General features: G+C 41.4%; 8 protein-coding genes and 5 long non-coding RNA genes across 35 annotated transcripts; 9 read left to right on the top strand and 4 right to left on the bottom strand.

Annotated features, from left to right (window-relative positions):
* The first annotated feature begins 54,085 nt into the window (after nucleotides 1-54,085).
* Nucleotides 54,086-56,432, top strand: LOC113033294 (uncharacterized). The gene is made up of 3 exons (XM_026186966.1): nucleotides 54,086-54,115; nucleotides 55,124-55,242; nucleotides 55,325-56,432. The coding sequence occupies exon 3, from the start codon at nucleotides 55,332-55,334 to the stop codon at nucleotides 56,430-56,432; it is 1,101 nt and encodes a 366-aa protein (XP_026042751.1). The 5' UTR covers nucleotides 54,086-54,115; nucleotides 55,124-55,242; nucleotides 55,325-55,331.
* A 6-nt stretch (nucleotides 56,433-56,438) lies between these two features.
* On the top strand, nucleotides 56,439-61,940 carry LOC113034231 (uncharacterized). Its single transcript, XM_026188632.1, has 5 exons — nucleotides 56,439-57,988; nucleotides 58,081-59,082; nucleotides 60,455-60,613; nucleotides 61,056-61,151; nucleotides 61,230-61,940. Exons 1-5 carry the CDS (start codon nucleotides 57,986-57,988, stop codon nucleotides 61,548-61,550), a joined length of 1,581 nt encoding a protein of 526 aa, XP_026044417.1. The 5' UTR covers nucleotides 56,439-57,985; the 3' UTR covers nucleotides 61,551-61,940.
* A 9,628-nt stretch (nucleotides 61,941-71,568) lies between these two features.
* Nucleotides 71,569-73,679, top strand: LOC113033293 (piggyBac transposable element-derived protein 4-like). Its single transcript, XM_026186965.1, has 3 exons — nucleotides 71,569-72,010; nucleotides 72,493-72,854; nucleotides 72,960-73,679. Exons 1-3 carry the CDS (start codon nucleotides 71,569-71,571, stop codon nucleotides 73,677-73,679), a joined length of 1,524 nt encoding a protein of 507 aa, XP_026042750.1.
* Nucleotides 73,680-90,669: 16,990 nt separating this feature from the next.
* LOC113034376 (uncharacterized) lies at nucleotides 90,670-93,647 on the top strand. Of its 5 annotated transcripts, none has more exons than XR_003274170.1 (5): nucleotides 90,670-90,754; nucleotides 91,113-91,427; nucleotides 91,521-91,810; nucleotides 92,153-92,467; nucleotides 92,561-93,647. It is a non-coding gene; the product is annotated as an uncharacterized LOC113034376 (long non-coding RNA). The 5 variants fall into 5 exon arrangements; XR_003274173.1 differs by lacking the exon at nucleotides 90,670-90,754 and having other exon boundaries at nucleotides 90,761-91,427; nucleotides 92,153-92,218; nucleotides 92,317-92,467; XR_003274171.1 differs by lacking the exon at nucleotides 90,670-90,754 and having other exon boundaries at nucleotides 90,761-91,427; nucleotides 92,561-92,850; nucleotides 93,175-93,647.
* A 4,866-nt stretch (nucleotides 93,648-98,513) lies between these two features.
* On the top strand, nucleotides 98,514-100,846 carry LOC113033904 (uncharacterized). Of its 2 annotated transcripts, XR_003274096.1 has the most exons (4): nucleotides 98,514-98,735; nucleotides 99,135-99,254; nucleotides 99,539-99,597; nucleotides 99,777-100,846. It is a non-coding gene; the product is annotated as an uncharacterized LOC113033904 (long non-coding RNA). The 2 variants fall into 2 exon arrangements; XR_003274095.1 differs by having other exon boundaries at nucleotides 98,514-99,254.
* Nucleotides 100,847-101,374: 528 nt separating this feature from the next.
* On the bottom strand, nucleotides 101,375-120,939 carry tango2 (transport and golgi organization 2 homolog (Drosophila)). Of its 5 annotated transcripts, XM_026187726.1 has the most exons (10): nucleotides 120,650-120,734; nucleotides 119,596-119,710; nucleotides 118,968-119,090; nucleotides 111,942-112,030; nucleotides 110,119-110,238; nucleotides 109,863-109,980; nucleotides 104,005-104,072; nucleotides 103,667-103,820; nucleotides 102,662-102,766; nucleotides 101,375-102,305 (listed from the first exon to the last, which is right to left on the bottom strand). In XM_026187726.1, exons 3-10 carry the CDS (start codon nucleotides 119,021-119,023, stop codon nucleotides 102,185-102,187), a joined length of 831 nt encoding a protein of 276 aa, XP_026043511.1. In that variant the 5' UTR covers nucleotides 119,024-119,090; nucleotides 119,596-119,710; nucleotides 120,650-120,734; the 3' UTR covers nucleotides 101,375-102,184. The 5 variants fall into 5 exon arrangements, with proteins under 5 accessions (XP_026043511.1, XP_026043508.1, XP_026043513.1 ...); XM_026187723.1 differs by lacking the exons at nucleotides 119,596-119,710; nucleotides 120,650-120,734 and adding an exon at nucleotides 120,742-120,939; XM_026187728.1 differs by lacking the exons at nucleotides 119,596-119,710; nucleotides 120,650-120,734 and adding an exon at nucleotides 120,742-120,939 and having other exon boundaries at nucleotides 103,667-103,817.
* Nucleotides 120,940-121,553: 614 nt separating this feature from the next.
* On the top strand, nucleotides 121,554-383,181 carry arvcfb (ARVCF delta catenin family member b). 12 transcript variants are annotated; one of them, XM_026186581.1, is made up of 23 exons: nucleotides 121,554-121,958; nucleotides 176,454-176,538; nucleotides 225,446-225,541; nucleotides 235,439-235,530; nucleotides 236,546-236,765; nucleotides 288,191-288,349; nucleotides 289,090-289,110; nucleotides 297,656-298,296; nucleotides 310,655-311,160; nucleotides 322,251-322,434; nucleotides 337,623-337,740; nucleotides 337,890-338,061; nucleotides 339,222-339,239; nucleotides 340,945-341,016; nucleotides 366,224-366,351; nucleotides 368,636-368,786; nucleotides 370,816-371,008; nucleotides 371,876-371,987; nucleotides 372,371-372,458; nucleotides 374,698-374,751; nucleotides 376,380-376,471; nucleotides 378,959-379,071; nucleotides 382,153-383,181. In XM_026186581.1, exons 5-22 carry the CDS (start codon nucleotides 236,574-236,576, stop codon nucleotides 379,058-379,060), a joined length of 3,003 nt encoding a protein of 1,000 aa, XP_026042366.1. In that variant the 5' UTR covers nucleotides 121,554-121,958; nucleotides 176,454-176,538; nucleotides 225,446-225,541; nucleotides 235,439-235,530; nucleotides 236,546-236,573; the 3' UTR covers nucleotides 379,061-379,071; nucleotides 382,153-383,181. The 12 variants fall into 12 exon arrangements, with proteins under 12 accessions (XP_026042366.1, XP_026042369.1, XP_026042374.1 ...); XM_026186582.1 differs by lacking the exon at nucleotides 121,554-121,958 and adding an exon at nucleotides 162,942-162,988; XM_026186583.1 differs by lacking the exon at nucleotides 121,554-121,958 and adding an exon at nucleotides 163,024-163,059.
* Nucleotides 383,182-388,295: 5,114 nt separating this feature from the next.
* Nucleotides 388,296-409,527, top strand: txnrd2.2 (thioredoxin reductase 2, tandem duplicate 2). Its single transcript, XM_026187617.1, has 17 exons — nucleotides 388,296-388,425; nucleotides 390,022-390,087; nucleotides 390,170-390,226; nucleotides 390,327-390,471; nucleotides 390,825-390,899; nucleotides 391,619-391,697; nucleotides 392,471-392,533; nucleotides 392,664-392,734; nucleotides 396,347-396,366; nucleotides 396,509-396,600; nucleotides 396,696-396,870; nucleotides 401,226-401,362; nucleotides 404,764-404,859; nucleotides 405,411-405,503; nucleotides 406,711-406,782; nucleotides 406,864-406,961; nucleotides 407,163-409,527. The coding sequence occupies exons 1-17, from the start codon at nucleotides 388,350-388,352 to the stop codon at nucleotides 407,284-407,286; spliced, it is 1,539 nt and encodes a 512-aa protein (XP_026043402.1). The 5' UTR covers nucleotides 388,296-388,349; the 3' UTR covers nucleotides 407,287-409,527.
* An 11,808-nt stretch (nucleotides 409,528-421,335) lies between these two features.
* gnb1l (guanine nucleotide binding protein (G protein), beta polypeptide 1-like) lies at nucleotides 421,336-447,398 on the top strand. Of its 2 annotated transcripts, XM_026187082.1 has the most exons (8): nucleotides 421,336-421,425; nucleotides 424,679-424,824; nucleotides 427,364-427,535; nucleotides 427,703-427,828; nucleotides 428,014-428,176; nucleotides 431,784-431,876; nucleotides 440,872-441,087; nucleotides 446,679-447,398. In XM_026187082.1, the coding sequence occupies exons 3-8, from the start codon at nucleotides 427,426-427,428 to the stop codon at nucleotides 446,955-446,957; spliced, it is 987 nt and encodes a 328-aa protein (XP_026042867.1). In that variant the 5' UTR covers nucleotides 421,336-421,425; nucleotides 424,679-424,824; nucleotides 427,364-427,425; the 3' UTR covers nucleotides 446,958-447,398. The 2 variants fall into 2 exon arrangements, with proteins under 2 accessions (XP_026042867.1, XP_026042866.1); XM_026187081.1 differs by lacking the exon at nucleotides 424,679-424,824.
* On the bottom strand, nucleotides 430,381-440,858 carry LOC113033358 (uncharacterized). Its single transcript, XR_003274017.1, has 3 exons — nucleotides 439,102-440,858; nucleotides 438,883-439,001; nucleotides 430,381-431,325 (listed from the first exon to the last, which is right to left on the bottom strand). It is a non-coding gene; the product is annotated as an uncharacterized LOC113033358 (long non-coding RNA).
* Nucleotides 441,100-451,360, bottom strand: LOC113033357 (uncharacterized). The gene is made up of 3 exons (XR_003274016.1): nucleotides 450,748-451,360; nucleotides 449,227-449,416; nucleotides 441,100-443,242 (listed from the first exon to the last, which is right to left on the bottom strand). It is a non-coding gene; the product is annotated as an uncharacterized LOC113033357 (long non-coding RNA).
* An 897-nt stretch (nucleotides 451,361-452,257) lies between these two features.
* On the bottom strand, nucleotides 452,258-462,190 carry tbx1 (T-box transcription factor 1). 2 transcript variants are annotated; one of them, XM_026187079.1, is made up of 8 exons: nucleotides 461,588-462,190; nucleotides 459,977-460,367; nucleotides 457,790-457,891; nucleotides 457,229-457,400; nucleotides 455,957-456,112; nucleotides 454,800-454,867; nucleotides 454,108-454,208; nucleotides 452,258-453,325 (listed from the first exon to the last, which is right to left on the bottom strand). In XM_026187079.1, exons 1-8 carry the CDS (start codon nucleotides 461,769-461,771, stop codon nucleotides 452,943-452,945), a joined length of 1,557 nt encoding a protein of 518 aa, XP_026042864.1. In that variant the 5' UTR covers nucleotides 461,772-462,190; the 3' UTR covers nucleotides 452,258-452,942. The 2 variants fall into 2 exon arrangements, with proteins under 2 accessions (XP_026042864.1, XP_026042865.1); XM_026187080.1 differs by having other exon boundaries at nucleotides 459,977-460,316.
* Nucleotides 460,374-528,654, top strand: LOC113033359 (uncharacterized). The gene is made up of 3 exons (XR_003274018.1): nucleotides 460,374-461,027; nucleotides 528,211-528,331; nucleotides 528,592-528,654. It is a non-coding gene; the product is annotated as an uncharacterized LOC113033359 (long non-coding RNA).
* Nucleotides 528,655-576,716: the final 48,062 nt, after the last annotated feature.

Raw genomic sequence — 576,716 nt, 5'->3', positions numbered from 1 at the left:
ACACCTCACCCAGGAGGCATCCTTGTCAGATGCCCGAACCACCTGTGCCAACACAAACACTGATTCAAAAATAGATTCACGACATTAAGACTGGGAATAGGATTTAGTGTGCATTTTCCTGAATCTCTATGATAGTCATGTTAGTCATGGCTAGCAACGATCATGAAAAGCAAACCTGTTTGCATTATGGGAATTTCCCCCTCACCATGTGTACATGGTTGGCAGGAGGTACTGATGTGTAAACATTTGTGTCCAAATGACTGATGCAGTAACAAATGGAGTCCAGCTCTGAATCAACAGCTGAGCCAATCATGAATACCTTTAACTGGTAAACATGCTGTCTGCAGGGCCTCCCAAAGCACACCATCAAAAAGCTCTCCCAATCAACAGTTCACTGACACTGACACCTCTTGTGTATCCAGGTGTACTTTCCATACACCATTTGCTTCCACACTCAAATGAGACAATCAATTTCTCATCCATTTGTGTTTTATAAGTCTCATAAAATCTGGCCACTGTCAACTAGGTGTGGAATATTTAAGAGTTCATTTCCTCAAGCTGCTAGTGTACTGAGGCTAAGGAACAGTTGAAAGCCAGGAGGGACCAGTTTTGTAGAAAGGTCAGGTATCAGCTGCTCTGACCACACCAAATGCCAGCAAGACAATCTGATAATTTGCGACCCCAGGGTGAGGAGAAAATCAAAAGAAGCTAAATGCAGGATCTATTAAAGACCCAGAGCAAAATGTCAGACAAATATATGCCAGGGTGAAGTTAGATATCAGTCAGTGATCAGTGTCAGCATTCAGAAAGCACACACTTGTTCTATGGCAGCAGACTGCTGGGATACTTTTACTGTAATCTCTGTAATGCACCAACAAGCTATTTACTTAGCTGACAAAAAATAAAGATCAGCGATTTTATATTTTTATTTTAAAATTCCACGATACATTGAGGCACTTAATTTGACTGAGGTGATAAAAATATGCTTCGGAGAATTTTCATTGTTAAGCAATATGGAATGTTTAGAAAACAGACTGCTGATTAAAATTCAAGAAAACTAATGTTATCTGTTCATCTCGGTGTCACATAGTTCATGATGACAGAATGTGAGATATTCTTGTTTTTTTTTGGGAAACCAATTAAAACATGAGCTGAGAGGAATCACAGGCGAATAAATCATTTGAAAAATCCCATTAGAACAGACACAGAGGCCTCAGCTGTGTTTTTAAAAGCCAAAAGGGTCAAAGGGAAAAAAAATTAATAGGCTTCATAGGCAGCAATAAATAGACTGGGGGAAAGGTGGCTCTGATGGGAAATGAGTTTTAATAAAATGCACTCTGTTTTCTTCACAGTGGGGTAGACAGAATACAGAATATGGCAGTATCATCGACTCTCTTGGCTGGCAGGTACACAGCCTCGCTGAAACAATCTGCTCTGAGGCAAAGCACTAAAACAACCCAACCTTGCCACAAATGTGGCTTCCCTTGCTCTAGGTCGGATGATCCAATCACAAATATGAATAACCTCAGCACAAAAAGCAATTACCCTGCAGCCTAGACAAAGGGGCCAAGGCAGTGACACCACCAGGGCCAGAGTTGCAGCACCAGGCTGTCGCTGTCTGTGCTGCTGTACAATTTAATACTTTTTGCATTGCTATTTAATCACACAGAAACAGAGGCTTTTTTTCCCTGGCATTCCCAATGATTCAAATAATAATCCACAATATTTTTCATAAAAATATCTGTTTTTATTGCCCCCTCTAGCCAAATGTCCATTTCATGAAAGCTTTTACAGTTGGTACTGTAATCACCTGCTGTCAGAAATGCCTTCCCTGGGAAAATATGTAGTTGCACAAAGATGGGGTTTATCCAGAATAAACATGGCTGAACAGACCGCCATGTGTTTAACCAAGCTACAAAGTGACAGATGGGAAATACAGTGGAACAGCAATACAGCGGTGCTAGCAGCTCAGTGAAACTTCACTCAGGCACAGTTGTGAAAAATCAGAGAAATGTTAATATAATCGAGAACTGACAACATCCACTGTCTGGAATTGAGTTTTGAGTGGATGGGGAGCTAAGTAAAGTAAAATACCTTGATTAGAACATTACAGCACTGCAAACCACTATTTCAGCTATGAAGGGAGCTACTGTAGCAAAACTGTAGCAGAAGCCTCTTGATAGGCGTTAGCTGCTGTTTTTTTTATAAACACCGTGAAGTTTCCGTTTTACTTTCACTATCTTATCATCATTTGGAAGTGAGTGCATGATGGTATGTGTCCTATCCATGACTCTTAACTGATCGATCAGGGACGATGCTAACATTTCTTGCACATTAGTGTAAGAAAAAGTGTTGTTGCTTATTACAGTTAGGACATCTTAATCAATTCTTTAATTAGTTTAGGAACTATAATAAAATGTTGCCCTTTGCCTTGAGGCAGAAGTAAATAATTATTCCAGCTCCATTCACCTGTTTTCCCAGAAGTGCAACCAACTTTAGCCAATAGCTAAATGGGCAGGGATAGCTCAGTAGGTAAAGTGGTCGCCCCATGATCGGAAGGTCGGCGGTTCGAATCCACTTAACGGCTACCCTGAGGTACCCCTGAGCAAGGTACCGTCCCTACACACTGCTCCCCGGGCGCCTGCTTAGTGGGCTGCCCACTGCTTCACTGAGTGAATGGGTCAAATGCAGAGAAAAACAAGTAATTTCCCCATGGGGATCAATAAAGTATCCATTATTATTATTATTATTATTAATCAGAAACTGGCTGTAAAAGTTGGCTCTTAATAGGAAATGACGCAGCTCTCCTAGATCCTTGACTGTATTGCCCTATGATTATAGTGATAATGCAAAGACATTGCAGCTAACAGGTTCTGGGTTCACCTTCTTTAGGATGTTTGTTTGCCTAAACCAAACAAAACAGTTTAAGCAAAATTTTAAAAAAATGTTCTCAGAGAAGACTTGCAGTCCAGCATCCTGTTTAAAGGTGGGTGATAATGGATAAGAGGACATTTCGTCAAGAACACACAAGACTCTCAGCTTAGTACTTAGTTGCCAGTGAACTCACTGTTTTTGCTTGTAATAAAATCCGGTGAACATGTGACTGTGACTGGATCTTACAACAGAGTATTAGGGCCACATTAAGAAAAAAATGTTGTCCGTTTTGAGATTAAAGTGAAAATGTTGAGATTAAACTCAGAATAGTATTTTGAGAATACAGTCGAAATGTGCAGATTACGATTGTGAAACAACTGTCACGACTCCTAAACCCTCTACAAAATTTCTTGTGGAGATGAGACAGTGAATCAAATTGATCAGCTGTCCTATTATGTATGGTGATACAATATCCATCCTCTTTATTGCACGAGGGTGAAACCATCAGTATCCTTGCATTTGTCCACTGCCAGCCAACTCTTAAGTTTATGTGTTTTTCCTTCTGACCAGATGTAGTTTTCTACACAATCTTTTCAACATCCTTATACTTAGTACTGTACTCACTATTACTGTACTTACTGTGTTTATGTGCTAAAAGAAACATAATTTCCTTGTAACTAAAATAGATTCTGAAGTACAATTTCACTAACTCATCTACACAAGCCATTTGGTAAAATAGAATTTTGACTTTAATGTTGAATCTTTGACTTTATTCTCAAAATGATCAATAATATTTTTCCTAATGAGCTTCTGAGAGAGAGAGACATTTATTTTAATGAATTCAGATATAATTATTGCAGATACAATATTAGGTACAGCAACATGTTAATATATATGTATTATATATATTTTAGTATTTCAGGTAATCAAGCTAAAGTGTATTGGGATTTCCATACAGCTACATATCTTTATAAAGAATATCTGTGGGGGAAAAATTATTTTGGGTTTTTTTGTGTGTGTAAACGAAAATATACAATTTCAGTGTGCCATGGTCCAAATATTTTAGCCACATATGGCCCACAGGCCTCTATCTGCATGTACAGCTCTGGAGGATTAGAATACTTGAAGAACATTTCACAGTATCCATCCAGTACTTCTTGAGTTATTTCACTCTGAATTTGAAATGTCAGCCCAATGAATGGCACCCAAGGAAATGTCAAAGTCACTTAGATTTACCTTCTGGACCATACACACCTGTGCGTAATACATTCAAAAGTAGTTAAGATATTTCACTCTAGAGTCACAGTGGTGGACTAAACCAGACTTTGACAAAAGCAAGAGAAAATCCTTCACTATTTCAAGTTTACTGTGGGTAAAAAAATGAAGCGACCATGCACAGTCCTGAAAAATATTTTCCACTGTTCCAAGGAAATACATGACATATTAGTGACATTTCATCCATCCAACTATTTTGTCTAAATATAACACCCCAAATGCAAATCAGGAAGCTGAGTTTATAATCACAGAGCACTTGAGTGTGACCATTTGGTGGGTGTGCTTGGCCACAGAAGGAAAGTCAATGTAAAACCTTTCCAGTAAAAGTGAATGTAAATCTTAGACTTAATTAAAAGGAGCTCAATTTACTGCTCTTATCTTAGGTAATCATGTTAACCAATAGGGGTGCTAAAAACTCATTAGGGGTATGGATTTTAATTAGTACCCTTGCAGATGTAACATAAAATACCCCTCCTCAAGCAGGAATCCTTTACTAATGGGAATATCCAGGATGTGTGGGTTTGTGGAAAGATAAATATTTGCTATTCTTTCTATGTCAGTCGGTGCTTTCCTTTTGGACATTATGTTCTAAGCTGTAAATTAAGTATATTGTTACCCCTTAAAATACTGCAATTTGGAAGAAAGAATTTTAAATAAAGTGTAAATAAAGTTCATCATTAATAAATGCTTGCTAGTTTTTAGTATCTTCTTACTTTAGTTAAATTTAACTATCTGAAATTTGTCCTGTATGAGTACTGGCAGTACCACTAGCAGTTTTCCTGAGGTACACATTAAGGTTGATATGAAACGGTCAGGCAGAAATCAGGTGAAAATGCAGCTGGTAGAGTGAAGTGCAGGTGATAGTATCCATAAAGTCTTCCAGGAGTAAACAGCCATCTATCCAATACTGTGCTTCAGGTGTGTGTACACAACCATGAACAGCAATAATCGATTGTTCGAGCTGTTGCGGACAGCATAAAATCCAAATGATACAAATAAAACCAAGTGGGGTTGGCTGGAATCCGGCCTGTAGTGGCAGGATGAGGAGGAGGAAACATTTTGCTGCAGGCCTGCACTGCACGGTGCAAATGCACGAAAGAAGGGAAGTAAACTATCAAGGGCTTGACACTTTCGAGATGAGATCCTGTAGATGAAAATATGGCATAAGAAAACTGACAAAAATCAAATGAAACAAAGTTTGTGCCGGCCTTATTTGCATACTTTTTCTATTTTTAGTTCTTTGATCATTTCAGGAATGCTGCAGAATTTTTAGCATAAAGGCTCTCCCCAGTGTGCAGGCGCTTCCCATACTCCACTGTACACAGAAAGAGGGTTCCTGAGCTGGGTTTCTAAGCTTTCACGCCTATTCACAAAGGACCAGTGTAACATAGTGAGCTTTTGAACAATAATGAACCACCCTTTCATTATTAATCTATGTGCTGATAGCGAAACTCACTGAAATCTCCAGTGTCCTTGTGTAAATTCAGGGGTAAAAGGCAAGTTAAATGGAGCATAGTTCAAATTAATTCCACAAGAAATCTAAAATTCTTAAGGCAATATGAATATTTCTGGATCATAAAACCAGTGTTAATAATGGGTAATGTGTTTTAAAACATCTACTTATTAATATATCAGACAACTTGCTCATAGTTCCTCCTAACTTAAATTTGTGATGCTAAACAGCAATAACATTTGAAAAATTGAGAACTAATTTGTATACTTTAAGTAATAATTACATTAACATAGAAATATAGAGTTTTAGTCTTTATTAGTTTTATTAAAAGATAAACAAAAATAAACAAGATTTGGGATGTCTGTGTGAGTCAGCTGTCTTCACTATGTGTTGTGTTTTTATTATAATACCTATTAAGACTTTCCTAAATATTTCCCCTGAAAAATACCCTCCATTTATCAATAATAATTAAGAAAACTAGAACTAATACTTAAACAAATGCAAACTGTTTAAAATACTGAGTTCAAAATGAAGTGAGCAAACCTACTGCAGCAAAGAACATGCCTCATTCACCCAAGGACCTTTTCCCAAATCTAAATGCTTGCTATTTAACATTCACAGATATTTACACTGTAATGTATGAACCAGGAGCAATTTTTTATTTTTATTTAAAATAAAAAACACACACACACACACACACACACACACACACACACACACACACACACACATACATATATATATATATATATATATATATATATATATATATACATATATATATATATATATATATATATATATATATATATATATATATATATATATATATATATATTAGGGGTGCAACGATACACAAAAATGTTCATGCCTTTTTAAATATATATTTTAACTCAACAGTACAGTTTTTAAATTTAATGTTGCTGAAACAACAAACTAATAAAAAAATAAATTATCTGATCGAGAAATCACTCATCTTTGGAAAAGAGAGTTTATTACAGAGGAATGGTTCTTTCCAAAATAAAAGCTATACAATACGCTTCTTCTGGGCTATATTCTCAGCAACATATTAAACATATCAGGTCCCCATAAGGAGAATCATGTGCTAACAGCTGTCTAAATGACCCGGGTAAAGTTTGCAGCATGCGTGCTTGTTGCTTTTGTCTGCTTCCACTTGTCTTTGCACTAGGATGATGTCGGAGTAAATGTGCAGTCATATTCATTGTGTTCCCACTAGTGCTGTCAGTGTTAATCTCGTTGAAATGACGTTAACGCCACAACACGGCAAATCTCCGTTAATGAGCTACCGCGGATTGCCCCGTGCGTGGGGCTGGACGGCGTCAACACATTAACAAGCTAAAGTACTAGTTCCCACTAAAGTAATTGAGCATTGCGGGGCATATCCGACATACTGTTTTACTTTTGTCCATGACGCGCTTACCTTCAGGGACATACTTCACATGAAAACCAAAATAGTTCCAAACGCCAGATCTGAATTAGGGTGGGGGAGATTCAATTTGCCATGTTGCAACGAGCTTAGCTTCTGTCTCGCTAGCTTGCGCTGCGCTCAGTGGATCTGCGCTCGACAGTGCAGCCTAGGCGGATAAGTCAAACGCAGATCCATTGAGCTGTCAACACAGACACCATCATCAGAAGAAAAGTTGATAAAATAAATTAAAAATTTTGTGAGTATTGTTGCACCCCTAATATATATATATTGTATAGATAGATAGATAGATAGATAGATAGATAGATAGATAGATAGATAGATGTGGGACATGGATTGGTTTGAGATTATGAAGTGGGGGTGTGCCTGAAGCCGTCTGAGAACCACTGGGTTAAGAACAAACCCATCAGAAAATCCTCTGCTGCCACCACAGCCTGGAATTTTGGATTTGGATTCTGGATTTTGACAGGTTGTATGCATAAATTACAAGTACTGTGTGATCTTAAAATTTTGAACTTCTAATACATATGTACATTCATTTGTGAATATTTCAATTGTGATAATAAAAATGTATATATAAAATATATATCTAGTTATATATATATATATATATAAAACACCCAGCACGCCCCTACGGGCGGTTTATCCTTCAAGCTCGGGTCCTCTACCTGACACCTGGGAGCTTGAGGGTCCTGTGCAGTATCTTAGCTGTTCCCAGGACTGCGCTCTTCTGGACAGAGATCTCCAATGTTGTTCCCGGGATTTGCTGGAGCCACTCGCCTAGCTTGGGAGTCACTGCACCTAGTGCTCCGATTACCACTGGGACCACAGTCACCTTCACGCTCCACATCTTCTCGAGCTCTTCTCTGAGCCCTTGGTATTTCTCCAGCTTCTCGTGTTCCTTCTTCCTGATGTTGCTGTCATTCGGAACCGCTACATCGATCACTACGGCCGTCTTCTTCTGTTTGTCTACCACCACTATGTCCGGTTAGTTAGCCACCACCATTTTGTCCGTCTGTATCTGGAAGTCCCACAGGATCTTAGCTCGGTCATTCTCCATCACCCTTGGGGACATCTCCCATTTTGACCCCGGGACATCAAGGTTATACTCGGCACAGATGTTCCTGTACACTATGCCAGCCACTTGGTTATGGCGTTCCATGTATGTCTTGCCTGCTAGCATCTTGCACCCTGCTGTTATGTGCTGGATTGTCTCTGGAGTATCTTTACACAGCCTGCACCTGGGGTCTTGCCTGGTGTGATAGACCCCAGCCTCAATGGATCTTGTGCTTAGTGCTTGTTCCTGTGCTGCCATGATTAGTGCTTCCGTGCTGTATTTCAGTCCAGCTTTGTCCAGCCACTGGTGGGATTTCTGGATATCAGCCACCTTCTCTATCAGGGGCCTGTCCTTCCATGATGGTTCCTCGTCTGCTGCCTGAGGTATTCACTGAGCACTCGGTCGTTGGGGCCATCTTCCCAATGTATTCTTGAATGTTCCTTGTCTCATCCTGGACTGTGGTGCTTATACTCACCAGTCCTCGGCCCCCTTCTTACCATTCTTACCATTCAGCTGACTCCAAGGCCTCTGGTAGAGGACCTGAGCTTGAAGGATTGACCTCCCACAGGGGCAAGTGGGGAATTTAAAAAAAAAAAAAATATATATATATATATATATATATATATATATATATATAGCCCTCAAATTGCTGTGTTAAGTACTTTTTAAAAACAAAAAATAGCCATGTGGCATGCTTGCAATTGTCTCATTCCACTCCAGTGGACCTCTGGAAAACACACTAAAATATATACATTTCACCCTTTACCCTTCATGGGATTCTCCTCCTCCTCTTATCCTACCCAGAAAAAAGATCAATCAAATTGAAGTTAAAAAGGCGATTTTGCCAGACCTCTGAACAACAATGAGATTTGGCTGAAAAGTGAAAGGTTGAGAAGATGTAAAGAACAGAGGCATCGTTTTACTTGTTGAAGACTGAATGCTGAAAATATTTTTTTATTGATTAGAAATGTAAAATAAGCTATCCTAAATGTCCTCTCTAAATTTGTTTAAAAAAATTAAAAGGCTGTCACTGCTATCCATTATTTAAGCACTCCTCTAAATAAGTATCAGTATCTTCTAACAAACAGAGACCAATTACTGAAAATCCTTACATCTCACCGCCACGAACTCCACTAAGAGCGATCCCTGCAGACCTGCATTTGAACTTAGACCATTTTTGCTGAGAACTGCCATAGCACACACTGCACCACTGTGCCCAATAATATAGGACCAATGAGGCAAATGTAAACCACTAAACAGTCTGGTCTATTAATTCATGGGGTTGCTGTGATTCAGCAGGTAGAGCCCCACTAAACAGGATGTCAGATAGGCGTGCAGATCATGTCTATATTGGGTCCACTGGTCCATCACCAATTCTGGAAATCTAAACGATGCCCAAATTAGGGCCACAATTTGGACGTCCAAAAATGATCCAACTTGGACGCCAATATGACATTCAACATTTGACCTTTGGACTGGGTAATGGACGTCTATGAGAGGTGCAGGAAATTTACATGATTAATAAATGTAATATTTTTTAATTACAAATATCAACATTGGTAATATCAACATGATAAATATGATTACAGATTATTTATAAACAAACACGATGTATTATGTGTTAGCCTACTGATTTATTCAGTGCATGTGGGGTTTTTGTTGTTATGTTACATTTTCCTGTTTTTCTTAAACTGTTTTTTCCATTTCAACTAATCAAATTATTTGTCCAATCCAGATTAAAACTGTCATTTATTATAATGAATATTAAAAACATTGAAATCCATGTTAAAATATAAAATATTAATGGTTAAAGTATTTAGAAAAATTTGGAATTCCTTTTTAAATTAGTGCAATGTGCTTAAGAAGTTAAATTTTTTACAAGTATCCTACTTTATTGTGAAGAGCTATGTAAGAAAAAGTGAATGTGGTTGTGATTGGTAGCAGGACTGAGACAAGTTGCGTATGAGAAGTTTGTGCAAGTGTGTGTGTATGAACTGGACTATCTGCTCGACAGTCTTTGTTGATGCACACATTTTGCAAACTGCCTGTGGGACACGTCTGCTCCATATCCACCATGACACTGTAGAGTCAAGAGCATGTGCCATCTTGGAGATGTCTGCTGATTCCTCCACACATAAGTGTTTTTATACAAAAACCATATGCTCCCTGTGGAAACATGGCACTACAGAGTCTATGGGAGCATAATAAAAACAACGTCTAAAATAAGTCAAAGTTTGACATTGAAAGACATACACAACAACCATATTTGGACTATAAAGAGCTTGTACACGGAGGTCCTACAGACCTCAACATTAGACATTTCATAGACATTGAAAAAAAGACGTCGCCCGGTGTTACAAAACAAACCCTTCCGTGGACTGCACGTCCAAAAATGACTTATAAAAGACGTCACTCCAAAGTCACTTTACACAGTGGGGCAGGCTACAGTTGTAACTAGAAAGCTGGTAGTTCATTCCCTGGCTGCACCAGTCTCCATGCTAAAGTGTCCTTGAGCAGGATTAGGGTTGCCAACTCCCTGAAAAATAAATAAGGGACACCTCGTGGCCAGGGCCGGGCGACCCAGTTGTCTTCACCCTTCCCAGTGTGGTGAATTTTCTAGCTCTTTTTTTGTGTGTGAAATTATTTTTTTTAACCCTTTGACTTGAATTTGATTTAAGTAGATGTGTATTCTTTGTGATATGAACACATGTGAAACAAATGATCATTTAGCCATTTATTTTTAGCTCAAAATGACAACATTAACACAGTAAAACAGGTCTCTTTCTTAAACAGAAGCCTGTCATGCTTAACTTTTGAGAATATAAGTAAATCTTTCTTTAAAAGAACTCTGTCCTGCTTAACTTAAAATAATAGAAAACAATAGAAAGAAAAATATTCTTGTAACAGTGCACATTTAGTGCATTTAGTACAATTGGCTTCAGCTGAGGTATTATTTCAGCTTTTCTAATGCTAATCAGCTGCTCCCGTTTGAAAACCCGCTTGTTCCCATGATTACGCATCTTAACTCATCATCATTATTCATCTATGTATTACTTTTATGTATTAGTCATCTATTTGTTGTAATCATCTATCCTTGCAGTCGTTTATTACACAAAATAAATTATATTATCACACTTCTGGCCACATAGCGCTGATATTCACTGCACATGCCCATATTAACTTTTTCCAGCCAGGTGTTTTCCTTTTCCCATTCTTCCCTTTCTCTGAGGGGGAACAAACATTGCTGCTCTAACGCTGGGCTCACACTGTGCGGTTTTAGGCCCATTTTGAGCCGATTTTTGAGTGATCGGACCGATTTTGGCCTTCATCGTGCGTCGTGTAGTATACGTGGGGTAACGAGAAGTGATTAACACCTCACGACCAGCTCCCGATCATCAATCGCTCGTGAGCCGCTCACACTGCTCGCGCGCAAACACGTAAACGCCGTGAAAAAGACGGAGCAGCACGGCTGTGCAGCGTGTGATCTGGACACAAGCGATGGAGGCACAACTTGTAGAACTTTGAAAAGCTCATCCGAGCCTTTTCGATGTGGCCTCACAAAATTATCACGACCACAACAACCGTGAAAATAGTTGGATCTACACATCGCTGCTAAATCACAGCTGCCTGATCATGTTTTTCATTAGCAATTTAGCAAAGTTGATGGTGGTGGTGTGTCTGTGTGAGTGAGAGACAGAGAGAGCGAGCGACAGATTTTCTGTTATAACCTTAATTTTATGGACGCACAGTGTGAGCACTCAGGTCGCATCAGAGCATCGGGCGGTATAGTGTGAGACCTGCATCGTGACCTACCAACTTCTAACCCCTGCGAGTCAATCGTGCAGTTTGAGCAGGAGCTGAATAACGCGACTGAAAAAATCGCACAGTGTCTGCCCAGCTTTAGGTGTACTGTCGTCCGAGACTTGCACCGCAGTGACGGCGTTTGTTCCCCTGTTGGCCATGCTTCTTGTTGTGGTCATCTGTTGTCTTCCGGTATTTTCTCCGTAAGCGACCTTTCCTCGACCAATGAGATAAGCGATAATCTGACTTGTCATACTCGAATTGTCATAAGTGTGCTGTCAGCGCATTGGTCACAAAGCAGGAGAGGGGCTGGGAATTATGTTTTCAAACAAAGCGTTAATTCCATTAACATTTATAGACTACTTTTGATTCTCACTGTATTACGGGACAAAGTGCGTCCCTTATTAGCTCAATACGGGACGTGTACTTTTGTTTCTAAATACGGGACGATTCCGTATTTTAAGGGACGGTTGGCAACCCTAAGCAGGATACACCTCATTCATTGGAGTGTGAATGTTATAAAGAAAGCAATTAGACATAGAAAAAAGTGCCTGTGTGAATGATTAAATGAGGCACAGTAAGCAATACTATTTGCCCGATAATCCTATTAAAAATTATTGAAAAGGCACTAAGAGCACAAACATGCCAAAAGGCTCCAGCTCTGAGACTTTAATTAGCCTAGGTGAGGCCTAGCAGACAGAATCAATTGCCTGGACATCTGTCTATCAAAGTGCCATTACCAAAGCGTAGTATTCAGCTGAATTTAAAAACAAAATGCTTGAAAGGAGAAAACTATCCGAAGAGTGCAAAACCATATTTTGCACCAAGTTTAAAACATGTTTTTAATGCTGTGAAGTCTATGAGCACTGACTTGATCTGCAGCCTGCCTTGATTTGCAGTGGAAGTTTAAGGACCTGAAGCTTTTGGCAGATTTTTAGTTCAGTTAGCTCAATTTTCAGGTCGCTACTTTATATTTGTGTCAATATAAAGTTGTCAGTAAGCACAGGCAACAACTTATAATGCTAACTGTAACGGTGGACCCAAGAAATACCAGCCGGAGCGACTTTGACAATGCAGAACTTTTTATTAAACTCGGGGTTGTACGTGGACACATATACTCCGCGCTCTCTTTCTCTGCTGTCACCTCCGTCTCCGTCTGTCACTGCCAACATATAAAGAGACACAATCACTGTCAGATCCCAGCACACCTGTTCACCCCGCCCCTGCGCCGCCCCGGGAGCTCACTGCGTCACGCCTCCTCTGCAGCTGGCCAAGGACCACACCCACGCCACACTAACTATAAAATTACATTTTCCTGGATGGCCTACAATTCCACAATACACAAAGTGTCTCTATTGTTTTTGTGAGTCCTCACTTCTATCATCAACACATGATAAAGAGTCTCTGAAAGCTTTTGTTAAACATGGTTTTTCGAGCTGGGCTAAAGCACTTGAACAATTCAGATCACATCAAATGGGTTTGATGAATGGAGGGAAAACAGATGCAGACTCCAATCCGATGCAGTTTTTAAACTTGGATGCTAAAGATATACCAGAGTTCCAATCGTGGCTGGTTTATGAGGAGAGTAAGTGGCTATCTCATGATATCATCGACAAGATGACTGAAATGAAGGCCCATGATGTGCTGAGAATGCTAAGCTAAGAAATAAAGTCTGCTGAGGTTTTCTTTTTGATTCTGGATCAGACAGCTGATATATCAAAGAACAGATACAATACCTGTTTACTTACATTTTGTGACTGAGCCAGAAGAGTATGTAGCAGCTGGAGTCTAGAGCACACTATATGCATTAATTAATATTATGATTTTAGTTGAGCATGATGTTGCTGAGAATATTTTCACCCGTCGCAACTTCATGTCAGTTATATGCAGAGATGGGCAGTAACGCGTTACAAGTAACGCATTACTCTAATCCGATTACTTTTTTCAAGTAACGAGTAAAGTAAGGGATTACTATTGCAAAAAAGGTCATTCGATTACTGTTACTTTCCCGTAAGCACGCTGCGTTACTGCGTTACTAAAACCGTGATTTTTTTGCGAGAGTGTCTCATGACAATGACGTAAGCGAGTGCGACATTCGTGGCAACAGCTGTGTGCAGATTAACAATGGATAACATATCGAGTGCGGGAGAGCATATGACTGTGCAGCGTTTAAAGCGTGGAAGTACTGACCTTACTTTGAGTTTGATTCCATAAAAAGCGACAAAAACATTAGTGTCCACTGTACAGTGCGTGGGAAGAAAACTTCTTTTTACAACAAAAAACCTCCCTAAACTTCCGCAAAAGCACCAACAGTACGCTGCCACGGAATGGGAAATTCACAGAGAAACTCGTGGATTCTTCCACTGACCGCTGCAGCACCACCTATTTTATTTTATGTGCTGGAATTGTGCAGAAAATAGGTTTAAATGTTAAACAAATTTCTTCCAGTCAGAGAATGTTGCATATAATTTAATGTTTGCTTGATGCATAAAGTTAAAAGATTAAAACTAATAAAACAAATTTTAAAAAGAGACTTTTCCATTTGATTACATTTTATATGATGAATTGTGCAGAAAAAGTAGAATTGGGCTGAAAGATCTATTGCTTTATTACCTATTCAGGTTGTAAATCATGTTTTTAAAAAGTAACTAATTACTTTTGAAAATAAGTAATCAGTAATTAGTTATTGATTACTTTTTTCAAGTAACATGACCAGCACTGGTTATATGTGATATGATGACGCTCATCACAAATTCACCAAAGCAACCTTCCTGCTTCCACAAATTTCAATGCAAAGACACATCCTCTCTCAGACCTTTGTGCCCAATGTAATTGACAGCAGCATAGTTAGAAGCCATTGCTTCCAACTATAGCATGCTACTAGAATTCCTGGTTTACCTATCTGACCAACACATTCAGCACATGACCTGAATTTGGAGAGCCCAATTATGCCAAGACTAAAGGTTCCACACAGACCAGAAGACAGGTTTGCCACCTGCCAGATTTCAAAGCAATGTACTGACCGATTCCTGAGCTGCAGATTTAGACCGTCTGCATTTAAATGCATTGGACATGGTAGAGATGTAGAAGATTTTGCGACTGGAAAGATCAATTGAAAAAATTTGAAATGCATATGAACAGAATCATATGATATGTGTTCAGGTTCAGCAAAATAAAAAAAGAATTTGCAAAGCTACCTTTCAAAATCGAGCGGACTTTCTCAAAGATGATCTGATAGCGCATTTGAGAACTCTGCTGCCAGAGATCTGGACTTGCCCTGACTGTCCCTGTAACATCATCAGTTAAAAAAAGATCATTTACTGCCATGTGGTGACTGAGAAAATATCTAAAGTCCCCAATGGGGTGAGCAATACTGAATCATGTGCTTCAACAAACTGTCACAAGGATGATTCTCGAAATCAGAACCTAGTGGTAAGGAAGTATCTACAGGAGTAGATGAATTCAAGTGCACAGCTGCAAGGAGAGACACTTTCCCACAAAAGGAGTAGATTAACAACAAAAACTTTAATAGCTTATTTAGCTGTGTGGCGCTTTGTGTTGATTGACTAAATCTACTGTGCGGGCCTGTATGTTATCTTTGTCTATGTAACTATGTCATTGTAACTTCTTTTCTCTGTTCATAAGGCCTGTAGCAGCATCTCACATCAGGGTTGGTGATAACAGATTTGTGTTGCTCTTCACACTTGAAATTATTTATGTTGGCCTTTTTAGTAAATAATCTGTTGGCATTTGTTAGTACTTACACATTACGTGGTGTTTCATCAGTAAGCTATTCGTGTTCGATAATATCTGTTGGCTTGTGGACATGATTGGATTTGTCCAGTGGGCGGCGGTGGGAGTGGGGGTATGAATCAAGCACCCACCAGCAGAAACTTAAATCAGCATGTATCACTGTGAGTTTATACAGTGGGGCAAAAAAGTATTTAGTCAGCCACCGATTGTGCAAGTTCCCCCACTTAAAATCATGACAGAGGTCAGTAATTTGCACCAGAGGTACACTTCAACTGTGAGAGACAGAATGTGAAAAAAAAATCCATGAATTCACATGGTAGGATTTGTAAAGAATTTATTCGTAAATTAGGGTGGAAAATAAGTATTTGGTCACCTCAAACAAGGAAAATCTCTAGCTCTCACAGACCTGTAACGTCTTCTGTAAGAAGCTTTTCTGTCCCCCACTCGTTACCTGTATGAATGGCACCTGTTTGAACTCATCATCTGTATAAAAGACACCTGTCCACAGCCTCAAACAGTCAGACTCCAAACTCCGCCATGGCCAAGACCAAAGAGCTTTCGAAGGACACCAGGAAAAGTATTGTAGACCTGCACCAGACTGGGAAGAGTGAATCTACAATAGGCAAGCAGCTTGGTGTGAAAAAATCAACTGTGGGAGCAATCATCAGAAAATGGAAGACATACAAGACCACTGATAATCTCCCTCGATCTGGGGCTCCACGCAAGATCTCATCCCGTGGGGTCAAAATGATCATGAGAACGGTGAGCAAAGATCCCAGAACCACACGGGGGGACCTGGTGAATGACCTGCAGAGAGCTGGGACCAAAGTAACAAAGGTCACCATCAGTAACACACTACAACGGCAGGGAATCAAATCCCGCAGTGCCAGACGTGTTCCGCTGCTGAAGCCAGTGCATGTCCAGGCCCGTCTGAAGTTTGCCAGAGAGCACATGGATGATACAGCAGAGGATTGGGAGAATGTCATGTGGTCAGATGAAACCAAAGTAGAACTTTTTGGTATAAACTCAACTCGTCGTGTTTGGAGGAAGAAGAATACTGAGTTGCATCCCAAGAACACCATACCTACTGTGAAGCATGGGGGTGGAAACATCATGCTATGGGGCTGTTTTTCTGCCAAGGGGACAGGACGACTGATCCGTGTTAAGGACAGAATGAATGGGGCCATGTATCGTGAGATTTTGAGCCAAAACCTCCTTCCATCAGTGAGAACTTTGAAGATGAAACGAGGCTGGGTCTTCCAACATGACAATGATCCAAAACACACCGCCCGGGCAACAAAGGAGTGGCTCCGTAAGAAGCATTTGAAAGTCCTGGAGTGGCCTAGCCAGTCTCCAGACCTCAACCCCATAGAAAATCTGTGGCGGGAGTTGAAAGTCCGTGTTGCTCGGCGACAGCCCCAAAACATCACTGCTCTCGAGAAGATCTGCATGGAGGAATGGGCCAAAATACCAGCTACTGTGTGTGCAAACCTGGTAAAGACCTATAGTAAACGTTTGACCTCTGTTATTGCCAACAAAGGTTATGTTACAAAGTATTGAGTTGTATTTTTGTTATTGACCAAATACTTATTTTCCACCCTAATTTACGAATAAATTCTTTACAAATCCTACCATGTGGATTCATGGATTTTTTTTTCACATTCTGTCTCTCACAGTTGAAGTGTACCTCTGGTGCAAATTACTGACCTCTGTCATCATTTTAGGTGGGGGAACTTGCACAATCGGTGGCTGACTAAATACTTTTTTGCCCCACTGTACATATATATATATACATACACACACACACATATATATATATGTTTTGTTTTGGTTGCTAAAGCATATAGTTAGGGCTGAATCAGGTGGCCCTGATAACCCTTAGTTATGCTGGAATAGGAAAAATTTCTTCTTCAGTCACCTTTCTCAATCACTATGAGTTTCTACACCTATCTGCAGTGAATCATACTTGTTATTAATCTCTGGCTCTCTTCCACAGCATGTCTTTTATCCTGTCTTCCTCCCCTCATCCCAGCCGGTCCCAGGAGATGGCCGCCCCTCCCTGAGCCTGGCTCTGCTGGAGGTTCCTTCCTGTTAAAAGGGAGTTTTTCCTTCCCACTGTTGCCAAGTCCTAGCTCATAGGGAGTTGTGTGATTGTTGGGGTCTCTTTCTAATATATAGGATTGTTACATTGCAATATAAAGTGCTTTGAAGCATTTGTTGTCGTGAACTGGTGCTATATAAATATAATTGCTCAAACTGCCACAGATCCATCCATGTGAGAATGTTAATCTCTGGCTCTCTACCCCAGCATTCCATTAGCCTGGCTCTTCTGGAGGTGTCTTCCTGTTAAAAGGGAGTTTTTAGACTGTCAGTCCTTTAGTAATACACAACACAAATGCTACAAAATATTGTTAATTAATCCAAACACATAACACTAGAAATCCAAGTCTCAAAAGCCTTCTTGAAGTTCAAAAACATCCAAGTGTTTTTACTAGAATTCTAAAATCTAAGAGTATTTCTCATCTAAACATCTAAAATAAATGAAGCATTTAAGGCAGCGTGTTGAATGATTTTACTTTCAAGCCAGCTGATTAGACACATTTTTAATATTAACAAATATATGTGATTGTTGAGCTCAAATCTTTGACTACTCTCAAGATCGAAGAGAAAAGCAAAATTTCTGTTGCTGAAGGTTGAAAGAAATTGTCACTTCAAAGAAAAATTATGTCAACATGTCATTATAGGCTGACACTACTCATGGAAGAAAAGAAGCTGTCTCATATATATATATATAATAAACACCCAGCACGCCCCTGCGGGCGGTTTATCCTTCAAGCTCGGGTCCTCTATCAGAGGCCTGGGAGCTTGAGGGTCCTGCGCAGTATCTTAGCTGTTCCCAGGACTGCGCTCTTCTGGACAGAGATCTCCGATGTTGTTCCCGGGATCTGCTGGAGCCACTCGCCTAGCTTGGGAGTCACCGCACCTAGTGCTCCGATTACCACGGGGACCACCGTTACCTTCACCCTCCACATCCTCTCAAGCTCTTCTCTGAGCCCTTGGTATTTCTCCAGCTTCTCGTGTTCCTTCTTCCTGATATTGCTGTCATTCGGAACCGCTACATCGATCACTACGGCCATCTTCTTCTGTTTGTCTACCACTACTATGTCCGGTTGGTTAGCCACCACCATTTTGTCCGTCTGTATCTGGAAGTCCCACAGGATCTTAGCTCGGTCATTCTCCACCACCCTTGGGGGCATCTCCCATTTTGACCCCGGGACTTCCAGGTTATACTCGGCACAGATGTTTCTGTACACTATGCCGGCCACTTGGTTATGGCGTTCCATGTATGCCTTGCCTGCTAGCATCTTGCACCCTGCTGTTATGTGCTGTCTTTCAGTCCAGCTTTGTCCAGCCACTGGTAGGATTTCTGGATATCAGCCACCTTCTCTATCTGCCGGTGGTACGTACCGTGCACGGGCCTGTCCTTCCATGCTGGTTCCTCATCTCCCTCCTCTTTCTTGGGTTTCTGCTGCCTGAGGTATTCACTGAGCACTCGGTCAGTTGGGGCCATCTTCCCAATGTATTCTTGGATGTTCGTTGTCTCATCCTGGACTGTGGTGCTGACACTCACCAGTCCCCAGCCCCCTTCCTTCCGCTTAGCGTACAGCCTCAGGGTGCTGGACTTGGGGTGAAACCCTCCATGCATGGTAAGGAGCTTTCCTGTCTTTATGTCAGTGGCTTCTATCTCCTCCTTTGGCCAGCCTATTACCCCAGCAGGGTACCTGATCACGGGCAGGGCGTACGTGTTGATGGCCCGGATCTTGTTCTTACCGTTCAGCTGACTCCTCAGGACTTGCATGACCCTCTGCAGGTACTTGGTGGTTGCAGCTTTTCTAGCAGCCTCTTCATGGTTCCCATTCGCCTGCGGGATCCCCAGGTACTTGTAACTGTCCTCTATGTCTGCAATGTTGCCTTCTGGTAGTTCAATCCCCTCAGTTCTGACTACCTTCCCTCTCTTTGTTACCATCTGACTACACTTCTCCAGTCTGAACGACATTCCAATGTCATTGCTGTATAGCCTGGTAGTGTGGATCAGTGAATCGATGTCTCGTTCACTCTTGGCATACAGCTTGATGTCATCCATGTACAGGAGGTGGCTGACAACTGCTCCGTTCCGTAGTCGGTATCCGTAGCCAGTCTTGTTAATGATCTCACTGAGGGGGTTCAGGCCTATGCAGAACAGCAGTGGGGACAGAGCATCTCCTTGGTAGATCCCGCACTTGATGGTGACTTGTGCGATGGGCTTGGAGTTGGCCTCTAGTGTTGTACGCCACATCCCCATTGAGTTCCTGATGAAGGCTCTTAGGGTCCCATTGATCTTGTACAATTCTAGGCATTCCAGTATCCAGCTGTGGGGCGTTGAGTCATAGGCCTTCTTGTAATCAATCCAGGCAGTGCACAGGTTGGTCAGTCTGGTCTTGCAGTCTCGGCTGACTGTTCTGTCTACCAGTAGCTGGTGTTTTGCTACTTCCTTTCTGTGTCCCGCTCATGTATTGACCCCTGTGCCTGTTCATCTTAGCCGATAGGATGCCTTAGAGGAGCTTCCATGTAGTACTGAGGCAGGTTATTGGTCGGCAGTTGGAGGGGACCGGTCCCTTCTTGGGGTCCTTGGGGATCAGGACCGTCCGACCTTCGGTTAGTTATTCCAGATGTCCCTCGTTAACTAGCAGCTGGTTCATTTGTGCTGCCAGACGCTCGTGGAGTGCAGTCAGCTTCTTTAGCCAGTAGGCGTGAACCATGTCGGGCCCTGGTGCTGTCCAACTCTTCATACTGGAGACCCTTTCTTGGATATCTGCCACTGTGATGGTTACTGGACCCTGTTCAGGGAGGTTGCTATGGTCTGCCCTCAGATCCACTAGCCACTGAGCCGTTATGGGTTGCGTCCTTCTCAATCAATCAATCAATCAAAGCTTTATTCGTCACATGCAGGTTGCCCTGCAGTGAAATGGGACCCCCCCCCCCGACCTTACACATATAGCACAAACATTACATGGGGATACAGGTCGGAGATTGGTAGAATCAGAGAAAAACATTGAAATGTACATACAGTGGGGAAGTACAAGAGGAAAAAAGAGACCCCTACTCATGCTGTGCTTCCATGGTAGGACAGCGTGAGAACAGGAAACAAAAAAACTCCTTTGCACAAAAAAGCACATAAATGTCCACAGCACAACATTGTGAAGACATGACAAGCCACAGGGGTGGGTGGGGGGTGAGGAGTAATCCGAAGAAACACAGCAGCCACCCTGCACAGCGCTATCATTCCAGCGCGGCACACAGACCCGCCGTGTTCCCTCGTCGGAAACAAGCATCGAAGGCGTTGGAAAGGGAGGGGGGATGAGTGAGTGCCTATCAGTGTGTGCGTGTCCATAGTTCAGCGGAGACAGTGTCCTTCGCTCTATCAGGCTAAGTAAACAGTCTGCCAGCCAACCCAGGTGGCCTTCATGGGACGGGAAGAATAGTCATCACACAGTCGTTATCAGGGAGTTGTTTTGGTGGGCTCCAGCCTTGGGCCTAGCAGCTGGAGCCGTGGTGTCCAAACCCTTCTCCCATATGCTCGTTGTTTTCGTCTCTTGCCCACCGATGCCTTCTTGTTCCAGTACCCACTTTTCGTCAGGGTGCCCTGGTTCCTCAACACCTGACGCGGACCTTGTTGATCCGGGCGACGTCCGAGCCGGCATGCCTTCATATTTATCTGTCTCGCTTAGCATAGGGGGTCTAGCCTTAGGACCCTTACTAGATACAGATGCCCCAGGCAGGAATCAAACTCGCGATCTTCTGTTCCAAAGGCGTGTAGTCTAACCACTACGCTATCCAGCTGCTATAATAGATAGATAGATAGATAGATAGATAGATAGATAGATAGATAGATAGATAGATAGATAGATAGATAGATAGATAGATTATATTACTAGTTAAATAGCACTAAACTGGCTAACAGTCAAAACACCTACTGTGACTTTCTAGGGGGACTTTCCAAAGAGTGAAGTGTACTGTGTATGGAGGACCACAAGAGCCATGCGCATAGAAATAAAGATTTCTGTGCTTAAATAATGAATTGTAGAATAAATTATGCATTTGTAAATTTATTTTTGAATTCCAATTTAATAAACTGCATTTCAAAATCCATTTCCCTTTCCTATTCGCTCCGGGATTAGCTGCTGGATTAGCTGCTGGATTAGCTCTTCGATTAACAACTTCCTTGCGGCTATTCAAATTAGCCACACCGTGGGATGTAAGGGGCTCTCTGATTGGTTGGATAGACACATGCTTGGATTTTTCTAACTCATAGCTTTGCCCTGTTAAGAAGCGTGTGTGCTTGTACACAAAAATTACAAATAGAGCAGGGCGATATGACCAAAAATATTTATCACGATATACATTTGAAAATTTGCGATAACGATATAACTGACGATATAATTGACACTAGACAAAATACTTTACAACTCCACAACTTTATTAGAGCAAAAAACCCCATCAATGTATTTTCACTTAAACAAGCAGCTGTTTTTTTATGTGCATTAAAGTTATATAAAAATGTAACAGTGCAAATTCCTTGTTGACAGTTTAACCAAAAGGCATTTCCAGTGGAAATTGGCCGACATATCTTCAGCATAACCATGTATAATATCCACAAAACTTAAAAAGAGGTTATACACACACAATACGATAATATTATGTTGAAGCACAGTACGTATCACTCCGCGAGGCGCCTGCCTAATATAGCCGTAATGCACCACTTCCTGCCATAAAGGACATCTACAGGAAGCGGTGTCTGAAAAGGGCTGGGAAAATCATCAAAGACCCCAGTCACCCATCACATGGACTCTTCACCCTCCTGCCCTCTGGGAGGCGCTACAGGAGCCTCCGGACTAAGACCACCAGGTACCGGAACAGCTTATTCCCCACAGCTGTCAGACTCCTGAACTCTGCCTCCTGACATCTGACCCACATTAAACTCATGGACTAAACATACACACACCCACAACCACCTACACACACACACACAATGGACAACTGTACCCTCAAACACACAATAATAACATGGACTGAACCACCACTCACAACCACTAGCACTTTATATAGCCTCTGTAGAAATTATATACATATCTCACTTATCTTAAGTGCACTACTGTATAGTTCTGTGTAAATAATCATTCTGTACATACGATAATTTTTAATCCTACAACTGTTTATAACTTGCATAGTTCACATTTCTGTATAACTGCATATCTCAGATTTCTGTATAGCTTTTTTTATTTCATATTTATATCCTGTTCATAGCCTGCACGTAGCTTGTACTCACTACAGCCTGTACGTACTTATAGTTATAGAATATTCATAACATACTTCATACCGTGTACATTATAACATACCATAATAGACCCATTTCTGTAATATGCTTACATATCTATATTATTGCTAATATATATTGTAATATATCTATATCATGGCTAAAGCACTTCTGGATGGATGCAAACTGCATTTCGTTGCCCTGTACCTGTGACATGTGCAATGACAATAAAGTTGAATTTTATTCTATTCTATTCTATTCTAAACACAACCAGAATTCATACATAAGGCACACGGGATTATAAGGGGCACTGTCGATTTTCAGAAAAATCAAAGGATTGATTTTAAGTGTGCCGTATTTTCCAAACAACATGGTAATAATGACGCCCCACTAGCATGCTCTACCAAAAATAATGCTTTGCTGTGTGTCTGACGGACGAAAGCTAAACCAGTTCCACACCACTGAAGTTGCAGCATTTTTACAAACCAATTCTGGTTCATCTGTTTCATTTAACGATCCACTTTCGGTCTTCTCATTCTGCGTCGCCGCCATGTGCGTATGTAAACATAGGCACTGCGCATGCGCGTTTTACCCATATTCTATCGGGATATTTCATTTTCCTATCGTTGCCCAAAATTACACCGGTATTACCGTGAACGGTATGATATAGCCCAGCCCTATTTACAAATGCATAATTTATTCTACAGTTCATTATTTAAGCACAGAAATCTTTATTTCGATGTGCGTGGCTCTTGTGGTCCTCCATAACTGGGAGGGTCCATGTATAAATTGTGCACACTTCAGGCTTCCAGTTCTAATCATATAAGGCAACAATTACTGTAAGACAACATTAAGAATCAAATAACTTTTTTGGCAGGGAAATTATCATGGCACACAGTCATTTGTGAAATGCATGTTGAGTAATTCTTGGTAACCAGGCACCAAAACGGTCTGTGGACAGCTCTGAGAGGCTGCTGCTGCTTTCAAGACCAATAAAGATGGAATGTAGGTTGAATAAAATAAACCACAGATGCTCCAGCTGTGTCTGTTTTTTACAACTAGTTTTTTTTTCTAGTTGTAAAAAACTTTGGCTGTTATTTCTGGACTTTCAGCATGGCTGGGGCTCAAACACCTCATTCACACTCAGCCACAGGGGATCAGGTGAAGTAAAGATAATATGTTACTCAAGGCTAACAGATATTTTGCTCCACAAAGTTTGGAAAAATAAATCCCAAAGCTACACTTTACAGCTTTATATTCTTGACAAACAAAACCTGTTTACCGGATTCTACAACTTCCTGAGAAAAGCTAAGTAGTCTTACTGCATCCATAGGAGTTAATAAGATGAGAAGCCGCAAGGTGCTGCTAATCAAATGCTCTTAATTAATTAAAATTCAATTCAATTTATCCAAAATTAAACTGTGCAATGCTCAGAGAAACTGTAAAACAAAAAACAAAAAAACAAAAAAAAAAACTTGAGACCCACAGCTTGGAGTCTATAGACCTCAGTTAACATGTTAGAAACAATTTAAAAAAGACTGAATGAGTATGGTTTGTTTGGATGTGTTGCCAAGTAACAGCCTGGTGTTAGTGGTAGCAGTTCAATTCAATTTTTTTATGGCATCAAATCAAATGCCTCACGGTGTTTTATACTGTAAGAAAGCTGTCTATAATACAGAAAACCTGAACAATCAAACAACCGTATGAGCAAGGGTTTGGTGACAGTGTGAAGGAATAACGCCTTTGTAACAGGAAGAAACCTCTGGCACTCAGGGAGAGGCTGATCTGCAGTTGGGGGTGAAGAGGAGAGACAGGACCAAACCCTCCTGTCTCCCCCTCCCCTAGGCCCAGGCTGCATGGGAAGTCCCCAGCAGCCTAGGCCTAGTTCTGTTAACTAAGGGAGGGTTCAGGATCACCTCATCCAGCCCTAACTATATACTTTATCAAAGAGGAAAGTTTTAAGCCTAATTTTAAAAGTAAAGACAGTGCCTGCCTGATGTGTCATTTGGCTTCATGGATAGATAAGCTGTAAGATGGGTTTCATCTGCATAGCAATAACAATTTAAAAAAGGCTTTCTGATGATACTGCCTAAAGGAAGCATATATAATGTAAATAGAATTGGTCCAAGCAGAGAACCTTGTGGAACTGCATAATTCACCGGTGTGTGAAGAAGACTCCCCATTTACATGTTCAAACTGGAGTCTGTTAGATTTATATGATTCAAACCACTGCAGTGCAGTAGAATCTCTGTAGTAAAACTCTGAGGTTTGGGTCCACTCTCAGAGGCCCTATGAAGATCTTTTGTGACCTTCACCAGTGCTATTTCTGTATTGTAATGAATTCTGAATCCTAACTGGAACTTTTCAAATGAACCATTTCTCTGCAGTTGATCAATTAGCAGTTATAAATCTTTTTGAATGAAGTTTTTAAATAAAAGAAAGGTCAGAGATTGGCTAATAATTATCTAAGACAGCTGGGTCAAGTGACAACTTTTAAATATTTGTTTAAATACTTCCAACTTAAAGGCCATGGGCCCATTAATAGAGACAGACTTATCATATAAGACTGATGCATTAACCGATGGTGGAAATTCCTTGAGCAGAAATAAAGTTTAATAGACATGATTTGGAGTTAGTAAATATTGAACTCAGAAAGATCAGTTGAGGAGTCTCAATAAACATCTGTAATATTGAACGTTTCTGTGATATGTCTGTGGAATGGTTATGATTTTTTTTCTCTACCAGTTAAAATTTTGTTTGTGAAGAAAAGCACAAATTCATTACTTGTTAAAGTTAGAAACAATCAGGTCAGAGAGAACTTGGGGACGATGAAACACTGTGTTTTGCAGCCACAGTATCTAGACACCTTACAGTCGACATTGAACTCCTTTGAATTCTAAAATATTCTAGAGTTAAATGGCTAAGAGCTAGTGATTAGGTCATACGACAGGACAATGATCCCAGCAAGTCTACAACAGATAAAAAAGACAAAAATCAAGGTGTTGCAATAGTCCAGTCAAAAACCTCAACCCCATTGAAATGTTGTGGTGGGACCTTAAGAGATCTCTGAGTGAATGAAGACCTGCAAACCATAACCTCCTAGGACCTGGCGTCCACATATGTGGACATCACATTTTGGGTTGTCTAGACCACAATACTAAATTTTACTCTACAAGGGCATGGTATCCTCTTCTCAGGAACTACATCAAAAAGTAATTTTGATGTAGTTCAAAATTACTTTGAAAAGATAATTCTTTTTTTTTTTTTTACATTAATCAGGTCCCAATCACCCAAATAGCAAAGAGAAATTAAAAATGCATGCCATGAAAGAGTTCAGGTCTTAGAAGGTTAATGAAGTCAAGCAACCTTGTAAAGAAGAGTGGGTCAAAATTCCTCCATAATGCTGTGGGAGTCACATAAAACACCACTACGTCAAGCTTCTAACAGTGATTCTGTAAGCTATAAAATTATGAGGTGTAGTTATTTTTTTACAGGAATGCATAGATTCCAGTGAATAATACTATAATACACATAAATGGTAAATATGGTAAATGGCCTGCATTTGTATAGCGCTTTACTCAGTCCCATTCACACACAGGTGATGGCAAGCTACATTGTAGCCACAGCTGCCCTGGGGTGCACTGACAATCAATAAAAACTAACAAACAAACAAAAATAAAAGCTGAAATAAAAAGAACCAGGCACGGATTTTATTTTAGTAATAAAATTTTAAGTTATCAAAAAAAGATTCCAGCTACTTTGAATACTGGATTACTTTACCAACTGTATAAGTTGTTCACTCATAGAGAGGGATTTACCTCGACGTAGGATGACCATATTTAGACTTCCAAAAAAGAGGACATTTGGCCCAGTCATGAACTTTAATAATACTGTTTGTTTAAAGAAAATGTTAACATATTCAAACGATGCCTTTTCTGTGCAGTTAATGAATGAGGATGGTTGGTCACCCTACCTCAACGTGAATAATAGATTTGAACTTTATTCCAAAGTGCAATAACTTTTCATTTCTTTTCATTGTTTCCTCTCCTCTTACATCACTGAATAGCATAGTGTTATAGCATACTTGTTTTTTTTTCTCTTGCTTTGTCCATTATGAAAAGTAACGATGAGGCAACACCATCTAATGCCCAGCTCTGACCTTAAAACTGGATTATAAGGTTAAGGCCAAGACTTTGAGACCAAATCAAACTTATGTTATATTTACTTGTAACCCTAAATTTAACAGCATTTAAAGACACAAGCTTTTAATGGTGTAAAGGAGAAATAAAACTGCAGTTTAGCAGTTCACCAAGAAAGGGTGCCGAGTTGATCCAACAAGTTTAGTGTAAGTTATGAAGCTGCTGAGATATGATCTTTCTTCTTATTTGTGGTGTCACCATCCATAAACTTGTGTAAAAATCTAAATCTGTCTGGTAACTTTCATGAGACTTGGACTGTAGATTCGACCATGGCCTGCAATGACTTTGCCAAATTCTTCACTGAAAAAATCCAAAAAATTAGACAAGCAATTGGTACATCAACAGCAGATCCAGGATATGTACTGTGTCCACCAAAAAACTGTTTAAACACCATGAAACAGTTTCAACCTATTAACAGCAAAGACCTGGAGGACATCTTAGGTCAACTGAACTCCTCCTCCTGCTGTTTAGACAAGTTTTTTCAAAAAGGTCTCAAAGACTTTAGAGTCAGACCTGTTACAGATCGTCAACTTTTCTTTATTATCAGGTGTGTTTCCAGAATCACTAAAAACTGCTGTAATCAAACCTATACTGAAAAAGGACAATCTTGACAAGACACAAATGAATAACTACAGGCCGATCTCAAATCTCCCGTTTTTAAGTAAGATCATTGAAAAAGCAGTTTCTCAACAGCTCAGTTACTTATTAAAACAGAATAATTGCTACGATGCCTTCCAGTCAGGTTTTAGACAGAACCACAGCACTGAAACCGCTCTGACCAAAGTGTTTAATGACATATGTCTGAATACAGACAGTGGAAAAATGTCAGTCCTAGTTTTACTGGATCTCAGTGCAGCACTTGATACAGTTGACCACAACATATTACTCAAACGACTGGAGAACTGGGCAGGTCTTTCAGGAACTGTACTAAACTGGTTCAAAACATACGTAGAAAACAGGAAATACTTTGTATCAATAGGTAACTTCACATCTGAGCAGACAAGTATCACATGTGGAGTTCCCCAAGGTTCCATCTTGGGACCCCTTCTGTTTAACATCTACATGCTCCCACTGGCACAGATTATAAACAACAACAAAATAAACTATCACAGCTATGCAGATGACACACAAATATATATCACAATGTCACCAGGAGACCGAGGCCCTGTACAGGCTCTTGGTAAATGCATTGAGGAAATCAATGACTGGTTGTGCCACAATTTTCTCCAGCTAAACAAAAACAAAACTGAGGTAATAGTCTTTGGCGCCAAAGAAACACGATTACAGGTCACCAGAGAACTTCAATCTATACATCTAAAAACCACAAACCAGGCGAGAAATTTGGGTGTAGTGATGGATGCAGACCTAAACTTAGAAAAACACATTAAGACAATAACAAAGTCAGCTTACTATCACCTCAAGAATATATCAAGGATAAAAGATCTGATGTCTCAACAGGACCTGGAAAAACTAGTCCATGCATTCATCTTTAGTAGGCTTGATTACTGTAACAGCATCTTTACAGGTCTACCTAAAAAATCAGTCAGACAACTACAGCTCATTCAGAACTCTGCTGCTCGAGTCCTCACTAAGACCAAAAAAGTGGACCACATCAGTCCAGCTCTGAGGTCTTTACACTGGCTGCCTGTCCGTCAGAGGATAGACTTTAAAGTTCTGATGCTGGCCTATAAAGCTCTGAATGGTTTAGGACCAAAATACATCAATGACCTCCTGACCCAGTATGAACCATCCAGATCCCTCAGGTCATCTGGATCCGGTCTTTTATCAGTTCCCAGAGTCAGAACCAGACACGGAGAAGCTGCATTCAGCTTTTATGCTCCTTATATCTGGAACAAACTCCCAGAAAGCCTCAGATCAGCTGAAACACTCAGTTTATTTAAATCCAGGTTGAAGACTCACCTGTTCTCAGCTGCATTTGAATAAAGCACCAAATCCACACTTTAAGCTTAAATTTCAAAACTTACATTTAACTACTGATTTTATCTACTGTTCTGATTTTATCTGTTTTGATTTTATATACTGTTGTTTGTTTGTTTGTTTGTTTGTTAATTAGTTAGTTAGTTTATTTGCTTGTTTTAATCAATTTTAAATCATGCTTTTTATTTGTTCTTGTTTCTAATGTCTCTGTAAAGCACTTTGAATCGCCTTGTTGTTGAATTGTGCTATACAAATAAACTTGCCTTGCCTTGTAGATCACTTGTTCCAATATTTGTGACTGTTTTAAAGCTTTTAGTAAATTTTAATTAATTAGGTTGACGTGACAAGTTGATATGGCTGACCCTCAGAACCTCTCACAATAGTGACTAAAGAATTTCTGTGCCCAAATTACAAACTGAGACAGTAAGTATAATTAGGGGCTTTATTTACAAATATATATAAAATGTTTAATTGAAGCACTGTGAGAAACATGAGAGACAGGAATGGAGGACAGGTACAGTAACAATGAGGTGACCCATTTTACCACCATTTTGTACTACTATGCAAGGCAAGTACAAGATGAGTGGTTTCACCCAAAGATGGAGACAAAGGCTACCCACAATCCACCTGGAGAGGAAAAATACAGAGAAACACCCCAGCCTGCTCAGACTTTCTCTTCTTCCTATTTACTGAATATCGTCCCAGCCTCAAAATTCATCTTTTGTGTATCCTGCTGTGCTCTTTTATCTTGTTTGTTGATATCAGTATCTGTTGTTTTACAGCTTTGATAGCTGGTTAACATTATTTTTTGTGTTCATGTCGGATATTTTTGAAAACAAAGTTATCTGCTTTAAAAAAATTACACATGGGTATGTGGACATGACCTTACTGAGAAACTTACATTATTGGCTAACAACTTGCCAATCGACAGTCATTAGCCAATGAGGATAACCTGAATATTCTTCTTTTCTAACTCTTAGAATGACAATAATTGAGAAAATAGACAAAATATTTTAAAACAAGTAACTAAGACTATAAACTCATCATCATGGGCCTTTCTACAGAACTGCAACTCTTTTTAACAACACAGGTTACAGACTTGTGTTTTCAGATCTGGCAGCTGTGTCAGATTTTACGCTGTCTATGATTGTGACATCACTCTAGCATACTGGTTATCATGTCTGAACAAACTTGTTGTAGGTAGCAGTGCTGTCATCATTAAAGCAAATGTGTGACAGACGAAAGAATATTCTGAAATTCATGACCATTTTTCATAGATTCAAACAGTGAGCTGAAATCATTTGAGGTGAAACATCTCTTCAGTTTGAAACAAATGCAAAATAGAGGTGTCTTCACAAAGGATTTTATGATAATGCTAGGCACTCAAAGCCTAAAATTACCATAAAAATGTTGGGCAGAAATATAGGAACAACTGGCTGGTTATCACAAAGCCAAGCAGAAAAAACATTTAACTGATGAAAAGTTTTCTTGTGAAAAGCTAAATCACTTTACAGTTGGTTAGAAAAAGTTCAGAAATAGAAATGTCTTTACATACAGTGGGGCAAAAAAGTATTTAGTCAGCCACCGATTGTGCAAGTTCCCCCACCTAAAATGATGACAGAGGTCAGTAATTTGCACCAGAGGTACACTTCAACTGTGAGAGACAGAATGTGAAAAAAAAATCCATGAATCCACATGGTAGGATTTGTAAAGAATTTATTCGTAAATCAGGGTGGAAAATAAGTATTTGGTCAATAACAAAAATACAACTCAATACTTTGTAACATAACCTTTGTTGGCAATAACAGAGGTCAAACGTTTACTATAGGTCTTTACCAGGTTTGCACACACAGTAGCTGGTATTTTGGCCCATTCCTCCATGCAGATCTTCTCGAGAGCAGTGATGTTTTGGGGCTGTCGCCGAGCAACACGGACTTTCAACTCCCGCCACAGATTTTCTATGGGGTTGAGGTCTGGAGACTGGCTAGGCCACTCCAGGACTTTCAAATGCTTCTTACGGAGCCACTCCTTTGTTGCCCGGGCGGTGTGTTTTGGATCATTGTCATGTTGGAAGACCCAGCCTCGTTTCATCTTCAAAGTTCTCACTGATGGAAGGAGGTTTTGGCTCAAAATCTCACGATACATGGCCCCATTCATTCTGTCCTTAACACGGATCAGTCGTCCTGTCCCCTTGGCAGAAAAACAGCCCCATAGCATGATGTTTCCACCCCCATGCTTCACAGTAGGTATGGTGTTCTTGGGATGCAACTCAGTATTCTTCTTCCTCCAAACACGACGAGTTGAGTTTATACCAAAAAGTTCTACTTTGGTTTCATCTGACCACATGACATTCTCCCAATCCTCTGCTGTATCATCCATGTGCTCTCTGGCAAACTTCAGACGGGCCTGGACATGCACTGGCTTCAGCAGCGGAACACGTCTGGCACTGCGGGATTTGATTCCCTGCCGTTGTAGTGTGTTACTGATGGTGACCTTTGTTACTTTGGTCCCAGCTCTCTGCAGGTCATTCACCAGGTCCCCCCGTGTGGTTCTGGGATCTTTGCTCACCGTTCTCATGATCATTTTGACCCCACGGGATGAGATCTTGCGTGGAGCCCCAGATCGAGGGAGATTATCAGTGGTCTTGTATGTCTTCCATTTTCTGATGATTGCTCCCACAGTTGATTTTTTCACACCAAGCTGCTTGCCTATTGTAGATTCACTCTTCCCAGTCTGGTGCAGGTCTACAATACTTTTCCTGGTGTCCTTCGAAAGCTCTTTGGTCTTGGCCATGGCGGAGTTTGGAGTCTGACTGTTTGAGGCTGTGGACAGGTGTCTTTTATACAGATGATGAGTTCAAACAGGTGCCATTCATACAGGTAACGAGTGGGGGACAGAAAAGCTTCTTACAGAAGACGTTACAGGTCTGTGAGAGCCAGAGATTTTCCTTGTTTGAGGTGACCAAATACTTATTTTCCACCCTAATTTACGAATAAATTCTTTACAAATGTGAATTCATGGATTTTTTTTCACATTCTGTCTCTCACAGTTGAAGTGTACCTCTGGTGCAAATTACTGACCTCTGTCATCATTTTAAGTGGGGGAACTTGCACAATCGGTGGCTGACTAAATACTTTTTTGCCCCACTGTATATGTATGTATGTATATACAGTATCTCAGTTATTTCACACATTTTAAGACAAATATCACAAAGCACTTCACAACACAACAAAACAAAACAAAAACAAAAGTGTAAAAAGATGAGTTTTGAGAGCTGTTTTGATGCTTTGTTTCTAGCTTTCTTAGAGCTGACATGGGTGCTTTGTTTATTTTGGGGTGCCGCTCATTTGACAGCCAGCAGTGGAGGAATACTCAAATAAAATCTCATGCACCTCACGTCTGAGTGTCACTACTAAACTGATGAACTGTGAAGCACACAACACAAAAATGGCTGCTTCATGATTACACTCATTTTAAAATCTGCAGGTTATATTATTGTGGCGGGGCGTGGCCTGCGGTGCCGTGCAGAGGAGGCGGACGCACCTGCACGGAATCCGCAATCACGCCCCGCCGAATTAAATATTGTACTGGGTCCTGTGGCTGTATTGTTGTGATAGTGTTGAGCGGGCAGCGGGAGAGCTGCAGCTCTGTGAGTATTGTGGACAGCAACCGTCAAAGCTTTAATAAAAAGCATCAAAATGCCACTGGGTCTGCCGTGTATGTTTACAATTATTTTAGCATTTAGCATTAGCTGGAGTTAGCCTGGCAGTGATCCAGGCAGACTGCAAGAGTAAATCTAAACTGTCCAGGATGTGAAGAAAATGTTACCTGCTGATTTAGTCGATGTTCTCTGACAGTATTCAACAATGAAACCTTATTCAGGTTGTGTGAAGGAGTTTATTCTCCATGGCTAAGAGTGTAGGTATTATATTACTAACATCTGCAGCAACTTGATCCTCCTTGCTGATCAACAGCTCCAGGGTAAATTAAGAAGAGAAGTAAAGTGTTTTACTTATTTGTTTCAGTGCATTCCCTCCAGCTCTGTATTCTTGCATGCAGCAAGCTGTGCTGAAGGAAAAAAACTCTTCCACTTCAAACAAAGCTCCAGTTACCACTTTAAATGTTCACTGCCTTATTTTATATTATGGTAGATTCCTATACCTTCATTCAAGGTGATAAAGGCTTTTAAGTTGCAATATAGAATCCATCTAATTCCGAGAGATAAGAAAAGTGTTAAAATTCAACAGAACACCACTAGTCAAATATTTTTTTAAAAAAAATCTTGTTCAGACAACTATTAGTCAACAGGTTCATATCTAATGGGTATGGGGACACATGGATGCATGGTCAACATTTCTGATGCTTATCCAACTAGACAAAACAGGCTCAGCATCAATTCCAGTATCATAGTTGGTGTTCATCAGTCCTTATTCCTTTCTCATGGAAAGAAACTGAGAATATGCCATATGCCAAGCCAACCACCAACCACACCCCGTTACACACCCCCACTGCCCGACTTAGGCTGGGGAGCCATCCGGCCTAGCCTAACCCCCCACCTCGCACGAGCGAGAGAGGTGCGACCCTTGCCTATGGACCACTTTGAAGTTGAATTAAAAGGCTGGAGGGTCAGATACCACTGTGTGATCTGGGTGTGGGCATCCTTCGTGCGGTAGGATGCAGCAGTGCAGCAGGGCGTGATCCGAACAGAGGGTGACAGGGCGGCCCAGGAGGTAACAATGAAGGGTGTCAACTGCCCACCGGATGGCCAGGCACTGCTTTTCCACAGTGCTGTAACTGGCCACCCATGCTCCGTCCAGGTGTCGCTTTGGATGATGACATCATCCAGGTAGCCAGCAGCATAAGCAGTGTGTGGATGCAGTACCCAGTCCATAAGGTGCTGGAAAGTGGCAGGGTCTCTGAACAAGCCGAATGGAAATGTGACGAATTGGTACAAACCCTACGGAGTGAAGAAAGATGTATTTTTTCCTCGACTCTGCAGACAAGGGAATCTGCCAGTAGCCCTTGGTTAAATCCAGCATCGTAAAAAGCGAGCAGTGTCTAACCTGTCCAGGAGCTCGTCAACCAAGCAAGAGCAAGAGATAAGCATCAAACTGTAACACCTCATTCATCTTGCGATAGTCCACACAGAACCGTACAGACCCATCTTTCTTCGCTACAAGAACTATGGGGTTACATCAAGCACTGTGCAACTCTTTTATTACTCCTAGCTTTAGCATTTCCACAAATTCCTTTTGCACGATCTGCTCAGGTAACTTGTAGGGCCATAAACACACAGTTTCAAATTGATGCTCCATGAGATTCATACGGCTGGGCAGGGGGAGAGCACATCCGCAAACCACTGTTGCAATGTGACAGCATCCACTCTCTGGTCCTGTGTAAGATGGTTATCACAATGGTGGGAGGTGGGAATTAGTGATGTGCGGATCGATCCTGAAATATCGATTCCTCTGATACCAATCATTTATGTTCTAGAATCGATTCTCACATTAAAATATCAATATTTTAGTAATTTAGAGTAAATTTGTAGTTTATCATTAACAGGAACACAGTGGAAAGAAACTATAACATTCGGATTGTCTACATTCAAAGGAACTACTTCCTCTTCCGCCTTTCATAGTCATGTGCGAAATATGGCTGTATAAATGTCTCGCAGCCGCTAGTGTGCACTCACAACAATGGCTGAGCGTAATTGTGCGAACGTATTTTACCTCCACAAACAGCTGAGACGTTGTTTGCGATACATGTGGCAAAAAAAGTGAGGTGTTGTGGCCATACTTGCCAACCTTGAGACCTCAGAATTATGGAGACATTCAAAAGGGCTGTTGGGGGGGGGCGAGGTTAAATACATTTTACAGGGTTTATTTATCGGATAAAATACGTTAAATGTCACCGTTATTATTGGCCGGCCTGGAAACAGCGGGGGTGTCCAAATTCAGAGGCTGCACCTGAGGACCCGGCCTTTGCGGTCTAAAGAAAGCCGGGTAGTACGTCACGAGCTCCCTCGGTGGAATGAAACTCTGCCGTCTGCTCCTTCCTATCTAAATTATAACCGGGCGCTGACGTAAACTCTCGACCATCTCACACTTCTGTTTAATCAGTTTTCTGTTTGACATTTATTCAGCTGTGTGAAAACCTCAGAGGAACCCTCCCGAGGGATTAATAAAGTTAAATTTAATTTAATCTAATCTAATAACTTTAATCTCAGCCAAACCGATTTACTCACAAACAAATAAAACACTGAAAAAGCCAAACAATAACATTTTTAAGTTATCAAACTGACTTATATATCATGTTTAACCCGAGTAGTGAAAGACCGCGGGGGTTTGAAGACGATGTGTCGGTCGGCTCAGATATTTGAAGTTTACACGGCTACATTCTCACCTGAAAATATGGTAAAAGTTTTTTTGCGACCCAGAAAGAGAAATAAGAGTAATATTAAAACTAAGCAGCTGCCGTCATTGTTGGAAACTGGAATTGGCTGGGCTGCGCTATGAATTCTGCGATATGGTTTTTCAATTTTGTTGGTCCAGGTTGGTCCATTTCTGACATTCAAGAACAAAACAAAAACAAATCAGCGACCAATATAGCCATCTTTCTTTGCAAGGACACTCAAAAGCCTGCCATCCATGGATTCTGTCAGTGTTTTGATCTGTTCACCATCAACATTGCGTGCAGCAGCAACCACAGCCTCCCAGACACTGTTCAGAGAGGTGTACTGTTTTCCCTCCTTGTAAATCTCACATTTGATGATGGACCACATGTTCTCAATGGGTTTCAGATCAGGTGAACAAGGTGGCCATGTCATTAGTTTTTCTTCTTTTATACCCTTTCTTGCCAGCCACGCTGTGGAGTACTTGGACGCGTGTGATGGAGCATTGTCCTGCATGAAAATCATGTTTTTCTTGAAGGATGCAGACTTCTTCCTGTACCACTGCTTGGAGAAGGTGTCTTCCAGAAACTGGCAGTAGGACTGGGAGTTGAGCTTGACTCCATCCTCAACCCGAAAAGGCCCCACAAGCTCATCTTTGATGATACCAGCCCAAACCAGTACTCCACCTCCACCTTGCTGGCGTCTGAGTCGGACTGGAGCTCTCTGCCCTTTACCAATCCAGCCACGGGCCCATCCATCTGGCCCATCAAGACTCACTCTCATTTCATCAGTCCATAAAACCTTAGAAAAACCAGTCTTGAGATATTTCTTGGCCCAGTCTTGACGTTTCAGCTTGTGTGTCTTGTTCAGTGGTGGTCGTCTTTCAGCCTTTCTTACCTTGGCCATGTCTCTGAGTATTGCACACCTTGTGCTTTTGGGCACTCCAGTGATGTTGCAGCTCTGAAATATGGCCAAACTGGTGGCAAGTGGCATCTTGGCAGCTGCACGCTTGACTTTTCTCAGTTCATGGGCAGTTATTTTGCGCCTTGGTTTTTCCACACACTTCTTGCGACCCTGTTGACTATTTTGAATGAAACGCTTGATTGTTCGATGATTACGCTTCAGAAGCTTTGCAATTTTGAGACTGCTGCATCCCTCTGCAAGATATCTCACTATTTTTGACTTTTCTGATCCTGTCAAGTCCTTCTTTTGACCCATTTTGCCAAAGGAAAGGAAGTTGCCTAATAATTATGCACACCTGATATAGGGTGTTGATGTCATTAGACCACACCCCTTCTCATTACAGAGATGCACATCACCTAATATGCTTAATTGGTAGTAGGCTTTCGAGCCTATACAGCTTGGAGTAAGACAACATGCATGAAGAGGATGATGTGGACAAAATACTAATTTGCCTAATAATTCTGCACTCCCTGTAATAATAGGGGAATGAACAATGAGATCATCAGAGTTAGATGGGTGATTACCATAGGTGTGTTATGCCAGAGGCGGGGACCCAAGATGAGTCCCGCCCACGAGCACAGACAACAACAAACAAACACAGATAGAGGTGAGAAAGAAAACTAAGACAGAGAGACAGGTAGACACAAAACCTGTGGGAAAACTGAGGGACCATGATAGTCTCTTTCTTATATAAGCCACTCATGTCCCAAATTATGTAACATTGGTAATTAGCAAGCTATTTTTAATGTTACACAAAACAGATTTTGCAAAAAATATTTATAATAACAAGAAGCACTCAGAGAGTGAGAACCTCCACCAAGGTAGCTTATTCTCTAGGCAGTATTTTATTTTTAAGGGAGTCATATCGTATTTTGCATATAAACATTATGTAGGCGTAGATAATGGATAATAGGTATTTATCTGTAAATAACTGGACATGAATAACTTGACCTCATTATGTAATATTACACTGCATTCTCTTTCTTGCTCAACAATTCTTCATTTAAAGATACTGTATAACACATTTTGGGGTGAACATGAAAGAACGGAAGATGTAAAATGTAAACGTGAGATCAGAGGTCAAATGTGACATGATGCCAACTATAATGTGATATTTAGAATCCCCATATACCAGTAACATTTTCTTGATGTTGCCTTTGCAAACAAAGGCAGTAGATCAATAGATAGACTTTGAGATTGATATGTTGACCTTAAAGAAGGTCAACAGTTTGAAGGAGAGGTCAGAGATCAAATGTGACATGATATTTTGAAACCTTCATATAGTTTTTTCCATGTGTCGAGAATGCGCACCATGCTTCTAAGATTCATAGTTTCTAAGTAATAAGGGTTTTTTGTCATTTTTTGAACAATGAATCATTAAATTGATTTTGAGGACTTGTACTATTAACATCACCCCACTCCACACCTCTACACAGTTTAATCAGATTTCAAGCAAATCTTTTAGAGCTACTATGCTTAAAAATAGCCAGAATGGCACACACAAGTTAAACATGAATGAAAATTACACAATCTTCAGGTGATGAGTACGTTCAGAAATTTGAATCTGCCTTTAAATGCATAAAAGTAAATAATTTTCATTCATTTATAAATTATCAACATAGTTGACTTGCTGTATAACATGTCATTGCATTAAATGGAAAGCAAAGTAAATGAAAACTTCAGGTCTGAGGCATAAACTTCTGAATAAACTGATTTCAATAATGTCAGCATGGTGAAACTGACATCTATGCTGAACATTGCCATAAATCATTCTGTAGTAATTCACAAAATAAATGAATAAATATAAAATATTGATTTAAAATGTGCAATGGCTAAAACACCACTTTATGTACTGTGAAGCCTGCAGTTACAAAGGAGAGCAATAAGTTAAGAACAGACATGTCATTACCGACTGAATACGCATGTAATTGGGCTTTTCTTATATATTCACATCCTGCAAATCTTGAATGGTGCTATTTACTCTTACTTATGTTTACAAGTGTCACTTGCGTTTGTGTTTAAGTTCGAAAGCTGTTGATCTTAGACAAGAACTTATGTTTTAATATATGAAAGGAGTACATAGAAAAGAGTCATGTTTTATGTATGTTATCTAAGAACATTCAATAAAAACATGTGCAATGACAAGTAGCTACATAAAGTAGAAAATCTTTGCAGCATGTAAAATACTATATTAAATCCAAACCATGCATACCAGTGGTGAGTACAAATATTTACTAAAACAAAACAGCTCTATATCCGCCATTATAGAAATTCATCTCATGTAAACAACAACGTGGCAGCACAGTGGCACGGTGGTTAGCACTGCTGCTGCACAGCAAGAAGGTCCTGAGTTCAATTCCACCATGAGGCCGGGGTCTTTCTGTGTGGAGTTTGCGTGGGTTCCCTCCAGGTACTCCGGCTTCCTCCCACAGTCCAAAGACATGCAGCTAGTGGGGATAGGTTAATTGGTTAATCCAAATTACCCATAGGTGTGAATGCGGGATTGAATGTGAGTGCGAATAGTTGTTTGTCCCTGTGTTTTAGCCCTGCGACAGACTGGCAACCTGTCCAGGGTGTACCCTGCCTCTCGCCCTATGACAGCTGGGATAGGCTCCAGTGCGACCCTGAAAAGGATAAGCGGAAGCGGATGGCTGGAAAACAGCTCTAATTTTTTAAAAGGACTTACAAAGCTACATTCACTGTTGGGAAGGGCAATGAGAAAGTCCCCACATGTGGAAAGGCTGCAGTAACGCAAAAGGTTGTAACATGACAGTAACTATGTATGGGGGAGGAAGAACTGTGAAATTATTATAAAATGTGATTCATAAAAACGTTTCATTAATACAGGACTTGACATTTTACATCAAACATAGCATAAAGAATACAATTTCTGGTTTCTATTTTGCTGCACTAAAAGTTTAGTCTAAAGCCATCATCACCCCACTGGATCTGCTATTTAAGAGACAAAGGACAATATTTTTTTGAAAATATATAATTTCTGAAAGGGGTAAAATGAAGCTGGTTTTCTATGCTTTATGTGTAGATGATGAACAGTGCCTCCACAAATAGACAAAACAGAGGTAGCCATTACAATGTTAAGCAGACCTCCACTGGAATCAGTGGGTGATAATTTTGGTGGAATGCACAGGAGCATGTTTGTAGCCGTTAAAAACCTCTCCCCTTAGGTTCTCTTAGGCTACGTCCATACCTACATCGGTATTTTTGAAAACACAGCTTTTTCTATGCGTTTGGGCCCTTCGTCCACGTGTTAACTGTGTTTTGGATCACCGTAAACGAATAAACTTCTGCCAGGGTGAAAACTTTCAAAAACTAGTTTTTGCATTTACTTTTGGATGAGGAAAATAGAGATTCAGTCACGCAACGTCAAAGGTGTGCGCCTGTTTTGACGTCATGCTGGGCGCCACATTATTGTTTACATGTGATTAATTTCTATAATGGTGAATATAGACAAAATACTGTTGCTGTTACTTGTACTATCTGCAACTTTTACACACTTACATATACACATGCAGTTACTGTACCTCCATTTAGAAAAACAGAGGCGTCAGAGTGAGTTTTGGACATGGCTTCAACACATGAGCTCTCACAACCCAAATCCTGACGCCAACGTCGATTTTGAATAAATAAAATTTTTTACAAATTGCATTTCGTCCATTCCTAAGTTGTGAGTCTACACCAGCCGTATTTCACAGCGTTGCGACTTATGAATCACTCAGACTAATGTAAAATGTTCAGTTTATTTCTTTACTGAATAAACTCTGGCCAAGGGAGCCAGTGAGACAAAATCCAAAATACTGTCTTTAGTTATTAACATGTGAAATGATGAAGACACTTGAAAAGTGCTGCCTTTCCAGAAAAACACAAAAACTTTTCAGAAGTACTTAAGGTTTGGTCAATATTTCTACATGGTTAGGATTTGGCATGTCCTTGAAAGCGTTTGACTTTGTTTTTTGTGTCTACACAGCAAATCCAGCATGTCCAAATTAACACTGTCGGATTTGATTTCAACACTATTAAAGTGTCTATATGGGTCCACACCAGAGAGTGTTAATTTAACTCTTTTTGGAGAGTTGGTACGTTAACTCTGATTTAGTGTTAAACACCAAATCTGTCTGGAGTTGATCATTTAACACTTGGTGTTAAGAGTTTATATATTAACTCTCAAAGAGTATTTTAGTTTAACTACGTAAGAGTTATCTTCTAATTCATTCTAAAAAGCAGGAATTTTACTGTTCTGAACTTCTAGAAATTTCTTTTGGAAATAAACATTTACTAAAAAGATGCAATGGTTTTTGAAAAACATTTATTCTGAACTGTGCACCACAATTTCAAAACATTTTCTGAAAGATGTAACAGTATACATGTTCTCACTTTCATTAGAATTTTGTTTATCAAAAGGTCTGACATGGTAAACGCAAATAACAGCATTCTCATCACTTATTTCTTCAATACAATATGCATGTCCTTCATTCATCCCTTTGTGGAACTTCAACGCACTTCTGCTCTCCCCCATATTCCATCTTCACAAGCATATCCTGTGCGGAGATTGAATAAAAATTAGTTGACACTAATTAATGGCACAAATAATCCAGTAATCGGTTTCAGGCTTCAAGTAGCACCATTATACCAACATTTCACATTCTAGACATTGTTTTAGGTGTATTTGACCAAAAGTTTGACTGAAAATTCACATGCAAGCTTTTTTTCAAGGCTGTGGTATTTGCCCGCAAACAATACCTTTCAGCTAGCTAAAACAGAATGTTATGCTATCACCGAGCAACATGGCTAATGCCTTTCACACAGCTTTGTCTCAACTCCAAAGAGCCACAGAAGTAAAAGCTCATAATAATAATTGAAACAATCTTTGAAAGAATGACTTACCAAGCATGGCAAACAACTCAAATATGTAGAGCAAAATGTTCTGAAACGGCTTCACTTCACTTCGATTGGAGCCGTGCTGGGGGCGGAGTCTGTGAATTTACTCTATTGGTGTCATAGCCCCTGTAGGAGTTCAGAGTTAAGAGGTCAAGAGTTAATGTTTCCATTGTAACACCTCCAGATTTGACAGAGAAACACTCATTTTTAACACTCGATTTTAACTACTATCATTTTACACCTCAGAGTTACATTAAAAGAATGTGACTCTGCTTAGAGTAAAATTAACTCTACTTTTGCAAGAAGACTATTAACACCAAAACATTTAACACTTTTGAATTTGCTGTGTACATGTGGACGGAAATATTCTTTTAAAACTGCACATGAGGACGGAATTTGTTTTTAAACTGAAACAGAAAATCTGTGTTTTCAAAAATACCCGTGTACGTGTGGAGTAAACTGATAAAAGGATGTTGGAATAAATGAAGCATTAGAGATAGGATAGCAGTTTGGTCATTTTGAAGTGGTTCAGCATAGAGTTACTTCTTCTATGATTTAAAAGAAGCCAGTTAAGGTGTTTCAGTTCTCTAATACCTCCTGGGAGCCCCCCAGTAGTGATGTTCGATTCGTGAACGAATCGTTCAATACTCGAGAATCACTTTACTGACTCGTGAATCATGATTCACAAGCCCAACTGACTCACTGACTCATCCCTGTTGCTGTTAGCAAACTAATTCCATTAGTAGAAATATATCTAGCTTATAATTAAAATTGTGGGGGGGAAAACAACAGCCAGTTTCGTAACAAAAGCATTTCTACTCTGAACTGGAAGAAAAAACCCTGAGTAGAAGCTCACATCAAGAAAATAGCTCCTCGGTTCAGAGTAGCATCACGCTGCTAACATGCTAACAACACATTTGAGCTACTCACCCCCTTGCTTCCTGTGCTGAATCGTAAGCATAAGCGAATCACTCAGGACTCGCTCACCCCCTCCCTCCTGTGCTGAATCATAGAGCGAACGAATCACTCACTCACTCACTAACCCCCTCCCTCCTGTGCTGAATCAAAGAACGAACGAATCACTCAGGACTCACTAACCCCCTCCCTCCTGTGCTGAATCATAGAGCGAACAAACCAATCACTCACTCGCTCACCCCCTCCCTCCTGTGCTGAATCATAGAGCGAGCGAATGAATCACTCACTCACCCCCTCCCTCCTGGCTCACAGCTTCTTCTTCTTGGTTGGCAACCAATGTTAAGGCGCATTACCGCCCCCTGGCTCACAGCGCAGTGGACATTTAGATGAGAAAATATATATTTGACACACTTAAGGAAAATACTAATAAAATACAAATAAACAAAATAAATGTTTATTAAGCAATTTTGATAGGAAATTGCTTAATTTTAGAAATGTTTTTGCTCTTTTTTCTCTATAAAATAGTTCTTGTTGTTTTTTGTTTGTTTTTTTAATCATTCATCTTAGCAGTGGGATTTACATGAAAAGGGAAACAAATTAAGTTTGAGTGAAAATGTAAAATTTTTGCACTCTCTGGTCAACTGACTCAGTGAATCAAATGACTCAAAAAACCCGATTCACTTTGGTGAGTGACTCATTAACACTCGATTCAGTAAAAAGAATCAAATTTACCATCACTACCCCCAGCATTCTGTACTGTACAGGAGACACGGAACGGAGGAGACTGATTGACAATGGTTTACAGCCAATTGGGACGCAGAAAACAATGCGCTGTTTAAAGAAATTTAAAAAAAAAAAACAGCATGCAAAATTGCACACAAAAAAATCTGCAAAACAGCGAGGCCGCAAAAGGTGAACCGCGTTAGGGACCACTGTACATCAAAGAAATATGTTGTAAACCATTAATTACAAGGCAGTGCTCAATAAAAAAATAAATTTATAAGCATTTACAAGGGATAGGGTCATGCTTTATAACCCTCAGTAAAGAAAAGAAATATGTATCTGTATTGTCTATTGCATTGTGATGTGAACTGCATGTATCATACTTTTGAGTTGATAGTTTATATCTGTATACAATATGCGACAATTACAATTACATGTTTGTTTGTTTTATTGTACAGATTTGCAAATATGTTATATGAGATTTTGCAAAAGAAGTGCTTGTACTAACTGAGCTAACCACTAGCTAGTTATATTCATCCATTTCCCCATACATGTCTGTTTTGATTGTTTAAGTTAGCACTGCTCTTAGATTACCTTAGCTTTGAACTCCATATTTTTTTCATATATTTTTATTCTTCATCTCTGCTATATTAGTTTTGGTTGATTCACATGATTTACAGTTACAAATAATCCTTATTTATCTTAATACTCTGTGAGAAACTCTCTCCCTTTGTTGTCAAGACAAACAAGACTTCTTCTAATTGATTAGCCCTCACAATGGTTTACAAAGCTAAGATCACCATATTAGGAATGTCCCTTGTAAATGATGTAATAAAGAACCCAGAATAGAAAAAAAGCTGCCTGAAACTGACCATTTAAGAAGAGTGAGAAGCATCACACAGATTACATGCAGATATGCTGATTCTTTTATTAAAACAGTGGCCATGTTCAGTCAGTTAAGCATTCATCACTGTAACAGCATATACTGTAAATGAATATGGTTAAGTGTTTTAGGTCCCTTTTAGCAATATCTCATACAAAACTAATAACAATAATTTTTCTCTTGTCTTCAGTTGCTAGATTACAACACCAATACCACTGCTGTAAATTACTAAGTAGCTGTCAATGCAGACTTTTACAGGCATTTAAGAATAATTTTGTTTTACCAGCATAGGCCTGTTTAATCAATTTTCCCATTACTGTTTTTATCTAATCAATTTTTAGCTCATGGCTCAGACCTCTCCCATCTTTCCTTTTAATCTTATATAACCATTTCCTGACAATATGCATTAAATTATGAATGTGATGCTTTTTAAAATTGCTATTAATATCGGATAGACGAAATTCCACACTTAATACAGTAGGTCCCTTCCAAGATGTCAAGATGTCTGTGCCTGTTTTACCTGTTCACAGACAGGGTTGATGATTGTTGGTACACCAAACAGAAAACCTTTAGCTTAATCATGAAGACTGCTCTTCTTCAAACTTCAAATTCAAAACTTACCGTCCTTGGGTCCCTCATATACATCTGCCCAGTCTGAAGTAGATAAAATAAATTATTTATAACAAAAGCAAAGAAAACACACACACACACACACACACACACACACAGTGAGAGAGGGAGAGAAAGTCTTTCATTTATTAGATAGATGTTTTAATACTGAACTGGACATAATGGGATTTAATGTATCTTTTATTGGTTTATTTTTATTCTTCAGTCCTTGCTCACTGCATCATAAGTAAGCCTATTAAACAGAGCCTTTGAATATTGTTCCTTGTTCAAATATAGTAGGTATTACTTGTTTTAACAATTTATTGTGGTCTCTCTAAAGTATGAACTTGCTAGTCCTGTAAAAGAACTTTAATTCTTTGCAACATCTGCTTATTTGCACTCATCTATATATGTTTCCTTTGCGGGTGTGCCAGAGTCATTCTGACTTATAAAGCCAACATCATCATGTAACAATGTTGCAGAGGCACCTTGGGAGCAAGGTTGTTTGGCACATTGAGCTCCAGTCCGTCCATGGCAGCATAGCTTTCATCTCTGCGTGGGAATTGGTAATCACGAGGTGGCAGACCATTGAACACAGATTGCCACATCAGATAGGATTACAGATAGCATCGGTTTGATTGATATGTTTGTGTTCGGGGCTGATGGATGCTGATGTGACAGAAAGGGTATGATGACTTCTTCTCCAAGAGGCAAACAGTCAAAATATATATTACTTTGAAATGCACTAATAGGCCTTGCTTCACATATGACTCTGAAATAGCAGTGGTAAATTCACCATATTTTTTCAATTAGCTTGGCTCTATTAGGAAGCTCTATTGTTTTGGCCTGGGTTTGTTTTTATTGAGACTATATAAAAGCTTCAGCATTAGTGTTCTTCTGCCACCACAAGTGACCCTATTTGGACAAGAGTTGGTCTGCCAGGTTACAAACTTAGATATTACAAAATATGGACATTGCTTCTGGGAGGGATGGGAACTGATAAGGATTCAGCTATTCTGATTCAATTATCTATATCACTTATCAATTCAATCCCTTATAATTTCTCATGGATTCTGATTGGGTTCTCACTGGCTCCACCTTGAGAGTCACCATAATCGTGACCTTTCAAAATTTTATGCTAAAATAACTGCATGCTGTGTGGTCAAATGTTTGGGGATATTTCCCCTCTTTGCTGTGATCAGTGTTGAGGTCGTTACTCAAAAAAGTAGTGTATTACACATATTATACAGAACACTTTTCATAAAAGTAATGCACCATTCTACTTAATTAATTGCAAGTGAAAGTAATTTGTTACACTACTTGTTAGATTACTTTTGCTTTTCTCCATAAAATGACCTAAAGTATTTTGTCTCATTACTACCATTTAACAATATAACCCCATAGGCTACAGTCCCACACATCAACACAAATCCCTATTCTAATGAGGACACAATTATGATCTTTCTCATTCACTCTGCTCTAACACTACTCTGGGTTCTTGGCCAGCTTAGCATTAAATTGCTGTCTGCACAAGTGCTTGCAAAGAGCCGAAGTTGGGTTAGCAGTATAATGCAGTTGTTTCTGTCCTGCAGTTTGCAGTTTGACTCTGTGTTTTATGCTGTCTATGGTTATCAGCTAACACTAGCAAACTTAGCAAGGTTCGTCAATTGCATCCATAAACTATTGAACTGCAAAACATAGGCACAGTTACTGCCTTTTATTGCTAACAGAATAATTAAATGCTAGAATTCCTCACAGCTGTATTAGATCGTAAACGTCTTTATTACACAAAAAGCCATGTTAATTGGGGTGGCTGCAGCTCTGGAGGTAGAGCAGGTCAGAATGTCTGGTGGTTCAGACAATTTGCATGCCAAATATTCTTGGGCAAGATACTAACCCCAAGTTGCTTTCCAATGCATCCACTTGAGTGTGCATGTTAGTTAGAAAGCATTTGAGAGCATAGAAGAAAGTGCTTGTGTGAATGGTGATGTTTATTTATTTTATCAACTTTCCTTCTGACGATGCTGTCTGTGTTGAGCGCTCAGTGGATCTGTGCTCGACAGTGCAGCCTAGGCGGAGTAGTCAAATGCAGATTCACTGAGCGCAGGGCAAGCTAGCGAGACAGAAGTTCTCCTTACAACATGGCAAATTGAACCTCCCCCACCCTAATTCAGATCTGGCGTTTGGAACTATTTTGGTTTTCATGTGACGTATGACGGTAAGCGCGTCATGGACAAAAGTAAAACAGTATGTCGGATGTGCCACGCAATGCTCAATTACATTGGTGGGAACTTGTGCGTTAGCGCAGTTTGCTCGTTAACGTGTTGGCCGTCCAGCCCCACGCACGGGGCGAGCCGCGGTAGCTCGTTAACGGATATTTGCTGTGTTGTGACGTTAACGTCATTTCAACGAGATTAACGCTGACAGCACTAGTGGGAACACAACGAATATGACTGCACATTTACTCCGACATCATCCTAGTGCAAAGACAAGTGGAAGCAGACAAAAACAACAAGCACGCATGCTACAAACTTTACCCGAGTTATTTAGACAGCCGTTAGCACATGATTCTCCTTATGGGGACCTGATATGTTTAATATGCTGCTGAGAATATAGCCCAGAAGAAGCGTATAGTATAGCTTTTATTTTGGAAAGAGCCATTTCTCTGTAATAAAGTCTCTTTTCCAAAGATGAGTGATTTCTCGATCAGATAGATTTATTTTTTATTACTTTGTTGTTTCAGCAACATTAAATTTAAAAACTGTACTTTTGAGTTAAAATATATTTTTATAATTTTAATAAATGACAAATTAAAAAGGCATGAACATTTTTTTTTGTATCGAAAAAATATCGAACCGTGACACCAAAGTATCGAACCGAACCATGAATTTTGTGTATCGTTGCACCCCTACTATATAAGTGTCACGGTACTGGGTCGTGTGACCCAGTGTTTGAGTTTCATGTATTTTTTGTATTCATTTTCAATCTAGTTAAATTCTAGGTTGCTGTTCAGACCTTATTTCTTAGTTATTTCTGTCATCTCTGCCTGTACTCAGTCTCCCTGGTTCCTGCGTCTACGTTTCATGTCTATGCGGTTAAGTTCATGTCATGTTTTATCTCCATGTCTATGTCTCCGTGTTTCCTGTTTTATTTTGTAAGAGTCTGGTGTTCTTTGTTCATTGTAGTTAGTGTTACTCTCCCCTGTATTGTCATTATGTTTCATTCGAGTCAGCTATGTTCTCATGTGTCTCCATTTCCCCATATCACCTCATGTGTGTATTTAAGTCCTCAGTCTTCCTTTGTTCGTTGTCGTGTCGTCTGTGTACTTCCCCTCTGTTCAAGTTAAGTGTTTTTCAGGATTCTGTGCAGTTCATGTTTGCCATTTGGTTTATGTTGTTTTTCATGCAGCCGTACGATGAGGTACCGTGCAGGTCATGTTCATGTCTGTTTCGTCACGCCATTTGGTTCACAGTTTCCATGCATCTGCACAGCATTCTGTTCACAGTGATCATAGTTATTCCTTTCAGTCAGGTTAGTGTTTTTCCAGTTTAGGTTTTTGGTTAGTTGCAGTCTCTGCCCCTGTTATGTTTTGTCTACTCCCTTCTGCATCAGCCCAAATAAAGGCTCGCTTTCAGTTTAAGTTCACTCCCGTCTCCTCGCCTGTGTTCGCTCCTGGGTCCACCACACACACTCTCCACACGGTCTGCCCCCGCTGGCCGTGACATATAAGAATCAGTCAGTCCCTTTAATTGTTAGGTTACTCTATTAAAACTGTTCTGAAAGGCACCAATGGCACAAACAAAGTGACCAGGTCAAGTGAATGAAATTAGTAAAGGTAAGAACTAGTAGACCCATGAAAACAGGGATGATATTACAGATGAACAGATGTGTCATTAAAACTTTACCCAATGTAGATATTAAGGAGTGACATGAGAGTCAATGCCACCAGAGAAACTGCAGTTTCCTCTATTTACATATTGACTTTATTTTCCTCAGAGGTTGTCACTGCCATAAAATGTTGAGTTATTGGATGCACAGATGACAGAAAGGGATTTTACCACATTTCTGTACATTATGGGAAAAAAGCCAGGCTGTCAGATATAAAATTTTAATAATACATATTAATCCACAGAAAGCATCAACTTCACTCTGCTCATTCCATCATATTGCATGCTCTGTGTTGCTTGGAGCAGGGACACTTGCCTAATGGAGAGCAATGTCAACATGAAGCAGCATTCAAAGAACCTTGCTGTGCAGTAAATGTTCTTGTGGAAGATGTTGTGACAGGGGAAATAGGGGAAAGTATAAACTAGCAAACATCAGCCTTTTCTGACATCTTCAGGAAGGCTGCACAGCCCACTGACTCCTTAACTATGACAAACCATATCCGAAACTGCAAGTATTTCTGCTTTCGTGCCACATGTGATGTGTTGTTTAAATAATACACAAGAACACAAAATACGCAAGAAATAAAAAACTTTATCTACGTGTAAGTTTAATTTTGCTTTTATATTTTTTTCAAAGTTTGACACAGTTCCAAGTTCCATATTGTTAATTATATTATATTCTGCTTACTTTTGCTCCCCTCCTTTTTGCAGTGTCCCTTATATGTCAAGAGTAAATAAAATGATACTGAGCTATTTACAGGTTGAAAGATGGAAAGTATTATAATGAGCACATGAGCTGGGCTATCATATCCTATGTAAATTTAGAAACAGAGATTTTCTGATCTCCTTTTACACTCAGCTTTTGTTTAAGTGGTAAATGTTGATGCAATGTAAAAACACATTGCATCAACGCCGTCAAGCATTGTGGTGCACTTTCTACTTGCACCTTCTTCATTGTGTATCTGTTTACACAGACAGTACAAAAACAACAAACAAACATTGATTAGTGTGCTTGGACATAATTTCTGGTGCACTCAGTATGTGAGGCCTCCCATATGGAAAAGATATATATAAATCGTATAAAGTTTGTATCTGTCTTGTGTGAAACTTGTATGAAAAGCATATAAGTGTGAAAACAGATATAAGATCCCTTGAAAAATTATATAATGAAACTTGTATGTTTTGGATACTTACTAAAACAATGTATGAAAGTAATGCGAAAGTGGCCACTTTCATGAGTAAATCATGTAAGCCTTATATGATTTACTCATGAAAGTGGCCACTTTCATGAGTAATCACATATAAGTTTTTACTATTTCTTTTCCATATGGGCTGTCACACTGGGGCAGGGACCAGTCAGCAACAACTTGGTAACTTTTACTTGCTAGAGAAAAATGTGCATCTGCCGACCAGCTGGGCAGTGGTTGCTGGCTGTTGCCAGTTGAAATTGGTCAGAAAGAGGGTTCTTCTTCAAAAAACTTCTCATGGCTGCTTTTGTCACTAGCAGACAAACAGAAGCTCATCGTTTGCATGGATGCAAACCATTTACTCTCCGAGCTGTACTGAGACTTAAAATTTCGAAAGCAAAACAAAAACTGAGAAAGTCTCAGTTTCTGGCTTTTAATTTAAAAGTGAATGGCCTCCATTTGCATTGCACTTTATAAACTTGCACTTGACAAGTGTCTGCAGACAAGTCAGCATCTTTCATGGAAATTTCTGCAACCTGCTAGCAACCAGTTACAAGGAGGTTTCAAGTGCAGCACCATTTACCTTTTTACAGTCTATTTCACTCTCCTAACTGCCTCTTGTCACATGTATAGAAATCCTTCTGTAGCGAGCGGTGTCAGCAGGGTGTCGATGACAAGTCTCTAGGTCTGCTTGAATTTTTCTTTACCAGTCATAGTGTTTATGTATGAAAAGGAGATTTACAAAAAACATTTCAGTGTAATTGTGCTTGAATTTGCAGGGGTACTATTTGTTTGTTTGTGTGTGCATTTGGCTCAACAACATCCTGCTCTAGTGGCTAAATATGCTACTCCATTAAGCATTCAGTTTGGTTCACTGCATATATAGAGAACAATTTCATAGATCACTATATGAGTTGCCATGCTGCAGTGACAGATAAAATCATATCAAGTCATTAGATAATAGTACTTTATAGGTGATCTGGCAGCTTGAGTAAAATCAGACAAATATCTGATAAATTTTGAAATCCTTTGAAGTTATGTTTCCTGTAAAAACACAAACAAACTGGAAGGTGCTAGGAGATACACCTGAAAAATGAATGCAATGTAATCCACGTCATATTAAATAATCATGTTAATTGAGAAGAGTCCATCTGTTACTAAACGTTATGCACATCTCAGTTACCATAGTGACTGTACACTAAAATGCCTACAGCTGTAGCCTAAAAGTGGTGAGAATATATAACTTGAAAAAACAACATAGACGTTGTCCCCTTTTATACAATGGCCCTGTTATAATGACATTAAGACGACCCATCATCCTGTGGTCTTTGTTTGTTTACTGTATAACAACATTGATTATCATTACTATCAAAGACGTTAGGTCAAGAAATGATTCCTCTTATCTGGGCAGTGGGTCAAGCTCCTAAATGAGCCTCTAAAGACACGTTTACAGTGTGTAGAGAAACATGTTTGGTCACCAGATTTTTTTGCTCACAGTTTGCAAAGGTAAAATTAAACATGGGTATGCGATCTGATCACATAATTGGAATCAAATTTTCAGAAAATACAAATCTTTAATCCACACAGTGGAAGCAAACAAGTTCAGCAAAGTGCAGGCACAAAGATGCATACCTATGTCTCTCCACCTTTTGTTTCTCGAACTGTAGAAGTCTCTTGATGAGAGGTAAGGTCACAAACTTAAAGAAGTCCAGCTGCTTTCTTTTCGAGCTCTTAAGCTCTTACTACCATGACCTGGAAGACTGAGAACCTACACAGACATGGCAAAGATTGAACACAAGAAAAAACTAAAGTCTTTTTAACCCTTTAAGACCTACCATAGAACCAAGTCCGCCAGAGCTTATATCATATTTTAGCCATGTTAATTGGGGTGGCTGCAGCTCTGGAGGTAGAGCAGGTCAGATTGTCTGGTGGTTCAGACTGTGGAGCCATTTTTGGGAGCATTTCAAGTTGCTATACATCAATACAACCATTATAGCCCAGATTTTAATAATATGTATTCATTAAGTGCATAGTAATTACATAAATTGCAAAAAAGTGCAATAAACTACAAAAAAATTGAAAATCGTTTTTGCTTTTTTAACATATATTTCTAGTTAGAGAAATTTAAGAGGCTTATCCCTCAAAACTGTAAATACAAAAAAGTTGCACAAAATAGTTTCCCACCACAGGAAATTTATTTTGAGTGTCTTCATAGTTTTATTTTTGAAATACACCAATTTTTATACACTGCAGGAAAAACGAAAATAAATATTATACTGCAAATTTGCAAAAAAGCAGCATATGCATCAAAATAAACTATTTCCAGCAGTGCAATATGAGTCCTAAGCATCCCAGAAACGACACAGAAAGTCATAAAGTCAAAGATAACTTTTAAAAAGACGAGTATAGGCCCTGAGGCCCTGATAGTAAAAAAGACTACATTTCCGCGAAAATGACGTCACTTCCGGTTTCGGGCAGGTAATGGCGGAAATGCAAAAGTTCGCGCTGACGTCTATTCCAACGTAGGAAGTGTTATGACCAGCTGATTGGATCGGCAAAGCGTGTTTCTGGAATATTATGTTTTTGTTCCTGCAAGCGCTTTTTATGCAGTTTTTGCAAAGCTTTATGTGGAAGGAAACCGTGACCTAGGACAAGCTGATGGCATAAGATGTAAGTACAACTCCTCCGGTTTCATATGCAAAAAAAATTTTTGCGCTAGCTTACGTGGTTGCAGTGCTACCGGGATTTAAAAATAGTTACGCAAAACAGAGCGTGCCCGCTCCGATCGGCTGTAAAGGGTTAAGACTTTTTTTCAGGAACACTTAACAAAGAACACTTTTTTTTTTTTTTGCCTGTCCTATTTGGTACTTTAGCCGTCAGAATTGTTGTCTGAAGACCAACAAGGATAACCAATGGATTTACTTTGCCAAATGGATCATCACGGCCGTATTGGTCCATTTGATCAACCTTTGTTGTTATTATTTATTTTATTTTCTGTTGTTACAGGCGGGACAGACATGACTGAGGGATACGGGAGGGGGGAAAGAAAGATGAAGGAAAAGAAAAACAGAAGGAAGAGGGACAGAGAGAAAGGGCACTTAAAAAGTGAAAGAAGAAATAAAATCTCCTGGATCACCTGTTGAGAGAAAAAGAAGAGAAAACAAGCAAAAAAAAACAAAACAGAGCAACATATTAAACACAACACCATCACGTTAGTCTAGCTAAGTGTAAACAGCAGTAAATACTAAATATTGAATGTTGTTGTGAAGCACGTAGGACCGACAGCGCACAATGTGCTTGGAAATAGCAGCCAATAAAGGTGTAGTTTATGTCAATGAACAGTGAACACCCGTGTGCACACCTGTGTGGATCAGCACGCTTGTATTCAAAAGGTTTCCCCACACTGTAAAAAATCAAACTTGCAGTTGTTGAGCTTACAGTCATTTCTTTCACAATTCAACAATAAAAGTTCAGTTGGCCCATAAACTCAAATACATTAAGGGTTTCAACTAATCATTTAACGTTTTGGAGCAAAAGTTGGTCTCAGATGAAATTTATTGCTGGCAAAATGAATGAATTCAAGTTTTACATGAGTTGAAGCTGTTGGCGCCTTTCTGTGCCTGAGTACGCATGCGCATCTCATATTTTTGGATGCTACGGGGTCTACTTTGCGCTTTTGCAAGGACTGAAAGCCACCTGCCCGTCTGCCTTAATGAGAACGTGAGGCTAGGAGCTGGATAGATCGTTCATCTCAAGTTTCTAAAGGCAAGTAATGTTTCTTTTATTATATCAGACAGTATATGTTTGAACAGTCTCAATTTGTCTGTTAGAAATATCACAACTGAAGTTCTTCGTATTTTTCCGAAACTTAGCATAGCATTACTTTCTTGGCTAAGAAGCCTTGTGGCTTATGGGTATGTGTTTACTATATCATTTAAGATTCCATGTCACAAACTACGTGCCATGTCACAAAACAATGAAAATCCGACAAACTTCGCTACTAAAGAGGCGCGCTCATATCTGACAAGCCTCCGCGACACCCCCTATGCGTATTTCATGAAGTGCAGTCTGTGGCCGCCATACCACCGAACGAAACAAAATAGGCTGGCTCACTCATGACCAACGGCAGCAACCCCCCACCGCTATTTAAATAAAATAAAATAAAGTTCGGGGGCGCCTGCTGCCATGTCGTTTAATTTGTTCGAATCACATCTAGCCAATAAAATGTGTGCTTTAGTTTCTGTGTGAACGGGGTGGTGGAGTCCTCATGGCCAGCGAGCTCCACTAAATGAACTAAATGAAATATGAGATGTGACAATATAGTTTATATCGATATAGTCTACATTATCATTATACTCGTGGAGCCGCAAGTTTGCCTCTCTTTCGTCCACTTTTGTCTCTACGCTGTGTTACTCCGCCTCTCTCCTTCACTGAACACAACTCCCCCTCCCCCATCGCTTCACCTGCAGGCAACGACAAGATGGACACGGCAGCTATCAAAGAGGAGCTGGTCGGTAAAAAGAAAACATTTGAAGATTACTATTTTAGTGCTGTCAGCGTAAAGTTAATGCCATAACTGCATTAACGGGGCAAATCTCCGTTAACTAGTTACCGCGGATCACCCCGTGGCTGGGGCTGGGTGGCGTTAGTGAGCTAACCGGGCTAACGCGTTGACGCACGGCCTAAAATCCTTTCATCTCAAAAATCGACAGTCTGCCTTATGTATGAATTCTGGTTGTGCTTACTGACCTCGAACCAATTTTATGTGGTACACAGCTTAAAAAAATATGTCAAATGTTTTGGTACGACTTTGGTAAGCTATGAAGCTGCACTGCTTGATGGATTGTTGGAGCATTACGGCTACCGAGGAGCCTCGCAGAGTGATACGTACTGTGCTTCAACGTAATATTACCATATTATGCGTGTAAGGACCATAAATGGCGCCTGTAAGAGACACGGTTACAAAGAGGATTTCAAACTCCAGGCTGTCAGTTGCGCAGTAGAACTTGGAAACAGAGCAGCTGCAAAATCTGTCTTTGTTATTATGCTCAGCATCTTTTATTTTACATTTTGACTGCACAATTGTGAGCTTTTTGTTATGCACAAAACAACATTGTTTTGGTTTATTTATGGAGCACCATTAATAAATGCGCTGATAATTTAAACAGATGCTTCAGGAGTTTTATCCCACTCATACTCTCAATCCAATGTTTGTCATTCTAAGTTGTAAAACCAATCACACAAAATTATCCTTGGCTTACATAATACATCCCAGTATACTGTTGGTGCATTCCATGTAGAATACAATTTGTTAATAATAAATTAAATAAATTAAACATTTGATGTAATGTATGTTTTGTAAATTATTTGTTTTACTGTGTTTCACATGGCATTTTACAAGGCAGAATCAGCTCACTTTAGTGAGCCAAAAAAATTAGGACAGGAGAAAAAAATTCTTAAGTAATGTCAGGAAGCTGGTATTTTATTTTAAAACTAATTGCTATTTTTATTTATTTAGAGAATTAAAAGCCAACTCCAGACCACTGCTTGTCCTGATTTATGAGGGACTGATGAGGAGTTGGTAAGGAGAGGAATCAGAACAGGAGTGCCTGCCCCCCGCCCCAAACACATTATCAGGTAATGTAACTTTGGTAATTTGAGATTAATTCAGGTTTCTTTTGAATTGTTGACACTGTCCTCTCCTCTCTTCTCATTATAGCTTTTGTATGCAGTGCCAGTTCTGCTCTTTTGTCTGTTCAAGCCAAGAAGTACTCTTAAGACATCACCAGCTACGACATAGAAGAGGATTTCATTTGCCCTGTGTTTACAGTGACTGCGTCTGTTCGTTCAGGACACGAGGGGCATTGAAGTCTCACCTCAGCAGATCACACAACAGGGCTAAGAAAAGGCAGGAGATCTCAACATTTTTTTGTGATTTTTGTGAATTTAAGGAAAACTGCTCACAGCATACATTTATTTCACATATTTTAAGGCACTTAAAAAAAAATCAGACTGTATCCTGTCCTTTCCAAAAATGTGACTATGCTACCAACAATTTAACAACCTTTACGTCACACACAAGCAGAAAGCACAAAAACTCAAAAGATATAAAAAACTGTATTAGACTGATTTCTCATGCAAATGCATGTCCTAGTGAAAGTAGCTCCCCTGATAAATCCTTAAATACCTCTCAGGAGCCAGAGACATTACCAAGTGGTTCAGGTGTAGCATCAAGTGATAAAGAGGACAATGAGTTTGTAGATTACCAATGTCTTGAACATAAAATAGCTAGACTTTTTCTATGCATGCAAACATTGTTACATGTTTCTAAAAGTGCTTTGCAGAGAATTATTGAGGAAATTAGTGACATTTTAAAATTTTCTCAGGTTCATTCATTTCAAAGAATCAAACAGGTGCTTGCTGAACAGAACATTGAGGCAGATGATGATGTAATTAAAAATATAAATGATGCACTTTTCAAAACCAACCCATTAATTATCTCAACAGAACCAAAAGGTGCATTATCTACTGATTACAAGAGAAATATTTATTTCAAGAATAATTTTCATGTAATTGAGCCTACAGAGTACATCTACAAAGCGAGAACTAGAAATACATTTGTTTATGTCTCAGTAAACCAGGTCTTGGAGAACTTATTGAAAGAGAAAAGTTTCTTTGAAAAGTTAGCATTTGATAAAGAAATTAGTGAAGGTTACAGATCATTTAGAGATGGGCAGTATTTCAAAAACAACAAGCTTTTAGGATTGCAAGATACTTGCATTAGTTTAGCTTTGTATATTGACGACTTTGAAATATGCAACCCTTAAGGAACATCTCGAAAAATTCATAAAATAACTGCTGTCTATTGGGTTGTACTCAACTTATCTGCAAGGTTTCGTTCTACATTACACTCAATACAGCTTGCTCTTCTTGGTAAAAGTGTAGACGTTAAACAGTTTGGGTATGATGCTTTTCTTTATCCACTCATTGAGGATTTAAAATGTCTTGAAAGCACAGGGGTGTATGTTGAATCTTTAAATAGTTTTTTAAAGGGAACTGTATTTTGTGTCTGTGCAGATAACCTTGGGGCTCACAGCCTTGCAGGCTTTTTGGAGTCCTTTAATGTCGACAAATTTTGTCGATTTTGTAGTATTGATAAACATCAGATTGCAGCTCTTGATCCTACAGAATTTCCATTAAGAACTGTGGAACAGCATAACATTTTTCTAGAAGAGCTTGAGGATGGTCAAAGACAAAGTGTGTGTGGTGTCAAAGGTTCCTGTGCCTTAAGTGCGTTGTCCTATTTTCATCCAGTCACTGGATTTCCTCCAGATATATTACATGATTTCTTTGAAGGTGTTGTCCCTGTGGAATTGTGTTTGTGTCTTCAAGATTTAATCAGAAAGGGTTTTATTACATTTGAAGGATTAAACAAACGTATAAAATCATTTCCATATAAATTCTCTGATAATCTCAACAAGCCACAACAAATTACAAAAGCCAGTTTTGGAACAGGAAGAGTGAGTGGCAATGGACATGAAAACTGGACACTTTTGCGTTTGCTGCCTTTTATCATTGGGACCCGTATACCAGAACATGAGCCATCATGGGAAGTATTGATGGACCTTAAGGAGCTTGTTGAAATTGTTGTCTCGACAACTCTATCAGAAGAAATATTGTCATACTTGGACACCAAAATATTGGATCATCGACGATTACTGATAGAGACTTTTCCTGATTTTAATTTGAAGCCAAAACACCACTATATTGAACATTATAGTCATCTTGTGCGTTGTTTTGGTCCCTTAGTTGATTTGTGGACTATTCGATTTGAATCTAAGCACAACTTTTTCAAGAAAACTGTGCATGATGTCCAATGTTTTAAGAATATACTACTAACACTTTCTTCAAAGCATCAACAAATGATGGCATACTTGTTAGATGGTCACAGTCTTTTTAAACCAAGTCTGCATGTTGATAATATTGACACAGTTGACATCTGTTTCTTGAATGAAAATCTTCAGAAGTGCTTGAAACTGAAATATCCACAGGTAAAAGCTGTGTCATTTGCTAAATGTGTTTATCTGTATGGGACCCAGTATGTTAAAGGCATGATCATTTCATCAGGACAACTGAGTGGACTACCTGAATTCTACAAGATACTGAACATTTTGGTAGACTCTGGGAAAGTGTCATTTGTTGCTACAAAGCTCTCCTCTTGGTTTATGGAACACTACAGATCATATCGGCTTGACAGCAGCTACAAAGATCTGGAAATACTTGACCCAGAAGATTTGAATGATTACCACCCTTTAGCTGAATACTGCGTAGATGGACAACTGATGGTGACACCTGTTACGTGCCTCCTGCATTGAAAGTGATGGTATGTATTATTCATAAATAGTTTTCAGTTGATTACTTTGAATTTGTCAATTATTTAGAATTGCGCCCTTTTTTTTTGGTTTGTCTTCACAGGCCCTGTTACTGCGAGTCCACGTCAGTCCAAAACTTATCAGAAAAATCCAACTGTCCACTGTTCCAGAATCTGTGAAGCAGCTTCAAGATGAACTACAAGCAAAGCTTGGACTTGAAGGTGACTTTGCAATACAATATGAAGACCCAGATTTTGGGAACGCACTTTGCAACCTGATGGATATTAAGGAGCTACCTGCTGGACGGGCAGTGTTGCACCTCATTTGGGAGGAAAATGCATCAGCCTCGCCACCACAGACTCCATCTGATCATAGCGCTATCTCATCTATTGATACAGCCAGTGTGAGTTCAGCATCTTCTTTCAGCCCATCCTCATCCACAAAGACCTACATGCGTAGCACTTCACAGTGGCCAAATCCATTTCCTATCCCAACCTTTTCCTATGATGTAGCGTTAAAACTTCGCAAGGGCAATGAGGTATATGAGAAAGCAGGGGCAAATTTAAGTGTAACAAGAGACATCAAGATGGAAATTCTAGACAAGTTGGCACAAGAAATGTTTGCAATCAAAGCGTACCCTGACAAGAATGAAATAACATCTGTTGCACAGGAGCTAGTTTCCAAACATCCCTGCCTCAAAGAGCCTGGCAATGGCACAGGATATGATGGTTGGGCAACAAGCATTAAGTTCAAGCTTGGCAACTACCGTTCCAAGCTAAGTAAAGCTGGATGTAGTGAAGTTGCAGTCAATCGAAAAAGAAGAGGGGAAGAAGATGACAGTGGCTCAAATAGATTTTCCTTAAAGAAACCAAAGCGAGGTGAAGTCAACTTTATCCCTGATGGCCCAGAAAACTACAATGATGAGTCTCTTGAAAATGAAAGATGCATTTTGGAAGATGAAATGAAGAAGAGGGATAAGAACATGGCACTCATCACCCAAAAGATGGACATCACATTCTCTCTCAGGAGGAAAGAAGTTGTGGAGATGCAGCCCTTGGTCAAGGAAATGCAGCTCAGATGGCCAGCTCTCTTCTTGAAAGAACAGGTAAGATAATCTCTTAAATATTTAAAGGAAAACTTCCGTTTTTTTTTTTCTTCTTCCCTTTTCCCCCAGTGTGGTCTTATTTCTAAAATGGAAAACGTTCATTTATTCACCCAGAAAAATTTCAAGGCATTTGGAGTTGTTAGAAAGAAATTTTAATCCCAATGTTACGAGTCAGTCGTTTTGCAAGAGAGAGCTGAGCCAAGGTTATGGGGAAAGGATTCATTGAGACAACTAAGAAATGCCTGAATTAAGCCAAAAACCACTCTGGAGGGTTTTTAATCTAAGGAAATAACATTAAAATGTGTTTAAAAGCTCCAAAAAGTTGATTTTACATGATATAGGACCTTTAAAAGCATCTGTTTGTATCACTCCAATATCTTGTAGAAAAGGTTGAAGGCTCGCGATGAGCTAACAATGCTAGTGGTAAAATATAAAAAAAATACTTGGCTCTAAAAATATGAAGCTAATTTTGGTATTACCAACAACTATTGAAGTGAAATCTATTTACTTGTCAACTTGCTGTGTATAATAACGGATTGCTTTTATTTCGCTCTTCTCTGGGCACCCAAAGCGCTTTACAATTCCACTACTCACTCACTCTCACATTCACACATCGGTGCAGGGAAACCACAGTTGTAGCCACAGCTGCCCTGGGGTAGACTGACAGAAGTGACGCTGCCATATCGCGCCTCTGGCCAACACCAGTAAGCGGTAGGGTAAAGGGTCTTGCCCAAGGACACAACGACCAGGACAGAGAGAGCTGGGGATAGAACCAGCATCCTTCCGGTTACAGATGAGCTTCCCAACCCCCTGAACCACGGTCGCCGCAATGACGTGTCTTCACTGGGCATCTAGAATCTTTTGGTGCTGACCCTTAGCAGGCAACAGCCATGAAACTCACAGAACAGGATTGAGAAAGTCACTTACGTGTTATGAAAGTATACAAATTTGACCACAGGATGTTATTCTTACTTCATTCCTACATAACTATAAAATTAATGGAATTTTTTCAATGAATTTAAAATACAATTTATTGATTTATTTCTTTTCTGCAATTAATCCTGTAACAATTGAAACCATTATTTTGTCTTATCAACATTTGATTAGGTATTCTATAGACTTACTGTAAGATCTGCCGATCAGATTTTTCTTGGGGTTTTTTTTTTTTGTTTTTTTTAATACGTCAGTTATAATTTGTACCACCACTACCACTAAAGGAAAAAAAAAAAATCCAATCAAGGCCTGACCAATAGATCAACCGAGACTAAATGTTTTAAATTAAGCTCTTTTAACCAAATTTGAAAACAATGTGATTTTTATATAATGTACCTTTAAAAGTTTTCTTCTATATTTTTTTTTTGTTGCTTTGTAGATTTGTGCGGAATTCTCACGCATTACCACCAAGGATCTCATGGGGACCTTCTTGACTGCCCTCGACACTTACTCACTTCGGCTGATTAAGCTGTATCGAATTAGAAAAGCTGCTTTCCGCAATGACATGGATTCCCTGTTGCAGAAGTTTGATGAACAGGTAATATATAAAAATGTATTTGTGTCTGGTTTATGAGGAACCTGAAGTTCCCACTGTAACGAAAGATACTTTATTAAATATTTACTAAATTGATGTAAAAATTGTTAGTTTTCAAAAAGTGTGTCCTGAATGGGATTATAAGCTAACAAGCAGCGCTGTGTTTGGCAGATTGCAGGTCATGACAGACAGTTCAACTCTCATCCCACTCATGGCACTTTTTGTTATAAATGTTGTAATAAGTGTGCTACATTTGTTGCACATCAAAATTACTTAAAAAATAAATAAAAAAAACTGACAAAAACATGACCAATTACCTGTAATAACTCATTTCAACATCTTATTTCTTAAGGCTGTATTTTGAGCAACAACACTTAATGTGTTTTAAAAACAAAATGGTAGGTTTATAAATGAGACTGAGTCTTATTTGATTTCCTTGTTTTAGGTCTCAAACATAGTCCAGCATCGACGAACCATCAGTTTGGAAGGGTTACCGATATTTGTTCGCGACGACGAGACCAAACTCTTCTTAACATGTCTGGTGAGTATGCAAATCTACTCAATCTTCAGTTTTGGTTTTCAGAGACTTATATGTACTGTTGTTTTTTATTTTGCATAGGATACAGATCCAGTTGAGAGGGCAACCCGAGGTGTTACGGTGGGCATCCTCACTGTTCTGGAGGACTACGTGGGACCCAACTCGCAGTCCACAGTGGTCAACACTGCCATTGTTTTGGAAGAGGACATTATTCTTGATGATCTGCCAGACCTTCCCACTGCCTTTGCCTACTTGTTTGGCCTACTTTATGGGCTCAACATGGAGTTTCCCAAAGAACTCAAGTACACATTTGAAGCTGTGCAACACATTTTTATGGAGTTGACATCTACCTGTTCCCAGAGGATAAGAAGCTTCAAAACCAAGCTCTTAACCAAAGTCTAACCTATTTGACAACATGTTCAACTCAAATACAACTTGTGTAAAACAGAATGGCAATTTGTTTTGATTTACAGTTTTTGGGTTTCGTGGCAAGTTGCTCTGAAAAAAGTTCATTTCTGTCTTTAAGAAAACTGTAAGGTGCAGAAAGTTCTGAATCAATGTCTTCTGTTCTAACTTTACTTAATGTGGCTTGCATGACTGATTGCAGATTTCATGTATAACATGTTATTATAAAATGTTGAAAGGTTTTATTCTAACTTGAGCTGTTTTAAACAATTTTTATAATCTGGTTTTAGGTACATTTGTACTAGTTTTATAACAAATGTGGCGCGATACTGAACTTCACAGGAAATTGGAGTGTTGATTACTATTAAAAGACAAGTGGTGGAAAAATTTGTTTGAAAGTTGTTTGCTGTATGGAAACCAGATAGAAGTTGTTCACATCCTGCCATCTGATGTTTTGAATCCGTTTGTTAGTGACTATCTATCAAGATAGGTTTGATATTCTGTCTGACAACACCACCTTTAAAATTGGATGAGTAACATTTGTTACAAAAATGTGACTTTTTTTGTGTTTTTGGAAGGACTTTATTTGTGGCTGAATGTTGTCAGTATGTTAAAAATGGCTGATCTCAAAAGTCAACATTGTCAGTGGTGCAGTTGTGTTTGAACACAAAGTTATTTGAAAATCAACTGTGTAAACATTCATTGGTACAACAGGGAGCACCTCATGAAAACTATGAAAGATACTTTTTCTAAACTTTAGGAAATTGATTGGCAAAACAAAAAAAAATATGTTGTGTAAACTTTAGGAAATACGTTGCCGAAACTAAAACTAATACCTTGTGTAAACTTTAGGAAATACGTTGCCGAAACTAAAACTAATACCTTGTGTAAACTTTAGGAAATACGTTGCCGAAACTAAAACTAATACCTTGTGTAAACTTTAGGAAATACGTTGCCGAAACTAAAACTAATACCTTGTGTAAACTTTAGGAAATACGTTGCCGAAACTAAAACTAATACCTTGTGTAAACTTTAGGAAATACGTTGCAAAAACAATAAAATATGAGTTGAGAAAAAGGACAATTATTAATTTTGTCAACACAAAAACATTAGCTAAAGCAACTTATCTCCTAAACTTGAAATTATAAGTTATCCATCAGAACCTAAAAACGTAAATGCAGTCGGTTGCCTTGAGTTTTTAAGTTTTAGCAACGTTTTTTTTTTTACAGTGCATGTAATGGTCTGCTAGAGGATGTAGAGAGCCATAGCCCTGTCCCCCAGGGCATGAAGCAGGCATGGAGGAGATCCAGGCTCCAGACATCCAGAGGCCCCAGAGTGCGAGAGCCCAGGGAGGACCATTGGAGGGGCATCCGTGCCACCCTCCTGGGAAGAGCTGAGGAGAGCCCCAGATGAGGGCTCACCTCAGTAGCCATGGAGCAGAAGCCTGAGGGGGCTGCAGTGGCGTGCTGCCGGCAGACTGTGCCAGAGTGAACCGAGCACCAGGCCCAGAGGCCGGAGGGCCCCCTTTGCCCCGGAAGGGGCCTGACCGAGCAACGGGCACCAGGCCCCGCCAAGTAGTCACCGGGAGTGAGCTGGTAGATACCTGAGCGCCCAGCCCCGGACACCAAGAACTACCAACACACCGACCCCTGAGGGCATCAGTTACCGGCAGGGAGTGTGGTGAGGGGAGATAGACCTTTGGAGGGCCTGGGAGTTCCCAGAGAGGTGGAGTGTAAGACCCGACCTGACATATAGACACAGACAAACAGGCACACACAGACACAAACAAGCATTCCCACTCTCATGCACACATATACAAATACTCAGCACTCACCCAACATAAGGATAGACATACATGGACATGTGCACACAATCACACTCCCCAAACATACTCTATACCCCGGGTCCAGGTACCCTCGCCCCTAGAGGGGGATACGGCACCTAGACCCAGGAGATGTTACCCTTTCCCCCGGGGTGGAGGCAAGCAGACCGCCCCAGGCTCCGCAGCAGCAGGGAGGCCCCGCATCCCATATCCCAATCGGACGACCAACACCTCCTCCCAGCCCCCCTGCCCCGATGGCCAGCAAAGAACAGGGATGTGTGAAGACCCCAAACCTCCCTCCTCTCGCTCATGTGTAGTGTTGCTGCGTGTTGTTCTAAGGTGCATTTAAAGCATGGGAGAGCATGGTGCTGCTGCCAGAGAGCAGCAGGTGTTAGCACGGCCCCTCCCAAGAACCCTCAATGTCTACATGGATTTAAAATTATTTTTTTTTTGTGTCCCGTTTGGATCTTTAGCCATCAGAATTGTTGTCTTAAGGCCAAGAAAGATGCCAAGCGGATTTATTTTACCAAGTGGATCATCATGGCCTTGCCATATTGGTCTATTTGATTGACCTTTATTTTAATTATGTATTTATTTTATTTTCGGTTGCTACAAACGGGACAGACATGACTGGGGGATAGGACAGGGAGAAAGAATGAAAGAAAGAGAGGGAGAGAAAGAAAACCAGAGGGGAGAAGAAACGGTGAGAAAGGGGGAATATTTATGATGCGCAACATGGGAAATTCATAGACCTTTCACTGCTACCCTTGACCTGCTCAAAGGCTTAGCCATTCCTTCCACTGCACTGACAGGGCAGTGCTGTATTTCATGAAGCACAGCAGAATATTGTAAAAGCCATTTCAGGATTATTCCTATTGATAGAGTCATAAACAACCCAATATTTCAGAGGTTGAATAAACCACCTAAAATGTCTTTCCTCATAGTTACAGTGCAAGAAATTAAAATTCATCTCCTTCAATTCTGTTTTCCAAAGCACATTTTCAACACTACAATAACATGACATCCCAGATAGAACACAAATGCAGCCTTATGCTGTGTGACCACTGCTGCTGAGTAATGAAAAGCACAGGAACCAGACGTCCTTCATGTCTTGTCTCCTGCCATCTTATTTCATGGGGTATTTCATCCAGTTTGCTGGAGAGCATGCTAAAGGTTTGCAGCCAGCCTTTTGCTCCTAACAATAGAGTCTGTTACAAGTTAGCACCAGCACAAGGTAGACTCTCTGTAGAGAATGAAAGAAGAGAAAACTATTCTATCCCATCAAGTTTACAGGGACCTTTTATAAACAGACATCCAGGAAAACAGCTGCTGCAGCAGTCCATGGTGTAGCTCTCGACTGGTCCTGCACTCTTTCACCAAGTCCCCATGTGGCTCCTGTGACACGTCATGCAAATCCAAATGGATGTCCCCGACTTTATAGGGGAAAATTAATTAGAATTTTCTGCATTTTGAGCAGCCTGTGCAACAACACCACATGGCACCATATGGTAGAAACGCAGAGCCAAAGGAGCGGTTGGGAAATGTTAACACAGTCATATTTGAGTGGACAAGTTTTACTAAAGCATTCAAACTGCTGGAAATCATTTAGAGAAAGCAGGGTCTTACAACCAGTGTAACACAAGAAAATACAATAAAAGCTTTCAAGGAAATTTTTTTCGAAAGTAGGTCCATAAAATATTCGAAACCCAGAGCTTTACGATATCTTTATTCCCTCATGTCAGACCAGGACTCAGCTCCAGATAAAATAGCATGTAGCCTACTCATTTCATTTTACAAAGAAATGGAAGGTGACAAGCTTTTCCAATTGCCCAGCCTTTCACAAATGATTATACATTTCTTTCTGGAATTTAAAAGTGTGAAAAACACCAGGTAATTTGCATATCATGTAGCTTTCACCTTCTACTCCAAAGTACTTGTGTGAAGCTGACTGCTGCACCCAAATTTAACAGAAAATTGATAATGGCTCTGCAGCATATTATCAGAATCTCTAAGAGTGATGTGCACAAAAAAGCAATCTGTTTGATGAGCATTTTGAATTCAATTTCAAGCAACAAGGTTCAAAGCAGCCTCCCTTGATTTGACAATGGTACTGTAGCTCACTGCTTCCCAGCTAAATGGCGGTGGGTAGACACATGCAATTACCCAACATAAAACACTCCTGACTCCCTCCTAATTATAAACCCTTGTGAATAATCACAGCGCACTGCAATTAATGGAGCAACTCTTCAGCAGAACACTGGAGAGAGCTACAGCTTACGCTGACAACATATTTTAATTTCGTAGATTTCATTAGGCCTATCCCTTTTTAAAATTAGACTTATGAAATGTGGCCGACCTTCAGTGGCAGGGCCTGATTGCAAATCATTCCTCCTATAACATATGAAAAATGCTGTGAACATTATGTACATCTGTTTTAACCAAGTCCATAAACCTCGAAAACTCACACGACTGCATCAAGATAGTAAGTTTTGTTTTGTATAAGACAATGCTGATGTTGTCATACTTCGCAAGACTTGATTGGTTGCCATTGTTGAAGCATTCACATATTTGATTATATCTTCCTAATGTAACCCTCCCGTTTATCTGGGCCATGGATTGGCACTTGGAGCACCCTAGTTTGTGACACTCTGAGGCTGGTTATGTGTCTTGGTATTGGGTTGATACTAGCAGTACAGGAGCAGTAATTTGTTTATATCCTCCAAGTTCACCGTGAAGCCACCTGAATTGTTTTAAATTAATTATTTATTTAGTAATGAAAATATAATGCAGACATGCACCATGAACAAGTCACATATATTTTATTTATCACCTATAACACATTCAAACAACAGAATCTGACCCTAAGTGCTTCATTGACAGGCACGTGTACATTCCAGGTCTATATAAAACCCAGTTTGAATATAAACATATCAGTATTGGTTTTGGCAGTAGTGGTCCTGTATTTACTTGGGGTCAGATCAATACCAATAACTGCAGTATTGGACAGAACTAGTGTTAATCATGACATTAAGAAAGCATAACCCTTAAATTCAAACATAAATTCATGTTTATCTATTGAGAAATCTCCAATTGATTAATACTAATAGTAATTGAAACTTAGTATTAGTCCAGGTCACACCTAGCCATTGTGTTCACAGAGATATCATCAATACATTAGATTCTGCTAACTGAGACATAGGAAAGAAACATCAGATATACACAACTAGTAAAGAGCACAAGACTCTAAAGAAAGGAAAGCTATCTTGTAGAAGTCTTAGTGGGTGAGTAGTTGTTCTGAAAGCATTTCTCAGTTGGAGAAACAAGGAAAGGTGCTGGGGGTTGCTAAGACATACATGCATTTCAAAGTGGATGATGGAGAAAAAAAAGTCCTATTTACTGAGATCTGTTGTTTCCTGAGATAACAGAAAGATGCACAAAGGGAGACAAATAGTAGAGAGTATGATCGTGCAGTGAATCAAAGCCACAGTGATACTTGGTAGTGGAAAAATCTTGCTTATTTTTGCTAATCCCAGTGCTGGGGACAAAGACCAAATTGACAACAAACCCACCAAGGACAGGTAGCAGTCTATTCTTCAGAGACATGCTCATTTGGGAGTACTGACCATCATGTACTGTCCACAGAGATTTGATCGTAACCCTACCTAAATATTAGCAATCTGTATCTTCATCTGCGTAAATTCCTTCCTTTGTGGTTCTCTGAATAGTGTCTCAATCTGCGTCATCTCTGTGTGTCTATATTGGGTCAAATAGTTCATTTGGTTCAGGAAAGTTCCTGACTGAGTAAAGTAGCCCAGCGGTATCTGCATGGCAGCCAAAAGCTAGCAAAATTCTATAAATATAAATATTAAAGGATGGCAGCACGGTGGCACGGTGGTTAGCACTGTTGCCGCACAGCAAGAAGGTCCTGAGTTCAATTCCAACATCAGGCCGGGGTCTTTCTGTGTGGAGTTTGCATGTTCTCCCCGTGTTTGTGTGGGTTCCCTCCGGGTACTCCGGCTTCCTCCCACCGCCCAAAGACATGCAGCTTGTGGGGATAGGTTAATTGGATAATCCAAATTGTCACTAGGTGTGAATGTGCGAATGAATGTGAGTGCGAATGGTTGTCTGTCCCTGTGTGTTGGCCCTGCGACAGACTGGCGACCTGTCCAGGGTGTACCCCGCCTCTCGCCCTATGACAGCTGGGATAGGCTCCAGCGCCCCCCGCGACCCTGAAAAGGATAAGCGGAAGCGAATGGATGGATGGATGGGATAAATATTAAAGGATTGTATTATATCATAGAGCTTCCTTTTTTCTACCTTTAGCATACACCATCCTTTATAAGAGGAAGCTCATAATTCATAGAAATTCACTATCCAATGATTCAGTAAAATTGTTAGCAAAACTTGCTTTTATGTTTTGAATGGTCAACAAAAGGTTGTTAAACCCAAAGAAGAACTGTGAATGTCAGACTCTTCAAAAAAAAAAAAAGTGCACTTTCTCATGCACATTTATATAAGCTCTCTAAATAAATGAGCTATATGATCAAACTGATCAAAGTGGAATTAAGGTTAGCTATGGTTCAGTTTGCAATAATAATGTCTGCTGTAGTAAGGCAAATGGGTAAGTGAGGGATGGAGGAAATTTATATATATATTTTTTTTTATCTGTAAAGAAAAATTTGCATTAAATTAAAAATCATATTAATAGAATTATGGTCTCACATCTTTAAAACCAAGTGTATATATTCACTCTTATCGTCAAGTACAGCGTTCAAATGAACAGCATGCTTTGGTTACTTGAACTCTTAATGAGGAAAGGCTGAAAAAATCCTGCACATCTTCATTTCTGTACACTGGAACTAAATTTATAGCACTGTGCAACTGAAAATGTCACTTAACCTGTTCATCTGTCCTTCAGCTCCTCTATTATCTTCCTCCACTGTCTTATCTCTTTAATAAATGCTTTACAAAGCGCAGCATATGAAAAATGTACATTTATTATTTTAGGCACTAAGAAAGGATTTAGATGGGTTTTAAATTACCAGGATAAGACTTAAAGATTTGTTTTAGATATAAATCAGGTTCTACTCAACTAATTCAAACCTTTCAACATTATATAAAATTGATTCAAAACTTGAAATCTTGCCATCCGATATTCAAGTATAAATGATGAATGAATGCATCAATTCTGCACTGGCATCTCATGATATCTTTCACACCACAGGTCTCTTATCAATTTTTCAGGACTGGCACCATCAGATCCAAGTGGCAATAAAAACTTTTGTGACAGTATTGGATCAAAGTTTGGAGATTGTAAGGCTTCTCACATGGGACTCTGTCCCTTGAGCCACGATGGAGGGACTGATAAGAACCTGACTTCTGGCAGCTCAATGCAAAATGTATTAACGTAGTGTGTCATTACCTAATATTGAGCTCAGATTGTCCTGCAACTGGAGAGTTACAGAGAAGGAAATTGGGTCATAGTTGATGTTTTATGGCACCGTATATTCACCCTCTGTGGTGGCCTTGGACCGATGGGAGTTGGGAGGGGCGGGGCAATCAAAATCAGGGACTACCTAAGAAGTAGAACGTGATCATTTCTACAGAATCACCAAGAACTGCAAGTTAACCTGCACGAGTATGAACAAAATCCATAAGAGAAGACGGATTCTTGCTTGCTGCATGAATATCTGACGTGGCCACGATCAGTCATCTGGCACAAACAACTCCAAATGCCACACACAATGGACATGGCTTTGAGGCTCAAGAAGTTAAAGAACTATTTTTTTTCTTTTATAAACTAAAGGTCTCTGGAATTTCTTTACAAATTGTTTACATGTGTCAACATGTGTTTGATCAAAATGCTATTTGTGTCCTTGAGAATTTAAAAAGAAGTGAAAAGCATTGCTTTTCAAACCTCACTTATAAATTGTATTTTAAATCCTTCATTACTCACATGTGTGTTTGCTTTCCAGCATCTTTAGCTTGTTTATTACAAAATATTGTTATTGCTGTTAAATATTGAGTTATACTAAATGTTAAAATAGTCACTGACAATATCATTGCAGGATTAATGCAAAGAAAAAAATAGTATTAATAGGATTCATTATACATAGGTCATGAGTCAAAACACAAAATGTAATAGTTGTTAACCAAAGCTTTTAATCTTTGAGCATATCTGAGTCTGGACCAAAGAAATGGACACTGTTATTGCTATAGTAGTGTTAGCTAAAACAATTACTATCATACTAAAACAACAACACCAAAAGAAAGGGTTTTCCATGTCATGACATATAGGAAAATAATATGTTCTTTAGCAGGTCCTAAAATTTGGCATAAAACAGCAATGAACAGCAGCCCATTACACCGTGTCAGGAGTGCATTAACCCTGATGCACCCGCCAGGGGGAGAGCGGCGGGGTCGGGGGATACGGGTCCCCCGCGGAGGGAGGGAGGAGGTTGGGGTCGCGAGATCCCCCCCGATGGGATGGGGATGGGATGGGGATGGGATGGGATGGCGGGGTCGGGGGATACGGGTCCCCCGCGGAGGGAGGGAGGAGGTTGGGGTCGCGAGATCCCCCCCGATGGGATGGGGATGGGATGGGATGGCGGGGTCGGGGGATACGGGTCCCCCGCGGAGGGAGGGAGGAGGTTGGGGTCGCGAGATCCCCCCCGAGAGGATGGGATGGGGATGGGATGGGATGGGATGGGATGGGAGGGCGGGCTCGGGGGGGGTGCGGGTCCCCCGCCGAGGGAGGGAGGGAGGGAGGAGGTTGGGGTCGCGAGATCCCCCACCCCCCCGAGGGGATGGGATAGGGATGGGATGGGATTGGAGAGAGAGAGAGAGAGAGAGAGAGAGAGAGAGAGAGAGAGAGAGAGAGAGAGAGAGAGATATAAAGTCTTGTAAAAAGGTGGTTGAGAAACACCCCGGCGAAAGCAGAAGAAGACGAAGAAGAAGAAGAAGAAGATAATGTCACGCACTAGACCGTGGGAGCCAAAGAGCACTAAGGTCGGTACAGGCGGATCGCAATCGCCAGCGGTGTCCTCCTCCTCCTCCTCCTCCTCCTCCCGCTCACCATCACCGTCGCCATCGCCATCGCATTTGGCGTACGCTGCGTGGTCGGCTCCGGTGGCTCCGTTGTTGCGACCGGCCACGTTTCGCTATCGAGGGCTAGGGGTCGAGGAAGACCAAGAGCAGCGGCAGCAGCGGCAGCAGCGGCAGCAGCGGCAGCAGCAGCAGCAGCAGCAGCAGCAGCAGCTACAGGAGAACTTGGAGGAGGACGAGAGCAAGGAAGAGGAGCAAGAGGCCGAGGGGGACGACAACGACGACCCGACGGCCCGAACGCTCGCAGACGAGGAGGAGGAGGAGAGCCACTCGGAGGATCAGGAGGACGAAAACGATGGGGTGGGTAGTTGCGAGGAAGACGATCGCGGTTACGAAATGGCGTCGCAACTCTGCCAGGACGGCGGCTCGCAAGGCGAGTCGAACCGCCGAGAGGGAGAGGAAGAAGAAGCAGGCGCCGACCCACCGGGGCGGGGGACTCGGGAGATTTGGCAAGAGGACGACGCCGGCCGCGCTGCAGGTGGCGTTCATGATCCTGGGCGCGATCGCGGCCGCGGCGCTGTCGGTGAAACTCGCGACGCTGATGTAGCCGACGATTACGACTACGACGATGACGAAGAAGACAAAGACTATGAAGAAGAAGAAGAAGAGGAAGAAGAAGAAGAAGAAGAAGAAGAAGACGTCCTCGCCGATGATGATGATGATGAAGAAGAAGAAAAAGAAGAAGACAAAGACTATGAAGAAGAAGAAGAAGACATCCTCGCCAATGATGATGAAGAAGAAGACAAAGACAATGAAGAAGAAGAAGAAGAAGAAGAAAAAGAAGACATCCTCGCCAATGATGATGAAGAAGAAGAAGAAGAAAAAGAAGAAGAAGAAGAAGACAAAGACAAAGACTATGAAGAAGAAAAAGAAGACATCCTCGCCAATGATGATGAAGAAGAAGAAGAAGACGTCCTCGCTGATGATTATAACGATGACGATGAAGAAGACAAAGACTATGAAGAAGAAGAAGAAGAAGAAGAAGAAGAAGAATTAGAATTAGAAGAAGAAGACGACGACCTCGACCCGCCGGGACGAGGCCCCACCGAAGAGGCCGTGGCGGCGGCGCGAGACGAGGCCTCCGCGTTCATGGCCTACTTCCCGCCGGAGATAGAGGACTCGGTGATCGCCATGACCAACCTGGAAGCGGGCAGGCGCAGGCCCGCCATCGACGGATGGAAGCCCAGGGGCCGCGTCGAGTTCCGAGCCTACCTGGGGCTGCTCGTGCTCGCCGGCGTGTACAGGTCCCGGGGAGAGGCCTGCGAGAGCCTGTGGGACGCCGAGAGCGGCAGGTCCGTGTTCAGAGCCACGATGCCGCTCAAGACCTTTCGAGCCTACTCGAGCGCGCTGCGCTTCGACGACAGGGAGACCAGAAGGGCCGGGCGAGGCGAAGGCGAGGGCGAGGGCGATAGCTGCTACGACAAACTGGCCCCCATCAGAGCCGTGTGGGACGAGTGGTGCGCGAGGTTGCCCGCCATGTACCGCCCGGGACCGGAGGTCACCGTCGACGAGAGACTGGTGCCGTTCAGAGGTACGTACGTACGTACTATGTGGTGTGTGTGTGTGTGTGTGTGTGTGTGTGTGTGTGTGTGTGTGTGTGTGACTGGGGGAAGAGAGGAGGAATAGGAGCGGGAATGACGAAAACGGGCTAGCTCGCTGCTCTGTTGCATACTCGTGTTGGGTTCCGCGTTTGTGCTGCTTTCGCATGACTCTTTATGTCTATGAAGCTATGAAGTCTATGACTCTTTATGTCTTTATGTCTATGAAGCTATGAAGTCTATGACTCTTTATGTCTTTGTATCATCTATGAAGCGCCTTGAGGCGACTTTTGTTGTGATTTGGCGCTATATAAATAAAATTGAATTGAATTGAATTGAATGTCTTCTCCTTGCGTTTCTGCCCCAATCTCCCCCCACACTTTCCCACATCTCTCTCTCTCTCTCTCTCTCTCTCTCTCTCTCTCTCTCTCTCTCTCTCTCTCTCTCTCTCTCTCCCTCTCCATCCATCCATCAGGACGGTGTCCGTTCAGACAGTACATGCCCAGCAAGCCGGCCAGGTACGGGATCAAGATATGGGTGGCGTGCGACGCGCGTTCCAGCTACGCGTGGAAGATGCAAGTCTACACCGGCAAGCCCGACAAGCGCGGCCCTCCCGAAAAGCACCTGGCCACTCGAGTGGTCGTGGACCTCACCGAGGGACTGACTCCGGGACGCAACGTCACGTGCGACAACTTTTTCACCTCGCGCGAGCTCGCCGATAGGCTCTATCGCGAGAGAGGCCACACCGTGCTGGGCACTCTGCGGTCGAACAGACCCGAGATCCCCAGAGAGCTGCGCTGCGTCAAGGGCAGGGCCGTGGGCTCCGTCGAATCCGTGGTACTCGGCGGCTCCGCGGGACGAGGGGGAGGAAGAGGAGGACGAGAAGGAGGAGGAGGAGGAGGAGGGCCCGACACGATCATCCTCTCCTACGTGGCCAAGAAGAACAAGAACGTGCTGCTCCTCACCACAGCTCCTCGTTATTACCACCATCGCTCCGGCCCCGAGCCCCGGCCTAGCCGCCGCATCAGCAACAGCAGCAGCAGCAACAGCAGCGGCGGCGGCAGCAGCAACAGAAGCGGCGGCAGCAGCAACAGAAGCGGCGCGAAACCGCCCTTGGTGCTGCATTACAACCGCACCAAGGGAGGAGTGGACAACCTGGACAAGGTCGTGAGCACGTACAGCTGCAGGAGAAAGACCCGCAGGTGGCCCGTGGCCCTTTTCCACAACATGGTCGACGTGGCGGCCTACAACGCGTTCGTGCTGTGGAGGGAAATTCACCCCGACTGGATGCCGGGCAAGCTCAACAGACGACGGCTCTTCCTCGAGCGACTGGGCAAAGCGCTCGCGCGCCCCATGCTCGAAGCCAGGGCGGCTTTAGCGCGAGGACCGGGAGGAGGAGGAGGAGGAGGAGGCAGAGTCGCGGCCCGAGGCGCTACCGCCGAGGCAGCCTCTAACAACAACGCTACGCCACGCGACTCCTCTCCGGTCAAGAGGCGCAGGTGCCGCGTGTGTCCCAGGAGCAAAGACGTCAAGACCAAGATCCTGTGCCGCGAGTGCCGAGCGCACGTGTGTACAAACTGCGCCGTCGCGTACTGTCCCAACTGCGCCGCTTCTTCTTCTTCTTCCCGCGACGCAGCTCCCCGGACGCCACCGACGCCGTGATAACACAAGCGCCCCAACGGTGGTCCCCTAGCGACCCACCCCCACCCCAACCCACCCTATCGTCATCATCATCATCATCATCATCATCATCATCATCATCATCACACAATATATGCCCCCGGGGGGTCCTAGTGACCCCAAACCTATCATCATCATCATCATCATCATCATCACATATGCCCCCCCCGGGGGGGTCCTAGTGACCCCAAACCTATCATCATCATCATCACATATGCCCCCCCCGGGGGGGTCCTAGTGACCCCAAACCTATCATCATCATCATCATCATCATCATCATCATCATCATCATCATCACATATGCCCGAGGGGGTCGCTAGGACCCCCACCCTAATCATCATAAAACACACATATCCCCCCCCCCAGGGGGTTACCAAGACCCCCCATCGCCACCACTACCATCATCAGGATCATCATCATCATCATCACACACACACACACACACACACACACACACACACACACACACACACACACTCATCATCATCATCATCATCATCACACACACACACACACCTCGGGGGGTCACCACGATCCACGCCCCGAGAACAGGCGGGTGCACAAGGGTTAAGCGGAAACAAGCGCCTCGACGCCAAAGCTTTCCTCACGCTGTAAAAAAATATACAGCCACAGGGGGGCTTTTTAAAAATGCACCCCCCTGTCGCACACGGCCCTAAAGGCATTCCCACGCGAGCCCCGCCTTTCCTTCCAGGCAGAGATCCTCCTAGTTGAAACAACTGCGTTTTCGCGCAGGCTCTATGGCGCGCGGCCAGCAGAGGCCGCCTTTTTTCCGTCTCCGGGTATGTTGATATGGTGCACCGCCGGCAGAGGCCGCCCTTACATCCTAGGGTATGTTGAATGTACACACTAACACAACGTACACAGAAGAAGGGACTAATGCAAGTGTGTATCAGCAACGCCACGGAATGACAAATATAACATCTTACCATGTTTCCTATGTACTACGATTGCCGCTTTGTACATTGTGCCACAATAAACATGAATCACAAGAAACTTTCTATGTCATATATTGGCCATTGCTTCGCAGATAACACTTCTCTCGGTGACAGAGGCCCGCCAGATCCACTTCGTACTACTTCTGTTTGATTTGTAATATAAATAAATTACTTTAGACGTATTTGATTTCAATGTTTTTATTGTTATATTGGTTTATATTGGTTACACATTGATTATACATTGGTTACACATTTGGTTACACATTTGGTTACACTGGGTTTAAGGGCGCCAGGTGTGCTTCTTGTAGATAGCTTCAGTGTTAAACAGAGTGTGTCCGGTTTCAGCTGTGTACCAGACGGAAACTTCAATTTCCATACGAACATCAGTAATGTCGACGGCTAGTGTACTCATAAGACGATCGCATTCATCGTTGATGTCCACGGTAAGTCCAGTTGCGGGGCCATTGATGGAATGTAGATCACTCCAATCCCCTAGGACAGATCTGATGCGGTATTTATAAGTGACATCCTTGCCGTCGATTAAACGCTCGTGAGATCGGGCTTCGAAAACACAAGTTCCAATTTCACAGCTGACGGTGGGGGCATCAGTTACAATTGCACAAGAAGGCTTGAACACGCCGCTGTATTTCACTCCTTCGCAGTCTATCTCAACATTGTACTTTTGAAAACTTTGAAAAACGTATGTTGAGCCATCATCGTCCTTGTAAGGGCATTTCTCCTTGTCGACAAATCACAGAATGAGCCTCTGAAGAGCCGTGTGTTCACATGTCACGGGTAACCCATACTCACATATTTAGTATGGTTAATACCATCTGTTAATACGATCTGTCAATGAGATATATTCGTAAGGTAATTATTGTCATTTTAGTGGTTTGTACTACATACACAGTCGGAGGTCAGTGACCGTGTGCAACATAGACACCAGGATTGTGCACTGTCTACTAGCGTGACAATGAACGCAGATGTGATCGATCGATTGTGTTCATGTGTGTGGAAACACAAACAATCTGTGGTTATTTCCAAGTGTTTATTTCAAACAGTTATACAGTATATTGTACACCGTGCATTGACAGGAGCATGCTTTACTTTCATTTAGTAGCACAAGCAAAATGTTAGTAACTTTTGTTGCAAAAGCATGATATCTTGTTGATACAAATCAAATGGTATCACGCCTGTATAGACTGCTTTAGTATTACCCTAAACTACAGCTCTGTCATCTGCCTAAAACCTTGGGTGGTTTGATATTGACGTTTTCATAGTTGCACATTAGATGGAGATTGTGCCCTTGTCCGCTTCTGCGTAGTTGAACAGCACCGCAACGTGACACTGTGTAGTACCCAGAAGGTCTCCGGTGGAAAATTCCGCCGTGCACTCCAGACCTTGCTGTGTAGACTTCATCGTACACCGACGGACTTCAGTCCCGCATGTGACCTTCAGTCTCGAAAGAGTGTCCTGTGTGGGTGGAAAGCATCGATACACACAGTGGATTCCACTACGGGCATCCCTGTGACATTGGAAACGTACAGGGTGTGTACAGGCCGCAGACCGAGATAGAACCCTGCTCCACTCGCTCCATAGTATGCCTGTGGTGTTCTGTTGCTGTCGGACGCGTGCTCTAATGGTGTAGTTTGAGGTCACAAGGTCTTGAATGTGAGCTACACAAAGCTTGCCATTCTCACATTGGACGGTATTCACCCCACTCGGCTCATCGGCACCTGTGACGGTCCATTCAATCTCCGCAGTGTAGTCCGCAGTCCAAATCGTGGAAAATGTGCTCAAAGTCACTTCGTCGAAACTCACGGACAGAGTGGGGCTGGCCATCTTTACTCCACATTGCGGATTCACGTGGCTGTTTGATTCTCGTATGCCACCTATATTAAGACGTACCTTGCAATTGTGTTGTAACGCATCAGGGCTCGTGAGTTGCACATCACACTTCACAGCCCCATAACGCCAGCTACTACTCCATCGGGTCCCATCGTCTTTGTCAAATTCAGGTATACATTGGTGCTCTTCCGTTCCACATATAACCTCCGATATCACTTTAGCCTGTGGCCTGTAGTCCAGATGATCTTGGGCATACCGGTGTATCACTGTTAGCCGCCTGCTACCATCCGTGATCAGATGAGACAACACAGGAGGCCTGCAGTTCAGTGGTGGACACGGAGATTTCCATGCGGTTTGAGCCAACACAGGTCCCACTAGGACAAGGCCAAGAGTAGCAATCACAGTAAACCAACGCATTGTATTGACAGTCGGTCGTAAGTGTGTGTAAGTTGGTGTAAAGACAAGGCTTATATCCTTGAGGAGTGTAGTACAGCAGAAGAGTATCCACCGACCTGCAGCACCGAGCCAGCCGACCTGCAGCACCGGAGCCGCCGACCTGCAGCACCGGAGCCACCGACCTGCAGCACCGAGCCAGCCGACCCAGAGCAGGAGCTTTTTTAACAGAACAGCACAGGGTAGCAGACTTGTGTTGTGTCTACAGTCATGTCCTTGATAAGCACATCGTAGCCGGTATTGTACGCCCCACAACCCCGGACGCCAAGCGGGCACTACCGCGGGCCGTGTACATGAAGCGTTTCCATGTAAGCAAATGGAAATGCGTACAGGATCAGCGAACCAAGACGCTGGCGGTGGTGCACGCATTGCTATGTATGGAGTACGTGTGCTGTGTAATACCAAAACGTTCACAGACTCGGTTTTATAGTACGTACGAGACAAACTTTATTTGGTTTCATGTACAGTCTGGGGTAGTAACAACAGATGTGATCTTTCCGTGACCAACAGTGTACAATTATGTTCGGGAGATCACATTGACAAAATGGAGACATTCACTCAAACACAACCACCGTTCTGACTCCAGGGCTCTCCTGATCGGTGCTAGTACCAACGTGCACCCACACAGGTCCGTTAAGGTGAACCATGCCTGTTGCCGTTATGAAGACAGATGCATCTCCTCTGCATATCGTCAGCCCCCCACGGACCTGATCGGGGCTTCCCGCCCTGCGCGTCTTCACATTAGCTGGAGGTTGAAACCATTGTTCGCTCACAGGGTTAAGAGAAAACCAAAACTTGTCATATTGTAAATCCGGGGCGATGGGGCGTATGTAAAAGTCCACTATCATGGAGCCATCTACCTCATTGTTCACCCCAGTCTGTGGTTCGAGTTTCGTGTACCCAGGCCTTTCCATCACCTCTAGTTCTTCGGCCACCAATCTACCATTCGGTTCTATGAAGTTAGAGGCGATAATGCATACGCCGTGGTCGCGCCGATCGGGGTCCGCGCCGGCAGTGTAGACGACACAGGAGCGTTCGTCCTTGTTAAGGTGCACTCGCAGTTCATCACGTTTAGCTGGGCCTTTTGCAAGCGAGTCCAGGTTGTCGTTCACCACAACGTCGCCTTTTGCCGTAATGTGGTACGTGTCTCCCAAACGCACACTCCCACTGCATGTGGACACTACAATGTCGGTCGGCAATGAGGTGAGGTCACACCCGAGTGAACATGGGTAGGCTTCCGATTTACAGAGGTCGAGGTGGATTCCAAGCTCCACGCGTCCCTTGACGTTAATGTCATCTATAGGAGTATTGCAACCCGTACCTCTCGGGCATACTTTAACGAGGAACACATCACCATCGTATGTCTTGACAGGTACCGCGACCTTCGTGCCCATGGTTTCAGAACAATAGTAGCACTCACACAGGTCAGCAGCTGGCTTTATTCTTCATCGGCAACACAGCTGTGGGTCGGTGAGAACCAGATTTGCTGTGTGTGTGTGTGTGTGTGTGTGTGTGTGTGTGTGTGTGTGTGTGTGTAACATTGGCATTTGTTTACTCAGATCCAAGGCAGGCCAAACGTCTGTGTTACAACCTACATGCAAAAGACACACATTCACAATATACGGGTACACACGTCTGTTTTATTTCCAAGTGTTTCAGACTTTACAGCGTTTGCAGACCCAGTATCCATCATCCCTGCATTTGGCACAGGTGAATTTCTGACATGTCGCACAGGTAAACCTGCTGCGCTTCCTGTTGCAGCTCTCTTGCACCTGCATGGCACAATGGAAGATCTGTGCTGAGAGTCGAGGGAGGTGTGAATGTGTGGCATATTTTGTATAGATACGGCAGGCATTTCTGAAAGTTTTAACACAGAGGTTTGGCCTGCCTTGGATCTGAGCAACTCCGAGTGAGCAAATGTAAATGTGCCAGGCCTCAAGGATAATGGGTGGTTTGCACAACAAAAAAACCGGAGAAGAAACAAGCTGACGACCTGTGAAAATCTCAGCATGGGTGATTAACACTTCGGGACTTGCACCAGAAAATAAAAAAGCCAGTAATTCTAGGGGGTGTTGGGTTTAGGGAAGTTACGCAAATTTGAGCAGGTTAGTAAACCTAGTGTTGAAGCAGACCGTGTAATTGATTGTGATTTTTTTTCTCGAATACACACACAGGAGACCGCTTCGTCCAGTTCACACCAGTTCACACCAGTTCAAGCCCAGGATTCCGTCGAGCTTCACTTCGTTCAACACACAGGTAAGAGTGTTACCTTTCCCACGTTGTCAATCCGTAATGCAGCCAACACGTCTCTCCAGTTGTAATAGAATGTAGGTTTGAAGCAGCACGCCGTGCCTTTAAAGCACACTGTGTAATTGTGATATTCTCCAATGTCGACTTGTGGTATTCCAACGTCAGGTGACAACTTTATGTTGAAATAGTACACGGGTCCAGCTGGCGGTGGCTCTAGGTACAGTGATTCTGAGCTCAGCATGCGTGACACAGAGCTCGACTGGTTGAACAGCAAACACAATATGCAAGCCGTAGGGCTTGCTCCATATGTGTTCGCGGTGTCGTTGTCACACCTCGCGACGTCGGCGTACGCTTGAGGTGATATCAACGCTCTCAGCGGCCGGCGTTTGCCGTCGGCTGCGCTGACCAGCATGCCTTTGCAGTTATGTGCGTTTGAACAAAATGGCAAACGTTGATCGTTTAACATTTGCAGTAACAGGTCTCTATTGTACGTGTGTCGAACGAGGGCTCTACCCGGTATAGCTCTCTCTGCGAGAGACGCCATCAGGGGCTTGGGTTCTTAGCCAGCAGTTCCATTATGGTCAGCACCGGAGTGCAGCTTGTGCACAGAGCCGATCCCTGAGTGGAATCACACGCACACGGCTCGGACGCGGCGTGCGTGTCATGAAACAATACTTTGATGTCAGATGGAGAAATGTGTCTGCTTTGCGACACTTTGCGCAGTACACGATGTCTGATCTCCTGTCTATAACGGTCCACTTTGCTCACGTCGCAAACGCGCCGTGTGTCATCCGCCGGGCAGTCCGCCGCAGATCTCGTCTTTGGCCACAACGTGCACATTTCACGACGCTTGCCGCGTGTAGTCTCTCGTGAACATTTGACACAAGGCTCGCCCGCGCTACGCCCGGCGAGCATCCGGCACAGAGCCAAAGACAGCACACTTTTTCCACAGCATCCTGAAAGGTCGAGCATATCCCGCACACAAAGCGCGACATGACCTCACACGACGTGAAGTGCGGCTGACTTAAGTACCATGTAGGATTGCCTCTTAAACACATGCTGCAAACTCTCACGTTGCAGGGACACCGAAGCTTGACGCCTGCTCTGTGTCTGTCTTTGCTGCTTTTCACCAAGGTCACCCGACACACTAGGCACTTCGAGTCATTGCTGTTGTGTTTTTTGTGTCCGGGTTTACCCAGTCGGCCACTCCGCGTGTCTTTGTAGCTCGTCGTAGATACGCGCCTGTACAGGTTCGTAGCTTTGCACACAGACCTGACCAGAGCGTCTTTGCGTTTCGTCTCGCAATCTCTCAGCAGCTCTTCTGGAACCCGAGTCGAGGACAACGAAGCGTTTTCGATGGCGAACCGAGGGCTTTGCTGTGCTCTATTCAAAGCACTGTCGCTGGAGCCCATGCCTGTGATAGATGACATGGTCTACGTCCCCGGGGCGGAAGGCTTCCGTCTGACTGAAATTATGTCGGTGGCCCCGTGTTCAGATCACAGGTTCAACTTTGCTCACAGCGTACACGTACTGCTGCAGCGGACCTCCGGTTCGGCAAAGGTACGCTGTCCTTGTGATCAGCGTACAGACGGCAAAGCCGGTGATATAGTGCGACGAGTCGATCACGTGAGACACGACCGGGTCTCCGCGAGAGCAGCAGCATATCGAGCGCGATCCGGAGGCAGGCCGCTATGGGCCTTCGAGATGAGCCAAGTCGTCACAGCGTACAGATGGATATTGAACCATCGCAGCACGGACTACACCAAGTGTTGCGACGCTGTGGTTGTGTATCAGATACAGAGATCCAAGTGGCTGCCTCCGGGGCTTTACGTGTACAGAAGAAGGCCTACGCACTTTGGCTGCACAGTGGACAGACCCGTAGCTGTGATTGAACAATTCAACCTTAACCGAACAGCCGTCGACCCCGAGCTGCCGAACGCCATAACGATTGACATGTTCCCGGCTGCGATAACTACAGCGCCATGTACATTGTGACGCGCAAACAGAGTAGGCTCACGCCCGAGTACGGCAATAGGATATTCGGAGAGGCCGCAGCGTTGGGTATCGTGGAGTCGGTGCATCCCGGATACATGTCAGCCTCCGAGCGTTACGAAGTGGCCATCAGGACAGAGAGGATGTATGTGTTAGACCTACGGTGGAAGGCGTTCGACACCAGAACGAGATGCGTCCACGCCATACCAGGATCAAAGGCATGAAAGCCATCTTATGGTCTAACCACAACGGCGATGTACAGAACACAGAATGCAAAGTGTTGAGTTGGCTCTTTGGCCACTCCAACGAATTGCCCTCGACGTGCAGATGGTAGACTACACTGCCGAAACTCTCGGAGTCCGGTATATACTAGTGGACATGGACACATTCAACCGGCGTTTTACCGCAGCCTCCTCGCACCGGCATGTCGTTTTTCACACACACACATTTCACCGGCGATTTAGCCACAGCTACGGCCGCAATCGGCCACGTTACGGGCCCTAGAAGCAGGATGGGCTCGCCTGTCAAGGTAAACCGCTCGACGTCTGGTACACGTTACCCTCAATGGGTTCGTGCCATCCAACGCCTTAACACTTGTGGCGATAGATACGCAGACGTGAACATAACAGAGAGAGATGAGGCAGACTTGATCGAATGGACACTCAAAACAGACGCCGCTGACTGTCAAGGCCTTGCGTTCAGCACACACTGTATTACCACTGGAGGAGACCGCTCAGTACAAGATGATGTTGTGTCACACTGTACCAGACGCGACACTTCGCTTAACATGTTCAGGCTTTGATCGTCGTATTGTGCGATACTCTAAGCTGTCTCCTTCGTTTGGAAATTTGTGTGTGTGTGTGTGTATGTGTGTGTGTGTGTGTGTGAATAAATTGCCACTGCTGGGGCTACCATCAGACAAAGACTGAGGTAGTACACCATCAGGCAAAGACTGGGGTAGCACTATACACTATTTATAAAGCACACTATCATCTAGTCCATACTGTTTCACGCTTTGTATTTCAGGACAGTGTCATGGCTCAACAGGATTATGGTGTTACAGAGTGGAAGCGCATTGCCAAAGCGCTGCATTCTGGAGCCTTGCACAACGACGTGACTTTCGAAACGACCCAAGACGCTCTCAACCATCTGTACTATTACCAGGAGTCATACATCGCCGCGGTCAGCGGCCATGACCATGGACAGTATCGTGATTTCTGCTACATTCATAAAGACAAACCGTGTCGCACTCATCAATGTCAACTTAAATTGAGTGTGTTTTTTCCCGGGGTAGCCACTGAAATCGATGCGCATTGTGCAATGGCGTGACAATGGCCCGACGCGCCGGAACCGTCGCCTACGGGATCGAAACAGAAGACCGTGGTGTGAGTGTCGGATTTGGAACAGTTGTCTCTGAAACACTTGGAACACTTAGCTGTGTACCACACGCCATATTTTGTGATGTTGTTTCTGGGGTCAGTGAAGAACAAACGACACGTGTTACACAGCGATCAGGCGAGCAGGCGGAACTGGTGCTTGTCATCTACAGCAAGTACGGGCACGGAGAGACGCCATTGACCTTTCACGATAGACAGAATAGGATATCACTTTCCTAAAGCTGTGTGGAGATACACGAACCGACAAAGCTCTAAGGTACTGAATCTCAAGATCCCTTATTTCTTGAAATGCCCAACACCACAACCCACGGCACGTGGAACCCTGTACACGACAAATTTGCAGATAGAACACCGGAGCCCCTCTACTCGTTTGTCAAGAGTGCGTGCATATGCCGCGACGTGTGGTGCGAGGACGACGCGTACAACGCTCCGCTATGTTCGTCTCCGACATTACAAAGCGTCGCACGTGCAAACGACAACTCTGTCGTGTATTCGCTACAGACACCCGTGCCTAGCTTCACATCAATACAGTCTTGGAGCCACTGTGACAACGTACAACACCAGAGATTGGGAGTCCTTAGGTATGTCGCTGCCGTGTTGCAAACCGCTCGCCCCCAGGCTGGACTCGCTGGTGTTGGAGGAGTCTGTGGACTGCACCGTGTGTCGCTGCGTGCAATTGTATCACTACACGAGATTGGATTCCTCTCGAGTCGTGGCTGTCGCGGAACACTGTAACGACAATCCCATTCTACCCGTGACCAGGCACAGGGTTGCCGCGGGCGTGTTGGGCTGCTTCAGAGATATCTACGAGAAAACACAGTGCCCCCCAGGCACCTGTATGCTACCCACCGAGACTTGATCAAGACGTTGCTAGTGAACACGCGCAGTGGGACGTCGTGTCTCTATTACCCTATGTCTGTATGAATAAGATGTACAGGGCAGTAAACAGTGCGGCGGACGAGACGAGCCTGAGGAAGGCCTGTTGTGGGATAATGGTGCAGATATTGCTACCCCTCACCGGTGATGTCGAGAGTGCAGTGGACAGTTGTGGAGTAGTGACGCGTCGGACAGTGCCGATACTATCGAGTCGCAGTTCTTACTCTTGTGAAAGAAGGCTTCCGTGATCTGAGCACTTGGGACGCGTTACAACCCGAATCGTTTGGCGTCCGATGCATGTCGATAGTGGACGGGGCTGTCTGGCTGGGCGACAGCGTGACGGACGACAGCGTTATGAGAGATCGGCTGTCGGAGATCGGCCTGACCGAACCTGTCCGCGTCACCGTCATCGAGATACCACCGAAGCAAACCGTGCCATCTGAAGGATCTCTCACCGCGCCGATCCACAGGCCTGGCACAAGAGTGCTAGAATGTTTCAGAGGACTGCAAGTGCACTCACAGTGAATGCTATGTGTGTGTCTATGCCCAACGACATGATAATACGCCGACATGAATTCCGTCGTAGCCAGCTAGTAATATGCTACCACGGACCCGGTAAGAGGCCCTTGGCTCCTGACAGCGGCAGCGATCCGCAGGACAACGGCAGCGCTCGACCTAAAATGTCTTATGTTGAAACGCACCCGATGAGCCCATCATCATAGAGCTAATGAACTTTCCCCATAACAACGACACCACACAACTCACATTTCCAAGTATAGGGGACAACGTTGTCCCGAGCGAGCCATGCATTCCATCAGCTTTTCATTCGACAGCCGCTTGTTCGAACACTGGGACCTCGCTGGCGGACGTCGATGATTTAAACGCTGGATATCCGCTGATGGCACACATCGAGGATCTCGATACTATAGACGCTTCCACGCTGATGCTGCACAACGCCACAAATCATTCCTACGACATCGTTGCTCCAATGCTGAACATGGAGGTAGACGGCGAGGAGGTAGACGCCGAGGAGGTAGACAGCGAGGAGGTAGACGGCGAGGAGGTAGACCCCTACGATGTAACCTCTTTTGATGTCAACACCATGATCTCGAGCTTGTTTCCCAATCGGCGCCGACAAAATGCATGTAGAAATGGCGAAGACTGTGCTTTGAGTAACACAGACGGTCACACAGAAGAAGCAAACGTGGCCCAGCAGATGTGGCAGATGGGTGGTTGCGATGACACGCCAGCGGGTCCGAGTCATGAGACACCACCGACCAGCGCACACAGCCGTACTCGTCCGACTCGAGAGCCCTGTGAGCGGTGACAGTGCACGGCGCGCCCAAAGAAATCCACTGCCGACAGACGACGCATCGGCGATCGAACTACCTGACAGTGTCCTGTACCCAAGCGAATACACATCGGACGAGCCAGAAGTACTGCGTGCTACAACCGAAGCCGATCTGAGGTTCTAGATAAAGTGCCAAAATGGAGGTCTAACGGTGCAGTACAGTCACCTGAACGATGCACGCTACGGGACGACGCACTCGCCCTATCACAATGGCTTTCACGACAGCCTTCGAGATCCAGAAACACAAAGGCTATGCCACTAAGCTAATGCTAAGGAAAACCCCCGACACGCCTCAACAACCACCACCGTGGGCTTAGAGAAAGTCGTTGCACGCACGGTTGCGATGCCAACGCTCAGCAGGCGTCCGATGTTTACAGAACAGCTGTCGAGGATTCAACTCGAACTACATTATGGGCATATACGTATGTTCTAGACTGACGAGAAAATTTACCCGTCCGAAGGAATTCACCTACACACGATCGGATATACATCGGTGACAATAAACTGCAAGACGGGCGCTAGGGTATACTACGCAGTAGATCTATCGAAGCCACCCGAGCGGGGGTTTCGCTACGTGTGTCTACACGTCAACGAATTCCCGATCGGCATGAGAATAGATTCATTCTCGACATCAAGAGCACAGAAGCCTTGTACTTGGGCCACGTACTGACTACACAGAACGTCGCCGGGCTTTTGATCCACAGGATTTTCTCCGAAGACGCAGAGTTATTGGAGACTGTACTGGACATGCCACAGCGGTTGCAGATACACCCGTTTGTGGCAAGGACATTCGCCTTGCACCTCATGAAGATGCCCTTCACGGACACAGGCGTCACCGGGCCTTTGTCGGGGAGCATGTGGGCGAATGGAATTTAGGGAGTCCAGACGGATTGGCAAATATGACCGACAGCCAAAAGTGTACGCTGGCGTACCACGTCACCACTTGTCTTATCAAAGCACAAATCCTCACAATGAGTATACTCGGAATCTTTTCCCCTGTTTGAGACTAACACCCTGGTAGGATATTGGAGAGACGGCGCCGCGCTTCAAAGTGGATTTGCTGGCATTGTCTGCTCGATCACATCAACGTCCAAACTGATTTCGCAGTCTGCGTGCGCAAAGAACGCGAAAGAGGACTTTGACAGTTCCCATTGCGCCAGTGCCTGGGTGGTGTGCGTGCCATCACCCGACACGCTCAGAACGTTAGACTCGACCCGATTTGTACCTCAGTGGGAAAACCTGCCCGACGATTACGAAAACGACGTTCCCAGATGGCGACATTAGAGGTTTTCTATAGTATGTATGAGCAGTTAACACAGCAAGACGTGCGGACGTGCACATATTGTCTCTCCTGGGTGAATGCGAAACATATCAGCCTTTCAACTGTACCGACGGCAAAACTGCCGGTCTGCACCGTTTGCGCCGTTTTCATGTGCCAAATACACAATCAGTACGTCAAGTGGAACAAGGTCAAAATAGTCGAAACCGGTACCAGGCAGCGGACGCTCTGCCCACTGCCTACGTTGATCCCACAACGTTCATCGAAAAAATAAACAACGTTCTTCTTTGACCACACGGCGTCGTTCTTCGACCACAACGAGGATTCCTGCACGTGAGCCCAACGAAACCGCTCCTGCTCAAAGACCAGCTTCCTGCGCCCAAGACCATCCAAAAGCAGAGCCCCCCGCAGGTCAATTTCTACACCGACCCCAGCCGTGTCACAAGCACGAGCATCCCGCCAGAGAGCAGATGCCGTGTCGCTACCACGAACACCACCTTCCCTCGAAACAGAGCAACCTCCCCAACCCGCATCGCCCGTCCCTGACACTGAGCGCAATCATAGCTACGTGCACGCATTGAACTGCGGTGTTACTATATGAACACACGTCACAGTTGTTTATTACGACTGATTTGTCTCCCTGTTCACTTGACCGAGTACATGTATATATGAATGCCAATTTATGCGCGTGCACGCCTGTGTGTTTGCTTTAATGCTTTAATGAGTGCCACAACTAGTCCCTGCTGCACTGGGTTTCATTTGCTATATATATATATATATATCCACAAGTGATTTTTATTCTTGTCAATGTGAAAATGAACATGTTCGTCTCTGTACATAGGGCAAGGGTTCTTTATTATACACACACAGATTACATTTGCTGTATGTCTACGAGTGCTTGGTTTTTTTTTGTTTAACTTTGTACATTCAAGGACCGCTCAGGGCATTGTTGCCCTAATAATAGGTTGGAAATGATTATTGTCAATGTGGAAATAAACATGTTCATCGCTGTACAGAGGGTATGAGTTCTTTGTTATGAACAGAGAGTTTTTCCCGTGGGCTAATAAGATGAAATGTACTTCATTCCACCGAAAGCCATCTCTCCGGTGTCATAAGCAGAGTGTACAAAGCATTTTCACCGTCGACTTTATTGTCATTAAGGTACACTGTAATTCTCGGTTCTGCGCTCTTTGCGCAAAGATATGAGCCGCCGTTTTTCGTACCAATATATCTCGTGCCTCGAATGAACATTCTAGCCCCAGGTCCAATAACACCGAAGCGGTGTGAAATCCACAGTACCGTCGCTTTCACCGGTTTCACTGCAATGTCATTCAAGCGAAGATATTCCTTCAAGGTGTCACCCACGGGTATCGATCCCCGTGGTGTAGGTTGATCGCTGATGACACCAAACCGCGCTGGGTCAAATGCAACGCACCGTGGGGCCGGTTTACATAGTGCGGATTGAACACGTTGTATTCGCTTCCGTGCGCGATCACTTGGATGTTCAGCCCAAACATACCTCCGACTATAGCCGTTATAAGGACAAACTCACGCTCTCTGTCGCAGATTTCACGCAGTTGCACCAATATCGTTGCACACCGAAAGCGTACTGTGTTGACTTGGGAGTCTTTTCACTATCAAATGTACCATAACTGCGAGCGTTTCTGTGTCCTGGGCTCGCTAGTAGCAGGGACCGTTTAGTCGTGAGCACCCATAACGCCTTGTATCAACCCATGGATAAATGTTGTCGGCGTTCACGTCGTGGTGGTCCTTGACCCCGTACACTGTATGATGTCCGACTATGTTTGTCATGCAGGGATTGTTTATCACGGGATCGTCATTTACTGTGTACTCCTCTTTGTTCGCAGGGGCCAGCTTCGCCAAGAACGCGTCCTCCTCGTCAAACCCCAGATTCTCGACGCTGTCGACCACAAGTCCTTGCATACACAGTGTTGTCTTGGTACGACGCCCTGGGACACACTAAGGTTAGCTACACCCATTGTCAACATGTCCACCTCGACGTCAACATCGTGTTGATGTGTAGTCTCCTCCCGGTGGTTGTATTTGAATTTGTCGTCTCGTCGATCGGCTTGTCCGTGTCGACACGAGACCCTCGTCGACTGATTCTGCAACATCCGTGAAAGTAGTGTCACCGTCCTCCAGTGTGCCACGGAGCGATTCTTCTGTGTCACCGTGGTCCGTACTACTACTGTACACGAATAGCGAATCGCACCACAAATCAAAGTCTCGGACGGTGCCGTCCACCAGCGACGTCGCCACGGGTCTAATTGTGTCTGCGCTCAGTTTGCCCTTAATGCTGCTGTGAAGACCGTACGCTATGTTACCCAGGTACTCGAACTTAGGCCCCGTAGTAGCATCGGCCTCGCGTCGACTGGCTCGACCGTGATGTTCGGCGAACACACAACGGTTCGTTTCTAAAGCCATCTTCACGGTTGCCGGTAGCAGGGCCGTGCGACGTACGTAAGGCAGCTGTGTCGCATCTCGGGCACGTAAAGCTGCCAGTCCTAGAGGCGGGGTGTGTTCGGGCACTTCCCGAAAACGACTGTTGCGGCGTCCGAAACGCACAAGGCGCGTCGGACCGTTCCCTGACATTGGTGGAGGGGCCCTCGCTCCTGTACTCCACAGGACACTGTAGTCGGCCGGCTGCGTGGACAATGTCAAATACGTGTGCGACCACGGAGAGACTGTAGCTGGCGTCGGACACTCCTGCTGTAAGCTTGTTACTACACTTGCTTCAACGTGTCGGTGAGCGTATAGGTTGAGCCGATTAGACTACACCATGGAACATGATACCAGCCGCGAAGATATAACAGTCCTCCGAAGTAAACGCGGTAGACCAAGTCGCCACGCAAGAGACTGAGGCTCGACGGCCTGGGGCTTACAGACCGGGAGAACAAAGTGCGCCGTGACCCACCTGCGACGTGGCATAAGCTAAGCGCTAAAGTCGAGCTCAAGAGGCGATCGCACGAGCTACTCGCCATCGACCTAGCCAAAGGGCAGGGCACGAGTCCGCGGTGAAGCCTGCTAATCGACGTGTCAGCACCTCTGAAATCAGCTACAAGCTTTGATCTCGTAGTACTCATAACCGACGTCTGTAACGTTTTGGGTATACACAGAACGTACTCCATACATAGAATGCGTGACCACCGCCAGCGTCTTGGTTCGCTGATCCTGTCGCATCTTCCATTCGTTCGCTTACCATGGAACGCTTCATGTACAGGCACCGCCGGTAGGTGCACGCTTGCGCCCGTAACGGGGAGTTCGGTGGGAGCGTGCGAATACCTTCCCGAGTGACTTTAAGAAAAGAAATCAGAGAACGATACTGTAGCGCTTGTAATATGCCGAATCGGACACAGTGTGCCAACGTCAAGACAGGCGCCAATACACAGTGCTGCTATCCCCTGCTAGCTGTTTCTGTAGAAGAGCAGGCGATCACCCTGCTCTGGTGTGCTCGGGCGCTGGGCGTTCTTCGGCGGTGGTAGGCTCTCTTTCCACCCCTGCCAACAGTTCAGTAAAGTGGCACGCCGGGCTCGGGGGGTCGGTCGGGTCCGGTCGCTACGCAGGTCGGCGGCTTTCCGGGTGCGTGCAGGTCGGAGATGGCAGCGCTGCGTCTCCGGTTTGCTGCCAGGTCGTGGGATACCTCTTCTGTGTACACACTCCTCAAATAAGATTTTAATAGCTCTGTTCGGTAACTAAGCCCTGGTGTGGAATTCACAAACACGGGCCACAACTCCGTCGTGTAGCATTTTCTCCCAGGCGGCTCGAACGTCAGTTGATCTATCGCGTTTTCCGCGACTCTGGGGAAACACAACAGAATGGCTAAAGTCACGTCCTCCGGGTCTTGCGCTCTGGCTTCCATGGCAATCGGAGCCGATCCATCACATCCACTGCAGTGGATATGTCGGCGTATAACTCTTCCGTTACCTTATCTGTGCGACGCGACAGCTTTCGCCAGTGGAGTATCTAGCGTTTGCGCGTATTTTACTCTCGAGCTCGTGGTCGGGTTCGTACGCTTGACTGGACGACGCGGCGGCGGCGGCAGCGGCGATTCGTCGGACATCTCGCGTGCTCTCGTAGATACGTGGTCATTTGCGAACATAACACCCAGGGCCTCTGCGTCCTGTTGCTCTCGAGGCTTGTACACATGGTACCCACGGAATGCGCCACCGTAGCCAGGGCCCAGTTTTTTAGTTTTCATCATCGGACCCGGGCACTCTCCAAAGTTTATGCCGTACAGAATCCAACATAATTCTTCACGGCTTCGTTTCGCACAAGCCAATCGCCTTCCCAGACGCTTTACGGCGGCACACTCTATTAGAACGCACAGGAGGCCAGAAGACGAGCTCTGCACAGTCGACACTTTACTTCGCTATAGCAACCTTGCTACGCGGACAGCATGCACAGCGGACCAAGGCGTGTAACCCGACAGTCTCATTGAGCGGAGCACGAGGCGTGTGATCGCCGTGTGCTCGTTGCCGCACGCGTCTCCACAATCACGCAGATGCGTGAACATCGGGCATCCTCTGGCGTCTTTGGCAACGCAGAGTGGCCCCTTTCTACTAAGGAGGCAAGAGGTGGCCAGGAGTCTGTCAGCGAGTTCTGCATGTCCTGGTGACCCTCCACCTGTGTCACAGGTGGGTGCAGTCTGATCTATCTAGTGAAAGTCTAGACAGACCAGACCAGCTCAACCACACAGACACTTCCTACCTGATTTGAGGACAAAAGCAGAGTATGCAATATGTGGGACAAACACACACACACACACACACACACACACACACACACACACACACACACACACACTCACAGATCAGTTGAAAGGGACAGAAGAAATGGCAAAAGTGAGAATATCTCACACACACACAACAGAGGGGGAAGAGATAGAGAAATTGGCAAATGTGAGATCATGCTAAGCAGCTTGAACTGAAAGTGACTGGAAATGTTTACGTTTGATCAGCCACCCATCCATTCTCTGCTGTGTTTCTTTTCCAGTGTCACAGGGCAGCTCGAGCCTATCCCAGCTATCTTAGGGCGAGAAGCAGGGTGCACCCTCGACAGGTCACCAGTCTGTTACAGGGCTAACACATAGACGCAGAAAACCATTCGCACCTATCACCAATTTACACTCTTCGATTACCTATTGCCACTAACTGCAGGTCGTTGGACTGTGGCAGGAAGCCGGAGTACAAGGAAAGAACCCACGCAAACACAGGAAGAACATGCAAACTCCACACAGAGCGACGGTAGAGCTGAACTCAAGACCTTCTTCCTGTGCGGTAACGGTGCTAACCACTGTGCCGCCCGCGTGTGAGCAACCGTCTCCCAGAAATTTATACAAGTTCAGTTACTTTCTTTCAAGCTGCTTACACTACATTGACTTGTGTTTTTACATAATCTCAGAAGAGGAGAGCCACTGAGGGAACGCCTTCCGCCCTCCGACGCCTCCACCGTGACCTCCACTTCTGAGAGGAATTGCCCACAGATCAAGCATGGAGTGTGCCTGAATGGACATACAGAACTCCAAGGTTCGGCCCAGTGTTGAGGGTTTTCCCAAAGGAGAGGGCCCGGCGGGCGGTGCCTCACAGCCCTCTGCCTCTGGGAGTGGCCCCTTTCTACTAAGGAGGCAAGAGGTGGCCAGGAGTCTGTCAGCGAGTTCTGCATGTCCTGGTGACCCTCCACCTGTGTCACAGGTGGGTGCAGCCTGATCTATCTAGTGAAAGTCTAGACAGACCAGACCAGCTCAACCACACAGACACTTCCTACCTGATTTGAGGACAAAAGCAGAGTATGCAATATGTGGGACAAACACACACACACACACACACACACACACACACTCACTCACAGATCAGTTGAAAGGGACAGAAGAAATGGCAAAAGTGAGAATATCTCACACACACACACAACAGAGGGGGAAGAGATAGAGAAATTGGCAAATGTGAGATCATGCTAAGCAGCTTGAACTGAAAGTGACTGGAAATGTTTACGTTTGATCAGCCACCCATCCATTCTCTGCTGTGTTTCTTTTCCAGTGTCACAGGGCAGCTCGAGCCTATGCCAGCTATCTTAGGGCGAGAAGCAGGGTGCACCCTCGACAGGTCACCAGTCTGTTACAGGGCTAACACATAGAAACAGAAAACCATTCGCACCTATCACCAATTTACACTCTTCGATTACCTATTGCCACTAACTGCAGGTCGTTGGACTGTGGCAGGAAGCCGGAGTACAAGGAAAGAACCCACGCAAACACAGGAAGAACATGCAAACTCCACACAGAGCGACGGTAGAGCTGAACTCAAGACCTTCTTCCTGTGCGGTAACGGTGCTAACCACTGTGCCGCCCGCGTGTGAGCAACCGTCTCCCAGAAATTTATACAAGTTCAGTTACTTTCTTTCAAGCTGCTTACACTACATTGACTTGTGTTTTTACATAATCTCAGAAGAGGAGAGCCACTGAGGGAACGCCTTCCGCCCTCCAACGCCTCCACCGTGACCTCCACTTCTGAGAGGAATTGCCCACAGATCAAGCATGGAGTGTGCCTGAATGGACATACAGAACTCCAAGGTTCGGCCCAGTGTTGAGGGTTTTCCCAAAGGAGAGGGCCCGGCGGGCGGTGCCTCACAGCCCTCTGCCTCTGGGAGTGGCCCCTTTCTACTAAGGAGGCAAGAGGTGGCCAGGAGTCTGTCAGCGAGTTCTGCATGTCCTGGTGACCCTCCACCTGTTTCACAGGTGGGTGCAGCCTGATCTATCTAGTGAAAGTCTAGACAGACCAGACCAGCTCAACCACACAGACACTTCCTACCTGATTTGAGGACAAAAGCAGAGTATGCAATATGTGGGACAAACACACACACACACACTCACTCACAGATCAGTTGAAAGGGACAGAAGAAATGGCAAAAGTGAGAATATCTCACACACACACAACAGAGGGGGAAGAGATAGAGAAATTGGCAAATGTGAGATCATGCTAAGCAGCTTGAACTGAAAGTGACTGGAAATGTTTACGTTTGATCAGCCACCCATCCATTCTCTGCTGTGTTTCTTTTCCAGTGTCACAGGGCAGCTCGAGCCTATCCCAGCTATCTTAGGGCGAGAAGCAGGGTGCACCCTCGACAGGTCACCAGTCTGTTACAGGGCTAACACAGATACAGACAACCCTAGACACTTAAGAGCATTTCAGAGTTTCTCCACAAACTAGGATTTTGGAAAGAGGCCGGAGCACGTGGAGTGAACCCCCACAAACACTTTGAGGACATGAGAAATCCATACAGAAAGACCTCAGCCTGATAGTGGAGTTGAACTCAGGACCTTCTTGCTGTGCGGGCAACTATATTAACCACTGTGCCACCGTGTTGCCCTTGTTTGTTCACCCGTCAATGAATTCATTTACTTCATTACTAAGCTTCTTACCTTTACACATGCACCCACACACAGGGGAAAGAGCTAGAGGAAATGGCAAATGTTAGATGATAATCTCTCTCTCACTCACACACACAAGACAAGGGGAGAGAGAAAGAAGAAATGACAAATGTGAGATCATCGCACGCACACACACACACTCACAAACACACAAGCACACAAACAGACACACACAGGGGATAGAGATAGAGGAAACGGCAAATGTGAGATCAAGCTAAGCAGGTTGAATCAAAAGTGACTGGACATATTTACGTTTGATCAACGGTCTCCAAAATGTGAGTGACGTTGGCCCCCCCACCTTCTTCAAATCCAACAAAAGTGGTATCAAACTTTTGTTCTACGTTTGTGCTGCAAAATTTTCGTTTGTGCTGCTATCATTTTAAAGATATTAATAAAAATTTCTAGAGGTCATCAGAGGTCAACCAGCCCCGTCATATTAATGGAATCAAGCAAAATTGGTGTCAATCAGTTGTGCTATGTTTGTGCTGGTTTGTGCTGCTAAAATTGTTGTTTGTGCCGCTATCATTTTAAAAATATTAATAAAACAACGTCTTGATGCGTGCTTAATCATCCGGGTAAGTAAATTCCAAAAGGTTGATTCTGTTCATCCGGACACTTTCAGTGGGAGAAACGTTTCGTCACTCATCCAAGTGACTTCTTCAGTCTCAGCTGACTGCAGTTTTCCCCAATCTTATAAACAGTACATTTGACCTTTACATTTTCATTAATGTCTTTGAAAACAGAAGCAGCACAAACGACAATTTTAGCAGCACAAACATAGCACAAACGTTTGATACCACTTTTGTTGGATTTGAAGAGTGAGTGAAGTTGGCCCCCCCGCTCACGTCTCCAAGACATTTAAATGGATGTGCTGCAGGGATTGTCATAACATAACCTGATTAACATGTTATCTGCTGACTGTTAGGGGTCGACAAGCAAAACGAGCTCCTGGTACAAAATGCCTTACTGTTTCCCATTACCACAAATGATGCAAAGGTTGCTCTCCACAAATGTGGGCATAGTGTGCTATGAGTGCGACATAAAACTGTAGAGATAGAGCTTATGTGAGATGTTTGTGTGATGCTATAACAGAGCCGCAACAAATTTTTTGAAGTGATCAGCAATAGCTGTGAAGCTATTCATTACTGAGTTCATGTTTGGAACTTTGATTTCTGTTTATTTTTCTGTTTGTTTTCAATAAATTGGATGCTCAAAAAATGCTTTTGTCCAATTTCTGCTTGTTGCATGTTGAAGCTCTACTTGGAACCTTGTTAAGATCCAACCATGCAAAATATGACTTTTTTATTTTTTTGTTGCAATTTTTCAAGAGGTCTTAAACTTTTGATCGGGACTGTATCTCTATTCAGACCAGCTTGATTGTGACATCACAGAACAGAACCTCCCTGCAGTCTGTTGTTTTTATTGTGTGTGTGTTTTTTTTTAAATCTGCCATTGCTTTAGATATTTCAACCTTTTTGAAAATTATTTTCTTTTGCAGTTAGGATCCTTATTTGCTTTAAATCCATCACAGTACAGCAAACTAACCTTTTTAAACACAACCGAGTATTTCCCTGCAGCCTTTAAGTAACACAGTCTACCTAAGTTTGATTTGTAGCACGTTTCACACTATGTAAAAAACATAATGTTACCTGTACAGACCCAGTATGTGATTTAAAAACACGAGGACTTACACGTGATCTTTAAATGAGGAGTCCTTACCTTTAAATGTAACGTCTCTTCTTCCTCTCCTGTCTTGTCTTTCTAAACCTTCTTCTTGTCTCAGCTTGATTTCTTGTTTCTTCGTGTCAAACACCGCAGCCGGCGATTTGGCTACCAACGCACTGTGCTACACACTACACACAGTTTGTGTGTGCTGACATTTGTTGAGCTGATAGAAACGCTGCATTTGAAATTATCTGCCAATTAAAAAAAAAAAAAGTCACTCCCTTTATGCGTCTTCCTCTTCGGATAGGTAGATCCCAACGTACCGAAGCCGCAACTTAGGGACACATGCCGTTTTTCCGGTCTTGTGGCAAAAAGAAAAAGAAAAAAAGAAGAAAAAACCCCAAGTGTCCCACTCTTAACTCCTGACCTTTTCAAATGTCCACAAAATCCGCATTGACTCTACAACTTCCTTTATCTTCGTTCCCATGGTAACGAAGGGATACACATATTTATAAAGGAGAATGCGCTTCTATCTGATTCTATCTGAAAAACCGTTGAGAAGTGCTGTGGTTTTTAGCCCCACTTATTTGCGCTCTTCCTCTCCTTCATCGGGTGCAGCTTCACCTAGGGATGGATGGACACACACACACACACCCACTGCTCCACCCCTCCCCTGATGCTGCTCAGCCACAAACCACACCCCGCCACAGGCACGTGCAGAGGGGGGGCTAGAGGGGCTTGAGCACCCGCCCCTTTCCTGATGGGTGCCCAAAGTGCCCTTTTGTTGAGGCAACTTTTTAAAAAAAAATTATTATTTTTTTTATGTGTGTGTGTGTGCGTGCGGAGTCTTGTCTGTGCCCATCAACAATAATATTTAACTATTAATCACAGTTTTGCTAAATAAAAGGATCTGGCTTGCATCAGTCACATGATCACATTTAACCAATGATCGCCCTTGACGGCAGAACGCGCTGGTTACGAGCCGGGAACGAGCTCACAAAGAGCACGCGCATTTGTTGCGGTCCGGAGCTGTAGGAGAAACACAAGTTAACTCAGAGACACAGACTGATGCGACAAACCCAGTAAGTAGGTGTACAGCGCACACTGTAGTGTATAGCACCCAGGAGTATTAGCTTATTACGTACACGTTGGTAAGTTGTCTTGTTGCAACTGACGAACTGAAACAAACGAGCGTGCTGTGTGTGCAACAGCGTGACAAACATTACCTGTCCTTTTATTAACTGCACAAGCAGTGCTGGTCACAGCTGCTGGCTACCTGTGTAAGGCTGTCATGGATCTGTAGCTCTGTCACCGTTTTAGGGAACATATTTAGTTTTAAAGTAAGTTTCCGGGCTTTTCCTGCCTTTCTGGAGGGATTATATTTCACTAAAAAACGATCTAATATGCATGTCCACATAATAATTATTATAATTATAATATATTAAAAACACACGCTGTATTTTAAAGAACATACATTAAGAAGCAGATTATATTAGATTTATATTTTAAATAAGACAAAAGTTGGATTTTACAGCAGTAAAATTATTGTATCTCTGCAGTTTAAAAATGTAATAAGCTTTGCCCCTGCACAGAGTGGATAGTGAAACAAATGGAATCATCATAAATACATTATTTCATATTTATTACTTCCCCCTCCTCATTGCGTTATTATTGTAGCTCTAGTAATAAATAATAATGTAAGGATTATGGATCAGCACCGTGATGCCCATAGTATATACAGTATTCTGAAGAAGGTCTAAAATGTCACTGTGTGTGCGTGCATGTGTGTGTTTTATTTAGATGGATTTTTATTAAAAATATTACTCATGATATAACATTGTCCAGACATGCCTGGTAAGGACATGAGGAGGAAACAGCAGGAGCTGTGTGAGGCTACTAAAGGCAGTGCTATAACATTTTTCTGTCATCATTTTATTATAGATTAAGTGCAAGAGTTGTTAGGTGTGGATAATTAGATTATAGTTTATTGCAATAGCAAGTTGTGCCTTCAAAGGAGCTTGCAAAGACTACGATGACCGGGATGACTGAGAACCTTCACAGACAAGTTGTGCCTTGTTCTCACATAGCAAGTGGAGAGTGATATATGAAATGATGGGATGGAAGGAAGAAGAGAAGCAAAGAGTGATTCACAGGCAGAGCCTAATTTATTTCTCACAGTTTTTTGTTGCCTTATGGTTCCAAGCGCTGTCACCAATCTTTGCATTTTGTTATTATCTCATGACACTTGTTTAATCAGCTACCATCTCTCCTGTGGACTTTTTAATGTCTACAGTCTCAGATCAACACAGCCCTTCTCTTCCCATATTAGATTCTTGATGAATGTGTGTTGTTGTTATTCAACCTGGTTCAATGTGCCCCTTTTTAACTTTGAGCACCCGTCCCTTTAAACCTCTCTGCACGGCCCTGCCCCGCCACAGTGCTTTTCAGATTTTTAAAATGTAGTTAATGAATTATTCAGTGTGTTTCAAACTAAACTGTTTATAAAACCAACAAAACCCCTAAAAATTAATCTTAACTACGTGTTTTGTCAGTTACTCAAAACATTTTTCTAAATGAGATAATATGTGGTTTGTGGCTCAGCTGCAGGGAGGGCTTTGGCTGGTGGGTTCAGGGTGTGGTGTCAGGGGATGCTGACCCACACGGCTGTTCTGCATCATCTGATCATGTTGGGACTGTGTGCTGCACGGGAAGAAGGTGGCTGGAAAACTGCACAAGCAGAAGAAACCAACGACAAACTGTAAATAAAAGCATCTACGTGCTTGTAACATGCATGCTTTACACCCTAACTGTTTATTAAGCATAACAAGGTTTTAATAAAATAGACATTGATTTCCTTAAACAATTTAGAAGAAAAAATAGCAGTCATCATAAAGCTAACAAAAAAAAACACGGAAAAAATGCCTGAATAGCACAAGTGATTAATGCCATCAAGCTAATGCTAAAGAAGCAGCAGACAATGACAGGTCAACATAAAATAACTAAATCTTAAGGAATGAGTAATAACATAATGTATGATTAACTATATTTCACATTTATGAATGAATTACATTTTTCAGGTTTATTATCATTATGATTCAGACATAATGCAGCTGTAAAGATCACATTTAGTAGCAAATTTCTCATCAATAGAACCCAACACTAATTATATTTGATTTGGAGAGAATTAGAGAGATAGAGAATTATAAAAAGGGAATTAAAAAACACAGCATGGTACATTATTACAAATAAGGCACTCCCACATCAAAAGTAAAACTTGGAAGCTTTGTGTCTCTGTCATTATTTCTTCTGCCATACAGCTACACCGCTGGAGCATGGTACACAGAAGTCGCTTTAAAAAAATACATTTAGTATAGCTCTTCAGGCATAGAAAACATAACTTTACCTTACATCGAGGACAAACAACAAATTTACAATTCCACTTGCTGTACTCAACCAGGAGGTGAGACAGGGACGGATAGAAGGACATCCGTGGACTTCCTCCAATGAACCAAAGGTTATCTGGGCAGGTTTGTAGTGTTTTTAGTGATTTTCACAGCAGTCTTTCCAAGGCCGTGGACTCTCCCATTCCCTCAAACACTGCAAGCAGAATTCAAACGGCTGTCCATTTACTGCTGTGCACACTTTACAGAGGACATTCAAATCTGATCCATTCTCTCTTATCACAATGGATCTGCATTCGGGACACTACAGGGAGACCTCCCTTATGGGGATGCTGCTGACATATTATAAATTGTTATATCTATATTTAGCCTAATGGTAAGGAGAAATATTACTTTTTTCCACCGTCGAGATCCTTTGAGATCAAAGTGGATCAACAGCTTCACCAAATGAAGCACTATAAAAACTGCACAGGAAAAATATCCCTAACTTCACCTGTGATCACACGGTAGTTTTCTGTTGCAAAGGGAACAAAGAGAAAGACTTCACTGAGTGAAAAAGGATGAAGATACAAGCTGGTGATGATCCAGTGCACCTGGTCTCAGGACGTGAAGAAAAAGCCTGATCACCTTCTCCACAAAAACAAGGTGAGCTTAATGTTATGATTGATTTTAGCTTTTCAAGTTATGTATGTTACTTTCATAATAGTCACAGATTATATTGCAAACGCAGTGATTGCTGTTATGTGTATGATGACCAAAACTCTCTAAAAAACTGTTATTTCTTGCTGGCTTTCAATGGAAGATTATACCCATCCATTCAATTGAATTTGTTTTGAAGTCTTTTTCTGCTTTGATTGAGCTTGAAAGTCAAAAACACCACCAACAAAAAACTTTTAAAACTGCTTTTTGTTTCCTTTTTTCCTTTGAAGAAATCCTGAGCAGGAGGAACCAAACAGCTAAGAGCATCTTGACCACAGTGGGGGAAAAGGTGTGCACTGAGGATGATTTTGAAATATTAACTTTGTTGTCACTGCTAAGGAGTTTTGGACACAGGAGTGTGTTTAAAATGTGTGCATCTTCAGTGGTGTTCAGGGAACCTGACATAATAGTTTTTGACATGTTTAAATATTTTGTGAGGTTCATCTCTGTCCTCTGTTGTGTATGTAGGATATCTTATGGCTGAAGTCCGGCTGACTGTCGCTGGGAAGCTATTGGTGAACGACTCTGCATCTCTATCTGAATATGGGCTCAAGCCCTCGTGTGTGGTGCAGATGGTGGTGAAGGTCCACAGAGGCTGACAGAGACCAGCAATATGATACATCCAAAGGACAAAATGCATCATCTTTGCTAACTGGCACTGAACTGTGTCGTCTTTGATCTTTGGTTTTCTTCTACACTTAAACATACAGCTCAATGAAGCATTAAATGTAAGCCACTGTATAACTTACTTGTTATAATAGTCTTACAGAGTAGGCCTTGAGATGGAGAGGATAGATGCAGCTTCAGTAAAAGACATTTTCAGGGAAAGAACATTTTCCAGTTCCTCTTTGGAAATTTGAATATTGTGAAAAATGATTTGAAAAAACATGTTTTTAATAAGGCTTGGAGCTAAATGTGGAAAAATGTTGCTACTAATTCCAGCATCATTCAGTTTACAAACGACGTCCCATTGAATAACTGGAATCCCCCCTCCCCCATTTTCACATAATGTGAAGCCATCCAGTGAGATGGTTCACATTTTTGAAACTCCTGATATTGCGTGAAATCCCTTTATGCACACTTTGACTACAAGGGGTAGCCGACAAGCATTAAAAAAGGATAATGTTTTTAAAAATGGGAAGAGCAACCAAATTATAACATAACATTAAAGTGAGCATGTGCTACACACCTCCTGCATGAATCAATAAATTCAGATATATTTAATCAGTGATGCAAAATCTTACAAAACATGCTTTGGTTTTGTCGAGTGGACTCTTGCTGCCTTTAGCAGAGAGTGCTAATTCTGGGACTGGTGGATGCTTACAGCACACAGTATATGAAGAAAACTATAAAGATGTTTACATACAGCCTATAAACATGGAGTGATGGTAATACAACCACAAATTTGTTTCACAGCTGAAATTAATCAGATAAAAATAAAAACTGCATTATTTTTTAATGCTGTGCCACTGGTATTCTATTTGTACTTGTCTAGATTTATACTCCTCTACACCTCTTTAGATGCTGTATTGCTTTAAAACATTGATGTGTAGATACCAGTGCCCATTCTGCTGGTTAAAAAAATAAGAAGGTAATCTTTAAATACACCAAATGTTCAGGTACATCCTGAAGGGTGCAATATTCCACACAGGCAGGAGGGGTCACTGTTTGAAAACAGTTGCAGGTCAGCTAAAGTACATACAATGGCATAACACTGCAAACCAGGGATACTGGTTAAATGACCATAGGGAGATTTTAAATGGAAAAAACTAACAAAAGATCAAAATACGTATGTACATATTACTCACAAATCATATCAAGTTTGAACTCTTTTTTTTTTTAGGGAACAGAAGTCAAATTACCCATGGGTTCAATCTTGTTACAAAAAGCTTTCTTCACATTAATAAATACATTACTCATACGTCACCTGCATGTGGGTAAATCCTAGAGTCATACAGGAAGCAGCGGAGCCAGCTTCCTAGGCCTATACTGATATGTGTGTGAGCACATGGTTCCTGACAGTTATTTTGTATCCGTAATCATAATGCAACAATCAAAAAGAGAGGTGTTTGGATAAACTGTTATTTATTTTCAGGCTGTTTTTTCAAGATCCAGTGCATTTAACAGTGCATTGAAACATTTGATGCTGTGACGCAAAATTACCTAAACACCAATGAAAGGGTAATCAGAAACTTACAAAGTAGCCAGTAATCCTGGTGATGACTCGTGTGAACTTAAATCTTCTAGAAAAATATATGTGACCCTAGGACTTGTCATAGGATGCCAATTTAGCCTGCAGCCTGAAAATAGAGCATAAAATGTAAATCATGGATGGAAGGTTACATCGGACACCAAAAAGCATGTATTCATGCACCGCAGACGAGCTTTTCTACACTTCACCCAGACAAGCTGTATTTAAAACCACTAATGTCAGAACCAGTCATAACGTACTGCATGTAATGTGCCTAACACAGATCATCTCCTGTCTTTTGCCATGTGTGTGAAAGGGCCACAATGTCTAGCGTTCATGACAGAAAATGGCATCACACCAATCTTATATTCACCAAATTACATTCAAGCTATAATTTTTGAGAAGGTTCATGACATGTAGGTAAAATATTTTCCTCTACAAAACTCTAAATGTCCTTTGGCATCTTTGCTTTTTTTAAAAAATTAGCATACATCTTTAAATTAAATCAAAAGTAAGAAATATATGAAACTGATGTTAACGAGGCAGCTAGTGACTAGCTGAATAAAAAAAGTGCTGATGAGTCTTTGCGGTCACATGAGGCTCAGCTGAAGGAGATGGTGAGGAAAAGGTAACGGAAGGAGAGATGATGCAGAAAGGCACAGAGTAGGTTTCCTCCATTGTGTCTTCACTCCTGCAGTTTGAACTGGAAAGAACTGGTGCTCCATTTGGTTGTGTCACAGTCAAGCATGGTGCGCTCTGTGAAGATCACATTCCCTTCTGCATCTATCAGGATAATTGTATTGGTTCTGAATGGATAACAATACAGAGAAGAAAACAATTATAAATTTAATATCTAATAAGTATGACAGTGGTTATGAAAAGTCACTTTTCAGACACTGTTTGCCGCTGCCCTGCTAAATGATGTTTTGATAGCTTTGGAAAGGACTAACCCTCTGACCTTTTGGCTACAAGAGAGTGTCTGTACCCAATAATCCAGTGTTTCATTGCTGTGGAGGATTGATTACACTGGGGATTTTTTTTGTGTGCCAAGAGTTCACTGTTCTGTGATCTTGCTGTCTAGCACAGCAGTGTCAGTCACCACCAGTGAACACATAAGGAGGTGAGAGAGAAATGATATCTGGTGAGTGAGGAAGGCTCTGACCTTGTTCCATAATGAGGGGAGCGAACACACACGGCTGACAGAGCCTGGATCATGGACTTGCTATAACCATCACCCTGAGTCTCCTGAATTGGATCAGGTGTGTTCCTGTTAAAACAACAACAACAACAAAACAGATAACTTTAGAAAGCGTGTCGGGTTTTAATTGCACATGCATTAATACTTTTTTCATTATTTATTGCTCTTGAAGCAAATCCCATTTCTGAGCGATCCATAAAATCCACCAATACCCTTTAAGTGTATGGGTGTCTGCATGGAAACTTGGGTCAGATTATACCAAATGCAGTGATTCTAGCTGAGTGCTATTGGTGATCGCTCCCTGCAAGTCCCGTTCTAACCACCTTCCATGTGTGACCGATTAATGTGCTGGATCTCCTCACAGCGACCCTTATATCTGAATTTCATTTGAGGGTCTTCAAAGCTGTGCAAGATTATTAAAGTATATTAAACTAAATTAAAAACTAAAACTAGATATGGAAAATATTTTAGTTAACTAAAGCAATAAAAATTAATTTAGTGTCAAATTTGTCAACCACGCTGAGCGGGCTCTGGTACTGACAGGGATGTCTATTGGTCTATTAGACAACACCCTTCACCCTCTTCTTAAATTATGCTTCAATTGATTGCACCTGTTTATCTTATATATCAATCCATCCATCCCCTTCAGCTTATCCGTTTCAGGGTCACCGGGGGACTGGAGCCTATGTCAGGTTGACAGTCTGGCACAGAGCTCAAATGCACTGACATTCACATCTATGGGTAATCTATAGTCAATGAGTAAAAGTGAATGATTCAATTCACTTTTACTCTGATAGTGCAAAATAACAACAACAGTCGCTTCTGTTGTTGGGGTGGGGTGGCTGTAGCTCAGGACATAGAGCAGGTCATGAGCAGAGTATCAGGCTTTTTCAGTGGCATCTCCTACATTCACACAATTTAAAATGCACTGCAGCTGAATGAGATTTAAGTGGGTGTTTGTGAACTTACAGCTCCTCATTATTAAGGACACTGAGCAGCTCTTGCACCAGCCCATCACAAGAGAGCGTCTGGTCGCTGACGACGCTGGTGAAGTGTTGCTTGCCTTTCAGCAGTTTCTTCCATGGAGTATCCAGCAGCGAGTTGCTCAAGCCGTAGATTCCTGCTGAGGGGGAACAAGATAAATACAGACAAATTTAAACATTAGCAAGCTCTGCTAGCGTCTTTCTGGTGTGTTCTTCAATCTGAGAGCAATTTCACTGCGGAAATGTCAGACTGACATGAGCCAGCCATAGGCCAGGAGGAAAGGTATGAAAGGTTTCTACAGCAACCATACTAAAAACACAGACCTGGATTTAGATGGATGGGTTCAGGGCTGCCTCTGTTTCCATAGTAACACACAATGTCTTGTTTAGCTCTAGAGAGGACACAGTAAGATGGGAAATTAGACATTTTATGATAATCAAACGTGTTTATGTCTAATTATGACTGTTGTGTCAGGAGTCAGAAGACTTTGAGGCTATTGAAATAAAGCGAAATAGAGCAAAGAGAAAGTTCAAAGGGGCATTCCTCAGGGAAACATGGAAAATGAGCGCTGAGGGTGAAAGAGAATAACAAACTGCACCATATAGCATTTTTTAATGATGCATTTTCTTTGCAGCCCTGGAAAATAGGAATTAAGAAGCCTGTGTTATTGCTGGACGCAATTCAAATGGGAAAGTTAAAATACTATACCACACTAGAACAATTTTGATGTTATCCACAAAGGACAACTGGGTGAAATTAAGGTCTCAAAGTAAAAATTAGTGCTGCAAATACCCTTGACTACCACAAAAGCCATTTAGTTACGGTGTTAGATCTCCTTGCAAAGTCCTCAGTTAGAGGGAATTTATTCAGTCTGCAAAAAATCTATCCGACATCAAGGGCATCTGTCACAGCCTTGGTACAGGAGAGTGAATAATAAATTATGATCGAAGCCTTTGAACCAGTAGTGGAATTCGTTTTTTTGATGTCAGTTTTATGACAGCAATACCAGTGGCATCAGTCAATCTCAAATGTGGTGCAACACTGTTTCAACATCTGACTTGGAAAGTTTCCCAGTTGAGAGCTGGCAAGACAAGGGCACAATATGCTGCTGGGCTTTTACTCTGCAAATACATTTACTAAATAGTTTTAAAAGCCAAAGTACATATTAGACAGCCTTTGGTCTGACCTGTTAGCACCACAAGCTGAGAATATTTGCCATTATTAACAAAGATTTCATGTCACGTTGAGAAAAACAAGTCTATTAATGAATTAGTAAATTGAAAGAACATTATTTTGTAACGGCTTTGATAATCAAATGAGCCTGCTTGGTTTTTCAACAAAAAAACAACAACAAATATTTCAACTGACTACATTTTTCTCAACTTCACTTGCCTGAAAGAAACTATTTCTGATCATTTACAGAATAACCAATTAAAACAGGTCAGTTAAACAATGCTGAAAAATCTCTTAGTTGTAGGTGGTTAGTTATATTTTGCTCTACAGGAACATGAACAATATAATTCACACCCTCATTTCCTCTCTTCATGGACTGCCCAAGATGTTGAGCATTTCCTTCAGATTTAGCACCATGTTGATCTGATTTACATAATCATCCCCTACATCTGGGGTTCTCAGACTGTGGGTTTGTCTCCACTAGTGGGGCTTAGAGCCTGTGCAGGTGGAATGTGGACAACCAGGAGTCCAGCTAAGTCAAATGAATATGACGTCCCAAGGGAAAATAAACAGAAGCTTGCCAATGCTATCAGCCTGACATTTAGGTAATAATTGATTTTAAAAACAAAAACATGCTTGTCGGACATGCCAGCCTCAGTGGAACAGAAGATCCATCAGAACAGGCTTGGTTTTCCAATCTTCAAATGTCCATTTTTGATGGGGCTGTGTGCCTGCAAAATCAGATCTTTTTTTTTTAGGCTTTTCAGTTAGCTCAAACAAGTCTGAAAGGAGTAAGGACTCAAAGCTGACTGCTTCAAAAAAGGTGTAAATACTGCGCTTATGTTCCTCCTACATATGAACTGAAATTTTAGTTTATGGTGTTAATTTTCTTATTAAAGTCGATAAAAATGATAAATTCCCCAATAACTTAGTTTGACATGATGATGTGGTGAAAAGCATTGTCTTAAGTCAGGCTGGGTACACAAACATAATGGTGTAAGACAGGGGTGGGTAGCTCCAGGCCTTGAGGGTCGGTGTCCTGCAGGTTTTAGATATCACCTGGGTCAACACACCCGAATTAAATGATTAGTTCATTACCAGGCCTTTGGAGAACTACAAGACATGCTGAGGAGGTAATTTAGCCATTTGAATCAGCTGTGTTGGATCAAGGACACATCTAAAACCTGCAGGACACCGGCCCTCGAGGCCTGGAGTTGCCGACCCCATCCGAATGCTCATCGAGGCGATCGTTGGCTCAAGAGTTGGGAGTTCGCCTTGCAATCGGAAGGTTGCCGGTTCGAGCCCCGGCTCGGACAGTCTCAGTCGTTGTGTCCTTGGGCAAGACACTTCACCTACTGGTGTGGGCCAGAAGGGCCAATGGCATGATATGGCAGCCTCGCTTCTGTCAGTCTGCCCCAGGGCAGCTGTGGCTACAACTGTAGCTTGCCTCCACCAGTGTGTGAATGGGTGGATGGTGTGTAAAGGTGATGAGGGAACAGCAGGAGGTCGGGACCATCGGGCAAAGCGAGAACAAAGAGGGAAGAGTCAAAAACAGGCTTTTTCAGATCTCAGTCAGAGAGTTAATCAGTATGCTAGCTGAGAAGTATTCTAATGAAGAGTCCTCTATATTGAGGCTGCAGAGCATCACCAGCTGTAGTGTAGTTGGGTGAGATGGTTGAGTGAGCTTTCAAGAAATTCAGGTAATTTTTGAGGGAAAAAAATAATCATAGCAGACAGAAACTTTGGGATTTATCAGCAAATCATTGAATAGGACGTGTTCCTACATCTCGCCTAGTCACCATCAGTGATTCCAACTTTGGCTTTGGCAATATGTTTCTGTAAAAATGCAAGGAACTATTTCTAGTCAGTCTGATGGCACCATGTTGATTGAAAAGAGATACATGACAGATGTAGTTCTTAGTAAAACATTCATATACTGTATGGAAACATGGAACTTCAAATATTTATATTATACCAGTGATGTATTGTAATTCAGACCTCCCATCTGATAGAAAAAGGCTGTGCATACAACCATGCAAACAATCAGAGAGCAAAAATTAACATCATTTAAATTTGTATGGCAATTTTTAGACATCTGGAGTGAATCATGCAGTGCTATTTATTGTAATCCACTCAGGAGAATCTCATCTTCTGTTCTTCTAAAACAGAATATGATTTCCCAAGAGGCGATGTTACAAGCACTTTGGAGAGAAGAAAAACAAATCCTCACAGTACAGTTTCTTTAAAATGTTGAGAGTTCATCCGCCCCTGATACTGTGGAATGTGCGTATCTGCTGCCCCGCTGTGTTTCTTTTTGAGCCCGAACAAGTTTCTGCCAAGAATTACAACACAGGGTTTGAGGCAATAAGATCGAACCACTTTCTAAAGTTGTTTTTTTTTTTTTTTTTTTAAACAGCCAAACTGAAAGTGCATATTAGGGAGGCATTTCTTTGCGGGCAAACATCAGAGCACATATTTAATAAAATGGATAATCTCTGGGCATTGACTTTAAAGCAAGAGCGACTTAAAGTGGGATCAAAAACCAGAGCTATAGACAAGTCAGATGAAGTGTTGGATATGGAGCCTCGAGAGCATCAAGCTGAGAATATCTGAGTCAGATCAAAATTTAAATATATATGGCATTAGCTTCACGACTGTGAGGCCCAGTAGACATTTCTTTAAATACAAGGCTGCCACAGACCAAATTATTCATGCACAATCCAATCCAACATGATTAAAGAATATTCCTGGTGAGACTTCTCCATTAATAAGCAGCAATAAATAAATTATCAAATAGTTTGTATGTTAAGTGTACAGTTTTGCTCTCATGTATCTGTAAAGAGTGATGAGACTTACACAAAGAAGGTGGCACATCTTGACCCCACTGCCACCAGTCGCCACATCGTAAATCACGCCTGTGCTTACAGATGAAACCAAAAGCCTCTAATTGTCATGTAAAGCTACTGTCAATCCACCAGCAGTTATTGATTCGGAAAGAAACCAAATGCCTTATTTCCTCAGGGCAGCTGGGCACATTGCAGTGGATAACAAACAGGCTGGTAATGATGGTGCTTACTAAAAAAAGATTGTGCATATGTAACTGCTGCCCCTGGTTTTAACAGGGACATCTGCATATTCTGAGCTGATCAAAAATAGCAGCTAAGCCACCTAGATAATGTCATACGGTTGCCCCTAGGTTAAAAAAAGAAAAAGGAAAAAAAGCTTTCAAAGGCTCAGATGATACCGACACTTCTGAAAATAAAGCTCCAAGTAGCTGACTTTTTGTGCAGGTATACACAAGTATATACACAGACCTTTAAGAATACATGTTTGTTTGGAATCTCACATGTGCGTATTTCACTCGGTTCAGTGGTATGCTGAACTCTTGTGGCTTTCTTCACAGTTTGAGGTGCAAAGTCTGCTGAGATTGGGAAATCTAGTCTCTCAGATGCAAAATACTTTAAAAAAATGATGTGAAAATTATTAGCGTGAGAAGCAAAAAAGGTCTAGCTAACTATATTTAAAGTGAACCAGAGTTGCAGTATACCTTAAAGCTCAGCAGCCAAACAGCACGATAGGAGTCCCACAGTAACTCATATGATGCTTTCACAGAATGTAGCCTAATATATTGATGGTACTGAGACACAGTGAATCTCAGTATAGTGCAAACAATCTAAAATACATCACTTTGTGCATTGTCGTGCCAATGTGTGCTACTATTATTATGCCATTTTAAAAATGAATACACCACGATCACAAATGTAGGAGTGACATTGGTTTCTGCATGTGGTAAATATATATTGATCAAAAACGTTGATATTTGGCAGAACTGTATTCATAATTCATATAAAATATTGCCCTATAAATAAGCTTAGCTTTGAATGAGCCACTACATTACAGAGATATGTTTAAGTCTTTCAGTTGTATTGCTGAAACTTGCAATACCAAAGCCACAGAAGATGTTTCCAACCTACAATACTGTTTCAAAAAGTAGCACCTTATCCATTATATTGGAGTTGGTAGAAATTATTAGGTGGCAAAGAAAATAATATGAAAAACAAAATATTTCTCTATCCTGAAAGCTCTTTTGGGGATAACAAACTACTTCAGGCTATGTTAAGAGGAGGAAAAGTCCACTTTTTCTTCTCCAACAGAGATACAACTTTTAACCTCTGAACTCTCCTTTCCCCCGCTTTCCTTTGGGCAGGTGCAGTCATAATGTTATCAGCAGGAGAGCTGGCTGTACTCCCGTCAGGAGCGGTTTCTCTACCATCAGCAGCACAGCATCAAGCGTCAACACTTTATAGCAAACTTTTTATGTTACACATTTTTGTAATTTCAGGTAATATTGCCTTTACATCAGCTACACTATGCTCCAGCTCCCTAACAACAGTATGGCTTCACTATATTGCAGCTCTCTACATGGGCCGACAACCTGACAGCTATCCGAGTGTGCACTGAGCCCATTTTCTTTCTTTTCTATGCTTATCATCAAATTCAGTCAAGTCAGGCTTGTGAAGCACATGGGAGGGGAAAAAGCCTTCGTTATTTTTTATGCTGTCTAGAGTTTCTTTGTTTATAGCCCTGAAATATGAACAGGTGTTCCTTTGGAATTTTAATGCTGGCTCGTTCGCAGCTCAGTGTCTTTTCAGTTCTGCCTGGCTGGCACTCCAAAGATGAAGATGTTGCTTTTGTGGTTTTCTTTCCGTGGTAAGGCCAAAATTCAGAGGAACAAAGTTAAAGCCCAGTAAAAAAAAAAAAAAAAAAAAAAAAAAGAGACTCCTTTACTGTTTAGATTGTGAGAAGACACACATTATACAGCCTAGTGTGGCTATTTTGCATATTTCTTCTCACTCTGGAAAATATTTCATCTTATGAAATGCAACAGTGGATAGCGTCTGTTTTTAAATGTTAGTGTAAACATCCACATGATGGATATACTTATTTGAATCAGCTTTATCAGTGCATAGAAAATATGCAGATGGATTTCACAACACGTTTTACTCACTTGAACTCAGCTGTGATGAGGTTAAACCCATTGTACAGGTGGCCTTCTGACGACACCTTCTTCAGGTAGGAGTAGCTGTCCTGATCCTTGTCCATTAAATAGTGAGACACTAGAAATCCTGCAAATTAGCAAACGTAATAAGAAATGTATGTAATGTATGTGTACTACTTATTCCTTAGAATCAGTTATATTATCACATGGATTCTAGACACTGAGGCTGTAAAGGGGCACTTGGGACATTTTCATGGCTGATTACCTCGTCCTTGTGCATCAGGGTTAGGACGTCCCTCCATGTAGTTGGTGATGGCAGCCAGCTTGCCCCTCTTGCTGATCCCCAGCCATGACCCCCCTTCCTTCCCTAGCTCCAAGTCCAGGCCTGATAAACACAGAGTTACAATGTATTTTTAAAAAGAGAGGGGCATCAGACCTCACATGAAAAGAGTATGACTCGATTTTAACGGATAATAACAGAGATTCTTCAGTATACCCTGCTTCTTTTGCATGCCAGTTTTCCTTAACAAGAACAAATGATGGGTAACGAATGATTAACTCAAGAAAGAACTAGGTCATTTGTCACTAATCATATGGCAAACAGACTTTTTAATTATTCACTGCAGCTAAGTGCTAGTTTGAGAAAAAACACATAAATTCATGCAATATGCAAAAGATGTGAAAGGGAAAGAATTCAACAGTTAGAAAAATGTTAATAAATAATAAAAAGAGAAAAAAGAATAAATAATTAGTAATGGAAATTTGAAGTTTCTCTGATATTAGTAGCAAATATATATTACATATTATTTTTGAAATGGTCTTATTATGCTTTTACCTATTTGACATCATGCTGTTTGCACAAATGTTAAAAATGTGGATATTAAAAGTAGACAAAGTTTCAAAACGTCAGTGTGTGTGTGTGGTCATAGTTCTATATGCAGTGGATATCCCAAATATGACCATTTTAGGCACACAGCTCTGGCTGTGAACACAGGAGCCCCGCCCCCCAACTGTGCAAAACCTTCTGTTTGGAAGAAACTGCCAATCAAAAGAAATTAGGTTTGAAGGGAGAGCAGTCTCAAAGGGAGAGCGGCTTAAATAGCTTGTTTCATATAGTAGATAGACTGAGTGGCAGTAAGAAATCTAGTCCACATTAAGATGCACAAATAGAAAATATTTTTTTCTGTGTCACTGACATCACAATCAGAGGAAGTATAAAACTTATATAACCTTCAAGATGTTGTCCAATTGGAATGAAATCTCATAAGAGTGATGGCAGGAATTATTTTAGTCCATCAGTAAATGAATGTTTTCTTTCTACATCCCTCTCCTCCAGTTGACACAAAGAATGTCAGGCCCTGCAAATTTGCAGCACTTCCTGGTGATCAATAAAGACAGGTCCACTTATACAGTCAGTGACCTCGAGAGCCAAATGGTCTAATTCCTCTGAGGGTGGATGGAAAGCTAGCTAAATTCCACTGGGACCAATAGCTTACTTCCCTTCTCGCCATGCTACGTCTCCTTCAGGGCCCTACTGCTACCCACCCACCACACTCACGCCCCGTTCATCCCCCAGCCCTGCAGATAAGACAGAGCCATTTATTCCTGTCACATTGCATAAAAACAGCCATCAATTAAGAACCCACTAGTCGAGTTCTGACCCCTCTATTACAAAGGGGAGAGGAGACTGGCGAACAACGAGGATATGGCACCATTTCTTCCCTCAGCAGAAAAACAGAAGACTGATTTTTTCTGATTAGCCATAATGTGTATTGAACATCAGTCAATTAAATGTAGTTTGCTGTGGGTGGGGATGTTCTGCGATGGATTTTTGAGGTGAAGGAAAGGGATTTTTCCTTGATTAATGAAAGCTCTTTATTCTTACAGGTAAAGTTTGTTAAGCAGTACTAAAAAGCCAACCAACCTTGCATATATTAATCAAAATAAGCAATTAAATTCTAACAGACACGTTTACACAAAACATACAAGAAAGTTTTTCACTAATTTGTGTTAGCTTTAGCTTTAGAAATTACTGCTGTTTAGTGAAAAGCTTGACTGGTGGTCTCAAGTGTATATGTACAGGCTTACCACTGAGGATCTCATTGCTGGCCCCCCAGAAGTCTGCAGCTTTGGATGGCCTGTTGTAGAACTCATCTCTGTTTGCAGCCAAAATTAGCCTGAGAACATAACAGGTTAAAACTTGTAAAGGGGGCTCAGCCCCCAATCATAATGCCATGCATACAATGCCTTTACAATACAATTACAACATTGCATTACAACGTTAAAAAGCAATTCATTTAGTTGGATGACCTGTTGTAGTGCCTAAGAACCACCCTGCCACTCCATACACCTGGACAAGATGCAAACTAGAAATAGAGCTGTTTTCTCACCTAACCTCATTACCTGCCTATTTGCTCACCTGGTTCTTCGTGCTCCTATACAGTCTCTCTATCATCTCTCTGTCCAACCTCCTGGACTGACAATCGCACACAAATGCATGGTATTCAACATAACATAACATAACATAACATAACATAACATTATCCTAAGGGCTGGGAATCCACATTTGATATCAATATATATCAATATATGCTTATTTATGTGAAATCATCATCAGTGAATGTAGGCAAACCAATCGACACTGGCTTTGTATATCTTTTGTTGACTCTAATCACATGTCCACTACACTTTTTGCTCACTTTTTGATCTTTCTTCTTGCTGTTTTCATCCAGCTTTCTCCCTCTCTCGCCTATGGGACATTTATTTAAAAAAAAAGAAAAGAAAAAAAAAAGAATATTTCTATCATATGGTGAGTCTAATTCATTTGATCTTAACATGAAGGTAAGAACATATGCTACTATTATCCACTAGAGACTTATATAATTACAGTACATATATACATACAGCATCTGTAATGATGAAAACAGTAAGCGTTTGTGGTTTATGGCCAGAAGGTCAGTGTAAAAAATAAGCTCCCAGACTGTTACAGTGCAACTTTCACATTTTCAGTATAATAAAGTCCTCAGATACAACCAGAAGCACTCACGTTAAGCATCTCATTTTCTAAATTGATTGAGCAGGAGCCAGAGGAGAGAATATAAAGGGTCAAGGCTGCAAAGAGAAGGTGTTTCTTTGAAGATGACCAAAGTAAAGAGGATCAAAAGGAATGTAACTGAAAAAAGCAAAAGGCAATAGAGTCAGGAGCTCAAGTTTGGAGAATTTATCCATATACAGCAGGCTTTTGGATATGATTGAGTCCCTCCATATAAAACAGGTTTATTTAATGAAGACGTGCAAAAATGAATTGTAACCTTCTTGCAGTGGTTGGATTTGAGTCACAGGGGTCTCATCCTGGAATGAGGCCCAGGATAGGAAAAGCAAGCCCAAAGAAACTCCATAGGTCCGTCCTCCTGTGGGCCCATCAACCACAGGAGGAGACATAGGATTTTAGTGTCTTGTGTGGATTGGACACTGGTCTCTGGTTACATTGATGGCCCTGCAACCTGAACTCGTATAAGCAGTAGTAAATGGATGGATTGATGGACGGATGAACAGTTACAGATCCCTGTAGTACGTGGGATGGGGTTGAAGTATGGTGTTTCATTACTATTTCCCAACTAGAGCAGCTAGTCATGTGAAATTTTGCAAGAAAATCAATTTTACACCAGCTCCAAGTTTCACAATCTGAAGCCAAATTCTTGAGCAACAAGCAACAAATTCCCATCCACTCTTATGTATTTTGAGACCATGTAACTCGTGGGAGGAAATCACTGATGTTTTTTATGAAATGACTCCAATGCCTTTGGCTTTGTGGTTTTATTCATTTTTAGAAACAACTGAAAACACTTTGAATCTTAAAAAACAAACAAAGAAACTAGAATACAATACATATTATTGTATTGTAAATATTTAGAATGAAGAGCTCAAAGATTCTGAACATTTGAAATAGACCAGGTTGAATTTTGGAGAAATATGCATGAGCATCTCTAAGTACTGACACAGCCACATAAATGAGAGTTTATGACTATTAAACTCTGTAACTATCAAATAGCTTGAATCAAGTGTTGGATAACCCCACTGCTGTTAGGAGCTACCTAAAGCGGAGAAAAAGCAGGCTATTAAGGGGTTAAAACAATTTGAAATAGTATTTTACAAGTAAATCATCTTATCTCAATCTCATTTTGCAAAGCTGGCTGTGTCTGCCACATGCACGTAACCTCTGCAGGTGTTTTATTCCATTTTAAATTTGTTTTTTATTGTCGAAGCAAGGCTACGAGACAAACATTTACTGCTGCAAACAAGAGCGAATAGCCTGAACAAGAGTGTGATCTGATTTCCAATAAATCCCCTTCAATGGGACTCTTAAGTCTGACACAGACTGTCTGTCAGTTAAGCGCTGCACTAAACTTTGACCTACAGTTTATTATTATTCGGAGTGAATCAGATTGTAATGACGCCATTATGCTCACAACCATTAACAGCAAAACACTGTATTGTGACCTGTATCTAATGCAACACCTGTTCTAACATGTGCCTTTATTCACGGGTCCCTTTTTGTCATTTTTGTAGTGGGCTAGTATGTCCTCACTTAGCAGTTAAGACCCAACAATCACACAGCTTCACACAGCCCATCTTTCCTACTCAGATATTATGAAAAACAGTAAACATTGACTCTGTTCCTTGATGAAAAAGGTAACCTCTCTATTTCATGCAATTTGCGTAATAAAATAATCTGCACTATAGCAGCAAATTAATAACATAAACAAATAAAAAGCATCTGTCTTATTTTTAAGTACATATGGGGAGTGGCTTCGTATTGTGAAAAGATGCATTGAAAATACAGATAAAGCATTTCAATACATCTTAATGCCAAACTATGTAGAATTATCTATGGCACAGAATATTATTAAAATGATTCAAAAAATCTCTGGAGAAATCTCTGTATACAGCAGCAGGGCTTTGCTGTGAAAGAGCTTGCCTATCTGTAGTCACCTATCAAAAACTTTTGGGGCAGTATGAAATGAAATATAAAAAAATGTTATGTTTTTACAAGCAATTTTTCACTCAGATGTCTAGCCTGCTTATAGAAATCGTTTAATAGCATCTCCACGGTTAGAAAACCTGTAACTAAGTACTACTCTATTGTTTCATATGATTGAAGAGGGTAAGTAATAGGAGGTGCTGCTAACTACACCACTCCAATTGTCTAACTGTTCTTCAGAAACTGTGAGCGCCTCTATAAATGTGGACGTTTTAACTGTTTGTTGGTCTGGAGCATTCAGATATGTGTTAATACAATGCCGCAATGTTACCAAGAGTTGGGGAGCTGCAAAGTCACCCCAACGTCAGACGATGCAATGCTTAAAGAAACTGCAGAAAACCCAAGTGCTACCACTCAGAGTATGGGTGTCTGAAAAGGTTTCCAGGAGAAAGCCTCTTCCTCCTAAATCCCAAGGCTTCTGAAACAATGTCCTTCAGATAAACAAGACTACAGTGTAGATGTCTGGCCATTGTCACCTTTAAAAAACAAACCAAAAAACCCCTCCATCTAACATCCAACAAGACAATGATCTCAAGCACAGCAGCAAATCTTCAACAGAATGGCTGAAAAAGAAAAGAATCAATGTGCTGAAATGGTCCAGACCTGTATGTAGCAGGTCCTTAAGAGAGTTGTGCATAAGCGAATGCCCACAAATCTCAAAGAACTAAAGCAATATTGTAAAGAAAAGTTGGCCACAATTCCTTCACAATGATGTGAGAGACTGATAAAAGTCATACAGAAAACTATGACTTTAAGTTATAGCTGCTAAAGGTGGTTCTACAAGCTACTGAATCACCAGGTGCATTTAGACTGAGTTCCATGACAACATTTCTTCTTCATGACTGTATATATATGTGCCCCCCAAACATGCACAATTTAAATCTCAGTGTGTGGTGGGAGCAAGGGGGATGGGGCTGTTAGTCTGAGTATGTTTGCTTGATAATATAATCCTTTTTATATCGAGTTGCTTGGATATATATTTGTATGTCATATTTACTATTGCATCTGCCTCCCCAGGGACAGCAGATGGAAATGAGCTAGTAGCTAAATCTGTTATAAAGCATCACTCCTCCTAAGAGATGAATGCTTTTGTTCATGGTCTCTGACAGTCAAATAAATAAATAAATAACTAAACTAAATTAAGGACAGATGTAAACATTCCCTGTCCCAACTTTTTTGGAAAGTATTGCTTGTTGCTGGCACTGACTTTAAAAAAATGCCATACATTAAAAAAAGGTTTGGTTTTATTTAGTTTTTGTGCCATTTCCAATAAATATAGGGTTTAAACTGCTTGTAAACCACTGCATTTCATTCAATATTTTTAAATATTTCAAGCAATTTTATAACTTCATCTTTAGATGTATTGAGGTAAAGACTGCTGTCATATGATTACAAATCATTAAAAGCCACAGAGGTCAGTGAAATGCATCAGAACCTGCAAATGTATGTTTTATTCCTAAGCTTCTAATGGTCTTCCTATTATTCCTTCAACATAGGAGCTTGCATCTTGTTAAAAGCAAACAAATAAGGCCAAATGACATAACAGGGGTCGACCTCTGTGTATCAAAGGCTAATGACAGCCCGTTCCCATGGTGCTTTATGAGCCACCACTGCTCCTGAAAACAAAGCTAACACTAATGATGCTACACAGGAAGAGAGCATCTGCTTTTGCATCCTGAGGGGCAAATCCCATGCAAGTTGCTCGGATCACAGCGTGAGTCAGCCAGCTGGATCATGTAGGAGGCACAGTGGTAAGGAAAGAGCTATCAAAGCTCATTGACACTCAACTTTGATTTCTTTCTATTCAACTAACACAGTGACTTATGTATCCAAACACATGTGGCTCCCATGGGATAATTTCCTGAGCCTTTGATAAATTTACACCAAGGCATGTTAATGTTAACCTCATGGTGGGTCTAGAAAGATAAAGGAATCACCAAAGTCACTAGACTTTCATTATCATCCTCTGGAGATAACGAAAGTCACCAAAAGCATGGACATCTTCAATTGTTGTCGAGACATTTAAGGTTGTGTCAGAGTGATGACCTAACAGGCATGCTGCCATCGTATATAGTGACCTTATCCCAAGAGGATCAATTATTTTATTTGCTGTTCAGTTACAGTGTCAACATGCTTACATCATGAATACATGCTTAGGGGTGGCTCCAGCTCAGGAGGTGGGACAGGTAATTTACTGATCAGAGGGTTGGTGGTTTTCTAAGCACTTAGAAATAGAAGAAAGTGCTTATATGAATGTGGGGTGAATGAGACATGTTGTATTCTTCTTTTAGTGCTCAAATAGAGTACAGAAGTGCTATATAAGAACCAATCTATTTATCATATACTATAATTTACTTGCAAAGAGCCATGAGCAACATGAGATAAAGAACTATTACAAAAAGCTCTATGAAGGGCTGCCATTATGCTGTTTGTTTAGTACATCAGCATCATCTTTTGGTTAAAGGGATTGTAAGTGGCACTTTTATATTATGTTTAAATGACTAACCAGGTCAGCCACTAATCAGAAGGTCGGTGGTTCGATCCCAGGCTGCCTCCTGGCTGCATGCCAAATATCCTTGGGCAAGATACTAACCCCGTGTTTGCCTACTGGTGGTGGTCAGAGGGCCCAGTGGCGCCAGTGTCCGGCAGCCTCGCCTCTGTCAGTGTGCCCCAGGGCAGCTGTGGCTACAATGTAGCTTGCCATCGCCAGTGTGTGAATGTGTGTGTGAATGGGTGAATGACTGAATGTAGTGTGAAGCGCTTTGGGGTCCTTAGGGACTAGAAAAGCGCTATACAAATGCAGGCCATTTACCATTTACCATTTAATGAGAAGTGATACAATATATCCAGGTCAAAATCATACTGCAATGCTATTTGGTGGACTGCTGCAGTGCTTTTGTTCTGAGCAGCTGGTGAAGAAAAACACAGTGGAGACTAGAAATTGCATTTCTGAATACAGAGATCTCAGCATGAGGGTAATCAGCGAGTCATTTGTGTGGAATATTAACCCATTTAACTCCCGCAGATCCATTCCTGTCATTTTGTGCTGTGAGCGCTATAATAATTGCACTTAATGAAACTTTAATTCTGCCTTCAATCCAATTTTATCTTAGCATGCTGCATATTCCTTTTGATTTACACATTCGCCTGAGAAAAAGAAACTGCTTCTGCAGCCAGTACAGTCTATAAATAGCAGACATGATGCTGCATTAGGACACAGTGCGTTTCACCTTTCCCCAGGTTCAGGTCTGAGTCAGTACTCATAACACACCTCTGCTGTGATCTCCTTAGGTGAGGTCAGACTCCCAGAGGGAAGGACAAAGATGGACAATGGCCTGGCAGAGAGCTTGCTCTCAAGCTCTGGGGGATTATAATAAGCTGGGGCTCCACATACCATCAGGCTGTAACTCACACTGACTGCTTGTACTACACCGATCTGTGCTGTTCACTAAAAGAAGTTAGCATTTACTGCTGGGTAGGGCACACGGAGGTTGCACAAAGAGTCAGTGCTTTCATAAAATTGGTAGAGAGGCTGTTTCTAACTTTCCTAGCTGCAGGGAGTATCCGGCTTTGTGAGGGAATCACAGCAAAGATGTGAAAAAACATTGCAAGAGTTTGGTAGCTGCATGTTAACTATGAATTTTGAGAAATATGCTCTAAGTAAAATATTAAAACTGGCCCAAACAGTTGCATAATAAATCTGCATGAGAACATAAATGTTCTATAGAGTTTTTATCACCTCGCCCCCTAAAACATAGCGCACAGAGATGGCAATAACATTAACATAACCACAATGTTTCTCCACTTGCTGCTACACACTTGATTTACGAGGTTAGGAGAGTAATATTGCACTTAGAGTCTCTGCTGGAGTGTCCTTAGGCAAGATACTAAAATCTCTGCTCAGAGTGTGCAGTTCTGTGGCTGACAATGCCTCGAGAGGGTTTGCTGATACCTGTTTTTTGTGCTTACCTTGTTTTTGCTTTATTACCTACAGTCATATGAGACAGCTCTATTGTTTATCAAGAACTTGCTTCGAGTCCTTGTATATTTAATGCATGACTTAACTGCCTTACCTGTAGGCATTTTTGGATGCAGGCCGGGGGTCAAACTTGAAGAAAATTATACACATGGATGTGCTGGGGATTGATGGCAGGGCTTTCACTTGGTTCACATCTGCCTCTAAATCTCAGCCATACCTGACAAAGAAAAGAATATAGGAGTTATTCTGAATACCCTTTAAAGAAAACAAACAATCTAATTCCCACACCTTGTGATATCACAGCAAAAACAAAAACGACTAATGAAAGAAAAAAAAACCTCCTTGTGTACTTTAACTCCTATTTCTCTTGATTTCCCTTGAAGTGTTTCAAAATCTTGACTGATAAATTGTGGTAAATTTAATTAACCAGACTAGATTTGGAAAGGCACCTGCCTATATAAAGTCTCATGCCTGATGATGCACGTCAAAGCAAAAACCAGGGTAAGTCAGAATTCCTGCAGTGATCAGAAACAGTGCAGCATTGCAAAGCATGCTAAGCATTTTGCTGCAGGGAAAATTCCAAAGAACAGAATGGCCTTTATATTTCTTAAATGAAAGCAGTTTGGAATAAACAGGACTCTTGAAACTTTTGAACTAGCAGGCCATCCAATCAACCAAAAGAGCAGGGACTTTAGTAGAAGTGACCCAGTGGTCGTTCTTACTGAAATTCTGTGTGGAGATGAGAGAACCTTCAGAAGGACGCTCATCACTGCAGTACTCCAATGATATCGGGTTTATGGCCCAGATGGCAGGCAGAAGGAGGTTCCTCATATCAGACTATGAGAAAAAAGATTTCTAACCTGAGCAAACCAAGTCCTCTCATCGCCTGAAAGCGACAAGAGTGAGTGACCAGAAAATAGACAATATAGACTACTGCAGTTGGCAAAGACGTTCAACCTGCCAAGGGGATCCCCACCCAGACTCATGATTTATTCCACCGACAGTTTGTAAATTAAATACAAACATCTATGTATAAGCCTGGAAATATATCCCAGGTGACACACCTCTAATAAAACAAGGTTAATGTGATATTCACGTTTTCTTAATTAACATATTTTCTACGTTTTTATTTCGTCATTTTGAGGCGAATAAAGTTCTGAAAACTTTATGAATACATTGTTTCCAGACTTAGAACACAGCACCCAAAAGTTTTTTTTTCTGTCTGCGTTCACTCAGCACCTAGTTTATATGTGGAAGAAAAACGGTTTCCCTTTATAGAACAAGCTAATCACATTTTATTACAGTCTTTGCAGTATATTGTGTGGTCATGTCCTGCACCACATTCAGAAGGACTGGGATACAAGTCATTCAGCTACAGTATCCTAACTGTAATGAGTGCAAAGGTAGCAATTGAGTAGAGTCGTAAACTTAGCCATATGTCACAATGGCATTTAATGACTCGCTAGTCCGACCCCAATAATCAGCTGGTATTATGAAGCTAGAGGGTTGTGACAACTTGTCACAGTTGACATCAACTACACATTTTGAATGATACGAGGACACGAGCGACTAGCATTGTCGCAGGACATTAATATTTGATAGACAGCAACGAACTAGCTGAGTAGCATATCCACAGACAAAATATTAGTCGAGTAATATGGTTAGTTGAACGATTAGTTCCAGGATAACTTCACCTACACATAACTAGCTAACGTTAGCTTAGTAATAGTTAACAGTATAACGAGGACACCGACCCAGCAAACTTTAGCTACCTACCCAAACTTAGCTGTGTGCGAAACAATATACTACAAATGATATCTGGCTTATCGGTTTTCTACACTGCTGTTGTGTCGCCTAGTTGTACTCACCACCCCTCAACACTCGGTGTTGACAGCTAAAAGGAAGTACTCACAAAGAGTGACCTCGATTTGAGTCTTCAGTCGTTTCATAAGGCTAAAAATCCGACGTGACCGGTTATTATCTGTGACGTGACCTTAACCCCGCCCGCCTCTGCATTTACATACATAAAACAAGCGCATATGCTCAGTATTCCAGTATGATTGGTCATTTTACAAAACACGAACAGCCAAGCTCGCAGTAAACGGAAGCAATGAGGTTTCCGGTTTAGTTAACATTATTTTCAAAATAAAAGCATTAGTGTCAGAAGTGTGTTTTTATGTTACAATTCTTTAAGGAAAAACGGCTTGGCAAACAGGGTTTATTTTATTAACATGATTATGCCTCACAATACAATATAACTGAAAACTATATTGTCATTTGTTTTAACACATAGACTGTAGTACAGGGTAGCATTTTTCCAAATAAGGAACACTTTTAATTTGAAAAATATTCTGTAGACGTCATTTTTGTATTCCCGCGGGATTGACGATGTAGTATTGACATCAATCATGTCATATCAATAGACAGGAGAAGCCCACAGAGAAATGCAAGATGAAACTGATAAAATAAAATGGAATAAATTAAATTAAATTAAAAATTGATATAGAGTTTTATGAATTTTAATGGAAGGTTTACCAAAATAGTATTTTTTTTAAATTCACTGACAGAAAAACTTAAACGTAATAACAGGAATAAATTCACTGAAAGTAACAAGTCTTTTTATGAATAATCGAATAAGGTTAATTTTCCTCCAATAGTAGTTTGAATGGGGCGGAGACACTCGCTGTGACCGACAGCATCCAGCACTGTTGTGGATGAGCGGGATAAAGGCTGCTCTGCCTTTCATACACTAGAATACAACTTCGCTGTCTCTAATTAACGTATTTATTAGCCGCTTCGAGTGCATCCAATAACTTCAAAGCCCATTAGGTTAGGTTTACTGTTTGTTATTATTTTTTATTTTTTCCCCGCTGCATGTGGAGCGACTAAAGGGACTCGCCGACAGCAACCTGCCAACTCCAGTTTGAGAGATTTGGCAGGTTGTGAGAGTAGTAGGCTCTCCCTGCAGCAGCTAGGCTAACTTGCAGGCAAAAATAACGGCGTTCGCGGTGAGGCTCGGAGTACTGCTCATCACAACGGGGAGTCACTTCGCCTGCGGGAGCAACGATGACCGGGAGAAACTGAGGTAACCAGAAAACAGCTCTGTTATTATCTCGTAAGTTTTATCCTGTTCTCTCAGCAGGAGGCGGGTGTGACAAAAATGTCAATTAACATCAGGAAAGCTCACAATAACCCGCGGGCTGTGTTTCCTGACATGAGCAGGTGCTCGTCTGAAGTGTAATGAACTGGACTCGGTGTTATTTGGTTAAAGCTTTAGCTAATTTATTGTTTAAATATACGTTTTTAGGGTGGCGCGGTGGGAAGAGATATATTTAATGCTCCTTAAAAAAAATCTATAACAACGAGGGTTTGGATGAAATTGAATATATCTGCGCGTGCTCCCGTGTTGTAAACATTCATGGATGCAGTCGAAGGACGCGAGAGCCGCCACGAGCTGTCAATCATCTCATCCTCACTGCTCTATTGTTTTTCGCTCGTGCTGTTTGTGAGTGAGTTTCCATGGAGAGTCTTCCGGTTTCTCTACTCTAATTACCTTATTTGGAGAAGGGGCGGCTGACTGATGGAGTGCTGCTGTTGTTGGGTTAATAATGCTGTATACACGCAAGCGCCCGAGTGAAGTGGATGTTTTGAAAGAGTTATTCTCAATAGACGCTGATGTATCCTGATCAGGCTTTTCACACTCGATAGCCTTCCGATGGCCTCGAGGTGCGCTGTTAAAGCAATTAACTGTGCAATTAATTTATATCTCAGCCTCGTGGCAAATCGAAATTTATAAACTGTCACCCAATCTGTTTTTTTGTGACACTCAACATTCAGAACGAAAGCACGTTAAATTGGTATTTTGCAACCCCGCCCCACTGACCATTAACAGATCATCTACAAACCCACTATACAGCCTTATAATTTTCTTTCCAGATGAACATGAGGGTACTTTTTAAAACTTAAAAACTGTGATCAGTAGGCTTTGTCAGTGAACCATCATGCAAACAGTCTAGGTCTGAGTTTACACTTGTTTTTTAAAAAGTGTCTTTGGCAATTGGATGGCAAGTGAGCAGCTCAGACAAATCAGTGTTTACATCTGACTCTGATTTCCTTACTGTCTAAGTCACTTCCAGTAGAAGGTCAAAGGAACAGTAATGTAATTAAAGGAGGCCTAGCAAGCAAAATGACATGTTACAAGGACTAAGACAGTACATTCTGTTGCAGCTGTCCTAAACCAAATAGGACACCAAAGTATCCTACTAATATATCATTGCTTCATAGCCACATAGAACTCAAAAATATGGAAAATTTGTGCCCATTTAACAACATAAGACTTTATATTTTGTGACTATTTCACAAACTGCCTGATGCTTGGGTTTTTTCATTACAATTTTATAATAATACTAGTTATTTCCATTGAAATGTTGTGATAACCCTGACTGCAGGTTTATCTAAGTTCTAAGTGAAAGCAACTTGGGTTCCTTGAGTTTTCTATATACATTTAAACTTTTATCCAACTGACTGGTGGAGTCAGTTGGATAGGAACACCTTGTGTTAATGTGTGAGTTATCACTTAGATATAACACGATCTGCATTCCGAGTCTTTCAAGTGGAACTTGGATATACACATATAAATTATTAAATGCTTTTAATTGGAAGCTTACACAGACACCCATTATGGTGGTTTATGTGCACTCTTTTGTGTAAGGAATATGTATGGAGTGACCAGCCAAACAGTGGTGACACTATAGTGAGATCTGAGGCCAAAGGTCTGCACTATGCAGCAAGTGGTAACTTCAGGTTTAAACCTGGGTTTTCAGTGCAATAATTATGCTTGATTTTTACCGGGCACATTGCCATGGCAACTTATTCTTCAGATCTAACCTGTGCTGAAGAAGGTTATGTTGAAGATAAGAGATTAACAGATACAAACTCCCTGCCCACAGACAAGTCAATACTCAGGATTGCCACCATTCCTGGAAGATCCCTTATACCTTGGTGGATTTATAGTCTTCATCTTTCCCTGATGACTCTCACTAAGAAATATAGATCCTTAGAGGCAACTTTAATCCTTCATTTTTGTCCACTGCTGGTTGCATTTAGTTTAACAATATTTATTATTCTGTAGCCATTAATATATTATACAAATACAGTGAATCGGTTTGCATCTGTGGAGTTTATGTTAAATCTGCTGGTAGACTAAATCTGCATCTGAATTCTGTTTTTATTTTTATTTGTTACTTGCTTTCAGACCATTAGGTAGCACCTGGGCTGTAGCTGAAAAAACAAGGCTAAAATTGTCTTATGTAAATTTAAATATTAATTTAATAGAATATGCAAATATAATTTGGCATATGCTCCTGTCTTAATGGTAAAACTCATCTGGTAAATTTGCTACACAGTTGGTATTTTTGGTGGCTTTCCTTCATGGTTTTGAAAAAAAAAAAAGACTTTGTAAGTATCATAGTCCTTCAGCATTACTGACCAACGTGCTAAAAGTACACAGACATTCATACAGTGCTTTTAGTTGTATACTTTTATCCTCTCTCTCTGCGGACATCTCATTTGCAGAATGCTTAACCCTAACAATAACCATCAAAAATGAATGCCTAATCCTAAACCTAGCCAGAACCTAATAGTGACCCTGACACTAAAACCACATTTTGAGCCTCAAAAATGCCTTCAAACTTGTGGGGACGGCATTTTGTCCCCATAAGTGACTACTGGTCCCCACAAGTATAGCAGCATGCCAATTTTCTGTCCTCACAAACATGCACTCAAACATGTACTCAAACAAACACACACACACACACAGATTTCTCTGTACTGTGTTGGAGATTGGTCAGATGCTGCTAACACCGCTCCTTTCAAGTAAATGTGTTTGTAGCGAGAAAGTTAAACCCTGGGTTGAATGACAACCAATCACGTTGGAATGACTCCTGCACTTGAGTCCAGATGTTAAAGTAAATGAAGCCAGACAGAATAAAACCGAATAGAATAGAATAACTTTAATGTCCACATCGGTGGAACACTGTCTTTGTTCAACAAAGATAGGGATGTCCTGTGTATGTTGCAATTGCTTTGTAGTACAAACCCGAGGCACTGCTGACTTTGTCAACCAGCTCACATAGTGGATGTGTATAGATAACAGCCCTCATGCACTATGTAAAACAGTAATTTATAGTCTGAAGAGAAAGAAAAGAAATAAACATCTGATGTCTTTCTCTCTTAAGGCTTTTGACATTTCTGCAGAAGTTTTGCACTGACTCAGAATTTAGCTCATTTATGCATTTCAGACTGTGTTACAGAGAATGCTGCTGCATTCAGAAACATCCCAAAAGATTGCTTGATGTGTATCACTATATAGAAGGTGTATGCTACACTTTACAGCACAGTTAGTACAAACAAAATGCTCCTTTACACAGACTGTTATGTGTGTAGGACCTTAGCCTCTTAATTGTTTGCTATGGTTAACTTAGGTCATGACAATCATATTTTTAAAAGTTCCTCAGATGCTTTTTTTGTCAGAATACATTTTAGACTGATTGGTAATAAGGTAGGAGCTCATTTTGAAAATATTTGTAGCTCACACACAGTGAGCAGTCTCTGGACAGAATGAGAATCTCTGCGCCACATATGAGTGTGCTGAAAAGCGAAAAATACTCAATAACTGGGGGTAAACAAGAAGACTTCCAATGAATGCTAATGTTTAAAAAATCTTTGTTTTTCCCTTTGCTACGTAAGTTATCACACACTTCCCTGTGTGCCAACTGTCTTGTATTTATGTATTCTGTCTGTCTTGAGGGGAATAATGTTCAAATATTTGGCCATAATCATCTTAAAAAACAATTATAGGGGTTACTGCATGTTGTGCCAAACGCAGAAAGATGTTTTAGAATGGTTGCAATAGGAAAATGTTTTATCCTATCGATGGAGGCCAAACCAAACTTTTTAATTTTTCTTGAATTTTTTATAATCACCACTTAAATATCAGAAGGTTAAAATGGCATTTTTCTAATGAGCCTGACACGACCTGAGGTCATTTTAATCTTGAGAACAGTTTATGCAGTAAGGCACTAACTTATTAGGACGTCCGCTGCTTCAAAACTTAGTATTCTTAACTGTTAGCCCCGTGGCATATTTGTAATTTGAATGTAACTGTGTGAGCTGGTCAGATGACGTCTTTGTTTCAGTTTAGTGGCACTGTCTGAATTTGAATCCGTGTTTTGAATGTTATACTTTCCATCTATCCATCACTCCTTCCCTCCCTGACTGTGTCACAGGGGCAGACATAACAGAGCAGGTTGGTTTATGTGATACACGATTAGTCACAGTCTGATATTTCTGACGGATGATACTAACATTTCCATGCCAATATTTTGTACCATTGCAAGACATCTTAACACTTGCAAAAGGAGCGTTGTAAACAACAGAAAAGATGTCTCCATGCATTCATTTCTTTTGCAATACACTGAAATAGCAGTTGCAGTGTATTGCAACAGACCATGGGCATTTTATAGTACCTGCATTTTGTGTATCTAGGACAACCAATACTACTAGCAGAGATGTAGTCTCTTAAGGGGGAATCATATTATGAAGTCAAATCAGGGAATTATCGTAGCCTCTAAATAAAGGATTCAGCCACTATGACATTTAATCAAGCTAGTGTTTTTATCAACGTGCCACCTTATTGTCTTTTTCTGTGCTGTCAGAGATAGCAAACACTATCCTAACAGTTTTTAGTAATATAAATGCACCCATGAAATATCCACCCATCTATTTTGGTTGCATTATAATGTTGCTTCATCCAGCCAGCCATTATAATCACACCAGCAGTAGCTGGGACACATTGTCTCATTGGAACAGGGATTAAGGGGCATCAACAGCAAAAACAATTGGAGATTCAGATGAACATGTATGCAGTTACAGAGTGTCATACTTCATCATTCTGTCTGATTAAAGGTAATCTTAACATTTTTATGAAAGCCTTTTAATAAATTGGTTACTCTGTTAAAACCCTAGACGTCTTTTCACAGCTTGCATTGACTCAGCAGCAAAGCACAAGTGTAATTATTACCACAAATGACGATTCTTTAAGGTCTTTAAAGACTTTTTTTTCATGACATTTATGAACCGTCAATGCAAGAAAAGCAGAGGTGTAACTGAACAGTGCTAACAGTGCTAGTTTAATTTGTGCACCTGATTACTTCTCCTGCTATGATGAGATAAAGCGTATGTTTCAGAAAAGGTAAACAGGTTTTACTGACTTTAATCTTTCCTCCTGATCATTTCCAGATCCACTTACCAGTCTACTGTAACTTTAAGTAAAGCTAAATGCAGCGATGATTTTCCAAATGTGTCTTGGGTAATCAGATGAAAACTGGACATCTGAGACACATCACCTTTTCTATGCCAGCGCCCAGCTGGGCCTGACTTTGTTACTCTCTAACACCTTGACTACATTTTTGCTGTGAATCTATGTAGAACATGCAACATAGCCTACACAACTGGCCAACACTGTTACCAGCATTCATACCTGTGTGGGCTAACTTGATGGTGATGTTAAATTTATAGTGAGGTGCAGTTCAGGTTACTGCAGAAGGTTTCAGAAGGGTTTATGGTTTTAAAATATTTGCAGTGTAATTGCAGATATGTTATAAGTTTTCATAAGTATAAATTCACTAATAAGGCCACAGTCACATCTGCCTAGAGACAGGTCAGAAACTTTGTGGCAACCACTGGTCACTAAGGAAAAGTGTACATTTTGCAACTGGTTGGCAAGTGATTGCAGGAGGTTTCCGTTAGTGGCTGAAATTGGTCAGAAAAAGCAAAACAGTCTTCTTTGCTATTAGCTGTGGTCACCAGTACTTTGCATGGAAGACGCCAGCTTGTATGAAAACACCAAAGTGGTATTGAGATTGAACTGTGTGAAGCAAACTGCAACCAGCTCACCTTGTGTTGGTGTGTGTGGCTGAGGTTTAAGTCCCTTACGCTAGAAGTTCAATGGCCCTGGCCACAGTAATTTTGTTAAGTGGAGGCTGGCAAGCAAAATGAAATGTTCCAAGAACCAATAAACTCTGCGAGCTGTTCCAGCAACACAAAGTCACATGAAACTTGTAGAAGTGGGGCAAGAACCAGAAAAAAGAACCATGTTGTGCAGAAGTGTCATATTTTCTGGTCACGTCCTTGATGAGGAGCCATCAGGACACATTAGGGTTGCAGAGTATGTTTGCACTTACACTTAATTTAATTTAGGCCACTTTTAGACACTTTTTAAAACTAACTCTAAAAAGGGTCTAAGTGGAGCACAGTCCTTATTAATACGATGGGTTACACGTATGATTTTCCTGCCGTGAAATGAAATAAATAAAAAACCTGCTGCAAACATTATCCAGAGGGGCACCATGGATTCCTTTTCTGTCTGGACAAAACGATTTTTCACACACACACACATTATTTTCTGATGTAAGAATGCAGACGCATAGGGCAATCTTAGATTACATGATTTCACAAATTAGGAACATGAACACCTGAACCTCCTGGGATGACTTGTGGAAATTTTGACCTTGCGTTTGCAGAACTGGCTTCAGTGTCATTCCAAACAACATAAAATACATGATGTATTAAAATGACCCTGTTCATCAGTGTCAACATATTTGTAGCAATGTTGTACATTGAGAGACAATGTTATGTTAATCACATTAGCCTTATACTCGTCTCATTATAGTTTCATGGTCAATGTAGCATTTCATTAGTGATTGTGCACGGGAATTATAGAGCAGCAGAGTTATATAGAAAGGGCATTGCGTGTTTGTCTATTCAGTTGGAGCAGAAATGATGTGCTTCACATCCTTGAGTGCCAAATGCATAAAGTAGTAGCGGTGTTAAAAATGTACGCAGTATTTCTTGACTGAGTCACGTAGAGAGGTAATTATCAGCAACGCTATCCTAGCACACATGAATTATTTCAAAGAGAACAAAGGCTGATTCCTGTGTGTGTTTGCTGCATATGGAAACGGAGATGACTGCGATTCATAACTTCTTCTGCTGAGATGGATCGTGCATGAGCTGTGTTTTGTGAGCTGACTGAAGCTGTCTGTAATAGTGAGTGGTCAGAAGAAAGCCAGCCCGGACTTGGAGTGAATGGGCCTTTGTGGGACAGACACCTGCAGAGCTCTGCCTCCTGCTCCTGAAGTGATTAACATGCACCTCCAACCTCCCTGGCCTTCCAGCTCCACAGTCCCTCGGCCACCCATCCTGGCACTGATCTGTTGACTTGGCACCTGTTCTACATCACCCATCCAGCAAAGGCTATAACTCATGTCTTTGTCTGGGCTGAGTCAACACAGTGTGACTACAGAATTCTGTTAGGATTGTATCGATTACCTCTGTCAGGGGATTAAATTTAGAAGTTTTGTAAAGGTAATAAAGTGTAGCTTTGTTTCAACAGGACCTGGGCAAAACACATTTGACTGTCTAGAAAGAACTGGGTTGCTCTGAAGGGAACAGAGATATTAACACAGAGACGAGACATGGAGCTAAAAGAACCCTGAATAGAAATCTATCAGAGATTTCTGAAACCTAATGGGAAACATGTCAGCCAATCCGTTACTAAAGCATGAACACAGTAGAGGGTCATGATCGGGGTGTCTCTAGCTTTGGGCTGTAGCTCAGCAGGTAGAGGAGGGCATCTACTGATTTGAAAGGTTGGTGGTTTAATCCTTGGCTGCTCCAGTTTGTATGCCAAATATCCTTGGGCAAGATACTAACCCCAAGTTGCTTTCTGATGCATCCATCGGTGTATGAATGTTAGATAGAAATCACTCAAGAATAGGAAAAATTGCTTGTATGAATGAGGCATGTTGTATAAAGAGCTTTGAGTGCTATATAGGAATCCGTCCATTTATCACCCATGTGGTAACAGGCATGTCTCTCTCTTCATTATCATTATTGTAATGACAGAGGTTAGTGTACTTTTTCTTGCCTTTTGTATCCAGAACATAAATCAACGTGACATTTGTTCAGTACTCATGAGATGAGCTGTTGATTCTGTCAGAACTCTGGGTCAAAGCGGTAATGTTGTGAAATGTGCATGATTAATAATAAATAAACTTGCAGTGAAAAATCAGCTTTGTAAAGTCAAAAAACTTTTGAAGAATCTTTTGTTTGGATTTGGTTGGTGTTTCTACTCTCCTACTTCTCCTGTAGGGCTTCAGAATGGCTGCAAGGAGTCATTCTAAGATGGCAGCCAGTTACTTGGTTGGCTTTTAGAATGACTTTGGTCTGAAATAAAACAGAAACATCAAAATTCTCCCTCCTGTGGCTTTCTGTCAAGTGATTTGAGAAAGTGCAGCTACAAAAAAAATCAGCTCTGGGGACCTTTAGTGAAGTGACACTGTGAAAGTAGAGAGCAAATCCCCAGATATAATCAGATCCTTTTCTTCCACAAAGGTAATGCTTCATATGACCCGTATTGCTTAATATGCTGACCTTTTTGTAAAAAAATTGTTTTAAGTTAAATAAAATATAATCTTTCAACAAAAACACAGAGAAGGCACAATGTTCAAGTAATACTGGAGAATATAACTTGACTTTATGATGGTATTAATATTAGCAAGATGTAAAAAACATAGAATAAGGTCCTTCCTAATGCTGCAGTTGAACAGCTAATGTGCTTTTAAAGATTAGATAGTTATATATAGTGAATATTATTGCAGTGACAGTTATACTCAGTGAAAAAGTACCACGATAACTGAAAGAATTTCTTTAAAGTCTTTTAAGAGTCTCTTCACCTTCTCTGCCTCTCTGGGCCTTAGGTGGTTGGGAGAATGATAGGTAGATATTACCAACAACAACAGCCAGCTAGTTCTTTTCAGTTCTGATCTTTTCAATCCCAGCCTGTCGGATTGTTGTACACTATTAGCATGTTTTGCTCTGATTATTTAAATGAATTGCACCGTTTTTAGCTGAACCCAAAGGCTCACATATAATGAAAGCAGTCATAGAAGGTCAAAATTCAGACCATTTTAATTGTTAAAAGCTTTAAATGAGAATAACCCGAGACCATTTTGTTCTATACTTTGGAGAAAATAGAAACTAGATGTGCTGGAAACTTAGTGTGCCTATATCAGTGAATGCTATATTCAGTAGTGACTGTATGTTATCATAATGTCCTAAAGATGCTCTAGGATGGCATTCAGTCCCTAGACCCTTGGACCTACTGTCATTTGTCTCTCTTTAGGAGATCATTCATCATTAAGGTATTAGCTATGGCTAATAATAAAAAGCTAACATTAATGCTCAAGCTTGACAGTGAGTGATAGCTGTCCTGTTTATCTGTAACATTCATAGACTGTATTATTTTTAACAGGACAACACAATTGTTTGTGTCTAAAAAGTGTTATATTTCTCATAATCCCAGAGGTGAGAGAAGCAGCTACAGTAGCTAGACAGAAACAGCGAGTCTGCTTTACTAACTCTAGGTTAGCAGCAGCAAAAATAAGATGCTAAGTGATAAAAAAAAACAACAACAACAATAAATGCAGGAAATAAACTGCAGCTGAAGATATTTGCATGAACCAGTATTGTTCTGTGCCTTTTACTTTAGTAAAAAAATGTTTGTCTTGAGTATCAAACATTTTTTCTGGGTATTGGTGTTGAACTTGAAATTCTATTATCGTGACAGCCCTAGTCTTTCTGCCACTGAGATCTGTACTGTTACAGATACCAAAAATATATTACTTTGCAGCTAATAAAGTAATTAACAGTATATATAAAACCGCTTCATATGCTTTACGCAAACCACCATCAGTAATTTCAAAAATCAATAACTACTATACAAGAATCTGTTTTTGTACTAAATTTCTATTAAAAATGTTTTCATCCTGTTCCCAGTTGCTGAGTTTGAGTCATACTATAAAGTAGGATGTTTTTTTGTGGGGGGTTTTTTCAAGCTGATGTTGTGTCGTGTCCTTAAATGCCAGGTGTGGGTGCAGGCAGCTCTCTACTACCAGACATGGTGACGCTTCTGTGAAAATTGGTTTTAAATGAGATTTTTTGTTTGAATCTAACCAATTGTTGGGACCTCAGCTTGTTGTTATTGTAATATCCACAGGACTGTCCTCTAACATGCTGACTCGCTCATAATCCAGTCGCCTTTCTTACGCCCTCTCTGTTTTTCATCGGCACTGTATTAACTTAGAGCGATGATTAAATTCTTCTCCTCAATATTCTTAAAACCTTCCCCCCTTTCCACCTGCTCTCACGCTCTCTCAGTGGATTGAAATAGCTGTACATCTTTATATTCCCTCCCTAATGTGCTGTTTATCAGCTGGCTGCCAACTGAGACACTGACCAAATCAGTCTGTCTCCCATCGCTCTGTCTATCCTTACTCTGCGAACCAGCCACATCCCCCTACTCCACTCCCAGCCTTGGATCTCTGTGCCACAGGAGGATTAACTCCACCCTCTACATTCTGGCCTGCCTTGATTATGTCCAGGGATAAGAGCTGCTTAATTGTAATCACTGAAGCTGTCACTCAGGAGCACCGATCAGCCCAAACCACACACTGAAACCAAATATACAGTAGAAGACGGAAGGCAGCAGCCCTCCTCATGTTAGTCTTTATAACATGTTGGTTGTCAGTTAGAATTAACTCCTTGAAACATATGTTAACGAATTATGTACCCTTCACACTTCCAGTTATAGTGAGGAGTGGTTTAAAAAAAAAAAAAGGATATATCTATATGTAAGTAAAATAGAACGATTCTTAAATGTATTTAGCAGTTACAGCCAAATTAGAAATCTCAATAGTCCCAGAATTACTCTCTAAAAACTACGATGGTCAGTTATTATATAGTGTCATAATTTGTTACTAAAAAAAATAAAAACCTAATAAATTGACTGCATCTGTAGTTGTACTTGAACCTTAATCTTTATTGCAACGGTTTGCGAAGGTATAGAACGCAAACATAGGACGCTCCAGTGTGAGCACAGGGGAACTCAGTCGGACAGCATGGGAAGTCAGTTGGGAACAACTGGAACGTTCTGGAAGGTGGCCTGAAGGAAGGAGCACATTGAAACTGGAGACCTCATGCTGATGCACCTCCACATCAGCAGAAGTGGAGGTTTCCTATATGTATGGCTAACAGAGCACACAGGCGAAGCCACTCAATTGGAGGACCCAGAGGATGAGCAAATAGGCAAGACCAGAAGTGCGGAAAAAGCTCCGCTGCAGGCCTGGTAGGAGGCTGGCAACCAAGGCAGAACCCATCGGGAGGCCTGGCAGGAGTCCTGTGAGTAAGATGGAACTATGATGGAGATGGCTCGATGCTAGCGAGAGGAGCCCTTGGGAGGTTATTGGAAACATCAGGCCGAAATCCCACAGTTGCAGTAAAGGCATCAGGCAGCACGAGCCCTGGAGCAGACAAAGGTGTTAGTTGACTCAAGCAGAATTTATGGTGTAGCAGATGTGTCCATTTGCACTGATGTTGAACTGCACAAATTTGGTTGTGGAAAACTAACCAAAGATCAGAGAACAGCATAAAATGTACAGCTGCAGTTTGGTTTCATGTCACTACAAGAATGTGGATTATATTTTATAACTTCTGTTTTCTACTTAAGTAAGAGTAGCCCACAGACCATATTTTTGCCATTACACAGTGGTGATGGCACAAAGCTACAACATGTAGAAAGACTGACCTGTGCATAGTACCAGAGCACAACCATGAAAAAGTCTGAGATGAAGATAAGTTGGCTCAGCAACAGGAAGAATGTTAGCTGGCTGGGGCACAGGCACAGATATTGATAGACTCTGGAACAGGGGAAGTGTTAGTTGACAAATGTTAGTGGAGACAAAAAACTAGGCAGCACTTTTCTTGCTGAAAAGAAGCTGGAAGTTGCAAAGAAAATCACCATAAGAGCTGGAACAGGCTTGGAGTCGACGATGTGCCAGTCCAGGTCTATACTCTTAAACTGGGAGCCCTCTTCCAGTCTGTGTACAAAAAAGGGTGTAAGCTAATAATAGAGTTGTTGTTTTTTTCTTGAACAGACTATGAGTAGAAAAGCCACATGGATAGAGGAAATCAATATAGCAATAGGACAAGAAGGGCATTTCTAAATAATGAAACAGAAGCATTGTCTGATGACACGCACACTTGCGTATCATCAGACAATGAGACATTAAGCACTGTCCTCTTAAATCACCAGTGACCACTCAGATGACCAGTAACATCTTCCCCCAAGAATCAGATCTGATATTGGAAAAATAATAGTTAAGGGAAAAATAATAAAACAAAAAGACAGGAACAAATAAAAAAATAATAATTCCAAAACCACAGCAAGTTGGAATAGTTGGGTCCATTTCCTTGCTGATGAGTCAAGAGAGTCTTTCCCAGGATGTAATATTGAACTGATAAACTGAAAACATATACAAAACACGTTCAAGACACGTTTTCTGGAATCTGCTGAGCTCAAGCTGCTTTGTGATGTCTCCTAAATGTATCCAACACTTTAGTCAATAGAAAAAATATACCAGTGATCATAAAAAGCAGTTGCAGTGAATGTGTTTAGCGATTTTATAGTTGCAAATCTTCAACCTTTCCTGCAGATTGTTTGCGGTTTGTCTTTATTTAATGTTTGCACCAGAGCTTAAATGTGTGAAGCAAAATTGTAAATTCAAGTGGGACAAGGTATCTGGATAGTAGCTGTAAATTGCTTTATTAGGTAGCCTGTTCACAGAGACATCCTGGTGGAACTTGATGAGATAGCAGGTTAAAGCTCATTTCTATTTTCCTGCAGCATTTACAGTGAAAATACCAATATTCTTTGCATACTCCCACTATCTGTCTGTCACTATTTTGTCTAATGTGTCTACTGCTGTTGATTTTTGGGAAACCCTGTTTTCTTGAGCTTTCTACTATGTAAAGATGGAACCCTCAATAAATGAGACAGTTTGTCTCATTTATTGAAAAGCGATGCCTTTGTAAGAAACACTGGCAAAGATTTTATTGCAGTCGTGCAGTATTGTTGTAAACAGTCTAGCACATCAGATAGGCCATCTGGCATTTTAGTTATGTCAGAGCTGAGGTCAAATCTCACATGACCTGTCCTTGGCGGGCTATACTATCAGAGCCAATTACTATCCTTTTGGAATCTCCATTGAGTGCACTTTGTCCTACTTTTTTCCTCCACAGTGAGTGGATGCTACTAGAGCATGAATAATTTAGTTTCTTTAATATTGCATGTGCCCGTGTAACAGTTACAGGTTAATAGTTTAACTTAGCTTGGCATGAAGAGTGGAAGCAGGAGGAAAACCTAGAAAGGATACCAGGACTTATGACTTTATTTAAAAGAAACAGACAAAACCTAAAGCAAATGCCTCTTTAAGGTCATTGTCAGTCATAATACTATAAAATATATATGACATACTATAAGTATATTAGACCTATAAAACAACATTACAATTGGGGGGAATTATACATTTGTATAAGGACAATTCAGAGTATAACAGAGTGTTATTTTTAAGATATGCATGCAGTGGATTTTTAAATAAAAACTAAACTAATATATTAGGGCAGAACGGTGCCACTCCCCCTGCTTTCAGTTTCTATTCTGATCAAAGCGGATCCTAGCTCTGTCTCCGAATTTAATGGAATGGTATAACACTGGTAGCAGTTTGACAGTTAACTAACTAATCAACTGCTCTATGACTTTAAGTTATTCAGTAAATGTCAGACACTATTTGCCATAATTGGTAGTTTCACTGTATTTAGATGAAAAATTGAAGTTCTCCCAACTTTGAGGAACTGGACTTGAAAGGAAACACAAAAAAAGCCAGGAGCAGTTTTAGATTAGAGCCAGAACATCTTTATGGGTATAAATGCATGCTTTTATGTAAGAGCCTCATTAGAGTATTAGATACATCAGGGTTTTTTTTCTCCGACTCCATTGATATTTGCTCTCCTGCTGTGCTGAGCTAAACTATTTCATTTTCCTGAGCATTCACAGGATACGTAATTGAGCCTTGGAAGGTAAGGTAAAATATGTTAATCAATTTTTAACAAAAAAAAAAATCACAGCACAAATAACACAATTACAGCTAAATGAAGTAATGAAATCAACCTTACAGAGGATTGTAATAGTTTAATAATGCTGTATTTTCTAAGAGCTATAGTTTAATAATGCTGTATTTTCTAAGAGCTACAAAGACAACGATTAAATGGATCATTTTTTTGCCAAAATAATCTAAATACCCACTGAATATCTTCTAAATTTAATGATTTCTTAACCTGCACAGGCATAAATAATCTTTTAGCTTAGCTTAGCAGCTAGCTATCTTTACATCCAAGTCTCACAAATTACAATGTTGCATCAGTTTTGTAAAAATTGATAATTTCTTGGCCTGGAACAATGACTTTCTGCAATATGAGTTTGTCAGTTTGCTTTGGAAAAGTCTTTAATCCTCAACCTTTAGATATACATGCAGTGCTTTTAGGTACGTAGTCATGGTCTAGATCAGCGGTCCCCAACCCCCGGGCCATTTGGTACCGGGCCCGAGAGTGAGACTCGGGTGTGAAATGCATGGTTTTCAGGGTTTTTATCGGTTTTCAGCGTTATTTTGTTATCGTTTTTATCGTTTTTATCGTTTACTCAGTTTTCCTGGGTCTTTTCACATGTGTTATGAATAAATCTTCTTTTTTTCGGTACCGGTACTAGTTTTATTTTGTTGTATTTATCCGCGACACCTTAAAGGCCGGTCCGTGAAAATATTGTCGGGCACAAACCGGTCCGTGGCGCAAAAAAGGTTCGAGACCGCTGGTCTAGATGAAATTTTAACTGAACAACAGAATGTGGAAGAAAGGTGATTTATGTGACTTTGAATGTGACTTGGTTGTTGGAGGTTCTGAATATTTCAGAAACTGGTGGTCCGGTGGGATTTTTCCATGTGCCGTCTTCAGGGTTTACAGAGACTGACCTGAAAAAGAGAAAATATCCAGCAGCAGTTCTCTGGGCGATGTCACAGGTCAGGGTAATGTCCATCCTGCTTTGAGCTGAGGGGAAAGCAACAGTATGCAGAACAGCATCTTTGAATCAGCAAAACATGTAACTTTGAATCAAAAAGTTACACCGGGTACCACTCCTGTCAGGAAAACCAGGAAACTGGGGCTACAATTCAAAAGGGCTCGTCAAATTTGTACAATAGAAAATTGGAAAAATGTTGCCTGATCTGATGAGTCTCGATATGTGCTGTAATATTCAAATGACAGGATTAGAATTTGGTGTGAACAACATGAAAGCATGGATCCATCTTGTCTTGTTTCAAAGGTTCGGGGTAGTGGATGTGGGGCTGGTGGTGTAAGAGTGTGGGGAATATTTTGTTGGCAAAATTCGTCCCTCCTAGGACTAAGTGAGCATCATAGAAATTCCACAGCCTGTCTGCGTGTTGTTGCTGACCCTGGTCTCTTTATGCTGACGCTAATCCCTTTATGACTACAATGTTTTCATCTTCTCATGGCTGCTTCCACAAGGATAATGCTCCATGTCACAAAGTTCAGATCATCTTAAACTGGTTTCTTGAACATGACAAGGAGTTCATTCTACTCAAATGGTCTCCAGAGTCACCAAATCTCAATCCATCCTTAGAACTTGATGAAACAAGAGATTTGCATGATGATGTGCAGCCAATTAATCTGCAGCAATCATGCTATTACTGTATGTCAATCTTAGAAGTAGTGTCATTATTAAAATGAAAGATATTAGCTCAGACATGTGAAATCAGATATATTATATACCCCTTTTAAGTGGCAGAAAACCACGCAGGGTGAAGGACAAAGCCAAAGTACATATAATAACATACTGTGAGCGGGATTTTACATTAGTTTGTACAATTGGCCTTGACATTTTAAATAAAAGTTTCAGCCCTACCCTTTCCTTTATACTATTAAAGGACTGAGTAATATGTGGAAGAAGAATACAAAAGTTCATTTTCTTTGTGTCCATTTTCACGCTTGTTACTGTGGCCAAGGAGCAACGTGACAGCAAATTTATGCAGGGGTCATGTGAGATGGCCTCATGAAGAGGCTGTCAAATAAAGACAGGAAAATGTTTTTCCCTCCTACTTAAGAGCTGGCAGCAAATATAAAGGGACACTGTCAGAACATGAATGTGGTGCAGGAGATGCCAGCGTATTCATCAATGCCAGGCTTTATGTGTGGGAGGGTTTTTGATGTGCACGGCTCACGCTGCAGCGGTCTTCTGTGGACTGTGAAAGCCAGGAGCTTTGCCCAGCTGGGACTGAGTGATGGTGGATGCAAGCTGTCTTTCCTGCCTCCTACATTGGAATATTCTTCTAGGACTAGGGGAGAAATGACTGGAGCATGGAAAGTAAGAGTGTACCATCCCATGATAAGCCATTTTGGTGATTGGAAGAGACTTGTTCTGAGTTTGTGACAGCTTAATTGGGACCAATCTGAAGTACTTTTTGGGTGCTGGCTCATTAATAAAGCATATTTTGCCTCTTCCTATCCCTCCCTCTATTTGAAATGTAGATGTCTCAGATGTGGAGCTCTGTGTACCTTGGAGGAGCATTGCAAATGAGGGTCTGTGTGTCACCCAATGTTGTGGTTGTGATGAAATCAATTCTGGCTGCTGCAGAGCTTTGCAGCATAGAGGGCAGTGCTGCAGTGGCTATGAGTGCTCTTTCAGCCATGGAAACAGATGTACTGCAGTAATATACATGCTCGACACAATCACACACAAAGTAAAATAATCCTGCCAAGCCAACAAATCATATGAGACTATAGGACAGATCAAGCTCAGTCAGCACTAGAATTCACATAATGAGCCTAAATTCAGTGGCTGGTGATTCTCAAACAGAAAAGGCTTGCCTAAGCGTTTTTGTGTCCTACTTTGACAAGTGCGTAGAATAACTTGAAATGTCTTTTGTTGTTGCCATGGTGTCTGTTCAAACTTTTCTTCATCATATGTGAGAGGAACAGTAATCCTCTTATCCTGTTAGATTCCCCCCCCCCCTGCAAATCTACAACTCACACAGGCCCTGTCCGAGCTCCTGCTGTGTGAGTTTCTGTTTGTGTCTAAGTGTTACCTTTACTCTTTAAGGCAAGCCCACTGAAGTCATTCTGGCAGCCCCACTATAGAGAGTCATGGAAGCCTGCAGGCACAGACATAGTATGAAATGCTGCGGATCGATTCGGGCAAGCCGAGTGTGCCTCTTCTTCATGCCTGTGTGGAAATCTGAGCCACAGTGATAGAGCTGTTCCTGCAGACATCCTCTTCTCCCATTTCATTTCTCCTTTGATAATGCTGCAGGCCTGTGGGTTGCTGCTTTTGGTAGGGTGATGGTTTGATGGGTGTTCACTCTGCAGCTCCAGCCTAGCTGCACAGACCTGGCATTAAGCCTAGGCTGGAGGAGGTCTATAGGGAAAAAGCAAGTGAAAGGAAGATGGGGGAGCAGAAATAGAGGGAAAGAGACAACTGGCATCACTAGAGCTTGGACTGATTTAATTATTCATAATATTTGCTGGGGGTAGTGTAGCATGTGTGTGCAAGTTAAGGGTTATAGAAAGAGTAAAGCTAGTGTTTGGGGAGGAAAAATGGTTCACTAATAATGATGAGAGAGGCAGTAAGCAGTCTCAGACTTCATGGTAATTGAACATTTTACCTTGGCAGATTTAGCACCATAATCTCCCTCCCCCAATTCAGTACAGTACCTATAAACCTCAACTATGAATGAAATCCAGCATACAGTCAGCACTTCTATGTTGTTTTAACTAAATCTAAGCAAGAAATTTATTTTATTAGCCTTGCCTGTCATTAATTATTCAGGTCCAGTCAGCTAAAAGAACAGAAGCTTAAAGCACATATTGCACATATAATCCTGGCCAGCAGTGTTATATTCTATGACCTTCAGTCAGTAATTTGTTATTGATACATATTAAGAAAAACATCCATTATAGAGTTAGGACCATAACTTTTAGAAAATGACACATTTTTTTCTTAACATTTTTTTCCTCTGTTAACCACTGCTGTGACTGTTGATGTGTGCCAATTAAAGATGTGCTTGATCTTTGATTCAAGAGGCTTAACAAAAGTATTGCACCTTCTGGGAATTGCACCCTGTTTTATACACAATCCCTCATTTTCAGAGGTTCAGAATTTAATTGGACAATTGACTGACAGGAAATTTCATGGCCCTTGTTATTCCATGACAAAATAAGTAGATAAAATGTCTGGAGCTGACTCCAATTTGCAATGTTAGGTTTTCAATGGAACTCTCAATATGAAGCCCAAAAGAGCTATTGATGCAAGTGAAGAAAGTCATCATTAAGCTGATAGTCCAAAATAAACCCATCAGAAAGATAGCAGAAACTTTAGGAGTGACCAAATCAATAATGGGGAACATTTTTAAAAAGACGGAATCCACTGGCTAGCTCAACAACACTGAAAGGCCTGAAAGACCACAGAAGACAACTGAACTGGATGATTCTAGCTGCAAAAGCATGCAGTTTCCTGTCTGCACGTTTTGGCACAGAGTGTACTCAGAGTTAGACCTTTCTTATATAAAGCAATGTAATCAGCATATGAACATTTAAGATGATAAATTTAAACCTCAACATGACTAAGAAAAACAGCTTCACAACAACACCCTACTCTAGAGAAGGTAGCCATATCATATTGTATAATCAGTCTACAATCAAAAGACACCTTCATGAGTGGAAATACAGAGACTTTACAACAAGGTGCAAACCACTGGTTACACTCAAGAACTGGATGTCCATAATAGACCTTGTCAGAAAACATCTAAAAGAAACTGCTCATTTCTGGATGAAAAAACATCTTTGTAGAGGTGAAACTAAACTCAACTTGTACTAGAATGATTGGAAGATAAAAGTATGGTGTAGGAGAGAAACAGTTCATGATCCAAAGCACGCCAAATCATCTGTCAGACATGATTATAGCATGATGATGTTTGGCTGTCACTGGAACTGGGCCACTAATGTTTTTTGATGATGTGACTGCTGAAAGAAGTAGCAGGATAAATTCTGAAGTGTACAGAGCAACTCAAGAGTTTCTCAAGGCAGGGACAGGATTTTCTTCAATGACCAGGTTAGTCATCTGATCTCAATTCAGCAGACTATGTTTTCATTAGTGAAGACAAAACTGAATGCATAGACACCTAAAGCCCTGGGAAAGCGTCAGACACAAGGAAAGCATCAGCATTTCCTGATGTCTATGGATTCTAGACTTCAGTAAGTCACTAACCACAAAAACATTTGATCCAAGCACTGAAAACAAAACTCATACTTGCCTCTATAAATGGGACAGTGTATATAGAACGGCATTAACTTCTACACAGTTCATGAAATACTTCTGTAAAACCTGTTAAAGCTTAAAGTTTGCACTTCAGTCACACCTTGACTGTTTTAGATGAATTCTGTGGACAGAATTGTTGACTTGTTGCAGTTACCTAGTTGCTTATAATCTTAGACGATTACCAAAAACCTCGAAATAGAATACAAACAGAATATAAAGTTATTTCTGTAAGAAAGAAATACCATAAACGAATTTCTTTGGACCACTTTGGCAAGCAGTAACCATAACACATATGTGCAACCCTAAAACTTCTTACCCTTGTGAGATGACTTGCTTTGAGTGAGTGTAAAGTGTCTGAGTTAAATAGCCAAAAGTGGGTTATCCACCACCATCACGTCATCTTAACAGACACACTAATTTATAGGAGAAATCTGTCAGTTACAAAGTAAAAATTTTGTATAGAAAACAAATATTTAGTCAAAGATGTTGTGACTTTACTAAAACTAACTGACTGCTGAACGAGCACAGGAGCCAGAATATTTCATTGACACTGAAGTGAAAATTGCCGTGTTAAACAAATTTAAATTTTTCTGAAAAGTGCTGATGCAATAAAGCTACCTTTTAAAAAGAGATAATTGAAAAGCATTCCAAAGAGTCTTTAGCATCCATCAGCGAAAATACCATCAAGAACAAATCCAGCATAATGGCATCACTGACAATATCTAATTAGCAGTAATATGAGCTCAACAATGCATAAACAGACATGTAGAAGAGACTTATGTGAATTCAAGCTAATATCGCAGTGCGTGCTTGGAGGGTTGATCATTGTTTTGTCATTGTTTTTCCATTTATTTTACCATAAGTGTGCACTCTTATTGGCGATAACGTCATCCAGCATTCTCAAACTGCTTTAACAAGAAGCAGACCTGGTAACAGCATGTTAGTCTATGACCACATTTAAGGATCAGAGCCCTGACCTTCATGTTAGTGCTTTTCATATGCAGCATGAGGTATATATGATATATATTTCTGTGGAATATAATCGGATCACAGAAGCAGCCTGCTGGCTATAAAATCAAAACAAGTTGGAATACTGTTAAACACTTGATCCATTCAGATCATATCCATTGCAATAATATTATTAAATATGTATTATTTTCTCTAGCTATAGTCACTTTCTGACATTTTTATACAAAAATATTGATTTGAGGCACTAAAATGGTATTTTGTTAAGAATACCACACTAAATGTTTTTTAGGCTGTATTTCAACAAACACTGGAATATAAGATTCATTCAGTATCGCTAAATGACTCATCCTTCATACACTGATATCAAAACACTATGTCACCCTGTCATAAACAACCCCCCACCCCCTTCACTTCACACAGATGCCAGAGCCATGAATGACAACGAGTAAAGGAAAGAGCAGAGGAGGGCTCTGAGGGAATGAGAGGGAGTGATGTGGGGTGGGGATGGATGCAGTGGATGATGGGATTGAATGGTAACTGATCCCTCGGTGTTGCCTGCATGGCACGGTAGAGGACGAAGTCATTTCCCACTGGGACCCATTTAGCCCAAAGAATTTGTTACAGTGAGTGATGTAACGGGCGTTGTTACAGGATTGTGTGTGTTAATTTATCTGTGAATGTGCACTGACACACTGTATGACATATGCCTGAGCTCTCCTTCTTAGACGAGGAGATCACTATGTGCAGGCTCGGCATGAATTAATTTACATTTGTAGCAGCATTCCTTCTCCTCTTCTCAGTCTCAGTGCTTATCATATTATGAGCGTGCATGGTATTTTATCTCCATATCTAGTTTTACACACTATGAGAAGCAAGCAAGATTTGTTTAAACCTGTCACTTAATACAGGCGACCATAGATTGGATCATGAGACATGTGCGTGAAATTAGTCTTTATAACCTGCACAGATTACATTACAGAACTCCCTTTCTCTTAGAAGATGATCGGTGGTGTGATGACAGGCATCTGAAACTAAAGATAAAAAAAAAAACAAATTAGTAGTTGAAAGATTGTTTTTAGTATTACTGGAGTAGATCAAGTAGAGCAAACAATAGCATTTAATGTTGTTAAGCTGTTACTCGCACATATTGCCACTCAACTCCGTAGTTCCCTCATCTCTATCAGTTCTAGTCTTTTAACTCATTTTTTGTTTAAGGAGAACCAGCCTCAGCTGACTGAGATTGGATTTCAGCTGATTGGTCATGACTGGTGATTGGCTAGTCAGCCTCACATTCATAAATCAGATTTTTGTGCAGTCAAAGACTAACGCAGCAGCTGTGATTAGTTATTTATTTGCATATGGATAATGCCTCCATGAAACAAAATGTAATATGTAAATGGCTTCTTCATAACTCTAACATAACAGTGAACAATGTGCCAGTGTAGCCCTCTGCTGTTTTCTGATTTTCATAGTAGCTTTAGCAATTTATGTATGAAGTCAGTCGTCCACAAAATCTTCTCTTTCTTTGTTTTTGATTTTTTGTTAATGCTCCGATTCCAACATGATCTGCTTTCCTCAGTTAACATTGTTTAATGCACATTAAACAGCCTGTCAGTCTGTTAAAGGAAATCAACATCAGTGCATTTGTTCACATTCACCAGGTAGATAAATAGTAGGGGTGCAACGATACTCGTATCGATATTGAACCGTTCGATACAGTGCTTTCGGTTCGGGACGCATATGTATCGAACAATACAAAATTTTTAATTTATTTTATCAACTTTTCTTCTGACGATGCTGTCTGTGTTGAGCGCTCAGTGGATCTGTGTTCGACTACTCCGCCTAAGCTGCACTGTCGAGCGCAGATCCACTGAGCGCAGCGCAAGCTAGCAAGACAGAAGCTAAGCTCGTTGTAACATGGCAAATTGAACCTCCCCCACCCTCATTCAGATCTGGCCTTTGGAACTATTTTGGTCTTCATGTGAAGTATGACCCTTAAGATAAGCGTGTCATGGACAAAGGTAAAACAGTATGTCGGATGTGCCATGCAATGCTCAATTACATGGGTGGGAACTACTGCCTTAGCGCAGTTTGCTCATTAAGGTGTTGACGCTGTCCAGCCCCACGCTCGGGGCGATCCGTGGCAGCTCGTTAAGGGAGATTTGCCGCGTTATGGCGTTAACGTCATTTCAGATTAACGCTGACAGCACTAGTGGGAACACAATGAATATGACTGCACATTTACGCCGTCATCATCCTAGTGCAAAGACAAGTGGAAGCAGACAAAAACAACAAGCACGCATGCTACAAACTTTACCCGAGTCATTTAGACAGCCGTTAGCACATGATTCTCCTCATGGGGACCTGATATGTTTAATATGCTGCTGAGAATATAGCCCAGAAGAAGCGTATAGTATAGCTTTTATTTTGGAAAGAGACATTTCTCTGTAATAAACTCTCTTTTCCAAAGATGAGTGATTTCTCCATCAGATAGATTTATTTTTTATTACTTTGTTGTTTCAGCAACATTAAATTTAAAAACTGTACTTTTGAGTTAAAATATATATTTATAATTTTAATAAATGACAAATTAAAAAAGCATGAACATTTTTTGTATCGAAAAAAATATCGAACCGTGACACCAAAGTATCGAACCGAACCGTGAATTTTGTGTATCGTTGCACCCCTAATAAATAGATATGATATATTTACAGACAGGCAGCACACTATGTAGCGAGTGGATTTCAGTTCTGATTGTGATAATGGATGGGGATTTGAGTGGAAGCATTGAAGCTTTTCATTTTGTTCAGTTACACCAGTGAAAACAATCATACATCAGTTGTCATCATCTTCATAAAAATCATTTTCTTTCATGAACAGTTTGAGTTGTATTTTTTTAAATTAGCTGCTGTAGAATTAATTACTACTCTTTGGGACGTCAGTGAGAGTTGAATGACATCAAAAGAAATGTTATTTCTTCGGTGTGAGAGAAACTACTTGCACAGACTTTTAGTGCTTTCAAATATTATTTGTCCCAAGTAGTCTTCTTTTTTTTAAACAGTAATAACCAATTTTTCATGACATTTTAGATGTGTATAACTCTTTAAAGTCAAAGCTCTTTTTAAATAATTCCAAAAAAATCTAATCTGGCTCAAGACTGAATTATGATGTTTTTCTGAAATAAAAAGAGTGCTTTTCATTCTTCTTCTCGAAGAAGTGCTATCTCAACCTAGATCTTCATTCCCGACCTTCAAATCTTTGCCAAACGCAGAGCCTTTATAACAAAAAACGAGGAGACTTATAATTTTCATGTGACTGCACCAGCAACCCTGTTTGACCTTGCTGACTGCATTAATTTAAGCTCCACAGCCCAAGTGTAATAATCCCAGCCCATATGTTAGGACCATATTCACTTCTACCGCAAATGTACACTTCACCCCATTACTATTAAACCCCCAGATGTTCCTTTGCCAGTCCGGTTTAATATGCAGAAAGAATCAGAAAATAATTAAACTCTGTGACAAGTGATATAACCCCAATTACCTCACTGGAGCTCTGGTAGCAGGGCAGACAAGAGGGCTGCAATTCGCTGTAAGCTTTGGGCACTGCAAATGTCAGGATCTGTGCAGAATCACAGCATGTTTTCCCTGATCAGGATTATGCACTGGGGCACACAAGGTGAAAAGCAGTACATTACCCCCGCCCCCCTTAAATTTGCTCCTGCGCTGGTGTGCTTTGTCATTTTGGTTTGTTTGCCTTGTATTGTCCTGCTGAGATTATAGGAAGATGGTGCAGATTAGGTTAATACAGTGAAGTCAACTGGCTAAACAAGTTTCTAATCCTTTAGACTGTGAAGCGTTTCAGGCAATAACGGTCACAGCTCGAAATGCCGTCAGATAATCTCCTCTTGCAACACAATGCTGTAATGTTAATGTGTGATTTCCTTTTTTTTTTACTGCACCAGCTAAACCAGCTTGTTTAAAAGTACATAGGATGTATACTACAGAGCTGCAGATTTAACTGGATGGCCACAGGCAAGATATATCTGAGTTCAGCTTGACACCAATTCCAAATGCCATGCCATCTTCTTGCATGTCTCTCCCCCTTTTTTGTAACTGCTCCCGCTGGGTCTGCGTCTGTGTTCAGCTGCTCGGGACAGCGTATGAATATTCTGAGCAGCTCTTTTGCATACAGAGCAAAGCACAACAAACCCTGTGAAAACATTCCCCTTAATCGTGACATTTGTTAAAAGATGCCAAGAGGCAGCCAGTTGTCAGAGCTCAACACATATTGAGTTGACCCACATAGACGGTACAGTATTGCACGCCCATGTTTCACCTCCATCTAAGCACCCATTTCTCTGCCCGAATGATCGACAGGGCTTCAACATTGCAACTTGTGATGAAAAATCGCCCCCGCCATCCTCCCCCTCATCTCCTCCTCCTTCTTGTTCCATCCTAATCTGCTCTTATGGGCCTCAGCCTGTGGCGTCTTAAACCCCTCCATCTCCCAACAGCTGTTGAGGACAGGGAGGTATGGAGAGATTAAATGAGTCTTTGCAGCCCCCAGAAGGAATCCACACGCCTCTGTGCTTCTAGCCCCTGCTAGTGTCTTTGATTTGCTGTGTTTTGCAACCTAGTCAAGGCCCATTGGGTGTAAGGGGCTCCTACACATGCCAACCTATATACAGACCTCTTTAGTCTCCATGAAGGCTGTTGAGCTTAAAAATTTTGTTTAGGAAGCTGAAAAAGGCTCAGCTGCCTTCATAATACTGGAGGAAACCAGTGAATTGAGAGGTTCTTGCATGTGCTCCAGATAAATAGGGTTCAGTCAATCTTTTTCACTACGTATTCTAGTGGTTATGAACCACCAATGTCTCACAGTTGTAGTGCCATTGGTGTTTGCATTTACTTTCTTATAAACACTGAATATAAAGTGCAATACATGGACTCAGTCTCAAATCTGCTCTGGTTGTAAGGAGGATCGGATATGATGACAAACCTCTGAGGAATTCCTGCCACCTTATATTAGCCATCTATAATTAATAGCCTGGAATGGCTCTGGATGATGCACAGCCAAATAAATGAGCATGGATGCCCTGTGCTTCACCTTGCAATATAGGCAAACCCCACAGAGCTGTTAAGGGAAGAGACAAAGTCACACTCTCTTTTCTCTTTTTTCACTGCCTTTTATCTCGGCACTTTGTTAAAACCAGTCCTGATGCTTCTCTGTACATAAATGCATCTACGCTTGAAACCTAGCTCTCCTCATGAGTCAAAATACGCTACTGCTTGATTCCACTGTGTGATCCATTTGGGACACGTCTTGGCTACAAGTGATTTACTTTAACTAACAATTCATATGCAACACTGTGCTCGGTTCTTGTGCAGAGCAAAGCCTCACTGGCACACGATGGAAGCTGAAGCAGTGCATGTGAAATCTCGGGACTGCTGTAACCCTGGTAACGTTCAGAGGAAATTTGGAGGAAGGGAGGCAGATTATTCTCAGTGAGCATCCTAATACAGTGTGTCTCTCAAGTGTGTGTAATTTTCACATTTGGTCTCTGAACAAGCCTCCTCACCAAAAAACTGCAAAAAATGCACAGACTTCTGTTTAAGCACATGAATATCGGCAGTACTATTTGCTATATATGCTATAGAATTATATAGAGTTGTTTCAAAGCACTTTAAGGTGTAAGGTTAGCAGAGATACCCCATAATCTGATGATTCTCTCTGAGCAAGCACTTGGTGAAAGTGGGAAATCAGTCAAAACCAGCAGTCCCCAGCAGCCTGAGCCAATAGCAACAAAGCTAAGGGAGGATTCAGGGTCACCTGATTAAGCTCTAACTAAGCTTTATAAAAATGTTAACACTTATCTTAAAAGTGGAGAGGCTGTCTTCCAAATCCAAAAAATGGGAGCTGATTCCATAGGAGAGGGGCCTCAACTCTTACAACTGTTAATAATAAGGGATTACAATAGTTCAGCCTGAGTACCGCCTGACTCCTCAGAATCAGCTGAATTTGTTTTTGTATGTTTAACTTTATACTATTTAATGAAGCCAGTCAAAATTGTACCTGTATACAAAGGAATGTGCTGTTTTAGACGGTGCTATTTTTAGCGGCAGCCATAACTGACCAGTGTAAACTTGTAGCACAGTTGTTTTTTTCACAGAACTTAACTGTTTTTCTGCACTGAAAAATGTCACTTGGTTAACTGTACAGAAGAAGTTATGTGAGCTCAACAATTCCCCTCAAAAAACAAAAGCTGATTTGAAAGTGGAATATATTGACGTACCGCTGTGTAATTCGGGGGCATTTAGCTTAAGATATTCACAGTATAGTGTTAAATTTTGTATGAGAAAAGAAACTGATAGATGGATGGATGGAGAGATAGAGTACCTTCATACTAGTTGTTTAGTATCACTCTGAAACACGGTATTCCTAAATTTCAGAGTATTACTAGTTGAGTTCCTCCATCCATTCATTCTCTTCCGCTTATCCTTTTAACGGTCGCGGGGGGGTGGAGCCTAGCCCAGCTATCTTAGGGCTAGAGGCAGGGTACACCCTGGACAGGTCGCCAGTCTGTCGCAAGGCTAACACATAGAGACAGACAACTATTCACACTCACATTCACACCTATGGGCAATTTAGAGTTACCAATTAACCTAACCCACTAACTGCATGCCTTTGGACTGTGAGAGGGAGCTGGAGTACCTGGCGAGAACCTATGTACACAGTCCTGCTCAATTAATATATGGCTGAACTTTGTAAAATAATTTCTTTCATAAAAGTAGCGATCTTTCAACAAAGTGTAAAGTTTTAGAGTATTCCACAACATTTTGCCTTGTAGCCATGGGGATTTTCTTTGTCTAGACAATTAGGAGGCTGAGGCTGCATTCATCTGTGTGCACTCTTGACATTATATCCTCAAAGTTACACAAACCCTCGACCTGGAGGCACTTTTGATTTTCTGCATGGTCTGTCTACATCAGTCCTCGGAGCCCCATTCTCCTGAGCAATCACGACCATTATTACAGTGAGTGCAAAAATGCATTAGCTTTTCCTAGGAGCTACTAAGCCGATGCCCATCTGCTGCTAGAAGGGATTAATTAAATGATGCTGCCTGGCCTATTACCTTGTTAAACCTTTTTGTGATCTATTTGGCAAGGATATTTTTCTGTGAATCACAATGATGCTGCACGTTGCATTCAGTTGAAAACTCATTTAACTTGGGCTTGACTAGGCATAAGAGTACAGGGTGCATAAGTAACCATTACCACTGGATCTGGAGCACGAGTCATAATAGGCAGCCATTTATAATAATTTTCCATTATGACAGAGAACTTATAGAAGTAACAGCCGTTTTCACATTTGGCTGTATTACATGCTCTCTGCGTGCTCTGTGCTCTCTTCTAACAGACTCTGAGTACTACAGTATAATCAGTCATCATTATGGCAGCAGCCATGTTCTGCCAAGACTCACTGTAAGATTACATTATCTCAACACTGGTGCATGTTTACAACTCGATAGATGTTATGTAGCAAATTTAAGTCGAGTTCTGCTTTAAGAAAATTGCTTTAGGATTTAAAACTTTATGTTGGATGAATTTGTTTCCTTTGGTCACTTTATGATTCTTGTTTTTTACAGCCTATGGTTTACATGCTACAAGAAAAGTATCACATATAGCATCTATACTCTGGAGTTAAAGTGGTGCAGAACACTGCAGGCCTTGGTACTTTAGCATTTGGCTAGCGCTATAGAAGAGGAGCTGGCATAAAGCTAGTTTTTTTGTTTGTTTGTTTTTTTAAATTTCAAAGACAACATTTTTACAACATTTTTATTAGATCAACAAACCTTAGCAAACACACAGCCTGTTTGTGTGCAGTTTGTCGCACAGTGTGCTCCTAGCTAAAGATCCAGCTGCTGGATTTCCAGTGAGAGAAAGTGAGATAAGTTCACTCAAAGATGGAAGAAGATATAAGAAAGACAAGAGAGGGGAGGAAGAAGTAAGGTTAGATTTAAAGGGCTGCTCAGTGACACTTGATAAACTGCAAATTCAAAGATTGCATGTAATGTTTTGATACATTATGCCTTTTTATTTTGTGAAATGACCTGCAAAACAAACCAGGTATACTAACTTTGTGTTATTCAAATGTTGCATGAAAATATTTAGTTAGTAGTTCATATGGGATAAAGAGCTTGCTGTACTGTGTTGAAGTTATAGTAAAACAGTGTGTTGGACTAGTCAGTGTTGGGTTACATCAAGTGTGGTAGACTAATTTCCATTTAAGAAGATGATCCTTAGATTAAATCACTGAATCCCACCTTTGTACCAACTTTATACCAACCGTATACGATCTAATGTAGAGATAATATACAGAATATTGTTGGTGTAGTAAATGGAAATTAGCTAAGGTAGCTCAGCTTAGATCTTGCTGAATTCAATTGTGTGCATTCACAAAGAGCAGCAAGTAGAAATGATTGTGATTGTAATTCTTTTCCTCATGCTGAGTCAATACAACCAACCTTAGGGTTCCCCGACATTCCGAATCCCACTTTAACCACTGACTGTGCTCATTTTCCTGTTTAGGTGTGATGGCAAATATATATGTAATAATATAGCACAAAGTTTAGATAGATTTGCATACAAATAGATGATAGAAATGCTAATTTTTAATGCTACTTAAGGAGCTACTTCTGACTTTCTTATTTTGAGTACATTTCAAAGTGTGCACTTTTTCACTGTCACTGATTCAGTGCTTTTACTGTACTTTTGCCACCTCTGGTAGCTAGCTTAAGTTTAGTGAATGCTATGAGTGTAAATGTTTTTGCTTTTAATTTTAGAATGGAGAAATTTTTCTTTCAGAGATCTCTGAGTTCCCTATTGAATTTTATAACCTTATTTTATATCATGCATATAAATATAATATGAAAATGATTGCTAGGACTGATTTTTAGTTTGAATTAAAGGTTCTAAGTTAACCTATTTAATCCCCAAATTTTCCCTGCAAAATAAGTGCATGCATTTTACTTCTTAGACTTCCCCTACACACAGTATGTTTATTTTTTAATTAATGTAATAGGGGGTAAAACAGCAACAGTTGTTGCTGGTGGGATTAAATGGTTAAGGTGAAAAGTGACTTGTGCGTGAAAATTTTTTTGGCAGCTTTTGTGGATTTGCAGTAACGTAAAATGTTTGCACATGGTCAAATACGTAGAAACACAAAGATATCTCCACAGTTTGCATAAGCTGCTTCAAACATTATTTACCTGCACAGAAGACCTTCTTTTGGACTCAGTAATATTAACTTAAGGCATGAGGTCGATGGGATGGAGCAGGAAGACTGACAGTGATGCACAGGGGAGGGAGGATTCTCGCAGATTCCATCTCAAAGCATCTGGGGAACATAGGCATTATTCAAATGACTTTTACTGGCTGGTGATAAGAGAACTTAAAGGGTTTCCAATTAGCACCAAGCTTTCCATTTTGAAATCTCGTGATCAGATAATATTTTTTGCACGTGCCAGTTATGGCAAAAGATGATGATTTCAGATACATGGATTTGCTGCACTTTACACAGGTTCCAGGTGTTCTTCAAGCGCAGGCAGCAAAATTTAACTCTGTTATCAATTCTTTCATATTTGAATGACTCAGAAAAGAAATACCCTCCTGGGAGGGATGTTTCTTGCAGTGCAGGAACAGGAGCACAGTTTTACAGTGACCGAGGTTGATGCTTAGATCCACTGCCTCACAATGCAGGTCTACAGGTGCAATCTGGGCTTGATTAGAAGTCCAAGGAGTGAAGCAGCAGGAACATGTTTGTTATTTTTCAGTTTGTTCTGAGTTCTGTACTAAACTCAGTGTCTTGTTTTTCACATTATTATTGAAGTATGTATCAACCTGTCCACTGAACTTACACTAGAAAATGATACTATGCACTAGTTTAGTCCCACAGTTGTGAAAAGTTCATATCTCTAAATTGGCTCGCTTGATTTGTTTTGGTTGCAGGATGTGGATTCATAAGGAATTTGGTGCCTAACACTTGGTAATGGTTGATAAAATTATATTTGGTTTGTCACAAATAAATCATAATTTCTTCACATTAAAACATTTCATATTATCACTGCCTGATAGCATTTTTATTGCCGTTACTTATCCCCTGACGTCACGCTTATTTTTGATTTTTCTTTTTTTTTTAAAGAAGAATTGCTAAACCAATCAGTGAGCAATTAACGCTGGCTCTTTTGGCTGTGGGAGGAAGCACATATGCAAATTATTTTTATCAGTTTTTTAGCTGTATGTCACATGCTTTGAGGTAAATGCCATTCAACAGGTCATGTCCTGTGCGCATACTTACAGCACGAGTCTGTGTTTATATGTGTCAGTGTGTGAGAGTAAGTGGGAACTACTGTCCAGGCGTTAGAGATTAATCGGTTTAGCGAAAGAGAGCTAATTATAGCAGGCTGGGACCTGCACTCAGTGCCCAGATTGCTGTCTTTCTCTGTCTCTCCCACGCAGACACATGCATGCACACATTGTACATCCAGCAAATTACATAACTACATGAGACCTGGAAGCCTGCGCTCATGTTTCACCTCGTTGTTGACCTCATTGTTACTGTGCAAGTCACATCCAAACCAGTGATGCCCGGCACCTGAAGGAGACCTCTTGGCTTGTTTGAAGTATAAGAAATATGATGGAGAATTAATGGAGATGATGTTAGCATCAGACCTGGCAGAGAAAACTGAATCTAGGTTGCTGTTAACTCTAGCTTTTACTCTTTGTTGTAATTAAGAAATTGTATAGTTACTACATATTTCTCCATATGCTTCTTTACTCTTGCAAAATGCTCCCTGGTGTTTTCCCTGGTAAATATAAAGTTATCAAATGCGTCAATAAAACACACTGTAGCATGGTTTACAGCTTTTACCTTTTTCTATTTATGGAAGAATTGAGAATTCATATAATAAAATCATGAAGTGCTGTTGAAATTCTTGTAAATCACTCCAAATACAAGATAAATGTCTGTTTATGTCCACCAGTCCTGCACATGGCTCAGAGCCAGCTTCTTCACTCTGGCCCCCAGTGACAAGTGTTTTAACAATGCTGACTGTGACCACTGTCCCCCTGTTTGCCCAGCAGCCATTGATGTGGCCTGTCTAGAATTATCGAGGTCAGGCTAAGCCACTCGGCAGTGGTTTCTAGGGCACGACATATCAGAACTGCGGTGGTGTTGAAATCTGGTTCAAACAGCAGCTGGGGGAGGAAAGTGGGGGGGGGGGGTAAGTGAGGTGCGTGGCATCAGCTAAATCCCCCAAGTACAAACGTAACTTCATAACCGGCATAAACAGAAAGCTCTCAACCTGCTGGGGTAGTTTTCTGTTATGCATCCCTCATTGGAACCCGCAGGAGGTCGCGTGCTGTTAGTGCGGATAACTGGTTAAGCTGCACTGTGGGATTGGACTTCTCACTATGCTATTTAACTGTGGCTACGAGTGCATGGAGATGAACACAGGCCAAACCCTTTTTAGATCCACACGCGGACGAGTTGTACTACGTTGCTCTGCATTAGCCACTCAGATTGTTCACCGATTAAAGCCTCTTATGTCCCTGCCCACTTTTTTGATCCTACACTAAGTCTGCAGTTTTTAACTAATGTGAAATCTGCTTATTTTTTCATGAGTGTGGAATTCTTTCTCTGTCATCCTTTTTTGTTATGGTAACAAAAAGTGTCACGTAAGGAACTTAACTGCAAGGAAAACGATCTTCTCTCACCCTCAACACTATTGCTTTTTAATGAGAAAATGTAATGGCTTGACACTCATAAAGTGCCTAAATGTTCACCCTAGCTAGGTGAAAATAGGGAACACATTGTGGCGTTCTCCCTATTCTTTTTTCCGGCAGGCCCGAAGGGACAGCATCTCTCAGGTTATTATCATCCTGTGAAAGGTTACAAATCAATACTTGTCAAGACAGGACTCTTTTTTTCAAGCACAGCTGTGCTATAAATGAGCCTCTCTAATCTCTTCCTCCTCCCCTCCTCCTTCAAAGCTTTGGATATAATAATCTGACAGAGTCGGCGTAATAGTATTTTTTTCTTTTTTTGGTACAGTATGTGGATTTTTGGATTTGTGATATAACTACAGTCCTGGTACAACACATCCAGGACGCTGACAAAGCTGATCTGTCTAGCTATCAAGTTCAGTGATTATCTGACAGCATTTGAGAGTGTTTGTGCCAGAGATCACACGTAGGCCTGAATAAAATTAAGACAGTATTATTTGCCAAAGATCTCAGCTGTCTTTTTAATCTGAAAGAATGGTAAGAATCCTGAAAAAAATTGTGAGCAGTGTTTTTCTTTCCATCATTCCTTATTGTTTCACATCTGCCTCAGCTATGTGGAGCGCAGCTTCTTTCCGTTTAGATGCAGTTTGTAAGTCATTAGAAATAGCTTTACGAAAATCACTTGAGAATGTTTTGTTTGCTGATATCTTACAGATGCAATTACACCAAATTATCATTTTCATTACTGGAAAGCAAAAATCTCTTTAATGCAAACTGATTAAGCCTAAAGTCTGTTTTGGTCTTGAGCTTTTGATCGCATGATCTTCACCAGCAGATGAAATGTCTCCTTCATGTTTTCTTAAAAGCAGCGTTTTAGATTCAAACCCTAGTTTGAATTAGACGTCCTATAGCAGTTTTCATCCAGATGGTTCACCTTTTGGCACAATACTGATTAGACCTCAGAAACAGTTTCTGACCATCCTTGGTGGGTTGCAGCTAAAGCCGAGACTTAAACATGTGTGCAGAGACCTGAAGATAACAGTTCAAAATTCAGTTTGTCTGCGCTTGAGAATCTCCGTCAGGAACAGTTGGACAAAGTGCCCAAATCCAGGTATGAAAAGCTTGTTGAGACTTAGGCAGGGCAACTTTAAGAAGTAATTGATGCCAAATAGGTTTCAGTGAAGTAAAACATGGATAAAATTTGTGAATGAAAGATTTCAAATTCAGTTTAAACATAAAACAGTTTGCCATGCTGTTATTGAATTCTTTCAAATTCCACTGAGCCCAAGCACATACCGATGAGGCGCAATATTAAAACCACCTGCATAATATTGTGTGAACTCCCTCTTTTCCCCCGCAGAAAACCTCTGACATGTTGCAGCATAGATAAAGGACTTGTTCTGGGAGTCTGGCTCAGGGACAATGGCAGCGAATCCTTTGAGTCCTGTGGGTTTTTTGGTGGGGCCAGTTCAGTGCCTTAAGCTCTTTGCAGTGTAGTGTTTGAGGCCGCTGTCATCGGGGAGTGCTGTTGCCATGGGCGTAGTTGCTGCTTAGAATGCAGTAACATTTATAGGGGGGATTTATCTCAGAAGCATCTTTATAAATACCAATAGCCTTGGTTCAATGTTCAGTTATCAGGGTTATTCATTTAATCTGTCAGAGACTTTAATGTTGACTGGTGTGCATGAAGTTATATAAATCATGCTTCTTTATAGTTTTTTCACAGCTGTATTTCACTGTATTTGATACATTATCTTACTATTTGCAGTACCAGATCATAATTAAGAGTTTTTATTCATTAGCCTGACATCATATTCTGCTAAATTAGACAAGGTCAAAATGAATGATTAGAACTATCAATTAACTCATCAAAGACGTCTTCATAATTCATTTGTATTCTGAAACTGATATGAGATTATGCTCAGAATGACAGTTTCACACCTCCCCTTTTCATTTTCTGCCTGCTAGCTCTCCTTCATCTCTGCTGTCTTTCACCTTTTCCTCTTTTCCTCTCAACCTCGACGGTTGCCATAACCACGTTATCAGTTGTTGAGGAGCTTCCAGCATATGGAAGGTGATCACATTTTAAAATTATTCAATATCTCACTAAGATGAAATCTTGCTGAAAACCTTTCTTTTTAACACAGTAGAAGGGATTTCTTTCTTTTACAGTAGGTACATTTTCATTTCTTACATTCATGCACGCTGCTGCTCTCTGATTTCCACCGATTCTTCTATGACACTCAGTTTTCTCCCTTCTCTCTCACTTTCTCTCTGTGAGAAACGTACTTTCCTCATTGAATTTCTTAAGACATCCTTGATTTTAGGCAGCATTTTCTGATTTCTTTTAATAATCTTGAACACTTTCCTGAATAATTTCCTCTCCTGTGGATGCCGGATGATTATAGTGCTGCTGCTCGGCTGAGAGCCCAGGCCAAACTGACAGGTGTAGACGTGTTAGGAAAGCCTTGGCGGAGTTAATTTGGATTAACTGACTTGGCACAGAATAGGATTTTTTTCACGGTGGGCTTTATCTCCAACGCAGCTCTTCTCGTGGGATTCGGCCTTCCCTCATGGATGAGAATATGTGAGACCTAATGACTGGGGTCCTAACTGTGCTGTCTTTTGTTCTTTTGCCTTAGACTAACTCAAGTTGAAGTTTGCTGTTTGTTCATCTTTTGTCAGTACCACCATCAATGATCGTCACATCCATGACTGAAAGGTAAATAGGCGTGACCAGTACCAGCCAAAAGTAGATATTAATGGGCTTTGCATGTTCTCAGGATATTAGATTATATAAAGCTAGTTGGTAAAAACTACAACACTGAGAAAAATCAGAGAAAAATGAAAGTGTTTGTGTTTCTGCTTTTGTGGGACCAGCTAAAGCCTCGACGGCTCTTCGCCCTGAACGTTCATTCATCCAAAGCTAATGAGGCAGAGAGTGATGCTTGTATCGGCCACTGACTCACCTTGTCTGAATGCTTTCCCATGAAATGCCCACACTTACTTTCACCTGCATTCCTTTTTGCCAAGTACCTATTTGAATTTGATGATGCAAGGAACTGTTGGGTGCTATTTTAAGAGATGCCTTCCTAAATTCATCATCACTTTAACTTGTAGGCTGGTGCTGGAACACGCAGAGACAATAGCATGCAATCTAAAACGTGTAACTATCAGTTTACCACTATTGTTTGTTTGTGTCTACTATTTAGTACTTTAATTTGTACCCTCGGGGTCAAATGAATACGCTGAAAACATAGCACAGGCATACTTTAACCATAGCAAACCTATCGCTGGGGGGATCTGTTGGCAACCACAGCCACATTAGCTATGTTGTAAGTTATGCATTGTCACTTGATCAGTCTGATCTTCCTCATTATGTTTGTTCAGTTTTGGTCTCCTCCAGCTCTTAGCAGAAATACCAAGCTCTTTAGCTGCTAAGAGCTTCACTATGTTTGTGAAGAGTTTGGCTATTTTTTATCTATTGTGCAATGCTGTGGCTGCAGAGGGCCTGCAACATGCATTACCTCATAATTTGTACCTCTGAAAAACTGTGGCTTTATGTTAAAAGGTGCATAGAAAAAAGACAAAATGTGCAAAAGTTGTGCCACAGTGACAGTTTTCTAACAAAAATGTCAACTGGTGATTTGGAAGTCATTTTTACGCCAGAGCTGGCTGTCACATTAGGTGCTTAATTCAAATGTCACATGGTTTACAAGTAATTATCCATGAAACCCAGTGATTCAGAGAGCTCTCAGCCAGTCGAATGAGAGTTAATGTTGGGTCTTTTTTCACTCTGATCTGTCCGAGGACTTCCGCATACACTCATAAACAGCGGGGCCATTCAGTCCTGCCTTATGCACTCAAGACATCTGGCAGCACAACAGGTTCCGACCCATATTCAGTGGATAGCATTCACATAACACTAATTTGCCTTAACACAGGCAATCCTATCCTGCTTTCAGTAGTTTTCACCATGCTAACCATGCTTGCTATGGTGTTACATCAGGTCAGCATGGGCTCAAAAATCATTCACTCGGCATTAGTGATGGAAGCTACTTACAATCTTTGCCATCTGGAGGATTTCAGCCAGACACATAGGTCATCAGTCTCAAATAAATGATGGAACATTTGTAGCATAGTAAGGCAGGTCAGGTATGGTATATGTGTTGTGGACAGTTTGCCAGCTTGATTAGGGGAAAGGTAGAAAAAAGGTTGGAATGTCGTTACACTATCTCTTACCGTATACTACTAAATCTCCATTTGCACTATTTGCCTATTTTGCACCACTATGCCTTCTTACTTGAATATTGTATATTGTATATTGCATAGCTTTTTTTTTTTTTTGTTATACGTAAAATTGTATTGTATTTATTTAAATTTTTACTTTTTAATTATTTTATTTGCATTTTTCTAATCACTAGGGTTTGAGAGTAACGCAATTTCTATTCTGTGTATGTCCTGTACATGTGGCAGAATTGACAAATAAAGTTGACTTGACTTGACTTGACTTGACTAAATATCCAAAGATACACAGAAAAGGTAGGTAAATTGGCGTAAAGTTAGGCCCTGAAAAGCAGTGGGTTACTGTCACATATTTTAAAACACAATGATAATGTTGGTAAAAGGGAACGGGCCACTTCCTAAATCTTATATTGATGCAGGGCGTCACTCTCTCATACAAAGAAATGTTGAGAAATATTGTAGGGTAACGGTTATACTGCATTTGATATTAAAATGTACTTTTTGCTAATGGCTCTGTGTTAATTAAAACATTGAAAAAATGTTTTGAAATGGGATTTAAATTCTGTGTAAATGAATGGCTTTAATATTGCAGATGAAGCCTTAACGCCTTCAGTTAGAAAGCAGAGGGGTTGATTAAAATGTCAAGTCGTTTTCATACTTTCACAGCAGTGTGGAAGAAAAGATATGAGACATGAAATACTAAAATACTTTAAGGACGCCTGTTTTGACCCCTTCAGACAAGACGTTTTAAAATTTGTTTAAGCGATTGGTTTTCTTGGCAGATTTTCTGTTAAACTTGGAGCAAGACTGCATATTTCTCTAAGAAAAATAAATTTTATTCTGGAGGTAATGTAGTATGGGCTGTCTTCGAACACAGTGGGGTTTTTTTGCATTTAACATATTGGATGTAAGATGAAGCATGTTTACATTTGCATGATATCTCAGTGATTTAAAAAGCAATTCTGATACAGTTTGTGGTTTCAAAAACATGCTTTTCCCTGCTTTATTTCACTCTGGATGATGGTAATGAATATATATATATTTTTTTTTAAAGAGAGCCATAAACATGGCATCAACCACCAGTGCTGCACTCACCCAGTGAGCTATGAAGGGATTGCTGGTACTTAGGTTTGTGGGAATCATGTGGCATTTAGTCCATTAGAATTCAGTGCTGCACAAACGTCTTGAGCCAACCCTCATTTCTTTGTGTTTTGCTAGGAAATCATAAGGTGGTATCATAAGCCCCCATGCAGATCGTGTCTACTCACGTCACGAAAATAGCTTCTGTAAAATTAATTACAGTTCTGTCTCCACATGCCTGTTATTGGAGAAAAATAAAAGCTATATTGACTGATTGTTGAAAATAACACATAAAATGCACGACATTTTATCAGTGAAGGCTATCAATAGACTCTTCACTGCTTTAGTTGGTCAAGTATTTCTCTTTCATCTTGATCATCTCCTCCCTTATTTCTAATGCTGTATTTTCTCTTCTGTTGTTGCAAACTTTGCTGTAAAGAATAAATCTTATTGTTAATAAATCCTGTGAAAAGGTTTAAACCAACAATGAACTGATCCTATTAATACGCCGTGCAGCCAAAGCTTGATGTATCTTATTCCTCTATGCCACAGAGGTATGTTATAACCCCCCAAAAAACATCCCAGTGAGCCTCACAGTTTTGCTGGATGGCCTTTATAGTGTTGATCATGGACTAATAATTGTCCATGGACTAATAAAAGTGCAAATAATTTAACCTTTTTTTGCTTAAATACAGAAAATTCACTCCCACATATTGTACAGAATGCATTTCAAATCTAACAAAACACAGATATGTTAAGTACCATTAACAAGGCAGCTACACAGCTTTGCTTCCATAGTGGTTCTAGTTAATACTTTGCATTTACACACGCTTTCATGGTTTTTCTGCATGCTTTCTTATTGCTTTTGTGTCTTTTGTAAAATACAGATTGTAGATATTTGTGTGTGTGTGTGTGTGTGTGTGTGTGTGTGTGTGTGTGTGTGTGTGTGTGTATGCAGATGTCTGTAGATTAGTGAGGGAATTGCTGAGCAAGTGCATGACTGAGCGAGCCAGTGAATGAGCAATTGAGCGAGCAAGCAAGGGACTTAGTTGAGTGTGGGCAAGCGACGGAGCACAGGAGGCTGTGTTTGAATGAGTGCATAAGTGAGTGATTCATTATTACTGATATAGTGTGCTTGTACTCTCATTGTTGCTGTAAATGTTGCTGCAGTGTGTTTTAATGCTGTCTGGCAGCCAAAGGTCTGCAATCCAGCATAATGGAGCAGTTGTTGCACTAACTGGTGTAACAGTCTAAGCTATTGCTTAGCCCCTCACCACACTACAGTGCTCTCTGTTCTCATTCCTCCTCTTGCTTCAGAGCTGCTCGGCTTTTCTCTGGCCTCTGGTGCGTTTGCCATGGATGACAGGGCAGTAGGAGTGGCAGCCAGGTCAGGCCCTCGTTCCGTTACCTGACTTCTGCAGTTCTAATGGGGAGAGTTTATGCAGCGTTTTTGACACGGGCATAGGGAATTTGCTTCATCTCTCCTCTGCTCCACAGGCAACGTCTGGTGCCACAATGCCAAACTGTATTTCAGTAGTATCAGATGAACACTGCCTAAGTCCAGTCTTTTTTATTCCTTCTTTTAAATCAATATCCTAGTTTTGTTAAACTATATTTAGAAAACACTATATTACAGCGTATATGGCAATATATGATCCTTCTGGTACAGACCATTGTCACCTCCTATTAGAGACATCAGTGTTTTTCCATTACAAATGTATTATTTAGCCCCCATGTCTTCCCCTGTAAAGATGATAAAGACGTTTTCTACAAGGCAGTGCTGTGCAAGGAACACGATAATAGAATAAAAGGAAATATCTTTTAAATATAGCTTATTTGTATTACACAGACTGATGAATCCTTTTGAAACATCCTGTAAACATGATCTTGTAATGCAGTGGTTCCCAAACTTTTTTTGCTAGGCCCCCCTTTGTTTTACAGGAAAAATCTTATGTGAGATGAATTGCAGAATGTCAGATAGAGACAAAATACTGTTACTGTTAATCTGACTATCTTCAGGTTATACATGCGCACATATACACATGCAGTTACTGTCGCTCCATTTACAAAGGCAGAGGCGTCACGGTGTAATTATTTTACATGTAGTTGTTTTTTACCTGTGTAATAAAATTCAACATTGCTATCAATACATTTTTCAAAAAATGCCTCTCTGTGGAAAATGGGTTGAAAAACATAAACAGCTGTGGGATACTGTTTGTCCGTGATTTAAACCCAGGGAACAAATCGTGGCAGGATCAGCCTGATGTTATTTGTATCCCGCTGTAACTTTACTGTATAAAGAGCTAACATCTCCAAAATGTCAGGAGTAGTTAGTCATTACAAGAAGTGTTTGTGAACTAAAAATCAAGAATGTGGGATACTGTTTGTCCGTGATCTGGAGAGCCCAGCGCTGCTCCAGACGCAGGGAAAACCAATTTTGCAGGGGAGACCTACCTCGGCACTTGTGCAGATGAAGCCAAAGGGAAGATTTGCTTCACCATATTTTCTAGTCTTTGGCCTGGAAGGAAGCTGGTTTGGAAACATATTCAGCGATGCTTCATCTCCTGCTTTGCGTTTGTGTGGGCGCCCCGTCAAAAACCTGTCCATTATGCTTGCAGTGTCCAAGCGTTCTTTTTTTTTTCTTCTTTTCATACCGCGCCCCCCCTGCTATAGCTCTGCCCCCCCACTTTGGGAACCTCTGTTGTAATGCAAGAGTGAGCTCCTGACTATTGAAATTGCTCCCAAACCAGCAACTTTCAGTGGAAGAGTAGCACTGGAAACAGGAACATTCAAAACTGAAAAACGAGCTACAGTCTTATTCTTTCGTTTTCACTAAGACCTCCAGAATCGACTGCCATTGGAAGTGTTTTTCCTGGCAAAAAGAACCGCATATTTTCTCTTAAAACCACAACTTGACCGGCCTTGACATGATAATGAATGTTTTCAGAGTCGGAGATCTTACGTCTTCCTTTCATCCTCTCATGTCTTTGCTGGATCACAGATCACAACATGTTGAATGTGATCAGGGAGAAGGCCTCTGAGTGGCTGGAAGGATTCATGCACAGTTTTCCTTCAGAGCAGCATGCTTCCTACATCTCCAGAGGTCTCTGTGGTGCAGCAGAGAGAGGCCAGCCGGCTTGGAAATATGAACTGCGGCCTCCACACGCTCTTTGAAGCTCAGTCAGCGTACATGCAGACCTCATTTGTTTGGGCCCGCTCTATAAAATCTGTTGCCAGAACAGTCCTGTGTGTTTCCACCTTGTTGTTTATGGTTTGTGTCCTCAGATAGCATGGGGCACAGAGGAGAGAGCAAAGAAAAACACAGCCTTTCCTTGTGCTGTATTGAACTTGGCATGCAAAAGTATGGAATTCGAAAGCCAGAGATACAGGAGGAGTGCAGGCTGAGGTGGGGTGGGAGGTATATTCTACAAGCATAAAAAAAAATGATGTGAACAGATGAGAGATGCTTCACATTCCAAGTGAGCCAAATAGGTTGTACTGTGCCTAGAAATCCTCCTTTAACAAAAATGTCTCCATGCTGTTGGAGCGATGTTTGACGCAAATTTAGCAAGATAAGCCGTCTAATTAGTGTTAAACACCTCAGCTCTGACAATAGCACCTCTCCGTTTCTTCCAGCCATGATCCAGCAGCAGCAGCAGAAGAAGAAATCAGGGCTGCCTCTCTGCCAGGAGGTTGGAAGTATGTTTTCACACCCATAGAGGGCAGCTGTGCTCTCCCACAACATCGACTATCTCACTAATAGAGAAAGAGTAAGAGACACTGAAACATGCTGTTTGTATAACACAAGTTATCAGACGAGGTAGCGTGTTTTCCTGTGTGACCGCCCTGCTGTCAATGCCCAGAGAAATTCTGTGTTGTTTATGGTTTCAGCTTATTGGAGTGAAGCACCATTCAAATCCCTAATGAAATCATGCACCTACCACAGGATGCATGCTCTGGATCTCACTTTGTTAAAAACATTCTCGTTTAAAATCTTTTTTTTTTATTGTTAATCCATCAACAATGTAAAAAGTGATTATCAGTGGCTTAAACGACTGGGGCTAATGAATCACGGTGCAATGAATGGTCAGTGCAGAGGTATTCAGTACAGGCTGAGCATGGCTACAGCTTGTACTCTGACAGTGCAGTCGGTTCAGGAAAAGATTCTTGTGCTGTACGTGTTTTTGTTAAGGCGCAGAGAGGAGAAGGAGCAAGTGCTGGCTCTGACCCAGCTCTCTGTAGTCTGGGTCCTGGCAGACATTGGACGGTAATAAACTAAACAATATCACATTAACTCGCAAGGTCCGCCATTAATGGGGACCTGCTTTGGCCAGAATGCAATATTGAACACACACACACACACACACACACACACACACACACACACACACACACACACACACACACACACACACACACACCCTGTCTCTTCACTGACTACTTGATTCCGTGGCTGATGATTATAACTGTTATCTGTTGCGTCTGAAAAATTATTGAGCTTGTCAGCACCCATTAATTCACCATCGTAAATTAAGTGGCTCGCATTATGTTTTATGTTTTATCCCCTTCTTGCTGGAGACAACAGAGCAGCTTTTCCAGGGGCTACGTCTGGTTTACTGTACGATACTTTGCAGTTGACAGTCACTTGTTCTGCTTCCCTGTTGTTTAAAAGATTGTAGGCAATGAGATGAATTAGCCACAGCGGTGCACACGCACCTACTAAGAGATACAAAGCTCTGAAATAAGCTGAGCTGTGCGTATATGTGCAAATGAGAAGTATGTGAGCTGGAGAGCTGCAGAATTTCAGTTCATGTTAACCACAGCACCCTTATTTTGCCATATGTTAAAGCAGAAAAGTCAAACACCTGAGCTGCTGGCGAAATCGATCAGCAAGCAATTATGTAATGCGTTTGCCATATGGCGCTGTAACATGATTGGTAGTCAAGGTAAAATAAATCATTTTTCTCTAATCAGGCAGTGAATAGCAGCAGAACCATGTGGCTACCAGCAGGGTGAAAGAAAAAAAGAGAAAAAAGAAAGCGTGATTTTCGTCTATTGTGTGTTGAATTCAGGCACCACATTGTGCATCCACATGTGAGAGGAGCTGTTAATCAAAGCATGAATGCTTACTTCCTGTAAATGGTGAATGTAAGAGGTGGGGAGGGGACAACAATGGCAAACAGCAAGACAAATTACTCCAAATTGTACCCAGTCTAATCGGAAGCAGTCAACTTCCTGGCAAGTTGTTAATCACATAAGATTCCAGTTAATGAAAAGCACTTTCACTCGCTATGGCAGCTTCTGTTAAAGGTCAGATGTCAGAGTCACCTGCAGTTGACATTGTGGAAATCTAATGACTTGCCGAAGGACACATTAGCAGACTGGACGCCCATATTATGTTTCCCAGTGAATGACTGATATAAACGCCTTGTAAGAGAGAAGCAGCAGAAATGCAGAAAATCCAAAAATGTGTTTAAAATCAGTTAGAAAGAGTTTGCCTATTAGAGACAAACACATTTTTGTTTGCCTTTGTTAGCCTTTAATACAAACGTCATCACTCTGATGCAATTTGCATCTGCAATATTGTTGGCCTGCATTTAGCCAATGAGGTATCTTAACAGTAACTGTGAATATTTGGACCCGTTCATCCATGTATGCTTAATAGATTGCATGCAGATATGCAGATAGATTGCATTTCAAGTTATGCTCTAGTTTGAAGTTGGTGTTCACTGATGAGCAGAAGACCTCAGCACTGATGGGTGAAATCCTGGTGTAACACAGCCTGTTTGAAAAATACTGTAATTTTGAAAGTGTGGTAGCATAACTGCCATGGCTGGGGTCATGCAGTTCTGCACTTAGGCCACACAGGAAGCTATTCAAGGTGATATGGTTACCCGAGACCACAGATAGTCAATGATATTTGGGTGGAAAAAATGACGGTGTTGTGAAGTGGGAGGGTTCTGACTTAAACTTTTTCTCAACAATGTGATAAACAATTGAGATGACTCCCAATGAGGAGGCACAGGATGCTGGTAAATACATTAGAGGAATGACTTCTCAACCGAAGCTTGAAATGTCCAATAGTGACCAACAAAGTGGTTCAAAGTGATGTGTGACAGGGGAGCCTCTGTTTGAACTCAGCTTTAGACTTGCTTTTTTAAATGAAAAAATGCATAACTGCACTGTGTATTGACAGTGGTCAGAAAGCTGAAGAATGTTGTATGTTTTCCATGCTACATGGTTGCCATCTAGGTTGCAAGACAGTGTAAAGAAAGGAACCATGGACCAGTTTTCCTTAAATAGAAATTAGCTACTTAAGGTCCTGGCTTTATGTGGTGCATGGAATTTGGATTTCAGCTTGGGTTCTCTCTCACAGTCACAGTTAGTGAAGTTAGGTTAATTGCTGATTCTAAATTGGCCGTAGGTGTAAATGTGAGTGTGAATGGTTGTCTGTCCTTATTGGCTCTGAGACAGTCTGATCACCTGTCTGTGGTGTACCCTGCCTCTTGCCCCATGACAGCTGGGATAGGTTCCGGCCCTCCCACATGACCCTGAAATGGATAAGATAGAGAAGTTAGCCAGACCTTAAAATAACAGCAGTAGATCAGGCATGTGAATTGCAGGGTTATTGTAATGCATGGTGAAGACATTTTCATTGTAGAAGAATTCAGTATTAGATGTTTAGTCAAGATGGAAATATTAGCAAGCATGACAGTTGCCTTCACAATCTTGTAATTTTCATTTTCAGCAATAGTAATGCACATAGTTTACACCAAGAAAGTGCACTTTGCATCCAAATTATACGGCAGCCATGGTGTTTCTAGTCTGTCTTTCTGTTTTCTCCACTGGGCCATTTTCCCTCTGACATTTTGTTCGTAGGATTAAGATAAGCAGTTATCCTTGGACACAGAAGGATTAAATCAAATTGTATGATGGACCACAGCTAAAAACCTATGATAGCGTCCTCTGTGTTGCACTTTCTATTTCTCTCTTCTCCCGTAAGTCAGTAGTGCAGATTTGAGGCTGTGGGTTTAACTTTACACTTTTAGAGCTGATGTGGCTTAGCCTTAAATACATTATCTGTGCAGTCAGCTGGCTCTCCTGATGTCAGGGATACAGTAGTTTTGAATATTTAACTGTACAACAGATTTTGTCAAATGTGAGTTTTATTTGGGTGGATAGCAAGTGTGCAGTCTTGCTGCATTTGGATGGATAAACAACCACAACTCTTGTTTCCAGAGAGAAGGAGAGCATTGATGCTGTTTGACAGCAGCGCAGTCAGCCAGCCTGCCACAAAACTCCCTCGTGAGGGACTACCACAAGATGCAGAAGTCCACTGCTGCTCCCTAAATCCCCATCAACACTTCCTTCATCCTCTCTGTATCTTTATTTCATATCGTTGTTCTCTGCTCTCCCCCTCACTGTTGGTAGTTTCTATCTTTATCTTCCACGATTCATGTTTGAATCTCTCAGCTTCGCTCATGTGGTAGCCTGCAAAACCATTTAAAACTGGTCAGAGTTAATGTGTGTGATATAACACCAACAAGATATATTCCTCTGCTTGCAAACAGGCAAGGGTAGCTCTGTGTTGCTGTGGAGGAGTGATGTTAGACTGAACAAAATAACAGGGTCTTGGTCTGTTTGCATGTGTGCACTGGTGTGTTCTGGCCATTCTGAGGCTCATTACTTGAGAAACGTCCTATGCGTTCATCAAGAGTTTGACAACCCTTGCAATGCATCTTCTGTCATATGTTACAGTCCGGTTTGGGCTGCTTTGCTACAAAGGAAGTCGGTCCTGAAAGGATAAAATTTCACAGCTAACTTTGAGCTGCTGGGCCCGATTTCTGTCACTCTGCCTTCTTTCTGCTGCTTCGCTCTTTTCTCTTTGTTTACATCCTGACAGCCTTCGCCTTGTCCTCTGCTACAAAGTCTACTTAAAAATAACAAAAGATATATATAATATCTATATGTGTGTGTTATATACTCTATCATTCGATTTGCAGAGCAGCTTTTGCCAGTTTACTTAACTGCTGCACCACAGAGCTAATCTAACATGAGTTGGCCCAGCGTGGTTTGTTTACATTTTTGTTCTAGTTTGGACCCTTTATGCGGCTTCATCTTTGGAAGACGCCGTTCTGAATACCAATCTCTGTAGCGTTGCAGTGCTCGCTGCTGTTTCTGCACAGGTATTTACAGCTGCTGGATGGTTTCCAGAGTCAGCTATATGGCTGAAGGCTTGATGTCAGAAAGTTCTGCACTTGCACTTTCCTTTGGGAGAAGTCAGTAAAGTGTAACTTTGTTGGATGTTAAAGAAAAGGTGTGGTGTAGAGAGGAGGATATAAATGGAACAAAATGCACTGAATTTGCAAAGTGTTTGGGACACGATATCAGCTTGCACTTTTTTATTGGGGTTTTTTGGTGCAATATGTCTGCTATTGTGAGCAGAGTATAGATTTTTCAAGCGAGGTCAAGAAGTAATGATGACTTTTGTTCTGGGTTATAATCTTTTGTTGATATTATTTATGTTTGGCTGCAGCTTTTAGGACAAATTCCAATTAGTAGGGATGACCTTGCATTTAAATACCAAATCGTAAATGTATGAAGGCAGTCAGCAAAGGGAAAAAGTGTGTGTGTGTGTGTGTGTGTGTGTGTGTGTGTGTGTGTGTAAAAACCTTGGGATAATACAGTGCATAATGTTTAACATTTGTGAGTGCTGCAGATAGGGGGGCCGGGGCAGTGATGAGATTCAATGGCATATTAAGTCTGTGTGAATGGATTTTTACTCTTTCATAGCACACTGTGCTCCGGTTTTCATAACAGTGTTGAATCACCATTTCCATTTCTCTAATTCTTTCCATCTTTTGTTGCAGGCAGCAGACTTGGCAACTATTGTTTGACACGTTACTCGTGCCAGAGAAAGCTGTGCGTGTGTGTGTTGGTGTAAGGGAGAGTTGAGAATGGCCAATCCATAAGCCCTAACAAGGGAATGTTGGTTTTAAAATCATATCAAGTGCACAGTTGTCTCTGGCAGTATTCGTTTTACAAACTGTTTGGATGCGAGGTTCGACACTTATGGGGCCAGGGTGTAATTTTCTTTAGTTGCTGTTAGACCGATTGGAAAAAAAAAAAGAAGAGGCATTATTTTTACATTGACAGTGGGATCAAAATCAGGCCGTTACGTAAGAAGTTAATTTTAAGAACAGAAAATTGAAATGAGTATTTTAAGGATTTTCTGCAACAGAAGCAAATTGCTTTTTATTAATCCATGTAGCGAAGATAAAAGAACATTTTATGTGTGAAGATGGAGCGGGAGACAAGAGGTCATAAAGTCAAAAGTACCTGTATTGAATTTGTTCCGTAATTTAAGAATCTGTAGTCTACAGAGAGTCATTTTTCCACAGTGATGGGAGTCACGACTGAAACTTTTTCACTTCAAAACCATTGAATTCAGCCTTTGAGGCAGTTTTACGAGTTTTTCATTGTGCCTCAGCTGAGTAATTTTGGAGAAAAATCTATTCTACCTGGGCTTTAGAAACTGTTCCTTATTATTAGCATGCATATGAATAACAGTCAGAGAGTGAGAATGGGTTAAAATACAAGTGGGTCTGATGGATTTACTCCCTTCCCCCCAACTGCAAAGATCCTTTACATTCTAGTTGTTTCCCCCTGTTGAAATCTATTAAGACCACTGCAGCCCCCCATCTATATGTCTTCATCCCATTAGCATTGAAGTCATGTGACCTACGGTAAACCATGCAAGGTCACTGATTCAGTAACAGAAGACATCGTTAAAGGCTACTGTTTGGGGCATTATAGTCCAGCACCCGTTACATAAGTGATGCATTGAGGCTTCCTCATTTGTTAGTCTATAGAAACAGTGAAGAGTTTAAATCGTACACTTGAATGAGATTATCATTCATCCATCTGTTTACGACCTGTGGGGCTAGAAAGCATTAGCTTAGCTCAGCTTAAAGACTAAACACTGGGGGGAAACAAATATTTCCCAACCTGTCAAACTACTGTTTTACTTGCACAGAACTGAAGGAGGTTAGTGAAGAGTAGCACATGCTAAAAATGATAAATGATACCTTAACATAAAAAATGAGCAATGTTTACGACTTTGGCATGGATTTATTCATTAGGCTTCCTAACACTGCATGTGGGAGCATGAGCAGTCTGGACAGAATCACTCCTGTTAACTCCCCACCCCTCCCAGTGTGTGTGTGAGGGGTACTGCCATTGATAAAGAAGCCAGACCTCTCTCCTAATGACTTCCACGTTAGATTACGTCATCTGTCAGCCTTGGCTAACCTTCCCTAAGCATGAAGCAAAGCCCTGCAGTGACCAAGAGCAGCAGACAGTGAGGATAATCTTTGCAAGTTTTTCTGAAAGGCCAGAAAAGTGGATGAGCTGCAGCTTTGAAGCCTGTATTGAGAAATCAAAGATGTGACGACTCTTGTCTCCCTGTGTACCACATTCATGGTCTGTTTAGGAGGTTGTTGGCTTGTTTATGGTTGATATTTTCAGTTCAGAATTGACCACTCTTTATCTGATGAAGCCAAATTTCAAGAAAATTCTTGTTAGTGTTATTCACTGTGTGTTTTTAGCCGTATAATCTCCACCTGTGCTGTTGCTTGGGCTAATACATAAACTCACTGGTCACTTTATTAGGTCCACCTGTCTAATACCAGGTTGGTCCTAGTTTCGCCTTCAAAGGTGCCTTAAACCTTCATTAAATAGATTCAGCAAGGTGCTGGAAACATTACTCAGAGACCTCGATCCATAACAACAATAGCATCACAAAGTTACAGCAGTTTTCTCAGCTGCACATCCATGACCTCCTGTTCCAGAAATCCCAAAGGTGCACTATTAGACTGAGATCAAGTGACCGTGAAGCCTATTTCATTACAGATAACTCATCATCATGTTCACGATAGCAGTTTGAGATGATTAGCGCTTTGTTGCACGGTGCATTATCCTGCTGGAAGCAGATATGAGAACATGGAAATACTGTGGTCATAAAAAGAAGGACATGGCCAGCAGCAATACTCAGGTAGGCTGTGGGATTCAAAACATTACACCACTACCAGCAGCCTGAACCCTTGGTACACAGCAAAATCTCCAGTGTTAAATTAACACTAGAGAGTGTGTATATGGGTCCACTCCTCTGAGTGTTAAATATAATACTGTTGAGTGTTAAATGAACACTTTTGACAGTGTTATATTTTTAAAAGTAACCTAGTCAGTTTTGAAGATTAACAATGACTAACACTGGGCAGTGCTGATTTTCTAACACTGGAAAATAACTCAATCGGGGCGATCGTGACTCAAAGAGTTGGCAGTTCGTCTTGTTGCCGGTTCGAGCCCCGGCTCGGACAGTCTCGGTCGTTGTGTCCTTTGGCAAGACACTTCACCTGCCACCATGGCGCGATATGGCAGCCTCGCTTCTGTCAGCCTGCCCCAGGGCAGCTGTGGCTACAACTGTAGCCTCCACCAGTGTGTGAATGTGAGAGTGAATGAATAGTAGAATTGTAAAGTGCTTTGAGGGCCCCGAAAAGCACTATATAAATGCCATTATTATTATAAATATTCCAGTGTTAGAAAATCAGCACTGCCCAGTGTTAGTCATTGTTAATTTTACCCTTAGCTTTTTTTTAACCGACATGAATACTGCTGCAGTCCATCTCCAGATGTTCTTGTGCATACCTTGATTGTAGAGGTTATTTGAGTTACTGTTTTCTTCTTATCAGCTTGAAGCTGTCTGGTCATTCGTCTCTGTACTCTGGCATCAACAAGACTTTTTCTCTCAGAGAACTGACGTTTTTTGCTTTTTCAGACCTCTGTAAACCTCAGAGATGACTGTGTGGGAAAATCCCAGCAGATCAGCTGTTTCTGAAATACTCAGAGCACACTGGCTCCAACAACCATGCTGCATTCAAAGTTACTTAAATCACCTTTCTTCCTCATTTTAATGCTTACTTTGCACTTCAGTAGGTTTTATTGGCCATCTGCAGGCCTAAATGCAATCAATTTCTATCATTTAATTGGCTGATAGCATATTTGAGTTAGAGCTTTTGAACAGATGTACCTGATGAAGTGGTTGGTGAGTGTGTACAGAACACATAGTTTAAAATTTTTTGTTAAGATTTATTGAAATAATTGTTTCTCTTTGAAGTATTCTGTTAATATTGACAGCAAGATAACCAATGGATCAGTTCTCCAAAGCCGGCCACACAGTCTCCTCACAACCAGCCAGACTCTGCTGCCTGTTCTCCTCTATGCCCTTCTTCCATTTTATCTTCACTCCTGCCGCTATTTCCAATAGGTGATCTCATACACATAGTATTTGTGGAATCCAGGGATTGTATTACAGACTCTATACTGTTCAGCCTCTTTAGACCATAATTTTTAATGATTAATCCGCGACAACCAGATGATAGATAATTTAAACTGTAAAATGTAAGAAGATTGTAAAAAAGCCTAGAAATGTAAAATTACATCATAATATTTCAGAGGGTCAAAGTTTGTTTGGTTTACAGTCACACAAAACTGACAAGCAGCACATTTTAAATTTTAGAAATCTAAAAAACATTTTTTTTAAATGATTTAACAACTGTTTGGAAACCTTTTCAGAAGTAATTTTAAGAGTGAAATGTGTTCTCGAGAGAGCGGGTCCACTCCCAAGAAGAATCTATTAAAGTTATATTTGTTTCTAATTCTGAGGATAGACATAGTCTGACATAAGGAGATCTTCTTTTACACCATTCAGTCGAATAAACTGCGTGTTGTACTGTAGCATAGCAGGTGTTAGTGCAATGCACCTGAAGGAGTACCCTGAAACAGAGTAATTAACTTAGTTTGGTGTGAACCGTTCGTGTTTCTCGATTGCCTTCTGGTGCCAGAAAATAAAGAGCATCCAAAAGCATTCTGCAGGATTTGTGCTTTGCAAAAATTATGAACAGGTTAATTAAAAAAAAAAAAAATCTACAAATCTCAATGTGAAGATTTATATGTAGGAGCTGTTTTCTCTTTGCTATGTCTGTCAACCAGAAGACATGTGCAGCAAGCTAACACTGCAGCTCTGCTGAGAGGTGGGTGCTGTCACAAGCATGGAAGGACCAGTGGTGAACCAGCGACAGGGTCATGACGCATGAGGGGAGTGGCCTGTACGACCCAATCCAAGAGATGAACTGGTTCTGATAAAAAGGTGTCAGAATACAAAGGACATCGCAGGTTGTTGTGTGTGGGGCTGCATAACCTCGGACCAGTCAGAGTGCTCATGCTGAACCCTGTCCACTGCCAAAAGCGTAAACAGCGGGCACGTGAGCCTCAGAATTGGACCACAGAGCAAAGGGAGAAGGTGGCCTGTTCTGATGAATCACATTTCCTTTTAAATGACACGGATAGCTGGGTGCCTTGCTTACCTGGGGAATACCTGGAACCAGACCGCACTGTAGAAAGAAGGGAGTGTGATGCTTTGGGCAGCTGAGAAACTTCGGATCCTGCCTTCCATGTGGATCACTTTGACTCGTCCCACGTATCTTAGTGTTGTTGTAGACCATGCACAGCCATTTTGCAGAGCACAACAAAAAGTTTGACCTGTTTGGCCTCCAAATTCCTCAGATCTCAATCCAATCAACCATCTGTGGCATGTGCTGGACAAACAAGTCCTATTCATGGAGGTCCAACCCCTGAGCTTTCAAACTTAAAGTATTTGTTGCCAGATGGTGGTGCCAGATACCAAAACACACCTTCAGTGGTCTAGTGGGGTTTAGGAGGCAAAAGGGGAACCATCATAATATTATGCATGTGGTCATAATGTTATTCCTGATCAGTGCAGACTGGAGTAATCGATATGCAAAAATAGCACCTCAGAACCAAAAGAGGGATTTTGTGAAATGGATTATGGAGTGAAGTGTCCTTTAGTGTGTCCTCCTGCCTGTGTTTAAGTTTGCTCAAATATTCTGTATGTTAGAACAAAGTTTCAACTTTCTCTGAGACCAGCAGGGGCTGTTCAGATGTTTCTGGCTGGTCGCTTTCATGGTGCCCATCAGACTGTGACCGAGGCTTAGGCTTGGGAGTAGCGGTTGTGCGCGTGGGGTGGGGATGGAAAGACAGCATCATATGGAGGGGGGAGGGGTTGGGGGTTGTCATTTAGGAGTGAAGGGGCCAAGCGGAGGAGCAAATTGCTTTTTAATCGATCATATTCCCAGTAAAAGCCACTCCCAGCCCCCGCTCGCCTACTCTTCCCTGCTATTTATAGAAGCTGCACTTGTGTGACTACAGTGTGTGTGCTGTGTGTGAGAAAGAGAGAGGAGAGAGAGTGACATAGGAAAAAAAACAGCAGGCAGGGTTGAGTTTTGTTGACCACTTTAAGTCACTGAAATAGAACTACATTCCCTGTTGTTATCACAAGTCAAAGGCCCCGTGCATATGTATTTTTTTGCTCATTAAAACCTGAGTACTACAGGGACCTTGCTTTATTCATGTGGTTAAAGATGACAGCCTTTTTTTTATTTTAATAGCAAGCTGTTGCTTTGCAAAGGCAATGATTCCAGGCCAATGATACACGAGCACCAGACACTATTCCACCAACAATAAAAAGAAACAACACCACCCAGTCAAAGATGTCATGTGCAGTCGTAGAAGCCCAACAATGCTGTAATGTGATCAGTCTCCCAGCTCCAGTTTCTTGAATCTATTTTGAGTGTGATGCCCAGTGTTGAGACTCACACTAACAGACGCTACCGTGCAGCGTGCACGAGTAATAAATTATGACTCAGCCCAGTGCGGCTGCTGATTGTTGGATCCATTTTCCGTGATGCCGTTGTTTCTAGCTAATCTGCCCCTCGGGGCTTTTGAAAAGGAAGTTTAAGTCTTTATTTTCCTGCTCTGTTGAACATTTTTTTTGTTCTTTTCATAAAGTAGTGAATCATCCCCTTTGTTTAAAAAAAAAACCCAAAACAAAATAAAGAAAAAAAAATCTCCAGCTGTAATGGTGTCACATAAAAGATCCTGCAGAACGAGCAGTACCAGTGAATGAGGCCGCCGCTTGCAAGCGCTCCTGTCAGTTCTCCTTTGCAGCCCTCCCAGGAATTGTAAATGTCGTCACAGTCTCAACAAGACAGGTTTGTGCTATTTGCTGAAAATGTTTAATGTTGGATGTGCCTCTGTTTTTCTGCAGTGCACCAAAAAAAATGTAGGATTGTTTATTATGACTTTGTAGAAGTTCAAAGACAGGATCTAAATGAGAAGAGCAGAAGCACGCTGGCTAATTTACTGTAACATTCCAGTAATCTGCACAGAAGTGGAAGGCTGAGCAAATTAAAGAGCTTAGAGTGAGAGGAGACTAGAAGGGGAAGGATGGAGAGGTATGCCAGGTTCCCAGCTGCATCCTCCTCTGTGTCAGCATCTTGTCACGGTCTGACCCCTCTGACCAAACAGACATGAGCCTCACCACTCCATGCCGCTGTCTGTCTCCCTCTTATACCCACTGTGTGCTTCTAACACAAAGGTGCTTCAGCAGCCTTCCTGTTGAGACTAGTGGGAGAGTGGCAGGCATTATTGATTGAATATTTTAAATCTGATACCTGCAGATCAACACTGACATTCTGTCTCTTTTCTTTGCACCACTAGGAGACATGTTGATATTATTACTGTTGCATATCTGACCAGGGAAACTGACTAGAAGGACTTTAATCAGCAGCTTATGGATATGAGCCAACAGATGTGAGATTTGGGTGGGGTGTCACTTTGAAATGAAATATTGCAGCATTGGGAGGTACATACAAAAAATGATTATGTGTCAGGCTACATTCAGGACTGCATGTAAATGAAAAATGCAAGTGAGCAGTATTTCACCCTTTTGATGCATAAGGCAAAAACCTTATTATGACTCGGTTGATAAAAATGCACAGAGAGCTACAGTTGCACATTGATCTCTGAGTGGAGCCCAACCAAATGCCATGACATGTCGTTCTCATATCATTATATCAGCCAATGTTCTTCTGATGCAACTATGGAAATGCAGATAGAGATATCTGTGAAGGTCCAATCTGAGGTGACCAATACTGCCATGGGAAAAAGAAAGCTCACAGGAAAAACTAAGTGCAATCCATGATTCAGTTTTCCGGTTCTACCTTTAGAAACAATAACTTGAAGTAGTATGACTTTATCAGCCTTGATTAAATCATTGTGAATGAACTTTAGCTCACTCTTCTTTACAGCACCGACTCACTTCATTGAGGTTTGTGGTTATTCATTTATGCATCATTGTCCTGTTGTAAGACCCAGTTTTGGGCAAGCAAATCTCTGCTTTGGTCTTGTCTGTCCAACGGACTGTGTTCCAGAAGTTGGATGATTTGTTTAGGTGCAGCATTACAAAATTAAGCTGTGCTGCCATGTTTGCTTTAAAGAGAATATGTTCTCTCTTGGCAACTCTTCCAAACCAGCCATATTTGTTCTGTCTTTTTCTAATTGTACCATTATGCACAACTTTTACCTAATGCTTGTAGAGTCTGAGATTCGGTTTTTTGTTTTTCTGGGGCTGAATTAGCTGGGAATTTCACTCCTGGGAGATTAGAATGTTTTGCACCTGTGAATAAATTTCTTGCTATAGAGTGATGGACTTCAAAATGTTTGGAGGTGGCGTCATATCACTTTCTAGATTGATGGACAGCAATAATTGCTTCTCTCAGATCATTGCTGATGATCATCTGTCTTTGGCTTGGTGTTAACACTCGCCTAAATGATCCAGACTACAAACGTTCAAAACGTCTGCCTTTGTAGAGTTTACCATCTGCCTTTGACTGCATAGAGTCATGTGAGGACTTTGTTTTACACATGACTGTACAATCTCTATATGATAGATGATAGAATGATAGATATCCCTTTTCTTGACTGTACAGAAGTTCCTTGTTCTAGTTCTTGCAGTAATTTAAGTCATGAAATATTCTCTGCAGTAACTGTGGCTTACCAACCACAATAACTAAGATATTAAGAAGAAGTCTTTGCTTGGAAACATACCCATGCTCTTTATGGGTTTATATATAGATGCTATCTGTCCCCATTTAGGTGAAACCATATTTTTGGATTTATTCTTGTAAATTCATCCTCTTTGTCTAGTCCTCAAACAATTCTGAAATGTTTTTAATCTGTTTTTCAGGTACAGCAGCCCAAGAGTTGTGACTCTGCTCTGATAAATGTCAGCCTGCTCTGATATTTGTATGGGTCTATCGCCACAGCCAAAGGTGAGTTCATGCTATTGGCAATCCAGTTGTAATATATGTTGTTGTCAGAGGTTTCAACAGGTGCAGCACACGTTATGAGACAGTGTTAAAGTGCATCTGCAGAATCAAAGAAGCAGTTTATGTAGCTAATTTAACGTTTGGGTCATCCAAGTTGTTGACACTTCTTTTGTCTGCCAGGTCTGTAGGGCTGCACTTTTATACAGGAACAGACAAAATTTCTCCTCTTACATATATCTTAGTTGGCTTTCTTGAATTCATCCTAGGAAAATGCTACAAGTACTCCATTTGACAGCCTTTTTTGAGTATTCTAACGTACTGATGTTCTTGTTTCAGATAGATACAGTAATGCCTTGTTGGCAGTTGACAAATAATTAAGGCCTTGGTGTTGGTTTCCTAGGAGCTGTAAACTGAAGTTGAACCTATTTGTGGAAGTTAAGATCCCCTTCCCCCCAAAAAAAAGAAGTGAAGAGAAAAACATTGGTCAGACTTTCTTTGCTAACTCTGAAAAGAGGACTCTGTTTAGTCGCTGATTTACTCGAACACTGAGTAGCAACCGTCTGTTGTTCCATTTTGATACTGTGGTTAATCTTGCTTCTGGCAGCTGAAACGGGGCATTTGTGTAGTGTGAATGAATACAAAGTATATCCCAAGTCCAGGTCATGTTTTGTTTCTGTCTTGATCTTGTACTTCTTTTTTAATGGGATTGAGCTATTGCACTGGCTGTTCTTGGGGGAGCAGTACATCACCGGAGCTGTGTTTGCCCACCTCAACTAGGAGTTTTATCCTGGCTTCAGATGAGAGACCAGCTTTAAGACCTGACAAGAAGAAGATATAAAGACTAGCCAAAAACAAAATTACGCAAAATCGTAAAGTCAACCAGGCTCCGGCATCCGGTATTGAAAGCACTGGCAGGGGATTTTAAGCCACCTCCACTGCCCCCTGGGGCTATGGTTCTGCCTCAATTGGTACCTTTTCTACTATTCCCCTGAGAGGCAGGAACAGACTGCTGGGAGAGAACCACTCAATGATACCTCAGTATCATATCTTTTTAGAATTCCTGCAGATGGGCGACGTGTTTATTTTTTTGATTTAATGTTTCATTTTTGTCCCTCTCTTTAAGTGCTAAAAACCTTTTCCTTTATTATTCATGCAGGTGGTAATAAGTGACCATCTGTGGACCCACTGTTTATCGCAGATTGGTTTCAAAAGAGGTGAAATCAGGGACACACACTCAGTTGCTCATTAAGCACCCTGCAGTTCATGCACTTCTTTTTTATAGTTGCATAGCAACTAAAATAATCAAGTGCACCTTGTGCCGTTTAATCTCTTATTCTTGTTTGTTACTGGCAGCCAACACGAAACTTCTCATTTGTGTTTATGGACCGCGGGACAAAAACTGATGCAGTGAGATTTTTCTTTGTAAATAACAAGTTCAGTGTGACCTTTCTCAGTAAAACTAAAGCATTTGGTCTTCAGTTATAAATAATGTCCACCTCAGCCCTTGCCATACCTGCAGAGGATGTCAGCGTACAACAGGTTCACCATGTAAAACGTGCAGAATAAATGCAGGGCTGAGAAGGTTAAGTGGACTGACATAAGGTCAGTGTAGTTATCTGTCTGTAAGACCCATTTTCATATCAAGGTCATTTTATCCTGAAGTCCTTGGCTCCTCAAAATGGCATCGGTTTAATTAATTCTCTGGAGCTTCACTAAGAAAGACCATTTTAGTAGTAAAGGACCACATATTAATCTGCTGGCACGGGGCCAATTACGGTACCCTGTCACTGTTCGTGTATGGCTTGTGTGGACTAATTGACTTGTCCAGACCTGAGCTCTGTGATTTAAACTTTGGTGTATGGCAGAAAAGTGGGACTATAATAATGTAATGATAATGCGGTAATGTTAATACTGTAATGGTAATCGCATAATGTGGAATTTTTTGAATTTGTGGTGAAGAGTGCTGAAGAGCATTTTCATTTGCGGTTTGTAGAGTCTCTGCAACTATATAAATGTTGTTGTATCACAAGCAGGTAGATGCTACTGTTTCATGTAGCACTGCCTCTTCATCAAAGTTTTACACACTCCCAAAGCGTAACATATTAAGCTATGTGACCAATCGTTGGTAACCCAACACGTTTCTATGTTACGCGTTCGGAAAAAGGAGGAAACATGAGAACCGTTTGGACTCAATCTACACATGTACATTTATTTTACGTTCTCATCATGAATCGCTTTGGAAAACACTATCTAGCGTGATTAAGGTTGTGGTTAGGGTTAGGATTAAGGTTAGGGTTAAGGCTGGAATACACAGCTGGAATGTGTGTTACCACCAGGAACATCATTCTTCTGGATTTCATCCACAATCCGGCGCATACCATACGAACACCGTTACCTTTTGCGTTCTCAGAGTGTTTAGAGTGTTTTAGTCATTTATCACCTTCTCAGGTGTTTCTCATTTTCTTTGAAACATATACTTGCTAACTAAATATTTGAAGAGGTCTGACTATGGGCCAAATAAACAGGCAACTTCATTGGATCTTGAGCTTTGGGAATTTAGTTATTTCTATATGTGGGACTCCAGGATTAATTGAAAATTTTGAAAACAAAATCACTGTATCCCTGAATATGTATGACCATGTCAATGTTTCTACTACAAAGTGCAACAGTTGAAACCCCTGTTAAATCACAAATCTACAGAATTGATAATCACATTTTTTGGGGAAATCCGAGTTCAGTGAGACAAGCCACACCCGGACCTGATTACTGTCAGACCCGTTGAATCAATGAATCACTTAAATTGAACTTGTCTGACGAGGTGGCGTAGGCTTAACGATCCCAAAAAGCATCACATCGTGCCACAAACTAAAGAAATTTAAGAACAGCTGAGAAACAAAGTCATTCGTCTTGAGGGTGGCTGTCACTCGTTAGGAAGAGCAGGTCATCTACTAATCAGATGGTTGGTAGTTCAATCTCCAGTCTCCAAAGTATCCTTGGCCAAGATACTAAACCCTGAGTGGCTTTTCTTTTTGAGACCAATTTCAGTCAGCAACTGCTGGTCGATGAGTTGGGAATTCCAAATTTTCCCACTAAACCTGTGAATACCAGATGGTGTCTGATGAGTCTTTAGGCCTGTGTGACTATGGCTTAATGTGTATATTGTTTATGTTGCCCCCGGAGATGATTTAAATTGCTTATATACTGCTTGGTTAGCTTTATGTATACTAGTACAGCATAGTAACTAAAAATAGGTGGCTGGGAGAGAGAATAAGCCTCACAAATACCTGTCCAATCAGTGCAGAGTCAAAGGGTTCCTTCTCTTTTAGTGGTATCTGGCGGAGCTAAGTATTGAGCTTAAAATCCATGCTTATGGCAGACATTATAAGTTGGCTCAGCTCTGTCCTGCAATTCAGCAACTGTTTCAACAAAGTTTTGAAGATTCTTTTTTTGACAGTGCTGTTGAATGTGCAGAGGAGGACTTTTAATAAGACAGCATCAGCCAGCAGTCACACAGCCCATCTCTAAGGACCAACAGGCCCACAGCCTGAACTCAACAGCTTTCTGTCTCTCTCTCTCCCCCCCCCCCCCCCATCTTTTTGTCTCTTTCACACTGACACCTTTGAGAATCTGGTGTTTTGTTTTTATCTGAAGGAAGAGCAACTGCTGGCCCATAGGCCAGTATTCCCAGTATGGTCAGTTTTCCAACGAATTGAGATAGAGGAGTATTTATTAGAGGTAATCGTGCTTTTTATGAAACCCACTCTCACGTTTATTTGTGCTTCTTTCACATTAGATTTCTTTTTTACATGATTAATCAGAACAATTGCTCAAGAGAACTGCTAGCCCAAGTGACACTTAGGCCATGTTGTTACTGAAATGATTTCTTGACATCCTCTCCCCTCCGCTTCAGGAAGTGTTCAAATAATGTTTATTGCACACTTTGATTCATTCAATGCCAGAACTAGACTGAAGCCACTGTTAATCATTTTATGCACTGGAGGCACATTAATGGTCTGACGAAAGATGACTTTAATAAGTTAATGTACGGCAAGTGAGAAGAGCTTTTTATGACTGGATCTGGCACCATGAATTGGTTGAGACAGAGCGCGAAATGGGTTTTCAGCCATGCAGTCAACTCGAGTCCACAGCTGAATGTGCAATCTTTTTAGGAAATTACAGGTTGTAATGATAAAGCCTTCGCGTCTGCATTTACCACAGTAATGAGGCTGACCATACTCATAACATGCCATTTCCAACATTTCAGCTGCAGCAGAGAACTTGACGGTGAAAAAAACAAGAGGTTTTTCAGGCTTCTTCGATTGTATGTTTGACTTGAACAAAATTAGTGTGGTGCTGAAGATATGGATGGTGTGTAGAGCTCATATTTGCAGAATCCCAAAATATGAATGTGGTGGGGTTTAGCTGGAGCCAAAATTTCTGTGTATCTACTGCATATTCAACCTGATGCTATTTATTATATTCCCATTCTGTCACTGCAGCACATTAATAACACTGTGGAAATACCTTGGGACCAACTGCTCCATTTTAGTCGGTTTGTATAGCACTTTCGCTAATAATTACATCTTCCAGAGCAGTCCAGAGAGAACATGCACTTATCTCCAGTGGGCTGCTTCTTGGGTGACAATTGTGGGTGTTTTATTAAATGGTCACAAATTATAGTGCCACCCCAGGAGGGCTGCTGTCTTTAGTTTCCTCTGTGATATTGTTATGGAAAACTTTAGTCTGCTGGCAAAAAGGTCACAATAAAGCCCGTCTGTGTTAAAATCTCTTCTCTAGTCATGGTTTTACCTATCTGAATTAAATGCCATAATGTCTGCATGCTAGAACAAAATGTTTACCACCTTATTGTAATTTGTTAGCATGCTAACACACTCCACTTGTTTTCAGGGAACGTACATGAAGTGAACATGTCTCCCTAATGACAGTGCATTTACAATATGAGCCTTTACTTTTAATTCTATGGTACTTTTGTGGTATGTTACTGTAGTTTTATCCTTGAACTTTTGGTAACAGAGATAACATCTCTTAAAGGTTTGTTTAACAGTTTTAAATTCACTAGTGATCAGCTCCCTAGCATTAAACAGAGAAGCTGGTGATGTATATTAATATTAGCATTCATGCATGTCCTTTCAACACCTTAAGCCCACTGGGCATTTTCTGTGAGACTGCTTGTGTTTGCTTGTGTCACAGCAAAGTAAATTTCCACTTCAGATGGTAAGTGAAGCTGTCTTATTCTTCTTCAGAAACTTTATCTCACAGTGCACAAACTACCAATGTACCTTTCAAGCATACTTCAAAGGACTACAACATAGGAGAAGGATTCCTGGAGTCCATGTCGAAATCTGAAATGGAGAATTATGGCTCCATCACACTATAGTCAAAATAACACAAGCTCTTTGCGATTAGCAAAAACTGGTAACTGCTCAGTGATAGCACTATTTTTTTCTATCAGAGACTGACTGCGAGTAGTTGATCTTAAGGTGATTGCACAGGTCATCTAATGGGAGGCAACCTGTCTCCTGGTCCAACTCGGACTGACCTCCAGTCACTCTCAGACAGATTGGTGAATAGTAAATGGACTGGTACTTATAAAGCACCCTTCTACTCAATTTAGAGCACTCAAAGTGCTTTCTGCTACAAGTCTCATTCATCCAATCACACAGCTTTTAACTATACTTGAGCACTTTCAATTAACATTCACACACACTCGAACTTCAATGGATGCATTGGGGTTTAATATCTTGCCCAAGGATACTTTGACACATGGAGAAACCAGGGAACCAGCATCCACCAACCTCCTGATTGGAGGAGTGGCTGTGGCGTGATTGGCGGACCTTTGCAAAAAACTGTCATCTAATGTGTAAACGCAGATTTCTACTGTACTGCGTTCAATTTGAGTCTGCACTGATGAGTGCAACTCACCTATGGCACGTCTCTTTGCAATAGGAGCCTCGACTCAAGTGGTTGCCAGCTGCTTGTATTCTGCAGTGGCAAATTGCATGCAGTTGCCAATTTGACCGCAGTCAATTGCAAAGCAATAGCAGACTGACTACATGTTATTGCAGTTTTATGGCTGTCTTGATGCATTCCTCTTGTGTGACTCCAGCTGGTTAAAATTCAATTCCTCATCTAACTAACCATGCTGCTGTCACTGTGTGCAGGCAACAGTACACGCTTCACTTAACACTGTATTAATGGCAGAGCTGCTCAATGGTGGAGCACAAATAAGTCAACAGTTTCGTTACACACCTTCCGGCAATATAAGTATTTGGCCATAATTTGTACAGTAATTTGTTCCAAATTATTTAACATTACAAATTAGATGCAAGATTTGTGCCGAGCATCAGGTTGAGGTGAGATTTCCTGCAGGAAACCTAAGGCAGAGAGAGAACTTGTAAACTCCACCCAGAAAGGACAGCCGACCAGGAGATTTGAAGCCAGAATCCTTTTTCTGTGGGGCATCGGTGCTAACCAGTTTGCAGTAGTTAGCACTGTTAAAAGGTGTAAGGCTTCACAGAGTTTTTCTTTTAAAAAAGGTGGAGTAAACAACCAGCATCATTGTGATGTTCCAATGCTTAACTCAACTGCAATGCCTATTAGTAAGAAAATACATGTTCATGTCCCCGTGAAGCATTTTCCACACACTGTCAGGCACTCCATGCTTTATACATGTTGATAGCTGTTATTGCAACAATAATTAGCTATGAGCGCAAGCTGTGACAGAGCTGTTGTAGAAGCACTGTGATGCTGCCCTTGCTGTGATGTTTTGAGACTGTATTTGGATGCGGGGCGTTGATGCATTAGAGGGTAGCAGCAGCAGAGAGCTGGCGAGCATGACTAATCCGGGGATCTCCTGTGTGGTGTGTACGACTGGTTGTCCTTCATGCCTCGCTGATGGGTACTGCACACTCACGGCCTCACACACTGACAGAGTCAGGGAAAGATTTGGTAGTAGCTTTGTGTGGAGCTTAGTGCTTTATTATCACATATAGTGTAGTTTAGAGTTTCAGTAATGGGCCCAACTGGCAGCATACAAAGCTTTCAGGTCCTGTTGTGTTACTAGTCACTCTGCTAAATACATTCTGTACTCTTTGGTAAGAATCTGGTGACATTGTCCGTTGTTATGCTTTGCATAGAAATTTCCTTCTTGACAGCAGAGAAAAGGTAGTTTAGATAGTGTTTAGGTAGTTTGTGTTTAGGTAGTGTTGATAATGGACTTCCATTATCAACACCAATAGCATCTTAAATTTCAAAGGATTGTGTTTAAAAACCCTCGTTTTAATTTGCCATTCATTAGATTCATTATTCAGTCTTTGACCTCTTTTGCCTGCACTGCCTTCACTTTATATGAATTCTCTATTATAGCTACAGCCCTGCGGAGACCTTAATTCTGTTTTAATGCTGCAATTTCATTTTGCCTGTTACAACAAAAATGACAAAAAATGATATATGAGGACATTGGCCAAAGCCTTTCCTTCTTAAGTGCCAAAGGAGAGACTCTGAATTAATAGGCTCGCTGTGTTGTTATTCTGCTGCACTGAGGAAAAGTCAAGTTACCGTATTCTCACTTCAGAATGTCAGTTACATGAGATACGGCACCATGAGAAAAATATTTACCCCCTTACTGATTTCTTCGTTTTTTGCACATTTCTCACACATAAATCTTTCAGATCAGCAAACAAATTAGACAAAAATAGTCCCAATAAATGCAAAATGCAGTTTTTAAATGATGATTTAATTTATTAAGGGTGTCGTTTTGGTGCAAATATAAATTATCGAATGTGCAAACTTTTATCAGATGCTTGAACCAATCTGATGAAAATGAATGAAAATAAGTGTGTGTTAGTATACAATAACTGCAATCATGCACTATGTAACTCATGGTTTGGGATTTTAAGATAATTCTGGTTCAGTTTAACCTAATAAAGAGTTGCTATAATGAGAACAACTTGCTGGCTGACCTACACACTGGCACAGTCCTCCATGAACACTGCTTTGTTTATCTGTGCAAGGATGTCTTTCAACGTGGACGTACTGTCAAAGTCATTCTGATATAGTCGTCTGAGGAAACGTAGCAGTAAATAAGTAGAATCATGGACCATTATATGGACAATTACTGACAATTAAAGAAATTAAGAGAGTAGTACTCTACGGTGGCGATAATCAAATGTACATGAGTAATTGATCAGCAGCAAGTGTGTGCACCTCTATAAAAGCAGACGTTTGGGAATTTGTGGTCTGGAGCATTCACAATGCCACAATCTTCCGAGTGGAAGTCCCAGCAAATTCATCTTAAAGTCAAACTGTGCAATACTCAAAGAAACTGCAAAGAAAACCAACCAAACAAAGAACTACATGTCAGTCTTTACAGGCCTCCAATAAGATTTTCAGTGTTAAAATTCATGAAAGCACAAAAGATTGACCAAGTATAGCTTTTTTGGAAGACCTGCCAGGAGAACACCTGTTGTCTCTAAAAAGACACGGCAACAAAGCTTAAGTTTGCAAAGTTGAACAAACCACAAGACTTCAGTGTCCTTTGGAGGGGACCAGATTGGAGTTGTTTGGCCATGATGTACAGTTTCAGATTTGGAGAAAACCAAACACAGCAAATCAGCACAAAAATCTCATACATCACAGTGGTGGAGGGATGATGACTTGGGCTTGTTTTGCAGCCGCAGAACCTCGGTATCTTACAGACATTTAATCAACCATGAACTCTTCTGTATTCTTAAAGTCAAATGTGAGGCCATCTGTCCAACAGCTAAAGTTTGGCCCACCAGCTAGGTCTTGCAAGCACAGGAGTAAATCTACAGCAGAAAGACGGATTGGCTGAGGTGTTGGATCGGCAGAGTCAAAGTCCAGACCTCAACCTGGCGTGACCTTAAGAGAGTTGTGCATAAACGAAGGCCCACAAACCTCAATGAAATGAAGCAATGTTGTAAAAAATAGAGGCTAAAATTTCACCAACAGCATGACAGAGAAATCAAGCAGAAAATGATCGGTTCAAGTTATTTCTACTAAACATGCTTCTACAAGTCACTGGATCTTTTACATGTGTTTTTCACTTGACTGTATATACAGATGATTAACTTAATTGACATGATGTTAGCATAGCTATCACTTGTTACTCATGTGTCTTGCTAATGTTAGATGTGAATTGTGATGCACTAAGATTTAATATATTTGCTTGAAAGCTTCAGACTATTTGTCTCTGTATCACTAGCAGTCCTAAGCACCACGTGTTTCCCTTTTCTGCTGTTACTTTGTGGACGGGATGACCCGGTGACTCCAGGCCAGAATAAACATCTTTGTCCTCACTCTGCCCATATCATCTCCAGATACAGCCCGCTGCTATATAGTTCCTTGTTATGGTAGCCTTGACACTGAAGTATCACCCTCTTCTGTGAGCTGAACCCTGTGATTTCTATGTAGGTTTTAAATTTATTTAAATTTATCTTTGTATGTGTTCAAGCATTCGTTCTATACTGTTTGTGTAAGTGTGTGTTTATATTTGTGTGTGAGAGGAAGGACGAGAGATTGGCCTCCTGTTCTCCTGCTGCAGAAACCCTGTGCTGGAATGTTAATTGGTATGACTGGTCTGTCTCTCTGATAAGACGCAAGGCCATGTTTAATAAACCAAAGATTAAGATGTCCCACTGTCTGAATGCACGAGGCGAGGGTAGAGGAAGAGTGTGTTTTTTTTTTTTTTTTTTTTTCCCCCTGCCTTTCTCCTCCACACAATCCACATCCCGTTGCCTCATAACAAATAGAAAACCAGCAGTATTACAGAGTGTGAGGTGATTCACGAAGAGGCTCAAAACGCATGTATTATTAAGACTGGAGCAGCGAGGTTTTGAAGTTATGCTAATGAGGAGCTTTTTGGTGCTACAAATCTAACCGTCATTTGAATAATTCCTCTGCTCGTCCCTCCTCTGCTCCATTCTGCCTCTTTTCCATCTTCTTTCCATTCTACAAGAGTCGCACTTTCAAGGACGCAGCATTGGAGTGAAGCTGTGCACATGCTGTTTAAGGGAGGTGATGGTAGATTAGACAGCAGCTACAAGAAGCTCAGCACAGACCTCTGACCGGAGGCTTCTCCTCCCACATACAGCCTATAATAAAGAGATCATTTTGCCATGCAAATATATGTATATATAGAAAATCTGTGTGAATGTAGAGAATCTATATTTGTAATCATACATAAGAAGTATACAAATGCCTCCACATGGTAACCCCCGCTTGTCTGAGGAGGGCAGCTTTTAACTTTATGATCACTCATGTAATTTAATCCTGACATTTAGGGCTACATCCTGTATGCTGTATTCATATAAGACCAGTTATAGCATAGCACAGACCCTGATGAATATTAAACAGAAGCTTTTTGGTCAATGTAAGAGTGGTTTTACATGCTGGAGTTATTGCAAAACATTACAAGTATTCAGTGCGTTTCTATATCCAGCAGACTTTTATTGTTGACAGGTCAGCAATTAAACCCCATGCTCTAAGTCAGGCCAGGATGATACTACTGCTACTGAATTATTCATGCAAAGCTTGTTTATATATGCTTAAGTGTCCAGAAAGACGAGCAGAATAGTATTGACCTGGTATGCAATAAAAAGAGCAAACAATAAGTGCCATATTCATTCTTCTTCATTCAACCTAAAAGTAAGTCAGAGTGGAGTGGCTGATGATCTAATTAAAAATGTTATTGGTAAGATTTTGTAATATATTTAAAACGTAGCCGGGCTTTGTTTGGCAGTTAAACCCCTTGTGTCTGAGTTTTGAATTAACTGTAAATAAGATAAAGATCCTGTTGCAGAAGCTTGAGAGCAGGAAGGCAGTAGAACTGAGTGAGGTGAATAACAATGTTCAGTTCTCTGGTAAAGAGTCTACAGGTCTGAAGCACACTGTATATTTAATGTGGTTTGTAGGCAAAGACACACTGATAATCTTATAAAATGAGAGTGTAGTATTTCAGAATATGTGGATAAAACATTTCCAGTCTGTAATTAGCGTCTCAGTCGTGTTACTCGAGGACATTCTCATGCACAAACTTGTGAACCAGTTTTTTACGAAAATAAAACTGTTTACATAGTGGCAGTTTTAATAGATGTGAGAAGCATCTGCATAATAAGGAAAACTGATGTTGTAAGTGTGTATTTGTGTTAACCTAAATTTGGCTTGTCAGTTTGTTGTTTTAAAGTAGGCCCAAGCTGTTAAGTAAGATGATAAGAGTGTGAGAATTGAAATTTGTGTGTAAAAGGTTGGAAAATGGCAGACTATCTTGGTGAAAGAAAAAGTCGTGTTTACAGGTAGCAGTATACCAGCTCATAGGGCTGCTCGATTATGGCAAAAATGATAATCACGATTATTTTCACTGAAATTGAGATCACGATTATTTGACGATATTTATTTAACCCTTTAAGACCTACTATAGAACCAAGTCCACCAGAGCTCATATTATTTTTTTTACATGCTGTAGTGCCATTTGTGGGAGCATTTCAAGTTGCTATACATCAATACAACTGTTATAGCCCATATTTTAATAATATGTATGCATTAAGTCCATAGTAATTACATAAATTGCAAAAAAGTGCAATAAACTACAAAAAAAATTGAAAATCGTTTTTGTTTTGTTTACATATATTTCTACTTGGAGAAATTTAAGAGGTTTATCCCTCAAAACTTTAAATACAATAAAGTTGCAAAAAATAGTTTCCCACCACAGGAAATTTATTTTGAGTGTCTTCATAGTTTTATTTTGGAGATACAGCAATTTTTATATACTGCAGGAAAAACAAAAAACAATCCTATGATGCAAATTTGCAAAGAAAACAGCATGTGCATCATTTCACTGTGGGAAGTGTTACGAACAGCTGATAGGAACGGCAAAGCGTGTTTCTGGAATATTATGTTTTTGTTCCTGCAAGCGCTTTTTATGCAATTTTTGCAAAGCTATATGTGGAACGAAACCATGACCGAGGACAAGCTGATGGCATCAGATGTAAGTACAACTCCTCCGGTTTCATATGCAAAACAAATTATTGCGCTAGCTTACACGGTTCAGATTCTACAGGGATTTAAAAATAGTTACGCAAAACGGAGCGTGCTGCTCTGACCGGCTTTAAAGGGTTAACAATGACTTTAAAAAAATAATATAAAATAGTGTGCAACACCACTGAAGTTTTTTTTTTTTTAAACTCTCTTTTCAACCAACGGCAGTCACTCTCCAAATAACTTCTGCTTAGCTTTCCGAGCTTCCCTCGGGTCCTCTTAATCAGCGGTCTCCAACCTTTTTTGCGCCACGGACGGTTTATGCCAGACAATATTTTCACGGACCGGCCTTTAAGGTGTCGCGGATAAATGAGGGAGGGGCTAATAATCGGCTCAGTCATTTTTAATGATCGTTGAAAGCCCAGATCGTAATCGTGATTAAAATTCGATTAATTGAGCAGCCCTACCAGCTCATGCACATATGAAGCGTCCTGGTTTGTAATAGTTCTGTGGTCTAGTCAACACCATGTTCGGACTGTTTGCAAGCTTGCGGTGCTTACAGTGTCAATAAGCTCCCCCACATTAGGTTTGTTGAACTTTGCGAATCATTTTCAGGCACAGGCTGTCTGAGTGCTGCTATTGATTTATATGGAAGAGGGCCTGGACTCGCCCAGTTGTAGAGGCAGTGTAAACTAGAAATTGTGCTTGTTCAGAGACACTGAGATGAAGGTTTGGTTATTATTTTGGAAAATCGCTCCTTAGTTTACGAGCTGCTACATTTGTGAATGTGTCCTTTCTAATAAAAGAGGTGGATTTGCTTTAATACATTATTAATAAATCAATGAACCTTTTTTCCGTTAAACAGCCTAAACTTCGAAGAGTCTCCGGACTCCATGAAATCAATTTCTTGAGGGTCAGGGACGATTGACCACATCTCCTCTTGGACGTGTAAAGTTGAGGTTCAGAAGAACTACGGCAGGATCAGGGGAGCCTATTCTTGTCAGCATAGTGAGGCCAACAGTGGCAAAGTGCATAGCTTAGTATGATGACAAACAGGAAAGCTGCAAGGGGGTCTACATGCAGGACATGAGGGTCAATGGTTAATGTGTCTGTTGATTTACATGTATATTAACTAGTTGCTTTTTTGTATTATTATTATTTATCAAAAAAACTGATGATGCATAGATAAAACACAGCACGTTAATGAAGATTTTGGAGGGTGTTTGACTGCCTACAAAACGTTAGGCCCTTATCATAGTGTAGAGGTTACCACATTCACCTAACATGCATAAGATCCCCTGACACAAGTCCCTTTGCCACTGTAGTTTCATCTCCTGCGGTGAACATTTGTGAAGAAGGTAGAAGCGAAGAAAGCTTCCGTTTTTTTAAGACCACAGTCGAAGCTTCCAGACAGTTGCAACAAAGAGTGACTGAAATAAACATGCATAAGTGAAAATCTAAATAAAATACAATACTCCTCCAATAGAGCACTTCGCTGTCAGACTGCAGGCTTACTTGTGGTTCTAGGGTACTTAAAAGTAGAAAAGGAGGCAGAGCCCTCAGCTTTCAGGCCCCTCTCCTGTGGAACCAGCTCCCAGCTTGGATTTGGGAGACTGACACCTCTCTTCTTTTAAGATTAGGCTTAAAACTTTCCTGTTTGATAAAGCATATAGTTATGGCTGGCTCAGGTGTCCCTGAATCCTCCTTTAATCATGCTGCAATAGGCATAGGCTGCTAGATGGTGCACCGAGTGCTTCTTCTTCACTCACCTCCTTTCACTCTTTGTCTTTATATACCAGTTTGCATTTGATCATGAATTATTATTAATCTCTGGCTCACAGTGTGTTTTTCGTCTTGTCTCTATCCTCTCTCCACCATAACTGTCCCTCCCTGAGCCTGCTTCCACTGGAGGTTTCTTCCTGTTAAAAAGGAGTTTTTCCTTCACTCTGCTGCCAAGTGCTTGCTCATAAGGATTTTTCTTTTTGTTGGTGTTTTCTCTTTATTATTGTAGGGGAACTGACTGTTGTTGTGATTTGATATAAATAAAATTGAACTGATAAATATAATAAATACAGGAGAAGGACATTTAAAAAACAGAATATAAAACAATCAAGGTCAAATGTGTCAAAAGTTAAACAATATGCATATTAATATGTCAGTTACAGTTATGCAGAACAATTATTGCCCCTTTTTATGTTTGAACTTGTAGATAAAAGATCAGAATAGTATCCATTTTAAATTTTACCAACAAAGCACATACACTCTCTTTCTGAAATGTCAAATCTTTAAGCTGATATCATTAGTGTCACTTAAGGTTTACATGAGGTCGGTACATTAGCAAAATAATGCAAGTCATTTACAAATGTGTAAGTCGGTGTTTGTGTTTGTGGGGTGTTAAATTGGCAGTACTTTGTCATCCTCTTACAGCTGTAGAGAAAAGGTAGGGACCTCCTCTTAGGTCCATGAGCTCTATTGCAACAGGCTCAACAGTGGAGTGACCTGAGGAATAAATCTATCGAGTGGAAACAACAGAACAATTCAATGACGAGCACTCTGCATACGAATGGTGCACCTGATGATGTGAAAAGGGACCGTTACAAATTTGGCTACAGGCAGGAATGGAAAACATGGATCTGTTTATCTAACAACGTGCAGTCTGTATTTTCCAGCGAATCACCGATATCTGAGGTTCTGGCCGTCACAAGCATAGTTTTTCCACCAAGCAGCTTTACTGCAGCAGTTAGTGGATCAAAGTGCTTATTGAGGTGCATCTTGTTAACAGATGCCTAAATTTATCACTATCATCTCCTGTCTGTTTCATTGCTTAACGCCCACAAGCAACCGACGAGGGAGGATCAAAACATAACACCATGAATTTTTCCTGGCAGGGGCTGATTTTCTTTGATTGCTGACGGGCGACAATTTCTCCCTTCACTGATTCCTAGAATGGGCCCACAGTGAGACCTCAGGCTTAAGACAGACCACACATGGAGGTGGAGGTCTGCAGAGTCTCTGTCACACTGCCATTGATCTCTGTCATCCTTTTCAGCTTGTTTCTTACACCCTCCGGGCCAGTCTTCTTAGAAAGTTGACTTGGTGGCACTTATTGAATGTGTAAAACCTGATTTCTAGGACCATCATTTGGATTGTTAGACGCATCAACCGACAGCTGAGACAGCCTTCATCAAAGTATGTCACAGATTTGAGGACAAATTCTCAGAAGCCAATCGGCAAGAGACTGACAGGGACTGCAGGGACAGGGACGGGGATTACCATGTCCCTGTGTCTGTATTAAAGTGGGCAGTATGTCCACATTTAAGTCAATTTCTCTCTCTCTCTGTTGAGCAAGCCCTTTCTTTCACCACAGAAAGCTGTATAGATTGTCTTACATACAAAAAAAGTACCCATCAGGACCTACAAACAGGATTTAACATGTAAAGACTGGTAGGTTTCACTTTTTCGTGAAATGAAGACTATGGAGCATTAATTGTTGCTCTGATTAAAAAAAAAAGTAAAACAAGATTTTGATGTTCTCTGACTTGGCTGCTTCACGTCTCTTTGTCTGAATGAGGGAAGCGGAGCTGGGCCAGCTTTGACCGCCTCCCTCTGTTTCCCCTCACCTTCATTGTCTTCTCTTTATTCTCCACTAACCGCCACTGACGGCATCACTGCTCTCACATAACCCTCCTGCCTCTGTTCTCCTGTCCCCTCTAAAACCGGTGTGACCACTGAACGGACAGGACGTCAAAAGAAGGTGAAAACAACGTTCGGAAGTATCAGTGTTGCTTTCGCTCTTCTCCTGGGACTCGGAGAGAGAATCGATAGTTTTTCATTAACCTGTCTTCCCTCTGTAAAGTACAGTACTACACACTTAAGTAGTGGTGGTGTTGGTGGATGATTTCTCTCTGTCTTTCACACCAACACATACATTCCACCTGGTGCACATGCGGCTTTTCACTCTAGCAACTGAACTTGCTTTTAACATTGCAAAGGTGACGTTAACCAGCACACAAATGCACCAGATTCTTCAAAGAAAATCTGGTGCCTGAAGCTCAGTTTATGCAATAGAAGCTGTGCCACAAACTACCAGACTGCACCCTCTTGTCCATTTTCTTTGGTTATTATGGGTATTTATGGTTTACAAGCATCAGCTAATTCATTAAGAAATATTACACACGCACATATTATGGTGCTTGGTTCGCAAGCTAGTGTTGTTCACTTCAATTCAGTTAGATTCGATTTTATTTATACAGCGCCAAATCACAACATCAGTCGTCTCAAGGTACTTTATATTATAGTGTAGACCCTACAGCAATATATACAGAGAAAAACCCAACAGTTATATGACTCACCTATGAGCAAGCACTTTGGCGACATTGGGAAGGAAAAACTCCCTTTTAACAGGAAGAAATCTCCGGCAAAACCAGGCTCAGGGAGGGGCGGGACAAAACGTCTCACAAAGAATGCAGAATAACCGTCTCCTTGTAATTTTAAATATCAGAAGAAATATGTTCCCACAAATTTTACTTTGTGTTAAATCATTTATTCATTCTGTTAATTATACTACTGGGTGCACATGAGGGCCAAACAACTTTGGTTAGCCGGGTTACAAGATAGCAGCTAACCACAGTAATCACAAAAGAATTTGTAAAGTTTATAAATTCTTGTTGACTCACTGACAAAAAGCCATTTCAGTGTTTGTCTTTCATTTGCATACAGAAATAACATTATGCAAAATTTTGGTCATTAGGCCTCTGAGTTTTCAGTTTAAACAAATGTTTAGCTAGCCTCACGATCACACTGAATGTTCAACATTTTCCATCCATACATTATGTATTTATATATATATTTTATTTTTATTTTTTTACATTTTATTTTCACTTGGTGCAGTTTACTAATGCTTCCTGTCATCTGTGGGTTGGAGCGTGGCTCTGCTAAATACAGAATGGAGAGATTTTTCCCTCCAGTTTCGGCCAACTTTCTGTTATGATGTTGCACGAATAATAATGTCTCACAAGCTTGTTTCAGTGGTGCCAGTGGAGTTTGATTCTTTTTTTTTGTTTCTTGTTTTTGTGCTTTCCAAACGCTGTCCTGTTGTGAGGATGTCTGTTTTTGTGATGTTCGGATCGTTTGCCTAATCAGTGACTGTGAAAGCAGGTGTGCATCATTAGTTATTTTTAGCAGCGACGCATGGAAGGGAGGTGCAGTTTATCTGCAGAAAATGATGTTCTGTTTAAGTTGGTGTACACACAATCCGGGATCGTGAGCAGTAACAGAGTTGCACAGGATTTCATTTTGTTCTTTAAAAGTGTAGCAACTCTTTACCTCACCTTATGATAACCTGAGCCCATAGGTAGGTAGGTTCCGGTTCGATAAACCTGGAGAAGTGTGAGGTCCTTCACTGGTGACTTAGTGTGGCTTAGCACTTTCTTATTAGTCCAATATCTGGTTTTGTAAACTTTTAGCTCAGACTGCACAGTAGTTTTGTTTGCTACAGTCAGATGTGTCATTGTAAACTGATACAATTCTGCCTTTTTGTGACAAGAGAGCTAACGTCTTGCTCTTTGCTACTCGTGTACCCCTTTGACAGCCCCTTTTAAAATTTTACACTACCATGCACCTACTGCCAGTTATATGGAGTGGCGGCACTATGATATTCATGAACCGATCATTTCTCCCTGAGCTCGACATTGGTTCTCTATAATTGCTTTTACAATCTCTCTCTCACCACGGACAAGCACATGGCAGAAGAGTTAAGACTATTAAACCGTCCACAAGACCTAAAAGCATTTCCTTTTACAATTTCTCTTAACAAGCTGTTGTCAAATGCCATAATTTTCTACCCCATTTGCGAGCCAGATAGCTAAATATAGAAATACAATTTGACTTTCTAATGCTGAGCGATGAGGGGATGTTGAGTGACTTTATTCACTCGCAGTGAGCTAGTACCACAAAGCACCCTGCATTTGCTTGTCTCCAGCACAGTGTGCTGCAAGAAACTGAAGTAAAAAGAGTATCTCCCTTTGGATTCAGAGTCATCATGTTTGAAGAGATAATTGAGTTTTTTAGAAATCTGTAAGGAACATATCCACACTATTCCTGCTCAAACCTGTGCCTGTAATAATAATTTAAGAAATGTTACATGAGCCAGTACCCCCTACATTACAATGGTCCTTCTATGTATGTACAGCTTTTTCTGCTTCTACTTCTCTCTCTCGGATCATCAGTAACTCACATGTCCGTCTCCTAACACAATGTAGCCAGTGTTTAGGAATGAACGTATTCCTTGCACAGTTCCAGCCTTCCATTTGAAATAGATGAATCCCCCTTTTCCAATCTGAGCATGCACCGTGTGCCCCATATGTTCCAAATGTGTGGGGACCCTGTGTAGCTTTATATTCTCTATTAATGTTGTTTGTTTCACTGGAGGCTCTCCAAGGATCGGAGCTAGTGGCATGTAGTGGAGAGCAGCATCTGTCAAAGCAAGGACATGGACATGTTTAGCACATGCACACCTGCAGCAGTTGTTGCAGCAGGCAACATCAACAAGTGCTGAGATGAAACAGATTGTTTGGGTGTTTTTTTTTTTCATGTTGGCCATGCATAACTATCAGTGCTTTTCCTGGCACTGCCTTCTAAGTATGTCTTTACTGACTCAACGAACACTGGAGTGATGTGCAGGAAACCTGGCCAGACTTTCCTCCCTTCCATAAAACCAAGGGAAATTCAACTTTGAGTCTCACTGTGATGGGAAGCCAAACATGGAAGTGCTAAAGAGGCTGAATCATCTCTCACAGAGAACAACTGGTGAAATAATGAGTTGAAATTATCCAAGATGGAGAAATGATTCAGAGGAGGTGATTATCGCAGCCAGCGCAGGCTGAAAATGAGCAAACGTTTAGGAAGGAATACATGATTAATGCTCGTGCGAGCATGTGCAATCCATTGGAGTTCATGCCCCGACAAACACAACCAAAGCAACAATGGGTGGGAAACTTGGTATGACGTGAAGCTCACAAGTCAATCAAGTAAGGAGGCTACACTGACTAAGCCTTCGAAATCTACCCATAACTTTCAGTATTTTGCCAATTGACTAGATTTTCAGAATAGAAAAGAACCGCTGAATGAGTTTGGTGACCTGCCAAAGTGGCTGGTAGAGCAGACAGATTTACTGGCCGCATCCAAAATTTATTTGGCTGGTGGCAATGTGCTGCCCTGAAGGGAAGATGAAGGCGGGATGACTGCCATGGCATCGCCTGGATCCAGATGGCCCAAGACAGAAGGGGATGGATGCACGCACTTTATCAGCAGCCTATATTCCGTAAGGCAGTCAAAGGCTCAAGTACAAACAAAGGCAACTATATGTAAGTTTGCCAAAGTTTGCTGTTCTTTGCACTCTGTGCTCTGCTGCCTGTATGATAATAGATCCCTCTGATGAATCATTGTACATAATTTTGAATATTGTGTGTGCTGTTGTTGTCTGCTGGGGGAAGAAACACAAGGTGCCTTGCAATCTGATGTTAGAGGTAATTAGAGACAATTTGGGAAGCTTTTATTGAACAGTTGCATAACACAACAGCAGAGCCCTGTGGCAAAAACTATTTGGAATTGATCAATAAGAATCAAAATACTTTATTGATCCCTAAGGAAATTATGGAACCACTGATTTATACCACTTTGTTTAATTTCCATCATCACACGCTTCACTTCCTGGGAACTGGGAATGGGAGAATTTGAATTTCCCGTCCCCTTTTCTTACTTCTGTAATCCACAATACAGGCCAGTTGATAATTCTTTTTTTTATCTTTGGTTGCATCATCTTGAGATTTCCTCTGGCCTCAGGCTGTTATTGTTGATCAAAAACTGCCACATTTGCTCAAAAACTGTAGACAATGTTTCACAGTCACTGGCTGAGGTTATTAATCGACAGTGTCCACAGGGGTCAGTAGTCAAATTTCTACATGTATATTTAAATTGTCAACGTGAAAGTTGTAAACAGAATGCCAGTGCAAGAAGTATTTTATAACTATTGACCACAAAGGAAAATTTGTTTCAAACAAAAAGGGAATTCAAAGAGCATTTATGATGAACTAACACCTGAAGTACAGAAGTTAAAAAGCCCAGAAGAAATATAGGGCAAAGTGCATCTTGAAGTTGGCTGAAGAAGAGAGGTTTTTGAAAGTAATCAGATTTCGGCAAATGTCAGATTTCCCTTAAGATGGTTCAAGCTACAGAAATATACAAAAGAAAAGAAGACTGTAAAAGGTCACTGTCCACTATATGGCTTTAGACAACACCAGCTAACCAGTTGTATTGTTATACACTGATCGGGTATAACATTATGATCGCCTGCCTGATATTGTGTTGGTCCCCCCTTTGCTGCGAAAACACCTCTGATTCATCGAGTCCATTAAAGCAGGTGTGCTTTGATATCTGGCATCAAGATGTTAGCATCTTGGGAATACTGTTTCCATGAAAGGATTACATGGTATACATCAGACCAGGCTACCTTCGTCCATTCCTCTGTGGTCCAGTTCTGATGGTCACTTGCTCATTGTTGGCACATTTGGTGCCAGAAAACAGAAAAGGCTAAATTACTCTAATCATGTTAATCCCATGTGAAAGATGACAAATCAGATTATTTCACTTGCATCCATATTGTGATCAAAAATAAATAAATACATTTTTTCTATGACAATCTCTGACAAACACAGAGAGAATTAGAACCATAAGCTGCAGCTCTGTTTGGTTTCCAGGTCTAAAAACCCATGGCACGCTATCTGCACGGCAGTTAAAGGCAGTAAGTGTACAGCTAATGAACAGCCAAGCATTTAACAGCTGAAGAATAAGATAATTCCCTCAGGAGGTTATAGAAACCGAAAATGGAGCTAAAGGAGAGTGAATATTTACCTACATTTGGCTGGGGGCGACTAATACAGCTGTTCCCTCCTGTCTTAGGCTTAGCTAACTGTCTCCTGGCTGCAGTCCATTAGCATTATGACTCCTTTTGTGCTAATGCTAAGGTTTACCATCTGCTGGGTGACAGTTAAGTTAGCTCCTGATAGTGTATGTTAACAGTTTTCTGACTGTAACACAGACAGAAGGGTGGTGTTAATGTAATGTAATACTTTCACCTAATTCTCATGATAGTCACTCAGCCCTACCCTACAGTATGTCTCAAAATATTGCTTTAAATATAGATGGGAAGAAAAAAAACACAACATTATTATGATCTATTGTAGAAATACTCAAGTCGGGTAATAAGTACTTTAAAGTGACACGTAACTTCGAACCACCTCTGCAAGCAAACTGTTTCTCTGGTGTACTGTGATCTCCCTGGGATCGATTCCTTCATGTTTATGGTGCTTGTGCCTTAAAGTGACTCATGTTTTTTGTTGAAATACATTCAATTGTAAAATGTATTGAATTATAGAGACCTGTTGTATGTCTTTGTTTTGAGCAAGGAGCAGGGCTCCATGACTCATTGTGATATCCTATGGGATCACATGCACCGTGAACTCTCCTCACAGCTCCCTGAGAGACGAAGCCTATGTGAATCAGACTGCACGTCTGTGTGGTTTGTCAGTCTGTCCGAGAGTCATGGATCACGCATTCTCTGTGTGGTGCTGAGCCCCAGAAGACGCCCCCCAAAAAATAAATAAATAAATAAATAAAAAAATGCTGTGCATGCGCAGAGAACTAGCAACGGCATCTTCCATCTGCGACTCATGAATTCAAAACTTCTGGTCTCAGATTTGCTTAAAAACCTTTAAATTAATTAAAAATCCCAGTCTGCAATTAATACAATACAAAATACTACATAGAGTGCACTATACAGGTCATCGGATGTTCAAGATGGGCTTTACATCTTCCAACAACTGCTCACACTGTCAAGGCAATACACCAGACAATTATATCCACGCTCTTTGGTTCTTTCCACCAGTGCAAAAGTTTTGGTGCGAGATATGTGAAGACTTATCAAAGTGTCTGAAATGTAACATTCCAACTTCCCCCTTAGTGTGTTTGTTGGGCAGCTTAGATAATGTCACTTCAGAAAAGAATATAGCCCATATGGTTTTCACTGCCCTATGCATAGCCAAGAAAACAGTCCTCATGAACTGGAAAAATAAAAATAATCTTAATTCTAACCAATATAGAAATTATCTATTAGATTACATTAGTCTTGATACAGCCTCTGCCACCACATCAGATCAATTGCTCTGGACTCCTTTTATCAGCTCCATCACCTAGTGGGGGGGGGGGGGGGGGGGGGGGGGGTCATAATTTGGTCCCACCTTCACTGTTGTGATTGGTGTGGGGGTAGGGACAGGCTTAGGGCGTCGGGGGGGTTCCCCAGAGGCATCTTCCTTGGGGGGCTCAACCCGGGGTAGCGGTCATGTCCGGTTGGGGGCTCTGTTGGCTCTCAAGTGACCGTTTCCTCGCGGCTGCGTGCAGCGGGGCTAGGGGAGGGTCTGTGCTGACGGAAGTGGGTTACTGACCTGGTAGCCTGGCTGGCCCTGGTGGGTGGGTCCGGGATGGGCGTGAGGTTCTGGGGGCGCTCCGTCTCTGGGCTGGGGCCCCTGCCGGGCCTCGGGGGCTTGGATCCTGGTTGGTGTGTTGCCGGGGTTGTGGGCGGGTGGGTGCATGGGGGCCCGGCCCTGGAGCAGGGTGCCGCCGGTGCGTCGAACCGCCTGGGGGGCTCTTCAACTGGTGGGGGAGATTGTCACATCTTGCAGGAGCTTTCCTCTCTTCAGGAACTCTCTCTGCAGGAGGGGGAGATACAGGAGAGGTGGAGGAAGATCTCAGCCTGTGTGTTTATTGTCTTATGTAGTCTGGAAGATGAGTGGATGGTGGGGTGGGTGCAGTTTTCTCTGTGGTGGGGTTGGGTGGACTGTCCCGGGCTCTGTGGGGCCAGGCGGCGCTGCTGCACTGGGCCCCGGTCTGGATGGGCCTGGGCCCCCTTTCCCTGGCGGGTCGTGGAGTGTGGGAGTGCCTACTGGGGTCAGCGGGGGAGCTGGCCCCAGGGAGGGGTCACTTGCCCCTCCCTTCCTTCCCTCCCCATCTCCAGCTGCCTCCCTCTTCCCGCTCCACCACAACCACCCACACATGCAGGGCCTTGGAGTAGGGGTATGTCACCAGGGTGCAGAGGAGGCTACCCCCCCCCCCCCCCCCCCCCCCCCCCTGTCCCCTTCTGGCTGCCTCTGCCTCAATTTTATCCCACAACTTAGACATTTACATCATTCACACTCTCATTACACATACATATAGGATCTTGGGGGTGGGCACGATACACGGAGTCCAAATTACCATCAGGGTGTATACCTCACCCCTGGCGTCGTTGCCCACCTCTCAATTTTAAATACACTTAGACATTGAGGGCTAGCAGGAGGGACTATGCACTTACCTGTAGCTCAGGTGGCAGAGCAGGTCAGCCACTAATCAGAAGGTCGGTGGTTCGATCCCAGGCTGCACCCTGGCTGCATGCCAAATATCCTTGGGCAAGATACTAACCCCGTGTTTGCCTACTGGTGGTGGTCAGAGGGCCCGGTGGCGCCTGTGTCCGGCAGCCTCGCCTCTGTCAGTGCGCCCCAGGGCAGCTGTGGCTACAATGTAGCTTGCTATCGCCAGTGTGTGAATGTGTGTGTGAATGGGTGGATGACTGAATGTAGTGTAAAGCGCTTTGGGGTCCTATGGACTAGAAAAGCGCTATACAAATGCAGGCCATTTACCATTTACCTGCTGCTCCTTGGCAGGTAGCTCCATGCCCTCCTGGGTTTTAATTGCACCTTAGAACACACATGCATCAACACTACAATGAGCGGGTGGAGGGAGGTTTGGAGTCTTCTCCCACCCCCATTCTCTGCGGCCTGCTGGAGCGGGAGGGCTAGGTGGAGTTGGCCGTCCGACTGCGGTCTGGAGTGTGGCGCCTCCCTGCTGCTACGGAGTCGGGGTGGTCTGCCTCTCCCCACCGCAGGGAAAAGGGTAACACCACCTGGGTCTGGGTGCAGTTTCCCCCTCCAGGGGCAAGGGTACCTAGACCCGGTTTGTAGAGTACGCTTGGGGAGTGTGATCGTGTGTACAGCGTCTCTTTATGTCTGTCTCCACGTTGGTTGAGTGTGGAGTGAGTGCATATGAGGATGGATGTTTGTGTCTGTGTGTGCCTGTATGTCTGTGTCTATATGTCAGGTTGGGTATCAGACGCCACCTCTCTGGGGACACCTCAGGCCCTCCAAGGTTTGGAGGCCTATCTCCACCTACCACCACTTCCCCTGCCGGTGGCGGACTCCCTCAGGTGTCGGTGCGTTGGTGGTTCTTTGTGTCTGGGGGTGGGCGTCCAGGTACACACCGGCTCACTCCTTGGCGGCCGCTTATCGGGCCCCTTCGGGGGTGGGGTGTCCCCAGCCTCTCGGCCTGGCGGCCGGCGGAGCTCACGGGCGCGTCACTGCAACTCCCCCTGGCTTCTGCTCCGCGGCTGCTGAGTGAACCCTCATCTGGGACTCTCCTCAGCTCTTACTGGAACAGTGGCGCGGCTGCCCCTCTGTTGGTCTTCCTTGGTCTCTTGTGTTCTGGGGGCCTCTGGATGTCTGGAGTTTTGATCTCCTCCATACCTGCTTCACACCCTGGAGGACGGGGCTGTGGCCCCCCCACACTCCCTAGCAGATCGTTACATGGAGAAACCTTTGGAATACAAGCGCGCTGATCCACACAGGTATGCACACGGGTGTTCACTGCTCGTAGACCCAAATTACACCTTTCTTGGCTGCTACTTCGAAGCACATCTGTCCTGCGTGCTGCACAACAACATTGAATATTTAGTATTTACTGCTGTTTACACTTAGCTAGATTAATGCGATGGTGTTGTGTTTAGTATGTTGCTTTGTTTTTTGTTTTTTTGTCTTTTTTTGCTTGTTTTCTATTCTTCTCTCAACAGGTGATCCAGGAGATTTTTATTTTTTTTCTCCCCCCCTTTCTCACTGTCCCTCTCCCCTTCTGTTTTTCCTTTCCTTCCTCTTTCTTTCTCCCTTTCCTATCTCTCACTCATGTCTGTCCCGTCTGTAACATCTGAAAATAAAATATAATAAATAATAAAAACAAAGATCGACCAAATGGACCAATACGGCAATGCCACGATGATCCATTCGGCAAAGTAAATCCATTGGGTATCCTTGTTGGTCTTCAGACAACAATTCTGATGGCTAAAGAACCAAATGGGACAGGCGAAAAAAAAAAAAAAAAAAAGAGAGTCATGGACCACACATTCTCTGTGTGGTGCTGAGCCCCAGAAGACGCCCCCCAAAAAATAAATAAATAAATAAATAAAAAAATGCTGTGCATGCGCAGAGAACTAGCAACGGCATCTTCCATCTGCGACTCATGAATTCAACCTTGCATGACTGATGCACAGAAACTGAAGGAGAACTGCAACCTCCGTCACTTCGCATACCCTCTGTGATCTTAACGCTAATTAAGAGTTCTTTGTTTGTATCAGCTCACATTTGGGATTTTGCACAATCTGAGAAGTCTGTTGCAGACTTAACTGTCAGCACTTTGATCAAAGTGATTACAGCGAGGCATCATGTCTAAGCAAACATCCGTGCACTCCTTCCCGGCCAAGATATGAGACTAATTTGTGTTTTGTTTTTGTGATACCCTACAGCTGCCATTTCTCAGTCAGCTGAGAGCCTCCCTGTAAGCAGACCATTCTAGCTTCGGGCTTCGACTTTGATAAGAATGCTGTACATGCATCATTTTGACTATGTCCATAGTTTGCCTTTATTTCCCTAGACACATCTGTAATTGCTATTCCAAGAATGCTCTTTGATTCCTGCTACCATGCCAGACAGCTCTGTGATACTGACTGCATGTCAAGAATAATTTGCCTGTGTTACTGGTGCAAAACAATCTCATATTTCAGCTGTTATTGTACGCATTTTTTTATTGAAAGCGTGAAGCATATCTGTCTTTGTTCTGATTTGATTGTGCAAACACGATAGAGTGATCAAAGTCGATACAGATTTTGAAATCTGTCTTTGAACTTTATCTTTGCCATCAGACTTGATCGTGATCACGTTTGTCTTCTCTTTGAGTCTCGAATGACATTTTATCTGTAATTTGTTGGACCTATTTCACCTCCATTTGCACAACAGAAAAGCCGCCTCTTTATTAATCAATACTGAACATTGTGTTTGTAATCACTGCCACGGCCATGAAAAAAACAAAAACAAAAAAAAAACAGTTTCCAAATTCAAATGTGGCAAATGGCCTCCTTAGTATCTGTCAATACTCGCGGTGAGCCCGATACGTGTAAATCTTTGATTTTTAGCTTTGTTTTCTGTGTTTGTGTGATTAACTCTCATTAGAGTGCATTTCACAGGTGTTCTGGGATGCGTGCCAGCGTTTTCCATTGTCATCGAGACAGATCGTCCATAAACATGCGGCAGGTTAGCCTTGTTTATGAATGAGGGTGGACATGAACCAGTTCAATCAATGCCACTTATGTTCCGGCTCATTTCTTTCTTCCCGACCTCCCCCACCTCCTCCTCCTCCTTCAGGTTTTCACCTCTTTCACCTCCTGCAGGTGCAGGATAACAGTAGCTTTGCTAACACACACAGTGCTCCAGCTATTCCCTATTACTTTGGTGATCATCTTATTTGGATTATACTGTTTGCACTTAGCTTTCCGTTGAATAAACAGATTATTGGAGCAGAGTGTTGCTGTCCACTCTTCCTACTTTGATTGTAGTCGTTACCTGTAATACATAATGATCATGTTTGTCTTCTTTTAGCTATAATCTCTAGATATTCTGCCAATTTTAGATTTCACTCTAGAAGCCCCAAGTCATTTTTTAAAATGACTTTTGCAGCTGAAAAATAATCCTCCACACTTTCTAAATGTGCCCAAACACAGTGACAATGTCACAGAAGCCGCGCACAAGCTTCTAACCCTTTTAATTAGTTTTAGCTCTAGTTCCACAGCAGGAAATTTCACCAGAGACTACAAACCTTTGGAGATACTACAGAGACCAGAGTCTAAATTAAGTTCTGGGGAAGTTGCCTCAAGGGCTACTCCTTTCTCAAAGTTCAGGAACTTTGAGGGTGGGACTTTGAACGCTTAAGATTTTTTTATTGGTTGAGCTTTTTATGTCAATCTTTCCAACTCATTCACCTTACTGTCAGTCTTCACAGTTACTTGCGAGATCAACTGCTAAAAGTCTAACATTGTGGGCATTTTGGATCCGTTTTGCTTGTCTGTTGACTCGGTGACCTCGTTTGCAAAGCAGCAAATTATGACATAAATACTGCTGTCCCTTGCCTTATATGGTGTCAATATTGTAGTAGATTTACATTCTGATGATAGTGTGGACTGGACTCTTTATTATGTAGATTTGAGAAAATAGCCATAGGTTCTTTGTGCCTAATCTTTGTTGGTCTTTACGTTGTGTTTTAACCAGTGTCCCCGAGAAAGCCTTGAGTTCCTTACAAAGCTTTCTGGTACTTAAAGTTCAGAGATCTTTGGATGGAAATACAACTTCTGTTCAATGTGGTTGCAGTTTGAACTTCATTAAGGTAATTTCGAAGCTGCAGATTTAATTCAGAATTTACACTTTTGGAAGCTAGATGAGATACATACGCCAAATATGTTTGATGCTGCAATTAGCAAAGAGCTCTGATTAGTCCCCTGGAAGTTTGCATTACATTTAGAGAAATGCAGCCAAGTGGGATCGGGAGAACCTGGAGGCACAGGGAAAACGTAACTTCCAAGTAGGGCTGCTCGATTATGGCAAAAATGATAATCACGATTATTTTCACTGAAATTGAGATCACGATTATTTGACGATATTTATTTAACCCTTTAAGACCTACCATAGAACCAAGTCCACCAGAGCTTATATTTTATTTTTTTTTACATGTTGTAGTGCCATTTGTGGGAGCATTTCAAGTTGCTATACATCAATACAACTGTTATAGCCCATATTTTAATAATATGTATGCATTAAGTCCATAGTAATTACATAAATTGCAAAAAAGTGCAATAAACTACAAAAAAAATTGAAAATCTTTTTGTTTTGTTTTGTTTACATATATTTCTACTTGGAGAAATTTAAGAGGTTTATCCCTCAAAACTTTAAATACAATAAAGTTGCAAAAAAATAGTTTCCCACCACAGGAAATTTATTTTGAGTGTCTTCATAGTTTTATTTTGGAGATACAGCAATTTTTATATACTGCAGGAAAAACAAAAAACAATCCTATGATGCAAATTTGCAAAGAAAACAGCATGTGCATCATTTCACTGTGGGAAGTGTTACGAACAGCTGATAGTAACGGCAAAGCGTGTTTCTGGAATATTATGTTTTTGTTCCTGCAAGCGCTTTTTATGCAATTTTTGCAAAGCTATATGTGGAACGAAACCATGACCGAGGACAAGCTGATGGCATCAGATGTAAGTACAACTCCTCCGGTTTCATATGCAAAACAAATTATTGCGCTAGCTTACACGGTTCAGGTTCTACAGGGATTTAAAAATAGTTACGCAAAACGGAGCGTGCTGCTCTGACCGGCTTTAAAGGGTTAACAATGACTTTAAAAAAATAATATAAAATAGTGTGCAACACCACTGAAGATTTTTTTTTTTAAACTCTCTTTTCAACCAACGGCAGTCACTCTCCAAATAACTTCTGCTTAGCTTTCCGAGCTTCCCTCGGGTCCTCTTAATCAGCGGTCTCCAACCTTTTTTGCGCCACGGACCGGTTTATGCCCGACAATATTTTCACGGACCGGCCTTTAAGGTGTCGCGGATAAATTAGGGAGGGGCTAATAATCGGCTCAGTCATTTTTAATGATCGTTGAAAGCCCAGATCGTAATCGTGATTAAAATTCGATTAATTGAGCAGCCCTACCAGCTCATGCACATATGAAGCGTCCTGGTTTGTAATAGTTCTGTGGTCTAGTCAACACCATGTTCGGACTGTTTGCAAGCTTGCGGTGCTTACAGTGTCAATAAGCTCCCCCACATTAGGTTTGTTGAACTTTGCGAATCATTTTCAGGCACAGGCTGTCTGAGTGCTGTTATTGATTTATATGGGAGAGGGCCTGGACTCGCCCAGTTGTAGAGGCAGTGTAAACTAGAAATTGTGCTTGTTCAGAGACACTGAGATGAAGGTTTGGTTATTATTTTGGAAAATCGCTCCTTAGTTTACGAGCTGCTACATTTGTGAATGTGTCCTTTCTAATAAAAGAGGTGGATTTGCTTTAATACATTATTAATAAATCAATGAACCTTTTTTCCGTTAAACAGCCTAAACTTCGAAGAGTCTCCGGACTCCATGAAATCAATTTCTTGAGGGTCAGGGACGATTGACCACATCTCCTCTTGGACGTGTAAAGTTGAGGTTCAGAAGAACTACGGCAGGATCAGGGGAGCCTATTCTTGTCAGCATAGTGAGGCCAACAGTGGCAAAGTGCATAGCTTAGTATGATGACAAACAGGAAAGCTGCAAGGGGGTCTACATGCAGGACATGAGGGTCAATGGTTAATGTGTCTGTTGATTTACATGTATATTAACTAGTTGCTTTTTTGTATTATTATTATTTATCAAAAAAACTGATGATGCATAGATAAAACACAGCACGTTAATGAAGATTTTGGAGGGTGTTTGACTGCCTACAAAACGTTAGGCCCTTATCATAGTGTAGAGGTTACCACATTTACCTAACATGCATAAGATCCCCTGACACAAGTCCCTTTGCCACTGTAGTTTCATCTCCTGCGGTGAACATTTGTGAAGAAGGTAGAAGCGAAGAAAGCTTCCGTTTTTTTAAGACCACAGTCGAAGCTTCCAGACAGTTGCAACAAACTAATAATCGGCTCAGTCATTTTTAATGATCGTTGAAAGCCCAGATCGTAATCGTGATTAAAATTCGATTAATTGAGCAGCCCTACTTCCAAGTCCTTTCTCTTAATGTGTTGTAATGTGGGTAATATAAAGTTCATACTAATTTTCACATTTGGTGTGACCTTTACCTTGACTCAGTTTTCACTGAAATTAAATCAGTGTGAGCTATAATTGGTATCTACAATCACACAAAATTTGAAAATGATATCTTGAAAACTGTCAACACTAGACTGCTAACAAACAGACACGATTACATATTCTTTTTATTTGGGAGGAAAATAAATAACATGGAATTGCTTTGTTTTTGCCCTGATGATGAACCAAGGATCATCTGGTAAATCTTGTATGCCTTTGGGTGAAACAGCCATAATATGAACAAAGTTTCATATAAACAAATTACCCACTGCTGATGGAAAAGCACAGAGAAAAGAACAAGACGGTACACATGGTCTACCTGGATCTGGAAAAGGCATTCGATCGGGTCCCCCACGAGCTGATTTGGCGATCACTACAAACTCATGGTGCCCCGGAAGCTTATGTGAAATGGACTCAGCCGCTCTATCGTAATGTCACAAGCACGGTCCGATGTTCAGCGGGAACATCACCAGCCTTCCCAATTACCGTCGGTGTCCACCAGGGCTCGGCCCTCTCGCCCCTGCTGTCCTCTGTGTGGACACCGCGACGGCTGATCTGCAATCACCACATCCATGGAGCCTCCTGCATGCAGATGATGTGTGCCTATCAGAAACAGAAAACTGCCTAGCCCTGCAAACCCGAACGCAAGCGTGGAAAGATTGGCTCTCCGAAAACGGCATGCGCCTGAACATCACGAAGACTGAGTACCTTGAATGCGGCCCCCAGACCAACAGTACCATCACTATCGATGGCGTGCCGCTGACTGAAGTTGCCCAATTCAAGTACCTCGGGTCCCTTGTCACCTCGGACTGCGAAACTCTACCAGATGCCAGACTCCATGTCAACACAGCGTGGATGAAGTGGCGTCAGGCCAGTGGAGTCTTATGCGGCAAGAGAATGCCAATCTATCTTCATTTGAAAGTCTATACGTCGATCGTGCGCCCAGTGGCACTCTACGGGTCAGAGTGCTGGCTAGCGACGACCAAACACGAACAAGCCCTTCACACCATGGAGATGAAGATGCTGAGGTGGCCTCTGGGTCTCACACGACTTGACCGAGCGAGGAACGAAGATGTCAGGAAACGATGGGGAGTGACACCGATCACAGACAAGATGCGAGAGGCGAGGCTCCGATGGTACGGCCATGTTGTCCGTAGCGATAAGAACTCCATCGCAAAGACAGCCCAGCAATTAGATCTGGATGGAAAGCGCTGGACGGACCGAATCACAGATGATATGAAGGTTGCGAATGTTACACCAGAAGACGCCCTGGATAGGAAGAAGTGGAGAAAGGCATGCAAAATAGCGAACCCTGCATCGTGGGATATAAACCACTAGGAAGAAGAAGACCCATACACCTTGAGTTACCTCAGAGTGAAAAGAGTTCTGTTCTATTGCAGATGAAGGAAAATAGTGTCTCACTTATTCTTGTTCTTTCAGCCCTTTTACCATCAAGCAATCTACAAATGTAGGTCAAAATGCTGTTTGAATGAAGTCCCGACTGCACAGGATATATATTTGTGCCTTTATCGATCCTTGTGTTATACAGGCCAGCAGTTCTTTGAAATGCTTGTACTGCACCTGTTAAACATAAGAACAGCAGAGTTCTTAACTGTGTTTGAAGTCTTAATTCAGAGCCTGGTTACTCATGTAACAAAGTAACCTTGATGACCTCGGTTTGCATATCTTTTAATTTGTTCAGTCAGAGAGTTACATCACAAAGCTTAGCCTCTCACAGGGTCACTGTGTGTGTCTGTGTGTGTGTTTGTTGCCAGGGCTCCAGCAGTCTCCTCAAAAAGAGCAGTTGCACATTTTATCCCAGGAGGGGGCAATGCTCCGGCCCCAGAGGGGAGCTAAGGTAGTGCAGGGTCAATGGAGATGTAACACCCCAGCTGCACAATCTGACAGATCTAATGCAGCTATTTGTAATGGGATTCTTCCCCTTCAGCTCCAGCCCTGTTATCAGTGGCCAAGCAAGCTTGCTGCAGCGGGGCTGAGGCCAGCTCATCAGTGCATCGCTCTCCCAGTGTCGTCTGGATGCTAAACAAATGATCACATTAGGCTGAGCGAACTGCAGCTGTGCTGGTGAGGCTTTTTTGTTGTGAGACCAAATCGATTTTTACTTTTTAACATTTTAACGCAGCTGTGAATGACACCACACTGATGTAGTCAGGTAAGGCTGAAATGGTATACAAAAGGGAGAGGTTTTCCTTTTCAGATTCAAAGCTCATTTCTATAAAGCCGTCATCGGTAGCACAGAGGAGATATCAGCAAACAAGAGAAACTTTGAAGAGAGAAGAAAATAAATCTAGCAAGAGAAGCATTTATCATTAGCAGCTTTAAATCATCCTTAAAGCTGATAAGTCCTCTGACACCCCTGGTATTATAAGCAGTTGCTTTCTTACACCCTAATCTGACAGCTTTAAATAAAACACCTGTCCAGTTATTGTCTGTCCTTTTAGGAGCAACTTTGCTTTTATATATTTTAGATGTGTGTGGATTTTATGGTCCATGGACTAAACAGTAGCTGCAACATTAAACTGGTTTGACGCTGAATCCCCATACAGTCATTTGGCGAAGCTTTAAGCTACCATTATAAACTTGTGTTAACTGTGTGTGTTTGGAAAGCTGTCAATTTGCAACTCGAGCGGCATTATTGTTTATTTAGAGTTGCTTTGAGGGTTTGTTTTTTTTTGGTCACCTGGCAAATTCCACATCCAGCTTTATTCCACCAACCCCTGTGGCTCTCTTTGCTGCTAAATTGTCCACTATATTCACCTGCTAATTGTTAACTTTCCATTTGCTGCTGGGTCGGTTGTGTGCAGTGGGTAGACTCAGAGATTTTTCACGGAAAATGATCTGCCTGCTGTGACTGGAAAAGGGAATGGATGAGAACAATGGGAGTGAAAGAAAACAGGAAAGTCAGCTGTGGCGCTGTACCAGCAACAATTTTCACATTACGCATACTAATTTCTTTATTTAATATAAAAATGGATTAGAGCACCTTTAAGCATATAAACACGAATATACTCTTTCATAGACTTTTTCTTTTAAAGACACCAAAGCTTTGTTTACTTTATCTTCCTTCCCTGCACTGCCTGTACTGACCTACAGAAAGGTCACTCCGCTCACACTGTAGTCATAAACTCATTTTCAAATCAAATTAAAGTTTAAAAGATTAATAGCCCTCGTGCTCTAAAGGACTTTTCCCCCCAAGTTTATAATCAGATAGGAAATTGCTTTATTATATCTGAAATGCTTAGCAAGAATGATGTACATCAACTCTCATTTACATGCCAATTCTGATAATCTGATAGTGTGTAGCTCTTTTTTTTTTCCTGTTAAGTCCGTGCCCACCTTCACAAGGTTTTGGTCGTGAAAATTGGAGCTCCCCTAGTAAGCTTCCTGCTCCATCCCATTGCAGCTGGAAAAGCCATTTTTAATCACCCAGATAGTGCTGATAGATTCTTCTGGGCTTTGCACAGATTAAGAGAGCATTACCTAAAAATGAGGGTGAGAAAATCGTCTTTGGTCCTTTAAATACTCACCAGAGAACCGCAATATTACAGCCTTTTATTTTGGTCATTTTCCTTTAGCCTGTGTTTTTCCATGATTCGCTAGGAAACCCCACCCCCACCCCTAATGTACACTGATACCTTTACGTAAACTGATACATGGGAACTGCTTTGGGGAAAGCACTCGGTTGAGGTTTGGTGCCTTGCTCAAAGGAGACAGCAGAGGGTTGCAATAACAAACTGCGCTCTATGAGCATATCAGATACTAGGATACAGTCTTTGATCATCCACCCTGACAAATTCCCTCAGAAGGATTCACTTGTTTTTTGGTCTTTTTTGGGGGGATGTTTCAGTTTGTGTTTGTTAGACGACTGTTGCGTTTAGGAGGAATTTCTGTCACGCACAGATGCTGAAGTTTTTGTCAGACTGTTCCAGGTTTTTCCCGTCAATGTCAGCAGAAATTAAGGCTGCCTGCCTCTGCCCCTTTCTCTCCTGCTCTTATTTACATCTCCTCGTGCTCCCCCCCTCTATAATCATCACTTGTTTGTCAGCGCTGATGTGTGTATGTCACATAATGACTGTTGCACAGCAGCAGGACAGCTTTTTCTTCTAGCCAGAAAAAAAGCTGCAAACACCAGCCAAAAAGCACAACAAAGAAAGGATGCAAATCTTAACAAAGGGCATTTTTTATGGATTCCTCATTCTGACTCTGGTAATCACCGTCAACAATAGGCTTTTTGTAAATAAAATGCCTGGTGGTAGAGCTTCAGAGAAGGATGTCTATTTTTCCGGAATAGTTAATGATTCATTTGGGTAAACAAGGCTTTAATTGTCTCTCTCTGGTAAGGCCTGTGTACAAGCCCTGACATCTGATGCTAAATTATAGCTGTAAAACTCTGGCCAGTGTTGAGCTGCTTTTTAGAGCCAAGCTGGCATAGACTGTGGGACCTGTTCAATTAAGAAGTGCGCCACAGAGAGGTAAGGCAAAAGGGTCAAATTGATCTTAGGAGAGAAAAACGTGTGGCAAATAATATTGACTTTCATTTTGATTTCTTAGCTGAAATGTGAGGAATAAATGGCAGCATTTACTCAGAAATACTCCGAAAAGAAGAATCAAAGATGTTTTTATTCAAGGAAAACTTGAATAACTTTCATTTGACAGCAGTGACATTTGGATGCAGCTGAATCTAGGTTGGATTGATTTGAGCTACGAGTCTGCAAACACCATCAAATGTAAGAACTGACTCGTTGCAGGGTTTTTGTTTTATATTGCCACACCTATTGGTGTGAGGCTTTTTCAGGAAGGAGCAGAGCAGGATGGTGCTGAACAGGGAGCAGTGTTGGATTGAGGCTCCCTGTCTCGCCTGGTGACGGCTCAGAGACAGTTTGGATTACCCTCCCATTGGTGCCACTGCCCCAGCTTGCACACTGTGAAAGAATATCGATACATTATGAATCCTTTAGCTCTTTGTACAAGTTTCATCACCTTCCACCTTTCTCCAAACTGAGTCCAGCGTTCAGTATTGCTGATTCATAGATGCTTTGAAGCAAAAGACTGTGCAGTGAGACTGACAGTACACTGAAAAACAGGCCATGTTGGATTTACTTCATTCAATAGTGGACATTTGTTGCACATAACTTTTTTGCTTTGGCAGAAACTTAAACAACTGAGTTAAATCAACGCAACTTATTCATATTCAATAAACCTGTGCATTTCGTGTTGGTAAAACGCGATTGAAACATGTTTAGATGAAGTAAGGTGAGCTTTTGGAATATTTTAATCCTTCGCAATTTTGTCATTTCATTTCAACACTATTCAATTACATTTGCCCCAATACTACTTGGTCACTTAAATACTACATGTTGTCTTCATATTTCATAATGTTTAACAAAGTCTAGAGTCTGGTTAACATAAGAACTGAATGGATCTACAACGACTACCGTCCTCCTATCTTTATACAGATTGCAGGGGGGCTCAGGCATAACCTGGGGGTGATAGAGTAAGAGGCAGGGTACACCCTGGACAGGTCACACTTAACTTTAAAGCATGAGGCAATTGTGTTAAATACACGCAAGATGCTTACATAAATCCAAGAGATGGTCAATCCCTTTTTTTCAGTGTAACAGCACAAGTGAAGCAGGCTGAGGAGAGGCTGGGCAACACGAATTCTTTAGCTCTGAGCTCAGTCTGCAGTATTTCGATTTAATGCTGCATTATACTTCTACCACACAGGACTTGAGCCATATTTTACTGTACTATTTTTTGGCGAGTTTGTTTGTTCCTGTAATTACTATCTTCTTTTTTTTGTTTATGATCCTACATAAGAAAGATTGAAAACAATCACGCAAAATTAAAACATGTGTGGTCCCTGCAGTTTTAGCTTGTTACCTTTTGCAAAGAGGTTATACCTTGTTTGGGCTACTTGTCACATTTTAAATGTCCACGAAACGTCTAATTACTAACATTAATGATGGATGATCCATTATTTGGTACTGAATGGAGAAATTTCTACTTGTTGTGACGTGAGCTAGATATGATACTACAGGGTGTGTATAATTATTAGGCAACGTCCTTTCCTTTGGCAAAATGGGTCAAAAGAAGGACTTGACAGGCTCAGAAAAGTCAAAAATAGTGAGATATCTTGCAGAGGGATGCAGCAGTCTCAAAATTGCAAAGCTTCTGAAGCGTGATCATCGAACAATCAAGCGTTTCATTCAAAATAGTCAACAGGGTCGCAAGAAGCGTGTGGAAAAACCAAGGCGCAAAATACACTGCAAAAACTCAAAATCTTACCAAGTATATTTGTCTTATTTCTAGTCAAAATTATCTCATTACACTTAAAATAAGACACAATCAGCTACAGGGCAACATTTCAGTAAGCTAAAGGAACTTGTTTCAAGACAGTGAATCTTGAAACTAGAGAAAAACTAGAGATTTTTCACTTGTTCCATTGGCAGATTTTTTCACTTAATACAAGATATTTTAGCTTAAAATAAGTGAAAAAATCTGCCAATGGAACAAGTGAAAAATCTCTAGTTTTTCTCTAGTTTCAAGATTCACTGTCTTGAAACAAGTTCCTTTAGCTTACTGAAATGTTGCCCTGTAGCTGATTGTGTCTTATTTTAAGTGTAATGAGATAATTTTGACTAGAAATAAGACAAATATACTTGGTAAGATTTTGAGTTTTTGCAGTGTAACTGCCCATGAACTGAGAAAAGTCAAGCGTGCAGCTGCCAAGATGCCACTTGCCACCAGTTTGGCCATATTTCAGAGCTGCAACATCACTGGAGTGCCCAAAAGCACAAGGTGTGCAATACTCAGAGACATGGCCAAGGTAAGAAAGGCTGAAAGACGACCACCACTGAACAAGACACACAAGCTGAAACGTCAAGACTGGGCCAAGAAATATCTCAAGACTGGTTTTTCTAAGGTTTTATGGACTGATGAAATGAGAGTGAGTCTTGATGGGCCAGATGGATGGGCCCGTGGCTGGATTGGTAAAGGCAGAGAGCTCCAGTCCGACTCAGACGCCAGCAAGGTGGAGGTGGAGTACTGGTTTGGGCTGGTATCATCAAAGATGAGCTTGTGGGGCCTTTTCGGGTTGAGGATGGAGTCAAGCTCAACTCCCAGTCCTACTGCCAGTTTCTGGAAGACACCTTCTTCAAGCAGTGGTACAGGAAGAAGTCTGCATCCTTCAAGAAAAACATGATTTCCATGCAGGACAATGCTCCATCACACGCGTCCAAGTACTCCACAGCGTGGCTGGCAAGAAAGGGTATAAAAGAAGAAAAACTAATGACATGGCCTCCTTGTTCACCTGATCTGAACCCCATTGAGAACCTGTGGTCCATCATCAAATGTGAGATTTACAAGGAGGGAAAACAGTACACCTCTCTGAACAGTGTCTGGGAGGCTGTGGTTGCTCCTGCACGCAATGTTGATGGTGAACAGATCAAAACACTGACAGAATCCATGGATGGCAGGCTTTTGAGTGTCCTTGCAAAGAAAGGTGGCTATATTGGTCGCTGATTTGTTTTTGTTTTGTTTTTGAATGTCAGAAATGTATATTTGTGAATGTGGAGATGTTATATTGGTGTCACTGGTAAAAATAAATAATTGAAATGGGTATATATTTGTTTTTTGTTAAGTTGCCTAATAATTATGCACAGTAATAGTCACCTGCACACACAGATATCCCCCTAAAATAGCTCAAACTAAAAACAAACTAAAAACTACTTCCACAAACATTCAGCTTTGATATTAATGAGTTTTTTGGGTTCATTGAGAACATGGTTGTTGTTCAATAATAAAACTATTCCTCAAAAATACAACTTGCCTAATAATTCTGCACTCCCTGTAGTTGAACCCAGAGCTTCAGCAATAAAATGCAAAGTAAAAGCAAATCAAGCACTCCCTAAATCACTCCCTGACAACGTGTCTGCATGCACCAGTCACAGCTGTTTCCTGAACCTGACGTTTCCTGGATGTAGTCTGAACAAGTAACACTACATTAAAAGACCAAATATCCAAGAGATAATAGACTGTTGAAACAAAAGTTAAATATTTGGCACAGCAGAAGATGAAGAGCATTTTCTACTTTTTCTAGAAGCAGATCATCATCCATTGGAAATACTTTAGTCGTATTAGGATTTAGAGCAAGTGATGTTATCCAAGAACAGAGTCCAAGAGCAAAGCATATGTAGAGCTGTGTCTGCACCACAAAGCAGCACAAGTAACCTATTCAATCACCTGAAAACACACCGTTAGCTGCACTATAAAAAAGGCCAAGAAAAACTGTGCAAGGGCTGCTATTGTCTTGTGTCAACTCAAACATCTATGAAAGTGAAGCTGTACTTGTGATACATGTTTTGCTAATCTATGTTAATGTATTATTGTAGTCTCTACCTTACAATATAAAGCACCTTGAGGCGACTGTTGTTGTGATTTGGTGCTGTATAAATAAAATTGAATGGAATTAATCTGCACAGAGGAAAGCAACATTTCACATTAATGTTAAACTATTTTAAAAAGCACCACAGTTGCCTGACATTAGTAACGTATCAGCATATGGGCTATATAGAGTGGGGTATTTATTTAATATTTTGCACGAAGTGAAACATAAGATTTTCATAAGATAAGAAATAAGATAAAAATTTCTAAAACTCACATTAACTACTGACCTCATTTCTGGCGTGCAGGGTTTTAGGACTTATTCATTACGAGCACAGTTATTAGTCATTACTTTACAGTCTATTCATAAGGACCCAGGGTACTCTAAGAGTTTATAAACTATTTAGAGCATTAATGAAAGCTTTGATTTTTTTTTTTTTTAATAATTGTTAAAAAGAGTATTATTGTTACTGTTTTGGGGTTGAGCATGCAATCCACATGCTGCAAAGTGAACGCAGAGTCCTGGGCGTGAATCTCAAGGCCATTTGTTGCTTCTCCCAGATTTCAAAAAAATAAACACAATTTTTTGTAAGGAGCAAGAGGTTCACAACAAACTGCAACAGATTTGGGCTTTTTTTGCTCATTTGTCACATTTAAGCCACATATTAACACAAATTGACAACTTGACTCTAGTTAATCACAAACTGATAGCAGACTGACTCCAGGTTATGTAATGTTTTGCCACCTTGATCCACCAAAGTTGTTTTACGACAAAGTGTGTAATAGACACACATGCAGAAGTTGCAGTAGCAGCAGAGGGAGCTATTTTATTTCAAGCCAACATGAAAATAATCACGGGAATAGACATTGTATAAATAGACATTATCAACACATTTACAGGTTAATCGTTTCTGGTGATTAAGGAGCCTGAAATATACTTCATACGTTTTTAGCTCTCTACTGACTTTGTGGCTTCAAATGTATTATCTCCCCCTGCTGGTAGTGCAACTTCTGCATGCAGTAATGCAATTTCTGCATGCGTGGACATTTCACGCTTTGCCTCTCCAAAACGTGAAATTTAATAGACACTGTTGTGCCTGGTAAACATTTTGCTGTGATACTAGGTTGTAAGTGGTTGCAGAAGAGGCCCCCCGTCTTCAAAACAACAATTTCAAAGGCAACAAGGCTGCAAGATCATTGCACATAGTTGTAATAATTTTGGTTGTGTCAGTAGTTTTTGTTGCTTTAACATTAATACTTTATTATTCACTTATCAGCAGTTTAACTATGCACTTATTAACTATTAATCATGGTTTTTTTCCCTCCTTAACTATGTGGAATGAACTGTATTTTGTAAAGGTTGATAAATGTAAAAAAACAAACAAAAAAAAACATACATGTAATCTCTTACTAATGTCATTTTTGTTTACTTTAACAGTAATTGCTTGTAACTATAAATTAATTTGTCTTTGAAATTCATTTAGTCACGTTGATAGTCATAGTGTTGTCTTGTGAGCTTTTTTAGGAGCCTTCAGTGGACTAAACTCATTAAAGTAGTTTAGACTTGATTCACTTCATCTGGCTAGAGTGAAATACTACATACACAATCATTAAGCATTAATAACAATCTAATAATGTAATGTCTATATAGTTTCCTATTACATTTTTTCTCCGCATGGGTCCAACTGAAAATAATATAAAATGAAAAGAAGTGAAAATTGAAATCTATTACACAGTAGCAGCCATTTCCCTTTTAGCTCTTTTTTTTTAGATGAGAACTGCTGCAGTGAATTACAGCTCCCAGAAAATGGAAATATGCAGAACAAATAATTGAATCCGAGACTTTGTGGACACAAGTCTGAAAATCTCCCGACTGGATTTTTCATTTTCAGGAATGAAAGGTGGCTGGTGCTTTGCAGTGTAATCGTATATGACCAAAAGGAAACTTGGACCCATGTGGGATTATGTAGCCATTGCGTTGATCTGTTTGTAGTCTGTGTTCACTTCAGCTGGATCATCTTTACGCGCCAAATTCAGGAAATTGTGTTGTACACATGTGTTTCTAAAAATAGCTGCTTCATTTAAACAGGAGTGTGATGGTGGTTGGTTAGATTTCCTCCAACAGGGTGCTGTCCTTTCAGCGGCTGAATTGTACCATAGCGTCTCATGTAGATTTATTTTGAGATGGACAGCACTTTGCAAAATTCTTGAGCCAACCCTCACTTCTTTGTGTTTGCTAAGAAACTGAGTTTTTACAATTCTAATGAGCTGGAAATTCAATATTTGGTATGACCACCTCTATTCTTTAACACATCATGAACTCTCTTATCCAAGCTTGATTTAAGCAGTGTTCAGGAATAAATCTCCAGGCTTCTAGAAGCATCCAAAGCTTTTCTTTGGATGTTGGCTGCCTTTTGTTTGATGATCCCTCGCTCCTTCATTAATGTTGAGCTCCATGCTCTGGGGAGGCCAATCCATGACTGATAGTACCAATTGTACCATATATTTCCAGATGGCATTGCATGGTTGATCAAAATCTGATCGTACTTTTCCACCATTTATAATTCCATCAATTTTGACAAGATCCCCAGCACCACTAAAAAGAGCCCCAAAACATGACAGACCCTCAGCTGTGTTTTACAGATGTAGACACGCACTGTTGTGTGTCTCTCCTGACCTCCTCTGTACATATATTTCCAGTCCAGTTCTTGTATAATTTGGGGCACCTCAGTCTTTTCTCCCTGTTTCCCCTCAAGAATGGCTTCTTGGCAGACACCCTTCCACTGATTTACAAGAAAGTCTTGCTGTTTGGAAGCAAAGTATGAAGAAATTAGAGGTGAATCAAGACTTTTGCACAGTACTTTCTTTTTTGGATAACAAACGTTCACAATGGAGGAGGACTCTGCTGCTGCTGTGGCACCTGTACTGACCCTTCAGGTACACTCCAAACTGACACATGCACACACACAAACAAAACCATATCCGGTTCCAAGCCCCACTTCACATGAATGGCTGTGTTGTTGTGGTGTTTTTCATCAGTTAACTGCAATTAGACTTTGGATTGTCAACAATTAATCATTTGTTCTTCCCTGGAGTTTTTATCCATTTTCCACTGCTAACAATATGTCCTTCTTAATTACATAGTAATCGGTATAAACAGAGTGTTTATTTTTGTGTAATGAACTGTAACTCGTTAAAAAAAAAGAGAGCTGCATCACAGTCACCTTTAATTCAAGGTTGTTCAATGCATCATTTAAACCAACCGAAGGGCAAACTGGGTGAATTTTCAGTCTTTTTTATCAAACGTTTTAGACTGACGTCAAATTTAACAGCTTAAATTCTTTCTATATATGATTTTTTTTATCCTGTCAGCCTGGGGCTATTTGAACAAATGATTTAAAGTATTAACTGCGAGTATAATTAATTTTTGTACATTCTGATCAGTATACCTCATAGTTTACCCACTTTTTCTTTGTGTTTGGTGATAAGAGTGTGACTGGCTTAGTGTGATGGCTCGTATTCTTATTTCTGCTGCAAAAATAGGCAGAACGGTGTTTGATTTTTGTTTGACGCCCTCCAGCATACACCTGCCTCCCGCCCTCCCACTTCTCATTTTCTGATACCCCAGATAACGTCGTCTGCTGTCTTTGCATATGCTGACAAGATGAGAGTGTTTCGCCAGGCTGCGGTGGTACACATTACATAACTGACAAAGGCAGGGTTGAGGCTGCCTGTCATGGGCAAATCCTCAGTTGGTTGTTTGAGTGAAAACAGCAGTTAAATACAAAAAGACATAAATAAATCCTTCCTTGGCAGCACTGTTGTTCAATGAGGGAGGCTGATCCTCCATATGCCTTATGTGATGCTGAAGGTGCTGTGGTTGAATTCACAATCACGCTCTCTGGGGCACGCACACACACACACACACACACACACACACACACACACACACACACTGTAAGAATTCCATAAATCCATACCCTGTGCTTTATTCAGTTGTCACCTGAGTGTTATCATTCGATCTTACTAAAACTGAGATTATTTGATATGTCACGGCGTTATCATTCAAGGGCTTTACGTTACCGATTATTCATCAATCTGTGACAGCGTTTTTAGCGCGTTACTGCCATTAATCATTTAGAAGGAGACGTTGTCAGCTTCTTTTTTTTATTACCAAGGCTGGATGACATCATTTTACTCCACTGACAACAGCTGAGTATTATGTTCTTGAAAACGGTGATGAATGTTTTCACGACTTCGCAGACAGTAATCACAGATAGATAGATTTACTTTCACTACCTGTGATAATAGTATATCCATTTAGGTCTACAGAAGTTTCTGCTAACCTCATCTGCCACATCTAATACTGAAATTCTGTCCCCGAGTTGGCAAAGTAAAACCGTGTGTCACAGGAGAGTGGACTCGAGGAGCAAAAATGGATCTGGTAACAGATTTCGTGCTGTGCCAAAGGCCCAGAACCCATCAGCGCTGAGTTTGGCGTTAACACATGCAGAGACAAGAAGTAGTACATTTTAGGATATTGCTTTTACTACTCACTTTGGATCCAGCCAGCTTGGTCAGGAATGTATTAGCCGAAATAGCCGGGATTACAGCCGTATTCTGTATAAATATGACCTAAATATCATTCGATTTCCCCACAAATCTTAAAAGTACATAGAAAGTAAAGAGAAGACAGTTATATAAATGAAACAATTTCTTACTTTTAATCACAGATTCATAAGTGACAGAGGTATGCAGATATGTGACTTCAGCACACTGGCTCAGTTTTGCTGCAATAACTGCAAAGAAATGGCTCCAGGTATTTCCACATTTCTTTTGGCCTACGGTCAGGACTTTGGCTTGTTCATTCCTTTCTCAGGATATTGTGTTAGCAGAAAGACTTCCAGGGATTTTTCCTTAGAATTTGCTTGCATAATTCAGAATTTAGCGCTCCATCGATGATAACAAGCCATCCTGGCTCAGACGCAACAAAGACAGGCCCAAACAATGCTGCTAATACAGTCATGTTTCATAGATGAGACAGGGTTGCTATATTGAAGGCCAGTATTTTGTGTAGTATTCAAGTGCAGCATTTTGCTTTCTCCAAACAGCAGACTTCTCCCTTAAACTAAAAACGTATATTTCAGTCTCATCCTCCCCCAAAACATTGTTACAGTTACCTTTTGAGATATTCATGTGATCTTTAGCAAGCTGCTGATATACAGCAGAGTCCTTTGTTCCAGTGGCCTTCTCCCTGCAGCCCTGCCATTTACACCATTATTGTTGAGCGCTCTCCTGATGGAGAGCAGCCTTTAGTTACTTAAACAGCATGCCTGGTGTCACCCGATTATCGCTTTATTGATTGAAACTGTGTGACTCTTATTTCACCTCCATATTGATCACTGATCCTTGAGGTTCACATGTTGAACCCACATGTTGTGTATTGAAGAAACATTTGGTTTCCTCATGAGCACCGCGATATGATCTCAATCCGTACAGCGCCGACTTTTGTTTTGCTGGTTCTGGGATAAATAACGCCAACATCAATAATCTGGTGTCTGCTACCATCACAAGGTCAGTGGATGCAAAGGGGAGCTCAAACATGAAGCTGTGATGTAACAAACCTAAATGATGGTTTCATTCTCACAGTCTGCTTGTAATAAATGTGTAACAAATTCAGCTGCTAAAATGTACATGAAAGACCTCTAAATCTGTGCGCAGTCCAAATAACAAACAAGCCAGGCAGTTTCTCCTCCTTCCCTGTGTGCACCTTTCAAACTCCTCAGCGAGCTCTGTTACACTGTTTTGGCAGGAACTCTTTCTCTCTATGCCTGGATTTTTATTTTTTTGTTCTTAGTTAACATCTTGAGAGGCATTTAGTTCTGATGAGGTGGAATATTTTCTTTCTGCCTTAAATGAAAGCAGTGTTAGCCAAGGTCAGCTCTTCACGATGAGAAACCTGAGCTTCTCTTCTTTTCCTTGTGAGCCGAGCCTCTAACAATGACGTTCTGTAGTTTCCTTGTGTAGCTGCTGCACTTTACAAACACATTCTGCACACAGGGGGAGCATTTATAGTACAATGTGTCTTAGCTCTGCTTTCAGCTGTGCAGTTACCTTGAACTGCGGAGATGTCAAGGGATTCAGTCTTAGAACAGCACGTTCCAAACAAGTTCCAATAAGGTGCAAGTTTCTTTCTTTCTTTCTATTTAATCTATGAGAAGACAGACAAGGCTATTTGAGTCATATATAAACCTGAGGCATAACAATATTCCTCTCAGTGGCTTCAGCTGCTGTGTCCACATAATAAAGTTTGTTTTTGTGTTGGTACAGTGTGTCTTCCTTATAGCTCTCTGGACTAATATGCTGTGCTGTTTTGGGGTGGGTTTCCTGTTAGAGCACCGTATAGTTAGAGTTCGAAAAGTGCTTTGTTAGGGTTAGGTTAAGTTTCTTTGAATGTGAGGTTAGTTATTTCTGCCTCCAGAGTATATCTCAGCTGGTGTATCTATGTGTTGTAAAATGCTATAATGCTGTTAAAACACGCCAAACAACATCCTAGCAATACAGCATACTGTCTTCTGAATCATTATCGTAAAATGCATGAGGTTTTGTACCTTAATCTCCGACAACCTGTTTTATAATTTAAGTTATATATATATTGTGTTGGACCGTAACCCCAATGCATATTAATCCTCTTTAGTTTATATTTTAGCATTTACGTTTCACGTTGCATTTACATATTTGCCCAAACAATTAGTCAGATTGCACAGATGCAATCACAAGTAACCTTCGTATGCACCTCCAGTTCTGTTCGAGTGCAAAGAGGCGCTGACAGCTGAAGAAAGGCCTTGATCATTGTAGCATTCCCCAGACAGTCAGACCTTCAGTCAGTCAGTCAGTCAGCTCGCTAGCTAACCCTCACTCAGCATTCATTATTAATCACAGAATTACACTGGGGCGCTCTGTGGGTTGAAGGGGGACAAGTCGTGATAGAATATGCAATTGTCTGCATAATACACAGCAGGCGAGGTATCAGGCGCTGATATGAAGCACGAATATTGCATGAGATTTCTGCACTTATTACTGTCAAATGATGGTGGCGGCGTCAGGGGCAACGGCGAACACTGTGAGCGCAATTCACAGAACCAAGAGCAGTGTAAATAAAATCTGATTGGCTGGGGATATTGTGTGTATAAAAATCAGCTTGAGGCATGCAGTGATTTGCCCACGCAGAAAACTTTGTTGAACCTACTAGCTTACAAAAATGTGTTCTTGTCCACTCGTATTCCTCCGTGCTGCCCAGTGATGGACGTTGAAGCATTATGACCTCCGAAGCTTGAGCAATATGTTAGAATTGGCAATTTACCAACACCTCTTTAGCTACAGGAAGCTTTGACTGCCAAGTAAATAGTCACAGTCTCCCACTGATAACCTCTGGTCAGCTCCACAGAATTGTGTGGGAGGTAAGCACCATTAGCTAGGATGAGACAGGAGTGTCATTCATTCATTCATCACAAATGACTGTTGATCTTTTCATTCCCAAACCGGCTCGTTGTTCCGCTGGCCTGCCACTTACAAGAGCATTGCATCATTTTAAATAGAATCAAATGCGTATGAATCAAAAGGAAACTCTGAGCCGTGACTGTGTGTTGACATAATCTCGATTCAAGAGCGATGTAAGGCCTCCTCTAGAATCCGACGAGACACAGAAAGAGAGAGAGAGAGATAGCAACAAGGTGAGAACTAATGCGGCCGGGTTTAGCTTCGCCTTTGATGTTTGTACCAGCAATCCAAGGTGCTCAGAGCCTATCTGTCCTTGAAGTGAACACACCCAGGAATCCCTGGAGTGGAGGAAGATATTCTAATCATTGAAAAAACTAAAACGTAGGGAGGAAAGTTTACTCCCCCCCCCCCATCATAGTTAATGAAACATTGCGTGCCATCACTACTCACGATGCATATTTGGCCTGGAGTTAGAGCGGCATCTGGAAATACTTAACATGGCGAGCGCGGTAGTTTATGTAGCAGATGACCATGAGTTCATGCAGACTTTAGGTGGTTATATTTGCTAAATTGTCCAAAAAAGTCTTTAAAATTCAGGTGATGTGGGACAATTTCTTTCTTCTCTCACGCTTCATCTACTTCACAGACAAGTAACTCTTTTGAAATCTGTTTTTTTTTTTTTTTAAATCAAAAATCTGTCAGAATCCCAGTTGTATCTGTGCCGAGCTACTATTTAATATTTTAGGTGAACTACTGATGAACTCAATTTAGGAACTGTGTTTATTGAGTGCAGTGTTTCTTGATATGAGGCAATTTTTAAGGAACCGTTACATCCTACTAAAACCATAGCTCTGAAATGAAAGTTGGCCTGCAAGGAAGTGTTTATACGCTTGTGTTTGATTTCATCATCAGTGACATCTTCAAGAGTCTAGTCAATCAAGCAGTTTTGCTGCCAGGCTTTTGTTTTCTCGGCCATCAAAGGAAGAAGAGCCTCTGGACAGGTTTACGTGAATGGCAGAATGATTCATCCCATGGTATGAAGCATCAAAACCAATTTGCACTGCAGTATTGGACACTGGCCTTTTTTCTTTCTTTCTGTCTGTGATGTCTATATTTCGGAGGCGTTACAGTGTGAATATTAAGGTCAGCTTGACATATTGGTTGGTTGAAAGTAGAGAGTGTGTTCCCTAATTATTAAGAATAACATATTCGTCAGAGTTCTGTCAGTCTCCTGTATTTATTTAGGAATAAATCAGCAGGCACAGTTTTTTTTTCTAGGGGTCTTTCTGGGAGAATATTAGTGTCTGGAAAAATATCAGCATGTTTTCTACCTACTGATATGAACAGAAAAAGAAAATAGAGCACAAGTTCCTCAAAAAACCAATTATGAACTTTAAAAAATGAAAGTTATATTTGTCCATATTCGATGGAAACGCACAGAAAGGTCTAGTGGATCTAAAATTTAACCTTGTGGTACAGTACAAGTTAAAAGTGAGTTTAACTTGAAAGAAGCATGACAGCATCTCCAAGGATTGTGCTTTATATGTCTTTGAAATAACAGCTCTATGACAGATTTAAGTAGCCAGGTTTCCTTGTCATTTTTTAAAGGGTCTAGAGCAGAAGTTCTTCAGGCTTTCTGAAGATTCTCAGAAGGTTTTTTGAGGGGGACACTGGCATTGGGGACCATTTTTAGGGGAATGTTTTTTCACCAACAAAGTGATTAGCCAAAAACGTGAAAACTATTAGTTAAAATGTGGCTTATTTTGGCATCATGGGCAGTATGTCCTTAAATTTGTGGAAACTGGATAACAACATGCATCTTTAGCTGATCCATCTACTGTTTGCTGAAGCCTCGATCAGAAATGGTCTCAGTGGAAAGGTGGCTGTCATGAATCTGATCTGGACTGATCAACAGGTCTAATGGATTGATTCCAAATTGGTTACGAATAACTGTCAGTACATATGGAGCATGTGAGGAGAGAGGTGAGTGTCTACAGCCATCTCTGAACCACGGTTGAGGCCCTGTCATGGTTTGGGGCTATATTTCAGTCAGTGTCGTTGGGGATCTTATTAAAATTGATGTAATTATGAACGCAGAAAAGTACGGTCGGATTTTGATCCACCAGCATGGCAATGATTTCAAACACATAGTCACTGCAGTAAAAGCCTACATAGATAGAAAAACACAGAGTGGAGCACAGTCAGTCGTGGACTGGCCTCCCCAGAGTCCGGACCTCAATGTTACTAAAGCAGCGTAGGGTCATCTTGACAGAGAACACAACAAAATAAAGTCAGTGTCCATAGAAGAGCTTTGAATGTCCTTCACAAGCGCTGGAGAACTATGAAGGGCTCTTAAACTCCTTTTAAGAGTGACTTCCCATTTATGTATGCACATGTTTCAATAACTCATTGCACTAACTTCCCATTTACCTAGAAAAAAATGTGGTTGTGCAGGAATTTGCATACTAATACATATCGACTATGCAGTGTCAGCATCTTTTTTATTTGTATTGATTTTTCTCAACATTTTGTGATCTGTTACTCAAATTTTTTTGGTTCATGGTTGTGTCAAAATAGATAGCAGCTGTTGGCCCACAGTACATTTTAAAGACATGATTTGGATAATTTAGTAAGCGTGTGCATCATTCCAAAACTTACAAAACATCCATCTTGGATTGCCTTAGTCCCCACAACAACGCAGCACATTTTTAAAAATTAATTTAAACAGTTTGATGACTAAAATCCCACGCTGCTCCAACAAATAACAAACGTAACCTTATGTGGTGTTCTCATGTCCCTTTAGTTTACAGAGCAATTGAAACTCCTTTATGCAACATCCCCTGACATCTACATGTCACAATAAAGCTTCTCGACTGCGGCTAGCCCCGGCATGTAGTGCAAGGGCCCAATTAGTCCTACTTGCAGCTTTAATTTTTCATGTTGTGTTTAATCCACAGATCTTCCCTGGCAGACTGAACAAACGAGTTGACTCCAACAGAGCTACGCCTCTCTTCAGTCTACTTGTGGTCTGACGGCACTCACCAACATCAAAGGTAAGCCCCCCTTTCTCTCTACACCTCCTGCTTCCTTTAATCACTTTGTTCAGTTCATCATTGCTGTAATTGCATTTCCTGATTTTTTTCCCCTTGTCTTGCAAATCCGAGACTTTGCTTTCTCTGTTATCGCGCCTCGAAGGAGCTTCCTTTCAATTGGCTTTGTCGCTCAGGTGCCTTATGTGCTTTTTATGTCAATACATTGAGAGGCGTTTTCTCTCTAGTAACTGTGCTCTTATTTCAGCGATCCACACAGTTAAATCACTGGTGGTAAATGTCAGTAGAAAAGCAATGTTAGCTCTCTGCACAGACTGTAGTGTGTTTTAGAGGTGAACGGGAGATGACGTCGTTCTGGTCCAGTTTCTAAAAACAAACTGTGTAATTGAGTATTTGAGGTGTGAGTCAGTCATATATAAGTGCAAGACAAAAGCAATTCTCAAGTCTCAGTTAAGTTCCACATTGATGTGGTGGAAATAATTAAGTTCATTGCTTCTTCCGAAGCTTTTAAAAGAGCAAATATCAAATATCTTGATCATCAGAAAAGAATGCATTGTAATTATGAATGAATCAGTGCCTGCTGTGATTAAATTAAGACCTGGGCTTTAATCCAGTTTCTCTGATGCCTTGCTGTGGCTTATCTACCTGAGCTCGGGTCACCATATCAAAACCTGTAGACTATGTTACACAATCTTATTCAACAGACTCCCAGTTAATTTAGTTAGGGTGTTATCAGAGTCTAGCTGACTTACTAATGCCAGTATCTTGCTAACCACAAACACATAATGTTTAAGAGGATCTAGTCCCTCTGGATCAATCATAACATAAAATCTACTTGCATCACAGTGACTGTGCTTAATAAACATTCATGAGGTCTTTGAGTGCACTGGCATTTTTATATAGCTTTATAACAACACAGCAAACAAAGTAATGGCAGCCTACTGGGCTTACAGTTCAAATGAATGTGGCATTTAAGTTATATTGCATATTGTATCTACATCATGGTAAAAAGAAAAGTACACCCTCTGTCAATTCCAAAGTTTTATATATCAGGGAATAATAAAAGATTCTCTAGAATTTACCAGGTCTTAAAATGATGTAACAACTTGAGGTGACATTGTTTATTTTATTATTTATTAAGTCTTGTGTATTTATTTAACAATAATGCAGAAGCAGTGTTTGGAAAGCTGACTCTACAATACTTTGGGATAAAGAGGAGTTCATGGTAGACTGCAAAACAAGCCCAAATAGAGAATAGAATAGAATAATCCTTTAATTGTCCCACAAGGGGAAATTTGGTTGTAACAGCAGCCAAAAAGACACATATACAAACAAACAGTAGACAGGACACAGAACAGAAACATACACAATTTTTCTTACATATTTACATTAAGGACAATGGTTACCATATACAGAGAGTACTGTACAGTTATTAAATTAAATAAAAATAACTACAGATAAGAGGCAAACCAGGTTGTAGTGCGAATCGGTTAATTAACTTATTGCAGTTGCAGCGCAGATGTAAACATCTATGTTTGTTGGGAGCAGTTCTGATTGTACAGTCTGACAGCTGCAGGGGGGAAGGACCTGCGGAAACGCTCCTTCATGCATCTAGGATGCAGCAAATCATTACTCTACCACTACCATGCTTGACAGGTGATATGAGGGGTTTTTGCAGTGTTTTACCAAATGTAGCACTTTGCTTTATGACCAAACTTCTCTGGACAGATGAAGAGCCACTTGGCCAGGCTAAACAGTGCTACCATGCTCTTTTTTTTTTTTTATCAGAAAGACAAGACTTTCTCCTAAAAACTCTTACAAACAAGCCACATTTATTCAGTCTCGTTCCAATTGTAATATTATGAACTTTAACATTTAACTGAAGCTAACTGTTAACTGTGAGGTATAGCTCTTAGATTTTTTTAAGTATTGCATGCGCTGACCTTTGGATGAATTTGCTTGGACATCCACTCCTAGGAAGATATGTAGCTGTTTTGAATGTTTTTCACATGTGAATAATTTTTCTCACTGTACAGCCTTCTATTTCTTTTGGCTGCTCACTTTTGGACACCACAGCGGCTCATCTGCCTCACTTTGATCCTGTCTCTAGTAGGGCTGAACGATTATGGAAAATAATCTAATTGCGATTTTTTGCCCCAATATTGCGATTGCGATGCGATATGCGATTATTTTTTAAGGTCTTTGTCTTCTGTATTATTAAACAAAGACAAGCAATACATCATATAGTATGGCCAATACTATATTACATTAATTTTAAACTGTTCTTTCCTGGAAGACAGACCTCTGTTATGATGACATGAGGTGATGCATGAATTGATGACTGACATTTTTATTTAACTTCTTCAATCACAACAGTATATTTGAACATACACAATAGTTTATTTTTAGCTTACAAACATCTGAGCATAAAGTGCTGACAAGGAACCCTGGTGTAAACATTAAAATGAAAGTCAGTACAATGTGCAGATTGCAGAAATATACATAAACAAAATCAGTGGCTTTACCACACTCAGTTTTTCGACATCTGTGAACTACTAGACAGTCATTCAATTAAAAAATAATATTAAATAAATAAAACTAATAAATAAAAAATACACACATCTTACTGATCTCTGCAGTCAGTAACATTACACATAAAGTGCAAACATAATAGCAATTGTATAAACACACACACACAAACACGCCTTTAAAGTTTAAAGGCGTGAAATTGGACGGTCTAGTTCTGATTAGCGTCACCGCTGTCTCGGTGGAGTTTAATAAACTCGGCCGTCTGCTTCTTGCTATCTAAAATATAACCAGACACTGGTGTAAATTCTCGACTGTCTCATACTTCTGTTTAATAAGTTTTCTGTTTGACGTTTAGTCAGCTGTGTGAAAACCAAGGAGGAACCCACCCGGGGGATTAATAAAGTTTTATTTTATCTAATCTAATAACTTTAATCTCAGCCAAACCGATTTACTCACGAACAAACAAAACACTGAAAAAAGCCCAACAATAACATTTTTAGGTTGTCTAAGTGACTTATATATTACGTTTAACCCGAGCAGCGAAACTCCGCGGTGATCTGAAAATGATGTGCCGGGAGTTGTGCCGTTCTCGGCCGCATCAGTAACCCTCGAGCTCCCGGCTAGCTGTCGAGCTGGTGGGTAGCAGACGCCTCTGAAAACGTCGAAGCACTTTTGCAAATATGGGATATCTTGATAAACCGAGCAGATATTTGATGTTTACACAACTACTTTCTCGCCTGAAGATATTTTAAAAGTTTATTTTGTGACCCAGAAAGATTAGTATGAGTAATTTTAAAACTTAGTAGCGGCCGCCATTGTTGGAAACTGGAGTTTGGCTGGGCCGCGCTATGAATTCTGGGATATGGTAGTTTTTTTTTAGTTTTTTTTTTATTTTTTTGTTTTTTTTTTATTTATTTATTTTTATTAGTAATATAAACCTACAAACAAAATGCACCATATATTACAGATTCAGAGAATAAACATTTCTTACATATTAGCAACTTTCATATATAGTGAAAATAAAATATAAAGATGGGGTCACATAAATTAACAGATTATTAACTCACTAAATCAAAATCTTCTACAAAGGAAACAAAAAAAGCAGCCTTTTTCTTTTTAACTAAAGTCAAAGATTTAACCAACAGGTTTAGGTCGTTTTTCCAGTGAGCCAGTGTTGGTTTAATCTTAAAAAAGCAACATTTATGTATAAAATACTTACACAAGATTAATAACACATTAACACCATAATTAGCTTTCTTTTCTTTCAAAAACACTCCAAACATTATCATATTTAAGGTAAATGGGGTAATTTGAATCCCACTGGAATAAAGCCAGGTATGAAAATCCAACCAAAATATTTGTATAAAATTGCACAAAAAGAATAGATGGTCCAAATCCTCCTCTTCTGTTTCACAAAATACACAATTACCCGTTTCTATTTTGAATCTATCACTAAGGAGTCTATTTGTCGGGTAAATTTTATTCAAGATTTTAAATTGGACTTCTTTCCCTTTAGGAGGGATAGGGAAGGTGATATAATCAGTTCTTATTTTTTCAATTTCTTCCCTTTGGAAATCTTTTAATATGTAATTACGTCTAAGTAAATTTGGAGAATAAAGACTCCTTAATGAAGATCTAAGAAACTTATTGTTGCATTTAACATCACAAAATCGAATACCATCTATATATAATTGCCTTAACTTGGGGGAGATGTCAGAATATATTATATCATTTACAACTATGTTTTTAAGTGACAATGGAATGGATTTTATAACCCGATTAAATTTACTTTTAGAACATTGGATATTAAACTTTTGGCAAAAATCTTGATGTCCTAGAACATGTCCTTCCTCATCTACAAAATGGGCAATTGCCCAAACACCTTTTGATAACCAATCTTGAATAAAAATAGATTTTCTGTTCATCAGTATATATCTATTGTTCCAAATTGGGCTATTATGTGGAGTGAAATTATGTTTAAATAACATTTTCCAATAAAGAAGGACCTGTTTATGGAATTCAGAGAGTTTAGCAGGTAGCTTAGTAATTTCAAAGTCACACTTTAGGAGAAAGTCGATACCCCCTAGTGTGTTAAAGACCTTACTTGGTATAAAAAACCAAATGGAGTGTGGATTATTTAGGAAGGATTTTAACCATTTAAGTTTCAAAACACCATTCATTATGTCAAAATCAATTGCGTTTCCACCGCCTTCAACTTATGGTTTAACCAAATCATCTTTAGATATATAATGGCACTTATTCCTCCAAATAAAATTAAAATTCAAGCTATTAATTGTTTTAATAACTTTATTCGATATTGATAGAGAGTAAGCTGGATATATAAATCTAGATAAACTATCCATTTTGGTTAATAATATTCTTCCAAAAATTGTGATGTCTCTTTGTAACCACTTATTTAGGATTGTCTTACATTTGTCAACATTATCTAAAATATTTACTTTTTCTAAGACTTTGTGATCTTTTGAAATTGTGATGCCCAAATATTTTACCTCCTTCTTCACCTTTATATCGTACAGTAATTGTGAATTACACTCCTTTAATGCCAATAATTCACATTTATTTAAATTTAACTTTAAGCCTGAAGCTTTTGAGAATGTAGTGATTATTTGTTTTACCAGGGGAATCTGATGTTCATTTTTTAAGAAAAGAGTAGTGTCATCCGCAAGTTGACTAATTATTAAAGAATTGTCCATAATCTCAATTCCGGCAACGCTGCTGTTTTTAATTAGAATTGCGAGCATCTCCACAACCATTATGAACAACAACGGAGTGGGATATGGTAGTAATTTGGACAGCCTTCGGCGCGTCGCTGTGACGTAATCGGTCTACAAATGCGGCCTCAGGAGGATGCAGCCCATGAATTTGGACATGTCCAGAGTATAATCGCAGCCTTTGCGGTTAGAAAATTGCACTTGATCATGTCGCGATATTATCGCAAATGCGATATATCGTTCAGCCCTAGTCTCTAGCATCCTCCTCTGTCATAGAAAGCCTCTGCTCGCCCTCCTGCCATATATTCATGACTCTTTTCTTTCTCACTGTAGAATCGTGGAATCTTTTGGAAACAGCCTTATAACCTTTCCCTGTCAGCAGCAAACTCTAAGATCATTGCTGATGTCTTTCCTGCTTGGCATTGTGTTAACACACACCTGAATGCCCAAACCAGCAAACTGGTAAAACCTCTGCTTTTTCTGAGGCGCTCACACTTGCTACTTACTCTCTTAAATCCTATATAAGCAGTAATCGTCTGCTTAGTTTCTTAAGACTGCTTCTGCATTTTAGTATATGTCATGTTTTGTAGCTTGTCTCAGGTTTTATTTGCCATATTTTGTAAAGGGGTGTACTTTCTCTTCACCATGAGGTTACTTTGTATGTAATATGAAGTACTTGCATAAGATTTTCCACATTATACAGGACAGGTAAACACCAACTGAATTTCTTTTCTTCTAGCTGTGAAAATGTTTAGTTATGGAGCCCACACCTCGCTAAGCTTTGCTTATCCTGGTGTCACTCAACAATGCTCCTGTGGGCATTAGCACTCACTTTAATGTTCCTCAAAGAAATGCAACAGGAATACTAAATCAGAGGGGGGATCAGTCCCGGTGACCGTGCATTTCTTTCTTTTATTTCCTGTTGCATCTCTGTTGGAAGTGTTCAGAGCATCTTTGCATATCGGATATGTACTGGAAATGGCAGTCATCTTTCAGTAACATGTATTAAATAGCAATTCACTTAAAAAAATGCTTTTTTTTACAAGTGTTTGATGAATCCTGTGTCATTTTTTCAAAGACAAAAAGAAACTATAAACTATCACTTCATCACTATAGTATCTGCAACGGCCTGCAAGTCCCACTTCAAGCTGACTTTCATGTTCTTGAGTAGCTCTTGAGCAGCTTATAAAGGTTTCCTGTGGCTGAGCAAAAATATCCAACACAGCAGCTAAGTGTCTGTCATTATAATGAATCACTTAGCTGTCAGTCACACTCCATGAGAGCTTTGACGTATTGGACTTCTTAGCAAAGGGTAAAAAAAATCTCTTAAATGGCTGAAATTACTGGCTCTGCGATGACACTTTAAGGTGGAGCAATACTACTAATATTTCCAATTTGTCTTCTGACTATATGAAAAGTCAACAGCGGAAAGAGATTAAAGACTGCACACACACACACACACACACACACACACACACACACACACACACACACACACACACACACACACACACACACACACACACACACACACACACACACACACTCTAGGAGGAGCAGGTGTTTTTAAGTACCCAATTGTGCCGCTGTGAGCTGCATCCTCAGATGTGCATCAGATGGGTTTAGGCAAAGAATTAATTTGAGCTGCCTCTAGAAGGGGTAAATTGGCAGTAAGGGGTGGGGTGGACTGGGGGAACAGCACCACCCACCTAGTCCCTAATCAGGTGAATGTTCCTAACTCAATATCGGGCACCAATGGTCACACTCAATTATCCTCATCCTCTACCTCCCAATCTGTTCCCCCAATTCCCTAATAACCCCCTAGCCAACTCCCTCAAGATATGAGGCTTCTGCTCTTGTTGGCCTCCTCAGGAGCAACACATCCAGTCAGTCTTTGGTCTCTGATTCTTAAAATTTACCAAAGTCAAAATGAAAACAGTGGATATTTGGGGAATATGTAAAAAGTTTAAAGATTCACACTTAGCATGAATACTGGGAAAAGGCAATAATAGCTCTGTTGTAAACTAACCTGATGTGAACCTGAATCTCACAAATTAGCATGCCATATTTTATGTTTTATCTTGATTGAAAATTAGATCATGATAAATCAAACACTGGAAAAAATCCTAAAAACTAATATCGCATCATTTGACTCGCCTTAAACTTCCAAAATACCTCCCGGCTGCAAAGCATTAAGGGTTTAACACCCAGTCCTCAGTGGAATAACGGGTTATTTTTACAGATGCACTTGGCAAGTTTCCACATTGGCTGTTTCAGATGGTGATACGAGGTAAACTGCTGGTGTGTGTCTGTACACAGCACTGCTTTACACCAGAGGAGGAAAAGAAAGGACAGAGCTCAAATCTTTGCCGTTCCACCTTTCCACTGGTCAGAGCCTTTGTGTAATTTAGGCAGATAACCAGACCGCCGGCGCCTCACTCCTTTCAAGCTGTTCTTGAGAATAACATCAGTTCAAATGTCTGCCAGTTTACTACAGAGAGGGGTTTGATGGCAGAGGGTCTTGTCATTGGAAGATTTGTTTTAGGGGAGTCCAACAGACCTGATGAATAAAGTGCCAGGGATTTATTACAGGATTTTCCAGCAGGCCTTTGAAGTGAGCGACTGCTGCCTCTCATCTACCAATCCACACTCAAAAATGTGGCCGTGTGGATATATTTATTACCGGGCTATTTTTAGAGCGGTGAGTTTTTGCTAAAGCGAGTTCACTGCTGAGGAAAAGCCTTGCAACAGCGCAAGTGAAGCGTCAGCTCTGCACATGGAATATGAGCTTGTTTTCCTTTTAATTAAAGATGTTTACGCCTTAAGAGTAGTGAGATGTAACCCACTTCTCTTTGTGGAATTAATTAAACAGTTTTCTTTTTTTTCTTTCCTTTTTTTAAATATCATCTCTTTGATTAGTTTTCATTCCTTCCACACATAAACTTCATGTAGTGGCACACACAAGTGACACTCCACACCCCTGGAGTTGTATTTTGATATGTTTCCACCACATAAAGTTTGGGAGTAATTAGGGTGTATCTAAGAACATGGCTATGTTTTCATCCCCTCTGACCCAGGCCGTTATCAAACATCTGCTGAACCAAAGCCAAAAATAAAAAACGAGGGCTGTCATGGTGGAAGAGGGGAATTCTTCAGATGCCCCCTCCCTGACCATTCTGGGCTATTTTAAGTATGGCCAGAAGTTGGTGTGTAATGATAAGCTGTGGGGCGTAGCTGACATGCCTGCCATATAATTCCCTTTATGACTCAGGAAGCAATGGTTACATTGCCCCCCTAACCCTCCAGGGGTGTGAATCATTAGAGTCTGTCCGCAAATATGCCCAATCAACATGGCCTATGGGACTCTATTTCTGTCACTTATCTCAAGTAGTGGATAACTTTGAAAACAGACAAGGATGCTATTTTTGAGCGCAGTTTTCCATTTCCCAGCCCTGTTTCCATTTTGAAACCTGACCGGCTGATTACCGTAAACTCAAACCAGACATAAATGTTTTAGGAAGAACAATTCATTTAAAAATACTAGATTCTCGAGAGTTATAATGAGAGATTTTGTTCCTGTAAACAGAAAATGAAACATTTTCTTTTGTTCAGATGGTTGTGGAGTTTAACTTTGGAAGCACATTCTCCTTGGTAGTATTGCAAGAAAGAGCCAGACTGCACTCCAAATAAATAAATGATCAGCATGTAGGAAACTTCAAAGAGGGATTGTGTGCTTCAAAGGCCCTTATTGGTGCTCACCGGATCCTATTGTAAAAGAAGGCTCTTTTTATGCACACATGTACACACCCTTTGAAAGCCATACATTCTGTTTTGGTATCCAAAGCTGTTTAAGATTCAAATGCTTGCATCTGCATTGGTGAACCCCTGCTGAGCTAGACCGCCTCCTCGAGACAAGATCAGCTAGAAAATATCCAGAATGCTTTGATATAATGCAACTGCTGACTGAGTGTCAGCTCTTGATTTTTGTAGAGAACCTTCTTGTTTAACCTTCTAGTGTCTGCCACGTCAACCAATATGCAGTATACAGCATATCATGACTTTTAAATGAATGCAAATGTCTTTACTGATGCACACGGGAAAAAATGACAGTTTCTTAACATGTCAGGTCGTTAAAAACGTGACAGTTTGTTGGAAAAATATCTATATTTTTGTTTATTGGGCAATCCACTCTGGCAAAATTGGAATGTTTTAAATATTTTTTCTTCTTTTAACTGTGTTTTTCTCCCACCACAGACTTTCTCTATCAGTTGCTATTGCACGCTAACAATACATTTTCAATTAATCACATTATCACCCTTCACCAGTGAACAGGGGAATCTGGAGGCCCTGGGATAGCTGCCAACTTTGCATGATTAATGTTCTAGCTGTAAAAAATGGAGCTACACTTTGAGTAATGAAGCTTTTTTTTAAAAATATAAAAAGCATTTTTTATTTTTTAATAAAATGTGGACAAACTTTAATAATGTGATGATGCTCCAATACTTGTTTCTTTACCTTTGAGTTTACTACAAAGTCAGGTAGTTAAAAGAGCCGTTTGGTGTTTTCTATGTTTCACTTCTGTTTTAATCTCTTCCATTTTCTCTTTTGTCTTCCCTTCATTTCTCTTCCCCTCTCCCAGCTCTCTGTTCCTTTTGCCGTTTCATCCCTCTGCTTCTGTTTTGAGAGAGGGATGTCTCTTTTCTAACAGCTCTCAGCCTGCTTATCTACTAGGTCTGTATTACTGTGGGTTTTGTATGTCCAACCACCCATTTGTTATTGTGCTGTCAGCCCCCTCGATATCACACCACCATCAGTTATGAATATCGGGCTGTGTGTGTGTGTGTGTGTGTGTGTGTGTGCCATTGATGTGCTCTGTAGCCTGCTAATGTTATTTGGAAATCCTGATTGTTTATGATAGATGGCGTGTGCGTGTGTGCCTGATACCAGGCCTGGGTGTCCGTTTGGGTGGCTGTGGGAATCTTGCATGTGTTGGATTTGTGCCTGTAACAGCGCCTGTGTGTCAAAATGCATTATGGCTCTCTGCATGACTATATCCAATGACAGCGCCGTTCCTCCACGCTTATGCCTATGACTGTTCATTTGTAGGGCTGAGATCGTATCCAGAAAGAAAACAAAACAAACAAACACAAAAAAAATCTTTGCTTTTGTGAGTCTCCACTGTGCTGTTGCATCCCCTTTGTTGTTTTTAGAACTGGTGGATTAGGTATTTATTTTTCATCCCTGATATTCTTGCAGATCTGCAGTGAATGCTATCTTCGGTGCCAGGATTGTCTTAATTATAAGAAAGGCTCAAACTTCTGAAAGCAAACACATAATTGGCACCCTGCAGTGCATCCTCATTAATGTGTTTGCTGTGCTGGCCTGCAGTATCAGAGACTTTGTAGTCACCCTTTATGAGGAGAATCTGAGCATGTCCCTTCAGGGTGTTGGCTGGAGAACGCACGGTCAGAGTGACAAAGATTTGTCTGTAACAGATACACTCTTTGTGTTATAACCCTGTTTCCCTTATCCAGTCACCCACCCTAATTGTTCTATTTTCATCTGTCACGGTGGTGTTTGTTAAAGCTTGTGTATCCTGTCTTGGCCAGCAAACAAGCCGTTTGTTTTGACTTTGATCTGGAGGCATGCGTCAGCCATTTGATGTCACTCATCCAGCCTTTTTTGGGTCTGGGTGTGTTAAATGACCTGGTGCCCCCTCTTCCTCCCCCTTTTCTTCCCTTGGAAGATCTGTAAAACCGCGACCGACACTGAACATGGAGGATTATGATGTTCGCTCAGCCGCCAGCATCCTGGCCTCAGTGAAAGAGCAGGAGGCACGTTTCGAGCAGCTGACCCGCGCCCTTGAGGAGGAGCGTCGCAACGTCAACCTACAGCTAGAGCGTGCCAATCTGCCTCCCAACCCCCCCACCAGCCAACCACTACCATGGCAGCAAGTGGTGATGCAGGTAAACGATGCCAGCACACTGGCCGACCACCCCCCTCCACTCCTTGTCCTTTTCAACCACCAACCTGCGCTATCATGTATCTCCCTCCATGCATCTCTCTCAAAAGTGACACCTCTTCTGCTCTCGCCTTCCATCTGAGCCGGCTCATCCCATCACCATGTTTGCTCGTGGTCATTGCTTTTCATCATTCGTGGGACCCCCCGCAATCTCTCTGTTCAATTTCCCTGTAATTTTGATACTTGTACCCATTGTATGACTCCAATGTCCTGGATGGTGTTCAGTAATCTGCTGTGCGGTGACTCATCTTTAAAAGCGAGCTAATGAGATTCAACCTCTCATTCTGTCTTCTTTCGCCCCCTCCTTCTATGCCACTGCCATCCAATCCCATCTCCTTTCGCCCACTGGTCTTTGATATTGTCTGGTGGTGGTGCTGATTGGATGTGGCCTTTTGCCCAGCCCTGGCCAGCGTCTGGGGGACATTAGATTCCTGGCGAGGGTTTCTGTCAATACTGGCTGACTCTGCAAGAGCAGGAAATGCAAGATGTAGAAATAAGACAGCTGCAGTCTCCTTAAAAATGACAGCAGTCACAACATGCACATTCATTTGCATGCTACAAACTGATGGAAAATGTTGCAATTAGAGCTTTTTTTGTTAAGAACGCCCTGGTCAGGTGACATGAAGTCTTATTTTTCTGCTTATTTTCAGTCTTTGAAGATCTGACTAACCTACACATTTCAATTTTGCTGACTTTCCCAGGCATAATCACTTCTTTGAAGAAACCCTTTCAGACTGTACACATGTTTTACTAACTAGAATTTGAAAGCACAGTTTGGTGATGCCGCACCTGTGGTGCTTGGATACATCACCTTTAATCACAGAGAAGGAGGCGGTCTCATGTATTATTGATATAGCAAGACGTGCAGAGAGAGAAATGCTTTGTCTACATTTGCCTGTGCTTGTATTTGCCCATAGTTACAATTTGTTAACAGTCCGTGCTAGTGTTCATTTTTTTAAAGGGCTTGCTGCAAATTTGGTCTCACGAAGGGTTAATGAAGAGAATGTGGGAAAAGTGTAAAAAGGGTAAAATAAACTTGTCAGTCACTCACACCAAAAAGGTAATATATTGCTCTGTGTGTAAGAGAGAAGGAGGGAGAGCGAGACCCTCCCCTCCCCAGAGGTTAGCCTAATTTGGAGAACAGCGAATTGGCTCTCACTCTCAGACATCCCCCTACCCTAACTGTTTGTGAACCAAGGGGTTGATTTGGCACAACTGAATACTGCTGTTTACCTGTTTACATCACTTTGAAATGTCATTTTGCCACCAGGAATTTTCCTGCTGGCGTTATCGTAAATGCTTAAATGCCAGAACAATTTCTATGCAGGCATTTGAGGATGGAAGGGGACGTTGATCAGTGCCTGCTCAGCACCTAAGTCCTTGGCAACTGCCTTTGCCCAGCCTTTCTGTGCCAGGTGTTACCGTGTCTGTGTCGTGAGATGCTCTCCATTCAAATAACGATGTGGCACGAAGGATGAGGAATTATTATTTCTTTATCTCTGCTTCCTCCTTGTTCAGCTCCCGAACACACACACACACACATACTCGCATGCAGTCCAAAAGCTGTATGATGGATTACGATGGCGCATGGATCATTGACTCAAGGTTCAGATTCACAACCCCGGGGCCAGACACAATGCATAATTATTTCAAGTTGATGTCAGGAAAGAAAAAAGTGGACCTGCTCTGATGAATGAAATCACATGCAAGTAGACACCTAATGAGCGCAGTAAGCCACTGATCTTGATAGCACCCCACCACAGGGCGCTCACCTCGGCACAGACTGGGTCTCAGCATCAGTGGGCAGTGCGCGCTCGTTTATGCCTTTATCACTGTTGTCAGCTTTTTAACACAGGCTGCTCAGTGGGCAGCAAATAAACAGAAGCGATGGTTTATTTAAACATATCCTCACAGCACTTCATGACCTGTTACAAATGAAACACTCTGATGCTCAGTGCTCTCAAGTTTCTTTTATGTTGCCCTGAACACAAACTAATTGACTCAAATGCATCATACAATCATTTGGAAATATAGCACGTTTTCCACAATAAATTTGAAGCCAAGGCTCGTCCGTATAGTATGTATGTTGTTTGCCTTTTCACATGTTAAACTGAAATCCCAGTGACTGTTTGGAATTTGTGGAACTTAGTCCATGTGTTCATAGTCCGCAGAACATCATTTATTTATTTATTTGTGAAGACCTTTCATCTCACGCAACATGAGATCGACTTTTTGTTATTTGCAAAATGACTCAAGAACTATTAGATGAATTGCCATGATGTTAACCACAAACATTTGTGATGCCCACAGAAAAAATCTTTGGAAATTTGCAGTAGGTTGTCATTATGTTATTGTTTTATTACCATCACAGTGTATTGAATATATGAACGCTAACCGTAAACCCAGAACCAGCTATCCGCTCTTATTGAACAAGAAATTTGTGAAAAATGTTGAAATGACTTCATAAATATCCCCAATTTGAGATGGTACTTTTTGAGATAAACATAAGCGGGATTGAAGGATTTCCCTATATGGAAAATTTCATCTCATTGTTGATCCAGGTTCCAGTTGACTCCCAACTCTCTCTCAACTAGCTTCTTCTGTGCTAAAGCCGTTTCTCCTGTCTTGTCTAGTTTCTTGTCATGCTCATCTAGAACTTTCTGAAGCACTTGTTCAATATTTCTGGAGTCTGGAGTTGAGCTGTCAGAATGGTTGATGTCCAGGTTTTCCTGGTCTTGATTTACCTTTGCTGCTCTAGCATTTGTTTACAGTAGCAACTTTCCGTTCGATCCCCATGTACTGCTGCCTCCACGTATGCTTTCGCAAGTCCACTTAAACTTTTTGAGAATTCCAGCAGCAAAGAGTGGTGTGCCTCCTAAAGTGCCCCCAAAAATCCTATAACCACACCTTCTCAGGTTTGGACAAAGACTCTTGCATTGCCAATCCAAGACGACTAGGTCCTTCAGACCTATTCTATGAAGCTCTCAGTGCACAGTATTTTTGCTGAAGTTACTAATCTATAATAATAAATTACAATACACTTATGGCTCATTGTGGAATAAGGACATTTCGCAAATTGACTTGTTGCAACAGTGACATCCTATTACAGTACCATGTTCAGATTAATTTAGCTCTTTTCTCACTCTTCTTGCAGTTGGGACCCTGGCTTTAGTAAAACCATGGTCAAATTTGAGCTATGGTGTGGGCTATTGAATTGCAGTAGCCCAGAGGAGAATGAACATCCCAAACTTTATGCTACCATTTTTCAGGCTGTGAACTTTTTTATTTATTGCCATATTCACAACATACTTCATACCGTGTACATTATAACATACCGTAATAGACCCATTTCTGTAATATACTCACATATCTATATTATTGCTAATATATATTGTAATATATCTATATCACTAAAGCACTTCTGGATGGATGCAAACTGCATTTCGTTGCCCTGTACCTGTGCATGTGCAATGACAATAAAGTTGAATTCTATTCTAATTCTATTCTATTCTACAGGTCAAACATTGTTCAATACTCACTTTTTGAGCACATCGATGCAAAGTGATTGTATTCATTATCAGCTTTCAGATTCAGTTTAGTGCTAATTAGCAAAGATGCTTACATGTTAAACTAAAATGGGAAAATTGCTAAATGTTACCTTCTAAAAGTAGGATGATTCCTCCAATGTTAGTAGTACCCTCATACATCATTGAGTATGGCGACAGACTCGTGGTGTGTTTAAACAAAAAAGTTATTCAGGCTAAAGCTGAAATTTTGTTTTCTTGGACAAAAGATGTTCTATGATATTCTTTCTGCCAGAGCTTGGAGGCAAAAGAAAAGTTTGAACAATCAACAAATCAACAAACCACCCACTGTCATTTAAGTCTCCCCATGTAGTTGTCATGCACACATCTGAAGAGGATTAAGAAATATTCAAGATTAAGATGTTTCAAATATTTCTTTATTTTGTTTTGGACCTGCATGAAATTAACACAAGTTACAAAAAGGCAGATCGCAACAATATGTTTTAATCTCTCTATTGCAAAAGGTTGTTGTAAACACCACTGCCCTACTTTCTAATTGAATTCTAATCCTCATTCACTTCAGGATAACTGTTTATGAATTGCTGCCAAGGAAGAGAATTAGAGTGTTTATGCTACACTGTCCTGTGAGGAAAATCAAAACGAGGCTGTCGGACTCTCCATTAGCTTGTCTGATGAAATTATCAGCAGAAATTCAGTGACACGGACCAGGGAGCCTTAGAATCTGTATCCATCAATAGGATCATGCTAGGATCACACGCTTCCTTTATTTGCTATCATGTTAGCCTCCCATAATTGATTTTGGCCTGAAGGAGTGTTATCACCAAAGCTCTAAAAGGTCAAGTAGTGCATGGTGACAAACCTATCTGTCGAGAAAGGCAGACAGCACTCAGACAGCCATGTCTGTCTGGAGTTGAGGGAGAAGGTGACCTCATTTTATATACACCAGACAGCTAATCTACCCACGGCACTGCGCAGGACATGCATAGAGCCCATTGAAAGGTGCATATAGCAAAGCTACAGTTTTGCAAAGCAACTTCAGTGAAAAGGAAACTTGGGATAATTTTTGCACTGTGGATGCTATAAAGTGTTGGTGTTTGGTTTTCTGACACTATAGTCAGTGGTCTTCTAGCATAGCAGAGGCATATCATCCCTTTGTGCAAATGATGTGGGAAGTTTTCAAAGGCTCGTGTGATTTAGAGAGAGGGAACAGTGCTGCCTTTGATCTGTGCTGCTGTCTGTGTTGAAGATGTACAGGCCCCGGCCCTGCAATGGCACCACAGCGCTCAACCAACAATCGCCCCAACCTCCCTCCACCCACTTTCATCCCCAGAACACACAGCCCCCCAGCCCTGGCTAAGCACAATGGATACAAAGGGCCGAGGGTGCTATAGCGACAGAAGCTCTATCCCTCCACTGGCAGGGCCCGGGAGCCCCTGTACCCTCGTAAATCACCTGCCTAACAATGAGCCTTAGTTTACCCCCCTCCCCTCCTCTGTCTTCCTCTGTCTTCTTCCCTTGCTGTGGCATCAAGAACCTTCTTGCCTCCTATAAACACTCTAATTACCTTGGTGTGAAAGTACCTCCTTTGTTTATTTTTGTGTGTGCCACACTGTTCCTGTAACCCTCCTACAACACTTTTGTCTCATTACAGAGCAGCCTGCAGAAAAGTCACATTAAAATTTTAATAATGTTGCTGCTTGTTTTCCATGGCTCTATATGGAACACCTAATTATGCCTCAACCTCAGTTTAAAGGGTCCTTTGTCTGCTGGATGTGACAGTCACAAAAGTTTCTGTTCATATTTTCAAACAATCTTTGGAAAGAGGCGCACATGAGGCAAATTGAAAGGCACTACTGTTGTTCAGGTGGAAGGCTGGATTGTCAGTAATCTTAGTGTTGATGGTACAGTTTTTCTTTACAGCTTGTTAACATCTAAAGCAGTGTTTCTCAAAGGTTCTTGTTTCAAGATTTGTTCATTTCCATAGGTCTTATCCATAATAGCAGCATGGCTCTGGGGATGACAGTGTAAGCTCTTCTGTTAGTTGCAGAGGGGCTTTGGTACTGAAATGACATCTGTTAGATGGATTGCCATGAAAGTTTAGTCACTGCAACTGGTGTCACTTAAAGTTTGCACACTACTGTTGACTATATAGGCAGTGCATTCTTTCTATGAACTACTATCTGCAGAGAATGTGTGTGTGTTGTTTTATTTTCTTGACAACTGCTTATCCACTCAACTTCACTTTTGTGAGGTGTATTGCTGAGCACCTAAAGACCCAATAGCTGTTGTCATTGATACCCTTTTCTACCTTAGTAGGAGAAGACTGAGTAGGCTGCTGTCTGCATATGTTATGTAGATATCTAGAAGCAATGTTAAGAAACATATATCAACTCTTCTGTGTTTTTATAAAATAGCAAATGTAGCTTGGTAACAGGCTTTATTGCTTTCAGAGTCTACATTTTAACCGTGATCTTTCCCTAACCCTAAGCACATTTGGTTCCTACATCTTAACAAAAGTCCATCTTCTGTTTATCCAGTTCAGGGTTTCATTGAGACTTGAGCCTCTCTCAGCTGTCATAGGTCAAACAGTTGGGTACGTCTTGAACAGGTCAAACAACTCACTCTAAAAATATGGGTAATTTAGAATCACCAATTAACCTAACATGTATGTCTTTGGACTGCGGGGAGGCAGCCGGAGTACCTTTAGAGAACTCATACAGGCAGATTATTCGAGCTCCACACAGAAGGGCCCCAGACACCCGATGGATTCATATCCAGGGGGCAACGGTGCTAACCACCACCCCACATTCATGTCCTCTTACCAAAGAGGACGTCAACGAAATAAATTAGAAGTTAAATTATGAAGACAAGTATGTTCAGTGGGCTGCAGGCTTAGCCTGTCTTTTATGTGTGTGTGTGTGTTCACAGCTTGTTGATGACTGCAGCGTTTTGTAAACTCAAATGGTTACCACTCGCAGCTCATAGTTACTGAAACAACTGACGAGTGATTGTCATTTTTTTGGTCATGACTAGCTCATTTAGTCTCATGTTGGATCTTTAAGGTCCATGTAATTATTCTGCTTCCTGTGCTTCTTCTTTAGCCACTTCTTTGTTGCGTTGGCGGTATGTTTTGTGTCATTGTCATACTGAAAGACTGATCCACGACACACTTTTAGTGTTCTGGCTGAGGGAAGGAGGTTCGCATCCAAGATTTTATAGTACATGGCATGATTTGCAAAGACCTTTTGGGCAAACATCCTCAAAGCATAATGTTTCCACCTCCGTGTTTAACTGTGGGGATGGTGTTCTTTGAGTCATACTCAGCCTTTCTATTCTTCCAACCACGGCAAGTCGAGTTGATGCCAAAGCTTGATTTTGATTTCATCTGACCACAACACTTTCTCCCAAGCCTTCTCTGAGTCATTTAGACGTTCACCGGCAAACTTAAGAGGGGCCTGGACATGTGCTTTCTTGAGTTGGCGGATTTGCAAACTTGGAAAATCAGCAGGAGATCAAAGAATTATTTTCCCCCACTGTATCATGTAAAACTGGATAATGTCTGGACTGCAGTTTGAGAGCAATACTGTTGAATCATTGCAGCTAAATGCTGGCAACCTGAATCAGCTGTGTTGTTTGCAGGCACGCCCCATTCCTTCTCAAACAAATAGCTGCAATCAGTCACTCCCACTGAGAGCCTCAATCAGCTCATTCTGCACATCTCACTCTGATCATACACTGCACTAGTCAGGTTACAAATCTAATGAATGTATTATACACTTAGGTAGGAGAGACTTCTACCTACTACACTGCTCAACCTAAAAGTAAAATGCAGAAGCCATGTGCCATTATTATATGTTTTATTCAACTTGCTTCAACATTAAGAGTCAAGTTCGTGGCAGTGGCCCATGAATCAAAGTGGGAACTGCTCGGAAGGGAAGGGTAAGTCGTTTTTGTGTCTCATCTTGGTCCGGAGCTAACGTGGAAGGACAGAAATTTTTAATTCAAGGATTATGCAGATTCTTCTTGTTCAGGTGAACAGGAAGAGAGAGAGGTTTGAAGGGATGGGCTGTGGGCTATTTATATTCCTCTGGGCCAGCTCAAATCTTCATCCTTCAGATCAGCTCCAATGTTGGTGGACTTAATGCCTGTCCTGCTGCACCTCCCTCCCATTTGATCACAATCCATTAAACCATTACCCTCACTAAAAGCACTAAGAGGTGCATCTGAAATCTGCTTCCATTTCCTTTACCATGCACGACATAGGTGAACAGACAGGCTAAATATCTCTGAAGGGCACTACCTCGCCTCGGTGGGAACATTCTGCGTAACATGAAAGTCTACTTATACTCTTGAAGACGGGCACGATACTCTCCCATCTAACTGACTGTTCGGCTTGGTTGTTAAATCCAAAGACTGAACCGTGTGTTTAAAATAGAGCTCTTCTTTTGCACGAGACCCCCAGCGCCACCTGAGGAATGTGACCTAACCTTTACAAGCGTCCAGCAAGATAACTAAACAAGGCTAAATGGAAAACAGTCTTCGAACTTTATAGTATAGCTGGAGGTGTTCAAAGTCTTGATTTAATTATCCCCATGAGTTTAACATACCGCTGTGACATTTTTACTATGTGACTTACAAGCATGTAAACGGTGATCGAATGAGAAACAGAAGCAGCATAGAGCCTTATTTTTTTGGGAGGATTTGCCAGAACAAAGATAACTGTTTTTTTTAATAGATAAGATTTGGAATTAAACCTTTCTTTTCTGTTTTACTTGAGTGTTCTTTAATAAACGCTGATGCAGTGTGAATATTTAGGTACATTGCCAGATTAGGGAGCGAGTTTCATCCAGGCCAATAATTTAAAAAAATGTTTGATTGGCAGAGTTGTTTTCCAAGTTCTTAGGAAATATCTGCAAGCCTGCATTTAGGAACACATTAAAGGCGGACAAATCCACTAATGAAAAAAAAAAACTCAGTAGAATCTACTCAGTAGGGGAAGCCTTGAATCTCAGCAGGTTACTTTACCTGGAATTAGTGTAAATTCTCAGCTCTTTTGATGGAAACAGAATCAAACCTCTTGGTGTTTGCTGCTTCCTGCAGAGCACCACTTTTGCACCTGTGTGCAATGCAGCCATTGTGAGCATTCAGACTCTTTGTGCCTGTCCCATCGTATAGCACCACAGATTCACTAATACTTGTTGACTCTTCAATGTGCCCGACGGACTTTTAATGCAACCTGGCATCGCCTCGGGCTGAGGCACCCTACACATCTGAACAGACTAGGAAAAGACTTGACATTATTTAGTCTGAAATTTGCGATGCTTTGCCATTGTTTTTTGTTTGGTTTTTTTTGTTTTTTCCCACTGGGTTGCACACGCACACACTTGAAAAGATGGCACAGTTTGTCTTAAACTGGAGCAGGGATGTAGAGTCCTTGTAATTGCTGGGATATTTGAAAGGAAAGGGGCACTAGTCTCTGAATTGCTTCACAGTGTCTAACAGTGATTGTTGAATGTAGAGAGTGATGACAATGGCACAGGAATGTGTAAAAATATCAGCGCTCTTTACACTCCTCCTTCTCCAGGGACTTTACTGATCATTCCAGGCCGAGATAAACACAGTCATCCATTTACTTTCATTACTTTTATCTATTCATTTCCAACAGAATTCCCAAGAAGCTCACTGTTGTAAACAGCGGCAGCCAATTCTCTCCAACAATTGTGGAATTTAAGCGGACGTGTAAAAAAAAAAAAATTCTGATGTTAATTAATTGTTTGATTTTAACTCCAGAAAGTAAGCTGCTCAACAGGGCCTCCAAAGTGTAGCGCTTTACAAATTTGCCTAACAAGCAGAAGGTCTCCAGTTCAACTCCAGGATCGCACGCAGAGCCCTTTAAAGTTGTGTTACGAAGTAAAAGAAATAAAATCAAATATGTGGAGCTGCCTGCTGTGTTCGCCCCCTGTAAATAAAGGAGAGGCTGAAAGTAAGTTTTTCTGCAAAAGTAAGCTGCTCATCTGTCTCAAGATAGGTTTCTCAGGGTTTTTGGCTAAAAGATGGAGGCCTTAGGCATTAGTGCAACTGAAGAACTCAAATAATAACCATATATAACAATAGACATCCTCTTTGGACGACTCCATTACAGATGCAAAAGACATGCTGAGCTGAAATGAAGGCGACAGAAAGCATATTTTAGGCCGTAAAAGTTAATGATTTGCTGCATGTCATCGTCAGACGGGTTCAGATTCTGCTGTTTGCACCTCTTTCAGTGTCCCAATTATGCATGACGAGATGGAAAACAAGGAAAAGCTTAATCCGGTTATACTTGTTTTTATAAATCTCGCTGTGCAATTACGGCAGTGCAACATAAAAACAGAAAATAGAACCTTTTGATCTGAAGTGATGCCATTTAAAAGAGCTTTATTTCCCCAAATGAAGGGAAAATTGCCTTTTTGCACAACAAAAGCCCCCAGTAGATTGGACTCTAATCCTCTGCATCGCTGACTAGTCATTTTTCGAGGGGAAAATAAAACATGATAGTATTAGATAAGGGCTTTTTTGCAAGCTGTGCCATTGTTAGGATAAACAGCAGTCAGCCTACAGCAGAGCACATCATCTTGCCCTCAGACATACATATTGTTTGCCATCCGGCCCCTGCGCTGTGCAGTGATGGTCTTAAAACAACGCAGGGCAGCAAAGTCAGATTTATCTTTGAAATGACTTTTTATGCATTTTTTTTTAAATCCTGTTTTGTGTATAGTGGCATAGTTGGGCCAAACCTACTCACCCCTTTATTAAAGCTTTATGACAAAGTGCTGTTTCCTGAGAAATGTGTTCTGGGCTCATTGTGAAAGGAATTCAGAATTAAATGTCATTAATCCCTCTTTTGAAATTGAATATTCTACAAACGTTTTTTTACGTAATGAAGCGCCACATATATTTTCAAACTGCTGTAATGGCTCCTCACTTCTGGACCACCTTTTGTTACTCCTCAGTTTTTCTTCTCTGTGAAAAGGTGGAAAAGCATGATTTTAACAGATGTAGCTTCATCCGAGTTGTCTGGCTGTCAAAGCGTGCATTGTTGCCAAACATTAACCTTTCTACCATCTGTTTCACACCATACACCCTGACAGGCTAAAGCCGACTTCTGGACCTTTGATTACAACTCTTGGATTATTCATACACCTTGTACATGTTTTCTACAAGGCCTAGGTGTAGGGTTAACTAGACTCAAGGGGATACAGCATTTGTCTGACAGCAGTCTTCTATGCTGAACACATTTTAGGCCTTATTTTAATATGAAATCTTGATTGTAATGTACTGTCAGGGTTTTTAGTGTGCTGAAGCCTGTCTTCTCTGCTCTTCCACTGTTGCTCATTGCTGGAAGGGAATGCCTTATTATAGGTGCCCGAGGTAGAGATGAAAAGATCTGTTTGTCAATGAAATGATGAAGACTCGCACGCCTCAGTCACCGTGTGTGACTGTGAGATTTTGCAGAGATGCTGATGAACCCATAAAGTATGACTCACTCCACGATTGTGGTGATCCCTTGAGTTTCACCCAGAGCCAGACGGTTATCACTATGTGATGTGTACACGCTTCCCCTCCGGATGGGGAATCCTTCTGACTTATACTCTTACTTTTCCCTCAGGGGAGATTTTTGTGAAACATCTCAGTCACTGAAATGGACTGCAGTGCAAGCTGATATAAACATTCATGCTCCCCTTTAGGAATCATTATAACTGCCTTGGTGTTCCTCTGTGTTTTCCTATAATGCTATTATGAAATAAAAATTTCAATTTGCAACCAACCCATTTTAATGAATCACATTCCCATCAGCCTCACCTGCACTGTGCTTAGTTCCAATAACCAAATGTTAACACGCAAAATGAAGATGGTGAACAGATGGCAAGCTGATGTTAGCACAGCTCTGCCCAGGCTCTTAGAGAGCCACTGGGGTAGTTACAGATATATAATCTTGATTAAACTGCATGGAAATCTGGCAAACGATAAACACAGCATTAAAAACAATAAATTGAGCAAATGCAGAGCACGATTTATAGCTAAAGTAAAGAGCATTGTTTCTTTTCTCATCTGCTCCCTTGAGCATTCCAAAGCACTTAATAGATTTTTAAAAGGGTTATGAAACTCACTCAGTGTTTAAATGGCTTAAATGGAATATGATATCGCATATGAGAGAGAAATGCACTTCAACTTTTTTTTTTCTTAAGGTAATGTTGCTTGGCAGAATTCTAAATAGTATTGTTGAAAGTAAATAGATCTAAACGCAGTGGTGCATGCTGGGCCAGGTCTTTCATTAAGAACAAATGGAGCAGTAAGATTCGAGGACATGAACTGCCAAGCTGGTGGAATGCAAAACCTCAGCCATTTCCCCTCCGTTTGGGATTTCTCCTTTCTCCGTTTGAGTCTTTTAGTGCAGTCATCCTTTCTCTCTCTCTCTCTGCTGTCTTTTCGGACCTCTCTCAAAGTTGTCCTTAGCTAAGCTTCCATCTGGGTTATTAGATTAACATTCCTACTCGCTCTTGGTCACAGTCACAGATATTTGAATGCGAATTCTTTCACGTACGTCCCTCCCCTCCCTTATATCAAGTGCAGCGAGAGGAACGCCACAAAGAGCTGGAGCAAAGGAGCTGTGTGTGCTTGTATGTGTGCAGGGTGTAAAAATTTGCAGAGTATGGGGTGCCTCCGCTTCAATAGGGGCAACTTTTGTTTTGTGTGTGAGCCACTGGCCCCCCTACACCTCCCTCCTCTCTATCGCTCTCCGTCTATGCCAACAAGGGGGAGGGGTCGACAGGCTGACAGACAGACGCAGCTGGAGTGCATAGAGGGAGCTGGTCCCACCCCGCTAAGATGCCAGAGATAGACCCAATGAGAGAAAGAGAGGGAGGAAAGAGAGTGCTGCTACATTTCCAGCTCTCGCTGCCTGTCTGTGAACCCTCCTTTTTATTAACGCACCCAATTTTCTCAGCCCTGGAGGTTTTTATTCTCTGGCTGCCTAACTTTCTTTTTGTTGAGTGAGTATAGTGTGTGTATGTGCGTGAGCATAGGGTTCAGCTTGCCTCTGGTCCTTTTTTTTAGGCTCCTGCTTTTGCTACTGAGGGAAGATTCTGCCTTAGTCCTCTACCTCACCAGTCCATAAACAGCCCAAATACAACATCTCTCCAAAGGAGAAAGTAGGGGTCCTCTTTCATCTGTGAGAAACCAGCCTATTTACAAAATTACAGTGGATGTGAGAGGATTTGACTTTCAAAGTAAAAGTATTTTGGTTTTCCACAAGAAATGCCTGTTGCAAAGCACTGCTCAGTCTTCCTGCTGCCATATAAATGAGCAGATCAGCGATGTGGTCTGTTAGGTCATGGAATTCAACAGTCTTATGACATTCTGATGGAAGTGATGCAAGTGTCAGTGTTATTTTTGGCAGCAAAAAGATATCTATTGCAAAAATTGAAACTACTAGAAAAAAACTATCTACACACTACTGCAGCATTATAGACATAAATTTAGAAAAAAAAGAAGATGCATTATGCAGATATTCTGGAGTTAGGTGTAGGATTATTGCATTGGTAAAAAGTTATTAATTCTTTTGGTTTTGTTTGATAATTCTCACTGTAAACTCTCCTACATGTCTCTTAAGGTCCACACAGTTTACACCATTACTGTGATTATTAACCACATACATGACATTTTGAAGTCAAACTTTACTTGAGCAACTCAAAGCACTTTTGTCTCATTCACCCATTCACACACAAACATATTCTCACAAGCACTTTTTCTATACATCTTAGTGCCTATTGTAAAAGCGCTATACAAATACAGGCCATTTACCATATTGTCTTAACATTCACTCTCCAGTGAATGCAAGAGGAGCAACTCAGGGATTGCCCAAGGATACTTTGGGATGCAGAGTGGAACAACCAGGGAATCGAACCACCAACTAACCTTCTCATTAGATGTTTTGCTCCACCTTATGAGTAGGGATGGGTATCGTTTAGGTTTTATCCAATACCAGTACCAAACCGGTACTTTTGAAACGGTGCTCGAACCGGTGCTTAAAGAATGGAGAACACACACTTTGTCCAAAAACCTCTTATGTTTAGCTGTTTTTTTGTAAAAAGATAACAATGTTAGCCTTTTCTGCAGCTTTAGGGCATATATGGTATCTATCTATCTATCTATCTATCTATCTATCTATCTATCTATCTATCTATCTATCTATCTATCTATCTATCTATCTATCATGAGCGTCCGTAATCATTTTACTTTGAAAGGCACAGCGCCACACTTCCGGTGTTTCCCTCGCTAACTCCGTGTGGCTGGACGTAGCCGAGTAGAGGATGGCTGCCTGCATCTGAGCCGCTGCCTCTGCGCTTACAGAGGGAAAACCCAACGTAAATAAACCGGGAAAGCGTGAGGAGACGAGAGGAGGAGAGGAGGGAAAGAAGAACTTTTTCCGACAGGAGGAAGTATCTATCACACGTTTCCCCGGGAGCTTTTTCTTTTTTCCTTCTTTCTTTCTTTTTTTCTTTTTTTAAATTTTGCTGGAACCAAACGGGATTTTGGACCATGCCTGCTGAAGTGAAACAGGTAGTGCTGCCGTGCCCGCCGGTCTGTTTTCTGCCCCTCTTACCGTATCTCCAGCCTCTCGCACTCTTCTGCTGTCTCCCGTGCTCCCAGTTAATTGTTTGGCTTCTGTTGCGTTAGCGCTCTTTTTCATCTGGTAGCGTCACTCTTTATGGCTTTCATGTGTTTTTTTTTCTTTCGCTCACTTGTATATATAAGAGCAGTGATTGTCAGATTTATCGATGTCCTTCAGGAGGAAAACGCGTGCGTGCGACTGGTTAGCACATACACTACATGGACACATGTGCAGTCCGTGTGCATGTGATGTGTCTGTGTGATATTTACATGCATGTGTGCAGACTGCTGCAGGACATCAGATATAAGAGTATTTACTTAGACCACTTAGTGACCATTTGACTCTGAAAACACGGCCATGAGATATGTTTAGTGGTGTCTCTGTGCGCGCACATATGCGTGTGCTGGTGTGATTGGCTTGCATCAAAGCAGCAAAGTGACTTACGACTTCTCTGACACATTCATGGGCTCTGATGTGTCAGTACCACCTATAGAATGACTGCTTACCCAGAGACGAGCAGTGAAGTATTGAAAGTTTGTCCCTGATCATCGCCTGCAAGGCTCTGAAAGCGCCCAGGCCAAGATTTATAGCTCACAGGGCTGTATTACCAGGAGTGTGAGAGACATGGCATTAAAACCCTTTTGTCTTTCACTTGCACAGATACCGCAGGAATGTGCTTTTGTTAGGTCTTGCCAGTGTGTTACTGTGTCTGTGTGGGTGTGTGCGTACCAGGGCATGATGTGCATACATTATTGGAAGTGTTCCCTGTGTTTGAAGCGCATCCACACAGGCAGCCTACACCATCACAACACTCCTTCCCCAGCCAAGCTTGGCAGCGCTGAGATGCTCAGAAAATAAAAAAGAAGGAAGACGACATCCAAAAACAGAGATAGTGGACGAAAAAAAAATGACTGAAGGAGGACAGTCTATCATCCGCACTTGTTTCCTCAAGAAGGGTGGAGTTACTGAACCTCTGTCTGGCAGACTTAGAAATATTCTGTCAGCTTTCCATACGGCTCTGATGATAATATGCTAACAGTTGCCCTGTGGATGAGTGCCACCTAATAACCGGAGGAGCTTTTGCCAAAAATAGGATCAGATTTTTGGGCATCTGGGCAAAAAGTTGCCTTTGACTTCGATTATATGATTAAGATGAAATGCATGCTAACAACTTGAGACCATTTCCTCTCCAAAAACATCTTGAAATGGGTCAGAGAGGTGCCCCTTAGAGTCCATGACCCTCGTAAGGTCAAGATGTTTCACATACTTTATGCTCTGCCGGCATCGTGGTGTGACCTTTTAAACTCAGATGGACATTCCTCAGATGGGGGAGCACCTGCTTTTGACAACGCAGTAGTTGAGGTGTGTTCAAGTCACCCCTGTGCCATAAATGGATTCATATCACGGACAGTGTTGGGTTTTTTTACTGGTCTTTTTATTGGGTTTTTAAGGACAGTATGGAACAGGAGGTGAGTTCAGTGCAGTCAGCTTAGATGGGATTTTACTGAACTCTGTGTGTCCCTCAAGACGTCTAGTGGCTTTAAATCTCTTGTTATGCTCGGACAATATACTCGGGGAAATGATGATGTCTTGACCTCATCTTAATACTGCTGCAGGGCTTATGGCAAATGAGTTTTTGCCCACTCAAGATTACTGCACAATCCACAATTGGTGGTGGTGGTGGTGGTGGTGGTGGTGGGGCCTGCACCAGACCACATCTGAGTTAAATATAACCTGACCCTTATTTTAGAACTACACCAGCTGGGTAGTGCTCAAATCCTCCGAATTTATTCACAGAGGCCATAGCATCGTCTGCTCGTGAAAAATAGAGTAGATCTGGAGAAAAGGAAAGCAACCCAGGAGTCATCAACTTGCCAAGGTCTATGAAACCCAGCTTTGCTTTTTCTCGGCAAACTAGAAAGACCTGTCTGAGTAAGAAAGTAATTAATCAGTTATGCAGCCAAAGACTAAAAGAGGTCTCATCTTCAGGCTGTGAGTTACTGCCAGATTCCTGACAGTGGGGTTTTCAGCAGCTGAGACTTCTCTCCCTTATTTGATGCTCTTTTATTTCTTACAGAAATTAAAAAGCTGTCAAATTTCTTTCTTGTGGGCTTTTTTTTTTTTTTTTTTTTTTTAATGGCAGCTCAGTCCTTATGTGTATTTTTTCATTCCTTTCTTCAGGCTCTCCCTTTACTCCTGCCGAAGGGGTTGGGAAGATCAATATTTGAAGACATGTAGAGCATGCAAAATGCCATTGTTTCGGCAAGAGGATGTCATACAAATAAAAAAATAATGCCAATGACCGGAAACATATAAGCGTTCAATAGCTGCTGCGAGTCCATCAATGCAAGGGGCTGGGTGTAGGATGAGGGATGAGGAGGTGTGATCATATGGCGCTGCGCGGCTGGTGATACCAGATGGCCTTCCCATCACACAACCTGTCCATACTGGCCATACTCTGTATGTTTCCCATACCGTTCCCATGGCTGCTCTTATTGCATGACCTATGACAGAACATGGTTTGACATGTCACAGTATCCGCACGCCAATCACACCACCGCCTCCTGCGGCTCTGTTTTTGGTTTTAAGCAATCTGAACTTAATTTACAAGGGGAAAGCCGACACCGTATCTGTGCCGCTTCATGATAACTACCCGCTGTGATCATGTGACCTGTGCCGCTTCCCCCGTCAGCACATGTAGCTTCTCAGTAATGTAGGTTGCAGTCACTTTGTCTTTTTAAAATTTTTTATAAGCTTTAAATATTAAAAAAGACATGTTTTGGTCAAATGCTTTATTCATCCAGTCTTTTTCAATACAAACTGTTTTTCTGCCTCAGATGCTTTGTCATGACTACATGCCAGTGTCCCTAGTGTAAATGCTACGCCGCTGATACCAGACATCAGCCCAATACTGATTCAAGGATCTGTGACAACTATAATTAGGGCTGTTCGATATAACGATATATATCGGACGACGATATAAAAACGTCTATCGTTTCACTTTACGCTATCGTTTGTTTCGTGGTGTTGCAAAATAAACTGTTTGCGGCAATATTTTTTTCATTGTTTTGATGGTCACTGTAGTGGCTATATTAATTTCTTAAAGTTCTCTCTTTCTCTTATATTTTATATAACTGCACTATGGATGGACAAGCGCCTGTTTTTATGCGTTGTCGTTAGCAACAACGACGGTAACACCATCAAGTGTCCGCTTGTTTATGTTCCACATAAACCTTTCACAATAAAGCTCAAGATCCTGTTGAGACTTTTCAAAATAAACTGAATCACGTGAGAGAGCAGATTATTTACGGATGAGAAGCAAAAAAGAGCCGTCAGGCGCTAAAAAATAAACCTTAGACTCAAACGTTAGAACAGGCTTTTCCCCGCAGCACGCCGTGTAATAAATACTCACAAAGAAAACGGCGGCTGTTACAACTTATGTCTAAAAATGTATCGTTTCATGCATCTGTTAAAACACTCCAGCTACATGACGCGCAGCTGGAAACACTTCACGCAAGACGAGCTGCCCGAGATTCACAGAATTTACAGAAAATGTTACATTTTTGTGATTTATATCGTTATCGGGACGATAGAATTCTTATATTGGGATATGAGATTTTGGTCATATCGCACAGCCCTATTCTGTTCAGTTCTTTGTTATTCTATGATAAACATTAACTAGTGTGCACATGCCGTGCCATTTGCTGGAACATTTTTCTCTGCGTTTGAAAACATCATTGGGGAAGCCGTTTAGAGGAGCTACATGCTTTCTTTGTCAACAAGTTCTGTTTGCTCACGCAAATTTGTGATTTATGGGCAAACATGTTGTGGTCAGATGGGTTCACAATGACAGGAAAGCCTTAGTGGCTTCTCTTTTTGCTGTTTCCTTTGCTGAAAATGATCTTAAGCCAACTTTGAGAGAATCAGCTAAGGATGTTTTCTGCAGTTGGGCTTTCTCAAATGTAGAACGCATCAGGAAAGAGACAGATTTGCTTTTATTGGGAAGTTGGTGGCACTGAATGTAGGGCTGCACAATTAATCGTTAGAAAATCGCGATCTCATTTCCAAATGACAACGATTTTTTAAAAAAAGAAAAAAAGATGACGATTGTACCGCATTTTGATCCGGGACATAATCTGCATGAAAACAAGCGCTCACTCTTCCTGCTCAGCAGATTATTTACGGATGAGAAGTAAAAAAGAGCCGCCAGGTGCTAAAAAATAAACCTTAGACTCAAGCGTTAGAACAGGCTTTTCCCCGCAGCACGCCGTGCAATAAATACTCACAAAGAAAACGGCGGCTGTTACAACTTATGTCTAAAAATGTATCGTTTCATGCATCGGTTAAAACACTCGACTCCAGCTACATGACGCGCAGCCCGAAACACTTCCCACAAGACGAGATTCACAGAATTTACAGAAAATGTTACATTTTTGTGATTTATATCGTTATCGGGACGATAGAATTCTTATATCGGGATATGAGATTTTGGACATATCGCACAGCCCTATCTGGCAGTGTTGAGACACAGATGCACATATGAAATACACTGAAGCACAGAATAGTGCAGAGGAGGCACAAAAGCACTGCTGTAGATAACAGCTAAGCACTGAGCTCAAATCAGTGCACATAACTTTGGAAAATTAGATGAAGAATGTACTTGTGAGTCAGTATTTAATTTTTAATTTTCTCTGGTTTCTTGGGGTGAGCAGTAGGAGGTGGTGCTAGTATTAAAGTATTGATTTAATTCTTAGATAACAACAGATTTGAGTATTTGCATCCAGTCTAAATCTGTGGCTCATTCTTTGAGGTTTCCTTTTACCAGAAATGTGGTCCACCAAGTGTGTTAAAACTATAAAAGCTATTTGACCCCAGCAAGTGTTGCACTCCACTATACATTGTAAAGTTGTTGTTCTGTATTAAATGGACATGTTTATGGTGTTTGCATTGTGTGGCTGTGTTCTGTGGAGGACTAGGGGTCAACCCTTGGCACATCAGAGACCCCTCCACCCCCTTCACCTCTGCTTCCCCCTATATCTGTCGTAAGTGATTTGGCAGGCTGACAGTGTGACTGATGCAGAGCCTGCGCTCGCTCACTCACTGTCTGACCACTGGCGAGAACCATAATGCTCTCTCAGCTTTCATCATCACGCTGATGGAATTAAAAACAGGTGAGTGGCAGTAAATTGGAAGGCTGGAGATGGATGCCTTCATACGGCAGCCTTTGGAAACAGCAATGGGGAGGAGAAGCATTAATTAAATGGCAGCTTATTATCTTGTAAGAGGAATTTTTTTTGTTCCTTTCCAAATATGGTAAGTCTTCTGAAGGCGAAGTGTAGACACGCTATCAGCCTACTCTCCCTTCAACACACAAATATGCACACACACACACACACACACACACACACACAGGAACAGGAACAGCAATTGGATCCTCAGCTTATTTACCCTGTTTGCCTGGAGGCTACGTCCAGGGCAGGTCTGTTTAGAAGGAAGTGTGCTGCATGGCTTCCCTGACTGAGTCCAATAAACACCTTCCTATCTGTGGCGCTGGAAGCCAACAAGCAACGAGCTGTGTTTTCGATCGGGTAGATAAGAAAGCCACTTACCCTGGAGAGAGCAAAAGAGGCTCTGTCACATTGTGATAGAGACTGACCAGAAAGCCTGAGAAAAAGAACTCGTGGAACTTAAATAAAAGTTGTCCTGGAATCTACGTCGAGGCTGCAGTTGCTGTTGTGACAATATTTACATGATCGTTTCATGTCCTTGAGCTGGTGCGATTATATGATACTAACAGTGTGCTCGTTACACAACCTGATGACCCGTTGTAAAACATTTGAGCGGCACTTTCCTGTTTGAGTTTTTACAGTAACAGACTGATAGTCATTTAAGAAAAAAACGAAAAAGGGACTCTTCTCCTTAATGAGGCGATCTGTGGAAATTATCTGGTGTGTGTATGTGTGTTGTGTCGCCACTGTAATTGGCTTTCCAGTAGGGACTGTGGTTTAAGTTGCAGATGTGACAGGTCTTTGGGCGGCAGCACGGGCAACTAAAGAGCCCGTTGATTGATGGCACCATAGCTGCAAACACCCGTTTCTCAGCACCTCCGTACTGTAGAAAAGAAAACTGGCAGATTTTGGCCCTAACTGACAAAAAGAGTGTACCGTAACTCTTTCACTATAACAATGACTGATTTCCTGCTAGGCAATGAAAGCTATATTTCAGTCTAGTTTTAAGACTCACCATAAGTGGTTTTACTGGTATTGTGTGTTCTATTTGTCAGAATAGAAGAAGAGTACACAAAGAGCTCAGTGGGGCTTCCTCGTTCCCTTTTCCCACTCTTCCGTTACTCCATGCTAGGAACACTGCTGTCTGAACCTTTAATCGGAGAAGGGTCTGGTTCTGTGGCTACGGCTTCTTTGACAGTTATCTATAGTTCATATATGGTTCCCCTCCTTCATCCTGCAGCTGGGGACCTCTTAGAGAGGCCCTAAAGAGGGGGGTCAATTCTTCATAAAGCTTCTCTCAACTAGAAACACAGGAACAAATGTCTGCCTACTTCTGCATCGCTCCTCTTTAACTCCCTCCAGTACTATTCACGTGGAATGGGCAGTACATGCAGCACAGCCACAGGGTCTGAAGGAGCAGGAGGGCGGCTCACGCTCATCTTGCATGTTTTGTCTGGACTTTCTTTTGAGGGATTAGCCCATTTCCTCCCTCTGGGCAGGCCACTGGAAGCAGTCAGGATGGTGGGGAAAGCATTGATCCGCCATCATCGTACCATCTGTCTCATGCTGCCTTCTGGGATTAATGATTCCCTCTGACAGCCCTTTAGTAGAGCTCCATCACTGCTGTCTGACCATTCAGATTGCACTGTCATGTGGTAGTGTGAGGAACGTGCACGCTGCGTCTTTTGGTTTATGGTGAAACATTAGACTCTGTGGGGGGGGGTTTCAAGGCAGCTGATTCTTTCAGTGAAGCTACAGCAACATAAATGTACAATAACAAAGACACGCATAGCATACCTGAATGATTGTTGCCAGATTTGCTGAAGCAGACTGACTAGCTTAGTGAGGCAAACAGCTGCAGTCAGTAATATGCTTGTTCGTATAGTATGTGGCATATGTGGAGTATATATTTACACCAACTGTTAAATTCTGAGCCGATACAAAAGGTTAAAATAATTTTCAGCTTTAGAACAAGTCAGTCATTTAACTATTCATCACTTTGAACAGTTTCCCTGCACAAAATTAATTTCACACAACATTAAAATAATGACCACTAACACTTACCAGTTTAAACAGTGTCTGATATCAGTAACTGGCTAATGTCATCCTGTTTGCAAGTATCAGTTTTCAAAGAGAATATTAGCCATAATCATTTTTTTGCTATCTATTGGTGCATCCCTAGTATATATGGATTTGAGCTCGACTGATATTGGACTTTGGGGACTGGAGGTGTTGTGATATAAACTTTGCATAGTGTTAGTGTAATGTGTAAGGGAAATAAGGGAGTTGGTGTTCTGTGTAGTCTGCAAACCGGTGAGCCGTCTACTGTTAACGTCGGGTCAGCAGCGATGCATACTCTGCTACATGGGCTCCAGAGCGTGCTCAGTGTTGTAAACACTGATATACTGATTTATTTAACAGTGTCTCAGACTGAAAAACATTATTGTCATATTTGAAGTCTGTGTACATCCACCTTACTCAAAGTTTTTGTTTGTGTCAAGAGCACGGGCTGTTTCTGGACTCATAACTGTAGAAAAGAAATGCAAACTGATACTAAACCTTTGTGGATAATCCCAGCATTTAAAGTCGTGACTCTGTTAATATGTGATTATTTTAGCTGTGGGGGATTCAATCGGAAAAAGAAAAAAATCCAACAAAAAACAGTTCTTATCTAACAGTAGTAGATCCATGTCTTACTGAGAGCTCAGTCACAAAGCCTGTTGGGTATTTGAAGTGCGAGCTAGCCGTTGCTGACCCGCTGGCAGTTGAAGTGCGCTGATGAGGTCCGCCACTTCATTAGAATGCTGCTCTGAACCCCACAACACACAATAGTTGTTGTAACTGCTTGTGGCTTCTGTCCAGGTTGAAAAATAAAATAGAATAACTGAGGAGGAGAGAGGGAAAGTCCAAACCACTGTAAGCTGACCGGCCTTGGGGGCTGCACCGGGCCTCAGCACTGCCTCAGCACTGCCGCAGAGAAACGTTATGCTAACCAGTGGCAAAAGTTCAGCCAAACCAGGAACCTCCTAAAATGGGAAAGATAAACTAGTTCTGGGCTTTTTGAGAGTTGCGGATTCTCTGTGCAGACAGTGGCTTGTACAGAGTTCACCTCCCTCGACAGTAAGAGGCCTCCACACGCTGAGCTGCCTGTCGTATGATGGCACAGCATTGTTCCACATCTCCTCATCAACTCTTGATATATGCTCAGCCCCTTTCCCAGAGGAGCAGCTACTGAACAATGGAGCGATGCGCCTCCTCGCACATTCCACGAGGCTCGACTGAGCTGTCTAATGAACCTCTATTGCATGCGTGGACTCCCCTGACTGCTGGGGCTTCACCAAAAAAAAGAAATACCATCTTGCCCCATCACACACCCTCCCTCCCACTCATATTTAATTTGTTTGGTATGTGTAATAGGCTGTGAAGTGGAGTATGGCGCAGTGTTGATCTGTGCCAACCGGGTCTGCAGATACAGAGGGACAGGTGCCAGCCATCCACGCAAGGTGCCGTACTTAACACTCTGCACTGGGTTGGAGAGAGTACAATCCTGGCCCTGTGGAGCGGGCTTTTAGAGTTGCCAGTATCCTGTTGCTCCAGCCAAGCAAGCTTTTAGTTTAGTAATAGGACATCATGTCTGCATGTTCTTTTTTGAAGAGGGGGCAGCTGAAAGTTGCAGAGAAAGGGTTGTCAGCTGCAGGCTGGTAGAGCCACAGTAGACATGAAATAAAGTGCATTGACTTTCTTTCTGCACACCCAGGGAATTTCAACGTGAACACAGAGAAAGCTAAGAAAGATAAACCACTTTTCTCAGTAGCGGTTCATTTGTTTACAGCCAGCATGACTCGGCTATCACAGTTCATTATGTAATGAAACACTGATGTGGTGTTTTACATGTAGCAGCTTAAATTGCATTTTTGCTGTATTGGGAGAGTGTCAGTGTCTGACAGAGTGGGCAGTCATGGTCTGATGGCCTGGGTGCATTAATTACTGAGCCATTAAAGCACCTTTTTCCATCAGCGTTTGTGCTTTTCACATCTCAATAAACACCCCCACCCAAAAAACAAAACAAAACAAAACAAAACAAAAAACCCCAAAAAACAGTGGCAATAATAGCTCTAACCTCTGGGCGAATGCAGCTGTTGTTTTTATCTGTGCTTGCAGACTTTCTAGAACAGAACTAGTACAGCTGTGGAGACTGAAACTGCAAGTACATCTAAACTCCAGTGTTTTTAGAGCAGTTTCCCAAAATGGACCTTTGGCTGCTATCACCATCACACTCACATGGGTATTTATTTCCCTGTGGCTTTTTCTTGGTTTCCCAGCTACCTTTCTGGATCCTTGGAGATTTAAAGAGAATTTCAATTTAACATCCTGGTTTGTCAGCAGCTGTATTTAGGCCCTTTTTCTTTTCTTTTTTTACCTCTTAGGATTTAGGATGTGTCAGAAAGAGTGCGCTAAACCCTGCAAGGATCTCGAAGTTAAGCAAACAGCGCCTGTTGACACAGACCTCCTCGAGTTCCCGAATTCTTTCCGTCATATTCAAGTACAGTTAAGAAGGGCTTAATCCAATAAAACCCGCTTTTCGTCTGCTTTCTGGTGCTCAGTCCCTCCTAAATCTGACTGTGTGTCTGCAGTGTGAGGGGTGGACTCTGTTGTTTGAGCCACTAGGGACACACAGGGAGTATTTTCAGTGTCAAGGAGCAGCTACATTCCAGACTTGAATTCTCATTGGGGAGCAAGCACTCATTCCTCAGTCTGCTTCAAGCCATAGCCAACCTCCCCCTGTTTTCAATGTGACACTTGTCCTCGGCCCTTCAAGTATAATGTCCCTGAAACACTGGTGCTAATTAAGGCTGCCGGTGTCTGTAACTGGCCCGCAGAACACGAATCAGTGCCCTGCTCGGCCATCGCATATTCGTCACTTACCGGCGAGAAAAAAGTCACAGGAGACCAGACTAAGTGCGCCCTTTCCTCAATCCTTCATGTTCTCACGCCACTCATGTTGTGACTTTAACACAGCGCTGTTAAAATCTTGGACTGCTAATGGTGATGAAAGCAAAGGGTGCTGAGTGCTTTACTACCTTCTATAATTACCTGCAGAAATGATCTCAGATCCTCAAATCTTTTATAGAATGGAAACATTTTTAAGTTGAATTGAAACTGTACTCTAGTTCTGTGGTCTTCAATCATGGGACTACAAACATTAAGATCCTCCTTGTATCACTATATGATTTGACAGTGGAAATTCCATACTGGCAGAAGCAGCTGTGGTATGTTAGTGGGAACGTGCCAATCTGGCACAGCAGCTGTAATAAAACTGTTGGCTTTCTGGAGTGCTGACGCATGTAGGTACGGGCAGATAGGACACCAGTATACTGTGACGCATGTTGTGTGCACTGGAGAAGTTGCACAAAGAAAGTAATCAAATGGGAAAATCAATTACATTTTAAATCTGCCAAAGAAGTGTACGGCATGATGCTATTTTAAAGTCCTGTGAGATTATTTTTGACCAGCTCGGTGATTGCAGACAGAAAAAAAAAAACAAGTCCCTATCTGATAGTGTTCACACATCACAACACATTGTGCTTCCACTATAAATGCAGTGTTATTTCCGTTCTATTTGCAGTGCTTTTAACATACAATTTGGCCAAAATTAGATGTTTCTTTGGTCCGTTTCTTTCTTTTTGTTATTTTTTTTCCTTCCTGTTTTGTTATTTAACCCTAGCTGTAAAAAAACTAAACACCCACCCCCCCTCCTCAAAAAAAAACCCCAACAAACCCACTCTGTATATCAGCTCTAATTCATTAGTACTTTATTTTTTGGAGTGCTGCAGTTTTCTCAATGATGAATATGCAAATATGTTCATGTTCCGCTATATTAGCAATGACAAATTGCCTCAGCTCTTCAAATAGTCCTGAATTATTCCAACAGATCTCTCTGAAATATGGTCATCGCAGCAGTTGGATACTTAATCTGAGGGACTGTCTTCAAAGAGAAGTCTCCTGTAACCTCTGCCACGTCGCTGTGTGGAAAACACAGCAGGCACGTGCACAGAGACCGATTTCAGAATTGCAGGCTTCCGTCCACGCTCTGCAATCTGAAGCTTGCAGGCAGCAAGACTGGCATGATGTCTCCAGTGCTCCAGCCCCGGAGCCCAGATGCCACGAGCTGCCGCGCTGCACTCTGGGCTCGCAGCTTTTCTCTCCAACTTAGCTAATTAACGTTCGCCTTCGGCCAAATGCTTCTGCCTCTCTCCTGCCATGGCAGTTCATTTTGAGACGTCCTCAGTGCTTTGAGTAATCTCTCTTCCTGAGAGTTTGAAATCCCAAACCTTGGCTGTTTGGTGCCAGTTTGCAGCACCTGATCTCCCAGAGGTTTGCTTAAAGTCAGACTTCAGCACATTATGCTGATATGCCCTGTTTTGTTTTTGGGGGGCGGGGGCGGGGTTGCAGAAATGTGCAGAGTTTACAGCAGGTGCTATACAGAAAGACTTTCTTCTCCATTTCATTGCAGATAACCTCTCAGGGGACAAGCTGACATGTAAAAGAGTTTAAAACGAGGTTTCTTCGGTATGTTAACGATGCAGAGGCGCCACGTTGCTGTTTGTGCAATTTGAGTATGCTGAGCTAATGTTACTGGAGCTGCTCTGTATGAATTCCCGGGTATTGTGTATATTTGGCAGAGTTGCCAACTTTGCGAGCAGCACTGCAGTATTGTGCAACGAGGTTGTGAAGTGGGTCACCCTCTCCACAGTGCTGAAGATCCTGTTTCCTCTCAGAGGAGTATGCATGAAACTTGTATCCAAGAGAAATCTACCACAAGCAGACTTAATCGTCATTGTGAGCTGACACAGTTCTGTCCCACATGGACACAGAGAAGGTAAAAAATGATATAAACTGCCTGAAATACGGCATTAATCGTCCCTTGGCTAATTACTCAAGAACTTATCTGTCTTTGCCACATCTGTTAAAACTTGGAAGTGCGTAAATTGATGATTTGCACATGGTTGAATTTCTTCAAGTTCATCTTTCTTTTTTCTTTTCGTTTTTTTTTTAACTTAAAATGCCGTTTTGGGTCATTCATGTTTCACAATGAAGGCATTGTATTCATGCTGCAGATTTACTGTAGTCAATATTATCATTATTATTTTTACAGAGTTGTTTTTCCTTCTAGAAGTTACTTCTTTTGGCTTGGAATTCCAGCTTGGCTTCTTTGAACGATGAGCCTTTGGCTGCTTGTGGATCTCTCAGTCATCCCTGGCAGGCAGAGCAGCCTTAATTGTTGCCTGCCTCTGGAACGTGCCTCATTAATGGGGATGTTGGAGTTTCAATCAGTCAGCACTGTGTTGTTTGTCTCTAATATCAGCTTTCTCCACCCGGGCAGCCGTGATGATGCAACAGGCTGCTATGATGTTGGTGACACCACTCAGAAGGCTGTGGCCTGAAAGAATGAATCTCTTTCATGCCTCTTTCAGTCTGTTTGATGCCAAGCTGGCATCCAGCAGAGATGACGGTTAATGTCGATATCTGCTGTTTAGTTTTTTGGATGTCACTTAAATAACGTGTGTGATGAAATATAATAGCCACAAACTTAATTTCACAGAATCTGTTTAGCTGTTACTCCAGCAAAGCCTCCACGGAGCATGGGAGGAGTGGGAGACGTTGTGGATGCAGATTACAGATGCTTCTGTGCTCCAGGAAACTGGCTCAGTGAGCACTCCATCCTAGCTGCTAATCCTCTTCGACGTCGCTAAACACTCGCACAGGTAAAAGGTCCTGCAGATTGGAGTCATGGTGGGGCTTTTCCTGTAAAACTCCAGAGATTTGCATAATAGGAGCTTATTGCTCATTCTCCTGGACTTATTGCGGATTGCAACAGGAATGCCACCATCTTTTCATTGAAGGTGACTCATTGTGTGCTGTCCCACAAATTTAAAGAGGTGATTTGGGAAACTGGGAACAGCAGTGGTCTAATACCACAAATGAGTCATGATCCATGTGAACAGTCCCTCCCTCTTTGCCTCTCCTTGCCACATTATCCACTTCAGTGTCCTGGCCTGAGTCTCAGAGCAGGCCATGAGGGGTTGTTTAACAATTCAGATCAAGTATTACTTTTGCTCCATGCTGCTGGCCTTCTCTTTGCACCTCTCTGTTGCCTAATCTTTTATTTTGGCTCTGGATCAATTTCTGAAACTCCTGGCAAGGCAAGCAAACCTCTAATAGAGGGGAGATGTGAGGACCTTGTCACCATATGGGGTCTGGAATTCCACCGAATACCTCTCTAATCTCCACAACATGTTAGGAATCCAGAGCCCTTGTTTTTCAAGACAAAATAGCAGTGGGCTCAGCACGTGGTGGGCAGCATAAAAAGCTGCATTTGTAGCGCCTCGCAGCACTTTGACTTTTGAGAAACACGCACAGGAAATTTACTGTTGTCAGCAACAGGGCTGTGCAAACTACTAAGTGCTCTTTCACCTACTAAATGTACGCAGATTTGTAGCCATCATTCTGCTGTGCAAGCTCGTCATCAAGCCGGAGCAGATGGAGAGTGAGGTAGTGTTGGTAGGATTGGTGGCCTCAGCTGATAAGGTGTCTCCTTTGCTGAACTAAAGTACTTAGGTGTCAGATATGATTGTCCTGTTCCTGTGGTGCGATGTACTGAAGGGCAGCGAAGCAGCTGAGCAGCATTGCTGTTGCTCAGGGAGGTACTTCGCTGACTTGCTAAATGGCCGCTGGTGATTCAAGGCTGTCTGCTTTCCAGACTAACTGAAGGCCTCATCTTTTATTTTGCTTTTCCTTCCCCAGGTGTTGACACGTGACTTTACATGGAACCTCATATGCTTTTCCTTATTTTTTTCTCATATATGTATATAAACTGTTGCAAAGGCGGATGCTCATGTTAAACACATATAAATGTCCACGTTCCTGCTGAGGCATAAAGGAAGAGGACAATGCTATAAAACAAAGTTTAAACAAGGCCACCCTGGATCTGACCCTTCTACTACTGAGACCTTTTTGTTTATACAAGGGGACACAATCAGAAGAAAGTTTGCTCAAATGAAGGTTGATCAGCCCTGCTACTCTTGAACAGAAAAATAGAATAGAAAATAAATAAATAAAATAGAAAAATAGAAGAGGAGTTTAGTTTTGATTTGTTTAAAACAGATTCTCCTTCAGCAACAAACATTGACACATAAGAACCGGTCCATTACACATCGGTGAAAAACATTATAATATACCATTCCCAACGAAAACAGACAGATATGGCTCCAGTTAGTGGTGCACGGTTACAGTAAACGTTTCTGTGACAGCGGGTCAGTCTTACCGTGAGAGCTTGTTTTTGGTGTGGGCATCAAATGTGGAAGAATTTGTCGGGGTTGTGTTTTTGAGGCTTTTGGGGTGGCGGTCTGTTTTGGCGACACGGTAAGTGGTGCATAAACAAAACGAGTCTTTCTTGCTTTCCCAGTGTGTGCCAAATCATATGTGGTTAAGTTGCATGCAGTTTGTCTTCGCATCCCTTGGTGATAATCTGAAACAGGCCGTTTCCTTCTTTGAAGCATTCTAAAGCTTTCACTGAGGTCTTCAGATATCATCCTTCTTTACCCTTTGTGCACTGCATCACTGGACATAAAAAGTTGTTTTCATCATTCTGAGATGTTGCCTAGTTTCTTCCCTAGGCCGGTGGACTAATGGGCTTTGGTCTGTGGAATCTGCTTTAGTGTTTTCTCCCTCATTGGGCCATTTGCTGAGGCCCCAGTGGGGCAGACAACAATAGGCTTCATGTGAAAAATTCACCATGACGGGGGCATTCCAGCAAGCAGTTGATACGTTTGCAGCAGTTTAGTGGTTAGATAAAAATCTGCTACGACTGAAAAAGAAAAACACAACCCCAATGCTTCCAGGGACAGAAAATAAGATTGAGGATTCATTTTGTTATTGGATGGTGCCTGCCTGCTATCTATCTAACTGCTCTGGCACGCAGTACTCATGGCCTTGTCCTGTTCCTCTTTGTCTCAGTCAGAATTTCATTCTAATGAAATGAGGGTGCAGCTGCAGTCCCGAATTAGAAGTGAAACAATTCTTACGTATCTTATTTATTTGCTGAAAGTCCCATGGCAGAGGGACTGGGCTCACTGCGATGCTCCGCAGCGCTCAGGTTGCTGCAGCCCGCGATATGCGCAGATGCTCGGAGTAATTGCAGTGAAGTCTGGGGATCTCTCACTCTCAGAGATGGTGTGAGTCCCTTTTGAAGTCAGGATGGGTTTTCTCTCCATGCTCCGAACCAGCTCTCGAACGTTAATTTATTTTCATTAAACTACCTGCATGGCTGAAGCGAGCAACAGAGAATTCGGGTGTTGAGCAAATGCTCATTAATGCTGAACAACGTTCTTCTGTGGCTGTAAGCTATTTAGAAAGTTGCTTGATATCTCATAAATTGAGCAAACTAATAAGGTGAGGGGCAGAAAATATTTAGTATCCCGGGAAAATTACTTTCCTGTTGCTCAGAAAAAGCACAATTTTCATTTCCATCTTCTTTGTTCGTCTGCCATTGGAGTCTTTAGCAGCCTGTAGAAGTGCGCCGTAAAAGGTTGGCACACTGATTTTGGAAGGACGCTTTGTTATTTTAACAAGCAGTCATGTGCATTTTATGCATTTAGCGTTTTCAACCTTCAAAAGCTGTCATGTTGATTTTTTTTGAATTCCAAAGTGTTTGTCTGTCACAGACAATCAAAGCCAGCAACAAAAGCCGTCAGGCAGAAGAAGAGGTCTTCAGTGCTTTGATCGATCAAACCCAAACTCGGTCAGTGAACTCATTTTAAGGAAGCGTGCAAAGAATTTTCAGTAGAAGAAGTTTCCAAGGGCCTTGAAATGTTCAACAATTCTCTTTGCTTAGTAACAGTGAAGATGTTGTGCTGTAGACAGTTATTTTTTGTTTTTTCGGTAATGTCTTGTTATGTTGTCCCTTTGTGTAAATGATGTTATAACCGAATTAAATTTTTCCCAGTGTTCTGACAAAAGCCATTAGACCACTGGGTTCCATTACATCCAATCAAAATCAAGACCAAACGATAGAGATTGGTGTGAACGGGAGTTTGAACGTTTGTCTGTTTCTCTGTGTTGGGACTGCAACAGGCTGGCGACCTGACCAGGGTGTGCCCCGCCTCTCACCCTGGTGGCATCGGCTTCAGCCCCTCCCCACTTGTATTGACTGTAAATGCACGCACAGTTTCTTCGTGCACAGTTTGTATTCACGCATTCCTGTCGCTTCAATATGTTTCCTTAACAGTTTGCAGTTTGCCACAGACCTTCTTTGTGTATAAATGCTCACATTCCTGCTGAGGCATGAAGGAAGAGGACAATGCTATAGGGCACAAAAGCACAGGATGTTAGCATGTATTGTGGTTAATGCTGTTGGTGTCGGTCCAACCCTCCAAGTCAGTTCCTACGCAGTGCTTTTGTAACCTCTGCAATCCTGTGTGAAAAGCTGACTAGGACCTTTTGAGAAAACTTGCATATCTGCGTCTTTTCTGGCAGTGTAAAGCTGACAAAAAAGCCCCGTGGTTATATTGCATTTTCCCAGAGAAAGATTTGCTTTCGATTGTGTGCCTGCTTTTTCTTACAGCTCTTTCTCATGGAGGATTATTGGAAAAGGCTGTCACTGTCCAGTAAATTCTTTTTTTCTTTTTTTTTCTTTTTTAAAATGCTCAAATAAAAGTACCATGGCAGTGGTGTGTGTGTGTGTTTGTGTTGTGCTTGTGTGCACAGCTGTGTGTGTTTGAGAGGAGACAAGATTGCCTTACTGTTTGGCCACTGCTGACAGAAATATCCAGTGTTAGACAAGATCAGCATGTTAGCCGATACAACGAGACTTTCATTAAACATGAGATATTGGCCAGTCAGTCTTCCTCTGTGACCACAGCTAGAGAGTTTTATGATTATTATAATAATCATAAAAATGATCTCTTACTCGGCAAATGATTCCTCTGTGGCCTGATTTTACTCAGCAGCTTGAGGAGTCTCGGTCTCTAAAAATATGCTGTCAAAGCTGGCTCACCCTGATATAAAGAGCTGCTAGCACACTCTAAAGGTAACTTATAATGCTCATTCCCAGCTCCACATTTTAATTCTTGGACATTTTAGGAGAATAGCTTTGATTAAAATAATCTCTTTTCTTCTTATAATTCATCCTCTGTTAGTAATAAACTGTTTAAAAATCCACTGTCACGCCCTTCTTCTGATTGGCTGCCCTCTATAAACAGAAACCCTGGTCAGTAGTTGGGTGGGGTTTCTGTGATCCTGAGATGACCATATTAAGATTGTCCTCTCTCTTTGACATCACACAGAGCTGAGAGTTTAAAAACCTGTCAGAAACCAAGCATTTATAATAAAAAGCTCAGGCTTTAGCCTTACCGTGAGGCTTACATGAACATCCACCATTGCAACAGTGTATATCTGACAGACACAAAGGAAAACCATAATAGGTCCAGCTTAAGTAAAATCAACAAATGTCTGTCTTCATTCGGCGAGTCAAGCATTTTAAATTTGTAAATTCCGTCTGGGAACAATTTCCAGCCTGTCTCTCCGTAGCTATAAAGGACTTGCACGCCTGAGTCTGTGCAGTACATGGTTCTGGATCTGGATCCAACACTGTAGTGAGTTATTTTTGGGTTCACACGCTGTAGAACTCAATGCACAGCAGTGAGAGCTGTTGAATGCCGCACCCCCTCCCACTCCCATTCCTGACAAAAGGCTCTCCACACTGTTGGTCTGGCTGCAGTCATCTCACACCCTCTTCTCTATTTTAAGCCTTCAGACAGAGGCCCACTCCCCTTGAGTGGAGTCTGCTCTCACTGTGTGGGCTAGAGAAAAGGGGCCTCGTCTCACCCAAGGCATTTGCACCCACGCACACACATAACGCAGGTCCTGCCAGCTGGTGCAAAGGTAACAGTAGAGGTAACTTCCCAGATGGAGCGGCCTCAGTAAACCTCTGCCCCAGCTGCAATGAAAGTCTGGGGAGGATGCTCATTAAAGTTGGCTTTCTTACAGGGGAGCTGACATGGTTGTCAGGGATATCCCTGTGGATCAGCGCACACATGCACACACTGAACTCTCCTTACTCATCCTATGACCTGAACGAGTCTAAATCCAGACCAAATTATTATGAATATTTTTATTTGTTTGAACACTAACATTTGGTGTTTGGCTTTGATGAACAGTGGCTTTTTTAGTTTAGATGGAGTCATCAGAGTGAGTAACAACTGTATCCTGTATCCTGACCAGAAAAGTACCAATATTTTGGGCAATTATGAGAGGGTGATTAGGATAAACTGATTTGGAATAGTGGCACGGCATGAGAATTGTGTTAATCAGATGGCTGGCGTGCACCGGACATCCTCTGTCTGACAAACACACAAATCTCTCAGTGTTCCTGATAATCAGAGTGGTAGACAGGAAGGCACAGGGGATCTAAGCTTGTTGTTGCAGTCTCTTCTTCAGGTCACGGACTAGCCTGAAGCACCATTCACTGAAGTGTCCGACGATGGCTGTTGTTCTTATGGCTGCGTAATTGCTTTTAGATTACCTACGTTCCCCTGGGTTAATATAGCTGTGGTGTAGATCTGAAGAAAAGTGAAACCTGGACATCCCCAGGGGGGTTTTGAGGAGGTTCCTGGGGGTTCCCAGGGATATGATTAAATGAGTACCCACTCAAAATCAGCCACAAAGGAGTTTGTGTAAGTGTGAGTTATATAATCGTGTGTTTCTCTTATTATAGTGGTCATGACACTTCTGTAGGTTGGCCAGAACAGAAAATCTTGAATGATTGCAACACAAAAACTCCTCATTTGTATCAGTGAGCTCTAACACAGGTTCCTACTTCTATTAAGCTGTATGTCAGTTAAACGTGTTTGCTTAAGTGGTAATTCCAGGTGCAGGTAATTTCTTAATTTTCTTTCATAGCCAACCCCCAAAATAAAGTAATAAAAATGACTTGAGAGTTCAAGTCCTCTCTGAATGTTTTTAACAAATGAATGCTGAGGAGGTCAGTAAGCGAAACATTGAGGTAAATATGATTTCTTTGACTTCTCACAGTCAAGTCCCATCTCATTAAGTGCAATCAACCAAACCCCAGCTCCTCTTCACCTCTTACAATGATGGAATAAATAGATTTAAAAAAAAAAAACAGCTTTCTTGACTAGGTAATGGTACTTTTGTTCATCAAACAGTCTGGAAAACAAAAAAAAATAGATTAAGGGAAGTGCCTCAAGCAGCAGTTCTAGTGGCCAAAAGTGACCCATAGACTGCCATGTTAAGATTCCCAACTTCATGGTGACAGTTTGGTCTCTAGATGTGATTTCATCCATTTGGATGATATGAAGACTCACAATGAGAAAAGTCACCACTGGTCCAGATATGGTTACTTATAGTTCCAAAAAATATGTGTGACAGGGCCAACACAATAAAAGGTCGAATTGCGAAGCCCAAGTATCCAATGGGTGACAGCACAGTTATAGTCTATGGGTTATGCAGACTTATTGTCTTATTAACAATAATTATTAAATCTTATTAACCTGTCGGCCATCAAACTGTGGTATTCTCCTGAAAGAACAAAAACATGTTTTGTCATTCTCACCATATACAGCGGCTACGTGAGTGTCTCTGTATAGTTGTGTGGTTCAGGATTATGCGCAGCTCAGCCTGATGCCTCCGAGGAGTTTGAAGTGTTGGGCTGAAACTTCCTTCCTTTAGGGAGTCGTGTCTTCAGCAGGGTTTTGATGATATCTGTCATGCAAACTGCCCTGACCTTCCGTGTCACAGCATGTGCAGCCTGTAGGCTGTTATCACTCCTCTTCTAGCTACCAGCTATTTTAGGTCAAGATCCTGTTTACTGGATACCTAAATCTTCAGAAGTCAGCATTTCCTTTTCACAGAAAGCGCCAAACAGCAGCCAATACAGAGAAGAGGGGGGCGTTTCATCACGGGTGGGAGATGGATAGAGACGTTTGTGTGACTTTTCGGTTGATTAAAGGCAAGCGGGGGGTTAGTAGCCAGATGCTAGACCTGCAGCTGGCTGGCTGAGTGGGAGGGGAGCTACATTGAAAAAGCTGTGGTGCCAGCAGAGTGGGGCTTAGCTAGACACTGAGAGGAGATAATCCATATTTCATCTGCATCCTCCTCTTCCTCCCTGCCACCTGCAGAGCAAGACAACACAGCATGAATAGTACATGATACAGAAATAAAATTGGAGGAGTGCTAACACTTCAGCGGAAGGAAGATATGCCCTAGTGTGGGTTTGTTTGAATGAAGTCGCGGGGGGGACGTTAACGTAAAAGTGACCTGTGTCTGAACGCAAGCAGCTACATATGCAGCCTCTGAAGAGGGACCACACCCGTTAAATTAAAGAGAAACCGCCCCCCCTCTTAAAAAAACAAAACAAAACTTCAGCTCTGCCCACTCCCTGCTTCCTTCGCAGCAGTGCATCAAACACCTCTCCCATTCAGATCCAGCCAAGAGGCTTTAATCTGCATTCATAATATATACATTCTCCAGGGCGCTTTCCTTGCCACTGAAAACGCAAGTTTTCCCCAAATTTTGAATTCATCCAACAAATGTTTGCGATAAAAACCACACTTCTTAGTGAATAGCCACATCTTCAAAGACACTATTTATATTTGTACCGTGGCCTCTTGTTGAAAATTTACTCTCTGCTAATTTAGCATGCAAAAAAAAGGCTCGCTACCAAAACTGTATTTCAGATATCCTCTCTGCTCTCATTTTAAATATTCATGATCTGCTCGCAGCTTTGAAAGTGAGCTTAAAAGAGTCTTTTACTCTCTCAGCCTCACACACACACACACACACACACACACACACACACACACACACACACACACACACACACGTTCACGTATATACTCACATGCTCACAAAGCAGGCGCCTGCTCTATTTTCTCTCTGCATTTTTCACCCATAGTCAATAGTCTCAGGAAATCAGGTAGTCTTGTATCCACTCGCTTGTAAATGAGCTATTGCTCTTTTATTGCCATTAATTTCTGATTCAACACCCTAACGGCAACACACTGTCATCAATAGCAACCAATACAGATTCTGTTCCCCCTCCCCCGTTTGTCTCACTTGTGTTTACCGCTGTTATCACCCTTGTCATGAAAAATGCTCTTCGCGTAAACTCCAACTCAGAGTTTTTCCACATCCCACACTGTGGGATGAGAGGAAGCTCTGTCTTTGCTTTGGAGTGATAGGGAGGGCATCTTGTCTGTGTACTCTGGTTGACCCGCACATTTCTGATGTGGGCTTGTGTTTAACCGTGAGCTCTGGCTCTCAAACCTCTTCTGACTCCGAGGTGACTCTGTTTGTGTGGACCCAACGTTCGGCTCTCCATCTTTATTTTGCCAGAGGGAAGTTCTTCCCGCTAACATTAACATTATAATAATGGCTGTTAGCTTGATGTAGACTGACACTTGAATTAAGTCATCAAAAGCAAAAAAATGTTCCCACATTTACTGCGGGTTTAAAAAACCCCCAAAAAACAACAACAGTAAATTGGTAAGTTTTATGTGCCTTTAAAATCATACAAATGTTATATCTTTTTATCTGCTGTGTGCACGTGTGCGCCAGAAAGAGGAGAGGCTTCAGCTCAGCCAAAAATGACTCTAAAATGCAGTTGCAAGCATTCAGAATAGGTTATTACAACCAGGTCACACACAATAAACATCAGATGCCAGATCATCCAGCCCTTATGCACACATGTGTGACTACAATAGACAACACAACACACAGTATTTGTGTTGACTGTGAGAAAAAATAGTAAAGTTACTAGATTAGCTCAAGTCTCCTGACAGATTTATCCAGCAGCACAATGGCTCCTTTGTAACAAACACATACATTTTGCTTCACCTTATCACTTGACCCGTTGAAGGTTAGCAGTAAATTGGCGGGGATTTCTCCATCAGCCTGTTCTTGCGGCTTGTCCTCTAGCTCTCTGACGCCGTTGCCCACAAAATAAGCCCAATTCTTTTTACCCGTAGGTTGGCGCAAGGCGATAAAAACATCCCCAGAGGGGACTTAATCACATTTGACCGAGTGTATATTTGAAAAGCAGTCGCAGTTATTGTGATAGACTGTGTTAGCTCCGCGAGGTGTTATCTATGCGTACGACAAAGGCTTTTTCGGAGAGAGGTTCCAGTGAGAGGTGCCTTTGGGGTACGGGGCTCCTTCAGAAAGTGATGGGGTTTTCCTGCCAAGATGAGGAGTAGTTTCATTTGCTTTAAAGTGCCACAACTAGAGAAGGCATAGGAGTGAGAGCAGAAGAGTTTAAATCTTGTGTTACTTTTCTAGGGCCAGTGCAGATATTTATACAGTTTGAAGATGAAGCACAAGTTTGCCAAACAGGTTTGAAGGGTCTATTTTCTAATCCACTTTCCACACCCCACAACTAAAGTCCCACCAGACACTGAGTATTTTTCCTAAAACAGTTAGAGAATCCTGCTAAGCCTGTAGTCTTCCATTGCAACAGCCCTGGGCAGAGTTGTTTCTGCACAAGAGAAACCAAGAGAAAGTCAGCGATGGAGGAAAAAAGGGGGGCATGGGGAGGGGGATTTGTGTTGGTTTGGAAAACCTGCGGTTGCACATGAAGACAGTTTTTAGAGAAAAGTTGTCCGGGGGCGGGGGGTTGTTAGTACGCTTTGCACTGGTAGCCTGACCGGATGTGGAGCATATGTCCCCTGTCCAGCTCCCTAAATCTCCAGTAGACCTCACATGAACTGAGCTTCTGGCAGCGCTCGTCTCGGAGCCTCCGCCGCGCACTGCATCACCCCCCCATTCTAGTCGCCAGCCCTCTGTGACAGACTCATGCTGACAGTGATCCAGAGGCTGAGGGGAGGGGCGCTGCAAACAAGCCCCCCTCTGGGATTCCAGAGTTACACCATCACAGCAAACCCACCCCTGCCCCACACCCCGCCCACCACCCGCCGAATGCGGCAGACTACCTCTAATCTGCTTCTGCAGCGCTCGGTTCCTCCTCTCTGCCCCGTCTCTCATGGTCACACCCGCTGTCCAAATAATCAAACCACAGCTATGATTGCCGAACCCTCTCCGAAGCTCATCGTTTTGGTTTGTCCTATAGGCTCCAAGTGGTTTCTCCTCCTTTTCCTTTTTGTTTATTATCCTCCTTCCCCTTGTCTCCTTGGCTACTGACCTAAAATCTGCACAATTTATTTATTTTCGATTTGCTGAGGCCTGCCATGAATTCCATGTTGAGATTGACTTTCTGGATGTTGGATTCCTAATCTGACTCCAGGCTATGAATGACGAGGAAAACACATGTGGTATGTGATTCCGTGTGTGCGCAAGTGTGTTTGTGTGTTACGGCATGTAATTGATGGCATATGTAAGAAATTATCCGAGTTTTCCAAACATCTCCTGGCCAATTTGGATGGGAATATCTGCCTTTCCAGAGATTAAGCTGGTGTCAAATGTTGCCAGGGGTTGAACTGGGGTTTCCATCTGTCACTTAATATCCAGTTCCGAGTGGGAAAATATGGTCGCGATGCCCTGTCGGGAAGCAATCGAGCCTCGAGTCTGTCAAGCGGCTTGGATAAGGTTTGTCCCGTTTCTAGGCGCTGGTACGAAGGAACAAAAGGGCACATCGGCGGAGGGTGGTGCAGGAGGGGGAAGTAGGGGGGGGGGACTTCTGGGAACAGGGAGAAAAGCAGGTCTGGGGTGGGAAATAATGGAAGCGTCTGAAACCAGGAGACCAAGCGTGAAAGAGATGAGAGAGGAAGAGAAGCCCAGATTTGGCTCAGGATCAGTCACCAGAGGAGGAGAGATTAAGGGCCCATCATTCCCAGCTGCATCATTAGGAGTTTGATGCTCTCTCTTTAGTTAGTCACCTTGCGGCGCCAAGGTTTTGAATCCACACAGGCTATTTGCGTAATTCCGGTAGATCCGCGGTGGAGGAAGGTTTGATTCTGGGAGTACAGAGGAAGGGAGGGGGGATAAAATGAGACGCTTGCCATTGAAGTTGACAAAATAAAATAAAAAAAGGAAACAAAATACAAATCTGGGGGTCAGTTCCTGAATGCCTACTACAGCATGATCATGATAACCGCAACTGGCCGATATCACGATAGGTATGGTGATATGTAATCATATTGTGATGTAACTTTAGGTATAAATGTTATGCCACAAACACCATGAGTGCTAGTTTGCTAGTAGCTGCATTTTGGCATTTTCTTTGTGCTAAGGTGCTTTTAAAACCATCATAACCATAAAGTGTTTTGCATTTGGAGCACTTCATGTAACAGCTGTTTTAGACATTCAGCTGAAATAGACCTGTGATATATTTCATTTTGTCACTTGGGATGGAAGCAAACACATAAGCTAAACTGAAATTGCCTTGTTAGTGTTTTTTTCCCCTTCTCATCTTAGAGGTTGTGAAATCACTTCATAAACATGATATCTAAGCTCTTTCTTTTAAGGGACAAAACAGCAAGGGACCCCCAAGCTTACATCTTTGCCACATTTTAGACCACTGATGAATTTGCTGCCATCAAAGCAGTTTTACATCTTTCACAAATGCACACACGGATCCTTGCAGCGCCAGGTCAGATAGACTTCTCAGTTATTCCAGAGAGCTTGGACCTGTGCCCTGGCTGTAACTGAGATGAGGCTTGGCTGAGCTGTCCTTGGATGTGACTGAATGCCCCTTTTATTCTGTTGTTGTTTTGGGGTTTTGTTTTTTTTTACTTTACACTTTTTATCATGCTGTTTTGGGCCTTTACCACACATTGTCAGCTTGTCCAGTTCCCCTTCCTTTACTTGACTTCCCTTCTGCCTCCGCTTCATCCCACAAACAAGCCTTCTTTTGGTTGGATGTTTGGATCACACAACCACATTTGCTTTTTCACCCCAGCGCACTCGCGTCTCTCATGCTCCTTCTTCCTCCCTCCCTCTCGTTTGAACTTTTACCATTTGAGTGTTTTGACTTGAAGAACTGCAGTGAGGGCAGGTGGTGGAAACAGAAGGGGTTGATGGGAAATTGGCAGACCCAAGGTTAAACAGGCAATCTTTGGTAAAGGATTAATTGTGTAAGAGCCATGTAATGATTGCTGGCGTGTCTCTGGAATGAAATCCTGTTAGTCACTCTGCAGGGGTCAGGCTAAAACTGTGCATGTCTTGCACTTGTGTGTGTGTGTTTGTGCATCAGGAAGGTGACTCTGATCACACCCGCATGCATGGCCAGGTGGCGACCTGACAGGTTTTGTTGTCTTAGAGGGAAAGATCCACAGCCTCCCTCCCACAGTGTTTAAATTAAGACATGCACATCTAATTTCTGCTTTAGTGGGGGAGTGAGTGGGAAGTGTGTATACCTCATATATACCTTGCAGTAATTGTCTCTTTTGACATTAGATTCATTTTACAAGCTAATTATATTTAACTGGTAACACTTAAATATATTTAACACTTGAAATCTGATGTTTGCAATCCAGATAGCAACCCTGATCACTACAGTATTTTTGTTTTTTTACCGGTGTATTTCAAACCAGCAGAATTGAAGCAAATTGCAGACACTTCTGTAGATCTGTAATCATTCTTTGATCAAATAGTTCCCGATGTAAATAGTTAAGTTGCAGCTTTGGACTCTTTCATGTAAGATGAATATGTTAATATGAACTGTGTTGATTTGCAACGTCAAGGTTCAGACCTCTGCAGTTCTCACAAGAAAGCACCAAGCTCAACTCAAAGCAAAGTTTGGGAAATTGGAGATAAGGAGGGCAGATCAAGGGAAGCTTAGATCTACAAGTGTATGATGGGGTGGAGGTGGAGCTCGTGGCGGGGCTGGGAAGTGCTGGGAGTGTACAGCAGAGGTGGCAGCAGCAGCAGGAATCTCATCAGCTCTCAGGCATCACAGACTAGAGCTAGCATTGTGCTGGATTATGCTTGCTTTAGGATGCACATGCTGGCAGCTGTGTACACAAAGGACGAGTACTTGTTCTTGTAGTGTTTCCTAGTCTGTTTGGAGGACACGCGTAGTTGCTGTCCTTGCAGCGTGGTCAAAGGGGGGGAAACAGTGTGTGAAGTAAAGTGATGGCTGAGTATCATCAATATGACATCAATAAACTGAATGCACAACTTTCACTGCACACCTTGAGCAACGTCTTCAGAAAAGACTAAATCCAGGTGAAGTTTCCTTGTTGTGATTCTGTCCTGATTGAAGGAGAGCCTCTTATCTTGGTTCACTCCCTCATTTTACTCTATCTCTCCGTCCTTAGACAGCACTGAGCAGCTTATTGAACACAGATGATGAATGGGTGCGGATTGATGGCAGATAGCAGGCTGCTGCTAATTGACACCGTTGTATCGCTTAATCTCCCGCCTTAGCATTCCTACTTCTCCTTTTCTTTCCTTTTTTAGCACAGCAATCCATTATGGTTTAGATTAGTTGCTTTTTAGGTGTTGTGTGTCCCTGTGTAATCTATTGTAAAGAAATATTCTTCAGAGGCTGCTCAAGGGCTCTTGGTTATTTTATTTTACTTTTTTGGAGCATTGATTTTTTGTGGACATTGTCGAGATATGGAGACCTTAAGGTTTGTTCTCTGCCCGATCTACATAAAGGTTTAATGTGTAAAAAATGTCAAACATTTTTATTTAGCTAAAGATAATCTAAAATGTACATTACAGTAGAAGCACACTCTAAGCACTTCTGATGGAGTTAGCCGGTGTTATAGTCTTTTTGGTCTCTGTACTGCTTGGAAAGATGAGGTTTCATTATTCACCAAGTCCTCAGCCACGCTGGACTGAGTAAAGTGCAGGTTGTACAAATCCTTGGGCCCTCTTGTGCGCCGAATCCCTGTCCGTTTGATGCTTCAGCTTCTCTGCTACCATCGGCTGAACAGAAGTGACTTAACTAGCAAATCTCTTGCAAGCTCTTTTCTCCTCATCAGAGGAGGTTCGAGCTTTTGGCAAGGCTATATTTTAGGCAAGAAGACAAAACACCTTTATTTTTTTGCCTTCTTTTCTTGGGCACAGGAACTCCAGGGCGTGCTGTACTTCTCTGGCTAAATCCAGTCCTTAACAGACAGGCTTTGCTGGGTTTATGAAAGGGTGTGTTTTGTTTTCTCTATGAGGCACTCTTAATTTCTTTATCTTTATTTTTCAGGTTTGACTCTTGCTGACACACACATACACACCAGCATAGTTGTACTAGTGGGAACGTTTTCATAATGATACCCTGCTCCAGGGACTTTTATTCGAGCTTAAAGTGTCGTCTTCCTTTGTTACTTCTCATGCTGCATTTTGGGATCATTCGATTTAGTAGCTCTCCTGTTTAACGTCGGACGTTCTACTCACCCAGTACACAACCTCAAACGTCTTCCTCCTTCCTTATCACATTTTTCCTCATAACCCTCTGACACTTTATCATTCCCCTCTCGCCAGTCAACCATTAGCTTAACTGTGCTCTACTTCACCCTTCCTTGGCTGAAGGGTAGGGCTGGGCGATATGGCCTGAAATCCATATCGCGATATAATTTGAAACATGTGCGTTAACGATATATATCGCGGTATATTCTTTTCTTCTGTATAACGTATTTTCCACACTATAAGGCGCACTTAAAATCCTTTAATTTTCTCAAAAATCTAGAGTGTGCCTTATGTATGAATTCTGGTCCCAGGTCCCAAAGTCAAACGAACACTAAGAGTTAAAAACAGTCTAAATTCTTTCATCTTTAATAAAATCATCAGCGTTGCTGCTTTACCAGGTGTAACAATTAAGTTTAACATCCATGCATCCATGAAAACAGAAGGTTTTTTTTGGGGTTTTTTTGGTTTTGTTTTTTGCCTGTCCCGTTTGGCTCTTTTGCCATCAGAATTGTTGTCTAAAGGCAAAGAAAGATGCCCAACGGATTTACTTTACCAAATTGACCATCCCAGCCTTGCCGTAATGGTCCATTTGATTCACCTTTTATTGTTTATTTTATTTTCACTTGCTGAATACGGGACAGACTTGACTGGGGGAAAGAAGGGGAGAAAGAAAGAGGGAAAGAAAAACAGCTGAGAAGAGGGACGGGGGAGAAGGGCAAAAGACAAAAACCAACAGAATGAGCAGAAAAAAAAAGAAAAAGAAATAAAAAAATGCATATATCGATCACCTGGATCACCTGCTGAGAAAGAAAAAAGAAAACAAGCAGAAGAGAACAAGAGTAATAGAATAAACAACATCACAATGATATATGGGAATATGACAGTAAATACTAAATATTACCATTTACCATTTACTAAATATTAAACATTATTGTGCAGCACATAAGATCAACAGAACACAGTGTGCTTTGAGGTAGGAGCCAAAAAGGGTGTAGTTTGTGGGTGTGATCACCCGTGTGTACACCTGTGAGCATGGACGCGCTTGTTTTTTTTTTTTTAAAAGGTTCCTTCATGTAATGATCTGCTAGAGGGTGTGGGGGGGGCCACAGCCCCGTCCTCCAGGGCATGAAGCAGGTATGGAGGAGATCAAAACTCCAGACATCCAGAGGCCCCCAGAACATAAGAGACCAAGGACCAACAGAGGGGCAGCCGCGCCACTGTCCCAGAAAGAGCTGAGGAGAGTCCCAGATGAGGGCTCACTCAGCAGCCGCGGAGCAGAAGCCAGGGGGAGTTGCAGTGACGCGCCCGTGAGCTCCGCCGGCAGCCAGCCGTGCCTGAGTGACCGAGCCCCAGGCCGAGAGGCCGGGGGCACCCCACCTCCGAAGTGGCCCGAGCGAGCCCCAGGCTCCAGGCCTAGAGTGTGCCTTATGTATGAATTCTGGTCCCAGGTCCCAAAGTCAAACGAACACTAAGATTTAAAAACGGTCTAAATTCTTTCATCTTTAATAAAATCATCAGCGTTGCTGCTTTACCAGGTGTAACAATTAAGTTTAACATCCATGTATCCATGAAAACATAAGTTATTACATTTAACTGAGTTAGAAGTTAACAGGAAGTTAGCTCGCTAGTTTACACCTAAACATGACATACCATGCTCTGACTGAGAGATTTTTGTAACTAATTCAAACGTACAGCTCTGCTACCACTTCCAACATAAATGAAAACAGGAAACTAAACAGCAGTGACGTTTGCAGGGTTACTGAAGTTGGACTACCTGGTATATAATGTTGTGCTACATGAATGCTAGCGACACAGCTATGTTAGCATAACATTAGCACAGTGAAGCTGGAGGATGAACGCCAACTTTTTTTCCACTCGATAAAAGTTAACGTGAGGGATTCTGGTGGTCAGGGACAAATGCAGTCGCATAGCAGGATGCTATACACGGGCCAAACTTCAGTCAGGAGAACAACTGAGATTATTCATCCACAATACGAGGTTAGTTATTAATATACTGCAACAACATGGGACTGGAACAGCTGCGAGAGAATTCAACATTAATGAATCAATGTTACGGAAGTGGAGGAAGCGCAGTTTTTGGCTTTCCCCATATTTCAAAACTGCTTCATCTCTTTGCTATGACTGTCGCCCGGCATAATTTGCAGATGATAATGGTTGTAGCCGCTGCGATGCTTTCGACCAAAACAGGTGCAGCTTGATGACATCATCAACATGCGCTATCGCGATAGAGCGGTAAAGTCAAAATCTCTATCGTTGGCCGAATTTATATCGTTTCTATCGTATATCGTTTCTATCGCCCACCCCTACTGAAGGGTATGCTTTCCTGAGGCTCCTTGACTTGGAATCAGCCTCACCTTTCCCCGGGGCCCTCAGAAAGCCTGACTGTGGCCAGACAGCTTTTAATAATTTATTTAGGGGCAGTAATGTCGAGTTCGACGCCACGTTTTAATTTATTGCATGCTGAGTGCGGGAGAAGTGAGCGAGCAACCTTGCATTAAGCTTGGATCAAGAAGCCAGTTTGTCAGCGAGCCCCTAAGGATCCCCCCGCGCTCTCCTTTCTGTCCAGTGCTCTAACAGTGTTTAAACAACTGCAGGATGGTGCTGCTTTTATTACATATTCCTGCTGTGACAGCACCTACTGTGGGTTCATCCATTGAGCCTTCAAAGAGCTAAACATCATAGGAATGCAGTTAACTTGTCCAGATTAACAGGGAGATGAAGCGGTGGAACAGGGGTAACTTCCATACAGTACTCTTGTCCTCAAAAGATAAATCAAAACCATTCATGCTGCGCCCATAGGTTTCTGTCTTTGATGATCTTAACTGAATGACTAATTAAGTGCTGTCTTTATTTTATGAATATATAATATTATTTTCTTTATGGAGTGTTAATAAAGAGACCAATGAGCTAAGGACAGATATCTTTTATCAGAAGTGGAAGCCAGTGACTGGCACAGGATCCACAAAAGGCTGTGCACGTTCCACTGGACCTTGAATCTTCAGCAAATGATGCAGTTCTGCAAACAAAGCTTTATTTTATTACTACTGGAAGACATTGCATATTTTAAATGAGTTGTGTACACACTTGGAGAGTCTTCAAATAACTTATTTTCCATTCTGTTTTTAGCGCTGGGCACTGAGTCAGGAGGGTAATTTGCATATATAATTAAACAGAACAAGGATGCAACTAATCAGTACTGACCTTTTTCAGAATGCCATTAGAACACTGTTCCCAGCAAAGCTGAACTTTATAGCCTGCGGTCAGTTGTTTAAAAAAATGTCTTTTCTTCAGCTCACAATGATTTTGTGTAAATAAATGTGTCTCTTTCTATGCAGCTGATAGCCTTCCCAGTCATTAACCCCAATAATGGGGCTTGGGAACCATTTTCCAAGTGTAATGATCTAACTCGGCTCAGTTCAGAGTGCTAATTGACTCTAAGTTACTGAATAGAGTGGGGCAGGTAAATGAAGGAAGCAGTTTTTATTTTTAGTGAGCTGCTGAAGGAGGTGATGTGTACCGAGACTGAGAGCCCAGGTCTTTTTTCCCATCAGGGACCTGGAGGCTGGAGGGTTGCAGAATTAGGGGAGAGGATCCTAGACGTAAAAAGTGCAAACTTTTTGACTGATCAGCAAGAGGGAGGAGCAGATCGATGAAGGGCGTGTGGGGCTTTGAAGCCTGAGAGAACTTGTCCAATCAATGGAGTGTTTGCTTATTAGTGTCTTCAAAGATGTGAAGAAAACAAGCTGTATTCCTCCACAAAGTGTCACTTAGTCTTTCAACAAAAGACAACAGGGAATAACACAAAAACTTTTCCTCTTGCTCGCCTGTTGGCCTTCGCTTCATTACTCCTGTGAGCTTTGTGTAATTGGGCAGACAGAAATAGTCATCATTACAGCATGTGAATGAATTTGCAAATAGATTACAAGAACTTGGAAGGATGTCACTGTTGGAGATTATTTAAATTTGTCTTTAAGAGAAAGACTGAGGGGTTCAAAAAAAGTGAGAAATATTTTCTGAATGGAAATATTTGCATTTTTTTTTAATGTATTTATTTATTTATTTTTTACAGAATTTGTAAATACATTTCATCAGGGTCAAAGAGAACAGGAAGTGCACACATTATTGTGGCATTTCTAACACCCTGAACAAAGTCCTTATGACCAGTACAAGCAGACTTCCTTTTTCCTCCGACATAAGAAACACTCTTTCTCCCACTACACCGTCCAACTGCAAGCCTTTCCCTCTCCGCCCTCTCTATTACTTTCGATTTCCTCTCCCTCTCTTGGCTCCGTGCTGTTTTGGTTATCAGTGATTGCTTCAAATGCCTCCCTTTCCCTCTCCACCCTGAGAGCTGTAATTTTGTCACACTCCAGCGCAGCAGCGGGCCATGACAGGGCGTTGCACCTCCGACCGTTGACTTTGTATCATTTTCCATCAGCAGGAAATGCAGCACCTGACCTTGTTTCTTTGAACAAGGTCAGGTGGGTTATGCGGAACCCCATATTCACTGTCACCTGTAGCCTATAGACATGTTTTTTTTTCTTTTTGAAATCCACGGCCTTTCAATGAAATATGAATAAAAATGGTCCTTCTGATTTTTCTTGCCTTGAAAGAAGCTTTAACTTTAAGTATCAAGAGGTGAGGAGCTTGTTGCCTATCCTGCATTGCAGTGTTGTTATCCTAATATCAATGCTAAGTTATTAAACCTCCACGCTTTGTTAACTCTTGTTCTTACAACCAGTGCACTATAGCTGGTGCATGGTATCATAAGCATATGGTTTTTGAGCTGCCTGTCTTTTTTTATATTCTGCTCCATGGAGCCAGACTTTTATTAAAGTTTTCAGAGTGGTCTTGACCAATATTTCCTCAGGCTTTCTGAAGGTTTTTAACGTTTTCCTTTGGCTTCTTTTTTCACTAATTTTCAGTCTTGTTCTTGTTCTTGTACCTGACCGTTTTCAGAGGATTTGTTTGTTTGTCAAGCCAATTAACACTGATCAGTGAATCATTCAAGCATCATCATTCTGCCTAACTCAAGCGATGACTCAGTATTGTGTCTACGCATAACAGACAACTTGGCAAAGAACACCAAATTGTGTCTTTAAGCACTTTGTTACTAGCAGCCTGTTGCAAAAACAGATCATTTGATCATAGTTGAATCTACGAAAATGCCAAAGATAACACAGTTAGACAGGAATAAAATTATATTTTTGTACCAACAAGGTGATTCCCAAAGAGCTGTTATTTCTCAGCATGGTGTACAGGACTAAAGGGAAGTGGCAGCAAAATGAACAGCAGCATATTATGTGAACTCTCAGCAAAGGTCTATCGTTTCCCCTTTTTTCCTGTCTAGAACATCACGTTTATTTAAAGACCTATGGGAAAATAAAGAGCAAAGATAGTAAAGACCACAGAAAAGGAAAGAAATGGAGAAAGAAGTAAAGATAACGCACATGCCACAATGGTGTTCGCTGTTAACTGACTTTGGGACGCAGTCCTGAAGAAACAACTTATGTTAGGACAATAACGTGGAAACCCAACTGAGTCCTTGAAGAACTTTATTAAGACCAAACTTTTGCTCTCAGACATCGACCTGGGGATACAAGACTGCTGCAAGATTTTTCTTTTGACCATGGCTACCCAAAGTTATCCAAAAAAGAAGGGAATATGCTCCACTGCGTAAACTGTGCAAGACACGAGCCCCAGCAAGGTTTCGGGTCTATGTTGACAGCCCCATTACATATAACAGAGGAACAACAAAGGAGGATTAAAGGCCAAAAATTAAGGGCCATTCGTGAGTAAACAACTTATGGAAAAGTTACGGAGTAGAGACACAAGTAACTGTTTATCAGGACAATTTAGAATCAGAAATGCCGCTCTCCAAATCACTAGGTCACACTTGGGAAGACATTTTGATAATAAATGTGGTTTAATCTAAGTATAATATGGCGCAACTTGAGAGTAGGGAAGCACACACGCAGAACCAGAGAGGATCTCTGTGCTCCCAGGAGGGGCCCTTCATTTGGAGGATTCCCTTCCCTGTTCAGAACTTCACTTTTGGAGTTTATACTATACATGTTTGCTTAGGGGAATATGACATAATTCCAGGAATATAATATAGTAAAATTAAATGTTAAAGCCCTGCAAAGCCCAATCAAAAGGAAAAGAATTGCAACCAAGATGAAAATGGAAAATGAAGTCATAATATTCTGGTAAGGGATGCGTATAAATAATATGGAACATTAAACAGTTAAACAACTGGTTTTTAGACATACATATTACTCATCATACAAACCAGGACATGCAAGAGGTGTCGCAATATTAATCTCTAATAAAAAAAACCTTTCAACTAATTAGACAAAGAGGGGCTTTATATCCTAGTAACTGGACTCATTGACCATAAGCCATGTTTACAGACCACTAGGTAATGACCAAATGCTAATTAAGAAAATATTTAACATGATTACTGAAGAGACCAGAGGTACCCTTATGTATGGCAGAGACTGCTGCAGCCCTCTCTTGACTCTACTAATACAACTAAAAGAATGAATCTGAAGACATGTACAGTGAAGAAGGGTTATAAGGTTCCCAAAACATTATCTGAGATCTATGATATAAATGATTTACTGATTATAAGGAAGGTATACATAGATGGAATTTGTTATGCAAGTCAAGTGGTAGTAGAGTTGACATAAACAACTCGGTCAGTCCTGGTTGAAACACCAATGAAACTATTTAATATGTGGAGCAGAATGCTCTCAGGATTCATATGGAAGCCCAGAGTGAGATGCACAACACTACAGCTTCCTGCAAAGTCATTTTAAAGCTGCAGAATTGAGATATTTAATCTACTGGTGCAACCCTTCCTACAAAGCAAAATAGTAAGGTGGACATGACTCAAATAGATTTACCATTTCAAACAATAATCGGAGACAGAAAATCACATTTAGAACTGAAAGAAAACTGTGGGACAAGAACACCCCTAAATATCTGGTTTGGTTATATGAATAACAAAAATTAGGAAATCCGATGAAACAGCTACGGTGGGTAGCATATGATAAAGAATTTGCTCCAGCCCAGCAAGATAATCGCTTTAAACGATGGTCAGCCAGAGGTGTTTGGACATCAGATGCAGGGGAAATGCACAGTTTTGAAAGACTTAAGGGCAAACATGATTGGAAAGGCAAGACTACTTCCGATATTGGGGGTTAGATCCTATTTTAACAGTAACATGGAACCTAGGGATGAAAGTAATACTGGCCTAATCATCCTAATAACTGATACGTACAAATCTAAGATTACACAACTGAATAGATCTAGTTCAGGTCACGGGAGGGAATTTGCATTGGAAAAATATGATTCGATTTTTCTTACTACTCAGAAACTAAAATGAAAGCAGAAGGTCGTTGTTGGAGACAGTGTGGAGAACTGGTAGCTGATCACTTTCACATCTTCTGGGGTTGCCCAGCTATTCAACCATATTGGAGTGAAATTGTAGAAGTAATTACCCAGGGAGCTGGTAAGAAAGCAGTTACCAGGAAATGGCTAATGAAAGAACTCCCAGTACAGACAGAATGGAAAGAAAAAGTACAGGAAATATATAAAATGGAGAATTCACTTTTTCTGAGTGTAGAATGGATCAGTTCAGTAAATACAGGAGGTAATGGGAAAGCTATATTGTAGTTAATATGTGGAATAAGGTATTTTGACAGAAAACCTGAAGTAGATATGTATTTGCTTGTTGTTAAACCCTTTTATTGTCAATGAATGATGTAATGATGCCTTGCAAAGCTCCTTTTCATCTGATCCATCTACTGTTCACTGAAGCCTCATCTGAAACTCAGTTAAAGGGAAACAGGAAGTAAAGACCGAGGTACATCAAATTATATAATAACTAGACTGAAAATTAGTGGCATCAGGTATTTTGTAGTGTTAAATCCAAATTTGAAATTTCTGATTCAAATCAATGTCACTATGAATTGGGGAGATCAGGAGAGAGGTTTAACAGTGGTGTCTTTAGCCATTAATAAAACATGGTAGAGGCTCTGTCGTGGTTTCATGCTGTAGTTCTGTGAGTGGCTGTGGGGATCCTGTCAGAAGTGATGGAAATATGAATGTAGAAAAGTACCATCAGATTTTAAATCGTCATTGGCCTCCTCAGAGCCCAGACCTCAGCATTGATGAAGCAGTGTGAGATTATCTTGACCGGGATCAGAGCTCAAGGTAGAAACAAGAAGCCTAGAGAAATATTCCTGAAGACTACTTAAAGAAATGATAAGAAAGCGTGTCTAAAAGAGTTCAATCTGTGTTGAAGAGCAAAGCTGGTCACTCCAAATATTGATTTTAAACCTGTTAGAACTGTATTAACTCTGCTTTTTCTTTTTCTTTTTCTTTTTTACTGTATTTCAATTTAAGTTTTCCACATTTGAAGAAATTGTTTCATCCATTTTCCTAGCAAAATATAAAGAACCAAGGAATGGCTCAAGGCTTTTGCAGAGCACTGTGACAGAGAGAGTTGGGAGAGAGGGAAAGAGTTGTCAACAGTTTTTCAGTCAAATGAAGACACCTGGCCACAGTTTAAGTCACAAACTTACCTGCCACAAGCAAGACGTGTGGAATACCTCCAATCTGATGACAAGTTGTTGTTATCTTCCTCCGTGCTATGTTAGGTTTTGTTCTAACAATCACTGCGCTGCTGCTGACACGTGGTATAGTAAACACAGAGCAAGACCGAATCCAATCGATTGGCCTATTGTCATCGATGTCCAGTCTAGCTTTCTGAGTCACTGTCCAACCACTATCCAATTCAATTACTGAATCAGTGCATGTCTGATGTTCCCTATCCTAAATCTGCTGCTGTTACAGTGACAATAACGTGAACATTTCAAATTCAGCTACGTCCTTTTTTGAGTGAACCAGTTGTGCATTTGTGTTTTTAAACTGCTTTTTTAAATCTTTGACAGTGTATGTACATTTCCATGACCTATACACAAGCAGGGACAGACTGAATACGTTTGACACACTGAGTCACTGTCGTTGTGAAAACGGCAGTATGTTATTTTTAATTATATCCATACAATACAGTTACATTTTCATATTTCAGTTATTTTCATGAATATTTTCTGCAGCCCTTTTTTTCATACCGCATCGTGTTTGGAAATCGTAAACACTTATTCATATCCGTGTATTTTAAAGCGGTTATTTTCTACACATTATTATTCACGCCATGCGCTTCACACTTTCCATCTACTTGATGTTCGAGTGTTGCATTGCAAATTGCAGGTGGCATTATATTTAATACACTTCATTTGCAATGTTCTTATTTATGCTCTGCTTCTCTCTGCTGGATTCTAATGTCATTTGTTGCTGCTGTGGCCCAATTAAAGTTTCATCTTGTCGTATGTCTAATGGATGATTACCTGGATGCTGTTCTGTTTTTCTCCACTCTATCTTAACAGCTTTTTTTATTTAATTTTTTTTTAAATCTGTCGGTTATTTCAGTTCAGTTTTTCTCAGATTCTCTTTTTTACTTCTCTCTGCACAGGAGCAGAGCCCCAGTAACGCCACATCCCTGGCCATGATGCAAGAGCCGCAGGAGGTGGTGGAGGAGACGGTCACCATTGAAGAAGACCCCGGCACCCCCACCTCCCACGTCTCAGTGGTCACCTCTGATGATGGAACCACACGGCGCACAGAAACCAAGGTAAGACGCAAAGCTGCACACACAGCATGGTCACAGTGCATAGGCAGTGGCTGATGCTGATCCTAAAAAAAAAAAAAACTAGTGACGACATGATTAAATAGAAAGGTCAGTTATACAGGGGGGCAAATTATTTGATACGCTGTTGAACTGGTGCATTTCTAGCATTTAAATGGAGCAAATTTCTGTTCATTTCTTTGCAAGTGACCAAACTTATAAATTCAGCAGGGGATCAAATCATTTTTGTCCCCCACAGATATATTAACTTAAAGGAGTGATCCAGTTAAAATTTGAAACTTTAAAATGTTTTTTAAAATAAAGCTATGACCTGTGCATAACACTGGTAAGCCATACTTTTTCTGCGTACTATCACACGAGTAGGACTCTTCAAAGCAGCGGCATTGTTTTGGCACATTGATCCCAATAACCTCATAGTAGCAAAACTCCCCAAAGTCCCTTTGATCCATTTCAGTATTGCTCAAATTATGCTTATGGATTACTGCTTGGTACCGTATCTCCACTCCCAGACTTCCATTCTTAAGAACTATAAATCCCATAATCCTACAGCCCAAAGTGGTTTCATCTCCTTCTCATGGCTTTATTTTCTTCATTTTCTTTCTTTTATTTGTTATTGTTATTATTATTATTATGAGCAAATTCCCCTGATGTTCTATCAGTTTTGTGCTCCTCAAAAGCTCCTTTGTTGATTCGTCCTTTACTGTGTTCTTTTGTTTTTCTGTAAGGGTATATCAGCTAACGTGAAGGTGAGTTGACTTTTGTACCAGTATAGCTTTTCCCATCACGCCACCATTATTTGTGTGCCCATACAGGCTATAGCAGCAGCGTGCAACACAACTCTGCATCATCACAAGCTAAAAGCAACCTCTCACTTAAGCCACTGCTTGCTGCTTCCACCTCGGTTGATCTGTCCCTAGCAATACTCTCTTTTGCATAGTTTTTCTCTGTCTTTGTTTTATGTAGTGTCTCAGTATTCCTTGGTGGAATCATAAATTATAAGAAAGTCTATAATTTATAACTTTGATATACAGCTGCAAGCAAAAGCTTGACAGTCTGTGGCCTTAGCAGTAAATATGGAGGCGACATTAGAATCAGACTCTTTGAATCAGTGAGTTTGGAAAAAGGATCAATCAAAGTCGGACCTTCACAATAACGTCTGAGAAAGCAAATAATGGCACAAACACATCAGATTTGTGGGTCCTGCACAAAAACAGCAACTCATTATGCGTTCTCTCTAAAGAGTTTTGACTAATGCAGTCCATTTTCCTTAATAAATAAATCTCCAAGTCTAGTTTTTATCTATATCTAATTTTAGGACTTTTGTGAAAATCTAAAGACGTTTTAGGTGATATTTATAAAGAAACACAGTGAAGTGTTCACAAACATTTTCCTGAAACTGTACGCTTTAAATTATAAGGTTGGGGAATTTTAATATCAGTGAAATTGTTTTAGGTTTCTTGAAATCAAAGTAAATTTGGTGTTTGTTTAACATGTAAACCAGGACAAAATCATTTGCTACCTTGCTGAAGATCTCAGAGCTGTGAAACCTTTTCAGGCGGTATCGTTATTCTGCTAAAGCCTGAATTCATTGTTGTATTGGATTTGACCAAACAGCATCATCAGAATAATGCTGGGATTGAAAATTCAGTTTTTGCTTCTACATTTTAAGGCGTTCAGAGATAGGGTTGTATTGCAAGATCTTTGCGGGGGGATTCAGATATACGCCTTTGTGGCTACAGTCAGCTGCTGTAGCTGGAGGCTTCCAGAGCAGTGGTGAGGAGCTGTGTGGAGCTCTTACTCCTGTGACTGTGAAACTGTAATTAAAAAGCCTGGTCTAATCCCTCATCAGGGAGGACCCGTTGCCCTCCAGCCTGTTTACTGCTAGGGAATTGGCCACACAAACTCTCTCGCACGCTTTTATGCATTACAGCGCAAGACTTGTTAGGAGTAACACACACAAAACATCACACTAATCAAGGGCTTTGCTGCCGAGGACGGGGAAAGAACGAGGCTAGTTTTAAGGGCCTGCCACCCTGCTGAGAGGTGGGGTTGCCTGTTTTCTGGAAGTCACTTTGAAGGGGAATGTAGATTAAGCAGATTGCTCAGGGTGAACTTGTGGAAGGTTGTAGGTCTGTGGTGGTAAACAGATCCAGACCCAGTTGAGAATTTACAAAGAGAATTTTGTCCTGCTCGCTTTCCTTGTCTGTCTTTTTCCTCAACTCCTCTCCTGTCTTTGACTCCCTTTTCTGAAGTGTTCCTTTACCCTATCCCTCTTTCCATTTCTCCCAGCAAGTCAGTTGTATTTATGTGCATACGTGCTCTTTTAACCCAAAGGTTTGCCATGCTTTCTAATGCTAACACACTCCTTTCCCTTTATGGTTATCCCCCACCTGACTGTTTGAAGTTGAAGCACTGGAGCTTCTCCTACATTGCTGATTTGCAGGCAAAAAAGGAAAAAAGTTTGTTCAGTTGTAAATATTTTTCTTTTAATTCAGTATTCGGGAAAATTACTTGGTTGAATAATGGGAAAGGAAGAGAAAGGTGGGGGGTTTTTCCCCCCTGATTGTCCGTTGGGAAAAAATAAAAACAGATGGGACTTGTGTTGTAGAACTGTGTGGTTGTGCAAAGAGACCGGTAAATCTCAGGTGACAAATGGAGTTAATCTTGGAAATTTCTCATTTAAGGCTGCAAAACAGCACTGAATAACCTTTCATTGGCAGATTAACTGCTGGTTCTGTTTATGCGCTCAATCAGGTCAATTCAAAAGTGAACTGGCCCGGACCCTGAACGTGCGTATGAGTTAGAACACATATACATGCTCAATTAGATCCACATTCTACCTCCTGCCCTACAATGCCATGCTTTTTTTTTTTTGCTTTTTTCTTGGCTGCCTCCCAGCCCTCTTTTCCTGCTGGCAGACACTCTGAATAAAACACCGGTCATTTCAGTGCTAAAGTACAGTTGGACCAATAAAAGCAGCCTTCTTTCTCATTGGTCTGGATGTGAGCTAGTGTGTGTGTGTGGATGCAGACCACCAAACCAATAGCATTTTCATCGCCCATCATGCACTGGCAAGTCAAACTGAAGCAGCAACTGGTTATTATCTTCCAGAGGGGAAAAAAAGGCCTAATGGTGATTTAGTCATGTCTGGCTGTTATTAAAAAAAGAAATTGTCTTTGATGAAGATAGACTGCACACTCATCAAGCTAGGCAGTTACTAGAGCAGAGTAAGAACGCTTTTCTCTCAAGATGCAGACAACTGCTGTAGCCATGTGACATGGTTTATAAGTATGGCCGAGCCCGGCACATAATTAGCTTTGAAATCTGACAAGAGTCTTAATTTTCTTTATCCTCCTAAAAGTTGATGATACACTGCAACAGTGGTGTCAGATATATTGTGAACCCCTTTTTAAAACTGGCTTCAGTGGAATGATTGCTAACGAAGCAGCTAATCAAAGGAAAATTGCCACCTTGGGACGTTCTTGAAATCGACACAGTTGTCAATAGCTCCGTGTCTGACACCCACAGGAAAAATGATTTGACTGGTGCTTCGGATACAATGTATTCAAAATTGCTGAATGGGTTTCTCAAGTCTTTGTCTATTCTCACTGCAGGAGGCTAATGAGAGATAGCAGGCTAACTCTGCGTGGGGCTACAGAAGTTGAAGCTTCCTGACAAATGCTGGATTCAGAGGAATAATTAACAATCGAGACAAAACTGAATAATAACGTCTGAGTCACGATTTCAACAGGCCTAGTGTTAAAGCCCACTTTCCCCCAAACATTTTATGCGACCATAAAATGCATGGAAAAGCAGCATGTAGCCACTGTGACGTCATCAATCGTTTAGGGAAGTTCCCTGGTGCTGAGCCATTTAACGATTGCCACCTCGGTATTTTGAAACTAGAGACAACAAGCGAGAAACTGATCTGGCTGAGAAACTGAGGGACACCACACACTCGTATGCTCTAAAAGCCTGTTTTATCCTCCTCCTTGGCTCTAACTGGAACCATAGCTTACAGAATGAACATGATGTTGCGTTTATGAAGACTTGAAACTAGCCATTAAGACCATAACCTCAAATAAATCAAGTGAGAGGTTTCCCCCCCATAGGCTTCTACATCTGGACTTCTTTTTTAAAAACTGCTTTTAATAAGTTAGAGAGGTACGTTTAACCTGAAGTTTCAGTGTCACGAAAAGGTAACCTATGCTTAACACATTATGTTTGAATTCTGCTATAAGTGCCATACAGTGGGGCAAAAAAGTATTTAGTCAGCCACCGATTGTGCAAGTTCCCCCACCTAAAATGATGACAGAGGTCAGTAATTTGCACCAGAGGTACACTTCAACTGTGAGAGACAGAATGTGAAAAAAAAATCCATGAATCCACATGGTAGGATTTGTAAAGAGTTTATTCGTAAATCAGGGTGGAAAATAAGTATTTGGTCAATAACAAAAATACAACTCAATACTTTGTAACATAACCTTTGTTGGCAATAACAGAGGTCAAACGTTTACTATAGGTCTTTACCAGGTTTGCACACACAGTAGCTGGTATTTTGGCCCATTCCTCCATGCAGATCTTCTCGAGAGCAGTGATGTTTTGGGGCTGTCGCCGAGCAACACGGACTTTCAACTCCCGCCACAGATTTTCTATGGGGTTGAGGTCTGGAGACTGGCTAGGCCACTCCAGGACTTTCAAATGCTTCTTACAGAGCCACTCCTTTGTTGCCCGGGCGGTGTGTTTTGGATCATTGTCATGTTGGAAGACCCAGCCTCGTTTCATCTTCAAAGTTCTCACTGATGGAAGGAGGTTTTGGCTCAAAATCTCACGATACATGGCCCCATTCATTCTGTCCTTAACACGGATCAGTCGTCCTGTCCCCTTGGCAGAAAAACAGCCCCATAGCATGATGTTTCCACCCCCATGCTTCACAGTAGGTATGGTGTTCTTGGGATGCAACTCAGTATTCTTCTTCCTCCAAACACGACGAGTTGAGTTTATACCAAAAAGTTCTACTTTGGTTTCATCTGACCACATGACATTCTCCCAATCCTCTGCTGTATCATCCATGTGCTCTCTGGCAAACTTCAGACGGGCCTGGACATGCACTGGCTTCAGCAGCGGAACACGTCTGGCACTGCGGGATTTGATTCCCTGCCGTTGTAGTGTGTTACTGATGGTGACCTTTGTTACTTTGGTCCCAGCTCTCTGCAGGTCATTCACCAGGTCCCCCCGTGTGGTTCTGGGATCTTTGCTCACCGTTCTCATGATCATTTTGACCCCACGGGATGAGATCTTGCGTGGAGCCCCAGATCGAGGGAGATTATCAGTGGTCTTGTATGTCTTCCATTTTCTGATGATTGCTCCCACAGTTGATTTTTTTCACACCAAGCTGCTTGCCTATTGTAGATTCACTCTTCCCAGTCTGGTGCAGGTCTACAATACTTTTCCTGGTGTCCTTCCAAAGCTCTTTGGTCTTGGCCATGGCGGAGTTTGGAGTCTGACTGTTTGAGGCTGTGGACAGGTGTCTTTTATACAGATGATGAGTTCAAACAGGTGCCATTCATACAGGTAACGAGTGGGGGACAGAAAAGCTTCTTACAGAAGACGTTACAGGTCTGTGAGAGCCAGAGATTTTCCTTGTTTGAGGTGACCAAATACTTATTTGCCACCCTAATTTACGAATTAATTCTTTACAAATCGTACCATGTGAATTCATGGATTTTTTTTTCACATTCTGTCTCTCACAGTTGAAGTGTACCTCTGGTGCAAATTACTGACCTCTGTCATCATTTTAAGTGGGGGAACTTGCACAATCGGTGGCTGACTAAATACGTTTTTGCCCCACTGTATATGGAACCATGACGCACTTAAGATGAGGTTTTTTTATATATATACATATATCTGTTTTCTGTGTATTATTGTAGGGTCTTTACCTATATAGTATCCTATTAGAATCTTCCAGATTCCTGATCTGATTCCTGATCTGGCACCTCCACCACTCCTTTCCCCTTCCACATTTCTACCTCGTCCTTTTCCAGCTCATCTCAAGCCTCATGCACTAAACTGAAATCAGAGCTCTAACACACTAAAATAGGCATAAACACGCCTTTTCATTCTCAATTTTGTCCCAGTTACTGTCAGCAGATCAGAATTGCTACCCTCCCATCTTCGACAGTTACCAAGAGCCAGCTAAACAACAACAAGAACAGCTGGTTATAAGCTAACATTATGCTAATGTTTGACTCCAGCAATGATAGCTCCACCTCAAAGAAAGCTTCAGTCACTCAGGCCAACAGAAAAGTTGAAATCCTTAAAAATGTTGGTGTCGCTGTCATCCATCAGAAGTGAGCTTCATTGGCTCATCGACCTGTTTCAGCCTCCTTTCACAAAGCTTTACAGCCTCCTCCAGACTGAATAGCTGTGGATGCTCCACACCCGACATTATAACATGAACAGTCATCTGACGGATTTATTGCTAGGTGTTGATGTTATTAACATATAGTGTGTACAAAAAAATTTTTGATCCAAAAAATAGAAACACTCTGACCGGCCAGCTGTGGCCATTTTGGGTTTCAAACAGTTAAAAGAAAGAATATCACAGTCTCATGACGGAAAACACATAGTAGCTAAATATCTGAATTATGGGAAGAGCTTTACTCCTTCACAAATATTTGACCCCTCTTCTAAGGTCCCACTGGCACTGGAGGAGACTTCTCTTACACATCTGTGGTTTAGTGGTGATTCCAGCTCATTAAAATAGCAGTGTATCTGTTTATTAGATCATTTTGTTATTCCTAAGCTGTTTCTCTTTTGCACACCGTTGCTTGTTACACTCAGACTATGTGAATCAGAACTGTATGGATCAGTGTGTAATGAAACAAATTTTCCCACGAATCCCTTCAACTTCAGGTCACCAAAGTGGTGAAAACCATCACCCGTCGCACCTACCATCCATTGTTGGTATCTGACAACTTGTTAGTGGAGTCCAGGCCTGCCACACGCACCCCCACCCCGGTCACCAACTCGACCCCCACCCTATCTGAGACAGACCCAGTAAAGGACGCCGAACCTGTGTGATTTGTGTTGTTTCTTGCCTCCCCCCGCCTGCCTGAATTTTCCCAAGTTATAATAACAGTTTTAATTTTCCTCATTCTCTTTAAGAGAAGATGAAAACTAATCGAAGGTTTTGCAATCACAAGCTGCTCAAAAATCTGATCACTCCCTCAGTTTTGCCTCACTAGCCCATGGCCACCTTGTCAATTTAAGTGCCCGATAAAGTGAATGCCACAGAGGTTGTGAAATGTCTTGCAGTGCTGTAAAGTTGACAGTTTGCCGCCTGCTACTTTCCCCTCTGTTTTAACAGTTTGATAAACCGTCTAGGACTGTGTCTTAACTGCCTGTGGGTTTTTTTTGTTTGCTTTGTTTTTTTGTTAAACATTTTTCAGTACTGCTGTCACTTTCCAAGCATGTACAAACACAGAAATCTTGAGTATTGCTACATATTCATATATATTTGCAACCAATTTAGCAATTCTCTTTTGAGCCTGTTTACACCACTTGAGCATATTTCAGAGGCTCTTCTGAAACCCTGGTCCCTCGTCTACCCGTGCGTGACGGTTTAACGCCTTGTGAACTTGAGCGCACATCAAAGAGCGTTTGAAACCTATCCGATAGCTCCCTTTGCAGCCCTTGCAAATCGCCTAAAAAGCTGTGTTAGTACAAGGCAGCCGGGCGTGTCGAGGCTGGGAAGCTGTAGCATTCAACGTACCCTCGTCTCAGTTTCTGTCAGAATAAAATAGCACCAAATATTAACCAAATGTGATTAAAAAATACTAGAAATGTTTATTTATTTATTGTGCACATGTAGCCACCTCATGCACGGTATGACATTCAGCCTCTAGCTCTTGTTGGGTCACCGAAGCCCAGCAAGTAGCACCAGAGCAGTCTAGACTTGAGGTCCTGCTATGACCTGCCACAGTGAACAAGATGAAAGCAAGCTCATTATTGTGATTCTAAGGTCATGCACATCCTTTAGCTGATGTAACTCAAGCAAATGAGCTCTTTGGGTTTTTTTTTTTAACTATGCCACTCCACCTCAGCTTTGTGCAGTTAGAAACAAATGCAAACTATTCAGTAATTACTGTGCTTAAAACATGGAAATGAACCTTGACGTTCCTGAAATAGGCTGTCTTATGTAGCTCACAGTGAGAGTGTAACCAAGAAACAAGGCCAGTGAAAATTTCTATTTGTTTCAAGCAAGTTAATGAGGATGCCGTGTTTAACAACTGATATGTGGTTTATGCGTTTGCTCCTGGCGCCGTCCTTTGTGGTGCGGTTTAATGCTTCATTGTGGTTCCATGATATTATTACGTGCCTCTGCTCCTGATTAAAATCAGAATCATGGCATTGATGGGAAAATAAAGACGGCGTTTTCAGATTAACAGGGCCGGTACTGAAAATGAAGCCCATCGGAATCAGGAATGAGCAGGGTCTTTTTTTGTCTTTTTCCTTAGATTTTAAGTTTTTAAGGGAACAAAACTCTCTGCAACACCTTGTCAGGCACGACGTGAACTACATCAGACCTGCGCCCCTTGCAGATGACGGTTAATTTTCATCAGCTTCATTAATTTTAAAGATGAATTTATAGCCACGGACAAAATAGCCAATTATCAGCCACAGCAGAATTCAGTGGGCAGCAAATTGCTTTCTATATGGGCAGAGAGCCCAAGGAGGGAGTCGCTGTCTGTCATTCTCCAGCCAGAAAACCACAGAGACAGCAGAGGAAGCAGAGTTATTTAGCTCAAGGATGATGCGAATTTGAGAAATGTGTGCACGCAGGTCTGGCTTTAACAGTCCCTCAGCTATGGACTGTGATGCTACATTGCTCATCTGGAGCCATTCGGGACTCAAGGTCCAGTGGAGCTATACAACTTCCATCAGGCTCAGTTGCAGCACTATTCAGCCTGAATTTGCACTTCCTGTGTACACACAGCATCTGGGGTTTAAATTTGGAGCGTTTGTCTTAAAGCAGATCGGATGTACTGCCTGCTTTTTTTCTAACAACCAACGTGTTACACAGGCTGAAAATTGAATATTGGTCAGTTAGTACTATGCCTCGTTGGCATAAGGGTTTAAAGATTGAGTTAAACCTTAACATTTCCAAGTGCTCACATTTATTATGTGTGTTGTCAGCTTAAAGCTGACCACTGTATTTAAACCTAAGCATAGGTTTGGTGTAACATTGTTCTACGCTGTCTGACAGTGTGTATCTGTTTCCCCATGCAGGTGACTAAGATGGTGAAGACGGTGACCACTCGGACAGTGCGTCAGGTGCCCCTCGGCCCCGATGGCTTGCCGCTGCCTGAAGGCACGTCCCCGCTGGGCAGCTACACCGATTCCATTGACCGGCGATACCTGAAGAATGGAAGTGACCGCTTCATAACGCCTCAAGCAACCTCAACCCTGACGCGCTCCTACAACAACTCCTACAACGATTCATACGGAGAGACACCGGAGAGCCAGTACATTCGCCATTATGGTCTTCACGATGGCTACACCGATTTGACGGATAACTACGGCAGTCTTTCTCGTGGTGTCAACTACCGGCCGCCGCGGTACCCATACATGCCTAATAGCTACCGGCCGGAGAATAGCTACACCCTGCCTATCAGAAAGGATGATTATGGCCATGTGGCGCAGCCCCAGGTGCCTATGGGCAGCAGCACTGTGGATCTGAACCGCTCACAACCAGAACGCTTCCAGCCTGAGCCGTATGGTCTGGAGGATGATCGCCGCAGCTTGGGCCCCGAAGAAGAAGAGCCATATGAGCTGGAGCCTGATTACTCCACTGCCAACCGACGCACCCTGCCAGGGGCCAACCGTGGGCGCACCCACCGGGAACCGCTGCGTGATGGCCCCCGAGTCAGGTGAGGGTTGCTTTTACAAAGGAGTCCTTGGCTAATATTTGACATAGTGAGATTGTAATATACAGCCATTTATACTGCTACTACTGCTTATGGGGAATAATTTGGTAAAGGTGTGCAAGTTCATACAGTGTATATATTTTACTTTTTTGCACTAGAATTCTGTTTTGGAGTATTTTATGCTTAAGATACTTTGTGTTAACACAAGTGAACTCTGCAATGAGAGAGAAGAGTATTTGTCTCATTTACACCATAAAAAAAGACTACATCATAGTAAACAGATGTCTCTTGTCTGTGAGCACCTTGTTTGAGAAAGGAAGCAAAGAATAAGTTGGTTTTGATTGCTGTTTTCCTCCAAGTAGATAGTGAACATGTTTTTCTGTCAGGGGTAAAGAGGTGGGAATGAGAGACATGATGAGGGAGAGTCGGAGAGGACAGCGGGCTTTTGTCAGCTATCTTTCAAAGCCTTTCCTTTTTTTCAGGATCCTTTGTAGAGAGAGGCATAAAACTTGGCTCCGCTGGGCAGAAAAAAGCTTGTCAGCCTCTAACAATAAGATCCCAAAATGGACCCTTGTCTCCTAATAGTTTCCAATCAGTTTGTTGCCGCCCAAAGGAGAACCTGAGAAAAATGTCCACTCTCAAGTAAATCGAAGAGAGGGTTTGAAGTCGACTTGGTGTGTCTTAAAGACTTCTTTTCAATCAGCGATCTGTAGCAGATGGATATTTTCAAGTTCCTACACCTTTCCTCCACCAATCTAAGGGCTAAAATGTTTGGGCCTGAAGCCAAGTCTAAAGACAGGCTGTGGAGGTTTAAGTGCAGCAAAGAGCAAGAGAGGAAAGAGTCTGGATGTGTTTGGTTTTAGTTGTATTTAAAGAGGCTCTCCATAACTTCCAGGACATCATTGTTATTAATGACATCCACGTCCAGAAGGTTAGCCGAAGTTGAGAATTTGAAAGATAACATATTAAATTATTGGCACCATTAGAAATGCAATAGGAAGGTGTAACTCAGAATAAAGACGGAGTGGCAACGGCCCCATGCGGCTCATGTCATCGTCAACTCTACACGGATGGTGACAAATATATTTTCTTTTATTGAAAAGTGTTGATCTAAATATAAATCATAAACCTAAATAGCTTAATTACTGCTACATATGATTGTGAGCAGTGTTTAAAACGACACAAAAAGAAGAAAGAGAACAGTTTTGAACATTTTGTTACAGGTCAGGCACGTTAACCCTTACATTAATATCAACAATAGGGGTTTTTAAGTGGAAATATAGGAATTTCCTCTCTCTGGCATTTGTTATGACCATCTTTGACCCTCAGTTAATGGTGTAGAATGATAAAGGTGCACGAGATAGGAAATAATGTCAATTCTTAAAATGTAACCCCTCTGGTGACCGTTAAATTGTAAGTGTAATAAGCATAACAATGTGCAAATGTTACATTTGAGTTACCTGTGTAAATTTAGCTAATACACGGAAAAATAAATGTTACTTTGTATTTGAAGTAAACATCTGTATGTCAGTTGCCATAGAGACATTATGAATCTTGTACACTAGCTGAAAGATCAGTGTTTCTGCCTCAATATCAGCATGTTGAAACTAAAGTTGACCAATGATACATGCTGCATAACAAAGGTATGGCTACCGGAAAATTAGTCTGTTTCAGTACAAAGCAACAGTTACTTATTATTGGCCAAAATCAGTATCACTTGTCACTCTACACATATCATTTAATAAGCAATGAGATTAGCAAGCAGGATAAAGTTGGCCATATAGTGGTAACTGAGCTACTCTATTATTAATAGACTAATCTGAAAATTGCCAGACCAGGCCCAGGAGTTCGGAGGAATTAGCAGAGCTGAAGCAGAAAGTTTCTCCTTCTTATTCTCTATGTGAAGTTCTTGGGAGCCAGTCATTCGTTGAACAGTTTGTTAACTTGAATTTTCTAGCTAGTGTTACTCACTGAGAAAGGCACTTGTTCATAGAGTTCAGGACATGACATAGAAATCCTCATTTACATAGAAATCCTCCATAGGCTGCTGAAGGAAACCAAAAGGGTCGTGGAAGGTCTCATTTCTCAGTAGCAATCCGTCATCCAAAGGCATGAAAAAAGCAGGATAGCACATGTTTTACAGTGATGCAGAAGTCTGCTTTCATCCAGCATCTTAATTAAACTTATGTACAGACCCACTTGTGCATTTCAGAGTACACTGATGCGGATGAGGCTCCGAAGAACAGATGGCTAATCAGAATATCTGTCTTTACACACTTTTGACTTAGCTCTGACAATTACACACATAGTACCTGTCTGTGTCTCACTCACTCACTCATGCACACACACACACACACACACACACACACACACACACACACACACACTCTTAATAATAATCCACATCTTCACAAAATGAGTCACTCCCCCATCCGCTTTGTGAGAGGCGCTTTCTTTGACAGGCAATTTGTAGCCTGCCTTACATGTGTCACAACACAGCCCTAACAGCCACATACACCCCTCAGACATGCACACTGACAGCTGCTCATGTGATTGCCCACACAAACTTGCGCACACACACACAAACACAGATTTGTAGCAGCTCTTGGATGACTGCTGTCCAAAGAAAGACGATCTTTCTTTCTTCTTTGCTTAGTTTTTCCTGCACTCGTGTCAAAACAACAGCATCCAAACAGCCTTTTCCCTTCCAGTAACAGTAACAGTGACAGTGAGCTCACTCCCGAGTGCCCAGTCTCTCCTGAGCACTCGAAGCACAATTAATATTCTTCCAAGAAAGCACTGGCTAACCCAGCGTGCTGTAATAAATCTGGGAATTTAAGGACTTTAATAACAGCTTATCATTACGTTGCAAGCCCTCAATTATGCTCAGAAATGAAGATGTTTTGTAATAAAACCTCTTTATGCATTGGAGTCAAGCACTCATTTTGTCACCTCCGTGGATGAGTGTTTGCTCATGGACAGAAATGATGATGTCTTTTTGGGCTTCTCTGGATGTGCCTCATTTGAAAGTCTTGTATTACCATAGCTATCAAGTACACATACATACAAAAATGCAGAGACTTGCATACGGTCATTGAGCCAGAAAGGTGAACCATAACATGACAGGATGTTAACAGATGGATCACATCGTGAATTTCTTTACATGGCAACATCTGCATTTGCTGTTTCTCTTCTTCAACCTTCAGCTTCTCCCTTTGTCATCTGTTAACACAGTCAAACATTTTTTCAGTAATCTTAGTGAACATCAGACATGAGATACCTTATGTCCTGTAAAAGAACTTAACTTTGAATCTCTGCTTTGTATCTGTGAGCCAACCATTGAAAGGAGGGATCATTTTTTTACGGTTTATGTTCATGAAAGAAAACTCCAAGCAGCAGGTGCTAATTGTAGCTTCCGTATAGTGTGTGATGTGTAGAATTAGACAAGCCTGATGGAGCTTTATCTGATATTTTGTTGGTGCATCTAATTGTCTGGGCACTTTATACTTTGCCATATCTTTCTGCATCTCTCTATCTCTCTATCTCTCTATCTATCTATCTATCTATCTATCTATCTATCTATCTATCTATCTATCTATCTATCTATCTATCTATCTATCTATCTATCTATCTATCTATCTATCTATCTATCTATCTATCAAAATAAAAAAAAAAAAATAAAAAAAAATAAAAAAAAAAAACACCCAGCACGCCTGCGGGCGGTTTATCCTTCAAGCTCGGGTCCTCTACCAGAGGCCTGGGAGCTTGAGGGTCCTGCGCAGTATCTTAGCTGTTCCCAGGACTGCGCTCTTCTGGACAGAGATCTCCGATGTTGTTCCCGGGATCTGCTGGAGTCACTCGCCTAGCTTGGGAGTCACCGCACCTAGTGCTCCGATTACCACGGGGACCACCATCACCTTCACCCTCCACATCCTCTCGAGCTCTTCTCTGAGCCCTTGGTATTTCTCCAGCTTCTCGTGTTCCTTCTTCCTGATATTGCTGTCATTCGGAACCGCTACATCGATCACTACGGCCATCTTCTTCTGTTTGTCTACCACCACTATGTCCGGTTGGTTAGCCACCACCATTTTGTCCGTCTGTATCTGGAAGTCCCACAGGATCTTAGCTCGGTCATTCTCCACCACCCTTGGGGGCATCTCCCATTTTGACCTCGGGACTTCCAGGTTATACTCGGCACAGATGTTCCTGTACACTATGCCGGCCACTTGGTTATGGCGTTCCATGTATGCCTTGCCTGCTAGCATCTTGCACCCTGCTGTTATGTGCTGGATTGTCTCTGGGGCATCTTTACACAGCCTGCACCTGGGGTCTTGCCTGGTGTGATAGACCCCAGCCTCTATGGATCTTGTGCTCAGAGCTTGTTCTTGTGCTGCCATGATTAGTGCCTCTGTGCTGTCTTTCAGTCCAGCTTTGTCCAGCCACTGGTAGGATTTCTGGATATCAGCCACCTCCTCTATCTGCCGGTGGTACATACCGTGCAGGGGCCTGTCCTTCCATGATGGTTCCTCGTCTCCCTCCTCTTTCTTGGGTTTCTGCTGCCTGAGGTATTCACTGAGCACTCGGTCAGTTGGGGCCATCTTCCTAATGTATTCTTGGATGTTCGTTGTCTCATCCTGGACTGTGGTGCTGACACTCACCAGTCCCCGGCCCCCTTCCTTCCGCTTAGCGTACAGCCTCAGGGTGCTGGATTTGGGGTGAAACCCTCCATGCATGGTAAGGAGCTTTCTTGTCTTTGTCAGTGGCTTCTATCTCCTCCTTTGGCCAGCCTATTACCCCAGCAGGGTACCTGATCACGGGCAGGGCGTACGTGTTGATGGCCCGGATCTTGTTCTTACCATTCAGCTGACTCCTCAGGACTTGCCTGACCCTCTGCAGGTACTTGGTGGTTGCAGCTTTTCTAGCGGCCTCTTCATGGTTCCCATTCGCCTGTGGGATCCCCAAGTACTTGTAACTGTCCTCTATGTCTGCAATGTTGCCTTCTGGTAGTTCAATCCCCTCAGTTCTGACTACCTTCCCTCTCTTTGTTACCATCCGACTACACTTCTCCAGTCCGAACGACATTCCAATGTCATTGCTGTATAGCCTGGTAGTGTGGATCAGTGAATCGATGTCTCGTTCACTCTTGGCATACAGCTTGATGTCATCCATGTACAGGAGGTGGCTGACAACTGCTCCGTTCTGTAGTCGGTATCCGTAGCCAGTCTTGTTAATGATCTCACTGAGGGGGTTCAGGCCTATGCAGAACAGCAGTGGGGACAGAGCATCTCCTTGGTAGATCCCGCACTTGATGGTGACTTGTGCTATGGGCTTGGAGTTGGCCTCTAGTGTTGTACGCCACATCCCCATTGAGTTCCTGATGAAGGCTCTTAGGGTCCCATTGATCTTGTACAATTCTAGGCATTCCAGTATCCAGCTGTGGGGCATTGAGTCATAGGCCTTCTTGTAATCAATATATATATATATATCTATATATATATATATATACATACAGTGGGGCAAAAAAGTATTTAGTCAGCCACTGATTGTGCAAGTTCCCCCACTTAAAATGATGACAGAGGTCAGTAATTTGCACCAGAGGTACACTTCAACTGTGAGAGACAGAATGTGAAAAAAAAATCCATGAATCCACATGGTACGATTTGTAAAGAATTTATTCGTAAATCAGGGTGGAAAATAAGTATTTGGTCACCTCAAACAAGGAAAATCTCTGGCTCTCACAGACCTGTAACGTCCTCTGTAAGAAGCTTTTCTGTCCCCCACTCGTTACCTGTATGAATGGCACCTGTTTGAACTCATCATCTGTATAAAAGACACCTGTCCACAGCCTCAAACAGTCAGACTCCAAACTCCGCCATGGCCAAGACCAAAGAGCTTTGGAAGGACACCAGGAAAAGTATTGTAGACCTGCACCAGACTGGGAAGAGTGAATCTACAATAGGCAAGCAGCTTGGTGTGAAAAAATCAACTGTGGGAGCAATCATCAGAAAATGGAAGACATACAAGACCACTGATAATCTCCCTCGATCTGGGGCTCCACGCAAGATCTCATCCCGTGGGGTCAAAATGATCATGAGAACGGTGAGCAAAGATCCCAGAACCACACGGGGGGAGCTGGTGAATGACCTGCAGAGAGCTGGGACCAAAGTAACAAAGGTCACCATCAGTAACACACTACAACGGCAGGGAATCAAATCCCGCAGTGCCAGACGTGTTCCGCTGCTGAAGCCAGTGCATGTCCAGGCCCGTCTGAAGTTTGCCAGAGAGCACATGGATGATACAGCAGAGGATTGGGAGAATGTCATGTGGTCAGATGAAACCAAAGTAGAACTTTTTGGTATAAACTCAACTCGTCGTGTTTGGAGGAAGAAGAATACTGAGTTGCATCCCAAGAACACCATACCTACTGTGAAGCATGGGGGTGGAAACATCATGCTATGGGGCTGTTTTTCTGCCAAGGGGACAGGACGACTGATCCGTGTTAAGGACAGAATGAATGGGGCCATGTATCGTGAGATTTTGAGCCAAAACCTCCTTCCATCAGTGAGAACTTTGAAGATGAAACGAGGCTGGGTCTTCCAACATGACAATGATCCAAAACACACCGCCCGGGCAACAAAGGAGTGGCTCCGTAAGAAGCATTTGAAAGTCCTGGAGTGGCCTAGCCAGTCTCCAGACCTCAACCCCATAGAAAATCTGTGGCGGGAGTTGAAAGTCCGTGTTGCTCGGCGACAGCCCCAAAACATCACTGCTCTCGAGAAGATCTGCATGGAGGAATGGGCCAAAATACCAGCTACTGTGTGTGCAAACCTGGTAAAGACCTATAGTAAACGTTTGACCTCTGTTATTGCCAACAAAGGTTATGTTACAAAGTATTGAGTTGTATTTTTGTTATTGACCAAATACTTATTTTCCACCCTGATTTACCAATAAATTCTTTACAAATCCTACCATGTGGATTCATGGATTTTTTTTTCACATTCTGTCTCTCACAGTTGAAGTGTACCTCTGGTGCAAATTACTGACCTCTGTCATCATTTTAGGTGGGGGAACTTGCACAATCAGTGGCTGACTAAATACTTTTTTGCCCCACTGTATATATATATATATAGCATCTCTTTCTTACTCCTGCTCAGGCTTTGCAGATACATGTTGCTCTTCCTTCCTCTCCCCATCCCCCACACTGTCTGAATGTGAATGCCTAGCACATCCTTAATGTGTGTGTGACACACTGCGTGTGTCCACGAGCACCTTTCAGGTGTGGGTGTCCTCAGGGCCAGGTTGATTAATAGCTGCTTTTGAACCGTGCCAGACTACTGAAGCTTTTTTAAACCAGTCTTTAATGGCTCATCTCTCCTTGGACAGTCAGCGTTGGGGGTCACTCCCCCCACACAGACATGTAAATACATGCAGACACATTTAGTGACCGCTTAATTGCATAGTGTGGGGTGGGACGGTGGATGGAGGGGGTCATTTCTATCCTCTTTTGTCTGTAGTGACACTAGCCAACTCAGGCATTTTCTCCCTTGTCCCATCTTGTCAAGAGGCATTCAAATCCAATCAGAGCAAGAGTAGTTTTTCAGTTTTTCTGTGCTCCTTTTGAAAAAGTTACAGCTGTGTTGCATCACCTCAATAACACTTAAAATAAGGAGAACAGTTGTTGCAGTTTTGAAAGCAAATTGTTTCTTATTCTTGCCTGATGCAGGATTTCACCTGCTCATCAGCGTCTCTAGTGTTTTTACAGGGTGACAGGTTTGGACTGCAGGATGCTATTTTAGCATCCAGAGTGCTAAAACAAGCCAGACCTGCCATGAAATCGGTTCATATTGTTAAGTGCATGAGTGCATTTGTACAGGACACTCGTGCACTGCTGCTCCATGCAAAAGATCTTTGGCCCATAGCAGATGGTGATGCTTCTGGATTTTGTATTTGTGAGGTTGCCCTGGACTATCTTTGCTGATCATTGTTTTCCTGAGCACAAGAAGTGATATCTGCTCCTGCTTTGTAATTGCTGTTTGTATAGCAAATCATTCTGATGACCTGTTGCTAAACAACTAGTTACAAGATATCTGAGATTCCTGTTTAGCATTACTTACTTTATCTTGTTCCAGTGTCTTTGACGTGTGTTGCTGGCCTCAAATTCAAAATGAGCATTTTTTTTTTTTTTAATACAGTTGGTCAGTTTCCAGTTTTGATTTGTTTTTGTCCACTTTTTTACTACTTTTTTGAAGTTGCTGCATTCTGTATTATTCCCATCTGTGGAAGCAGGGTAGTTATACTTCCACTCTGTCAATGAAACAATGTCACTTTATTAAAAAAAAGTGTTATGTAAAAGAAAATGCTATCAGAAAACCAGAGTAATTAAAAAGTGACTGGATGGAAAGACTCCAGCTCTGTTCCTTTCACTTCCCATTTCCACAATGACTTCTATGCACGATAAAACAATTTTAATTCAAAATGAGCAAATTGTCAACAGGGACAGTCACTGAAAACCTCATAAATGCCAGGATGGTATTTGTACATATGAAATCCAAACATCTTCTAAGCCTGTAATCCTTCATAGTCGCCTCTTTTTATGGGCCTGCAGAAGACGAGGCTCATGCATGGCCGTGACTGAAATGTGATGCAAGTAATTGACAAACGATGAAGCAATGGGAGCATAGTGAGGATGTGACAGAGTTCAAACAAATCGATGAATACCAAACTCTGCAGCCACACACACATCTCATATCTACTGTATCTGCTTATCTTTTCTTCTTTGTTCTTTGTGTCATAAAACAAAACAAGCGCGCCCGCGCAGTCGCACACGACACAAATAGGCTGGACATTTACCAGCTCGATTAACATGAGGAGAGTGATCTTCTGTAATCATGCTCAGAGCATCATCATATCTGGCTGCAAAGAACCCTTTCACATCCTATGAATACACCCTACCCTGCACGCACAATGGCGCCAATTTAAATGCAAATCCTGACATTCCCATCACTCAGCCTCAAGATGTCTGCTTCACCACCGGCCCTGCCACGTTGGCCCAGATCTAAATGAGGCATGATCTGCACAACTGTACATCTTATCTGTGTATTGAAGTGCACGTTAAAGAAAGTGCATGAGAAACACGGCACGGCAGATAATGTGTCTGCGTGTGTGTGTGTGTGGCGGGTATGTGCAGTGTTGTTGATGCTGAGATTGTGAACTTCCCTTCTTTTAGAGCGGGGTAATTTCTGCCTTTCTTTGCCTTGTCAAGTCAAATACTCTATAGCGAAAGAGATCTCTGAATGTTGTTGTATGTGTTTGGAAGCAATTAGTAAACCAGCAGCACGTGCACATGCGCTTAAAACTTCCCTCCTTTTCCTTGTAGTGTGTCAAGAAGCTCAGTGTTTTTTTGCCAAACCTCAGAGCAGCAGTTGTTGTCCAAATGATGTGCTGTAATCAGGCTTCTGCGCTCGTGATTGGCCCCTCCTTCCATACTGTGGTTACAGGCTGCTATTGAGATTTGTGGCTCCCCAAAATGTTCCATAAAGATTAGAGAGGAAAAATAAACTTTTAAAAGAATCGTAAACACGGAGAATACACCAAATGCCCTTTGCAGTTCAGGTTTGTTGTGACTTGACATATCCCTTCAAGCTACAGCCGTTCAGCACCACAGCTCTTTCAATTTAGTTAACTTGCAGCATTTAGCCGCAGGGCTGTTCTTGACAGCCTTGTTGTCTTACTCCATCTCTATTAATCCTCCTTCCATCCACCTGAATAGGAGATTTAGAATCTTTTTACAATAGTTAAGCAGGAGTTTTTCTTTTAGTACATCTCGTATCGATTTTTCTGGCAGTAAGACGCACCAAGTTGTACCATAAAAGCCAAAATGTCAGTTATGGGAAAAACAACGCAACAAACGAGGGAGGGCACGTGTCCTGCAGCCAACTTTTAACCAGCTTCTATCGATTATACAACGGCCCCTAAGCATCCAAGTCTCTTATCTGGCAAAGAACGGAAAAAACATTGAGATAAACTGAGTGCTCAAAGTTTAGCACAAATTAACAAAATATATTTTATGTGATGACTTTAAAAGCAGTAATAACAAAATGTCCTTTTTGTTCCACCGTGCTGAACTTAGAAACAGAGAGATGACTGATTTAGGTGTGCAAGCACTTAACGTTGTGCTATTTGCCCTCCAGCTCTCGTTATTTTGTGGAGGGCTTTTGATAGCACACAGATATGGAAAATTGTCTGCTGCTGTAAAGAGTATGCAGGACCATATCAACTTGTCGGCCTTAATATGCTTTAAACACCCTGTTCTATACATATTTTGCCCTAGGAAGGTCTCCAGTACCTTTGCACACTTCATGCACTTGAGATCTGTGAAAACCTGATTAAATTTGTTGCACTCCACAGCTATCATTACAAAAGGTGCTTGTTTCAAACAACCCACACTATGCAAACCATCCAAAATCTGGTTGTAACATAGAGTGGAAATGAAACAAAAAAACTGACGTACACCTTCACAGCTTTCGTCTTAATAAGAGGAGACGTGAACGGGAAAGATGCTTGTGGGGAACTTCCAAAAGACCCGCAGCTTTGTGTTGTCACTTTTCTCCTGTTGCATCCGATACATTTAGTCAGCTCATTATAAGCAATGACTAAGAGCAAATGTCATGTCTGTATTTTTCTTTCACAAGCGATCTCAGATAGCAATTGAAAATCGCTTTTTGAAATGTCAGAGATTTCTCCTGCCAGGTAGTAAACTACTCACTACGGCGGCTGATTCTTTGGAAAACGGCTTGGGCTTAAATTTCAAGGGGAACAGAAAATGTGTTCAAACCGGGGCCAACATCACTACAACCATTTGACATTACTACCTAGACTGCATCGCAACATAGAGAAGGTGAAGAAGTAGAGGATTTTCATTTGAAGTAAGCACTAAACATTCATCAAATTTGTTCATAAAAACAAGAAAGTGACGATGCGTGGGAAGCATAATTAATAAAAAACACATTACAACTAGAGCTCAGTCAGCTTACCACTGACCACCATTTTGTCACACCACTAACCACCATATATCAAGTACCACAAGCGGAGAGCAGCTGTATTATGTAATGAGGGTACGCAGTCTCAAGCTGTGGAGTAGGCGAGGTATGATAATGGCTGTGCGTAAGTGCACTCATGTAATGATATTCCTCTTCCCATATTAAGATTTTTACCTACTAAACATTCTCCTTATAGACAAAGGAGACATGTCAGTGAAACAAGCTTCAAAAATGTTCCTTTGAACTTTTCTGCCAGTGTTAAATTTGGCTTACCTGAGCTGCTGCAGTTGAGCCCAACAAAAAAAGAAAACCTTTCCTATGATTAAAGAAAAACAATAAGTCACCTGAACTCTAGCAACGATGATCTGTCACTGGAATTGAGCGCCTATTTTTTCATCCATGTTCCAGCAGGAATTTGATGAGCCTGTCTATGGAGTAAAGAGTTGTAAAGAGCAGGCTCTGAGAGGCTTTGGAAATAGGGGATCATTAAAGGAACCTCCCCCCTCAGCGGACCCCATGAGCTCCCTTCTTTCTCTGCCACTCAGTTCCATTGCAGAAAAATTAGCAAAGCTGAAGACTGTTTAGGTCCTTAGCTGTAATGTCAGTAGCGCTAATAAGGGTAATGCTGGTAGAAGCGTCCCAGAGTGATGGTCATTAACATTTCAGCAACTGTATGCTAGAGTTGGCACTGTGAGCAAAGGGAGCCCTGGAGGTATCATAGGAGCTCATAGTCCTCCCTGAGGGGACAGCCGAGCTCTCGCTGTTCCCTGGGGGAAAAGACATCAAATCCTTTCTCTGCCGTATGTGGTGGCTTCTAGAAAAAAAAAGAAAAGGAAAAACTTCACAAGGCTATCCTTCAAAGGATTTTCTTTGGTATTGCCTTGTCTCTGTTTCTTTGTGAAGTGCCCGTCTTTTCTTTCACCAGTCTTTTCCTGTCTCTCAGTCACTCCTTCTAAGACTTTATGTTTCTTGAAGTCTGACTTTTTTGTTGCTGCCACCTGGCAGGGAGGAATAATAAGAATGCTGCATACTATATGTATTTTATTGCAAAGAACTACCATCACAGTGCTTCTGGCAAATCTGGTAAAATCTGATCTGAACCACAGATCCTTCTCTTTCTGTCCAGTACCGTGTCCTTGTCCTGCTCTGTCTCTCACTTCTTTTCACCTCATTAGTCAGCAGCTTTCACCTCAGTTAGCTTCTCTCAGAGTGTTTCCCCCCGGCTGCCTAATTCTTCTCTTGGACAAATCTGTCTGAGTCACCCCCCATTTACCTCGTCCATCTTCCTCGTCCTAACTGTCCTCTCTTCTCTCCTCATCCAGAGGGTACCCAGATGACCCCATTGAGGCTGAGCTGATCGATGAGCGCCACCCTTACATCCATGGGATGTATTCAGCACCACTGGCTCAGCCAGAGAGGGGTAGCATGGCCAGTCTGGACCGCATGGGTGGTCGTCGCTCACCTTCCATCGACAGCATCCGCAAGGACCCACGCTGGCGGGACCCAGATCTCCCTGAGGTCATTGCCATGCTAGGCCACCCGATCGACCCAGTCAAGTCCAACGCCGCTGCCTACCTGCAGCACTTGTGCTACGAAAATGACAAGATTAAGAAAGATGTGCGTCAGCTGAAGGGAATTCCAGTTCTGGTGGGTCTTCTGGATCACCCCAAGTCTGAAGTCCATCGTAAGGCTTGTGGTGCCCTGCGCAACATCTCCTATGGCAAGGACAATGACAACAAGGTGGCCATCAAGAACTGTGATGGCATCCCGGCCCTTATCCGCCTTCTGAGGAAGACCAACGACATGGAAGTACGAGAACTCATCACAGGTAAGATACGTATTTCCAACTTAAATTAATAATTTGTAATTTTAGGATTGCACTCATTTCCTGTTGTGGTTGAAGTTAGAGGAGATTGATACTATTCAAGTCTCTTGTGATGGATACGATGACACATCAGGCAGGTGTTTCTCTTGGCTTTAAGAAAGCAGGTATGAAACAGTTAACCTAGCTTTGTAGACAACCAATAATCCTCTAATCTTATTTAGTATTTCATCCAATTTTTTGTATTAAAAGGTCAATTTGAATTTTTTATTTGTTTGATTTATATGAACTATTTCTCCACAGTCAGTGTATTACCTATAATACATCTTGTCAGCATGCCCCAGTATGGAGGAGCAGTAGGAGTACTGGGAGAGATGCTAAGCATTTTAGCCACCTAATGATATGTATTTTTGTAGTTTGCTACATTTAACATTTTTCTGTGTAAAGCTACCAGATTTCTGTGAACAACAACAGTAATTTTGCATTAATGGACAAAGGAGTTACTGGCTTATCACTGCCAGTGGTTAGTTTATTTAGTATTATTGTGTGAGTTGGGTACGGTGGCCCTGAGAGGTCAAACGCAGACAAAACATTACAGAAGTTGAATACAACATGACAGAAAAACGAAAAACCCACAAAAAACAAAAGATGTTTGCTTTTCTTTTTTTGACTTCTTCCGTTGTCTTTTATCCAACTTCTGTTGCGTTTTGTGTACTTTTGGATTTTTCTGCATTTTTCTATTTCCTGGTGTTTCCTTAAGTTGCAATGTGTTTGGTGTTTCAGCGTAAGTTGGATCCAAACTAACTGTAGACTCACACAGTAAAACAAACTAACAGGTCAAAGCGCACAGTGGCTCTGTGGTTAAAATCGTTCCACAGCAACAGCCCGATTGGTTTGGCCCTGTTTGAAGTTTGCATGTTCTCTATGTGCTTGCGTGGGTTTTCTTTGGGACCTCCAATTTTCCAGACTCCAGACTTCACTTCCTGATTTAAAAAAAACGAATTTAAAAAGATGTGGTAGAGCAGCAACCTCTTTGTTAAAGTAAAATAACTGTTTTGTTCTTGGAATCTGCCATAATCCCTTTGTCTCTCTCTGCATGGTACTGCAGGGCTGTGAGTCATGCTTTATTAAGAAGCAGATCTTTAACTGCTGACACACGTTACTATTTAGCATTATTCATATCTATAAATCATCTCAACATTTGCAATAAGTTTGTTTCTAACATACTTGCCTAATTAGCACTGAATTGCATAAGTCCCTGTATGGCAGTGAAGATCTAGACAAGGCGTTTAAAGCTGTAATTAGTCCTAGTTAGATCCCAAGAAGACGTGTTTTGAGTGCACTGATAGGTGTGGGGGTTTTCTCACCACTTATTAAACGTAACATATGTTAATGAGTAAAGGATCACCAATGGTCACGGATATCAAATTTCAGATTTGATTACTTTAACCTCACAACGTAGTACTGCGGAGACAGATGGAAAGTGGAGGGATGATCTATAGGACAGCAAAAAGCATATAAACATCGATTTCAGAAAACGCTATTAGATGCATCGGGTAATGAAATACTGTATGTTTTTAATTCCTTTAAGAGGAGCTATTGATTCAGATGCTAGGATAGGATTTCTTCTCCTTGACCCGGTAAATGTCATTGATGTGGGGAAAACACTCTGTGTATGTGCGTTCAGCTAATCCCTAACACAATTGGCTTGACCTGACACACTTTCGGCTGGTATTGACACGTTTGGCATCTGAGAGTGGGCTTTTGTTTTCGGTGTGAAAAATGAGAAGCACTTTCAAGTGAGAAACTTGACCTTTGCGAAATGCAGTATACACGTTAGCCCAAAACAATTAAAGGAGTTGCTATTTAGGTGGCAAATTAAGGGAGGAAAATTGCTGACAAATCTGATTTGGGCAGATGTAGATAGTTAGCTAGGTGTTGTGTTGTCGATATGTTTGAGACTGTGGCCCTTTAAGGGGGAATGTTGGCTATATTTTGGCTATTGACAGCTTTAGTCTGGCCTTTAAAAACCACACACATGCATTTGTGTGTGTGTGTGTGTTGTCTGCCGTGACAGAGATGTTGCAGTGAGCGATGGCTGTGCTGCAGCAGAAATGATTGCCTTTACAGTACCTTGTTGCTCTCCTTCGTAGCTAAAAATAACCCTGCACCACAAGACAAGGAGGGCAGTACGGAGGAAGTTATTCCCCTCCCTCCTAGCCGTAATTATCCAACCCTCCCTCCCTCACTCGATCTAATTTTTTTCTCTCTTTCATTCATTATCTATACTCTCATTCATTTTCCCTCTGTCACGGTTTCCTCCCTATCCCTGCCTCAGTCTCCAGCTTTACGTTTCCATTGCCACTGCTCCGTCCCCAGTGAAAACGGGCCCGTCACAATGCAAGCTCAGCTCACAGGCTCAGCTCACAGGCTCAGCCGGTGCGGCTGGAATTGGCTGTGTTTTTCCTCAATTAAATATAATTGGGGGGATTTAAATACAGGCCCTTTTCTTAGTCCATGTGTTTAAGAGTTTGCTGTTGGAGTTTATGCCGTCCCTCAGAAACCACAGTGAGCTCTGTTTTCTACAGGGGAAATGGGTGACGTGGAAAGAACCGAGCAGTTTCTTTTTCCAACACACAAGTTGGGCAGACAGTGGAGTAGTTCATATTTTTGGAGCTTTGTATCGTTCAGAGTAATTCTATTTTCCCTCCTGGTAGGCTCAAGGCTGTTTGTGCCCTCCAGCAATTCCCACTCTGGAAATGTAGATTATTAAGCGGATTTCTCTCCTGTTTTCCCTGCAGGAGACGTCTGGTTTTTGTGGGCTGACATTCAAGCAGGTGCCTGCTGCAGACCTTTTGTTGTTTGAATGAAAGATGCATATGGTTGGCAGGGATTTAAGCTAGAGGAGAGATAATGTCTAGACACACATGTTTGTCTCTGCCCAGCTTTTGTGCTCTTGTCAGTAAAATTACAGTGTTGTCTGACAAGAGTTCGAAGCATGGGAAACATTTCTAAAACTGTAACTGTAACTTCAGCTTACACAGAACGCCTTGATCAGTTTGCTTTGACCAACCAGCAGCCAGTTTAACCAGATTCAATTAAAATGATCTTCATTGTCCAGACTCCTCCTGGTTATGTTTTGTTTTTTTAAATCCTTCTTGTGGTCGTCACTTACTGTAGTTGCCTTGCCTGCTGTTGATTGCTGAACAGATTGATAGAATGATTTTGTCTCAGACTCTCTTTTCGCTGAAAACAGCCACCTTCCTCCTGCTACTGCTAACAGGGAGTGATCCAAAACAGTGAGCTGAAAGACATCAAAATGCACTGGGAGAGTCATCTGGGCTTTTCTGCCTACTAGCTACTTCTTTCACATTGCTCACAGATTTTATCGGTTGTTTTTAGCAAACCCAAAGCACAAGATGAAGCCAGTGAGGAAGCAGTGTAGTAGCGACTTTGTAGTGATTAATGCCATCTGACTTTATCCAACACCCCCAACTTTCAAACGGTAAACCATTTTTTTTTAGACTTTATTTATCCCCAAGGGGCAATTAACATACAACAGAGCAGCATAACGTTGAAGATAAGGACAGTAAGAACAGGCAATAAGAGTGAGATAATAAATGCACAGAATATACAGTATAGACAGTTTTCCAATTAAAGAGACTGAAAGGTGAATAAAAAACTGTGAGTGACTAAAAGTGAGTACAGTGTCGGCAGTATGAAAAGAGTGTAGTTTATGTTTCTGGTGTGGGAAATGGTGTTATCGGCTGGTGTTAAAAAGCAGAGTGGCTTTGGGGACAAAGGTGGCGCTCCTCCTCTCAGTCCTGCAGGAAATGCAGCGGAGGCATCGCCCAGAGGGGAGGCATTGAAATGCCTCCGCTGCAGGAAATGCAGCGGAGGCATCGCCCAGAGGGGAGGCATTGAAATGCGGGGTGAAGAATGTGAGAGGGGTCGTTGATGATTTTAGCTGCCTCTCTAAGGGCCTGTTGGCTGAAAACCTGTGCCAGAGTTCTGACAGCCAGCCCAATGATTTTAGAGCACACTGATGCAGTGTGCTGCAGTCTGTTCTTGTTCTGAAGGCTGAGGGAGTGGAACCAGCAGGTGATGGAGAAGGTCATGATGCTTTCCAGGAAGGCATAGTAAAAAGTCATCATGATGGGTGTGCTGACTCCAAAGGAGTTGAGTTTCCTAAGGAGGTGTAGCCATTGGTGGCACCTCCTTAGTAATTGCTGCGTCCCATTTAAGTGCCCCACTTCTAAGGCTTTGATATTTTCCATGCAGACTTGCTTGAGCGGCTCACTGATGCACTTGATACGACTCTGTTGGTGTTATTAATTACTAGAGATGGCACGATACCACTTTTTTATGTCCGATACCGATATCATAAATTTGGATATCGGCCGATACCGATATAAATCCGATATAGTGTTTTTTAATCAATAAACTGGTTTTTTTTAATATCTTGCTGCATTTTTTATAAGTTCATACTCAAGTTCAAGCAAAAAACAAACAAACACTAAAGCTATTCTGTTATACCTGTATGCAAAAAATACACTGCACCCAAAATATTTCATAGTTCAGCAAAACTGATCAATCTAATAAACTTAAACCTACTCAATCCTCCATATTCTGGTATTTTAAAGAGTACTTAGCAGAAATATTAAGCAACCTAACTAATAGGGTTGCAAACTCCCAGCAAAAAAAAAAAATAGGGAAGCAATAAGTTTTCATTAAGTTTGGGATCAGACAGCATTGTTTCAGCTCATACAGATGCCAGCCGATGGTCAACTAGAAAGTCCCGTACCTGGTGTCCGCAGGTGCCGTCACATATGCAAACCGCTTTGCAACCCAGCTATACGCCAGCTTCTCCTTTTTATGCTGCAATTTGTTACTGGAGCTGTTTTGTTGTGGGATCTTGCTGCTGTAAATCACTGCAGACATTGTGTGTGTCTGTGCAAGCGTACTGTAGCAGAGATTTTTCTTATTCTGTGGACATTCACAGAAGAACGAGTCCACTTTTTGAGGTCTCCCTCTTCTCTTTCTCTTCTCCTGCCTCTAGCACGCCCAATCTCTTTCTCCCTTCTTCTGAACCGTGCCTCCGTCCCTCTTTACCTCTCAGAGTGTGATGGATGGCATGAGAGGTGAGGAGGAGAAGTAGAGGAGGAGAACGGTAATGGGCAGAACTAAGTTAATAGCTGTGCTTGAAGAGCAACATGCCTGCCAGTGGTGCCTGGAAAATTTAATTAGCCCAGCCACAGCTCCAGTCCCTTACCCGGTCCTACTCTTAGTTCCTCCAGCCGTCATATCCAGGTATCACAGAGAGATGCAAAAAAAGGGAGTATAAGAGCCGGCAGTTGGTTAATATGTAGTTCAGTCTGTTGGTTATATCAGGAAAAAACGATGAATCCAAACTGCCTGTTAGCAACAGTATATGATGGAAGAGGCAGGTTATAATGTGCATGTTAAGCTTTCCTTTTGGCTAGATTGCATTTAAAACAAAGTCATCAGAGGCTTATGAGAAAACTCAATCACAGTAAAAGATTGTTGCTGCATATATATATATCAGATAACAAGGTTTTTCTGTCTTATGCCATTTCCTGTTTATGCAAACTGAAGCACAGTTGCCTTTGGAGGGTTTTTTTAATAGCTGAATAAGTTCTGTTTACAGGAATATATTCCAGTAGGTTTTACAGGTTATTTAGCATATTCATTTTATTACACGCAATGTTTTAGAAACTTATTTTCTGGACCAACTCAACTAGACTGCTCCAGAACTATTTCTCGGCAGATAAACAACATTAATAATAAACCAGAAAGAAAAGTTAAGGCCTGATCATCAAAGTGAGGGATTTCTTTGCATTTTTAAAAAGCACACACGCACCAATAAATCACAACACTGATTTTCTTAAGGCGCTTTGTTAATGTGAGGAATAAGACACTACAAGATTAAAAAACAAACAGAACAGGCAACTAACCCTGGTCATAGGAGGTGTGTATTAAATCTAATGTGATCTGTCGTGTCAGTAAAGCTTGCAGTGTTCTCATATTTTTATTACTGAGCTTTATTCAGAGTATTAATTAAAGTAGGTACTTGCATTCATTCAACTCTGTTTGTTTTCAGTTATGTTGCAGCCTAGATTTGCTCTTCTCACTTTTTTAAAATTTCCTTTGGAAGTTTTTTGTGTTTTTATTACTTTAATATGATAATTTATTGATCAGGGAATGGTGCAGCGGATTGGCTGATTAGATATTTGTGTTAACGAGCAGCTGACCATTTATACCCAATGAAGTGGATGGTGGATTGGTAAATATCACCCTATTAATAAGCATACATACTTTCACATGTGAGAGATGGAAAATTTGATCAAATTAACAACAACTACAACATTTGCTTTGATTATTGTTTATTTTTTTTAACCCATATTTTACTTTTTAGATTTGTTTATATAAACTGTAGTGACCTCAATGCCTCATACTTTTCTTTGTTTGTGTCCTATTATAAGACTTTTATAAGAGTTTGCTTAACCTCCAGAGACAGATGAAAATCAGTTTATATTTGTGTTCGTGGAAAGTTCAGGCAGAAGTTAGACAAAAAAACTCAAACTTGTGCACTTTTCGGGGTTTGGATCACCTGGACAGTTTGGCTTAGATCAATGCAAATTGACTGCAGCTCTAAAGTGGCTCCGTATCGTGCGCCAATACAATAATTAACCGAAACTCTTAGCTCAGCAGTGCATTTTTGACAGCTGACGTTTCTATCCAAACTAAGTGCAGCGTTCTTCATTTCTAGCTGTGAAGAGAAGTCTGGTTACAGCGTATATTGTTCATGTTGCCTGTTAAATTTAGGTGTGAATGGCATCAAATAACCAGCACACACACATGAGTGTTTATGAGGGAACCCGATCTTTTTGGCATGACAATTGCATGGTGTCTGCCTCCGGCTTGCAAGACAGCGGTACATCCCTAACATGCCCACCTCTGACAAGCTGACATAGGACAGCAAATGGACTAAAGCTGATACAGTTGTTGGCCTGAAACACTGGCGGGATGCTGGATGGAGACGGTCGCTTCCACATCACTCTGTCATCTTAAATAACATTCTGTCAGTGGGCTGTATGCCTGTCGTACTTGATGGATCACAGCCACGGCAAAGACATGCCTTTTCCCTCCCCTCTGGCATATGTGATCTGTGCAGAGCTGACTGATTCCACCGGCCTGAGCAGTGTTTCAGTTGGAGCACTGAAGGTGACGGTGAACTACCAAAGGAGCGAAAGAAAGTTTGTATGGTGAACAAGAATCTGGTAACTTTAAAGCACAGAGCAGTCTTTCAACATCCTGGGTACGACAGATCAGGGATGCATGTATGCCGTATGCACTTCCAGCCAAGTTGAAAAATGGACTGCAATCTAGAAACAAGTATGCACCATTGAAATAAGGGGCATTATGCACCATTTATCTTATAGCAGGGAATACACACCGGGCTTGGATGCTGGAATCATAGAAATGAATGAAGAAGACTTTGTCTGAATATTATTAAAGTGCCGTCTGTTTCTTCCTCCTCTGTGGCACGTTGCAAAAGTCATAAATTAGCACCACTTATTTCTGTTAGGACACCGACAGCACAGTGAGAAGTTTTCTTTGCCTTTCTTAAGATCCCATCACTCATTGTGAGTTGATTGCATGTTGCATTTTGCTTGTCACGAGTAAAGCTGATGCTAATGACACAACAGTGGCAGTAATCAAGCTGTCAGGCTGGCAGGCATGAATGTTAGCTAGCTGTCATCATACTAAAGTACAGACACCACAAGTGCACGTTTGTCTTTTAATTGGATTCATGCCTGGATGCGGAGATTTCCTCTCAGATGCTCGAATGTGTTTGTTTGGGAAAAGTGACACAATTGACCCTGTGGGGAAAAATAAAAAGCAGATGAGATGGAAATGCTACCCTGTTGGGTAGTGCTAAATTCTGTGAGCGTCGTCTGCGCCAGTATCTGTTTCACACTCACATAGTGCCACGGGATACTGTGACTTCATAACGAGGCCAAAATTCAGATAAAAAGATAAATGATTTTCCACCGACTGTGACATCTGTCTCTGCTGATGCTAACACACCTGCGGCTGCGAGCACTGCACTATTTACTTATTTTCTTCCGATCACAGCTTCAGTTTTGCTGATGGAAGAACATCCATATGCTAAAATAAAATCTCAGCTTGTTTTGCACCAAGTTAAATGTACCATGAAAGTGCCTGTCTAAAAAAAAAAAAAAAAAAATCAATATTGAATTTGTAGAGGTATGAAATTTACAGTAAACACCTGAAGCTCAAAATTAAACATGCTTTTCTTTCTACAATGTAATTACCTGAGCGTTGGTGATTTAATGCTCAACGGGATATTTTCCCTGAATTTAGCCTGTAAGGTTGTGTTTACTCTCAGGACGTGACCTGCTCCCAACAAGCTGTGAGTCAGGTGGAGTGTTTTAGGTAGAGTCACGGCTGATCGTACGATACGCACCCTCCCTCCCAGGAAAGAAATAATCACAATATCCCTTGTGTGGAGCCACACCCCAGCTTCCACATCTAATAGCATCCCACCCTGGTGGTCTCTGACGCACAGGAAGTCTAGTCTAGTCACCAACTGAAAAAACAGCGAGTGGAGCTCCGGTGTTTCCACTTCAGTGGCCGATGTCACAGACATGTTAGCATCAGCAAAAATGTATGCTACATTCAGTGGAGGTTTATTTAGAAACTGCGAGACGCCAAAAATTCAACTGACTTTAAACTCGACACCGCGCTTCCTCACCAGCAATCCAGCTGCAGACACACCCGCGCACACGCACAGGGATTCCTTAACTTGGTAGTGCGTGATGGCAAAGCAGAGCGGAAGAAGGTCATGAACTAAATTAAGATTTACTGTTTTGTAAGAGCGCCGCTTAAGTGTTTTAGTTACATTATGTTTTTTTTAACATTTCAAAGGAAACGGTCAAACAAGGCAGAACCACATCAGAGGGACTGGAAGTATTTTTAGTTCAGATCTGTCCGCTGAGACAGAGTGGAGAGCATGATTTAACAGGGGAAATATTGACCGTCTGGAAAATGTACAGAAACCATTTTAAATAAGTGTGCCAGGAAGTATGACTGCTTCACTGCTCTGCTAATGGCCTGTTTATGGGACGAGAGCGAGTCACACGCTCTGGGTGCATGTGAATACAGAACTATATGAATGCGTTTATATGTGCAAAAGCTGCGAGTCTCTGAGCACTTTGGCATGTGCGAGTGTGTAAATATTTGCTTAATCTTAATCTTAGCCCCCAGCTGTTAGTCCTGTGGACCAGATTGGAGTGAGAGGGTGGGGTGGGGACGCTCGCAAGGAAGCCGGTGATATTGTATGAAATAAAAAAGGACAGGTGTCTGCTACGTTTTTTTTCTCGAGAAAAAAAAGAACGTTTCTTTCTGTGGTTCAGCTGGCAAATTTGGCTCATCCGTCAACACAGTCGGCACTTATCCGGCTGCAGTTTCTGCATTCATGGAGGCATGCTAGATGCTCTGGATGTCACTTGGCTTTAAAAACAAAATGCCAAACTAAGGTGGGACTTAGACACCGTAAACAGCGTTGTTACCTATAGCTGTGAAGCTACAGCTGATGATGATGATAAACCTCCATACATTCCTTTAGAAAACATACTAAAAAGGCTCATATACATAACCCGGAAGTGAATAAGCATTGTACTTGCACGTTCACAAGTACAATGCAAATGCAAGTTGCTAAGAGCTTTTCCAGCATGCATGGATTAAGTTGCTGCTGCATAGGCACAGGGTTTTAGGACCAAATTGTGAAAGAGGAAAATAAAGGGTGTGATAAATGATGAGAAGCAGAAACAGAGACCTGAGGGCTGGATTGATGAAAACAACAACTCAGGAACGTGTCCAACATGGGCTTGAGCGAGGTTTTGGGGGGGGTTTGTTTTGTTTTTTTGCTTTTAAAGTGTTTTCCTCTCCTCAAACTGGCTGCCTCGCTTCACAGCTTCCATGTGTCTGAGTGAAAAACCCATCTGATGCTTGATGCTTTAACACGGCATTTTATTTTTCTGTGGGTTTGGCTGTCTGGCTGTGCTCCCAAAAATTCCCCTCCTCTTTTCTTTGTGTGCCTGCCTCTGTTTTGTGAAGCCCTGGGATGCACATACCCAGCTCAATTTAGTTTACTTTTTTTTTCTTTTGCTGAAGTATAAAATTGGCTGGCTGTTAGTGAGATTTGCAGCCACCTAGAAAATGCTCTTTCTCCTGCTTGGATTTCTTGGGAAAGATAATGGAGGACAGGGATGATTGAAACGGGGTGTGCATGTGTGTGCTGTTGGATAGAAAAGCCGAAGCAGATCATTTATCCTGATCCAATACACACACAATATCTGCAGGACATGAGATCCGAGCGGCACATTACGTGCAACAGCTGAGAAATAACATGATGTACTGTAAGAACGCTGTGAACCTAATATTGCTGTTGACATATGAGGATATTATAGAAATATCACAGCGATACGGCTGCTGTAAACTTTGTATTTATTACAGCAAAGTAGCAGTCAGCTATGTTCTCATGGAAGAATAATAAAAGTATTACAGTGGGGGGGTTTATACAGTGCAATATGGTCCGTTGGTATCATGCCTGGATAATGAACACCCAGTCTTCTATTATTTTTCTAAAACATATTTTTTGCCAAACTAAATGTGTTTCTGATTGCAGTCTTAAAGCCTGGACAGTAGGCTCCTTTGTTTTTCTGTTATACGGCTGTTATTAAATCGCATCACTTTCAGTTTGTGTGCACAGTTTCTCTGTTCTGTTCTTTTTTTTTTTTGCCTGTTTTGCTACATCATTCCTGTCAAGCTTCACCTTCTTTCATTCTCTTGTGTTTAAATTGTCAGCTACACCACCCTCACACCATCTCTTTTTAAAATGTTCTCTCTCTTTGCAGATATATGTGCATGTATATACGCCTCCTTCGTATATCCTCTCTTTCTCCTCTCATAATCCTCTTTTTTAACCAACTTATTGCTATCCTCTTAATTCGTCTCTGCATTTTCCTCCCATCTGTGCTCCCCTGCAGGAACCTTGTGGAATCTGTCATCCTATGAACCCCTGAAGATGGTGATCATCAACCACGGCCTGCAAACCCTGACCAACGAGGTGATAATCCCCCACTCGGGTTGGGAGCATGAGCCCAATGAGGACTCAAAGCCGCGTGATGCAGAGTGGACCACCGTGTTCAAGAACACCTCCGGCTGTCTCAGGTAGGATCCGCCCTGGACTGGATTACTGGCTCCAACTAAATTATGAAGATAGTTCAATAACAGTTTCATCCACCTGTTAAACATAGCTTCTGTGGTGACTAATAGATTTCGGAGAAGAAAAGTTCAGAAATCGGATTAATCAAACGACTGCATTTCCATCAAAATAAATGTTATTAGTCATTTGACTCAAGCGTTAATATTTATAAATGTCTCAACATTCAACAAGAAGCAAATGGAGGCTAAATGTGTGCACAGGATAAAAAAATGATCCAAAATTGTTCCAAACATATCAGAAGTGTCTCTTTCACTGTTTCTGACCTGGAACAATGTGTCAGTTCAATCCTTTGGTTTTTCAGCTGAAAAATAATTGACAAATATTTTTGATAAACTGTGAGTCACCAGCTATTTGCCATGTAGGACCTGCCATATCTGCTTTTTGAAGTTTTCCAAATACATGGACGCGATGCCTTCTTTCGCCACATGTGGAAGTAATCTGTATTGGCTGTAAGACTCATGATTGGACAGGACAAGCAATGTGAAGATTTTACTGTGGGGCTTAGGGAAAGTGAAATCACTTGATGATATTTTACAGTCGTATTGATTACCTGTAGAAGTAATTAGCCAATCCTTTACTTTGACTGCTCACCTAGTTTGTAAGGGAAAAAAACAAATCTGCAAACAAAGAAAAAGTGCAGCTTATACTCCCAGAGTGTCTTGAAAGACAAGATACCAGTCTGCAAGGATACCAGTTTGCAAAGATACCAGTTGGAGAGGTGGACAGGTGTGATGCATATAAAACTGCTTGATGACCTGTGACGGGGTCACATAACCTCCTAGAAGAATTTTACGATAGAGCAGTTGCTGTGGCTCCTGTGCATGCCTGCCTGTGTCTTATACATGGAAAGTGTGTTGGTGTCTGCAGTAGAGCTGCTTGGTGACTTTGGTCTGTGGCTTTAGGAAAACATTAGGCTATTTTTGACACAGTGCAAACTTCTAACGTTACATTTGTTCACACAGTGCGTTCACACTTCTTGTATTTTGGGAAATAGTGCTCTGTTGTCCTCGTTTTCTCTGCTTGTCCCTTATTATTTTAATATTAGCCAGGTGACTGACCACCCCAGCTATTGAGTTTGAAGCTAAGACTAAACTTAACAGGTTACGTTTAAATAATCAAACAAATGAAGTTAATCTTAAAGTGATGAAGGCTGAGTAAAGGTAAATTTAGCCCACAGTGCAAAGTGTTGCTGCTGACAGTTGAATGTTTCTTGTGGAGTGCTCCTTTATAATGGTTGGAAAAATACACCATTCAGAAGTTAGCATTAAGTTACAATAAAAATATTACTTCTGAATGAATGTTAAGCTTTTATCCATAACCTGGAGTTATTGCCGTCTCTGGAAACAGTTCTTAGATCAAGTATTTTGTTTCACGCAGCTTTCTTCATACCTCTTTATGTGCCCATTCGTTTATAAAGTTAAGTTTCAGTTCTGAACTTCCCACATGCAGATACTCTTAAGGCCTTGATGGTCTTCGTTGCAAAAGTTGCAAGCTCACTGGATGCCTTAAAACAATGGGTCACTTCATTTTGACCTAACAGAGTTGACAAATGGCAAATTCGAGGGGCTTTGAATAACAGGCTCATACAGCTCTGTTATTGTTAGCAGCGAAGTAATTTTGCAGTGGCCTTGGTTAACTACAATATATCACTTTACGATACTGAGGTACATACAAGTACTGAGGTAGAGGTCAATTAGTAAAAAACAACAAAACAAAGTAACAATACCAAGTACTGCAGTTAAGGATTCTTGAATTTTAATTGACCACATTACTGTTCTTCCTCTTTCTCTCGCAGTATCTCTGTGGGTGCTGCTGACTCCTGAGCGCCCACAGAAGCATTGTCACTTATTTCAAAATAGCTAAAAAACACAGGTTTCTCTCACTGACATATATTTCTGCTGATTTTGTTACATGATGGCACAAAGGTAGAGCGGTAATTTTCCCAGTACTGCTCTATGAGATAAATGCTAAATAATTAAATAGGTGTGTATGTTGTGTGCCTTAGTGGTAATTATTAGTGCTGATTAGATACGTTTTATTGATGAAATCATTCATGAATTAATCCCAGAGAATAAAAAAGAAACATTTGCTATTCTACGTCAAATATAAGGACAAAACTAGCCTAGGTAGTGTTTTCCCTGGAAACGTTAAGTAAAAGTATAACAGAACCGCTAAACACTTTAGTTAACCTTGTAACTCTTAATGTACAGTAATGATACAGAATAAAGCTGAAAAATATCTTCTAATCTCTTTCTATCAGGCTTCAAGCTTTTAACCACTTGCTTAAAACCTTTTCTGCCACAATAATTATCTCCATCTACTCTTCTAGTGCTTTTGTAGTGGCTCCCCCTGTAGTTACTAAATTGTCATTGGAGGCTGACATGGTGCTCTCACTATCAGACATGCTTGGCCTGCTGTCATTGCTGTGCTGTGCTTCTTCTACCACTCCTACCAATGCAGTAGCAGTTAGTGCAATCTTTCAGTCTACTGTAGTTTATCGTTTACCAGGCCTGCTGCGCTAATCATGCTGAAGGTTATGAAAACTTAAAGTTGAATGTATATTTTACCCTTCACACTATGTCATAAAGCAAGGCAACTCAAAATAGATTCTTTTACAATTTAATTTATCTCCACATGAGCTTTAAAGGTGTTGGCTCGTGGTTTTATACAGTGAGTGCTAATTTCTTGTTGTTAATCACTTGCAGGTGTATCCTTAGACTGCTAAGAAGCTTCGGCTTGATGTGTCATTTCAAACTTATTGCTGGTGTGATTTTTTTTTTTCTTTCCTTTTCAGGCCCAACAGGCATAATTTGAAAAAAAAAGCTGGATCTGTATTGATTTGTTAGCCTGACATTTGTGCAGTTTACCACATGCAACAAATAGGCAAAGTACCTAATGTGCCGCTCTGTCTCTAACAGGTAAATTAAAGGTATTTTGAGCATCAGGGAAAAAAAGAATCCTTCAAAACTTCTCTTCATCTTTCTTAAATCCTGTCGTCAGCTGAGGAGGACGGCATGAGTGCAGCATTGTGTTCCTGTTATTAACTTCCAAGTAGTTTCCCCTCTCTTTTTTTCTCCTCTTTTACCTTGGCCACTCATTTTGGCTTCGGCTCAGAGTGACAGACTGTAGTAAAGTGTGAAAAACAGTGAATGTGTGTGTGGGTAATCGCGCCTCGTGCCTGGCTGTGCCGTTTCTTCCTGGGCCAGCCAAGCCTGTCTAGACTGTAGTCCAGAATTCCTCCCGCAGTAGATGCTGCGGCTTGCTGGTCGACATCCAGAACGATATAACATCCAAGTCCAGCGCAGACCCAAAACACCAGAATGTATTTCACATGTTAGTTGGCTTCCTTCTAGTTTTCCCAGACAGAAAGTGTTGAAACTTGCTTGTAATTTTAGAACATTTTCTGCTGAGTTGAAGAACAGCATTAATGAACCTGGAGGGAATAAATGAAAGCTCTGATGAAGTTGAGGAAAGTCAAAGACAAGTCATAGAATATTTCATGGAGGCCACAGTGGACCTACTGCTCTTCTTTCATTATCTCTGATATTCCCTCTTTGTGTTGTTTCTATCTAATGTTTATTACACAGCACTGTATCAACCTTGATATCATCATTTCTGTCACATATCACAATATCTCGCCGCCGCTCTCGCTCCTTTGACCCTCGATGCAGGCCAAGCTGACAAGAATGTGTCTCCATGGCAACTGTTACTAAGCCCACAGTTGCTTAGACGCAGGGTTTGTGCACCGGGGAGAAGTGCTGATGCCAGGGAGAATCTGTTTACTCACGCCAACAGAGCTTACACCTCAATAAAAACTGGAATAGTTTTATTATAGCAGCCTGCCTCCGGTGTCGATAGGAGCCTGCTTATTTACAGCGTTTACGCTGTGGGCTTGGTGAAAAGGAAACAGAGGCTGTGTGTATGTGTGTGTTGTTGTAAGTGGTGTTGAGAGTGGAGGGGGTTACACAATAAGACTAAGGCTGGAAAACAAGACCTAGTTTTGAATTGGAAATATTTCCAGTAAAAGAACGGGAATGCAAGTGTTTTGTGATTCTAGCTTTTAATTAATGCAATTTTGAGCCAGTACTGGACCCCCCAGTATGCTTGCATGCATGCTGTTTATAAATGGCTGCTTGTTCAAAACAGACAAATGATTGAGTATATACAACGAATGATTGTTATCTGAATCCTGGCGAGCGTGGCTGCATTGTGGAATTGCAGCTTGGAAGAGTCTCCTGGAGCTGATGGTGGATGCTTGAGATTCCACTTCAGCGTGTTTCAGAAGCTTTCCAGAAGTGGCTCTCCACTAGGTTTGGCTAAAATAACACACCGACAGAAGTGAAGGCAAGCTGCAGAGGGTTAATGAGGAATTCAGAGATAGGCAGGGTATGGCCTATCCACTCAGGTTTAATACTAAAATGAAATTATTTCACACCAGGAATAATCGATTAGAGGTTTAAATAGTAGAAATGGTACAACTTCCTACGGTTCAGTCTCATCACGTGGATGATTACATAGCTTACCGAAAATCTAGGAAACCTATAGATGGGATAATATTCACACTTCCACATTAACATTTCCTCTAATGACAAGATAAAATTCAGAAATACAAAGGACGCCAATTTAATAATTTATTAACAAAAACAAGAGACTTGTTTCAAGATTATATTCAAATATCAAGTCAGTGGAAAAAACATGCAAGTAATAAATCGAAATGCAAGTATGAGAAAGAGTCTGAGTTTTCCATTTCAGAGGATGATTGGCAGACTGTGTCTGATGCTGTTGACCTCCACCAGCTCAGGTGCTTGGAGAGGATTCTGCTGGCAGAACCTATAAATATATTTTATAACCCCCATGTTAAAGTATGCACACACAGGTGAAACGACTGGTTTGTGTTGGCAGAAGCGTGGAGAACAGCTGGCAGACCACTATCATATATTTTGGAGTTGCACAGTCATCTTGCCCAGCTGGTGGGAGAAAATAAGGGCACTACCGACTATATTGGGAAGAGAGGTGGACTTTTTGGTTCAACTGTGTAACACTGTGAGCAATCTACTTATACATGTATATTCTACTTAAATACTTCTACATGTAAATGTTTGAAAAGTGAATGCCCAACTAAGAATAACTTGGTTACAATAGTGAGTAACTTGCAAGACATGGAGGGAATTGCTTCTTTATGGACTGATCCATTCTAAAAATTTGGAAGAAAATTTATGCATTATGACGTTCTACATTTGAAATGCTCTGGTACAACACCACGTTTACACAAGGTTATACAATATTCACCAACTATAAGAAATAAAAGCCTTTGATCCGCTTATCTGAACTTAGTGATCACCTTGATCCTGTGATAAAACATTTCTACCCACAGCTGCTTTTTGAATGATATGAATCAAAAGCATTGGCCTTTGCAGGATTCTTAACCCAACACAATAGATTTTGGAACTGCAAGTTAGATAGCACTCTAAATCGCTGTCACCAAGACAAAAATGGAGGAAATATATCTGATCTTCCAGTCAATCAATGCAAAAGCGTATCGCAGCTTTTCTGGCAGCATGTGGTGACTGCCTCAAAGGGTCTGATTTTGTTACTTAAGAACATTTTATTGTTGCTGATACATGAATGTTGTTTTTAAAAGCAAAAGCAAAAGTAGCCATATTTTTCTGCAACTTGGACTCTGCTCATGTGATTTTTCTATGGCAACAGAAAAGAAATCAGCATTCTGGAAAGTCCTGCTTTGCTGAATGTCAGCTGAAGCAGTGCGACAAATAAGCCAGTCACTGCATTACAGTCAACCCTCCCATCCTAAATAATTTAGAAAAAATGACGAGATTGATTGATGGGGTGTGTTTTTGGCACCTTAAATCTTGCTACACATTTTGCTTACAGGCTCAGGCATTACGAAAAGAATCTCAACAAGGATTAGATACGAAGCTCAATCCATACACTGAATCAGAAATACGATCAGCACTGATAAACCTGACAGATACCAGAGCTGAGGATACACATATGGTCCCAAATGCTTCTGCTGACCTTGCAGGGCGATAGCAAAGGTCAGCCAAGTCTTCATCCATCTCCATCAGTGCTGCTCCACTCTTTTCCTGCTCTATTGTCCTCCGATGACCACATGACTCTTAAGCGACCTTCACACCCACAATTCATCTGATAAAGCAGACACACAATATACACACTGACGAGCTGATGGGGTCTGTGCAGACTGAAAGACAGACAGACCTCTGAAAGCACACCCGCTCGTTCTCTCAGTTTCTAACGGTAAAATATGACACGCCGAGGTCCAGAAAAAAATACATTTTCGGAATTCTGAAATTGTCAGATAATTGGAGTACGCAAGGCCGTACGATGAGCTAAAAACTTTTAAGAATGAAGCGTTCTCATAAGGGCACTGACCCATTGTGGTGTCCTTTTTATTTTTGCAGAACCACTGCACGCTCAGAAGCAACAGTGTCCTAAAAACATGTCTTTCTGCTTAATAATAGATTTTTGAATAATAATAGTTTTTGAAGAACTACATGTTTTCAGTTACTGCACTTGATCATCAAAAAGAAAAGAAAATGGTCTTGTTTTTCCAAATTATATAATGTTATTCCATTGTTGTATTATTTTACTCTGGTATTTTTTACTGCGTTCTACAGTATCACCGTCCAAACACGACAATCAACTCAGATTTGGCATAGTGAGTGCCTATAATTGTGAGCGTGTTGACATTTAAATACACTGCTCAAAAAAATAAAGCAACACTTTTTAATCAGAGTACAGCATCAAGTCAGTGAAACCTGTGGGATATTGATGTGGTCGGTTAAATAGCAGAGGGGGGCTGTTAATCACTTTCAGCTGCTTTGGTGTTAATGAAATTAACAACAGGTCCGCTAGACAGGCAACAATGAAACAACCCCCAAAACAGGAATGGTTTTACAGGTGGAGTTCACTGATATTTTCCACTCTTCATCTGTCCTGACTGTTTGTTCTCTAGTTTTGAAGTGGCTAGTGTCAGTGTCACTACTGGCAACATGAGGTGATACCTGGACCATGCAGAGGTTGCACAGGTAGTCCAACTTCCGCAGGATGGCGCAACAATGCATGCCATTGCCAGAAGGTTTGTTGTGTCTTCTGGCACTTTTTCAGGACCATCGAGTGTATGCCAGGAGACAGGCAGCAGAGCTGGACAGGGCCGTAGAAGGTCCTCAACCCATCAGCAGGACAGGGATCTGCTCCTTTGTGCGAGGAGGAACAGGATGAGCACTACCAGAACTACAAAACAACCTGAATAGATGATATGACTAGGAACATGTCTGACATAGTCAGGACATAGAAACTACTGAGACCATTTTGAGTTGCTGCGATGAAATTTCAACAAAATAGATTGGTCTGCCACATAATTAAAAAAAAGGTGTCTTTGAATTCAGCCCTCTGTAGGTTGGTAATTTTCATTTCCATCAAACAGGGATTTTTGTTCCTAACACATGACCCAGTCTAGATATTTTCGGCATGATCTTTTTCCATAGAGATCTCATGTGTTTTTAAAGTGTTGCTTGAATTTATTTGAGCTGTGTATACAAGTAACGGTTATATTACACTGGATAGAAATCATTTAGATTCTTAGGAGGTTCTCACCACTGCTGGTGTCCTGTCCATTCCAGGACTGCAACATTCCAAGAGAATGTTGTAACATGCTGGGGTTTCTTTGGAAGTGGGTTCAGTTTTCTCTAACAGTAACAAAAACACCCACGATGTGACAGCTGTTCCCTCTAGTTCCTCTATTACAGAACAAAGGTACAAAAGGATTGAGAATGGGAACGGATGAGGGAGGTAACGTTAGAAGAAGGGATTAGTGGCAGACAAACAAAGCCTGGTTTACTAGATCTCAAGTCATGCATTTGAATTCATCCAGTAGTTGCAGACCATCAGTCTGCACTCAGGTCATAAAATGACCAACTAACCAGCTGTTGGCTTGGGTAAAAACCCAATAAAATTATATGTTTGCTGCCACATTGCTATTAGGATTGGTAGAATGATGTCTGTTGCCTGAATTTTACTGCAGCTGCATTATCTTCCGACTCCATCTGATGCTGTTGTACATATCCAAAGCATCCTCATGCGTCAAGCATCTATGATGCTGAAGGTCAATTTTTCACAGAAGCCACATCAAATAGAATAAAACGAATAAGAAGGACAGGAAGTTGGAGGAAATAATCACTTCAGCTTCGATTGGAGCCGTGCTGGGGGCGGAGTCTGTGAATTTACTCTATTGGTGTCATAGCCCCTGTAGGAGTTCAGGCTCAGCAGGCCACAGCCAGGCTCCACCATCAGCCAGCAGACCCAGCCAGGCTCCACCATCAGCCAGCAGGCCACAGCCAGGCTCCACCATCAGCCAGTAGGCCACAGCCAGGCTCCACCATCAGCCAGCAGACCCAGCCAGGCTCCACCATCAGCCAGCAGACCCAGCCAGGCTCCACCATCAGCCAGCAGACCCAGCCAGGCTCCACCATCAGCCAGCAGGCCACAGCCAGGCTCCACCATCAGCCAGCAGACCCAGCCAGGCTCCACCATCAGCCAGCAGGCCACAGCCAGGCTCCACCATCAGCCAGCAGGCCACAGCCAGGCTCAGCAGGCCACAGCCAGGCTCCACCATCAGCCAGCAGGCCACAGCCAGCAGACCCAGCCAGGCTCCACCATCAGCCAGCAGGCCACAGCCAGGCTCCACCATCAGCCAGCAGGCCACAGCCAGGCTCCACCATCAGCCAGCAGGCCTAGCCAGGCGCCATCATCAGAAATTCCGCTTCCAGGTCCTTCGTGGTGGCCGCCTCGTGCTCTCGCTTCAGTATGCCACCCAAGAAAGGCCCAACACCAGAGGAGGTTGAGGACATTAAAACCTCCCTCGGAGCGCTGTGCGGAGACGTGGCCGCAGTCAGGGCACAGCAGGAGCTGCTTCTGGGGCTTCTGGAGGAGGTAAAACAGCTACGCCTCCAAAATGCCGAGAAGGACAGACGGATCATGGATCTCGAGCGGCGGGTGGATGAGCTGGAGCAGTACACCCGTACGAACGACGTGGTCATCAGCGGTATTAAAATCAAGCCGCGCTCGTACGCGCGCGCGGTGGCCGGGAACGTCGGGGAGCCCAGCGACGAGGAGACCCGCTCGGTGGAGCAACAGGTGGCGTCCTTCCTCCAAAGCAAGGGGATAGAGATGGACCTGGAGCACATAGAAGCATGTCACTCACTGCCCAGGAGGAGTGACAGACCGCCGGCCGTCGTTATGAGATTTGTCAATCGGAAGAACAAGGTCGCACTGCTGAAACAAGGACGCAAACTGAAAGGCACGGACGTTTTCATTAATGAGCATCTGACACGAAAAAACGCAGACATCGCGAGGAAGGCAAGGCAACTGAAGAAGAATGGTAAAATACAACATACATGGGTAACAAACTGTAAGATTTTCATTAAGCTAAACGGGACACCAGAAGAGGCAAAAGTACTGATAGTGAGGAACATGGAGGATCTGGACAAGTATAACTGACACCAATGTATCAATTACACCAGGAAATGACATGGACACGTTGAAATTAGTTCTTCAACAGAAAGTAATTGATCTAGATTGTGAATATAAGGAGCATAATATAATAGATCCAGAAATAGATTCTGAAAGTAACTTTCTCTCTTCTTTTGTTAAAAATTGTAATTATTTCACTCAGGAACAATATGAAAAAGAAATTAACCTAGACGGGAAGCTCTCATTAATTCACTTTAACAGCAGAAGTATGTACTCTAATTTTGATTTCATTAAGGACTATTTGCAACAATTTTCTCGCCCCTTTAGTGTTATAGCCATCACTGAAACTTGGTTCAATGTCGATAAAGGAATAGATTTTTGTTTGAATGGATATGATTTAAAATACATGAATAGATTAAATAAGGCGGGCGGCGGGGTTGCTATATATGTTCATAACTCTATAAAATATAATGTTGTAACAACTATGTCTATGGCTATTGATGGAATTTTGGAATGTTTGACTATTGAGATTATGAATGAAAAAAAGAGAAATGTTATAATAAGTTGCATATATCGGACACCCAGTTCAAGTATTGACACTTTTAATGAATGGATAGAAAAAACGTTTGCTTCGGTGAACCAAAAATTACTATTTATCTGTGGTGATTTTAACATTGATTTGCTAAATCCAACAAGGTTAAAAGCCATTGATGACTTTACTGACACAATGTACAGCTTATCACTATATCCAACAATAACAAAGCCAAGCAGAATAACATCACATAGCGCCACTATTATTGACAATATTTTTACTAATGTCATGGATTTCCAAATTAATAGTGGCCTGCTTGTCTGTGATATAACTGACCACTTACCAGTTTTTACTTTGTGTGACTGTGATTTAAAAAAAATAGATACCAAGATCATGATAGCAAAGCGAACAATAAATGAAGAAGCAATTCATGCCTTCAATTTCGATTTAGCACAACAAGATTGGAGTTCGGTGTATGAAGAGTCAGATGTGGACAAGGCTTATGATAATTTTCTAGATATTTTTACTATGTGGTACAATAAACATTGTCCTGTAAACGAACACATGACAAAGAAAAAAAAGATAAAAAGTCCTTGGCTCACAAAAGGAATTATTAATGCTTGCAAAAAGAAAAACAATCTGTATAAACAGTTCATCAAAGTAAAAACAAAAGAAGTGGAACAAAGATATAAAGCATATAGAAATAAATTGACTGATATTATAAGAACGAGCAAACAACTTTATTATAGAAGAAGATTATATGAAAATAAAAACAATATAAAAGGAACTTGGGATGTGTTAAACAACTTAATTAAACAAGGATCTTCTGGAACATCATATCCTGAATATTTTACTGATGCAAATGGTGAAAATCACAACATGAGTAATATTGTCGATGGGTTCAATAAATTCTTCATAAATGTTGGCCCTGAACTAGCAGCGGACATCCCGTGTCATAAAAATGAAAATATCAGTAATATAAAATCAAATCCCTTTTCACTGTTCCTCTCAGCTACAAATGAGCAAGAAGTAATAAATATCACATTAGAATGTAAAAGTAAGTCTTCAATGGATTATCATGACATAAATATGTCTGTAGTTAAACAGGTTATTCTGAATATTGCTAGTCCCTTAACATATATCTGTAATTTATCATTTCAGTCCGGTTGTTTTCCAAAAAAAATGAAAATTGCGAAAGTAATACCACTATATAAAAGTAATGACAAACACAGTTTTACCAATTATAGGCCTATTTCTCTACTGCCTCAATTCTCAAAAGTTCTAGAAAAACTTTTTAATTCAAGATTAGAAAAATTCCTTGAAAAACATCAAATAATAAATGTTGGTCAGTATGGTTTCAGAACGCAAAGAACCACTTCAATGGCGATAATTGAGGCAGTAGAAGAAATTACTGATACACTGGATAAAAATAAATATGCAGTTGGTAATTTTTGTTGATCTCAAAAAGGCCTTCGACACAATCAATCACTCAATTTTACTGGATAAATTGGAAAGATATGGTATTCGAGGGAAAGCTGGTAACTGGTTAAAAAGTTACCTAACAGGTCGGGAACAATATGTTAGCATAGGGCATTACCATTCAGAGAAACTTGGTATTACATGTGGTGTTCCCCAAGGGTCAGTGTTGGGACCAAAACTTTTCAATGTATACATAAATGATATTTTTGATGTTTCTCAAGTACTTAAACTCATACTGTTCGCAGATGACACCAACATATTTTTCAGTAGCGATGATTATACTGATCTTGTAATGACTGTAAACAGGGAGCTAAAATTAATAAAAAAATGGATGGACATAAATAAATTATCATTAAATATAAATAAAACTAAAGCAATGTTTTTTGGTAATTTAAAATATAATATAGAATTACCAATTATCATTGAAGGTGTACCAATTGATAATGTGAGTGAAAACAAATTTTTGGGAGTTATAATTGATAACAAAATTTCATGGAAACCCCACGTCAGACACATAAAAACCAAAATTTCTAGAAGCCTCGCAGTTTTGAACAAAGTGAAACAATTCCTTGATAAAGATGCACTTCGTACTCTGTACTGTACCCTGGTTCTTCCATATCTTACATATTGTGTGGAAGTGTGGGGAAATACATATAAAAATACAACTAATCCATTAGTCACAGTACAGAAACGAGCACTGCGTATTATTCACAAGGCTGGTTATCTAGATCATACTCACAAACTCTTTCTTCAGGCAAAGTTACTTAAATTCCAGGATCTGGTTAATTACAATACATCCATAATTTTTTATAAAGCTTTTACTAAACTTTTACCGGCAAATTTACAAACTAGATTTGAAATTCGAGAAAAGGTTTATAATGTGAGAGGCTGTGGAGAATTCAAATTACCCAGAACTCGAACAACCCGTAAAGGCTTTTGCGTGTCTGTATGTGGTGTGAAAATCTGGAACAGTCTGAGTTTACAATTGAAACAATGCAAAAATATTCATAGATTTAAATTTCTCTACAAACAGTTGGTCTGGTCACAGTATACTCAATGATGGGTTTTAGTGTGCTCTGTAATGTCTGTTCTCTTACCATTGTTGGTATGGATTCCAAAATAAAAAAAATAAATAAATAAAGTGTGCGTATGTATGTACATATATGTACTTGTGTGTGTAGATATATATGTATGTATATGTATGTGTGTCTGTTACTTGTAGTTATTACTGCCTGTTACCTGTGGTAATGCAATTTATAATTTATATATTCTGTATTCAGTTATGAAGGCTCTAATTGTTGGTTGCGAGCTGCCGCTTAGATGCTTGTATCTGCCCGGAGCTGTTGATGGGTCTGTATGCAATGATGGGCGTAGCTGCGGGAAGTTTGTTTTTTTTGTTGATGAGTGAGTATAGGGGTGGGATTTAATAAGTTTTCTTCGTCCCACTCCTTTTTCAGGCAATTTTTGTTTTTTGTTTTGTGTATTTTATGTTCAATATAGGTATTTGTTGTGCCTGAAAATGAATAAATAAATGAAATGAAATGAAATGAAATGAAATAATCAATAACAGACCAGGCTAAATCCGGGTGTGATGTGACCGTGCCGGATGGAGAGGCAGCGTCACAGATCCACACCGGGCGTATTCATGGATACAGGTGCTAGTTGTTAAAGCAATGCATGTCAGTTTTCCAGATATACAGATATGAGTGAGTAAATGTCACAGCAAGCAAAGTTATGAGTAATGCCAACGGCAGGCAGTCAAACCTGGCCTAACATATTTCTGTGGTTCCCACATAAAAAGAAAGTTTTTGTAAAGCAGTAACAGTTTGTAAAAGGCAGGACAGCTCGATAATCACTAGTACATATAGACCATAAATAGCACAGCGCCACATGACCTGTCCATAAAGAGACAACAGCAGCTTTCTTCACTGTCTCTACTGACAGATGTACCATCTATATACCTCCAACAGGACAACTGTTCCCTCAAAGACTGCTGGAAATGAAACAGCTGACAATAAATCCTCGTGTCTGTCTGCCCCCAAATTCACTTCTGTCAAATAAATCCAAGGTGAGCGCGCCACTAGATTTGTGTACAGGGGAAATGACACCTCTTTTTTTTTTAATACCTGGAGACGAATGGGGTTAAGTAGAGATTGTCGATCCTTTCTGCACTGTCTCCAACCAGGGATTAGTTAACGGTTTGTACACTGCAGGGTGATTCAGTAGACAAATGGTAGCTTTACCTAAATACACACATCAAAAACATGCCTGGGATTAAAGTGCATGGGTGTTTTCACTTGTAAATTAATCATTTTTGAGCAGAGAAGCATCTCCTGATGCAGTTTTTTTATGCTCAGTTCAAAGAAAGACCCAAATGCAGGACACCTGCAAACTAAAGCCAATCTTTATTTAAAATGTGCTTGTTGCAGCACATTGCAGAGACTGATGGAAGAAACAAATAAAACAAGACAAACAAGACAAGAAGGAGTCTGGTAGACAGACAAAGACCATAACTGCCAGCTAAGGGGAGCACTAGACTACACGGAGACCTGAGTTCACTAAATTCGTTGAACGCAGGTAAATGATTAACAAAATACAAGAGAGAAAAAAGCAGAAACCCCAAATGGCTCCACAGTGTTTGCAGTCTAAAATGAACCGTTCAGCACTGTAGCAGCGGTAGACCTCATACATGTTTCAGTCCCCACGGCACAAAAAAGAGGCACAGTTCTGCTTACCTCGGCAATGCTGCCACTCTTCCAAAGGCCTAACTGGGGGTCAGCTAATGGGATTATGTGAGTTGGAAGCCCTCATAAATGAAGTCCCCGGTGAGGAGCGGGGAGTCCCTGCTATCCCTTAAACCTCTTTAAATCCTTTCCCTTTCACAGTCAGACAGGCACACGAAGACTGCACCAGCTCTGCTGCCGTGCTTGTAGGAGCTGTGCTCAAGGCGCTGGGTGACGCCCGCCCCCCTCCTCCCCCCGTACCAAAAAAAAGAAATTTATGTTAATAATTTTTTTAAAAGATTATTCCTAAAGCTGTCTAGCTTTATTGCATTGTACATCTGAGGCAGACAGAGGATGGAGGCCGTGGGTCACATGGAAACTCTAAAAATCACACGGCTGGGGAAGACTGATATGGGTTTACATGGCACTTTTATTGAACAGTGAGACATCTGGCTGTAATTGTCATCCTCTCTGTATGCTTGTTATATTCACTTCTTTAGGACTATTAAAAACACTTTCACTGCCTTCGGTGCTTTCCCTCTTCCCTTTCCTAATTTTTGTGAAGGTATAAATAGTAGTTATAGGAGTACTGTTTATAATTAGAGCAGGCTCTCAGTGGATAGTTGTACTGTGATTTAGTATCCTTACTGCTTTATTGGTATTTCACACTGGATGCCAGCCAGAGTCAATGAGATGGGATTCTGGAGACTGTAGTGTCATATTTTGAAATGGATAATTTTATAATTATTTTTAGCACAAACTATTGACTTGTGATTATTCCAATTTAAAAAAAAAAACCCCTATTGGTCAAATTTTCATTCGCTTCCTCAGACAAATCTTCGTCTATGCACGCCTCCTAAGCTTGATGTGTGTTACTTTGTTTCTGTAGAAATGTGAGCTCAGACGGGGCAGAGGCTCGGCGCAGACTGAGGGAATGTGAGGGATTGGTGGACGCTTTGCTGCACGCTCTTCAGTCAGCTGTAGGGAAGAAGGACATGGACAACAAGGTGAGACAACATCCGGGTCATCCACTATCATGGATTCAGAATGAGCTCATTCTAATAGCAGCTTGTTGCTGTAGTGTTCTTATGAATTTATGCTGTTCAGTATTCCTGTGATGAATGTAGCTGGTAATTTTCCCGTCTTTGTTTCACAGTCTGTGGAGAATTGTGTTTGTATTATGAGGAATCTGTCCTATCACGTACACAAAGAGGTGCCGGGGGCCGAAAAGTACCAGGACCCGTCGGCGCTACAAGCCCCAGGTTCAGCGGGACCACAAAGGAAGAAGAAAGACGATGCTGGCTGCTTCGGAGGCAAGAAGGCCAAAGGTGAGAGGGAGGATGAACAGAGGAGATGAAAACACTGTAACCAAACAATCACAGCTATCCAGTTCGTAGAAGATACAGATGCATGGATGATCTAACTCTCAATACAAATGTGTGCAAATAAAGGAGTTACTCACAGCAACACAACAGCTCTTAATGCATGTGTTGCTTCAGAGGTCTTAATCAGTGTTCTCCTGTGACTGTTATCTAAATGATGCCGTTATCGCCCAGCTGTACAACAGTAATGGCCGCCATTAATCAGTCAGCCAATGAGATGTGACTACCAGCCAGTGACCCCTGACTTCTAATGGCTCTTTGGAGAACCACATTAGTTTAGGGTTCAGGACAACACAATGCTTAACGTGTACAGAGATTAATAAAGAAGCCAGTTAACCGCTCGGATGCTTTCCGACGTGTAAACACACGTGCAAAGTGAATGATTACAGCCTTCAGACTGTACAGCAGTAGGCTAAGTTTGGCCTCTTCTTCCGTTTAGTGTTGCATTTGTTTTAAAATATGACATGATAATCAGCACGCACTCGTGCTTTGTTTTGGCTAATAGACAGCCTGATTGTTGGCTCTTACTTCAATCTCTTTGAGTACTTTTCTCCCCCTCCCACGCAGTGATTTTAATTTAGCACCGCAAATGCTGCTGCAGTCTCTGCTGTTTTATGTGTATTTCACCTGCCCTCTTAAAGCTGATACTTAATGTTTTTTAAAATCTTTCCCTTTTCCTTTTTTTTAAAATTCTTTTCTCTCTTTCTTGCTTGCCAACCTATCTAAAAACCCCTTTCTCATTTTTCTTTATATCTGACACTTTTCTCTGTCTTTTACTGCCCTCCACACACCTTAAAATCTATCCCCATGGGTCCCAGAGACCATCTATGAACTGCTAATGGCTTGCTATCTATACAAAGCACCGTTTCCTTTCTTTAGTCTTTCTCTCTTTATTTAGCTTATTTGTCAGTTTTCTTTTCTCTTTCACCTTTCCTATTCAGTAACAGATGACTCCTTTTTCTGATAAAAACTGTTCTCATGTATTACACAGCCTCGTGACACAGACACACACACACACACACAGCACACTCCTATTTCACCATGGCTCTTCTCTCTTCTCCCTGCTTTGTTTTTTGGCATTGCTGCTGCTCCTTGGCTAACTATAGAGGAATGGTTTAATCAAGGTGAGTGCCCCCCTCTTCAACCTTTCTCATTTTAGCTCTCTCCTCGTCTCCATCCTCTCCCTGTCTTCCCCCACCTCTTCCTCCTCCTCCTCCTCCTCCACCTCCTCATTCTTTCCCCCTGGCTGTAGAATATAGTTAGAAGTAGTTTTGGGTGTCCTCCAGAAACCTGAGAAAGTTCCAAGGACTTAAGAAAATCGGGGGTTTCATTCATTCCACACACATTCCCTTACCATACCTACCGACCGTAGCTCTGAGCATTATAGACTTCCACCTGTCCCAAACTCCTCAGTTTGTTAGAATTAGTTGGTTGGATTTTTTTGTCAGTCCTCTAAGAAAGGTGAAAGGTAAAACGAGTGCTAAAACCGGTAAGTCAACAACAAATCTGTCTTTGTAGTGTTCTTAATTGGAGCTTGACTAATCCAGCGAACCAGAGATGCTGAAATGGAAATTTGCACATCTATCCCCAAATTGAACTTTGGTGTGAATTCTTTTAGACTCCAGATAAAATGAATCCTGACAGCTTTGAAGAACACCGCTAACAGTATCCAACTGGAACTCTTCACCCCTTTCTAGTACACTTAAGCATAAATGTCAAGCTCTGCTGCACACTCAGTTTTTTTATGCATTTGTTTGATCGTTTGTGATTTGAAACTTCTGAGGATGTCAATAATTAAAGCTAAAAAATACTTTATTAAAGCTGCCTGGATCGTGCGCTACAGTTTTCTATTATCTGGAACATTTAAGTGTGCAAAAAATATAGAGGTAAATGATTCTTTACGGATTTGAATGTTTGGGCTTTTTGGGTCTTGCAGACTTTTTTTTTTTTTGATGCTTTCAGACAGCAGTGCTGGTTCTTTGTTTGCTGTGGTGGCAGCGAGGGAAAATTCTGACACCATGGCTACTAGCTTCCCATCTTACCAGCATCTTGTTTTGCAACCCTAAAGCCTCATTCAGACATGGATTTCTGTGAATCTGACGCCTGGCTTCATGTCGTTTTTTCATACAAATCGAGCATTTTCACTGTTTACAATCCTGCAGACATCTCTCTCTTAGCCTGTGTGCAAGGAGCATGCGAAGCCACACACAGACCCCGTGACAACTGCATTTACATTTCACTGGAGTCAAAGCTGGCCAAGCTTTTTCCATGTGTAGTAAAAGTCATGTGACCTTTCACGCTTGGATGAAGCCATGATGTCACTTTTTCTTGTTTAGCCAATGAAATAAAAACCATCTTTACCTGAACAACAGCATAAAGTCACTTTAACAGAATGATGACTTGACTTGAAATGTGAAACACTTTATAAAAGGCCAAGCTTGAAATATAGAAATAAAATTTTCCATTGACTTACATTTAAAATATTTTTTATAAACTTTTCTTTAAATAAATCATATATAACTATTTGGAGGAGACAACTAACACTAACTTTATTTGTTCAAAAAAAAATCCTCTATCCTTGAACCTGGATTTAGACAACTGATGTAAATTATTTCCTGAAGGGAAGCAGTTTAGTGTTTGTACATATCATGTTGCTACATCTCTGTACTGTGTGTACATTTAAACACTTGTATGTTATTTGTTGTTTGAGATGCATTTTCTGCCCCTACGGTCCAAAGATTTTGACATCATCCTCAGCATAACCCTGGGGTCTCTTTTCAATATCCAGTTGTCTGACACTGACGTCCTCGTTTCCTTCCTCTCCTCCAGGCAGAAAAAACGGTGAGAATGACAAAAGCTACGACACATTGGATCTGCCTAAGCGCACAGAGCCATCAAAAGGTAGGCCTTTGTGAGCAAAACATTTTAACGCTAAATCTATACAGAACATCTCATCTAGTGAGTGGTTGGGTTGGGTGGGGTGGGGGCAAGTCGTTTCTGTGGTGGTCAACAAGAGTGTGGGAGGCCTTTGAGTGAGAAAGAGGCTCTCGGCTAGCTGGCTGTTGAGCTAGCTTTGTTTGATGGTTTTGTGCCTCCAGTGGGACGGTTGATTGCAGCTTGTGAGAGCATCAATTCTGTAAGCCCTTCTTTTTGTTAAATGCTGTGACAATGCACTGAGGCACAACAGGCAATAAACAGCCTCTGACTGTATACGGAGGCTGAAAATCATCTTTTGTTAAATATGTTGAATTGCTCTGTGCTCAAAGTTGTTTCTGACAGTGCACCTTAGGAGTGGATGGACAGCATCTTCTTTTACATCATGTATGTTCAGTATGGGTGCTGTTGTTATAGCAACGTGGCTCAAGTCTCACGATGTCATTTGTGTGTTGCCGGGTTGCAAAAATGGTGGGTTTGATTCTTGTGAAGGTGTCGCTCATGACTCATCCAGTGGCGTCATACCTTGGTCAATCAGTGGAATACAGTCTGACGTCATATTTTCAGCTCAACTGAGCAAACGTAGGATGCTAAAAAAGTACCTGGTACCAGGTACTTCCACCTAGGAACCAATGTTGATGAGTACCTCATAGAAATGGCGCTTTACTGATCATCTGGCAACCACAGGTCATGAAGGAAACATGTGTATTCCCTATCCAGTTGTAGGTGGTGGCAGTTGCTCTGAAACTGATTGCTAAAGCATCAGTCAACAAGCCTACAGACCACACTGTGATCCCCTGGCAACTGCTGGTTGCATTCCAGGACTGGTTTGGCAAGTGGTTTCTGAAGGTTGCTGTCAGTCTCTTGTGTGAAACTGGGGTTCAGGAAGTCACCAACCAGTGTCAAGTCTTGTGTGAGTGAAGTCTAAAGCTCACAAATTTAAACAGTAAACACAGGTGTAGCAGCTCTGCCAGGTAATTTGATTTAAAAAAAAAATCTTGGCTCTGACCAGTAACTTCCCAGAGTTTTTTCTGGTTCTGGTTTTAAAAAAACAAAAACACTTAGGTCCTCTTGAACGTTTCAGTTTTCAAGTTTTTTTTAAAAGCTTTTATTGTTTGTGCCATCACGATATAATGACTTAATTAGCAACTGCTGAGGTGCTGACCATCTCCCTGCAACGTTAATCATGTTAATCATTCATGATAAGCCACATTGTTTACAGCAAACCTTCTGCTAATACAGTTGCCAAGTATTTACACAGTGGAAAAGTAACAAGCTGGCATGTCATAACTTCCTGATTTAGGTTGACTACGTTCAAAAGATTAGGAAAGTCGACCTTACCCTTACCCAAAGGATTTATTATCACATAATAACTAGAAGCCACATTGCTTCCACCCTGGAGTATTGTAGAAAATGTTTGTCAGCAACACACAAAGCTTGAGTATGAGATGTCTTTAGCTGTTGCTTGAGAACTTGAGTCAGTGTGGTTACTGGGAAAACATGGTTGTTTGAGGCCTTAATTTCAGTCTGTGAATCCACAAACTGATTATTATTTATTGATCATAGTCAAATATTAAAAGACTCTTATTCTCTCTTCTCTGTTGTCTAATGCATTGTACAAACAGACATGATGTTAGGTAACATTGCAGGGGGCATCATTCCCAGATTTGACATGTGGTTCATGCAGTAGAGTGTGTGTGTGTGTGTGTGTGTGTGTGTGTGTGTGTGTGCGTGCGTGCGTGCGTGCGTGCGTGCGTGCGTGCGTGCGTGCGTGCGTGCGTGCGTGCGTGCGTGCGTGCGTGTGTGTGTGCGCGCGTGCGCGCGTGCGTGCGTGCGTGCGTGCGTGCGTGCAGGCAGGCAGGCATAGCCTCTCAGGCAGTTGACTGTCATAAAAGCAAATTAGCCTGCAGTACAAACCTCATCGAGTTAGGAGAAAGATGTATATTTGCTCATGTGTATGTCAGTACAGTACATTACTCTGCAGTAAAGTGTCCGTGGTGTCTGTGGAATTCGCATGCCCTTGTTAAACACCCCTGTGTGGTATTAACACATCAGCACCTTCATTACCAACCACTTAACTTACTGCAGGAACCTTTGGAGGGACCAGCATCTAAGTTTGTGGAAATTGATTTATTCCCTTGAAAGTCACCGCTCCGCAGCTGTACTTTCTCAGAGTTCAGCAACTTTGGGTGTGGGGCTTGCTGTGCTGATTGGCTGACATTTCACCCTGTCTATCTCTGCCACCTCACAGACAATTCTGGTAAAAAGCTTGCAAAAATTCACCACAGTTGTGTGTATCTTTGGCAAGTTTCCTCTGCCAAAGTGGTTGTATCCTCCAGAGTGCCGTCTCGCTGCTCAGATTTACCTGTCACAACATCGGCAGATTACTTTATCTAATGTACTCCGATGCTTGAACAGTGAAAATGCAGACAACCATTGTTCTCAAAGCACCTTTTAGTTACATTAAAAAGTTTTTGTAAGTAGAAGCTTTGGGTACTTTGGATAGAAATGTGGCTAATGTCTAGTGGCAGGCACTCAAAGTCCATATCACTTCCTGATTGACTGTTAATTAGCCACATTAACACGTCAAAGTGGGCCCTCGTTAAACTAGATCACAATTAATTGCTGTGCTTTTCCAAGTTAAGCAGATTTTGCCTTTTTTTAAATTGCCCCTAAAGTAAAGGAAAGTAGATGAGCTACAAGGATAATAATTAATATTTTCCACTGGCTGGGTTTTCATGGGTAAAAGCCAAGCTGCCACACTGCAGCTGAGGATCTATAGCAGCTAGGCTGGTGCTGCGATTGCATTACACAGTGTGGAAACAACTCCCGTCAGAGTTTAGACTCCAGAGAAAGCAATTATCGTTATAGGCCTAAATGTCATGCACAGCTGAGATGAGTGTATGGGTTCGTGTTGTAGAGAGCGGCCCCGGCATTTTCTTGCTCGCAGACAGACAAATCATATTTGACATTTATTAGCTCAACACACAGCAGAATAACAACAGTGAGATGCATGGATAATAAGCTTAATCACCAGAGCAAAACCCACAATGTCTTTTAAAGCACATTTATCACTTTTTCTTCACTGGGAAACATCAGGGATGGACGCGCTTGCTACTGAAAGACTGTAAAAGTCCTCTGGGTGCCTTGTTTGTTTTTTCTGTGAAAATGTGTATTTGTGTGATTGGGGCACATACTCCACTACCCACCTCCTCCACCACCATCACCATCACATCCGCTGGTCACCTGGGGGGCGTTTGCAATGAGGGAGCGAGAGCAGCTCCCAAGGCTGAGGGAGATATGGGAGATTACATGTGTATCCCAGTCCTGATCTGATGTCAGGCAGGGAGAGGTCAATGCAGGGAGCATGCTGGACCTGGCAGTGGGCAATGATTAATCTTGTTTATGTGTGCGTGTGTGTGTGTGTGTGTGTATGCTGGAAAAAGAAGAAAAGAGGAGACAAGAGAGCAAGGGCTCTGTGGGCATTTTATTTTGACAGCGGTTGTGATTAGAGGGCTGTCTGATGCATGTTTTGAGACAACTTTTTAAAGATACTAAAAGCTTCAGATGTGAATAAGTAACACAACATGCCCGACACTGACTAATAGCAGTTAAATGCTGTACTTTGTGTGTCTGCTAAGTTGTTGCTGGGCAGTCAGAGTACATCAGGTTTTTCCAAAATTGTTCTGTGAAAGCAGATGGCCGATATAACAGAGACCTGAGCTACGAAGCAGGATTTGAGCTTAACTATGTAACTTTAGGATTATTATGAAGACGGTTCACTTCTTACCAGGGTATATTACCATGATAACGTACGGTGTAGACCTAGCCTGTGTGGGAACAGGTTATTTTTCAGATTATGGATCAATAAGCCGATATCACAGTCCAATGATAATTTGAATCTCTGAAAAATAGCCCTCTGATCTGTGTGCACAGATACTATAAGGGCCTGTAGTTTTTCAGTAGCATCTAAAGGCTGTTAAACACCACCAGGGCTGAAAGGATAAAAACTATAACTGTCTGACATTAAAACAATAATTTAACAAAAAATCGTTTGTGAACTTTTATAAGATTGAATGATTTAGTTTCTTGAAAACAAAAGTGAAAAGTTGTGTAATACCTGTAGGAAGTTTGCCCACTGCAAAAGTCCAAGGCTGTAGTTCCAGCATTGGTGTCATTTGACTACAACTTTATGTACTGTGAGCACTGGAAGAGAAATAATGTAGTTCAGGGATTAGAAATAGCTGCTGTGTAAAGTATGGCTTATAAAATAATGTTATATAAATGTCAGCATGACTGAAGGTCGGAGTTATTTATCCCGTCATTAGAGAAGTCCAAAGTTACTGGGGAGGGGAGCTGTAACAAAAGTGATTAAGAATTGTGAAAAGACCCTTTCCATTAAAGAGCCTGTGAGTGTGGCAGCCCCTGAGATGTTGAAACATTTTCCCAGCAGTTAATTGAAACCACAGCTTTTACCCTTAGATTGGAAAAAGGTCAGGAGAGGAGAAGGAGGTGGGAGAACGGAAAAGATGTGAAAGGGTTTATGCAGTTAACTTATAGATCATACTTAATCAATTCTAAAGCATTAAAAGGTTTATGATCAGCCGACTCCTTAGCACCAAGTCCGTGTGATGTCCTGTTGTGCCGATTTGCAGCTGTGTGAGAATAGCACATGTGTGCTGCATACGAGCAAGGACGACTGTTCCAATAATAATGTTCCAATTTGGTTTTTCCAACATATGTGAAAGTGGCTTAAGAGTGGTGAGGGGGGGAAACCTGAATGGAATCTTGGTTCTTCCTGGTTTCTTCCAGCCTGAATAAAATATTGAAAGGACAGAGAAACAGTTGTTAGCTTTCCTTTGAGGAAACACTGTATCTAATTAATTAGACCTTACATTTACAGTCTTCATATGTTTCCCTTTATCTGTGCTCTTATGCTTTACTGTCAGAGTACTCTCATGATGCAGGAGGGTGGAAAGCACCTCACACAGCTGAGGATGTATTTGTGTTTTCAGTGAGCCAGAGCATCCAAAGTGTGCGAGTACAAGAGTTCAGATCATAGCCAAACCAGGACTAAGAGCGTTTTACCTTGAGACATAAAAAAACAAGCTTCAGCCTTTAAAAATCGACCAACTGCTCGCTCAGCTAATAAAAGATTTTTTTTCCCCCAAGTGAATTAAGATAACTTTATTTGTGGCCTGCAGTAAAATCATTCTTACACATGCCTCCGACCACAAATGCACATATTATCAGTGGGATCAGATTGCAGAATGGAAAAGCTTTAAACTCAATGTCATTATGGGCACTTTAAGATGAAGACTGTGTACTTACAGCAGTCATGGGGGGAGTCCCAAAGATCCCATACTTGCCAGTGCATGTCAGAGAACAAACCAAACCTTAGTCCTGGCACTAATACGCCCAGAGGGTCAATCAGCCCCTCAGAGAAACTCAGGCGAGTCTTCTCCAATCACGACATCCCAGTGTTTTTGAGACCCAGCCAAGACTCGGCTGTACATCTGCATCTAAAGGTCAAAGGTCACTCTTTCAAGGATGCCAATATTCACATTTTGGACAGAGAAGACAGATGGTTTGAAAGAGGAGTGAAAGAAGCCATCTATGGCCACTGTGAATGACCATATTTGAACAGAGGGCGGGGCTTACGACACCAACCGTCTGCCATCTATAATCCAGATTCGAGATCCCTTCCCAGACGCCTTAACGCCCACTCACATCTTGGGTCATTTGTTCTCAATAAGTCACATGATAGAGTGTGGAAAGGTGTCAAACCTTGGCTGACTATGACCCACACCAGTTTTCACACCTTGGCTCGTGTGATCAGGGAGAGGAACAAAAGGGGGTCCATGACCCTCTTTGGCTACGTCCACACGAATGTGTTTTCATTTGAAAACGCATCGTTTTCTCTCCGTTTTGGCTTCCCATCCACACTGATACGGTGTTTTACCTGAAGGAAAACGCAGCGTTTTGAAAACGCTCTCTAAAACGAATACGTTTGAAGATGGTGCTTTTGCGTCGCAGTGTGGACAGCGAAAACGGAGACTTTTGAAAACGATGACACATTTTAGTCATGTGATGCAGTCATGTGACCAATTAAACAAAGATAGCAGAGGGCATTATACAGCAGTTGTTTTGTTTGCTTTGACAGCCCTATTAAAGATTAATCAGTCTGTACATGCTTCACGTAGCTTTTCTTCAAATTCTTTAACTCTCACTCACTTTTTGCACATTGTACTTTTGTGTTACTCGCAGCAACAACTCCACCTCATTGTCAGTCCATTTAAAAAACTCGGTGCTTTTCCTCGACATTTTGCCGTGACGTTTCAAAGAGCCGGAAAGTAAATAAACAGCAGACAGAAATGAGGCAGGCTGAATCTTCTTGCGTTTCACGCATGCGCAGTACTGGAACGTAAGCGTTTTCGGCCATTTCATTGTGGACGCACAACTCTGTGAAAACGACCGAAAATGCTAGTGTGGACACGGAGTGTTTTCAAACGAAAACGCAGTTTTCAAATCTATCCGGGCTAGTGTGGACGTAGCCTTTGAGTCCAATAGGACTCTCCGCCAATTGCTCTTAGACCTGAAGAAGCTTGTTGGATGAGAGGTGAAACGTCTTCCAGAAACTTAAAGAAGTCCACACGTCTTTCTTTCCAAGCTCCTTAGACCAGCGTTTTTTATTGAAGCGACGATTCCCATGAATAATATAGAGACTTCCATCTAGCCAGATCGTCTTCCATTTTCTTTAAAAGTGCAATGTAGTTTAGTTTATTTAATTATGCAACGCTAGGAGAAACATTAATACCTAAATATTAATATTGCATGTTCTCCCCGTGTTTGTGTGGGTTCTCTCCGGGTACTCCGGCTTCCTCCCACTGTCCAAAGACATGCACTTAATGGGGATAGGTTAATTGGTTAATCCAAATTGCCCATAGGTGTGAATGTGCGAGTGAATGTGAGCGCGAATGGTTGTCTGTCTCTGTGTGTTGGCCCTGCGACAGACTGGCGACCTGTCCAGGGTGTACCCTGCCTCTCGCCCTATGACAGCTGGGATAGGCTCCAGCGCCCCCCGCGACCCTGAAAAGGATAAGCGGACGCGAATGGATGGATGGATATTTAATATTTCCAGATTGCAATAGGGTAGAAGAAGAATTATGGAAGGAGCAATTAATCAGAAGAGCTGCAGATTTTAACCAGTTCATCAAATAATCTTAAACTCTTAAGAAAGAGTTTATTAGTGTAATTACCTCAGAGGGAGTGTTTTGTGTATGCTAGAGAAAGCCTCTTAATTATTCTTTCTTTTTACCATCCCTGTTTTTATAGTGCAGACAGAGTTGTAAAATGTGGGCACTCTGCTAATGATTAAATATTAATTAGATTAAACTGATATACTGAAGTGAGTGAAAATATCATTACTTTTGTATGCACTTGGCCATATACTACTAAATTTAAAAAAAAAATGACCCGAGCAGGGTCTCCACCAGCAGTTTGACTGGCAGCGGGGCATTTTAACATTGCCCTCAATAAATTTGGCACCAGTACCCTTCTGTAACGCTAATTGTGAGCCACACATGAAACAACAGAGCTTTGGTTTAGGTGCATCTCTGCACTCACCATGGGTGACAAGTGAGACAGAAAAAGATGTCAAGGTGTTTATATATAAGAGCGAGAGAGCAATGAGAAGCAGTTAACGCTGTTCCCAAAAACCTTCTAGCCTGTTATAGTCACTAATTAGTAGAGATAAGTGGACAGATATCAGCTCTCTAACATTTGCTTTGTTGTTTTGTCCTTTTTAAAGTGTCTTTGTGGGTTTTTCAAGCTGTTTTAGCCCAAGCGGACCTTGGCTAATAACACCAGGGCAGAAACTCTGCAATCATTGCGACTTATGAAAAGACTGAGATCATTCTTTCTGCAGAAAAATGATCAATAGTTAAAACCCTAATACCCTTTTACTGCTACACTACTTGTATGTTTTCATATGAGGAAATGGTTGGAAACTTGGATGTGTTTGATGTGTCAGTGCTTATTCCCACCATGATGAATCTTTTTGGTAATCTGTGTCTAATTTCAAGTGAAGCTTTTTGATCCAAACTGCTTTAAGTATAGCTAATTAGTCATATCTTGACAATAAGGGCAATGTGACGGAGCAATAAAGACATTGGGTTTGAAAAGCTTCAGCGCTTTCCATTTCTCTTTCCACCTCCAGTACTAATTCTCATTTGTCTTGCTCTCTGCCACTTTGGTGCTCTCTCCATCCATGAGAGATTTATTGCACTCCTCTTGTCGCGCAAACCCACAACCCTCGTCTCTCAACCAGCAGTTGAGAAAACACCCGCGTTTACAAAGACGACAACTGTGTAACATGCATCACTGTTTTTTTGTTGTTGTTTTTTTGTTTTTCTAGCAAGCCAAGCATTTAATTTGCGGAGAAGTCTTAGCATTGACAAACAACACTAGTGTGAGCTGTTATTTATTGTATTCTGTAACCCACTTTGATATCAACCCACTGGGGATCTCGATGTGTAGTGTAATGAACACTGACTGTTTTGCTGTCGGAGTCATCTCTGTCTCTGATGCGTCTTAGCTCTTGATGTCGGAAAAGTCAGGGGCTCAATTGAGTTAGAGAAAATAGAGCTCCACTTTGATTGTTTGTCTCTGGTGTTGTCACCTCACATGGAGGAGAAATACTTCACTTAATGGCTCTGTGGCAAGAATCTGATTCTTTTAATCCTCCCTGCTATATCTCTCTTTATGGCTTCAAGTGGTGGAGGAAAAGGATAAAAACAGCCACTTGCCCAAAGGCTTGATGAACATCCTGCCTCAGCAGGGAAATGTGATAAAGCAGATCCATTTTTCAAAATAAGGAATCTTTGCGTCATTACCCTGCTGGCAAGTCTACTTCAGATAAACACAATTCTAGTCAGGAGGAAAAGTTTAGCCTACAATAAACACCTCACCATCTCCCAAATTCCAAGCAGTGGTACCAAGTAGAAGCTCTCTATTTTCATGCCTTTGGAATTTAACACCTCCATAACGAATGCTGACACCTGGCCTCGCTGTCTTCATGCTAGTCCGCAACCAGCTGACTGCAGTGACTCACTTGCCCCTTTGTTAACCACAAAAACGCACCACTTGCTTGTTCCAATTGCCACCCTGCTCCATCTCCTCTCCTGGCGCTACATTTTGCTGCCAGGTGAGACCTCTAATAGTGATGGCTACGTCACGACCATCTAATCCAGACATGCAGATGGCAAACAAAGCGTGTATATAAGCATATAATGCTTGCACAGACACATGGCCGATGCACATTCACACATACTTTCTCACCCTCAGCTTCTTGGCTGTCTTGACACATAGCATCCACTCCGCACAGTGTTGGTTCCAGACTGTCTGGCACCTTGTATCACTCTCTGTCTCTCTGTAGCTGCTGTCGTTGCATTTCTCTTGGCATTACACCTTCCTTGTGCCAAATTCACAATGTGTTGTGTGTCCTTATTATAGTGGATGCAGCCATGTCCAGAGGAAGGTCTACCCTGCTCTAAGAAAAGGACGATTGACTCGGATCGGTTTTATATTTCTGTTCCCTTGCTGTCACAACAGTCAGATGAGACAAAACTAAATTGGATGCAAACAAACAAAACCCCAAAACAGATATTATAACACAGGAGACTTTATATTTACATGGAGTATAACTAAACAAACGAATCCTGGAACCAAACTTAGTCATAATCATGCTCTTCAAGCATTTTCTTTTAAACTGTGTCTATCACTAACAAAAAATTGTGGCAACAAGAGATAAGTGATGCCTTTACATAAAGACACAGATCGTACTACCCATTTACACTTTGTATGTCTATGGGTGATTAAATAGCTGTAAGAGCAAAAAGACAGGCAAGAAGCATTTGAGACAGAAATCAGACACATTGTATCCTAATGTTAAAAGGTGTGAAACTTTCCCCCGTTCCTGGTTTGATAAGTAATATCTGTTGGTAAGAGCCCTGTGAAAGTATATGCTGGGAAGTCTTTCCCTATGGCACATTACAGTGACATGATTCTCCCCGTGAGGTTATGGAGTTCTGTATTGTGTTATGTGATCCTTGCAACCACTAAATTAGATGACACCAATGCCAACTTTGGGCTTTTGTTACATTGTATCCTTCCCACGTGCTTTTGTTAACAGTGTAATTGCCGGTAAGTTAGCTGAACTATATTTTAGACAATAACAAACAGCTTCATATATCACAATCATTAGACCCTGCCATGATGTCCATTGAGTGAGAAAAAGCAGTGTGCAACACCCAGTGAGGGTTCTCTCTTTGAGGTTCTGGCATAGGTAATAGTGAGTAGTTAATGTTTGTTTTTGTTTAATGGAACTTTCTGTGTATTTAGATGCCAACAGATTTGTGATTTTCACCAATTTGTTGCAGTTAATTGTTGTATTCTCACAAACAGATTGCATGTAATTGGCAATTTCATCCCATTAAGCCAAACTGACAGCAGACTGATACCAGACAGACTCCATCTTATTGGCTTTTTATTATCACCCTGACAATGGAAACAGCAGTTTCATTTATAAGGCACGTGCATAAAGTCACTTAAACTTAAAGTCAACAAGCTTAACGCAGAAGATAAATACAAAAGAACTGTGGAGGTGCAGAATGTCTTAAGACTATGAAAACCTGTATCCTCAGAACCTGTTAGAGGTGCCAGACCTTAACTGATGAATAACCTCTTCTACACTGAAATTTTTTGGGAGATTGAGGATTGGCTAATTTTAATGACACACCAAAGTCACTTTCCAATTCAATTTTATTTCAGTTCAATATAATTTTATTTATATAGCAACAAATCACAGCAACAGTGAGCTCAAGGCACTTTATATTGTAAGGTAGACCCTAAAATAATGCATACAGAGAAAAACCCAACAATCATATGACCCCCTATGAGCAAGCTCTTTGGCAACAGTGGGAAGGAAAAACTCCCTTTTAACAGGAAGAAACCTCCAGCAGAACCAGGCTCTGAGACTGTGAGAATGGCAACTGATTGCAAGTAGTTGGCCTCTGTGTTCAGAGTAGCCATTTCAAACCATGCTTGCAATAATTCTGGTTGTGCCACGAGTATTTTCCCGAGTGTGACTGTAGCAGAACTAGTCTAATATAACATTTAAATGTAATTGATTTAGAATGGAGAAATCCCTTCCCATCCTTCTTCCACTGATTCTTGCTCGAAGAAGTCAGTCCACAATACTTCCAGGCAGGGGCAGATGTATTCCTTCTTATTTAGAAGTTGCTTTTGTTCCTTTGTTTTGTCACCATCTTTCACAGCTCACTGAGCTCAGCTGCTTTTTCCACCAGTAGAGACTGCCCTCTACTGGTGTGAGCTATGCTATAATACATTGCCTAAATACAATATTTATGAGTACTATATCAGTTAGAGCTGGGCGATATATCGAGTTTTTAAAAAATATCGATATATTTTTATACGAGATATAAGATCTGACAATATCCTTTATATCGATATAGTCTATGTTACATTATAATTATACTTGTGGAGCCGCAAGTTTGCCTCTCTTTTGTCCACTTTCGTCTTTACGCTACTCGGCCTCGCCTCTCCTTCACTGAACACAACTCCCCCTCCTCCCCCATCGCTTCACCTGCAGGAAGCAACAAGATGGACACGGCAAATCTCCTTTAACGAGTTACTGCGCATCGCCCCGTGCATGGGGCTGGACGGCGTCAATGTGTTAGCTAGCTAACCACGCTAACGAGCTAACCACGCTAATGAATCCTTTCATTTTCTCAAAAGTTGACAGCGCGCCTTATGTATGAATTCTGGTTGTGCTTGATGGCCGCGAACCGATTTTATGTGGTACACAGCACTCAGCAATCTGTCAAAAAATGTTTTAGTACGACTTTGGTAAGCTACGGAGCTGCACCGCTTGATGGATTGTCGGAGCATTACGGCTGAGCCTCGCGGAGTGATACGTACTGTGCTTCAACGTAATATTACCCTACTGTGTATAAGGACCATAAATGGCACCTGTTAAGAGACGTGGTTGCGAAGTGGATTTCAAACTCCAGGCTGTCAGTCACGCAGTACAAGTTGGGAACAGAGCAGCTGTGAAATCTGTCTTTGTTATTGTGCTCAGCGTCTTTTAGTTTACATTTTGACTGCACAATTGTGAGCTTTTTGTTATGCACAAAAACAACATTGTTTTCTTTTATTTATGGAGCATTATTATTTAATAAATGCTCATAATTTATTTTTGAGTAAATTTTATGTACATCTGCTCTATGTTAATAAAAGTGCCTGTGTGACATCTGGGACACAGCTTTGACTAAGAACTCTCTTTTTGTTCTTACTTTATGGCTTTAAAAAAAATATATCGAGATATATATCTTATATCGCCATCCGGCTAAAAAATATCGAGATATGAATTTTGGGTCATATCGCCCAGCCCTAATATCAGTTAATGAGAAAGCATTTAATACCATTGAAAACTACTGTCTGGATCTGTAAATGACCTGGTATATTGTAATGCCATGATGGGTGATGGTGGAGGAGCATATCAGCCAAAGGTTTGTGGTGTTTGAGAGTTAAATTTATAGTGAAATTACCATTGTAGTACCATAATTTGCTTGTATACCAACATATTAAAAAAGAAATATTATAAAAGCTTACCCAGATGCTAATGTTTTTTCCACACGCCCACTTCCCACCTTGCTGAGATTAAATCTGATTCCCTATCTGCCACACCAGCTGTTTGGAGTGTCATCCGCTGAGCACACTCAGCCACCTACAGCTAACTTGACACTCCCTGTCTTCCAGTTTTGCCTTTGTTGCTGCTAATAAAACACACAGGAAAAAGGACTAATTATAAGAATAGCCAGCGGCTCCGAGCTGACATTTTGGCTACTGCGACTCCCGCTTCAACTACTCAGTGATGAAAAGGACTGATAATAAGGCACGGAGTGAAAAACAAATGAGGGGAGCAAGAGGTTTATGTAAGTGGGACCACCGTGTGTTTTGTTGGAAATACAAAGAGGTTTGCATAATAATGCTATTCCTAGGAGAGCTCATAGAGAGTGACTGTGCTACACATCATTAGTGGAGTGAAGTCCTTGAAGATTATTATGTGTTTTGTGTGTGTTCATGCATGGCAGCATTTATCCACCTGCGTTTGGCAGAGGACAGTGGGGCATCTCTAATTCCTAGCACTTCTCCACTAGCAGTGCATTAACATAACAGCTCTAACTTTGTTTCCTATTCAAAAACCCTCAGTGCCCTCTGTCTCCTCCTACTGTGCTCTGTGAAACTCCAAAAAAGTGCCAGGAATTCACAGTAGCCGGCAACATCAGGCTCTTCAGATGATTAACCATGTCATTCTCCTCCCACATCTCCCCAAACCTGAGCAGTTGGAGTAAAGTGATAATTATGAGACAAGAATGGTTCCAGGAAAGTAGGAGGAAGCACTGTGAGATTTAGTTGCCAATTGGAGCCTTTGTTTGGCCCTGTTCGAGACACAAGAGTGCTGCTTCCTGTTTCTGTGAGAGACGCTTTAATCTAATTAAAAGCAGATTAATGGCGTACTGACTGGCTTCGCTGGAGCTACAACAGAGGCTTAGCGAAGAGAAAAAAGCGCCTCCCTTCAGAATTTGCCACTGTCCTGTTACCTGTTAAATATCGGCCGTAAACAATCCAGATTGTTGTAAACAGGAGCGCCTAAATGCACCCTAAGGACTGCTGTCTTCGTGTACAATTGAATGAGAGGGTCATGGGCACTGGCAGGCGTCCAATCAAACTGTCCCTCCAATGAGGTTTTACTTGCAGTCTGGCTTATGCCGTGCGTCAGGACGGCTCTATGTCTCAGATTACATTGTGGCATTTAAATGACGCTTTCATCAAACACGGCATAAAGATTTGTATTCTCCTTTCGAACAAGTAAACAGAAGAATAGAACGGGTCAAGGTCTCAGAGCTTTAACAATGTTCCTGGGCCTACATAACAGCCGTAAAAGAGAAGAGAAGAAGAAAGGGTAGTATAAGGGAAAGGTTTCTGTATAAAGCGAGAAGACTGAGCGCGTAGAGGGCAACTTGAAAATCTTTTTGGTTTCTTAGCATTCATAGTCAGTGTGTTTGACTGGTCTATAATCAGGAGCATTTTGGATTTTAATGCGCGTGTGATTTGGTGATGGGCTCGTTTAAGCCGACGAGAGTAAATCATCTCATCCTCAGTGCCTTTCATTTGACTCTTATAAGCACACGCAAATCCTAATTCATACAGCTGTCCAAAAAGGGGAGAAAAAACAGCAGCACTGCTTATTGACACACACAAATATACTGTCAAACTCTCCCTCCATCTTTCTCTGATTCTCACACACACACACACACGAAGATACGCATGCACTTGCAAAGGACAATGCACCTCACACTTGAGCATAAGGTGATGTTAACTAATAAAGGTGGTGTTATCAGGGTGTTTCGGGAGAGAATATATTAGCTAAGAAAATTGACCACAGCATCATCTGTGCTTGGGTGAAGCTGAAAGGAGCGCTAAATGAGAGATGACTGCTGACACTAACCTATAGTGGAAATCCCTCCACCACCAAACACCATCGCAGCCATCATCATGCATTACAAACTCTGCTCTATTGTAAAGCGATTCCTCTACAATGAAGCAGTTTTTCTACTCTTGGCTCTGCGTGATGCCATTGAGAATAGATATGCTTTACATGGTCATCTCAGGCACATGGCCCTGGTCGTGAGGAAAGCAGCTCCATCAGTCTTTTGTTTTTAAGAAGCAGCCAATCAGAGGGAAGTTAGAAAGCAATGGTAGCTAAAAATGAGTATCAGCCAATATTAGCCAGAGACAATGACAGTGAAACATGATTATTTTTAAAAAGTGTTGTCATGCTATAACTACACATAACAAATATTTATGTTTCATGTTCTCATTAAATTTATTTCATTAAATCACCAAACACTGGTGTCGATGCTGGTCTTAAAATCCTATACTGGTCAGGCTCTAAAAATGAGCTGAGGGTTTTGCACAAATGAGTCTTTTTGAACTGTGAATCATGCAGTTCTGCTCCATTGTCCAAGAATAAAAACATAGAGCTGGAAGAGGCACCAAATGTTTGTAAGTTGAATGAAAATGATCCGCATGCTCTATGTATTGGCATCAAATATTAACCGCTGTTATCGGCAGCTTTCAAGTAACAAAGATAGCCGCACCTCTAGTGTGTGTGTGTGTGTGTGTGTGTTTAAGCCTTATTACTTTCCTTCATCTGGACTGCGGGCTCAGGCCCTCACAGCCCACACACACACACACACACACACACACACACACACACACACACACACCCACCCACCTTAGTCCATCTTCTTTAGTTCTCGGCCTCTATCTTCAGTCCTCGTTCCAGTCACTGCCATATCTCTATTAACCCCCCCACACTCTTCTCAAACAAACACACACGCACACACACACACACACACACACACACACCAGCAGTCGACAGGATTATCTAGGCTTATTCCCGAAGGCTGGACACCCAAACTCCAAACCCCCACCCCAAACTGCAGAGCACATCATTTAGCTATTGCTGCAGTGCATCAGTTTTTCTTATTGTAGATTGTAAATGCCCCCCCCCCCCCCCCCCCCCCCCCTTCTCATCTTGATGCCCTGAAACGATCCATGCATCTCTGTGGACTATTTTCCAGACAGCTGTCCCATTCACCATGCAACATTCATAGCTCAGCTCCACTCAGTCACGATTTTTTGCTTGATCCAACCTTCTCCTCTTTGCTCCTTATACGTTTGTCCTTTCCTCTACCTCACCCACTATATTACTCCTTCCCTCCTCAGTCCCTGTTCACCTGCTTTGTTGTGCCTTTTTCCCCATTCCTCTCCCTTCTCCAAGCATCTGTTTTCTTTCCTCCTTGCTCCCTTTCCTACCCGCCCAATCCCCACTTAGTCTCTCTTCTGCACATTCCCACTGTTCTCCCCTTCTTCCCCTTTCTTCCTTCTCTCCTCGCTTCTCCTGAGCTTCTGTTGCTACGCAATTTCCTTGTGAAATATCTGTCAGATGTAGAGTGGTGTAGTGCGTCGGGAATTGACTGTAAGGTGGAATTTGCGGTGAAAGCACGACATCGCCCTGACAACTTAAGCTTATATTTCAGACTTTCAGGCGCAGGTGAGCAACTTAAACTGCCAAATAAGAAATGGGAAATGTTGCCGTTCGCACGCAAACACATACACACACGTTTTCTCTGTGGGACCTGGACTCCTCGCTCTCTTTACCTTTATTTCTTCCTCTCTTCACCAATTTCTTTCCCTCCATCTCTTCCTCTCTGGCAGCCTCTTGCTTGAGTTTTTGGTTTCGTTTGTGTCTGGGTGAGGACGTGACTTGACTGTGTAAAGAAAGCAGGCACTCAAGGTGATGCTGATACGCACTCCAATCTCAGAAATACACGCGCACACACACACGCCCCTCCACTCTGAAACACTTGATCATCTGACGCTATTTTTGCAAAACATAAACTTACACGAGGCGCGTGCAGGGCTTAGCCACTAATTACATTTTTTTTGCATTTTTAGCCAGTGGCTGTGGAATTATGGGAATTAGGTAAGTATGAGAAGGATCCCGATTTACAAACTACTCCAAGCTATGGTGTCCAGTTTGGCTTTCTAATTCCTGCCTTGAGCACATTACCTCAGAATATTATGCATCGCCTAAATGCTGCGTTATGCTCCATGCGCACTGAAATGCAGCATGTTCATTTTTGTTTTGCCGTTTCTGGCCCAACTGTCTCCAGTGAACCTTGAATGAGCCGATTTGTTAGTGGCGATGGAGAGGTGGTTTCCATGGCAACTTTCGTACCATCTTCGTGTACTTTTTCATTTCTACATATTGTCTGCATCAGTAGCTTAAAGCAGTTTTGGCTCGTGTGCTACGTTTTGTGTCTGTGGCGCAGATTTGACAGGTGGTGAGAGGAGACTGAAAGAGGGTGGAAGAAAGCAAGCAGAGAAACAGGAAGGAGACGCAGGGATAGAAAACAAACGTGCTCAACAGCACACTTCTCTGTATCAATTTTTTCCCCATTTGTAGCCAATGTAATGGCACAGTCAACACATGCATCTGCGGGATGCAGCTGGTGGCTTGTCATACTCCACAGCAGATCTTTATGGGCGACGGAGCTGACCGGCACGACAGGCACCAAAAATGTGTTAACATTAGCTGGGAATTGAAAGCAGCAGTGACAAACTCTGACATGTTTCAAGGGAACCCATTCTGCTTTTTCATTATTTTCTGTCTTGTATATACTGTACAGTTACAGTACAATAGTCAGTTCTCATATTTATTTACATGAGAAAACCTTGAAAGAAATGTAACTGCTCTGAATTGTCAGTTTCTGTCATATGATTCTGCATCCAACCCTAGGTATTACTGTACGTCTCTATTAAATATCCCTGCAGTCTTACTGTTCTCTAATTTAAACCCAAAACATAAAAAGCAGTGCCAAACTAACAAATTACCTGCTCTCAAAATGCAATCAATTTTTTTCTAAAAACAAGGCTAATTTAAGAACTTAATTGAAACATTAGTCATCTAAATAAAACTTGTATGGCTTCTGTGCAAGACTACCACATTAATTAACCCTATTTAAGATATTAAGAATGGAGTTTGACATGAGCTATATGTGTCTGCAGCGCGGTCATTGTTGTAGTTTCTAACATTAATGTGAACATGACACAATGATTCAATGTTTAAGCAGTAATGTGGCACTAATTACAGAAAAGTTCTAATATAGACCCCAATTCTTTTGATATTACTATTAGAGCCTACATTCAATTCTGGACTTTGAAATGGTTTGTTACAGCCATGTATTCACATTTGTCATAATTAATAGAAAATGTAATGTAGCCCATTGTGTTATTATTTCCAAATAAAAGCACCTAGGTACATAACTTTAAACTTTTACAAGGCGTCAAGTATCCAAACCTAGTTGTATCTCTAACTACCTCATGTTTCTGTGTAGTCTCTGACAACTGTGTCTAAACATTGTTCGATACTAATTTTGAAAGCCTTTTGTTCAACAGGAACTTGTTATGAAAGACTGATTCATACTCTGCGCAACTTGGAAAGTGACAAGTTTCACCAATATGTTTTTCATCTAAAGGGAAATAACATCTCCAACCGACAGAAACTCTAATATAAACTAACACCTCCACCTGAGGGCTTAAAACACTATTGCATTAGCAGGAGGGACATTGGAAACAAACAGCCATTGCATTACCGCTGTCGATCCACTGAGAGGCCAGATAGCTGCGAGGCACATTCTTGAGTAAGCCATAGAAAACCTAATACAACTGTGGCTCAGTAGTGAGAAGTCTATCGGCTTTGTGTCTGTGTCCAAAGTTCAGTGGCTGAAACCAGAGATATGGAGCGTTTCTGCTGGCCTTCGTTAAAAGAGTACTTGGACATTCTGGACAGTTGGTGTCAGTTCATCTGCAGGTTTTCGGTACCGGTGATGATGTGTCCTCTTTGGACAAAAAGCCCGCAGCAGGACTCTGCTGGCCTGTCAGCACCAGGAAGACCGGATACTCTCTTGTCACTGCAGAAACAGCTTGCTGCAAAGAGTGCTTTTGTGCTAAATGGTAGGAAACAAGCTTTCATGGACCCAACTCTTGGTCTTGGTGGAACAGAACCCCCTGCAGTGAAATGGCACACTGCAGCCAGAGGAAGGGAGTGACAAAGAGGTCTACACATTTGCCTTGTGCCTTAAGCTATATGTTTTCTCCTGTGGTCCACTCTTTCACCAGCTCCCCCTCCCCTTCTCTTTATCCACATCATCATGCCAGTATATCTTTTTGCTCCAAAACTGATGGGTAGCTGTCTAAAAGATGGGCCAGTTGCCACCTTCTGCTTTCTTTGTCATCATCCAACAAACTAAGGCCAACCACCATGTGGGTATGCTAATGTGTGCTGCCCTGGGGCTGCCCGCAGAGATGCCAATCTGCAGCGGGAGCCAACTGGCTATGAGAGGAGAAAATGATGCTTTGACTCCTGGACCCTGTCAGTCTGAAGGGGTGACTGGAGGGTGAACTGCCGTGGCAGACCATCAGCGTGCTCTGTTTTGGCCCCTCTCTGCTTCAGGTCTGCTGGGAGGGAATGTGATCCTACATCACATGTTTTCCCTCTGGCATAGGATGAGTACACTAGTGTATTTTGAACCAGCTGAACCAGACATGGGTCAAATTGATTTTGCAAAAGAGTGTTTGTTTTCAGTGTGACCTACGTGGAGGAGCTGATTTTCACTGTGGTTTGCCACAACAGTCGATTGCATGTACTTTTGTGCGATTTATACGCTGCATTTACATGCATCTCATATTGGTGCCTAATTACATTCACACCTGACATTAAGATGCATCTTGAGCATACAAATGGGATTTCCACTTCTCTAACATTCACTACATGTCCATGTAATATTTCACCTTCACTGGAAAGGAAGCATCTACTGTATTAGTCCCCACAGATACTGCCATCCATTCCTACCAAGTAGTAATTATTTCTAGTTTGTAGGACATCGCAGTTGAGCCCAGCAATTTAAGACACCTTAATTGTTGCTCCTCCTACTTTGGACTGGATAGATGTCAGCATGGTTACTTTGCTACCTTGTGCAGCATCAAGCAACACCTCTCTATCAAAGGTCTGATCTTAGTCGAGCAGATCTCCTGCAGTAATATGATGAAGATTGGGGAAGGAGGTGACGACCATCAAATTTTTGCTACAGCAGCTTCTCTGTGTGATCAGAAACATGGGCCCACTGACCACCTTTAACCTCCTAAGAACTCTTCCACGCCATGCATTTTTAATTTCTCTTTGATATTTGGGCTGATTGGGACCCGATGAATGTAAAAACAAAGAATAACCAGATTTATTTTTTTTTTTACCTTATTTCTGTTTCTAAGAAAAATGAGAGCCACATATGAGGATATTCATTTAAAATTTAAATAGAACAGTAGCAGTATAATGTCCTTGTAAGTGGATATCAGGCCCTTGTAGAGCAAAATTGAGTATTTTGGTCTAAATAACCCAAAATGTGATGTCCACATATGTGGACACCAGGTCCTAGGAGGTTAAAGCAGGCCTCCTCTAATTGACGGATAAATTGCATAAATTCCGGCCGGTCTAATTCTTACTATCAATCATGTTTTGAAAAACTGACACAGTGTGTAAACTCCATCCATCTGGTGCTCCTCCAAGCAACAACAATAACAACAAAGCGAAATTTTCAAACGCTGTACGACTGGAATTGCCTCTGCATAGCCTGCCAATTTCCTTGTTTTGTTTACACGGCTCCACCGTTTACCTTTTAGTTTTTAATGAACTCGAGAGAGTCGTGACCATTATTATGTTGGTGGCGTACCACTTTTAATGATGTGCTGTTTTAGCTGTCACCGTGCTATGGCTCTGCCCTGCGGAAGTCTTCATTAGCACTGTAGCACTCTCCCATGTGCCTGCTTGTACTTATATAAGGAGGTATAAATATAAAGAGGACTGGCAGGGTTAAAGAGTGTAAGAGTGGAGACTCGACGACTTGAGGCTTCCCACTGCGGTGGTCTGATTTATGTATCCGGGAAGAGAAGGTCATCCTGTGGTCAGTCTAGCATTATGAGCTATTTCTCCGGACTTTTTTACTTTGTCTTCCACGTCCTCATGTTTCTCTGATGCTCAATCGGAGCTGTTTTACAATGAGAGTAACAGGAAAAAGCTGTTATGTGAAAATTACTTCAGTATGTTATAAGAGATGCTTTCTTTTTTCTTGCTGTTTTCTATTTTTCTGCCTGCCACTCTCTTTATCCCCCTCTGACTCTCTCCTATGAGTTGTAAAAAGTGATGGGGCATCATGTCCTTCCTGTTCAGATGGAAGTGTTGCGTGCTCCTAGTGTATTGGAAATGGAGCAGTGAATAAATGGAGTGCTTACAGGATGCAGAAGGAGACCGTGTTCTTGATCTAGTCGGGGTTGGTCGATGAACATCGCTTTCATCACAAGGGCTTGATGTGTTTGTGTGCGTGTATGGAGCTGTTTGAAGAGGTATGTATCGAGTTCTGCCTGAATGCAGCAAACTGTCTGAGAGCAAGGCAAATTGCTCTGGAGAACCGAGTCGATGAGTGTGTGAATCGGAGAGAAGCGCCTTCATTATGCTCACATACATGTGCTGCGTGTGGATTCGTGTGTGCGTTGCTACCTTGCTCATCAGTTAATCCATTATCATTTACCGGCCTGTCACAGCCTGCGAAGGTAATAGTGTGAGCACTTGAACTGAATTAATGCTATAGCTCTGCACCGAGCGTCACTCAATCACTTCAACTTAACTTCATTTCTAACCCAGTTTTCATGCACCGCGGCCCCACAGAGCCCCCTCTCTCCACTGATAATTGAGCTCCACCTCGATTGGAGGAGTTGTCGCCATTGTCATCTACTTGGAAAAGTAACTCGCCTCTCCTCCCCTCTCACCTCATTTAGGGACGAGCTTGTTACTGACTGTGCTGTTCTGTGTTTGTGTGTGACAGTGTTTGTGTGTTTGCACGCACTGACTTCAGAGCAGAGCTCAGCGGGAGTCTTTTGTGTGGTGTAAAGCAGGGAAGTCAAACTCATTTTATCTTAAGTGGGCTGGACCAGTGAAACTCTCTTTTCTGTCAGTGAAAAGAAGTTTAACTACACATTTAATCCCTGAGATATCTTTATGTAGCAACAACATATTGTAATTTCAACAATATGTATCAGTTTTGTATCAGTTTAGTCTTTACTGGGCTGATTCAGGCCCCTGGGTCTTATGTTTGATACCCCTGGTATAACAGATAAAATTACGACTAGTAAGATGTCAAATGTTAGTCCAAATGTTGACCTACATTCACTTCCATCCCTGTGCAAAGTAAATATTTTCTTTCACCCTCTGGTCTCATCATTGACTTGAAAGCTGCACCTCACACCTTGCGCTATTTGTCAGATACTCCAGAAGGCAACAATATCATGCAGGGTGCTAAGAGGTCCAGTTAAGGAACTAATTAGTGAGGCCTGGTAGATGCTGCTAAGTTTAGTTACATTTGTTATGAAGGGGTAAAATGGCTATGGCTACCAAAAGCATTGTTGGTACTAGGCTGTAAGCACACTGAAGTGAGGTATATTAACAGGGCAGTCTACGGGGATCTACTCGCTGCAGCCTGCTACAAACAGACGTGTGCTACTATTGGAAACCGCACCGATGAGTGTTGTGAAATTGCAGTAAAATTGTAGGCTGTAAAAACAACAATAAAGAAAAACAAACAGAAAGAAGCAAAAACTAAAATTACAGCTTAGAGGAACTTTTTCGTTCCATTATCAGTTTGCCAAAAAAGATCAACACACACATTTTTGGAGATTATTGCAGATTAAAGTACATTGTGCTAGCATATGGTTAACATTTAAATACCGGACTTTGGCTTGTATTTACATGATCTTGTATTTAATCTGCTTTGCTAAAAGGTTTTGATACTTCTCTGTACTAGCAAGAGAAGTATAAAGTACTAGTGCTTAACTTTAGTTAGCTATATAGTTGAAAAATGGGGAAACTCAGAAGTCGATTTGCATGCTCTCCATGCTACACCTCAGGATTGAATCCATCATATTCAAGTAATCTCACCGTGTTTGCAGTCTATCACAGACTATAGGGCTGTGGGTTGCCCTGAGCCAAGGTCACGTCACACTGACAGCTCATCTCCGTGTCCAAACTGTAATTCTGCCTAACAAACTGACAACAGCGGGCCAAAAGGCAAGCAGGAGATGACTGACGACAACAACACTTCAGTGTACAGTTGCCAACAGAACTTGACCTGGCTTGCACTAATTAGTAAAGACCTCGGGGACTTGGTGCTGACATTAAGCCCTATCTAAAAACTGCTGAGTAAAAGGGCCTGGCAGAGATACTTAACATCTCAACAGTGAGAAAATTCCACTAAGGCTAAAGGATTTAGTTTAAACGCTTAGTGAATTTCTCCCTCCATTTTCATCTCCTTTGTTGAACTGTGCACGTCTTTCATTTGTAAAACTCCAATTTCATAAGTCTCTTCGCTTGGGTGCCAGACCAAAACTCCAAGAATTTCAAGATGGAGGGAGTGTGGATTTGCAGATTATGTTACAGGAAAAGAAAGAGCCATAGTATGCACAGTTTTGGAGTGCAGAAAAAGCTTCCAAAGGTTTAACGTGGCTGACATTTTGTGTAAAGAGAATCTGCTTTGGAGATGAAATGTCTGTCAACAAGACTGCCTGCTTCATAGGTTCCAGTTTGCTGAGTGTGCACCCAGTAGGCCCAGAAATATGAGGCGCGTGAAGAATGTTGCTGAGTGTCTGGTTTGTAATCCCCACCCACCCCCTTTCTTGCGTAGCCCCTGAGAAAAAATAGTGATTCATGTTTTAGCGCGTGATTACAACTCGGGGGGTAGTCTGCTCCTCACTCTGCTTCATTTTTGAAAGTAACTTCTGGAGCAGCACCTCCAGTAGCGATCTCCCAGTCTGGCAGTTCCTCCCACACGCCCTCTGGTCGAGTGATCTCACGGGGAAGCGTCTCGGGGAAGAAAACCCCGCTTTTTGAGTGTTAACTACTATGTTGCTGTGTTTGAAATCTGGCAGTCAGAGCACTCTGGCTTCCGCTCTCTGCAAATTATGAGTGTGAGATGTGGATTTAGAAGCACAAATGTCAGTTTATGTGTTTATCTTGTACTTCTTGAGCACAAAAATGATACTCTCCTCTATTTTTAGTCTCCTACTAAAAAAGTGAGTCAATAAAAAGAGGGTACATTACCGTAAGATGCCTTTTTATGGGTTTTGACTGCTGATTTTATATGTGGGCCCAAGTCACATTAGAAAAGGAAAGAAATCTTTTTCTACATTTCAAGAATGTACCAAGAGCCTCGTGAACCTGCGCGCATTAATCAAACGGGGTTACTGTGCATCCCAGCTCCTATAATACGGAGCTTTTCAGATTGAACCTTGGAATTACTGGCCTCAGAGCACATGGGAAGAAGCAGCGGGTTATATATCCTTTCATTTGGACCTGAGGGATAGAAGAAGGATTTAAAATTGTATGTGCACTCCTGTTGAGGATAGGAAGGAAGCTGTGTTTCTGTAAAAGCTGATTTTAAAGCTTCAGTTAGCTTGTGATCTGGGCTGCAGAAGTCTGTTAAAGCCTGCGTGGGTAAAAGCTGTTTGCGCCCCCTGTATTAAAACACTGTCGCATTAGTTCTAGCTTTGTTTAGATTAGATGAGGTGGAGTGCTTCCTTTGCAGAATATAGCTGGTTCTTCAAAACTGGAAAGAAGTGTTTCGGTCAAGTCATCAAAATCTGTTGGGTGTGTTCCCTCTCTATGTGACCTGCCCCCTCCAGTAAGATGAGCAGATCAGTGTGTCTATTCACCCGCTGAATCAGAAAAGTGTCATTTTGGTCCCCTGTAAGTCATTTGTTAGTGCGAAATAAGAAAAACCTTGGATGAATACATTTGATTTGATGCGATCCGACACCTCGGCCTCTCCCTGTGCCTGCTCTGTCTAATAGCTGATAATATAATTACATTTCCATCAGAGGGAGGCCTAATGATCGACTGTGCTGGAATGTCTTATGTGTTAGCGAGATAAACCTCCCTCTCAAATACCCTGGGTTTGGTGAGGGCTGTCGGATCAATAACCTCTCCTTCTTCTGTTCTCCTCATTTATAATTCTGAAGTGTTTTCAATGGTAATGCTTTAGTATTGCTAAGTGGAAATTTACTAGGCGCTGCTCCAGCTTTTCTTCATAAAGGAGTTGTAGGCTGTTTAAAACCACATAGACACAGTGGGTTTCAGCTCCTAACACGGTTTTGCATAGTTTTGTCCTCAGGAACATTTTCGAAAGTTTGCAGAAAGAACTGCGGTCCAAATTTTGTGTCATTTTGTGTCAAGGTTGTGTGCTCTCACCAGAGGTGTTGTGCATTATGGCAAACCCAAGCGTCTTTTCCTGTTTTGCTGCGCCAAAGTACATTTCTTACGGACAGAGTTAGACCTCAGCACCTTCACACAGCCTAACTAGCCTATCTTTCTGGCTACCGATTCTAACCAGTGTGTTTGTTTCTCTGTATTTCCCTGCAGGCTTTGAGCTGCTGTATCAGCCAGAGGTGGTGAGGCTCTACCTCTCTCTGCTGACGGAGAGCCAGAACTATAACACCCTAGAGGCAGCTGCTGGGGCTCTGCAAAACCTCAGCGCTGGACAGTGGACTGTGAGTACTGGGTTGGGGTGTTACCGTATCCCGTTGGCTTTTTTTCTTCCTCATTTATATTTTTACTGCTTCTGTCCTCATCTTTAACCTTGTACATGTCCTGCAATGGTAGCAAAAAGACCAAGTCTGCTCTCCCTCCCTGGGAGACAAACACTGTTCTTTTGTTGATGCTGGTGGTGTATAACGGCTGTGCCATGGCTGCAGGTTTCTTGTAATAATAAGATGGATCTGTTACTCCCCACTTGTCATACACAATGTCAGGCTATGACTGCTGACAGTTGAAGTGAAGAACACTGATTAACTCTTCATCATGGCGCCTGTTAGTAGGTGGGATATATCAGGGGGAAAGTGAACATTTTATCCAGTTTTGTTTTATAAAGTTTGACAAGGGTTAAATTATGATGGCTAGACGACTCGATCAGAGCATCTCCATAACTGCAGCACTTGTCGGGTGTTCAAGGAAGGAACAGTGGGGAACCAGCAACAGGGTCACGGGCAGCCATGGGAGCCTCCACCTCACAGCTTACAGGACTTCAATGATCTGTTGCTAACATCTTGGTGCCGGACACTCTCCAAGAGTTTAGTTGAGTCCATATCTCGATGGGTCACGGCTGTTTTGGCAGCAAAAGGAGAACCAACAGGATATTAGTCATACTGTTATGCCTGAATGGTGTGTATGGATTCTTGTGAAGTCCTTGGTGTCACGTTTAAATACACAGAGTGCCATTTTTCAACAGAGGGCAACTTTGAACCCTAACCACAACACAAGCAAAGTAGTTGACACGCTGGGATGAGAATGTGTTGACTGCCTTCTGAGGGCCAAAGTATGTGTGTGGAAACTAAAGCTCGCTCTAGGTAGCTCATGCACAATGTGTTGCTGGCTGGTTGCACTTGGATCAAGAAAGGTGAAAACAGCAATGTTAATGCTAATGCTATAAATAGTGTTGTTAGTATATGGCTGTTTCTGTGATGGAGATTGAAGCTAAATTAAGTGTAGATACATTTAGAATGGGATCCAACAATTTAAGTAGCTCTAAATCAACATGACAGCAGCACAAGACAGGGTGGGTAATGATAACCATCAAGGTGGAATAATATTAGATAAGTGTTGTATCTGTTATCCAGCACTCTCATCTCTCGTAGCTTTTTGCTTCTGATGATGGATTAGATGAGAAGCTGTGCAGTCAGGTCTACACATTTATTCCAGTTAGAGCATCTGTGGAGCTGCTGTCTGGCTTGCAGGCAAGTAGTGAATTATCAACAGGGATGGCTGGTAGTCAGCTGCCAGTTTACGCGCAGCACCTCGGGCAAGAGCGGTCACTTATGTTTTCCAGCAGATGGGCTGTATTCAGCCCACGGCAGCTCTTCTCTTAACACCCAAGTGTCAGACTGTAGATACATCTTTCAGTCCTCAGATTTCATCAGCAGCAAAAAGCCCTCAGAGACGTGAGGAAAATCACCTGAAATCTTGATTGATCCTTTTTTTTCCTCGTTTCGTTAGATCAGATTCAGCTCTGAGTTTCTCATTGAATGTTTTTAATAATTCAGATGTAGTGATTTTTAGCTAAGGTGAGTATTTGGAGGTGGAAAAACTCTTTCCTGTTAGATGTTTTCCCTAGTAAGCATGATCAGAATGCCTGAGCAGGCTAACAGTAACCTGTGGAGCTGCTAACACACCAGACTGTCACATCTGGGAGCTGGACAAAGAGTGTCCTGCTCTCTGAGGATATCAGAGCTTCTGCTTGAAATCCTCCTCATTCTTTGCTTCTGCTTAGTACCACAGGGGAGATTTCCCTTATTTCCAAGGCTTACTACTGCCACCTGGTGGCTCAGCTTTGACTGTCCTCTGCTTAATTACATCTCTTGGGTTATCAGCACTCCGAAGAAGAAACCCTTTTATGTCAAGCTTAGTGTTTCATGTTACAAAAAAATGAGAAGTAAAATCTACTGATGTTTAAATTAAGACAAATTATATCACATGTCCATTCAGAGCCCCACTGTGTGATGTTGTGAATTACTTATGCCTAAGGAGCAGTGATGAGCTGCCTTGTAGTTACAGAACGACTTTCTGAGTGTGCATGGCCATGCACGGGTGGAGAATATTGCAGAAGTGTCTTCGCCCTCTGTGCTGGTGTCACAGAGATCCACTAGGCTCCTCAGTGGGACTTACCTCGGGGCCTCAAATGAAAGGATGTGCACTGATATTAGGGCTGATTCAAGTACTTATATAAAATTCTAAAGAATATAAAAAGCACTCACAGCATGCCCTTCTTTTGCCCTTCAGTGGTCCAGCTACATCCGAGCCACAGTGCGGAAGGAGAAAGGTCTTCCCATCCTGGTGGAGCTGCTGCGCTCTGACTCTGACAAGGTGGTCCGAGCTGTGGCCATCGCTCTGCGCAACCTGTCCATTGACCGCCGCAACAAGGATCTAATCGGTACAAACAATTAGCAAAGCCACACAGTTGTTGTTGTTGATGTTATTTTGGATGGCTACTGCAGTAATACCAATGAAGGTTTGCTATTATTCTGTGAACAATTTGAACCACATTGTTTAAAAGGCTAACAAGTCTTTTCATAAAATAATTCTAACATGCATGTTCTGACCACTAGTTGGTGGGAATGCAGTTATGATTCTATACCTCCAATTTTTCCCTTTGTTGATATAGTTTCCTTATGATAAGCCTTCAAAGTCCATCCATTGCATCTCATCGTATACGCCGTTCATCTTGCTACTTTAAGTTGATGGGAAAGCATTTTTACATGAAAGGATTGTAGACTTTGTTTCATAAGTCTGGAATCCCATTAGAAAGGGTGTCACTTTATTTACGGGCACATAGAAAATGTGAAGCTGCTGCGCTTGAGAGTTTGTGTATTTTCATTACTCAGATTCCTACATGTCAGTGTTACAAGTGGACAGTAGAGTGTAGGGATGGGTATCGTTTAGGTTTTATCCGATACCGGTGCCAAATCGGTACTTTTGAAACGGTGCCGGTGCTCAAACCGGTGCTTAAAGACTGGAGAACACAAAATTGGTCCAAAAACCTCTCATGTTCAGCTGGTTTTTTGTAAAAAGATAGCAATGTTAGCCTTTTCTGCAGCTATGGGGCATATATGGTATCACTCTTGGCTGGAAGCAGTGCTTAAACAATGGAAAAAACACAAACTTTGTCCAAAACCTCTCATGTTTAACTGTTTCCCACTTTTTCTTTGGTCATTTTAGCCTTTTTGGCCAGGGTGAAGGGAGCATCTGCCATCAAACAAGAAGACAGCCGCATGTAGCTATGATGATGTTTTCTAGTTCACCTTACCTGCATTAATGTAATAACGTGGTTAGCCTACTCAACGTAAATTACACGCGAACAATATTAAGCTACTCACGCAGAGAAGAACGGCTGCTGCTGCATCATCATCCTGATCATTTCTGCTACACTGGCAGGGCTAGGGGCCAGGACTCTACTCTTCGGGTTTTTGGGGGATGTTGCTAACTCCGGGTCCGATAACAGGCAACCCACGCACAGTAGATGTGCTCGGTGTGAGGTCTCGCAGCAAGCTATCATACGGCGCATTTCTGGGCTTTTAAAAAAAAACGCTATGCGTCGCCAGGTGTTACCTCCTTTGACAGTATCACAGTATCAGCTTAAAGCACTTGTTGTTGCTGAGTTTGCATATTTTGCTGTGAAGTACAGCCAGACTTTTGACTGCTTCGCCTTGGGCATTTTTAATCTGTAGCTCTGCTCTAAAAGAACGCACGTACCTGGACCCGCCTACTGTCCTCGGAAACGTAAAATTATTGGCTAGAATCTAAAGTGTATCACAGCTCAGGAAAAAAAGCAGCGAAATAAAGCACCGAAATGTGCGATGCTTTTCGGTCTGGTTACTACCGTTTATGTCAGAACGGCACCGGACACCGGTACCCATCCCTACTGGAGTGTCATTAAAGAAGAACTGACATTTTAAAAAAAATGTTAAAAACGAATAACACAAATGTTATTAAATGCAAGCTTTTGGACAAACTGTTCTATTCATGCAATTTTACGAGGCTCACAAGACTCAGTAGTACCTGACTTGCTAAGATGTAGCATAATTTATTACTCATTTTGAAGATGTTAATTACCTCAGCCAAGGAGGTTGTGTTTTTGCATGCGTGTCATCCATCTGACTATAAGCACAACAGCTCACAAACTTTTTTTAATGAATTCTGATAAAACTTTGTAACACTGTAGAGTGGGGTCATATTAATCCATTAAAATTAGCTTTACATCCACCAAAGTCTCCGAGGTCAGCTTAATGATTTATTTTGGGAAATTTGACACAAAGCCTTAAAATTTAGAAACTTCCTAAAAAGGAAATACTGCCCAGGAAGGGAGCTGCTGGAGGTTTGTGCTCTCAGAGTGCTTTGTGTTTGACTCTTATTCTCCCTGTCACTGTCACATGGTTAACCTTAAACACTAATTCACCATATAGGAAGTTATGCCATGCGGGACTTGGTGAGCAACCTGCCCAGCGGTCAGCAGCGACCAGCCAAGAACCTGGAGGAGGACACTGTGGTGGCCATCCTCAATACCATTCACGAGATCGTCACCGACAGCTCTGAAAACGCACGCTCCCTCATCCAGGCCCAGGCCATCGAGAAATTGGTCGCCATCAATAGGACCAGGTAAGATTTTTTAAGTACAGTCGGACAAATATTGCATTGACGTTGCTCTATGACTGCGTTCCCCTTTTCTTCACTGAGTCAAACTGAAGCAGCATGCTGTTATCCATATAAGCTCTGCACGAGGTGTGGCCTTACTACTGAGACATAATTATAGTATGACCTTGTATGCAATTTCATCATGAGCCTTCATATTAGTATTCATGGAGGATGAATAATGTAACGCGTCTTGTGACGGCGCGAGCTTGGCTACAGACACCACTGCCCACCTCACATTAATAAACAGGCTTTCAGAAGTTGAGGCCGTTCTTACAGTGGGTGTCTCAGTTGTACTCGGCAACTAGTAGCGAAAATTAAGATATTCAGGCTAATATTTTCAAGAGGTGTCTTATATAACCACATTGTTACTCACTGCAAATAAAGGCGTGTTAGAGCCGCACCACATTTTAAATGCAGTTTTCAAAGGCCCGTCCTTGTGCGGTGATGTATTGATCATCCAGAGTCACTTTAACAAGCATGAATATACATAGTTTATTCACAAACCAAATAGCTAGTGTTTCCTCTCAGCCTCTTGAGATTAGCTTTCTTTGAAGTGAGCCCCCTCCCTCGCACCCACATATAATTAATACTGGTGGCTCAGAGGTAGCTAATGAAAGGCAATGTGTATTCATCTGGCTGTGAATTAAAAACTAGACCCTGAAACTGCCCGGAGAACTCAAAAGTCTTTGAATGAAGAGATTGATTGCAGCGGTGCCTCGCCAGCATGCCCAGCTGTTACAGTTTTGTGATTACGTGAGGTTACTGACGTTAATTGATCTAGTTACTTCTTCTACTAATTTCCTCCTTTTTGGATGGGGGGGGCCTCTTCAGCCAATCAGCACGTGAAACGAAGGCAGCGTCCCATGTGCTGCAGACAGTGTGGAGTTATAAGGAGCTGAGGAACGCGTTGGCCAAGGACGGGTGGAACAAAAGCCACTTCCAGGTATGGAACCAAAGTCGTCCTTTACAAATAATGTCAATCCAGAGTGTTGTTATTGTTCGCTCAGAAGGTTGAAAGAATGTTTTGTAAGCAGCTTCATTCAAATAGTTTTGAGAGTGGCTCGGTTTTCTGTTCCTGACATTGTAAAATAATTTCCAATAAATCTCCACCGACTAAAATTTGAATCAAGCTGTTACCAATATCATGTTTACATCATCGAGACAACATAATTAATTTCTGATACTTATCTCGTAAAATGTTATGAATTGTTATGCGTTCAGTTCGTACCCCACATTAGGTGAGAAAGTTCAATCTTTCCATACTGGGAACTGTTTGATCTGTATTATGACGTTACGATGTGCTTCCTGCTCCCTCTCCTCTCTCAGCTCACTGTGACGGCCACTCCTAAAGCAACCAAGAACGGCAAGCCGGGCTACGATGACACCACTCTGCCGCTGATGGAGAAGAACCAAGGTCAGTCAGCACGTGTGTGGTAGAGTGTATGCTGCTGTTTGTGTCTGTTTCGAGGACTAAAGGGGGTAGGACGAGGTCGGGGGAAAATGAAGACCACTTCAGTGACATTGTTGTGTAGCTCATTAGAAAGTAGTCCACCTAGTCACCTCATGAAGAACGAGATGAATAATGTTAGGTCTCTTGTCACATGTGTAATCCTCAAAAATCTAAGATCAAAATAAAGACAGTAGCTACATCCTTTTTTAGTGTTTCATGTGTGCAGTAACTACTCCATATGACCTCCATATGTTTTGTTTTTTTAATTTAAGGTCCTCGCACCCTTTTGTCAAGTTGCTGATTTTCTTTTCACTGTTCTGTCAACCTCGAGGAGCGAATGATAAATCTCTGTCTCTTCAAGTTGTCAAGTTATGTTTTATACCCATCCAATGGGAACAGTCTCATTAGCTGCAGATGTTTTAATTTGCTCCCCATTATATGGGATGAATTACCCGTCCAGTGGGAACAAGCCATCAGACTGATGATAAAAGGTGCCCCCCCCCTCCCCCATTTTCAAGAACTCCAAAACTGAAAGTGAGCTCACTGTCATGCTGACCATGAATTTACTCTCAGTTAGTAGTCGTGGCAGATTAGCAGATAGAAGTCCCAGACTTTAACCTTCTAAGACCCGAACTCTGTCACGGCATGCTTTTTTAATTTCTCTTTGCTATTTGGGCTGATTGGGACCTGAGCCATGTAAAAACAAAGAGTTATGTGAATTTTTTTTTTACCTGATTTTTGTTCCTGAGAAAAATAAGATCCACATATGAGGACATTCGCTTTAAATTTCGATAGAACAGTGGCAGTATGATGTCCTCATAAGTGGATATCCGGCCCTTGCAGAGCAAAATTAAGGATTTTGGTCTAGACAACCCAAAATGGGATGTCCACATATGTGGACGCCAGGTCCTAGGAGGTTAACAGCTAACGGCTTCGTTGATACCAATAATAGGTAGTACTAATTAGGATGCTTTGACATGGTTATATTTAGTGCAAATCTCCAGGCCGCTTTGCAACCCATCTCCTTTTTAAAAAATGTGCATATTCACACTAAGCTGTTTCATGCGAAGACCTTAATATTTTAAAATACACTAAGGTTGATCAGTTCAATTTAAAAACAAAAAAAGAAGAAGGAAAAAAAAGCAATAAGTACAAACATCAGCTGGATAGTGTAGATTCTGTCCTTTGTTATACAAAATGAGCTACTGGACTATTTTTTGCCATGGATGAATACACACGTGCTGTCATTTTTGGTAGCAGGAGTCCCATGTTTACTACACTGAAGGAAAATATTATCCAGGTAACTTCTTAATAACATGGTTTAGTTTTGTTTTAGTTTTTTTTTTGGAAGGGGGGGGGGGTCACTGGATTTTTATAACATTGTCACTATTTAAGTCTGCATACCCAAATTACAGCACAGCATTAGCACAACATGTTTATTGGTGGACATTTACATAGAGTAACCCTACCGCTGGAGTCCTCAAAGCAGGTTCAAACCAAGTGCTAATGATTACTGGAGCAAGCATCTGACTCAGTGTGTGTTACTTGTTGGGGACATGTATGCTTTTCCCCCGCCTCATGGCTATATTGAAGCGCAGTGTTTGCACATTGCTACTACTTTCATCCTGCTCATGGTGACGCTTTGGTGTGAAATGTCGCAGTAATGCTTTTGTCCATAGCGGTTAAAAAATAAAGCACATAAAATGGTAACTACAACTTCAGAAAGCATACTGCTGCTGTTAACAAAAACCTTGGTCCAAAAAACATTAATAAAGAATTTTAAAAAGTTAAGAGCTGGATTTATAGAGACTGAGTTTTTGACTGGCGTAATGGTGTCAGGGATAAAGAAAATGTCCTCAACTTTAAGCCAGCGTGTATGGCTGCATCTGCAAGGTGCTGCGATAGAGGTTTTCTGTAACAGCAGTGTATATAAGGGGGTGGGAAGGGGACTTGTGAAGTATGTTGGCCCAACAACAAACATCTCATTGACAGAGGAGTCAGCAGCATAGCAGCAGTTTTTTTTCTTTATTTTTGCATCCATACATTCATATGAATCGCGGCACTCATGTCTGCCCACTCTCAGTTTGCATTATTCAATCACTGGCCGAGAACCATCGCCCTGAAAAGCAGCATCAGCATTGGCTCAGTGACTCAGTTTGTGTGTGTGCTGCTTTTGTACAAATGGCCTATGAATGCTTTTCAGGCACCAGGAAATGTGGCAGTGGTGATATGATACCTATGGATGAGCTGGGCCCAGGTAAGAGCCAGACTGCATGATAGTCCTTAGCCAAGGAAGAGCTAGTTCTCCTGTGATCTCACTCCAGAGTCCAATCCTCTGATTTGACGTCAAAGATATTTTTTTAATCTGAAAATTCGCCCACTAAATCCTCTCAACTTTGTATGATTGCTTTGGACCGAGCTTCAGACATGATGCTTTTTGATGCTGTATGCACGACCCCTCTCTTGACAAGATGTTTGTACAAAGCTGGGCCTGTATCACAAACACCAAAGGATTTGGGTTGTTCTCTTACTACTTAATGAATATACTTTTAGAATATCACAGGATAGATTCTCCACCGTGCTTCCTTTAAAGAGCAGATTTTAAAGATGTAATTTGCAACTTTGACTATTTTGTAGCTCTCCTGTATTCATTTGTGATCGCTGATGGTCAGAGAATAAGATTATTTTTTACAAATAGGAGGGTTGCATCAGGACGGGCATCCGGCATAAAATCTGTGCCATATCAAATATGCTCATCTTTCCACTGTGGGGGACCCCTTGGGAAATAAGAGAGCAACAGAAAGTGCCTTTGAGTCCGTGTTATTGAATGCTGGTGTTCCTTATAAGGCAACTCACAAACCGACAGAGGAGTTGTGCAGATATTTAAATCAGGACTACATATTCTCTTACCTCAAAGCAGAATTTGAGACTTATTTATGATGGTTTCTGTGCTGACTTTTAATCAGGAGGAGTGCTTCTCCTGATTGAAGAAGGTAGAACTCAGAACCCTCGGCACATCAGGGTGACACCCCCCGAAAAATCTAAATAAATTACACAAAACATTTTTAAGCAATAAATAAAAAAATAAAAAAATGATGGTATTTAAAACTCAAATGCACATTTTTACCTCATCACAAGCATTTACTGAACTTAGTTAGATGGTTTAAGCGAAATGCTTGACACTTTAAAAACAGCATTACCCCTAGAAGTGACATCCTCTACTCTGAGACTTGATAAATAAAATGCCCCAGGCTACAGAATGCATAAAACACATTTAAAGGCCTGTTCTAAGGACACGCTTAATATCTCACTTGCTTGATGTGTTTTGTTTGAGACGCACTGAGGGTAAGTAACACGAGTACTGGCAGGTTTATAGGAGCAGAAACTGCTTTCACACGTGCACTGCAGCTCTGACCTTTTCTAGGACTTTCCCAGCAGAGGTGCACGTGAGAATGCAAATGTCTGACAGAGTCACATCAGGCATTAGCTAGCTCCCTAGCACTAGTCTGTGTGATGTCGGGTTGCAGTCGTGTGCACATCGTGCTGTTAATATTCCAGTGCATTCACCTCCAGCAGGTGGGCGTCATGTGTCCTGTCTTCTACACGTTGCTCCAGCACCTCCCTCACCTAAATCACATGGAGTGCTTTCTTTTAAGCGTGTCTTACACGTGAGAAAGGACTACTGTAGAATTTAAATTATCTAAAGTTCATGTGTGAAAGAGGCTTGAGAATTTGGAGGCACGTGTAGTCTCCTCTTCTTTCCTGGCACTCAGAAAAGCTGCCTCTTCACACAGTTTAAAATACATTTCTAAACTATTTGTCTCAGTTCAATGATAATCAGGGAAACAGAGGAATTATCTGACAATTGTTCTCTGACCTCATTAGATGGTTACTCTACCATTGACCAGAGGGACAAAGACTGCAAATACAAGACCGGCGACGGTTCGGTGGACCTGACAGAACGGGAACCATTAAAGGTATGGACAGAGCTCTTCTGATCTCCTGGGGGAACAGGGAATAGACAACGAGATAATGATGCCTCATTGAAATATCATCACGTCCTCTTCGTCTCTCTCTCTCTTTTTGTTTTCAATGGTGGTCCTCATTAGAGGCTGTTAATCCTATCGATTCTTTAAAGAGGCTGGAAGTTGTCGTTCTCTGCTAATAGTGCCACCGCAGCTGAGCGCTGTGGACAGCCTCAGATCTGTGAGCTAGCAGTTAATTGAGTGTAAGCATTTGGAGTCTGTAAAGTAATTAATCTGAGACTGATTAAAAGAACCGCCAACAAGTGCTCCTTGTGGAGACAACCCTTGCCTTGGCGATGAACAGACCGCCGTGTTATCGAATGGTCGTCTGCTGATTATACACACACATCACACAACAGCGTGTTAAGCTGATCGGCAATCCAGCCTCAAAGCAGAGTCATGGGCTAGTGGCCTCAGAGGATGATTTTCAAGTACTTTACGCTGTTTATTTTTCATCTTCGTTAACACAATATGGACGGGATTAGCCCTCGAGGCTCAAAAATGAATGATTCAGCTTAGATGTTTGATGTATTTTCACATATTTGTTTCTCCAAAAGTAGCACGTGATTATATTTTGGTGTTAAAGTGATTTAAATTTACCTTTCAGATTAAAATATGTAGTTTTGTTGTTTTTATCTAAAGTCCAACTAGAATATTAGCTTGATATTTGCGTGAAGTGGGTAACAGTATCATAGTTTAAGGTGCATAAAATTACAATGTAGCTACTTTTCTTCATGTGTACTTAGCTGCTCCTCATTTTCTCTTTGCTGTTTAAAATTGTAGATGTTCACATTCAGCATAGCCAGACATTCAGATAATGAGCGCAGTGTACGTGTAAGTAATCCCCGTGAGCCAAAGTTTCTGGCTTCATTTCAGACAGCTTCTTCTACTCTTTGCTCTCTATAATGTCACAGAGAGATGATGTCCTTCTGACGGTCATCTCAACACATCGCTCAGGATGTGAGCACAGAAGCAACGCCGCCTACAGTTTGTTTGCAACAGGCTGCTAATAAAAAAGAGGTTAAAGGGCACCTAGGTCCATTGTGAGATCATAAACTATATTTTTACAGTACTGGTATTTTAAGCAGTACTACAAACATGGCCTCAGACTTGGTGACCTGCCTGTTATGCCAGTACCAAACACCCGCCTGTTAGCATTAGCTATCATAAACTACCTGTAAGCTATTGTAAGGCAAATTTGTTCGATTGAGCATGTGCGCATGTTCTTTCTTACAGAGTAAACTTTATTTTTTTTATTATTATTCTTTTCTTTGTTATTTATTTGTTATATAGGTTTAAAGTTGGGCCTTGCATTCTGTGTTATCTTATCTGAGGACTAAAATGTTTCTTAAAATGTATGTTCATATTCAGGACGTCACTGTAATGGGGAAAAGCAATGTTTCTCTGCTCTCTGTGGCTGAAGTTTTCAAATTATCCCACCTCCTATTCTCGGATGTGTTCAGTGTAGCACGTATAATCACACACGTATAATCACTATGTCAAGTTGTCTGAAAGTTTCCTGTCAGTTTTAAGTTATTTTGTGGGCTCTTAGATCGATATTTGGTCACTTAATATATTGGCCAATATTTACAGACACACAAAATGTAAACAAATTTCTCTAACATTTATTAAATGTAGTTGTTTTGGAGTTCTTAAGAGAATGACAATCTAGTGTAAAAATAATCTTGTTTTGGGCGTTCCAGCAGGAAAGTTGTGCTGGACTCCAGGCTCTACCATCACCTCTGATTTAAACAGATTTTTCCCTACACTGACATTATTTAAATGAGTTAAAACCAAAGTTTTAAGAATATAGGTGTCAAGTCCTGACTAACGACACCATTATTGCTAGTAGTGGTGGACATACCGTGGGCAAATAATAGGACCGATCACAGTTTGGGTTTCAGGCTTTTCAGCTGAGTGAACAAAGTAAAGCCAAACTTCTCATTCATTCAGAAGGCAGAATAACAACAATAAGTGTAGCAGCTTCTGAAGTATATTTCAGTGACAACTATATTTAGGCTAACTAGAGCTAAAGATATAGTGTCACATCTTAAAAGCACAAACACTTTATTCAGCTCAGAAGGCAGCGGTAATCACAGCAAACAGTTGTTTGTCTTCAGAGTGTACAGGCCTGCTAGCATCGCTCCAAAGCTGTCTTTTAAGTCTGCTGCCTGTACTTCCCAGAGGTGTTCAGCCCGCTTTGAATGCAACTTGGCTACCAAAACGCGCTCTCTTCCCTCTTTCTTTTGCATGTTCTGGTTCGCTGTTTTGTAATCAACCCGAGTTCTTTCCAAGCTTTCCTTAAGGCAGGGAACTAACACCGGCTTCTCTGATCTTGGATGCATGTGTATTTAAGCAGGAGTGTACATGTGAAATGTATTGACCTCTTTTTATGTTTGACTGTGTTTTGTTTTTTAACCCGTGCTCCTTTGGCTACAGAATGACACAAATAGGAAACACTATATCAGGAGTAACAGGCCTGCAGTCAGTCTGGTGGACGCTTGTGATGTTAAGCCCCAGCCTGTTGACTCCTGGGTCTAAATGCATGCATGGTAGGTCTGAAAAATTGAAATCGCAAACAGGAGAAACTCCTCGCACCTTTCATGTTGCATCCTTTTCATCCTCCGCCTGCTCCTCATTTCTGCCTGTTTTCCTCTCACCCTCACACTTTGTCATGTAGACTTGCTGTCACCCTGCACCCAGATCAGTCAGGTGGAGAAATCACCTCTTTCTTTGCATAGAAATTACATTGTAAACAACTTTTGAGGATTTGTTTTGCGTAGAATTTGAAAGTGCAAGAAAACAAATGGTTAATATTTAAACCTCCCCCAAAAAACTTCTACTCTCTGTATCACATAAAAAGAAGGGTGGTGCTGGTCCTCTGTTCACAATTCAGCACCACCCGTCTCATTCAAATGTAGACCTATCCTCACTCATTGCTTCCCCCTGACAGTCTTTGCTGAAATTGGCAGCAAATGATGAAGGGGAATCATTCTTCTGCACTCTTGAGAGATCCTCCAGGGACTCTGTTTTGCCTTAATGAAAAGCAGCACGGAAAAAGAAAAAGATACACACACACACACACACACACATACTATGTCTGCAGTTGTCGTACACGACATATCTCGGGTCAAAGCGAGACGATTTCAGATAAAGAACTCATGCAAGTTGATAAGCTGATGGCAGAAATCAGTGTGTATAATATGCAGGAACCCACACAAGTTTGCACTCCCATATATTGTGTTTGGAGAGGAGACACGATTCCGAGTGCATATATTTTAAGATCTGAAGTAGATGATTTGAAAGTTTTGTGTTTAAATTTCTGGTATGAGTGATTTCAAATAGGCTTATGTAACTTAGATTATCATATTGTGTGTAAGTTACAGAAAGAAACTTTTCTGTGGTTGAGAGAGAATCAAACACATCTCTACTACTGTTTGTTTAAATGCTGTTTTTCACCATTAGAGATAAACGTTTATTAGAAGCCTCTCTAAACAGTCATGTACCGTACATTAGTAGCATCCTTAAACATGGATGCTTGGTTAGGACCTGTAGGTGTCACACTGTAACACAACCGATACCCAGTTTTTGTTTTGTTTGTTTTTTTGTCAGTGTGCTGCCAAAAGTGCTCTGCTGGTGTCGTCACCGTCACAGAACGCAAAACTGAAATCCAACAACCGGAAAGGCTCAGACAAAATAACACTTTTACAAAAAACTGTCCCAGACACCACTTAAAGTCTTCTGCTTAGAGTTTGTGTGATCGTACCAGCTGCCACCCAGCCTGTCTCCTAAAGCAGATGTTACTTGGTTGTTTGTTTTCCTTGTAAAGCAAAATAGAGGACACAAATGTCAGGAAATGACACTCTAGGCATACCCAGTTCATTAAATGTGCTGGGTAGAAGAAGCAGTTCCTCATCCAAGAAATCGTATGAAACAACTTGGGTGTGTTTTGTGTGCATTTACTAGTTACAGTACATTAGCAACAGTTTTCTTTAGAGTGTGATTGACCATTTAAGCTGATCTGGGTGAGCTTCAGTAACTGCCTCACTGCTGTCGTCCTGTCCTCTGCCAGAATCCTCATGTCAGACCTCACTGCCTTTTTCGTTGACAGCATTTTATCTCAGTCATGTTCATCACTGGCCATTCAGTTCTTTCATCTCCATCCAACGTACTGTCGTAGGAAATACTTCAAAGGCTAGATCTTAGATAGAATGGTATGGTTTTTGGTATTTGTTGTAATTTCCAGCTACAGGTAATGATAAGGATGAATCATCAGGTGAGTCGTCTTCACTTCATTTAGCGCACGCAGGATTTCACACAGCACATTAAGCATCTGTTTTGCTGTCTCTCGCCTCCATTCTCCATCTGGATTGACATGATTGACGCTTTAAGAGTGACACAATTTTTCAAGTGCTGTGATAATGCCATATGATTGCTGACAAGAAAGAGATTCAAATTGGCATTCACAACTTTTAATAGTAACATGCTGTTTCAACGCTGAGAAAATCTGTTTTGGTGTGATATTTTTAAGGAAATGGCTGGTGATATTTTTTTGTCTTGTTGTCCCACTGATGTCCCTGCACAGTACACTAGCAGCTGAGATAGATGCATGCACACATTTGCTATTTACTGCTATGTGTTATATAAGACACATCCATCCAGGGACAGTGACAGAAGACAATGTCATGTCCTCTAAATACTTAAATACTAAATACTAGGATATAAAAGTATGCCACAGGATTAAGGATGCACCTGGTGAGTAATTTCTTAGTAGACTAACCTTAGAAAATTAGACAGCCCAACTAGTCTAAAACTAAGAAACACTCAAATATTAACTTAAATTTGAGAAACGTTTAATGGAAAATGTCAAAAACTAATAACAAAGCCATTTTACAATAATGAATCATGCTGCTTAACTGTGTAGCACCTTGCATCCTGCATTATCAATATTACACGTTATTCTCTAGACAGACAGTGAAGAAGAAAAAAACACTTAAACCGATGTTAAATATGGTGTGAAAGGAGTAGCAACTCTACTCTAAGGGAGAGCCCATCCATCTTTTGGAGAAAGCGATCAGTAGTGTTAACAAAGAGATGAGGCCTGGATTAACAGATTTATCGTGTTTCTCTACAGCATTGTGCCATCTGCTGGCAGATGGCTGCTTAACATTTGGTACACAATAATTTATGGCATTGGCCTCAATTAAAATTTTTAACAATTACATTAAATTACTAGTAAGTCTGGTACAGACTAGTGACAACAGCGACAATTCACGAACTCGCACAAAATCTGTCTAGCAGCTGGATTGTGCCTGGAGCATATGGAGTTCAGTAGCTTCCACTTATGAGTGGAAACTATTTTGTAAGAGCAGAAATACTAAACCAAAAAATTGAGCAGGGAATTATTTTAAATGGAAAAAAGACACCATTTTAGTTTTTGTCTTTTAATGGGCTCTACAGACAAGAGTGCGAATATGAAATGTTTCCAGCCATGTCCTTTAAATAATTTAAAATTGAAGTATTCAGATTTTTATCACTGATAATGTTTTTTTGGAGGGGGGGGGCATTTTGTACTGAAGCTCATCATTTACTGTTGCTTTAAACTGATTGTTTCTCTTGTCCATGTGCTTCAGGCTTAAAATAGCAACTCTGTGACGCTAGAAGAGGATCTCCCATATCACCACTGCCATTTCACATGGAACTCATCTTTGGAGTTGGACTTTGTACAGAAAAAGGGGATTTCACAAAAAAATAACGATCACAACGGCAACTACCCAGCAGCAGCCAGCATTCAGTCATGCTTTTCAGAGAAAATTTAAAAAAGAAAAAGAGACTACTCCTACTACTTTGTCATATCAACATTCCCACTGGACATCATGTGAGTTTTACAGTTCTGACTCTTGTTGAGCACAACCAGTGACAAAAAACAGACCGAGACCAATGCCGGCGGAACGATGGATATGTGATGGGGAAAGTGAAGTAAGCAAAGAAAGGAGAAATGGGATGTGTGTTGGAGAGAAACCTGATGGAGGAATAAAATGTTCTTTTATTTTAGCCTGCATCAAATTTTGTAGGTTGTGGAGAGTATCAGAGTCTGGTATTTTGATGTGATGGGTTGGAACAGATGTGTTTGAAGGTCACCGAATGTTCGTTTGATGGGATGGAAAAGGAAAGAAAGCGAGCCTAAGAAGAACTGTAGCATAGTGGCAAAACGTGTACTCCCAGCAGGACCCACCATGAACTTAAAATCCATTTGGGTTCACTGTGTTTTTTGAAGAAAAAAAAAGTTATATAAAGTTATTTCAAAGCCTTGCTTTGATATCAAATGTGTCAAACTGGTGATTGATGTCCATTTTTATAAAGTCTGAGGAGTCTGCAAGTTCTAGTCTGGAGGAAGGCAAGTGACATAGTGAGTACACGGGATGATGTTTCTGTTTGCACTGCATCACAAAAGTAAGAGAAAATGGAAACAAAAGCAACAAAGACTTCCTGTTTAACTGTGGTCGACACAAATGAGCCAGGCGGCGTGTCGACTTTTCTTCACAGAGCCGTGATTACGTGTGTAACCACCAGGTTTGCGTAGTGATGCAGTTTCATGGTTTCCCAGCTGGTTGCTGTATGTCAATGATGTGTATTAAAGAGGATATAAGAGTTTTTGTTTATAAATGATTTGTGCTTTTGAAAAGACAGGCATAAGTTCTTTTTTGTTGGAAAGATGGATCCAAAAAGGATTTGTTTTTGTTTTTTTTGTTGTTGTTGGGTTTTATATAAATGTATATTAGGCTCAAAAGGAACAAAAGAAAAGAAAAGAAAAAGAAAAATGAAGGAGAAAATGACATTTACTGACTTCTTAGTTGTATATTAATATCACATTGTTTGGAAAGCACATCTCATTTGATAGAAGTTCATCATGTTTGTAAGCAAGAAATAACCACGTAACTTAAATGTGTGTCAGTTATCGTTACACAGCCGATCACCTATTTATATTTTGTGTTTAAAAAAAAATGTTACAGGAAAAACAAAATTTATCTGCAGTTTTCTTTATGAAGGCGATGCATCTGTGTTTGACTTCATCTCTCTGGAGGGGTCAGAGGTCACACAGCTTGATAAGAGGTGGCAGTGTTAATCAAAGTCGCGTTTCTTTCCCCAAGCAAGTACCATCGACTCTCCGACACCAGTACATCTTAAAGAGAAATATTCAGTCGTGAGCATGAAGAAAAATCTGTACAGATGTTTATATTCTATTCTTTCCAAGTGCCAGGTTTTGTTTTTTTAATTTTGTCGTCTTTTTATTTGTGTGTGACGTCATTCGGATATTAACTAAGTCCTTCGTGTGCAGGAAGAGTGTGCAGGTGGATGATTAGGTGTGGTTAGAGGCAAAACAACAACAAAAGAAGGTTGCATCCCTCTGTACAAATTCAAACATCAAGTTTGACCATATAGTATATATTTTTACAGCGTTACAGGGTGGGCAGCTGAGATGCAAGAAAAGGGCCGTGGAAGAGAATCCAATCTGAGGTTGTTTCACTCGTGCGTCATCAAGGCGAATGGCATGTGCCTGCGTTCAAGTATGACTTTTCTTTGTGACGTATGTGACTCTATGAAGCTTGCATATTTTACACAGTGTTTATAAAGATGTACGTTGTGGTAAAAATCAATGAACTACAAAACAAACAACTTATTGTATAAATTTTATTTTCACAAGTTAAAAAAAGAAAACACGATAATACCCAGCATCCCTTTCGTGTGTGTGTGTCCTCAGACGTGTGTGCTGTCATTAGACCCACATGACTGTCTGTTCCTAACTGCACTACGCAGTGCCACAACCAAAGGATCTGGAGTTGTATTTACACACATTTAAAAAAAAAACAGGGGGTTTAGGTTTTGTGGATGTGCTGCCCTTATGTACATTTACAAAATAAACATGGACACACACACACACACACTAAATCAAACAGGCCTACCTGTGTAGATATATCTGAATCAAGACCGTCAAAATAAAGTAACTGTACTACTCAGTAGCAGATGTGTTTGTACCTATCATGTGCCTTAACCTTTTCCATGGTAGATAAAGATAAGTGTTTTATATAAACTCTATTCCTCCCCTTCAGCTGTCATCTCTCCATTCCCTATGTTCACCTTCTCCTCCCCCCCTGTCAGCCCCTCTTCTCATTTTTCCCTCGACTCCGCCCATCACTTCATGGATCCTGCATCATCACCACCACCACACCCAGCCCGACCCTCACCCACTCCCAGCCCCTGAGTAGTTTAGACTGTTGGTGGCTTTCTGCCCTCTATTACATTGTATTATAAACTTTTAAAAAGATAGACTCGTTGGAAGAATTGGTTTGATTTCCTAGAGGAGTACAGTTGTTAATGCTTTCGTAGCGAGCAGAGGCGATGCCACAGTGACAGAATGTATGTTAATTTTACTAATACCCAGAGGCAATTATTACGCTTGTTAAACATAACGGAAAAATACTGGTTTGTAGAATATAAATTTGGTGTGTTTTCAATAAATCATGCCTGGAAAGAACTCTTTGCTCTGCTCCGAGTCTTGTTTTATATCATGTGTGATGAATCCACCCAGGTTATTCACTCACATCGGAGTTTCATTTAATTCTCACAGGGAAAATTTTACTGTGGAACTACCTTTCAACCAAAGAAATATTTTCAATGAAAATTACTGAGTGGATTATTGATACCAAGTGGGATAGCAAAATTCCGAAATGTATTTCATCATGGTATTGAAATCACCTTCCTGATAAAATGCTTTCTGTTACACCAGGAATGTTCACATTAACTTAAAATTTACTTCAACACAATAATAATTTAAAACATGGGGAGAGTCCGGTGAGTGCACATGAGGAACGTGCTCAGAAATCAGGACTCATCTGACCAACTGTCCAATTCTGATGAACCTGTGTGAACTGTAGCCTCAGTTTCCTGTTCTTAGCTGACTGATGTCTTCTGATTCAAGGTTCTGCACGTCATGGTGTAGAGGTGCTCTTCTGCACACATTGGTTGTAACAGAGTTGCTGTTGCTTTCCTGTCAGCTTAAAGCAGTCAGACTACTCTCCTCTGACCTTTATGACTTCTGTCATCAACGATGCATTTTCACCCAGAGAACTGCCGCTCACTGGACATTTTCTGTAAGCTCTATAAGGCCAATCATCTAAAATGCATTTAGCCCAGCCATGTGGAGGCTCAGAAGCAGGGCCATATCCAGAGGTTTTGAAATGGGGTGGACAGACCCGTGGGAAATAAATTAATATCAAAAATAAGAACCAAACAAAAGCAGTTGAACATTGAGTTATAAAGTTATTAATGTGCACAGACTTCCAGCCTCCAGCGGCCCTTTAACAGTATGGGGCCCCAGTGAAGCACAAGTCAGATAATGGCGCTGTAATAAGACATAGTCTGGTTACAATGGTAAACATATTTAACTGTACGAAGTAGGAAAATAGTGTCTCACACATTGTTCATCCTTTAGGGAATTGTAGGCAGTGGAACAAACCACTGTGAGGTACATGAGGGGGGAGTCCCTCTTTTAAACCTTACAAAATTAATGTTTTCCATTTGTAACTGAACCAAGAGCTTAAACTGTTCAAGAGACAAAGATGCTGGTATCTCCCGGGGTTAGTGTTTTAAATCTGTACCCAAAGAAAACAGCAATCTAAGCAAGAGGGTCTTTATTCTGAATGAAATCCAGCTTTCAAGTCAAAGGAGGCTCCATCTCTTTTAAGATATTGTGTGAATTCAGAACAAGAAGGCCATTTTTAAAAATTACGATCTCACTATTTTACTAATGCAGAAAAACAGGACTTTTTTTGGTCAAGTACACATACACGTTAACCTTTGGCAAAGGAATTTGTGCATATACACCCTTCACACAGGATGTTTTGCAGCTCACTGGGCACACGTGGAACAAATAACATTAACTCATTCAGTCCTCTCAATAAGCTGTGTCACTACATAGGATGCACCACAACCAGGATCCTAGATCTCATAGCCATCATTAGTGTCATTAACTATGCATATGCTTTAATGTGGTGTTAAGACACGCTTATACTGTGAACAGTAATTCACATGACAAGTTACAACAATTGGTAATGGTTTATAAATTAGTGCTCAGAAAAATTATTATCTGAACACTGTACTTTTGTTTTTAGAGCATGATGTAGCACCTTCACTGCAGCATGTAAGACAGAAAATTACAAAATCTGTTCTCTAGACTAACAGGAGTGTTGCATTGTTCACACGGTGGACTCTAATATTTTTTTTTAAAGAGGGCTAAGACATGGCCCCGTTCCACGGGGGTCAGTACAAAGCCCCATCCTGTTCACTTTGTAAATAAAAGGTGTAGATAACTGGGGCAGTATTATCATAAACCCTGAACTGATAATTAGTCAGTTAATTCAGATACAAATAACTGCATGTTCTTCTCCAGATCACACATGAAAAATCTAATAAGTGTGATGTATGTAATATTAATATTATTTATGTGACCAGAGCCAGCCCAAAGTTTTATGAGTAGAATTTCATTTAAGGCCCCCATCCCTAGCCAAACCCATCAGAAAGTGTGTACCCCAGCATCACCAATATTAACATTTCGTGCATACGTGATAATTTGTGCATTATGCATTTAATACAACCATTATTTAGTGGTTTGTGGATTAGTAGTGTTCTGGAAAGAAATAACCCATCAGACAATGAATTTTTAAAACCAGTTGACTGTTTTAATTGTTTTTTAAGTGTACAAATGAACAAAACAGAAGCAAAGAATTGAAAAAAGGCCTGAATATTATTTTTTGCATCACAAAGAAAATGTTTTTTAATAGACGATATTAAATAAATGAAACAGTCTGACTAAGGAACTGACAGGAGAGTAACAACAATAATACCTGTGGTTTTTAAACATTACCTAAGCTCACCACACAGTGACTGAACTGAAGGTTTGTTTGACACTTCTGGTTAACTAATGCTATTGATGGTAAACGTTAATGATGAATAAATAGTATTTAATTCCTGAGAGGGACAAATCTTTTCAGTTAATATTGCAGCCCACCAATTTTTTTTAATTAATTAATTTTTTTGATTGTGCATAAACGTGAGCCCAGCTCGGACAGTGACAATCGTGAAAATCATCAAATTAGTCTCATTAAGTTGTCTGTTAACATATTTATCGAAAATATTGTGCTTTCTCCGGTATGATTACCTTTTACAAGAACCCACTAAAATATGGCATGTCATGTGGTCTTGGGGGCCCCCTGCTGGCGTAGTGTGGCCAAACCTAATTATGTCAGTAATTGAGATAATTAACTGAGTAATAATAGAGACATTAAACTGCTAATGCACTGATTGTGAAGTGAATTAAGGCACAAATTAAAAATGTTAAACATTTTTATTTATACTGTACGATGCAGATTTGATAAAGAAGATGAAAGTTAGTTTTATTTTATTTGAACCAAACAGTGCATCTCTTTCAGTTAAATATTGTTCAGGTTACCAGTCATTTTGACGAAATACTAAATAATCCTAACGCAGCCAGTCTGTATGTTCAAAGAAATTTCCTCCGTATTTTGACTTATACGGATGAAATGTAAATTAATAGCCATTTTCGTGTATGAACATTTATTCATTAGACATAAATTAATAGTTTATATTATTAAGATTATTTCAAAATTACACCATTAAATTCATTAATATTTATTACGTTACTCGTAAAAAATTAAATGAAACGCAGTTGTAATAATGATGCAGTATTTCTTTGCAGGCATGTCTCTAGCCACCATCGTCCCGTTCTGGGTCCTTTCATAATAACAACAACATGGCCGCGTTGTACAGAGGCAGACACCGGTGGAAAAGGATTAATTGTTTGCACATATTTTCAAGAAAACTGACAGGTGAGGTAAAATTATTATGTTGGGACTACATGAACAGGTATTTAAATTTGATGGTATCAACAACTGAAAGCGTTTTCCTGTCAACAGACGGAACGGAAAATGTCGCCAGCAACACTGGAAGTCCTGTTATTTAATGTTATCGGGGTCATTTCTGTAGCTTCTTTAACTCATGGTCACTTTATGCCAGTTTTAGTTTCTGTAACACTGGAAAACGCTCTTTTTCATGGTAGATACTGCGCTGATGAGTAACTGGCTAATTCCTGAGAACTCGTTGAATTTTATATTACCAAACAGGAGCTTCATCACCTAGTTGTTCAAACAATCGTTAGTTAACAGTTAGTGTCTCAATACATGATAGCACTGTCAATATAGATGCCGTAAAACGCTCTAACTACACCCTCATATGTGTTTTGGGGGAATATTTATATAACGACAGCATGTTTACTTTAAGATTAAATTCAGACACGACGTTTCAGCATAATGATAATTAATATTAATAGTTAAAGTTGTCTTGTAAAATAATTCAAGTGGAAAGGAAGGTAGACTGCTGTACCTCCCGTGGACGCTGTTTAGTCTAACACGTGACGGAAATCTTTCAACTGAGGTCAACTGAGGAATGTTTTCAAATCCAGTGTCACGGTGTACAGAAGTTCAACTTAAAAGTGTTACTGTCAGTACAACAGTAACAGATCCACAACCCTACTGATAACATAATTCTTAGAAGAATCACCAGACGCCCCACAAAACGCTGCACAATCACAATACTTCACTCACTTAAAATGTGTTTGACAAACAGCAACACGGATACTAAAACCTGCCATAAATGTTGCAATAAGTCAGTCTGCAGTCTGCAACTGAATGGCGTCAAGTTTCCATACAGCCATCTTCTGTGATAAATCATCGAAAATCACATTTCTGTTGCTGTTTGCACAGACAGAAATTCACACGTACTCAGTCTTCCTTTTCTATGGAAACATGACCAGCTGGCAGCCAGGGTTGAGTCAAGACCCCTCAAGTTGAGCTTCTGTCTGCATTTATAAATTAGACGGCAATTATTTGCAAACCTTGACACTCGCTCTGCGAGTCAGTCCAAGTCAGACTGCAGCTGTTTGCAGAAAGGTTGACTCCTATCAGGGGACCTGTGCAATCACCTTGGAATCACAAATGGTCTTGAGCGTGCAACACCCTCAAGCTGTGGCCAACAATTCACCTCAAGTTCCAGTCACTGAAAATATATGAAAAAAGTCAATACAATCAAGAGTCAGCCACCATTTTTATGAATTATTATTATTTTTGTAGATGCAAGCAAGTTGCTGTCCTTTTTGCACTTATGTGACTGAGTCATTAGCTCGTTTAGATGTTTTTTATTCAAGCCGATTGAATGTAAGTTTGCTCGGCTATTATTATCTCAGGATGGCAATGTGGGAGATGAGCCCTCTAATTTGCAGTATTTCAGTTTATTTCTTAAAATATCAATATTTGTTGTTACTATATCCCCATGTAAAATATCACAATAATATGCTGTATCAATCCCCCCAACTATCCCACCCTTCATAATTATACTGTGTCTACTATTGATTTTATATTCTCATGCAGGGAAGAACGACTATGACCTGTTGGTTATTGGTGGGGGCTCTGGAGGTCTTGCCTGTTCCAAAGAAGGTGAGGTGTTATCCTTGTTATTCTTTAATTTTTCCAGAGGCATTTTTGAGGAACCCGCTAACAATATGATAACATTTTGCAGCGGCACAACTGGGACAGAAAGTGGCTGTGTTAGATTATGTGGAACCATCTGCCAAAGGTGAAGTACATTTTGCAGAGCATAGTTTTTCAGTTATTTCTACCAACTGAAACACTGAGATTTACAGATGAGACTGAGTGTATTTCACTTTGTCTAACAGGTACCAAGTGGGGTCTTGGTGGTACGTGCGTTAATGTGGGATGCATTCCTAAGAAGCTCATGCATCAGGCTGCTTTACTTGGGACTGCAGTCAAAGATGCTAAGATGTATGGCTGGCAGATCCCAGACACAGTCTCCCACGACTGGTAGGTCTCACCCAAGCTTAGTTGCTCTTATGTCTCACCTGGAGATAGCACAGAATGAATAGCTCAGTGGCACCATCTAGTGATGTAAGTACAGTAAGACAGGTTTAGGTGTGTCCTCTTTTCCTCTGCAGGTTCGTACTCATTTTTAATCAATAAATTCAAACTTCCTTAAAAAAAAAAGACAAAATTAAGAAATTAAAAAAATGCATTAAAACTTTAGTTGGTCTGTCTTTAAAAATAATTTCTAAAGTGTTTAAAATCCCAGCAGTCTGGTCTTTCTTTTCCCTCTTTGCATTGTTTCTTGCTGCAGTGCTGTGGTTGGTTTATAGCATTACCCCTGGTGTGTTTTCCAGGCCCACCATGGCTGAGGCTGTTCACAACCACGTCAAGTCGCTAAATTGGGGCCACAGAGTTCAGCTGCAGGACAAGTGAGTGACAGCAGATCAGCTGTTATCATTATTTAACTTACTGGTTTCAGTGATGTTTCAGTTAGTTAACTCTTTTAATAAAGGGCATAGTGAGTCACTCCTCAGTCTATTTGCTTTTTTGCAGCAATAAATGTTAATATTTGAAATAATCGTGGAACTCTTAATAAAATTGCATATGTTTCATATTGTCTACAACAATTAGTGCGTAAAATAGATATGAAATGTTTTTCACGTGACACTCTTTATCCCTCCCTGTTAATTTTCCATTCTATACTTCCCATAAGATACTTATAAATATTTACACACCAGCCTAGTTCCATTTTTTCTTCTTCTTCATGGCGTCATATTGCTGAAGGCTGTACATTTCTGCTACACACACCACACAGCTGAAGGATTGATCGTCAGTGACCACATGTTGATAGAGTGACTGGCTGTAGGGCAAACAGGTGTTAACCTGTGTGAATGTGCCCAAGCTTCAACCACAAAGCTTTCAATCCAGTGAGATCATTTGTTTGGACTCGAGTGTTAATGTTACTTATAGGAATTCTTTTTTTTTTTTTAAATAACAATTAGCCAAAAGGGGATGTTTTTTAACTACAGGCAAAGCAGATACAACATGCAAGTGTTTGAACAGGTTCACTTATGCTGCTTCGTGTTCTCTTCAATAAACATCATTTAATACTACGTAAAATATATATATACTGTTTACTGTTTTGCAGGAAGGTGAAATATATGAACCTTAAAGGAAGTCTGGTGGATGAGCACACAGTCAGAGGACTGAGTAAAGCAGGGAAGGAGGTGGGCTGCAATATTAACTGAAACTGGCTGTTGGTTACTGAGAATATAACGTGTGGCGTATATCCCATTTTAACAGGTTAATGTCAACAGTATTTCTTTAAGTCGTTTAATTTTTCTTGTTTTCGCTGGTATATTATGAAATGTACATTTAAGTAAAAGAATGTTAGTTTCGATGTCTCGTTAAAGAGGATCTGTTATGATAATTTCCACATAAGCCTTGTTTAGGTTATACTAAACTTTGGTGCTGTACATCATCAATGGTCTAAAACAACCCTTTGTAGTGCCCTGCTTTCCTTTAATCCAGCTTTCTTCTACTTGGAAACAAAAGAGTTTACAAGCGTCTGTCCTCCCATTTAGAGCTTTAAGCCTGACTTGATCATATTAAGGAGATGCTCTATCTTTAACATCATACGCAGTCAAGAACAGAGAAAATATGTCAGAAATGGAGTGTGTACAGTGGTCTGAATTTTAGTCGTGTTTCAAATGAGCATCTAATGGTATGTATATATCCATCAGTCCATCCGTTCTCTATTGCTTATCCAATTCAGGGTCCTCGGGGGGGTGGGAGCCTATCCCAGCTACTATAAGGCGAGAGGTGGGGTGCACTCTGTATATATGATGGAAAATATGGAAGACTCACAAAGAGCGCCGCTTCCATCAACACCATAATGCTGAATACTGCAGGGACCACTTGCTTTCATTTGACATTTCCTCATGTTTTGAAGGAAATGAACAAAAGCTGTTATTTATCACTTCCCTCTCCTCTTCTATAGACCATCCTGACTGCCAAGAACATTGTGATCGCCACAGGTGGACGGCCCAAATACCCCACTAATGTAAATATGCCATAGACCTAATATGCCACACTCAAGGAAACTGTTCCCCCTTTGTTGTGTTTAACATTATCTGCAGACCTGTTGACTGATAGATTGATATTTTTGTTCATAGCTTTAACTGTTGTTGCAGATTCCTGGAGCAGCGGAGCATGGCATCACCAGTGACGACATATTCTGGTTGAAGAAGTCTCCTGGAAAAACGTGAGTGCACACGAACACACATCTCATATGTGGCCTCCATGTTGCTGCTGCTTCCAAATAACTACAGGATTGTCGTCATCGTTCTCTATACATTACGCTACAGTGAAAATAGAATCGCCAACCTTTGCAGCTCTCTCGCCGCTCTACCCACCGAGCTACCTCGCTCGCTGACATGGCACATCTCGCCTGTCACGCACTGTAATCATTCATCAGGGACATGCAGTTTGTTTTTCTCCCTTCCTGTCAGCCTGTCCTCGCCTCATGATTCAGATTAGCAGTGTGCATCCTGACCTTTAGAGAACAAGCCCTTTAATCCAGCCATTTAGTGCCTGTCACCACCTGGTTAATTGGTCTTTCCCTGACGTTTCCTCTTGGCACATCGCGCAGATGGTGACTAGTGGTTGTGGTGTACCTGGCTGTGGAGGTTGTTTGCTTTGTGATGATAGATAAGCAGAAATAATTATTCCGATAATAAAGCTCCACATAAACATAAGCATGTAGTTATTAACTGTTCATATTTACAAATGTTTTTCTTTTTAATGTCGATTTTATTGGTTTGGTTTTGTGACTGTAGCAACCTGTTGCATTGTCTTGTTAAACACCATCAAATATTTGTGTGTGAAACTGAATTATCCACTCAGGGAGACCACTTGAGCTCAGGAAGTCCTTTGATGTAAGCGAGCGTTGGTTAGTGGAGTCCTCCGACTTCTCCGCAGGCACAGTTGTGCATTAGCATTAGCCTCCTCGCAACAGGAACTTAATCACACACTGTAGCGTGAGCCGAAGGTGTTGTCTTGTTGAGGCATCAGCTGTGTAGGTGAGGTCCGGGAGGTTGTTGCTGGAGGCAGAGCTCGTGTAGAAGGGGGTTACAAAGCGAGTGATGGGTGTCTAATGGACCTTGAAGCAAACACACACACAAATGACAGATCTGGCTTCGGGGCCAGAGTCCAGCCCTACCTGGCAGCCATCAGCATGCTATCAGAGGAAAACAGTGAGCATGTGCCAACAGGACATTGATACTGGTGTGGCACAGTATTTGGGTTTTTGTAGTGGCTCTAACCTTGTTCTGTGTTGTGGACCACATGTAGCATGAAGAGGTCTTCCGTGTCTTTTTAGAGAAATGACGCAGTTGCAGAGCACAACATGTCAGAATGAAACATGAACATAGTCATGGATAGACCCACATACGATACCTGCTTCTGTACAGAGACAAAACTGTCACTTGATCATTTACGTTAGCGGTTCTCAAACTGAGAGCAAGTCTGTGGTAAAAAGCAAATTTTTCTTGAGATAGAAACCCCACCGTTTTGGTTTTAGAGAATTTTCAAATCCCCACTCTATACCTCATCACTTGTATAAGTCAAGGTCAATGGTCCTCTTTTGGGCCAGCTTATTGTCAACAGTGTAACCCTGTACTGTAACCTAAATACCAGCCCGGCCTCGCATAGCTCTGCAATAAAGTGCAATAATTGGGCCCAAAGAATGTATTTTAACATCACTTTGCAAAAGTCAAAGGCCAAAAATGTGTATAAAAACACATTTCTTTTTCACAATTCTTAATGTAAACTGTCAATTAATATTATCTACATCAGCGGTCTCCAACCTTTTTTGCGCCACGGACCGGTTTATGCCCGACAATATTTTCACGGACCGGCCTTTAAGGTGTCGCGGATAAATACAACAAAATAAAACTAGTACCGGTACCGAAGAAAAGAAGATTTATTCGTAACACACGTGAAAAGACCCAGGAAAACTGAGTAAACGATAAAAACGATAACAAAATAACGCTGAAAACCACACATTTCACACCTGAGCCTCAACTCTCGCGGCCCGGTACCAAACGACTCACTGACCGGTACCGGTCCGAGGCCCAGGGGTTGGGGACCGCTGGTCTACATCCATTCATAGTTAGAATGATAACTTCCTTTATAACTTCCCCACATGGATGCATAGCTTTAGTGCTTTTGCTGTTGTACAAACACACAGTTTTATGAAACTGGCCCAAAAGTGTTAACTTGCACCCACAGTAAATACACAGTACTACATCAGCATTATTCTCATAAATACCTTTTATTTCAAATGACTTCTAATTCTGATAAAAAGTAGGAATTGCAGAAAAAACAGTTGAAGCTAAAATGCAGTGTCATTCAGTTTTTTTTCCTCAGTTTTTCAAAGTAAATGCATCAGTTGTTATGTTGAGGACTTTAATACTGAAATGCTAGTTAAAGGCAGTCATACTGTTACATTATAATCCAGCTGTAACCTTTGTCAGACTCACTAACAGCAGTAATCTAACATGAGAGAGGAGATGACATTGTGGCCAACCTGAAATACTTTCAGGACAAGTAAGCAGCTTGTAATGAAAAATATCAAACTCCTACTGTCCTTTGTAGCAATATCTGCCGACATACTCAACAAGGACACAGAAATATCCAAATGTGTATCTTATTCCTGACTTTTGAAGAGCTGCCCAAGGTTAACTGGCAGCCACCGACCGCTGAAAGCACAGCTACTTCCTCAGGAAAAAGGCCTTGGTTAGAGTCCCCATCAACGCGCTACTACTGCGATCAGGAGCCAAGCCTCAAGCAATGTACATGTTTCCTGGGTGGCTCCCTGTCCAACTTGTCACTTTAAATAAGATTAAATGATTTGAATTTTTCCTTTTATTACTGGATTTTTTTGTTTCTTGTTTTTAATCATGGTGATACTCTGGCCTGTGAACCTAATGCATGTTTACTAAGCTGATGTGAATTTTACAACCTCTGGTTTCCCTCAAACGTTGCCATTATTGAAGAGGGTCAGTAGGGTTGTAAAGGTTCAAATCATCATCATCCTTTTAAAGAATGTTTTGTATTTTTAAAAGAATGTGTTGCAGCTGCACAGACCAGTCAAACGTACTGTCAAACACAATGGAGCAGAAGAAGAGTTGTGATGGGGGGTTGGGGGCTGGAACCAGGTTCTCAGTGATGAAAGTGTGGAATCAAGCTAAACCTCTTTGCCTAATCTTCTTTAAGCTACTACACAATACATGTTAAGTGCAGGTGTGCATTGCGTAGACGTGGGGAACATGGGCACTGATGCTTTCAGTGGTTAGTGATAGCACGGACAGGGGTAGGATGTGCCGCAGGCAACCAGAGCTGTCATGTGGAGCAGACGTAAGGGAGGAAGGTCTGTTTTGTGATGCTAAAAGGGGCCTCATCCATGAGGGTGATAGCCTTCACTCAGCAGGAAGATGGATGGACTTGAGCCCTGAACATGGCACACCCCATCTGCGGGGATTAGCCTAAACGCCGGCAATTAGATCTCCTCAACGCTACAGATCTCAGCGTGATTACAAGCGTGATTCATCTGGACCACACGCGAGCACAGAGCACACATAGTTTTTACTGTCGCTGTTTTCTGCATTTTCTTCACACGTCCTCACTCGCGAGGTTATGAAGTTTTCAAATTCCCCACCTGTCTAATTCGAGGATTTAAAGTAAAAACATTTTGAGCTTTTAGCTTTGGATTGGTTTTGTTTTATTTGGCCAAAGTGAGCGGCGCAAATGATGAAATGTATCTTTATTGCATTGTTAGTTTTGCTAAGAGCTTCTCTGTATTTGTGTTTTGCAGACTTGTGGTCGGAGCCAGCTGTATCCTTTTGTCTGCCACAGAGCTGGTAAATGAAGCCATTGTGTAAGGTGTGCTGATCATCAGCTGACAAATGGTGAAGTTGTTGCCTTTCGGCATCTAATAAAATAAAACAGCTCTAGTCCTCAACCTGATGTTGCTCAGATGTAGCTCTGGAGTGTGCAGGCTTTCTCAAAGGCATCGGCTTGGACACCACAGTGATGGTTCGCAGCATCGCTCTCCGGGGTTTCGATCAGGTACTGCTCTCTGAACCAGGTTCTCTGTATTCTGGGCATTGTGATAGAAAACTTTTCCATGTTTGAATTTGGATGTTCTCTTTTGGTTCGTACAGCAAATGGCAGGTCTAGTGACAGACTACATGGAAGCCCATGGGACCAGATTCGCATGGAAATCTGTCCCAAACAGAGTAGACAAACTTTCCTCAGGAGCCCTGCAGGTCACCTGGACTGACACCCAGACAGGGAGCGAGCACAAGGACACATTTGACTCCGTGTTATGGGCAGTTGGTGAGTTTGTGTGTGTTAGAGGGACATCTTGAAGATCAATTGGAGATCTGGAGAGTTAGAAACTCATTATGTGCTTACTGACTTGACTTGATTCTGACACAAGTTAGATAAAGATTCTAGACTTGACCTCTACCTGACTGTTGTGAGCCTTGAGTTCCTTGAAAACATATTGGCCTTGATTCTGATATAGGCCTTCTTGTCCAATATCAGTGTCTGACCTCACAAATGTGCATCTGGAAGAACAGTCACAAATTCCCATATACACACTTCTAAACCTTTTGGAAAGCCTTCCCAGAAGAAGTGGCATCATATTAAACCCCATCTATTAAAAATGGGATGTCAATCAGGTTCATATGCATGTGACCGCAGACGAGTGAATATGCTCGGCAATATAGTGTAACTCCTTATTCTCTATTTTGTAGAGCTTTTACTGAGACCACATTTAATAGTCTCTCAGTGTAACCACGTATCCCTGTAATGAAACTCTGGTGTTACTGTTTTCTCACTGCCACCGGTTTCTCTGTCATCTAAAATAGAGTGCAGTGTCAGCAGATAGCACATGAATCAAGGCTGAAAACAAAGTAATAAAGACTGAGTGATGGGAATGGCCAGGGGAAGTGTTAATCACCCACTCTTGGCTCTCTGGTTGGAGGAGGGCAGGATGCACCCAGGCACAGGGTCACTACGTTCCCCTCTTTGTTCTCTATCTCTGCTCCTTCCTGCCCGTGCCAACCTTGCGGAAACCAACCTTGCATCTGTCACTGCCATCCCTACTCATAACCCTCCGCCTGCCATTACCAGCAGTCCTCCTCCTCTTCCTCCTCCTCATCTATTCATGCTGTATTCTATCGTTTCACTTCTGTTATACCAGCAGCATGAGAAACAATGGAAGGAATAACCGTCCATCAGGGCCACAATTGTGGGTTTGTTTGTGTTGCATGCTTTCAAAAGCAACACTCTGCTTCCAAAAAACTGACCAGAAAAGTTTTGAGTGTTTGCGTGAGAGAGAAGGGGGATCCCTCGGCTCAGTGCGTGTGACAGCAACGAGGATGTGCGTGACCCTGCAGCTGAGATGACGTTCTTTCTTCCCTCCCGCGACTGAATTCCCACGTCGTCCTCTCAGCGTTAGACTTATGGTGTGAATGTTTCCACTGAGCGCGCGTATCAGCAGACACTTGTGAACATGTGTGAGACATTGCTTAGCTCATGTTTCCTTCTTTGTTTAGAGCGAGAGTTCAAAGCCTTTACATTTTAGAACTCAACAAAGTGTAAAAATTAATTTACTCCCAATTCCCCGTACACAAAACATCTCTGTATTTTCGGCTTGTTTTTATCGTCTTCACATTTTTCACTATTTGCAGCAACACTGTAGTTTTAACGGGTTTCCAGAAATTGTCAAAGTTTCCTCTCTTTTGGTGCCGCTAGCTGAAACCCCTCTGAGGCCTGTATCTATATCAATGACAGCTTTTGTTCCCATACAGTAAAGTGAGAACCAGTAACAATGTAGCTTCTGCTCTTTGAAGTGTGGATGCAGGAGTTATGAGTACAAGGCCACTTCCCTTTACTGCTGCCTTACACTAGAGGCCAGGCAGAGTCCCAGGCCTCTGTGGAGTTATTAAAGGCCAGAGGGGACCAGGGGACCGTATCACCACAGTCTACCACATCCTTCTCTATGTCCATGCCTCCCTCCACCTTTCCCCCGCTCCTTCCTGACCTCATGGCCGCCGCTCCTCTGTCCAGGTGTGCCCACAGAAACACACCAGGAAACATAACATTTGCACATTTCCTGTCATGCATACAGACAGTGGGCACATTAGTCTTCTTCCTCACTGTCCTCTGCACTGCTCCAGGATGTCATTGGAAAACATTTCCTTTTTTTTTTTCTTTTCTGTTTTATGAGATTTTGTTTCAGTTCAGTTTCTTTGTAAGTCTTCAGTTTAACACTGCTGACCTGCTCCACTTGTATGAGTGTAATTTGATCCGATTTGACTGAAAGTGCTGGCAACACAGTCAGCTAAGCCCACAGTTGTCATCGCATTTCAATTAAAATGTTGCTGAAGTGTGATTGTTGCCAAAAGCTACATGTGCTCACATTTGACCAGCAGCTCTCGGCCCTCTGACCGTGTTCTGAGGTTGGCAGAAAACATTTTGTTCTTACAGGATTCTGTCATGCAAATTAAAATACTCAGTGAGAAAATTGGTCATTATTAGAAAGATGTTCAGTATGGTGTTAGAGCAGAAGCTATACATACAGTATGGGCGGTCACATTATAGTGTTAGGTTTGAGTTTTACACAAATAATTTCTTTCTTGTTTATAGAATAAATACATTGAGGTGCTCTGTTTTTTTTTTTCTTCTAGTTACTCTGTATAACCTGATGCCTCAAGAAAAATTCATCTATTTCATCTTTGTTTATATGGTTTATGTTTTTGATCAGGAAAGCATCCAATCTTATTTTAACTTGTGCAGTTACACACATAAAGACCAGATATATAAAAAGAGTCTGTACTTACTGCTCAGAGTTTATTGATAATTGTTTTTATAGGCTAATTTGGACAATTTTTCATTTTAGATTAATTGAGAAGTGCTTTTATTTGTCGGTTGCAGTTTCCCACAACTGAGATGACAGACCTTGCCGACCGTACATACAATACACAAACATCACACACAGATATTATGACACCATAACACAATGAAAAGCACAGACAAGCAACATGGGAAAATATTCCAGTGTGAAAATATTTTATAATCTAAAGTATACAGTAACTCAGTGACAGACATGTATTTATGTCGGAGAGATGAATCTTTTGAAACAGGATCTAGATCATTATCAGAAGTCTCCTTGTAAGCAGAACTATACTAAACAAGTGAGAAACAGTAAAATTTAACCTTCCTAAATATTGTCTGACACTCCACAGTATATACTGTTTTATTGCCATATTTACAGGCTGGTGTAAACTACTTGTTAAACCTAACTGGTTAAGTTTTACCTGTTGACTTCTGAAGATTCTCGAGAGCTCTAATCTTCCAGCTGTGTCAGCCATATCTCGTCATGGCCTTCAGCTACAGATTTGTTAGAAAGTCTTTATAAGTTTTTATAAATCGATTCATTCCTAAATGCAAATATGAAATAGAGTTGCTATAGTAAATGCAGTTAAATTACTCATGTCACATGTGATGACACTTTTGAAATTACACATTAATAAATTAAGTCGTTAATAAAATACATTTGTATATTACAACTAGTTTGTAGTGTTTTACTTTATACTTGTAAATACTAATTGGGACCTGATGTATTCCTAATTTTAAATTAATAATACAGAAATTAAAAATTGAATTGAAAAAACCTCATTTAAACAGGAAAAAGATACAATGTCTAAGTTTTGCTACAAATCACTACAAAATATTCCAACTCAAGAATGACAAGTATTGCAGTGTTTGGGTCTCACAGGACAGGAAAATATTTAGAATTCAGTCTCTCGGGAATAAGTAATGACTGGCTAACTTCCTTGACTCCTCCTTCTCTGTGCTCTCAATCCCATTAAGCCACACATGCTGTAGAGCCCTAGACAGGTCCCTATAGCCCCCCCACCCCCCCAGTCTGAGAGGAAGGGGAAGGACGTTGTTCTTCGGCTCCAGCCAGGAAAAAGAGTCTCAGGCGTTTGTTGTTTTTGCTGTCCGATAGCATCTACATGGGCACCTCAGGACTGGGTGTTTATTATTGCTACCCATGCAGGTTGCAAAAAGCTATGCTGAGAATGGGGGAGCATGTGGTCCATGCTACATCACCATGGAGACTTGGTGTTGACAGCATCAGTCAGCCATCCCCCAGGAAGTGTCAGAAATTGCACCTTGGGATGTCCCAAGGGATCAGGGGGATGCCCATGCACAGCTGCTCATCAGCTGACCAGACTTCGAGTTTTTGCCTTATAATCACTGGTAATGGTACTGTTTAAAGATGAGATTTATCCAATAAAAGGCAATCTTAAACCTAGAGATATTAAATATACAGTGATGTAAAATGGAAAAAATATCCTATTTGAGATGCTAATACAATTATTTAATGAGTTTCTCCTAAATTTTATTAAAGATGTTCAAGGTCCTTAAAAATGTCAGTGTTTTTTGGTGTTCTCCTGCTTCTGTGCTGCCAAACTTAACTATTAAGCAAGCACACAGATTATTAGTATCTAGACTTCTCACAGAGGTCCAGTGTAACGGCTGAAATTTTGGGTATAAAAATGTAACTCAAGTTACAGGTTTTTTATATATACATATGCAGTAGTAATTTAATAATGCCCCTCTGTTGTTGTTGTTGTTGTTGTTGTTGTTTTGCTAATATTTCTTAATAACTTCAGGTAGAGCTCCTGAAACCAAAGCCCTGGGCCTAGACAAGCTTGGTGTTCAGCTCAACAAAGAGACGGGGAAAATAGTCGTAGGTCCTGATGAGTCAACCTCGGTGCCAAACATCTACGCTTTCGGTGACATCGGTGAGGTAAGCTTTGTCAACAGCAGACACTGCTTTGTTTAAAAGTGGAGAAACAGCACTATGCTACAGTGGCTGAAAGTCCACACCAATCCCAATAGACTGTATAATACTTTGCATAGTTTAAACATTTGGCCCAGAGATGCCTCAGTTCTGTGATGTTCACAAAATATTAACATGAAGTTAATGTAATTCTGTGGTGATCACATCATTGTATGTCAGCAAAGTACGAGCTGGTTGTTGTGATTGAAACGGTACAGCTATTATTTCTTATACTGGTGTTTACTGGAGAGAAGACGAGCTAAAGTTGGAACTGTCTAAGTGGATGGTCAAGAGCTTCTCTGAACTTGCAGCATTTCAAGCAAAATCTTTTCTCACAGTACAGAGAAGGTCCAGGTTTAGAACATTTAAGAATGACACCAAGTGGACTTAATAAGGGACTTACTTTTCTCTTGGTAGGTTATTACTTTTAAAACACACTTCAAACCAAAAGCACTATTAAATGCATAAGACTATATTTAAGTAATATATAAATAAAAATAAATTAGGCAACTTAATATAGAAAATAAATAATTTCTAGTTTCTTCAAAATTACAATTTGACTATAGAAACGTTTGTGTTTTTGTATTTTATATATATCCTGAGTCAGAAATGAAATTGAACATGTACTACCTTCCAACTAATGCATTTTTTTTTTAAACCGCTGCAGCTAAACAATCTTTTTTTTTTTTTTTTTTTTTGCCTGTCCCGTTTGGCTCTTTTGCCATCAGAATTGTTGTCTAAAGGCAAAGAAAGATGCCCAACGGATTTACTTTACCAAATTGACCATCCCAGCCTTGCCGTAATGGTCCATTTGATTCACCTTTTATTGTTTATTTTATTTTCACTTGCTGAATACGGGACAGACTTGACTGGGGGAAAGAAGGGGAGAAAGAAAGAGGGAAAGAGAAACAGCTGAGAAGAGGGACGGGGGAGAAGGGCAAAAAACAAAAACAAAACTTCCAACTAATGCTAATATAAAAATAAAGATTTAATGTAAAAATGTTTTACAGTCATTCTCTTTTTATAAATACTTTGTAAATTTGTCCAGACTGTACACTGTGGATGTTAAAATTTTCTAGAATGGTGGATGTTTAGTAGGTAAACACTTGATTGATACTGACACAGAAAGTATGAATGCTGAAAACAAAATATTTGAACCTGCCGAGATTAAAGGAAGTAACTGCAAAAAGGCCATTTTTTTGAAATAAACCTAAAAGCCACATCACACAAGATCAGATTAGTAAAACTTTAAGAACAGCAAGAAGTCTTTTTTTGTATGACTTCAACAAGCCAGCTTATATTTAAAAGCTCTGAAATGTAAGTCTCCACTAACAGCAAGACTACAGCATTTTTTCATTTTGCTAAAAAACAAAAAATAAAAAAATTAAAAATTAAAAAAAAAAAAAAAAAAAAAAAAAAAATATATATATATATATATATTTTTTTTTTTTTTTTTTTTTTTTATTTTAGTACTACTTGAGCATAACGAATAAAATAAAATTATTAACTTGAATCCCTTTGATGTTTTTTGCCCTTCTCTACTGCATGATCACTGCAGACAACATCATCGCAGAATGCATCTCTTTGCACCAAATAGCAATATTTTCTATGCGAAGTATAGTTTGAAAACCCTTTCTGCCATTTATTGTTTTCGTGTGGACAAAGTGGATCTCTGTGCATTACGTACGTGCCAAATATGGAACTGCAGGACCAGAGTAACCTCCAGGAAAAGAAAGCTTTTCTCACATTGTACTATAACACAAACAGTTTAATGAATTTTCCTTTACAAACTGCATATGTTTTCTATCTTGAAAGTCATAAAAAAAGACAAATAATTTGCATGATTAAAATTTTGACAGCTTCTTCTTTCATTTCATTTTTCTATATTACAGTATTGCATCTTTATTCATTCAGTTTGACCTACAAAACTGAGCTGAACTCTGATTAAGTGAAGGTGTGCAGCAAGCTGGGCTTTAACAAAACCAGCACTGGGTGTTCCAAACTGAACCAACCGTGTTAAGACTAGTTAAACCTGCAGCATCTAATGTGTTGGTTTCCCCCACCCCCCCAACCAGCTGTACTTCCTTCCTGCCTCCAAGCCTTGTTGCGCACACCGGCAGAGCTTCTTTTTGATTGACAGCTGGCTGTGATCAGTTGTGCTGCACCCTAAACTGACAGTCAGCTTTACACAGCATTTGAAAAGCTCAAGGATTGATATCCCTCCCAATTAGTCCAGCACTTTGATTTTTTTTCCTTTCCCCCTTCCATCTGAGTGCCAAGAAATGCATTATAATGACGCATGCCGTCTGGTGTTTAAACACTTACTGGAATACCAGAGAGCACGGCTGCATACATTGTAGGAGATGCTTTTGGACAACAGGATGTGTGGTGGTAATTTAACAGGTTGAAGTCATGCCTTTAGAATTGCCCTGCAGCCCTGCTGTTTCCTGCTCACTCCAGTTCTACGTCTGTCTGTGTATGTATCCGGAGCCATGCGCTTGTCTCTTTTGGCATCCTTTCAAAACAATAAATGCAAAAACACAAAAGCAGAGATTGTTTTTGTAAGTGAGTGAGACAGTGTAAAGGTGTAGCACTTGTTACTTGTGTCACTCCCTGACTCAGGATTTTTCCTCTGTGGATTTGTGCTAATGTATTAATGTTACTGGTGCAAACAGGAGATCTCTAAGATGACTTAAATTTCCAAGACACACTGCTGAAAATAACAGCTGAGACTGACCACCTGTAAACCAATAAAGACAAGAATAAAAGTCTGAGCACAGAATGTGAGGAGGACATGTAGACGAGCCCTTGAATCTGTGCTGCATTATTAACTGAATACAGAAAAATCATTGGTGTATGCATTATAAAGTTTGCATGTGAAGTTCTGCATGTCTGGCTTATAGAGTCAAGAGCCTGAAGTGGAATTGTCTGAACTCGCATGTCACTGGTATGCTGCTGTACGATGGACAAGAAAACAGCACCTCAGTAGCTGAGTGTAGATTTGCCTGTAATTATGACTGTTTCTGCTCAGTCTAAGAAATGACAGTCTGAGCAAGACTGTCAGGGTGGAGCAGAAATCTTGTTTTAGAGCTGCAGGAACTGGAGTCGTATACTGGACATCGCAAGTGTCAAATTTTGCTTGTGGGCCTTTAAAGATTTATGTTATTTTACTTTCTCAGATTGCGAGCTGGCCTGTTTAATTTGCCGTGTGTGTGTGTGTGTGTGTGTGTGTGTGTGTGTGTGTGTGTGTGTGTGTGTGTGTGTGTGAGAGAGAGAGAGTGTGTGTCTGTGAGTGAGTGTGTGTCTGTGAGTGAGTGTGTGAGAGAGAGAGGGGAGATTCATTAAGTTCAAATTTTCTTCTGCTTTAGGGGCGTCCTGAGTTGACCCCGACAGCCATTAAAGCTGGAAAGCTTCTGGCTCGCAGACTGGCCGGTCAAAGCACTGAACTCATGAACTACGACAACGTAAGACGCACAGAAATGCAAAAAAATACATACAAACGCACACACACACACACAGAGCACCTTTCTTGCTTGTTGGGCCTTTTGCATCTATACATTACGCTTCTTTTGTGTGTAATTATGATCATTTCTGCTGTTTCTGTGGTTGGAGTCTCTTATGTACTCCCCCATCCACCCCCATATGATTCATAACATAATGTGTCAGCATTTTCCAAAACATCATCATTCTTCTTCCTATGTATACTCTATCATCCATCAACAAGTCTTAATGAAGGCTTTATTATGATTGTTTGGGTTCGCATCCTACAAGAGACTAACACAAGACCAAGACTAATAAGCTGCCGTCTATTTGATGCGATGTTCACACCATATTAATCTGTTTGAAATGTGTCACTATTTGTATAATGTCGCATTCTTAGCCTTTTTTTGGGGGGGAAGATTTGACATAAAAAGCAGAGTATTGAGATTATCCGACCCAAACGATGTCCACGATAGAATGGACATTTTGATTCTTGGACTTTTTAAATTCTATGTGTTCTTATTTTGTGTGACAGGTGCCCACCACAGTGTTCACCCCTCTCGAGTACAGCTGTGTAGGTTTGTCTGAGGAAGAGGCTGAGAAAAGGCATGGAAAAGATGGAATAGAGGTAAAGACTATATGCTATAAGCAGCTCATGGCAGCTGATTGGTAAAGTATTTTCTGAATGGATTTGGAGTATTTTCATATATCCACATTTAATTTTTTTTTCATAGGTGAATAAATATCTGCAGGACTAAGCATATCTACAGTCCCTTGCTGGATGCTTATAGCTAAAACACACTAAGCACTAAGATTAAAGACATTAAATAGATTAGAGCTGAACATTCTTCTAAAACCTCACTCAGGGTGTGACTGAAGTGTGTTAACCGATAGATTACTTAAGATGTCACTGATGGTACTAAAACAACTTAAACCTTGACATAAAAGGTCATTTAATATAAGTTTCATCTGTTTAATTTAAGTGGTCTGTGAGGTGGTCTCCCCACACCATTTGTTAATGTAACAACTGCTGTGGCAACAAACTGCATCTGTGTCTATACCTTCGCTCCATTGTTGTCTTATTTTCTGGGACAATACTCGATGAATAGCTGCGTCTCACACACGCTCAAACAGAATGACACCGGCAGAGCCCAGCGGCTTGTTACTGTCAACATTCTGCATTATAAAAAAGCACAATGGCCTCTAACACCTAAGCAAACAGTGGCACACACGGGTACACAAAGCCGTATTTTATCTGTTTGTGTACGTGCAGCGTGTGCCAGATGATGGGCAAAAAGCCGCACAAGATCATTGATAAACGGTTTAGCCGCCGAGCTGGGTGCTGCTGGAGGTGAGTGACAGGTGAGCAGGAGGCCTGATTGAGGTGTGTATGGGGTGATGACAGGCAGGCTGAGATCTGAGGAGAAACTGCAGCACCGGGCCCCGACAGCTGCACGGTCCTCACGACTTGTGTCGGCACGTTCGACGGTAGAATGAAACGCGCTGATGCACATGTCTGTGAGGACTTTGAAATCCAATCAGCATCTTAAAGCAGCACTGAGAGTGCTTTTCTTTTAGGCAGACTTTAATTGTAAAACAAAGTACAGTAGAGGCTACAGACCTATGACCTGATATATTTTTTGTTCTCAATTTAAAAAAACAACAAAGTCTGTATCTAATTCTGATTAGCGTTCAGGTATTTGTTGCATTGCTGGAATTGAAAGTTTAAAGTATTTTTACCTTTTCAAAAGAAGAGATCATCATGACTCTTGCCTTTTAGACTGATTTCAAATAATTCTATATTTCTATTTCTCCTTTTTCTACGATATGTATAGATCTACCATGCTTTCTACAAGCCCCTAGAATTCACTGTTGCAGAGCGTGATGCCAGCCAGTGTTACATAAAGGTAAGGCTCGGCTGCAGACTTTTCTGTTGGTACTTTAAACCCCATATAGCAGCTGAATAACTAAAGGCTTCTTGGCTTCAGGTGGTATGTGAGCAGGGTGGCACTGGGAAGATCCTGGGTCTGCACTTCACTGGTCCAAACGCTGGAGAAGTCGCACAGGGCTTTGCTGTGGGCTTCCAGTAAGTTAATACGTCCTCTGATCACTCTCAGGAGCCTTTTCAACCTACAAACACTGTTTTTATCTTCCTGTGGTCCTCAGTTGATTTAACTGTTGATTTGAAAGTCTTTTTTTTTAATGAGACAAAATATGAGGATACGGTGATTCCATGCCGAATGTCAGTAAAAGCAACTTGAAGGGACTACTTGTTTTTGTGTTTTAGGTGTGGGGCGACATATTCTCACCTGATACAGACAGTTGGAATCCACCCCACCTGTGCAGAGGAGGTGGTCAAGGTCCACATCACTAAGCGCTCTGGCTTGGATGCCACAGTAACTGGCTGCTGAGGTTAAGCACCTCGGTCTCTGAACACACAGTGAGCACGCAGGCTCCTCGGGGTGAAAGCAGAAAGTTAGTTAGCCTAGGTTTATCCTCCTCGTTCTCCTCCTAGCTCTCCATTTCTAGAGGGCCCGATGTTTACGCGGCTGGAACCTGTGAATCAATGTCTCTTCACAGGCTGGTGATGCAGGTTATCTTCACTGACACAGCAAGTGATAACCGCAACTGTTATCATACAATCTACACAAACGTTGTGTACATGCTCTAAAATCACCCAGCTATAGATGTGAGGTTCATGAGAGGCCCGCTACAGAGTGAGCGTCTTTTAAATAAACAGGCTCATCAATCAGGATTACGGCCCGCGGTGAGAATTTTGTTGAAACCGCACGAGAAATGTAGACTGGGTCCGAGCGTTCTTCTGAATATATATATTCTGCAAATATTGTTGTTTCTCTGGCTGTACTTCCTGTCCATTAGTCTTGTAGGTGACACATACCATACACCCCACCCGCCCCCACCGTGACACTGATGGATGGCTCCAGGGCCTTCGCCACAGCGACACCGTTCCATTTCCCATGGACACACACAAATAGTCGACGGGGCGCCTGTCAGTCAGCCAGCAACCTCCTGGGCCGGGGCACCCTTGCTTGTTTAGGGCCCAGCAGAGCCCTTTCGTTTTCCCTTCTGTGCGCTCCACCATCTACATGCATGGAAGCAGTGCAGTGGAACTACCAGTGCGTACTGTCAAAAGCTGTATGGATGCCACATCCCAGGCACGGAGAGCTCTATCTATTAATTAGAGTGCTGTGAGTGAGAGCTTTATTACAGCTGCAATACTCAGCCTCACCCAGAGGCGGCACTGTTGCACTCCAATTCTCCCCCCTTTTCTTTTTCTTTTTTTGAGAGGAGCCAAGAATGAAAGACAGGATAGTCAGTGGATAAAACATAAACCTGAATACATTCAGGCTGCACATTTAATCCCTTTAATCCCTATAAAAGATATGTGCTTTTGAATGAAGCTGGAAGGCAGACTGGCTTTATTGGAGCCAAGCTGATAAGGGTTATCTGTTGTGTATTTACATGGATGGCAGGTTAGTTCTCAAGAGTCATCACCTTTGAAGATAAGGTGAGTTGTTTATATCAATAAAGCAGTAATGGACCCCCACAGTTTGCCAAAGTGTTCAAGTTTTCAACCTGCTGCCTGCCGTAGACATCTTGGATTTATTAAGTAGATGAGGAGGGAGGAGGCCTGTCAATAAGGAGGCTTTGCTACAGAAATGGAGGTGCCTAAGAGGAGGGTGCTCAGGGTAGTTTATTTTTATTTGAAGTCTAATCTGCCCAGTCTGATTAATGATTCCGATGAGGGGAGTGACAGCGTGCCAGGAGATGGAGAGATGAAAAAGAGAGAAGGAGAGAGAGCTTCCAGGTTTATTTGGACCCGGGCTGGAGGAGAGAGAGAGAGCTTCTGCCCTGGTTAGGGAGGGATGAGGTGGGTGGTGGTGGGGATTCCTGTGTGCTCTGTTCAGGGCTGAGGTGCTGACTGAAGGACCCTGACCTCCGCTCAGCAGGAACAGCTTGACTCTATCACTTCGAGCACAGAGGGCTCATATGCTGCGGCACTGCATGGCAGGGGCCTTTGGAAAGGGAAGGGGGGGGGAGACAGAACCGTCCAAGCAGCCAACCAACACAACGCAACACCGAGCGGTGCCCGGGGTAATTGAGTCCATGTTCCTGTGCTTAACGAGCCACTTCAGAGACCCCAAGGGTGGGCCCAAGGCAGCGTGAGGGAAGTCGTTGAGGCCATCAGTGTAACTGTAATGTCTGTTTGCTTTTTACCCTCCACTTCCCTTCTGCTTTGTCTCATTTGCTCTGTTATTTTACACACAGTACGGCTGTTCACACGCACAAAAATGAAATGGTCAGTATTTTCTTTTACTAAAACTTTCTGTCCAACTTAAATCATTTCTTTTCGTTGCTGATCAGTCACTCAGGGCCAAAGTTTTGACCAGTTAGCCTCAGCTGTGCTCTGCAGGGGGTCAGGGTTCAACTTTCAGGTCAGCCAGCTAATGATGACCCGCACTAAAAGCCAAAACTGGAGAGTGCAGGTCTGATGTCACCTGGCTGCAAACGTTAGTAGCTGTAAATAGAGAAGTGTCATTTTCTGTTAAAGCTTTGTGATACATAATTTATGTGTAAAGTAATAACACATTTGGTTGCACGGTCCCTAATAAAATAATGATGCCCACTGATTTACTGCTATGTGCCTTAAATAAATGACTCATTGGTCACTGAAAGGGGGAAAGATCCACCTGAAAGCATTTTTAAAAGGATATTGGAGAATTTTGGTGAATGTTTAAGCTTAAAGAAGTCAACATTAGTGACGGTATAAATCTCAATTTCTGTGGGTCTATCTGAAAATAACCTACGTGGCTCAGTGTTAATATCAAGCAGTGTCACGAGGGACGGTTCCACTTTGACCCTGAGTTGTCTCTGCTGACAGGCACCTCTGCTATACAGCCCTGTCACTCAACCCGCTGCACCAACAATGGCAGAAATTCCACTGTGTTTGTTTGGTTAAGGACCGAGCTCTCCGAAAACCCCTGAACCTCCCCAGGATCCACAGCAGCCTCATTCACCCTAGGAATGAAGTCGGTGTCAGTCCTAACCCAGACAGTGGGAGTAAAGTTCACCCGCCGTCTCAAGAATAGTCAGCCCCATTTAACAATTGTCTCTCTTCTGCCGCTCCACAATAGAGCAAACAGGCTAAATCCACCTTGAAATGCACTTAGTAGAACATGTCAACATGCCAGGGTGCGCTCAGTCCTACGCTCCGTCTTAATCCAGCCCATTGAGCACTGACAGTTCTCTGTGAGTCAGACATTCACATTTCTTTGTCACTTCAGGTCTTGAGCTCTACCATCCAAAGCTGCTGGGAGAGCAGAACCCCTCGTACGCATGTTAAAACACACTTGCTGGGTATGTGGCCTCACAACAAGAGCAAACTCCTTGGGAGGAGGGGAATTGGATATATACCTTGTGTAAACATGAACAAAAAAAATGACGCTTGGAACAGAAAACGGCTCAAAACCTAAGCGAGGATTATCTTGAAGAAATGAATAGGGGCCAAGTATGACTGCCTCTTGTACTGCCTGTATCTGGCTCAAGAGCTGTCAGCCTTAGTTGTTGCCTGCAGGGCCCGGATGGAGTGCAAGGAGTACGATGAGGGCGGGGGGGCCTCCAAGCTCACCAAACTGGTCTCTTAGACTTTCTCCCTCTTCTGGCGTCCCAGGTTTGAGACAGTTGCTCATTGAAGTCAAGTATGAAATCTGGTGGTTGACCCGTGAAGAATGTTTAGATGAGGCTTCACTGACTTTACACAACTCCACAAAGTCATTGTCACCAGAGCAAAGACATTTAGACGTACAAGCTTGCAGTCTGACTGCTCTCCATCAGGAATTTCAAGGTTGTCTAGTTTGCTTCGCAGATTCCACGTCTGGTTTTGTTACAAATGTTGCTTCTGAAAAAGACTTTCCTCCCTTCGTGACTACTTATTCAGCTGCACTCAGAAGAAGTAATGGGAGTCTTGTTGGTAGCCCAGCAGAGGTGAGGGCCTGTGAAATGAGCTTATCTGACCCCTGATAAGAACAGGATACCCTGAGGAATGGTCTAAATTCAATACACATGACTCTGTCTTTATCTGAGAGGATGTGGGTGTTTGAAAAGTGGCTACATGTAGCACTGCGGTTAGGTTTGGTCTATCTACACCAGTCCAATAGATGACAATTGGGCATTGGGCGACCAGCAAGGGTATGCTACAGTGTCATAATTTGTGGTTCTGAATCTCCAATGTCATTAAAAGAGCAATTACATACCACAACCTCAGCCCCTAAATCATCTGGACAGGTCTTGCCACACGGGAAGCCGTCTTATTATTTCTGGAAGCGGCACAAAGGTTTATTGAGCTCATGTTTGGTGACGGCGTACAACAAAGAGAGAGTTTGTGTGTATTCGTGCCAGACTATGGCAGTTTGGATCGTAACAGTCTGCATGCAAAAACAATCCAACACATACTCATAATGTTTGGATCTAAACACGACGTGTCTGGTGTTTTGCATTTGGACCTGCACGAATTAGGATTCTGTTGTTGCACCTTTTCACAACCCCTTAATCATCGTCTGTTTGATCAACTGTGTCCCCCACCCCCACCCATTAAAGCACTCGACATTTAGATTAATTGCTCGAGTAATTTCATTATTGTGGAGTTACAGCACACCTTTGCAGCCGCCATTGGTGCTGGAATGAAATGGGATTACAGCAGCGCTTAATGCGGAAAGCCTTGCTTTATCAAGCTGAAAAAGTGAACCAGCCTTAAGCTGCTTCAGAAAGGGAAATCAAAGCTAGCGTGATCAGAAGGATTCACTCATTGAGCTTCAGATAGGAGAACATTTCCAGCAATGGAATGACACGGCTCAGGGAGATATCACCGTTTCATTCAGTCACAGCCCACAAATGCTGTCGTTTTCAGACTCCTCGATCTTCTTATCGTCTACAAACATGGCTGTCGAGTCACTTGGCTGGTCGCACCAACAGTTGTCCACCACTGTAGTCCAGAGTAAAATATCTCAATGACCATGTGTTTCATTTTCTTTTATTATTGTTATTGTTATTATTATCATCAGACTTATTATTATTCCAATGGATGAATCCTACTAACTTTACGTTTAACCTTTGTGGTTTTTGATGAAACGCTTTCACATCTTTGTTAGATTACCATTTTCATTGTACTCCTGTTCACATCATGTTCACAGCTCAGAATGATTATAATTATAATTTTTAATGGTTGTTATATTTGTGTGATAAACCTCACTAGATCCAAAATAGAAATGTCTGTGTTAGAACATTCATAGTTATAGTAAATGAATTGCTTCTTATACAATGCTTTTCTACTCTATCTGAGCACCTAATGCGCTTTTATACTTGTCTCATTCACACAAGCACTTTTTTTCTATGATATTTCTACGTAAGTGCTTTTCTATCTAACATTTATATACATTGGAGCAACTTGGAGTTAATATCTGCTCAGTTAACAGGTTAACATTGCTCAGTCTGCATGTAGTCTAATTGTAATGTTGAACCATCAACATTACAATTAGTAGATGACCTGCTCTACAGCTACCCCACCAAATCAGGAACTGTCTGTGGAGACACTGAACTTTGATGGTTAACATTGCAAGCTAGCATCAGCCTATCTACATTTCTGTTCTGTGTTCACACTCTGTAAATGTGTTAGCATGCTGACATTAGCATTTGCCAGGCTATTGTCCTACTTTATATGGCTATGATCCATCGACTGTATATGAAAGGATTTATTCACCTTTCTGTCACACATTGCTTTGGACTGCATTTTGAAGCCCCAGTGTGTTTTTGCTCCAGCTAAGATGACTTTCTGGAGCTATAAGTCACCATATATAGGCATGGAGTCCCAAGTCATTCAGCTAATGCTAGCACACTTGGTTAGCTTGCCACTGGTGCAGCTCTAACTTTATACCTTAACACAAAACTTCAAAAAACCTCTGGCTTATAGAAAGATAATTAATAACTATAATAAAACTATACACAGAGACCAAGACCGTTTTTGGTATCAGTCTGCAAACGTGTTTTGTTTTGGGTTTTATTCTGATAATTTTTATCATAGGCGCGTTCACATACTGACTTGCTTTTAGAGCCAGCCTGAAGTGGCCGGACCAGGAACTGCAGTTTTTTGGTACTTCAGGTTTTCAACAATGGCATTTGCCAAGTAGTAAAAGTAGAGAGCTGTTCGGCCGTATCACCTTTGGACATGTTCTTTTAAATATGTTTTGTGTGTGTGTGTTAAACTATTTTCTAGTGCATTTAAAGTCAGAATTAATTGATCAATTTGAGCTAGTGTGCAAACACTGAACTAATAAAAGTTTTGTTGAATGTTATAGGCTGGAAATAGTTGCAATAGTTTGGGAGGAAAAAAAAACCCCTAATCAAAACAAACGCAAAAGAAGAGCCACGAATAGTTTCAGTTTCAGTCTGGTTAAACCTCTCTTAAGACTAAATCTGACACACAAACATCCAGTCACTTCTGGCAGGGATACACTTACACACTGTTTTACACTGTCTTTATTGGGAGGAATTCTCAGCCAGCTTCTACTTAACAAACAGCTTCATTTCTTGCAAACAGTAGCAGGGCAAAGAAATCATAGTAACACCAAGCTGACAGTTTCCTCCTGAATGCTGCTCTGGGGCTCTGGTGTTATCAGCTTAAGTCACATCACATAAATCAAAGCACCTTCTAGTGGCACAGACGATTCCTGCTCTGCAGCCAGCACATCTGACTCGTAAGCCTGGGCCCGACTTGGGCATCACTGGTGCAGATTGCAGCTGTTGCTGATGGTCCTGAGTGTAAACATGCATATAGTAAGAATACACACAGACAGTCTGAGCTGCAGAGACGGTTGTTTTTGGGATACACACTGAGCTCACCCTCTGGCTGCTGTCGATGCCTGTGTGATTGATTGTCTTTCCTGTTTAGCTGTGTGTCGTAAGAGCAGCAGTTTGTGAATGAATCACACACGCTCACGCTTCACATTTGCCATGCTGTATGTATGGGTGATGTTTAAGCTCACAATTATGCCTGACTGTGTTTATTTTTTGCCAAACTTGTGAAACAGCAGTATATTTTATATACTGTGCAGGCTGGCGGGAAGCATGTGGATGCATGGCACAAGCTCTGTCGTTTGCAGTCTGTGTTTTGTGGGTCACACACACACTTACTACGTCTTGTACAGCTTCTTTCGGTAAACACTAACTTCCCTTAAAAATAAGGTTGCGTGTTTTACAAAACACACAGACCGTTCAAGAGCAGGAGTGTTACTGTCACAGGCAAACTTTGGTACGCCCACGCTCGCAGAGGCCAGTGCGCATTTAACGCTCGATAATTATCATTCACGCTGTAACCTTTGGCCTCAATGTCATCCCGAATGACAAATGAAGAAGGAACATAGACGAGAAGTGCTCATTACTGTACGTCTGGGCTTACTCATCTGGGTTACGTCCACCCAAAGGTGCTTCAGACTGTCTGTGTTTTTATGCTTTTTGCTTGCAGTGGAAACAGAGATGGCCTGAGTATTTAGATTACAATAACAAAGCAAAAGTATGACGTAAGGTCTGTTACCAACAGGTTTTTTTTTTCTCCTTTTTAATAAAATAAGTCAAATTAATTGTCAGGACATATACTGTACTTAACACACAAATAGTCACACAATTTTTCTTACATATTACTACTTTTAAAGACTATGTACAGAAAGCCAGTTGTTACCCAGTGATGTTAACCCAAGTTGAGTCACTGCTCAATCCCACAACATTTCAGTAGGATTCAAATGTGGCTTTGATCAGGCTGCCTCAGAATTACTTGTTTGCTGTTAGCTGTTGTGCTTTGGGTCGTTACACTCTTGTAAGGTGTGGTTTTACACGAATGGGCTTAAATTATCTTGAAGAACTCCTTGATATGTCAGCTTCTAACGTTTTCACCGACAAAACCCGGGTTATTCTTCTGTGCCGACCATGTCTACTGTTACTGCCGCCATACAACTCGACCCGTGATTCCAAATAAAAGCATTGTCTTTGCCTGTTGTAACTGTGAATCTATTTGTCTTTGTTTTCCGTTTAAACTTTCACCTGTAATTCCTTTAATGTACACTCAACAAAAATATAAACGCAACACCTTTGTTACTGCTCCCATTCCCCATGGGATGGACGTAGAGACCTAAAATTCATTCCAGATACACAATATAACCATCCCTCCCAAACAGTGGTCACAAATCAGTCCAAATGTGTGGTAGTGGCCACATCTGCTATATTGAGATAATCCATCCCACCTCACAGGTGTGCCACATCAGGATGCTGATCTGACATCATGAGTAGTGCACAGGTGTACCTCAGACTGCCCACAACAAAAGGCCACCCTGGAATGTGCAGTTTTGTCTCACAGCAAAATGCCACAGATGCCACAAGCAATGAGGGAGCGTGCAATTGGCATGCTGACAGCAGGAATGTCAACCAGATCTGTCGCCCGTGCATTGAATGTTCATTTCTCAACCATAAGCCGTCTCCACAGGCATTTCAGAGAATATGGCAGCACATCCAACCGGCCTCACAACCGCAGACCTTGTGTAACCACACCAGCCCAGGACCTCCACATCCAGCAGGTTCACCTCCAAGATCGTCTGAGACCAGCCACCCAGACAGCTGCTGGAACAATTGGTTTGCACAACCAAACAATTTCTGCACAAACTGTCAGAAACCGTCTCAGGGACGCTCAACTGCATGCCCGTCGTCCTCATCAGGGTCTTGACCTGACTCCAGCTCGTCGCCGTAACAGACTTGTGTGGGCAAATGCTCACATTCGATGGCGTCTGGGACGTTGGAGAGGTGTGCGCTTCACGGATGAATCATGGTTCACATTGTTCAGGGCAGATGGCAGCTGAGAATGTCCCAGTTCTTGCATGGCCAGCATAGTCACCGGACATGTCACCCATTGAGCATGTTCGGGATGTGCTTGACCGGCGTATACGACAGCGTGTACCAGTTCCCACGAATATCCAACAACCTCGCACAGCCATTGAAGTGGAGTGGACCAACATTCCACAGGCCACAATTGACAATCTGATAGACTCCATGCAACGATGTGTTGCACTGCATGAGGCAAATGGTGGTCACACCAGATACTGACCGGTTCTGGGTCCCCAGACCCCCAATAGCGCAAAAAACTGCACATTCCAGGGTGGCCTTTTGTTGTGGGCAGTCTGAGGTACACCTGTGCACTACTCATGATGTCAGATCAGCATCCTGATGTGGCACACCTGTGAGGTGGGATGGATTATCTCAATATAGCAGATGTGGCCACTACCACACATTTGGACTGATTTGTGACCACTGTTTGGGAGGGATGGTTATATTGTGTATCTGGAATGAATTTTAGGTCTCTACGTCCATCCCATGGGGAATGGGAGCAGTAACAAAGGTGTTGCGTTTATATTTTTGTTGAGTGTAGATCAGATTTTCACTCTTTCTTATGAAGATTTAAGGATTTTGACACCAACAGCTACAGGTGTTACCTTCAATTGTGGCATCTTTGCACATTTCCTTTGCATCAAACTATCTACTGAACAAAATGGACATAATTTCAAGTCAACTCAGGGTTTATTTAACATAATCTGGAGATACTGAAAGTACCTTTCGTCTGCAGGTTTGGGATCTTGGTCACAACACACACTTCATTAGCAGAACGAAAAGGGCAGCTTCCGTCTGTCTGGAATTTCAAGGATATTAATGTTTTGGTTTCGTTTCGACTGAGCTGCTCTGTAAGACAATAAAGTGTCAGTGTGTCCTAAAGTGTCAATGTGTCCTTATCTTGAATATGTCACCTTTATTATTAATTCTGTTTTAAAGAGAATCAACTGCTTGTCTGCTCAAATGTTGGAGTTTCCATGAGATGTAGGGGTCAGAGATAATCATTTTTCTTTCCTGATGCTCCTATTGGAGATGACCATGAAAAATGGCTTCATCATTAAAGGGGAGTTTAAAAAATAAGTGATAAGAATATTAACTTTAGACACTGATTGCCTCCCCTTCTTCACTGTTGCAAGGGAGGTTGGTTTAGCAGTGCTGATATGGCATTAGAGTTGCATTTAGGTCTAATCCTCAAAGTGACAGGCAAGGCAGTCACTCCTCGCCCTCTCTGAGATCTCTCCACTCACACCTGCAAAGATGCCCGAGAAAAAACAAAACGCACACACACACAAGCCGGGGAAGCTTGGCCTCAGCATCGAGTTTTATGATACACTTGCATTGAGCACGTACTCCCATTCACCGTATCTTCTGTTCTGATAACTCCATGCATGCTTGTCCACCAACACTGCTCTCATTTCAGCGTGAGAGTGGGAGAAAAACTGCTCTGTCAAAATGTTCTCGGTGTAACTCTTTAGAAGATACTTTTAACTCCTTGCTTTTTGCTATCAGTCCACAAGAATGGCACATGCCAAAGTTTCAGCAACTTTCAGAGAAACAGGGACATTAGAAAAGAGAGAGCGACTGGGAGAATAATCCGACGGCAGAGATGGTGGTAACAACAGCGTTTTAATACCAAAATCCTACTGGCTATTTTTAGCACACATAAAAAACGTTAAAGTTTACCTTCATTTTTCCAGTTCGCTTTTGCTGTTGTAATTAAAGGCAGCCTACAGATGCTGCTGATGGAGGCTTTCATTGGTGCCCACATTTATGAGGCAAATCATTAGATAGACCGTGTCTTGAAATAGATGTTTGGCATTTTGGGAAAAGTGATTATTCATGTTCTTGCCCAGTTTTTTAGAATATCAATATGACTCTTGATTCAGAGCTGGAGCAATAACGTTTGTTTTAGCACTGGAGGAAAAAGCTGTCCTGCTTCCACCCAGAGATAAAATCTGCCTTTCCTCACTTCCCAGTCTCAGGGATTAAATGGGAGTTATCATGCTCACTTCTAACTCAATATACAGTGCTCAGCATAAATGAGTACACCCCTCTACATTTGTCAGAAAACCTTTAGTTTCCTTTCAGAATCAACATTTTCTATGAGATACTATAATACAAAATAGTCCCACAAATTGATTGCAAACAAAATTAATTTGCACACACAAAAAATGATTTTCCCAACAAACTCATTCAAGCCCATGTTGCAAAAATGAGTGCACCCCAATTATAGTTTTAGGAGAAAAGCCACACTTAACACTGCAAAATTCAAATTAACAGGCATTCAACCACAGGTGAGTCTAATGATTCATTTAAGAGGTGTCCAGCAGACGGGATGATAAAAGGGCATTACTTAACAAAGAAAAGCCCTTCCCATTTCATGCTGCCAGCAATGGATCCACATGGAAGAGAAATGTCACAAAATATGAGAAAGGAAATCATTTCTTTACACAAAAAGGTGAGGGCTACAAGAAGATCAAAGCTTTACATATCAGTCAAAATACTGTAGCAAAAGTGATCCAAAAATTTAAGAAAGATGGAAGTGCAACCATCTCACAGAGACGTCCAGGCCGTCCACGGAAGTTAACATCTCAACAGGAGCATCTCCTGATGAGAAGGGTTAAGGAAAATCACCATGGAAGTTCACTGCAGTTAGCTAAAGCAGTAGAAAGCCAAACTGGAGTAACCGTTTCCCGTGACACCATCCGGCGCACACTGCAGAGGAATGGCATGCATGGGTATCATCCATGAAGGAAGCCTCTCCTAAAGCCCTTGCACAAAAAAGCACGCCTAGAATTTGCTAGGGCCCATGCTGAAAAAGATGAAGACTACTGGGACTCTATGCTCTGGAGTGATGAGACAAAGATCACTGTTTTTTGAACTAAAGGTTTCAAAACTGTATGGCGTCATAAAGGTGAGGATTTCAAGGGGAAATGCATGGTGCCTACAGTGAAACATGGTGGTGGTAGTGTCCTTATGTGGGGCTGCATGAGTGCTGCTGGTGTTGGGGAGCTGCATTTCATTGATGGTATCATGAACTCAACAATATACTGCTCTGTTCTGAAGAAGAAGATGATGATGACATCACTTCGTGCACTTGGTCGTCGTGCACTTTTCCAACAAGAAAATGATCCAAAACACACATCTAAAGCTACTGTTGCATTTCTGAGGAAGAACAGGGTGAAGGTGATTGAATGGCCAGGTATGTCTCCTGATCTGAACCCAATCGAACACCTGTGGGAAATTCTCCATCCAGCATCCAGGCTCTAAAAGAGGTTATTCTTGAAGAATGGAAAAAGATGTTGCAATATGTCGCAACTTGTTCATTCCATGCCTAGAAGACTTGGTGCTGTCCTTCAAAATCACGGTGGCCATACAAAATACTAGATGTAGTAGTTTTGTTGTGGGGTGTATTCATTTTTGCTTCCACCAATTTTAGTAAAACTGAAGATTTAGTCAAGATTAAGATTAAGTTATATTATTAAGCTTAATTTCATGTTATGGAGATGAACAAGTGTTCAGTAAAACTCAGCCTTGTGAAAATTTGGAAAATTGTTATTTTGTTCATTGAGCTACTTAATAAATTTGTACTTTTTGAAGGGGGTGTACTCATTTATGCTGAGCACTGTATTTATTCTTGGGCTCCACTAGAGGAACTCAACATGCTTGACAGTTCAAAATAGTCCATATTTACCTTATACTGGGCCTTGTCGCAGCTCCTCAGTTCATCCACCTGTCAAACTATTTTATGTCACTTTTCGTTCCCTTTAAGACTGTGTTTTTCTGATTGGATGCCCCTCACAAACATAAGGTTTATATAATGAGACAGACTAAGAAAAATGCTACATCTCCTTCGATACATTATAACTTTAAAAAAAGACTTTACATCAATGTAACAAGCTATAACAATATATCGAGTCCTTTAATTTTTCCCAGCTAAACTGACCTAACAGAGTGCACTACATTCAGTAAACACAATCAGGTTTCTCCTCTGACTGCCTGCACAAACTGAATCAAACACAGTTCCTTAAGAGCTGAACTATTTTTAAGCAGATTTTTATTTTTTGCACGCTTTTTGCTTTCTATCAAGTATGTAACAGTTTCACATTAATTATCACCCACTGGAAAAATACTGTGTAGTGTGAGGTAATGTGTCTTGGGATGAGTTGTCTTTGTTTTCTCTCCTCAGGCTCATCACTCTCCTTATGGAGTCCATCTCCGCACCTAAACCATGTAACCATTACTTTATGGTCTCAGGGTACAGACAGAATCATAGTACTCCCATCTATTTCAGTCTGTCTGTGGTCTGCCTGCTGCCCAGCCTTTCTAATTTGGTGATGAGCTGTAAAGTGACCTGCTGCCCCAGCTGGAACAGGAGTGGGATTCCAGGGATTTCCTTACTGGGCCTCTTGGTTTGGACGGATGACACTGCACACCCTATCACCCTCTCCATGTGGACTCCAGGCCACTTGCTGCAGAGGGCACCCTGGCATTGACCCCCTGCACCCACCCGGCTCATGGGTAAGATGAGATGCCAGGAATAATTGATGATAATGTGGGCCATGATATCTGTCCAGGCAGGGCAGGGGACACCTCTTGCTCCCACCTCCTGCTGAGGGGTTACTGCCACCTCCATTTGCACTAATTGGTGCAAACATTCACTGCTTCACAACTGACATACACTCTCTTCATGTATGCCATGAAGTGCCTGTGTAAATGACCCTTTGCATTAGTTAATTAGGTGCACTGGCACTCCTAAGTAATTATAACGATGTTACACGTTTTTACTCGATCAAACACTAGTCTGTCTGCAAATAAATTCTAGTGTATAGAGATATTTTCTCCCCCTTTCCCTCCGGTTTTCAAGTTAAATGAATGTTGTTCTCTCTCTTCTCTTTCTTAGACTATGCACTCTCTTCCACTGAGCCACCTGTACTCTGTATTGTTTCATTTTTGGAGTGTAGGGGGATTGACTGTCCCTAATCCATGGCCACAGAAGAGGTTTAAAACACTCCTGTTTCATCTAATCTTCCAGCTTAGACCTAGCCAACCTTGAAACCCCGCTTTCTCCGTGATAGGAATGGACAAATAAAGGTCTCTCCCAGCACTCCCATGAAAGGGCTCTGTGTGCTCTGTGGATTAGGGCCCTGTGTTTTCTGTCTCTCTTTCTCAATTAGACTGAAAAAGGGTGGAAAAAAAATATAAAGACTCCCTTGTTCATGTAGTATTGCAAGGCTGTAAAAGTTCCATATTTCGCTTTTTTAGATAGGGAATGTTTAGTGGCTCTATAAAACTAAGTAATCTTTTTACATAAAGAAACATTAACGTCTTAATGTACAGAGATTTGTTGAGAACGGCATGTTCAGTATGAAATAGACCTATTAAGGGTCGTACATAGGTACAGGGTGCCACATTAATAAGCACTCTTCTGATTTAATTTTCAAAAGCAAAGTGGAAGCGAGAGAGCGAAAATATGAATGACTGTTCTGTTCAGGCACTTTCACGGACAGCTCATATTCTGTAAATAGAGGTCCTTCAGATGCGGCGCATGCTTTGTATCGCCTCTCCCACAGCTGCAGTGAAAACACCGGTGTCTCGCTCAAATGGTATTTTAACAATATTCATTAAAGCGTCTACTTCTTTTCATAAACTGTGTACTCACTATACCCAGCAATAACTCCTGACATCTAAAAATGTTTATTAGGGCTATTTTCGAGCCACGTTGCTAACGTTTGCCTGTTTCTTACTAATATCGCGCGAGAGAAACCAAAGCACCTCCAAACATTTTTTTAAAGTCAGTATTTTAGATTTTAACAAAGGCTTGTGTAACATATCTCCTTCAGTAGATAACGAATAACGGAAATCCCGGATGTGAAGTCCAGCATCTGCGTGGAGGGCAGCTTCTTATCTGCCCTCTGAGCTGTATTAACATGAGAGCTATATTTCTGTTGTGGATCCACTCTTGTGGATAAAATACACGGTGTACCATTCCTGTAGGTCAGAAGGGTACTTAAAAGTACTATTTTTTTGAGCGAAGTTTGTAGTGATAGCTACAGCTTATGTTCCTCGTGACATGTGTTGGAATTAGTTGTGAGGGAGGTTTATATAAATATTTATACATTTTTTTATTTATTGAAGAATGGAGTGTGAGAAATAAGTCAAGGAGAAATTACATTTTTAAAATCAATTCTTTTTAATGAGCATATGTGTCTATTACATATCATCTATGAAATTCTTTTTTGGTATTTACAGGTTATAAAGTTAGTTATTGTATTAGAAAAGCAATGAATATGGAGCCTATACAGCCTTTGAGGAATGCACAGGTGCTGGACAGGTGTTGTAAATGGTGTTTTGTTACTCGGTCACATTTAAGAGTCCGTTCTGGTTGAACTCCAGGAGCCGTTCACCACCTACAACTAGTTATCCCGTTGTCAAACTTTTCACCATTGATTTGTGCATTCAGTCACTCATCGCTGCCCCTGAAGATGACTGACAGCTGAAGGAGTGGGGGATGTGCAGTCTGACAAAGTGTAACAACTTGCTGTTTCCTGTGTTCCCCAACCCTCAATGCATGATGTCTTTTTTGAATTAGAGCACAATAAGAATGCACTTGTTTTCCTATATTTGCTGCGTTGACAGCATAATCCCCATATATCCGAAGGTGATCACACTCAAAATGTGCGTTGATGTATGATGACCCTCGAGCTGTCGACCCTCTTGTGTGCCTTTTTCCTCTAGTGCCCAGGCAAATGACCTGATGGAGGAAATGGGTGATAATGCAAACAGATAAGGCTCTTGGTACCTGTTGACCACAGTCAGAACCTCCTAAATCAGGACCCTCTGACATGGTGCTCCATCAGTGCCTGCATCAGTGACTCCCACAAGGCATTGAGCCCTTATCTGCAGTGGCCCCTGCTTAGCATTCACGCCATTCACGCGAACAATGCTGCCTCTTCCCGCTCATTGGATCTGTGACTGACAGTGGGTGTTGGTGCACTTGTGTCTGACTTCAGCCACTATCTGACGCTGGGCTGTTTATCCAGTCCAGATTACCCCCACCAAGACACAATAAAGGGTGTGTGTCTTCCTTGCCACTTCCCATTCTGTTTTTCTAGCTGCATGTTTATAATGGAGCTCGCTCTCTATTTGGCACATTGGTTTCCTCCTCAGGAGGACCTGTATTAGTTGGAAAGGGGGAGGGCTGAGGCAAGAAGGGCTGACTAATGGTTGTAGAATCAGCTCACCACCCACTGATCAACAAGCGAGGTGGAAATGCCATCATGACCAGAAAAAGCAGGGAAGCAGCAGATAAGAGCATTGCCTTTGATAAACAGCTAATAGTGAAGTATGACTAATAGCTGAGGTATGATGTAGTGGCCTTAGAAGAATCTGGAAGCTTTTTCTTGACCTTTGTTGGCTAAGAAAAGGAATATTACTGGTTTTGATAGGTCATAAAGTAGGTTTTTCATTGAGGGCACATCTAGACTGGAGCTTTTGAGCTATGTGTAATCTGCTTTGGGTTTTCATCATGCAGCTCAGATCTCATATTTGATGAGGCTCATATCACAGAACGGGATCTTGGGATTCCATGGCTCCATAATGGCTCTTGTGAAGCTGGGGCATTATAAAAGGTCCCATCATCAACCCCTGTGATCAGTATATCCTTCCCTGCCTGCTCTTTATATTTATGAATGGCACAATCCCATAAGTTCAGGAGCTCGGGAGGGTAGCGTCCGATCACGTGATACAGCACCAAGCGAGGAATGTGCAGGACTCTCCCCTCCAACTCTGCTGGAAAAACAAAAAATAGAAAAACTTTGATGCCCCATATCATAACGACTGTCCTGTGTGTCCCCTCCCTCTTCGTATGTGCAGTGATGCTGAGGAGGGTAACGGGCGGTGGCGCAGTCAAAGGGGGGCACAGATAGTCGCTGTGTTTGATCTGAAGGTCGCCAGCCCCTTGCTGGTGTTGAGAGATTCTTGGCGGGCGAGGCTGGCTCTCATTTAATAACATGAAGGGGAAGCGGACCTTTCTCTCATAATTAGGCCTAATTACCCTGTAGGTGTGGACAGACGGCCCAAGAAGAGACAAACTGCCTTTATCCGTGGACTTTGAGTCAGATTACCCAGAGCTGTCTTATCTGTTACAGGGCCAGCAGGAGCCTCAGTCCTCTCTTGCCTCTTCCCGCTGGCTCCTAAAACCAGCTCAGGCGTATTAATCAGTCTCCCTGATTTAGTATTCTTGTGCACGATACACAGGTTTAATTAGGTGTAGCTATTCTTTTTTTCATTGTGAACATGCTTAATAAAACAATGGCCACACAGAGAGTCTTCCTGTCTTTTATAGTTCACCTTATGAAGGTTTCTTATGTTTATTAAAAAAAGCAACCCAGTAAATTTTGAGTTCTTTGACCTGCGTCTGCATTTCTTTGACCTGATCCTGCTGCCAGCTTTACTGCAGCTCGACCACTACAGCGGATGTGCATTCACAAGTGAAAATTACTGGCTTGAAAAATGCCAGGGCAGATCCCCCCCTTTGCTTTGCTTCCTTCTTGAAAATACATTTTGGTGACTTCGAGTCACCATGTTGTTTGTTTACAGTGTCTTTCTCTCCCTTCCTGAGCTGCCTGCATGTTTGTGTTTGGGTTTGTAGCTGACTCGCTTGCAGCCGCAACAGCAGGCCCATTGTTGGGCCAGTTCAGCGACTGGAAATGCTGACGCCTGGAAAACCTCACTGAGGAAGTAGTGGCTGGGGGAAAATGGCCATTATACTCATCCTTTGGATGTGCGTTTATTTTTGCAGTTCTCGAGCCCCTGCAAAGCGCGTGTCCGCCGCTGACTCCGGCTGTTGTCTTTTAGGTGACGGCGAGCTGCAGCTGCCAGTGGAAAGTTCTGCGAGTCGAAACAGCAAGCCAATGAAAACAGCCAGTTTCAGGTCTCAGTGTGACTCGCAGCTCAACACTGGAAGAGGACAATAAGGGAGGCATAACCCACCTGTTACCAGGGTTAGCCCCCCCCTGTCACACACTCACACAGGCCCAGGACTAAGGAATGTAGTCTTACCCACCCATTCACAGGGGGAGCAGCTTCACTGATAGACCCATAAAAATACTGCTGCCATCTTCTTCATACCATACAAAACAAGTTTGTACAGTTGTTGCTTTAAGGCGTTTCTGTTGGTTCAGTTCCGAGAAAAGTGTGACATTAATGGTCAGTATCTTAAACATTTCCAAATTTCAGTCTCAATCTTGTCGTTGGAGATTCCACAAATGTCTTGCACTTATTGGTTGCTGTGCTTTCAGTTCTGTACAGCTCCAGATCCAGCTGAGTTTCAGTCTGGATACTGTGCCAGTCCGCCAGGCTTTGAGACCTCTCCTGTTCTTTTCTCAAGGCCTTTGTGTGATGTTGTAGCATGACCAAGCAGTCTGTCGGCCTTTGTTAGGTACCTTTCAGGCAGTTGAGTTTTGTCATAATAATGCATCAGTAACATTTGTTCCACACTGCTGTCAGACACACAGAGGGTTTGCAAGTTATTGTGAAAAGTTAGGACACCTGCAGGAATTATGCTCAGAAAGTTTTGAGCACTTAATTCACATAAAGTTCTTTTTAATGAATGAAAATTTCCTACTTTTTCTGAAATGTATTAATTTATTAGACCAACTTAATTACAGGGTAAAAAAGCTGATGCTTTTTTTTTTTTCAATTTCTGCTTTATATATTAATCAATAGTACAGCTGGTGAAATAACCGTCATTGTTAGAACATGGGACTACACTGTTATGTGCTTAATTAGGGAGGTTGATCGGGGGTCTCTGTCGCTCCGCTTCACAGATTCACATGGACAATTTAACCACTAACCTCCTGAAATGAGCTGCTCCTGAATGCCTCGGGCTCCAGTTTCAGTGTCTGCTGATTGCAGAGAGCAAGGGTTATGATAAGTAAAAGTAGGGGAGGGGAGTGAGTCGGGGCAGGAGAATAAGGCTTCCAGTTTTAGGTACCTGTGGGGATGCTTTGGAAAACAATGCCATTAATCAGTTGGTGTAGCAGCCAAGCATTATAGAGAACTTATGTTACTTTTTTGTAGATTTTGGTAGACTCCATTCTTTCATTGTGTATCCTCAGATTTACTCTATGAAACTGAAATCAGGGCTCTGTCAGGGCCTGTGACTCTTACTATTATATATCTTGGTTCATATTTGGAGTAAATGTGTTCTTGCAGAACATTGTGTTCTTCCCTATACTAACTGCTATCAATATACTTGGACACAAGTGGGACATATCAGCTGATAGGTGGATAGATAATGTCAGTGGCTGATTTTTACCTGTTATGTCATATCGCTTTTACACTGGCTGAAAAAGGTAATTCTGTGTCACCTCATCCAAAGCTTCTCATTTGATCATCTCAGATTTGCCAAGGGGAAAGATACACTTCTCTGAACCCAGTTCAAAGGTGATGATGAAAAGCAGTTAATTTGTTAATGATGATCTTTTTGTTTTACTTAAAAAATGGAGGAACGAATCACAACAAATACTGAATAAATTAAGGCAGAGAAATGTGGGAATAGCTAAGCAAGTTTGGGCCTGGTTAGTACTTGGATGGGAATGCCTGTAAGCTTACAGGGGTGGCTGTAGTGCTGATTGCTCTCCGATGCATCCATTGGAGATAGAAAGCACTTAGGTAGAAAAAGCATAGAAAAAAGTGCTTATATGAATGTGTGTGAATGGGTAGAAAAAGCACTTTTATAAGAACTACCAATTACCATTTACATATACGTGGGCCACATGCCTGTGCAAAACATAAATACTAATAATAGCCCAGTTGGTGCATCCGTATGTTTTGTGTTGGCAAGTGTCTTTTCATGTAGTTTGACACCATGATTTTAAACATAGATAGCATTTTATTAGCTGTGATATCAGCCATTCACATGTGATTGTTCAGTGTTGAAGCATCATTTCCTTGCAGCATGCCTGTGGTCAGGTTGGTTTCCTCAGCTACCCAGCCTACAAACAGCTTAAAAGCCCGAGCTGTTACCTCTGCCTCTGGGACAACGGCTGTAGATCAAGAGGAATGAGAAGCTCAGCTCTCTGTGTTTACAGTAATTCAGCTGTCAGAAGTGGTGATATATGACATATTGAGTAAGAGAGGTGTTTTCACGCAGACTAGAAGGAGGAAGACCGAAAGAGAGCCACAGGGTCTGTAGCTACTAACAATGGAGAAAATACAGACAGTGTATAAAACATCTGTCTGCTGTGTGGAAGAGAAAGGGTGAAGCACCTCAAGGAGGCCCGTGCTCAGTGTTTGTGCATAAAAGGTTTTTGCTTATTTGACATATTAGGTGTGCACTTCATTTCTATTTTGTTCATCTAAAATGTGTCCAATTATCCTGTTTTGCATAAAATACGTTTATCAGACGTTGTGCAGTCTCTGAGAGGTATTTGTGGAGCAATCCAGTGTGGACTGTAAGCATTTTATTGCCATCAGCCTCAGAATACACTACTGTCACGTGTTACATTCAGATTTCATGTTCATGTTTTTCTTTTACAGTGACCACAGCGGCGCTAGTTTTCAGCCTTCTTTCTGCCACGTTTTGATTGCTTGACCAAAGGATGTCTCGTCCTTCTCCATCCCCCATTTACACCCTGAGGGGGGCGGGCGGACCCCTTAACACACTTCACTTTAGCTGCCAAGGAGAGGGCACTCCCCTCCTGTTCTCTGGGTGAGCCACGATTTGCTCCTTCATATTTTTGAATGTTAGTTTCTTTGAACAAGAGTAAATCTTACCATTTTTGTAGCTACTGTAAAGCAGAACCAGTTTAGTGTAAGGTTCTATGTACGTGATGATCATTAAAGATCCTTTACAAAGCAGCATCCTTGTTTTTGCAGGTCAGGAAAGGGTGCCATACATATCTGGAACCTGAACAGCAGGAGGGCAGAGAAGATCATAGAAGCTCACTCTGGTAACTCTGTCATCTGGGTCAGCACACTGCAGTCAGCAGATGCACTCATCAGGTAAACCTCTCTCAGCTGTCTGGTTCTTACCTTTATTTTCTTAGCAAGGATTTGTGAATAAGAAATGTTGTTAGTATGTCAGTTGTGGTTTAATTCTATGCAAACTGTTTGATTTTAAAAAGTATATAATAGTGAATAACTGCAGATTTTCAGCTTTGGTTTCGCTCTTCCTGTTGGTGGCGCAGTCAGGGCCGGGACATGCAGGTCTGCTGGTGGGACGTGAGTGAAGGTCGCAGTGAGCTGGTGGAGTCTGTGCGGACTGGCAGTGTTGGATACTGTCAGTGCTCCCTTGTAGAGATGAGCCCTGCAAATTACCTTCTGGCCTACGCTGGGGAGCAGACGGAGGAGGTTAGACATCAGCAGTGTCAACATTCAATTGTCTTTACAATCCATGTTCATCCCCCGCCTCTTTATCAGCACATGCTGGCATATGCTAAATCTCTGAACCTAAAGGGAATCTGTTTCCAGTTCAATATTTTTATTCCTGGTCTCCACAAGAGTTACTTTTCATGATCCATAGATCCAGATGATACTTGTCCTATACTAAGCCTTGGAATTCCTTCAGTCCATTCTTAGTCTAAAATGAGACATTTTAGCTCCTTTGCTTCTTTTTACTTCTTACTGTCCGAGCCTTGTGAATAAAAAGTTTGAACAACAGGTGTGAACTTGAGAGAACTATATTAAGAACATCCGCTTTCACTGATGTCTTACCATATAATATGATACAGAACCAAGAGTAGACAAAACTGTCTGAAGCCTGAGCTGTTGGCTCACAGGGATTAGCTGTACTTATGCTGAACTCATTATTTGAAACTTCAGCTATGTTTAATATGAGCATCTGCTATTGTAACTGTATAGACATGAGGGAAAACAAGGGAAAGCTTAAAGGTTCCTATTATAGATATAATGTAATTAAGTTAAAAATGGAATCTTTTTCTTGAGGTAGAGGAGTTTCTATTAGTGAGTGTGACAACTTTTTATTATAATATCTAGAAATGTTTGCCACACATTTTCACAGGAATGCAAGTCTGATTACATTACATTGAGTGTTATATAAGTATTATACTAACTATTACTTGTTACTTTTCTTAAAAGTAATGGAGTATGTTGATTAATTACTTGCCAGAGAAAGTAATGCATTAAATTATTCGTTGCATTATTTTCTTGTTACTCCGTAAAATGACCTGAAGTGCACCATCACATAATGGCCAGTCCCACACAATAACACAACTCCCTGTCCTAACAAGGAAACACATTCAGTCTTTCTTTTAGTTTTTATGTATGAACACAAAGCAAAGATGAAAGCCAGCCCAAAGAGACCTCAAAGCGATCACAACAGTGATTCTACTTCAGAAACATGAACAGGTAGATCACCTGCTGAAGTTCAGGCTCTGGCTGCCAGGCTGGGGTCAGCAAATGCTCAGCTTTAATTTGTGGCTCTTTCTGCCTTTGACTCAATTTGCAGACAAACACAAGTCAGCTGATTGTGGCACAAGTGCTCAGGAAGAAAGAAGCATGTTTGGTTGTTACATAGAACTGAAGACCGATTGCAATGAAAATAACAACATAATTGTATCTGTAATGTAATTACTGAAGTCAGTTGTTTAATGCTTACTGAAAAATGCAAAGTGTTACTTCTGACACTGCAGATTCGACTGCATCCGTCCGCATTCAATTAAATTCCCATTTGATGAGTAACTTGATGCTCCGTTTCATTTTCAACTGACATGGAAGGATTTCGTTAGCATATAAATAGCTCGGCTTTTTGTGTGTGCAGCTTAATTGGTTTAAACCGTCTGAGTTGAGTGTAAAAACACATCCTGTATAAACCTGACCAGACTTGCTGTTGCTGTTTAACTCAATGGAATTCACACATATTTGTGGGTTTTGATACCGTAAGTGTGCTCTCGGAAAATTGTGTTCCTCAAAGTTGTTTTTGTTGCAAGTTCTGTCATCTTTCCACCGATGTTTTGCATTTGATGTGATCCATAAGCGTATTGAATCCATTCAGGTAGTGTCAACATGACACATGAGCATGCCCTCTGCAGCCAGAAACTGTCAAACTGTGATCTGAATGGCATCATTAGCAAACCTTGATTTTATGCATCAGTGTGCACTTTTGAAGGTCAGGATCTTAGTACTGACCACCAGCTAAATGTTGGTTAATTGTGGTTGTGGTTAGTAACATTCTTTTACCTGAATGCTTTTGTCTAAAACACATGGCTTTGAGAATTCCTAAGAAAGCAAAGCGCAGTTTTAACTGTGCTTTACAGTAAGTAATGAGCATGTTCCTGCTTAAAAGTCAAAGTAGCTGTTTACATTTTTGTCTTTGAATGGTGGCTTAAAGAGAAAAGAATCCCAGCCCAGTCCTGATGGTGGAATGAAATCACAGTTTTGTCTGTCTTGAGGTTAATTTTCTACACCCACACGCCTGTTTGGTTTTGTGTGGAGCCAGTGTCTGAGTGGTGAGGCAGGATGGGGCAGCCAGCTATTCAGCCATCTTTTATTGCCTCCAGATTCATGTTACGTGCTCTTCTGTGGCAGAGCTACACTTGAAAGGGAAGGAGCGGTCACCTGATCCAGTCAAACGTGCCTCTGCTAACCTCGGTCCAGTGGGCCAGGCATCAGGGCGCCTGTGACTCCCAGCACCTCAATAATGCCATTGTCCCAACAGACACAGACAGAGACACACCTACAGACCCATAAACGGCAGACCAAAACAGGCCACACTCCATTTTGGGCTCTCCACCCCATTCCACAGACATAACTGACCAAGTCAGATCCCTATCATGCATCTGCAAGTAAAAACACACCCATTAATGAATTACCTTAAGGAACAATATTGAGGCACTTGCCACAGAGCATTCACAGTGGCATGATTCAGCGCCTCGGGCAAAATACGGGGCGATATTTAGATATGTAACCGAGACAGGCAGCAGTTTCCATCTGAAGCTATTTCACGTGGTTTTATTGTTTACTGCTCACAGTGAGATTCCTGCCAGCAGCTTTGCTGCCACGGGAGAAACATTAATTAATAGCGTGGGTGTTTTATTTATGGGCAGTGTGATGCCACACAAGAACAGTGATCACCTGAGGCACAGAGAAGTCCTTAAAGGCCCTCTTTGTCAGGCACGCAGAGGTAAACATGCAGGACAGATGTGGCTTAGTGCTAAAATACAGATCGCTTCCTTTAAGGGCTGTTTAATCTGAGGCCTAATGAGAATGAATATGAGCAGTGTATATCATCCGCGTGGAGAAAGTCGAAGGAATGAGCTTTGGTCAGGATGTGTGGGTACACACACTCGCACGTGCACGCACACACATCATCATTAGTCTGTGTATTTTTTATCAGAATCAGTGCCAATGTGTGCAGGAAAACACCACTCAGGTCGCAGGGTGAGCCTTTAGCAGGATTTATTATAGACAGTGAGGCGGCTGCTCTGCGCTGATGGATGACACTGTACTGCTGGTTGGAGGGACTTGGATCCGTGGAGGTCCTGAAAAAGCAAGTATGGATTTGGGTTGCAGGTTTGTTACTTGAATGCAGAAGACAGACAAATTCCAACTTGGCAATTAGAACTTGTGTGTATATATAATTTTGTGCCAGTAATGAAAACAGATTAATGAAAACACATACGCTGCCATTTTTCGCTTTTGGGGTGAGAGATAGCAGTCCTGTTTGGCAGGAACACGACCTTGATTGGGATGAAAGCATTTTTACGCTGATAGATTGCCATGAAATTTTGTACAGAAATCCATTGTTCTCTTGGGATGTGTGCTACTGATTCTGGTGACCCCCGGCCTTTTTATCTTGACCCCCTTAAATATCTCAATAGCTGCAAGATGGCGAGACACCACATTTTGTGCAGGAAAAAAAATCCATCATTATCCTTTTCTTTGCAATGTAATGGTACCCTTTCAGTTTTAACCTGTAATTGTCACGTGTTCTCCACAGATCAAGATTATCGAGCTGCCCAGTAAGACTGCAGTCTGCACCCTTGTGCCAGAAGAAAAGCTGGGGATGGTCATGTGTCTACAACTGTGGCAGGTAAGCATCAGTTTAAAGTGTTTTCTTCAAAGATATTGTTGAGTTGTTTTAATTAATGTTTTAATTAATTGTCTGTTACTCTATTTTTCTGCACCATTACCAGCACACACTGAGAAATGCACAGATACACTCAGAAAGGGCCCTATGCCGCTCATTTACAGCCCCCCATCTTTTTTGACATTTGTGTGAGTCATAGGTCAAAATTATTCTGATTTATCTTTGGAGCTATTTTATTTCTATTTCCTCCCTTCAGGACAACTTTCTTCTGATTGGTTGCCCCTCATATAAATATATACATTTCAACTAAAATGTGGTGGAGCTTCTGTGCTCACATGCAGAGATGTGTTTCTTAGATATCGTCTAGTACAAAACTGTCTAAAATGTCTTTTAGAACATTTTGCACAGGTCTAATTAGGAGCCACCAGTGAAACATAACAGAAAATAAGGAAATTCACAATATGATCAGTCACACTATCCAAAAAAAGAAAATCACACTGACAGCCAGAGAACGATGTACCTTTTGTTTCATGACTGTTAATAAAAGCTCACACATCCGTACATACCTGCTTCATTCTGATTGGACAGCGGCCCACGACAAGTCGCTAAAGTAAACAAAAAACACACACGTGAGATGCGGCTCGTGATTTACAGCTCGACAACTCGTCCTGCATCATTTTTTCCAAGCGTTTCTTCTCAGCTGGCAGCGAGTCCCAACACTGTAATTAGAGTGTTTGGAAAGGCCGGGGGTTCACAGCCATATATCAGCCTGCAGCTGTACATCCAATCTGATCTGGGCAAAAGAAGTTACAGCTTTCTGTTTTGTGATTGCCGTTGAAAGTTTTATTTTCCAGCCATTAACGCAACCCTGTAATTATTTTTATGGTTAATTATTAACTCTCCGGGTTTTGGGGCTGCAGGGAGGGACTGAATGGGGGGTTTTGATGCAAGGCTGTGGATGGTTTGCATAAATTTAATGAGCTGTGCAGTTTACAGGCAACAGAAATCAAAACACAGCTTATCATCTTGAACCCCAGAGTGAGGCAAGCTGCTGGCCTGTGCACACTTAGCCCAGCATCCCTGTAATACTAATTAGAGTTAATAAGTCAAAAGCAAAGCCTATAAAAGTGACATTGTTTGTGATGTTGTAGAGAAAAGAGTCTCGGTGCCTGCTGACACCATGTTTGTGTTTTTTCTTGTTTGCCTTTGATTTCACTGTTGCACCCACCTTTCATCATCTGATTTATGAACCAAAGCTGGCTGAGCGTTGAGTGCCAGAAAACATAATGATCAATTATATCATTATAAATTATATAATATCTTTGTAATACAGCACAGGCAGCTGTCTGACTTCAAAGCCGAAGGGCCCAGGTGATTGTAAATCATTTCAGGCCGATTCCTTTCAAAGCATGTTCATCTGTTACACTGACTGAGTGACTCAAGAGTTTCCGAGCGCAAGAAAAGACTGAAAACCCGGCCCTGTCTGTGTGCATCTGTGAATGCATACAACCCCTTCTTTCACTCACTATCAAACACACAATGGCAGGTCTTTCCTCAGTCACGAGAAGAAAAAAATACAAACGTTATCTTGCCTTTCGCATTAAATGCTCAAATGCTGCCTACTGCCTCCTTAACCTGACACAGCAGGAAGCAACGGCTGAAACAGCTACAGTTAGGTCCTTATATATTTGGACGCTGACAGTTTTTTTTTTTTTTACCTGTTTACTGAGGGTACCCACGTTCAAATTGGGTGAAGGGTTTAGGAGTTTCAGCTCCTTAATATCTGCCATCTTCTTTTAAAGGGACCAAAAGTAATTGGACAGACATTGTCTCAAAGGCTATTTCACAGGCAGGTGTGGGTAATTCCTTCCTTATATCATTATCAATTAAGCAGATAAAAGGTCTGGAGTTGATTTGAGGTATGGTGCTTGCATTTGGAAGACTTTGCTGTGAACAGACAACATGCGGTCAAAGGAGCTCTCTATGCAAATAAAACAAGCCAACCTTAAGCTGCGAAAACAGAAAAAAAAACCATCTGAGAAATTGCTACAATATTAGGAGCGGGAAAATCTACAATTTGGTACAGAAAGAAAGAAAGCACTGGTGAACTCAGCAGCACAAAACGACCTGGACGTCCATGGAAGACATGCGTGGTGGATGATCGCAGAATAAATTCCATGGTGATGAGAGATCCCTTCACAACAGCCAAACAAGTGAACAAGACTCCCCAGGAAGCAAGTCACTCATAAGCCTCAAGAGTAGAAAGGCTAGATTGGAACAAAAAAGCCAGCAGAGTTCTGGAAAAATCTTCTCTAGACAGATGAAACCAAGATTATCCTCTACCAGAGTGATGGCAAGACAAAAGTATGGAGAAGGCGTGGAACAGCTCATGATCCAAAGTGTACCACATCAACTGTAAAACACGGCGGAGGCAGCGTGATGGCTTGGACACTAATGTTTGTTGATGATGTGACACAGGACAGAAGCAGCCGAATGAATTCTGAGGCGTTTAGAGACATACTGTCTGCTCAGATCCAGCTACATGCAGTCAAATTGATTGTCAGTGTTTCATAATACAGATGGAAAATGACCCAAAACATACAACCAAAGCAACCCAGGAGTTTATTGAAGCAAAAGTAGTGGAATATTCTTGAATTTTCTTTAGTTTTGTTGAAGACCCAGCATCTGGTGATGTGGATGGGTTCAAGACTTCAGGCTGTCATTGCCATCCAAGCTTTTTCAACCAAGTATTAGAAATAAGATTTTTATTGTCAGTTATTGAATTTGTCCAATTACTTCTGATCCTCTGAAAATAAGGGCTCGTGTTTAAAAAAAAAAATCTGTTAGTTCCTCACATTTTTATGCAAACTTTATATTTAACCCGCTGAATTAAAGCTGAACTTTAACTGCATTTGAGTTGTTTAATTTAATATTCATTGTGGTAACATACAGAACCAAACAAGTAAAGAAAAAGTCATCTCTGTCCAAATATATATGGACCCAACTGTATCCCCATCTCTCCACCCTGCCTCTCCCTATCACACACACTCCAGGAAGAAGCCACTGCCAATTATCTCTTCTCTCTGTCTTCGCACTCGCCACCCCTCCCTCTTTTCTTCCCACTGCTGAGACGAGAAGCGATTATCCTCCTATATTTTTAAGGCAGACTCACCAACAGATTTATTGTCAGCCTTTAAGACCTCTCTGCAGGAGTTTATGGAAACGATTAAGTCTTAAGCAGCGCTTTCTTCCAAATTTAGCCACAATTCACTCCATTAAAATCCCACCTAGCCCTTAGTGGGCTATGACATAAAGGTGACAGAGCTTATTATCAGGGTTTTCTGCATCTGATCGGCTAGGAAGCCATGAACGATGGCGAGTGGAGGAGGAGGAAAGCGCCTCCACATGTGGGTTTGACTTGTGTGCCGATGTCAGGCTTGGCCAGGGGGACAGTAGTGATATATGATGTGCAAGGCTTTTAATGTGAACAGAGGCTGGCGGGGGGAAAGGAAATGTTCCTATACAGATATCCATCACTCTCAGCTCATCACCTTGCAGCCTCGTGGCCATGACATCATGGTGAGACCGGGACGAAAAGCGAAGGAGGCGATTGGTTCCTTATGTTGAAGCAGTGTCTGCCCGAGGCCTGTGGTGGCCACATCAGCAAACAAACTGGTCTGAGGGTTGTTCGTGATTTAGGCCGGAATCACAACACAAGGAAACGACACCGAAAATTTATTAGCTTCATGATGCCATTTTTCTCCAGTTATCTTGTTATGTTTTTACTTTGTGAAAGCAACAGTGCACAGCTGAATAGAGAGTAGATTGTTAGTGTAAATGACTCCTTTACATTGTCCTTGGCAAAAAATACAGAAAAACCTATACGCCTATAAAACTATATAATATAGGTTAATATAAAAATTCTCATGTATGATGGCTGTGGTCCTGGGATCATAGCGGATTCTCCAGTCTGCACCCCAAATTGTTCGTGATGCATCGTTGGTGGGTGAGTGTGTGGGTAGAAAATGTTTAAGACATGGGTGAAAGTGGCCTGTAGTGTAAATAGCACTTTGAGTGATCGGTAAGAGTTGAAAGGTGCTATCCAAGTACCACTGACCATTTACATACCTTATAATAAACAAGGACAAACAGTACAGAACATCACCAATAAATGGCACATATTAGTTGCTGTCAGTAAAGTCTGTGATGTTTATGGCCCTGCTTTGTGACAATCTGCCCCTGTAGATTACCACTATTTACTTTAACTTTTTTGAAAAAATGAACATGACTAATTTTAATATTGAACACAAAAGCTAAATGGCAGTTACAGTGGAAGTTGCATTCTTCTGTTTGTCTTAACCAGTTGTATCAAATTTAAGGCCCGGGGTCAGCACCGGGCCAGCAAAGACCCGAACCCGGCCCACTGAAGATGTTTAGAAAATACGACGGAGGGCATAAAGGTTTCAACTTTTTTACTGTATATTCATAAATTTGACAGCTATTCCTGTTGATAAGGATTCCCCACACAGCCATTTATATTACAACAAAGTAGTTAGGTAAACAATTTAATGACAGTTTTTCACCATGTACAATAGAAATTTTGTTTAAAATTTTTTTTTTCATCAAAAACTTTGTTTTATAAATATGAGACAGTCTGGGCAGTGACCTGAGATGTCCTGATAAAGTTGCACTTCTTTATCTTATATTAAAATATATCAGGGATTAAATGTGCAGTTAAATGTTTTTACACTGAAAGTGAGTTTCACTCATCTCGCCCACATCAAAGTGAGCTGCACATGCTTTATGTTTCTAAAAGTAGTTTGACATCCCTGGTGTAAACTGAGGCATTGCACAAAAATAATAAGTACAAATGTTTTTTTTGATTTTATGATGTGCAAATCATCAAAAAAAAAAAATTTGTGACCAGAAATTGAACTGAAGTGCTTCAGGGCTGCAACTGCACTTTTTTCCTGAGAAAGAGGAACTTTCTCAGAACTGTGATTTAATCTGCTCACATTTGTGAATAAAGCTCTTAGTTAGAAAATGTAATGACCTCTATAACAGTCGTTAAACTTTTCTGTAAAGATGTCTGGATATGTATTCTGGAGGAAAATAGAAAAAACTTAAAAAGAGGAAAAGAGGGTTATAGGAGAATTTTCACTCTGTTTGACATGGTAAAATTGAGAAGCGGAAACATTCTGTCTGATTGTGAAATTTAAGGTTTTGCAGCTTTCTTTAAAAACAATCATTTCAAAATTGATGGTTACCTAAAGCAAGCAATTTGGTGATGAGTTTTAGAAAACTGTGTAAATATTTTTATTGCCTTACATAATATGTTATATGTATAACATAAGTATTATGTATGTTGATTATGTTGACCAATATCATGTACCTGTGCACGTCATATTTGTAGTTTCTGATGCTTCAGCGGCAGGTGGATTTTAAACATTAAACACTGTTTCAGCAGACAAGAGAAGGAAGGAAACGAATAAATGAATATTAATAAAATATAATACAGTCATTCACCATCTTTCTCTTCTTCCTGCGCACTAAAACCACCAAAGTCCTCTTCTCCAGTGTCGGATACAAACAGGCTCATGATGGCTTCGTCATCCACTCTTCTTCTCTCCTTCGTTGTCACTTTCAAAACCAAAGAAATCCTCATTGTCAGTGTCAGAGTCGAACACCCTCAGAAGGGCCGTGGCGGTGTCCTCCTCTCCATCATGCAGCAGTCCAGCCCTTCAAAATCCGTTGGTGATCGTGGATGTTTTCACACTTTTCAACGCTGTCAGAATCCACCGGTGGAGTTGGGCATAACTTGCTTTTTGGGCATAACTTGCAAGTTTATCGCCGCTCATCATCCACGCCTCCCGCTGAACGCGTAGTGCTACTTTGAAGTTTGTTTTTCGCGCTACTTCGTACGGCACTACGTTGCCTGGCGGACGGACATGTGACTAACATACCACTCTTGAACCCCGATCCTTCCGCCAGGCAACGTAGTGCCGTACAACACCGGTACTTAATATATTCAGTACAAAAGCGCTCAGAGTGTTAATTGTCAAACAGGACACAGCTACACCACCTTACAGCATGTATATCTCACTAGAAGTCTTAATACAACTCCAAGACTAAAACAGTTGGGATGCAACTGGTTTTGCAAATCTCATAAACCAATATTTTATTCACAATAGAATCAATATGTAAAAAAACTGCATTAACAAATTGTGGAACAATTTTGGAACGATGTTCATCAAAGAATTTGAATACCTGAATGCAAAGTCTTTACCAGTGCATAATATCATTCAAAGGACCAAGATGAAAATATGTACTAGATTCCAGCGGGTCCTTGGGCTGCGCTGCATAGCAAGCAGGCACATTCTGTCATAGGAGTCACCGCATGAGCTCATAAACACCGTTTGCTGTTCCGTCTACACATGCAGGATAACACCCTATCATGCACATCATGAACATGATCCAGAAATTGGTCCAAAGCCCTTTTAAAATGGACTGAGGGAAAGTGGAACCGAATGAAAATTTGCAAATTCTCTTTTGGAAAACATGGAGGCCGTGTCCTTTGGACTAAGGAAAGGAGAGACCATCTGACTAGTTATCAGTGCTCAGTTCAAAAGCCTGCATCTGGAAAGGCACCATCAAAGCTAGATGGATGACCTTTTCAAAGAGGGCCTTGAAGGAGGAGCAAGACAACCTTAAACTGTCTATGCTTCTGCTTTTTAAAGATGTGTTGCTGCCATCAAATGAGTCAGTATTTTTATTAAGATGGAATTTTTTCTTGGTTTAAACATTTGGTATTTCTGCTCTGTCCTTTTGTGAATAACATATGAGACAATGAGATTTGCAAATCATGACATTCTCCTTTATTTACATTTTACACAGCATTGGGGTTGTGATATGTTTACAGTAGAAATGGCACAATGATGTCTTGGCATATTTGCCAAAAGAATGAAAATCGGCCTATAGGGCACCTCTATAGCTCACCTCTATAGCTCACCTGGTAGAGTAGGTAATCTGTATGCTGAAAGGGTGCAGAGGCCATGGTCTAATTCTGCCCAGATCATTTTCTGTGTCCCATTCCTACTTGCTCTTTCTACTCAGCGAGTGTCCTGTGCACTAAAACAAACGGAAAAAAAATAAAATAAATCAGTCTCTAATTACGTGCTAATACGCTACATAAATACAGCTATGAAAACATGGCTGAAAGTCACATGACATTGCCATCCTGGAGACGACACAGAGAAGTCTCCTCCGTTGGTCCTGCATCTCCAGCCAGCTTCCATCCATCTTTCCAGCTGCTCTTTGGTGATGAATCTTCTCCCTGAGCCCCAGCCCCACTCCAGCAGAGAGCCCTCTTGTAGAAAGGCCTGTGGAGGATATAATGAATTACATGTCTACCCAGGGTTCCCCGACCTCTGACCCATGACATCATCAATCAGCAAAGTCCTACACTTAAGTGAAACGGTGGGCCCCTAGCCTGGAACGCTTAGCCCGGTCCCTGCCGGCAAGCAGGGGCCACTGATTTTCACGTGTTTTTATTTGTTTTCATAATCCCTTAGTGTTCGTCCTCGCTGATGTGTTTGGAAGGAATACACGACTCTGTCTATAATTTGTTTAAAGCTGCAAGAAGAGAAATATAGGGCGTTAAGTGAGAAGAGGACTTGGACATGAGTAGGGAAAAAATGGCAGACACGGCCTCCTTGCACATATGGAAAAAATTTCTTACCCTCCTACCTTCCGCATGGCACTGTGCTATTTCTGGAGGCCTGGCGGTATTTTAAAGTAAAGGCATGAGTTAGGATATACGTACATATCTGTTTCTTCAGGCCACATTAGGGCGTTTTAAGGAACGTATTTACGGTAGAACGGACTACAGTGTTTTGTATTTTTATGGAAAAAATTTGATTTTCAGGAAGCGGGATGATGGGAAAATCTCACCAGGTGTCCCTCCCTCGTCCTTCACATCTCGCCTCCAGCAGTGCCTATATAAGGCAGCTACTTTTCACCAGCCCACCTTTATGTGCTTGTCCACAGACATAATTTACAAGCTCAGCTACACCTCCACACAGCCTCTGAGCCGGCTTGATTATACTGCTGTAGAGGAAGCGAGCACTCAGAGGTTATCTGTGGACTCACAACAGTGGGAAGGCACAGCTTTATTATTCTTTTCAAATGTTACACTGCTGACTTTGCCCCATTAATATGCATGCAACTCTATTTTATGGTCACCATAGATTGCTCTATATATTTAACAGAAGATTCTTTTTTATTTTGTCTGATGCCTGTTTGCACACTTGGTTTCATTTCATTTCATGTGATTTGAAAGATTTACTCTGATGGATTCGCCAGTTGTAAACATTCAAGCTGGATCTGGAACGTCCGGAAATGAAATGGATGTGAAGCCAGATTATATGTGTCGGGTTTGTACGAAAGTTCGATTTATTTATTCTTTTTAGATCGCGAGTATGCAGTTTGAGAGTATTTTTTGCAGAGGAGTTATATTGGTAGCAAAAATGATCAAAATAGAATAAAATAATAAAACATGAACACATTAAAGTGGAGAAAAACCAGAACATTGCATAATGAGGAGATAGTCAGGAAGACATGAACACAAAATCTCAGCTACATGTCGAGAAAAGCAGCATTTTTTCAGCGTTTTGCTTTATTTCACTACCTTATGTAGTATTCTATCTGTGCATGCTTGATGTCTGTGGCTTAGTAATATAGATGAGGAGCAAAGTGAGGAGTGGTGTAATGGAGTGCTGGAAAGAGAGAGCAGCAAGCTGACGAATGGAGCGTTTCTCTGAGTGTCAGCGGGAGCTTCCAGGATGATAACCTCTGCTCCTCTCAGTTTCCAGCATTGCGCAGTGGTTTCCGTGTTTTTTTTTTTTTTTTACGACACAGCTCTCATCTAACATCTTAACTCATGCTTCACTTTCTGTCCCCTCTTCTCCATCTTGCTGTCCCTTCTCCTTCCTCTCTTCAGCCAGACTCGGGCTCTGGGCCTCTCCTGTTAGCTGGATACGAGAATGGCTCTCTGTTGCTGTGGGACGTAACCCAGAGGTCCAAGTTGAGCCAAGTCAAAGCCCACCCTGAGCCTGTCATGTGCCTGACCTTTGACACCACAAGTCTGAGGGGCGTATCGGGCTCCTCTGAGAAGACGCTCTCCTCCTGGAGGCTGGATGGACAGAGCAACCTGCAGGTCAGTAGAGGACAGAGCGTTTGATCTGACTGGTCAGTCACTCTCAAACTGTGAAAATGTGAATTTGTTTGTTGTGATACACCTGCAGTAACCTCTAATCCGCAGTGATAACTTAGAAAAACATAGCTTTAATCATTGCTTTTAGCTAGCTGTATTAAGTATTTGTGACTTAAATTGATTTGTGCTTGATTTTAGCTGTTTTTTTCTGTTCGGATGTTTCAGTTGGGTCACTATGTACTTTTCTTTATATCAAATAATACTAACAATTCTGCCAAATTAGGGTTAAGTACTGAAGGTATTTTAGACATGATGCCAGGTGTCTCTTGAAGTTGAGATTTTTAATCTCAATGAGATTTTTTTACCTGGATAAATAAAGGACTAATAATAAATAGAAGTATTCCAAAGGATACAACTACCTTGGTTGAGCTAGTCATGCTAATTCATATTGGTTACTGAAGCGTCCCTAGCTAAGACCCCAAATAAGCTGACCTGCTAACTAATTGTTGAACAAGAGAGTCCCTAGAAATAGTATAAAAAGGAACTGGCAGCAGCAGAGGAGTGTTACCTTTCTCTGGGCTTGCTTGGAAAACATCAGGGGCCAAAGAGGAAGAGGCTCAGCAGGGCTCCAGGGGCCATAAATCAGCTGCTGGTTACACAGCATTGGCAGAGCTGGGGGCCAAGGGCCAAGCTGGGGCTGTCACTCCAGAGTCTTACCACCCACATGAACATTGATACACAATCGCATACTAGACCTCGATATGCTCACGTCACCGTTGATTACAGCTGGGAAGAAAAATGTGTGTCATTTTCTGGTTTTAAAAAGAGGAAAATCAAGGCATACTTAATTCATTTAGCATACAACATTCCTCTTACCATAATTCTGTTAAAACACACAGACTCTCAAACATATGTCCTGTCTATACAATAAATTCCATGCCAGTGCATCTGCACTAACACCAAAAGAGATCATATCAGCTTGTACCATAATTCATTTTACATAACAGCCAACGCCTCCGAGACTTAACGCCTCATTTGAAGCTGTATTTTCTCTTGATTTCATGAGCAAAAGGGAATGCTCCTATTTTTCAGCCAACCCCCGTGAATCCGAGCCAAGGGGAACCTGAGGCTGATATAGTACACTCCTGCACAGTGAAAGCGGTATTATTCTTTCCGAGGCTTTTTACAAATGAATGCTTGAATTAGAAATATTTGCGAAGCTCCATTTTTTTTCACCCCTAAATATGTGTCTAGGAAAACACCGCGAAGGATTTGATTCAATCGAAAGGAGGAGGAGAGGGGTTTATTTGCTTTATTTTGCTCGAGCAACAAAATATTGATTCAGCGTGTAATCCAGGATGAGTATGACAGGCAGAAAGCACAAGGAGAGGGAAAGGATCCAACGGGGGCTTTTAAATTATTCTGAAGTGCAGCTCAGTGTGACGTCCAGACAGCTATCCTCAGTTCTTCCCACAAAAGTATTTTTGTGTGGCCATAGCAGGCAGGCAGGGGGGACCTGCCGGTTGGTGGACCCTGGCCCGGGGTCCTGACTGATGACCCTTGAGAGGTAATAAAAATATCAAAACCTGAGAGGCCCCTTAACCAAACAAAAAACACATCTGCAGTAAAGGGAACAGTAGTTCACAGTGGGAGGCTGCAATAAAGGCTGAGGAGGCTGTAAGTGCCACAGCATCCCACTTCCCACAAATTACCCCTGCGATACAGTCCAGTGCAGCAGAGCTGGCTGGATGCTTTTTTTTCTCCTTTTTTTTGGTGAAACGGTGGGGAAACTGAATGTGACACAATGCAGCGCAGTTATGATTTAGCGAGGCTGAAAGGCTGTGAAGTGAGCTTATCAAGGCCAGATAAAGACAGATAGCCTCAGGAATGGAGGTTAATGTATTTCACATGGCTTCCAGAGGCCTTTATCTTCTGCTTGACCTGGAAAGCCTGATATCATTTCATAGCATTTTTCCCCCTCTGCTCTGGTGCAGTGTGCATTTTTGAGAATTTGTCAGGGTCGAGACTATGTTGTATAAAGACGTGAGACTTACAAGCTGTTAAACCAGATGGACGCTCATTTAGGTGGATGCTCACCTGCATTGGCACGTGCAGTGACGGGTTTCTCCTGGAGAGGGAAAAAGACAGCAGTCGCAGTCTGGAGAAGGGAAAACGGGGTATAGACAGGGGAAGATTAGCAATGTAAATCAAGCGTGTCTGACAGTGAGCTGTTGCTGGAGCTGATGACAGTTCTCTACAGGTGGACATCCTGCTCCTCACATACACAGCAATATAAAAATATCCCCTGTTGTCACCTGCACGATTTCTTTGGGAAACCACAATTCCTGCAACTGCTAGTGTCGAGTCCTGGCTTTTGGATCCGATCAAATCAAGCCCAACTTCAGCTGTGCTGCAATATAAAAAATCTTCACTCTTTTTATGAGGCATCACCCTTCCTCCTCCTCCTCCTATCTTTTCTGAATGGGATTGCTCACCTGACACATCCATCTCCTGTCAGCCAGAGCCGAGCTCTAACAGACAAGGTGACAAAAGGCTGTAATCTCCCCACTGCCAAGTGTGATTCAGGGACAGGGTGTGTCAGATATACCTGTGAAAACCCTTCCAGCCGCTAGACTCGAGTGAGTGAGCGATGATGGGACATTTCAGTAGATCAGTGTGAACACCAAGATTGGTGCCAAGACCAAGGTTAAAGACAGGAGGGAAGAAGAAGGGGGAAAAAGTGAAGCAAAGCACGAGTGAAACCTGCCAAGTGGACACTCCCTTTGAACGTCAGCTCGCTCTGGTGAGATGCTACGAAAGAGGATCCTGAAGTGTGAGTTTGTGTTGGATCTGTCATAGGCCCAGCTGCTGAGCAGAGCTGGTAGCCTCCTGACAGCTGAGAAATCTGGCGTTTAGACAGCAAACCCCGTTGTGTGTGTTTATCTGCATGCTGTAACACAGCCCAGGAAGGAGTGTTTCCAAAAAGGGAAGAAAAAAAAACAAGAAAAAAGAATGATGAAGACCAAAGATGGATTCTGTCTGTGATGAGATAGCAAGGAAGCAATCTGAGGAAAAATGGGGTGGAAATAATGCAAGCCAAGACTCCCCGGTTAGAGCTAATGGGTTTCATTAGAGACTGAGGACTGGTTAATGGCAGCACTTGAAGTCAGCTGCATTTTCAGTTAGATGTGGTGTGGCCTGACAGCAAAAGCAACAATGCTGCTGCCGGAGAACATCGAGTTAGAAAAGACAATAGTCTTATGTTCCAAGAGCAAAGAGTTTTTCTGACATTTAGAAATAATATATTCAAGGGCTGCAACTATTTTTTAGGTTTTTTTAATTCAAATTAATCTGCAGCCTCAGAGCCAGTTGAAGCACAGCTTTATTTATTTGGCCCACTTTTATGGACCAAATAAATAGGTCATATTTTTAAAAAGCCAAATCCAATCAATTAACTGTTTGTAGAAGACAGTTTAAAAAAATCTCATTTGAGCAGCAGGATTTTTGATCCTTTTTTTTTTTTGACATTTAGGAGATTGTTGTCTTTTCGAAAAAGCAGCTGCTTAGCTTAGTGTCTGGAATCAAAGTCTGGAATCAGGGTACATGGCTTTGTTCTAAATACCGAAGTCAAAATGTTTCTCAAAATGTTTTAATCATCCTGTTGTTTTTTCAATCATTATCGAAAAAAACAACAACAACGGTCTCCAAAGTGTCCTAAGTGTAAGCAGATCATCTATATGATCAAAATTAATATGACTTTTAGGCTGCAACTCCCATTTCCTGTCAGGAAGATGTGATTTGCTGATAAATTAGCAGGTAAAGTGCAATTAAAAGTTAACCCCAAAGTGAGGCCAGCACAAAATTAATTGCAATAAAATAAAACCGGCCTGGATTTTTCTTTAAGTTTAGAATTGATAAATTGGCAGCTAATTGAATCTCACAGTTTTATTTCTCTTTTACTTCTCAGTCAGTCAGCTGATTGTTTCAGTCCAAGCTCCAGCACCTCGCGACTCGACACTGATGGCCGGCAGCTCAGGAACCGGCAGAGCTTCACATGAGCATCACTCATTCTAAATTATAGCACAAGGCAGCCATTTTTTTCTTTTTACTACTTTTTCCTCTCCACTTTCTCAGACAGAAAGTAAAAACAATTAACCAAGCAGCCTTGCTGAATGACCATCACTACTTCATTAGCCATTTACTGCCTGCAATTGACCCCTTAATGAAACAAATGCCTTTTCCTGACACAAACTATGGGAAGCAAAACAAACAAAAACAGACACTTAAACCCATCATTATCAGGACTCTAATGCAAACCAGATGGACAGAGGTAGGGGCATACCAAATACCTGAGGTAATAACAAAGCTCAGAACAATCTTTCACCCCTTAGTTTGCTTTGTATTTGTGGATTTGGCTCTGTTGGGCGAAGTGGGCACACGGTTTCATCCTCGCGATGATGGTTTGACTAACAAAAGAAAAAAAGTGAAATGGTATCACTGTCTCTTCTAAACTTGGCTTTTCTTGCTGTTATGATCAATGACATTCCTCCCTGCTCCTTCTCTCCCTTGCATTCCACTTTATCCACTTGGGCTATGAGTACCTGGCTTATGTCTTCCACATGCAGCTTGCGGATGGTTCCTGCCCAGAACAGGAGCAGGATAAATTCTCCCAACATCTCCTCCCCATCCAAACCATTAGTCTCCCTAGACACAACTTATGAAGTCAATTTTACGCTGTCCAGTTTGATTTCAGCTCCCACAGCCAGATGTTTAGGTCCCGTATAGCGATCCGGTGGAGATCTCTACCCTTCAGGAAAAGCACGTTCGCTTCTCCAGGAATGCCCACAACACCGGGGCCCTTCAGAGCACCATCTTAGCCACCATTCATTTTCATTTGTCAGAATGTTGCGCATTTAGAGAGATGGATACAGTCTGTGGGACGCTGTTGATCACAGGGAGAGGGGGCTGTGGCTAATCTTTAGCAGGCAGATGTTACAGCAGTGTATTTATCAGGTCTCTCTCCGCTGATCAGACCTTTCAGTGTGAATGTAATTCATCAGAGGTGCTTAAAGCAACACGGTCTCTGCAAACAAGCATTTCAGCGAGATGGTCTCTCGCTTTCTTCCAAACGGCGACACAGGTAACACGCTTACAGAATACGCCTCCCTAACTCCAAAACAAATAATGGGTCGCCGAGAGATTTACTCGCAGCCCTCGTGCCCTAATGTTTTATGGATGATGATTGAGTCCCAGGAGTATGCAGCCAGGTTCAACAGACCTCCAGCCTCACACTTGGACCTCAGTCATCAGATCAGCTGATAGCCCCCTCATTGTCGGTGTTTGCCTTGGCCACATTTTCCCAGACGGTAGTGATTAATTGACTTACTGATCTATTAAGTATGTCTGTTTTTTTTCTTGCCTCTATTTGCATGAAAAATGGGTTATTTGGTGTTACATTTACAGTTAGGAAAAAATGCTACATCCCATCCTTAAACAAGCACGAGGCTTGTAATACATACGAGAATGCCTTTGTAGTTGTGTTTTAGTAGCACACAGTCACCTGTTCAGATATTTTTCCTCTTTCTTTCTTACAGCTGCAGGACTGCGTGACGCTGGTCAACCCCGGGGTTTCCCAGCTGTGTATCCGCATGGATCGTAAACTTCTGGCTTCAGCAGGTTGGGACCACCGGATAAGAGTATTTGGCTGGAAGAAGCTCCGGCCGCTGGCGGTACTACAGTACCACACAGACATGGTGCTCAGTGTAGCTTTCTCTGACCACCGGGACCCCAGACAAAGAGTCCTGGCTGCCGGATCAAAGGACCAGCGAATCAGCCTCTGGTCAGTTTACAACGAGGGAACGGACACAGGCTGAGTCACTGAGCTCTGAGAAGATTTACAGATTTATGATCAATACTACATTCATACATTACAATCATGTGTGCTGATACAATATGGAAATAGATTGTGCTTCTCATGTACTGACATTACAGTTGAGCTATGAACAGCTACCTACTGACAACCACGTGAAACTCAGGAGTCCGTGTTTCACTCCTTAGCGCTGTACAGCTGCAGAATTAAAGCACTTCAATTCTTTTTGATACAGATTAAATAAAGGATCGTCTTCATGGTCGGAAGATGCCGGTGAATACATGATCACAACTGATTTCCATGTTCAGTCTTTACAAGTTAGACCAACTGCAGCATCTTATCAAAGTTGTATTGGTATGTTCTGATGTATATATACTGATTATGTTTTTATTTATCTCTGAGAATAGCGAGGAAGGGGTCAATGTGAAAATACAAAGAAAGTATATTGGTCTCCAAAATAAAATAAAATCTTTATTTTCACTCATTATATTTTAGTGTGCTTTTTAAATTTTTTTTTAAATATATCATGTCAAAGCTGAACCACCATTATTTCCATTTCTATTAAGCTGACTGGAATTCCTGATGACTTTTAACTGCTCCATGCAGCTATGTGATTGTGTTGACCTATCTGAAAGGAGATTTGCTTCAGTGGACTTGAATTTAAGGTATACGCCGCACCTGAGCAGATACGTAATCTCATGTTGTTATTCTAGCAGGCTTTAGTTTAGCACACAGGCCTTGCAGTCTGACCTGAGCTGTGTTTGTCAAACAAAAGTAAATCACAGCGTGGCGGGGGGGGGGCAGAACAGAAGGATAGTGGTTTGGTGTTGCTTTCCCTGATCTGCGTAATCAGTTTATGAGCTCATTTTATAAGAAGTATACCTGCTTTGAGATAAACTATTAAATGTGAACTCCTTTAGCGCTCGTGTCGAAACTTGTCAAGTTGAAAATTAAGCAAAGGTTCTGTTTAATTTGCCGTGTGACAGTTGTTAGCATTTAGATTTGTAATGCCGAATGCAGACGTCCTTTAAAGAAGATGACATTTGTCAAGAAGGTTAAGGGTCTTAAAGGAAAATCAAGATGTTTTGTTTTTCATTTCATTCTTTCGCAATATATCTGAGAGTCGACGAGCATCATGGGAGCTCATATGTTACTACATCGTGCCGAGAGGTCGGAAGGGGGGGGGAGGCAGAGCTTCAAACACCAGACGTTCTGCTTCGTAACGACTTTGGCTCCGGGGATGATCCCAAGTTGAGAAGCTCGTCATGGTGTACAGGACAGGCCTGAGAAATCAAAGAGCCAGAGCAGCACAATGGCCTTGAATCATTAGCCAGCATAGAAAAGACAAGGTCATTATTGAGACAAGCTGCTTTTCTGTGAAGCTGCTGCCAAAATTGTACCTGAACTTTAAATTCGTTGAAAGCTTTTATTTCACTTAAAAGTCCATGTATAAACCGTCTATCACTTTTTTTTTTTGTATTTTTTAGTATCCCCCGCAGAGTATACGTTTTGTCCCTACACTTCCTGTGACACCTTGCATTCATAATGTCTTCCTAACTCCTTTGTTGGCTTTGAACAAACACTGGAGGTGATGTAGGCAAGCTTCCGTCCATTCTCTGATAAATCAAATGCTTGGTCCTATTGGTGTAGATGTCTGCTGAACGGAGCAGACAACAACCCAGTAGCTTCACAAGTGTCCGGCTGTATGGCGGTAAACCTCGTAAATCACTCCATAATGGATCATTTAGGAAGTCAATAAACGGGGAAGAGAGACTGTCTGCACAATAGGCCTTGTGCTTCACTTATCACCTAACATGTGTCTTCCTTGGCCCTTAAGGTCAGAGGTCAGCCTGGTTTAGGGATGGGACATAATCCGTTAGGGTGCACGTGTGTGTGCGCAGTCAATGCAGTCTCTCCCTAAGCCTTCATGGATTATATTACTAGCTCAGATGTCACACTGAGACTGATTATTTAGACATTGTGAAAAAGAGCGTCCAAAAGAAAATAACCCGTTGCCCACAAGCCAAGATCAATGTTTTACCTCACGGCTAAGTTGGTTTTATTTGTTTTTTCATATGTGAATTAATACAAATGTATCTAGGCTCTCGCTGTGTGGTGGGGATTTGTTTTGATGTTCCACGTAAAATGTCCGTCAGCAATATCACACATAGGATAAATCGTAGCAGGTCTCGCGCTGTTTGAGAGGCCGTCGTAGGGACAAATATACAAAGCATGTGTTCTGTTGTTTAGGTGGCGGACTGCAGCTAGTTTACCTGGATCGCTTTCAATAAGTGTCCCCATGCCGCAGGAGGGTTCCGCACGCCGAGGTGAAGCGAACGCCGCCCCGACGGGCCCGTCACAGCAGATGTTCCAGATGCAGCTGAGTGTCAAATGATGTTTCGGGTGGCGGCATCGTCCATCTTAGCTCTTTTAATGTGGGAGCTCCTCTGCATCCTGTCCCTGCTGGCATGACGAATCGAGGCACATCGACGGTTACACACTTTAAGTAGATTTGTGCAAATGACACTGAAATATTGACTTTTAAAATGGCCCAGACCTTTTGAAAGCGTGGCAGTACCATTTCATGTGCATGAGTGGAAATGTAACACACAATATGTATGTGAATACATCTTTGAATGCTGCGACCATACTGATTATGTTTAGTTCATACTGATGTGTAATTCATCACAGTTTCTCCAGTAGGCGCAATTTCCCCAATTTTCCACAGCCTGAGGCTTTCAAAGTCACGTCTAGACTGATGCATATATTATACCAGGGACACCCATTCACTAAGGACTGTGTCTGAGCGCGCAGCATATAAAGAATCTTTTCATTGTTGTGCACAGTTTGGTATAAATTAAACAGCTACAAATAGGGAAGGCCTGAAGAAAATAGCAGTATTGTGACTGAAATGTTGACATTTTATTACTTTAGCATTTCATCTTACATTACACTCTGTTGCACTTCATAGATAAATACTGACCTGAACTCTGCTACATTTATTTTACAACTTTATTTATGTAGTTGGGTTTTCTGATTCATTTTCATAGATTAAACTAGCCAAAAGCAGACAAAGTAGCAGTATCTTAACATGCTTATTCAGAACTTCATAGGCCTTTATAATAGAACAAAAAGGAGTCAGCTGCATGCAGACTGTATAAAAGACTAATATGTATAAAGCCTGTGTATACTGTCAGTCGTTAGTGTTTAGATAGTTTAAATACTTTTTGCTGACTTTAAGTGGTTTTCTTAGAAGTCGGTTTGAAAGTTTTTATGTACTATTTTTATTAGTACCATATCTGCAGAAATGGAAATATAAAACACTTTTGTGGTATTTTTATTTTATTTTTTAAGTTCTTTATTACCTCTTTATTCTGAATTAACTGAAAACTATTTTACAGTGTATTTTAAGATGTGTTTGAAAATGTAAAGACATTGTTAAAACTCAGTTAAAAAAAATTGGATGCATAAATAAATTAGATGCAGTTGAAATCTTTATGGACATCACATTTCTATTGATATTATTTATGAGGATAAATTTAATAAATGTCTTGTGACTGTCAAAGTTTTTTTGTGTGTGTGGTCACTGACCTTGGGGGTCAGAGTTACTTAAACTAGTTTCACCGCACTACCACGTCTATTAGCACAGTCACTGATGTGCCTTCTGTGCTGTGAAACCTATAATTAGTCCCAATATACCCTTTTGACCCTTTCTAACCGACTAGTTACCCTCGCCTAACCTTATCACGTGTCCCGGGGGTACATATGCAGTCTAAGGAATAAACTCCTACTACCTGGCTGGTCTTCAACAACCGCCGGCCGGATTCAGCTCACACCGAATGGCTTTACGCCTCCAGACCGCTGCTTATCCCTACTGGACACGCATGAAAGAAAATAAAATAAATAATAATAATTAAAAGATTTTGTGAATTATTTTTTGATGCGGGTAACATATTTGCTTTGCTTTTCGTAAATTTTTTTTTTTAATCGTTTTTAGTGATGCATTGTGACTCCATGTGGAAGAAATTTAACAGTTAAACCGTTAGGTGGGTAATGCAACACCACACACACACACACGCGCGCGCGCGAAAAAGGCCTCTACCGTTTCTAAAATTAAAACTATACCTTGTGAATGTAAATAATACACATACATAGGTAGAGTAGCATGCTGAGTGAATGTGTATTTTTCTTTGTTAAAGAAACAAATCAGCTTTTCTTTTGCTAGTGTTGGGCAGCTATTACACATCCGGGTCCTAATTAGGTTTCTAACGAAACCTTGCTGGCGCGGCCTGTGTATAAACCTTTGTTACAAACGCAATAACTTTAAACTTTAGTCCCCACCCAAACAAGCGAAAACAATTATACATCTAATTAGCGTTTAAATGAGTGGAAACATTATTTAACCTCTGTCACCTTTACAAGCCATTAAACAGTCAGGCCAGGCGCCCTCGGGCATCCCCCTCTGCTAAATGACGGCCGGCTTCGAGAGAGAGAAAAAAATACATTATTGAAATGAATCATTAGTTTACGTTTCCTTTTGTATCGTGACAGGCACAAATCCCAAAGCAGAATTTCCCCCATTTCAGACAGATTAACCTTGACAACAAAGCATTCCTCAGAGGGCTTCAAATAGGAGATGGAAATGACCGCACAGATAAGAGGAGGGTCACATTCTCAAAATATCGCCCCACTGTCCTATTATATATGAGCAATGATATCCTTTTGACGGGAAAACGACAAATGTGGGGGTTTTGTTTTTTGTTTTGGCCTGTTTGCGCCCCATACAATTTATTTTCTATGTTTTGATAAGTAAGTGCCTGAAAACATGAAAATTACTTCATAAGTATAGTAATAGCATGACATTCAAAATTCATTGTCTATGAGTCATACATATGCAATTTGTATCTTGTTGTATCAATAGTACCAAAAGGTTTTAATTTTAAAGACTTTTACTGCCGCCTTGCAATAAATTTAATGCATTAAACTACTAAACTGCAGTAATGTGAACAGAGCCGATTTACTCTACTTGAGGATATAAGATGTGTGGTTGATGAATGCATTTGTGTATGAGTGTGTGTTTTTATGAATCCAGGTGCAGATTTTAACATTTTGAACTATAAAGGGCTCTTATGTTTACACAGCTTCCAAGTCATGCCTGCCAGTGACTGAAACAGCAGCAGGGGACACCGCGGCCTATTTCAACAGGGCAAATCCGGTTGGAGAAACTTGAACAATGCTGATAGAGAGGAAACCCTCTTCAGCATGTGAGTGGAAGACTGGCACAAATACCTCTGTTTTTATGAATTACAAGAATTTAATGTTTATTTTATAGATACAGAACAGTCATTCTGCTTCATTTATTTACTTTGAATTGCTGCAAGTCAGTGCCATGGTACAAGCTTCTCAGAGCGGCTCAAGAGTGTTTCAAAAATCAAATCTTGACGTTTTTTTCTTGTTTTTTTTTTCCTCAAACAAAAACATTTCAATGTGTTTCAGCACACCCTCTCTCTCTGATGACATGCAAACGTCTCGTCTACCTAGAAAGGCTGATGGACTATATAACATATGGCTTTTTTGAAAGCAATAAAAACAAGGCAAATCAAAAAGTGCATCCAACACACAAAAAAAAAAAAAATCAATTCCAGTCTGTGATGAAAGTCTGTGTTAAGTTGAGGTCTCTCCTCTGTCCTCACTTTGCTGGCTCAATGTCTGCACTGCTCAGGTAGGAGGTGGCCTGATGTAGACCTATTGCCATTTTCAGTTCAAAGGTCAAAGCAGACCTCTTCAGGGGCCTAGAACAGATGCCCATTGTTGACGCAAAGATGCATTTCCTTTAAATAAATACAGCAGGGTTTATCCAGCAGAAAGGAGTTTCAGCCCGTGATTGCACCCTGCAGGTTGCTTAAGCCATCGACAGGCAGGATTGTGTTTCCTGTCTGTTTCCATTCCCACACTGCTGCTTGCTGTTAGCCCTGGTGGACAGCAGTCATTATCTGGGCCCATAGTCATAGTTAGAGGGGCCGCTGGTGGCTGAATACATGTTAGTTGTGGCAGGGTTCATGTGGTGATGGTATGTGTGTCCTCTGATACTAGGTAAAGGGTAGGGTGACGGCCTGGTCTTGGCTCCCAGGTAGTGTTCATAGGTGGTGGGGTACTTGTAGGGGTGGTGGTGCAGGGTGTCCGGGGGTAGAGGGTGGGGATCTGGCCGAAGGTCGTGGGGAGGGCTGGGCCGGCCGCTTGTGATCGGGACGGCGTGCAGGCCTCCTGGGACGGGCAGGGCGGGGCTGAGGACCCGGGACATCAGCTGGTGAGCTGGGTCTGCGTGTATAGGCGTGCCGCTGGGGTCTCGCTCATATTCCCGCCTACTGTCTTCTGTGAAGGTAAGGAGACAAGAACAGTCAGCCAACATGCAAATACCCACCACTAACAATATTTTCATAGTTTCTGCACTGAAAAGCACAATAAATTACTGCAGGTACAAGTTTTTGAATACTCAGTGTTTTTGACTTGTAGGTGTTAAGAGATTGCATATAATGCTTAATAAATAAGTGCATTTTTTACAAGTGTAAGCAATGTTTAGGTAACTATGAAGTGTACACAGAAGTCTGTCACATTATTGTTTAAATAAAAAATTCTGCATTTCAGTCGAAATGTTGCAGAATAAATTCCAGACAGCAGCTTCCCAGCTTATATTTCTCTCAGATGAAATGTACCATTTAAAGCTAATAGGAAGCTCCCACTTTTATAAACATTTAATTGATTTAATTCTTATTATAGAACTAATAAATACGTCAGTCATCGTCATGTCAAAGAAATCTAATTTCCATTGCCTGCTTTACTGCGGTATGACGCTGCGGTCTGTTATAAAACCACATAAGAACCCCTATTATGTTTGCAGTGGATGACATTGACTGGCTGATATTTGATGTTTAATTAAAAGCCATCACTGGCCTGATGCTGCAAATGCATCACTGGGCTTCTGTTAAGGATAAGGTGGGGAAAGAAAAAAAAAAGAAAATGAAAGAAGAAGTGAAGTATACTGACAGCTGAAATAAAAGATGTTATTTAGAAATGCTGAATGAATTTTCAGGACTATATTTCATGTTTGATAGCAGGCGTGAGTTTTGAAATGAAACAAAGAGCGAGCTGCAGACCTTTCTCTGTGCCGTTCTGCTGAGGGGGAGATGACATTGGGTTTCTTGTTCTGGCAAAGGCACTCATTATTGGCAGAGAGCCTGGTCTGTGATTCCTGGGCCTGGAGCAGGGAGAGTGGATTCAGTTACTCATTTAATGAATGTCAAAGGCACAGTTTCTTTATTATGTATTAAAATGATCCACATTTTAATCTCGTGGATGAAATGTACACAGAATACAAATGTGGAACAGCCGTACATTACTCAGATTATGTTTTTGTTAAATAATAAAAACAATCCTCTATAGTTCTGTGCAATTTCTCATTGCTGGTTTTAAAAAATGAAGTGATCTGAGTCATTTCCAGACATGGAAGCAGTATTTCCATTTGTTGAAGTTGTCTGAGTAAAGTATTTGGGTGGAGTTTTGCTACCTTGTCTCTAATGCCAGTGTCTGATGATCTGTTAGTGACAGAAAATCACACTTGGCTGAGCTTCAAACAATATCCAGTAATTTCTGAAATTTACATCACCTTGTGTTCTTTCCTGTGGCAAGTTCCACCCCATCTGCCCCATGTGAGACATTAAACAAGCAACTAAACTATTTTGCAAAAGCTTTCTGGCCCTGGCCTGCTCTGCAGTGCAATTTTTTTTTACAATCATGTGGAAACATGCCAATAAAATGGTGGCCTAATATATTTCATTGGAAAGCTCACCAGTCCTCTGGGTCACAGTCCCTGAAGCCCTTTGCAAAGGGGTTACTGGCTATCTTCAGCTGTGTGATCTGAAAGTAAAGGGCAGCATAAAATCAGTCATAACGCTAAACACAACGCCTTTCCCGCTTACATCACAGCATTTACTTATTAGAAAGGATAGCAGCGAAAGTCAGGTGTAATACACAGAACACTCTGTCATAATAACACACACAGCTGTCTTAAATGCAGGTTTGATGGCTACAGTATCATGTATATTTCATTTATTATTATCATTACTTTTATTATTATTATTGTTGTATGTAATTGTGCTCTTCTATAGCATTTACACCCATATAATGTCATATACAGACAGGTTTGCATGTGGGGTAAGAAAAGAGTCAGTTATTATTTTTAATATCACTTTAATAGCTTTCTTATCATAATGATCATCATCATATAATTTTATTATATTTCATGTTAAATGTATGTGCATTTTTTTTTATTTTAGCTCAATTTACATTTTATATGGAAGTAAGAATCCTTACGAAAAGACGCAGAGCGCCTTCGTGCGTAAAAGTAATTTATTTACCATTTGCCATAAACATTCAGCATCAAAACAGAAGCGGCTTGTTTTTAGTCCGTGTCCTATCTCCGTGAGCTAACGGGTCTATTAATCACCGTCACGCAGCGGCTCCCACACACTTGGATTCGGTGTAAATAGCTGAAAGGAAAACTGAAGCCAGGTTCCTTCTATCGTCGTTATGAGTCGCTCCAAATAAGCGATGAGCGCACTGATGTTTGAATCTAAACAGACACGGGGACTGATGGAAAACAGAGTAGGGAGCACGCGGGGATGGGGTGCAAGCTGAGCTCACAGAGCAGAGGCAACATTTGGGCGAAAAAAGCGGAATTATTTTTTATTTTTTTACGCAAACGCATAAGACAGCCTCGATTAAACAGTAGTTAAAAATACACATTTTAAAGTCTTTAGTTACTGAATTCGGTTTAACGTAACACGCTTACATTACCTCTCTGTGCTGATACGTTATTCATGCCATAACTGCACTGCGCGCATCATGTTTGAACAACACACGGTTTCTGTGTGCGTTTAGTTGCTGGCTTCTCTTGCACGACAGACCGTATTTGAATTTAGATGGAGGGTCATAAAAGTCGCTTACCCTGTGGTTCTGGTACGCTGTGACCGCTGTGAAGCGGGTTTCCTCAAAAACAAAGGTTTTGTAATTCTCCTCTGCGTATTTCTCGCTGTCCTTCCGGGGATCCACATAAACCACATGAAACCTGGGCTGGTAGCGGTGCATGGAGTTCAGAATGATCTGTAAAAAAAAGCAAAGCAAGCCTGCTCAAGGACCGTCGATTTAAAGTGTACAAAAAGATCATCTTTGATCGCATGCTTCAGAAAAAACCCAAAACAAAACATGCGATTGAAAATGATCACTGACGAGAGATTTAATGAATAATTAAATAAATAATCGACAATGTTAATTTAAATTGCACTGGAATAAGGTAAAACGTGGTCAAGACCAAATGAGACCCGGGTTCGATCTATGAAACGTTTTTACCGCGTCGGCCATCTCCACGATTGTATGAGCAAATTTGGTAATCTAAATAACACAATACCCCGAGGGAGCCTGGGTCTCCCCTTAAAATCCGTTGGCATGCAGATACAGTTCTAGCTAAACAGTAATATTGTAAATATTTAAGGGCCGACTGAGAATATATCATGTGGATGGCTCTCATTTAAACACCGATTAGGCAATAACAGAAGAAAACTAACTTTCTGGTGAATCCTCGGGACACTCGATCTGTTACAGATCATTGTTTTTCAGTATTTGCTTAAGTCCCCCAAACTCTCCTGATTTTACATCTAATGCAAAGACAAGGAAGGGTGGTGGAAGGGTTTGAAATGATTTCCAGTGGTGAAATACTCAACTTCCTTTCAGGGATTTTTGGAGGAAAGCCTCGTGTGCGGTGCCGTGTTTGAGGACAGAAAATAAGCGTTTGGCAAAATCAAAGTTTTAGAGAAAATATCGTTTTTTTAACTACTACAAAATAACTTATATCGATCAGTTTTAGGGGAAGAAAATGTATCTCTCTGTATTATTATTATTATTATTATTATTATTATTACCGGGATTTAAAATAAATACATAAATACAACAATTCTTTTGATTTTTTTGTATTTTGACCGCTTAATGTGGAAATGTGATTTTATGTTAAATTATGCTCTCTAATTAATCAAACAGGCCATCATCTATACTATCACTGTAATCAAATAAATGGTTTTATATTTTTCTTAAATGATTTTCTTAGGGGGAAGAACACTATCATTTAACGAGAACTCATGAGGACAAAGTACCCGCTCGCTGTGTGATTTTTCTGGCCAAGCTTGGGCCTCTTGAGCACTCATTTAATTCCAGTTTTGTACTCACATGTCCGTTGTCATCCAGAAGGTTGTTAGTTAACTTTAGTTTATCAAATGAGACGATCTGCTTCATCCACTGTGCGCCTTTGGCCGGAGAGTCTGGGTGGTAATGGACCCTGCCCGGTGTGGCGGGATCAGCTTTGCCTGCCACCAGCCACGACGAGCTGTGGAAAGCATACCTATGAGGGCCATAAAAGGAAATTAAGACCCAAGGTTAGAAGTTGCTCGCTTAGGCATGCAAAGTGTCTATGCATGTGTTGGCGTGTATGAAGAGTAACGACGCTACATAACGCTACCAAACGCTTTAAGATAAAGGGAAAAATAAGACACTTAATTGATCGTTAATGTCAGTATTTAGTCACCAACATGTTTGCAGTATAACGTGGATAATTGTTGAAAAGGATGTGTCTCATTGTTAAGTTCTTAAGTTGTGTTTTCCAAGTTTTTATGCTCATTTTGCTCGGTACCCCAGGGTGGGTCTTAAAAAACCAAGACAAGCACAATGTTTTCCTGTCCCGCCCTGACTGAAAGCGGTGTTTTACTTGTCTGAAGACACATGAAAAGTTACCTGTAACGTTTGTCATCTACAGGCAGGAAGTCCATCAGGAGCATGTAGTCTGCCATGGGATCCATCCCAAATATTTTCACTTGGAAAGTTGGAAACATTCTCCTGACAGAGGAAGAAAAACACGGGGCGACTGTTAAAAAGCAGCAGCTTTAAAGCGGCTTTTAATGCTTTACGCGCTATTTTTCTAAAACCAATCATCAATGTGTGTGTGTGTGGACGGTGAGTTAGTGTAAGAAAACAAATGATTATGAACAAGTGTGTGTGTGTGTTTTTTTTTAAAAGTGTGCAGTTTGCAGAAAGAAATGTTGCTCGAGCTTATTTTTGCCCGAGCTCGAGGCTACAACAAGGTTTTTAAGCTCTTGGAAATGACGTGATTTAGCCCGTGCGTAACCGGATAAAAAGTCTCCCTCATCTCAACGGAACTTTGCGTTTGTTGCCATTTAGCTGCGCTGTTGTAACTTCTGGCTGTAACTTCTCTCCTGGTTTTTTGATGAATTCCAGAAACATGAAGATCTAATCACATGTGAATACACACGTGCTCATAAGCGTCACGTGCTTTTTACAGAGTACGGTTTAGAGTTTTTGAACTTTCCATCATCTTGACTATAGGAAAAATAAATAAATAAATATATGTATATATAAATTGAATCTGCAAGCAACAACAAGAACACTCCTGCATACTGATCCACTGAGTATGTTATTTTCTTAACAATCATTTTCTCAGTTGACAGCAGAAAATAGGCCGAATCCCTTTTGTGTGTTTTGCTCTGCGTTTTAGTCTACGCTCTGCCCCCTGCACTGTGGCGCTTGTTTTCTCCCCATGCACTACACGGGTTACTATGTAAGAGAGATCCATATCCTCCAAGAACATGAGCCGAAAGTTGAGTAATCCGCCGAGACAGTGAAAGGGATCCTAAAATCAACGCTCAATTAACGTCAGTGTTGTGGCTAGGTGAGGCTGAAGGAGCTTTTAAAGTGCTGTGCTGCAGATCTCCTTTCTCCTGTCACGCAGTGCACGGCGTGGAAACTCAACCCACACTTTTAGGATTTGAGCAATTATGTCATGCCACTTTACATAGATGTGTTTTTTTTAATAAAATAGGAAGCATGGTTAGCACGATGAATGTTAATGTGGAACACTATCGGCTCTTCCTAGGGGTCAGAGGTCAGGAGAAATGTGTTTTGCCTAAAGAGACAAGAAGAATGACGTGTTTTTTCAGCACATTTCAATAAATGATCATATTGTGTTTTATTAATAACCAAATCCAATAGATTTTAGTCCATTAAATGCAACCAAAACTGAGCGCGTGGAGCGGCGCTTCCATAATTTTGAAATCGAAGAAAAAAAGAGAAGAAAAGAAAAGAAACCACTGTAATCGGCTTGTAGGATCTGATCCTACATGTAAAGACTCATAAATTAAAGACCACAATGTTTTTTTTAATAACAGCAGTGCGTAAAATTGGGGCAGGATGAGGGCGAAGAAGCCCAGGAGAGTCACACTTATCCTTATTAGATCTATAAAACGCAACTGGATGAGATCAACATGGTGTTTACAGCCGGCACACACACACACACACACACACACACACACACACACACACACACACACACACACACACACACACACACACACACACACACACACACACACACACACACAAGCCTCCTTGTATTTGACCTTGTTTTTAAAACATCTCCAGAAGCTTAAAACGTGTTGTTTGTTTTAAAAAACCGAAGCGAGAAAAAAAAATACATTTTCTAAAGCAGTATGATTTGATGGACAGAGACGTGTGAAAAGTCCGCTGAATATTATTTAAAAAACATCACAGGCCTTCATGTGCATGGCACAAAGTGATGTTTTGCGTCAGCTGCCTGAGCCCATGACGTTATTTAAAGTAGGAAATTATATATATATGACTAAATAGCAAGAGTGAAAAAATATGGAGTATTTTCTTAATGAAATTGTTTTTATTACATTATATAACTTTATTTTCTAGTCTATACTTACAGTTGCTAATCTGCACAGACATTCGCAGAAAAAAATAGTTGCTTATCCTTTCCCGGTTTGGTTCTTTGCTCAGATGTTTCAGTATATATTAAAGTATTCTGTCCTATATTATTTTTCGAGTCTGCATGAGGAGAAAAATAACTCCAGCGCCTCTGGCCTGTGTGTAATGGGTACTCACCTGCCGGCCTTGGTGACGATCATCTCCGTGCCTAGCTGGTTAAATTCATCCCATAAAGCTTTCATCTCCAACTGAACGTTAATGTTGGCAACTTTCGGGTTCTTCTTCACTATAGTTTTGCTGTTCGGCGTAGAGTTTGAGGACGATGAGGAGCAATTGGCGGTCCCGTTGTCGTTCGACGGGGCCTGGCCCTGGTTGGATCCCGGATAGTTGTAGTTGTGTTGGGCGGCCGGGCAGGGCTCGAAATGGGACTCATGCTGACTGTAGGGGTCCCCGGGGGAGGGAGAGAGGTGGTAGCCCCCCGGCGTGTTGAGGCTGCTCAGGCTGCTCGTCGTGAAGGCTGCAACATCGCAAAAATGGGACAGCTGCGTCAGCCACGGACTGGATATGGCTGAAATCATCCCAGAAAACTAGATTTTACTAAATATGCCTTTCACTTCAAGTCGATTATAACACAGAGTGAAAAACAGAAGCAGGATTCAGCGATCCCCAGAGGAAAGCGTCAAGCACGAACGCACTCGTTTCGGTTTAAAAAGTTTCCGTCTCGGCTGTTCGGCAGTCCCTGAGGTTTCATCCACTGCCAGCATACTACGGGCTGCCTGATCTAAAATAGGAGACCTCCGAAAAGCAAAGAAAAGAAAAGTTTTCCCCAAAAAGCGGTGCGGGTCCCGTAGAATCTCCGAACTATTCGAGGAAACTAACTCGGAGTGCGCATGAATTGGTTTTCGCTCGTGATCGATCGCGCTGTGAGCGGCCTCTGTTGTGCGCTGCTGCAGTGTGTTAACACTGCACACCAGTCTCCTCTCTTATCTGACGCAGAGGGCCTCCCCTTTGCGATAAAACCGGTTCTTATTTCTATTTAGATAAGGAACTGCAGGTAATGTGCCTTTTCTTCGCCTTGCAACCAGACTGATTGACAGAGAAGTGCGCCCCTTTTTAATGGCTTTTCCGGCACCCATTTAACTTTTGGATAAGGATATCGCCCACATCACCCCCGTTAACAAACAATGGAGGATGTGCCAGGCAGAGGGGAGTGCAAACGCTCTACAAGGTAAACACACATTGATTTGCATGAACAAACAAACAGGCAGCAGGTGACTGCAGCCCTCTCCTGATGGACAAATAGACGCATGGGATGGATATACAGCCCCCCACCCCCCTCCAAGCTGGGTATGATTATTATAGTCTGTTTTTACCATTACGCACGGGGCGCCCGTGTAAACCCTCCTCCTCTTGGCTTCATGCTGAATGTATGTGATTCTGTCCACGAATTAAAGTTGTTTCTTGGTACACCACTTTGGGATTTTGGCACGTTTGAACCCCCCCCCCCCCCACGCTACCCACATTCTGACTGTTTTGTTTCCAGACTTCTCCTCAGTGATGGTGAACACGGCGATTAAAATCTGCAGAATTTTTTTTTCACAGTGGCTCAACTCTGTGACACTTAAAAAAGAAAACAAAACTGTAATTTCCTTCCATACTTTCCAAAACAACGCACTCATGCGCGGTTTTGCGCATTTCAAAAACGTCGGAGAATCAGGCAAACCCAAAGTTGCTAGGGGGAGAATTTCGGGTGAGACGTACACATGCTACATCAGCAAACACAATTACCTTCCATTTCCCGGGTGACAGTGCTGTAGTGCATTTTAAAGGAACTGTGGTTATGCAGGTCTGGCTTGTCGAGGCCGGTGCCGTGTTTTTCAAACGCTGCGTTTCCTGTTTGCTCTGCAGCCGAAATCAGAGAGGCAATACTGAAAGCATTTGCCTTTGGAGAGAGGGGACCGCCGTCGTCCATAGGCAAGAGATCGAGTCGTTAAAAGCCGTCCCTCCTCCTCCTTTTCCCCCGCTTTCCAACCGCGCAGAAAGCAGGAGAAGGCTGTGCACAACGGAGAGGAACATGCGCTAAAATTTGGGGGTGGTTTCTCACATTCCGCCACTGGCTCTCCGTGGGTTCTTATGAAGGTTTTCCCACGATTACAGTGAAGACGCCAAAAAGCCTGGCGATGCTCCGATTTGCGTGACGAACCCCTAAACGCGTCCTGGTGTCAAAGCATAGTTCATCCGCTTAGAAGCGAGAGAGCGGAGTTTCTCCTCCGATCGCTGGCGGGGTGGTGTCATCTGAGTCCTGCCTTGAGGAGAAGCTACTACTGCTGCGAGAATGTCAAAAGTGAGCGAGATCCACGCCTCCCCTGCATCACTGTAGGAAAAAAAGTGTGCGCGCTCTACACTCGATGTTTTATTTCAATAAGACCTTGTCAGTCATTTGGATTCGACTCCAACGTCACCGCAGTGTCCCGTCTTTAAAGAGCGCCACTTTTCCAGTAAATTACGCGTATGTGCCGGCGTGCGCATACTTAGATTTCTCGAGAGTTTGCGTGGAGCACGAGGAGCAATAACAGCTCCAAATCTGATGAGTGCTTTGTGCGAGGGTTCAGATCCAAAATGCAGTTTTCTTTAAAAAAAGAAATATGGAGACAAAAATAAATATCAAGTAACCCACACATCTGACTTCTTTCTCAGATGCTTTGAACGTTTAGTGAGTCAAAAAAAAAAAAGAAAAGAAAAGAAAAGAAAGAAAGAAAGAAGAAAAAAGCAGAATATAACGAGAATATGTTTTAATCCAAGCAATTATTTATCTGAGAGGCGCAGAGATGGAAACCAGTCAGAATGCAGATGCACTTTTGACTTTTGAGGAGTGTCCAGCCCCTGTGTGCACACATTTTCCCCCAAAAGCCATCACATTCAATTAGTTTCGTGTCAGACACACCTGGATATACACGACACAGACTCGCAGAAACAGCACCCTTGCAGTCAGTAAAAATGAGAAGCATACACACGTGGCATTTCAGGCTGGAGTTGGACTTGACCTCTCCACCTCCCGCCTTCAGTCTCGCTTTGTTGGTTCTCAGCTTATCGAGGTTCAACTTTAATGTGCAGCGACTCAAGATGTGTTTTGCTGGAAGCTGGTGCGATAGCGACCGGATAGAGTTTAATTTACACTGGAGTCAGTGAATTAAGCGTGAAAGCAGCAGCGGGGTTCTAATGGGATAAAGCAGTTAGAGGATTAGGCCTATTTGTTTTGGATGTTTCTCCATGGGAGGCAGGGAGCATAAATAAACCCCTCCTAGATAGATAGATAGATAGATAGATAGATAGATAGATAGATAGATAGATAGATAGATAGATAGATAGATATAAATCGAATTGGTTGATTTATTTTGCATTGATCGCTGTCAAAATATTGTAAACCATCACCCACATGATGTATTCCTCCCGGCAGTTTTTTTTTTTTTTTTTAAATCTGATATGATGCCATCGATACCGGCTCACTTCATCATTGCCAAGTCGGAAGCCTCCTTTGTAAATAGTTAGGTGATAACAGACAAAATACAGGAGCTCAGCGAAATGGGAAGAGACTGTGTCGGAATTCGCTCAGCCGAGGCACAGTGGACTCAGTAAAATGTGAGCCTGAAGATAATAATAATAATAATAATAATAATAATAATAATAATAATAATAATAATAATAATAATAATAATAATAATAATAATTAATTCGCCCAATACGGGAATATTCAGACCAGCAACCCAAAATAAAGGCATAGCAAACTCTTGCTTGAGTGAATAAAATGCTGAATTTGAAGCTTCAGGGCGACGGAAATTGGGATTTTTATTTTGCCTGTTAGAAAGAGATAAACTCATTTTTGCATCGTGGAAAAAAATAAAAATACCTGCAAACTTTATGTTAACAACAACAAAACAAGATTTTAACGCTGATGATCATAAAAAGGCAGCCAGGCTGACCAGAGTTTAGTAGTTTTCCCTTTGTTTTGTGTTGATTTTAAGCGGCTTTACGCGTTTTTATTGAGTTAAACGGAGCTTTGTGTTTGGACTCTTTGGGCCTTTTTACTCTGTACTCTCTGATAGAGTCTGCAGACTCTGTCACGAAGAGTTTAGCTCATATGGTGCAAAGCTGACATCTAGACAAAGTGAGCAAAGTATGTAAACAGCTCCGGCAAACAGCTCTCACTGATTAGAGGATGCAGGCCCGAACAGCATTTCTCGGCCCACTGGCTGATGGATGCAGAACAGGAATATGTGACATCAGGTAAGGTGCTGTTGATCTCTGAGGATAAAATCACTTTTACTCAACCCGGAGTCATTTTTTACTGAAAAGTCCATGAAGGAAACGATATTTTCTACCGAGGCCAAATTAGGGACTAAGTGCTGTAACAAAGCATCTGAATGAATTTATAATTGTAGGCTCGTTGTGGAAATTAAAGGCCATTCTTGGATTTGGTGATTTGAAAGTTCCTGAACCGACATTCAAACATTTTACTTTGGTGTTTGACTTGAAAGTACTCTTGATACAAATAAAAACACGTGAATTTAATATTTTTTTCTGTAAGAAAGAGCTAAGTGAACTTTGAATTTTAATTACGCATGATGGCTCTGCTGACACGGAGTAATTCGACATTTTCACCTGGAACTCTTTATTTTAAAATTTTATTGTGGTTAATTAATGCACCGCAAAACGCATTCATGCTTTAGACTGCGCTCCAGTTTTTCCTCTCATTAATACAGGATATGCTTACTTCAAAGTAAGCACAAGTAAGCATACCCTGCATAAAGGTGTAAAGCTATTCTTATTTCTGTTAATGAAGAGACAATAATGATTTGGGGTATCAAAACCACTCTGGTGATGAGTGCCACTTTAAATTCAAATCATAGTTGTTGTTTTTTTTAATAATTTAAAAATATGTTTGCACTTGCTTCGGTCCTATTATTTACCTGATCTGCCGTTGTTAACCTCCAAAGGTGACAGAAGCCAACAGAAGGTAAACCTAGAGAGACTTTGAGCCAGTTGCCGTGCGTCTTGACGCACAAGAATATTCGCGCAAAAGTTTTCCGATAACAATTTTCCAGGATGGTGTGATTGTACTTCTGTCTCAGCGACAGTGCTTCTACACGTTTGGGCAATCAGTCACTCACACACCGCACATATTTATGTTGTCGGTGGTCTTCCTGATGGTCTCCTACAAGAGAACCGCTGGCTTCTGTTCCTCCAGTAGGAGAGGCCTGTGTGGTCCTGTATGTCCTGTTTGTGGTAACATGACAAATCACCAAACCACAACCTCTTGCCCGTGCCTCATTAAATTGCACAGATCCATCGTGAAGGCATCGATGGTTGCTATTTTCGTGTTATTAGTAAACAGAGATGTGATTGGGTCGTCGGGATATCTGCATGGACATGTGGGCGCGCGCTGTCTCCTCTGCGTCTTTCTGCTCGATCCCTCTGCTTCTCCCAGACACTCAAACTAAAAGAGCTTATCATCTCCTCTGATGTTTGTACCTGTGTGTCGTGGAGATGTTTAATTAGGCTGTCTGTGCCGCAGTCAGCCTGATAAGATTATTATTTACGCGCTCATATTATTTGACAGACAATAAATCATAGCATCTTCCGCTGGTTATAAAAACAAACAAACAAACAAACAAACAAAAACACAACAAACAAACAAAACAATGATTTGCACATTCTACCCGAAGCTATTGAGACCTGTGGAGACTCCACGTATAAAACTCCGTGCTATCTAAATAATGGTCAAAATCTCAGCATATAGAGAACTGAGTGAGAGGAAATACGCCGCTGACCGCTAACAGCAGAAGGCCCGGGGTGTCCACGCTCAGGGAACGCACAGAGGCGCACTTTACGCAGGAGGGAAGACTAAAACATGCCTCATATACAATCATGACAAGGAAAACTCATGCAAATAAAGTTCTAAACATAAATAAAATGAACTTAATTTAACTGAAATAGAATATATTTATTTTCAACTCCCGTAAAATAAATATAAGCAAGCGAGCCGTTGATTAAACTTATTCTAGAAAAACGCTCTAATTTATGATTTTTGTGTTAGTTAATATGAAATACATGTATTTATCAATAAAAACAGTGCAAGTAAATGTTATAATTTGCTACCGGAAACTCTGATGGTTATTAATAGGGCTAATAATAATAATCCCCCCCCCCCCCCCCCAAAAAAAAAAAAAACCCAACAAAAAAACTAAACTAAACTAAAAACACACATTTCTTTTGCTATAATATAACCCAAGCTTTGTAGGAATAACTCATCATAATGCGATCTTTTTTCGGTTAAGTAATCAGATAGAAATTTATTATTATTATTATTAAAGTCTCTCATGTAAAACATTAAAAAGGGACATGTTGTTTGTCTTTTCAGTCGATGGAAACGTTCTAGTTTCTTACAGCGCTATGGTCTAATTTTGTAGGCTGCTTCAGTTTGTGAATGCCTCCATTTACTTGTACGGTTAACAAAAATGTTCCCCCTTTTCCCCTAAATGAGCTGGCATTTTGAGTTTTTTTCACTGCAAAAAAAAGTCCAAACATTTGACCACAGCGATGAATATTTCTCTTATGTCCATCATAATTTTGTTTTTCATTGGGCTATTTGTAAGTCCGTTTCTAGGATCTGTCACTGAGTGGTTAGTTGGATATTTTGAAGCCTTTCCCCCGTGGAGTCGTTCTGTTGGCATTAAGAATAAATGAGAAAAATCGTTGATATAAACTCGTTATTATGTGCACGCAAATTTAAAATCGTATTGTTACGATTTTAACAATGGCGCAATGTGGCGCTTAAATACCGACGGAATTTTGCGCTCATGCGGTGTTCCAGATGTTAGCAGAGCTACCGCATCCTCCAATAGCCTTTCAGCCATGCGTAAAGGCGCACAGTAATGGAAATATGCCACCAAAGCAGTATTGCATAAAATGTAATCTAATAACATGCAAAGTATAATAAGACGTGTTCCTTCCGTATCTTATGTGAATTAATTTATTGTGAATGTTTTATAATTGGTAGAAAATCTATTTGTCTTTTTGGGGGGGCTCTTTCTTTTCTTTTTTTTTTCTTGGAACATTACACTGAATGCTTTAGTTTTAAAAAAAGAAGGAAAAAAAATGAGCACATTTCCGTGCTGACATATTAATGTGCTTTTCCTGTCCAGCCCTGTTCTTCTTTGTATTTGGGGTCATCATAAAAGCGTAAAAACACAATGGAAACGAACTCAATGGCCGACCAAAGGTGAAAATCATGATTCCTTCAGTCCCAGGCAAATTCCAGAATATATTCCCACACTTTGGAAAAACAGACTATAGACTTTATTGTTAATATTCATGGCAAATAAGAGGATGCAGGTAATTGGTTTTTGGAACAGCTTAACTTAACAGGTGTTTAAAAAAAATCTTCCTACAGAATACATGCATTGCTTAATAGATTCTGACGTTTGACATCCTCATTTCCCGTTCTGTTTGTCCAAGCTGCCAAGCATGCAAAATTAAATAGAAACAAAGGGAGAAAAAGCACAGTTTTGACTTTCTCCCTCCCCCCTTTGCAGTTGTCTGGGGAAATGTGTGCCAGTGCTATTTATTTATTTTGGGAAGGAAGATCCTATCTCCACATGTCTTCTCAGAGTTAAAGAAGACAGGCCTGACAGCTGCCAACTGTGCCCTTCAGCAGGATCTCTGCAGCCTGGTCAGTATGTGCTAGCTTTGAATCTCTGCGGCCCGACTACACCTCAAGCAACAGTGAGCAGGAGAAAGGGGGGAGCAGGCAGTTATGATTCAGCTGCTATTACATTCCTATTAAATACAGTTTATTGTGAGGACCTGCAGAGAACATGTACAAGAGTGATTCTATAGATAATTAAGGCATTAGTTAGTTGTGGTTCTCGTGCATTTTTATCCTGAGTTTGCTTTCTGGAGTTGTTATCGACTGAAATTCTCATAGAGAGAATGAGAAAGCAAAAAAATAAGTTTGGAATGTGAGTGTAGGACATAGGAAGGGTGGAGTGGGGGGGGTGGAGGCCGCTCAGAGTCAGATCCCTTTTCAAAATCACTTCTTCTCTTTTCCCTCCCGTCTTTGTTTTAAAACTGGGAAGCTTTTAGCTTTTGAAAAGTATCCTTTTCCTATCTGTTACACGGCGGCCCCAGTCGTCATCACCTTGCCTCTCCTCGCAGCCCTATTGGAGCTCCGGTAAATAGCTGGCATTCCTGCCACAAAGAGCCGATGATGTGGGCCCGGAGCCCTCCGTGATCTCCCCAAATTAATTAAGGTCTTTCTTCTCTCTGAGCGGGATCTGCGGCCTTTGTCTCTCTAATACGTCTTAAGCCTAGTATTAAATGGAAGGGCAGAGTCTACGCTCATTATAAATCTGTCACTGCCTGCTTTGCTCCTCCTGGCCCGGCCCGTGATCCTAAATAGGCTTCAGTGTAGCTGAGCAGCCATCCTCCAGTCTGGCTCTTGCCCCCTTGCCTCCTCCTTATCTGACGCCCCTCCTTGCGCCCCACTGGCTTGGTATTTATTTGAATATGAGAAGCCCTGCTTGTTGTTCCTGGCAGGGGGGGGACTCGAGTCTGAGACCCCCACCTCCTCACCACCAAAACACCACCTCATGCCCCTCGCTTCTTCCATCTCTCTATCCCCCCAGAATGGAATCTGTCCTCCCTCAGCCACCTCGGTTTGTTCACTCTTCGCTGGCCTCTGCTGATTTTGTGAACTTGAATCCCGACCCTCTATTCAGACCCCATCGCAGGCAGGTTCACTGTGCATATGCGTTTATCGTCAACTGTGTTCCCTTGCTAGCAGAAATTAATATGTGTGTTAGCGTATTTAAGGTCCTGTGCCAACAGGGTGGCCAGACTCTGCTTCTTTTCTTTCAAAAACTCATCTGAGAGGATATTTAATAAGTCTCCGTGGCCACAAAACCCACCTTTCGGGGACCAATCCCTTTCCTCACCTCCCTTCCTCCCTCTCACTTGGCTCGTGTGGAGAACGGGTCCAGCCTCAGGGGTTGGTAAGATGATGAGTCCTTCGTATGTCTCGGATGTAAAACAGTTAAGGTGTTTAGTGGGTTTGGCAATTAATTCTGTGACTTCAGGTTCAAGATCATCTTTTTGCCAGCAGCAGAAAATGGATAACATGCCCATGAGAGCGACCCCCACACCTGCCAACCCCTGACAGTGAAATTAAGAGGAGCAGAGTCATGCAGAGATTTGACCTTGAGGAATGCCAACGCCACACCCTCAACTGGAAATGCAGAACAGAGGAAACTGGAAAAAAATATGCTACAATGCTGCTTTTTGTTTGGGCGTACAGGAGATTTGGGTTGATGGGGGAATATCAGGCTTTCCTGTGCTCCTCTTCCAAGATGAAGCAGGAAGTCACAGAGGAGGTAAACAATGTGCAGAAATTTAGCCAGGCCCAAGCGGAGTGGAATTTAGGGCACCATCATCCCTGTTGGCATTGCTCTGCTCCAGTTAATAATGGACATTGTACCCACCCACCCATCCCCACCCCCGCTTCCATGCAGCAAATATTTCCCCATCTTAGAAAATGTTTACATTCAGCTTAGCTCAGTGTAAAATGACCTGCAGAGACTCGGCTCAGTGGTGGTTTCCCTTGCATCAACCACATCTCAGGCCTTAAGGTCACAGATCTTGCTCTGTTGCGTCTTGTCCCCCCCAGTCACTTGCAGAATCTGTCAAGAGCAAGCCTCCACCAATCAGAGCTGGCGCTGGGCAGTTTGATGCTAATTACAGTGATTCATCTTGTCAGGCACTTCCTGCCACCACATGTTGGTTTTGATCTCTTCCTCCACAGCATGGTGACAGTGAACGATGAGGGACCATGTGGCCCGGCACTGTGCCATGGAAACCGGCACCGGAGTCTCCACGCTGGCCGCAGCACCAGCACGGAACTGCATGTCAGGGTTTGGAAAGAGCAAGTCCAGTAGGGAGTGGGGGAGATTTCGCCGGCTGGCTAATTGCAGACCCAAAAGTGTAACTTTAGGTGATAGGGGGATTAAGGCATGTTGACTTGTGTTCACTGGGGGGCTAAACTGACACTCAGTTCCCCCCAGAGCGGACAGTTCCTGAAGCCCCCTGGAGTTGGCTGGGCGGTCTGGGTCACATTAAGGGGGTACTGTGTGGCCTGTTAGGGCAGACCACATGACCAGCTCCTCTAAAACAAGCACTGCTGTGTCCATAATGTCAAACACTTCCTCCATCTGCATCCATTAGCCAGCTCTGGTGGTGGTGAGGAACATTTGAGAACCCAAGGAAAACAAAAGGTCCAGAGATTATGCTGCACAGCTATAATGAAAAAGTTCCCCCTCTTATTTTACTGAGCAAGGAGGAAAAATGTACTTTGTTTCATAGCTTGAAATTAAAATAATATTTGATTATGTTGTTTTTAGTATCATTTATATACAATGGTCAGTGTTTATTGTAATCACACAGGCTGTTTCGAACATTTGTGGCCGTGTTTGTATTTACGCACTGTTTACAGCCCTGTGTGGGAGTTCTAGAAAATGTTTACTCACACGGATTCACAAAAAAAGTATTAGATAAAAGTCATATTTTATTTATTTTACGGTCCAGCACACCAGGCTTCAAAAAATATTAGTAAATGTCATCTGTTTTTCCTTTTTGTTCCTTTTTTTTGCATCAAGGTTATCAAAATATATAATATTTATCACACATTCTTATTAAAATACGCATAAAATAGGCGACACGATTAAACAAATGCTATACGCTAACATTTAAACTATCATTCATAAGAAAAACTGAATAATCACACATCACCCAGAATGTTTATTAATCATTTGTTTTATTCATCGAAGCATTAAGAACTCGCAAAACAGTAGCACTAGTATTCTTCATTATACACTGTAAATGAAATATGCAGGAGACGTTCTAAAGTCATGTAACTAAACAAATTAATATACATTTTAAAATATTCGAGAATTTAATATTTATTTATGTATTTATATCTAATTTTACATTATAAAACAAAACTTGGGTTGTTATATTTTGTATTTATTTTTTAATTAGATTATTTATGTTTGAAAATAAAAAAGGCCTCCAAACCATGCAAAGTAGTATATAATAAAACCAAACTAAAACAAAAATCAGTCAAATCAAATCAAAATTTCCTCAATCAGAAATGATTCAAAATGTAACCTTTTTTCAATGAAATGTTTCTGATTTTACAATAAAGCTCAATAAATAAAGCAGCATTAGAGTTCTGTTTAACAAGTATGGCTGCCACAGTTCAAAGACCACTGATATCAGTTTACCCCACCCTTACTTCCACGAGCACTTATTGTTCTCTTCTGCTTTGTACAACATGGTTGGAGTTTCTGACAGTCGAGCCAGGCGAGAACAAATCTTTCTCATCATACGTGCTCCATGTGGCTCTCAGTGAGAGGCCCTAAACACCGGAGTGAGCTGGATGTGGGGAAAGAGAGAAAAAAAAAGCGCCCTGTTGTTTGGGTCTGATTTCTTAGCTCATTAATCTTTACTGCAGTCATACAGTTTGTCTCACAGACTGGCATATTTTCAGCCAGTTTGAATGTAATGATATTTATGAGAACATGTCCTCACTTGCTGTATGTGTCTTACAGTATCTGACATCATTGTCCTAGATACCGAGTTGTGTTTACATATGACTAAGAGGAAGAAGGCTGGACATTAATATTCTTCACTTTGTGTTTTTTTTTAAAATTTCCCCTCTCAGTAAATTTGTAAACTAAAACCATTTTTTTGCCGGCCCGCAACATCCTTCCACAGTTGTTTTAATTACTGAGGTACATAGAAATCATGTAACTAATAAAATAAGCTTTGATGTTGAAAATTAATCAAACTATTTTTTTATTATGTTAAAATCTGTCCTTTGGAGCGACGTGGTATTTAAAAAAACAAACAAACTTAAAAAAAAAGAAAAAGAAAAAATAAAATATGAAAAAGGCTCAATATGTAAAAAACCCCAACACATAAGATTAGTTGATAAAATGCAGCAAATATCAGATTCTTTTCTTTTTTTTAATTTCATATATTAACCCAATTTTTACACACACAAATCTTAATTTTACATCCAAAACTTTGTTCAATAACACGAGTAATGAAATAATTATTTCACAGAAACATGCATTTTTGATTAATTGCTGTTTTGACAGCTGTAATTTATTCTGGCTCAACTGAACCTTCATTAAATTCAGTGTAAACAGATGTAATGTTGCATACTTTATAAAACATTATTCATCTGCTGGCTGCAAAAATAAATCACTGCTCCACTGCCGGTCCGGCTTGCAGCAGGTTGGACAATGTGAGCGACTGTGATCTGTGCATGTGTGTGTCTGTGCGTGTGTCTTTAACTTGGAAAAAGCAGTAGCTCCCCTGTGTGGTTTGCTTGTGTAAGAGCACCTGTCACAGGGGGAGAGGTGGGCATTTGGGCATCAGGGTTGAAACCTTGCGGCACAGCGAGAAGTAGGGCTTGCTTGATGAGGTGCTGACATTAATAAAGGCAATCACTCTGTCACTCAGTGAGCCTAATGTACCTGGATTAAAGCAGCCGCTTAACTGGAAGTGAAACGTTACCTGGAAGCTTTGAAATCATGCTGCAATGAGGCTGCTGTGCGATGGGCATATAAATATTACACGCATGTGCTCTTCTAGTCGAAAAGAAACCCAGGAAAAAAAAACAAACAAGCTCTGTCATCACACACGCATTTACACCTTCACAAGACCTACTAGACCTGAAAACAATCACTCACATTTTTGTTGTTGATTTAGCAGAAAAACTGTCATTCAAGTTTCTGTGATACTTAGCTTAAAAGTATTTCTCCTCTACCTGATTTCTTAGTTCTTTGCATATTTGTAACACTTAAATGTTTCAGATTAACAAACAGTTTTTAATATTACACAAAGATAACCCAAGTAAATACAAAATTGAGTTTTTAAATGATGACCTTATTTATGAAATCATGTGATTTCATTAAAAAAATGTGATTAAGCACAATTTATTTGGTTTGATTTCACTGGCCACAGCCTGATTAGGCCTGATTACTGCCAGACCTGTTGACAGATGTGACAGAGTAGCCTAAAAGATCTCAGAAATCATCTCTGTGTCTTCTGTGGACTGACAAGAAAGAAGTTGAACTTTTTGGGAAGGTTTAAATCCATCCATCTGCTTATCCATTTTCAGGGTTGCGGGGTGGGTGGGGGTGTCTGTTGCTGGTCTAACATGTGGAGTGGACAGAGACAACCATTTCCACTCACATTCACTCCCGCATTCACACCTATGGGCAATTTAGAGTTACCACTTAACTGGTTTCAATCCCATCTGCCATAAAACTAACACAGCATTTTATAAAGAGCATCATACCAAAAGTCAAACATGGTGGTGGTAGTGTTATGGTCTGGGGCTGTTTTCGTGCTTCAGGACCTGTACGACTTTTTGCAATTGATGGAATCACAACTTCTGTTTTCCACCAGAAAATCCTGAGGGAGAATGTCCAGCCATCAGTTCATGCCCAGTTCTTGGGTTACACAGAAGGACGATGATCCGAAACAGGGCAGCAAATCTGCCTCTGAATGACTCAAAGTGGTTGGAATGGTTTGGAGATGTTTGGCATAACCTCGACAAACCTACAATGTGCCTGAATTAAAAAAAAAAATCTACAAACAAGAGCGGGCCAAAATTCCTCCAGAGTGATGTGGAAGTCTTATTGCCAGTTATCACAAACACTTGACTGGATTTCTTGCTGCCAAGAGAGGCGCAAAAAGAGATCAGATTTAGGGGGAAATTACTTTTTCAAAATCATCATTTAAAAACTGCATTTTGTGCTTATTGCGGCCGTCTTTGTCTAATATTAAAATTTGTTTAATGATCTGAACCATTTAAGTTTGACAGATATACAAAAAACTAAGAAATCAAGATGGAGGCAAACATTATTTTTCCACAGCACTGTATGGACACAGTTATTTGGCCAGAGGCCCTCTGGTTCAAGTGTATGTTTGGGGTGTGGAGTGATGTTGCTCAGCCTCGAAGGCAGGATCAGGTGTCTCTGTCCAGCGAGGAGTGGAGGAATATTTTCTCATAGCTTGTGCCCTCTCTGGACACTGGACCCTTCACTACCCCCTCCCACCATCCAAATATTTACCTGACATGTCTCTGTGGGTGGTGGCCCATCTACAGAAACATGTATACACACATTTACAATGATGGATGATTTAACATACAGATGTACTCATTTGGTTTTTTTTACTGATTTATGTTTTGAAATGCAAGATTGATGTCAGTGGACAGACAATTTGAAGTATTTTTACTTGACCATTTTCATGCTAAAATGTATACAAAGCCTGCGCATATTAAAATAAAATACTGCATGGTCTGAAATGTATTCCTGTGGATTGGAAGAAAAATTCCAAGCATAGGTAGGTGAATGCAGACACACCGACACACACACCTGCACACATGCTTAAACAGAAGTCCATTCCCCTGTCAGGCCTCATTGGTGTCAACACTTTGAAGTTGTTGGCTGCTTGTTTACTGATACAAATTAGCAGGTAAGGCCGGCTTCAGAAGAGCAGAGAGCGTGGCAGGCTTTGTGGGTGGTGGGTCCTGCTTCTAACAACGCAGTCCAACTCATTTTCTTCTACATATCCACTTTTACAGCCTCTCATAGTGAAGGAATGCTTTCAGCCGGGTTCAACACGCTTAAAGGCCCGAGTCAGGACACTAGAAGCTGGGACGATTTCAGGGCTCGGGGCTCAATCAATACTGCCTGGCATAAAGCAACATGGCCTCCTGGTGTTTAGATTCATCTCTTTTCATAGATATGTTTTAGCTATATATACTTCGTGTCCTGTGCTGTACAGGAGTCTGGTCAAACAAGTAAATCAGTAAATAAGATTAACATAAATTTGATCTTTTTTCCTGAGCTACACAATAGTAAAGTGAAGATTTAGCAGAAAAACTTATTATATTAAAAAATATAAATTATACCTCAGATTTAGAGTCATAATGGAAAACTTTTAACTCAGCAAGCTGTTGATTCAGTTAATATCAGTTAATGTCAGACAGAGCATTATAATTTATTTGGCATGATGATGAGGAAGTCACTTCAGAACACACGTATTATCCTTACAGGTATTTTTTTCAAAATCATTACATTTATTACATTTTCAGTCACTAAATTGCAGAAAGATTAATGGAAGAAAATCATTTGTGAATCCCCGCCCCTCTAACCTGTGAGTAATGACACTCATCATTCTGTCTCTTGATCTTTCAGTTTACTTTTAAACATATATCGCAGCACCCCCTTAAGGTCATTTGGGGTAATACTTATTCTTTGGATCCCCTCAATTTTATTAAAGTAGTTTCAGCAGTAAGTGAGGTACTGTGGTCTTCTAGTTTCAAACTGATGAACCAAGACTTATAAGGAGGATTTGTGTGTTTGGGACTAAGGCTGAGGTTTCTACATGTGTGTATGCGAAATCTTGCTAACAGACAATACAATACAATTTTATTTATAGAGCACAACAGCCATACAAACTATTAGCACACGCAAAAAACAAACGCACAAAAAAAAAGCTGCTACAATGATATAAAAATAACGAGAATACACAAGTGTGGAGTGAGGGTGAAAGATGGGATTCGGTGTGGTTTTAGATAAAGTCTCATGTTTCCAAATGTGATGGATGATTAAAGTGCATATCAAAGATGTTGGAAGCCTCACACGGTTTCACCAGTCAAGTTTCATCACATGCCAACATGTGATCTGAGCCCTTCACTGCACTTAAAAACGAACATGATCTGATGCTACCAAGTAATCTACTCCCGTCACCCATGTGATATTTTTCCAGATTTAAAATGGAATGAATAATATGATAAAGCCTCAAGGGGTAACCCGAGTGTTGTTTACTCAGGCCACCCTAATGCAAACAACCCTACACACACACACACACACACACACACACACACACACACACACACACACACACACACACACACACACACACACACACACACACACACCACGGGACTTACACTTACAGTTGTCACACACCACTGGGGGAGAGTGGAGGGGTAAAGCAGTAGGTGAACGGGGTAGTAATGACCTGCCTTCAAAACCAAAACACACAAAATGATATAATGCAGGTTTTCTTCAAACAATGTAAGTGGATAACTCTAATAATACACTGTGAGACAGGGCATTGGTCTGTGTACCCTTGGTAGCACCTTTTACTGTACTTGCTCCTCTGTTTGGACCAACTTTCTTCTGTTTGGCTCCCTCTCCTCAAAAAGGTGTGAACAGCTAGTGGTTGGAGTTTCTGTGCTTGAAGGAAGAGCTTTGTACCTGAAACGGTGATATTACAGATTCTTGCTCTTAATGACATCACAAAGAGCTGAGTGTAGGAAAAAAATGAATAGAATAGATTTTGTGCATGGAGTGCAGTTTTAAGACTGGGTCTCGGGTGGTGAATAAATCCTGGAAGGCTACAGTGACTCTTCCAATCCTGTTTTACAAGAGAGAGAGATCTGTTACAGCTGCTGTATTGGATCAGAGATTACTAAAAGCTATCCAGTCTTTAAGTCTGACGTCATTAGCCATGCCTGGGCCCAAACTCTGCTGCAGGTCCCTGAGTCACACGATCACTGCAGCATCACTGAGAGTTAAAAACTGTCTAAATCCTTTCATCTGTAATAAACCTCTACCAGGTGTAACAATTAAGTTTAACATCCAGGCATCCATGACAACTGAATTTATTAAAGTTAACGGAGTTAGAAGTTAGCAGGAAGTTAGCTCACTAGTTTCCATCTAAATATACCATGTTCAGGCTGAGGGTTTTCCAAAACAAATTAAGACGTACAACTCTACTATCACTTCCAACGTAAATGAAGACAGAGAACTAAACAGCAGTGACATTTGTAGGGTTAATGAAGTTTGGCTAACATAGCTGTGATCGCTAACCTTTTTCCACTCAATAAAAGTTAACGTGAGAGTTCCCGAAGGTTTGGGACAATTGCAATCGCATGGCAGGATGCTGTAAACGGACTGAACTAAATTCGGGAGAACAACAGATATAATCCATCCACAATACGAGGTTAGTTATTAATATACTGCTGCATGGGCTGGGCTGTAGTTACATTATAAGGTTTTAAAAACTGAGCTTTAAAATGATTAGCGGTAATAAAACCCGAGAGAGGCCGACAGTGATCACTGACTGGTTTTAGGAGCTTGTTGAGATTAAACAAAACAAGATACAAAGCATTAAACACAAAAGCCTTATTAAACGCAGAGTAGTTTGGGCCCGGAGCAGGATTCATCACGTCATCACTTAAAGACCGGATTTTACAAGTTTATAAAAAAAACTGACTACAGTGTGAGTCATCATTGCTCTCCACTTTTTAAAATTCCTGTTAAAACTAGGTGGTCACTCACATTTTAGCCAACATCAGTGCCATATCTGGAAAAGTTAATTGTGCTCTGAGTGTTGCTTTAACTGAAAAACGTTTAAGTTTCACAAGATTCGGCTTGACAGTTTTTTGCATAATTTTGCAAATCATGCACTTTTCCTATCGCTCTTACTTTTGCAGAGAAGAACAGAATATATGAGAACTGATAAAGTTGTTACATTGTGCAGGGTATCTATGTGATATCACACACCATGCATGTGTTTTTGGTTGAATGCAAAGCAGATTTAAGTTTTCTCCACTTCACCTTTCATGCAGTCTTTGTTTCTCGTGCACTTGCTTCTGTGGAGAGCTACTACTGATAATCTCATCTTCATCTTTCCCTCCCTGTATCCTGGGCTTTTCCTCTCACTTTTCCTCTAGTTCCCTGGCTCCCTATCCATCTCCCACCTTCCTACCCTCCACCTCTCTTCCCCCCATTCACTTGATTTATCCCCTGCTCTTTTTTCCCTGGACCACATGGCCCGGCAGTTTGCCCTAAACCCACTCATCCAGAACCGATGTCATTCAGATCCAGTTAAATAAATAGCCCTATAAATTTTCTCCAATAATAAGCCTGGATGCTGCTGGAATGTGTGGCGGCGCGTTGGGGACGAGCGCAGAGTGCAAAATTCACTCAACCCAGAGCCCCAGACAGCTTGTACAGTGTGAGAAAGCATGGGCGCTGTGTGGCTGAAGAGGAATATGAGTTGCATGAGTGTGTGTGTGCTGGTGTGAAGGGAGTAGAGGTGGGGTTTGCACTCCGAGAGTCACAGTAGGAGCGGGTGAGTGGGAAACGGGGGAAATACATGGGAGAACCCAGACCCCCGTCTGTCTCCCTACCTGGAACGAGACCTCGGGGACAGTTTAAGTCGGCCCACCCAGAGACAGAGACACCAATCAGGCCTCTGTCAGTGGAGTCAGCTTGTGTGTGTGTGTGTTGCTTGTGCAGCTGTGCATGTGCGTTTATCTGCACATCTGTTCCTAAAATGTATTTCAGTGGGAGTGAGAGCAGTACAGCTAACTTGTTTGCATTTACAATATAATCACACCCCTTCAGCCATTGTTCAGAATCTAGATCTGAATCCACGCAAGCACGTCCGCACCATTAAACTGCAAATATGTTCCCTCGTTAGAGAAAAATGTGTCAAGCCATTTATAGTGTCAGCTTTAAACATTTATTTCTAAAAAGCTAGAAATAACAAAAGCCTCAAAGAAAACAGTTGTCTTTTGTTAGTCACAAAGAAAAAAACAACAGTGCTATGAATGACAGAGCTTTGGTTGTACACACAACCTCAAAATAACTCGAGCAGCATAAGAAAAGTTATGTCAAAAGAGCTTTAATTTACTCTAAATCCCGACATTGAACAGTTAAGCTGATAAAATTAAGCAGTTTTTAATAGTGTGAATAAAGAGGGAGTGCAAAACACTTGATCACGTCACTTTAGAAGACTCTAATTCTCACTTTCAAAAAAGCTCACCCCCCTTTTAACAGGCTGATATTGACGGGGGGAAGTTTTCATCAGGAAAACAGTGGATACATATTTATTTCTTTTATCATTGTTACTTTCATGACAAAAAAAACCACCAATCAAGTATAAAAGTGCTCTGATGTACATAAAAACAAGAAGCCTAACTGCAGTAGCTGGCTGGCAGCATGTGACCTCCTGCACCTTCCTGCTGCTACAAGTTTCTGTGGGAAACACAGAAACTCAATATTATTTCTCCCACCAACAGAGGGATGTGCTTCACACGAGGAGGTGGGATGGTTGCTGGTGGGCTGTCAGACAGTGTTCCCTTCACATTATGGCTCAGTAGCAGCAACAAGTGAGTGAAAAAGAGAGAGATATGGGACATGAAAGTATCAGAGAGATACACCACCTCCACACGGCCTGCTCCTCTATGAAGATATTACCGGGTACTATAAAACAAACAAACCCAGCCTGGTGTCAATTGAAGGGAACTCTGTTTTATAGAGGAGTGAGCTACCGTTTCCACCCACCTGGAGGTTGTAGAGGTGCATTGTGGATAGGTGAAAGAGCACCCAGCACCTCCCCACACCATCCACAGTGCCTGACTCCATCCCGTTCCCTCTACCATGTCCAGTTATGGAGCTGAGTGACTGGTCCACTGTGTGATACCAGTGACCCGAAACCCATTTACTGCCTTAAATCGCTGCCCCTGTCCACCACCCCTACCTCCACCTCTCTCTCTGTTGCCACACCGCCAAACTCCTGTCTGAGTCCTCCCGAGGATGACAAATGACCTTCCCCACCATAAATGGGGCTCAGGCCCCACGTGGCTCCCGGTTCCCTCCTTGCAGCCTGCCCTGTCCGCTTATAGAACGGATTCCTCATCCTGAAATGAAACAGTGGAGCTGCCCTCCCCTCCACCCATTCCACCCACAAGAGCTCCAGCTTATATCTATGTGTTTATCAAATCTACATGGAGAAAATAAACATCGTTTGAGCGTGATGCTGACAGATTAGCTGGAAATATGAACGCCAGCCATAATGGAAAGAAGTGGGCATTTATCACCAGGAGAATGGATACTGTTTCACGTGTGCGTGTACCTGTGTGTGTGCTCGATCTCTGCTGAATGAAATGATCCGTCTGAGTGTTTGCATATCTGTTTTTTTTGTAGCTTGTGTTTGCATACCTGTTGCATGAATTGGTCTGTGTGCGTGTGTGTGTACTTACTACATAACCGTCTGGCTCCCATGTGAGGGAGTAAATCTATCATTCCCGCTGCATTTACCTACCACTTCACAGAGCCGTATGTCCAGTGTAAACAACGTTTATCACTGCATGCAAATGAACCCGTAAGCTGCAGCCTCCACAAAGACCCCATTCACCCGCGGCATGGCGTTTAACCGGCAACGTGAATCTGATACCTCAGATTACAGGCTTATTCTCGGGCATTGTGCACGGATTCACTGTCAGTCACATTCTACTGTGCCTTCCGTTCAGACAAACCTTTACAGACTGCGTGCTGTGGAGCCATTATTGCACTCGCAGTACCAGTACCAGTCCACATAAATGTCCACTTGACAAATCCTCTGTGAACATAAGAGACAAGATTTATCTCCTCTCCACCCTCTCCTCCTCCCTTTTTCTGCCTCTGTTTCCTCTTCTTGTATCTCTCGTCCAGCCTTCCTTTTATAACTTCCCTCCCTTGTATCCTCTGAAGGAGGCATTGGTATGCGTTAATTGCAGTAATTTTGCCTTTGCAGTACACTGAGCACACTGACTACATGTTATATGTGAAATCAAATGTTTTTATTATTATTAAATCACCTGCCTGGTTAATGTTAATGTGATTGACCTTGATGTGATGAAAGGATGATCGGTGATTGGATTTTACATCCCGGTTTCTCAGCATCCCTGTGGTGGTTCTTCTTTGTCCATCAAAATCAATCATCTTTTAGACACTGACACTGACTGGCGGCTGAACAACATGCGGCACATGTTTCTGTGAATTACAACTTAGGGCCCCACTGGGAGGTAGAAGAGATTTATAGGACGCTAATAAGCACTATCGCCTCAGCAGCTCAAACTACAAGACGCTGTGAGTGAGAGTAAGAAAGGGAAAAGAAGAAGGGAACAAAGATGAATGGAAGTATACACCTGCAGATGAAAGATGGTGGACTGTCAGGAAATTTTAACGGCATACAAGGGTAAAATCTGACAGTCGCAATTTTATGAAGACAGCAGCGACAGAGGCTGTGGCAGAGAAAGAAAAACAGTAAATAATTTCTCTCTATTTAATGTGTATATGTTTAATATTTATGATAAATATATGCACACAGTCTCACTGATTACAGATACAGGAGAGTATCTCTTGTAATCTGTTTTTCTTTGGGAGTCATTGTATTGTGCACAGAGCTCTTTGGAATATGTACTGTTTACTGTCTGGCTGGTATCCATGTATAGGTAATATTAAAATTTTCAGCTCAGGTGTGTTTTAATATGGGCTTTATAAAAAGGTATTAGACAGAATAAAGAATTGTACTCGAGTGCATCCCCAGGAGGTTTAAAAGAAAAACGGATCCAGCTTCTCAATCACGACAATTGTTTCCTCAGAGGAACAGGCCTGAAAATGAATTTCTTTCTTATTCATCTCAGCTCTATGTGTGCCTATATGTGCAAGCAGTGTGTAAGTTAAGACATGTTCCCTGTCAGTGCTGCTCTTGTTTTGAAATGACTGCCTCCCTGTAAGATCTGCTTTTGACAGAACAACAATGGCATCAAATCTCCCTGAAGAAACTCTTACATAAAAAGAGAGAACGAGAGCTTATATACCGGCGTTGTGTGTGTCCTCATGTGCAAAGACATGCATAACCACCTATTTGTCCTTATTTGTTGTGAGTGTGTGTGTGTCTGTGTGTGTGTTTCCCTGTCTATCTCTGTGTGTGTTCACCTGTGACAGCAGCCATTCGTTATACAGAGATGAGCTCATGAGGGTGGGTCTGACTGAGGGACCAGTGAGTGTATGGGCTTGTGGCCCATTTCAAATCCACTGTTAATCCTGGCCTTTCACCCTGGAGAGTTTAGTTAACAGAAAGTGTGGTGGGTGGGTGGGTGGGTAAGGAATGTAGAAATTTAAAATGCATTGGGTATAAAACATGGACTGTTTGCTTATCACTTACTTATCAGAGTGCTTTACACCAGCACATACTGATATATTTTAAAGGTCACTAATATGCGTATAAAATGGGAAATAAAACCTTTCACAAAGCTAAAGCAAACTTACAATTGAGAAAATAAAAATCCATCCATCCATCTGACAAATTGACCAGTTGGACATGGCCGAAACACCTCTGGGAGGCATTTAGGACAGCGGTCCCCAACCTTTTTTGCGCCACGGACCGGTTTATGCCCGACAATATTTTCACGGACCGGCCTTTAAGGTGTCGCGGATAAATACAACAAAATAAAACTAGTACCAGTACCGAAAAAAAGAAGATTTATTCATAACACACGTGAAAAGACCCAGGAAAACTGAGTTAACGATAAAAACGATAACAAAATAACGCTGAAAACCGATAAAAACCCTGAAAACCATACATTTCACACCTGAGCCTCAACTCTCGCGGCCTGGTACCAAACAACTCACGGACCGGTACCGGTCCGAGGCCCGGGGGTTGGGGACCGCTGATTTAGGAAGCATTAGTAATCAGATTCTGGACCACCTCAGCTGGTTCCTTTCAATATGGAGAAGTCTGGACTTGTCGCCTGATGATTTGCCAGAACAGCCTCAAGGCCGAATGAACGCCTGGTTCCGAATTTTTTTGCAAAGCCACTTCTGGTTTGGCTGAACAAGTCCCACAAGCCTACCAAGCTTGAAAAGACTCTTTCTTCAGCTGCTGCCATGACATGTATTAACTACTTTATGCCTTCAGCTCTGTGCAGCTGCCTCAGCAGCGAGGTTGAGGAACTTGGTCCACTTGGACTCTTTGTCCCCAGCCTCCTCAAGAATGTTGTCAAAGTTTTGCTTGAGGTAGGAGTCCAAGATCTTGCAGATCAGGGCCTCTGCCTGATGCTCCCGGTCGTGTGCAGCGGCTTCTCCACCTGATCCAACCTGATCAGCTGACAGATCAGCACTCGTTTTCACCTTTCTGTTTGAACACACTGTTCTTTATGTGCAATCTGTAATCAGAATAGCAGGTTCCTGCTTGCTCTCAAGCCACACACTAGTTGTTGTGGGGATAGCGGTTTCATTATATATTCTGGGGAAAAGCTATGAAAGGCTTATGAAAGGTATCCTATTTTATATATTTTTTATTTTTATCATGATTTATCATTATTAAAGAAAAAGCAACTGTTCGACTGAGTGAAAAAAGTGTGAATGATAATTTGGGTCAAACTCAGTGTTGAGTATATTCTCACAAACTTTGTCAGATTGTGTAAACAGGAAGGGACAATCTTGTTTAAAAAAGTGAGATTAATGTTGATTAGCACACCCAAGTTCCAGACATTTAATGATAAATAATAAAGGAAAAAGACAGGACTAGTGATACATGTCTGAGTTTAATATTTAAAAATGTGCTGATCGACATATTTAATATTAGAAATGACAGGTAGAACATGATCCGCTTTCTTTTTTTAAGCTTCTTGTTAACTTTTCCATCTGCAGTTTAATGCTGAGTAGGTTTCATACAGTCGAAAATATCAAAGCTCAGCTGAAAAGTGGAAATTAGGTACCACCGGAGCTTCCCAGCTTCCAGCCAGACAGCTCACGCACACATCATGCTACCATCACTGAACCTCAAGCAGCCCTTTGTACAGAGGTGTTAGCAGTGTGCGTGTGTGTGTGTGTGTGTGTGTGTGTATGCTCTCCTGCTGGCACAGCTAACACGGTATACATGAGCAGCATACAGCCACTGGCATGTAGTCTGCAGGGGATGTGGGAAGTCGAGAAAACCCAAGGGGGTTTCATCTTGGTTTCCCCACACGCACACTTTTTACAGTGGGTGTCACTCCCCTTAGTGTTCTCGGGCACACAGCCACACTTTGACACTAAAAAAGGTGAAAATCTTTTGCAAATAATGAAACTTCATCCTTTAAGATTTACTTTTCTGCTTCCCGAGCTCTCCCTTTCTCTCTTTTAGCCTGATTGATTGTTTCGCCCTGTTTTCGTCAACAGAGAATTTCACAGGAAACGATGGTAATTAAGAAATATTGATGCTGGATACATCTATTTGCTTTTCCAAAATGATCATTAGTAAAATTCGGCTGCAGTCGTTCATCACTGTGCAGAGGCTCTTGGCATCGGACACACATGGTCGCTGTGGGCCTATCCCAGCATTTCTCTTGGCTATGACTTCATTAGAGCTTGATTTGCTGTCCTCCAAACATGTGTCTCTCTGGGAGATATGATATAATGAGTGGACTAACTGCTAATCTGTCTTCCATACGCACTGTAAAACATGACATACCTAAGCAATACAACGAGGTGGACAAAATACCGGAATCACCATGACAGGAGTGTTCATTTGGATTGTTGATAAGCTTGTGTTAGCTTTAAAATTGCCTTGATGATATGTTTTAAGAGAAACATAAGGCAATTAGTGAGGTTCCTAAGAGGCCCAACATTCAGCAGAATATCCATCACACAGTCTGAAAGATTGCGAAATCATTATAACACACCGTATAACTACGGAAGGATACAATAGTTAGGTTTCCGTTCAAGAAACATAAAGTTCCTCCTTGAGAACGGCTAAAGAGCACGTACTGAATTTAGACTCTTCCTCTGGTCTGTAATGCTGGTCTGTAATTCCCTTTACATATGAAGATTGTGAGGATCACAATCATACTTGCAGCAACACAACTAAAAAATTGAACAAAATCAAAGCATTTCTTGTCTATCTGCATGGTTAACTGTTCAATTAATTTATCTTACGTTAAGTTGTTTTATGTTTCAGTGGTGCTGTCCACACTTACGCTAAAGTAATCTGACCAGAAGAGGATGGGAGCCACGTTATATATCAGAGTAGGGGCTGAGATAAAGGACATTTTCTTTTTTGTTAGGCCTGTTTGAGTTTTGTTTGAGTTGTTGCTTTGTTAAAATACTTTGTTACTATAGTTTTAGTTTTAGATTTAGTTTTGTTCTTTTAAAGGGAACCAGTTTTTGTTGAACCAAATTTATGTTCTGAGTTATAATAGTAGAATCTGGTAACTCCAGTATTTTGTTCTAATTGGATTAGAATACTTTTTTCATTGTGTTCGTTAAAACTTGTAATATTTATTCTATCCAACATAAAAGCTGATTGACATTTTCTTCATTTTTGTGACTAAGAATTTTACATACTTTATTTGACATTATTCTGTAATTCAGTAATAGTCAGTGGGTGTTTTTGGCAATTTGACATTTTTTATTAGAGTGTGCTCAAATATGGGATATTGCAGGATTGCTGGATTTCTTTTTCACATTTTAACTAGCCAATACTTTGACATTTTTTGATACATTTATCCCAAATTATACATTTTGGTTCATTTTGATGGTAAGAAAAACAATAGAAAATTATTTTTCTTTAATAGTTTTTGAGATACTGATGTTTCAACATTGCCTCAGCTTTCAATCTTGAAACCTATTTGGTATATTAATGATCAAACTTTGCAACCATTTGCCAACCAATCAGGAATAGCCACTTTCCCCTAGTGGCTGAAGGCTGCCAGGGAGTCACTGACCAATCTCTAGGCCTGCATGATTGGGCCTTAGCAATCAATTTCACAGCGACTACCAGCAACCTCTAGCAACTAATTGCAACTGATTGGGGGATATTTATTTCTCTCTAGCAGCTGTTGGTTGCCAGGTGAGCACTCACTGGTTTCTAGACCTGTCTTAGTAAGGCCTAAGTAGTATTAAGAATCACAGACGCAGTTTATGAGTTGTCATCTCTCACTGCTGTCTATTCAAGTGCATCCACGGTTGGTGCACACAAGAAAACTAAATAGTTGGGCGGAGTACAAACCATGCAGTTCTGGAAAGTATAAAATGAGGTCTGATGTGTCTTTTACCTTTTGCCTGCATGCAGAGGTTTATTTTTACAAGAAACAAACAAAACGTAATGATAGCTCTGCAGGAATGAAAAGTCATGTGCCACAGAGAGTTGGCTGCCTGCACGGTTTCATTCTAGCCAAACACTGCAGCAGGTGATTTCGCTCTCAAAGTTTCGCCAGTTATTGAAATCACATGACCAAAACCTAGAATGGGGATAAAAAATAAAAAAGAAGTGCATGAGACTTTGATCGGTTTTGAGCTGCTGCATGCTAGCTTAAATCCTCATGTTGTAATGCTCAGAGGTGTTGGCATTCAAAAGCTGCTTTAATCCATTTGTACAAGATATTTTGAGGCTGCACAGAGTATTGACTTACTGTCTGCTGGGATGGCGTTTGAAGATGGAGGGAACTGACTCCAATAGCCCGACTAGTGAAGGTCACACTTTATGTGTGCTGAGAGTGCAGCAAATCTCTCTGCAAATCTCTGTCATAAACACACACAATCTGCTGCTGTACAGCTCTGAACCCTGACCTGACAGCAGAGCAAAAACCAATTACTGCTCATTTGGACTGAGCCTGTCTTGTAAGTGTGTGTGTGTGTGTGTGTGTGTGTGTGTGTGTGTGTGTGTGTGTGTGTGTCTGCGGAGTTTCAGCAAAACTCTGTGAGCACAAAAAGTAACAAAAGAATGATTTATGATGGTCTGTAGGATAAGTTAAGTGTTAAAAGACATAGTTTGCTATTAGTCAGTAAATCCTCAAGATACCTTTACAGTCAAAGCTGGACTCGTAAATCAAGTTCAGGGATGTCAAGTATTATCGAGACAAGTTTAGTGGAAACTGAGTTGTAGAAGACTCAAAAAAGGTGAAAAAGATAGAAAGAGTGAATCATTACTGATACAGGTGGGCTGTTACATGCACTGCAAACTTGAACTGTGAGAAAGCAAAATTTCTGTGCAGGCACTTTGGACATAAACTGATCTTTAACCTTCACAGTTTTGTACTGTTGTGAGAGTAGCTGCAGGTAACAGTGTTAATTCATAGCTAGCAACTAGACATCCCATGTTCTGTGTCCTTCAAGTTTGAGACAACCTACTTACCTGTAATATTTCCTGCAGTGTGGCTGCATCAGAACTGGACTATTCCCTGTTGTGTCCCACATGTGAGAAATGACAGCTATGAAAATAATCCTGGCCTTAAGCTCACAAATCTGTCTGAAGTTCACAGTGGTCCTCCAAGTTATTCATATGTCTTAGTAAGCTGCTACTGCAATAATTTCCAATATTCTACTTTTACAGTGTCATATTTTTAATATTTAACTCCACATAAATGAGCCTGGACATGCACCAAACTCAACACACACAGTATACAGACAAAATTATTGGGTCACTTACATATTAAACCTACTGGAGCTCATCCATAGAAACCATACCACAAAGCTCCTGGAGCACAGTTGTTGTGCTGATGTTAATACATTAGTTACATTTATGCACTACACGCCTGAGTACTCATGGCATCGCTCTGTAACTTAACATGGTGTGCCACGTCTTGGCTGAGTTGCTGTGGTTTCTAAATGTGTCCAGTTTGCAGTAATACCAGTTATAGTTCATTGTAGAGTATCTAAGAGGGAAGATGTTTCACACCCTAACTTGCTGCAATAGTGGCATCCTATCGCAGTGCCATGCTGGAATTCACTGAGCTCCTCCGAGCGACCCATTCTTTCACAAATGTTTGTAAAGGCAGACTGCGTGACTAGGTGCTTGAATTTGTACACCTGTGGCAATGGGGCTGAAAACACCTGAATTCAAATTGTGCGTGGCACTTTGGTACTTGATCAGAAGCATTGGCCTTGAGGCGACTTTTGTTGTGATTTGGCGCTATATAAATAAAATTTAATTGAATTGAATTGGCACCACATTTCAAATCAAATCAAATCAAATCACTTTTATTGTCACATCACATGTGCAGGTACATTGGTACAGCACATGTGAGTGAAATTCTTGTGTGCGAACTTCACAAGCAACAGAGTTGTGCAAAATACAATAATGTAAACAAGCAAAATACAAGAATGGCTACATCTGAAACTAATAAATATATGTACAATATATAATAGTATATGCATTTCTGGATGTGTATACTAAATATTTTTCTATATGTGTGTGTGTGTGTGTGTACACATATTTTACAAATTAAATAGAGTAAACAATAAATAAAATATATAAAAATATACAGAGTTGAGACATGTGCAAAACAGTGGCATTACTGTACAGTATGGAGTGCATAATGTTAAAGTTCCAGTAGTGAAGCTGAGGTGTCTATGACGTGTTCAGCAGTCTGATGGCCTGGTAGAAAAAGCTGTCTCTCAGTCTGCTGGTACGGGACCGGATGCTGCAGAACCTCCTTCCTGATGGAAGTAGTCTGAACAGTTTATGGCTGGGGTGACTGGAGTCCTTGATGATCCTCCCCGCTTTCCTCAGGCACCGCTTCCTGTAGATGTCTTGGAGGGAGGGAAGCTCACCTCCAATTATCCGTTCAGAGCACCGCACCACATTTGCACTGGTTACACTTATACATCATATTCCGTAAGCTCTATTTGTCAACACAGTATCAGTGTGTAAACAAACATAATTTAAATCTATAATTATAAGCTATTATGTATTCCAAATCCTTTTTTTTTTGCCTAAAGTGAACCAAAAAGTGGCAAACAAGATAAACTAAGCAACATGACAGTAAAACAAAGACAAACTACAAAATATACAGCTCCCAAAGAAGGCTTCGTGTGACCCCAGACACCAGTGGCTTTGACAAAAAGTCAGTATGTGACACCATGGAGAATAAAACTATGTCAGCATTAAGGCAGGCAACTCTGTGAAGCTTGGAAAAAAGTGCTCCATCATTTTGATTCTTTTCCTGCTATGGCTAATATTTTGAAATTGAGGAATGCCTACATTCATGAGTGATGAGGTCTTGAACGCCTACTTTGATCAGCCCTAAATTTTCAGTGAATGTCAGTGTGAAAGCGTTCAGAGCTCAACGCATAAATCAGCCAACCAATTTGAATTCACAGTGAGAGTAGTGTGATAAAATAACGAACATATAATATATGGTTGCACGAGTAGAGAACTGTCGTAATGTGAACAGACTCACTCAGGAATGTATTGGTTGGCCAATCCTATCTGAGGTTTGCTGACATTAGCATGATAAATGCACGAAACCTCAGTGTCAGCACTGAACAGAGAGGTAGCTGCTGTTTCATCTTTAAAGCACTGAATTTTGGATTAATATCAACATTATGATAACAACATTTTTAACTAAAGTATAACATAATGCTTTTCATAGTCACTTGATTAATAATAATACAACAGACAGCTATCAACAGATGGAAAAATATCTCTGAATGATCTGTGTTGTTTAGTGGCCACAGATGTGTTTCCTTTTTTACAGCATGTTCTCACGGTGTTACAGAATCACCTCGCCATTAAGCAATAGGGAAAAAGAGGACAAAACATAAAGAGCGCTGTCACTTGTTGTGGCTTGCAGGACCCAATAAAAGTGAAGACACACTTACAAAACTCCTTTTCTGCAGAAAACCCACAAATAGTATGTGGGGACTTTCCATGGCTGCATCAACAAGCACAATACTTCAATACAATCACATCCACCTATTCATTTTCTTCCACGTATGCTATTCAGGGTCACAGGGAGGTGGAGCCTATCCCAGTTGGTATAGTGCGAAAGGCACTGCACAACCTGGATGGGTCGCTAGTCCATTGCAGCGCCAGCGCAGAAAGACAGACAACCATTCACACCTATGGCCAGTTTAAAATTAATATATCCCATGTCTGAGGCAGGAAGCCAGAGTACCTGGAGAGAACCAATGGAGACTAATTCCACACAGAAAGGCGTGGATTCGAACCCAGAACCTTCTTGCTGTGAGAAAACAATCTGCTGCCCCCAGCATAATTACAAGTTCCAAGTTCCTCTTTTAAGCAAGTATGCATCATTTGAGGATCTACATTTGAGAGTCGCTGATCCATGAGGTCTCATCTAAGTTTCCAGAGGTTAACCCAATGTCCCGTGTGACCCAAAGGATTCAGTGGAAGACTGTCGTTCCTCTTTGTGTGTTTTGGACCCCACTTCCTCCTCCGGCATCTCAGGAGGTCCAGCCAGGCCTGGCAGCCCCTCAAAGACGGCCTTCTTTTGCCCCTTGCCCCTGGGGAGTGCAGCCTCCGACATTTATGCAAAGTCAACAAGCCCTAATTGTGGGGTCAGCTTACAAGCTAAATTCCTCTTGAGCCCATTAACAACTGCAGTTAATTATAAGACAGGCAGAGGGTGTTTGAGCGTGAGTGACAGTTAGAAGAGGCGAAAAAAAGAAGCTCTGAAACATGTTTTGTTCATCACAAACTCAAGACAACAGACACAGCCACACTCGTCTTTTCTAGATGGACCTCCCAGACTACAGTAAATCTCTTTTTCATTGGTCTTTGTGGTTGGGATTTGCTCTAATGAAGGAAAAGATCAGAACAGTGACTCAGCCACAATCAGACCAATTTTCCTACATCTTCGATGTGGCAGCTTGACAGTGGGCTCTATCTGCCCTCTAATTAGACTCTTGGAAATCTACGGGCACATTAATCTAAATAATCAGACAGTGATATAAGCAAGGGAACTGGAACAGTGTGGCAAGTACAGGTTATATGACAGAATGACACAAACTACGCACAGCAAAGCATGCACTATTTACAGCACATGCTGTATATACGGATACGGAGAATGATGTTGGAAACATTTCAACATCATCTGTTCCTAGAAATCCACATTTTATAAATCAACATTGACAAAAAAAATTACATATAATTTGATGGTTTTAGGTGTGTGATTGCTTTGCTTTTTATGTCATTATCTTCAAACCATGCACTACTGACAGACTGTGATTATATCATGTACAACAACACCGGTTGCTTGCCAAACTATGTACAGCTTTTTCCAGTACTTAAAAAGTCCCAGTATGGATGGTGTATGCACTCTATGTCATAAACCCACTGTTTCTGTTGTTATCCAACTGTCACATATCACCAACTTACAATAAATGGACTTCCTCAATTCTACAAAAGATTTGATTCAAAATTAATTTCACCATTTCTTATAAGGAGTGAAGGAGGGAAAAAAAAGGGAGTGATTGTGGGGCCAGCAGAGGCACCATCAGGCCTCGTGGCTGTAAGCCTGTTTTATTGAATTTTCTGTTGTCTTTATAAAGGCAGGCTAAGACGGGACCAACAGGTGCTAGTCTCAAGTGGGACAAGCATTAGGATGTTCCCTTTGACCCCAGAGGGAGACTGGACAGCTGCAGTGTCTGGGTTAGGGTACTGGTGGGCAGTGAACGAATGAGTTGACTGACAGAGCTCCCCAGTTTCCAGATACTGTTTCCAGGTCGAGGCCAAAGAAAAGCTGAACATAGCATAATCACATAATCGCAGTAGTTAGATAGATACATTTTATCAGCGTGCATACACTGGACTATGCTTTTGTGCTATCTGATCAAGTCTGGATTCAAAAGTGTTTATGGATGTTCAAAGCAATCATAATTGAAATAGATGGTAGTAAAGAGATCCATGAAAGGCAATTCAATAATATTAACATCGCTGCAGTCGTTTGATTCCTGTTTCTTTTCTCAGTGGAATTATGTTCAACTGTAATGTTACCCTATTAATACATATACTATATGTTTTATTTTGTCCTCTTTGTTGCAGGTTGCCAACCCCAAAGACCGGGAGGAGGTGGCTGCATGGCTTACAACTTGCTACATATAGACAAATGCAAACAGATTACAAAAAAACCAAAACAAACACACAAAAAAATCCCAACTAGGACTCTTGAGATGTGAAATCTCTTTTGCAAGAGTGGCTTGGCAGAAATAAAAAGCAGGGCAGTTCTAAATGATTACGCAAGAATACACATGCAATATACACCCCAGCAGAATCTTTATTTGTTTTGGCTCTGCAGTGACTGAAACTTTACTGGCTCTAAAAACAAACAATGAGCTAGCAAAGGTAAATACACAGAATGATAGGAACTGACGTGCAAATCAAGTAAAATCAAGTGTTTCTTAAGAGTTTCAAACAATTATGTGTATAAGCTGTTCATGTCAGCTGGTTCTTTCCAGAGCATTTGACTCAGATGTTCTCAGAAATATGAGTAAGCTGCAAAGTAGAACTTGAAATGGTGCTATAATAGAGTTTTGTTGTCTTCAACTCCCCCTGTGCGCCTTGCGTTGGCCATCCTGGGAAGAGGTGGAAGGAGAGCGGTGCACAGACCAAGTTTATGGATGTGTTTATTAAGGCTCCTAAAACAACAGCAGAGCGAATTGCTGGCACAGCGCTTGGTCCATTTCTCCCTTCTCTTTTACTTGTGTTCCCCCCTCTCTGTCTCTCACTTCTTCAGTTATCCTACTACATTCTCCTCCTTTCTGTCCAGCTGCAGAAGAGGAAAACCCCTAACCAGTTGGCCAGGGAGTTTGTCAGCCAGTCAGCTGGCCAGAGGGCCCTGCCAATCATCATCTTCTTCCTCTCATGCAGTCTTTCCATTGCACAAGTGCCACAATGTACCTGCAAACCAATAGACATGTTTAGAGACCTGCACTGGCTTCAACAGTTGTTAGTTTAAATGACTGACTGTGTTGTACAAAATTAAAGGTAACTTTACTAACATAATTTGATTGATATATATTAAAGTGAGTATTGCACAATTTCAAAAGTGTCCATCAGCTGCATGACTACTAAATATGCAGTGGGTGCAGTGTACTTATGTTTTTGCCAAGAGCTGCTTGCAGAAAAATAGAATCAGCTTGCACCAGTTATGAGTTTGCACCTGGGTACACATCTACAGCACATCTGTGTACTTATGTGTTGTCTGTCTTCTTCAGTGGGACGTTTGCTAAGTATACATGTCTCTATTTGACAAAGCCCTCTTTTATAATCTTAAAAATACTCAGTAGCACATAATAGCGACTACTGTAAGAGAGAGAAGATTCCCCACCTGGCTTTTTCTGGATTTTTACTATTGAACACATTCGTTTCTGTGCTAATATGACAGTATGTAAGAACATATTGATTTTGAGTTCTTCATTTTAGTACGGAGAAATTTAACACGTTTTAACATAACATAATTTTTGTTTTTTTTTTTAACAAGATAGCCAAAGATTTAATTGGGACTACGTTGAAAAAAAAAATGAATAAAGGCTTTTAAAGCACTAACACCAACCAATTAATAACTGCTAACCCATACATACAGAAGCTAGCATGTATGTGCAGTATTCAAAGCTCATTCATGATTCAGCGCTAGTAAATATTTTAAATATATATTGGGAGATTCAAAAACTCAACAGTGAATTATATTTTTTGTGAAAAATGCATCCTTAAAAAATGCACTGTGAAGAAAAGTCTCCATCAAGCAATAGCTGGTCCTGATGTTTCTAAACAAGAAAATGAAGAAATCCGATTCTCACGAGAAGGCGGCAGCAGGCAGAATTTATTGGTTTGATCCAGGAGTTGAGTCTTTCATCACTTTCATACATATTTCAGGATGTTGGTGGGGCAGTTTGAGCTCTTGTTGGTGGAGTTGCGACCACATCTGAGGAGGCAGAGAAATAATTTCAGAGCGGTTTGACCCAGAGAGGTGCTAGCTATGTGTCTAAGGAAAACTAGTATAAATTTACTATTTCCGTATCATTCTATATTCAGTGGTAGTTTTGAACTACAAGTGTGCTTGTTTGCAAATGCAGTGGTCTGACCGGTCAGATCTGCAGGCAAAGAAATCTGAAAAATCAAGCTTGATCCGAAATTATGTGGTTGGTGTGAATGGCTGCATTAAGAACAGGTGAGTCTGAAATGATGTTTTCAACACATGAAATATTTGCATGAATCTTACACGGCTGGTGTTTAGAGGAGGGTGTAAAAAAAAGTATTCAAGATTAGCAATGCTAGCATTGCTAATCTTGGCACCAATAGTTTTTCCTAACAAAACTGCATAATTACTTATTGCGAGGTTAACCATTTTCAGATTTGCTTTCCCCAGTTTTCTGTTTGAATGTTTACTTCCCTGCCAATGTTTAGTTAGCTCAGCTAAACTATACAACCCATCTCTTTCAAAAAAGGAAGATAGGGATGCTTAAGCACACTGGGGCGTGAGCTCAGACCTGTTGGACAACGGTGGTTGTAAAACTGCCTATGGTGGTGAAAGCCTTGAGTACACAGGTAGAACAGTTAGTGTCTTGTCATCATAACCCATTTCTACTTTGAATATATTTGCACTCTGTGGGTCCCTGTGTATGTTTTGGTGTGAATAAGGAGTACGACATATTTATTTGCCTAGTCTTAAAAGGCTATTCCCTATAGTTGCACAGTATACATGACTGTTCAAACTGAGAAGAATAATGCAGATTTGTTAAGCAGACAAATTGTGAATATAAACCAGATATGTAGTTTTGCAAATACTATTTGTAGTTTCAACAAAATACAGCAGAAGAAAGGATTTACATTTATATAAAGAATACATAAAGAAACACACATTACAGATATAGCGATGCAGTAAGCCACGGCACGTTTTACAAACGAATACAGAACAATCTGCTGTGTTCAGTATGCTCGTATGTAAGACATTTGAAAACACAAGTAAATTAGTTTAAAAAACACAAGAGCTGATATGAATAAGATGCCCTGAGGGATGGGACCTGTTGATGGAGGCATGTCGCATATATTTTAACACTACTGAATAGTCGCATTGTTAGATGCTCATCTACAACAATTAAGATAGCGCTTAGAGAGATGAATGACAATTCGCATAACCTTCCTTAAAGTGAAAGAATGGTAACTGATCTGCTGTGCAAAACAATAAGCTCTAATTGGAAGTCAAAGACAACAGAAGGTAAAGAGATGTCTGCTTATTAATACAGATTTGGACAAAATTTAACCAGAGGCACTAGTGTCCTTTCTAGACAAATCATCACCACTGTTACACCACTGTGCAGATCGACTGGTACGTTTTTTTGTTTTCACCTTGCCGATCTCTGTGTTATGGTGCAGTATATTCCAGCAGGTGATTATGCATCCGTCTGGCTTGGGCAGATTTTGTAAAGTGCACTAGAATCACAATGATGTGCAGCTGAGATCAAAATGAAGGTTGACTTTTTACATAGGCATGGTGCGATCCAGACTAAATATTGAGTAAGGTTTATAACAAGCTATTTTGACGCATCATTAATAGAGGTGCAACAATACTCGTATCAATATTGAACCGTTCGATACTGTGCTTTCGGTTCGGTATGCATATGTATCGAACGATACAAAATTTTTCATTTATTTTATCAACTTTTCTTCTGACGATGCTGTCTGTGTTGAGCGCTCAGTGGATCTGCGTTCGACTACTGCGCCTATGCTGCACTGTCGAGTGCAGATCCACTGAGCGCAGCGCAAGCTAGCAAGACAGAAGCTAAGCTCGTTGCAGCATAGCAACTGCCTCAACGCTACCCGAAATTGAACCTCCCCCACCCTCATTCAGATCTGGCGTTTGGAACTATTTTGGTCTTCATGTGAAGTATGACCCTGAAGGTAAGCGTGTCATGGACAAAAGTAAAACAGTATGTCGGATGTGCCGCGCAATGCTCAATTGGTGGGAACTAGCGCGTTAGAACAGTTAGCTTGTTAACGCGTTGACGCCGTTCAGCCCCACGCACGGTAACTCGTTAACGGAGATTTGCCGCGTTATGGCGTTAATGCCATTTTAACGAGATTAACGCTGACAGCACTAGTGGGAACACAACGAATATGACTGCACATTTACGCCAACATCATCCTATTGCAAAGACAAGTGGAAGCAGACAAAAACAACAAGCACGCATGCTATAAACTTTACCCGAGTCATTTAGACAGCTGTTAGCACATGATTCTCCTTATGGGGACCTGATATGTTTAATATGCTGCTGAGAATATAGCCCAGAAGAAGCGTGTAGTATAGCTTTTATTTTGGAAAGAGACATTTCTCTGTAATAAACTCTCTTTTCCAAAGATGAGTGATTTCTCGATCAGATAGATTTTTTTATTATTATTTTGTTGTTTCAGCAACATTAAACTTAAAAACTGTACTTTTGAGTTAAAATATATATTTATAATTTTAATAAATGACAAATTAAAAAGACATGAACATTTTATTGTATCGAAAAACCGAACCGTGAATTTTGTGTATCGTTGCACCCCTAATCATTAACCATATGATGTGTAATATAACTACAGAGATGGCTGGGATTTGATAATTCTCCATAATTTATATATTTTATTACAATGCTAATGTTAGTTCCTGTGCATACTGACTGCCACTGTGTGCCAGAGTCATGACACTACATCGCTGATCAGCCTGTGAATACGACACTTTGCTGCCGTTTGTTTTAGAGTAGGGATATTCCTGACAAGTAATTTACAAGTCAGTTAAACAGGTAAAAAAGTCTTACTGAACATACTGAAAGGTAAAAAAAAAAACTCTTAGAAACAAAAAAAAAAAGAAAAAAAATTGAGAGGAAGCTAGTGGATGAGGGTGCATGATGGTATTTTGTGTATTTATTTAAGAAACACCTAAATGTTGCTTTCTTGTTCTTGTTGTTCATCCTTGGTCAACATCCATGTGCATGTGCAGAATGTGCAGCTTTGAGTTCTTGTGTGAAGAAAACAAAGGTAAAGGTGCTAAAGGAGAGTAACGTTAACCATGCTGTGGTTTCACAGGACATGAATAAAAGTAGCCTACAGCTACCTCCTTCCATTAAATATATTAGCATTAGCTACAATCTAAACCTAAAAAATGTGAAGATTTGATATATCTTTTTAAAACTATCAATAAAAGATAATCTAGGTCAACATGTGAACATAATGAATTCGGAAGAAATAAATTATAGAAAACTATTTAAGTTGGTACAAGAAGTCAGATAATGTCTCCACAGTCACAACTGACAAAAAGATTAACATCCGTAAATGCAACAGAGTTAAATTTTAATATCTTAATTCATTCGTCAGTCTTTCCATGAGTCTGTCTCCTAAGCCTGAGGTGTGCTGTGGCATGCATGGTGTGAGAAATCAGCTCCTGGCAATCTGCCAAGCCTGTCGTCAAACAAAGAATTGATGCTCTGCCCTGTGGGCTTTTCCTGCCTGTCTTTACACCGACTAGTACAAAAGCTTCGCAGCCAGGAAAGATTACATGTCTTCTTTAGAACCTTCCTCCGTCTCTGCCAACTACCAAAGGCTTGGATGAACCGGGGAAGGAGGGCTCTTCTCGATAATAGAATGTTCCGTAAGGAGCAGTGATTCCGAGTTAAGCGTCGTTCCCTGTAGGAACACAAACTCCTCTGCCTCAAAATGGCAATTTAAATGGAGAATGTTATTTTATAGGGGTGACAAATTGTAGGTATCTCTCGTGGCTTTGAGTGAGCGTTTCAGGGCGGCTTGCCAACTTGCCGAGTGGGAGCCAGAGTTTTGACAGACTGCTGCACCTGACCGTGCACAATCTCCAAGATCAGTTGCCGTCACCCGGCAGCAGCAACTGTCAACCAATAAAGAGAAGCGCACACTCAGGATATCCCACCCACTTGGCAATCTCATCCAATGATGACTGCAGAAAGTATATCCAACCATCCATTTTCTCTTATACTCTTATAAGCCTCTTTAATGAGATGATGAATGACGTGGTATCTCCCAGCAGGATGGCCACACACACAAAGCTACTGCATGCGGTTCATACATTCACTTAATCTACACTACTGGCACAAGTGCAGATCATTTTTCTCTGATATTTTACTGCATCTATGTACAATTTAGCTTTCTGTCTCCATCTGTCTACGTCTCAAGTAACGTTTAATACAGCGCTGTCTTGGAGGATTATATTTGTTTTAGCTGAAACGTAGAGACTGCAGCTGGTAACACTTGAGTTAGATCACTGAAACAAATTTCATTCATATGGTAAAAAATACATATCTTACTCTCTTTCACTTCTGCACATAAAATACAAAAAGAAAATACAGACAGGGATCAGGGTTGGATCAGATATCTATAATCGAGGCAGTCTGGATATAACAATTGTTCTCCTGCTAGTGGTGTAGTTATTTGTTATTTGTAGATGCAGTTTTAGTTGTGGACCATTCAGATTGATGACACAGGTCTTACAGTGAGTCCTTGTCCAAAACTATACAAAAGGTATTAAATTTCTGTTAAGGAAATGCTTCACCCATGAGGTTTACTCAAAAGACTAACACATTTTGATAAAAAAAACTGAACTGACTGACAGGTAAACTGACTGACAGAAGCTGCACCCACAATGATAGAGGATGAGACAATGAACAGAGAGATGCATGACAATGACAGTGAAAACTATGCCAATCTGATTGTCACACTGGATGTGGGCTTCCAAGATGTCCAATACAATTCAATGCATGCTGCATCGGCTTGTTCCAATATTCAACTTATAATGAAACTTGAACAAGCATGACCCAGCTCAAAAACAGAGACTATTGACTTCAATGTAAAGATACTGTATAAGAAAATATAAACATATAAAAGAAGAAATAAGAAACACATTTGCACATATTGCTGTGTGTGTGTGTAAGCCCAACAAGCAGGTGACCACCAATGAGTAAGCACTTGGCAACGGTGGGAAGGAAGATCTCCCTTTTAAAAGGAAGAAAAGTCAGGCTCAGGGAGGGGAAGTCATCTGCTATGTCTGGTTAGAGGTGAGGCGAGGGAGACGAGGATGGAACCACCAATCTTCCAATTAGTAGTTGATCTGCGCTACCTCCCGAGCTACAGCTACAGCTTTTTGTTTACATGAACAGATTGGAGTCTATTAGATAGATATGATTCTAACTAGTGCAAAATAATTACATTAGAATGACTGCATGATGGCAGATACTGGTTTAGGACATATGATGTTATGAATCATATCTAGTGATGCTAGCTGTCATGCCTTACCTTCACTGCATTTTTTGGGCTTTTTGATGAAATAGTTTTCAAACACTGTCTTTATATTAGTTTGATGTTCAGCTGAATGAATTGTTGAATAACTGATCTGCCTTATTGCCGTGTTTTTGGCTCAGGTGGTACAGCGGGTCGTGTATCCATCAGAAGGTTGTTCTATCAAACCCCTGCTCCTAAAGTCAAAACGTGTCAAAGCATCCTTAGGAGAAAACTGAACTGCAAGTTTCCCCAGATATACCCAAGTACCCAAGTATAACATCCCACAGCCAGTCCCCTAGATCAAAGTGGTGGTGACAGAGCTGTATCTCAAAAGCCTCAATGTAGCAAGTCCATGCCTATAGCTGTTTTATTGTATTGCTTCACTTTATGGAAGTGCACTATGAAATTTTGTTCTTGCTTAAATGTGAAACTGAATGAATCCCCCCCCTCCAAAAAAAAGGGTTAAAAATGTAAATTTGCAGACCGTTGTGCATGATGTGCATCCTGACCTTTCTTCCTATAAGTTTTTATTAGTTTATTGCATCGGTATTCATTAGTCGTGGGTTGGGTTATATGTTCAAACTGAGCTTTCTTTGTTACAATAAAACAATAAATAAATACTACAGTACTACAATTTTGTTTTTTTTTAAAGTCTGTTCCTTAGACGTCAATGTACAGTATGAGAGGTGCCAATGTGATTGGGTGGTACATAAAGGAAACAGTGACAAATGAGTTCCTGTGGGCAATAGTAATGTCTACCTGTGTGTACCTGTGTCTTCGATCCGGGGCCAACCCACAGAGCTCTGCTGGTTGCGACTCGCCGGTGTAAACAGTGTGATTTATGTTCACCACCCCGCTTACTCCCTTACACTTCGTGAACACACGCTCAGTAGTATCTTGTACTTGAGTGATGCCTTGAGCCCAGCTGTGTGTAATGAATAAACCAGAGATGTTCACTCTGGCTTGCATGCTAATTACCTGTGGGACTCTTCTCCATGTTACACTCTTGACTACCAGACCACCCATGGTGAGGAAAGGGTGCATTCGTCTCCATTCCAATAAAGTGTGTCATTATCTCCTCGCCTGTGATGTGCCACTACACCAGTAAAAGATAAATGCTGTAATAACATGTAAGACATCTCTAAGGAAACGTGATTGATGTTGCAAACTTGTTAGAATCACACTCTAGTGTTTTGAGAATGTTGCATTGGTGAGTTGCACTTCTTTGGTTCTCTGTGTCAACTTTAGGATATATTTAGAGCAGACCTCTTCACTGCTAGGTCTGGTCCAGCCGGTTTTGCAGGGACAGGGAGGATTTGGGGTAACGCATGATTGGAAGTAGGTGGTGCTTGATGCTGGAAAAGCTGCTGCTGAGTGTGAGCAGACTTCCCTTCTCCTGACCAAATCCTCTTTGGCCGTGGACTCTCCCGTGTGCCAAGACATGCTGACAAGGGCCTGAGCTAAACCAACAACTGGGCTGCTTGATGAAAGGGATGAGCAGCAGGGGGGCACGCCATGAACTCCACGGTTAGCCTACAGTCTTGATGACTCTATCCCCAGTTCCCCTTTCACTGGCACACAGTATGCTCCACCACAGCATAAACTACATCGCAGGGTGCTTATGTTCTTTTAACATCAGTGAGCTAAAGTGAGCAGAAAAACCGTGACCTGAGCTCTGCTGTGTACTGGCTATAGACATATAGACTGTCACAAAGAGGGGGTGTGCACATGTGTAGCTGGCTTAATATTGATGGAAAAGAATAACACAAAATATGTGCTGATGTGAACTGTGGAAAATACAGCAAATTAAATATTAAAAAATTCCTTTTCGTGTGTGTCTGTGCACGTGTAATCCAACAAACCCAGAGCTGTTTCAAAAGCTGAAAATGAACCCTACAGCTCTTTACAGCAAATTCTCGTTTGTCTCGTTTTTCATTAATGACGTGTGTCACAAGGCAGCGCGGAAGTCATTTCCCACCATTGACCCGTAACTTGACTGTCAACTGTGTAGATCTTCCTGGGGTTGGGCAATAGGAGACTTTTTGTCTTATAGATACAGTATGACACGAATGTGTCTTTCCTCCATGCAGACGGTTAACGTACGCAAGTGTGGGGAATGGGGGTGTTCTTAGTTAGGACAAAGAGAGACACAGCAGAGACTGTCAGACTGATGTTAAAATAACCACAGCTCAGCGTCCTGGAGATACAATGTTTTAAACAGTGGGAGTGGAATGAAGGCATAAGGAAATGTAAAGTGACCACCCAAGGTTGAGAATATAGCCGCAGGGAACAACACAGATTGTGAACAAGAGAGATCTTGGCTTCTGACATGTCCCTGCAGCAGGCTGGAAGACTTCCTGAAGATAACACAAAGTATTCCTACAAACCACCATAGAAGAAATAAATCATCTAACATTTTTTAGCTGCACGTTCATTTCAAAGCTCACATTTGCTCATGTGATTCTAATGAAAGCAGCAGAAACAAACACAGCCCTGTAGCAGAACATGCTATTTGTTTTCCTTTATGCACACCACAGTTTGCTCTGCTCCATGTGATGTCAGGCATGACAGAATATACATGTGATTTTATTTCTCTGATCACAAGCTCTTTTTTCTTTTGGCATATGGAGCTCATCAAAGATGACCGACTTGTTAATGCTGGGACTGCTCAGCTGGAAAGTTGTTTTTGAGTGCTAGGCCATTGAAGAAACAGTGAAATAAAATACCAGCCAGAGCCACTTCTTTGAGCTTCAGAGCTTTCCCCATTTCACAAAGGAGTCAATCCTTAAAAAGCTTTTGCTTGTGGAGCGGAGCACGATAAAGCTTCTAAGAGCGGGTCTGCATCCCTGTTGCTCAGATAAGGATCAGGAGGTGTGATTGTACTTTGGGCTTTTCGGCGTTAGCGTGTAGGCGACCCGCTGGCCCTTCAGTCAACCTGAGCACGTAGATTGAAGTGTCTCAGTTTGCTCCTAGACATATTTTAACACTGGAAACTCTCTGGGGCTGCAGCATGGTGGTCTTCATTTAGCCTCTGGAGGCCATTGTGATTATGTGCAAAGGCCAACGGAGACACATTATCCTTGGACAAAAGCGTTCATGTCCCATTTCCCCTCAGCAGCTGACTCATTGAAACTGTTCTGGTAGATCTGCAAGCCATGAAACATTTGGCAAGCATTTGGCATGCAAATATGGTTAATGAACTGGTGTTTTGGAACATGTATTGGAGAGTCAAACACTACGCACGTGCACAGTTGCACAAGCCACCGCTGAACTGTTTGTGCATTTCAGTGGAGGTTCTAGTTTGGGTAGCTCTGGACGTTGCCGCTAAGTGACAAGGGGATTATTGTGAGCATAACCTGCTCTAAAAACAGAAGTCACAGCCCCATAGACTCTGCACACTACATGCAAAGTATATTACGACACACACACACACACACACACACACACACACACACACACACACACACACACACACACACACACGTACACACAGGGACATACACACACTAAAAGGGTGTAATTACCCTTGTGTATAATGGGACAGATAACCTGAGGATTCACACAGAGCTCTTCGGCATAAGTGTTGAGCAGCTGAGTTACTGATTTACTGATCAAGTTACATGTTGCAGTCAGTTGTCAGACAGAGACACAGTGGGAGCTCGGACTCGCATTGCAGCAGACAGACATTTTCCTGGTTCAGCTATCTCTTCTGTTCAGGGTAATAATGGGCAATAAGATACATAGTAATATTTTGATCTTGTCCCAAAATATATTTTTTAAGAATTTAAGACCTTTATGATGACGAGCAAGTCCACAATTTCTCTCCTTCTGTACCATAAAAACATCCCCAAGAAGGTAAAATTTATGAAACATTTGATTTTTGTAAAACAATTGGGATAGTAGCCCAAATCTACTGATTGGAAGATTTGTAGATGACCTGCTCTTCCTCAAATCTTGGTTGTTTGAGTCCTTCAGTTTTTGGCATGCAAAAGTATCCTTGGGCAAGATGCTGAGCCCAGAGTTGCTCCTGGTGAGTTAATCGGAGTGTGAATGTCAGATAGAAAGCACTTAGACACAGAAAAAAAGTGCTTGTATAAATGTGTGTGTGAACGTGTGAGTGAAACATGTATAAAGCGCTTTGAGTGTTCAGGTAGAGTAGACAAGAGGCATATAAGAATCTGTCTATTTACCTTTAGCTAAAGCTGAGAAAGTCTTTCTTTTTTACTGAATGATGGCTGAGGATTATGTCGTCCATAACACTATAAAACTACTAGAAGAAGAAATGAGCTGCTCATCAAGTCTGACATATCAGCAATTTTTGGATTTAAAAGCTTCCCAAAAGCAGACAAACACAGAGATAGACTGAGGCTTAAAAGTGGTCTAAACTCTTGCATCTCCACACAGAATCAGTGTAATGGTTTAAAGGTATAAAACTCAAGTATAGCATCCATCGATCCACGGTTAAGATAGGGGTTAGTAGCAAGGTGGCCAGCTGCCCCTGAAATACATTTCACTTTCTACCTCATATATTTATAAAAAGGACGACATGGCATACATAAGAACATAAGACGTGCAGCATGATTGTCTTAAGCTCTTGAGCTGAAGGCAGCTGGACCTCTTTTTTAAAGATCTTGGAAGGTGAATCTCCACATGCACATATATATGCACATCAAAAAACAGACACACATACCCAGAGGTAAAATGGAGGCCACTATAAACACATGAATATAGGAAATGTACATATTTAAGTTGTGGGTTACAGTCACTGTGACAAGACAAGAGCATGTCTGAGGTGCTGCTGTGTGGTTTGAACTGATACTTGCAGAGCAAGGTTTTGCATTTCAATGTGAGCTCAAAATTGTCAAATATAAAAGTGTTTACAAGAGGCCTGAATTCCTGTGTTGCAGACTCACACTGCTGCACAGCCAAGTACAAGCTGTGAATGGCTACAAGCACACTCAAGTACTTACACCCACGCGCGCACATTGACACACGCAAAGGAAATGTATCGATACAAAGACTAACATCCATACTGTGTGCACATTCACACTGATGAACACTGTATAGGTTCTGCAGTTCTACAGCTTTATCTGCCAGACAGAGAATAGATGCCTTTGCTAAAGGGAGCCTGAGAGCAGAAGTTCGCAGCGTGCAGAAGAATGTTTAGTTTATCAGCTTTTTCTAAATGTTTCTCAAGGAAACTCGGTTTTGCCAGTTTAAACACATTAACGTTAGTCTGCTACAATGTGGAGCTCCCTTGAGGTCCCCATGCAGGTTTATTCAAATCTATTATGTGTACAGAAAGACACTGACATCATTATGATACAATCTCTCTCAGGGCAAATTGCATTCACTCGTCACTCTAATGCAGCAGCTCTGATCCTCTGACACTGGTAGCACTTCTTCTGCTTTCCTGGACAGTGAAGGCTGCATAGTTTAGCCTTAGGCAGCCAAATGGTTTCTCTTTCTCTCTCTCCCTTCCCCAACACACACAACACATACAACACACACAACACTGACTGACTCATTCATGCTCATTCACAACATCTTGATAGTGTGTATATCTCACCTGTTTGGATGATTGACAGCTCTGAGCAGCAAGGGTATAATTAATCAGATCATAGCCGTGCAATGCCTCTGACAGCTTTGATAGATTGGGGAAGTTGCTCAAGCTGGCTGGGTTTGTCAGGGCAAAGTTATGACTGTCATTTGGAATGGATGAAAAGAGCAAGTGACAGTGCACTGTACCAGTGTGATTGATAACATGGCTGCCTATTTGTCCTCAGATCTGGAATGTGCCGGCCTGAAGCACAATGGTTATTTACACGCCGTATTTGTCTTGTCTCGAAACTTTCCGAGGAAAATGATTGGCCCGTTCATTTCCCTGTCACTGCAGTGCTTCTCTTTGCTTTTCCATTATGTGGCTATTAATGAATCTCAGTGGCGAAAGTTATGCAATCACACAGCAAGCCTGGCAGTGCGCACCAGACTCATTTGTCAAAATACCTTTGATTGTACAGAGATTATATTACAACGTACAAGAATAACAAATTAAGACATCAACACCCAAGTCATGTTCGCTTGATAAGAAAAATCATCTTCCCTTCCTGTGATCTCTTTCTTCCCCACGTCATTGCTCCTTTTACAGAGCCCAAAAATAACTTTTTGTCTCACACTGTTTCACACATTTTGTTTCCGGTTAAACTTTATTTATGCTCCATTTGATTTACGACAGGTTTTTATGATATACTCTTGAGGGGATTGTGTTCAGAGAAGGGATGTGAAGGGATGGGCGGAATGGGTTCCAGTAAGACGCTCTGTGGTTCCTGCCAAAGTTAACAAAGAAGAGCTCTATCACACCATCTGTTGTCTGTGATCTGTGACTCATGGCATTTGGACAGCAGCCAGGAGCTTACCTACTAGCTTGTTTGCATGCTTGACTGATAGTGGTCAAGTTCTCAAGAATTTGTCCTGTCGCTTTAGTAAATAAAAAGATTGTGCATGCACAAGAAGTTATTTAGCAGTCTTTCTACTGATGCACTGTAACCGTAACTGCTGATACTTTGTTGCCTTGTCATATTTTTATCATATTGTGTAACTATTGAAAATGAAAATACCTTCTGCAGAGTGATATTTGCTTTGGTTGGCGTTTATTATTATCGTGCTTTGGCACTGATTCATAATGTTAAGTTCTGCCAGTGAAAACTTTGAGTTGGCACTTTTATTGTATTAGAAAGACAAGTATTAAAGGGAATTAATTTTGTAGTTGCATACAATTTTGGATGCCTGTTTTTTTATGACGTTGAGTGATGTCACTCTCAAGAGATGCAAGAGAAACACTCTGTCCTTAGATTCTCACTGTTATGTCCTGAATACAGTAAATACAGTGGGTGGAATGGACATCACTGTTCTGTTTAATTGCATTTTAAATACATAGCAGATCACAGATGGAGGAAAACAGAACTCATAGGCATTTATGTGCCATGGAGTCAAATTTTAATTTGTGTCTGCACCTTCAGACTCAAGATATGTAGGATCATACGTGTTTTATCACCTGAGAAGCACTGCGCTTCACCAAAGCTTCACCATCATTCGCACAAATATGCTTATTTATTCAAAATATTGTCGCAATTATTTATTCTCAGCAGATTAGACATTCAGCCCTCCCGTCTCTCTACAGGTATAACCTAACATGCCAGTTAATGCAAGGTTCAAGTGTCTTAAAAGTCACACCTTCCCTGTGATAAACAGTTTGATTATATTCTCACTTCCCTAAATGACCAAGTACAACAACATTAGATCCACTTCAGAGACAGTTTTGCTAACCCTGACAAACAGCAGCTAACTGATGCTAATAGCAGCTAACACAGGAAAAAAACAGCAGTCTTACTGTAAGAAAAGTTCATGATATGCTTAAGAACCCACCTCAGGAACGCTGTTGTCGACATGAGTGAACTGTAGTTACTCACTGACTCATGTCGAACTCCTTTCACAAAGTTTTATAGTATCCTCCAGGGTAAAAAGACATGGAAACATAATGACTGCTCATGTAAATAACAAGCTGACAGCGTACACTCACTACAGATGAGTTTCGACCAGCATTGTTTGTACTACAGCAGATAATGTGGTTGATTGGGAGTAAAGTTTGGGTAAGAAAACAGAAATTGTTTGACTGCAATCTAACGACATCTAGTGCTAAGAGTATATACACTATAACTTTAGGTTGTCCGCTAGCTAGCATAAAGCTGTGGTATAGTAGCGATTTCCTGGTGCAGTTATCAAAAAATTAAGAGTTTAAACTTTTAATATCATATTGCTTCTCTTTTTATATCTAAAGGTCATTAACAGCAACTACTGGATATTCAGAAGGTGTCTCCAAATAGTAATGATTGTTAACAAAATAAATTGTGTTTAGCCTTAGGGATGTGACACACTCTGCATGAGTGTGAACACTGACTGTGGCAAAAATAATTTTCTTGTAAATAAGCTGAGCATGCCTTTGCAAAACAATGCAACATTATCCAGCTATGCAATGCCTTGGGACACATTGCAGTGGTGCACATTCTTGGCACCGAACCAAATAATTTGAATGCATTTTTTCTATTTTACCATTGTTGTGAAGAAGCTGACGAACAGAGATTCAAACAATAGTACTACACCTGTAGAAAGAAACCGAAATCACCCATCAAACCTTTCTGTACCTGTAAATTTGTCGGTAGTCAGATGGTTTGGTGCTCTAGAAAGAGACTGAAGGCCAATGTTAAAACCAGTGTACGGATGACAGCACATATGCTTCTGCCATGTCTACTTTGTTCTGCTCTCTCTACCTCCAATCCTTCACACCATTGGCTGTCAAGGGCTGGGTCAGTGGATGACCTCACTCTTAAGCTACAAGCTTTATAAATGGACACGCTATTTGGAGAGACTCAGCCAGGCTGGAAATGCACGCTTTGGAGATAAACTCAGCTGAAATTCAGAGGATGATCAAGGGTGGCGGTGTAGATAATTAATGATTTCGCTTTTTCCCTGCTGGAAAAGAGCCCCTGCCCCCTGTCGCTACAGCTGACCAACATTAGTAATAAATTCCTCATGGTTTGACAACATGTGGGGTGGACTTTCTGGCCCGTCTAAGGCTCAGCAATGTATAGCCTCTCATTGTCCCATAGGTTTTATATTACTGCTGGGATTGAGTAAGTCCCCGAGAGATCAGGATCCCACGTTAACTCTCTTTCTCTCTTTTTTTCTCCCACTCTCTCTCTAGCTCACACGAATACACACACACGTTTTTTTCTCCTCCTTTTTTTTTGGATTTGTCATCACACACTGCCGTAGAAGAACTGATCTACAAATCCAGCCTGTTAAGAGAAGAAATACAAGCTGATACTGAATTAGCACTGCATTTATATTTGTATCACAATGACGCGTCCCCACATGTTAAAGTGTTGGCTTCAGTACACCTCAGCTGCCAAGTAGCAGAGCATGGATCTAAAAATATGTGTGTGGAGAAGGATGCTACAAAATGTGTTTTATTTGAAGGTGGTGTTGTTGTCATAAGGAAGAATGCTGACAGTTGGCCTTATTTACAGTGTTGCTACTTCTTTTGTACATGTTTTTCTTTTCAAGAGTTTGTCAGTTGGAGGTACGACTCCTTATGTTTGCAATGCCGGATTGTAAGAAAATTATTATTCCAGTGTTTTTTTTATAATGGTGCACCATCTTACATATAAAAGGTAACTGTTAAACTTTCCTGTAAAACTTTTTTTAAAACTGTAGACTAATTGCCCACTACATGTTAAACATTTTCATCTGGTCAGTTGACCGTAGTGGAGCATGTGAGCATATTGCCTTTAAGACTTAATAGAGACCAAAAGCAGAGATAAAGCAAAGTTTGGACAGACATTAGACTTACAGGGTGGGCCATTTATATGGATACACCGTAATAACATGGGAATGGTTGGTGATATTAAAGTCCTGTTTGCGGCACATTAGTATATGTGAGGGGGCAAACTCCTCCAGATGGGAGGTGACCATGGTGGCCATTTAGAAGTCGGCCATCTTGGGTACAACTTTTGTTTTTCCAATAGGAAGAGGGCCATGTGACACATCAAACTTATTGGTAATGTCACAAGAAAAACAATGGTGTGCTTGGTTTCAACGTAACTTCAGTTGTTTAAAGGTGTTATTGCCTAAATAAAAATAAATAAATAAATAAAGTTGATATGATAGTCAACACAAAGAGGTTCAGACATTATTCATATATATGATTTAGGATTTTTTTTATATTTATTTTTATTTTTTCATATCCAAATAATAATAATAATAATAATAATAATAATAATAAAAGTTTAATAATAATGTAACACAATTCAGTGGGCTACATACTGAACTTAGAGGACAGAAACAGAGACTCCTGAACTCTGCCTCCTGACATCTGACCCACGTTAAAATAATGGACTGAACATACTGTTACACCCCGGCCTAGGCAACCGGAGTGCAACACGAAAAAAGTAAAAATAAAGAAAGAAAAACACACAAAAAAACCCCCACTAAAGCTCACCACCAAAATCCCAAAACGAAAGTATCGACAAATCTATTTACAGCTATTTACAACAAACTATTTCTTGACAACAAAACACCCAACTATTTACAACGGGGGGGAAGATCGCGACCATGACACACTGAAACACAAGGCTTAAATACATAGAAGGGGCAATCAGGGAATGGACCACAGGAGGGAAACACAGCTGGGGCAAATTAGACCTGACGAGACAGGGAAACGTAAACTGAAAACACTAAGATAACACAGACTTTCAAAGTAAAACAGGAAACATAACAGTCACGCCAAAAGCAACACACCGACAACACCAAAACGTAACAGTTCCCCCCACCCAAAAATCAAACATTTAACACCAAGTGAAAAGTTTGATCCAGACAGACGAAGCCGATGAAGGCTGGAGCGGTCCCACTGACCCTCCAGCAGACGACGAAGGCTGGAGCGGTCCCACGGACCCTCCAGCGAAGGCGGATGAAGGCTGGAGCGGTCCCACGGACCCTCCAGTGACGACAAAGGCTGGGGCGGTCCCACGGACCCTCCCCTCAGCGAAGGCAGACGAAGCTGATGAAGGCTGGAGCGGTCCCACTGACCCTCCAGCAGACGACGAAGGCTGGAGCGGTCCCACGGACCCTCCAGCGAAGGCGGATGAAGGCTGGAGCGGTCCCACGGACCCTCCAGTGACGACAAAGGCTGGGGCGGTCCCACGGACCCTCCCCTCAGCGAAGGCAGACGAAGCTGAAGGCTGGAGCGGTCCCACTGACCCTCCAGCAGACGACGAAGGCTGGAGCGGTCCCTCGGACCCTCCAGCGAAGGCGGATGAAGGCTGGAGCGGTCCCTCGGATCCTCCAGCGAAGACAAACGAAGGCTGGAGCGAAGGCAGACGAAGATGATGAAGGCTGGAGCGGTCCCACTGACCCTCCAGCAGACGACGAAGGCTGGAGCGGTCCCACGGACCCTCCAGCGAAGGCGGATGAAGGCTGGAGCGGTCCCACGGACCCTCCAGCGACGACAAAGGCTGGGGCGGTCCCCGGACCCCCCAGTGAAGGCAATCCCGGACGAGCCCCCATATGTTACACCCCGGCCTAGGCAACCGGAGTGCAACACGAAAAAAGTAAAAATAAAGAAAGAAAAACACACAAAAAAACCCCCACTAAAGCTCACCACCAAAATCCCAAAACGAAAGTATCGACAAATCTATTTACAGCTATTTACAACAAACTATTTCTTGACAACAAAACACCCAACTATTTACAACGGGGGGGAAGATCGCGACCATGACACACTGAAACACAAGGCTTAAATACATAGAAGGGGCAATCAGGGAATGGACCACAGGAGGGAAACACAGCTGGGGCAAATTAGACCTGACGAGACAGGGAAACGTAAACTGAAAACACTAAGATAACACAGACTTTCAAAGTAAAACAGGAAACATAACAGTCACGCCAAAAGCAACACACCGACAACACCAAAACGTAACAATACACACACCCACAACCACTAGCACTTTATATAGCCTCTGTAGAAAGTAGCCACATATTTCACTTATCTTAACTGCACTACTGTATAATTCTGTATAAACAATCATTCTGTACAATACGATAATTACAATTCTACAACTGTTTATAACTTGCATATTTCTGTATAGTTTCATATTTATATCCTGTTCATAGCCTGTACATAGCTTGTATACCCACTACAGCCTGTACATACTTATAGTTATTGCATATTCATAACATACCTTCATACCGTGTACATTGTAACATACCTATAATAGACCCATTTTTGTAACGGGTGGATGTTACCACAGGACATTAGCTGTCTGCCAGGTGTCGCCTCAGCTAATCCAAACCACTGAACTGGACCACTTGTCCATTTTTCAGTTAGTGCCTTTTTGAAACATTCTTAATAAATCTTCTACGTCCAAAATATAAGATGGTGGCAGCCAAAATGGCAAACAAGGCTTCAAAACTGTAGTCCATAACCAAATCACAGTGGCTTGGTCCACCTTTTTTTCATCCATCCTTTTTCTTCCAGTTCTTCAATACAGGACTCCATGTGGTTGGAACCTATCATTCCGTGGGACAAGAGACAGTGTATACCTTGGATATTTCGGCAGTTTGTCAGGACCAGCAGAGAGACAGTCCCAATTTTCTCTCACATTAAGATGTAAAGTCAATTTAAAATCACCAGTTAACCTAATTGGATGTCTTTAGAGTGTGGGAGGAAGTCGGAGTTACTTAGCAAACTCCACACGTGTTCTCCTCGGTTAACACGTGACAAAAGTGACAACAGTACAACCCAGGTACAACTTAGAGTCGGATTTTGAAATAAAGCTTGTTTTACGATCACTTTATGGAACAGTGAATACAGGCAAGCCAAACTGAGCTTTCCAGGTCCTTGTCATAAGCTGAGACAAGCTGAAAAGTACGTTTACACCTAGTCAATCTCTCAGCGCTTGCTAAGGGAGGGGCAGGATACTGAGCATCCTGTACAGTATGTTTCACGTTGTCTGTCCTTGGCTTTGTGCCATACCATACTAACACAGTTTTCATGCAGTGACACTACAGTATGTCACACTTTTAGGTAACAAAAACAACACTATAACTGACTCTGCAGGCTACCTTAGAGAATGAGTTTTACCTCCTGTAAAAGCTGGCTGATTCTGTTTTTCTATTTCAGTTTGCAAACTTTGCATCGATTTTTTCTTTGTCATTTGCAATTTATCATTAGTTATTATTAAACACTGGTTCCAGTTCTGCTGGAGAGTTTTTAAATGGGAGTTTAACAGGAAAGTTTAACAGTCCTCACTCATTGGGGGTCGTCTGATTGTTGGGGTTTTCTCTCTACTATTGGAGGTTCTTTACCTTACAATATAAAGTGCCATGAGGTGTCTGGTGTTATATAAATAAAATTGAATTGAATTTCTAAATGGATGCCTATATCATCTCAGGAATTCATATTTACATGTGTCCCCGAATCCTACTATATGAACTTATATACTCACTCATAGTACCATATGCCTGACTCACTCATTCAGTCAACAGCAATGGCCTCAGTAGTAGAGATGCAGTACAAAGTCATGGCTAAGGTTCAAACTGCCAACTCTGTGATTGATTGCGACTGGGAGTTTCTTAACCACCCAAGCCATGCCAACCCAGTAAGATAATGAAAACTTTGCAACATTCAGTTGTAGAAAGAAGTTTTCTCCCCACACAGAGTGTACAGCGGACGCTAATGTTTTTGTCACTTTTTACGAACTTAAAGTAATGTAAGTACATCCTTAAACGCTGCTTAGTCGTACTCTCTCCCGCGCTCCATATGATCCATTGTTGAGCAACACACGTCTGTTGCTGCCACGCACGTCGCATGCTCGTTCGTCGCATGCTCGTATGTCATTGTCATGAGACTCTCACAAACAAAATCACGACAGTTTGGTAACGCAGTAACGCAGTGTGCCTACGGGAAAGTAACAGTAATCTAATTACCTTTTTTTGCAAAAGTAATCCCTTACATTACTCATTACTTGAAAAAAGTAATCAGATTACAGTAATGTTACTGCCCATCCAGGTGATCGATATATGCATTTTTTTCCTCTGCCCGTTCTGTTGGTTTTTGTCTTTTGCCCTTCTCCCCCGTCCCTCTTCTCAGCTGTTTCTCTTTCCCTCTTTCTTTCTCCCCTTCTTTCCCCCAGTCAAGTCTGTCCCGTATTCAGTAAGTGAAAATAAAATGAACAATAAAAGGTGAATCAAATGGACCATTATGGCAAGGCTGGGATGCTCAATTTGGTAAAGTAAATCCGTTGGGCATCTTTCTTTGCCTTTAGACAATAATTCTGATGGCAAAAGAGCCAAACGGGACACGCAAAAAAAAAAAAAAAAAAAAAAAAAAAAAAAAGAGAAAAAAAAATGTTACTGCCCATCTCTGCTTACGAGTTAAAATCAGCCTTTTAGCTTTATGCAGCATTTGGCCGTCAGCAGTACTGTACAGAGCCACAGCAAAAATATAAGAAAAGCAAGAAAAGAAAAGAAAAAGAAAAGCAGCCGGTTGCACCTTGTTCCAGAAGGAAGTGTAGGCTGTCTTTAAGGTGGCTGAAGTGGTATATTTATAGGTATGCCTTCATACCTTTGCGATGCACGCCAGGTTAGAAAAATAACTGCTTTCAGTTGGATTTGATTGATTGCCAAGAAGAGCTTCTGGTGTTTCAGTCCAAACAGCCCTAAATCACACTTGTCACAAAATTTTTAATTTAACTAGGTATCTTATACTGACGGCCCAAAAAAATGTATTATGAGCAACCTCTGCTGAGGGTTATATTTCCATTGTCACACAATAATATAAGAAAAACTGTGTGACGTTTGTATTTTTAATGAAATTTACCAGCTGCTCACTAATTAAAATATTAATGTTGTAACAAAGTATTTTGAAAAGCAGAGATTTTAAATGTTAATGGCTACATCTTGTTAGAAAGTCAGTCGGGTGTGAGGTGGAAATGAATGGTTAGAAATGACCAATGTTACTCCTGTCACAGGTTCACACGGGTCAAGTTGGGGGTCCTCTCGTGGATTTAGAAACCAGCTGGAGATTTTAGTTCAACTCTGTTGAAGACATCAATTCCCCACCGATGTTTTCACTACTAATAGTCTTAAACATGTACAACACCTCATAAGTTTGAATTATTACGTAGTGGCTGAGAAATGTATTTTAACTTAGCTTCCTTTTTTACTTTACCCAGTGAAAAACATTTAAATGTTGAAACAGCAACAAAAATTTATTTCTGTCACACTGGAAGTGAAACAACATTTTCTGAGAAATGCTGGACTGACTGGTTTCCTGATGCAACTGTAAAGCATATTATGCTATACACTTTCTTTTAAGTAACAATTGAAATGCTTTTGTTTTTATGAGTGCAGATAAATCTGTGCTTAAGTGTAAGCTTGTTTGATGTTATCCCTTCGAAAAAGAACCTCAAAATACTCAAATACTTACTAAAATACTGTTTTCATGTCCGAAAATTCAAACTGTCTACTATTAATTCTGTAGTGCACAATAATCATGTTTCAAATCATACTTTAAATTCTAATCAGTATTTCAAAGTTTCATGAAAATAAACTTAAAGTGTCAGGTTGGAGGTTTTGAGACTATATGCATAAAATGATACACAATACATTAAAAATGCTGATACGTATTTAATGTATTTAACAGTGGTCTACATTATATTGTTACATGGTCAAGGGGTGGCCAGGTCTCTATGACAAAGCCAGTCTAACAACTCAGAAGATGGAAGTGCCCACAGAATATTACATTCACTGTTATGTATGTAACAGTATGTAATGTTTGTATTTGAACATCATATTCTTCTACTTAGACAGTGGGTGTCATAAACCATTTGAATTATCAAATGGTTTATATGAAAACTGCATTGAAGAAATATAGTTCACTTCATGCTAGCAACACCTTGGAGAAAACTAATGATAGAGATTAGATTCACTTATGAACGTGCTGTGGTTCGGAGCAGCACATCTGAAGCTGCCACCTGGAGTCCATCATGGCTGCCACTGCAGACCTGGCAGCTGAACCACTGCACTCTGGGATACCGGACACCCCGAGATGATGACTCTGATGAATCTGTCTGCTCCTTGCCCTGTGGCCCCTATCAGATCCATCCTACTGGGAAACAAGTGTGTCTGACTGACCCAGACCAAACACACTCCCCACTCACACACAAACACGCACACACATTCAAACACACACTTCCCGAGGCCTCCACTGTGTGCCACACCATTAATACCAATTGGCCTTTCTTTATGGTTACAAATATTTTTCACATGTTCCGAGATTATGTTGAAACTGCGTGGCCACAACAAAAGCGCGCAGCTCCTTGTAGTTGGGAGCGAAAAGCCGCAGACTGCTCAGGCCAGGATATTTATTAACATGATTTGTGAAACTTTTCAGACCACAGAGAAGAGCTGCGCTGCGTGTGGGTGGAGAAGAAATCACATCCCCCTTTGCTGTGTTTGAAGCTTCCTTTATTGTGTCTACAACGCAGACAGCAGGGGAGTCTGTTTAAATGCCAGTCAGTGCGCACACATGCACGCGGGCTCGTTGTCAGAGTGGCGAGGTGTTTGGAAGCAGAGCTGAGAGGATGGCATGAACACAGAACTCCATCCATAGGCATAGAGAGCCAGGTAAAGAACTTGTGTAAATGAAAAAAAAAAAGAGACACGTCTAAACCTCATCATTCATTCATCGTCATCTTAGCTTTTGTGTTCAGTGTTTGTGGTGCAGAAGGTAGAAGGCATCACCCATGAATCAGGTCTTTGGTGCAGTCTCCAGCTCCTCCAGTCTGCATCAGTGAGCAAAATACTACGCTCTGCAACCTCAAAATAAACCACCCCCTATTATATCATTGCCAAACATAATAGTTTCAGAGCCATAGCAGTGGAAGTACTCTTGGCATGTGCGTGCAAACGGCTTGTGAATGTAAAGTGCTTGGTTGATAAGAAAAGGGACACGCTAACATGAGTTACACAATGTTTTATATCACTTGTTCCCAACTTAAAGAAAAAAAGATACTTTTGCTAAACAAATTATTCGTAAATGTTCACTGTTGAACATGGAAATAACAACTGCAGGCTTTAATGTTGGCTTCTGCAAACAGCATGGCCACCCTGTTTCTATTATGTTATCTGTGTACACGTGACATCTGTTGTATGTCTGTCCTCTGTGGAAGACGGATCCCATTTCTGTGACTGACAAGTTCGCTCATTGAGATTTCTTCCCTTTTCCCATCTTTAAAGCTTTTTCTTGCTTATCTGCAGAGATAATCTAAGGACAGACTGTGTCCACCCTGTTCTGATTCCTTGCCTTTAAAGACACTGTCACGTCTTAGTTTTGCACAAGACATCCTTTGGCAACGATGTGTGACAGAACAGGTTATGGTATTAATAAGAAAGCGCTGTCACTCCTAACTGTACCTCTTTCAACCCCAAAGGTTATGGGTGTGAAAGGTCTTATTTGAACCCAAACCTTGCTTTTTATCTTCCTCAGCAAAGCGGTTTTTAGAGACTAAGCTAAAGTAAGTGACTAAAAGTTGAAAAAGTAGAATCAATCAAGGGTAAGAAGATCGGAAGGAAACTCGATGCAGCCTGCGGTCTCCTGGCTCACAAACCTGTTACACATAACACCACCAACCCCCAACTCACTTTTTGTAGACCTCCCCTCCAAAATTGGGACACAGCCAAATATGCAAAATCCAATGCAAGAGTGAGATCTGACAAAACCACATTATGTTGTGAAGCCCTGGAATGAGAGCAGCTGTTGTGTCACATGCTCTACACACTGTAAAATCATTTGAAGCCTCATAAAATTCACTTGCTTTTATTCTCAACTCACAAGGCTAACGCAATCCGTGGCAAAGCTTTGCAACGAGGCACTGTTTCATCAGCGCAGGTTCCCATTCCTGCTCTCATTACTCAATACATTACTATTAGATCGTGTCTGTGGATTTGCTATTTATGTAGTTAATAATGTGGATCCAGATTAGGAGAAGAACAACTGTCACCAGCAGCCATTCCTGCTGTAAATCACTGTTGCCTTACCCCTGCTATAATTGCTGGTGACAGAACAACAACAGAGCAATTATATCTAGTTGACTCTTGTTCCTGTTTAAGTGTGTGTGTGACATTATTCGTGTGTGTTTTACAGCCAACCAACCTCACCCTCCAGGAGCCCCACCCCAGGCTCCTGGAAGCCTTCTCGCCCCGTCTTGTTTTGAGTCAGTAAGCGGGAAGCCCTGATGCCGCAGTGCTGTTTACTTTTCACTCAGCATATTAGATATGGCTTCACTCTGCCCTGATGCTGGTATCAGTGGGGTGTGAACGTGCATGGGTTTTTTTTTTTGCTCTTTCGTGCCTTTGTGTTATGAGTGTGTGTGTGTGTGTGTGTGTGTTTTTACGCCATTCGAGCTCCTCGCAGCAAAGGCATGGCACTTTGATGAGTTTATCAGACAAAAAATTTCATGCCAATCTCCTGAGTCCTCACTTCTTCCCAGTTAACTTCCTCCTTTGCTCCCTCTGCACATCACGTCCATATTTACATTGGCGTCTGGTGCAGATACAGATCCTAGACTGCCGCACTTAAGAGGGGAAGACAGCGATCAGCAGACTTGTGCAGTATGTGAAGAAGACATTGTGTGTAAACAAGAAGCGTTTCAGTGCAATGATCTCATCCAGATCGACAATAAAACCTCAGGACCTAGACTTGAGGGCTGAACTGGTCAAGATCAAAGATCTCAGGTGCAGTTCACGTCTTTAATAACAGGAGATGCAGGTTAATGCTATAGCTAGGAGACTGAAAATAAAGACAGGCTAAGAGGTTAAGTCCAGATCAAAGTTTGCAGCAAGGGCCATGATTGGTGAGATGTGGTCAGGGTATGAGACAGGTCGAGGGGCAAACAGAGGGTGCTCTGGAAGCTTTTTTTTTATAATAATGACAGGGTGCTGGGCAGCTGGATCCTGTTTTCCACTGCGATCTGGGAGCGTAGCAGGGCATGGACTGCTCAGTCTGTGGGCCCTGTGTTCATTAGTGGACCAGCACTGCAGCACTAGGGGTGATTCACAAGCATATCAAGTTTAAAAGAAATGCCTGGCCACAGAGGGATTTTCCTCCTGGGCCAGAATATGTGTGTGTGTGTGTGTGTGTGCGTGGAAGGGTGGTGGTGGTAGTGGAGGAGCAGAGTGGGATCAAGAGGATGGATTAGTAGACTTCAATTGGAAAATTTCCCCTGCATCCGAGGAGACGGTTAAAAGTCATCCTTGATCAAACTTTGACAAAAAAAAAAAAAAAAAAAATCCACTTTCCTACTTCCTTGTGCCCGTTTCATAAAACGTGCTCAGACAAATTTGGGTTTTACTCTAAATTGTTATATCTGGGCTGCTCATCTAATGATGATTTTAAGTCGTTTGTCCCGTCCTTGTGTGTTTATCAGTGTTTTCCCCCTGAATTCTCACTGTGCCGCCACCGGTTCAGGCATGGTGTCATCTGATCGGGTTTCACCCTACTTGTGTTTGCTTCTCTGACTGGCTTGGCAGAAACCAATAAACACCACACTCCCACCCCTTTACCTCTTTCTTCATCTCACACTCCAAAAAGAAAGAAAAAAAGATTCTTACTCTGCCAAAGCACACAAGGCAGTATGGCTTGGTTTGACTTTTTTTTGTGCCTCCAGTCCTATTTTCCTCTTTTGTTTAAATTCCTTGCATACTTAAAAGCCGGGCCTAAGACATTAACAGTTCAAGTTTAAACTCTGGAGTTAATTTCCTAGCATAAGCCTGAGCTGCTCCGCATACATTTCGCCGTGACTGGATCTACTTTTCTGAGATGCCACCGAACCACAGCTTGGGTGGGACCACAGGGTGACTTTGGGGTGGTCGTTTGGTGTTTAAGCGCAGGCCACCTTTCGCTGTATGTTTCACTCTGGACATATCCAGCTTGAACCGGTGCCCTGCTCCCGCTTCTCACCCCTGCCTCTTTGTGTTTCATGTGGTTTTGTAACTGCAGCATGGCACATATGGTTCATATTTTTCTGCTCACTGGCTGACCCCCAACATTTTATCAGAATAATGACTGCTTTAATCTTAAATACAATAAAAGTTTGAGAACATTAATGATAACAAGCTCAAAGCTGTGTTCACGCAGGGACCCATTTGGTCATTGCTAGTAATCTTGAAGCTGATGGTTGGTGGACGTTCTAGGCTTGGCTTGGATTGGACTCATTGGTATCCTTCACTCTCAATGGTAGCTGCTGCTTTACCAGGTGTAACAATTAAGTTTAACATCCAGGCATCCATGAAAACCGAATTTATTAAATTTAATGGAGTTAGAAGTAAGCAGGAAGTTAGCTCGCTAGTTTCCAGCTAAACATGATATAGCATGTTCAGAGATTTCTGAAAAAATTAAAACATACAACTCTGCTATCACTTCCAACATAAATGTAGACAGGAAAGTAAACAGCAGTGACTTTTGTAGGGTTACTGAAGTTTTGCTAGCTGGTCTATAATGATGTGCTACATGAATGCTAGCGACACAGCTATGTTAGCATAACATAAACAGTGAAGCTGGAGGATGAACGCTAACCTTTTTCTACTAGACGAAAGCTAATGTGAGGGTTCCCGATGGTTAGGGACAAATGCAAAAGCATGGCACAATGCTGTAAACGGACCAAACTTCAGTTAGGAGAACAACTGAAATAATCCATCCACGATACGAGGTTAGTCATTAACATACTGCAACAACATGGGAATAGAGCAGCTGCGACAGTGTTGCCAACTCCTCAGTAAGGAAAATCGCTATTGGTTGTCCTAAAAGTCGCTAGAAGTCGCTAAATGACGTCATCGCCTAATTTGCACAATTGGTCATGCTAATCTAATTGTAACCTATGTTGTTGGAGAGAGAAATAACATCGTGGAAGAGACATAAAGTGAGTAAAAAACATCCTAAATGCATTTAGAGTTTATTTAGAACTACAAATTAAATTTCTTTTAGCAATTATTGTTTTTTTTAATGTCACAATTCCAACCCTGCTCCTTTACCCGGGCTTGGACCGGCAAAAGTGACCCGAAATAGGCACTCTGGTGGAGTTATTGTGTGTGTGTTTATAAGTAGTTTTAAACCTTGTGATCCACAAAACAGCATAAGAGTAAAAGAACTGACTGCGTTACAGCACCCGCTGCTTGTTGAGAGTAAAAGCGATACACGCTTTCACGTCTTTTTTTAGCGACTTTTTTTCTGAAAACTCGCTAAATATAGTGACAAAGTCGCTAAGTTGGCAACACTGAGCTGCGAGAGAATTCAACATTAATGAATCAATGGTACGGAAGTGGAGGAAGCAAGAAGAATGAGTTGACTAAAGTTTGACTTATCTGACTGTTTTGTTTCGCTTAATGCGCCTTGTGGTGCCTTATGGTCCGAAAAATATGGTACTGCTTCCTCTTTATGGTGTTATTGTTCCAGTCTCACTTTTTGTTGTTTGTCTGTTTTCATCACAGTTAATATAACAGGGAATAACACCATGATTACATTGTGTTATAGCTTCCTAACACTAGATGTAGCTATCCAAATATGGCCACATCAATCTGCCAAAATCAAAGCTTCAAAGATTTAGCCTGGCTATTTCAGTCCCAGCAGCGTGAGCGATGCTCAGACATGTTAAGTGTTACATAGGGGCAGATTGCTGATGATTTTGCTCTGTTTAGTAGGTTTGTTGGAAAAAAGAAGCAAACACACCCATAGGCTAAACAAGGCAGCATCCTGATCGTGTTGTTAAGTGCAGTATTGAAGTACATCAGCTAAAATGAAGCATGCATGATTCTGAAAAGACCACTGAGTGAGAACTGCATATTTTTGAATTGTCACTTCTATGTGAGTGAAATTAACTTTTTGAATATGACATTTTCTATTACAAAGGAGTATTTCAATACTGTGTCTTTATTACAAGCAAAAGATCTAAGTATGCTTCCCCTGCTGCTACAGTTTGCACAAAGAATTCAAACTGCAGTCCAATTTTAAGTATGCGAGAGACATAGATGTCAAGTTTTGGTTTATCTTTCTGAAAACCCCCCCACTGAAAACACACCAAAATAGGTTTTCAATGTACGGGTCATTAATTATCACCCGCTCGCTATTGTATGTGTGTTTTTTCTATCATATCAAAATGCTCAGGCCCGAATTTGTCACTGGACATCCGCCATGAAAGGCTGCATGCTCTTGCTTTTGTTAAACTATGGAGTGGAGTAATTTTTCTTTCTGTGTGTGCAAGAGGTTTTTATCTCGCTCTTCATCTCCAGCTAACAGTACACCACCATGCCTCCATCACAGCACTATTGCCAAAGAAGTCAGTGTTTTGAGAATACGCAGCTACAGAGCTGTGAAGCAACCTCGGCTCGCCATGTGCTGTACGTGCAAGGATACAAAGTCACTGCACACATCCAGATACACAAAAGTAGACCAAATAAAATGGAACCCTACCAGTCTGACTAGTTGTTCTCCATGAAGTGCTGCACAAAGAGCCTGTCATACTGTATGAAGACAGCATAGAGGAATCTCTCAAGGTCTGGTACGGTTCCTTTATTTGACAACATGCAAACTATGTTTATCTTAGTGCCACGCAGTTATGTCTGGAATCCACAGAAGCATTATGTCGGGGTTTCACATCCGACAAACCCTGATGTAAAAAGAAAAAAAGAAAACTTTATTGTGTAGGCTCTTTGATGTGATTATACACCATAATGGATATGAAATGCTGTAAGTTCTCCCAGCTTTATTCTTAGATAAATAACCCTCATTAATGAGTTTTCTGTTGATTTAATGGCCACGGTAGCTTGACCTCCTCTTCAGCGCCTCTCTGAAAGTCATTTACGCCATATCACCGTTCCCTCTTTTCCCCAAAAAGCCTCATAAATCACTTTCCTGTAAACAGTAGTGACACGCAGCCTGATGTGTACTTCGATATATATTTAGGAAACCACAAGGCCTGAAATCTGAGCCTCCTTGTGTTTAGGAGACAAACTGTAGGGAGACTGTGTGCACATGTGTGTTTTGGGTGCAGGCATGTTTTACTCATGTGTGCCCGCTTTGTGTTGCAGAGTTATAAGTGCATTCTGTATGCAGACAGCATTGGGCTAATTTGTTCTTATTGTTACAAATTAAGTTGCAGCGCTTAAGCGCGGTAATGCTACCAGTAACAATAACATAGATCCAGACTGGGGCACGACTGGACCGGCTGCGTGACACCACTGCTGGCCTGCCTGGCCTAAAAGAGTTAGTCAGCGGCAATGGTTGGTGTAAACACACTCTTGGCAGGGCGTATGGTGTGGTACTGCTGACAAAACCTACTCGAATCCCTCATAGCACAAATAACTTTGAGTTATTATATACTTTACAATAAACATATACATCACAGAAATGTGATTTTCACATGTAGGATATCTTTTTATCTGGCAGTATTACACTGCCAGCAAGTGCTGCCTCACAAACAATGATTTTGATAAACATTTCAGTAAAGTCCTAGCAGTGGAGCAAACACTAGGTCAGATCTGTTATTATCTTCATAACACTTCCAACGTGTCCTAAGAGCTGACTGAGGTTGTAGGATTAGAAAATGTTGTCACTTTAGCTTTAGATCTTTTAAATTAAACTATAACAAAACAGTAGTTAAGAGAAATGTAATCTCATAGCATCCACCTTGTCACCTGTGATATATCTGCGTTCAGAAACTAGAAGTTGTTAGCTTTCAAATAAAGTTTCATATACTCTTTTCTGTATCACTGATTTTCTGTAAAAGGTTTTGCACTTTCTGTTTTCAAACAGAAAAAAACCTCAATAAAAAAGGTGCTGGATATTATTATAACCCAAACCCTAAACCTAACCCTGGATGAAGGCTATGCTGCTGATGAGAATTTTCTTCGGCCGACATCCGACCCTCCCAGAGACTGTTTTTTCTGAAGATTTCTTCCTGTTAAAAGGGAGTTTTTCTTTTCTGTTTACTGTCACTAAGTATTTGCTTGTAGAGGATTGTCTGGTTGTTGGGGTTTTCTCTTTATTATTGTAGGGTCTAGGATTAACTGAGGGGCTTCATCAACACCCAATGAGAAATGCAAATTTGGAGCTGAAAACAAATCATATCACGTTTGAGTACTTTAATAATACACATTTATGCATATGTACAGAATGTCTGATCAAATAAAAATGTCACATTTGTGGTTACAAAGTCAGAAATATAACCTGTTCCATGAACTGAAAACAGCTCATGTAGTGAACCATGTCTGTGCGTGTCTGAGATAAACACCAAAAAGAAGCTTTTCATCAGGTGCTAGCTGGGCCTGGGCCTGTGTCGCCCTCTCAACACCGGATGACAACTGGGAACAGGGATCCTGAAACCCAGGACAAGCGGTGAAAAATGCTTCTGATTACAACCCATTATTAATTGTAAGAGCAACAAGCAAACACCAGAGAGATCATTTTTCTTTTTTTCTTCTTTTTGCCAACTTTAGCTCTCTGTTATCCCCTTAATCCTATCTTATCCCTTTCCTGTGCGCATTGGCTCAGTATTGTGGCGCTGAGCTTGACCCAAAACGCCAGAAAGGCTAAAATAAGAGAGGAAGGAGGGATAAGTGGGGAGTGAATAAGGGGCTGGGGACAGATTTAGGAGCCTGACTGGCGGTGGCCATGAGGGGTTTCCCCATGGATCAGTCTCAGGCCCAGGTGCAGGGTTTTAATGAAGACTGTGGAGTTAGTGAGATGGGGATGCACTTTGAATACCCCATCCCCATGTGAAGTCTCACTCAACACAGTGGCCCTGTTTGACCTTGGATTAGTTTCCTTTTCCAGGTTTAGAAGCAGGATGCTGACCTCCAACATCCCCCTCCCCCCCTCTGCTACCTGAACATCAAGAGATAGGGCTGTTTCCCTGGAGACAGATATTGCAACTGCGCCTGTTGTTTGGACTGAAGCCAGCTTTAGCTTCTCACAACAGCAAAGGCACCCATCTGGTGTGGTGGGCAGGAAAGTTTTTTTCCTCTGTCCTGACCCTTTTTTTCCTGCCCTCAGTAATACAGTTTGTTCTTCATGGTAGGTTGCATGTCTTTCATGTTTTGCATGCCATGTTCTATAGTAACATGCTTTGTTTTTTTTAAACCAAAAACCCTGCATCACCTCCATCACAGATGTTTTGTTTCTTTCATTACACAGTAATATTTTCTTCATGACTGAGTGAAATTCATCCTTTTTCCAAAAGCACAATCTAAAACAGAGCAGCTCAGTGCGGCTGTTTAAAATTTAATAAAGTCAGACACAATGAGTGGCTTCTGTTTTGCACATGCTGCACTCACTTTGCATGCGCATCTGTCTATTGTAAGTTAGTAATTGCACCTTTGCAGAGTTATTCTAGTGCTAGCTATTATATTCTTGTTTGTTTTGAAACATGTTTTTATTGAGATTGGGCAATGGCCGGTTGCACGACATCTGCTAATTACACCTAAAGTTGGCAATGCCCGGTCCCACAGATGATTCAAAGGAGATAAGTGGCACGGGGGGTTGGGTGGAGAAACGCATCGGAGGTGAGTGTGGAAGTGGTGAAAGGGTGTTTGCAGGCTGAGAATGCGGCTGCGGTTGCTCACACACCTTGTCTGCGATCTCTCTTCCTGGGTCGTTTGTGCCGCTCTGCCTGTGTTATCTATCCTCATATCTTCAGTGGCTTCCTAACACCTGTTGATAAAAGACATCCTCTCCTGTCAGCAGCAGCCACCCAGCCACTCATGGATGTGATCCTTAGAAGAGCCAAAAACACTCTTTGAACGCGCTTCCTCCTCTCTTTGTCGTCATGACACCTTTTCGATTTACATAATATCTTCACTCTCATTATTATTCAGTGATCCATGTGACAATGCAAGTCTTTAAAATGAAGAACATAATAAAATAATATCAATATGTGTTTGAGAAGGTTTTACCCAACCGGTTGCTTCATAAAGTGTCTCATGACATGATGATGTCACACAAACTTTGTCTTCTTATCCCCACACCATTGTCGTCTCATTTGTGCACTTTTTTTCTAAACTTTTTTTTATTCTTATTTTTTTTAAACTGTGACTTATTTTGATAACTTGATCAATAGTCTGAACTGGGAAGATTAAAATTTGCTCTGACCAATAAACTAATTGTGTATATCATATAAATGTTGGCACTCACAATGCCCTACGCAGTTTCCTCAGGTTGGTCCATTTGTCTAGGAGGAGATGGGGACCATACCAACATACATAGATATATACAAAAGCTATGATAATTATAGTTTAGCTAGTTTCATTAAAAAACTACTTAAGAATGTGGTTCTCTCATGTTTGACTAGCAATTTTTCACACACACACACACACACACACACACACACACACACACACACACACACACACACACACACACACACACACACACACACACACACATATATATATATATATAAAGGGCTGAGCAGAGCACTTAAAGTAAGATCCTGCTTGACTTCATGTTTGTAATGCAGAAGGAGGAAAGCTGCTTTGTTTTTAATGGCTGGTTTTTGTTGACTGACAGTAAGATCACTTCATTTGTGACACTGACAGTAGTCACAGAACATTACATGCCTCTGTTCCCTTTCACTGGAAGCTGAGCAGATCAAACCACATATTGTATGTGATTCATGCATCACACCTAACACATTCAATCTTGAGATCATCCACGCTACCCAGCCTGTTGGTATAGTGCCACCGAAGGGAACTACTAGTGTTTTACTGATAGTTATTATTAAATGTACAAAACCTGTTCTTATTCTTAAGGCATCAAATGCTACAGATCAATGTGAACACTTGCAGGATTCCTTGGAATCAATTTTAAATTGACCTGGTTAGCTGTTCATGTTTCAGCCCAAACCATGATCTTCACAACAACAGATGCTTCAAGGTGCTTTCTATTGTAAAACAAAGATCCTACAATAATACAGAGAAACCCCAACAATCAGGCGATCCCCTATGAGCAAGCACTTGATGACAGAAGGAAGGAAATACCCCTTAATAGTAAGAAACCTCTGTTACAACCAGGATCAGGGAGGGGAAGTGATCTCCTAAACCACCTTCTAAAAATGTCAAAGTAGTTGTTGGTGCCCAAACCCTAGGGAATACATTTGGAGCCTAAACTTACATCAGCAGTGAATGAAAGCAAATGCAGAACTCAAGGCCTCCAACAAACAGGACATAAACCTGTTTGCCTGAGTAACCTGTGACAACACCAACTACAACCACCTAATAAATCTTTTACTTTTTATTAAGGGATCAAGCAAAGAGTGCATCAAGGCACCAAAGTCAAAGGACACAATGCCAGATGTCTTTATCACTTTAAGAATAGTAAGCTTGGTTTCAAACCTCTGAATGAATGCACACTTTTGAACATGTGCCTATATATTGATGATAATGAGCACAGACAAGCCAGTTTTGTTTCCCTTGCTCTCTCTGTCAGACCCAAGATTGCCTTTTGTTAAGCAGTTTGCTGCCTGAGTTCTATGTGGCTGCATAATTGTGTTTGTGTGTGTTTGTGTGTATTTGTGCATGCGTGTGTGTGAGTGTGTGTTTTAGACAGACGACAGCGTGTCATGTGCGTCACTGAGGTGAATAGAGGTGGCAGTGTGCTGACAGCTGGAGACAGGTTCCAAGGCAGTGAGGTTACAATTGGTGTTAATAGATGCCTTCCTAAAGAGCAGCTCTCAGTACACATTAAAACACACCCTGCACCCCACCTCACACTCATTCAGCTTTTTCTGGGCTCGTCTTCGGCTGTGTTTAGTGTATGTTTATGTGTCAACCGCAAACTGATTGAACTGTGCTTGCCAGCATTGGTTGTGGCTGCATAACAACAGGCAGTTATTTGCAGTATACTGCAGAATGTGCAGCATATGTGTTTAGTTCCAAAAGCTGAGATAATCGGAGAAGACAGTGGTGTGGTTTTTTTTTCTCTTTTTGAAAGGAAACCAGAGTAAGGTTTTGAGGCGACGTCGACTATGAGCTGGTTAAAATGATAATTTTGAAATGCTGCTTCCCATATGCACCCATACCAGCACGTTTCTCCAAATACTTCTGTCTTCATTAAAATGGGAATGGGACCATGGGGAAGACTGTCCGTTTCCAAAAAAACCACTGGAGTAAAAAAAAGGGACAAAGGCAAAAGTTGTCAGAGATAAGACTTCACTCCTGAACAACCAGAAGCCAAGCTTCTTTCAACAGCTTCTTACCAGTGTAAAGTCAGCAAAATGTTGTCTTTATTGCGTAGTTCCCTCATCTTTTTTTGTCATCCTGATTTACTTTGAGAAGATGATGAAATGCCTTTTGTGCTGCCACCATGTTGTTTGTATTTTCAGATTTACACACTTGTGGAAAAGATCAGTTTCAAGGGAATGTTGCTGTTTTCTTTTGCATGCAGGTTGACATCACAGACAAAATTATGCATTTACCCATTACCAGCTTAATGTGGGAATTGGAAACACTGGAAGGAGGAACAAATTTCATTTTGTTCCTTTGCCTTAGTTGCTTTTATAATACCATCATTTGTAAGCCTGTCTTTCTCTACTTTATTTTAAGTCTTCAATTTACAGCTGTGGAAGTAGCAACACACTTTGATTCAGACCGAAATATCTGTTTATTGGACTTTCATAAAAACATTTCTATACCTATATTCCTCTCCAAAAACATTAAAACACTGATTATCCCCTGACATGTTTTACTTTTAACTCAAGTTTGTGTTCAGTTTTCATGGTTTATGGCCCAGTAGCCTTTATCCAAAGCTATTGATAGTCTCTTCAGCCACAGCTGTGAATTGTATTCAGTTCAATAAGGAGTGATCATTACAACGAATTGAATGTGATTAACTGATGTACAAAATTCAATTAAGCTATTTGGTAATTGGACTCCAATGGCCCATCACAGCACAATGGAATCACAGCAGTGATAAGAATTATGACAAGACCCCCTGGAGTCTAGACACTGGATGGAGTTTGAGTAACATGGGAGAGGTGGTAATGGGGAGGAGGTGGGTTGCATGAAGGTGTCTTCAGGGGAGAATGACAGATGAGCAGTGAGATTTAAAGTACATGGAGTGGAGGCTGATTGGCCTGAAAAGTGGTCAGAAAGACTATTGGACTAGACAAGTGATGTCACGGCAATTAGCTTGCTGGTGTGGGAAAGTGGAAGAGATGCAAAGCATAGATTAGCCACTAAACACTCAGGAAGCAGACAGTTGTGTGACTACAGATCTTCCTTATTGAATGTATGCATGAACTTTATTACTAATTGACAAGTCGTTGAATAAGATGTTGACTAAACGGGACAAAACAGCGTGTCATCCTAATCACCAAAGACCACTCATAGCTGTGGTCAGTTTTGTTAAGATTGATTGGTTGTGTTTTCTAAACACAGGTGCAGTCAGGTCATTTTAATATCAACAGGAAAAAATGAGGCATGCTTTTGGCAGTAAATTGCATGTTGCAAATCTTAGCTAGCCAGTTTGCAGACTTTTGCGAGTGAATTGCAGAAATCTTTGACTTCCCACCTTTTTCACTGTGCTCTAAAAATACTGACAGCGCTTTTTTAAACACCAAAACAGAGATTGCGCTGGTATGACACTTTAGTAAATTCTGCATTGTCTTAAACATCAGCTAGCATGTTAGCATGCTGGAATTTGCTTTAAGATCCATGGTTTCTTTCTAAAATTGAGGTTCTCATAATAATATGATAACATATAAAACTATAGTGTTTTGTATGCTGCAGGCTAACACTTGTGTATTGTTTATTACTGCTTCCTGCAGGTTCTGGTTAGACACAGCCAGCCAAACTCACTGCATAGACCTGTACAGCTGACACCCAGCAGCCTCTAGGAGTTGACAAATGGAAAAAGGCCTGAAGATAAATGAAGCACAATTACCCGAGGTAACAAATGTTCCTAATGATTTATGCCCAGCTCGGGTTGCTTTATTTTCGCCTGGGCACTATTCACCAGGAGGACAGCGCTGGCGCGAACCCTGGGGCTGCTCCGAGCTGATGCTCAGACAGCAAGTTGCAGACATTGACTAATGGGCTATGTGAGACCACCGCCATTGATATTTACCTCATTTCTCCTCACCCGAACACTGTCTCAACAATGTCAAGGCTAGCCATCATCCTCTGAGATTTTTCTTTCTTTTTCCAAGCTCGGGGATGGGTGATGCCATAGGCTTCCTCGGTCAGTCCCACCCTTTGGTGCTCCGGGGCAGAGGAGAGAGGAAAAAGGTGAGAGCGAGATGAAGAGGGGAAAAGGTCAGACTTTAAGCTTCAGGCATTGTGAAGAAACACACACTTCTCTATGTTTTCACTTGTGTGCTTGATGTAGTATCACAGTCCATACATGGCTATGAGGGAGAAAAAGGTTGGTTTTTTTTTACACTAAAGCTGTGACGAAATAAGATCTACATTATTAGATCTACAGTAGGCTGACTTGAGGTCTTTGCAACAGTATCATAATGATCTGTTAAACCTATTTTTTTCTTATTGCTTATATTTATGATACAGTTCATGCACAACAAAATAGAGAAAAAAATAGCAGTTTCAAGTTTTCACCCTGCACCAACTTGCAATTTTAACTTCTCTTGCCTTTCTCTTTCTTTCACACTCGCTCTCCGTTTGCTGACAATCAGGAAGTGACAGCTACCACACTAAGTGGTGCTCGCCTCACTTTTTACACACGAGTTAAGCCATTACCCTTCCGATACCTTAGCACAGGGCAAGTGAGCGTGAGATCTCAAATAGCAGTTGCGTGCAGGGAGGAAAACACATCCTCTGATTACAAATCTCCGGCCCAGGTGGTCTTGCTCAGACCCCTACACTAATTTTACCCGAACTATGACAAATAAGTCCCACAATCCATATTTACAGAGGAACAGCCAGCATCTCCTTTCTCTCGTTCAGCTGTGCTGAATAATAAATGGCCGGAGTGACATATTCATCAGGATCAGATTCACGGCGAAATGAAGCATTATATTTTTAAATAAGCTTTACACATTTGGGGAAGCTCCTCACAGGAGGTACTAATTTGTATGCTCAATGAAACTAATCACCTAATTGAAAAATGGTCCCAGTGAGACTTAAGTGTCAACAGAGGCGTGGCGAAATGATAGCCTATAACAGATTATTCGATTGAAGCCATTAACCAAAGCAGCTGTTAGTATGATAAATCACACAGAGAACCCAAACAATCTCAGCTCAGTGTTTCACTATTAATGAATATTACCCAGTCTTAACCTTTAGTGATTTATGTGTTGTTTGTTAATCACAAGTGCAAAGAAATGCTAATAATATACATCAAAATTCAAGCTTTTAAAGGGTATTGTGCAGTGCATTCTTAAAGGGATTGAATAAACATTAACTTTAGTACTGTGAACACACTAGACCATTGCTGGGAAAATTGTTGGGCTTTTACAGCCTACGAATCACATGTAGGTTTGGGTAGGTTGCTTGAAAAATGAGATTAAAACTTTTCACATTTTTAGTCAGCATTTAATCAAAGGTGCATTTAAACAACTTCCTATCCAAAACACAGAGCTACAACCCTTCCTGTGCAGTATGCAACTCTGGAAGAATGCATAACGTAGCTCAGAATTAACTAGTTTTACAGTTTTATTCATACAAAACTGCAAATGACAACAACAGCTGTCAAAAGGTGTTTTTTTTACAATAACACAGAGAAGACACCGGCAATCAGAAGTCCCCCCTATGATCAAACATTTGGTGACAGTGGGAAGGAAAAACTACCTTTTAACAGGAAATACTCTGGCACAGCCATCTGTCGTGACTGGTTTGGGTGGAGGGGAGGGACGGAAGACAAAAGACACCCTTTGGAAGAGATCGATAATAACTAATGATGAAATGCAGAACACGGGAAGTCCCCCGCAGCCTAGACCTATTGCAGCGCAACTAAGAGAGGATTCAGAGTCACCTGATCCAGCCCTAACTGTAAGCTTTATCAAAAAGGAAAGTTTTAAGGCTAATCTTAAAGGTAGATAGGGTGTCTGTGTCCTGAATCTAAACTGGGAGCTGTTTCCACAGAAGAGAGGCTTGAAAGCAAAATGCTCTGCCTCCCATTCTACTTTAAAATATTCTAGGAACCACAAGTGAACCAGCAGTTTGAGAGCAAAGTGCTCTATTTAGTTCTCTTATCATGGAAGCTCCACCATTATTTCTTACTGTGTCAATTAAAAAAAGAAGAGAAAACTAGATTAAATGATGATGACGAGAGCATGATGATATACAGCATATTAAAGCATCACTCCATAGAGCCCTGTTAGGGGCCCAGTGATGTTGAAATGAACCTGAGGCTTTTCTCTTTGATATATGTCCTCACAAACTCACGCCCCTACACCCACAGACAGTCCCAAATGCTAACATGCATGTACAGACACATTCCAAAACACTACATACTGCACTTAAATACATACAGAATTCCTACTCCCACACAGATATGACAAATGCTGCACGATATGTTTCATTTGCTGGCCCTTGAGAGCAGCTGATGACTGGGGTTCTGATGGGAGGACATGGAAATGTGGGTCGTGCCTCACCTGCGCTTTCATCTGCAGGTCCTGTTCATCTTCAGAGATGCCTGTCACAAATCCCCGCTCTGCATGTCAGAGACACCCGTTTCCCTGTGCAGCCCTGACTCACAGACATAACCCAATAGCACACTCGCTACCAGGGACCGAAACTCACATCTGGGCTGCAGAGACAAAGGTGGAACACTTGAGAGCTGTGGTAAATTCTGAGTAATGTGGCTCATTTCTCAGCAAACACATACTGTAAAGGTTTTTGGAGGAATGCAGATCTTGACACAAGTTTAGAAGCTGATGGTTTTTTATGCTGTCTGAAATATATCGGGTTGCACATCGCTGACCTATAAAAGACAACAGACATCATCTCGTCTTTCCTTTTGTTGCTACACAAGTTTTCACTGTTGTTTTAGGCTGTGGTACCAACGTCAAATCAAAACACTTGTTTGGATGTTCTAATTGATGGCAGGCATTGTTTCCAGCCAGCTCCTCTTCCCTTTCCCCAATCCACTCCCAATTCACTCAGAATTACTTCTCCTCCCCTGCAGCTACGATTCATTTTATGCTGTAGACATCAGCTGATCGAAGGCTTCACCTTTTGGTATTTTTGTTGCATCAGGATATTCTATTTTTTTTTTTTTGCCTGTCCCGTTTGGCTCTTTTGTCACCACCCTGGTGACATACCCCTACTCCAAGGTCCTGCATGTGTGGGTGGTTGTGGTGGAGCGGGAAGAGGGAGGCAGCTGGAGATGGGGAGGGTAGGAAGGGAGGGGCAAGTGACCCCTCCCTGGGGCCAGCTCCCCTGCTGACCCCAGTAGGCACCCCCATACTCCGCGACCCGCCAGGGAAAGGGGGCCCAGGCCCATCCAGACCGGGGCCCAGTGCAGCAGCGCCTCCTGGCCCCACAGAGCCCGGGACAGTCCACCCAACCCCACCACGGAGAAAACTGCACCCACCCCACCATCCACTCATCTTCCAGACTACATAAGACAATAAACACCCAGGCTGAGATCTTCCTCCACCTCTTTATTTTTGCCATCAGAATTGTTGTCTAAAGGCAAAGAAAGATGCCCAACGGATTTACTTTACCAAATTGACCATCCCAGCCTTGCCGTAATGGTCCATTTGATTCACCTTTTATTGTTTATTTTATTTTCACTTGCTGAATACGGGACAGACTTGACTGGGGGAAAGAAGGGGAGAAAGAAAGAGGGAAAGAGAAACAGCTGAGAAGAGGGACGGGGGAGAAGGGCAAAAGACAAAAACCAACAGAACGGGCAGAGAAAAAAAAATGCATATATCGATCACCTGGATCACCTGCTGAGAAAGAAAAAAGAAAACAAGCAGAAGAGAACAAGAGTAATAGAATAAACAGCATCACAATGATATATGGGAATATGACAGTAAATACTAAATATTAAACATTATTGTGCAGCACATAAGATCAACAGAACACAGTGTGCTTTGAGGTAGGAGCCAAAAAGGGTGTAGTTTGTGGGTGTGATCACCCGTGTGTACACCTGTGAGCATGGGCGCGCTTGTTTTTTTTTTTTTTAAAAGGTTCCTTCATGTAATGATCTGCTAGAGGGTGTGGGGGGGGGGGGGGGGGGGGGGGGGCACAGCCCTGTCCTCCAGGGCATGAAGCAGGTATGGAGGAGATCAAAACTCCAGACATCCAGAGGCCCCCAGAACATAAGAGACCAAGGACCAACAGAGGGGCAGCCGCGCCACTGTCCCAGAAAGAGCTGAGGAGAGTCCCAGATGAGGGCTCACTCAGCAGCCGCGGAGCAGAAGCCAGGGGGAGTTGCAGTGACGCGCCCGTGAGCTCCGCCGGCAGCCAGCCGTGCCTGAGTGACCGAGCCCCAGGCCGAGAGGCCGGGGGCACCCCACCTCCGAAGTGGCCCGAGCGAGCCCCAGGCTCCAGGCCCCGATAAGCGGCCGCCAAGGAGTGAGCCGGTGTGTACCTGGACACCCATCCCCGGACACAAAGAACCACCAACGCACCGATGTCTGAGGGAGTCCGCCACTGGCAGGGGAAGTGGTGGTGGGGGGAGATAGGCCTCCAAACCTTGGAGGGCCTGAGATGTCCCCAGAGAGGTGGCGCCTGACACCCAACCTGACATATAGACACAGACATACAGGCACACACAGATACAAACATCCATTCCCACCCTCATGCTCTCATATGCACTTACTCCACACTCAACCAACGTGGAGACAGACATAAAGAGACGTTGTACACACGATCACACTCCCCAAGCGTACTCTACAAACCGGGTCTAGGTACCCTTGCCCCTGGAGGTGGGAACTGCACCCAGACCCAGGTGGTGTTACCCTTTTCCCTGCGGTGGGGGGAGGCAGACCGCTCCGACTCCGCAGCAGCAGGAAGGCCCCACACTCCAGACCGCAGTCGGACGGCCAACTCCTCCTATGACCCCCCACCCCCACTAGGTGATGGAGCTGATCAAAGGAGCCCAGAGCAATTGATCTGATGTGGTGGCAGAGGCTGTATCAAGACTAATGTAATCTAATAGATAATTTCTATATTGGTTAGAATTAAGATTATTTTTATTTTTCCAGTTCATGAGGACTGTTTTCTTGGCTATGCATAGGGTAGTGAAAACCATATGGGCGATATTCTTTTCTGAAGTGACATTATCTAAGCTGCCCAACAAACACACTAAGGGGGAAGTTGGAATGTTACATTTCAGACACTTCTAAGACACTAAGTCTTCACATATCTCGCGTCAAAACTTCTGAACTGGTGGACAGAACCAAAGAGCGTGGATATAATTGTCCGGTGAATTGGTTTGGCAGTGTGAGCAGTTGTTGGTAGACGTAAAGCCCATCTTGAACATCCGATGACCTGTATAGTGCACTCTATGTAATATTTTGTATTGAATTAATTGAAGACTGGGATTTCTAATTAGATGAAAGGTTTTTAAGCAAATCTGAGACCAGAAGTTTAGGTCTAAGTTAACTGATAAATCCGCTTCCCATTTTGCAATAGGAAGTGATATTGATTCATCTGTTTTAGAAAGCATTCTGTATATTTTGGATAGTAATTTGGGGGTTTTAAGAGTAAGAAATTGAACCACACTTGGTGGTGTTTGTAGTTCAACTTGACCCGGTTTAAATTTATTTTTTACTATGGATTTAATTTGTTGATATTCTAAAAATCTTTTCTTGTTGATCCCATATTGTGTAACTAGTCCGTCAAATAAAATAAATTCTGTTCCTTCGAGTATATGTTCTAAATATTTGATTCCTTTACCACTCCAATCTGAAAAGTTTATCATATTATTGTTTTGTAATATGTCAGGGTTGTTCCAGATAGGTGTACGTTTGCATGGGATTAATGAAGACGCCGTCAATGTTAGAAACTCCCACCATGCTGTCAGAGAAGAGCTGATGTTGATGCTTTTAAAGCATTCATGTCGTTGGATGTTTGAGCTGATAAATGGTAGGTCTGAGATCTCTAGATTATTGCAAAGTGCTTGTTCTACATCTAGCCAAGGTTCATCTAAGAGGGTATGTTTTAGCCATCCTGAGATAAACTGAAGCCTGTTGGCTAAGAAGTAGTGCTGAAAGTTAGGCAGTTCTATTCCTCCTTTATCCTTGGTCTTTTGTAGTGTTTTTAAGCTTATACGTGGGGGTTTATTTTTCCAAAGGAATTTGGACATACATGAATCTAGAGATCTGAACCTGATCTTGTGGCGGTTTAGTTGGGATCATTGAGAATAAATAATTTATTTTTGGTAAGACCATCATTTTTATAGCGGCAACCCTTCCCATGAGTGATATGGGTAGACATTTCCATTTAGCCAGATCATCTTCTACCTTCTTTAAAAGTGGGATATGGTTTAATTTAGTTAGATCTGCAAGCTTGGGAGAAACATTAATACCTAAATATTTTATATTTCCCAATTGCAGTGGTGTAGAAGAGGAATTATGGAAGGAGCAATTAATCGGTAGGACTGTAGATTTTGACCATTTAATTGAATAATCTGATATTCTTGCAAAAGAGTTTATCAATTCAATCACCCCAGAGATATTGGTTTGTGAATTTTGGAGAAAGAGTAACACATCATCCGCATAAAGGCTGATTTTATGTTCCATGTTCTTGCATTTTATGCCCTTAATTACTGAATTCTGTCTAATTGCTGCTGCTAGTGGTTCAATAAAAATTGCATCAAGATATTCTCACATGTTGTATTTTTTGTTTGTTTGTTCTTTTTTTTGGCATCCATGCTAGCAATAATACCAAGGTTTGTCTCATTCTGTTTTATGTAAAACACTGAGAACACTCTTGGGTGAAAAACATCCCTCGCCCTGAGGGAAACTCTCAGTTCCTGTGCAAATAAATAACAGCACATGCAGTCAAGACAAAACAGCAATTATCCTTGAGAGAGACTCTGTGTGTGTGTGTGTTAGTGAGAGAGAGAGAGAAAGGGAGAGAGTAATTCTGCCTTTACATGTCCCCTCCTGGCTCAGTTTGTGTGGCACAGTTGGCTTTTTCTTTTCGTGATAAATGTGCATGGATTTACGTTGCACACTTGTCCCTGCAGTTTGCCTTGTTTGCATAAATACTGCTTAACACTTTGATGATTGTCAGGTCTTTATGGACTGATCCCTTAGCGAGAGAGTGCTATTATCCCCAAAGACAACAGGAGTTCATTTTGAGTTCTGTTGACACTAACGTCTGAAGCTGAAACCGTGGCTGTGTAGCTGCTTCGGGTTCTGTCCTACAAAGCGTCCCAGGGTACAGATGCAGGCATGTTTCTCTATGTATAAACTAAGTCTTAAGCCCAGCTGACAGCACAATTTGATTTTTTAAGATTCCTTGAATGAAAGCCTCTCCACCCTGTTTTAAGTAATAAGAGATTACAGGTAATCTCCTGGTAATGGCAGGCTGGCATTCCTCTGCAGCAGGCGCTTCTGAGGCACGGTGGGAGATGTTGTTTTTGACCCACTGACTGTTTAATCCTTTCTCAGCATGTTAATTAGTTTATCAGTCAGTGCAGAAAAAACCTTGACCAGCAAGGTGTGAGTGAAAGGGTTTGTACTTCGTGTGTGCGTTTTTGTACACGTGAAGATGTGTGTGGACATGTGCATTTATTAGCAGAAATATGCATATAATCACAAGTATGCACATCCATCTGCATCCCCTCGTGGTCATGTCATTGCATAATGAAATGGTGAAATAACAATGATGTCAAAAGTACAAGCGAAAAAAATCATTCAAAAACAGCTGTGTGTCTTCACGAGCATGTGACCCACATGTATAGAGTGTATACTTTATGGAAGTTCTCTCTTTTATTTAAGGGTCTTGAATAAGGACTTGAGAAGGACACAGTCATTGCTGGCTTCAGAAAGAGTATGACGCACCATCATCTAAACAAGAAATTATCAGTTGCCGACTCCTAATAAGTTGCTACAGTTATATACTGTGCATTCCAGTGTTAGTCACGATTCATTTACTGTCTGCCTTCGGCTGCTGTTGTGCGTCCTTGGTACAAAAGTGTGTTACATACACATAATGTTACACAGAGTAATGTCTTTAAGGATGCAACAGGCTGCAATTCTCCCTGTGAGATGAAAAGATTGCTCATTTTTAAAAATAATTCCTTTATATACCCCAACTCTCCATCTGTCAGTAGAAAACAAATGTAAAGAAATTGTGTTGCTTGCATGGCCAAAGAAAGAAAGAAATCATTACATTTTGTCATGAATCACTTTCTTCAAAATAGCAAAATGGCTCATTAACCTTGGTGTGATGGTTAATGTTTGTTTTATACGAATTACATGCCTCAGACTATGAACTACTAATGAGTGTGGACCATATAAGAATGCGTACAATAGGAATATTATAAGAATTACATATTAATGAAAATACTTTATGCTGCATGAGAAAAAGCTGCTCTCATGACAAAATCATAAGACGTGGAAATCTAAAAAGCTGTACAAACTAAAACTACCTGAAACATATTTACTATTGGAAGGAATGGGAAATTATTTCCTCCTTGATGGGGGAGGATGCTCTCTCCCACTACCCTTCAAGTTACGTTGTATTTGAATCACAATTAATTTCACAATTATTATGTCTGTGTGTTAAGCTACACAGTAACTGTGTTCAGAGTGTCTCCTGTGAGCGTCATGTTAAACAACTACTCACCTGTTTTCTCACCCTACTGTGTAATTTGCACTTCCTGCAACAGGTGGGGGACATGTTTTCGAAATCCTATGTGGTGATTTCATATAAATGGCACTGAAATTGAAAATGGCTCGAAAGACTGCAATCACAAGCCGTCGTTTCTGTTTTGGTCTTTCAGAGGTTATGGATTATGATAGTGGGGAGGGCTATGGGGGCTTGCCAGTGAAAATGTGTGTTTGTAAAGTAAGCAGACTGTTTTCCACCTCATTTCCCTTTTGCCGTCTCTCAGCTATCTTTTCACCCCGAGCTCTGTGTGCCTTCGGTGGCAATCTTAGGGGAAATAAATAAAACTGTAACAGCTTGATTAAACCTGCTGTGCTCTCTAAAAGACATTTTGAAGTGCACCCCTGCCCCCCCCCCCCAACCCCATATACCAGTAATGTTTTTGTGGAGGCTGAAAGCTGGGCTTTCCTCTTGCTTCCTCTGTGGTCTTGCTGAATGTTTGTGACGTGTGCTGTTATACTTGAGCTGTTGTGTAAGCTCTTGCCAGTCTGGGCAGATGTGAAGGATGGATTTGCTTGCACTGCTGCCAAATCACTGTTGTCTTTTCAAGGTCTCTGACCCTGAGATAAATGACCGTCTGTAGCAAATGTAAGTCCTTTGAATTTGATTACAGTGCAGCATTACTACTTGCTCTATGCAAATAAACATATATATGGAGAAGATGGAGAGCATAGCAACCCAAATGACCTCTACACTGCAAGTATATATATATATATATATATATATATATATATATGTATATATATATATATATATATGTATCAATTTTTTCGTAGCAGCTGAGTTTTGCATGTCAGTATAGTACGTATGATCCTAGATGAATGTCTTCTGTAAGATGATGATAAAGCTCTCACATTAAAATGTGGCATTGCTGCCGTGTTTATTTTGCATTAGCATTTCTTACGGGCCAGCCAAGAGCAGCAATGGGGGAAGTTTCCATTGCTATTGAGTAAATATTCAGGCGTCTTTGTGTGATTCACCTGAAAGGTCATAAAGCAGCATGTCCAGTCATTGCTCAGCCCCGTGTCGATTGGCTGGCTGCCTGCTCTTCATTGTTAGGTGCTTAAAGTGAGGCTAGGCTGTACTGATTTGCTGTTTGGAAAAGATTTAGACCTGTCACACACACACACGCACACAGTAGTTTTAAGGCAGTGGGGGTTATGGGATTATAAAGAGGAGAAGTGAAAATTCCTGTTTGGGAGATCTGCTGAGGCTTAAGTTTCCCCATCACACATGTCACGGTGGAAAAACTCCCAGGAGGAGGTGGGGATCGAAGCGTCAATCCCACAGTAGGCTCAGGGTAAACACGGAGGTATTCAGTGACCCCAATAGTGCTTTCTGGGTTTCTTTTACCATGTCTTGTGTTTCTTGCTTGTGTCGCCCTGAATTGTAACGTTGCCATGCAACTATATAGCCAGTGCTTGCTTCAACAACACACCTGAGGAGTTTTTCTTTCTTTCTTTTTTTTTTTCACATTAAAAGCCTGCGGATCATATGCTTTGACATTCACGGCTGACTGCAGCTAAACTGCAAACACCAAGGCTATTGCAAATCTCTCTGAAAAACTGAATGTCTAAGAGGACTGCCTAAGGTCACTCTTAATTTATAATAGAAAAAATATACTATGAGTTGTTACAGACCTCCTAGGATGAGACATTCTTTCAATCTACAAATGATTATACACTTCTAAGCATATATGATTAAATAGTTCTAAGCATAAATGACAATCAACAATACAAAACCTAACATATACTATAGGATATAGATAATATCCACTAGTAGCAATAGGAAATACTATGTTATGCAACTATGCAGGTGGCAAAAGCACAAAACACATTGAGATCTATGTTAACCTGCAACCCACATCTCTACTATGTCAGTGAGATAAACACTGTAACGGTATCATACTAGAAGAAAAGCTTCCAGTTTTGTTTGGAGAGCACTGCAGCTACAAAGGAACATGCTTTACAAAGCGGGAACACTTGAGTGACTAAGCTAGATGTCATCGTCTGAGAGAGAGAGAGAGCGAGAGACTGTTGGGGCCTGTAACAACAGAGGGAACACCACTCAGCTCACCACCGACTGTCAGCCACACAGTCAACTGAAATGGGTGCATGTGTCAACACCTCCAAGAATCACTGTTCCTACTTTAGTGTGTGCGTGTGTGTGGAATGTGAAATGAGTGTCGTCACCTGAGCGCACAGCGCTATTTAGCAGTGACTGTGCCGAGGAGCTGAAGATCAGTCTGTTTTACAGAGGTGTACGTGTGCATGCATGTCACCTGCTGCAGTTCTTTTATGCGTGTGGAAGACGATGTTTGTTAGCGTTGCATGAATGTGCCCTTACTCATAAAGGGTGAATCTGTGATGTGTATGAATGAATGAACATCTGCTTTATTTCAACAGCTGGCATGACACATTAAAAAAGAGCAAATCAAACATTGTGCAGTGGAAACATATAGCATCTGACAGCGTGATACTCACATTACACGAATACGAAAGGCCTAGACACGCGGTTGGAGACCTCAGCAAGAAAAGCTTTAATAAATTTAGAAGAAAACATAATAAGTTAAATAATAATAGTAATGAATTAAAAAATTTAGATAAACATCACTAAATGAACAAATACATATGCAATACATACATTTAATGCCACCTTTGTCATGTATAACTCTGTTAATTATATGTGAGAGATCTATAAGATACGGTGGCCCTGAGAGATCAAACAGCCTGTAACTTAAATAGAGGGAAAGTTGCAAAAAGAGAAGAAGATCAGATAATGTGTGTTTTAATCACATGATTCATGCAATACTGTAGATACATGTTTGCTATTAGCTGTTTATTGTTAGCTTGTGACTTCCGCAGCTGTTTCATCACATTATTATCTGCCCTCAAAAACTTTCTGGTTTGTTTTGTAATTTGTGGGGTTTTTTTGTTATTAATCCAACTTCTGTTGTTCCGTGACTAAAACGTCACAGATTATATCCTTGGGCAAGATACTAACCCCATGTTTGCCTACTGGTGGTGGTCAGAGGGCCCGGTGGCGCCAGTGTCCGGCAGCCTCGCCTCTGTCAGTGCGCCCCAGGGCAGCTGTGGCTACAACGTAGTTTGCTATTGCCAGTGTGTGAATGTGTGAATGACTGAATGTAGTGTAAGGCGCTTTGGGGTCCTTAGGGACTGAGTAAAGCGCTATACAAATGCGGGCCATTTATAACTTGTATTTTGCAGTAAACAGAGGTCTAATGGCTAGTCCCGTTAAACATACTTGTTGTCATTGTGGTCAAATAATGACCACAATATGATTTCTTTAAACTTATCTTCTTCCGGGGGTTGGGGTTAGAATAATTGGGTTAGAATAATCCCACAGGATACATATACAGTATCTACAGCAAGAAGGTCCTGAGTTCGACTCCACCATCAGAGTTTGCATGTAACCTTACCCTACTAACATGGGGTAAGATTGACCTGACCGTGGTGTACCCTGCATCTTTCCCTACGACAGCTGGGATACTTGCCCAGCCCCTCCCGTGGCCCTGATAAAGATAAGCAGAAGACAATGGATGTATGCATTTAAAAAAAATGACACAGGGACAAAAGTATTTATATTCAGGCACAAATATACACATGTACATATACATATGCCCCCACTTTGTACATTTTTGCTTACCAAGTTGCATGTCAACCAACAAGCTTTTGATAGCCATCAAAAAGCTTCTGGCAGAATTCTGGTGTTATCTATTCCAAAACCAGTTTTAAAGTGTGTTTGGGATCATTGCCCTGGCAGTACTCCAAGTCTCAACCATCTAGCCTGTTGAGTTGAGGTGGAAAATTTTGAGCTTGTCCTCCTTCATTTTTCCAACAAAACTCCAGCCAGCATCTCCTGAATTGTCTTGGTAATGAGTCAGATTGTAATGATTCAGAGATATTTATTTAAATAACAGGGCTTAGCTTAATGCTGTCAATTTTAAACCCCTTAAAAATAAATCAGTGCTTCCTCAGCTTCTTTCTCTGAAAATGGACTTTGTGCCTCATGTGACCAGTCACAAATTTATTAAAATGCTGGAAAACTTGTTTTAGGTGCTTCAAGCAAAAGGCCTGTGGGCTGCCCTTCATGTTCCCCCATGTTATTGCAGTTATTAGGTTCTCACACTTGCTTTCTCTCTGCCTCACTTTCTGCTCTATCCTTTTTAACTACTCTGTGTATCACTACGGAAACAGTGCTGTCATCAAGGGAGAAGACTCTGCTGGCATTCCCACACTACAATCTGGCAGCAAAGCTCTGGCAACACAGACACGCTGTTAATTCTTCCAAGCACAGTGCCTGCAGTACAATCTATCGATGCTAATAGGGTCAGTGTGTTAACGAGGACAAAGTTAGTTTTACTGTAACAAAAATCAAACAAGCATATGTTTTGCCTTTTACTGATAAGGTCTGACTACTAGCAACAAGCAAAATGACATCGTGACACCAACTGACACTGCTGTTGGCCTCTTGACATGCTAGAAAAACATACAAGGAATTTAGTGCACCATACACCCCATTTACCACAACTGAAGCTTAAAAAAATCAACCACCAACATTTGATTCTGAAGTTAGTGGCAGTGAAGGTGATACTGAGATCAGTGTTTGGCATGCTGTGCCCCTGCAGGTCGGCCAGAGTTTAGCCAAGCGCCATGTGAGAGGTCAAACCCAGAATGGTCTGTACACACTGGTGCACACTGGGGTTTTCTTAGGTGAGGTGAGGGCATAGATGATCTCATTCAGACTGGTTTAGGGCCTTATATTGCTGGGACTGGTGTTAATGGGAGTCCTGACTCTGACAATGAGGTCATGGCACAGGGACTGCAGCTTTCCCCCTCAACTCTGTTAGGTTCTGAGGCTCCCTCACATCTGTGTGCTGTCTGACCCAGCATTCAGCTGCTCTCTCTCATTATACTCTTTAATGGATGGATCTACTTCTCTCTGACCTCATCCACCCTCAACAACAACATCCTTTCACCGCTCTGTCCTGCTGCCCCTCCAACCAAGAACAGACCCTCATTTTTGCTGCGTTCAACTGAAAAGGTAAAACTCAGACACAGGGGTAACAGCGCTTCAGACTACAGTGTAAATAGTATAGTAAAAGACATAATAGTTTCCCACAGCATAAGAGGCAGTCCTAGTCTAGATAAGCAGTGGTGTTGGATTGAGGACATTTTAAGTGTGAAGAGTGCTTTTTATTAATTAATGTCTTCACGGTTGCGGCAGAGCAAAAAGTCAGGGTACACCCTGGACAGGTCGCCAGTCTAACACATAGACAACCATTCGCACTCTCATTCATACCTATGAGCAATTTAGAGTTTACAATTAACCTAACCCCATTAACTGCATGTCTTTGGACTGTGGGATGAAACCAGAGTACGTGGAGAGGACCCACACAAACACGGGGAGAACATGCAAACTCCACACAGAAAGACCCAATCCTGATGGTGGAACTGAACTCAGGACCTTCTTGCTGTGAGGCACCATTTCGAATCAAACAGAGTAATTTCAAAGTTGTGCCACCATCACCAGCTTGAGTTGGTGATGCAGTATGAGCTCGTGCAGACTGTGGGGGAACATGGTATCTTAACATGAAAACCTGGGACCTTCCTGCTGTGAGGTGATGGTGCAAATTGATGCATCATCATGGCACCCCACAAAGAATTACAAAAAATCCAAGCATGCAGGAGAGCAAGAGACAAAAGTTTTGCACAAGGCAGTTGGATCACTGCTGAACTGCCCAACAAGCTAACAAAATACACACCACAGAGTCATATTGCTTACATTGGAAATGCTGAGGAATGGTTATGAACTGTGACACTGCAGAGGGCTGTATAAATAAGACAGGAGCATAATTTACATGTGGACATACATAAATGGCATAAAATGTTTTCATATTAGAAAAAAGAAATGGCCGTCTGGATGTGGAGTGTCTGCCCATAGGTATTTCACAAAGTGACATTCAAAAGTTGGGGACTGGGGCCACAGCCGAACGACGTCCCCTCTGGCTGTCTGTCTGAAAAACCACGTTGCAGTTTTACTTTTAACTCAGAGCGTTTTTGCCCTGGGCCACAATGTCACGTTCTCTGTTAAAAGTTACAAACATGCCTTTAAATTTAGGGGTGTAACTGTACACAAAATTTAGGATTTTCAGGCAATGGTGGGGTTTGGCTCCTTGTCAGCACATTGTTATTGTGAAAGGCTGAGCCTGTAGTTACTCTGTTTACTTGTACGTTTTGGTAATTTAATTGTAGGTCATCAGTAAAAACAAAAGTATTGCACCCTTATTCCTCAAAGATTTTCCCATGTACCTGAAGGCACATGATAAATATGGAAATACTTTTCTCATGCTCTGCAAAACACGAACACAAAAACTGCAATATCAGTTACTTACACTGTTCATCTTCTCCATGCTCCTTTTTAATCTCTCCTATTCATTTTTTTAATGTTTATTTTTCTTCATAAAAATCTTGCATCAGTGACAGACATCTTGCCTTTATGTTTTCATTCCTTCGTGATCTCTCCACAGTTCAATTCATTACCTCAACAATGCATAGCAGTATAGCCTAAAGTGGTCGTGTGCATGCATCTGTGCGTGTGCACGTGAATGTGTGCATGAGCGTTGGTGTGCTGCATTCATCTTGTGTCCAGTCTTTTGAAAAGAGAAGAAAAGGTTGAAGAAGAAAACGGTTATTCTCGCAGAGCTCTCCACCTGTGTTTGCTGCTGAGTAAACAGGAGCTGTTGTCACGAGTGGAAAAGAGGCTTGTGGTTTGCTCTTTGGAATTGGATTTCAAGTACTCTCTGCTCTTTGTATTTCACTGCAGTAGGCAAACCAAGCTATCAACAGGCCCTCCCTATTGCGGCTTCTTCTGAGGCGCGATGCATAGAATCAGTAATGCCTCGGTCTACCCCAGATATTTAGCTTTATCATTAACACAGCCCCATCGCTTTTGAAGGGCTGTCTGAGAGGCAGCCTCAAACTATTTTTAGGCTGGGAAGACTTTTTTTTCTTCTCCTAGCTCATCTTCTCTCATCTCATCATCTCTCCTCTCAACCCATCTCAGACTTGCTGAGATGCAGACTGAGGAATTGTTCTTTAATTGCACACTTTCTGCGTTTATTACCGGGCCAGCTTTGCTTCATCACTCCCATTGGTTAGCCGCATCTCTCGGACCTGTCAGTCAACACGTGTTGCTGGTTTGGACACACTTGCGATCAACTGGATGAAGTGCAGACCAGAAAGAAGGAAAAAGGGGGGGAAGGAAGCTGATGGAGAGAACATGGACTGGAGACCATGAGAGAGAACAGGAGGTGTTCTGTGGCTTGTGATGAACCAAAGGAAACGAATCCTACATGTATGTGTCTGAATGCGCGAGAGTCGGGTACAAGCGTGGGACAGACAGAAAAACAACCAAAATAAAAGTCAGCGGCAAAACATTTGGTTGCCAGGCAACAGGGCTTCTAGCAACTGTAGTACTGAGTTATGAAGAATGGTATGACTTTACTTCCCCGATCTGGTTTCAGGATGGCGTTGGGGTGGGTTTGAAGGGGGAGATAAGGGGGAGAAGACACAGAAATGTCTCCACCTGTCCTGATTTGTCAGGCGTGGTGAACAATAATGCCGGTCAGCACAGACTGCAGGGCCTGATTCTGTAATATCATCAGGAGCACTCACACTGGACTAAGCATTAGGGGTTTCTTGTTAGTTTTGGGGTCTATCCAAGTCATTTACTTCCACAGGCTGAGGAACAGCAGTGAATGCAGGAATTAACATCTGCACATTTTTTTCTCTATAAGAGCAGCACAGTTGACAAACAAAGTCAGACTCACTCCAAAACCTCAGAACAAAAAAAGCTTTCCATCTTTTTGTGTGTGTGTGTCCGTCAACATACTGATTGTAAATACTGCTGCGATTACTGGATAAAGTTCTTTTTTTTTTTTTTTTTTTTTTTTTTAAAAAGTAATGTCTAAATTTTTCATCTTTTATAAATTTCAGTGTCAGTGTGACTGACAGTGACATGGAGGTGAAGCCCACCTCCACCATGCTTACTGTCTATGGTGTGGACACATCTTACTGTAAATAACACAGAAAATACGTTCTGAATCATATTAGTGTTATATTTTAGATAAATATGGGTCTGACTGTTGGGGTTTTCTCTGTGCTATTGTTGGGTCTTTACCTTACAATATAAAGCAGCTCGAGGTGACGGCTGTTGTGATTTGGTGCTATATTGAAAAAATCGAACTGAATTGAATGGAAATGACCATCTGTTACACTGGCTGACTCAGCTCACATCACGTGTAAAGAAGCAGACACTGAGAAAGATCTAGATCAGCACAGAGATCCCTGCATGCACACACCTATTTGATATTCTTAGTACTCGCCTGTCCTTTACTGGGACAGGACCAAGGGTTCTAGAAAAGAGCAGGCCTTTTTATATTCTTAGCACTCACGATTGAGAACATGAACAAACATGTGTGTGTGTGTGTGTGTGTGTGTGTGTGTGTGTGTGTGTGTGTGTGTGTGTGTGTGTGTGTGTGTGTATGCACACGTTGCATCTGTCAGTCAGTTGATTCCACTCAATTTGTCAAATCCACTGGCAGACAGGCTGGTATGGCCAAAGTTAATCCTAATGGTTTTGACAGCTCATCCCTTCCAACCCAGTGTCACTGGCTACTTCATCTTCCCACTTCTAACTCACTTAATTACACTTCATTGGATATTGAAAGATAAAAGCATTTACATTTTAGAGCTTGTTCACTTAACGAGACCGATTTGTAGTACGTGTAATAAAAATGATGTAAGCGTGACAATGGGTTTCTGATGAATGGTGCCAGTAGACAAAGTACTGAAAGTGCTCTTTGTGTTAACGTGAATAACTTTTAAATTAAATTAAAAACAAAATGACATCCACCATTTACTCTTAATTATTTTTGTCATGGCAGAAGACTCAGTCTGCATTAATTTTCTGAGATGACTTCATAATAAAATCTAACCGCAATGTCCCATAAAACCTTTACCATAATAACCACACCAGTGCCTTACTGAGGTGGGTAAGATATACACAATTATAATATTATAGCAGATAAGGATATCAAAGTAGCAAAACAAATAAGGGACAGGTTTCTATTTCTTAACATTAAATCCCCCAGCCATAAACGTCAATTTGGAAGTCAGAGTAAAGGAGAAGTGTTGAAACAGAGCGGTGGTTACAGTGTATCCAGAAAGCATCCACACTGCGTCACATTTTGTCATGTTTCAGCCTTATTCCATAATTGGTTAAATTCGTTTTTAACCCCCAAACCCCACAATGGCAAAATAAAAAAAGTTTGCTATTCACAGCCTATGCTCAAAACTTTGAAGCACCTTTGGCAGCAACTACAGCATCAAGTCTCTGTCTTTTTGAATGTAATGCTACAAGATTGAAACACTTATATTTAGACGGTGTCTTTGCACACCCTCTCACATGCCATCAAAGTTCATGATGAGTGTTGGTGCGCAGGTAGTTTCAGATCTTTCCAGAGATGTTCAGCAGGTTTCAAGTCTCACTCGAGAAGACTCACATAGTGCTCCTGAAGCCACTCCTGTGTTGCCTTAGCTGTGTGCTTAACGTCGTTGTTCCGTTGGAAGTGGATGAAAAGTTATCTGGATGACAGATATCAATATGTCGAAATCAATAATGTAAAATCTAATCAGTTGAAGGTAACTTGTGGTGTTCCTCAGGGCTCTGTGCTGGGCCCTAAATTATTCATATTATATATAAATGACATATGTAGTGTTTCCAAACTGTTAAAATGTGTATTGTTTGCTGATGATACCACTCTGTATTGCTCAGGTAAAAACCTACAACCGGTTCTGACTACAATGGAAAAGGAGTTAAATACCTTATTTTCCGCACCATAAGGCGCACCGGATTATAAGGCACACTGTTGAAGACTGGCTCTGTTTTCATACATAAGGCACACCGTATTATAAGGCGCATTAAGACAAACAAAACAGTCAGATAACTCTACCTTTATTAAGCTCATTCACAGTAACTCTTAACACTGTTAAGCTGTAACACATTAAATACTGAAAAATACACTTACTTTTTCCAGTACATTCAACTTCCACAAATCCTTCAAACTCTTCACCTTCAGTGTCTGAGTTAAACAGCTGGGCAATTTCGGCATCAAGCATGCCCGGGTCCCTCTCATCATTATCTGAATCAGTCTTGTTGCTGTTCAGTGATTATTCCAGCCTTCGTGAAAGCTTGGATGACACTTGAGACTGATACCTTAGCCCAGGCATCCATGATCCATTGGCAGATAGTGACGTAACTTGCTCGGCGTTGCCTCCCTGTCTTGGTGAATGTGTGTTTGCCTTCTGTCATCCAATGCTCCCACGTAGTTCGTAATTTAACTTCGAACGACCTGTTGATACCACTATCTAGTGGTTGGAGTTCTTTGGTTAATCCACCCGGAATGACGGCAAGCTCCGAATTAGTTTGCTTCACATGGGTTTTGACAGCCTCGGTGAGATGGGCGCGCATGGAGTCGTAGATCAAAAGAGACGGAGATTTGTGGAAAAAGCCACCCGGTCTCTTGACATAAACTTCCCTCAGCCACTCGCTCATCTTCTCCTCGTCCATCCAGCCCTTTGAGTTAGCCTTGCCGATGACGCCGGCCGGAAACTTTTCTTTTGGCAAAGTCTTCCTCTTGAAAATGACCATGGGTGGTAGTTTCTGGCCATTAGCTTGGCAGCCCAGAACTACAGTGAAGGATGACTTCTCGTTCCCTGTGGTGCATATAGATACTGTACTGGTCCCTGTTTTCTCGACAGTACGGTTCACGGGGATGTCAAAGGTGAGGGGGACCTCGTCCATTGTTAGTGATGTGTTTTGGTCGGATCTTCTTTTCAGTGATCTTATTCTGGCAGTATGTGCGGAAAATGGCCAACTTTTCTTTGTAATCCTTTGGCAGTTGCTGTGAGACAGTAGTTCTTGTGCGGATTGAGAGATTATGCCTTTTCATAAAACAGAAGCACCAAGAAGGTCCCCCTCGAAAGTCGTTCATCTGCATGTCACGTGCTACCGCTGTTGCCTTGAGTCGAATAGAGACTGTAGAAACACTTCTACCTGCTGTTCTCTGTTCAATAACCCACTGTTCAATTTTGTCCTCTAACTGCGGCCATCGCACCTTGTTCCCTCGGAAACTCCTTTTGGTCTTCTTTACTTGTTTTAGGTCATCTTCTTGCTTCCTCCATTTGCACACCATGGACTCATTAATGCCGAATTGTCACACAGCTGCTCTATTTCCAATTTCTTCTGCATAACTAATTGCTTGAAGTTTAAAATCCGCTTCGTAAGCGTGTCTCTTCGCGGTTGCCATTTTGGAGTCATTATACACACACGTAATGTTGTGTTGAAGCACAGTACGTATTACTCCGCGAGGCTCCTGGCAACGGTAACCGTAATGCTACAAAAAGTGGCACAAAATTTTTTTTTTGACAGAATTTTGAGCATCGTGTGCCACATAAAATCGGTTCGAGGTCAGTAAGCACAAACCAAAATTCATACATAAGGTGCACCAGATTATAAGGCGCACTGTCGATTTATGTGAAGATTTAAGGATTTTACGTGCGCCTTATAGTGAGGTAAATACGGTATATTAAAAAACTGGTTTGATATAAATAAGTTATCATTAAATATAAACAAAACAAAATGTATTATTTTTGGCACTAGACAAATGAAAACTGTATCTAAAATCAGGGTTAATGGAATTGAAATTGAAAGACTGAACGAAAATACATTTCTTGGAGCGATAATTGATGATAAGCTGAGCTGGAGGTCTCATATAAACCATGTGGAAACAAAAATGTAGAAACCCATTGCTATTCTCTACAAAACAAAGCATGTCCTGAACAAGAAATCATTATACACACTTTATTTTTCTCTGTCGCTTCCATATATGACTTATTGTCTAGAGATATGGGGTAATGCGTATAAAACAAATACTCTTCCTATTTTTAAGTTACAAAAAAGAGCTATAAGAATTATAAATCAATCAAACTATACAGAACCAACTAACATTTTGTTTATTAATCTGAATACCCTGAAACTTTATGATTTAGTGGAATATAAAATGGCACAGATAATGTATAAAGCACAAAATAACTTGCTTTGCCACAGTACTCAGAAGCTGTTCAAAGTCAGAGAGAGTCAATATGACTTAAGGGGAACAGATTTCTTAAAAAAAACAAAACAAGATAAGGACAAACATAAAGCAGAGATGTGTTTCTGTTAGAGGAGTTAACTTGTGGAATAGTTATGACAGGGATTTAAAAAGGTGGAGTTCATTTTCCTTGTTTAAAAATAGAGTATTAGAAAAATATATAAATCAAGAATGAAAAGAGCAAAAATAATAACACTGAAACTCTTGGTTGTTTTGCTTTGATTATTTTAATGAAATTTAATTTAATGTAGTTACTCATCTAAGGTGGAAAGGTTTTGTTTTGTTTGCTTTGTTTTGTTTTATTCTTTGCTTCGAGCCCTATGTACATGAGCTGCATGCTAAAAGATCTTTTGTTAAAAGGGTTGGCGTAATAAGCATATGCTTCAGCCAATACCTTTTGATTAGCCTTGTCTCGTGCTTTCTTGCTTTGTGGTAATGTTTATTCTGTATTCACTGAGATATTTGAATGCTAATCAATAAATCGAAAAAAAGATGAACCTACACCTCGGTCCGAGGTCCTTTGTGCTCTGGAGCAGGATATTATCAAGTACATTGCTGCATTCATTTTCCCCTCGGCCTTGACTAGTCTCACAGTTCCTTCTGCTGAAAAACACATGCATATCATAATGCCACCATGCTCCACTGCAGGGATAATATTGGCCAGGTGATAAGCAATGCTGGATGATGGAGGTCACTGTGCTCTATCATCCTGTGGGATCTTCAGTGCAACAGAAATTATTCCTACATCTGTGCTTCAAAGGAATCCTGTCTTGAAGATCTGCAGACAATTCCTTAGACTTCATGACTTGCTTTGTGCTCTGACATGCACTGTGTGCCTTTTTGACATCTGACAGATGATCAGTGGAAACAGGGTTGACCTGAGCTCCGTTTTAAGCATCATGCGAAAGGCTGTCAGTACTTATGTACCTGTTGTATTTTTTTTAACATAACATTTGCAAGAATTTGAAAAACAATTTTTACTTTGTCATTATGTTGTAGTGTGTGTAGAATACTGATGTGAAAAATGAACAAGTGAAGCATTGTAAATACATTCCAGATGCACTGTAGAGGCCACTGTTTTGTTGACCCATGCATGTTTTTTTTTTAACTTTTCATTTGTTTTATTAATTGTATTGCTATGTCTGTTTTATTGCCATGTTATTACTATATTTATATTGGTATTGTACAGCACTTTGGTCTACCAGGTGTGTTTTTAAAGTGCTATATAAATAAATGATGATGATGATGATGATGATATACCCCAACACCTCTTCACAGACTGGCTCTATAACGCAGAGGCGGAGCCAGACATTTGGAACACCCGGGGCTTAGCCCTAAAGGGTAGTATGCATGTGGGATGTTTTTTTTTTTTTGGGGGGGGGGGGGGGGGGGGGGGGGGGGGGGGGGGGGTAGAAATGACTGAAAGATTAATTGGCTCTGTTTTGAGTTTTGTTCAAAAAGAAATGACTTCATATAGGGAAAAATATATATCACATGTGCAGGACACCTTAAACTAGTTTTTTAATTAAGCAGCAAGGCAGAACAAAATCGGGGCTGCATCAAGACACGAGGACTAAACCCCAATTCAACCAGACCCAGAACTGATCCTGAATTAAAACAGGACTACAACAGTTCAAAATCAGGACTACTGAGCACTTAACCAAGACAGAACCAGAATCAGAACTAGATGATAGTAGCACTCAAAATCATCATATACCTGCACTACACTTATTTTTTTTAATTCTACCAAAGTAAAATATTTAGATTGAGAAAAGTTTATAGAATTATTCAGCCTTGTTGTGCAAACAAGCCTGCATAACTTAATAAATGTAGAATTTGAAAAATAGCAAACCTAAAAAGAAACACTAGGTATGAGATACATGAGTACCTATGATACGGTGATACTTTTGGCAAACAACCATTTGACTAACACGTGTGTCTCACCTGCTCTTGTTCATCTCTGTTCTGTCCTCATTCTCCTCTCTCTCCCTCTCTGTTCCTCTCTCTCCCTCTTTGTGCTGACAATCATCAAATATACAGTTGAAACCAGATATTTACAAACTCTTCAGATCAAAACACAAACACTTTTTTAATTGTAACCTCAAATTAGACTAAATGTTTATTTTTTTAGATTGATAAATATAAAAAACATATTTGTTAACTTTAAGAGTAAAGAGAGAAACTATCTGTATTTCTTAATTGTAAATGGCACCAAATTGTATTCAAACTTGAGCCACACTTATGGAGCTCCACAGTTCTGTTCCTGGTGTTTTGGTTGACATCTCTTGATTTTCCCATGTCAAAGAAACAGGCTCTGTGTTTTGCCTTATATGCATCCACAGGTGTGCCACCAATTTACTCACATGGACTCTACTAACCAATCAGAAGCTTCTTCAGCTCAGAATGGAATCGTCTGGAGTTTCTTATTAATTAACAAACTTAGTGTACATGTACTCCTAAATTTGATCAAAGTGATAAAAAATAGACAGCTCTGTCTCTCTTTATTATGACATTTAACTAATTCAAAAGATGTTTCAATATTTATCTAAAACAAAAGTTTACTCTAAATTGATGTTGTACAGTAAAAATGTTTTATGTTTTCTCCCTAAAGTGTAAATATCTGGTTACAAATGTGAATATCCTGCTGTGTACTGAAATCCCTCTTGTTTTGCATAGAAATATACTGAACAACATACAAAGCATAATATATAAAATAACATTTACCTGAGTTTTTTCTTTGAAAGAAGCCTCTAATGTCCATTCTTATATTTCAGTACATAACTGAAACAGATTTAGTCGGGGAGGGTAAGAACTGAAAATATGAAATAAACACACGTAAGCTAAGACTCTCTAAAAAATAGCATTTGTTCGGCTTTTCATTTCGCCATTTGTTGATTCACTTGAAGAGCAAGTAACGTAATATTGGTCAAGTGATCAGTTTGATATCAATCTTTTGTGATACACCGTCATATTTACATTATTTGTACAGTACGAATGATTTGCTTTGGTACCTGGTCAAACTTAAGCTCTCCTTAGTATGGCTGGCTCCGTTTCTCCAACAGCGCACTGACAGGCAGCAGCTGCCCCGCCCTCTCGCTCAGTCGCTTAGTGCCTGAGCTCGGATCATACCAATATCAGGGGGATTCACGCACAGTCGTAAATTCCCACAGTGTGCACTATGTGCTTCGAATATTGCTTGCACTTTTTGCTTTATACAGTTGTCAGCCAGGCATCTAACTATGAAAAAATTACACTCCAAAAGACCCCGGGCTTCTGACAAAACAACCCGGGCTTAAGCCCAGTAAGCCACCCCCACGCTCCGCCCCTGCTATAACGTTCTCATATAGTTACCTTACTTTGTCTTTCTACATCTCCTATAGATACCTGGATAAAACAACAACAAATTATAATATGCACTACTGAACATGCACAAATGACCTGTGAACATCAATACTGTTCACAACCCTACAATAACAGGAGCATGAGGTTGAGATAATGACAGTTAGTTTTTATAGTTGGACACTAGTTTTAGCTAACCTAACTCAAACGCAAGTAAACAGTCATCAAAAACAGCCAATCGTTTTCAGCTGGTGCCCTACTGAGATACACAGGAGTAAATCGAAATCAACTGCAGTGCCCATCTTTATTATAATGAAGGTACGTGTTGCCTTTTAGAACTTATGTTTTGACTCATTTAGTAAGTTTGATCATTTGACACTTATAAGATGAATTAATTTGGTCATTTTGTTTGATGACAGAACTATATCAGAAATTCCACTTACTTATCCTTAAAAAGTTTCTCTCTGAATAAAATACTATCACATATTCTCAAGCCCGAGCTTTTTAAACACATGATGTGCAGCACTCACTCATGAAGATGCCTGTCCATGGCTGGCGTTGTTGCAGCCTGAGGCCATCTGGTTTGAAACAGGTAGCTAACCACTTCCTCTGATAGCCTTCCAAATAAGAGGTTAAGCCCTTGAAAGACAGTGTATGCGCCTGTGCTGATTACAGTGAACATGCATACCAGATGGGAAGCACACATGTTGTAAGAATGAGGCCTGAAATACACCTGTGCGCTGTGTGGGTGTTTGCTTAAATGGTATTTACCCATGGCGAACACAGTGTAAAGCTCGTGACTGTATTCACACATTTTCACATGTACTAGTGCGATGCTCGTTGGTCCTTACTGTGTGTTTTATTTGTTTTTTATAGCAATAACTGCTCTCACATAGAAAGTCAACAGAAAGTCAAACACTGTGAGGGGCGGAGTCTCTTGATTTTCATCATAATATTTAAGAGTATAGAAAAAATGCAAACTAGTAGCTAGTAGAGATAAGAAAAAACCAGTGTGAAAAAACAATCAAGCATTGATAACAAGATTGAGCTCAACAGGGACCAAAGAAGAAGAGCACAGAAGCCATCGCAGACTGTTTGTCACCTAGCTCATAGTGAGGGCAAAGCTTCTACAATCTCATGTTCTACAGCACATAGGCCAAGAAGATTGGGTTGCTCTTCTGATATGTGTTTCTGTTCACTAAATGTCATGTGACTCCTAACAAATTGTAACTTATCTGTCTGTGATTAGACTGTTTGAAGCACAGCGGATTCGGGCCATCATATATTATCATTATTATTAAGTGTTGGCTTCATATAAAGCAGCTCAGTTAACTTCTACTCCATGCACTTATAAATATAACTACCTTTAGGTAATCCCATCTGTACAAAAAAAGTTGGTTTTTTTTCTAATTTATGATTTAGTTAGATTATGCGCCAAATACATTTGCCAATTCAAAGGGTGGTTCAAACAAACAAACAAAATTAAGCGTTTGTTTCATTTTTTAAACATGGCAAGTCCTGATAATTTTCTTCCCGCCTCCATGTCTCTATTAAATGTGACATTCAGTAACAGTCTGCAGTCAGTACAGGAGGCGGTTTCATAACAAAGGGAAGGTTTTGGCGACAGCTCAACAGTTCCTTCCTTCTTGGAGTTTATGGGTGTCTGGACGATGTCAGCGTTATGCAGCAGACTCAACACTCGCTGTGCTGACAGCACAAAGCCTCGTCTGATAAGACAGGCCTGCTGCTCGCCCAGGCGGCCTTGTGGAGCTCCCCTGACACCTGCTGCAGCCCTTACTCTGGGATAGAGTCAAAGCCTAACTGAGATATTATCTGACCAACATTTCCTGCTATAAAGTCTTCCTCAAAGAACCAACTATAGCTATGCTTAGCTGCACCACTTTTTATTGGAGGGTGATTTAAAACCTGTTAATGTTGACATGAAATCTGGAATGATACAAACCTTAAGTTGCTCACTCAGTCACCTTTATATTAACATTGAAAGGGCTTTGTCACAAGCGACTCTCTGAATGTCATCACTTGTTTTTGTTTGTGACACAGTTGCCTGACATTTGACTTTCCTTCTCAAATTCTCGCTATCATTGCTTCATCTCCAACTACTGCCTGTCAAAAGCCTTGATGTCATTCACGACTGACTTCGTCAGCTAACTGTAAGATGACAGATTAATTCTCTGTTTATTTAGCTTGCCAGGGCAATCTGTCTCTTTCTGAGTAAAAAGCGAAATTGGATACTTTGTGCTGTACATACCAGCAGACTAATGTCATGCTTAAATCTGCTCGTCAGGTGCTTTCATGTCCTGTTTCATTCATTCAAGATTTAGCAACATTACAAGCAGCCAAAACAGGTCAAGGATAAAAGCACACGATTCTGATTAATGGAGCCAAAACCAATAACTCTGTATTCTATTAACGTTAATAGATTATGGAAGGAGAAGTCTGTTGTTTTCACTAATAGTAATTCACTTGATCTAAATTTTATGGAAAACCTCATAAATATGTATTGCTCCTGTTTGTGGATATTGTTAGAGTACAAATTGGGATTAAATTAAATTAGACTAAACTAAATGTTTTTTATCATCGACTTTGCAGTGCCATCTTCGTCAGATTTAATGCCCTTTTACACATTTTACACAGGACCAAAATCCTTATTTTACAGATGAAGATCAATTTAACCAGGATTCTGTGATAACAACCCTGATAGTGTGGGTTTCTTTTCCTTATCTAGCATAGTCAGCATATGGGCATATCATCATTTCCTTGATTGGGTAAGTCTGTGTCATGGTCCTGGGCCATGTTGGCACAGTGTTCTTAGTTTCCTTGTACGTTTGTATTTTGTTCCTTGCTTAGGCCATGTTTTCTGAGTTGCCCTGTTGTGTTGTTCCCTAAGTGTTTTCCCTTCATGGCTTTTACCCCCTGTGTGCCCCTCTGTGTATCTGTGAGCCCTCGTCTCTCCTTATGTTTTATCCCATGCTTCCCCTGCCCATTATGTCTAAGTTCTCCCCGTGCTCTCTCTTCCCCCTGTGTGCCCTCTATGTATTTATGAGCCCTCGTCTCCCTTTGTGGTTGTTTCATGTTTCCCCAGCCCGTTATGTCTGTGTTTTCCCCGTGCTCTCTCTCCTCCTGTCTGAACCTCTGTGCACTTCCTGTTTACCTTGTGACTCTCACGCGCGTACTGGTCATGTCAGTTCACCCCGCCCTTCTCGTTAGATATCGTTCACCTGTGTCCCGTGTGTTCCACTTCCCTCGTTAACCCTCTGTGTATTTCTGTCTGCGTCTCCCTCTGTTCAGTGTGACGTCGTCCTCATGTTGGTGGATTCTCCCTGTGTCTCTCTGCGTATGTAGTTGACTTTCCCAGTTTAGTTTTGTATTTCCTATGTCTGCCAATTCCAGCATAAGCTGTGATTTTGAGTTCATCCCCGTGTCTGTGAGTTTGCGTTTGGGTCCTCCTCCTGCCTGCCACACAGCCGAGCCCTGACAGTCTGATGCACTATTTATAAGAACAGAGCACGAGACTAGAAAAACTCTCATTAAGGTTTATTCTGGCAAAAGAGGTCTGTGTGGCATGGAAACATGTTGCTCTCTTTGCTTCTTCTGTTCTCACTGAAAAGGGGTTTTTGCATATAGTTTGATGTCAACAAACGGCATGGTGGCAAACACCAAGCTTGCACACATGGCCACGGTGATTATGTCTTTCCTTTGTTAGCATTAGCCCACTGTTGCTCACTTGAGGATGTGGTGGACAACTGGTTTTGCGAGAGCAACAGGGAGACTGAACCGCAGGATATCCAAGTAAACAGTTTAACCAGAATGAAACTCAAACCAAAGCATGGTCAGTACCTGGCCATCTCCACTTAAGCTCAGCGTTTCCCTCTTAAAGGAAAACTCCTGCTTTAAAGAACCAGGCTTCATTTGCCAACATTAACAAAGACCTACACCGTGTTCCTTTACGTTAGCCAGCCCTCCTCACTCCAGTGCTGTCAGGGTGAGAGAGGCTCAGAGGGCTGTCACTTTGAATGACTCCATGAATAGGCCCATGCCTTTTAGAGAACACTGTTATTTGCTGTAAGTTGTTTTGACATGGACCCTAATACCTCTTGCACTTGGCCAAAGGGTTTGGGTTTGGGAAAACTGGAGTATTTGGCAGGTCTCAGCCTCCAGAGACAAGGGTGGTGCTTTTCCGCCTAGCTGAAAGGGAACGACTGTGACATGTTGCTCACACAGGGCTGGATGAATGTCAGTCACATCTGCTCATCTCCTCCTTCACCCTCTGACAATCTTCTTGTCTGTCTGTCATGCTACCTGTCACTCAACTCATTCCAGACTGGATGGTTGCTTTCCTTTTAAAGAAAACAGCCTCTTAATAGTGTTATTAACAGTTAATCCAAAGATCACAAAGGTAGATGAGTGCCTTACACTCCAGGGGTAATGCAGCTGTTTTTTTCTCAGAGAAGATGCTGTCAGATTTCCTTCAAGATAAAATAAGGGCATTCAAACAGTTAACCGTAACCTAGCATGTTGAAGTGAAATAGTAGGAAACAGCAAGCTTGGCAAAGGTAAAAATAGTCCCTATATTTAACATGTTATACTTGTTTCTGCCATTTGTACAAAAGCCAAAGTGCCTGGAGTCGTTTAGCTTATAAAAGTAGGCCAGGATCGCTGTTTCCTATGTTTCAAGTCTTTATGCTAAGCTAAATAAGTCCAGGCTGTTGCTTCAGAGTAGACACAAGGCTGGTTTCAAATACACAATGTTTTTAATGTTTTTCACAATTTATAAGGCACTTTTAAAGTAGTAAAACATGTATAGCTTTTAATTAGACATACGTTTCTTTCTGTGATTGACTGATTTTTTTTTAAATGTAATGACATGCATTTGCATCACAGATATCTAGTCACACTTGTGTGTCAAAGTTTTGCCGCAGTTAAATATGATGCAGGTGAATACAATAAGAATTTTTTAAAAACCTTCATTTCACCATGAAATTCCCCCAACTGATTAATAACAGTTGACTACAGATTTTCTGAAAATTTATGTTTAAATATGTAAATGACATTATTTAAGCTCCTAGGACCTGGCGTCCACATATGTGGACATCACATTTGGGGTTGTCTAGACCAGCGGTCCCCAACCCCCGGGCCTCACTCGTTTGGTACATGGAAACATGTTTGAAGTAACAGTTTTGGAGTGAAATTTCATGCGATGTTCATAAAATCTTTGACTTTTTTTTATTTTTTACTTACTTACTTTTTTTTTTTTTTTTACAGATATACGTTTTCCTGAAGCTGTTAGCAGCACCTCAAATGAGCTATATTGCTCAAAGGGGCACAGTGGTTGTTTTTCATTTTCTTTTTGTACTCAGGAAAAATGCTGCTGTGTACAGACAACAAATAAAGAGCTTTGCACATCATTACTCAATTGTGAACGTAGTATTCTATCAAAATTCTATTGAACATATCATTTTTCTCAGAAACTACACCAGGTAAAAAGATAATTCTTTGTTTTTACATTCATCAGGTCCCAGTCAGCCCAAATAGCAAAGAGAAATTAAAAATGCATGCCATGAAAGAGTGCGGGTCTTAGGAGGTTAAATATGTGCTATTAATGCATATTTAATGAAGACAATCTAAAACGCTCAGCATTATTGTTGAATTTTATCCACATTTTAGAGTCAAAAGGGATTTTGAATATTTACTGTATTACCCCATGAATCAGACACTGATACTGAGAAAAGCTGAAAATGTAAAAAATAATCATGATTTCAGGAAGGCATATATAGTTATAATTTTATGAATATAACTTTGGGATCTTTCTTGCAGCCAGGTAAAATAGTCATCCAAAATCCCCTGCTACACAGTTAATTTGTGTACCATTGATCATCAGACTTTTGTATAAATAAACAGTGTGTATCTTTTTGGATGCATTACTAAGCAAGTAACAAGTCACTTCCTCAGATCTCTGTTGACAGCAGGAGGTGGCTTACCATGGTAACCAAACACCTCATCTATGTTGAATCAAGTCATAATTAACATTTTTACAGAAGTGAAAATTTACATTTCAAAACCTTAAACTGAAGAATTAATGTTAGAGTTTAGCTACCTTGGTGACAGTCCAGCAGTTTCTGTATTGTGCTATTACAGCAATGAATTGTGGGATATATCTGTATGCTGTTTTTGGGCATTTTTTTTTACTGCTGGACAGTGAATCTAACAGGAAATGAGGGAGACAGAGATTGAAAGCACGCAGAAGTGAACCTGGGCAGCACACAGGTCGCCTGTTGTTGTACTGTTATTACCCCAGTATAACAACAATTGTTACACTCAGACCCTATTAAACAATGCTTATATTCGGTAAGGTATGTACAGTTAGAAATTTAGAAAGATAACATGTTTGTGTGGAGCTTTGGATGCAGCCCAGGCTCATCCGAACATGGCACTAGTATAGACTCATTTAACTGTAGCATATGAAGTTAAATGGGGGTGTGGACATTTTCTCTTCACTAGTCTGACCAAATATATGTTATTGAATCAAAACAGTCCCAAATCTCAATGTTTTTTTCTTTTTGACTACAGCTCCACCCTAAACCGAGAGTTAAACAGATGGATTCTGTTACCGCCCTTCAAACCTATTTTCTTTAGTCAAGATTTAAATGTTGAACTCTGAAAGCAGGAGCTTTCACTTTTCCAATCATAATATTATCTAACGAAGTCCTGGTGCTGTTTGAATAGACATTAGTGTAATTTCAAAACTGTGCATAAATGTGTATTTGAGAATTAAATGCACTGTCTGAGGCATCATCCTGTTGATGGAAAATCAACATAATTTCAATTTAAACTGTGACACAGTCAAGGTTAGAAGCTTATTCCCACTGGGGCCTAGCAGATGAAAACGTGTACGCTTACAGTAATGTAATTAAGTCTGGATAAACACATCCCCCAAATAGCAACTGCTGAATATAAAAGTTGGAAAGTCATAAACAGAATGGCAGGTTGAGGCAGCAGACTGCCCCTGAGGTAACACGACTGACATATAATCAGCAATGTAGTAAAACTGAGGATAAAATCTGAACTCTATGTAAATTTATTTCACCAGCATTTTTATGGGCAAATGTAGTCTGGTCTGGTGTTAATTTTTATAATGTCAGTTTAGATCATAAGCAGAACGAGACAGTGCAGTCATATCAGTGTAAGATATTGTTGTTGTTTTTTTTTTAAATTTGGACATTTTAAAATTTGTTCCATTGGATGTTTTAAACAAAAAAAAAAAGTCACATTTATTTTCCTATTTATTGTACATGTTTAACAAGCATGAATATTCAGCATTGACTCATCATTTAAAGTAAGGTGAGCATACTTTAATAAAAAGCTATTTAGCTATTAGCAGTAGCGCATGGTCAAAGTAGCCATTCATTTTACCTGAATCCTTGAATCTCTCCCATCCTAACTACTCTCCTACCACGTTAATTTCCTCTTCCTCCATCTTTTCTGAGCTCTCAACAGCTGGTGCTAGCAGCCTCCTTTGACTGTGACGCCTGTTCATTAGTTGTTGCTAGTACTACTGCTCTCGATGCAGCAGCTAGCATATCGGCTAATTTGACACATTTTGCTCAATTCAATTCAATTCAGTTTTATTTATATAGCGCCAAATCACAACAAAAGTCGCCTCAAGGCGCTTCATAGATACAGAGAAAAACCCAACAATCATATGACCCCCTATGAGCAAGCACTTTGGCGACAGTGGGAAGGAAAAACTCCCTTTTAACAGGACGAAACCTCCGGCAGAACCAGGCTCAGGGAGGGGCGGGGCCATCTGCTGCGACCGGTTGGGGTGAGAGAAGGAAGACAGGATAAAGACATGCTGTGGAAGAGAGACAGAGGTTAATAACAGATATGATTCAATGCAGAGAGGTCTATTAACACATAGTGAGTGAGAAAGGTGACTGGAAAGGAAAAACTCAATGCATCATGGGAATCCCCCGGCAGCCTACGTCTATTGCAGCATAACTAAGGGAGGATCCAGGGTCACCTGGTCCAGCCCTAACTATATGCTTTAGCAAAAAGGAAAGTTTTAAGCCTAATCTTAAAAGTAGAGATAGTGTCTGTCTCCCGAATCCAAACTGGAAGCTGGTTCCACAGAAGAGGGGCCTGAAAACTGAAGGCTCTGCCTCCCATTCTACTTTTAAATACTCTAGGAACAACAAGTAGGCCTGCAGTGCGAGAGCGAAGTGCTCTAATAGGGTGATATGGTACTACAAGGTCATTAAGATATGATGGGGCCTGATTATTTAAGACCTTGTATGTGAGGAGCAGGATTTTGAATTCAATTCTGGATTTAACAGGAAGACAATGAAGGGAAGCCAAAACAGGAGAAATATGCCCTCTCTTTCCAGTCCCTGTCAGGACTCTTGCTGCAGCATTTTGGATTAGCTGAAGGCTTTTCAGTGAGTTTTTTGGACATCCTGATAATAATGAATTACAGTAGTCCAGCCTGGAAGTAATAAATGCATGAACTAGTTTTTCAGCGTCACTCTGAGCCAGGATATTTCTAATTTTAGAGATGTTGCGCAAATGGAAGAAAGCAGTCTTACATATTTGTTTAATATGTGTGTTGAAGGACATGTCCTGGTCAAAAATGACTCCAAGGTTCCTCACAGCGTTACTGGAGGCCAAGGTAATGCCATCCAGAGTAAGAATCTGCTTAGATACCATATTTCTAAGATTTTCAGGGCCGAGTACAATAACCTCAGTTTTATCTGAATTAAGAAGCAGAAAGTTAGCGGCCATCCAGGTCTTTATGTCTTTAAGACATTCCTGCAGTTTAACTAATTGGTGTGTGTTATCTGGCTTCATGGACAGATAGAGCTGGGTGTCATCTGCATAGCAGTGAAAATGTATGCTATGTCTTCTAATGATACTGCCTAAGGGAAGCATGTATAGTGTAAACAGAATTGGTCCTAGCACTGAACCCTGTGGAACTCCATAATTAACCTCAGTGTGTGAAGAGGACTCTCCATTTACATGCACAAATTGGAGTCTATTAGATAGATATGATACAAACCACTGCAGTGCAGTACCTGTAATACCTACAGCATGTTCTAATCGCTCTAATAGGATATTATGGTCGACAGTATCGAACGCTGCGCTGAGGTCTAGCAGGACAAGCACAGAGATGAGTCCACTGTCAGAGGCCATAAGAAGATCATTTGTAACCTTCACTAAAGCTGTTTCTGTGCTGTGCTGAGCTCTGAAATCTGACTGAAACTCTTCAAATAAACCATTCCTCTGCAGATGATCTGTTAGCTGTTTGACAACTACTCTTTCAAGGATGTTTGATATGAAAGGAAGGTTGGAGATTGGCCTATAATTAGCTAAGACTGCTGGGTCTAGAGATGGCTTTTTGAGTAAAGGTTTAACTACAGCCAGCTTGAAGGCCTGTGGTACATAGCCGATTATTAGAGATAGGTTGATCATATTTAAGATCGAAGAATTAATTAATGGCAGGACTTCTTTGAGCAGTTTTGTAGGAATGGGGTCTAAAAGACACGTTGATGGTTTGGAGGAAGTAATTATTGAAGTTAACTCAGAAAGATCAATTGGAGAAAAAGAGTCTAACTTAACATCAATGGTACTAAGAGTAGCTGTAGATAATATTACATCTGTGGGATGATTATTGGTAATTTTTTCTCTAATGATAAAAATTTTATTTGTGAAGAAGTTCATGAAGTCATTACTAGTTAACGTTAAAGGGATGGTTGGCTCAAAAGAGCTCTGACTTTTTGTCAGCCTGGCTACAGAGCTGAAGAGAAACCTGGGGTTGTTCTTATTTTCTTCAATCAGTGACGAATAGTAAGATGTTCTGGCTTTGCGGAGGGCTTTCTTATAAAGCAGCAAACTATTTCTCCAGGCTAAATGATGATCCTCTAGATTTGTGACACGCCATTTCCTCTCCAGATTACGAGTCGTCTGCTTTAGGGTACGTGTTTGAGAATTATACCACGGAGTGCTGCATCTATTTTTAGCTTCTTTTCATTGTTTTCTCTCAGCTCCACTTCTTCCACACTAAACGCTTTCCACACAGTGTTGCCAACTCCTCAGTAAAGAAAATCGCTATTGGTTGTCCTAAAAGTCGCTAGAAGTCGCTAAATGACGTCATTGCCTAATTTGCATAATTGGTCATGCTAATCTAATTGTAACCTATGTTGTTGGAGAGAGAAATAACATCGTGGAAGAGACATAAAGTGAGTAAAAAACGTCCTAAATGCATTTAGAGTTTATTTAGAACTACAAATTAAATTTCTTTTAGCAATTATTGTTTTTTTTAATGTCAAAATTCCAACCCTGCTCCTTTACCCGGGCTTGGACCGGCAAAAGTGACCCGAAATAGGCACTCTGGTGGAGTTACTTTGTGTGTTTATAAGTAGTTTTAAACCTTGTGATCCACAAAACAGCATAAGAGTAAAACACAAGCAGCGGGTGCTGTACCGTACCCGCTGCTTGTTGAGAGTAAAAGCGATACGCGCTTTCAGGTCTGAAAACTCGCTAAATATAGCGACAAAGTCGCTAAGTTGGCAGCACTGTTTCCACAAGGTGGGTGCAGAGCAAAGGTAGGGGAGGGGCCGGTTGCATGACAGTAATGTCAGTGTCAGTAATGAGAATGACTGAAGAGCTGCTGTCAGTGCTTGTACAGCCACTGCTTTACACCAGCAGTCCCCAACCTATTTTGCTCCACGGACTGGTTTATGTCCGGCAATATTATATAATATTCATGGACCGGCCTTTAAGGTGTCGTGGATAAATACAACAAAATAAAACCAGTACCGGTCCCAAAAAAACAGATGATTTATTCATTAAACACAGGAAAAGAACCAGGGAAACAGAGTTAGTGATAAAAAATAACGCTAAGCCAATAAAACCCTGAAAATCATGAATTTCACACCCATGCTCAACTCTCACGGCCCAGTACCGGTCCGTGGCCCGGGGGTTGGGGACCGCTGCTTTACACAGTGGCCCCTCAGGCTGGCCCATTGGCCCAAAATTGTGTTGGACCAGGAAAATGTCAGATTACCAGTCCAGCCCTAGTTTGGAATGGATGTGCACTTCAGCAAACTGTAAATATAAAATAAAACAAACACAGCACTGAAATAACCCTAATCTTATATAAATAGGGGCATGAGGCTAGAACCTTGATAGCTGTGATAAAGTGGGAGTTAATCTCACCGTAAAGAGAACTGTGGGAAGGTAACACAAACACTGGTGACCAGGGCCTGCAGATAAGGCCGGTTTGATCCGCTGTGTGCATCGCAGACCAAATGCCCTCAGATGTTGTCTTGTGTTGTCTTACAGATAAAAGCCAGACCACAACAAAGCTCTTGCAGCCAGCTTCCACAGTGACTTATTCACTCTGTCAAAAGTGTTTCTTCTGACTTGCTTGTTTGTTTATTGGTGGCTTGTCCCTTTGGAATCCGAGATGTGATCCTACGCTTACAGTAAACCTTTGAACAATGACAGAGGAGTGTTCAAATTTCATCTGTTTGCTTCTTGTGTGCATTTCACAGGTGAAAACCCAACGGAAAAAAAATGTTCAGGTTATTGATAAGCATTACCAATAATGTGATCTTATATGCAAGCTTCTTTTTTTTCTCCTCCTATTCTCAGTGTGAAGCTCCCAGTTGGAGACAGTGACTGTAAATTGTTTATGTGGTTTTCATTTGATGAACATGCAGATGTCTTATGTTTAGATGTTTTTTAAGTGACAGAGACTCTAGAAGTTCACACTGATGTGCAACGAGTCTGCATTTGCTGTCATCTGTACCTTAACCTGAACCCAAACTAAGATGTGCTGAGTCACTCGCTGCTTTAAACACATAAATAGTCAAACAGAACTTTGTTTTGATCTTTTGAAGAGAGCAGAAAATAACAGCTTCTATTCCAGGAGATGAGTTTGCTCAGCTATGCATTACTGCCATCTAATGGCCAGGGAGCTTTAAAACCTCAACTTCATAAGCTCTGTATAGTAACTGTGTTTAGAAATCCTATAAATGCTGCTATTGTACGGGTATTACATGCTCAAGCGGTAGATGTCCATGTTTCTTTGATATTCTTTGCAGTTCAAAAGACACAACAAGCTAAATCCCAAGCACACTGCTCCACACAGCCTAGCATAGGTGGTCTTTTTTTCCCTCCATGTGTGCATTCCTAATCCTTTTCTGCGAAGGCACCTGCCTTAATATTGTTTAGTCACAATTAGAATCATGAGCTGGTTCAACTTTATCAGATCATAACACCCCACGTCTTTTGTTTCCAGAGCTTAAACTTCTTAAGTTGCCTTTGTGGCTAAATTACATGTATCAAACACCAGACAATGGCTGCAGCTGGCTCGTGGCTCTGTGTACCGTGCAATAACTCATGAACATTTCAATATCGCCAAAAGGGAGAACAAAATGAGGGTAGCGAGTTCACAAACACTGGTCAAATGGTGCTACAAACATAAGGAAATAGTGAGTGGCGACAGGGATATAAACACACACTTAAAAGCAGCACGTTGATACACTGTATCTGCTGTCAAGACAATTCACCTGCAGCCATCTCTCAGCGCCGCCATTCACAGCTGTGCCGTCTCTTTTTTGCCTGCTCAAACAGACGTGTCATCACTTGACTATATTGATCAAAACCTCAGGTGCAAAGTGGAGGACCCGCTGGACACCTTTACCTAATGTTTTTTTTTTTCCAAGCCTCTCCGTTTCTTCAGTGATGTGGCAATCTCTAGTTCTTTGGCAGTCAGTGTCAGTAAACACAAGCCTGAAAGGTGCCGCTGGCTCCTTTAGAAAACGCGACAAAACGTGCAGAACTGTAGCTAACTGGCTTTCAGTGCCATACAAACACAGCGCTAATGTGATCCAGGCTAACCCCGGTGCCCATAGTGGTCACACTAGTGTTGTCTGCTGACAGCTCCTGTTAAGACTCTATTGTGTGGACACGGCCGTGGAAGACAAGAGGGGTGGTAGCTAAAGGCACAAAAGGGGACATGGGTACACACACGTTTCTCTTTCTCTCTCTCATCACAGCTGCCTTTTCTTCTGGTTCACGCTCATTCGATCATCCTTGGATGAATGGGGATCCCCGAGTGTCTCCTTAGCTTCTGAGGATGGAGGGTGCTGGGGAGTCTGGAGAAAAGGGAGGGGTCCAGGAGAGGGGGGTCACCAAACTCCTGGACTGCCAAAGACAGGTGCTGGCCAAGGTATGAGAGCCTCATAATGGTGCTGACAGACAAGTTGCTCGCAGAGACTTTGGATGGAGCTCAGTGGCTTTTTTGGTTGCTCCACACCCGCTACCACCTCTGCTCGTTTGTCTCTGGAGCAAAGGTGATGTTGCGCCCTGTCACTTTGCACCGTCTTCAAAGCAGACATAAAATACTAAAGCAGCAAGGATGTATCTGTTTACATCACAGTGAAATCGACCTAGCTCTCTAACTCCTTCCCACATGTATGAAAACATTTCACCAGGAGTTCTTGAGTAAATGACTGTCATCTGTTTGAACGGCAACAATGTGGGACCAAACTTGTTGCAGTTGAAATTTTATCGTGTCACTGATGTTTCCAGACATGTGTTTGCAGCATAATAAAAACAACAAACGACAACAGCACATTTGCATGTTCCCAAAACAGGTTGGTGTATGCAAAATCGAAACAATCTCAGTAACTCTGAATCTGTGATAAAGTTTTGTTAACGATTTGATGTTGTCATATTTCATTCCCGTATCTTTCAATCAGAAAATGATGTCACAGGTCAAGAAAAAGTGCTGCATGAACGTTTGTTAATGAAGTAAATGCAAGCTAAAAATATCAAATAAAACTCAAACACTTAAATCTAAAGTTTACTGCTGCAAATGTCCTCACAGGAGCACTTATAAAGGACAACCTTCATCCTTTGCACTAAATTCTCTTCACCATAATATTTCATTATATTTCCTGTTTTGGAAGACTTAATCAGGCTTCTGATATTAAAAAATGCTAAAGGTCATTGAGGTCACTGAAACAAAGGCCTTCACAAAAGGGGGGGAAGCTCTGTGTGCCAGGGATGACAGATGCCGAGACGTGATTGGCCTGTTCCTGCACGGATGGGATTTGCTGTCAACAGGTCCCAATTAGTCCAATCAGACTGGAAGGAAACGGCACAGAAAGGATACTTTGTTAGTGCCACTGTTTGTGAAGCTGATACAAAAACAAAACACAATTGCCAGTCCTTTCTTCCCACCCCACTTGGCCGTGCCACATTCTATGGGCGCAAATTAACTTGGGATTTAAACTTGCTGTGGCATCACTTTGTTGACGCACGCTGCAGTACGGGGGCTACATTGTCACAGCCTTTAATGTTCCTGTTGATGTAAATATCGCCTTCTGCGTCGCCTTTGTGTTTCTAAATGGTATTCAATGCCCGGGCCGGCTTCCTGACACAAATATGTCATCGCGATCCTTTCAGATTGCATTGAACTCAACCGCAATCTAAGCAACGGGCTGAAGTTCTCATGAAAAATGGGAGTCGGAGCGACTGAGAAGGCGGTGACCACTTCGGAAAACAGATACTGAGTCATATTTGAAAAATAGAACCGCGGATTCAATTTGTGAGAACGGTTTTGAGTCAGACACAGTGACATAAAAAAGTATTAAAAAGGTTTTAAAAAATGCTGTGATTGCTTTTCTTTGCTTGACTAGATTACATAAAACAAACACAATAAAGATGCTGTAGGTTACCATTCATCGTCATGCTGAATGATACACAAATAACAGAATATGCATTCAGATGATAATATACACTGAAACACCAGGGAATCTCATATTTCCTTGTTCCCTTCAAATAAACAAGCATCTCGGGAGCTCAACCTGACTAAATAATCAGCTTGAGATTAATGAGTGATGAGACATCGACCTCTGACCTGAGGAAGTCATTTAGATGGAGAAACACTGAAGGTCTGATTCATGGTCGAAATATCAGCAGAGTCCTGACGGCAGGGATGGCAGAGGTGAGGATGGACAGGTTATTGGAGAGGCGGAGCGTGGATGGCCCCCTAATCTGGGCCTGCCACTTCCAAGTCCCTAATATGGGTAGTCTCTAGAAGTGTCACAGTATAAAATGGTTAGATTTTAAGAAAACTGTTTGATTAAGTAATTTGTTGATACATGTTTTCTTCATATTTATTTTATTCCATTAATAACTTTTTTTGGTCTAAATTTTTAACTTTCTTGAGAGACTTTTTAAAACCAACCATTCATTAAGAATAGATTACTGACCTCTGCACAAATTTCCAAAAATCCAAAAAGGAAGTGATTGCTGTTCCAAGCAAATAGAATCTATTAGTTTCTATAAGCCTCTACACCGAGTTTTGTTTTTGAATACTTCAGTGCAGGGGTTACTGTGATGTTTTAGAGGTCCTGTCTGAACTATTTAAAAATGCTATCACTAATATTATGACAGGCACCCAGTCTGAGCACATTACTGTGAATGGCCAGAGGAGTAGACTGATGCCAGCCTCCCATGGCCTGATCCTGGATTCCTCTGATGTTTTTCCCAGTGTACAAGTGTACCATGACACGTGCTGACTTCCATACCGTGGTATGTTTTCCTAAAGTGTTTGGTCTGGTTGAGGATAAAAATTCTTTTAAATTTATTGCTCGCCAGCACGACAGCAATCCAGCTCGCTGCCTGATCAGGACTGCCTTCTCTTTTCCTCATGCGATCGCTCAGTGTTTTGAAGGCCGTTCCCAGAAAACATCCTGGAAATGATGGATTTCATGTTTCCAACAGCAATACCAGCTGTGTGATTTTTAAGTGTATTAATAGAGAAATATATTATTACCATACTTCATTTATGTAAGAAAGGCTGATGCTTCACTAAAAATGTGTTTTGCTTCATTTGGATGTTGGGGGTTTATTGCAAGGAATGCAATGCAAAATGCTATTTTCTTGTTCATCCGCTGGGGCAAAGCTTCCCTGCCCACATTAAATCTGAAAGTAATGTTCATTTACAACTGGAAACCCATCATAGCCCACTATCCAACTTAAACAAGTGGATTCTTTTACACGCTTTGGAAAGTTCGACTGCACGTATGTTGTGTTTGGACTTTTCATTGAAACAGGAGACATCTTTTGTCCAGTAGTTTGACTCTTGCAGTTTGCAAAATTTGCACATTTGTAGATTCTGATTGTATTAAGTAAATGTAAGTGTCTTTAATTAGAGGTTATAGATGTTTCTTGTTTTACAACGTGTCTGGATTAGATTCTAAGGATATTAGTCAGTGCTCATGGGCATGAAATTCATTACTCTTTCTCTTTTCATAATAAGATTGCCAGATTCTAATCCCCTCTGGATAAAGCAGGACTTTTAAAATAAACTTTATTTGCTTTAAGTGATTTGTCACTTCTTTCTCAATGAGGACAGCTTTGTTCTTTTATGAACTTCTATTTGCTAGTGATCAGGCAAACACTTTCATGTAGCTTAGTTTCCAGAATGTTGGCAAATAATGGCAGGAATCAACAACTGCAATACAAAAAAAAAAGCTGTTCTCATCTGATGGGCCACTTTACAAAGGAATTTTTTCTCGGGAGTCAGTTGTAGCCTGAAAGAAAAAAGTTGTTATGAAGTGCCACTCACTGGTTTCAGTCATGCTATCTCATTGTAAGAGGATACACTGAGTTTGCAGGGTTTTTTTTTTAGGGTTCACAGTCACCTCTAAGGACCTCAAGGATCTCTGTTTTTTCTTTGGTATGTCAGAGGAACGACACTGAAGAATCTCTTTAAGATCAAAGTGTGGAGATCAAACACACTACATCCATAGGAGAAGGAACACAGTTCATATTGATCTCAATCACGCCCTGTCTCATAAACCAGCAGGCTGAGAGAGCAGATGAGGCTGCCATCATTGCTAAATTTGACAATCAACAACAGGTCGACGCAGGGACCAGAACCAACAGCACCAGAGCTGGGGATAGTGAGGGCTACAGCACAGGAGTATTAATTAGCAATGACCTTCATTCCAAGGCACCAACGAACAGCTCCATAAAGATCACCCCCCCCACCACCCTTTTTCCAAAACATTAAGCTTAAGGCATCCTTTGTTATGGGCCAAACACACAGTCTTACACAACCAGGCAGAAATGTTTAAGAGCCCCCTGAGATTTCCCCTTAAGGCAGTGTTCTAAGCAAGCAGAGGACAGTATGTCATTTTATATGGAGTGTAAGAGTAACTAGTTTATCTTTTGGACTGGTTAAAAAAAAACCTTAAGAAATATGTGAGCAGTCCAATATCAGGCATGGTTCACTTTGTATTTTGTTGGTGCAAAGGCACATAGCATACTCACAATACTTGGGTTGGAATCCAAAACTGTCCTAACCAGACAACATACAAAACTACCACATGTTGTTTCAGTGGTTGAAACAAGTGTAATGCTTGATGGCTCTGGGATAAATGTGATATAATGTTATTACAATGTCCCAACATAGCAACGTCAGACTATAGAATTTGTGTAACACCAGTGAAAGGCGTCCAAAACCAGTTTCCTGTGAACAACTAAAGCTTTAACAATAAGTCAGAATAATTTTAAATAAGCACCTAGTTTGAATACTCAACACGTTCTCTGTGACAAACCATCGGTATGTTACGCGCTCGGAGGCGCGTGAGCTATTTGAAATGAATCTTTAAATGTAAATGTGTTTTACGTTCTAATCATTCATCATTTTGGAAAACACTATGTGATAGGGTTAAGGTTACGTTAAGGTTAGGATTAAGTATACGGTTACGGGTAGAGTTAAGGTTAGGATTGGACGGCTGGAACTTCTGCTCTAAGCGCGCGTTTCTGCTGCGAGCGGCATTCTGTTGGATTCAATTGAGACTCTGGAGCGTCTCATAAGGACGCAGAAGGATACCTTTCGCATTACTATGAGACAAATGCATTGAATGCCTTATTGTGATAAACAGTTTTAGCACATTTCTGAATAACTAGCAGGTCCGTCCCCTTAAGAGATTGTTCAGTCTTCAAGAAGTTTGCTTCAGTTTTGTCATTGACTTAAAGCAAACTTCTTAATTTAGAACACAAGAAAGAACAAGTGAAAACTGAAAGCAGCAGTGAGCCTAAATACCATCCATTCATCCACTGCTGCCACGCTAAAAGGCTATCTGATTGTTGGGGTGTGCTTTCTAATATTGGAGTAGCTTTACATTACAGTATAAAACACCTTGAGGTGACTGTTGATATAAATAAAACTGAATTCAAATGAGCCCTGTGTCAGATTGGTGACACGGGTCCAGGGTCTACCCTGCCTCTCGCTCTATGGTAGCTGTGATAGGCTCCAGCCCCTCATGATCCTGTTAAGAATAAGCGGAATAGAATGGATGAACTGAACTGAACACATATGAATTGAATCAAATTGAACTGAATCATCCATTTGTACGTTTTTTAAAATCTGTTTATCCAACTAGGCCTGCAGGGAACTCGTTCAGCTGACCCTGGATGACAGGCGAGTTACGTTCTGTCCATCACTGAACTAACATAGAAAAACAACCTTTCAGGTTCAGATCTAGCACTGCCAACAGAACCTTGGCACCAAAAGAAAAGAAAGTGACAACCTGTATTTTAACTCATATTTAAGAAATTATAAAAATGTGTTCTATTTAACCAACAGGAATTTAAAGCAAGGCTCGACAGCAGAAGGGCAGTTTGTGATGTTAACTAGAGAAATTGCATGAGGATGAAGGAAGGTGATGGCTGGCTTCTACAGGCAGGCAGATATGAAAATACAGCCCAGTTTTACAGAAAATTGTGTTATAGCAATGCAATGTTATCTTTTTATTTGTGTATATGGAAACAAACTTGTGTAATTTTTGCCATCAGCACTTTCCACTTCCTATGGTAGGCATTGTTGCTATTTTAAACTCAAAGCGCTGCTATTTATATGGCCTTAAAACTAAGTTAGAAATGACTAACTTCTCTTACCCTCTAGCTTCTTCCACCACCTGAGGGCTTTATTACAAAAGGAGGAAGTGAAAATGCCTCTGTCCTGAAGCTACATTCCTCCTGTTAGGCCTACTGACTGATCTGTTGTAAAGAGACCTTTGATGCTGAAGATGATGTGCAATCTAGCTTCCCTTGCTTAGACATCCAGGATTGGACACAACCACCTGCCAGTCAAAGTTAATTTAGCACAAGATCTAGCCTGAAGCAGGGGCAGCTTCCAGTGTTGAGCGTACCTGTCCAACACTGAGTGAAATTAAGTGAGTCTGAGGGCTGAACAGCCCTGACAGAGCTATGAAACAGCAGGGAGGTAAAGCCACATATACACAGCCCATGCTTTTCTGTGTAGTGTGAGAAAGTTAGATATGGGCTGTTAAACATCTACTGCTGTGAAGAAAACACCATCCCAGTCTTAACAAGTCACAGTGTGCTGCTTAACCAGCAACTGCTGTTATTCTTCCAGCAGCATTCAGCCCACACTGACAGGGCCTGTCTTTGCTAGCCGGCTGGCCAGGCGTACATATACTGCCTAATAAAGCACAACAGGCACACCAATATAGTGAGTGTAGAGTATGTACTAGACACATGTGTCATTGATGAAGCGTTAGACCAGGGGTCAGCAACCTTTCACACCCAAAGAGCCATTTGGACCTGGTTTCCACGCAAACGAAAACACTGGGAGCCGCAAATACTTTTTGATATCTAAAATGAAGGTAACACTGTATATATTGTTTTTTACTTTTATGCTTTGTGTGAACAACTAAGGTGTGCTGCTTATGAAATCCATGAAGTGCTACAGAGAAAGTTACAATTTATTTATGTAATCAACACATTTTGAACGCTTAAAGAAATATAACAAAAGGAAAGCTGAACTAAAATGATCCATGTAGCAAACAAAAACTGTTGTGGGTGGCGGCTCACACCAGATATTTTGCCTTTGGGCTTTTGGAGCTTTGACCTGACTTTTAAAAAAATAATTGGAAAAAAAGCACTATGCTGCTAAAAAATTAAAAATAGATATTTGCAAAATTCTGCCTAAATATGTATTTTACCTGGTTAATGTGTGTGGTGTGGTCTGCAGGGGAGGCGGACGCACCTGAGCACACAAGCAATCACGCCTCGCCACCTTCACGTCTGTGCTATCTGTGCTGTTGTGTTGGTATGTGTCGAGCTGTGAGCTGAAAAGCTACAGCCGGCTGTATGCGTACAGCAACCGTGTGTGAAAAGTGGTCAATAAAGAGATGCTGAAAAGCGTGTTCATGGAAACATCGTCGGGTCTGCCGTGGTATGTTTACAATGGGACTTCTGCTCCTGAACCTCTGCGCACAGCGTCTGCAAATCGGGGCTGTACGAAGTCACTTTCATCTTTACGCAGGACTGTAAGCTGTCATCTGTGAGGCGTGAGTTTGTTTGTTTTTAACATAGTTCATGGTGGAGAACAGCTGCTGACATAATGTGGATCCGAAGCTCCATAATCGGCCTACCTGGGGTTGAAAGTCTCGATAAATGCACGGCGTTTTGGCGAGCATACCGGCTTCCGCGAGTGTGACGCTTATTGTGAGCGATGAAAAAATAATAAAATATAATTTGATTTTTATATTTAAATATCACAATAATCTTCCAATTTAGAACTACAAGTTAAAAAAGAACTAACATAAATAAAATACACTTCAGCTAAATACTTCTAATTTCTTTTCCCAAACCACGCAGAGCCGCAGTGTAAGGACTAAAGAGCGGCCTGCGTTAGACGTTTCAAGATCAGTTTTGGGATGCTTTAAACTAAATAAAAGACAACAAAATCAAAATAAACAGAAACTGCATGCGTACTACTTTCTTAATGTTATGGAACAAAAAGATCTCCTCTGATGTAGGAGCTTTTAAAGAAACTTGAAATGACTATATATGTATGTATTCCTTATAATCCACTGGTTACTTAAGTCATACGAAAGGCCTCAAATAAACAGCTAATGCCACCATGATTAGCTGCACCGTAAGTATGTAAAAATAAATATCACACCACAATCAAATATGACTAAAAAGGACTTTCATACGGGCAAATTCAGTAGCTTATTTCCTTGTATCAGTTACCGGTATGTATATTAGAAAAAAGCACACCTTTGACACAACTGTGTTCATGTGTTTTTTTTCTGTGTATTCCTGGCTAACTGAATAAGGTCCCTCGGGTGCACTTGTATGTAATATATGGTGAAACACAAACAGTTGAGATAACGACTTATGGCCTGTGAATTGTTTGTATTAGCTGTTCCATAAAACACATGAACTTGTCAGATGAAGTGAAGAAGAATGAGCATGTGTGTGTATGTGTGTACTGTGCTTTAAGAAATGGATGTAGTCCAGGTGACCTGTTTAGTTCACCTCTTTTTATATATGAGGCCAAAAAGAAAGAAGAAAAAAAGAGAAGATAAAAATTAGATTGGGGCAAATTTTGGAGTAAAAATGTTTAGAACTTATTATAACTGCTAAATAAGTTATAACTACTTAAAATTTGATTACCAATAATATTGTGTTTGTGTCTCTTAAATGTCAGGCACCTGTTTTAAATGCCTTTATATCATTAATATAGTTGCAAGCTTATGAGTTTCATTTGTATCAGTCAAAATGCAGAAAGCAGGATGGTGAAGACGTGGATGTGAAGTGTGGTGGATGTTCACTCAGGAGTCCCGTTTGAACAACAGATTGCATTTGAACGTTTTTCATTGGTCATTGGTTTTTTTGGTGGTTGGTTTTCATTGGTTCTAACAATCTTTTATCTATGTTACATCTATATTAATTTGCCAACTAACAATCTTTGTGAGTCTTGCCATATTTCATATTTGTCATGCAGATAAAATGCAGGAAAAGAGAAAAAGCTGAATGAAGCATGGAGTTAAGGAAAAAGAGAAGAAAGAAAGAAGAAAAACACTGGCTTTTCAAACATAACAAGATACAGTTAAAAAAAAAAGAAAGGTTTTGTTTAGGCAGATGTAAAGAGACCCAAAGGGAAGACACTGGAGGCTCAATATCATACAAAAGTTGAGCATTTATTGTAGTACATCTAAAAGGTCAGACACAGAAATGAAACAAAATCAGAATCCAAAGAAACATAAGGTGCACACACAGCACAAAAGAGCTACACAGGTTCAGGTCACAAAAAAAGAGCAGAACATAACAGACATACTGACAACAAGACAAGACTATAAGTACACTAAGCAGGCCAAAGCAATTAACAGAGGTAAAGGAGACAATAAAACAGGAAGCAAAATTTAAATATGACTCAAGAGAACCCAGCCATCAAAATAAAACACAAAATACACAACTGACAGTTACACTGACAACACAACAAACATGTTAACAGAGACGAGGCAACAAACACACAGAGACAGAGGGAGGAACAGAAGAAGAATTCAAAAACTAAAACACTAGAACAGTAAAGGATATCCAACAAGCACTCCCACTCGATAAAACCTAACGGAGTGAGATCAAACTCCAACACATCACAAAACCCTGAAACCAGAACACTTTGAAAGCATTCAAACTGTTCTTTCTAAGTTCAAGCAGTTAGTTCGTGTCTAACTTTAACTCATAATTTCCTGAAGAAATTTCCCCAGCTTCTTACAGAGAGGTAATAAAGCTTCAGAAGGTGCAGAAGACAGTGAAATAAGATTAAAAGGGCAGGAAAATGCAAACAAGTGTTATGAAATGATCTACAGCAAGTACTTTAACAGAATCAATCAGTGTGGGATAGTCGGAATATGTGTATATGGTTCAAAGAGTAAGTAAAGGGACAGCTCATTACTCACTGTGGCCACCCATGCTAAATATGTGTAATCAATGTAACGTGAGGAGCTCTGGATGAGAGCACCACCAAATGGCATGAAGTAAAATATGCACAAGACACCTTCTCAAGTGTCAACATTAGCATTACACATGCTCGGCTATCTCTGTTATCCTCATGAACGCTCTCATCAAAACAAAGAGCAAAGAGCAATCTGTGGATTTACTGTAAAATCTGTAATTGCTGCTAACTGTGGAAATTCAATGCCTCCTGTGAAATATGGACAATGACTTACCACCATGTGAGGCGACAGCATGTTTTAGCTTGTTTCCCAGGCTGTTTTTAGATGTGTTATGATTGTGGGCATCAGTCTTAATGCCAAGGTCATGGCTTCTAGATGGGTTTTCCACTATTAGACCTCATTATAGCTCATTAGCCCTCAGCTGCTTGTCTCTTCACCCCTCATAACATGCTCACACATGCATTTATACACATACGACCCCTGTTCTGGACGGACAGCTGGACAGTCAGCGCATGCACACACAAACACATGCACGTACAATGCACAAACAAGAATACAGCCGCCCCAACATGCCCCTGCCATGCCAAATAGTGAATAGCGGTGGCTAAGAGTTCCTAGAAACCGATGTTTGGTAAAAGGAGAAGGCTGGGAGTCAGGGAGCAGAGTGGGCGAGTGCAGCAGGTGGTTTCAGGTCCCACTGGGTACATTCCCTCACTCTTAACCACAGGCCAAGGTGGCATTGCTGTCTGGAAAACAAGTTTCTGGCATGCTGTTTCTGAACTGGGAGCGGGGGTGTGTGGTGTTGAAGCTGTGAGAAGCTGTGACCCCCTGTAGCCTGGCCAGTGCACCCGCGCTATCCTGAAGCAGCACAGTCCTCCATCAAAGCTCTGACACTTCTGCAATAAAAAACACTCATTTCCTCTGCTTTCCACAGGCATTTAGCAAAGATCAAATGAACAAGGGCTCGAGCTTCCCGGAAAGCTAACATTGCCTCAGTTGTAGCTAACTATAGGTCTGTGAGTGCTGTCTCCTGATTAAGACAAAAGCAGCAGCTGATTTAAGTATAGAGTACATTTGAGAAACGCTAAGCACTGGCAAATGAGCTGGGAAAAATTAAAGGATAACTCTG

This window comes from Astatotilapia calliptera, chromosome 12 (assembly GCF_900246225.1).
Source record: "Astatotilapia calliptera chromosome 12, fAstCal1.2, whole genome shotgun sequence".
Classification (NCBI taxonomy): domain Eukaryota; kingdom Metazoa; phylum Chordata; class Actinopteri; order Cichliformes; family Cichlidae; genus Astatotilapia; species Astatotilapia calliptera.
This window is presented reverse-complemented; position numbering and strand designations above follow the sequence as displayed.

Coding starts and splice junctions, on each gene's coding strand:
- arvcfb (XM_026186584.1), top strand. CDS start 236,574: ATGGAGGATTATGATGTTCGCTCAGCCGCCAGCATCCTGGCCTCAGTG. Junction 322,435..337,622: donor AACACCTCCGGCTGTCTCAG/GTAGGATCCGCC, acceptor TTGTTTCTGTAG/AAATGTGAGCTCAGACGGGG. Junction 372,459..374,697: donor GCTGATGGAGAAGAACCAAG/GTCAGTCAGCAC, acceptor AATGCTTTTCAG/GCACCAGGAAATGTGGCAGT.
- gnb1l (XM_026187081.1), top strand. CDS start 427,426: ATGTCTCGTCCTTCTCCATCCCCCATTTACACCCTGAGGGGGGCGGGC. Junction 428,177..431,783: donor CTGGGGAGCAGACGGAGGAG/GTTAGACATCAG, acceptor TGTTCTCCACAG/ATCAAGATTATCGAGCTGCC. Junction 441,088..446,678: donor ATGGACAGAGCAACCTGCAG/GTCAGTAGAGGA, acceptor TCTTTCTTACAG/CTGCAGGACTGCGTGACGCT.
- tbx1 (XM_026187079.1), bottom strand. CDS start 461,771: ATGGACGACGGCGGTCCCCTCTCTCCAAAGGCAAATGCTTTCAGTATT. Junction 457,401..457,789: donor GTAGATGACAAACGTTACAG/GTAACTTTTCAT, acceptor TGGCCCTCATAG/GTATGCTTTCCACAGCTCGT. Junction 456,113..457,228: donor TTCTGGATGACAACGGACAT/GTGAGTACAAAA, acceptor TTTTTTTTACAG/ATCATTCTGAACTCCATGCA.
- tango2 (XM_026187723.1), bottom strand. CDS start 119,023: ATGTGTATAATTTTCTTCAAGTTTGACCCCCGGCCTGCATCCAAAAAT. Junction 110,239..111,941: donor CAGCAATGAGATCCTCAGTG/GTAAGCCTGTAC, acceptor TGTGTTTATCAG/GCCTGGACTTGGAGCTAGGG. Junction 103,821..104,004: donor ACCCATCCATCTAAATCCAG/GTCTGTGTTTTT, acceptor GTTCCCCCTCAG/CAGGAATCTACGGCTTGAGC.
- txnrd2.2 (XM_026187617.1), top strand. CDS start 388,350: ATGGCCGCGTTGTACAGAGGCAGACACCGGTGGAAAAGGATTAATTGT. Junction 401,363..404,763: donor CTTTCGGTGACATCGGTGAG/GTAAGCTTTGTC, acceptor CTTCTGCTTTAG/GGGCGTCCTGAGTTGACCCC. Junction 404,860..405,410: donor AACTCATGAACTACGACAAC/GTAAGACGCACA, acceptor TTTGTGTGACAG/GTGCCCACCACAGTGTTCAC.
- LOC113033294 (XM_026186966.1), top strand. CDS start 55,332: ATGCAGTGCCAGTTCTGCTCTTTTGTCTGTTCAAGCCAAGAAGTACTC.
- LOC113033293 (XM_026186965.1), top strand. CDS start 71,569: ATGGCCTACTTCCCGCCGGAGATAGAGGACTCGGTGATCGCCATGACC. Junction 72,011..72,492: donor GAGACTGGTGCCGTTCAGAG/GTACGTACGTAC, acceptor TCCATCCATCAG/GACGGTGTCCGTTCAGACAG. Junction 72,855..72,959: donor TGGGCTCCGTCGAATCCGTG/GTACTCGGCGGC, acceptor GTGGCCAAGAAG/AACAAGAACGTGCTGCTCCT.
- LOC113034231 (XM_026188632.1), top strand. Junction 59,083..60,454: donor CTCTCTTCTTGAAAGAACAG/GTAAGATAATCT, acceptor GTTGCTTTGTAG/ATTTGTGCGGAATTCTCACG. Junction 60,614..61,055: donor TGCAGAAGTTTGATGAACAG/GTAATATATAAA, acceptor TCCTTGTTTTAG/GTCTCAAACATAGTCCAGCA.